Source organism: Marmota monax, unplaced genomic scaffold (genome assembly GCF_021218885.2).
Source record: "Marmota monax isolate L192 unplaced genomic scaffold, Marmota_monax_Labrador192_F-V1.1 WCK01_AAM20220418_F8-fsc00208, whole genome shotgun sequence".
NCBI classification, from domain to species: Eukaryota; Metazoa; Chordata; class Mammalia; order Rodentia; family Sciuridae; genus Marmota; species Marmota monax.
The window spans coordinates 1,799,162-2,363,641 of NW_026693914.1; the positions used below are offsets into that span (position 1 = coordinate 1,799,162).

General features: G+C 54.5%; 9 protein-coding genes and 2 long non-coding RNA genes across 29 annotated transcripts in view; 6 read left to right on the forward strand and 5 right to left on the reverse strand.

The window, feature by feature from the left end:
• The window catches only part of Slc39a11 (solute carrier family 39 member 11), a 395,002-nt gene extending 269,731 nt beyond the window's left edge, over window positions 1-125,271 (reverse strand). For 2 of the 6 annotated variants that reach the window (XM_058585295.1, XM_046463432.2), the window contains exons 1-4: window positions 49,414-49,540; window positions 45,990-46,108; window positions 43,816-43,854; window positions 12,095-12,253 (exon numbers count right to left, since the gene is read on the reverse strand). In XM_058585295.1, the coding sequence (XP_058441278.1) occupies window positions 12,095-12,253; window positions 43,816-43,854; window positions 45,990-46,097 (306 nt within the window). In that variant the 5' untranslated portion in view covers window positions 46,098-46,108; window positions 49,414-49,540. Of the gene's footprint in view, window positions 1-12,094; window positions 12,254-43,815; window positions 43,855-45,989; window positions 46,109-47,674; window positions 47,846-49,413; window positions 49,541-125,130 lie in introns of those variants that run through there. The other 4 variants (XM_058585298.1, XM_058585297.1, XM_046463436.2 and 1 more) reach the window with 3 other exon arrangements.
• Window positions 97,561-107,150, forward strand: Sstr2 (somatostatin receptor 2). The gene is made up of 2 exons (XM_046463430.2): window positions 97,561-97,828; window positions 101,732-107,150. Exon 2 carries the CDS (start codon window positions 101,823-101,825, stop codon window positions 102,930-102,932), a length of 1,110 nt encoding a protein of 369 aa, XP_046319386.1. The 5' UTR covers window positions 97,561-97,828; window positions 101,732-101,822; the 3' UTR covers window positions 102,933-107,150.
• Window positions 124,753-137,945, forward strand: Cog1 (component of oligomeric golgi complex 1). 5 transcript variants are annotated; one of them, XM_046463424.2, is made up of 15 exons: window positions 124,753-125,105; window positions 126,778-127,022; window positions 127,161-127,342; window positions 127,636-127,806; window positions 129,767-129,923; window positions 130,576-130,786; window positions 131,281-132,072; window positions 132,574-132,720; window positions 133,243-133,404; window positions 134,244-134,371; window positions 135,039-135,147; window positions 135,541-135,650; window positions 135,727-135,805; window positions 136,246-136,279; window positions 136,853-137,038. In XM_046463424.2, exons 1-15 carry the CDS (start codon window positions 124,797-124,799, stop codon window positions 136,882-136,884), a joined length of 2,868 nt encoding a protein of 955 aa, XP_046319380.1. In that variant the 5' UTR covers window positions 124,753-124,796; the 3' UTR covers window positions 136,885-137,038. The 5 variants fall into 5 exon arrangements, with proteins under 5 accessions (XP_046319380.1, XP_046319381.1, XP_046319379.1 ...); XM_046463425.2 differs by lacking the exons at window positions 136,246-136,279; window positions 136,853-137,038 and adding an exon at window positions 137,042-137,945; XM_046463423.2 differs by having other exon boundaries at window positions 136,246-137,038.
• Window positions 135,905-154,316, reverse strand: Fam104a (family with sequence similarity 104 member A). 2 transcript variants are annotated; one of them, XM_046463437.2, is made up of 4 exons: window positions 154,059-154,316; window positions 149,503-149,602; window positions 140,027-140,089; window positions 135,905-138,279 (listed from the first exon to the last, which is right to left on the reverse strand). In XM_046463437.2, exons 1-4 carry the CDS (start codon window positions 154,277-154,279, stop codon window positions 138,043-138,045), a joined length of 621 nt encoding a protein of 206 aa, XP_046319393.1. In that variant the 5' UTR covers window positions 154,280-154,316; the 3' UTR covers window positions 135,905-138,042. The 2 variants fall into 2 exon arrangements, with proteins under 2 accessions (XP_046319393.1, XP_046319394.1); XM_046463438.2 differs by lacking the exon at window positions 140,027-140,089 and having other exon boundaries at window positions 154,059-154,312.
• A 37-nt stretch (window positions 154,317-154,353) lies between these two features.
• CUNH17orf80 (chromosome unknown C17orf80 homolog) lies at window positions 154,354-169,542 on the forward strand. Of its 5 annotated transcripts, none has more exons than XM_046463427.2 (6): window positions 154,354-154,482; window positions 154,956-155,060; window positions 157,344-158,842; window positions 163,500-163,607; window positions 164,115-164,222; window positions 168,792-169,540. In XM_046463427.2, the coding sequence occupies exons 3-6, from the start codon at window positions 157,351-157,353 to the stop codon at window positions 168,995-168,997; spliced, it is 1,914 nt and encodes a 637-aa protein (XP_046319383.1). In that variant the 5' UTR covers window positions 154,354-154,482; window positions 154,956-155,060; window positions 157,344-157,350; the 3' UTR covers window positions 168,998-169,540. The 5 variants fall into 5 exon arrangements, with proteins under 5 accessions (XP_046319383.1, XP_058441276.1, XP_046319384.1 ...); XM_058585293.1 differs by lacking the exon at window positions 154,354-154,482 and adding an exon at window positions 154,659-154,677; XM_046463429.2 differs by lacking the exons at window positions 154,354-154,482; window positions 168,792-169,540 and adding an exon at window positions 165,713-165,839 and having other exon boundaries at window positions 154,849-155,060.
• Window positions 169,543-170,659: 1,117 nt separating this feature from the next.
• Window positions 170,660-179,252, reverse strand: Cpsf4l (cleavage and polyadenylation specific factor 4 like). Its single transcript, XM_046463473.1, has 8 exons — window positions 179,150-179,252; window positions 178,744-178,794; window positions 176,963-177,115; window positions 174,401-174,496; window positions 173,687-173,780; window positions 173,205-173,244; window positions 171,694-171,792; window positions 170,660-170,755 (listed from the first exon to the last, which is right to left on the reverse strand). The coding sequence occupies exons 1-8, from the start codon at window positions 179,250-179,252 to the stop codon at window positions 170,660-170,662; spliced, it is 732 nt and encodes a 243-aa protein (XP_046319429.1).
• Window positions 179,253-193,022: 13,770 nt separating this feature from the next.
• Cdc42ep4 (CDC42 effector protein 4) lies at window positions 193,023-212,825 on the reverse strand. Of its 2 annotated transcripts, none has more exons than XM_046463457.2 (2): window positions 212,667-212,825; window positions 193,023-195,789 (listed from the first exon to the last, which is right to left on the reverse strand). In XM_046463457.2, the coding sequence occupies exon 2, from the start codon at window positions 195,695-195,697 to the stop codon at window positions 194,636-194,638; it is 1,062 nt and encodes a 353-aa protein (XP_046319413.1). In that variant the 5' UTR covers window positions 195,698-195,789; window positions 212,667-212,825; the 3' UTR covers window positions 193,023-194,635. The 2 variants fall into 2 exon arrangements, with proteins under 2 accessions (XP_046319413.1, XP_046319414.1); XM_046463458.2 differs by lacking the exon at window positions 212,667-212,825 and adding an exon at window positions 211,706-211,917.
• A 14,638-nt stretch (window positions 212,826-227,463) lies between these two features.
• Sdk2 (sidekick cell adhesion molecule 2) lies at window positions 227,464-471,843 on the reverse strand. 3 transcript variants are annotated; one of them, XM_046463439.2, is made up of 45 exons: window positions 470,910-471,838; window positions 359,513-359,672; window positions 331,030-331,136; window positions 319,299-319,446; window positions 313,387-313,520; window positions 307,057-307,168; window positions 305,514-305,704; window positions 305,323-305,406; window positions 303,606-303,800; window positions 302,894-303,010; window positions 301,358-301,525; window positions 300,300-300,402; window positions 293,206-293,382; window positions 292,716-292,852; window positions 292,058-292,205; window positions 290,267-290,407; window positions 288,994-289,175; window positions 288,358-288,473; window positions 280,304-280,499; window positions 280,093-280,191; window positions 279,535-279,726; window positions 278,233-278,354; window positions 277,849-277,958; window positions 277,623-277,773; window positions 275,202-275,439; window positions 274,417-274,532; window positions 273,232-273,421; window positions 271,713-271,811; window positions 270,577-270,771; window positions 269,938-270,139; window positions 269,197-269,300; window positions 268,669-268,739; window positions 267,094-267,229; window positions 265,704-265,760; window positions 264,329-264,430; window positions 264,126-264,241; window positions 255,967-256,153; window positions 253,466-253,603; window positions 250,967-251,128; window positions 248,292-248,417; window positions 243,901-244,065; window positions 242,546-242,686; window positions 242,163-242,301; window positions 240,639-240,765; window positions 227,464-231,624 (listed from the first exon to the last, which is right to left on the reverse strand). In XM_046463439.2, exons 1-45 carry the CDS (start codon window positions 470,971-470,973, stop codon window positions 231,271-231,273), a joined length of 6,519 nt encoding a protein of 2,172 aa, XP_046319395.1. In that variant the 5' UTR covers window positions 470,974-471,838; the 3' UTR covers window positions 227,464-231,270. The 3 variants fall into 3 exon arrangements, with proteins under 3 accessions (XP_046319395.1, XP_046319396.1, XP_046319397.1); XM_046463441.2 differs by lacking the exon at window positions 227,464-231,624 and adding an exon at window positions 236,330-237,205 and having other exon boundaries at window positions 470,910-471,843; XM_046463440.2 differs by lacking the exon at window positions 265,704-265,760.
• LOC124105971 (uncharacterized) lies at window positions 252,938-260,042 on the forward strand. Of its 2 annotated transcripts, none has more exons than XR_009228535.1 (4): window positions 252,938-253,998; window positions 256,434-256,759; window positions 256,885-257,068; window positions 257,154-258,274. It is a non-coding gene; the product is annotated as an uncharacterized LOC124105971 (long non-coding RNA). The 2 variants fall into 2 exon arrangements; XR_006855944.2 differs by lacking the exon at window positions 252,938-253,998 and adding an exon at window positions 259,375-260,042 and having other exon boundaries at window positions 255,758-256,759; window positions 257,154-257,572.
• LOC131424904 (uncharacterized) lies at window positions 271,173-274,536 on the forward strand. The gene is made up of 3 exons (XR_009228536.1): window positions 271,173-271,287; window positions 272,348-272,467; window positions 272,908-274,536. It is a non-coding gene; the product is annotated as an uncharacterized LOC131424904 (long non-coding RNA).
• On the forward strand, window positions 280,444-281,945 carry LOC124105968 (uncharacterized). The gene is made up of 3 exons (XM_046463442.2): window positions 280,444-280,640; window positions 280,726-280,879; window positions 281,109-281,945. The coding sequence occupies exons 1-3, from the start codon at window positions 280,459-280,461 to the stop codon at window positions 281,427-281,429; spliced, it is 657 nt and encodes a 218-aa protein (XP_046319398.1). The 5' UTR covers window positions 280,444-280,458; the 3' UTR covers window positions 281,430-281,945.
• Window positions 471,844-564,480: the final 92,637 nt, after the last annotated feature.

Below are 564,480 nucleotides of genomic sequence, written 5' to 3' on the forward strand. Positions count from 1 at the left end.
ATTTTGTTGCATATGGATTTCCAGTTTTCCCAGTATCATTTGTTGAAGTGGCCGATGTGGCATATATATACACAATGAAATTTTACTCAGCAATAAAAGAATGAAATCATGGCATTTGCAGGTAAATGGATGGAGTTGGAGAAGATAATGCTAAGTGAAGTTAGCCAATCCCCAAAAGACAAATGCCAAATGTTTTCTCTGATATAAGGTGACTGACTCTTTGGTGGGGGGTGGGGAGCATAGGAGTAGATGAACTCTAGATAGGGCAGAGGGGTGAGGGGAAGAGAGGGGGCAGGGGGTTAGCAATGATGGTGGAAAGTGATGGACATTATCCAAAGTACATGCATGAAGACATGAATTGGTGTGAACATACTTTATATACAGAGATAAAAAATTGTTCTCTGTGTAATAATTGTAATGTATTCTGTCATATATTTAAAATATAAAATTTAAAAAATACCAATTTTGATTTCCTGTTTTAATCTTGAAGGGGTATACAAGTAAATCTCTGGTTCTGGGTAAACTATTTGAAGCAACTATTTTAGAGATTGGGAAATAGATCAGGTAGGGCTACGATCCTTCCAAGAAAGGAAGCATACCAAGGGCGCCCTTCAGGCAATGACTGGGTCACGAGGACTTTGATCTCCAGAGGATTAATCCATCAATGGGCTAATGCATTGCTAGCTGAATTGACCACCAGGAAGTGGGGTCCACTCGGAGGAAGCAGGTCTCCCTACTCTGCTTCCTGATCCTACGAAGAGCTGGACAGCTCTCCTCCACTGGGCCCTTCTCCCCGATGTGCTGCCTTCCCTACCTTGGGCCCAAAGTTGGCCCTCTGTGGACTAAGACCTGAAACCATGTGAGCCTCAAATCAACTTCCCCTCGTCGTCCAAGTTGTTGTTGTCTGGCAGTTTGTAGGTCAGGGTCTTCATTGCCGCAAACAACAACCAGGACCTTTTATTTATTTATTTTTTTTTTAAGACAAAGAAATGGACCCCAAGTTGACAGAGATAGAAGAACTAGCAGACAGGGAGTTTACAACAGGTACACATTTAACAAATACACTTAAAAGATTTGAAGTAAAACATGAGCTGTTATAGTAAGTGAGCAGTTCTGCAGAAAAAAAATGGAAACCAGTTTTTTTTTTTTTTTTAAATGAAATACTGGTTGAAGTGGTGAATGCCTGTAATCCCAGTGACTCAGGAGACTGAGGCAGGAGGATTGCAAGTTTGAGGTCAGCTTGGACAACTTAATGAGACCCCGTCAGAAAATAAATTGAGTTTAGGAGAACCCCTTGGTTTAAATCCCAGTATTGCTAAAAATTGGGGGTGGGGAGAATCTAAAGGGCAACTCCATAACTGAGAAAAGGATTTTTTTGATTTGAGATAAAACTTAAATGAGCTTCACAACAGAATAGACACTGCAAACAGATCAATGCACCTAAAGACCAATCAATATATATTCAAAGAAAAGCAGAGAGAAAGTGGAAAAATAAAATCAGACTTCCAATGACCTAAAGGACATTATTCACCAATCTAAATGCAGGTATAATTAGAATTCCAAAAAGAGGGAGAATAAGGCAGAAAAATCTCTTTTCCAAATTTGGAGTTAACTTTTAGAATTTTTTTTATTTAAAATACTACTCTAAAGATCCACGGGGCATAATCACAAGTATAAAACTACTGTAACCCTCAGATGAAAGCTATGTGTCCCAACAAAGCTAAGACCAAGCCTTGACAAGCCCAAGCTGTACCACCAGAAATATTAACTATCTGCCACACTCAGACTCTAAGGAAAGTCACAAAATTCAGATTCTCACTCAACAGAGGAAACCAGGCCCAGCCTACGATAGAAAATTACTAGACATGAAAAGAAATAGGAAATGTGACTCGGAGAAAGAAAAAAACCAAACAGTCCAGAAAGAAAAACAAAACCACACAAAAGCTCATCATAGTCAAAATGGTAAAAATCGAATCTTACGAGCAGCAAAAGAAAAAGCTAAATTGCAGACAGGAGAGCAACGCTAACCTCTCATCAGAAACACCACAAGCCAGAAGTCCTTGAAATGTCATCTTTAAAGTCCTAAAGGGCAGAAACTGCTAACTAGAATTCTACATCAGGTGAAAATATTCTTCAAATCATGAAGGCAAAAGAAATATGTACCTAGAAAAATAAAAGCTAAGAGAACTTGTCACCAACATGCCTTAACTTATAATAAATCCTGGAAAAAAGAAATGGTTCTCTCTGCGGGAGAAAAATTAGAGCACATGAAAATCTGGGTCTCCCGAGGACTGCTATTGAAAAGCTTGGAAAATGCAAACACAGTGGTAAATATAAAGACCTTAACACATTTGAAAACTTCTCTTAAAGATGACCGACCATGGGAAATCCAAAGTAATAGCAATGTGTTAAAGACTTCATGGTACGTGAAGAAACAAGTTATATGACAAAATACAATGGACCTACAAAGGGCAGTGGACACACTGTTTAACAGCTCTTGAATTACACAGGGTGTGAGCGTGATAATTAAAGATGCTGTGATCTTTATAGCAACCACAACCACTCAAAAAGAAAATTGTATATCTTATAAATCCTGCAGAGAACATAAAATGGAATACTAAAAACAATTTGATTAACACCCCCAGTTTAAAAAAAAAGAAAAAGAAAGGAGGTAAAGAACGAAAACCCAGACGGGATAAACAGAAGAGTAAGATGACAGGCAGGAGCTTAATCATATCAAAAATCACAATAAATGTAAATTGACTAAACATCCCAATTAAGAGACTGAGATCAAACTAGATGAAAAAACAAAGCTCGATTATGTGTTGTTATTAAACAATTAAAAGTATGAAAATGGAAAAAAGATACCCCATGTGAACACTAGTAAAAGCCGAAATACCAGAACAAACTGGACTCAAGACGGAGTGCTGTCAATGCAAGTTCATTGACAACAGAAGTGAACTCTAGTTCTTTTCCTGCCACTGAGAGGTGTCATTCAGAGTTCTGCTTGGCAAGTTTTCAACCACATCCAGAGACCTGTTTGTCCTGAAGAGAGTGGAAGGGGATTCCTTAAATTCTTTACAGCAGATGCTAAAAGCTGGATCTTCATGTCACCGCCACCTCCCTGCCCCCAAGTTTCACGTGTTGAAGCACTAAGCCCCGGTGTGATGGAAACCTTTCAGAGGTAATGAAAGTCAGGTGAAGTCACGAGGGTAGGAGACTCATGGCAGGATCAGTGTCCTTACAAAGGACACTAGAGCGCGCCCCTCCCTCATCTGAGGATGCAACGCGTTGATGGCCATCTGCCCGCCAGGAAGAGGATCCTCACCCAGTCTAAGTCAATCAGCACCTTGGTTCTTTCTGTGGTTTAAGCCACCCAGATGATGGCATTTTGTCACAGCAGTCCAAGATGACTAAGACAGCAGGAACACACTTGGGTAGCCACGGTAGTATTTCTAACGGTGGATGAGGAAAATTCTGAAAAGAACCCAGGAGAGCTTCTGCTTTGTTTGGCTCCTTGACACTCTTCGGCTATTGTTGACACTAAAACCCTAAACTGTTCTCCAGGAACTCTGGCCGCCCAGCTGCCCTGGAATCTGCTGCAATCCCTGGAGCACACAGCACTTCTGTAGGCGCCATGTCTGGAATGGCGCACTGGCCAAATCCAGGCTGCCCTTGGGATTTATGGATCTCCAGCTTCTGACCCAGCTCTCTGCACTGTGTGGATATGGCCACTCTATGCCACAAGGAGCTAAGTCCCTGGGGCCTGAAGTGATGGACATCAGCCTGAAAAGTCATGTGTGCGCATGCATTTATGTTTGTGTGTGCATAAACATGTGTACATGTGTGGACTGCATGTATACAGGTACAGGGTCTGTGCACGTGTGTGCATGTGTAGACCCACATGCATGAACTACTGTTATGGTTTGGGCCTGGAATGTCTCCCAAAGCCTTGGGTATTGAGGGTTTGGTCCCCAGTGCAGCAAGGTTCAGAGGAGGGCCTCTTGGGAACATGATCAGATCATGAGGGCTCTCTGACCTCCTCAGTGTTTCATCACTGAGGGATTCAGATCTGAATGGACCACTGGGAGATGGTGGAGGTGGAACCTAGTTAGAGGAGTGGGTCCTTGGGCGCATGCCCTCGGAGACTATCTTGCGCCTGGCTCCTTCCTTGCTTTGTCCTCTCTCCTCTCCTCACCCCACACCTGTTTCCCGGCTGTCTAGGAGGAGGGCAGCTTTCCCCCACCACCCCCTTCCACCATGATGATCTGCCTCACCTCAAGCATAAAGCAATGGGGTCAGCTGGCCATGGGCTGAAACTTCCAAAATAGTCAAAACAAACCTGGGCTCCTCTGCATTGCTCTCGGGTACTTTGTCCCAGTGACGAAAGCTAACAGTCATCTTCCACGACCACTCGTGGAATGTGCACCTCACTCCCACTTTTCTATAGATCCAGAAGGGACAGAAAAGGAAGGGCATGCCATGCTGAGGAGGCCAGGGCCACAGGATCCAGCCTGAGCGATCGCCCTGGCTCCCAAGTCCACCGCTGTGCAGCCTAAGGTCAGACTGCTCTGAGGGTGTACCAGGGACTCCTGTCCCTGTTCAGCAGACTCCAGTAATGACGGGGGAGTTCAGTCTGCCAGTCAGGAGCAGTCAGGAGAATGACAGAACAATCTGGAACCATCTTGCTAAAGGCTCATAATCAGTATCAACAAGGTCAAAGAGAAAAAGTCCTCTGTTACAGGAAAAATAATCAAGTAGCTCACTCCAGTGACCACCATGAGCAGGCTCACGGCTCACAGTGTGTGGCTGGCTGTGACAGATCCGCAGCTCCGAGGCAGAGAAGGAATGCTTGCCCCAGCCACGAGAGAGATGCAGGGTTTGGCCACTTTCAACCTCCCCGAGAGGCATCTTGTTCACTCCTTTTCTTTCAGGTTCATATTAAAGAAATCTTCAGCCTCCTCAGCCCACCACAGCCCAGGGGAGACCTGGGGTCTGCTCCCACTATGGGTGCAGATCTGGGTTTGCAGGGTGGTCCTTCCCGACTTTCAGAGTAAGCAGCACGTCCAGCGTTTCAGTGGAGGCTGGTCTGTGCCAGGAGGTGTGATGGGCACCGTCCCTTCAGAAACAGAAAGTGTGTTGATGACTGAGTGCAGAAGGAGCTGCCACAGACGGACGGTGGCTGGGCCATAGGCAACTGTCCCTACTGTCCCAGGGATGTCGGTCCAAGGCAGACGGCATCTCAGGACACCTACCGTGCAGGGTGTGGTCAGGCATTTGACAAGAAAGACACTCAGCCCCAACCATTCCACTGGAAGGGATAAGAACCCAGTGGCCATTACACCTGGCATCCTGTTTAGAGATGTCACCGATTTGTACATTGAATTCAGAACATCTCAGTCTCCCACAGGTCAAGGTAAGTCGAATTCTCCCATTTCTCTCCCATACAATTCAATAAAGGAGATTTCAGGGACACTGACTGTGATGGGAGACAAAGGGGTAAGGCCCTGACCCCCCCACCCAGCCCTGAGGTTTCAACCAGCAAAAGGAACCTCAGACACAGTTCCACTGAGCATCTGCGGAGTGAGGTCCCAATGCCACTCTCAGTGACATCCGTGTAGGAGAGAATGATGCTTTCATTTTCCCGGTGGCTTTAACTGGACCCTTCCTCCCCACAAACTGACATAGCCTTATCTCTGTCCCCAAACTTATTTCCCATTTCTTCCCTGACACCAGAACTTCTTATCAGCTCCCCTAGAACTCTGGCTCCTGGCCACGGGAGCTCTATCAACACTACTCACTGGAATAAACGAGAGGGGAGATGCACAACTCAGACATGGCCTGGACTTGCTCTACTAGGTGCTCCTGCACCTGCTGCCCAGGGAGGATCTGGAGGGAGACAGACAGGGTCCCAGCCACCCTGGGAGGAGGGAGCTCAGCTCGGATGCACACCCTGTGGCTTTGCCCTCCCAGCTCAGTGAGCATCGTCACCATGCTACCCTCCCCTGGCTCAAAACAATTCCATGGTAGCTTCTGGACATTTTTTATAAGCAAGTTGTCAAGCTCAAGTGATGGCAAGACGGGACAGGCATCCAGTCAAACGGGCCTGAAATGAAAAGGTGTCATGACTATGGAGGAGGAATCCAAGTTCTAGGAGGTTCCAACCACACCTGCTCCCATTCAAGAATCCTCACTATGCACAGGGAGCAACAGCAGCCACGAAGCGTTGACGCAGCCTTTGACGGGCCAGCCTCTACGAAGCCACAACTCCAGCACATGCAGGCACACACACGTCTGTGTGTTCTTGCCAGTCCCAGGGAGAACCCCGAGGGATGAACACCACTGGCAGAGGTGGGTTTCTGAGCCCTGGTCTAAAGCCAGAGAGCAGGTACTTTCCAGTCCACTGATGGCCAAGCTGCAGATATTAATCCTGCAGCCTCATCAGGCCAGGACTGTGTGCATGGCTAGCACACAGGGGCACAAACGTGCAGAACAGTGCTCACCACCTGCCCTGGAACAGAGCACGTGAGAGAAGAGCAAGAGCTCATGGCACACATCCCTGCTGCCTCCATGGGTGCTCACGATGCTCTCACGGGATAGTCAAGGGCCCGATTTTCTCTAAGAATCATCAAGCACTCTATCTCAACCCCTTCTCAGGCACTCTGCATACCATCCCATCAGGACCCAAAACAAGCCCTGAGCACCTTCGTAAAAACCACAGGAGGCTACAGAAGGCCTCCAAAGAAACTACCTCAACCATGGCTTCCTCTTGCACCTGGAATAGACACTGGTACCCAGCAGGGCGTGCATACCAGTTTCCCCCAGACACCACTTTGTGAAAGACCTGCTGCTTCATCACAACAAGAGCTCCTGGTTGACAAAGCCCCTGCGGGAGAAACCTTCCTCAACACCCCCGTCTCCACTGTTGCAAGCTGAAGGCTTACAGTTGGGTGTCCGTTAGCAGGCCTCACCCACTGGGCCAGACCCAGGCAGCCTGCCACTTAGGTGCCAGGGGAGTTGCTGAGGCATATTTTTGTCAAAATACCCTGTGCCTAAACTGCCAGCCTCCAATGACATCCCAAAAATGAGGTCCCTTCTTTCCAGTCATCTTGATTGTGGTACCATAAGTGTTAAAAGAAACTGCAAAGCCCTTCTCTTAGGTGGAGTTATGTCTCCATTTCATGTCAGGGCTCTGGCCACCAGTACCTCAGCAAGTCACTGTATTTGGAGACCACGACTTGGAGGAGGTGATGAAGGCAAAATGGTGCTGCTAGCAAAGGCCCTGGTCCAGTCGACCCGGGTCCCCCTAACAAGAAATGACAAAAAGATAGAGGAAGGTCACGTGAGGACAGAGAAGGTGGCCATCTGCCAACAAGGAGAAAGTCCTCAGAACAACAGCCCTGCCTGCCAGTGCTGGATCTTGGACTTCCCACCTCCAGAAGTGTGAGGAAAGACAGCTGCTGTTGAAGCCACTCTACTTTGCCACACACAGGCTGGCAGCCTGAGCCCATCAACACAGATGTGCAGATAGCTAAGCAAGAGGTCCAACTGCAAAACCACAGCCTTCTTTGCCCTGCAACTGCCCGATCTGCCCCCACCCACCACCCTCTTCTGATGACACAACCATGTCACCACCTAGAAGAACCTGCTATTGCTGAGGCTCCAACCGGCCCAGCAGAATGCCACAGCAAGCCCCGAGTGCAGCTCACAGTGTGAAGCAGAGTGTGCAGCACTACCTCAACAAAACCCAACTGAGAGGAAGACACTGAAACTGGTGAGCAAGGCCAAATGTCACTCCCCAACAATGCCAGGGGCACCTATCGCCCCATGACCCCCTCCTTCCCTGTAGCTTCTACTTGCCATTCTCTCTTCCTCAATCCCTCCCCTTCCCCTCTCACATATTCTTTCATTAAAGATAGAGAAAACCTATGGAGAAGAGGAATACATGCAAACACCCCACCCATGAGGGGGAAAAAAAAAAAAATCGCCTCTTGCCACATCTGTCTCTCCAGGTAGCTGTTGTACGTGGCTCCTCAAAGGAGCTCCAGCAGGTCAAATATTGACACAGGCTGGGGCGTATCACAAGTGTGGGCACACGCTGTTCCTTCAGGTTTGCAGCGGAGGCACCTTCCTGGCTGTCACACGAGACACACACACAGAACATGCCTGGGGACCCAGGTAACTGGAGGAGGCAGGGGACGAGGCAGAGCCTTGCTAATCCCCTTGCCCCAGGAGCCTGTCCAGGCAGGACTAAGGGCCAGGTCCTCTCGGTCAGCCACAGGCCCGCTGCTACCTCTCAGGCAGCCTTCGGAGATGTCCAATGCCAAGAGAAGGGAGGCAAGGGGAGCACTGGCTTCCCAGGAAGAGGCTGCCAAGGTAGGAAGACAGAAGAAGCCGAGAAAGCAAATAGTACCAACAGATGCAGGCTGCCGTCTGTTTTTTCAGAAAACGAAATTCCACTTTCAGATGTACATATGTATATCTGAGCACAGGACAATCGAGCCACTCGAAACAGAGACACTGGACCAAATGACAGCAAGATGACAGCAGGCTGCACAGACACTAAAACGAATGCACGTAAAGACAGCTTAATGTTTTAAACTAACACAAGAGAGACGAAGGAGGAGCAACTGGGCATAAATGTGCGCATGCACAGGAATGCAGCAGAGGAGGGGGTCCAGAAGGGCCAGGTTCCTGTGGCCGTAAAGTTGATTCACAGTTTGAACAATACAAGTAAATCGGGTCGACTGGTTGGTCCGGGGAGGGGGGGATGGAACAAGAGGGATTTTTCACATAAAATTGTTTCAAACATTTTTTATAACGAGATTTTTTTTTTGAGTGATACCAATATAGCTAAAAAGAAAGACCCAAGGCCTTGAAGACACATCTTTCCTCCAGTTTGTGGGAAAAATCACTACTTTAAGCTGAAGGTGCGACTTCCCCCCTACTGTTGCCCTTGAACTTAACACAGAAGCAAAACTGCAAAGATGGTAAAAATGTCCACATCCCCAAATGGCGGCTCGATGTCCAGTCTCTCCCTGAGGCCATCCTAAGGGGAACACTGGGCTCCGGCTGGCCCCAGCCACACTTGCCACCCAGGCCTGGCAGGGGCAGCTGCCTGCTCCTGCCTCCTCCCCCTCCCACAGCGCCACCACTTGGCAACCCCTCCAGAGATCCCTGCCTGCTCATGCCCCAGTAGCAGCGACTGCAGAAGCACCCTCTCCTCCCTTCCCAGATAAATAATGGACTTTTGTAAAAGCCCAGTTTGGAGAGCAGCTTGACGCATCTGAAGGTAACAAACCACAGTGGCTTCAACCTGACAGGCTGGGGTGCGTGAAACCCTTTTCACGAGTGGCGTTTTGCTTGGGCTCCACAGGGAAACGCCACAGAACAGAGCTGCAGGTAAGGATTGCAGTTGCACATTAACCATTTCCTTCCCACCAGCCTTGCATCACTGCCCTTCAACCTGGAATCCATACACAGGGCCCAGAGGCTCCGATTACCCAGGTACTGGGCCCTGCGCTAGAGTGGCCACGAGCAAGAGCTCAAAGGTGGGCCCTGCCTCAGAATCCCTCCAGCCAACCTTTCTGCATTTGCCCATCTGTCCAGGTGACGTGAACAGAGTCACTTCCTGTCAAACTGCAAAGCACTGACCCAGGGAACAGAAAGGCCATGCTCCCTGTGGCCGAAATTCTCTGCAAACTGGCCTCCCTTCCTCCCCGGGCCTCTTCCGAAGGACCGGAGCTGCCCAGTCAGAGCTGCAGCCGAAGGCTCCCTGGCTACCTCCTTCACGGTTAGGAGGCCACCAAGAGAGGACAGGCATCCACTCTGCCACAGTGGGGAACGACTGGGAACAGAAAAGATCCTGAACTGAGTTCACCCATGGAACTTCCCACTTCCTCAATTCCAAGATCAGCCAACACCTGACAACACATTCCAGCCCCCCACACTCCCAGTGGGAGCAACTCGGTGGAGGCCAGACAACTGAGGACCCAGAGCAAACCCGTCAACTCCGCCAAGCACCTTCTGCAGAACCAAGCTGCCGCCCTTTTCAGACTCGGTGAGCAAATTAATGGTGACGCCAGGGGAAATCTTCAGCCAGCCTCCGAGTGAAGGTCAACAGGCCGTGCCGAGCATGACTCTTTGGACATTTGTATTCAGTGACTGTAGCAATTAGAAATAATGCCTTATCTATTTATGAGACGTCTAAGACAATTCCCCTCCTCGAATTAACAATGAGAATTTCTTTTCAAACGTCCTAGAACAGATGTTTACTGGGAAGCTGATCTTTCTGCCAGTTAATGAGGTTCTGGGCCCTAATGGTTATTATGCCCCTTTCGGATTCCTTCCAACATTCAGCCCCGGCTCCCAAGCCATTCGTGATTGTCTATATAATCTATCCAGAACTCTCCCCCAGGAGCCATATTCCAAGAACATATTTAAACAAACATGAACTAAAAGGTTAAAAAAAAGTACCCCGTGTGGTATAAATTGGCCAATGACTATTTACACTGCCCAGAGAAAGCCCCTCTGTTCGCACAGCTGATCAAATATGCCTAACACCAACTGCCACCTCTGCCCTCCACCCCCAAGCCCCAGTAGTAATGACCCATCATGACTGCAAATGGCCTCCAACAAGACTCCCTCAGGGGCCCAGGTGACAGACACCCAGCGGGGGCTGAGCCGGGCCACTGGGCCAGACTTCTGCCCACTGTTCAGGAGTCGAGGCCACTGGCTACAGGATCTTCCCGCCAGGGTGAGCAGAATGCACCCCATCAGCAAGTTCACATGTAACTAGGGCGGACTTAGCAGAATGTGGCAGCTCCCATTGAGGGCCCCGGGAAGCCACCGTCACCCCGACACGCTCAACGGCAAGGAAGCCAAGTGTTCAGGGGGCAGAAACACTGCCATTCAAGCTTCTGATGAAACAAAGGAAAAAGTGACAGATGGTATTTCCTTGGGACACATCGCAGCTGTCCATCCCGTCACCACATCCAACTGACTGGTCCAGAGGACAGCCCTTCTGCCATGTGAGTGATCAGCTTTCATCAGCCCCAGGCCCGGAAGTCAACTTCCTAGGAATTCTGCCTCCTCTTTCTCTGGCTGGGAATTTAAGGCCAGAAAGAAAGCAGTGGCCCAGAAACAGAACTTCCTCCTGGCTGCTGGGGTACACCTCCGCTCACCCTCCACCGTCTGACAGGAGGGGCAGCCTTTGACCTCGCCGTCCCCCCCCCAGGGTTCTTGCTGCACCTCTTTCTGGGTGAGCAGGCCCAGCTCAGGGGCCTTCTGCCCACCTCTAGGACTTCTGGGGTACAGTATCTAGAAGGCTGCATGTGCTTAGCTGACATGACTATTGAATCCACGTCTAGACTGGCAGCACCCGTGTGGCTGTGGGGTTCTAGCCAGTGGCCTGCCATCCCGGTGCAGGGCCTGGCCTTGGCTCCCCTGCTGAGCAGTGCAGGCTCTCCTACAAGCCAGGGCAAGCCCTTTCCAAGCCCAACTCACCAATCCTATTTCAGCAAGTATTTTTTAAAAAAAAAAAAATAGTCAGCGTCATTTTTAATTTTTTGGAAAATATTTGAGCTCACAATCCCTCCATGGAGATACCCTCAAATCACAGGGAGGAACAACGGAGCAGTGGGTGGCACAGGTAAGCCCAGACCCAGAGCCCTACGGGACATGTTACCAAAGTCTTAACGCTATAGCTGGGGGTACCGTCATCTCCTTCATGACATCACAAGCTCACCAGGGGCCAGGACCGCAAAGAGACAATTTCCTCCTCCCAGGTTCAAGTCCACTGGTGAATGCATCTCACACACACGCCACAGCACGGCAGCAGCCACGGTTTTTAACAGAGTGACATTCAAAATCTGAACCTACCAAAATGCACACAAGGGGGTGATTTGTCATGTTACCAAGAGTATTTTCTCTAAGAAGGACATCACCAATCAGTCCCCTCCAAGGCCTGGCTATCTGTTCCGACCCCACGGGCTACATGGCAGAGGCGTCACGGGGTATATCGAGGCGGAACAGAAATAACTCTAGTGCGCCAAGCTCGACGCACCCGACCCGATCGCCTAAGGACGGTACTCACCAGGTGAGGCATCAGGAGGTCGGCCAGGAAGACGAAAGCCGCTCCGAGCGTGAAACCCACGGCCACCGGGAAGAAGGCGAAGGCCCCAAAGCCCCCAGAGGACGTGGCCATCTCCACCGCTGGGGCCAGGAGAGACCAGTAGGAGGCTGCTAGCATGACCTGCAGAACCACAATGAGCAATGAGCCGTTAAACCAGCCCCGAAACTCACCTGCCCGTCTGGCCCCAGCCGAACCCGCCAATCTCACGTGTGTTAGGCCTTCAATCCCAGGTAGTGGGGACTACCCTGACCCAGGAGCCTCCTGGCCTTGATGTGGCAAGAAGGGGTGATGCGGGAGGGTGCGCCTATTCAGTGGTTCTCAACCAGGGGTGCTGTTGGGCTCTAAGAGACATCTCACAGTGTCTAGAGACATTTCCAGTCGCCGCACTGGGAGGGCAGGGGAGGGGAGGTTACTGATATCTAGGGCACAGAAGCCACATGTGCTGGTAAACACGCCACAGCACAAAGCTCAGTCCCCAACAAATAATTATTTATCCCCAAATGTCAGTAACAACGTCAAGAAATCCTGTTCTAATTGAATACTTCTAAGACGAATTGCTCATTACTTCAGGAGCGTCAACGCGTCATGATCCAGCTGTAAATTATTCCGAGTTCTTCCTTCTGTGGAACTGAAATCCGTCTCCCTTTCATTGCTCCCTATTAGCTCTGTTTTTCTGCTCCCTGGAGCACACCAAAGAAGGTGCCTTTCCTCTGCGATATGTGAAGCTTTGAAATATTTGAAGACCGGCAGTAAATTAATGTCATATTGGCCTCATCAATTTCCTTATCTGTTAAAAAAAAGCGAGGAACTAATATTTATTGATCACCTACTATTTCCAGAAACCAAGGCTCATGTTGATATCTTATCATGGCAACAAACCCCAGGAGGTAGATGCTGTCCCCTACTGCTATTTGTCGATAGGGGAAACTGAATCTCAAGTAATTTAAGGCAGTTGGCTCCTTTTTTTCATGTGGGCAATGAGGAACAGATCTGGGGAGCCAACCGAGAAGGACTAGCAAGGTAATTTCAAAGGGTCTCCAGTGCTGATCAAGTTAAAGCCACTACCGTGGCTGTTTATAGATGCTGTGACATCTTCATGGCTGGCGTACCCCCGCCTCCCATAGCAGCTGTACAACTGGCACCACCAACCCGTGGAATGCTCTGCTGAATGGGTTTCTAAAAATTACTTAATTACACCTTGCCTTAAAAAAACACCTGCATCACCATCTCCAAGATAACAGAGTGACAGAACCAGGTACCACAGCAGCAGCAGCCAAGGGCAAATCCATACAGCAATCTGAATTTCCTCCTGCCAGCACCATTCACGTGAAGCCTCTTCAGTGGTTCTCAACCAGGGGTGCTGAGCCAGATTCTCCCCGCAAGTCTTAGTGCCACCCAGAGAAAATTGCATCGGCCTCCAAAACACCCAGAAAGAATGCAGACAACGGAGGGCACCCCCTCCCTGGGGCACCCAATCCAGCCCTCTTCCGGAACTGTCTTGCTGGCTTTAGAGTCCAACCTTGGTCGTTCCCCATCAAAGAGAGCCTGCCCAGGGGACAGGGAGAGAGAAGTCTCCCCTGTCTCTTTAAACTGGACCCACCCACCCGACTCCTCTCCTTGCATGTCCGAGGACCTCCCATACTGTCCCCTCCCAACAACCCTGAAGCCAAGGGATCTAGGCGAAATCACTCTTCCTCAGCTCCCTCCCCCTTCCCACGATGCCACAGCACCCTTATGTCACTTAGGTCCCCAGACTCTGCTTGCTCACCCCGCCTTGTCAATACCAAGTCCAGCATCTTCTGGCTCTTTCTATTCCCCCACATCACCGAGACCAATGCCTCCTCCTGCCCCTACACGCGAGGAACACACGAGGTTCTCACCGACAGTTCTATTCCATGGTGCCCCTTAGGGATGTGCCTCTAAGGGGAGGGGGCGGCATGTTGGGATCTAGGATGCTTCCGGCCCCAGATGACGCAGGTGACCCCATCCCTGGGAGTCACGGTTCTTTACCTTTCTGGTCAAACCCAGGACCCAGTTGGATTTCCTTCATTTCTTTCCCTCACCAGCCTCCTGCCTCCCACCTAAACTGACCAAAGAACCACCTGGAAATGCTGTTGGGCTGTCCGTCAAAAATGACGGGAGGGCCCCCCAAAAGGCATTTAAGAGGGTATGTGTGGTGGACAAGACGACCACGTTCTGACGCCCAAAACCTACGGGTACTTCATCTCCCACACCAAAAGGGGACTTGCTGGCTTGATTAAATTAGGAACACCACCGAGATGGGGAGATGGTCCGTGGGTCACCTGCAGGGGGCCAACGTCATCCCAGGGGGTGACCGGCGGAGGGAAGACGTGCCGACTAACCGCAGGGTTGATCCCATTTATATAAAATACCCAGAGTAGAGGAACCAGAGAGGGCAACCTGCTGCCTGTGGGGACGGCGGCTGTGGGAAGGGGCACGGCTGCTTGACGGCACGAGGTGGCCTTGAGTGTGACGGAGACATTTGGAAGTCGACGGGAGTGGAGCTTGGACAACATGGTGCATGTTCTAAAGGCCACCAAGTCGGGAACCTTGGAACAGTTCACTTTAGGTCATGGGAATCTTAACAAAGGAAGGAAGAAGGGAGGGGGGGAAAAGAGCGAGCAAGAAGGGCCGACTCAACCCCGAGCAGACCGTCCACTACGGGGGGGGGGGCAGGGGTGGGCGCTGAGCCCCCAGCCCCGCCATCCCCGCCTGGTCAACAGCTCCACTGTGACAACGCCAAAGTGCCAAGACCCGTCTCGGGTGTCCTTTCTTCCCAGCATCTTCCACCTTTGCCCCAGTCCACGTCTACACCCAGGAAGGGCAGGGTTCACAATCGGATCCACACTCGAGTCTCGGCTCTGCCCTCGCTAGCGAGGCAGCCCTGGAAAGTCTGAAAACCACCTCTCCCCACAGCCGAGCCTGGCCAACTGAAGACGACGCTAGGGACAGTGCCGTAGGATCAGTCACGGGAGTCGACATGGTGACCACGCCAGCCCAGCAGCTGGCAGGAACAGGGTGGTGACTCACTGCCAGCTTGGACCCTGTTCCCAAGTCTGCTACACCAGCACACCCCTCCTAGCCCACCCGGGGCTTCCCTCTTCCGCGACCCCTGCCCGTCTTGGTGTCCAGACCTCGTAACCACCCAGGACGGGGTCTCTGTGTGCCACACCACCTGCAGAGCCATCTCAGAGCGGATGCACAAGACTGGCTCCTGAGTAAGTTCCCCGTCACCCTCGCTCATGAAGGAGGTGACGGGGGTGGGGAAATCTGAACGCGTGATCAGGAAGTGATTCAACACTCATTTCTGAGTCTCCCGCCTGGATTTTACAGTGACTTTTACTTTCCAAAATAAGTACAATAGACTCACACTCAAATGCCTTCACCCCCGTGACGAACGCTGGCTAATTGTTGAAAATGATGCAGTTTTTCTCGGGTGTGGAGAGAAGTTAACACAGGATTTCCACGACTTCGAGGACAAGCCCCTGAAAGGTCCACTGATAGAATCGCAGACCCTTCTAGTGTTGAGGGGGACTTTCAGAGATGACTTAAGTCCAAGCACTTCACTTAACAGATGGAAAAGCCCAGACCCATCAAGCTACAGGGGATTTCCCAGAGACCCAGGGCAAGCTGATGCTGTCCCATGCTGACGGCACTGGCCCCAGACCAAATTACCCTTTCTCCCATCCACAGCCTTCAAGAATCTCAAAAATTCTTAAGATTCAGAAGTGAAGACCAGGTTTCATTCCTGTCTCCCTGGACAGCAAGGCCTCCTTGGCCCCAGAGTCTAGGGTGAAGTCAGAACCGCTACTGTCCAAAAGACAAAGGGGAACAAGTGTCGGCAAGGATGCAGTGAAAGGGACCCCACGTGTTGTTGGTAGGATGTAAGTTAGTAAAGGCACCGTGGAAAACAATATGGAGGGTCCTCGAAATAATTACAAATGCACATGACCCAGTAATCCCACTGGACATGAAACCAGTCTGTCAAAGAGACATCTGCACCTTCGTGTCTATCTCAGCACTGCTCACAAGAGCCAAGAGATGCAGCCAACCCAAGTGTCCGTCAGCAGGCGGAAGGATCCAGAAAATGCACTACACATGCAGTGGAATACTCTTCAGCCATTGAAAAGGATGAGATCGGGGGCTGGAGCTATAGCTCAGAGGTAGAGCGCCTGCCTCGCATATTTGAGGCCCTGGGTTTGATCCTCAGCACCACATAAAAAGAAAGATATTGTGTCCATCTACGACTAAAAAAATATATTAAAAAAGTATGGAATCGTTTTGTTTGCAGCATAGATAGAAATGGAGAACATCATGTTAAATAAAGCCAGAAACAAAGACAAAGGTGATATGGTCGTACGTGCAGCCTAAAAGCTATCATTGTCCAGGCAAAAAATGGATCTGTGGTTACCAGAGACTGGGGAAAGAGGGGACAGCAGGATGGACAGAGGTCAGTCAATAAAGTTACAATTAGCTAGGTGGACTAAGCTCAGAGTCACCTAGAATGTGTTTCAAAATAGCTAAAAGAGGGGATTTTCAAGGTCTCAAGGAAATGGAGGTATTAAAGTCATAGATATGTTACTCTGATTGATCATGGCATAGTATGTGTATGTATAGAAGTACCACAATCATGTCTAGATTTTAAAAGTTAAAGGACCCTGGCTATGCTGACGCATGCCTGTAAACATAGCGACTAGGGAGGCTGAGGCAGGAGGCACAAGAGTTAGAGGCCAGTCTTGTCTATTGAGACCCTCTCTCAAAATAAACTAAAAAATGAAAAAGAAAACTGAAGTCTGAGATGAATCAACCTCAGCAATAACCAAACATAATTGGTCCCAAGGGCATTCCCCAATATGGTTATAAGAGAACCAGAACTAGAACATTTTGGCAATACATGGTGGTAATGAGCCTATTAAACACTTGCCTCTGGAAGCTACATCAGACCTCACAAATTTCAATCTATTAATAGCTCCTGGCTCCTCAGAAGTAGAGAGGGAAACAAGCAATTAGGAAACTCACAGCACAACCCTCCCAGCAGCACAGCTAGAACTGGAGATTTCAATACAAAACACGCATACGTTATCCTGTCAGCCTCTGAATTCAAGGTGCACCTTCCCCTCCCCAAGCAAACTACGCTTTTGAGCCCAAAATGCTACACGTACCCGGGTAGGAATGTGAGGGGTGACATCCAAATGAAGCCTGGAATTTAGGTTACCGTGATATTCCAATTTAACATCTTCACTTTGACGGATGCGATGATTATTTATGACAGGTGTTCACAGGGAGGAACAAAGGGTACACTGAGACGTCCTGAACTATTTTGAAACTTTCCTGAAAATCTAAAATGCCTCCTAAATGGCTTATTAAAAAATTGAACAATGAAAAGAGGTGGAGAAGAGATTGAGGGAGATCTCAGGAGCTGAGGGGCACAAACCAGCCAGACAGGACCCAAAGCCAGCAGCACCCACCGTCTGCACTGTGGGGTCGGCACACTGACGGGCCTGGGGCTTCACCGCTGTGGTTAGGGAACAGATTGCTTTACATCCTTGAAACCTAGTCGTCTCTCTGGATCTAGAGCTGCTCCCAAGGGCGACCAGCTGGAAGTAACCAAGCTGGGATTTGAAACCTGATTGCAAAACCAGGTTCCTAACCCAAAGCCATACACCACCCCCTGGATATCTGAAATTCTTTTGGTTTTTTTCCTCTTTAACAGATAATTTGGGGAGCAGGGGGTACCAGGGATTGAACTCAGGGGCACTCGGCCACGGAGCCACATCTCAGCCCCATTTTGTATTTAGAGACAGGGTCCGAGTTGCTCAGCACCTCGCTTTTGCTGAGGCTAGTTTGAACTTGTGATCCTCCTGCAACAGCCTCCTGAGCTACTTGGAATACAGGCATGCAGCACCGTGCCCAGCTTCTTTAGCAGATAAATTTTATTGATAATTATTATGGCATTTAGGATTGATGTGTGGGGGATTATTCATTAAATAATATCAGAATAACTGGCTAGCCCAAACTAGCTCCTTATTAATTTCACTAAAACAAATCAAGGACAGTGTTTGGAGGGCTGTTTTGTTTCGTTCTTTGAAATTCGATAAAAATCACATCTACAATGCCACCTACTCAGTGCACCTAGTCAGAGAACACTTGCCTTGACTAGTTTTCAAACGTCTCCTGTGCTAATTTGCGATGGTAATGAGAGGCTCCTGGTCCAGTGGGAAGCCTCATCTGGTAGAAGTTGAGCTTCTAGTTAAACACGGCCACCGGGTGCAACCTGCTCACTCCCACATTCCTGCTGTAGTGAAGTCATCACGGGTGCAATGACGAGGGAAAGGAGAGGACACAGAGCCACGACGTCTGGGGAGCCAGGAGAGACGGGCAGGCAGTCACCGAGAGCCTGAGAAGGCGGACACCCAGACCCCGGGAAGGGGACTCAGAGGCAGAGCGGCTCCCTATGGAGCCTGTTGTGGTTTGGAGGTGCAGCGTCCCCCAAAAATTCATGTGAGATAGTGCAAGAGAGTTTAGAGGTGAAATGATGGGGTTATGAGAGCCTTAACCTAATCAGCGCATTAGTCCCCTGACAGGGATTACCTGGTGGTGACCAAAAGCAGAGAGGGTGTGGCTGGAGGCGGCAGGTCACTGGGGACATGCCTTTGGGGCACACATTTTGTCCTTGTTGAGCAGAGCTCTTGCCACTTCCCTCCACCACACTCTTCCACCATGATGTTCTGCCCCCTCTCAGGCCCAGAGCAATGGAGTTGGCCGTCTAATGGACCGAGACCTCAGAAACCCTGAGCCTCCAAATGAGCTTCTCTTCCTCTAACTGTTCTTATCAGGTCTCCTGGTCAAAGCAGCAAAAAAGCTGTCTGTAGCAGAGGCCCTTAGCAGCTCGAGCCCTACGTCAGAGTGGTCCACAAGGAGGACTACTCAGGGAGCCTGGGGAAGTAGCAATTAGACTCCAGACTCCTGAACCCCATGCAGCCAAGCGACTGTCCCACCAGACATGCAGGAACCCCCATTCCAGCAAGAGGGGTGTCATGATGAAAATGGAGTAGGTGGAAGAGGGGGAGCATCTGTGTTCTAGATGGGGGCACCTGATATTCTCCCACATCCTAGTCCCAACTTCAGAATGGAAATCCAATGGGGTAAAGGATCTTGTGTACAAAAATTCAGTTTCCAGAAACTTCTCTGCATGAACACCTAATGCCCACCCGGATTGTGTGTTTCTGTTGAGGGCTCCTCAGTCAGTCTAAATGCCAGAAGCCTGAAGGAGACCAGAGCAAACTTTATCAGATATTTGCAAGATCTTTCTCATGTTGCCTGAAGAGTAAAATTCCCCATTTCTCTTCAGTAGTTCTCAGGAACTAGCTATGTTCACAATGTGATCCTTATTCTCAAAATATCACGCCACAGGGATCCACACTTTACAATGCTATTAATTTTCCTCTGGTGGCAGCAGTACCAGCAAAGAATCGAAAATAACTAGCTGAACAGCTAGCTCACAGCAGGCATTTCTGTTTAAGTGCTCTTCTTGGAACAATTTCAGTTCTGGAAATAGAAGTGGATTTAGGAAGAGTTCCTCCAGGAACACATCAGCATACTCCAGCATGCTGGGTGCAGTTATGCATTCCTGTTGTTATTGTAATGACAGTTTAAATACCGAAAGAAAATCCAAGGCAAAAAAGAAAATTTCTTCCATTGATAAGAAAAGGGATATGATTTGCACCTAATAGAAGAAAAAGTAGGCCCAAATCTTCACCATGTCAGGCAAGGATCTGACTTTCTTAACCAGACTCCTAAAGTGCAAGAAGTAGAATCAATGGGATGGATTCAAATTAAAAAGCTTTTTCTCGGCAAAGGAAACAAAGTGAGGAGAGAGCCTACAGATTGAGAGAAAATCTTTACCACATGAACCTCCAATATAGCATTAACCTCTAGGATATATAAAGAGCTCAAATACCAAAGACAAATAACCCAATCAATAAGTGGGCTAAGGAACTGAAGAGAAGCTTCAGAAGAAATACAATCAAACACGAAAAGGTGTTCAACATCTCTAATAATTAGAGAAATAACAGTCAAAACTAAACAGATTTCATCTCACTCCTGTCAGAATGGCAAGAATCAAGAATACAGGCAACAATAAATGTTGGTGAGGATGTGGGGGAAAAGGTCCACTCATACATTGCTGGTGGGACTGCAAATTGGTGCAACCACTATGGAAAGCAGTATGGAGATTGCTCAGAAAACTGGGAATGGAACCACCATTTGACCCAGCTATCCCTCTCCTCAGTCTATACCCAAAGGACTTATCAGCATACTACAGTGACACAGCCACATCAATGTTTATACCAGCTGAGTTCACAATAGCTAGACAACGGAACCAATCTATGTGTCCCTCAATAGATGAATGGATAAAGAAAATGTGATATATTTTCAATGGAATATTACTCATCTTTAAAGAAAAATGAAATTATGGCATTTTCCAGTAAATGGATGGAGTTGGAGAATATCATGTGAAGTGAAATAAGTCAATTCCATAAAACCAAAGGGGAATGTTTCTCTAAAATGTGGATGCTAATTCACAATAAGGCAGGGGGGGGCCACTAGAGAAGAATAGCGTTACCTTAGATTAGGTAGAGGGAAGGGAAAGGAAGGGAGGGGAGGGGATGTGGGAACAGTAAAGATGGTAGAATGAAACAGATATTGTCACTGTATGTATATATGTGACTACACGATCAATGATTCCGCAACATGTACACTCAGAAAAATGAGAAATTGTATACCAACTATATATATATATAAGTGCATAAATTGCATTCTACTGTGATGCATAATTAAATTTAAAAATCTTTAAAACGTAGGCACAAACGTGCAACCCCTAAATCAAGGTGGTAATTATTACCAAATCACAGAAGCCAAGCAACATCTCTTCTGTCTCCAAATCAGATATGAAATTTTTACAAGTCATCAACAGAATATGTAACAAGTAATCCCACCAATATGCACAACTATAATGCACCTATTTAAAAAAAAAGAAAACCGGAAGAAGAACACTGAAAAAAACGAAAGACCAAAGAAATGTTCCTCAAGTAGGTAGCCAGCGACTGCCCTGCAGCCAACTTATGCCAGACCCTGGGGGCTGAAGGGGAGGAAGAAAGCCCACCACAGACCTGGGTCCTGCCTTCCAGCAGCCAGCTGCATACCATGATGAGAGCCTACAGAAGTCACCCGAGATGACCCACCAGGAGGGCATCAGGAGTGACCAGTGAGAAAGCTGCACTCATTCCAAGAAGGGAGACATCAATGTCGTATTTAAAAAAAAAGAACATGGAGGAAAGCACAGGAAGGGCCTCGAAGGTTGGATGTGTTTGGAAAGGAGTCGAGGGGGGATCCTCCCAGCTGGAAGAGCAGGGAGGACAGTCTGCTGGGCCAGCACCCCAGAGCCCCTGCTGAGCTGACGGCAGGGAGATGCACCAGCTGAAGGAGACAGTGGGTGCAGACGGGTGTCATTCAGAAGCAGGCTGAGCAGCTCGGGCTTCACACAGAGGTGGTTTCCAACTCTGGCTGCCCACCAGGATCACCGGGCATCCTCAAAAACACAGCCACAGGTGCCCCGCCCAGCCTAGGAAGCAGATGTGCTAGAGCAGGGGACGGGACACAGCACTGAGAATGCTCAGGCAGGACTGGGCAGGTCGGCGTCAGGCAACCACAAGGGTCCAATAGGGTCAAGGGGGCCCTTTGGAAGATAAGCAGAAATCAGGATGGATTTAAGGGGGCAGTTTGGTAACCCACAGACCAGCTCTGGGCCATGGACATAATTTAGGTGTGCAATGGGGAAGAACAGAGGCAGAAGGGATGAGAGGGATTTGCAAGTGACCCTCCAGAATGAGGTCATCCGCATCCATTCAGTATTGAGTCGTTTGACTGGAGACCCATGCTGGTGGGCACATGATTTCTGCATGGAGTCCGCCTTCAGATTTGGCACGTCAGTGACGAGTCACGACTCAAGCGTGAATCAAGCTCACATGGGGGCCGTCTCTGTACATAATCTGATTCTAACGACAAGCCCTCATAATATATCAGGAATTAAACCTAACAGCGCAAAAATTACAGTCAATTACATACAGCTTCAGTTACAGTTATTGATTGTCACAGACTTGCTTGAATGACCAGACTTTCCTTAGGGATAACTACCCACGGCCAGTCACGGGCAGGGGCTTGGATTACACTCTCCAAAACAGAAAAGAGCTCTTTGCTTTAGAAAAGAAAAAGAAAATACTCCCTCTCCAAAATCTCTACCAACTGACCTAAAAATTCTTCTAGATATATTTGCCCAAAAGAAAGAAAACCCATCTACACAAAGACACACGACAATGCTCACAACAGCTTTATCCACAGCAGCCCCAAACTGGAAACGGCCCAAATGTCCATCAACACAGGAACGGATAAACACATTGTGGTATTTTTGTAAAATTAAATACTCCTTACCAATAAAAAGGAGCAAACAACTGCTATTATAGCAACACTGGATGATTTCCAGAATCATTTCATTGAGTAAAGACAATGTTAAAAAAAAAAAGCAATTCTACCTAAGCGCAAGAATACATAACACTAACCTATAGTGACAGTCATCAGGGTTGCCTGGAGGGGCAGGAACAAGAGCTCTCCCTGGATGACACAAATGTTCCCTACCTCATGTTGTGTGGTGTATACAGTTGTCCCAACTCACGGGGCTGACACTAAAGATCTGGGCATGTTATTGCATGTAGATTCTGTCCACTGATAAGTCTTAGGAAGGTGCAGGCAACCCAGGCTCTGCTGAGCCTCCTTTGTTCACCGCTGTATTGGGCTTCTTCCAGGTTCTAGAGTCCATCCATCCTCAAATAGTTCCCCTGGGATAGGCGGGGACCATCTAATGTAACCTCTAAGGCCCAGGCCCAGAACCGAGGGCCAAGCTGTCCTTAAATGCTAAGTGCCGGCGGTATTGGATATGCACAGCAACCACCCCAGAGGGCCTCCCAGCCCCCGTTCTCAGTGGCCACAGGTCCCCACTGCGACCAGTAAGCTTCTTAAAGAAGGTCACCCGAGACAGGTCTGGGCTTCAGATTTACTGACCAACAACCTAATACTAATTCAGTGTCACAAAACCAGAACTAAAGAGTAAGTCCTCAAGCCCATCCTGCTCCCAATCTAAGCTCCAGGTTTCCAAGTGCAGCTCAACAAACATTCCCAACAACGACCATGCCTGGGATGCCCACCTGGACAGGAGGGCCCTGCATGACCTTAGCTACACCCAGACCCAGTGCACTAGGCCCCGAAGGGAAAGGTATCTACCCTTTTTGTGCGAGTTCAATGTTCCCCTTCCACAAACCCATTACCTGGATTAACAGAGGGAAGTGTACTGATGAGGTCCTTTCAAGGCAGACTCAGCCTAGCTGAATGAAGGGGGCCTCCCAGAATCTCCCATTTTGACAGAATTAACTCTGTGCACACCAAAAACCAGGGTGATGGTGGGGGCGTCTTAGCAAACCTTCCACCAGCTGGTCACCGAAGAGTGTGAACATGCCCCAACAGCCCCCCGTGGCACCCAGCCACCAATCCATCAGCACCCTCTCAACCTGGGCCTGTTGATGGACAATGGCTCCAGCTGGCCAGGCCTCCCCACCCCCACTCATTCACGCTGATCCAATCTGTCCCAGATCTGACGGCTGAGGAAGCAGCCCCTGCCCCAACATTCGGAGGAGAGAAGAGGAAGCCGTCTGGCTCCACGGAGAAAACTCGAGAGATCTGGGAATGAGCCTCCCACACTTCAAGAAGGGTGAGCAGCCACCAACTTCCTGGAGTTCTGTCCCCCTCCAGCCTTGAACTAGCAGTGAGTGCGGGACAGGTAGATGCTACCCCTCACCCCAAACATGTTTCCTCCCACCATGCAACGTGTTCTAACCCACCTCGGGGATGTAAGGGACCCCCACCCGGGTGGCAGCAGAGATTCCTGGGAGACAGGAGAGAGGTCAGGAATGATGGGCCTGGATCCCCAAGAGGGACTGGATAATAGTATGACAGCGCCCCTCCAGGATTGCCCGAGTTAGCCAATAAAATGCGACATGCGGTTAAATTGTACTTTCAGATGAACTATGAATAAGCTTTTGTGTAAGTCCATCTCATGCAGTACTTGGACACACTTGCATAGAAACTATTGTTTATCTGAAATTCTATTTCATTCATTGCTTGTGCTTTACCTGGCAACCCCACCCCCTCCAGTAATCCTGGGGCACGTCCAACATCTTCCTTCTCCCACCGTTTTGATAAAGATGATAGAGCATGGTGGAGGGGAAGCTAGTGTGGAGTATGGATCCCTGGGGTCAACCCCCAGCACCATCATTTACAGTTGGAGGGTGCTGAGATTAACTTCTCTCTCTTCATAGGTAAAATGCAATTAATAGAAGTAACAGTAACAATTACAAACAAAATGGAATCAAAAACAATAACATTTATATAAAAAGAAACTCCTTAATCTGACATTAAAATTTAGCTATCGGGCTGGGGATACAGCGCAGTTGGTAGAGTGCTGGCCTCGCATGCATAAGGCTCTGGGTTCAATCCCCAGCACCTCAAGAGAAAAAAAAAAAGTTAGCTATTGTCAGATGGAACTTGGGAACACTAAGTGAAATAAGTCAAAGTCAAACGTTCTGGTTCCTGCCCCTCCCCCACAAGTGGGAGCTGGAGAGGAAGAAAGAAAACAAAGACAGCAGACAGCAGAACTTCTCACAAAAATCAAAGGGAGATCAGTAGAGGAAAGAGGTGGGAGGGAGGAGGGGAGACAAAGGGGGAATAATTGGGGAGTGCCGTTGGCCAAATTATCTTGTCTTATTGTGTGCATGTACAGATATGTAAGCACAAATCCCACCATTAGGTAACTATAATGCACCAATAAAAATATGGGGGAAACGTCAGCTACTATTGTTATTCCAGTTTCTCATGGGAAACTGAGGCACAGTGGGGTTCAGCAATGGAGCCAGGTCATACAGCTAGTCATCGGCAGAGCACAAATTCAAACCCAGCTGGTGGCTACTGTCATCTGTTTTGATCATCAGGCTGACCCCCACCCTCTGAAGTGGCACTCATCTTCCTGGGTTGAGGTAAGGACTAGATGAGCTTTTGCACATAAACCTCAGCTGGATGCAACAAGCTTCTGTTTTCACTCTTCCTGCAGCCAGTGCCCTGTGAGAGGAGTTAGGAGCCACACGCTGCAGCTCCTAGTGGGCAAAGCCTGGTTTACCATCCTCGGCACACGCGGTGCCCTTGACCACAAAGAAACCCTGGGGAGACCAAGGGTGGGGTGGGGGAGGGGGAGGGGGACGGGGACGCAGGCAACGCTGTGTTGAATCCATCAGACAGGGGGCAGCTACCTGGGGTGGAGGGGATGGTCGACCCTGCAGCTGGGCAGTCAGGGAGGCGGCTACCCAGGAACCTGGGCTCCAGCTGGGGTGGCGCTGCGCTGCGGTACCCTGTGCCACGGAGCCGCTGGAGGCACAGTCACAAGCCAGTGCTAGGCTCAGAGCAGGCTGGATATAGGAGAGGAGGAATTTGAGACTTTAGAAGGCCGACTCCCCTGGGCACAGTGGCGCACGCCTGTAATCTCAGGGACTTGGGAGGCTGAGGCAGAAGGATGGCAAGTTCAAAGACAACCTCGGCAACTTCGCAAGGTCCTGAGCAACTTAGTGAGACCCTGAATCTAAATATTTTCTTAAGAAATACTGGGGATGTGACTCGGTGATTAAGCACCCCTGGGTTCAATCATCAGTACCAAAAAAAAAAAGGCCGAGTTGAAGCTGGGCACGGTGCCACACACCTGTAATCCCACCTGAGAGGCTGAGGCAGGAGGACCACACATTTGAGACCAGTCTCAGCAACTCAGTGAGGCCCTGCCTCAAAATTTAAAATATAAAGGGCTGGGGACCTAGCTCAGTGGTAACACATCCCTAGGTTCAATCCCTACGACCAAAAAGAAAAAAAGGCTGATGTCAAAAACCTCGGAAATGCAAATTTAAAACGACAACTGGGGAAAGAATCTAGATAGGCAACTCGTAACCAAAGAAGTGCCCAGGTGGACGAGGAATAAGAAGTGCGGACAGTTACCCGCCCCTGGAGTCAAAGGAAACCACCACCCGGCTCAGGGACAGCCTCAAGGATAAGTCAGACCCCAGGACAAACCCTGGCACTGCTGGGACAAATAGGGTCAACTTGGCAAGCCTCAGGTTTGTCGTGTGTAAAACTGGAACCCCAGCCCCTCGCTGCGTGAGGCCCTGGTAAGGACCAAGTGAGCCGAGATGCGCGCTGGCTCTCGCCAACCCACCTCTTACCCAACTGTGGGGCCCAGGTGTTGCTGACTGAAACCACAGCAGCCACGCAGGAAAAGAGGGGACCAGAGAACTCACCCAAGAGAAAACCCCGTCATTAACATCAGAGAGCAAGATGGCATGGAATGAGCCCATGCAAGGGACAGGATGTGATGGGGAAACGAATTCTAAATAAATAAAAGTTCAGGGAGAGCAAGAGTTTCCAAAAACTAAAGCTATGAAAAGCAAAAAAGATTGGCTCATCTTTGCAGTTGAAGCTGATGAAATTTCCCAAGTAGAACAAAAGAGCAAAGAGTTGACACAAAGAGAATGAGACACTCAGCCCAGGAAGCCCACCAGCCCACCAATGAAACTAGCAGAGGACAGAGTGCCAGCAGGGGACTGTCACAGGAATATCAAGTCATGTTTACCAGAACTGAAGGGCACTGGTTTCCAAATGGAGAAATTGCAGAATAAATTTCTTTAGAAACATGGGACAAAATTTCTCAACGGACAGAAACGGGCACTTCCGGAAAGGAGGGCAGCCAGTGGGGAGACAGGAGGGAGAACTAACTGCTGGGTTTTCTTTGTAAGTCTTTTACTAACATTTGCTCTTTCTAGATGTGTACACCTATTCCCTTGATCTTAAAAAAAAAGCAAGCAAAGAAAAAAAATCAGAACCAACTTCAGGTTCCAAAGTATCATTGGTTAAAATGTCACGGATACATAGTGGTTTCATGAACTGGATTGTATCTCAATAAAGGTGAAAGCAAATATCACAGTGGATCCACGTGGTGGGTGGCGTGCAGCCTCCAGAACACCAAACAAGCCCAGCCTGAGCAGGGAAAGAACGTGCTCCTCCACAAGACAAATGATGGGTCCCCGCTTTTGCATTGTCTTTTTCATTAATATATAAAACAAAGATTTATTTTACTGAGAAGAAAGGTTTGCAGGATCCTGGGTGATGGTTAATCAGCTCAGGACGTGAGTTATGTCAGGAGCCCAGGACTGGAGGAAAAACCGTACAACAGCCGTGACTTACCCCATCCCAAGTTCACCAGGTGCCCTCCACCCATTCACCACACCAACCAGCAACAGGTGCTGGGCACTGACTGTATGCCCATCACTGGGCTCCAGACAGGGCTACTCATTTCACCTCTACAACAGTGCTGTAAAGGAGACAACGCCACCACCTCCTTACAGGTGAGGAACCGAGGTGGATAGCAACGTCCAGGCCCACATACCTAGTGACCAGTGGAGCCAGGAGGGAACGCAAGGCAGGTGACTCCGGAGTCCATTCTAATGCCAAAGTGAACATTGGCTACAAAGACGTCTCCCCAAGCCCCGGCACCCCCTGCTCTGAGCTCGCCTCACGCAACAGACAGTTCCAGACGTTTCCTGGCATGCCTATATCCTGAGGAGTTCATCATAATTAAATCAGAAGAAAATTTTCAAAGTGCTCAGAGATGTAATGAGTTTGCATTCAATTAGTTTCTTCCTTCACTGGGAGAATCAGAAAGACCGATTTCCTTGTCCACAGTGGGGAGGGTTTCTTGCTGCCTGGTCTGAGGTCTCATTCTGACGTTCTGGTGATGGAAATCAGGGCACACCTAGGGCTGAAGAAACCTCACCAGCCAGAAGTCGCCAAGCCCACAGGAAGTCACTTAGCCAACACCCACTTTAAACATTTTTGAGTGTCAGCCATGTTCCAGCCCTGTTCTGGGGACCAGGGCTCAACTGTGTAAAGGACAGCTCTGTGTTCTAGGTCCTTCCAGTTTGGGGAGACAGAACACACAGCAAACAAGCCACTAGAATCTAGGGACAGGTGCTTACCAAGGGCCCATCAACTCATCTTGGAGGGGTGATGCATTAAGAAGGGGGAAATCCCAATAAGGAGCAAACATTTAGTGACAAGGACCAGGAAGGGACCAGCTTTCAGAAGATGGACATGCACAGCCCCCCGGCTTCGGGAACCAGGTCCACAGTGAGCAGGTGAAGCTGGAATGGGGAGCAGGCAGGCTCTCCCTTCACCCGGGCAGCCCTGACCTCCACACCTCACCTGCACGTGGCCAGGTGTGTCCCATCCCAAGCCAGTAGGGTGCCAGCTCTATTCCAGAGGGAGGGGCTCCCCTGTCCAAAGGCCTTGATCATGACATTTGGGTTGGGGAGAGGGAAAGTTCCTGCAAACATTTAGACACACTAGGTTCTTACAGGTTCCTTCCCAATCCTCTTCCATCTGACCACTACAGTATCTGCCAATTTGCTTACCACACCCCAAAATGAAGATGACCATTCATGAAGCACCTCCCTTAGGCCAGGGACCCTTCCTTCACATCTTTACTAATCTGCTCTCTTTGAGACGGTAATAAACTATGAGCCACCCACACCAGGTATTCTTCGTCCTCCTTGCCTTCATCCTCCAAACTGACCTCTTGGACACACCCCATGTCCCACCATATAGTACGCTGGCGCCACCACAGCAGTGCTATATTGTCCGTTTCATTCCCAGTGCATAAAACAGCACCTCCTGCCCATAGCGGGGCTACAGAGGGCTGTCAATAAAGAGCTGTCCAGGGAATGAATGATTTAGACATTTACAGAGTAGGGCCACAGAGTCCTGTCACTTAGGATGCTCTCGTGCTTCAGGGGCCAGGAGGACCGGCAGAGCCACCTCCTTTCCTCTCTGCCTTGAGCCTCTCGGTGAGAGGTCAGACAAGAGTCCAGCGTGGGATGCAGCTGCCATCCACCCGTTACACTAACAGAACCCTCGGCAACAGCATCGCGAGATGAGGTCACAGATGAACCGGCTTTGAAAAATACAAATAAACCGAATCATACGGGGGGACCTAGGAGCCCCCGAGATGCAAGTGTTCCTTGCCATCAGCTCAGACAGCCTCTCCCCATGGAGCTCTGCACGCACAATCACAGATGTCGAGCAAGTTCCAATCCGTAATCTACTTAATAAAAGTTTCTGTCCAGGCAATGACTGGATCCCGTCCTCCAACCTAAGCACAATGTTAATCCGTTTTCCCTTGTTTATGCACTTAAGAGATGGACTTTTTTTCCACCCTCCTGGCACTAACTCACTTAGCCCCAGGGCTCTCGTGGTTCATTTCTTCACAGGAAGAAGACAGCTTCGGAAATGGAGCCTTCCAAAGAGATGCTACAGCAACAGGGAAGCAGGAAGAGAACATCTGCAGGGGCGGGGGACCTGCCCTCAGCCTGCAGCAAGGTGTGGCTCCTCCCAGCTGCCTCTTTCCTGATTGACAACTCTGGGAAATGCAGCAGAGGCTCACGGCCCCCAAAGTCAGGTGTGGAATTCAGAGGCAGGCGCAGACCAGCTTCTACCAGCAAGCTATTCAGACACCTGCCGCCCTGGGATTTTGTTCCCTTTTCTCCAGAGGGGTTCTCACAGCCACCAGGCTTTACCTGCCAGGCCTCCACAGCAAGTGGGAGGAGGAGACCAGCACTCCGCAGCCCTAAGCCGCCTGGGGTTAAAGGAGCGCTGTGCGTGGGGGTGGCCAGCAGCCTGCCACAGGCACAGCCAGGGCGCATCTGGGCTCCAACTCGTTTTATGACTGCGTGGGAGCAGAGCTGTGTTTCCAGGCCGTTCTCCTGCCCCGAGAGGCTTCCTCTCCAAGGAGAGCAGCAACATTACCCAAGTGCCCAAGGGGACTTCCAGGTCCCAGGCCTCGGGTGGGAGCCACCAGGAGGGAAGGGAGGAAGGAGATCAAGAGAAAACTGGCTCCATTCGGTGCCCAGCAGACCCCCGGCCCTGGGGGAGGGAGCAGGCATGAGCATCCGCGGCCGGCATCCTCCAATCCTGGGCCCTCCACATCTCCCACCATCCTGGAGGGGACCACAGGAGGGACAGGACATGGCCACTGGTCGACACCGTCCTGCTGCTCGGGCCTAACACCTCTGGAGTGACGGGGGCAAGCCACCCTCTGCAAAGCCGCTTCACAGCCATACATTAAGATTTTAAATAAGACAGAGCCTGCCCGTGTGAGAAACCCACTGGTCCGTTTCCAGAAGGCAGCATTTCACTGTAAAATTGGGATGTGAGAAAGGCAGCCAGAGGGGGACGGCAGGATGGAAAGTGACCAGCGGTGAACTCCAACAGAGCCACAGCCCAGGCTCCTGGAGGCCCTCCATGACAGCAGGTGGGCCGGGGGGGGGGGGAGATGGCCCAACCAACAGAAATCTGTTAAATAGTAACTTCGGTAGCTAGAGCTGTGCTCATACCAGGGGCAGCACCCCAAGAAGGCTCTCCCGCCACAAGAGCACAGGGAGGTGGGGACACCTAAAGGGACATTTATTTAAATAACCCAATAGAAGACAGTGAATCCTAGGTAATGTTCTGGAAGACTGTGCACCCCGTTGTACTCAGCCCGTGAGGAACCGGGAGGGACCGCTGATGGTCACTGAGCTGGGTTTTCCCTGCCACCCGATCTTGCAAGGTGGTCAGTAAAAGCTTTGCTGTCCCTGCACCTTTGGCCCCTCAGTCCCATCTTTGGGTTTGGACAGATGAGCATGTTTCTCCCTGCAGAGGGATGTGGAAGATCCGGAACACCTGGGACCGGCCTGGGCCCTGAAAGGGCTCATTCCCTGCTGCTTACAAACAGAAGCAGGATACAGACAGGACGACTGCCTGCAGACGGCCTTCCAACAGCTGTCCCTTCTGGAAGGGGAGGAGCTGAAAGGTCGAGCAGGGCCCCCGCGTTCTGCAGGCTCCTTCCTCCGAGGAGGAGGGTCCATTCCCACTGCCTTGAATCTGAGCTGGCCTTGAAACTTGCTTTGGCCAATAAAAAGTGGCCAAAGTGGTTTCCTTCCAGTTCGAGTCTGGGTCTCCGGGCATGAACCATGAGCTACCGTGCAGATGCCCAGTCATCGGGCGGCACCAAGGCCCCAGAACTGTGGGTGCGGCCCCCTCCCACCTGCAGCTTAGGTGACAGCAAACTCCTGAATCATCCCAGGCAAGGCAGGCAGAAGAGCTGCCCTGCTGAGCCCAGCCCACCCAGAGCCATGAGAAATTAAGTCCTTGGTGTCTGAAGCCGCTATGGTCCAGAGGTCTCTAACCTCACAGGAGGGAGCACACGGTGTTGCTGTAGGCTGAAAGCTGGGGAAGCTCCACGGGACAGAGATTCCAAAGGCTGATTGCTGGGCAGGGGGCGGGGCATCAGTGAGGGGTGGGCACCTGCAGGGGCAGGACGTCCACCTGTCTCCATGCTTTACTATCCCTTGGCTGTCCAGCATCCGTTACCCCTTAGCAGCAGTGTTTGATTTCTTTGGAGGAACCACCTCCTCCCATTCTTAGCCTTTGACTTAATGTGGGCAGGGAGGCCGAGCCCCGTGGCTGGGCCAGGCCACTGTACACATCACGTCCCCCCGGGCAACAGGGATCAGCCTTCAGGGATGAACACGTGACCCTAGTCAGGCCAGTCACTCCCAGACCAGGAAACTCAAGGCCAGCTACACCCGAGCTGAAGAAGAAACCAACCTCTCCTCTGGACTCGAGCCTGAGGAGAGGACGCTGCTCGACTACCTGAAGTGGAGCCCCACAGGTCAGAGTGTGCCCAAGGGTCCTCTGATCCCAAGCCTCCCAGGGCTGGAGGCTTTTCTCAGCCTGGTGCCAACACAGTTCCGTCTTCCTCCCACAGGATCCAATCAGGCTGTCTCTTGTGACCCCACAACTTGGCTGATAGAGACAGGGATTCTGATCACACCCCCTCGTAGTACTCAAGTTTCTTACCAAGTTCATGCGATTTACTCCTCCATTTAGAAAGAGGCCAGTTAAAAGTAAGGACACAACTCATTTTGAAAACATGAAAACTGAGAAGGCAAATCGATGACAGCACGAGGGCTCAAAGTTCTCTGCGGCAGGTTGTGTAACCAAGTGTGCTAACTGCCACTCCAGTTTCTGTTGTCCCCTCGCTTTCAGTAAGGGAGTCCCAGTGGCTAGGCACATTGCTGCGGAGCTGAAGGACCATGTATCCTAGCCTTCCTTGCAGCTGTATTCACATGAATAAATCCTGTCCAATACAATGCAAGGAGGGCTGTCATGCTAAGCTTGCAGGGAATCTCCTTGCACCCTACCATTTCACTGTCTGGAAGGCAGATGTGATGACCAGAGCTCTAGCAGCTATTTTAGACCTGAAAGACAAAGGCTACTCTATATGGCAAAGCAGGGAGACAAACTGGAGCGTGAACCCCTAGTGACTCCATGATCCTACTTTCCTAGCCATGGTCTCCAGAATTCTACAGGACAGGAGCTTTCTTGTTTGAGCCACTATTTTGCAGGTCTCAGTTCCTCTCACTCAAGTCTAATCCTGATGGATACTGATCACCAAAAGCAGAGCCATAGGAAACCACCATCAGTTCAGTAGCTGTAGGTGCCAGGTTGCCATGGAGACCACCCCATCACATGCAGATTCCAAAGTACAGCCCACTCAGATAAGGCGGCCTGCAGCAAGCCCAAGAGACCCCCTCCTCGTGTCTAGCAGGATCTCCACCAGTCCATAAGCCAAACAGCAATGTCACATCCTTCGGTGGCCCAGGGACCCAGTTCCCACAGGAGCATTGAAGCCCTCTGGCCATAGGCACCATCAAGGACTGTGCTTGGGTTCTCCAGCAGGACGCTCCCTCGCTCTCCCCACCTCTGCCCAAAGCCAGGCCTCACTGCCCCTTGCCCCTTGCCCCTGTAGCGGCTGCCTGCCTCCCTGCCTGCTCCCTGGGCCCAGGCAGGCAGATCCATTCCCAGAAGCACAGCTCTGTTTGGGTCCCCTCTCAAGAACCTCCAGGACTGCCCATCAGCCTGGAGCACAAAGCACCAACCCCTTTCCACAGCACTCCAAGTCGCCCTGCTCGGCCCGGCCCGCTCTCCAGCACCACTTCCCACCAGCCCACGGGCCTTCACGGGCTCCCAATGTGCTGTTCCCTCTGCCCGAGATGCCTTTCCTTGCCCTCATCCCCATTCTCCACCTATAGAAGCCCAACCTACCCGCCCATCCGAGCTTCAGCCGTGACGTCTCAACTCCACAACAGGAAGCACCCTCCTGGCCCTGGGTTCCTGGCACCTTCTGTTCGTTACCTTTATTACCTTCCTATCGGCCACATGCTGACCTCTTTCAGACTGCAGGTGCCCACAACCCCTCTCCCCAGCAGCACCGAACCCCTTGCAGGGAGGGATCACAAACTCCCCAATGTCTGCACATAGTAGGTGCTCACTAAATGGTGGGTGGATCAGCCTGAAGACAATGCACTTGCGGCTTCCAAATTGGGGGGTTCTTCCTGCCCAGGAGCGTCCAGCTGGAGAACACCAGTGGCCCTTCTGCAAACAGGACACATGTTTGGCCTTCTCTAAAAATCACACTGGCCCTTGACAAAGCTTTGATTACTGGCTCTTCTCCTGGGTGCAAGTCAACACTAAAAAGCAATAATGTGCTATTCGACAGCAGCCCTTTTCACAAAGCACTTGTACTAATAACACGGGTCGAGATTTGCCTTGACACACAAAGGTTAAAGGTCAGAACGACACCCGTTCTACCTCCTATCCTGCACACCCTGAAAGCCTCTTTTTCTAAAGAACTGACACTCAGGGCTTTTTAATGGGATCGGGGCTAAGATGCAAAAGAAAAATGATGTCAGCTCCTCTGTTATTTAAATTGCAGAAGATGGCGAGATCCAGGACTTTCTAACAAGCCAGCTAAACACTCAATTAGCTTACAAAGAAAGTGTGAAGGCTTGGTTCGCACGAGTCCTCTCCACACTCCATCTGTCTGCATTCTGCGAAGCACTGCCCTGCCTGGTGCCTGGTGGCAGAGCTGGCTTCCTCCAGCCCCTGCCAGACCCGAGTTTTCACACAGAATGTGTAATCCAGCGAGGACTGCGCGGCAAATGAGAGCTGAAAGTCAAGATCACGCCTTCCCAAGCAGCAAAGGCCCTGCCTCCCAGCCTTCTGCAGCACCAAGGAGCACAGAGCAAGAGCCTTGTGCCCAGCTGACCAACTGGAGAGTGACCTGGGTGTTCGACAGCTGCCCGCTCCTCCAGGCTAGTGGGAGCCAGGTCCCCGGTCAAGTTCATGTTAGATGGCCACGGGCGCCTCAGCAGATGGGCTGCAGCTGAGGGGCAGAGGCAGTGCCCCCAACCCGGCTTTCCCCTGCCACACTCCAAGGCTCCATCCTCCATGTCCACTGCCTCTGAGCATGACCCCCGTCCTGAGTGTCGACAGCTATTTGGAGTCTGCACCCTCCAAACCCCAGCTCACTCTTCAAAAGCCACAGCCCCTTTAGGAGAGGGGTTCCTGGCTTTGGCTGAACCGTGCCTTCACGGGAAGCTCTAAAAATGACCTGTGCCAATTCCCACCCCTCTAACCATACCCCCAGGTGTCACGAGCCCTCCGTGGGCTGTGTGAGGACTGTGTTGCTCATCGTAGCCTAATGAGGGGATAAGTCTGGCATTGGGAACTTCCCGTGGCACCCCCACACGGACTGACCACCTGATGCAGGTGGTCCTCCCCCTCAAGCTCTGCCAGATCCCACATAGCACCAAGATGGGCGTGCCCTGCCAAGATATCAACCTGCTGACTAGATATCGCGAAGCAAGACTCCACCCTTGAAACCTCACCACTATCTGTGATGTCCCCCCTTAAATACGGCACTGGAGCCCATCTTTTGTCTAGTTCCAGCCCCCGTGGACTAGGTCTCTCAGGGGCTTCACTTTTGTAAATATATTTCTGGCTCTTTGTGTTTTGTTATTCACTAATTATTTGAGACTAAGTTTTAGGGTGGCTTACATCCTCCTGGGCAGGAAGAACCCCCCAATGAGACTCCGGCCATCACCTCCGTTACCCAGGGTTCTGATGTGGTTGGTCTGGGGTGCTCAGGACATGGAGGAGGGAGGGGAAGCTCCCCCAGGTGATTCCAATGTGCAACCAGGTGCAGAAACAGCATCTGTATGAAGGAACTGCCCCAAAGCCAGAGAGAACTGGACTGACAGGGACGACGGGTCACGTTGGCTCTGCTCACCAAGGACACTAATGCCAGCTGCAAATTCGAGTTGGCTTTGAGCTGGGAGGCCTAGTTTCCTTCAGTCTCCTACGGCACACTTATGCCCCCAGCCAGCTCTCCTGAGCACCAGGCCTTGGCATGGCATAGAGAAACAGGGCCCACAGAATCCATGCTTCACCAGAGCTATCCCAGTAGTCTTCAAAGGGGATCCAAGGGCAGGCCCTTTTAGAAGGTCCACCAGGAAGCCAGGTCCTCCAGGAAACCACCTTAGGGACTATTCCGAGAGCTCCAACTGAGCCATAATGGCACAGAGCTGTGGTCCTAGGCACTCTGGCTCAGGCTACCAGGCCTCAAAAAAACCCCACCAAGAGGGGAGACACAGGGGAGTGACAGTGACCAAAGTATATTGTCCTGTGTGTATACTGTCCTATTGTGTGTGTATACTGTCCTACTGTGTGCGTGTATGAACACACAACAATGAATCCCACCATGGTGATAATTATAATGCACCAATTTAAAAAAAAAAAAAAACTTTTAAAAAAGAAAAGCCCTGCCACCAACATGGCACCGGGGACAGACGACTTTCTATAAAGGGCCAGAGAGTAAATACTGGCCTCATGGGCAGCAGAGTCCTGCTGCATCTGCTCAATGCCATCACAGGACTGCAAAGGCCGCCACACACAGGTGTCTACACATGGGTGTGACTGCACACCAATAAATCTATTTACGAAACAGGCAGCAGGCAGGATCTAGACCACCAGTATAGCTTGCACTCTCCCCCAGGTCACAACTTCCTTAGAAACAGAAAACGTCTCCCTGCATTGCTTCCTCAAATCCCCAGTGTGGCACAGTGGCTAGAAGAGGGCAGGTTCTCAAATGCTGGGTGGGCAGATGGATGGATGGACGGATGGGTGGATGGTTGGTTGGGTGGATAGAATGGTGGGTGGATGACTGTGAGTCAGTCACCTTCAAGGAATACCAACTAAACATCCACCTGTTCCCACAGAAAAACGGAGTTCTTGTGACCTTGGAGCACTCTTTAACCTGAATCTTTAGGCCCTTTTAACTCTGACCATCACCTACCTCACTCCCACCTCCTCCTTCATGGGAGCAGGGAAGCACGCCCCAGGCGAGGGGGAGCAGATATCCCAAAGAGAACGCTCCAGCCCTGTGGACACAGTGGGTCCAGGCTTGTAGGCAGGACAGAGGAGCAGCAGAAGGCAGGCCTTCCCGGCCAAGAGAACGGAGGCCATCAGTGGCCACTCACTCAAGCAGCATGAACGTGGTGGAGAGGAGGGGAGGAAAGACGGGGGGGGGGGGGGGGAGAGAGACAACCATCCAGGGGGCTGTGGTGGGCCGCACACCTCGGGCTCAGCAGGGCGAGAGCACCTGTCAGGGCTCCTCCACCAAGACAAATACTGTCACTTTCTGTCACCAAGGAGAGAAGGTGATGCATATCCTTTCCTCCCCCTGAATGTTTATAATGACACTGGAAATCTGAAGCATGAAATTGAAAAGAAAAAAATACCATAATCATCATCATCTGTCCCCTTCCCGAGGGTTTCTGCCTTTCCTGCACCCTCACCTTGCCATCTCTTCTCACAGCGAGACTTGCTGTCCTGGCCACGTGGAGCAGAAGGCAGGAAGGACAGCACTGTCATCAGAGCCATCGAGCCCAGAGAGCACTAGTGTTTGGGGTCCAGGTCAAGAGTCAGAAAACAGAAAAGTCAGGAGGTTTTCCGTTGGAAACTGGCCTCTCGGGATCCTAAAGCAAAATGCCAAATGCCTTGTCACGCAAGCCTAAGGTCCTGCCCCCGATTATGGGGGTTCAGAGTAAGTGCCAGCGTCTTGGGGCACCACCATGCAGGAAGCAACATGGAGGAAGTGGCAGGAGCCCATAACAGTGCCAAGGACTGGAACGAGGTGGGTTAGAGAAGGCCCATCCACCACGTCTTCATGCAGCAGACAGCACACTGGGCTTGTCAAATGGGACCCCAGGGCAGGCAGGACAGAGTCACCCCAAGCTGCTATGGCTTGGAGGAATGTCCTCCCACCAGGTCCATGTGCAATGGAATCGATCCCCAGGGGGTTGCTCCTGGAAGGTGTGTAGAAGCTTGGGAGGTGGGGCCTCATGGGAGGCTCAGTATGCCCTTGAAGGGGGATAATGGGACCCTGGTCTCCTTCTCTTTTGCTTCCTGGCTCAGGAACTGGGCTGTTTGCTCCGCCACATCTTCCTCCCATGATGTGCTGTTTCATCACAGGCTCAAAGAATAAGGCCGTTTGGTCAGGGACTGGAATCTCCAAGACCATGAGCCAAAATAAGCCTAACTGCCTCGGGTATCTCTCTAGTATTGGCAAGCTGCCCGGTGCAGAGCCCATACTGATGGCACTCTGCTGAGTGCCCACCTAAGGGGGGAAGGGGCCTTAGCTTCAGGATGGACAAGCACCATCTCCCTGGCCACTGCATCCCAGTTCAGAACAAGAGGGTAGAATCTAGGAGGCCCTGGGGCTCCCCAAATCCTTAAAGAGCAAATACAAAAGATCCACACTGAACAAGCACCCAGAACCTTCTGAGACAACCCATCTAATCTAAGAGATGCTGGGGGTGGGATCAGACCAAGCATTCTCCTTCTCCCTCCTCCCTAGAGGGCCACCATCTGGGAGGTCACCAACAAGTCCTCAGTTTCTCCCAGTTTCTCTAATAAGAAAAATCATGGCTCAGAAACAGGTAGCAGTGACCTTCCCCTCAGAATCCCCACAGGCCACTCCTTCCCGCAGTGTCTTGTGGCAATCCAAAGACCTCACGTTCCAAGAGCCATGAAGCATCTCCATTAGATCATACCAGACTTCCCCACCTCAGTTGATAAGGAAAAGAGGAAGCAGCAAGTATTTCTCAATCTGGGATCTGCAGAGACGAAGTCTAGAAGCTAGGACTTCTAAACGCTCAATTGCAATGGCTGCTCCATCCCTTAGACCTCCCCCCTCTCATATTTACTGTAGAATAAACCTTGCCAGTAGCCCTGGCTAAAGTCTCCTTCCCGAATCCCACATCCCACGACTGAAGTCCATTTCTTCCACCCAGTTCTGTGTAAATGAGGAACAGCTGGCCACCCGCACTCCTCCAGGCTCAGAGGCCACCATTGACCTCCAACAGTGAGCCAGTTATTTGGAGAAAACGTGATTCACCACTTGCTGCACAAAAAGCAGACTTGGCCAAAATCTCAAGAAAACCCTGTCATAAGAAACAGTTTCCTATGAGATAAAAGAGTAAGTAGTAAACTGCCTTTTCATGCCTAGAAGCCAGCTTCCCAATCGGTAGGCCTTCTCTTGTGCCGAGAATGTGTACTGATATAGCAATTCCTCGACTTGAGCCTCACAAAAAACACACACCATCCAGGGCAAAGAGTACTAATATGGTGATCCTCCATGTTTCAGCCCCTCCAAACTCATCTCTGTATCTTTAGGGACCATGATAACTTTCTCAGTCCATGAAAGAATATTCAACTCCATGGTGAAGTTTACCACTAAAACATCCACAAGTAGGTGACCCAAAATCAAACTGAAACACTGCACAGTTGTCTTCCAATGAAAAGATATGTGCCCAGCAGTGCTGCAGCTCACCCCTTTAAGAGCTTCCCGGCTCTGCATGTTTAATGAACCAGCCAGTCCCGTGTCCTCCCTGCTCAGGAGGGTCGACAGAGACTCAGGCAGACCAAGGAGCTTGCCCAAGCTCACTCATCTAAATGCTTGCAGTCCCTGGCCTCTCGGCTGTGTCTGGTCCTCATTCTGCTGCTGTCTAGCAATTTTCAGCTCTGGATAAGTCATTGTTCTCCCTAAACTCGTTTCTTGTCTGTAAATAGAGGCAGCTGTACCAGATATGATCTAGGAGGCATTGTGGTTTAAAGGTAGGAGGCCCACAGTCAGACTGAGTGAAAATCCCGTCTCTGTTCACAATTTATTGCTGAACAATTATATTTAAACCTACTGTGCCTGCAAAATGGGAGTGAATCATAGTACCTGGTACATACCTCACAGGATTGCTATAAAAATTAAATTAGATGATCTATTTAAAGTGCTTGGCTGAGCATCATAAACACAATAAGGGCTCAGTAAGTATTAGGTATTATCATCTGAAACCTTCTCCAGCTTTAAAGTTTCAGTACTCTAGGATGCTAACAGGGAATAAGGACTCCCCTAAGAGTTCTCCCTGTTAAGTTTGCAGTTAAAGCAAAATTCAAGACCAAGCTTGGTACCAAAGACAGACAATGATTACTGGAGACTTAGAGATTTAAGAAATCTGGAGAAAAACAGGCAGAGATTCCAAGAGGAATCATTTAAGGATAACTGTTCATGCTTCCAAGGTCCTTCTAATGAGAAGAGCAACCTATGAAATATGCTCCCCAGCATGTCTAAAATACATATGTCCTTTATCCCAGGAATCTCTTATAGAGTTTGGAGAACAATTACACAGTGGGTAGATGTGTCACTGTGGCATTACATTAGACAAGCTATAATGTACATACTCAGGTAGAGATGGTGTCCAACCCACTGGAGAACTGTTAAGAGGCTGTACAGACATTTGTGAGATGGAATGGACCCTCCAGCCAACTCACGGCCAGTTTTGCTTTTGTCAAGACTAACTCAAAGCCTCCAGGATTGGGCCAGGGAGCAAAGCCTTTAGGGTACCAGGCACCACGGCCCTCGACTACCCTCCTACTGCCTACTAGGTATCAGGTATTATTAATTTAATAATCATCTAATCTTTACAGTGCTCCTATGAGGGACGTACCAGATACTACGATTCACTCCCACTTTGCAGGCACAGGTGGTTTAAATAAATTGTTCAGCATTACATGGGGAGCAGAGACAGGGTTTGTACTCATTTCAACTGTGGAGTTCCCAGTGTCATGCATTTGTGCGTGACAAGATGTCCAAGGACACACACAGGGTTGACTGTAGAAGTAAGAGGGCAAGGGGTCTTAAGAACTTTCCACTGAGTTTGTAAACATTCTACAGGGCAGGTAACAGCAAAATGTGTTAGGTCAGGGCATCTCAACGTCCACAGCACTGACACTTGGTGAGTCCTTTGCAGTTGGGACACAGACTGTGCTGTACATTGTAGGATGCTTGGGAACAGCCCTGGCCTCTACCCACTAGCTGCCAGCTGAGACAACCCAAGGTGCCAGTCATCCCCTGGAGCAAATCTGCCAATCTGACAACCACTGCCCCACCCAATAGCTCATCCATATCAAATATAAATTATTCATAAGTCCAGGTGGTCATCACTGCTCAGGGCTCCTAGGCTCTACGGTCCTTCCCCGTTTTGGAGACACACATGTGAGAATGCCTTCTAGTCATCAATGTCACCGAGGCTCCCTGGGTTTGAGTCCAAGCGTCTCCTACTCCAGGATTTTTAGCCTTTTCTGTAGTATCTGGGGACCTGCTAGGGACCTGCCAGGAGTTTCTGCGCAACTCACATTCAAGGTCACTTCTGGAAAAAGCAAATGACTTGATTTGGGATAAAAATATAACTTCTAGAATCTTTTTTCCTACCACTTTAAAAATCAGAAGTGAAACTATGTTAGATCATGTTTAACTTCAGTGTGTAGATGCCGAGACTCCCGGGCCTAGAGCACTTTGGTCCACCATCAGTACTGCGGAATGTGTAAGCTCAGGTGCATGGGCCCCTCATGAACTTACAACTACAGTGGTCTTCTGATAGTTTCCTTAAAAAAAAAAAATCATAAGTTATTCCTACGTGTCCTGAAGGCCAGGACACACTCAATTTGTTGGTTTCCTTTTTTATTTTGATTTGTCTTTTGGTATGTGACAGCTTCTGACCTACAAGAGAAGGCTACAGCGAGACACCCAAAAGCCTGATCAATGGAGTAGGGGTCTTCACACTTCATACCTGTGTATCCCCTTTAGGTACATGAAATCCAGGTTCCCTCCCCTTTGCTCATTTGGGTTTGTTCAAGTTGTAGATGGACACAACATCTACTTTTATGTGCAGCTGAGGATCAAACCCAGGGCCTCACGCATGCAAGGCAAGCACTCTCCCACTGAGCCACAAGCCCAGCCCCACTTTGCTCATTTGTAAGCTTGACATTTAAGTTCCTGGACGAACCTATTTTAACTATGACTAGTAATGAAGAAATTCATAACAAAAACAGAGCATACCACTTTATAGTTATGAAATATTGAAAAGCTAAATATTCTTGGAAGAGCATTAATAGAAGGGCCTTTTTTCTCATTCTTTTTAATTCACTCATAGGTCTATAATTATTAAGTGGCATTGCTAGAATAAGACAGGGTTGAGCATCAATTTAATTTCTATTTCTTTGCTTATGTTAATAAAGAGAAGGAAAGAAGAGAAAATGCATTCCAGCAAGTGAGAAGATGGGGTGGTTGAGCTGTTATGCTATTGTTCTTTGAGCTCTTGTTATGTTACAGTCCCCAAATCCCAGAGTGGCCCACCATGGAAAACCAATTTTAAGGATCTCTCCACTGACCGTTTGATTAAATCCATCTTCAAGGGTAAGAGTGAAGGGTCTGGGCTGTCTCCACAGCAGCCAACATTCCAAGGGGCCCTCTGCTCATCCCTGGAGGCGCTGCCCCCTAGGCCAGGTCATCAGGGGAGGGCGAGGTGGGAGGGGGCACCTGACCCAGGGAAGGCAGAGGAGAGCAGCTTCCAGCGTACTCTCAGTTACAACAGTTTTCAGGAAGAGAACACTTGGGAGCTGAGGACCTAGACGCTGATTTTGCTAACACTCTGCCCACCTGGGTACAGCTGGAAAGTCCCCATGTTCTCTAAGGACAGGCCCCAGTGTGACAGCGGCTGACTTAAATGACCTCAGAGAAATCCCTCCACCCCCAGACCACAGGACTATAAAAACTGCATTATTAGAACCAAACCCTGATCCACTAAAAGTGAAAAAGGGTACTCTGTGCCTCCTGCTGTGGCTGATACAACTGGAATACACTGGGACACTTGAAGTATCCAGGCCCCAAAAAATGAAGTCTGAATTAACCTAGCCCCAATTCCAACTCCCAGCTAGTGGGACACACAGGGGACTGAGGGACAAATTATGAGAAAGTGACCAAATTCAGAATGTGGAACGTTCTAGAAACAAATAACCCAGTTTCTCTAAGAAATGACTAGTGTAGGGGGGAAAAAAACCGAGAATGTTGAATAAAAGACTTAAAAGATAGAATTCTATTTTGGCGGGGGTGGATTGTGGGGATTAAACTCAGGGGCACTCAACCACTGAGCCACATCCCCAACCCTATTTTGTACTTTATTTAGGGAAAAGGCCTCACTGAGTTGCTCAGCACCTCACTTTTGCTGAGGCTGGCTTTGAACTCACAATCCTCCTATCTCAGCCTCCTGAGCCACTTGGATTACAAGCGTGCACCAATACACCTGGCAACACTTAAAAGATGATTCTAGAACATTCTTAGAAGACCCCTTGGAAAAGACGGAGGAGTATGAACTCAGAACATGCCTGTAATCCCAGTGACTCAGGAGGCTGAGGTAGGAATGTGGCAAGTTCAAGGACAGCCTCAGCAACTTAGGGAGACCCTGCCTCAAAACAGTAAAAAAAGGCTTGAGGGGTGTGGCTCAGTGGTACAGCATCCCAGGGTTCAACTCCAGAACCATCAAAAACAAGAGCAAACTTGAATATTGCCTGGGTGTTAGATTATAATAAGGAATCACTGTTAATTTTGGCAGGTGTGGTAATGGCATGGCAATTACTTTTTTTCCCTTAGTCATTGAGAAATGTGTATTGAATCTGCAGGTGAACTACATGACGCCTGAGATTGCTTTTACAAAATACCCTAACCTCCCCAAAGGCTGGAGGACAGACAGAATGCAATTAGCAAAGCCTGTTATCAAGGTTCAACTGGTGGGCACCTGGGATGGATCCAGGATTCTCTCCACGTTTTTTGCATAGTTAAAATAAGCCTTTTAAGGGAGGAGGAGAGGAGAGGAAGAGAATGATTGATTAGTGCTAACTGTGTACCGGGCCAGGACTGTGCTAGGCCCTACTAAATGTCATCTTTGGCAAATCCTGAGACAGCTTTCAAGCAAGGCTCCTTCACAGTCTAGAGAGGGGCAGGGCCATCTGATGAGGGGGAAATGCACATAGCTGTCAGGACAGGGAGCCATTAGCACTTAGCGAACCCAGAGGTGCCTCTAGATCACATGGGGAGAGACTGAGATGGTGCTGGATGGAGAAATGTCAGCGCACACAAACACACACACACACACACCTCCCCCTCGGTTGCCGTTTCCCCCAGAAGTGCCACTTACCCCTGCAGCGAAACCGAGGCTTCCGTCCAAGATGCGTCTCTGAAAATGAAAGAGAAGTGTCTCAGTTTCCAAGGGACAATGAGATAACGTGTCCTAAGCCGAGAGGAGGCCATAAGGCCCAGGAGAGCCAGGACCCACTCTTGAGCTGGTGAACTCTGAGTTTATAAAATGGGCCAAGCACCAGGGGAGAAAAGACTTACAACCTTCCATCAGTCCAGAGCCAATCAGAAGTGTCTTTTCTGGGGATGCTCAAGGACGCACAACCCCACCCATGCCCCTGACTGGGACTCCCCGTGCAAGGACACAGTTGGCCCTTTTAGACCAAGAATTGGGGAAGGGCATAGGAAACACCCAAACCCTCACACAGTGGGGGTGCAAACTGGAAGACCATTCTGGAGAACTACTTGGTGGCACCATGGGAAGTGCCTCTCCTGCGTAATAAGAAATGCTTGCTCAGATTCACCAATCACACAAACATTCAGAGCGGCATGATGTGCGAGAGCCCCCAACCAGAAAACTGCTCAAATCCCCACCAACAGTGGAAAGTACGCACCCGCCAGTGAGGATGTATCCATGTTACAGAACGCCACATGGCAAGCGCACACACGCACGCACACTGTATACGTACACATGTCACAAACAGCCAGGGGCGTTAAGTAAACTGGAAAGTAAATAGGGTGCACTCAGCCAGACACACGCTCCACCACCACTCTGTCTAAATAATGCACCAGAACACGGAAGACCAGCCCCACTGCTGGAGAGCAGGAGAGGGAGCACCCCTGGAGTGGAGGGCGGGGTGAGGGATGTGGCTGGACGGGGTGGGGACCGGGTGGGGACTTGATCTAGACTCTGGTTTCAAGGACATTGGTGAGGAACACACATTTTAAAAATGTGCACTTTTCTATGAGCATCTTCTATACCAATAAAAAGATCTGCTACTGGCCATCCTAGATGGGTGGACTCACAAAATATGGCCTACGCATACAGGGGCATATCCTTCAGTCTCTATTAAAAATAAATTCTGGCACATGGGACAACATGGATGAGACCTCAGGACACTATGGCCATAGAAATAAGGCTCCCTCCTCACAACTGAGGGAGCCCTGGCAACCCCATTCTACGTTCTGTGAATTGGACATCTCTGGGTGTCGTGCATACTGAGATTCTGGGAGCGCTGTGACTCCGGGTCGTGAGGTTTAAGTTCTGAGTCTCCGGTGGAGTGGTTCCAGGACCCCCAGGAGGGGAGGGGCTGGTGCAGCGGTGGAGTCAGGGTCTCAGGGCTGACATCCACCCGAAGAACTGGTCTCTAACGCGAGGTGCCGACTTGCCAGCTTCTAGGTGTGTCTTCCTCTCTGCTCACGTGCACCCTACTACTTCTCTAGCTGCGCGCTGAGCTACCTAGAAACCGCACTGAAGGCAGACCCTGGGGCTCCCGGCCCAGGTGGAGGGAGCTCGAGTTGGAGAAAGAGGGACACTTCAAGCATTGGGGGTGGGTGTGGAGGGGCAGGGGCGTGAGGAGGGGTGAGCGAGAGGTGCGGAGATGTAGGGGCCTGGGGGAAGGAGGAGAGATGTGGGGATAGAGGAGTCCATGGGGGTGTGGGATTAGGTTGTGGGGACCTGCGAGTGACCGAGGGTGCTGGGGTATAATCAGGATACGTAGGGGCAGTGGGGGCAGGAGCGGGCAGGCGTGTGGTCTGCAGGAGGACGGGAGGTGTGCCTGCCTGCATCATCCCAAGGAGCAGGAATAAAAAGCCCCTTCCCGCCCCCGGGCTGTTTTCGTCATCCCAGCTAGCACAAGGCCACGGGCAGGGCGGGCACATCTGAAGCCTAATCTTCTCTGGTCATGCACTGAGCCACCTGTTCCAAATTAGACAGAAGGTAGAAACCAGGCAGCGGGCTAACAGAGGTTGCATGACTGGGTTTGCCATCCCACGCCCTTGGAGTCAGGTTGTTGGGCAGCAGAGGACAACACAGCTCGTGGCATGTTTGCCGCGAGCGGACACCTGTTCCCCTGGCCTGGTAGGGAGTCAGGAGAAGAGACAGGGAAGAGACCTCACCACCCGCTGCCTGCAGACATGGCAGGGGCCTCCTGGGGCCAGCAGGCCTGCTTGGAATGAGCCGCCAAGAGGGTCCCACAAACCTCTAGAACCTTAGAACTGAAGCAAGGGACTCACCTGTCCACTAGAGAATATGAACACCAGAGCCGCCCCAGCTGCCGTCATCCCCCAGGTGAAGAAGGTCCCCAGCAAGGCCTGGAACACGGGGTTGTAACCCTGGAGCATGCTGGATACAGCTGTGTGCAGAGGAGCGAGAGGGTCAGCCGTTGGAGGTCCCTTTCGGAGATACATGCATTTTCTCAAGCGTCCTGGGCCCCCTGGCTGAGCTGGCCTCCATCTGGGTTGGTGGGATCCACCCTTCTGCTGTGCCAACCCAGCACATGGGTCTAACTTCTCCACCCCGGCCCCCCCAGGCGTTGAAAATCCACTAACTCCAAAAAGAGACATGGGGGCACCTAGAGAGAGAGCAGGAGCCCCAGCAAGAGGCCGCAACACTGAGACGCCCCAAAAAGAAACACAAAGAACGCGGATCGTGTAGCCTGGAAGGGCCCCCGGACGGTCTGACGCAGCCCCGTGACCAGCTCAGATCCCCCTTTTAAACTCTTCCATTTAATTCCCAATCACACCATTAATAGCTCCCAGCCGTAGCCCCCGGGCCTGGCCAACGGTGAATTGCACAGACCCACGGATTCCTATGAGTCTCCACGCCCCCACGGGCTCCTCAAGCCCCGTGCCCACGACATCAGGTGCGGTGCGGGGCTCGTGCTCAGCTGAATTCTTTAGGGCACCTCAATGAATCCCAGGTGGTGCTGCCTCCAGGTCTCTGTTCATGCAGCGCCCTCCCGGAGTGCCTGCCCTCCGCCTCTCCAATCACAGAGCCCAGGGCCTCCTCCGTGGGCCACCTGAAGCCAAGCTCATGGAAGTCTCGCCCGGGCCCCCCACCGCCCTCCCACTCATCTTGGCTGCTCTCTCTGTGCGGGCCGGCCCACCTGGTTTGTATCTTTCTCTGCTTGAAAAACAGGGGCGATGCTTTCCCACAGTTGGCACCCCTGTGAAACAGGACTTTGTGGCCCCTGAAAAATATTTGGAAAGGGCCCGCTTACCTGGACGGTTTGCTCTGGGCCCAGGCAAACCCAGGCAAGGGCAAGGAAACAGAACCAGGAATGGCCTTTCCCCTGGTCAGCTCAGCACACCACTGCCCACCGAGAAAAGAGAGGCAAGTGCCCTTCCCTCTTTTGGGGCCCAGAGCACCTCCTCCAGATTTAACACTCCTAGGACCCCCAGCTCTGGAAAGACCGTGAGGCTGACCTCTCCCGTGGAAAGTTACAAGGCACTTCTGGACAGGCCTGAGACCTGGAACACAAACACGGGGCCCACAGCCTCGTCTCAAAGGCCTCATTCAGCTCCCCGTTGGCCCACCAGCACCCACAGGCCTGGACAGGACCCTACTGGTCTGCCCTGCCAGGCCCTGGTGCCGAGGAGCCCGCTGGCCTGGGCTGCAGATCAAGAGTGAAGACACTGCCTCTCTTGACCCTGGGTAGAAACCGTGGCAGAGGGTGGACAGGGGCCCCCATGCCAGGGGCTCAGCAGCACTGCCAGGTTCAAACCCAGGAAGGGCTCTGGGCCCAGGCAAACCCAGGTGGACCCAGTCAAGCCCCAGCTGGGCCTCGTCCTAGGAGAGCTCTGTGATTACACAGGATCCTTGGATTCAGACTGAGGTCCCTAGGTGTAAACAGAACCCAGGGTGGTGATCATAGCCATTAATGGGAGGGAGTCATTTTTAAAAGAAGCCACCTCTTTACCTCCATGGTCTTGCTGAGTTACCCCGAAAGAGTGACTGGATCACAAAGACATCTGGGTCCTCACACCAACCACCTACTTCTGGCTGCCAGAGGATAAAACTTCAAACACAGGCACAGAGCTATCGCCCTCTCCGTACTTGGCATCCAAGAAGGGTCGGAACAAAAACACCTCTTTATTTTTCCCAGTGGTTGAACGTGCCTTTTGACGGCTTTGGGACTGAGCAAACAACCCTCATTTGCCAAAAGGCCAAAGTCAAAGTGGGTTTTGTGGGCTGGTGAACAGACGGGAGTTCATGGGTGTCCTGGTGGTTGGTGGGATAGGAAAAACCCTCTTCAAAACCTGTCCCCATTTATACCTGAGCACCCTGAGAAGTGAGAAGAAGGGACCCAGAGGGGACCAGAGCCACAAGCTTTCTAGCCCAACAGGAACAGTGTTTGTCAGGGGAACCCTAGCCCAGCACCCCTGGGGGAGTTTCTTCCATTTGTTGTCTGAAAACCTCCCCCCTGGGCAGGGTGCAGTGGTGCACACCTGTAATCCCAGTGACTTGGGAGGCTGAGGCAAGAGGATCAGGATCGCAGGTTCAAAGGCAGCTTCAGCCCTGTCTCAAAATAAAATATTAAAAAGGCTGGGGATGTGGCTCAGTGGTTGAAAGTCCCTGGGTTCAATCCCTGGTAAAGAAAAACAGAAAACCTCACTCCTCAAAAGGGTGGCCCAAGGACCAGCAGCACTGGGCCCCTTGGGAGCTACTTAAGAATGCAGACTCTCAGGTCACCTCGGGCCTGCTGATCAGAATTGCATCTGAACCAAGTCCACGAGGGATTCTGATGCACACTGACATGTGTACAACCTCTCCAAGACCAGGAGCACAGACAGCAGGGGGGGTGGCTCAGCTGGTACAGTCCCCAGAGAACAATGTTTCTCCAACAGTAGACCAGTCACCTTAGGAGCGTGGCACACCAAGCCCCGCCACCTCCAAAGCAGCTCTTTCACTGGGGTTCAGTCTCCCTCAGAAGCTGGATATGAAGACCTTAAACTCCGAGGGGCTGGCAGGAGAGAGGCTCATTCTCTGCCCACTGCAGCTTCAGAGAAGCCCCCACACTGGCCCCACTGCACCCCTGTGCACAGTCTGCGCGGGCCGCCCAGAAGGCCATCCAGGCTGGTGGAGCTCTCCTTATTATTTTATTTTGCTGCCCCTTTAAACCTGTTGCTCCCTTCTGAGAGTCAGCTCCAAGATGCTGGTGACGCTGCAGAAGTGGGCACAGCACCTGTGTGCCCAGGTCCTAGTGAGATGGCACACAGGGAAGCAAGAAGGCTCAGGTTGGGGCGAAAGTGGTTCTGGGAGAGTCGTCTAGTGTCTTGCTGCTCAAAGTGTGGTCCGTGGACCAGCGGACCAGGGACGTGGTTAGAAATGCACAATCTCAGGCCGCACCCCAACCTGCTGCAGGTCAAGTTCAGAAGCCAGGGGGAGGGGCCTCTGCTCCCGGGATCCCGCATCCCCCACCCACCCACAGGCAGCCAGGACGGCAGAGGCTGGAGGAGGTGCAGTCACTGCCTCCCGGCTCACCCTGGAGGGGCAGAGCGGGGCCAGGCACTCCTCCCTGCCCGGCCACCTGCAAGCCTCCTGCTTCTCCTCGATCCCTCCTTTCCCCGGGGACACCCTCAAGTCTCATACTCGGGTCCTGAGGGCCCCGGGCTCTGGCCCCGCCAAAGGCGCTGAAGGAGAGAAAAGCCAACTCACTAGGGTGCCCTCTCCAGCCCCCACTCCACTTCCATCAGCCCGCTGCTGCTCACGGGGCCGGCTCCACTCCAGAGTCACTTCCTGCTTTCCTCCCAGCACACGTGTCCCTCCAGCCACCAGGCCCCGCCCTGCCACCACTGGCAAATCCCGCCTGAAGAATAAATTCTCTGGTTCACAGCCTTCTGCAGGCTCAGGAACAGATCCGGGGCGGGCAGAACTGAGCTCCAAGGCCAAGTGCAGAGCAGTCGGTGTGCACAAGCCTTCGCAGTCCTGGGGGAGGTCACAGACACCCAGGGAAAGAGTTGTGTGCCAGGACCCTGATGCTGCTTGTGTTTCTCCATGAGCCAATGGGAAGCGAGCAGCAGCACAGCTGGTGCTGGGGCCCAAGGGACGTCAGCACCAGCATAGCTCCCTGGGCCAATGGCCCTTAAATCTCAGCACATCTCACAAACACACACACACACACCCACACACACACACACACCTCCCCGAAACATGCATACTGCCTGTGACTTGCACACTTCCCTAAATAAGATGTGCAGAGTTGGCCAGAAGGAAATGTTTCCTTAGAGCTCCAAACCCTGACCGTGACCTCCACTGCCACCTACCTGTGTCCTCTCCAGTAGGGGCCCTGAAGCCCCCATTAATTGGAGGAGAGAAGGAGTGCACCAGAACAGCCCAGAGCAGTGGCTGAAGAAAGTGGCGGGTGTTTTGCAGACATCCAGGGCTGCTGCAAGTGTCAAAGGGCCATAAGACAGGTCCTGGGGGATCTGATCAGCAAGGGAACCACGGGAATCTAGGGTGGCAGAACAGAGGGTGGCCCTGGTCACGTGGTCTGGCTCATGGCCTGCCAGCACCTCTCCTGGAAGACTGGGGCAGGGAGGAGTGGGATAAGGGGTAGGTTGGCACAAAGTGGTCCAGCCCAGTGTGTCAGTATGTCCTGGGTGGATCCCATCTTCTCTCTCTCTCTCTCTATCTCTCTCTCTCTCTCTCTCCTCTAAAGAGATAGTACAGCCACTGAGAGTCAACTTTGGAATGACCATGGGGAAGAACTGGCATATGGGTCCCTTGGACAGATTCCCCAGCCTTCTCAGCCTCTGTTTCCCCCAATGGGTCAGGAGATGATACTGTGCTCCCTGTGGATCACGGTGCCCCGGGGTGAGGCACTGCAGCCCTGGCCAGCAGTCCTTCCCCACTCCCTAGCTCAGGGCTCCACAGACATCCACTCGGCATCTGCTCTTGCCCAGGCCTCTGCTGGACCCTGGAGCCCGGAGGTCAGCAAGGGAGATGTGGCTTCACCTCCCCGTCCTTTCTTCTCTGCCCTTTTGCAAGTCTGGCCACTGACCCGACCTGAGGACCGAGTTGAGCCTCTGGTCTGGGGCAGCCAGGGCCTTCCCTGCATGGTGCGGGCAATAAGCCCAGCTGGAGCAGGCTTTCAGATTTACTGACAGGTCGGGAGGTGAACGTAACAGGCATCGTATAGACACGCTGTAGAGTGGTTAGGGAAGTGGCTGCTTGTTTAAGGAATTTGGAAAATTATTCCTCTCGTATGTCTAGATTATATTCACTTATCTCCATCTCAACTGGGGCCACCTTGTGAAATGACCCCACTTCTCCATCCTGCCCTGACCACCTGTTGATCTTCCTGATTCGCTGTTGTGCCATCTCTGCACAGAGTTAGGACACAAACCCTGCAGTGCCAGTCTCCTGTCGCAAACCTTCTGAGGGCTCCTCACTGCTCCTGGGGGGAAACCCAAGCTCCCGCCCTCGGCCTCTGGACCACCTGGAACTCCTCCACCCCCACCCCAACTCACCGGTCCACCTCCTCCGGGACCACCAGGCACACTCCCAACTCAGGGTCTTTGCATTTGTCCTCCCTCTGCCTGGAGCAGATTTCTCCCAGATTCGCACCTGGCTGGGTCCCCAAATGCCAGCACCGCAAGGTCTGTGCCACACCTGCCTTGGCCCTGCCATGCCCCCGATGCTCGGTGCAGAGCAGATGTTGGATATTTATGGAAGGAAGGAGTCCATTAGATACAGAAGTATTATCTGCTGGCTCCACTTTGTCTTGAGAGCTGCGAGAAGCGGTCATATTCACAAACTGCATGGAGCTGCCCAGCCAGCCTACCATGTTCCTATCAGGCTTTCCTGGTGGCACCCGGTGCTTCCCAGCCAAGGGCGATGCTGTCCCCACCCCCACCTGTGAGACATTGAGTGGGCACCACCAGGTCGGTCAATACCCAGCCCCGGCAACAAAATGGCCCAAAAAACATCAAGGGGATAAAAAACAACGTGTGAGACCTGGAGTAATACCACAGAATAAATTGTCTCAGGAGGACACGACATGATGATAGAAATCCCTCCTTACAATATAACGTGCTTTCAAGAAGCATCCATCAAGGCTCTGGTTAGCATCTGATCCACCGTGAGCCGCAAGAAGGAAGAGAGTCAACTGTCCGGCCATCTCTGTGCTCCTGCGCGGCTGCTGCGAGGCTCTGCCCTGGCCGCCAGTTAAAACATCCGTGTTCAACTCCCTCTAGCCCTGTGGGTCTTGATGTTAGGCTCCGAGGCTGGCATCAGGACACTGTGACATTACAGAGCCCCCATATGAAATTCCTGGGAGGGCTTGGGCAGGGACTCCCTGACAGCTGGGGCAGACAGGGCTCGCCCTTGACATTTGCTCTGAAAAATGACTGATGAACAGATGAAGAGGAAGTTCTACCTGACATCTTACCTAAGCATCACCCAGAAGGGCCCACGACCCCTTGACGCCAGCCACTCCTCTGAGCCTGGGAAGAGCTGCCCTTTAGGGCTTGAAGGAGAAACTGAGTCAGCAATCCATTTCCCCCCACCCCTCGCATCTAACATTTGATTCTGAATCTGCCCCACAAATGTCCCAGGGCCACAGAGTGGGTACAGATTCTGCTGACTCTACACAAAACTATTGTCCCTAGAGGAGTTTTTGGTTCTTGTGGTAGGCTTTTAAAATCCAAACCCAGGCTTGCTCATCTGTCTGCTTAATAAGACACTAAATATCAAAAACCACCCCTAACTGAACATGAAACACTCTGTCTCTAAGAAGATGATCGGCATCAGTCCGTTTCCCTCAATTTCTACTTTTGTTGCTTCAAGCTCTTCCGGTGTCTTTGGCAGGTTGACCAGGGGGACTACTGAGCAACTGGACTCTGCTTCAGCTGCTCCTCGACAGCTGTGTACAGCACTTGAACACCCTGCTGTCCATTCAGTCGCTCAGAAAATGTTTACTGTTTACTGCACACCTACTACGTGACAGGCGAATGTGTGGCACTGGGTACAGGCCACCAAAGACAGATTCAACCCACGGCTCCAGGATGCTTCTGGTCTAGAAGACTTGGGCAGAGTGTCGTGTGCTGTGAGACGGAGGCTGACTACTGAAGGCCTCTTGTTGCCTCTTTCCTTTTCCTATTCCTCATAAAAAAACATCTATGCCTTCTATTTCTAGGTGTAGCCATCCAGTGAGGAAAGGAGATGATCTCCTGGTGGGGAGAGCACAGTGGGCCTGGGGCTGCTGTCAGCTCAGGGAGGAGACTTTCTAGGCTGTAGACCAGTGCGTGCACCGCTGAGCCAGGTGCAGAGAGACCTTAGGAGATGAGGGCCGATTTAGAGGCCTGGGGACCTGTGATTTCTTTCTCATTCTAATGCCATCTTCATTTTCTTACCAACATTTTTTTTTTTCCTTAAACTAGACCTCAAAATTGTATAAGCTTCAGAATCACAAAGCTTGGATGATCTCTGAGCGATGTTCAGGGATTTAAGCAGGAAAACAAATAGCTTCCTCTGGCCGACAGAATCATGTTCCCGTACCCCAAAGGCATCTGTATCCTAACCCTTGAAACTTGGGACCGTGTCACCTCACGTGGCAGAAGGATCTTTGCTGGCGTGATTAAATTAGGATCTTGTGGGGGAAGATTACCCTGGATTATCTGGGTGGGCCTCATAATCCCAAGGGTCGTTTTAAGGGAAAAGAGGGAGTGAGCGGTAGGAGGGAGAGCAGGAGAGGTACCGATGGAAGCAGGGGTCAGAGACAGGCAGCCACAAGCCAAGGCAGGCAGGCAGCCTCCAGAGATGGAAAAGGGGAGGAAACAGCGTCTCCCGAGAGGCTCCAGAAGGAACTGGCCCTGAAGATACCAGGACTGTAGGACTTCTGACCTCCAGAACTCTAGGCTGGTTCATTTGTCTTGTTTTAACTCACTAAGTTTGTGGTCATTTGTTACAGCAGCAAGAGGAAACCCATCCACTTCCTTTTCCCTGAAAAACCTAACTGCACAGACACTCTTCTCCACTGCTGCCATGACTCACCAGGATCCACACGGGGTCCTGGTCCATGGTCATAGCCATGTAGGACCAACTACATAACAGTCAGGGCCTGGTACAAAATGAAAACGGGAGGCCCCTTGTTCAAAGACACCATTAAAGATACTGACATACAAAGCCTGTTCCTTTCTTCTGCATCACTCCTGGGACCACATGCAGGCTCCACCGTCCCATCAGACTGAGCTTAAAAAACACAGCTCAGGGGTGAAACTACTAGGAATCTCAAGGCAGGGACAGCAGAACATTAAACCACGGGCAGGCCCCTCTGAGAACAGGGCCCTGTGTGACGGTACAGGCCACACGTCATGAAGCAGGTAGTGCCCCTGTGGCCGGAGTGGCAGGACCAGATTAAGGAAGGCCACAGTGTCACAGTGGGGGAAGCCAGGGTTGATCATTCAGGTGAGCGAGCAGAAGGTTCCGGATGGATAAAACACACAGGTGAGACCCACAGCTAGAGCCAAAGTGCCATGGAAGCCATCCCAGGCAGGGAAGCAGAAGGCAACGCAGGAGCCGGGAAACGGAACGGACACCTTTGCCAGGAGGAGCCTGGGATTCAGGAAGGGGAATCCCAATGCCTATTCCTAGTGGGAACTAAAGGCAGGCAACAGGGGTGGGGGAATATCTCAGTATGTACTCAGAAACTCCCGGACCACGGTCGGGGCTGGGCGCCGTGGCAGAGCGCTTGCCCTGCATGCATGAGGCACTGGGTTTGATCCCCGGCACCACATACAAATAAACAAATAAGATAAAAGATTAAAAAAAGAAAAGAAACTACTGAACCAGAATTTGGGGTCCCCAAGCTCTTCAAAGGCCTAAGGAATGGTCACAAATTTAAAATCATAGACACTGGCTCAAAAGGAAAGACAAAAGAACCTATGGAAATCAAAATTAATAAATGTTTAACTAATGTCCCTAAAACCTTCTTAATTGTTGACTTTGGTGTTCATAAAAATTTAATTACATTTGAAAAACAAATGGAGGCAAACAGAGGCTCAGCTTTTCTCACTTCCAGATAATTCCTCAGTACGCACAGAGATGGCCAGGAAATCACTGCCCATCATAAATCAAATAAGCTTAGGGCCAAACAATTTCCAAAGCAAAATCACTTTGATTACTTTGGCGGGGGGCGAGGGTGTACTTAATGTGGAATGTAGGAGCATTTTATTACGTTTGGTGCCACATGAGATGAGACCTTGAAAGACCAGGGACTCTAGAGGGGCCTCCAAAGATCCTGGAGGCAGGAAACGGGGAGAGAGGCAGGATTCTAGGAAACTCTATTCTTCTCCAAGAGTGAGAACAGAAGCACAGCTCGTCCCGTGAGGATGAGCTGAGGCTCCTGAAGGGCTGATGCCAGAGACAGTCCTGTGGTCACCTCCTGCCCAGGGCATGAGGCCAGCCAGCCAGGACCTGAGGAAGATGAGAGGTTGGGGAGGGAGCCCTTGGGACAGGAGTGCCCAGCCTCGAGTGCAGAGGGCAAGAAGGAGGAGCTGGTCCCCCAACTGTCCATGGCCAGGAGGGAGGGACCCCCCAAGGTGCTCCAGACCCCTGAGGCTGCTGGGTGGAATGAGGCCAGGGCTGGAGATGTGTGGCCACTGGGTGAGGTCAGCTGAGAAGCCCTGTAGACAGGTTGACTAGTGGCCTCCAAAAAGAGACGCTCAAATCCCAACTTCAGTGCCTGTAATGTGGCCTTCTTTGAAAATAGGACTTTCTTTGCAGATGAAAGATCTCAACATGAGGTCATCCTGGATTAAGTGGGTATGTCCTAAGTCCAATGACACATGTGTACTCATAATCGACAGCAGGGAAGACCACAGGGACACTGGAGAAGAGAAGGCAAAATGGAGACAAGCAGAGATTGGGGTGACGTGGCCACAAACCAAGGAGTACATAAAGCCACTGGAAACTGAAAGAGGCCAGAAGGGACCCTCCTCTGGGGCCTCCAGAGACAGCCTGGCCCTGACAACACCTTGATTTGGACATCTGGCCTCCAGACCCGTGAGAGAATAAATTTCTGTGGCTTTAAGTCACCTGGTTGATGGTATTTTGTAGTGTTTTGTTATTGAAGCCTTAAGACACTCATACACACTGACTCCTGTCATTTCTACCACAGGAAGGTGAAGAAGCGCCAACCACCAGGAAGCCAAGTCTTTACCCAGATGTACTTAAGAAGTTCTCTCGCTGCCTTCATTTTAAAAAACAAAAGCAAACCCAAAAGCCACCTCTCTGTGCTAATGGGGGCTAGCTCAACCTAAGAGGGAGGCAGTCAGGGCTCCTGATTCAGCTTCCTCTCCAGTGACAGTGGCCCAGTTTCATTGGGCTTGTTGTGGCTCCTAAAATTGTTGAAGTCCCAACCCCCAGCACTCGGCACGTGTTCTTATTTGAAAACAGGGATCCCACAAATTAAAGTGTCGTCATTAGGATGGACACAAGCCCAGATGACTAGTGTCCTTATAAAGAAAGAAAGTTTTGGCAGAAAGATATGCATAGAGAGAAGATGGTAAGGAGTGGCAGGGAGAAACTGGCCATCTGCAAGTCAGGGAGAGGGGACTGGACAGATCTTTCACTCAGGAGGGACCAACCTGAGCTGTGGACTTCGCTGTCCAATACCTGTCTGTTGTTGGAGTCACTCTGTTCTTTGTTGAGGCAGCCCTAGCAAACCAATCAATGCCAGAGGGCACTGGGGCTCACACTGCAGGACTTAGTGCTGGGAGAACCTCCAGGGGCAGAGCATCAGCCCAGGCCTCTCACCTTACAAGCCGAAGAAACATAGCCACAGGGCTGGATGGCACCAGAGCAGGGCAGAGGCCCACCCCTCCCCCGGACCCCATTCCTCTCCCCATTCCTCTGCGCACCCCTGGCCTCCAGTCTGTCAGCTTAGAGTCATCACCTTGCAGCTCAATTGCGACAATGATCACTGTAAGCAAGAGAAACGGGTCAGAGGACCAAGGTTTTCAAACTGGGCATGGAACCACCACCGTATGACCCAGTATGCCACCCCTCGGTATTTACCCTGAGGAATCAGAGTCATCCTACTGCAGTGACACATGCACACCCATGTTTATAGGTCTATGTACACAATGGAGTTTCACCCAGCCACAAAGAAAAATAAGGTAATGACATGTGCAGGAAAATGGCTGGAACCAGAGACCATTATGTTAAGCAAAGTAAGCCAAACTCAGAAGGTGAAGAGTTCTGTGTTTTCGCATACGTGGAGCTGGAGAGGAAGAAAGGAGAAGAAAGATGGGGGCATCTCGTGAAAATCAAAGGGAGATCAATAGAGGAAAGGGACCAAGAGGTGCGAGGCGGGGAGGGAGGGGTGCTGGGGAGTGATGCTGGCCAAATCATGTTGCCCCACTGTGTGCACGTACAAATAGGTAGCCACAAATCCCATCCTCGTGTACACCACATCGTACCAGTACAAATATGGGGGGGGGGGGGGAATTCATTAATTAAATTTAAAAAAAATAAAAGAAGACCAAAGCTTTTGAAACAAAGACTTCCCAGATGCACACTCTGATAACTGACCCTCCCAGGCCAGATCTCCACACACCCTGATGCGAGAAGTATGAATATGACTGCTGCCTTCATGGCCAGAGAATATTATTAAAAATAACATGGGCCAGGCACAGTGGCACATGCCTGTCATCCCAGCAGTTCGGGAGGCTGAAACAGGAGGATCCAGAATTCAAAGCCAGCCTCAAGCAATGACGAGGCACTGAGCAACTCAGTGAGACCCTGTCTCTAAATAAAATACAAAATAGGGCTGGGGATGTGGCTCAGTGGTCGAGTGCCCCTGAGTTCAATCCCTGATACCTAAATGATAATAATAATTAATAATAATAATAGATTTGGAGATTCTCTCTGGGTAGAGCATGGACCTAGCATGTGTGAGGAACTAGGGTCCATCCTTAGCACTGCAAGTAATAATAATAATAATAATAATAATAATAAACATGGAATGACAGGGCACACAGACCCATTGGCCTTTTACCTAAGTCATGGTAACCAGCTTTATGGTCTCGCCATATTTTCAGGAAACCTCAACAGGGACCTTCAGTTGATAACCACAGACAGAAAGTCTCGCCCCTGGCAGGGACTCACAAAAAATCACTTGTCTAATTAAACTGAATGATGAGCTCTGCAAATTGCCCTGTGCCTGCTGCTCCTGTGGCTGGAGTTGACCCAGTGGGTGGGCCCCAGAAACTTGCTTAATGAAATGATTCCAAATATGGGTGGGGGCGGATCCTGAGCACCCAAGTGCCCTCCAGAAAAGGATAGTTACATAAATCACAGAGCACAAATGCAGCGGACTTCTATGCAGCTGGTCACAATGATAAACACCCTGGCAGCACGGGGAATATCTATGATACCAAGGTTTGCGAACAAAGCAATATACAAAACATATGCCACTTGTCACCATAAGGTTAAACATACATATGCAAACAACAGAGACCAGAGAGCGATTCATAGCCATTACAGTAGCTGGGGCACTGGGGGATGAGACAGGGGGAGTCCCCTCTTTTCTAGGAGGCTATGATCCTTTGTAATTTAGAAATTCTTGACTAAGTTATTTATTTAAAAAAAAAAAAAAGAAAAAAGCTGAATGCAGAAATTCAGGCTCATTGAACCTAAATACTAAGACCGGTAATGAAACCCAGTCAGAAACGGGAGTCCTAACCCTCGCACAGGACTCGGTCAGTAAAACAGGCTGAATTCCTAGGCAAAGCCTCCTGGATGTTTTAAGCACCGTCTGGTTTGCTGGAGCAGCCCATTCTTCCCGTCACCAACTCTCCAAGAGGCCAGCTGCAGAGTGGTGACAGTCTCCGGCAGTGGGAGCCAGGGGCCTAAGGAAGTCCCCTTCCTCCGGGGCTCCCTCCTGCCCAATCTGGGAGCAGCTGGGCCTGCTGTCCCCAGGCCAGCCTGGCACTGCGTTCCTGTCCCTGCCCACCAGCTTCCCAGACAGATGGTCGGTGAGGCCCTGAGGCGCCTGCAGACCCACGGATCCCACCACCCACCCGAGACCTGTACCCTGGCCATCCCAAACGCCCCCAGGGATGGGGGCAATATATCCATCCTGCAGGCTCCTGTTCTCCTCCCTCAGCCCCTGGGCTTTGCACAGGGCCCCAGACACACTCAGAGCTGCTGACAGAGACCCCCGCCTGGCAGTGGGACTTCAGAATGTCATTTCCTGAAGTGCCTGCTTCTGGGCTCAGAGGGCTCTGCTGAGTTCTTCTAGAACCTTCTACAGGCACAGTGGGCTGTGTCCATTTTAATACCAAGACCTGCTTTGTGTTCATCTCAGCAAGCACTGATTGTTTAGCAGTAAGCACCTCTACGCTAGCTACAGGCCACATATCAGTCCTCTAACTTCTCACCTCCCCGCAATAGAAAGATGGTTCGAAAGCGATTGGTCAAGAAAAAACATGTTAGCTAGGAATTCATTCTTTTCCCCACTTTTTATTCATTAAAAAAAAAGAAGGAAAGAAAACCCCACCAATACAGCTACCAATCAGAGCTTCGGAGTAATGGGAAAGACACGAGGCTGCAGAGCCGAGGGGCCACGGCGCCAACCAAAAGCAAAGACATGGATTTCAATCTGCCTTCGCCCCCTCGTTCGGCTTTGGGAATGGGAACGACTGATAAATGTGAGATCGGCAGCCCCTTCAAGTCCAGGAAGCCCACACTGGAAGTCTCTGCTGCCGAGGGGAAGAAAAAAATGAACACACAGTCTTTGGCTTCGAGAAATAAGGAGAGCAATCATGTAAATGTCCGCCCAGAACAGTTAGCCACCAGCGGCCCTGGCCCGTCCTCCGCTCCCCAACATGTATACCAATTAGGCTATTCCACCCTGAAGGGAACCACAAGGAATGGCTGTCACCCCTCTGGCGAGCAGAGGAGACACTTAGTGGGTATTTGTCAAATAAATGAACAGTGACCCACATTTTATAAGGCAATTAATTTTTACAGTCACGCTGCTGGGCCGACTTGTGGCGCATGATCTCGCAACAGCCTCTAAGCCCAAATTCGTCAAGGAAATGAGGGCAGCTGCAGATCCAGGAGGCTGGGGAGGCTTCAGGCTGGCGGGGGACCGGGGGAGCCTGCCCTGGGATGGCCCCTCCCTTCAATGCTAGTCCATTAAGAGGCCCCATCTTTCAGGCCCTGCTGGGCAGGCTGTGGTGGCCACGGAGCTGGAACCCGTACAGAGATCACTGCAGGTGCAGCAGTTTGCTGCTGGGATGGAGGGGCAGATCCGAGGAGGACGGAAGGATGTGGGCAGGCAGAAGGGAATGGACAGGGCGCTCTGCCCACTTACACCCTCGCCCGCTATGCTGAGGATGGGACCCCAGGCCTCCTGCCTGCTAGGCAAGCGCTCTACCACCTGGCCGCACCCCAGCCCAAGATGACATGTTTGGTGGGGACACCAGGTGAAGCAAAAGCACTGGGGTGGAAATGGACTTCATTAGGCCAACTATTCAAAAAACTGGTCAAGACACAGCTGAGGGGAATGTTAGAAGGCATGCCTGCTGAGTACACTCTAACTCATCTGCAAATACACGTCCAGATGGACTGCACGGTCCACCCAGCATTGCACCCCTAGTTTTATGCAATCTTGGACCTTTTAAAAAATGAAACTGGGCTCAGTGGTGCACTACTGTAACCCCAGCAACTCAGGAGGCTGAGGCAGGAGAACCATAAGTTTGAGGCCAGCCTCAGCAACTTAGTGAGGGCCCAAGCACCTTAAAAAGACTCTGTCTCAAAAAATAAAAATAAAAAATAAAAAGGGCTGAGGATATGGCTCAGTGGGTTCAACCCCCAGTACCAAAAAAATAAAATAAAATGATTTATGTATTTCTCAGCCACTGAGAACATAAGTTACTTGAGAGTTAGAAACATTCCTACTTTTTTCCTACCACCAAAAATGTTATTGACTTAAGGGCACACCCCTCAAGACCATTACTGGTCAGGAAAGACTGGAGTTGCCGGGTGTAGACAGCCTGCACAAAGAGCGAGCTGGGGAAGACCCTGGAAGCAGGGATGGGAGGAAGAAGGCTGGCAACGAGGGGCCTTCGGGTGGAGAGCACAGAGAGAGCACCTGTGCTCACAGGTGGAGGACGAGAATCGCCCCTGGTGACAGCGGAGGCGCCCTGACGTTAGCCAGCGGGGTCCACGACACCAGGCGTTTTTATCCCCAGAAACGGCAGGACACTTAAGCCAGAAAAACCCATCCCACTGCACTGGGACTCCGAGGCCTCCTCGGTGAAGGATGCTCCGAAGGCCCAACCCAACCTTCCCCTGGGACTTGGAAGGGTGACCAACCGCACTGCTTGGTGCCGGCCAGGAGGGTTTCCTGAGATGTGGGACTTTCAGTTTCAACTGGAACAGTCCTGGGAGAACTAGGGAAGTTGGTCACTTCATAGCTCGTCACACATGCAGGGGAAGCTGCCCACGCATGCACACCCTTCCCACTATCCGCATCCACAGAAACGGCGCAAGTCCTAACCTCAGCTCCTCCCTGAGCACAGTCAAGAACACAGAGTTCAGGTTCTGGCCAAGCTACTCAATGTGTCACCTGTGCACCTGCAGCACAGACACCTCCCGGGAATCTGCCAGAGATGCAGGATGCCACAGAGGCCCACAGCTGCAACCTCAGCAACTCGGGAGGCTGAGGCAGGAGGATGGCAAGTTGGAGGGCAGCCTCAGCAACTCAGCGAGACCCTGGCTCAAAATAAAAAACTTAAAAGGGCTTAGGATATAGCTCGGTGGTAGAGCAACCCCAGGTTCACCTCCAGCGCCAAAAGGAAAAGAAAAAAGATGCAGAATGTCAGGCCTCACCCGGTGGGATCATTCAGAACTCAAATCCCACCCAGACCTCCTGGAAATTCGTGTCCAGTCACAAGAACAGCACAGCGTAACTGATGGGATCTGTTCCCTGGGCCTTCTGTGTGTCTGGGCACGTCCTACTTCTTTAATGTCTCGGTTGGGACAAACCGTGCAAACGTGATGCACAGGGACGGGTGGGTTTTTAGGAGCCGTGACTGCGCGCTCTGCCAGGGGCTCCGGTGGACACTGCCCGACGCGTCCCTTCACTTCCTCTCCACGCTCCTCCGCGTTGCCAGAGAGTGTACAACAAGCAGCGCCTCACACTCAGCTGAGGTTCCGCTGGCGAGGCCACCACGTCTCAGCCACCTCACGTGGGGCTTTCCCACGGAATCACTCCTGGGCAGTGGGGGTGGCAGGCCTAGGGTCTGGTCTCCCACTAGATGCCAGTGCCACCTTCCAATTGTGACACACGAGACTGTCTCCTGACACTGCCATGGGGCCCCGAGGGCCAAAAGAGCACCCCCCCCCCATTTAAGAACTACTGGCTACACAAAGAGGAGACACACGTGGAAATGACAGCCAGAGAGCGGCTCTCCGGCCTGCCTGGGAGTTTGTGAGAGTCTTGGAAACGAGGCCAAGCTGGTCCCTGTGGGCTCCAGGAGAGCGAGGCTGGGTGACCGAGAGCCACCCCTTGTCCAAGGGGAAGCCTCTGTCAGTGAGGCTGATGAAGACATGAGCCCCCAGCTGCCGGGAGCTCATGCCATCTGCACCTCCACCACAGTGGCCCCTTACGCTGTCACCCACCGTGTGCCAGAAGGCCTCTCCCTTTGTATCAGCGTGCCACACTGAATCACGTTGGAGGCTTTTAACAGCCTTGTTTAGAAAGGAAAAAAGAAGACTGGGTAGTTTCTGTTCGAGTCAGCAGAGTAAGCCATATGGCTCCGTCCTCAGCCGTCATAACACACGGCTGAGGCGAAGGCTGTCCCCGGCAGGCCACTTTGCAGCTGTGTTCCCCGTTTACTATGCAAGTCGCCCCAGAAGGCTTGGGGACTGTGGAGAGGCTCCCCACTCCGCCTCCAGGCTGGCCTGGGCCTCACCCTCACTCAGTGCATAAAAAGAAGGGCAACTACTGCATTTTGCCAATTCTAGCATGCACTCTCTCTTCCCTCCTCCTACCCCCATTCTGTATGGTGGAAATCGGGCTGGTTTTGCAAGATTATAATTGCCGCCAGCCCGGGGGGTGGGGTGGGGTGGGAAGCAGCCATCATGGCCCGAGCATGCGCCAACATCAGAAGCACTGGTGTAACCCTCTCAGTACGGCCCGAGGGTGTGGGAGAAAACCCAGGAGCAGCAGAGGGGACCCTCTTGGCCCACCAGAGATCGGTGGTGCTGGAGAACAGGCAAGGAGGGGAAGGAGGGGGGTGGGTTCTCCCTACATCAGTGCTAATGTGCATGTGGTCCCTTGTCCAGCAGCGTCTGCATCACCTGGGAGCTCGGAGGAAAGGCAGATTCTTGGGCCCCACCCCAGACCTATTGATCAGTCTCTGGGGGGCCCAGCAGCCAGCGCCAAGGCTTTCTGATGTGTGCTTATGCTGAGAAGTGCTGCTCCGTGTATGTGGCTTCAATCTACCCACTTGCCTTAACTCAAGAGATAAGCACCACTGGCTCTCAGCTGTTCCAGGGAGTCTTTGAAGAAACGGTACATCACCAATACTCTACACAAGACTATTTTGTATGAAAAGAAAAAAAAATACTCCCTTAAGTTCTAATGATTTGAAAATTGAGAAGCATCAGACTCAAGTATGAAAACATTGCCGTGCGCAGTGGCACATGCCTGCAATCCCAGTGGCTCAGGAGGCTGAAGCAGGAGGATAGTGAGTTCAAAGCCAGCCTCAGCCACTTAGCAAGGCCCTGAGCAATTTAAATTTAGCAAGACCCTGTCTCTAAATAAAAAAATAAAGGGCTGGGGATGTGGCTCTGTGGTTAAGCAACTCTGGGTTCAATCCTTAGCACCAAAGAAAGAAAAAATTTTAGAAACCCATTCCTCTTCCAATTTATTTAATCATATTTCCAGGCTGGGGATGTAGCTCAGTGGTAGAGCACTTGTCTACCATGCATGAGACTCTGGGTCCAATCCCTAGTACTGCAAAAAAAATCCCATATTTAATAATATTTCCTTAATATGTCTGCATAATACATCTGTATACGTATGCATCTCTATATTTTCCTTTATGTATGCATAAGATAAAACTGAAATGTTCAAAAAGAAATAATGTAATAAGCAACACTCAGATTTTCTATGTATAAGCAAGTTTTAGAGTTTGGGGTTTTCTTTCTTGGTGATTCCCAGGTGCACCCTCAGGTCTTAGGCTCACTAAAATGTGGAATCCCTCCACCTAGCTCTGGGTCTGACCTTGATCTCCATGACACAGTTTACACCTTTTCTTCAGCAGACTCCACGGCAGCTGGTCACCATCTTCTGTGACGACATACTCTGGGATCAGGTGGGGGGACCTGCCTTCCGGGGCTCCCTCCTGCACGGTCTCCTCTGAACCCCGCCTTCCTGGCCCTCTCAGCATCGCTGTGGCTTCCCGCTGAGCCAACACAGGTGGATGCTGCTGACCTATCACAGAGCATCTAAAGGATGGGCTGGCAGCAGGCTGAGCTCCACATCTGGAAGCCATGCTTCTGCTCCCCAAAACGAACTGTGTTAGGGGAGCTGTGGGGTCTGTGAGGCCAAAGAGGCCTGCCCGAGTCCTGAGAGCAGAGGGCAGTAAGACGTCAGCACATGGGGCAGCCCGGTGACACATGCAGATGGCCATCAGCCTTGCCTGTTTCACCCACTATGCTCTCTTTCCTGGGTGCCACTGACCCCCAGGGCCTGTGTGAGCTCCTATGCTCCCCGGGTGACCACTCTGGATTAAATAGGCTTTGAGTGTGTCCCCAAAAGTTTGTGTGTTGAAAGCTTGCTCCCTAATGTGGTGGGATTAAAAGATACAGTGTAGCCGGGCGCAGTGACGCATGCCTATGATCCCAGCAGCTCGGGAGGCTGAGGCAGGAGGATCGAGAGTTCAAAGCCAGCCTCAGCAACTGTGAGGCACTAAGCAACTCAGTGAGACCCTGTCTCTAAATAAAACACAAAATAGGGCTGGGATGTGGCTCAGTGGTCAAGTGCCCCTGAGTTCAATCCCTGGTACCCAAAAAAATAAGGTGTTGTGTCCTTTAAGAGGTGAGACCCAGGGGAAGGCAATTAGGCCATTGGGTGCTGTCCCCAGAAGGGGACTCAGAATGGGCTTGTACATTTCACAGAGAACAGCAGTACCTGATCCCTGGCTCAGCCTCCTTTAAAAAAAAATTATATATATATATATATATTTTTTTTTTCAGTTGTAGTTGGACACAATGCCTTTATTTTATCTATTTATCTTTATGTGGTGCTGAGGATCAAACCCAGGGCCTCACACGTGCTAGGCGAGCGCTCTGCCGCTGAGCCCCCGCCCCAGCCCCTGGCCCAGCCTATTGACGCCAGCCCAGCTGGACAGTCCCCTCCTTCCTCTTTGGGCATCAGATAATCAGAAGGTCCAACTCCAAGGACGGACGTCAAGGCCGTGAGGCATTACTACGTTGGTGGCCCAGCACAGAGCGCTCCACGGCTGCATACCCATTGAAGGAAGGGGACAAGGACAGGGATGCCATCGGGGTCAGCAGACGGCAGCCTAAATGACATCAAATGACGCACTTTCAACTGGAGCAGGCCAGGGAGAGGGCCTTGGTCATGTCGTGTGTGGTGCGTCTGTCTGCCTGCCTGTCTTCCCTGTGAGAATGTCAGCTCCAGAGTACAGACACAAGGCTGATGTCTTTAGCCCTGGAGTCACCAGGGCCTAAAGGAATGAATGTACACAGCAGGTGCCAAATTCTCTAAGGAATTCACTGGTTCAAAGGCCCCCTTCTGTCTTAGACCAGAGAGTTTCAACTGCTGAGGGTGAGGACAGGCAGGAGAGGAGGCGATGGATCAGGACCCTGCGGGACTTTTTAAGATCACCAAAGTGCCCTGCTCAACCCACTGCCTGCTGCAGCTCAGTCACCCCCAGCCCTAGGAGGCGGCTCCTGACACCACCTCCACCTGCAGACGGGGGGACGGAGGGCACCCCCACACCACGGGCTGGAGCTCCGAAGATGCGTTGCTGTCCCCTCACCAAGGACCTGTCCTTGAGAAGAACTGTCTGGGGACGTGGTGGGGGTCGGGAAGGCCACAGATCCTTTAGTGGGTCCTGGGAGAGACAGAGTGGAGCAGTGGCTTACGTTGAAGGCTGAACCAAAGCAGCGGCTGTCCCCGGATGGGCGTGTGGCCCGCTGAAATCCCCAGGCACCCTCTGCCGCACCACCAAGTTGATGTGCCACTCTTCTCGGGCCCTGTCTGCGACAGGGGCCCTCCTGCCAGCTGACGGCAAGTGTGGGGTCTCTCCACAGGGCTTCTAGTTCTACCTCTGAGCCTGCGACATCCTGTCCCTACTCCCTAAAGGCAGCGTTGGGATCTGCACAGCCCTTCTCTTCTCTTTTAGTCTTTTCTCTCTTTTTTTTTTTTTAATCACTGTGACCAAAAGACCTGACAAGAACAATTTTCAAGAGGAAAAGTTCACCTGGGGGCTCACAGAGGCCGGCTCCACTCCTCGGGGCCAAGGTGAGGCCGATCATCATGGCGGAAGGTGGGGAGGAGGAAAGCAGCTCGGGCATGGCACCAGGACGCAGAGAGCCGTTCCTCGCCAAAGGCACAGGGACCCCCTCCTCCAGCCACACGGTCCCCACCGACAGTTACCCCCCAGCTAATCCATCTAAGTGGACTAAAGCGCTGATTAGGGTGAGGCTCTCATAACCCAATCATTTCACCTCTGAATGTCCTAGACTGTCCCCCACGCGAGCTGAGCTTCTGGGGACACGTCCCAGCTGAGCCACGCACCTTCCCCTTCTCCCGCTGATGCAGCCCAGGTGCCTCCCCACCCCGCACCCTCCTCCCACCTAGGCCCAGGTCACTCAGACAAGCGTGAAGCACCGGCTCTCCCAGCTCCCCCTGCACAGGACACTCCACCTGAGTGGCCTTGCCGGCTCTTCTCATTCTGGACCTCGTCCTCCTCCTCCATCTTGGAAAACACCAAAAAGAACAAGAGAGAAAGAAAAGGGTCCCCTGTGTCTTCCCGGCTTTCCGTCCTCTCTTCCTTTATTCATTAGGGGCCTAAACAGTCCCCTCCCGCTCTCCACCAGCGGGGTGATCACCTTCTAAAGTGTTTATGCAAATATAAACATCTACAGCAAGCTGTACACCCACACACCCATGTACACGGGTATCTTCACACACCTGTTACCCACATATGTACACGTGGATTCATGCAGTTCTGAATCATATAATGGAATATGTATTTACATGTATTTACTTAGGAGTTTGCATTTACAGATATAAATAGACTTATATAACACGTGACTGCATCAGCCACTGGACTTTTAGATGATGTCACTGCATTGCATACTGTAGGGCTTACTGTAGACCTTGCCCTCCCACACTCACACATGCCACTCAGCCTCTCCCTGCCTCCTTGTGCTGTGTGGAGTCCACCCTGGAGCTGTGCTCTGTTGGGCTGACCGGTTCCCTTTGGAAGGACCTAAGGACGTCTCTATGCTGCTAGTGTAGGTGGCGCTCTAGTGGGTCTTCCCGCAAGTCTCTCTAAGCATTCGGGAGGAATTCCAGGGCACCCCTTCCTAGAGGGCCAGCTGGTCACAGGGGGTGCCCGTGCTTCATCTTGATAGATCTCCCCAAATTACACTTCTGAAAGCTTCTCCAAATTTCTGTGCCATTATCACTGAGCAGAAAGTCTTTTTGTCCCCCCAAATCTAAGAGTGGTCCTTCATCAATGTCCCTCCCCCGGGTCTGAGGCCCTGCTGTACACCAGGGTGACTGTCCCTGTACCTCAGAGAGCAGGTGAGCCCCGGCCCCCCGATGGCCAGGATTCCATCCCAGCCTCTATTTCATCATCTCTACAGTGGGCGCTGGCAGAGCGGACACGGTGTAGGACCCCTGACCCTCCTGACCTCAACTCCACATCTTCCTGTGCAGATACCCTTCCCTCTGTGGGGTCCACACCTAACTGGGTTGTTCTGGTAGCTCTCCAGCCCACCGGCCTTGCCCAAGCATCATGGGGGAGCCTGGCCTCTTCCAAAATCTGCTCATCAAATCCACAATCTCACCCTCGAGTCTCCAGATACCCGACTCATCCTGGAGGGGAGCGTCCTTGTTCAGCCGGTCAGGACTTGAATTGCTCCCTGGCCTTTCTGGAAATGACTCAGTCCCCAGCTCCTGGCCCCCACAGCTCAGCCTGAGCGCTGATAAAGATTCCTAGCAAGCTTTCCACCTGTCGCCATCCAGCTACGACCCACCTCCCCAAATCCAGAGCTGCGGGGGGGGGGGGGGGAAGGCATACAATTAGCCACAGGAAACCTGAAGAGTGGCTCTTCCAGCCAGCCGAGGGGGTCAGAGCGGGTCAGTGCTGGCAGTGAACAGGACCAAAGCTGCTTTAAGATGATTTTACAGCTGGGTACAGTGACCTTTCATTCCATGTTTATTTGGAAATGACCTTTAAGCAGCAATCAGCAAAAATGAAATGCTTCAAGGGAATAAATTAGATAATGCAGATGTTCCCCAGTGGTAAGATATGCCCAAGGAACACAGCGGAAAATAAAAGCAGCCCTGCCTTGCCATGCCCAGGGCTAGTCTGTCCATTAGACTAATAAGTGAGGGCAGAGTCCTGCCACCTCCGTCCATCAATCCTGCATCTGAAGCCAGGGTGACCGGGTGGGGAACATGATTATTTCTAGAATCGAACCAAAACCACCAGTTGATATTTAATTTTATTCTGTTTGGGACAGAGGTAACCGCACTACTTGAATGGCCAACAAGCAATCTGTCATCTGGGGGAGGGGTCCCCAAGGCCTGGGCACAGGTGGCAGCTTGGTGAGTGCAGCCTGCCCCACCCTCAGGTCATGTCCATGGAAGACATTCCTTTACATTAACCCCCTCCTTGCCAAGCACCTTCCACCCCTGGTGGAATGCTAGGGAAATGCTGTCCCTCAAGGGGGGAGACGGGCGGGCCCTGGGCTGCTGGGCCCCGGGGACACCCTGGCCCACCGTGCTGTGCTTCCTGTGTGTGCTTCTGTTCCCCAGGCCCTCTCCCACCCCCCACCCCATCGCCCACGCTCCTCTTTCTCTCCTGTATTCAATTCTACCCACAATGGCGGGCCCTAGTAGCACCAACGGGTGATGCCTGAAGTTAAACCCATCACTCACCCTGAAACAGGAGGAATCCAGACAGAAAACTCAGCGCCCGGGGCTCTGGCCTCCAAAACCACTTCACCCATCGAACCTCTCGGACCCCAATCTCAGGGCAAGTTCCTCCTTCCCAGTCCTGAGGGACCTGCTGGGGGCGGCCACTGGGGGAGCCAACAAGGGAGCGAGTTGGCATTCCTCCTGGAAGAGGGGTCTCCATGACCCCCTGCCAACAAGCCCTGTCTTCACTGCAAAGCAGAGGCCACCTCACAAAAGGTGTGAGGTCAGAGCCCCCCTCCCCAGGTCGCTCCTGACCCGGATCCTGCTCCCTTGGGGAGGGCAGAAAGAGGCAGGGCCTCGCCGCCAGGAGCCAGGCAGGGTCCCTGAGACACCTAAGGGTGGACCGGATGGGTCACGCTCTTCTGGGGAAGGTGATTTATGGGAACCAGGGCTGGGAGAGGGAGACAGAAACTTTCCGACACATTCAGAACATGAGGGAGCAAGTGCCTAGCTCAGCACTCGCCCAATCCAAGCCCAGCCAGGTTGGGAGGGGACGGAAGTGAAAGGACGTGGTCACCCTCTAATTCTTTTAATGGGTTGGAACCTGAGTGATCTCTAAGCCGCAAAAAATCCCTGATGACAGTACCTCCCCCAAATTGAAGACACTCAGCCTTTGTACATAAGTGTTCCTAGAAACCCTATTCACCATAGGCAAAAGGTAGACACAACCCAAATGTCCATCAACTGATGGAGGGATAAACATTATGGGTATGGCCATGCAGTAGAATATTATTCACCCATGAAAAGGAATGAAATTCTGTCACAGGTTACCGTGTGATGAGCCTCAGAAACATACTCAGTGAAAGAAGTCAGACACAAAGGGCCACATACTGTATGATGTAACTTACACGCAATAGCCAGAATTCAACAGAGAGAGAAGGCAGATGGGTGGTTGTCGGGGGTTGCAGGACGGGACAGTGGGTAGAAAGTGCTTAATGGAAAGGGGTTTTATTTTTAAGTGATGACAATGTCTTGGAACTAGATAGAGAGGGTGGTTGTCCAACGATGTATGTTACGTGCTACTGAATTGTTCATTAAAACAGTTGACGATATGTTATGTGAAATTCACCTCAATTAAAATAAAAAAGTCTGATGAGTCGGTGGAGAGTAATTAAACTCCAATTGTGGGCTCGGCAGAAGCATTTGACTGACCTGGCTGGGCTGTACGGGATGGGGGCTGCATCCTTCATTTCTATTCTCGAATTCCTAATGCCCTTTTTTTTTTTGTACTAGATTTGAATCTGGGGCAGGAGCTTAACCACTGAGCTACATCCCCACCCCTTTTTACTTTTTGAGTCAGGGCCTCACTAAGCTGCTGAGGCCACTCTTAAATTTGTGACCCTCCTGCCTCAGCCTCCCAAGTCGCTGGAATCACAGGAGTGCACCATTAGTTAAGTTAAACTCCTTTCTCATCTCTCGGGTGGAATCACGTGACTGTTTGTTTGCTGACTGTCTCTCCGAGAGCGCAAGGATCTGTCTGGACTGATGTATCGCCCTACTGCCTATGGGCTGGTGGGCACTTTCCAAATGAATGAGTAAATGCAATTCTATGGATTATCCTCATTGCATTTTTCCTTTAAAAGGGAAAAGCTATATATTTTGGTAGAGCTATAAAATATCCTATGGAAAACAGAATGGATGTTTCTCAAAAAAAAAAAAAATTTAAATAGAACTATCATATGATCCAGCTGTCCCACTTCTGAGCATATTCCCAAGAGCAATGGAGACAGGATCTTGAGAGGTCACCCCCTATTCACTGCAGTGTCATTCACGACATTCACGAGCCGGGAAGCCACCTCGGTGTCCACGGACAGGTAAGTGGGGGGAGAAAGGTGTGTCTACATACAGCAGAACATTATTCAGCCTTCAAATGGGAGGGACCCTGTGACGTGCAGCTCCGCAGGTGAACCTTGAGGACATCGGAGAACCATTTGCCTCTCATGTGAGAACCTGAAATAGCCAAGTGCACAGACAGAAAGCAGGATGGGGATGGCCAGGAGCTGGGGTTGGGGCGGGGATCGGGTCTCCGTTTAGCAAGACCAGACGTTCCAGAGCACTAACGCACAGGTGTGCGCATACGGCCAGAGGACCTACTTAAGATGGTCAGGGTGGCAGGTGAGTGCCCTCTGTTTCACTGCGATGGTACAGAGTTATTGACAAGTGTACAGACAAAGGTATGGTTATATGCCTTTAACTTGTTTCTTAAACAGACCTACGAGGGGCTGCTGAGCCCACCAGAGCCCTGCTGCCGCGTCTCAAGCGGGGTCCATCCTGGGGGATGACGCTTTGGGAAACCACACCCCTGAGAACTGCCAGCTCCCTCTCCTGTCTCCGGGAACCCATCAGCACAGATTGGAAAAGCGTTCTATGGCTGCGTGGAGTTGCAAGGGGACCATCCAAACAGGCTTATGAAACATGTCGTTAGCAGAGGAGTCAGCTACAGTGCTCCTTGCCAAGAACCGGGCTGTGCAAAACTCAGCCCAAAAAACATTGAGATGGATCCACAAAGTGGCTTGATCCTGGAAGGCAGCGTGAGCCCGTCCCTCACCAGGGACCGGGGGAGCCACGGAGGCCTCCAAACCTGAGCAAGAAACACTCAAAGGAAGGGAGCAGGCCGGGGACCACCTGGGCGCTCGTGTGAAGACACGTGGCACAGCCCAGAGGCCAAACCAGGTCACCACCGGCTTTATAAATAAAGTTTTATTGGAACACAGCTACAGTCAATCATTTAGGACCCTACTGTCCATAGCAATTTGCTCTTGTTCAATGGGAGGGCAGTTGCCCCAGAGGCTGCATGGCCCACACGCCTAGAATATTCACTATCTGGCCACTTACAGAAAACGCTGCCATCCCCTGCTCTGGGGAAGGACGGCAGTGTCCCCTTCCTTGAAAGAGAGGGCAGGAGCCTCCCCCCTCACTCAAGGGCCGATGAGCCCGATGAGCGCGTTCCCTTCTGCTTTATCCTGCTGCTCCACATCCTGGTGCAGCCAAGTCCCCGTTGTGCTTGAAGCAGTGCAGAAAATCCCCAGCTGCAGATAACGCAGAAGCATCTGTAATTGGTTTTGGATGTTAATAGGAGCGTCCATCTCCCTCTGCTTCCCCCAGCAGATTTATCTTCATAACCATGCTGGTCTGGGGCTGACTCCACCGCGCCCGTCCCCGCCCACGCCAGGAGGGAGGCATGGCGTGGGACAGAAGCCATCTCAGGGGCAGCTCACCAGGCCTGCGTAAGGGGAAGCGCAGCCCGAGGCCCAGGCCCTGCTGGAGCTGAGATGCACCGGGGAGAAGGGTCCTTGCCGAGTGGCCGCCCTGGGACATCTTCAGTCAGAGAACCCTTCGAAAAGCTGACAAGAAATATGGATGTTCTCCCCAGAAAAATGCAGTCACTCACGTACACGTGTGTGCCGCCATCAGGGTATGAATTCAGGGAGGCCGCACTGCCCTGGACACTCCGTGGAGCACAGAGGGTTCATTTCTCAGTTCCCTCACCAAGCAACCCCTTTTCTGAAATAAGTCAAAGGTCTGGGAGCAGGCGGTTCCCAGACCCGAGAGGATGCCGCAGGCCACCCTGGGTGGTGCCCGGCAGAGGCCTCGGAGGGGCTGAAACTCGCCCACCCCTCATCTTCTGAGGGGTCACCTCTCAGGAGACGCCCAGGCCCTGGCAGCCTCTGAACACGGAAGGACTGTGGGCCATGGCTTTGTGACACAGGAGGCCGGGAGACACAGGACGTCACATAACACCCAAGAGCTCATCGAAAGAGAGAGCAGAGAGAGGGGTGCGCAACGCCACGAGAAAGGGCCAGCGAAGGGGCCTCAAGCCACTCATGGGACAAGAAGAAGGTGCAAATCCGAAAGCCAGGCAGAGAGCCACGTGGATGTTCTCGGCATTACGATAGTGATGACCCCACCGCAAGTTCAAAATTCCACCACACGCAAAATGCACTGGATCCTCGCGGCCTATGGACCACCCCAGCAGATCCCCGGCCCCCTGCAGAGGGTGGGTCGCTTTGCCTCCAAGCGCAGGGCTGCCTGGGAAAGGCATCTCGCTGCCTGCCCAGCTCCCAAGGGAGGCTGGGATTGCATACTGCAAGCCTGGGCAAGGTCAAGATTCAAAAAGCCTTGCCCCTGCTGCCAAGTTGAGAACTCACCCAGTCAGAGCACCACCGGGCAGCCAAGGTCTGCACTATAAACTCAGATGACGGGGAGGTGGCCACCAGCTGAATGTCCCAGAGGCGGACTCTCTAGAGAACTGAGCACATGGGCTGGATCTTGGGGTGAGCAGGACGCCTCCTTGGGCCACTCAAGATGCTCAGAGTCCACCTACTAAGGACCTAAAGCTGCCCCATGAGCGGATGCTCTGCCCATCAGACCTTGCCAGGCCAAAAGAGTGAGAAGGAGCAGCCCCACCCCCAGCCATCTGTTTATTCATTTACTTGTTTATTCATCAAGTTTTTAAAAAGAATGCTGAATAACTCCCCATTTTACCTACAGGTTAGACACGGAGTTGCCAGACTTAGCAAATAAAAATAGATAACACCTAGTTAAATCTGAATTACAAGAAAGTAAACAAACATTAGGTAACTTTTCATTGTGCATTTTAGGTAGCCACCCTCAAAAGCAGAGTTGGGGTAAGAAAGTGCTGCTCAGGGAGGTCTTGCCTAAGGCCACACAGCTAGGAAGTACCCCAAACAGACTCAAGTCGGGGCAGTGAAACTCCAGGCCGGGTTGGATGGGCTGCACACTGTGCGGAGCTACCTCAGGCTTTCCGCCCGCCACAGCCTTTCAACGTGCGTAATGCGTCGCAGAGGAGTTGCAATGCACGTGCTGATTCTCCCCGTTAGAAAATCGACTCATCTGACGTTTTACAGCTGCCTGGGGTGGAGTTGGGTGGTTGTCTTTGAGAACCCAATCTCCTCTTTCCTCCCTTAGAGAGCCTCCAGGTCTTGGCTGAGCACACGGCCACCTAGGATCCAGACTACATTTCCAGTCACCCTTATGGCTGTGCAAAGCCTTGTGATGACGCCCTACCCAGAAAGTGTCTCATTCTAAAGACCCTTATACATGCTTCTCTCTGCTTCCTCTCCCCTGCTGGTGGGAAATGAAGTAATGGCCGACACCAGAGCAGCCCTTTTGGACCACTGCAGAACTTAAGGAAGAAAGCAACCTCTAACAGCTATAAGACAGAAGGGGCCTGGGTCACTGAGACTGCAGGACACAGCGCCAGCCCTGGACTCCTTGTAGAATTTTCTCCATGTAATTTAAGGCACCATAATTTAGGATTTTCTTTTACTTGGAGTTGAACGCAATCGTAAGTAATGCAAGGTCCCAGCATCAGAGGTATATAAAAGGGTCTTGGAGAGCTGGCTGGAAGGATGCTTACTGCTCCTATGAGCAACTCTCTGCATTCTAGATTCTGCCTCAGAACTCCCTCCTGTCACCTGTCACTCACCTCATGGAAGACCCCAAGAAAATACACAGTTGGAAAACTCACAAAATCCCCGACCAAAAGACACCTGCACGTGGTTCAAAACTTCCACGAGGAAGGGAAGGACGGTTGGCAAAGAATATTTGTTTTCTCTTGGAAATCCCCAGATGCTGAGCTGCCCATGGAGGTAGCAGGCTGACCCAGGGTTATTCATAAGGCACCAGGAGCCGAGTGCACTAGAGATGAGCAACAAGGAAACCCAGAAGACTCGTCACAAAACCCCACTGGTATGTAAATGCACGGCCACTCGGGAAAATAACCAAGCATAGGATTCACTATGAGTAATATTTCACTCCAATTTCCATGGCCTTTGGAAATTTCAAGATATGACCCAATTTATTAGCTAAAAGAAACAAGATCCCTCTAGGATGCTTTCCAATGACTTCAATAAAATTTCAAGCTAAAATCACTCCTACAAAAATGTATTGTTTATCATGCAAATATCTTTGCTATTTTTTTTCAAGCCCAGAATTTCTGAAAAACCCTCTTAATACTGAAGGCATTGCCTAATCCTACTACCATTTTATTGTATAAAAACACTGTTGGTGGGGCTGGGGTTGTGGCTCAGCGGTAGAGCACTCGCCTCGCACGTGCAAGGCCCTGGGTTCAATCCTCAGCAACACATAAAAATAAATAAATAAAATAAAGGTGTTGTGTCCAACTACAACTAAAAAATAAATATTTAAAAAAAAAACTGTTGGGAAATAATATTGACAAAATGGCCATACTACCAAAAGCGCTATACAGATTAAATGCAATTCCTGTTAAGGTTCCGATGATGTTCTTCATAGAAATAAGAAAAGCAATCATGAAATTCATTTGGAAAAATAAGAGACTCAGAATAGTCAAAGCAATACCAGACCTTCAATTATACTAGAGAGCCATGGTAACAAAAGCGGCATGGTCTTGGCCAAAACAGACATGAAGATCAAGGAATAGACCAGAGAACACAGAGACAACCCCACATAGATACAGTTACCTCATCCTAGATAAAGGAGCCATAAGCATACATTGGAGAAAAGATAGACTTCTCAACAAATGGGGCTGGGAAACTGCAAATCCATACACAATAAAATAAAACCAGATCCCTCTCTCTCACCCTGCACAAAACTCAACTCAAGGTGGATCAAGGACCTCGGCATTAGACCATAGACTCTGCACCTACTAGAAGAAAAAGTAGGCCCAAACTGCCATCATACCAGCTCAGGACTAGACTTCCTCAACAAGACTCCTAAAGCACAAGACATAAATCAAGAATCAATAAATGGGATGGATTCAAATTATAAAGCTTCTTCACAGCAAAGGAGATAAAGAAGAACATGAAGAGAGAGCCTACAGAATGGGAGAAAATCTTTGTCACCTGCACCTCAGACGGAGCACTAATCTCCAAGATATACAAAGAACACAATAAACTTAACACCCAAAAAGCAAATAACCCAATCAATAAATGGGCAAAGGAATTGAACAGACACTTCACAGAAGAAAAAATACAATTGGTCAACAAATATATGAAAAAATGTTCAACATCACTAGCAATTAGAGAAATGCAAATTAAAACTACACTGAGATTTCATCTCACTGAAGTCAGAATGGCAATAATAAATGCTGGTGAGGATGTAGGGAAAAGGCACACTCATGCACTGCTGATGGGACTGCAAATTGTGCGACCCCTATGGGAAGCAGTGTGGAGATTTCTCAGAAAACCTGGAATGGAACCACCACCATTTGACCCAGCTATCCCACACCTTGGCATATACCCAAAGGACTTAAAATCAGCATACTATGGTGACATGGCTACATCAATGTTCATAGCAGCTCAATTCACAATAGCTTAGCTACGGAACCAACTTTGATGCCCTTCAATAGATGAATGGATTTTTTTAAATGTGGTACATATACACAAGGAATATTACTCAGCCATAAAGAAGAATGAAATTATGGCATTTGCTGATAAATGGATAGAACCTGAAATAAGCCAATCCCAAAAAACCAAAGGCCAAATGTTCTCTCTGATATGCAGATGCTGACTCACAACAGGTGTGTGTGGGGGGGTGGAGGTTCACTGGATTGGACAGAGCGGAATGGGGGAAAAGGAGGAGGATGGGAAGGGAAAGACAGTGGAAGGAATCAGACATCACTTTGCTTGTGTTCATATGAATACACAACCAGTGTGACTCCACATCAGGTACAACCACAAGCATGGGAAGTTATACTCCATGTATGCATCATATGTCAAAATACATTCTAGTGTCATGTGTAACTAAAAAGAACAAAGAAAACAAGACACCATTGGGTTAAAGGTGTGCGTGGTGAGCATACGGAAATGCACGGAGGCAAGTGTACCTCCGTCATTGCCCGTGAGAGGAACTAACTCCAACTTATCAAATGGCAATAAAATGTAGTAAATCGCTGAGTAGTTTGCGGAATCCTCAGGAGGGACAGGGGTGACCAGAGGAAGATAGCCAGGTGCAAACCCGTAGTCACCACCCAGAACTCCCGGTGAGAACAGCAGGGCTGCAGGCCGTGGCAGGACCAGCACTCGGACCCGGGGATGCTGTTCCCAGGACCAGGGCCACGTGCCACCTGGAGATGACTCAGTCGCTGCTGCTGGCATCCTCACAAGAAGACCCCATGTAGTGCCTGCTACTTTCTGTCCCCAGCGTCTCGCCCAAGAACACGCAGGTACCTGTGACTAGCACTTCCCAGCTCAGGGTCCCCAGACCCAGCTACAAAGGAGACTAGAGAATCTGGAGCCGGGTGGGTCCAGAGGTGAGCTCTGTCTGGTGAGTGGGAGATTCCCCACCCAGGACACGGTTCTCGCGGTGGGCCACCCAACATGCAGCTGGTCGAATGTCAGTTTGTCAGGATAACAATCTGATCTGAACTGCTCTCAGATTCTGGAACATTCTGAAGTGGTTGACGACACTTCACTTTCTCTACAACTCTGCTTTTTTTTTTCTCTCTCTCTCTCTATTTTATAACTTTTCACTGATAATTTATTTCCAGTCAATTTTATTTATAGCTCTGCATAGAGAACAGGGGAGAGTGGGAAAGAACTATAATATCCATGGATTTGCTAAAACAAATTAAGGGAGATTACAAAGTCATATGTATATAAATGTCAAATGTAAATACATACTTGGTTATTTTAACAACACTGCAAATTTTAAAAGTTGATGAAGTACTGCCAAAACAGAAAAACAGCAATAATTGAATGAGAGTGGGCTGGAAATTTTTAAATTTTCCTCACTCCAAAACAATTCAGGTTTTTCTTTTTGTGCTACTGGGGATTGAACCCAGGGCCTGGTGCATGCTTCGCCAGTGCTCTGTCACTGAGCTACACCCCCAGCCCTATTGCAAAAGCAACGTGTGCATGTTAAAAGTAAGAAAATACAGACAAGATAAATATTCAGACATCCACAATCTCACCACCTATCTGCAAGTAACATTAGTTCTTGGACAGTGAGTTTGAGCATAGACTCCAGGGTTCAACTGACTGAGCTAAAATCCCCATGACCTTGAGTAGATCCTCTGGCCTCTCTGCCTCCATTTCTGCATTTATAGAAGGGGATGTTAAGCCCCCTCCTTCACAAAGTTGTCCTGCAGATTAAATAAGACGAGGCCTATCACGTCTATAGCACGCAGCGCACACAGTGAGCTCCCCTGTCTAATCCAGTCACTTCCAATCCTGTCTTTGCATTGGTCTAGTTACGTTTACAAAAATGGTACATCTCACTGAACTTCTATTATTGGACATCAAGGTGGTCTCCAAATGTCATGATTACAAGAGCACAGAAAAGGAATTATTTGCAAAAAGTAAATGAATAAGTCAGAAGCTTAAAATAAGGAAATAATTATAAAAATTCAAAAAGACAAAATCCTTTTTGAAAAAAATCTGCTTAGTATTGGGAACTTGCCCTAGGGCGCACCAAAAATATCAATTCAAACAGGTGATACATACATGAGAGCATTTGGAGCAAACCCTTGTCCCCTGGACCGCAGTGCTGGGCTGAGTGCGCCACCTCTGACTTGGGGACAGGCAGTGTCCCTGCAGGCCTGCTGGACAGAGTGGGCTTTGCAGCCAGGCCTGGAAGGTACCAGGTGATGCTCAGCAGTGCCGTGTCCAGTGGGCAGTCCCTCTGGGTCCTGTAGTCACCAGCCCAGCATGAGCACCTGTACACAACCACACGTGGGTGGACCTGCGGAATGACCCAACAGTGGGCGTGGGCGGAGGTGGGACAAACAAATGGCCAACTGCAGACATAAACCTTGGAGCCCAGCAACCCCAGCTCAGCTGACTTGGAAGACGCTGCCTACTGTCTGTACCCCAGGAATACCACTGTCGCCGCGGGGGGCTGGGAGGGGAAGCAAGAGGAAAGAGTCTGAACGTCTCTCTGCTCAGTGGCCCCTTGCAGCCTTGGGCACGTTCCACTGGGATCAGCAAGATGAAGGTGACAGGGCACGGGGCCCTCTTGCTTCTGCCTCTCCACAGAGCAGCCCCCTTTCCAGATGGAGCCCCAAGGGTTCTGTTCCAACTCTGTTTCCTAGAAACTCGGCCCTGCTTCCCGCTCACGCTGAGGCCTCCCTCCAGCCTGGAGATGGAAACTCTCCTCTGAATGCCTCGGATGAGCTGGGCACGCTCTCCTTGGGCTCCCCAGCGGGCAGGGTGGGGCTCTAGCGGCTCTTAGGAGGTCACGCCACACAAGGGTAATTGTGAGGTGGTGACACGTGTGAGTCACCTGATTGTGGCACCATTTCACAATGTGGACTGCGCACAGGGAGTCGCCAGGGCCTTCACTTTCAATGCACACGATTTTTACTCGCTAATGATATCTCCATAAAGGTGGAGAAAAAAACGAAGAACTTGGGTTTCGGCACCAAAGAGGGTTCAATTTTGCCTTGATTAGTTGTGACAACTTAGGAAGCTCCTGACCTCACCAGAGTCAACCTGGGGAGCTCCTTTGTCCCAGGCAGTGAGCCCCTGTGTCGCTGGCAGATTAAATGGGATTCTGCCCCTAGAGCATCGTCAAGCGAGGTGCAGAGAACGCACCCAGTTAGTGCCTGCGTCCCCCCATCTCCCCCAAGCTCTGTGCGCTTCAGAGTTGAGAACCCATAAGGAGCTCATCCTGCCTGCTCTGCTAGGGCGACTTAAGGTCTGACTTACAAAGGGACCTTGTGCCTACAACGTGGAGAAAGCCTTACTCCGACAATATTGGAGCCACCCTGCCCAGCTTCCTACCACCTGGTGGCTTCTTAATTAAACAGAAATGGCCCCGCATCCAGATCCTTTCCCCCACTAGCCTTTCCAGCGCCTGCTCCTGCTTTGGTGGCCCCTGGGAGAACTCTGAAGGATGCCCTCCCTGTCAGAGGGCACAGTGTGCTGGGAAGGGCCTCCTGTTCTGTCCGGGCAGAGTTTTATTACAAAGCGCATTTGCATGGAAAAGGGATTTGTTCTTGGTTCCCCGAAGCCGGTCGTGTTTATTATCCCCAAATAAGATCATAACTCTTCACAGTCACTCAGATGGGGGTGACGCTGATAACCTGAGGGAGAGGCCGGGGAAAGTGCCAGCCACCACGGTGTCCCAACCAGAGCGTGCTAAGAGGCCTGCCTGGGGCTGGCTGCACACCTCTGCGAGGGAGGAGGGGAGAGAGATCCCCTGCAGAGCTGGTTCCGGCTCAGCAAGCAGTGAGAGTCCAGGTCTGAACTTTTCGCTCGCTGTGCCAAAATATTGAAATATTAATATAGAAGATGCCACACCTTCGTCCTTCGGTTGGGAGAAGGAGGGAGGAGAGAGGAGACAGAGCAGTAGCCAGTGTCAGGAGGCACTGCCATTTTGCGATGATTCACCCAAAGACGGGATTCCCATGGGAGGGGTGGGCAATGGCAGCAGCAGGCCGGCCACTGGGGTTCTGTGGGGCCCGAGGGACAGTGGCAGAGGCTGAGGACGTCAGGCTGCTGGCTGGGCTGGCAGGAAGAGGATGTGTCTGCAACCGCACAGAAAAGACTGGAAGGCATAGGCATGTATAGAGGCTGGGTCTAGGGAAGAAGACCACCCAGTGGGTCTCGTGCACTGTGATTTTCTGTGTTTTGTAAGTTAACGTTGTTTGTAATTAGAAAAAAAAAATTCTATCTTGTTTTTATTTTGGTTTTTAGACGAAGAGATGTGTTCCTAAGAGCATGGTCCCCAGGGCAGGGGGCTGGGAAGGAGAGGACAGCAAGGACCCAGGATGAGTTCTCCCCCGACCCATGAATTCTCCCTCTCCAGAAAATGACCCAAAGCCTCAGTCTCCTACTGGGGTGATGCCAGGGACGAATGTGTCCCCCAGTTCCAGGTGCTGAAGCCCCAAGTCCCAATGCGATGGCATTTTGGAGGTGGAGACTTGGGAAGATGATTGGGTCATGAGGGTGGCACCTGGTGCATGGGATCAGTGACCTGCGAAGACACTTGACAGTATGATCTCTCTCTGCCATGTGAGGGTACAGCAGGAGGCAGGAGGTAGACCCTCTCCAGACACTCAACCTTGGGCTTCCCAGACCCAGAGCCATGAGAAGTACATGTCCGCTGTTCGAGCCGCCGGGTCTGTGGTATTTTGGGAGAGCAGCCTGAGCCGAGAGCAAGTGGTTAGAGCAAGGAAGACAGGAATGGGGCGGGAACAGGGCAGGACCCTCCCTGACAGGAGGCGCAGATTCAATCCTGGCTCCTTCACCCATGGGCTCACCGCCTGCTGCATACCAGAAACCAGGCTGAACTTGGGGAAATTGCTTGGTAATCTTGTTTAAATGCCAGGTCCTGGGCCTCCCCCGTTCACTGAATCAGAAAGCAGTGGGCCATTCTTGGGTATGCTCATGCTTGAGGACCAGCAGACAGGCAATGACAGACAAGGGAAAACCCACTATGAAGGACCTATAAGCAAACGGAGCTCATTGCACAAGAGAAGGGGGTCGCTTCTGTCTAGGTGGGCAGGGAGACCCTGCTCATGTGTATAGGGACAGACACACCTGGCTCTGCCACTCATTAACCAGACAGTGTTGGGTGAAGCCAGACCCTAAGCCTCGGTCTCCTAAAACATCAGCTGGAGAGTCCCTCGCCCACCTTGCAGGGTGCTTTTGTGGATGAACACGGCTGCACAGCATTTATACTCAGAACCCAGTGATCAATATTCCGAGCCCTTGCCAGTGGAATGTTAAGTCTGATCTAAAATTTCTCTTCCCAAAAAATATTCTGGAAACAATGCAGATGTCTCCGATGGGGTCCCTTTACCTCCAGGGACCTGCTGCAGGCGTGGGGAGGGAGAAGTTCCTTACACTGGGGAGAGCCGTCCCCGCAATGCCCCCTGCCATGTCCCCTGTATTGGCCCCTATCATCCCACCACCCTCCATTCACTGCCACGGTGCAGGTGGCTGTCTCTGGGCCACGGGCCACTGGCCAAGCTCCCAGAGACCCCTGGGCTCCACCAGGATTCTCCAGCCCAGGGCAGCAGCTTTGCTTGACCTGCTCTTCTGTGGCAAGGACCAGGATGGGGCTGTCGTGAGCCGGGGATTCAAGTCCCCCACTCACACCAGAGCACACAGGCATCTGGAGGAAGGTGGAGGGGAGGCGAGTTGAGGGTCACGGCCAGGCGAGGTGCCTTGCTGTCCCACTCAGGTTCTGCCAGGCATTTGGTCTCTGTCTCCTTCAGATGGACGCCTCAGCCCCCCTGTGAGACCAGAGTAGACAGGCCTGCTAACCCACCACACAGCCTCATCTTAATTCCTGGGACTGAACAGATTGAGACACGCGGCCAGGCCACACATAAAAAATAGAACTGACCACGGTCTGTAGCCAGTCCAAGGAGCTAACCCGTTATCAGCAGTAACCAGTCCAGGAAGCTAAACAATGAGCCTGTTGCAAATGGCCCCAAATGGCCAGGATCTGACTAATAACTGACAGCTTCCTCAACTGCCCCTGCTTCCAACATGAGGGCAATCGGGAAAAGCCAGATATGCCCCCCTACCAAACCGCAGGGGATGGCCTGCCAAGAGCCAGCCTGCTCCCCCTTCAGGACAAACCCAAGCACCCCCTCTCCCACTGCCCAGCTCTCCCACCCCTCTGCCTGCCTTCCAGCCTCTGCTGAGTGCAAACAGTGGAGGTGGACTCCTTGCTCTATCAAGCCCCAAACAAGTAGCCTTTGCTTGTGCTCACTGAGAGGGTCTTCATGTGCTCCCACCCTTGACCACCTCTGGAAAAACCCTGCTTCCAAAGAAGATCACACTGCAACCAGCGGTGAGGACATGAGCGTCCCTAGCTCAGACCAGAGTCGACCAGGTAACAATGCTGAGCTGGGGAAACGCAACCAAACAAAACTAAGAATACCCACACACCCAAACAAGCAAAGCTCAAGTGCAGGCGACCCGTTAAGATGTTTGGTCACATATGGCAGATTAAACCCAGGTGATCTTCTCCTGTCCCCAACTACTCTATTTTTTAAAAAATAGCTTTATTTTATTTATTTATGTATTTATTTATGAGTTCTAATCAGTTATACATGACAGTAGAAAGCTCTTCCATTCATTGTACACAAATGGAGCAGAATTTTTCACTCCTCTGGTTGTGCGTGAAGTAGAGTCACACCATTCATGCAATCATACATGTACCCAGGGTAATGATGTCTGTCTCATTCCACTGTCTTTCCTACCCCTTTGCCCCATCCCCCATTCTCTTTTGCCCCATCCAAAGTTCCTCCACTTATCCCATGCACTGCCTCCCATACGGATTAGCATCCACCTATCAGAGAAAGCATTCGGCCCCTGGATTTTTGAGATTGGCTTATTTCACTTAGCATGATATTCTCCAACTCCATCCATATGTGTATATGTGTATATATATATATATACACATATATATATGTGTATATATATATATATACACACACACATATATATATGTAATATATAGGTAGGTAGGTAGGTAGATAGATGTTGATGGGCCTTTATTTTGTTCACTTATTTATATGTGGAGCTGAGAATTGAACCCAGTGCCCCACACATGCTATGACTGAGCCAAAACTCCAGCTCCCAATTTTATTCTCTTTTAATGCTGAATAATATTCCATTGTGTATCTGTACCATAGTTTCTTTATCCATCCATCTATTGAAGGGCATCTAGGTTGCCTCCACAGTTTAGCAATTGTGAATTGTGCTGCTATAAACATTAAAGTAGCTGCATCATTCTAGTAGTCTTTAGTGTACAGACCGAGGAGTGGGATAGCTGGGTCAAATGGTGGTTCCATTCCCAGTTTTCTAAGGAATCTCCATACTGTTTTCCAGAGTGGTTGCACCAATTTGCAGTCCCATCAGCAACGTATAATTTTGCCTTTCCCCCACATCCTCACCAACACTTATGTTGCTTATATTCTTGATAACTGCCCCATTCAGACTAGAGTGAGATGAAATCTTAGCAGAGTTTTGATCTGCATTTCTCTAATTACTACAAATGAACATATTTTCATATATTTGTTGATTGATTGTATTTCTTCTTCTGAGAAGTAACTGTTCAGGTCCTTAGCCCATTTATTGATTGGGTTGTTTTTTGTTTTTTGTTGTTTTGTTTTGTTTTGTTTTGTTTTGGTGTTAAGTGTTTTGAGTTCTTTATATATCCTGGAGATTAGTGCTCTATCTGACATGCATGTGGCAAAAATTTGCTTCCAAAATGTAGGCTCTCTCTTCACTTCACTGATTGCAACTACCCTAAAATTATAGTAAAGAAATTTTAAGAAGCAGACTTTTTTTTTTCTTTTGGTACTGGGGAGTGAATCAGAAGCTCTTAACCACTAAGCCACATCCCTAGCCTTTTTTTTTGGGGGGGTAGTAGGGCAGGGTACCAGGGATTGAACTCACGGGCACTCAACTGCTGAGCCACATCCCCAGTCCCATTTTGTATTTTATTTAGAGACAGGGTCTGAGTTGCTGAGCACCTCACCATTGCTGAGGCTGGCTTTGAACTTGCCATCTTCCCATCTCAGCCTCCTGGAGACGCTGGGATCACAGGTGTGCACCACCGCGCCTGGCCCCAGCCCTTTTTATATTTTATTTAGAGATGGGGTCTCACTGAGTTTCCTAGGGCCTCGCTAAATTGCTGCAGTTGGCTTTGAACTCATGATCCTCCTGCCTCCGCCTCCGAGCTGCTGGGATGACAGGGGCGCACCACTGCGCCTGGCTTAAGAAGCAAACATTCTAAGAAAGAGAGAATGGCAGAGGAAACAACAAGGGACAAGAAAATTCCAGCGACATTTTGGAAGTTGGAAAATGGCCAGGGAGAGAACTGGCTCTGAGGAACAGAGAACATGAAACGCCAGCAGGTCGGGTGACGCTGGCCAGGAAGCCGGTCAGCACCCAGAACTCCACAGGGACCCAGCACAGGAGGCTGCGGGCAGGGCTGGCGCTCTAACCAGCGGTTTTTGTCTTTGTGACCAAATGACCTGACAAGAACAATGTAGAAGAGGAAAAGGTCATTTTGGCTCCCAGTTTCAGAGGTCTCAGTCCCCAGACAGTTGACGCCGTAGCTCTGGGCCCGAGGCGAGGCCGACCATCATGGAGAAGGGCGTGGTGGAGGAGAGCAGCTCAGGATGTGGCCACCAGGGAGCAGAGAGAGAGAGAGAGAGTTCTGCTCACCAGGGACAAAATATAAACCCTGGTCACACCCGCCAGCCTATAGTTACTGCCCAGTTAATCCACATCAGTGGATTAATCCAGGCTGAAGCTCTCATAACCCAATCATTTCGCCTCTGAAATTCCCTGCACTGTCTCACACATTAGCTTTGGGAGGACACTGAGGGGCTTTATGACAGATAGGTCCTCGGATCCACTGCCTCAGACTGTGTAGCCTCCCCTTCCCCAGATATTTATTTTTTCTTCTTGTTTTGTTCTTCTTTCCAATAATGTTGATTCTGTAAAATGGTTGAAACTCTTAGGCTGGGGTTGGTAATATGAGACGCACTGGAAGGTGAAGGTGTGGTACCGGGCTGAGCCGGGAGGTTGAACCAACGCCTTCACGCTGCACGGAAATCTAAACCACTGTCTCCTATTTGGCTAATAGCACCAGTCACCAGGGTCCAGGCTGGGGTTCTGGGGAGGATGTGGATCAAATGAAAACAACCTGCAGACCTAGGTAGTGACCTAGGTCTCTACCTGACCATTCTATAGTGAATGGCAAGGGGTGGCCCTTGACACTACATTGAGGACAAAGAGCCGCCAATAAGCATTTTAGCGCTCCTCTCTTAAATATAATAGTGGAGGATCAACGAGGACATCTGCAGAAAACCTTGACAGACAAAAATAAACAGAATAAAGGGATCCAAAAAAATAAATAGATAAACAAAAAGTAGGAGAAAACTCAAAATGAGCCATGTCCTTAAAATCTTGAGATTAAAATATCTCATCTATGATACATAAGAACAGAAGGCTATAGAAAGAGAACGTTTAGGGGCTACAACAAGCTCTTGGAGATTCAAAACACAATAGTTGAAATTAAAAAATGAACAAAAGGATTAGAAATAAAAGCTCACCCAAAACCCCAGAGAGATAGAAAATAAATTACAAAAAAAAAAAAAGAACATCAAGGGAATCAGAGAACTGGTCTACCTGAAAAAATAAGAGTACAATTTTTTAAAACAAGGGATGTGGGCTGGGCATGGGAGCACACGCCTGTAATCCCAGTGGCTTGGGAGGCCGAGGCAGGAGGATCATGAGTTCAAAGCCAGCCTCAGCAACTTAGTGGGGCCCTAAACAACTCAGCGAGACCCTGTCTCAAAATTAAAAATAGAAAGGACTGGCATGTGGCTCAGTGGTTAGGTGCCCCAGAGTTCAACCCCAGTACCAATAAATAATAAATAAATAAACAAACAGATAAATCAGGGACATGAGTTTCCAGATGAAAGGGGTCTATTGAATGCAAAATCCAATAAATGATAAAAGAAAAAATTGACAGACACCAAGGCCTAGCGTTGTGGGATTTCATATCATCTGTAATAAAGAGAAAATGTTGCAAGTCTGCAGGGAAGTGAAAAGCATCGGACCTACCAACATGCACACTGGAAGCCGGTTACGGTGGAGGAGTGACTTCAAAAGGCAGAGGGAAGAGGATTCCCGACTGCAGAACTGATTGCTACACGTGGTCAACTCATCAGCCAAACCCAGGGCGCAGTGAGGAGAGTTTTAGACGAGCACGGTATCCAGGAGTCTACCTTGCTCGTATCTATTCCTGCATCACAAGTCACGCCAAGTTTTAGGGGCTTAGAAGAAGGGACGTTGATCGTCATATTTTTCGTGAGTGGCCTAGCTGGTGGCTCTGGCTTGGGGCTCTTCTGGGGGAGTAGCATCTCACCACATAGGACGGCTCACAACAGGGCAGCGGGCTTTCCCCAGGAGTGGTCTGAGAGAAAGAGGAAGAGAAAAGAAGAGAGGAGAGGAGTGGAAACAGGAAGATAAAACGAGATGAGAAAAGGAGACTGGTGGGCGAGAAGAAGCCAGAAGAAAGGGCCTCCAAGGTAGGTCAGCCCTTACACCCAGACCCCTGCCGGGACATGCCATCAGGTCCATCCATCATAGTCTATCTTCCACACAGACCACTCCTGGTACCGTCTGGGAAGGGCCACATGGAGTCATCAGGGGTCATCTTGGAGGCTGGGCGCCACACACACTTCCGCAATGTTCCACCCACCCAAGAAGTAAATCAGACCCTGAAACAGAGCAGGAGCAGAGGGCTGATGTTGGAAAGCAAGAGAGAGAACCATCAGATGAGGGTGAAGAGAGTCCCGAGAGCTGTGCTGCAGACGGGGAGGGCAGCGGGTCCAGAGGAGCAGAAAGACACTGGGCCCAGGGAGGCCAGCTGCCCAGGGAGGCCGCTCCCAGGCAAAAATGAAACCAATATGTTGAATGAATTTTTGACTTGTTGAAGATGAATCATTGAATAGAAACAGAAAAGTAAGCCAAAAAAAAAATTTAAGAGGTAATCATTAACTCCAAGGAAAACAAAAATCTATAAGAAAGGAGAGGACAGCAGGGAACAGTGCTTGGCTCAGCTTTAAATAATATTTACGCAGTTATGAGAATGCAAACACAGGCCACCGATTTGACAGGATGGATGATAAACTACATGGGAGAGAAAGGGCTAGGAAAACTCGCCCCAAAGCAATGAGTCGGGGACTTTTCCCGGTAGGTAGTCAACAGAATCTAAACCAAAAAGATCTGGAAATCAACGTGTATGTTTGCCGTTTGGAAAAACACAGAGGTAACAAGGGAGAGCGGGAAGAATTGGAGGAATTTGTCCTCAGGGAGGGTATCAGAAACGGAGAAGGATGGAGCGGAGGACAGCTGTTTTTCATTAGAAGCCTAATCCTACTATTTGACATTTTTGGCCATGTACGTATATAACTTGATAAACAGAAAATTAAATTTAAAATAAGAAGACTTTCCTGGTCAAACAAATCCTTCTACCATCTTTACTAAAGATCAACTCACATTATTAGCATATATTTTATATCAGAATCTCCAATTAGAGAGAATGATGTAATTTTAGGAGGAATTAATGAGGATGAGTCATCCAAACCCACTGGGGCAGCCGTTATCCACTCAGGCTACCAAGCTGCCCTCCCTCCACCCCCTCCAGAAACGCACCAACTGCTCGCTAAGTCACGCACCACAGATTGCTTCTTGACAAACTGCCAGTTTTGTGGCAAGATGACCCAAACAGGGACAAAAGCGGTTTAGATACAACAGCCCTTTATAGCCCCTATCTCGAGCAAGACAGAAGAGACTGTGAGCCAGGTGCGGAGGCACACTTCTGTAATCCCAGCTGCCCAGGAGGCTGAGGCAGGAGGATCAAAAATCCAAGGCCAGCCTGGGCAACTTAGTGAAACCCATCTCAAAATTAAAATCTTCAAAAGGGGGTATGGAGTGTAGCTCGTGGTGGGGCACCTGTCTAGCATGTGTGAGGCCCTAATCCATAGTAGAGAAAGAAAGACGGTGAGAGACCATGGAAAACATCTGTCCACAGGGAATTCAATTATTGCCCTGCCTGCCTTTTGCTAAGGACTTTGAGCCTGAAGTAGGAGTTGGTGAGTTCCCTTGCCCTAGAGGACACCATCAGAGCTTCATCTCAGGACTCAGACAACAATTTTTCTCCTTTTTTTCTCTAGTACGTTTTGTTTGTTTATTGACTGGGTGAATGGATAGGTGGATGAGTAGATGAAAGGAAGAATGGAAAGTGGATGGAATAATGGATAGTGGAAGAAAGGGTATAAAGATGGATGGATGGGTGGATGGATGAAAGGAAGGAAAGATAGATAGATATAAAGAAGGAAAGATGAATGGAAGAGAGGATGGATAGAAGGATAGATGGATGGATGGAAGGAAGGATGAGTAGATGGAAGAAAGATGGATAGAAGAATGACAGATGAATGGAAGAATTAGTGGATGGAAGGATGGATAGAAGGAAGGAAGGGTATAAAGATGGATGGATGGGTGGATGGATGGACAAATGGAAGGAAGGAAAGATGGATGGATGTAAAGAAGAAAAGAAAGATGGAAGAATGGAAGGAAGGAAGGATATGATGATGGATGAAAGGATGGATGGATGGAAAGAAGGAAGGTAGGAGGGATGGATGAAGGAGTTTGTACCTGTACAAGAGGATCACACTCAGGTCTAGTTTTCAGAGGCATGATCACTTCTTAGTTGCCTGTCTCATGCTTTTGGTTTGTTTATTTGGCCAATCACATCAGCACTACCCACCAAAGCGAGTATTTGCTATGTTTCAATAGTCGGACAGTCAAACAGCACTCGAAGGTGCTCATCTTAGAAAACTAAATTATGCATTCAATATCGCCATTGCCAAATCGTTTTGGAACTTGCCATTGAAAATCCATTTCAGAGCTAACATCACAATGTTAGAACAGATTATACTGATGCCAAGTCTTCGAGGGGCGGGGGATGGCTTTAGAATACCAGCCGTATTATAGCAGGTTGTTTAAATTTTTACATGCTATGCATACAGAGGAAAGTCAAATAAAAATCATTGGGTTCTATTTAACTGGGATTGCCACTGAGAGAGGCCGAACTGAGTCCTTGTGCCGGGTCACATCTCACTGTCCCAGTCGCCTGCTCTCTCGGGTCATGTTAGGATCCTACCGTGCTCTTATCCGCCTCTCCTAGGAGTGAGGACACCTCCTGAGCCTCGACTGACTATTCAGAAGAGTTCAGTGATCGGGCAGGCTAGAAACAATCCAGGAATTGTCATGCTTCACAATCCGAAATAAAAGAGGCTTTCCAGGGAGGAAGAATGAGTGTCTGAAGTGGCACAGAGAAATTAGTTTTTGGCAGCAGCCACAGGGACAGTCTGTTGAAGAGGAGATCTGGCCACAGGAGAGCAAGGTGGGAGGGGCGGCGGCGGCAGCAGGCAGGCGGGGGGGGGGGGGAGTACATGAATGACCTGAGGGCCGGGAAGCCTCCCACAGCCCCTCCCAGTCTGGCCATCTGTTCTGGGACCTCGGGCAGGCTCCCACCGTGAAGCCTGGGGACCTGCAGCCCAACCAGCAAACAAAGCCAACAGCCCGTGCCCCCAAGGGAGAAGGGAGAAGCCGGCCTTGGGCTCTTGGTTTTGGAAAGTGGCCAGGTCCCACTTTAGAGCCTCATCTGGGTGAACAAAGAAAACCCCCCTTGGCCTGCCACAGAAATGTTCACCAATGCCCCAGGCCTCCGCGGAGTCACCACCTATGTCGAGGAAGGACTGGCCATCCATTTCCGCCTTGCAGAAACCTTCCTAGCACTCAGAAGAAGCCTCAAGTGGGGCTTTAGCTTGCGGCCCAAGGACAGGCACCAGGCTCCTGGAGGCAACGCCTCAAGACCCTTCCCAAACCCACTTGGCCAACCCTCTGCAGGGCCTGCATCTGCCCACCGTGCCTCCTCCTCTGGGCCTCTAGCAATCTCTCCTCAGCCAAGATTGCAGGGCACTGCAGCTGCCTCACTCCAGGAAGGCCACCCAGATCAGGTGGGGTCCCTGAGAGTGGAGAGGGTTGTGATGCCAGAGGGGGGAAAGCCACAGTCGGGGAGGGAGGGCTGCGGGTGGGGGAGAGAGAAAGCCAAGATCTGCAGCAGAGCACTGGTTTCCAAGCACCTTCGTGGTTCTGACTCTCCCAGAGCTGCGTGGCCTCCCCTAGACTGGAAGGAGGTTGGAGGGGTGGGTTTGGGAGCTCCGACCTGCAAGGCCTGGTGCATAGCACGCAGGGACGACCTAGTGACCAGTGACTGAGCTCTGCACGCTTACCCCACCTGGGGGCCAGTTCAGGAACTGCATCCTCCTCAGATGCCGAGGATTTAAAGCTGAAATCTCCCTGATCCCAGGGCGAGGCTTCCACTGTCTTAGTTTCTCATGGCCAGCTATGTTAAGTAGAGAATTCCAGAAACAGACAGTTCATAAGTTTCTAATGCCTCTTATTACAGCACATTGTTGTTACTGTTCTATTTTATCAATAGCTATTGTTGTTCATCTTTTACTGTGCCTCATTTATAAATTAAACTTTAGCAGGGGCATCTGGTATAGGGAAAAAGTAGCATATATAAGGCTTAGTTCTACCTGTGGCTTCAGGCACCCATGGGTGTCTTGGAACATGTCCCCTGCAGACAAGGGGGGTGACCACATATCAACTGCAGTTAATAGATCAAGTTCGGCTTTTGCTTCTTGGGGATAGTAGCCCTTTGGTACAGAGATGCCTGACTTCTGACAGAAAGAGTTGGCTGCTCCGTGCTCAGGGAGAAGACCCTGCTCAGTGTGAAGACCACCTTCCGCCAGTGTCAGGCCAGCGTCTCCAGCTGGAGAGCCCTCCTGGGGATCTGCGCCTCCCCAAAGTGCTGTTAAAATGGAAACATTCCATGTCCCATTAAGGATGAGCTACCAGTGTGGCCACTAGCACAGCAAGAAAAGGATGAGGACAATGTCTGGAACTCTCCCAGAGGGGACAAGGACTTCTCACCAACGTCCCCAGCTGCTGGTGACACCCAAACTTCAGGATTGAAGTCATATTTAGGAAGGGAATCCATCCAGCATGGTCCTACTGTCACTTTGGTCAGGATGAAGCCTGGCTCTGATCTCCTCAGCTCTACACAGACAATGCCCTGAGACCCACTTGCTGGCTCCAGTCGGCTCGGGGAGCTCTGACCCTCTCTCCAGCTGTGCAGTGCTTGTTTCTATGAGAGATAGCCAAGACAGTGAGCATCTTCCCCAGAGCACCCACACCCACCAGGAGATGAGGGGCATCTGCTCTCCAAAGGGGCTTTTCCTTGTGAGAAGACAAATGGCAGTCCCAAGTGCTGGCGGGCAGAGGTTCTCAGGCCCCAGGGCCACACAAGCCCTTCAGGGTGCTGCCTCTGCCCATGTGGCAGGATCCCCCAGGTTGGGTGTGCAGCGTGAGTCCACAATAGCCCTGGAGTAGAGACCCAGCTGCTTGGGGGCTGACCCAGGGCAGTTCTGTCACCTCCCTCATCCAAAGTTCCTTAGCATCTAAAACAAGAAGGTTTAACTCCAGGGGTTCTCAGATCTAGCTCACATTAAAGCTACCTGGGGATCTCTGACCATGACATGGCTCTATCTAGGACCATTATGTTGAACCGCTAAGGATGGAGTGAGGGCATCCATAGTTTTTAAAGCTCCTGGTGACTCTCCTGCGCAGCCTGGCTGAGGACCTCTGAGCTAGAGGGCCATCCCTCTGCAGGGTGCCTACACATCCCACCCTCTTGCCTGGGGAGCAGCCTGGGCTGCCCCACCTTTGGGAGAGTGCCAGCGCTCTGCTTCCTGGCTCAATCTGGAAGCAAGAGGAAGAGGGGCCCTAGGAGGACTGAACGGTCGTCAGGGCCTCAGAGAATCTGAAACAATCCAGAACTCAGGGACAAAAAGATGCCCTGAGATGGACGGATAACTTCACAGGCAAGAGCTTGAAACAAGTAAGGCTTTTCATCAGGTGAAGAAATGCACCCCCCACACACACATTATTAGGGTCTAGAAAAATGATAGACCCAGTTTGCCAACCTGTTTTGCTCTTCATACCCATCCTGCAGCCATTCCCCGGGGAGGGCAGGGTGGTTGTGGACTTAGGCTGTGTGGTCTTAGGCATGGTACTTAACCTCTCTGTGCAGTGGATGCTTCATCCACAAAAGTATGTTAATTATGTCAAGGGTGTTTCATAGGATTGCAGTGAGGAGCAAATGAGTTAATATAAAATAACTAGTACAGTGCCCACCACAAGGAAACACTCGATTGGTATTAAAAATTAGTTCACAAGACCTCAGAAAATGGAAAGACTTCCCATGTTCATAGATAGGCAGAATTAATATGGTTAAAATGGCCATATTACTAAAAGCAATTTATAGATTCAATGCAATCACCATCAAAATAACAATGACATTCTTCAAAGCATTAGAAAAAAACAGTCCTAAAATTCATTTGGGAGAATAAAATACCCAAAATAGCCAAAACAATTTTAAGCCAAAAAAGCAATCCTGGAGGCACCATAAAACCTGACCTCAAATATTCTACAGAGTTATAGTAACCAAAACTGCATGGTACTGACATAAAAACAGGCACAGAGACCAACAGGACAGAACAGAAGACACAGAGACAACCCCCCCCACACACAGTCATCTGATCCTTAACAAAGCTGCCAAAAATGTAATTGGAGAAAGACAGGCTTTTTAACAAACAGTGCAGGAAAAACTGATTATCCATATGTAGAAGAATGAAGCTAGACTCTTATCTCTTACCCTGCACAAAATTCAACTCAAAATGGATCAAAGATCCTAGAATTAGAGCAGAAACTACACAATTCCTTAAAGAAAATGTAGGGTCAGCACCCCAGCTTCTAGGGACAGCCAACAACTTTCTCCATAGGAGTCCTAAAGCTCAGGAGATAATGCCAAGAGTTAATAAACGGGACAGCATCCAATTAAAAAGCTTCTGCACAACAAAGAAACAATAAAGATCGTGAAGAGAAAACCTACAGGGTGAATTTTGCTAGCTACTCTTCTGACAGAGGATTATTATCTAGAATACATAAAGAGCTCCAAAAACTTTACACTAAAAAGTCAAATAACCCAATTAATAAATGGTCAAAAAAACAAACAGACCCTTCTCAAAAGAAGAAATACAAATGGCCAACAAAGACTTGAAAATATATTAAACATCACTAGCAATTAGGAAGATGCAAATCAAAACGACATTGAGATTCATCTCACTCCAGTCAGAACAGCAGCCGTCGAGAACACCAATAATAGTGAGGGTTGGAGAGGATGTGGAGAGAAAGGAGCCCTTCTACACTGTCGGCGGGACTGTAAACTGGTACAGTCACAATGGAAATAGTATGAAGGTGTCTCAAAAGACCAGGCATGGAGCCACCATATGACCCAGCTGTACCACTCCTCGGGATTTATCCTACAGAAATAAGGTCGTCTGACCTACACACCCATGTTTATAGCAGCATAACTCACGAAAGGCACACTGAGGAACTAGCCCAGGTGTCCGTTAACGGATATAGAAAATGTGGTATATACACACAATGGAGATTTATTCAGCCATAAAGAAAAATAAAATCATGCCATTTGCAGGAAAACGGATGGAACTTGAGAGCATTAAGTAAGGGAAACAAGGCAAACTAGGAGGTCAAGGGTCCTGTGTTTTCTCTCCTATGTGGGAGCTAGAGGGGGAAAGAGGAAAAGGTGGGGGGCATCTCATGAAAATCAAAGAGAAACCAGCAGAGGAAAGGGACCAAGAGGTGGGGGGGAGGCAGGGAGGGGAGATGAGCTGGGGAGCGATTGTGGCCAAACTGTGTTGTTATATGGTGTGCACGCAGGAATGTGTAACAACAAATCCCATCAATATGTACAACTCTAATGCACCAATGAATAAACATAGGGGAAAATAGTTTACAGGAAAGGTTCCTAGGGCTAGATGAATTCTGAAAGACTGGGTTGAAGATCAACAGTTTTCTCTATGGCAAGACTTCTCACAATGACAATACTAACAATGCTGACGATCTGTCCCACACAGGAGGAGGGGTTAGGTGAGATAATAGCCTGCACCTCATCACCTCATGTGCATAATGGTCCCTTGATTCCTCCAGGTAGTCCTAACAAGTCAGGGAGCGGCAGGCAGCCTCCCCCCAGACCCATCTGCTCTCGCAGAACGAACGTGCCAGGAAACACACTCTGGAAAGGTCCCAGGTTACCCCCTTGTGTGCTGGAAGAGACCTTTTACCCACTAGGCCCCATTTTTAGACAGGCATCAAGACCCACGAGAGCAGAAAGGATTTTTCATGCCATCAGATACAAGGCAGTCTTGGAAAGAGAATGTGGAAGCTGACCTTTCGGTTCTGGTAAGATGCAGATGGTGTGCAGGGGACAAGGGACAGAATGGTTGAAAACAGGAATATTCCAGGGAGCCTGGAAATAGGACCATCATTCAAGAACCTCCCCTCCCTCTGAGCATCCACACCCCCCCCCACCCAGCACTGTGCACAGCAGGAGGTTGGTCTCTTCCCAAGGTAGAAATGCAGAGGCCCACCTGGGCATCCGAGGAAGCAATAAAACCACACCGACTGCTCGCTGGCATCTAACACTCCCAGCCATATCCAACTCTCCTCCTGGGCCGCTTGCTTTCCTGTAGGTTTAATTTCGATATTTACTTCCACCAAATTGATTGCAAGGTAACAATTTTCTACATTTAATTTATTAAGCAGTTAAGAGAAGCAATGACTTTCTTGGGAGTTCAGTGCCTTAGCTGAGAATCTTCTCAAGGCAAGAGTGAGATGAGCATATCTCCCCGTGTTAGAGCACTGGCCTGGCCCTTTGTCCTACCCTGTTCTTAATTTCCTGCCACCTATTGTCCCTCTGATAAGTGCTGAAAGGGGGAAAGGTGTTATTTAATTGCTTTAAAGATAGGGAACAAGCCAGAGTGGAGGTTATCTCCTCCCCAACCCCTCTATTTTTCTGACTCAAGCCTTTGTTACTTAGTTACTAACAGAGCCTCAGAGGAAGGAGAGCTGGACTTCTCTTTGCCCTCAGGAGTGTGTGGGGGTGGCCAGCCAGGAGGAATCAAACAGGGAATAGGAATTTGAGGTCGCCACAGAGGACAGGGGGCAGCTCAGTCACACAGCTCTCTCCAGGCATTGGCAAGTGGGGGCAGGGAAGCATCAATGATCCCGCTAAAAATCAACAGTTGTTCTAGATGACACATTTTCTGTGGTTGGGGTCAATCTGTTCAGATCCCACTGGGCCAGCTGCAGGAAAGACCCACAGGGCCAGGACTTGTTCCAGGCTGTGCCTGCCCAACATAACCTATGCAGGACAGGGGAAGGGGGGGGGGCGGATAACTTCCCAAGGAAAGTGCATGGGGGGGGTTCCATGGGAACACACAGAGGCACCCCAGTTGTCTCAAGAGGGGGTGCCTATTGAGCTGACCCTTCAGGAGCCACCTATTTTGGATGGTGGTTATTTAAAAACAAATAATCTCCAAACCACGCATTGTCATAGGGGTCACCTCGACGGGGGAGGAGGCACTTCGAGCCAGCTGTTCATTTCTTTGTGGGTTGAAAATGATGTTTATTCTTTTCAAATGATACATGAATTTTCCAAAGACCGTTGGAGAACTTTTACAGGATAAAAGTTAAGGAAATTTGAAGGCAGAGTGGGTACTTCCTGGCTCCCTTCGCCCCCTCTTTCCCTGGAAACCAGGGCGGGTATGGGTTTTAAGCTAGAGGTGGGAACAGGCATTATCACAACTGGGCTGCCACGGGATGCAGTTTCTCTGAGCTCAATTCCATGGCCTCTCCCTCTTCCAGTGGACAGGGAGCAGGGACACTCCCCTCTTCTGGTGAGTTGCCTGCCCCTGCCCCTCTTGTACGCACACACAAATCTACAGGCAGACTGACTCCCAGGGAGGCTGGGAGAGCAGACAGTCCCTGGCTGTTTTCCTCCAGCCCCTAGCTCCAGGATGACCAGCAGCCCAGAGACAGATGAAGACTAGAAGCCCCTGACTCCATCCTTCCAAGCAGTGAGCTGCTACTGATTCCTTTCCCATGGCTCATTCCTTTCTTCAGGGCTCATCTCACCTGTTAAATAGCTTCTGGACTTTGCCTTTCATTGGTGAGCTGGAAAATAGGATGGACAGACCAAGGCAGCTCCGCCCACAGAGAGCCCTAACTGGGGTTTGCTTTCTGACTTCCTATCCTCTAAACTGTACTGAGTGGTGTGTGTGTGTGTGTGTGTGTGTGTGTGTGCTTGGAGGACGGTGAGTAAAGAGAGGCTGTGGATTGATTATGACTTATTAAACTATTGGAACACAGGCTGAATCATCACAGTCAAAAAATAAATAGCTGCAACTTGATGCGACACAACTCCCACTTCTTCTTGCCCGGTCCTCTTTGCTCCCTGCACAGCACGTAGGAAGAGGGGCTGCCATGTCCTATGGGCTAGTGCTGACTGACAGGCTAAAGCAAGGGGGCTGTAGAGCTCTTGGATCTCTGAGCTGTGGAACCTGGATCATTCCATCCCACTGAGCCTCTGATGGCTCCTTGAGCCTCTGATGGCTCCTTGAGCTGAGCGAATCTCGGAATCCAGGTGCAGCTCAGCAGGCAGCTTTTTCTCTCTACCCTTTCCTGTGCATCCTATGCCCAGGGCTTGCCCATGGTAGACACCACTTTGCAAACTTGTGTGACTTAGAAAATTGCAGAGATCCCTGAGGGAGTCTGGGTCACCCGGGACGCCACGCCAGCTGCCTGGAATATTTTGGGTGATACAGAATCAATCCTATGAAACTGGAGGAAAGCCATACTTGTCCCTGCCATGAGTCTTGAAGAGACAAACCGCTTCACCCTTCACGCCCCTGCATGCGGGTCCCCTCTCCACCCCACCCCCGACCCCAACCGTACCCGCCAGCTCTGCCCGCAGCCACCCGCAGGATTCTCCACTTGTCTCACCCAGGTCCTCCTACAGGACCCGGCAGGCGGAGCTAAGCTGCAGTGACGTAATCAGAGGGGGGGCGTGGGGAAATGTGCCGAGGGGCTCCTGCCCAGCTGGGCCAGTCCAAGCGGCGCAGCCACCAGCGCGCGCGCGCGCGCGCTCCCAAGGCCACCCGCCCGCAGAGCGCCAGTCCGCGACTCGGCGCGGGCGGACAGCGGGCCAGACTGGCTGTGGGACGTGAAAGGGGCAAACACCAGCCAGCTCAAGGGAGGCGGAAGGGCCGGAAGCACTGGACGCCGAGCGCCAGCCACCCGCCAAGAGCTGCGCTCCTGGGCGCCGTGCTGGATAGGGAACAGTTACTGAGGGCTGGTGAGCCCACTTAACGGATTACCGCGAAAAAGCAAGGTGAGGTTGTGTGCGTGCCCGTGTGTGCTTGTGTGTGTGTGTGTGACACACAGAGACACATACATGGAGATGTAGGAGCAAGAAGCGCACTCTGGCACCTGTGTGCATCAGCGCTGGTGACAGTGCGCCCATCCGCGCGACCGAGCGCAGGTTCGGGTGCAGGATTCTCCGCCCGGTGCTCGCTAGGGGTGAGTGTGGTGGAAATGAACGACAGCAGGTGTCCTGGCGTGAGTAGGGGGAGCTATCGTGTGAGCTGGAACGGACTGGTCTGGATAGCCCCTGCCCGTGTGCGCCTGGCGTGTGCCTTGCAGCCTTGTCCTGGTGGTAGCTGAGATGCGGGGAACAAGTTATCTCCTAGCCACCCGCAAAAGAGCCTTGGCGCAAGAGAGCGAGGCCAGCGGGGCTCGGGTGCCACCCTGGGGCTCCTGAGGACGCATTAGAGATCCCGAGATTTGAGCTCGGGAGGGGCAGGCGATTGGAGCACTCAGCGGAGGAAAGGGGATTCTCTCCTCTTTTTCTTCGCTGGCTGGGGAAGTGGACCCGTACTTGTAGGGGGTCCAGCCCAGGCCCTCAGGCAGAGACTGAAGAGAGCTAACGCTGGCATGGCCAAATCCCCAAGCCACTGTCAGGACTCCCAGCTGTCCCTGGCACTATAGCCCACCTCTGGGTTTAAAGGCTGGACAAATTGGTACTCAGTCTTCGCTGCCCTTTTGTCTCCCTAGAAATGTTAGGGAATCCTGTAGGAAACCATTGCTCCGGAGGGTCAGCGACTTGATCAGCGGAGGTTTTTTTTTTTTCCTCCAGGATCCTGGGACTCACCTCCTGAGGCCCAACCCTTTTGGTCAGCGCCCCAGGGCTTCTCCTTCGGTGCTCTAGCACTAGATGCTGGGCTGTTGTCTCTCTGCCACTGAGGTTAGCAGGCTCCGGGGGAGGTGGGAGTGACGACTAAAGGGGGCTGGGGGATGCCACAAAGATGGGCAGAGTGGGTTTTAGGATCACCACTGCAGCCAGGTCCCCATCACAAGTCTCATTTCTGGAGGTGGAATGGGCAGCCCCCCTGGACAGACACCAGAGGCCAGTCTCACCCTCCTCTCCAACTGCTGGGTCTCAGAGGAAACCAACAACAGGGCATTTCCAGTATCTAAAAACTCTTAGGCTGGAAAAATAAAGCAGATAATCAAACTTCCTCGTATTTAATTTTAACCAAAATCCAACAGGTATTGGTGGATTGGCATTTGGAATCCACTTTTTGTGGGACAACCATGAAGCGGAAGTCACTCAGATTTCTTTGTTAAAAACATTTGCCATGATTTAAGCCATTTCTTCCCAGGAGCGTCTTCCTGGCTCCAGCCTACCATGTCCCTCACCTTCATCAAGGCTCCAACCCCATCTTGAGCTACCTTTCAAAAGTGGCTACCTTTCAAAATAGGCTTTCTCAAACTATTTCAGGGGAGGGGACCTGACCCCGGTGCAGAGGAAAGGAAGGAGTTAGGGCTAGAGTGTGGCATGAGAGGCTCCCTCTCCCCTGCTGCACCAGCAACATCTCAAAAGCTCTAGAAAGAGCTTCTTGTAGTCCCCAGGGTCTTTGGTCTTACCCTGGCATTGGAGGATGACCATTCATGGTACCCAGATGCCACCCTGGCAGGACTGATGGTTAATGTACACTCCCACTGTGGGTAATTCAGATAAGATTCTGGGTCTGTAGAATTGAGTAACTGAGGAGATGGTTGGAAACGATAGTGCAAACAATCCAAGTAAATGCAGAGATACTAAAACAGTTTCTTTATAGCTTCTGGGTTTAAGAACCGCCAGCTGGCATTTTTACCCCATGTAGACATGAAATCCTGGGTCCCCAAAATTCTGTGCAAAAAAGATTAGCCACGAAGGCCATGCCTCACTCCATGGACAGTGTGTGATTGAGGAAATTAGCATAGAAAAAATAAGAAAGGCGCCTGGCAGTACAGAATGAATCAGAAGTGGGCAAGGACCCTCAAGTACTGGTTGCTGGTGACATCTCCTTTAAGGTCTCTATCTTCAGGCACCAGGAAAAGCACCCTACTTAGAGGAAACATGCTCGCCTAGTGGGGCCAAGTGGTGCTGGGCATACCACCCCTGGCCATCTCGCTTCTTTTTGGAGTCACCTCCTGCCCTGTTCTATTGCTTCCCTCTTCATCTACTCAAGACCCCGGCTCCAAAATTGTCTTATGAAGTCGCCTCTGATCCTCCAGGGAAGGAAGGCATTCCTAGGTCCCTTGTTCCTAGCTCCGAGCAGTTCACACCCTGTGTCAACCGGCTTCATTGCGTCTCCTGATAAATGATCACCTCCCAGAGGGCACCTGCCCTGTCTTTGTACCCAGCAGCCAGTGATGTTTTTTGAACAACTGTAGATAAGTCATTTCATTATGGGATCACATATTGTTCTATACCCTAAGCCAAGCCAGTAGTGCTAGAGTTATTTTTCTCAGCATGGAGGTAGTAATGCAGGAGTCAGTTGCTTCAAACCCGAACCCAATTACCAGCCCCTCATTTGCCAGCCCACTGAGCAGCAGATGTGATGCTATAGAAAGAGTGGAAGTCTTGGGGTCAGGAGGCCTGTGTTCAAATCCCAGCCCTACCAATTATAAAAGCTAGTCGCTTCAACTCCCTAAGCCTCAGTTTCCACATCTTTAAAACAGGGACAATTATCCCCACCTCCGGCCATGGCTGGGAAGATGAAGGGGATGTGGGTGTGAATGAACCACCTCGGAGCTTGTGATTTTCTGTTCACATCAATGAAGAGACTGTATCTCTCAGCCCTCGCCTGGCTCCCATTTTTGTCCTCCATCAGGGGACTGCAGTTGAAATCTGTGTGTTGTTAGAACTCTGGAGTGGCACCCAGTTCAGGGACATTAGGGAAGTATTTTCTGCTACACAAGAGAGTCAAGCATTTGGGGTCAGAGAAACAGAAATGGAAAAAGAAAAACTGAAGCACACATTTAAAAACAAAATGAAAGCAAGCCAGACTTTTATTTTTAATATTGAAGACTATAAATTGATTCACTGTGTGGGCAGGATTCAATAAATTAGACATAATGAGATGGTGGGGGGGGGATAACACTTCTGAGGTTCCCGTCATGAGCTCCACATGATGCCAAGGCTCTGCGTGCCCTCCCTCATGACTCGCATGTTAAGCAACCCAGTGGAGCCCAGCAGGGGATGGCTGGGCATGAGGTCCCATGGGCTCCACAGGGGAGCCAAAGTCTGGGGGTTCCCACCACGGGGTTGGTTTCAGAAGAGAGAGAGTCCCACACGGCCGGCAGTCCACAGGGACTCCCTCAAGGGAAAGGGCTCTAGATGCCAGTGCCAGGCCCCTCTGAGCTCGGGGGCTGGAACTCTCTGCCTTCTTGTAGCTGCACAGTCAACTCCTTAGAGGTCAAAGTATGGCAGGGAGGAAGCCACAGCACCCCCTAGAAGTGCGTCATCAAAGATGACGGCTTAGCCCTGCCCTTCCCCCACTATTGGGAAAAACCTCAAGGTCTGCGCAGGGCTGGTGGCTGTGACACTGGCACAGAAAGATAACACCTTTTCCCATTTAAGAGTACATCTAAGGGGCTGGGGATGTGGCTCAAGCGGTAGCGCGCTCGCCTGGCATGCGTGTGGCCCGGGTTCGATCCTCAGCACCACATACAAACAAAGATGTTGTGTCCGCCGAAAACTAAAAAATAAATATTAAAAAAAAATTCTCTCTCTCTCTCTCTCTCTCTCTCTCTCTCTCTCCCTCCCTCTCTCACTCTAAAAAAAAAAAAAAAAAAAAAAAAAAAAAAAAAAAGAGTACATCTAAGAGGATAAGCCAGAAATGTGGAAAGCTGGCCGGGGTTTCAACAGCTGATGACTGACTGCTGGGCCCATCTTGTTTCCTTCCAGATGTCACCGTGGACCCTTGGCCTCCAGGGCCCACTGAGTGGGGAGTAAGATCGGGGGCAGATTGGTTCTTGGCTTAGACTGAAAAGCAGCCATGGAGACGGTGTACGAGCAACTCAATGAGAGCCAGGCATGGCCGCCCTCCCCCTTTGACCTCAATGGCTCTGCGACGGCAGCGAACAACTCCAACAAGACAGAGCCATACTACGACATGACCAGCAATGCAGTCCTCACATTCATATACTTCGTGGTCTGCATCATCGGTCTCTGTGGCAACACTCTTGTCATTTACGTCATCCTCCGCTACGCTAAGATGAAGACCATCACCAACATCTACATCCTCAACCTGGCCATCGCCGATGAGCTCTTCATGCTGGGGCTGCCCTTCCTGGCCATGCAGGTGGCGCTGGTCCACTGGCCCTTTGGCAAGGCCATCTGCCGGGTGGTCATGACTGTGGACGGCATCAACCAGTTCACCAGCATCTTCTGCTTGACGGTCATGAGCATCGACCGTTACCTGGCTGTGGTCCACCCCATCAAGTCGGCCAAGTGGAGGAGACCCCGGACAGCCAAGATGATCAACGTGGCTGTGTGGGGGGTCTCTCTGCTGGTCATCTTGCCTATCATGATCTATGCTGGGCTTCGGAGCAACCAGTGGGGGAAAAGCAGCTGCACCATCAACTGGCCAGGTGAATCTGGGGCGTGGTACACGGGGTTCATCATCTATGCATTCATCCTGGGGTTCCTGGTCCCCCTCACCATCATTTGTCTCTGCTACCTGTTCATTATCATCAAGGTGAAGTCCTCTGGCATCCGAGTAGGTTCCTCTAAGAGGAAAAAGTCCGAGAAGAAGGTCACCCGAATGGTCTCCATAGTGGTGGCCGTCTTCATTTTCTGCTGGCTCCCCTTCTACATATTCAACGTGTCCTCCGTGACCGTGGCCATCGACCCCACCCCGGCTCTCAAAGGCATGTTTGACTTTGTGGTGGTCCTCACCTACGCCAACAGCTGTGCCAACCCTATCCTCTATGCTTTCCTGTCTGACAACTTCAAGAAGAGCTTCCAGAACGTCCTCTGCTTGGTCAAGGTGAGTGGCACAGATGACGGGGAACGGAGCGACAGCAAGCAGGACAAATCCCGGCTGAATGAGACCACGGAGACCCAGAGGACCCTCCTCAACGGAGACCTCCAAACCAGTATCTAAACTGCCTGGCCAAACAAAATCCAAAACAAAACAAGCAAGCTCCACCAACGGGCAAAGGACTCCCTTCTCACCTGCTTTTCCCTCCTCCCACCCGCACACCTGGCTTCTAGGATAGAGGTCCGATGGGCCTGAGCCCAAGTCACAGCACAGCGAATGAATGGGCTTGTCTGGTAGATAACTAATACGTTGATTACCTCCCCCTTTAAGTGAACACTCAAGTGCAGGCAGACAATTCAAAGTCTGGAGACCTATGACCTTGAGAGATGCTCAAGTTCAACAAAAAGAGAAAAAAACAACCCTATGTGCGTGTCTGTGGACTTCCAGCCTGCTGTGTAAAGTGTGTTCTTATATTTATCCTTGTATATTCCTGCTGAGTGTTTGTACAGTCATCGCTTTACACTCCTTGTGTTCAGTACAAGAGCAGCAAACTGAAGCATGCAGAGTGCCCAGGACATGAGCCACGGTATGGAACCCTAAGAAATGGACTTAGCGGGAAGCCAACAAGCTTTACATGTCAGGGATGGCTCTCCCCGGGCCTTTCCCAGCCCAGGACAAACCTGAGCGCTCTGTTCCTGTGGGTCATGTGCTCTCGTACAATATTGTGAAAGTGAGATATTTTTGTATTCTTTCTCTTAAGAGGGCCCCCCCTGTTACCTAAGCTTCCAGTCTCCCCAAACCTGCCTCTTCCCCTGGGTGTCTTCTGCATTGATTTCAAGCAGCTAGGTCAAACTCAGGAGGGGGAAGGGAGAAGACAGCCGAAGACCCAGGATATAAATTGTGAGTTTCCTGTTCTCAGATACAATCAGTTATTCATTTACCCGAAAGGATCGAAATGGTTGTGGTCATCAATCATCGATTTATCAACACAAAGCCTGCTTTATCATAAGATCGGGCTTTTCTTCTTCTCAATTTGCTTTATTCTTTATTAGGGATCCACAGAGAGGGAAACCACTAGCCTGAAAGGCAAAAATTGGACTAGGGGAAACGATTTTATTTCCCCAACATAAAAATAAATAAATAAGAATGAAGCAAAATCATACTTTCATTAGAAACCATGAAACTGCCTTCTTTTTTTTTTTTTAATGCCAGACATGGCTTCCTAATGAAAGAAAATGGAAATGTAATTCAACAAGTCCTCAAAGCATTTTTTAAGGACTTTCCACAAGGCTGGGCATTAACAAAAATCACAATGTATACTAGAGATGTGAGGACATTGTTCATAAAACACACACACAGCCAGCATGGTGGTGCTTGCTATAATCCCAGTGACTCAGAAGGCTGAGGCAGGAGGATTGCAGGTTTGAGGCCAGCCTCAGCAACTTATTGAGACCCTATCTCAAAATAGAAAATAAAGGGGGCAGGGGATGTGGCTCAGTGATTGAGCACCCCTGGGTTCAATCCCTGGTACCAAAACATACACACACACACACACACACACACACACAGCTAAACTCTATGTGTAGGGGTATGTTGGAGGAGCCCTGGCCCTCACAGGCACTGCCCTGATACCTTTTTCCCCACTCTGTGTATAACTGTCAGATCGTTACTGCTCTGGACCCTCTGAGCTTCCCCAGGGGCTGCTGTAGACAGGCATTTCACACCATCAGGGGTTTTTATTCCCCAAATTGTAGCTGGGCCTATGTACAAGTGATCAGAAGAAACAGTCCTCCTCCCATTGACTGGGCACTGTCCCCAGAATATGAAGAAATATACACTCAGGTGTTTGCAAGATGCCACCATGTCTGGCTTTTATAGGAAAGCATCACTCTTAACATCTTGTATAGATTTTACCATATTTAAAAAAAAGCTTTCCTCTCCTGGCTCCCTGATAGGGCTGGCAGCCCCAGGGCTGGCAGCCCCGCTGTGACTCTCCTGGATGGCTGGCTGACTTTATTCTATGTCCTTCGCACCACCTAGTTCCCAAAAGTACTTGTCGTGGCTTAGAAAAATATGTTCGATAAGAGTTAAGATCAACAAATGAATTTGTGCAAAAATAAAAAAGAGGTGCAATTATAAACTAAGGTTACTAAGAAAGTCGTTGCAAAAAAAAACGCCGACGCAGTGAAATCCCACACCCTTGCTAAAGGCAAAGCTCACAGCCAGTCCAGCTCAGGGCTGGCTTCCTGGCAACGCACTTAATGGAGAATGACTTTTTTTTTTAATAAAAATAAGCAGAGGTTTGGAAGGAAACACTATAAACACAATTTTACCATTATTTTATGTCTTTGAATAAATGCTGGTTGTTGTTTTTTTTTAACTTACGGAAATGATGCCAAGGGAGCAAGAATTGGTAGAAATCGTTTGGAAGAAAAGAGTAATTCCATAGTATCCATGTCTGTGCAAACAGAGAAACCCCAGGAGGCAGGGTCCAAAGCAGCCACCGCAAACAACCTCAAAATGAAAGGCACATCCAGTCCCTGGGAGGGCTCATCAACAGGAGGGTCATCCAAAAGCAAAAGGAAGGGGTCTATAAGACCCATGCTCTAATTTCACCCCAATATGTAATCAGGTCCCACTACACAGAAATGTGTTCTCCACTTTTCAAAAGACCTCTTTCAAGGATGACTTGCTCTCAGATTTTCTCTTATCCAGAAGAGGAAATAAACCTTTTCATGTAACCGTTAACCTTAATTTTAATTAAAAAATGTAATTTTAGCCTCAAATGAAAATAAACCTGCTGGATATACTGAGAGGGAATAAGAAATAACGCAGCCCACCGATTGTGGAGTGTCTGATGGCTGAGTTGTGCTAGTCACTCCTTACCTTCCTCTAGCATGGGCAGTTAAGCGCTGCCTAAACCCAGTGGACTCAGAAGGACACGCTGACCCTGGGGCCTGGGCTGAACGATGTTGACTTGCGTTTCAGTAACAGGGAGGTGGGTGACAGTGGATATGGAGTTGGAACGTGGGCTTAGACAGTGGATGGTGCATGCAGGCAGAGAGGAAAACGGGGGCTGGCGGATGGGACTTCCAGAGCTGGCAGTGACCTCAAGTCCATCTGCTTATACCAATCTGACCTCCTCTTCTTGATGGAGTATGAGCTCTGCTTGCTGAAGCCCTCAGGCCCAGCTGTCCCCATGAGAGCACAGTGCTGGGGAAGCACCCAGCCTGGTGGCTGGGCTGGAGAGGAAGCCAAGGGCTGCCTGGACACGGGGAGTTACAGCAGCAGGACAACAGGAACTTTGGCCTTGTTGAAGACAGGGGGCAAGAGAATCATCAAAAGGTTGGTGGAAAGCCTGGTTTGTGTATCTGAAGTGTGTGTCCTTACAGGACCACAATAGCTGCAGCCAGGCTCTGTGGCCACGCCTGTCATCCCAGAGACCCAGGAGGCTGAGGCAGGAGGATCAGAGGTTCAAGGCCAGCCTCAGAAACTTAGTCAGACCCTATCTCAAAAAATAAATAAATAAAGGGCTGGAGATGTAGCTCACTGGTAAAGTACCCAGTACTACCAAAGAATTAAAAAATATATATATATCACGGTAGCTGACAAGCCCAGCATTATAAGTAATGACTTACAATCAATCATTTGTCTCATCCACATTTTTGCTAGATTCAAAAACATGGGATTTACCATCACACATTCTATCAAAGCAAACCTTTACCTAAGTGCTTGTTTGGCTTATAACGTGAGAATCTCTGGGAACCTCCTCATTGGCAGAGTTTCTCTCTCTTTTTTTTTTCCCAGCAGCTCATCTAGAAAGTAGGGGATTGTATTCCACTCAAAGCTGGAAACTTTTGTAGCTCTCAGTTACCTGATTCAGGTAATTCGCACCACCTCATTCCCAAAGTACTTTCCGAGTGATACGCTCTCTTGTGGCTTGGAACCGTTGTGCTGTCATGCCTGTTCTTACTTTTTCTTTCTTTTAAATTAACAGACTATTTCTAGAACCATTTTAGGATTTAGAAAAGGTGGACAGAAAGTACAGAGAGTTCAACGAATGACCTTCAACTCACATCTCAAGGACAAGCTTTTACCCCCAGCCCCCAAGGCCACTCTCAAGCCTGGCCATCCCACAGCCATGTGGCTTCCTCCTCAGCAGCCACAGAGCACTGCACACCATCCAGCTGCTCCCCTGTGGATGTCTTGGGCCATGTGTATCTGGATTGTGCTTAAAAACAGAGCTAAATATTAACCCAGACCTAACCCTGCCGACTAGAAGCATTATTGATTCTCCTAAGATCAGAAGTGAGTGTGATATCATTAAAATGCAATGCTGTACCTGGGTCACCGGCCAGCGAACACCTGCCTCCTGTTCACAGAGATTTTAAGCATGAGAGAGCCTAGGGTACGGGCTCAGCTTCTGGGGGGTGGAGCCCAAGAAGACAGGCTCCCTGAACCATCTCTCCCTTTCCCTGTGTCACTCAGGGGACAGCCCAGGGGAAGAAAGGACCTCTTGGCTTGGATACTGGCACCTAGTGGGGTGGGGGATTTGCTTCTGTTCCCATGGCTGCCAGGACTGGAAACAAACAAATGTCCTGGTTAGAGATCAACTGCCCTGACCCTTAGGAAAGCCCGGTAGGGAATGGGATGCAAGGCCCACTTACAGAGAAACCTGAAATGCCATCCCACAGCCATGGCCACCCCAATTATTTGGTGACAGGCACCTCCAAATTGTTTAAGCAGCAAAGAAGGTCCCTTTGTGGTGGAGGTCACCAAAGGGAGAAAGGGAAGCCCAGGTGAGCCTAGCCCTGGAGACTGCCAGTTTTACCAAATAAGACTGCCTTAGCACGGGAGGCTGCTCCTTACAAAGAACAGATTGCAAAGTGGCCACTACGGAGCCCTGGGGGGAACTGCTGGTCTCACGGGGCCACACACCAGGTGCCACAGGACACATTGTGCCATTCCTGGGCAGCTCTTCCCCTGCTTCAGAGGCAGCCCCAGGTCAGAGATGTCCATTGCTGAGCGAGCTGACACTGTCCCAAAGAGTATGATGTTCTAACAAGAAACCAAGATCGTCCTTGCTCAACATGACCAAGGCTTGACACTGACCAGCATCCCCTTCTCAGGAGACAGGGACAGTGCTCTCAGCCTCTCAGATCCTCCTCTGTGCTCCCTAGCACATGCACACGCACACGCGCACACACACATACACACACTCACACACACTCAAGCATGACAGCATGCACTGGCACCACGACAGAGCACAGGTATGGGATGCATGTGATGCTCATACATGTGAGGACACACTCTGTGTGTCCAGATGTTGTGTGTGCCCAGATGTGCAAAGCACCTGTGTGATACACAGGGGAGGCACATGTGTGGCAGACATGGACACACAATACACATTTTATATCACTGAGGCCAGACCTTCAAAGCAGAGATTCTCAACGGCTTTCAACAGGAAAGAACTGCAGTTTCACTAGCTCATTTGAAGTCAGTCATTTTTTTCCTAAAATGATGCCACAATGAGGAAAGGGACATCGTGCCAGTATTTTACCCAGAGGACTCCATGCCAGACCACAAGCTTTGGTGACAGGTCACCTCGATTAAAAAAAAAAAGTTGGCAAAAAGGGTATAAATGGTTGACTACAATCATCCCCACTATTCGACCAGCTCAAAACACATGCACTGTTGATGGCCATGTTTTTGCAGAAAATCACTGGAAATCACTTTTGAATTGATCCTCACCAAGAACAGCATCTTAAACAGACCCTCCCCAAGCCACTCCCAAGCCTCTTCATAGGCTGAACACCAAGGGGAAGCTGGGATTCAGAGCCACCAAGGAGAGAGCAACAGTTCTCTTCCCTGACCCCCAGGACACCTCCACAAGAGTCGCCCAAAAGAAGTTCTCTCTCTCTGGGCTGGGTTGTGGCTCAGTGGCGGAGCACTTGCCTAGCATGTGTGAGGCACTGGGTTCGATTCTCAGCACCACATATAAATAAATAAAGGTCAATCAACAACTAAAATAATTTTCTTTAAATTAAAAAAAAAAAAGTCCTTCCTGCCCAGTGTCCCAGGCAGCTTCGTCCAGGGCTGGATTAGCAACCTGGGCTCATCCTGTGAGCTTTCTAAGTACTGGCCACTGCATGCTGGGGAAGAGGGCACTGGCACGTCCTTCTCAGAGGCACAGAAGTCTCATCTCCAGGGTTTGTTCTCAAGATTAATTAAGTTAGCCATGCTCCTGCCGCACTGCCAAGCTGGCACGCTGGGCACCAAGGAGCGCGGGTGTGGCCTCCACGGAGACGATGTACTTTTAGCTTGGCTTCAGCTCAAACACTTTTTGGCAGATTAAAACAACTGCCCAAATCTCCCTCCCAAACTCCCCAGTGGGTGGCTCTGCAGGCTTCCCATCCCCAGGGGAAGTCTCTCCTCTGCGCCTTCCCTGTCTCTCGGCTCAGAGGGCTTGTCAGCTCCAAGGCGGCAGAACATCCATCCCGAGCCTCTCCGTGCAGGGCCTCTGGGAGGGGCTGTCTGCACGGCCAGAGAGGTCCATTCTTTCTCAGCCTTCAATGGAACATCTCTAGGTCCAGCTGAGCAGACACAGAATCTAGTTTGCTACCAGCAACATGGCTCTGGGCTCCCCGTCAGACATGGAAATAGATAGTCACAGGGTTGGGATTTGCAGGGCTTCCTTGCTGCCTCTGGAACCAATAAAGTAACTCTTAATTGCTGGAGAAGAACCCAGGAGAGGCAGGGATGCGGCAGGTCACTTCCCAGGACAACCTGGCCTCACTGGAAGGGTTCCAAGGAAGCTGGGCCTGGCAATGCCAGCCATGCCAGCCACTTGGGAGGCTGAAGGCAAAAGGATCACTCGAGCCCCAGGGTTCAAGGCCAGTTGGGGCAACATAGTTCCTCCCTCAAAATATAAAAGAAGTGTCCACGTCCCCAGAGGTCCAGGTACTCTCGGTGAGGTCAAGATCGAAGGTGGGCTGCCTTGGAGCTGGGAGTCTCACACTTTATAAATTTAGAGTTCACTTCCTATATCTTCTACCAAACTTTAAAAATAGTGTTCTCTAACACTTTATGTTTAAATTTTTAAAATAACTTCCTTTTTTGAATATTCCATGATACCCCTTTAAAACTGCATTTTCATACAATGAGGCAGGGAACCAATTTCGAGGGGGAGACTCGGCAGAGGCTCTGAATCCCACATGGCCATGAGCCAGGTTCACGCTCTTTCTCCACAGCTACCTCCTCCCATGCCCTCGGACAGAAGCAGTTTAATCCATAGTTAAGCAGGAGAAAAAAGACGCTTCATTAGAACAACCAGCTAATGAGCACTGGTTTCCCATCTGTTCCAACTTGGAGGAGATGGGTCAGCCCAGCCAGCTGGTGGAGACCCGCCAGCAGCCGCCAAGCTCACTCTCTCTGGTTGCCAGCCAAAAAGAGCGGACAACTCGCCTGCGCAGAGTAATGCGAGCCTTCCCCAGGAAAAGTCCCTGTGTTCCCAACATCCTGAGGACGTCTCATCAGTAAAGATCAGCACTCAAGTGTGTGGAGCTGACTTGGAACGCGCCGAAAGCTAGCTGAGCCGGCTGGGCGTGCTCCTCGTCCTCTTCCTCCTCATCTCCCAGCTCATCTTTCCGTCACTCTCTGGAGGCCACTCACAACAAACAGCAGAAGATTTTCACAAACAGATCAGTCACCACCAGAGACTGAGGATGCTTTCTACACCAGCTCTTGTGCTGCTCAAGCCCACTCTGGGTCTCCTGAGTGACATTGACATGGCCACGTGCCCCGTTTTTTTTCCTGAAGGTGGTGGAGATCAGGGAGGCAAGGCCTTGGGCTCCTTGCGAACCTTGTCTGTGAAAGCTGAACGGAGTTTGCTTCTGCTCCCGTGCACGGTGGATGGGATTCCTCCTGGGTCATCCAGGGAAAGCCTTTGGCAGCCCTGCCTGCAAACCGGAGTCAACCCTGCTGGTTTCAGATCCGAGGAACAGGTGTCCACTTAGCCATTGCTAGATTCTTGCATTCTTATGGTATTCTGAGTGAGTTTATTCTTGCTAACGTGCAATCCTGCGTGGCCTGTATTTAGAGGGAATAGATAAACTGCTTTTGCTTTCTAACAAGGCTTTGCGATTGTGTTTTTCTACTAGAGAAGTTTATCTCCACATTTGCTATTAAAATTGAGTGTTGCCATCTTAACACTAAATAACAAGAGGCAAGTACTTCTTTTTTGTGTCTTTTAAAAAAAAAAATTGCCAAGTGTACTGTTTTATAAAGCACTTTCTGATGGAGTTGTATTCTCACTGGAAGGGGCTCACACTGAAGTCTGCTCAGTAGGCCTGCGGTGTGAACTCACCTCTGTCCCCACCCACCTGAGAAGCATCCCACGTGCTCAGGGAAATGCCCAGAGTCTCGTGGGACAGTCACTTTCCAGTTTCTCCAAGAGCCTCAATCACAGATGGAATTTAGAATTTTACAATTTGTTTTAGAAATCTCAGTCCAGTGATGAGACTTCAAAATGTTGTCCCAATTTTGCCAACTTGACAGCAATCATTTGGGAACAAAAAGAAATGAAAAAGCCGGAGGACACAGGCTCCTGCAGGGGCTCCCGCTGCCACGGGCTGCCCTACCACGGCCCTATCAAGTCTCTCCCAGATTCTGCAACCTCCCTGCAGAAGGCTTGAGGATCAGCCCGGCTCAATCGTCATGAAGGAGGTGACGGAAGAGTTGGCCCAGGAGTGCCATAAAGTGACACCAGGTGTTGGTGACAGCAACACTAACCACAGAGAAATGCCAAGCGTTTAGAAATTAGATCCAAGAAAACACCTTTCCTTATCTTCTCATCTTCCTTTCACCCAAATCCAAAACACAACCAAATACGGTTGCTTAAAATACTCTCTAATTCTGGGGCACAGTGACACACACCTGGAATCCCAGCTATGCAGGAAGCTGAGACAGAAGGGTCGTAAGTTTGAAGCCAGCCTGGGCAACGTGGCAAGACCCCATCTGAAAACACACATATATGTGTAGAGAGAGAGTCAGTCAGAAAAGGAAAGCTCCCAACTGGCTGTCCTCTCTTCACCGGGCCCTATTCCAAGTCCTTGATATGCAACATCTCTTTCAGTTCCTGTAAGTGCCCCGTGGGGCAGGTTGCCTCCACAGACAGGGACAACACCTTGTACTTCACGGAACTTTGTCAAGGCTGGATGAAAGAAAAATATTTAAAAGAATTGGTCAATCATCAGTAAGCAGAGACCAATAAATACTAGGTTCCTTGCTTTTTTTAATCAATTTTTTTTTTTTTTTGAGATGAGGTCTTGCTCTGTGGCCCAGGCTGGCTTCTTGACTCCTGGGCTCACGTGCTCCTCCTGCCTCAGCCTCCTGTGGAGCTGGAACTGCAGGCATGTGCCACCACCCCAGCAGGTTCCCCTCACCTTGAATCAGAGCAAAAGAAGACCAGGCATTTCTTGATTCTTAAACAGCTGGCCTTTCCCCAAACTGGCTCATGCTAGCCATAGCCTCCAGTCCCGCCATCAGCAGAAAGTTTACCTGGCACTCAAAAATCCAGCCATGTGACAAAGGGAGAGCAAGCTGTGGGGACGGAAAGCAAATGCAAGTGTGTGTCTACCTTAGGTGGAACCCTTCTGCTGCACAAAGGGTTTCTTTCTGGCTAGAGAAGCCTGCTCCTCTGCTAAAGCCCACCTGCACCCTGGTCCCCTGCAGGTGGGCCAGGGAAGGCCCCCATCTCCCCACACAGAGCCTCGATGGCCTTAGCACTGAGAAACTGGGTAGCTCATGGCATGTTACAAATCGCTGAGCCGTTTATCCTCCCCCAGTGTGGGACCATGGCTGGCCTGGGCCTGGTGCCAACCAGAAGGAGAGGATGACGGCGTGCATCCCAGGCCTAGGGCCATCTGTGTCACTCGCAGGTCCAGCTGGAAGCAGATGGCACACTCAAGAGAAACCTGTGAACTGAGGGAGCCGCTTACAGAGGTGTGGGCAGTGTGAAGCCAGCAGCAAGGGTGGATGGGGGCCTGGAGGCTGGGTAAGAGAGTCCCAGAGCAGAAGTAGAGGGAGTGATGTCACCAGAGCCCAGAGTGGACCAGAGCTGGGGCAGGGTTACATGCTTCAGCACCTGCCAGAATCACAGTGGACCCTTTGGCCCAAGGCTGAACTCAACTAGAGCCAGCGAGGCAGACTCGGGACACAGAGCAGAAAGGGATAACACGTGGGTGGGGGGCGGGGCACATGGGAGCACACAACACCCCATCATCCCATTGTCTACTGCCCCCATCTCAGAATCCCAGCACTCTTTTATTTAGGGCAGGGGGTAATTGGGGATTGAACCCAGGGGCACTTGACCACTGAGTCACATCCCAGTCCTTTTTTTTATTCTAGAAACAGGGTCTTGCTAAATTAATTAGTGCCCTGCAAAGTTGCTGAGGCTGGCCTCAAACTTGTGATCCTCTGCCTCAGTCTCCTATATGGCTGGGATTACAGGTGTGTGCCACCGTACACAGCAAGCCCAGCCCTCCTAAAGACGCTGATGCTTTATTAGAATAGCTGGAGCAAAGTTGTTAAAAATTTCACCAAGATACAAGTGCAAGTGAGAGGCCCTTGGGCATTCCCTTGTTATAGGTAATCTAAACCCAAAGGTTCTCAGAAATAACCAGTCACTGCTGGGAGCTGCAAAAGAAATGACAGGCAAGACCTGCAGCCACACACAGCATGCGGGTGGTCACGGTCCCAAGACTCAATTCCACTTCAGGCCTGGACATCACAGAATCCTGTTTCATGTGTCTCTACAAGACTTAAACTCATCTGCACAACTTCTCAAATTTAAAGGTCTAGTAAGAGACTTTGCAAGTCCCCATCCCATACCTAAAGCTTACGAATGACTGACCAGGCTATTCAACACAACTTCATTCACTCGTCGCATTTCCCCAAAACACTATTTACAAAGGATCCAAACTACAAATTTTCTCATGTCCCAGGATTCAGTCTTTCATCATCCAGATTTGTCCAAGAACATTTGACACTTCTGATTTACCTGATAAACCACAAAACAAAACATAACAAATTCAAACCAAACAAAACAAAATTCACAACTCAGATACAATCGCAGGCAGATCCACGCAGAAGGCAGACATCCAGCTGCTGAAGCGCGGCAGTTTACTCACGGACCTGAATCCTGGTCCGGGTCTTTGAACTGTGGAGGTGCCAAACACGTTCCTAGCTGATGCGTTCAGTGCTGGGGTGTGAACACCAGCATGGAGCGTGGTCCTGCCGATGGCTCACCCCAAGGAAAGGTGGACCCAACTCTGCTGCCTCCCAGCTCTTCCTCCAGTCCTGCTGGGCCCAAGACGAAAATGTCCCACAGACATTTATCATCAAAGGTGATGATTCTCGGGTGGTGGCTGTGGCTGCCAGGGGGAGGCGGCATTTGTCTAGATAAGGCGAGGGCAGCATCACTGGAACAAAGCTGCTCTCTAGAGATCTCTGTCATCAAGTTGAAGCAGGTTGCCGGGGACCCCCTCCCCTGGAATTGACGCTGCACTCAGCATTGATGTCTGGGAGAACAAAGGAGTGTGAACAGACTTGTGGGCTGCCCGCAAACGGCCAGTTAAGGGACAGGAAGGTTCAAATAGACAGGAGTCATTCCCAATTCCATGGGCCACATTCAAAAGACCGATGAAGTCACATAATTGGGGGAGGGAGTGGAGGACTGTGTCAGACAGTAATATGAACAAGTGCAACATTTTTGAAATCAGAGTAAAAGAATCCCATAATCGTCCTTCTCTCATTCAGAAATTACAGGGTAAGGTATAGTGTAGCTATTTACAGGTTTGCTGTTAGCATACCAATAAATTACTACATTATCATGCATGCACTCACAAACAGCGAGTGTCTAGTATGTGCCGGAGACTGTTCTAGAAGCTGGGAACTCAGTGAAACTAAAGATAGACCATATGTTTGCTTCTTGCTATGGGAGAGAAACTCAATTCAAAAAAAAATGCACAAATAAAAGATCTTGTAATTTCAACATGGTCACAAATGCTATGACTGAAAATATATGGGCAGTAAAGTGGTGGTTGAGGACACAGGCTCCAGAGTTAGACAGCTGTACTTCAGCTCTGTTACTTCCTCAATCATGGGAGGCAAATTACAAACCCTCCCTGGGCCCCAATTTCCTCCTCAGTAAAGCAGAGATAAGAACTATGAGGGTTTGTGTGTTTGAGGACGGAACTAGGTGGTTCATATTCAGGGTTTATGGTAGTGGCTGACTACTTTAGACTGGGGTAGCCCAGGCAGGCTTCCTGGAGGAGGTGACAGCCATGTGAAGATGTGGCAGAAGAAACAGCATACCTGAAGGCCTGGGAAGCAATGAGCCAAGCCTTGTGTTATGGGACTGAAAAGAAGACTAGGGAGGCTGGAGCTGAGGGAGGGCGGAGGATGGGGGTGAGAAGAGGGAAGGCCTGGGCCTGTGATGGTCTTTGACAGCAGTTTGCCCAAGGCCAAGAGGGAGGGGCAGCTGCTGGAGGTTTTATGCAGAGGCTGCACAGATCTGGTTTCCACTGTTAGAAGATTCAGAGCAGAAGAGTGGGGGAGAGCAGAAGCAGGAATCAGAAGGTAACTGCGGTGGTTCTGATGAGAATGGGAGGTCTGAGCCACAATGGCAACAGTGGGGACAGAAAGAATAAGGGCCAGCAGATGATGGTCCACAGGCCAACACTGGCCTCCGGCTTGTTTTCGTCCAGCAGGTCTTACGGGAACACAGCCCTGCCCATGGCTCACATACTGTCCCCGGCCGCTCTTCCACTACAACGGCCTTCATGGAATAGTGGCCACAGTGCCCACGGGGGCTGCATGCCCATTACCATCTGGCTCTTCACAGCTAGCGTTCATGGACCTCCGTTCTGGAGGAAGAACCCACAGGTCTGGGCTGGGCGTGGAGGGTGAGAGAAGGTGGGAGAAGGTGAATAACCTGAAGGGTTATTCCTGAGCTTTAGCCAGAACGAGGTGGGGTCATTGCTGAGACGGGCCAGCCTGGCCTGCAGGTGTGGGACAGGTAGCAGGAGGGCTCTTACTTTAGACATGTGAAGTCGGAGATGCCTCTTGGACATCCAAGGAGGCAGCGGAGGTACAAGCCAGGGCTGGGGGCTAGAGTGATACCACAGGAGTCCCTCAGAAACAACTGCTCCACCTTTCTGCTTTAGGGCTGTCAGTTTCTCCCTGAGCCACTGCAGCGAACCTGTAAGGCCACAGGAGGGACAAGGTCACCTACCCAGGGATGAGATGAGGAGAGGCTGGTGCTAAGGCCAGAGCCCGGGCCCAGCCCACACAGAGGTCAAGCAGAGAACGAAGAGCGGCAAAGAGGTCGCAAAAGTGGTACCTGGAGGAGGAAGGCACAGGGCCCATCTGACACAAAACACATTCAAACCAAACAAAATCTCAGAGCTCAGGAGGAGCACACGACCATGAGGGCAGGTCAGCTCCGCTGAACTCTCCAGGAAGGTCCAGAGGTTACTACGAAATTGGCAAGATGGAGAGAGAGGCCTTTCAGTGGACACGGTGGACGCAGGGGTAGTACAGATGACCTAATGAGTGGAAGAGTAGGTGGTGGCTTGGAGACAAAAGGGCCAGGACACTTCACCAGGACAAGGAGGGGAGACACACAGACAGTGCAGTGTTTTGGGAACATGGAAGATCCTAGAGAACCATTTTAAGACAATGGGAATGATCTACCTAAGAGGGAGAAGACTGTGTAGGAGGACTTGAGGTCCTAGGGAGGTGGGAAGGGTGAGGGCCCCAGGTCACATGCACAGCTTGGAGGAGCAGCAGCACTTTGTGTGACAGGAGAGAAGGGAGAAGGTGGGCGCGTGTGTTTGAGTAGGTGGGCAGATTTAGCGGAGGGACCTCGAGGCCATCGCAGCTGAGTCCTGTTTTCTCAATACATGTAAACCAAGTCCACCAGCTGGGTGGGCCGGTGGGAGGGCCAGGCCACACAGAAGGTGAGAAGAAGAAGCACCTGCTGCGGAATCAGAGCTTCAGTTAACACCCTTGGTTCCCTGCCCCCCAGCACAGAGCTGGGCAACACAGGAGGGACTCAGCTACACACTGGTGAAGGACACAGCATCTGGGGGTGAGCTTGGCCATGGTCCTTGAGTCAGGGTGGTGAGGTGGTGTGAAGCCAGACTCGCAGGCTCCCTCCTCGGGTGCAGCGCCTGCCTGGCTGTTTGTAGAAGGCAGGGTCTCAGGTATCTGCAAACAGTGAAGTCAAATAACCGCCCCTTCTACCACAAATGTCACCTCCAGTAGACACAGGCTGATAAACAGTGCCATAAAGATAAAATGTCAAGACAACTACATTATGCCCTCGATGTCACTGGCATCTCACCAGGGGGAAACACCAAACATCTGAACCCCACAGGGCAGTGGTGCACATCTCCACCTTGGTCCAGCCCATCGTGACTTCCACTGACAGTCCGGCCTTTACTGCACCTCGTTTCCCACCTTCCTCACCCTCCTTCCCGTTAGTGATCACATTCCTTTCCTGTTTTCCTTTGTAACCTTCTCCCTTCCTGAAGTTAGATTTCTTATTTTCATTTTCCTAAGTAATTTTGTGTCTCCCGTGTGTCATCTCTTCTCTGGGTGGCCCAGCCCACTCTCCGCCCCAACTCTACCACAGAACACAGCTCCCTCCATCATCAGAGCCCAGGGACATGCAAACATGCAGCCCCCTTATGTCCAAGAAGCATAGGGTCAAGGGTTAAATGGGTGGGATACGGGTGATAATTGTTTTTAATATTTCAAATATAAAAGCACGTTGTGTTGGAAGATATACCTTTTCCAATGCATCTTTTATGCAGATACTGTGATTATGTCACATATGTGCATGACATTTTGCAAATATGGGCTGAATTATTTGGTACCAGAACCACAGCCTATGGAACCCTTTCTCCAATGATGGACCACACCCTGCACAAAGGAGGAATGTGTGGTGCCTACAAAAGCGTGTTACACACCTGTATTTATCAGTGACCCGTCACTATGACAAACATCTGAGGCCATTAACTTATAGGAGAAATGGTTCATTTTGGCTCAGTTCTGGAGGTTTCAGCCCAGGATCAGTTGAGCCATCACCTTGAGCCCGTGGAGAGCCAGGGCAGCATGTGGCAAGGCAAAGCCATGCACCTCATGGCCATGAAGCAAAGAGGGAGCAAGAAGGGGAGCAGGGGGCCACCTCCAGTGATCTAAGGCTTCCCACCAGATGCCACCTCTTAAAGGCCCAACCACCTCCTGAAGTATCACCCTAGAAACCAAGCCTTTAATACGTGGGCCTTTGGAAGACAGTCGATATTCAAATATGGCAAAACTCTGCTATTTTAAGCATTACTCTGGCTTACTTTCTGTGTTTCTATTAAAAAGCAAGGAGCTGGGCTGGGGATGTGGCTCAAGCGGTAGCGGGCTCGCCTGGCACGTGTGCGGCCCGGGTTCGATCCTCAGCACCACATACAAACAAAGATGTTGTGTCTGCCGAAAACTAAAAAATAAATATTTAAAAAATTATATCTCTCTCTCTCTCCTCTCTTTAAAAAAAAAAAAAAAAAAAACCCAAGGAGTATGTCCCCTCGACATTCTGAATGAGATAATACTGACAGTCTGCACTGACAGGCCTAGGAAAAGCAAAAATGCCAGAATGGATCTCCAGTTCTGAAAGAGTTCTCCAGGATGCCCACACTTGGCTACTAGCATGGCCACCCCATATGACAGTTGCCCCCAAGCCCCTAGCCAATCCACTCCAGCTTGAGTCCCCAAATTACCTGCATGACTAGGGGCCCACTCTCAGGCAGGCAGCAGCCTCGGAACCATCTGAACATTGCTCATAATTGTCTGGGCCATCTGTCTCCTGATATTCTGAAATTTTCTTTGAAGCTAATCGTGCAACAAAGTGGAAAGATCAAGGGCTTCTAGAGTTAGTCTGACTTCGATCTGAAGACAGGCTGGCAGTTGACCTGCTTCTATTGACCTCCCACAGGTTACCTGGTCCTGATGAACCCTCGTTTTAACTATACAATGACTGCCACCCTACTTGCACACAGGATTATTGTTATTGTGTTATGTAAGTATTATTGTTATTATTATGTGCAGATGCCCACATGCTCAAAATCATAGTTATAATGAACAGAATGACTAGACTTGATTTGGGGACCCAGAATGATCTAAACGTAAGCTGCTAAACATCTCATGTTTAATTCTGCAACTAAAGATCTAAGGTAAAAGAAAGGCAGGCTGACATGAAGAATCATTCATTACACACCTGCACTCATCTCTACACCAAAACTAAACTATAGCAATATTTGTGGACCTCCTAACACCTTAAGTAAAAGGACTAGTTCCTCATCTCTGTTCCTCTGTCCCTAGCTCAGGGCTTGGTCCAGCTGATACATATGAGCTCTTTGACTGTTCCCCGATAGTTCTGGCTGATGTGCAGAAAGAAGGAAGGGCTGCTCTCAGGATGCAAGGGAAGGGAAAGGAGACTTCTGGGGCCAGGAGCTAAGAGCACATTTGCTCCAAGCCTCAGAAAAAGAAAGTTCTCGACAGCCTCCACCACTGTTCAGTTCTGCTGGGAGAGGAGCAACAGTGGCATCTTCAGGGCAGTCGGATGAACTTGGCCAGGGAAACCAGAAGACAGGCAGGGAGAGCAAGCCTTGGTTTTAGAACACACTGGCTGGTGAGGACAATCATCTGGCAGCTGGCCTCAGTTCTACATGAAAACTGCAGGTATTGTGCACAAGTTCAAGCCACCTCACACAAAGCCCCAGGCTCCACACTCTGATATCTTGGCATTTCCCCACATGCTGTTGGAAAGACCTCAGAAAATACAGAGCTGGAAGCTCAGGGGCAGGTGTCAGTCTCTAAGGCAAGCTACACACAACAGTTTTGATTTTTAAAGAAATGAAGTTTATCCACAAGACATTGGACAGCTCATGGAAATTCTGGGAATGTTGGGGAACCAGTTAAGAGGACAGGTAGGAACAAAGGGATATTCTTTGATTTAGAGCCCAATCAAAGCATAGCACAGGATGATTCTGGGGAGGACATCTTTGTGGATACCCACACCTGTCTCCAACATTTGGCACTTGGGAGCTGCTGCTGGGGAGGGGATGCTACAGAGAATACTGTTAAGAGCCACAGCCGAAGGGGCCCCAGCAAACTTCCAGCTGCCGGCTGATGATTGGCTCACAGCGGCCCCAGCAACATCTAGCTGATTGGCTCCTCTGCGGTGATGCTCATTGGGCTGTTTCCCTGCCCTTTCAGACCTCGGAGCTGCTCATTGGGGGACTTTTTTGGCTCCGCCCACGTGACCCAGCCAATCGGCCTCAAGAGCAGGAGGATTGTGGGAGGTGGGGAGAAGCTTGTGTGGGAGAGAGAGGCTTGTGGGAAGCCGGCGGTGGCAGTTGAGGCTCTGAGGGTTTTTCCTGAGAGGCTGTTTTGTTTGGCGTGTGTGGTTCTAAAAATAAAGTTAGTTTCTTTTGACAAGTGGCTCCTGATTGTGCCCAGCCAGACTGCGGCATTTGGTGGGCCGCACCGGGAACGACTGAGGGTAAGTGAGAAGGTAAACTGCTCGCCCCTGAGGGCAGGGCAAGAGGATGGGGAGCCATTTTAAGATTCTTCTTTGGTTTTGCTTCACTTTTGTTTTAAGTTGCCTGTCCCTGGAGATGGGTGAGACGGAAGAAAAACCGCTCACGTCTGAGGAACAGATAGGGAGAAAGGACGGATGGGCATTTCAGGAGGATAGAAAGGCTATTATAATGATTTTGTGTGGTTCCATTTTTGTTTCATTCTGTCTCAGCTTTGTTTGGCGTCTTCTTGTTGGGTTGTATTATAGTTATAGTAGAAATATTCAAGTAAAAGAGAAGGTCTCTCGAGCTAGTCAGACAGAGGAAGAAAGTTTAGAGCAGAAAAAGCCATCAGGGGAGAAGTTACAACAGGAGGCTGCTACTAACACCTTTCTATCACCAGAGGGCGTAAGTGTCCAACCAACAGCGCCACCTCCATATGCTGGGAGGCCCCCAACCCCCGTAGTTGATAGATGGGATCCTGAGACAGGACCTCAAAGATCAGCATGCTCTGTATTTGAACAAGCAGGAGGGCAGCGAATTCACCATGTTTTAGATTTCAAAAGAGTGAAGCAGCTAAAAGAGGCTGTAACAACCTATGGTCCTCAAGCACCCTTCACTGTAAGCATGGTCGAATCCATTACCAACTTGAACATGACACCAGCAGATTGGGCTAATATGTGTAAAGCTGTGCTAAATGGAGGACAATACCTGTTATGGAAGGTTGCCAATGAGGAATTTTGCACGGAGACGGCTAGGCGAAATGCAGCAGCTGGTTATCCTCAGAGAAATCTAGATATGTTGTTAGGAAAGGGACCTTATGAGGATCAGCAGCAACAAATTGCATATGATCCTGGTGTATATGCACAAATTGCTGTAGATGCAATTAAGGCATGGAAGACTTTACAAGGACATGGAGGTTTACAAGGTCAATTATCTAAGGTAATACAAGGAGCTAATGAACCTTATGCTGAATTTGTAGATAGGCTTATTCAAACAGCTACCAGAGTTTTTGGGAATACAGAACAAGCAATGCCATTACTAAAACACCTGGCTTATGAGCAAGCGAATCGTTGGTGCAGAGATATCATTAGACCATGGAAACATGAAGATTTAAACACATATATTAAATTATGTAGAGACATTAATGAACAAGAGCAAGTTGTGGCAGCTGCAGTAAAACAGGCTTTAGATGCCAGAGACATTAATGAACAAGAGCAAGTCGTGGCAGCTGCAGTAAAACAGGCTTTAGATGCCAGGCCAAAAACATGCTACAATTGTGAACAAACAGGACATTTTAAAAGGAATTGTCCCATAGGAGGAGGGTTTAACAAAAATAGGTATCAAAGGAGTAGAATACCAGGTATTTGCCCACGATGCCGTAGACGGAGAACAGCAGCTGATTTGGATTCCAGAGAGATTAACTAAGGTCCTGACCCAGTGATTGTCTGGAGTCGGGGGTCTGTTTGTGTGTTTCCACAGGGAGAACAGCAGCCAATTTGGATTCCAGAGAGACTAACTAGAGCGATTTCTACAGACCAAAAAGAAGATGATTTGGCTCAAATCCATAACAACTGATATCCAGAACTCCAGTTTGGCTATTCTTACATCTGCAACAGTACCAGGATGCTTTTTTCAATATCTATTTTATTATTGCCCTTTGCCATATCATGAAGTTCTATTTTGTTTTTTGAGCTCATACAGACCTAGGTTAATGTTTTGCTGATCAGTTCTATTTTTTGACTATAGAGTTTTTAAACATTGCAATGGAGATTTCACCTGTAAAAAGTTATAAGGCCTTTACTATAATGTTATGTGTTGTATGTATTATGTGTGCACACTTGTGTTTTGTGTTATATGTTTGAATGTACGTATGTCCATATATCATATATGATGAGCGCTCATGATAAAATGGATCCAAATTTTTTTTTCACGTGATTTATATGGTTTAATTTAAATTGGGTAAACGACTGTTGAGGATTGTTTTAATATGTAAACAAAAAAGGTTAGCAGATCTGTTTGTTTACTTTCACCTTTCCTTTTCATTATATTTAATAATTCTCTTGAAGACAATGTAAATTGTTAAGAAAATTGTTTTCTTTTAGTGCCTTCTGTAATGTTACATAATTTTTTCTTTAGCCATTATTGCCAGAATTCCTATCTTCATCCCAGTGCTGGTGAAGTCAAAGATAAAACCAATCTACAGCTTCTACAATAGCCATCACTGAACTGCTTGCAGAACTTGCCTGGACACATTGTGAACTCACCTGTATGCATTGTGAACTATCTGTTGGTGCAGCGACTTGTGGTAGTGTTGGGGTATTTTTGCTGATGATGTCATTGGTGGTACAATTTTTCCAAAAGGAGCCGTCAATTGGCCTGGTGTATCTTCCTCCCTTCTGCTTGTCATGATCGTCCAGCTAAAATTTGGGGGCCAACAGAGGTGAGGCAAAGAACCTCACCCCCCCGCTGGTACAAAGACCTCTCCACAGGTGTGGCTGTATACTGGACCGGTAGTCAATGATGGGTAAGATCCAATTGCAATGGTACCAACCTAACGGGTAAGGACCATATGTACTATTGGACAACCTAAGGCAGGCACGGTCCCTAAGCCACGTGCTTTTTGTTTAAACAGAGAGGGGGAGATGTTGAGAGCCACAGCTGAAGGGGCCCCAGCAAACTTCCAGCTGCCAGCTGATGATTGGCTCACAGCGGCCCCAGCAACATCTAGCTGATTGGCTCCTCTGCAGTGATGCTCATTGGGCTGTTTCCCTGCCCTTTCAGACCTCGGAGCTGCTCATTGGGGGACTTTTTTGGCTCTGCCCACGTGACAAGTGGCTCCTGATTGTGCCCAGCCAGACTGCAGCAGAATACCAGCACCAATCAGCAGAATGAAATTGCCACCCTCCTCCTTGCCTTTGACATCAAAGTCCCAGGCACATTCTTGCACCACAGCCATAAGGAGTTCTGGGAAAAGACCTTGCCAGGCAGACATGAATCCCCTAGTCACAAAAAAGAGATTTGGCAGATGCTGGCCAGCAGAGTAAGGTCATTTGCGCCTCCAGACTGGGATTACAGAAACACAGCCCCACCACCAGAGGGCATTCTAGGTTTCGGGCAAATTGGGAAAGTAAAAAAGCTTAAGAGCCAAAAAATGTAGACAGAAGTGTTGACTTGTCACTTACAAACTATGTGGCCTGCGCAGGTAAATAAACTTCTCTGGGTTTTAGTGATGCAAAGAATAGGAATATTTTTCTACCTATATTGCAGAGCTGATGTGTATATAAAATTAGATGATTCGGAGGACAGGCTTTGAGAACAGTATTGCGTAAGTCCCTTTGCCTCTCAGCCTTGGGTTAACCATCTGTAAGGTGAGAATGCCACTCCCCACGTGGCAGGGGTCCGGTGAGGGACACTAGAATATCACAACCTTATTACTTACTGATTTTTGATGTCTGGGATTTACCTCAAAATAACGGAAGTGGTGGGTGGGAGAGGAAATTGGGAGGGCTGTAGATGCCCTGACCATGAGACAGACACTGTAGTGGGCACCTCTTCTCGTGACCACGAAATCTCCAGGATAAACTCTGGCTTGGGAGAAGGTGACCAACGGCCTCCTGTTCCATCGACCTGGGTCAGCACTAGGGTCCTCACCGCATCCCTCGGCAGGCAGTGCAGTCTTCGGCCCACGGCCCTCCTTCCCTGCGGGGGGCTGCGGCGGACACACCTCTGGGGGCTACACACGGACGGCCAGAAGCCCCCGTGACAGGGGCCCGCGGACGCCCGACGGCACCAGGCCGCCCTGCAGGCCTTCTCTGAGGCCGAGCATCCCCACGAGCAGGGGCGGCTCTGCTCTTCCTCGGCTGCCCTGGAGGGGACCGGCCAGGTCGGGCCCGCCGCCCCGCGCGCCCCAGCCCGCCGCGGGGAAGGAGGTGCGCGGTCGCAGGACGCGAGAACCGGCCCCGGCGCTGCGACCGCCCTGCAGAGGCGAGCGCCGAGGCGTCGCCGTCAGGCCGCCTTTAATTACGATAATTACATTAATTACGTTATCTCGAGCTTATTAACTAACTCGACCGCAAAGCTCTTCTCCAAGGACGAAAGATCCCAGATCGCCGTAAGGCTCTGACCAGCTGGCACCCGGGCGACCCCCGACACCCGCTCAACAGCCCAGACCTCCCGAGAAAACGCAGAGGGCCGGCACCCCTCCGCCGCGCCCGCCCTCCCGCCCTTCAGCCCCGGAAGCCCGGAACAAACATGGCTCCCGGCGGAGCGGAAGCGCGGCCGCCCCTATCAAAGATGGCGGCGGGGCGGGGCTGGCAGCGGAAGCGGCCGTCGGCCGGCTGACCCGTGCACCATGGCGGCTGCGGCCGCCTCCCCGGCGTTGAAGCGACTGGATCTGCGCGACCCCGCGGCGCTTTTCGAGACTCATGGAGCTGAGGAGATCCGCGGGCTGGAGCGCCAGGTTCGGGCCGAGATCGAGCACAAGAAGGAGGAGCTGCGACAGATGGTGGGAGAGCGGTACCGCGACCTGATCGAGGCGGCCGACACCATCGGGCAGATGCGGCGCTGCGCTGAGGGGCTGGTGGACGCGGTGAAGGCCACCGACCAGTACTGCGCCCGCCTGCGCCAGGCCGGCTGGCCGCGGCCCCCGCGCGCCCCGCAGGTGCGCCCGCCCCCCGCGCCCTCACCTTCCCGGAGCCGCCGGCCGGGGCGCTCGCTGGGGCCGTGAGTCCTCGCCGCGCTCGCTCGGTCTCCCAGGGACGCAAGGGGTCTCCCGACGGCTGGGCTCCGCCGCGCACCCCGCCTCCGGACGCCGGGTTTCAGGGAGCAGATGCCTCTCCCCGCGTCCCGCCCCCAGCACCTTCCCCAGGGCCGAAGAGCTGCCCCAGCCTTGCGGGGTTGGAGGGCCGCCCAGCGCGAACGTTTTCATCCCAGGGAGCGCAGGCTCGATTAGGCCATCCTGACTTCGTCCCCCACGCCAATGTTCGCACCCCATGTGGAAGGACGGGCGGTGGACATCCTGAGCAGCAGCAGCTTGCCTCCTTAAAGGAGGGCGACCTAGGGATGAACCAAGCAGAAGAGCATAGAGGGTAGAACAGGTTAACAGGGAACTCTGTCATAACCTGGGAGAGGCTTCCTGCAACATGGAAGAAGACACGCCAAAGTACAGTCAGCTCCCGTTTGAAACTTTATCGTGTTCTCTGGGTTCCAGAGAAATCCAGGCCAGCAGACTGGGGTATCACTCTAGAACAATACACGGAAGGTTGGAAAGCCCTTGTGCTTTTTAAATCAGTGACCCCACCCCTCCCTAAGCTGTGCCCCCTCCACACACAAATAGCCAGACTTGGCTGTGACTGAGGCGTGTTTCCAGGCTTATTAAAAGGCTAACTGGTATTATGCCTGATTTTGGAAATGTATTGATTTTCATAGTTACATCTAATTTATTCTTGGTCAAACACAAAATTTGAGAACCTTCTCTGTTCACTTCACCCAATTCCTGCTCTGAAGAAGCTTACATTCTAGGCAAGGAAATAAAGCCATGGAAAGTTGTCAGGAAAAATGTAAATAATTTAGAAGAGCAGTTGAAAACATTTTAAGGTAAAGGTGACTAATTCCCAAAATAATTGTGTCCATTTACTTTAACAGTTCTGAAGGAAGTAACTGTAGGCTTCTCAGTGCCTTACTGAGGATTCTTAAGGACAGATGAGATTTGCAGTGTGGCTGTCTAGTCCAGTATGCTGCTATTAACAACATACTTGGGATTGGGTAATTCATGATGACATACTTTTCTCACAGTTCTAGGGCCTGGGAAGTCCAAAGTCAAGATGATGGCATTTGATGTGTGGTGAGGATCCTCCTGCTGCACCGTCACATGGCAGAAAGCACAAGAGTTTAAAAGGGGCTAGGCTAATTTTATAGGCCACCAGTCCCTTCATGGGGGATGCTTGAAGTGAGCAGGTAGATGGGAAGAGGAGAGGACTGAAGACTGAAGCAGACAAATATTTGGTGCAGGGTTGGTGAAAAAGAGCAGTCAGCCAAGCGCATAGTGCCCTTCACAGAAGCAGGAAAAACAGTAGGAAGGCTGGGCACAAGGGAAGGAAGGAGGAAGCTCACCTATTGTTACACCACCACCGCCGCCCCCCTCCCTGATTTCAAGAAGTCAAGAGAATCACTGATAATCAGAGGGCGAGATAAAGGTTTTCATCAGACCTGATGCCTTCTGAATAGCACTGAGTTCAACTTAAAGAAAGCTTTAAGTCCTAAAACTCCCCAAGTGCAGGACACTGACCTCGCTTTTGTTTGCTCTTCTGACTTTATTCTGCCCTTTCCTACAGCCACAGCCACCATCCCAGGAGAAGTTCTACAGCATGGCTGCCCAGATCAAACTACTCTTAGAAATCCCTGAGAAGATCTGGAGCTTCATGGAAGCCTCTCAGTATCTCCATGCCACACAGCTCTACCTGCTCTGCTGCCACCTTCACAGTCTGCTCCAGCTGGATTCTTCTAGTTCCCGATACAACCCCATCCTTTCCCGATTTCCTATACTCATCCGGCAGGTAGCAGCAGCCAGCCACTTCCGGTAAGTGGATCTGACATAAAGATCTCTGTGATGGCCAGGCCTCATCACTACAGTTTTATGGGATCTGTCTTCTTTCTTTCCATGGCTTTTCATTCAAGATGGTAAAAATTTCCATGTTGACCTTTGTCATCTTGTTAGATCAACCATTCTGCACGAAAGCAAGATGCTACTCAAATGCCAAGCTGTGTCTGACCAAGCTATAGCTGAGGCCCTCTGCTCTATAATGCTCTTAGAAGAGAGTTCTCCCCGCCAAGCCCTCACCGACTTCCTGTTGGCCAGAAAGACAACTATTCAGAAACTTCTCAACCAGCCACACCATGGTGGGTGTGGCTTCTTTCCAAAGTTTGTTCCTTAAGCATGGGGTGGAGAAGGGTGAGCTCAGGGAAACTGAGGTATCCAGAGTGATCTGGTTTTTGTTTTTGTTTTTTTAATTTCTTTTTTTTTAGATGTAGATGAGCACAATACCTTTATTTATTTATTTTGATGTGGTGTGGAGGATTGAACTCAGTGCCTCACATGTGCTTGGCCAGCACTCTACCACTGAGCTATACCCCCAGCCCTGATCTGTTCTTTACTAAAAGAAAACTGTTTAAAAGATGACATCTTCTCATAGGTGCTGGCATCAAGGCCCAGATTTGCTCTTTAGTGGAGTTGCTGGCCACCACTTTGAACCAGGCTCATGCCCTTTTCTACACTTTGCCAGAAGGTCTGCTGCCAGATCCATCCCTGCCGTGTGGCTTGCTCTTCTCTACTCTGGAGACCATCACAGGCCAGCACCCTACTGGTGAGCTCGTAACCAGCCGTTTTTCCTGGTCCATTCAACTACCCAGCCATGTGCTAAAACTCTAGGGATAGCACAGTAAACTGGACAAATATGGACTCTCCCTTTATGGAGGTCACAGTCTAGTAAGGCAAGTACTGAACTCAGAAGTGTGAGTCAACACTGGTCAGTGCTGTTAATGCACAGTACAAGATGCCTTGGGAACACTGAATGGAAGGAACTCACCAAGTTCAGAGATGGCCTCCCAGGTGAAATGGTCTTTAAACTCAAAGCTGAAGGTTGAATTAGAGTTATTTAGGTGAAGACCGCAGGAAGAGAGTTCTGGGCAAAGGGACAGGGTGTGCAGAGTCCTGAGGCAAGGAGGATGTTAGTGTATTGAGGAACTAAAGAAAGCCAGTGAGGCTGAGGTTTAGTGGGTGACAAGGAAGATAGCAGGAGAAGGAAGTGGGGCCAGGTAATGCTAAGCCTTATGGGCCAAGCTTGAGTTTGGACTCTAACCAGAGAATAGTGGCTAGCCTTCAGAGACTTTCCAAGCTTGGTGTGGTCCTTCTATTTCCCACATATCCCTTACATCTTTGGTTAGCATTTGTCCCAACTGTAATTAAATAAATGCATTGGCTTTTATGTAGTTAGTAGTAGAGTCCCATGGGGTAAGGGATGCTGAACTCACTTAGAAGGCTATCACTGTGGTCTAGGGTTCAGCCACTGGAGCTTGGGTTAGGAGGGAGCATAGAGATGGAACTCATTGGACAGCTCAGATATCTGTTGAGGAGGGATTTGGTGATGTATAGGGTGTGGGAAAGGAGGTATCCAAAGGAACTGGTTTGAAGGGACTGGTGATAGTTCACATGAAAATCACCTTGGAGACAACTGAGACCTTGGAATGGAACTAGGGGATAAGAGGGTGATTGGTCTCAGAACATAGCAGTGCAAGGGCTAGGTGGACACTACATGCAGTGCTTCTGCCTGTGGCAGTTATTTTAAGCCATGAGAATGGATGCCACCATCAGTAAGCAAAGAAAATGATGGAAGATGGTCCCTCATGGAACTCTAGGACTCCAAGATCAGATGGAGGTGTCAGCAAAATAGACTGAGGAAATAGAGACAAAGGTGGAATGGAGTATTATGGCCAGCTGGTCATTTCCAGAGGGGGACAGGAGTGTCATATGGGGCCGTCTTTGAGTAACTTTTCCTCTCAGTAAAGGCACCACTTCTCATGCCTTGGTGTCCCTCCAGCTGCTTACATTCAATATTTTAATAGTCACTAAAGGTGAGTATCGGCTAATCTGTTATGACATTGGAAAACAGAAGTACAAGGGACTGCAGAAGGGCCTTGTGTACAAAATCAGTGAGCAGCACCTCCCAGCACTGTACAGCACAGGCCTCTGCAGAGCTGCAGGTGACTCACTCATCAAGGTGGGCGGTCAGCACTTCTCCACTTAGATCCTCAAGGGAAGCAGGAGGAGGAGGAGGAGGAAAGGGAAATAACCAGCTTATACTTTCATGAAAACTTAAGTTCTACTTTTTAAAATGTCAAGGACTGCCAGGCATGGTGGCATACACCTCTAATCCCAGGTGTGTAGGAGGCTGAAGCCGGAAGACCTCTGGGGTCCAGGGTTTAAGGCCAGCCCGAGCGATATAATGAGACCTCATCTCAAGGGAAAAAACCCAAAGATAAGGACTGCTCAGCACTCATTTTTTCCCCTCTGCTCTTTCTACCTGATTCCTTCCCTTCCTGACCTTTGCCATTCTTTTCAACCAATAGAGTTTAGGGAAGCTGCCACACCCCTTGATGAGGGAAGGTCTGGATGCATGCTATACCTTCTTTTTCTCCCTATTTCAGGGGTTGTTTGACCTACCCAGAGAAAAACGAAATAATTTTTTGGAAATTTCTTCTAGGTCCATTTTTAATATGCTATTCAAAGTATGGCCTGGGTTGCTTCTCACGCGGCCTTTTCTCTAGGAAAGGGCATCAGTGTTCTGAAAGGGGAGATGAAGCTCTGCAGCTGGTTCAGACGCCTGCCAGCATCCGTCATCAAGTTCCAGCCAGCACTCCGAACCCTTGCACATCCCATCAGCCAGGAGTACCTGAGAGACACGCTGCAGAAATGGATCCACATGTGAGTGGCCTGAGGTTGGCTCACCCCATGGCATCCTTGGACATAGCCATACAGGGTCAGTGAGGAGAGGGAGATGTGCCACATGGCCACTGCTCACTTGGGCTGTTCCTGCCTTCATGGCCACTTACCACCTCACCTGGGGAGAAACAAGGAACAATTTGTCTTTGAAAATATTATGCAGAGGCTTTTAAATTTCTTAGTATAAGAGTTCTGCAGCCCCTAAGCTTGTTTTTAACACACTGATTTTTGAAGCCATTCCATGGAACACCGGACTTCCTCCCATACCCCAGTGAAGCAAGAGTGGGCTTGGTGAGAGACCAGTCTCCATACCCGAGTCCAGCCAGAATCGCGCTATATTGATAGATTGACAGATATGGTTTTCAAATGGGATCTTTGTGCTTTTCTTATTAAAGATATAAGAACCCCAAAGAAAATGAGCCCAGGGGACACAGAAATGATCTGTTGGACACAGTGGCACATGCCTGTAATCCCAGCTACTCGGGAAACCGAGGCAGAAGAATTTCAAGCTTGAAGCCAGCTTGGGCAATTTAGACCCTTCTCAAAAGTGGGGGCTGATGTAGCTTGGTGGGAGAGTGCCCCTGGGGTCACTCCCCAGTATCACCAAAAAGGAAAAAGAATGATCTTGTTGCAGGTGTAACGAAGACATCAAAAATGGGATCACCAACCTGCTTATGTATGTGAAGAGCATGAAGGGTCTTGCAGGGATCCGAGATGCCATGTGGGAGTTACTTACCAATGAGTCCACCAGTCACAACTGGGAGGTGGTGTGTCAGCGGCTTCTGGAGAGGCCACTCTTATTCTGGGAGGACATGATGCAGCAGCTCTTCCTGGACCGGTTACAGGTAAGGTGGAAAATCACATGGGCCATAATTTCACAGCCAACTCTAATGTGGTCTGGTGACTGTCTTGGGAGTCTTATGTCACAAGTGCCTTCTTTCCCTACTTATTAACTCAGCCAGGTTCTAGAGCTAAAAAAGACACCAGGCCTTGGGCCTGGTGAGGTGGCCAGAAGTGAGCCCATGTCCATCAGTCTTGGCATCTTTATTCTCTGCTACACCATGTCAGCTTCCTGAACATGAAGAACATTCTGATTGCTGGGATAAATTCTGATTTTGGTAACTCTTGTTTTGAAATTTCCTTAAAGAAATAGGGATCAGAAATCTCAAAAGGGGGGCTGATGTAATTTGGTGGGAGAGTGCCCCTGGGGTCACTCCCCAGTAGCACAAAAAAAGGGAAAAGAATGATCTTGTGAAGACATCCAAAACAGAATCACCAACCTGCTTATGTATGTGAAGAACATGAAGGGTCTTCACATTCTCTTCTCATTCTTTTTTAGACTCTGACAAAAGAAGGCTTTGAATCCATCTCCAGGAGCTCCAAAGAACTCCTGGTCTCAGCTTTGCAGGAGCTTGAGAGCAGCACCAGCAACTCCACATCAAATAAGCACATCCACTTTGAGCAGAACATGTCTGTCTTCCTCTGGTCAGAGAGTCCCAGTGACCTGCCTCCAGATGCTGCCTGGGTTAATGTGGCAAACCGGGGTCAGTTTGCCAGTAGTGGCCTCTCAATGAAAGCCCAAGCTATCAGCCCTTATGTACAGAACTTCTGCTCTGCCCTAGATTCCAAACTGAAGGTTAAATTGGATGACCTCCTGGCTTACCTTCCCTCTGATGATGTGCCTCTGCCCAAGGATGCTGTCCCCACTCAGACCAAGAGCTCTGCCTTTGACAGATATGCAGATGCTGGGACTGTGCAGGCCATGCTGCAGACGCACTCGGTGGCATGCATCAAGCACATCCTAGATGGCATCCAGGTGGAGCTGCAGAACATTGAGGAAGTTGTGCAAGGCCAGCAGGATGTGCTCCAAGGCACCAAGGTGCACGCCGTGCTTTTCATGGCCAGACTCTGCCAGTCTCTAGGAGAACTGTGCCCCCACCTGAAACAGTGTATTGTGGGAAAGTCCAGGAGCTCTGACAAACCATCAAGGGAGGCTAGGGCTCTGAAAAAGCAGGGGAAGAGCAAAGCCCAGGAAATCCTTCCTGTACAGGCCAAATGGCAGGAAGTTAAAGATGTACTCCTCCAGCAGAGTGTGATGGGCTACCGGGTCTGGAGCTCAGCGGTCGTGAAGGTGAGTGATGGGACTCCATAGGATACCTGGTTTACCTTCCCTTTCTCATGCTTTAGTCTTGCCGACCTGTGAAGGTGCTTCAATAGGAAGGGAATAATGATGCTCATCTCATATAGTTACTTTGTCCTTATTTCTGCCATATGGCTCAATAAAACCTTGCATTTGTTTTCAGCCTAGATTTTGTAGACAGAAACCCTGCATTTTTACCTTCCATTGGATGGAAATGAAAGGCTTTCTGTCTGGGTGAAGGTCCATATTTCCAGGTCTTCCATGTAAATGCCATAATTCCTTCAGTCTCTACTGGTCTTTTACAGATGACATTTGACATTAGTAGGGAGGCCAGCAACCACATTCCCACTGCTGATCATGGCACTGGCCAAAGGGGAGAGGTGCTGGCCACTTGGCATCCCACACCCAACCCCCAGGAGTGTGCTGAGACTTCTAAACAAACCCTACAAAAGCCCTGAAGGACTTATGTGGACATTCACTTTTTATCACCAGGTTCTGATTCATGGATTCACCCAGTCATTGCTTTTAGATGATGCCGGTTCAGTCCTGGCCACAGCTACCAACTGGGATGAATTAGAAATTCAAGAGGAGACAGAGTCTGGCAGCAGCGTCACATCGAAGATCAGACTTCCTACACAGGTAAGCACATGCCATTTATCACAGGGACCTGGGCTAAAAAAGGAATAGAACTGCTTTGGGGGAAGCAAAACAATTTTAGAAAATCATTCAACACTGCAGTTTCCGAGGAGTAACTGAAAGTAAAGTTCACTTTACTGTGGGGGCAAAGTGGATGTAGCACCACTTCAATAGCAGAGTGTTTTAAGAGGTCAATACGTGTAATGAGGATTGTAATGCATTCCACTGTGGTTGTGTATTAAAAAAATAAAATCAATTAAAAAAAAAGGTCAATAAATGATTCTTTCCTTTTGTAGCATGGGCTCTTTGCTATTTAAAGAACAACAGCCAGGCCAACCTCAGGCCATGGAAAGGAGTACTTAACGAGGGACTTTGTGTCTGTTAAATGATCTGCTTGTAAGATGCTTGATTAGAGAGGGCACGGTCCCCATGTGTGTGCCTTGTAAAGATAAATGGACCCACTTTTACTATGAATGGTCATTTAACTGGTGCAAGCTGGCACATGACATTTCTGTGTTCTTTCAGCCATCCTGGTATGTACAGTCCTTCCTGTTCAGCTTATGCCAGGAAATTAATCGGGTTGGAGGTCATGCTTTGCCAAAGGTGACGCTGCAGGAGATGCTGAAAAGCTGCATGTTTCAAGTGGTAGCTGCCTATGAGGAACTTTCTGAAGAAAAGCAGATTAAGGTAGGGGCCTGAGTATTTTCCCAATAAAAACTAAAACCCTTAGCTGATTTTAGGCTTGAGCAGTTCACATCAGGGTCCAAAGTGTTTAGTACCTACCCCAGGCATCTGGTTTCATAAATATGCACTAATAGGTTTGGAGTGGCTTCCAGCTCTGCCATTTTCCACCCACACTCAAGGGTCAAACAGGTCTTCATGGAGAAGGCAGGTGACAAAAGGATAAGAGCCATCACGGGATCAAAGGCCCAGCTTCCAACCCTGGCACTGCCAGTTCTTACCAGGCAAGCTTTGGGCCAATCATTAACCTGTTTCCTTAGCATCAAACGTGACCAGTAGCTGACCGGCTCAACTGGTTTCTTCACCCATAAAATGGAGCACACCCCACACTGTGCCCACCAGAGCAGAGCAGGGCAGTGACTGTGAGGGAGGCAGGTACAAGCACAGCTTGTGCACATGGCAGTGCTCACTGAAGGGGGTCTCCACGCCCTCTTGCTTTGCATGAGGTTCCATTCCATTCCATTCACAACATTTTTGAGAGGTAACAGTCCTTGTTTGGGAGGAATTTGGTTAAGTCCCTGGGCTCCCACACATCCACCTCCTTGTGCAGGAAGCCGTGTTCCTTTGTAGTAACCCATCGACAGCACTGAGACCTTTAGGGCTGGCACTTTTCACGTTTGGCTTTAAGATGAAATTTTTAACATAATATGCTGTTGTGAGATTAAACTGGCCCCGAGTGGGTACAGCCTCTGCTTCTGACATACCACGCTGAGGCCACTCACAACACACAGGTGGTCACTGTGCCACAGGAGCCACTTCTCAACAGGGTGGGAATTCACTTGCAGAGAGAAGGTGCATTCCCAGTAACCCAGAACCGGGCACTGCAGCTCCTCTATGACCTGCGCTACCTCAGCATCGTTCTGACAGCCAAGAGTGAGGAGGCGAAGAGTGGCCGCAACAAACCAGACTCCAGGTGTTATACCCTCCCTGGGCTCCCTGAGGCAGTCTTCTTGCAGTGCAAGTACCAGTACTGCCCACTTCCAAGGGTCTGTCTTGGGGTTTTTTGACTTTACAGTGGTGGGTAAGCAATAAGCATTCAGTGGAAACTGCAGTTCAGAGTTTGAATTTGGATCTCTCCCTGGCCACGACATGTGACCCTCCCCCACAGTGCCACATTCTGTGTTGCTGGTCCATGATGTTCAGCTGTGAATTTATGTATACTTCAGCTCATGGTGGGTTTTTTGGGATGTGGCCCCACCGTAGTCAAGGGGCATCTGTAGCTCCTTCCAGGATTCTCCTCAAGGTTTGCCTTTATCAGTGAGTGCTTGTGTTGCCAGCAAGTCAGATAATGGCTGCCTGCTGGTAAATTCCGTAGTCAAGAGAACCAGGTGGAACCTGATTACTGAGTCCACCTCACAAATGGTGGGTATAATTTGAGCTCTTAATGGTCCTCCTAAAAACACAACATGGACAAGACGCAGACTTGACTTCATCACAGCAGGTTGATCATCCATAACACAAGTACCTATCAGCAATTCAGTTGAACAAAAACCACTTCATGGTTTCATACCTATAAAATATAGTAAGACAGTTTTCTTGTCCTCAAAATTTGTGGAAAATAATGGTCTTAATCCTCTCAGGATTGAGAAAGTGACTGACCATCTGGAGGCACTCATCGATCCATTTGACCTGGATGTTTTCACGCCACACTTCAACAGCAACCTTAACCACCTGGTGCAGCGGACTTCTGTAAGTCAGGTCACAGATGCCTCAGTGCAAAATAAGTGCCACAGGCTCCAACTGCAGAATCAACCTTCTACCTTACTTAATACTCCAGAACGCAATCTTAGGAAGAGGCAAGACACAAACACCTGAGTGCAGTTATAAGGGCTAAAAGAGGGTTAGATAAAATCCCACACACTGGGGTACCATGATCGTGATCCCTTTATTTGTAATAACAAATTATTAAAAACCCAAGCCTCAGAAAGAGGAATAAAAAAACTGTTGCCAGGAGATTCTGATCGATGGCAGTGATAAAAAGTAATTTGAAGCATTAACACACTGAAAAGAACAGTCCCCAGAGGTCATCCTCTCCCATCTGGACAGCCAAAGCCCCACATTTTACTGTGGTCCTTTTGTCAGGTTCTGTTTGGTTTGGTTACCGGCACTGATAATCAGTTCACCCCCCGGAGTGGCACATTCAACTCCCAGGAGCCCCACAACATTCTGCCACTGGCATCAAGTCAGATCAGGTAAACAATTTTGAGACTTTGCTGGGCCCCAAGCTGCCTTTTCATGCCACTGAAATTCTTTCTGCTCGTCTTACAGGTTTGGACTTCTTCCACTGAGCATGACAAGCACTCGGAAGGCTAAATCAACCAGCAGAAGCACTGAAACAAAAACCCAGGTTAGTGCCAAGAGCAAAAGGGTCTTCCCTGTCGACTGTCCCATCTCCCAAGCCACCCGATCTGCTCCCTTTGAAAAAACTGATAACTGAATGACAAAATGCACGAATGCTGCTTTTAATGGCGGCACAAGAAATACAAGGTTGTACGGGTTTGAGCTAATAGGTTTTAAAGATGCCCACTGACACTACCAAGTAGCATCATAATATAAATGGATCCCAAGCTGCAAGGCTGTAGAAAATGTAGACAGGATGGAGATGGTTCCTTGCATTTAGTAGAGTACGAGTTAATTGCCAACCTGCCACTGTGATTGTACTTGGAGAAAGTCCTTTTGTTCTGGTGATGGTTTAATCTTCCATTCTTTTAGTTGGGTGGAAAATAAACAAAAGCTTGCTTCCTCAAGTTTTACATTTTCTTGTTAATATACATTTTGTTTCAGTAGGATGCCTCCATTAAGCCTGCAGGAGTCCTCCTGGGTATTTCTGAATTTTGTTGTGTATGCGTGTTTGAGAGCTCGAACAGCCTGACTTCTCACAGCATTTAGTTGTTGTTTGCTTTATTGTTAGACAAAACATTAGCAATGTGTCCTTTGCATATTCCCTGCCATTAAAATCCTTGTCAAACATTTGGTTTTTAAAATCTGAGAGAAGTAGTTAAAAAAAAAACAAAACTTCTTGCCAAAACCCCGTGCCCCATAAGCATGGCCTGTGCTATAACATCCTCTATAACACTACAGTTTCCACAGCACACAGCTGGCCTCTAAAGTCTGTCCCTACTAAAGGAACACCCATGGAAAGGAGGTATGTGTTTGTTATTTCCCTAGGACAATCTTCATTCTCAAATTTTAGTTGTCACATAATAAAATCCCATGCTGTTCCCCGTGTCCTTTTCCAGTCCTGACAAACAGCAAACTCCTCTTGGTAGAGTCATCCACGCTTCTCAGCTCTGCTATGTATGCTGGGTAGCCTCGGAATGGAATGGAGTGTCAGGGGAGCGGGCAGGTGGCTTCCGGTGGACTCTAAGGCACTTCCTCTACATCCCAATGACAGGTTGGTCCCCCGGAACTCTCCAGAGCAGATGACCCAATGCATCCTGGCTCCTTGTTCAGACAGCTCATCAGCGAGGAAGATGACTCATCTGCATCTTCATTATTCAAACTTGGCTGGCTCGCTAGTATGACTAAGTAATCGGGAACACTTCTATTCTAAATAAATACTGCTGCATTCTTTCTCCTACAGGTACCTCTGCTCATTTGTTTCAAATCCACACCAATCTTTCCAGTTTAAGTGATGGAATGAGACCCCCTGTCATATTAGGGGTGACTTCAAGCAAAAGTAAATCCTTGTCCAATACTTTGACAGTCCTTGTTACTTCAGGTATCAGTTCGGGCAGCTTATGTTTCTTCAGTACTTGTATGTGCTTAATTTTCTCCACTGCAGGGGGAATTTTCAGTGAGATCACATAAGCTTCTGATACAAGTTTGTGAGTAAGACAGTCATTACTACTCCTTGACTTTTGGAACTGTGCAGTAGAGTCTGGGGTGCAGACTCTGAAAGGAATATTGGTACAGAGTTAACCTGGGTACACAAGGACATCCTCCCTAGAAATACAAATATATAACAGAGAGGAGACAATTACTAGGGAGGGTGCTTCACTTCCACAATCTAAACTGGATGGATCCGATTATTCTCCTGTTACAACAGAGTACTTTCCACAGAACATGTACATACTAAGAGGTAGTATGGCAGTTAATTTCAGTGCAAGACTGAATCAAGCTTACTATATTTTGGGGAAAAAAAAAAAATACCCTTGTGTTTTTTCATGGAAACTAGATACTCTTTACTAGTTTATTGAATTAAAAAATTGAAGATCCCGCATTTTTAAAAGGCCCTTTACATAAAGTAGAACTTCTAATTGACAGATTTGAAGATCAGTCTGAACTGGACACACTATGGATGCAACACACAGATGAGATTTCCTCACACCACTTCCTTGACATGGATTTGATACCCTCCCTCAAAAGAATCCTATAAAAAAATTGCTTCAAAGCCCCTTTGAAATTGCAATAGTGCAGCAAAACCACAAGTAAACAATTGCCTGTTAACCTGTTATTTCAAATATAGACTGAAAAGCCAACAGGCATTTTTTGTGTGCAATTTTTTTTTAAACAAATTGTAAGTTGAAATATCAAATCTGCACAGCGCTGTCCCTTCACAGAAGGCAAGAAACTGCCCACGCATCATGTCGGAGGCCGTCCTCGGTGCTGTAGGCTGTGAAAGTGGGCCTCCTTCAGGGTCTGGTTGATGTGGAAATAAGGGCCTTGGCACAGTGCAGACTGCTCAGGCATGGGCTGAGGGGTATTGGGGCTGGATCCGGGCATGACCTGGCTTAGGCTGCCCTCTGGCCCGCTGGCCCTGTCAGGGCTGTTGATGCTGCTACTGCTGCTGCTGCTCCCACCACTGTCACTGCTTGAAGACTGAAAGGAAAAGGAAGAGCCAGGGTTAGCATACACTTGTTCCTGCATAAGAGCTTTACTGCACGTGCCCTATTAAGAGTTTTCTTCCCATTCAGCTCCAAGAGTATTGGCATGAGCACATAACTCGGCTTTCAGGTTCATAAAAATAAAGCCATTCACCTAAGACACTGCATTCTATCCTCACAACAGCCTTGCTGTAAAGTGAGATAGATCACCCCTGTGACACAGCCCTGGAAGACAGTGCATCCAGATTCAAGCACAGACCTTCCGACTCCACATCCTTTAATTACTTTATTTTTTTTTTTTTGGTGGGGGGGGGGGTGTAGTACTGGCTATTGAACCCAAGGCATTCTATCACTGAGCTACATCCCTAGCTCTTTTCAATTTTTATGAGATAGTTAAGTTTTCCAGGCTGGCCTGGAATTTGCAATCCTCCCTGCCTCAGCCTCCCAAGCAGCTGGCATACACCATGCCCAGTGCTTCAATTATATCTTTATTCCTTTACATAGATCTTCTCTGCTTTTACCATTCATTCCAATAACCAAAGAAAGAAGTTCTCAGCCTACAAGGAGAAGTATCAGTCACTGGTACAGGGTATAAAAAAGAAAGATGAAAAAAGTAGGGTCCCCTATTACTAATGAGATGGGTTCTGGGCACAAGTGCACAAGATAAACTATGCCAATTTTGTGATCATCTCTCATCCAGATACAATGGTGTACTACAACCACTCAGGATACAAAATATACTTCTTATAAAGTTATATTGGCATTTTTGCACAGTATGCATATGTATATGTACAAGCATGCTAAATTTTCAACAAAAATAAATTTTCATCAAAAATAACTTGACTTAAGTGTTTTAATCACATTGAAGACACTCAGAGGTCCCTGGATCAAAGTCAAGTCACTCTGAAATGCCCACCTTCTGACAGTAGGACTTATAAAATGGAAGGTAGTGCCAAGGATCCATTTCAGAATTATGGCATTTTACAATTTGCATTTGTATGTTAACATGGTGTCTGAATATGCCCTGCTTAGCAATTCCTTTCCCTAATTACCTGAACTATACTAGAATTAATCAATCACAAGAAAATTATGATTCTAATAATGATCCGATGCAAAGGTTGTTTTTAACTTGGCCCTTTGATAAACTCAACTTTACCCTTAGACAAAGACACTGGTTTTGAAATACCTGCTTATCACTTAAAGTACTTTCGAAAACAAATCATAGGAGTTACACTAGAATGGAAGGATTACAGTTACTTATTTTTTCCATCCTTTACTATAACTTTTTTGTAATGTGATTATTAAATGTTCATTATAAAAATAGTACATACATATACATGTGTGTGCACATTTAATTTATGTCAGTATCACTTTTATTTGGGGTGGGGGTGAGGATTTGCTGGGGATTGAATTCAAGAACACTTGTCCACTGAGCTACATCCCCAGTCATTTTCATTTCTTATTTTCAGACAGGGTCTCATCAATTTGCCAAGGCAGGCCTTGAACTTGTTATCCTCCTGTCTCAGCCTCCCAAGTTGCTGGGATTACAAACATGTGCCACCATGTCCAGTTTATGCCAGAATCACTTTTGAAGTCAAAAGCCAATTCGAAAAAAAATTTTACTCTACAAAGACCTCTCCTAACCTAGTATAACAACCTAGGATAGCCACATACCCCTTAGGAAACTCAGGAATGAATAGGTCATTCATTGAATAGGTCACTACACTGAATCAGAAACCCACCGCGCAGAACGCTTTGCTTCCTCTTAGTCTGTTTTCTTTACTGTTTTTCGTTACAGGTACTGTCTGAAAATTAAGGCAAGAACTAGAATCAGTTTGAAGGAAGTCAAATTTTTATCTCACATTATATTTATTTCACACTACAGAAGCAAAGTACTACTTAGAAAAGTAAAAATTCTTTAAAATAAACCACTGAAAAGATTCTTAATAGAGTAACTACTTAAAAAGAGGCTAAGTATACTTGAAATTTGTATTTCATTTTAAAAAAACTTAAAATTTTATAGTGACATGTATAAGAAGTGTTTATTGTAGCCTTATTTATAATAGCTAAAAACTGGAAACCACCCCAAATATCTAACAATAGGGGACTGGTTAAACTTTAATACATCCGTTATATACATACATACTACGGAATTATATCCAGCATTAACAATGATGGTAGAAATAAACTTGTTCTAACACAAAAGAGTCTCAACATTTTTTATATCTGTTTTTAGTATATGTCAGCTGGTTTTTAAAAGCTTTTCTTTTTTAATGTATACCCATGTGCATGCCTATCACAAACAGTATGGAAGGATGTATGTGACAAAGCATTTAGAACTGGATCTTCTATTTTTAATTTATTTTCTACAAAAAAAAAAAAAAAAGTAATTTGAGGACAAAATTTGATCGTGAGCAAGTGAACTAAATGCTACTACATCTTACTTCCATCTTAAGACTGAGACTCTTAAAGTACCGATCCTGTCATGAGACTCTTTAGGAAGACTGGTTTATCCCCCTAACTAAAGAACTTCTAGAGCTTTCTGGCAGTGATGACTCCTCAGGAGAACATGTCTTTTGCAAAGGATCTTCTTCATCCCTCATCTTGAGAAGAGGCAAATAGCTCCATCAGAGCAAAGCTCCGTGTCCCCCTTCATGGAGGTGAAAGGCCCAAGATGCTAAAAGCCATTTATGCCCATTTAGCCATGCACATTTGGTAGTTCTGTGTGGTGGATGCTCTTGTTCTCTGCCAGCCTACAGGAAAAGCAAGGCTTCCAGAAGGATGTGGCTTTAGAAACATGCATCACTAAAAGTAACCTCAATCAAGAAGAACAGAAAGCCATTCCAACACACACATTTCAGATACTATCTTTAAAAATAATAATAAATAAATAAATACATGTCTCTTGAAGGCACTCAGCTTTTTCTGCCAGCTCAGTCCAGGGTTCTCACTATGGGAGAGGCTTTGGGAATACCTCACAGTCTACAGATGGGCCAGGATTTTTCAAATTGGGGGTGAAACACATTGGTAGATACAACCAGGCTAAAGGAAGAACACAGTACAACCTGGTAAGCATAACTCCTCCGTGAAGGCTTTCTTCAATGATTCACAAATATAATTGTTATGTATTCAGTCACAAAATACAGCACTTTTCAATGGGACAGGGCTGAAAAAGTTTGAAAATTATAGTAATTGATCTTGGAACACTGTGGAAAAAGTGGTCTGCTTTATGGGAAAAAGAAAAGAACATTTACTTTTAACCTCAAAAGCATTAACACTGAATTTGAAGTATCTATTAGTGCCTTAAAGGCATACACAAAGGCAAAATGGTTTATCATCTAAAACAAAAAACTTGAACTAGGAAAAAAATCAGACTGCTCTCACCTGATGATGCTTTTTAATATAAGATTGCTTGAGGTGGATGGTATCAGATAGTGTGTGGTCCTTAAAGTTAAAACTGCTATCTTAGCATTACAAAGCTCATTGACTAGGGTATTTTCAGGAGAAATTCATATTACCAATCAGAATAAGGTCATAATGTGTGAAATAATAGACACTTGCAAATTCATGAACATAAGCAAAATAAGTTGATGAAAACTCTGACCAAAAAACGTCCCCATACAATATACAAAAGCAACTCAAAAAAGTGCTGTTTTGAAGATCTGTTTAAAAAGGGGAGGATTCTACATTATCTTAGGCAACAGTAAAGTCTACCATAATCTTGCAAATGCAGATACCTGGGAGAGACCCACAAAAAAACAAACCAAAAAACTGTCCTCACAGTCCACTGTGGAATCACCTTTGGCTTAAGTGTACATGCCAGGTCCCACTGTAAGACCACACCTGGTCAATGGCAGGGCATGTCTAACCGCTGAACAATCACAGGTTCGGCAGGAGGCATTTCACTGGGGCTGCTCAGTCATTCAGTTAATATTTGCTGAACTTGATTCAAGAAGAAAATGGTGGCAGTGCATCCACTGATAACCACAGTCCAAGGCCACCAAAGTGAAAGAATTCCAACAATGGGGAGAGGTTCCTACGTGAATGGTATGTGTTGGGCCTAGAAGGATGAGGAAGACTTTATAGGCAGGAAATCACAAACTGGAGAACAAGAGCAAAGTCAAAAGAGGAGTATTCTGGAGAGGAAGATCTAATAGTGTGGTGTGACTGGGCTCACAGCAAGAGTTGGTGAGAGAAACACAACCAAATGGCAAGACTCCTGGAATCTGCATGCAGAAAGAATTTCTAAGCAAATAAGCCACACTCAGGTTTAATCTTGGGAGTAAGGACTCCAGGGATCTGTGAGAGATGAGGTGAAGGAGACAGAAAAGAGCCCCACTGGGAGATTTCCTCACACAGCAGGAGGTAGGTCCGAGCCACTGAGGGAATGTGAAATCTATGTGCCACACCCCAGAGGAGGATGGGAGGGACTGCAGAAGGAAACATCCAGCTGACCTGGAGGATCCAGAACATGCATGGCTAATAGCAGCTGCTCAGTACACATCTCCTCAATGGAAAGACCACTGGTGAACCTCGTGTAAAGGAGGAGCCGAGGAGGAAGCCAGACACAGAGAAGGAGGTCAGGCTGATGAGAAAGTACCCTCATGGCTGTGGACAACACAGCCGGCAGGGGGTAATGCTGGAGAAGAGAGGAAGCAGAGGAGAAAATGAGGCAAAGAGAAGAATTAGGAAGGAAGATAAAGAACTCCTGGTGCGGCAGTAAGGCCTGCCTTTGATTTTATTTTTCTAGGGTGTGAAGTCAGTTCAAAAGAGAACCCATTTATGCCCATGGCAGAAACCAAATACCTCTAAAGACTATTTTTCCTAATAATCTTTAGAAAGCTGCCCAGGCAGGAATATTAACAATTAAAATCTCTCTACTTTGTAAAAACAGAACCAGAATGTATGTATATTTATTATCTAGAATCATGTTTTCTCCTCTTAATCAGAAAAGCAGATCAACATTAATATTTTTATTTTCGTCCACCTCCATTTTCCCATTCACTGGTGCTCTTTACATGAGTCTCAAAAGAAAAAAAGAAATCTTACTCACAGAATATATTCTCTGGAATCATAATGAGGCTCATTTTCATTCTAGGGGAACTGCAGGATCTGAACTAAATGAGAGAGACAATCCTAGACAAGTCTATTAAAGCATGTGCAAGTGCCCAATAATTTCAGAAAGCTCAAGGTTTGCTCACACTAGTGAGATCATAAGATTCCAAATTAATTCAGTGGATTAATTAAAACCACTTTCTAAATGAGCAAGGTGAGAAAATGCAGGTGATGGGGTCCTTCCAGAATTGCCAGAGTGACTTGACTGGGGAGCTGAAGAGGACTCCAAAGGTGGGAAGTGAAGTCAGGGCTCAGTGCCTATCAGTGTACATTTTGTGCCCAGTGTTTCACAGCTCACAAAAAAAAAAAAGAAGAAACACTGCAGTGAATAAATTCCTCTGCATTGTAGTATTACTTTTTCTACTATATTTGGCTTATGAAGGAGGTTAACAATGGAAGAAATGAAGAATAAAGCTGAGACCACTTCCAAGGTTTCTATGCCCCTCTAGGTTAAGTATCCTGTGCTTAATGAGCTAGAAAGAATACATTCATCTGCATCTCAGACATCGAAAGCCACTTCCATTAAGGCTGAAAAAGAAAATCCAGGTTTCACACAAGATACCACTATGAAAATTTTAGAGAAAAAAAAAAAAAGTGTAGACATTAACTTCATGGAGACCCTTCTTCATATGGCAGCTGATGATGGAGAAGAGTATATGACAATGACCAAGCCAGAATTCCAGACCAAAATTAAAAGGCAGAAGCACTTAAGTATATTCTCAGTAAGCTCCCAGATGAGACCAGTGACAGAGCAAGGTTTCTGCAATCAATGATATAGCTAGTGCAACAGAAGAACTTCTCAATCCAGTAAATAATGTCTTCAAGAAACATCAATAACAGAACTGCAGGGCACTTGAACACCAAAAGAAAAAAATCTGTAATGTACTCCAAAAGTTGCAGTGATACTCTAAAAACATGTAAAGGTAGCAAGGCAATAAATGTATTCATAAGTGCCACTAGTTCATCAAACCAACTTGATACTTTAGGATCTTCAAAACTATGGCCTGAGAATTGTATGCCAAGAGATGTCTTTCTCAATGGCAGTATAAACTGCCTTTGTCTACTTTAAAGTTTGACTGTATCAAGTATCAGTCCCACCTAAAGGGATCTAATCCAGGATGCTGAATAGGATCATTATCATCTGACTTTACTTTTGTAAACTATAGCTTAATCATAACCTCACACTGAACATTTCACATCACTTTTGCTATTATCATTCTTTTAAGAATTAAAAGCCAAAAGAATTTACATCTTAATATGGCACTATATAACATTCCTTAAAAGAACTGCAACTGGCATTCGTTTCTAGCATTTTAACTTGAAAGCAATAATCTGCGAGATAATGTATCAATATTTGATGACAAAGATTGTTTACATATATTTGCCAACAGTTTATATTAAACACTGCTTTACTTGAAAAAGATGCATATGTGGGGCTGGGGATGTGGCTCAAGCGGTAGCGCGCTCGCCTGGCATGCGTGCTGCCTGGGTTCGATACTCAGCACCACATACCAACAAAGATGTTGTGTCCGCGAAGAACTAAAAATAAATAAATTTAAAAAAATAAAATAAAATTCATAAAAAAAAAAAAAAGATGCATATGTGTGTGTGTGTGTGTGTGTGTGTGTGTGAACAGAAGGCCGCGACAACCTGGTATAATGTCTAAAGAACTCCTAATGAGAACTTAATAACAATTTATCAAAAATAAAGCCACAGGCCAGGCGCAGTGGAGCAAGCCTGTAATCTCAGTGGCTTGGGAGGCAGTGGCAAAGTACTAAGCAACTCAATGAGACCCTATCTCTAAATAAAATAAAAAATAGGGCTAAGGATGTGGCTCAGTGGTTGAGGACCCTTTAGTTCCATCCCTAGTACCCCCTCCTCAAAAAATAAATAAGCAACAAGAATTTCTACATTTTGTCCTTAATCACTTTCAGCAAAAAGTAATCAATGGAAATGCTCGTTAGTCATTACAGGGGAAGTACTGAATATTTTTAAGAAACTTCTAAGAGACGACAGTTTACAGTATCTTCAAACAATGCCCCTTTTTGAACTGTGCAACATTTTAGATTTTTACTTCAAAAATTAAATATTTCTGGTATGCTGGTCCCTAATAAGCTTTGCACATTTCTTTTTTCAAACATAGCCACAATTAACGGTAATTTAAAACTATATCAATAGTTGGTTTGAAATTGTCATGTTTATACTATATATACTCTTCAATTATGTACACTTTTGTTTCACCATAGAGAAGTTTTAAGGAAATTATGTATCAAGTATTCATGTTATATGACTTCATTTTCAATTATAAAATAAAGGGGAAAAAAATCAGAATCCCAGTGGCTTAGGAGGCTGAGGCAGGAGGATAGCAAGTTCAAAGCCAGCCTCGGCAAATGCAAGGCGCTGAGCAACTCAGTGAGACCCTGTCTCTAAATAGAATACACGATAGGGCTGGGGATGTGGCTCAGTGGTCGAGTGCCCCTGAGTTCAATTCCCAGTATCAAAAAAGAAAAAGAAAAAAAAATACAAGTACTTTTTATAAAGCATATATCTAATTATCAGAAGCCAGATAATACATGGAAACTGCTAATGTCATTTGTAGATAAAGACATTAAAACTGAAGGTAAAGAACCTTCCTCCTACTACACATAAAGATACAATTCCAACTGCAAAGGGCAGCCTCTAAGAGAACAAATACAACTAAGTAAAATCTAGCCAGTTTCTACCCATCCAAAGAGCTCCTCAAGATAAGACAATACTGCAACCTTTATCTAAGACCCACTGGGAAGTCCCAAATTGACAAATCATTTTACTTCTTGCTCACCAAGGAAAACCAAGCCTAACTTAGGCTAACACGATTTATCTGGAATGATTTATCAACAACAACAACAACAAATTAATAATATACTGGTAGCAAATTATACCTCAATTAAAAAAACAGTATCCTAAGGCTTGTTCCTAAACTTAAAATTCAGGGGCTTAGGATATAGCTCAGTTGGCAGAATGCTTGCCTTACATGCACAAGGCCCTGGGTTCTCCAGCACCATCAAAATAAATAAATCAGTCTTCAAGCACCAACTAGAGTTTGGAGAAAAAAACCCTAATTTCTTCTTTGCTTTTTTTTGATAGAAATCTAAAAATGCTTTCCAACCAATGCTATACCAAGGCATTTACTTGGAAAAATACTTAGTGGAACCAGGTATGGGAAACACACCTGTAATCCCAGCTATGAGAGGCTGAGGCAGGAGGTTCATAAATTCCAGGGCAGCCTGGGCAACTTAATGAGACCCTACCTCAAAAAATATTTTTTAAAAAAAGGCTGGGGGGGGAGTGTAATTGGGGATTTAGCTCAGTGGTAGAGCATACCTGGGTTCAATCCCTGGTAGCACAAGAAAGAAAAGATGGAGGAAAATGATTCTTCTGTTGCTATGATTCAAAAGGAGCCTGGGACCTGGCTTCCTGGACGTGTCTCCTATCTTCTGTAAGGTAGCACATATCATCTTTAGGAGCAAGAGGCTATACTGTCAAGCCCCAGGGCCCAGCTCCTTCTCCACCTCTTACTGAACGGGTATCTTTGGGCAAGTGACTGTTTTTCTGTGTCCCCAATTTTTCCATCAGGAAAGTGGAAATTTTTTCTTCTCCTACTAAAATGGGAGGAAGAAAATATACAGTCTCTCTCTCGACCTAATTAACATGACAAATCACTTCACATTTTTGATCCACACAACATCCAGGAAAGAGGAACTCTCTCCAACTTACAGATAACAGAGTTCCTTATGACACACTTCAACATAAGCCAAACTTTCCCAGTATCTGCCAATATTATTACATTTAGGGGAGAAAAGTAACTTTCAGAAAATTTGTTACAAGTAACAATTTTAAATCTTTCTTAGTATTTAAAAAAATTTCTCCCAAATAAACATTCAAGTTATAAGAAAACAAATTTCAGAATTAAGTTATTTCAGGAAAGGCACAAGGAATAGTTCCTCTTAATCTGAGTTTGTCTAAGGAAAACTGGCCCCAGCTGAGAATTAAAAGTAACCCTTTTATTAATAATGTTAATAATACTTTAATATATAAATTATTAACAAAATTAATAACATTACTTTCCCTTTTAATTACATAATTGTCAAAAAGGAGCCAAATACCTCTAAACTTGTTTTTGTGCTACAAACATATGACTCTATTCCAGGGCTGGAGATGCAGCTCAGTGGTGGAGCACTTGTCTAGAAGGTGTGAGGCCCTGGGTTCAATCCCCAGTACTGCAAAAAAATAAAAAGAACGTATTGCAGGAGAGAAACCTCAATGATTCAGGGCTTAACTTTCCATCTTAAGAGATTCCCCTGCCTTTTGCCTCTCCAGCTCTCACCCAGTTCATATACCCTCACTCCTTGTTAATGCCATCACTGAGGCGGCACTGACAAATGCTCAGTCAGAGAGTCTGGACCTAATGGCTACAATACCCCATGAGCTGACCCTGACCATCAGAGGGATCAGATAAAAACCACCTTACAGACCTTAAATCATAATGAAGATGATCTACTTCATACTGTAGAGAAATGATCACAGAGGGGTTCGACAGCTCAATGTCTTTAGACAAGTTAGAAAAAGATACATGATCCAAGAGGTTAATGAACAACACACTGTTTTCTTCTGATACTGATGTATAGATTTGTGAGGGCCATTTTCTACAAGACCAAAAACAATAACAACAACAAAACTAACCCGAATGTGTCTGGTTCAGTTAAAATAACTGAAATGTTTAATGTAAAAAAAAAAACAAAAAGACAGTCATTTCTCTGTTCTCAGTCATCAAAACTACAGACAGGGGGAAATGATTAATACACGAAGAGTTAGACCTTCTACTCCCTGGAACCAAAGTGAACATCAGACAGCAGAGTTTACATACAGATCTAGGAAAGAAATACCGATGCTGTAGAAAGTCATCTCTGTCTACATCTCCCTCAATGATAGTCCCACAAATCAAAAGAGTAATGGAAACTCCATCACTGTTCAACAGTTCTACCATAAGATGTTCATAGCAGCCTCTAATCTTTGGTTTTCTTTCATTCCTGAGATCCCCCAAATATCACTTTGAATGAAAGCTCAATTACTTTTCTATTAATCATAAAAAAATAAAATGAAAAAAGCAGGTAAGATTTTTAAAAGAGACAAAAAAGGCTAAGGGAACTACTCTCCACAGAAGGAAGATTCTCATCTCAACTTGTTTGTTAACTGTTCCTACATGAGAGTAACTGATTTTCCCCTTTGGGAGAGTGACTTTGGACTGCTGGTAAGAAAAGAGGATATAGGCCTAATCTTGTTACTGGGAACTAATTAAAGTATAATTCATTCTAGTTGAGAATTCTACTAGAAAGTACAAGGCTGTGATTTAGGACTCTGTCATTATGGCATTTCTCCCTTAATGTGACAACTGTTAAGGGTCAAAATTTTTAGGGGCATAATTTATGCTAACATTGGCTTTCTTTCCCCACCATAAAGTAGCCTTCTAATCACACAAAACATTCTCTCCATTGTGCATACTGAAGCATTCTTTCAGGAAACTGAAGTCGTAGAAAACTTCAAGAGTACTTCCCTCCATCCAATACCCCCCTCCACCTGATGGACCAAGTTCTTTCTAGAACATAATGAAAAGTAAAAACACTTCAAAATGGCATCTTGCATACATAATATATCTTCCATACATCTTATATAATCTGCACACTTAAAGTCTCTAGTGAATTCAAGCAACAAAATATAGCTATCGTAAGGACATTTACTGGTTGCTGAACTATAAAATAAGTGTTTAAAGATAGGTTTTCAAAGGTCCATGACACTTCTATAAATACTTATGTGGGGTGTGTATGTTGGGGGTGGGGAGGGAGAATACATGCAAAAGCATATACTGCTTTGCTGGGAAGAGAGTAAATAATTTCCTCAAAGGGGACATGATTCAAATAAGAAGAAAAAGAGTTGAAACCACTTCAATTAAATAAGATTGCTTTTGTTCTCTGAATAAATTAATTTCTTTTAATTACACAACATAAACTGGGTTATTTAGCTTAAGCAGCGAAAACAACCCAGAGTCTATGACCACATTTCCTACCTCTGTGTCCCAGGAATCCTGAAAAACAGGGTTTCTACTACTCCTTTTGGTCTGGGGGGGAAGATGGTTATCTTCTTCATTGCCATTCCTTCTTCTTTTCCTGAAATTAAAATACAAGGAAGGGAAAGAAAAATCCAAGAATTGATCTTTTACACTTAAACATGACAACATATAAATTTGCCCTGATGCCTGAGAGAATTTAATTTACCACATGATATCCCAAAAGGTAGAAGCTGGAAGTATTACCATCACTGGGCCCTAAGAGCAAAAATATAAAGTAGCAGCAGCACAAGCTTAAATTAGTAAGACTAATTTCTAAACAGAAGCCTGACAACTTCCAAAGTCTGCTGGGAACAAAATAAGAAGAGGTTAATGACTAAGCTTTCAAACTCCAAGTTTTCTTCTTTCCATGTTCTCTGAAATGACAATTTCAAATTACCTAACTTTACTTCCTTCCATACGACAACATTGAAGAGATGAGTGGCTGCTTTTGACTATTTGCCCAGAAAATCCTTATTAAAAATGGTGCCACACAGGAATATCACAGATTCATGGCAGCCTCTGATCTTTAGTTTTCTGCATCCCTGACTTCCCCCAATTATCACACTAAACAAAACCTCTGTGCCCTCCAGAGGATTTGAATACTCTTTTGGGCAATCACTAGGGGAGCAACTCTTAGCCACGTTGGCCTGGCTGGTCTGGCCATGCTCTATTATGATATAACAGTCACTGCACTTTACTAGGTTGTTGCTTTGAGACCACAGCATCAGCTGCTTAAAATTTACGGGTTTGAAGAAAACTCATCTTTTTCAGGCAAGTGCTCCTAGAAATATAAGAGACAAAATAGCATGCACTCTATGCAAGAATTAAGTGCTATCAAAAGATTTCTAAACCCTAACCCCAATAGTACAGTCCTATATGGTAATCTCTAACCATACAGTTCTTTAAACTTAAATAAAATTAAAAATCCAGTTCCCAGGTCACACTACATTTCTAGTACAAAATGGCCATGTGTAGTCAATGTCTCCTGCACTGAACAGCACGGATGGAGGATGTTCCCTTTGCTGCAGAAAGCTCTGTTGGGTAGGATCTGCTAGAGGTCACATATACAACACACAGCATATATTATGAAGAAAATATATTCTAATTTTAGTTATTAATGCTTAAACGTTCAATTTTTTTTTTTTTTTTTGGTGTGTGTGTGTGTGTGTATGGTACTGGGGATTGAACCCAGAGTCTTGTACAAGCAAGGCAAACACTCCACCAACTGAGCTACATCCCCAACCCTCAAATTTCTATAGTTAACAGACAAGAGGCTAGTGAGAGAGAGGAAAACTGCTTTTTGGAAAGTATATGGGGTACAGTATCCTCTATACAATTATCAACTTCATATGAGGGTAGAGTTGGCTTACTATGATGCCCTTGATCCTAAGGTTTTGAGTTGAAATCTGGATGTTGTACAAACTTTATCACTCCCAGCTCAGTTCCCTGTACTCTGCACATTTGAAATACTTCTAACTTTATTAATGATTATGGACCCCAGTGTAGATCTGGAATGATAAAGTGAGTTGTGTGACACTGATTAAGCTTTAAACAACCTGCAACACCGTGGGCTTCACCATTTACCTAATTCTGAGACTCAGTTATTTGTAAAGTAAGACCATCATTTAGGTTAGATCTTATTTGCATGTTATTTTTTATGTACTTGGAGGTTAAAACTAGATGAATTCCGGATTAATCATTAAATGAATGTTTTATCATCATAAATTTGGACCAGGAAACTTCTTTCATAACAACATGATCAGAGAATTTAAGTGGGAATGTGCAGCAGTAGCAAAACACTATCTGCTGGGAGTCAGTTGACACCAAAGAGAAAGTCACTGAATGGCAGGATGCTGTCCCTGAGCGCTGGTTTCATCAGTATGTCAACAGCTGATTATACTTTGGGTTGCTGACTCACTCTAACCAAACTTATGAGCCTGACTAAAATTTGCCATTTCCTCATTTATAACAGGGGCTGTATCTTTCCAGTGACAAGAATGTCAAGGAGGTTGTATAGGAAAAAAAAAAGTCTTAAGTAGATGGGCTTTTAAATTTTAACTAAACCCTGGGAAAGCCACATAGATATTCCTGCTTCATAATAGGTTGATTCTCAAGGTACTAACATTATCTCTCTGGTGTGTGGGTGATCCTCTCCTTCAGGTAGTAAGGGATTAAGAATGAATAGTACCTATTCCTCATTCTCCCTTTCCTAGGCTCTTAGTAGAGTCCATCTTTAAAACATTCTGCTTTCACCAGTCTTGCTAATTGGCCAAGATTACTGCTTCATGCTCATCTGTCAGTACAATCAGATTATAGCTTCTGACATTAATGCCATATACCATGTTATAATTTTGGCAGGCACCCTGTCATTGATTCTATTATCCCCTCACCATCTAGGTACAGATGACTGTTTGGCATCTGTTACTTCACACAATGGCTGATTCTACTATTTTGTCATTTTATTTATTTCCAACCTTCCTATCATCCTCCAGGGGTTGAGAAGTAATCTTAGACTATGAGGCTGGGATTCAAACTTTTTTTTTTTTTTTTTTTTAAATATTTATTTATTTATTTATTTTAGTTCTCGGCGGACACAACATCTTTGTTTGTATGTGGTGCTGAGGATCGAACCCGGGCCGCACGCATGCCAGGTGAGCACGCTACTGCTTGAGCCACATCCCCAGCCCCCAAACTTTTTAAAAAATAATGTAAAATCTTGTTTCTTTCTGAGACAAGAAACTCTGAGTATATATAGATAAGGATCTTTTTTTAAAAGTAGGGACTCCTTCACCAGACACCTCAATAGTTATCAGCACTGTGGGGAACAAGTAGGAAAAAAAAAATCACCATCTTGGATCAACCCTTCATCTCAAAATCGCAGAAAGAGATACAAAGAAATGAACTGAGTTGGAAATGGTAAGACAGAGCAATGAACTGGCAGAGCTGGTTCATGACCCTCCCTAAATGCAAGATGAAGTGAAAAACAGGCAAGAAAAGCCTGTCAAAAAAAAAAGATTACTTCTTTTTAAAAAGTTACCATTATAAACATGTCCAGATTATTGTATACATACTAAATAAAAGAAATCTACTATCTGGATAAACACATTCAGATTATTTGTGCATAGTACTGGAAAAAAAATTTTTGCAGGAAATTATTTAGACTTCTTCAAATATGTGAGACAACACACACAAAAAAAGTATCAGAACTACAAACTGGGTTTGGGAAGCAAAAAATATCAGATCAAGCTTATTGTATCTTAAGATCCTGTTCCTAATTCTGATGGCATATCTGTAATTGGGCCATAATTTCAATTTGGCCTAATTCAAACGTTTCAACAATCCTATTAATAATTAGCACCTATTGGGACAGATTATACCTTTTGGCATTAATGTCACAGACCAGGTTATAATTTTGGCAGGCACCTTATAAATTCAAATTTAGTCCACTCTTCTCTTCTGTACAATTAGCTGCTTTATGCCCCACTTGCTTCATGACCCAAATTAATAATCCAATGCAGGCTGAGGAGCCCTATGATAACTTCAATGCCATGAAATAAGTGTGTTCCGGAGAAGCATCCTTTGGAAAGAATGCCAATTACACTCACAGCCAATGAAAACCAGGAACAAAAAAAGATCCAGCATCATCTAGGAAGGCAATCCTATGATCCATCTTACTTAGGCCTGAAACTACTATGGACTAAAGGGCAGTGAACCTGGACAGACCAGGATAAATCGACTGATCTCTATAAATCTGTTTCCTTGAAGAAGAGAAAGTTGGACTTGGCGATCTACAGGTTTTCACTTCAAGCTCCACGATGAGGGATTTCTCTAATCTAAAATAAAGCGGATCTTCTTCACTCTGGGGTAATACATCCAAACTTTCTCCTCTCTGCCTTCTCGGAGGGAATAATAATAACAACAACAACAATAATAAGGAGATCCCAGCTGAGACCAGGCTGGGGGGCCAGGCAGTGCCCACCTCGCCTTCGGAGCCAAACGGCCAGACGTGCGAACAGTTTAGAACCCTGCCTGTTACAGTCACAGCCCAGACCACAGCACCGGGCTGTTCCCCTCCAGCTTCACAACCGACCGGGGCGGCGCGGCGTCCTCCGGAGCCCCGCTGCGGCAGGGTCAGGCCGACCCCCTACTCCTGACCTTGGGAGCGCGCGGCGCCCGCCCCGGGGCTGCCCCTCCGAGACCAGGCATTCCTCCCATCCCCCCACCCGCCCAAATTTAGGACAAGGAGCCTTCAGGGCCACCGTCTCTCCCCCGGCATCGGACAGGCCGCCTCCCAAGCAGGAAAAGACAGCCGAAGATGTAAGAAGGAAAGAGGACAACGCTGAACCCGGAGTCCCCGCTCCGGCACCCACAGGACCGGGCACCCAGCCACTCGCGCATCCCTCTCCCCGCCTCCCCGCCGCAGAGCAGCCTGACGGAGCCCCGCAGCGCCCAGGCTTCGCAGATCCCCGCAGCCCCCAGGCGAGGGGCAGGGCAGGAAGGGGATCCCTTCTCACCTGGGGCGGAGGCGCTCGCTCATGGCAGCTGGTGGAGAGGAGCGACGCGGCGCCGCCCCGCGCGAGGTGCAAACAGGGTGGGCTGTGTTCCGGCGGCCGCCACGCCCACCCCCTCGGGTCTTGGCTCTCGTCGCCGCGCGGGTGGACGCTGCGGGCGGTGAGTACCCCTCAGTCGGACCCGTACCACCGCTACTTCCGGCGTCTCCTCCGCGCCCCCCCATGTCGCAGCCGCCGTGGTACCGCCCCCTTGCGGCTGCGCAGTGGCGCAAAGCCGGCCGCGCTGACCGGTAACCCCGCCCACAGGAAAAGGCGGGCTCGCAGGGGGAGGTGCGACTGGAGCTTCTGGGAGAGCGGACCCTGTCGGAGGTGGCCCGAGCGTTCGCCTGTTCACAGCCAGGACGGAATAGAGTCAAACTCCAACCAGGTTGAAAATACATTAACTTATGCCACAATAATTGACACAAGTATTTTAATTGAATCCCTGTTTGGTAACGCTTCAGAAGACTTAGGCGGGCCCCATCAGGCAGCGGCGCGGATGCCTGCCGCGGGTCCCGGGTCTGGGGGTTGGAAGGCGCACGCGGGCTGCCCAGGGTCGACGCGGCGCTGCCCGGACTTTCAGGTGTGCGGAGGTGCCGACGCTGCTCGGCGGCGAGTCCCCAAGGGTGAAGCTGCTTCCCACGGCCCGCGCTCTAGGACTGGGGGGAGACCCGAGGCTAGAGCGGGACGGCGAGGCGGAGAGGCCCGCTGAGCCCTCGGGTCCCGCCCACCTGCTGGAGGGGGCGCGGAGATGGCGTGTAGGTGGGCGGGGCTGCTGAGCCCGACTCGCCGCTGCGGCGACTTCCGGTGCAGCGTTTCCCAGCTGCGCGTGCTGTGCAGTTGACTCGGTGTCTTACACAGACTGGCGGTAAAGTCTCCTCGGCCCGACGGAGCGGTGGAGAGAGAGCATGGGATCTGGCAGAAGCAGCCGCAGAACTAGCCGCCGCCTCTGCTAGAGGAGCTCGGGTAAGAGCAGGCGCCCGCCCGCGGGGAGACGGCGCGGTGCGAAGGCCGAGGTCCTCCCGGAGGTGGGTGAGGCGGGAGGGCTGTGGAGGCCGACCCGTCCAACGGAGTCTCTCGGTTCCGACGGGATGGCTCCGGCGGTGTTTGGTAAGTAAACGGTCCGTGGCTTCCAACATACTGTCAGCGTGTTCTTCCGAAGAAAGAATCGTCGCTGGGCACAACTGGCAGGAGACGGTTTCGTTTTGCATGACTTCGTGTAGGTTACGTGGATATTTGTTTTGTGACCTCAAATTCTGCCTTCTGATCTATGTAATGGCCAGACGATATTCTCAGTTGCGGTACAGTGTAATTATGTTTGGAGAAAGAATTCATTCAACATGTTGCATGCCAGGCTCAGTGCTGGGTTTTGAACGCAGGATAGGCGTTCCCTGCCCTCTGGAACTATATAGGAACAAAAGGTTTTTAAAAGAAGTAACTTTCAAATGAACTCTGGGATTAAACACTTTTCTTTTCTCAACTCTTAGAGTATATCAAAGAGGTGTAAATAATGCACGGTGTAAGTGCATTAAAACTTTTTTACATAGTATATGTTTAACAAAGATGTTAAATGAAGCAAGTTTGTCAATAATTGTCATAATACAAACTTTGAGTGCAAAACTGGGGACCATGTCTCTTCACATAGGTGTTTGTGCATTATATGTACATTTACAGTTTTGTGGGGTTTTTTAATATTTATTTTTTAGTTGTAGTTGGACACAATACCTTTATTTTATTTATTTATATGTGGTGCTGAGGATTGAACCTAGGACCTCACACGTGCTAGGCAAGCTCTTTACCACTGAGCCACAGCCCCAGCCCATGTACATTTTAATATGCATGTATGTGCATGCATATTACTAACATGCTAAATTTTGTAGAGCTTCATTTTTTATATCTAGATAATGGGAATTCTAATAATTTCCTCTTACACTGCAATGGATCTTACAAACTTTTTTTTTTTTTTTTTTTTTTGAGATGGTCTCACTATGGCTTGCCCTGAATTTGTGATTCTCCTGCCTTAGCCTCCCACATTGCTGAAATTACAAGTGTCACCATCATGCTTGGCATCATATATTGCTTTTGAAACCTTTGCTCTAATCAATAATTTTTGGATCCTGACCTGAGTTTAATTGGTCACTTTTCCATCCTTGAATAATGTAATTTTTTTTGTGCTGGGAATTGAACCCAGGAGTGCTTCACCACTGAGCTACATCCCCAGCCCTTTGATATTTTTTTTATTTTGAGACAGGATCTCACTTAGTTGCTTAGGGCCTTTCTCAGTTTGTTGAGGCTGGTCTCAATCTTGTGATCCTTCTGCCTCAGTCTCCTGAGTCCCTGGGTTTATAGGCATATGCTCCTGCGCCTAGCTCTTTAATGGTTTTTAAACAATTTATTTTCATGTAACATCCAATTGCAATAACAAAAAATATAAACAAATAAACATTTTATTCTGGTTGGTGTTTTGGTCATCTTTTCCTTACACTAACCACTAATTTATTAGATATAAGTCTTTAGGTCTTAGTTACTGTTTTGGTTAGGTTTTTTTTGCTGCTGTGACTAAAAGACCCAACCAGCACAATTGTAGGGGAGGAAGAGTTTATTAGAGGGCTCGAGGTTTCAGAGGGCTCAGTCCATAGAAGGCCAGCTCCATTCCTCAGGGCTCAAGGTGATGCAGAACATCATGGCGGAAGAGTGTGGCAGAGGGAAGCAGCTCACAAGAAGCAGAAAGAGTTAGTCTCCATTCCCCAGATACAAAATATATGCCCCAAAGCCACTCCCCAGTTCCCACCTCCTCTAACCACACCCCACCACTACGATTACCACTTAGTTAATCAGGGGTTCATTCACTGATTGGCTTAAGACTTTTATCACCCAATTATTTCTTCTCTAAACCTTCTTAAATTGTCTCACACATGAGGTTTTGGGGGACACCATATCTAAATCATAACAGTTACCTTCTTGTTAGAAATATTGAAAAAAATCTCTTTGTCTTTTCTATAACAGATTTCCAGAAGACTTTAAGAAAAAGTAAAATACTAAGCATAAATAGAACCAGGAATATTTATCCTAATATCAAGCTCTGTCTTCTGGTTTTTGCCTCTATACAAAAAAGAATGAATGAAAACAAAATTTCAAAGTTTCCTTCAACCTAGGTGTTCCAAATGAGTTTAAAAGGTAAAACACATATATCAAATAGTGGTGTTTACAAGCTCTGTGCTCCTCACTTCTCATGTTTGCCTTTTTCAGGAAGAGGATGCGTGATCTTCCACCCAGAATGGAAGTGTGCCCTTATTGTAAGAAGCCATTTAAGCGATTAAAATCTCACTTGCCATACTGTAAGATGAGAGAACCAACCATATCTGCTGATCAGAAAGTTTATCCATCCAAGCCAGCTACACTTCCACGTGCTAAAAAACTGAAGGGGCCAACCAAGGACTTAATTCAAACTAAAGGGAGAGAGTTAGAGACAGAGAGTGAGGAAAGAAATACCATACTGACAAGGGACAAATCAGAACAGTTGTTGCTCTCTTCACTATTAGCTGTTGGCCCAGAAAAAGCAAATACTGCAAAGGATCAAAGCCAGCTGTCCTTTACAGTGCCAAAGCACACTGAACCAAAGACAGCTTCCCAAGGTGAAACTAAGGCCCGGCTTGATGCATCAGATAACACCTCTGCTGAAAGAGAACTTGCCCAAGATTGGCTTAAATCAGAGAGAAGTAGATGTGATCCTTCAGAAATGGAAGCAGATTTACTGGTTGGCCCAGTGGAACTTTCTTTGTCAAATCAAGATAGAAAAAACTCCTCAGCCCTGCCTGATGAGGTACAAGCCACTTCTGTTAATCTGAAATCAGACACAATTGATCCCCAAAGACAAGGGCTTCCAGTTAAATTAATAGATGTATCCATGGCTGATAATCATTGTTCTCCAAGGAATCTGAGCAAAGGAGTTCAAAGATTAAGAGTATCCATGTGGAGCAAAGAAAAAGATTCCAGAGGAAAAGGTTGCCTCCCAGGAGCCTCTGCTGACGCTGGTGACACTGAGACTCTGGAAAAGAAGTCAGCATCACCCACTGTGGGCCTTCATGTTAGCCCGTTAGGTGAAATCCAAGTCAAGGAGAACCAAGGAAAAGGACTTGGCCTTGGAGCAGAAGCCTGTGGGAGCAAAGGGAATGCAGAGGGAAGTGGGTCTGCCACAGAAGTGCAGGAGCAGGCCTCCGTGAGCCATGGCTCTGAGCACTTTAACACTGGCGCTTCAGCCTCAGAGGGGAAGTTGGAAGATGCAGGTCCATTTCCAATTCTGTTCACTCCACAGGAGGTAGCTTACAGTGAGTTTCTTTCTGCATCAAAGTCAGATAATCAAAGTCTTGTTTCTCTGGCTATAAAATCTCTTCAAGAAGAGAAAGCACAATTCTGCAATCATCAGCAAGTTCCTGGTGTAAAGTTATTAGCTGAGATTGAGGCACGAATTCTGGAGCCCAGATTTGGCTGTGGGCCCCCAGCATTGTACACTGGGTTCCCGCAGTCTCTGCATGCAGCTCAGCATCCATTTTCTAAAAGCTCCTCAATCAGTTATTTTGGTACTGCTGAAAGAAAGAGGCTTCCTAGCTCCATGGGGTTGGAGTGGTTTCCAGAGCTCTATCCTGGTTATCTTGGACTAGGGGTATTGCCGGGGAAGCCTCAGTATTGGAACTCAGTGGCCCAGAAGCCCCAGCTCTCCAGTCCTCAGGGAGAAAGTGTCTCACAAGGTAAAGTAGCTCATTTTCAAGGGCCATCCAGCCCATCCCAAAATCTGGTATTTTTTAAAATAGAAGAGAATACTAGGGCTAGGGCTCAGTGGTGGAGTGCCCGCCTACCATGCTTTTACTAAGACAGTCTTGGTGGTGATCTCTTTTTCTGGGGGTGTACCAGGGATTAAACTCAGGGGTGCTCTACCACTGAGCCACATCACCAGCCCTATTTTGTATTTTATTTAGAGACAGGGTCTCATTGAGTTGCTAAGTGCCTTGCTATTACTGTGGCTAGCTTTGAACTTGCAGTCCTCCTGCCTCAGCCTCCTGAGCTGCTGGGATTGCAGGCATGCGCCACCACGCTTAGCTTTGATGGTGGTCTTAACGGTTGTGAGAACATTACTTCTTGCTGGAGGGGTCAGTAGTAGTGATTTATCATTCTCTGTTTGTCCCACAAGGGCTGACTATTGAATTAGGGCAAGCTGATACTCTAGAGCAGTTGAGTTTCTGCATCAGGAAGAGGCTTGACTGGTAGAAAGTGGATGAATAAAGACTGCTGAATTCACCTAAATAGAACAAGCACTGGGTCTAAAATTCAGTAAGGACCAGGTTGCACAGAAAATAAATTCCAAGTTTATAGTCAAATGCAACATCTGCAAGTTTGGAATAGCAGAGGAAGTAGCAGAAGCTGTTTGTGGAGTTAGGGGTACAAGGGGTTAAAACTGGACAGAGAAGTGGCAGTAGAGTCACATAGCTGGAAGTGGAGACTGAGATGGACCAAGAAGATGAGGGACCAGGAATGAGCATGTGGCAGGAAGGGGGTAGAAGTCTGTGCATTGGAAGAACTGGGCCACAGAGCTTAGGAGCCAAGATTAGAGCCAGCGGTTGAGCCTCAAGACCTGAAAGATGGGGTCCGAAGGATTGGGAGGAGACACAGGTATTGAAACTGACCTTGATTGTCATCTCTTTAAGAAGCTGTCTAGGTAGGTTGGGTGGAGGTGGCCCAAGTGGGAGCCAGGGCGATCCTGACCCATTTCAGGTATCCTTGCCTTTCTCTGCAGGACCTCACCTTTATTACTAAACTACCTCTCTAGTTACTCCACACAAAGCTTTGTCATTGTGCTCACCAGGAAGCCTTTTCTGTAAGACTTTTTAGGGGTATAAAGTAGCATCCTTCTCCGTTGTGTCTTGGTCATTGGTATTTTCAGGCTGTCTTTATAGGAGACCTGTAACAACTCAGAATAGGTTTGCCCCTGTAAAACTGATGTTTCCTCCTCAAAAAGGAGATATTTTTCCCCTTTCTGGTATATTTTGCAAATGATCACTTATTCATTAAACTGCTACTTGTCTGACCTCTAATTATCCTTTTTTTTGTTTTGTTTTGTTTTAATACTTTGCTGGGGATTGAAGCCAGGGCCTCATGTATGCTGCTGAGCTAAACAGGCCTTAACATCTTCAGCTTTGATACGAAGTTGTCTGAAGTTGTCATTGTCTGGAGGTCAAGCTCCTTCTCCACATTAACACAGATTTAGCTACATTAACAGTTGTGTTGATTGAGTTTTAGAGTACTTCTCTATTTTGCAAAGGACAAAACAGGCAGAGAGGATTAGTGATTTGTCCAAGGTCATGTTGCCAGTAAGTGGTGGAATCGCACTAGAACCTGTCTCCTGCAGCCTCCTTCATCCCTCCAGCCGTACAGACTGTAGAAAGCATGCCATGAGAAACCCGAGTCACAGCTCCAGACTTTACTGTGTTTTACTTGCACACGTAGACACCCACCCCATGTAAATCCCTCTGACAAACAGGACTCCTTTGTTTCCTCCTTTATCATTTATAGTGCTAAAGAGTGTCTCTGTTACATCCATTTTTCATTTTATAGGAAAAGGGGACTACTGTTGATCAGTGATGACTGTGTCATTGTGCCTGGTACATTACATATCCTCTTGTTTAATATCATGAAAGTTCTGAGGTGATGTTATTGTTTCCACCCTCTTATACAAGAGGGACCTGAGCCTTGGATGTGTGAAGAGACTTGATCTCATTCCTACAATAAGTAACAGTCAGGAGTCAGATCCAGACTGGCTGATCTTAACCTTACCTGAGGCTTACTATTTTATTTGAGGTCATTAGTAGTCAGTATCTTGCTTAACATGAGTTATTAACTGAGTCATTTCACTTCAGTGGGTCCCAAGGATACAATAATAAGCAATTCTGTAACTTAAAACGTTATGATTTTGTTATGAAATATGATTTTTCCTTCAACAATAAGTAGTAAGTCATGGCTGGTATCTCTTGTTGTACTTACTGTGTTTAGCTTGGTATTTCTGCATCAGATGATAGGGTGTGGTTATTACAGGGCCTCTACTTCTGTAACTGAGATACTAGTGATTAACGCTTAGACTGAGATGCTGCCACCAAGTGAACAAAACTCACTAGGGACAGAGACCTGAGGATCTCAGTTAACGTCAAGACCTTATTTAGCAAGGCCACTGAATTAAAAGGGATTAAAAGGTAATGTCATTGTCCCTTCAGAATGCTTTGTAATTTTACCAGTCAACAGCTACCTGCAGTGACTGCAAATTAAAATTGAACTTTGCAGGGCTGGGGATACAGCTAAGTTGGTTGAGTGCTTGCCTCGCATGCACAAGGCCCTAGGTTCAATCCCCAGCACCTCCAAAAAAAAAAAAAAAATGAACTTGCAGAAAGGAATAGGCCGTGGCCTCCTTTGCTGGGGCAAGACCTTGGGAAAGCCATTGGCCTTTCCTCTAGGAGCCAGCTCACTGCTTCCATCCTAGAGGCAGGGCCAAGGAGCTCACGGTCATTGAGTTCCCTGTGTGTCAAGCATGATGCTGCAGGCCTGCACAGGCCTCGGGTGATGTCTTGCTGCCCTAGAAGGTTGGGGTTACCTCCTTCTGAAAATGAGGAAACTGAGTTTCAGAAAGGAAAAATCACTTCCCAGATCAGTTTCCAGTTAATGATGGGCACATAATGTTCCCTGGTGGTATTTGCCAAGCTTTTCCAGGAAGCGTTTCTTCTCCTTGGACCGTGGGCCTCAGGATTGTGTCCGATCTACTTCCCCACATCCGGAAACGTGGTCCAGCAACTAGTTCTCGTACATCTGACCTGAGTTGGGTACACCAGATGTTAGGGCTCCCTAGGCCTGAGAGCATGAGAGACCGTCGTGACGTTTTGATGAAATGGGCTAGAGCCAGAAGTTCTCCTGGCTAAGAGAAACGCATGTGTTGTAGCCTAGAACGGGACCTGCTGGGGCACACTGGCCGTTCTGAGCATGCAGCTTACTCATATGTGGTCAGGAATAAGATATAGCATCATTTGCAGTCATCTTCTGAGGCTTAGCCAGAAGAGTTTTCATGGACTTACTACAAAGGGAATTTTGAACCCAGGAGTGCTCTGCCACTGAGCTACAACACTAACACTTATTTATTTAAAGACTAGCGATTTAACTCAGGAACACCTTACCCATGAGCTCCCCAACCTTTCACCTTTTATTTATTTATTTATTTATTTGAGACAGGTCTTTTAAAGTTGCTGAGGCTGGCCTTGAACTTGACAATCCTCTTGCCTCAGCCTCCTGAGTTACTGGGATAAGAAGTGTGTGCTGCCACACCCAGCCAGGCTTTTGTTTTTTAGGAGACTAACTTTCACATTGCAGGAAAACCATCTGTATAATTTCTCAGAAGTTAATGTAACAATCATTTGATTAATATTTTTACATCCACAGCAACTTTACCACACCTACTAAATCTGTCAGCATTATTTGCTCAATGTATCCTTTCTTCTGATGAGCCAAACCAAGTAGAAATTACCTATCATTAAACATGGAGAAAAACAGGTGCAGAAAATGTTAACAACAGCCACCTTTGCTGATTTTTCTCATGTCAGACATGCAGAAAGGTTGGCTAGCCAATAAGAGCAGTGGGGAGTAGAGGCATATTAGCTGTAGAAAGCAGTGCTCTAAAATCTGAAGCTTTTTGAATGCCAACATGAGTTGAGCACCTACCAACTGTGAGACCTCAAGTTCAGTCTCAGCATATCCAGAAAAAAAAAAAAAAAAAACAGGTACATTCAAACTGTGTGGATAATGAATTTCAGGGGTAGGGTTGGAGCTCAGTGGTCATTTGATGCTTCGCTTGCAGTAAGGCCCTGGGTTCCATCCCCAGCACCCCCAAAAAATAAGAATTTTGCATTTAGATCTTGGTTCCGTCCCAAAAATATCTCATTATATATGCATATATTTCTGATTTTGAAAAATTGAAAGTAATTCTGCATACCCCAGCATTCCAGGTAAGGAATATTCAACTTATAGTTGAAAATCATACTCTTTGCTAAAATTAGTTCAGCAGCTGGTAGAACTTAACAAGTAGTTCATTTGGTTAAGCATGTGTATGTGGATTATCTGGACAGTATATTCATCAGTCAAAAATAATTATAAGGTCCTGATTGCCAGGGAGTTCCTCGGCCTTCTGAAAATACTTTCTTTGACCTGGAATAAATTTGACTTTCAACACTTGCCTACAGTCCAGTGCGGAGCTCACTCATGCACTTGTATGAGTGAGCTTTTCTGAGGGCTAGCTCTGGGAACCTTTGACACTGAATGTTGGGGAAGGGGCGAATCTAGACCAACTATCACAGTGACTTCTGTTTGGAACCGTAGTTCCTTTGTTGGGAAGAAGTTCGACTGGTTTAAGGAGTTTGGAGCCCCCGGCCAGGCTTACCACCTCCAGCTTTCCTCTGAGGAGGCTCTTGGGAGCTGTGCACAAAGGTGAGGCTGGAGCTTTTAACTGTTGGGGTCCATTGCTGGCTTCAGGTGTTCTTACTTGCTATAAAGCAAGGAGAGGAAAAGGAAAAATCATGGCTGTCATCTGTTCGTCATTTTCATTTTGGAGTTGGACACATGGCAAGCACCAAAGCTCTGCAGCAGCAGCAGCCAGTTATTAACCCTGCCCTTCCTCATGCTGCCACCTGTCCCCACCTCCCTTGCCCACAGTGACTGAGCCTCCTTCCAAGATCAGAAAGACACTACCCTCAGGTTAACCAGTCACATTGGTCCCCGCCCCTTTAAAGATGTTAACCAATCCCAAACACAAGAATAAGTGGTTGGAATTTATTAAAGTCTTTTATATTTTAGCCTTTTCATCTGATAAGGTTCATGTCTATATTATATTCACCTGTGTAGGTTCCATCACCTGCACTAATGGGTAACTTGATGAACGCGTAGGTAATGCTGTGGTTCTGGCTCAGGGTGACAGATGCGTTTCTCTCTGCGCAGGCTGGATCAGGTGCAACACCACGGTGAAGAAGAGTGGGATTGGTGGCATCACTATGCTCTTCACGGGGTACTTCATCCTCTGCTGTAGCTGGAGCTTCCAGCATCTGAGTAAGCCTTTCTGCAGTTTTAGCAAAATGACAAGTCACATCCCATTGTAGCGAGGGCCGGGGATTCTCCAAATGGCTTTTCATATCAAGGACACCTAGTGAATGAGCTATTGCCTGGGTGTTGGCAGTTTTTATTAGAGGTTTTGTTTATAATGGCATGTATGAGATTTGACCAGAATTCACATAATTGCTCTTGTCCACTATTTAATGTGGTCACTGGATGTCTGATGGTCGTGTTTTTCTCCTTTAAGCTGTTTCCTGCTAAAGGAAAGGCACTTTCCTTGGTACCTACGAGCTCCTTTTTAGCACTGAAACGAAACAGCTTTCTGCCCCAAAAGAGAGGAAGGGACGAGGACACAACTTTCACTCTAGTTATGAGATTCAGCTGCACCAAGTCTTAACCAGAAGGAAAATACCAGAATTTCATTCCCCTTTTAAAGTATTATTCTATAAAAATAGGGGGTTTTGTTGTTTATGGTACAGGGATATTGTTAGGGATTGAACCCAAGAGTGCTATACCACTGAGTTATATCGTAAGCCCTTTTTGTTTTTATTTTGAGATAGTTTTGCTAAGTTGCCTTGAACTTGTAATCCTTCTGCCTCAGCATCTCAAATGGTTGGAATTATAGGTGTGTGCCTCTGCACCCAGCCTAAAAACAGATTCTTATAGTTTAAAAGAGGACATTATAGAAAGCTATCAGGAAAGTGCAGTATTTTCCCACAGTTTAGAAAAAAAAAAAAATGACACTTTCAAATGAAAGCTTTCAGTATAAAAGTAAGATAATATTGTATACTAAAGGCCAACATATTCACAAACTGGATAACAGGATTTCTTTTTGTTTTTTTTTGTTTTTTGGGGGATGGGGGGGTACTGAGGATTGAACTCAAACACTCGACCACGGAGCCACATCCCCAACCCTATTTTGTATTTTATTAAAGACAGGGTCTCACTGAGTGGCTTAGCGTCTTGCTTTGGCTGAGGCTGGCTTTGAACTCACTATCCTCCTGCCTCAGCCTCCCGAGCCGCTGGATTACAGGCATGCGCCACTGTTCCCATCAGAACTTCTTGTTTTAAAAAGTCAGGATTTGAATCTGATTGAATGTTTGGGGCTAGGTAAAGGGACAGGCCATGCCTCAGGAGTAGGCCGTGCCCCCCCATGTGCTGACTGGTGGGGCAGAGCTGCCAGCCCATCTGAGACCCCAGACCATCAATAAGAAGTTAAGTGAGGAGATCCAAAAGCAAGTCCTTCCTCCCAGAGAAAAAAGGCTTCCCTACAGTTGTGCCCCTTGAAAGGGATTAGTTAGATGTTTGGTAGATGTGATGTTTGTCACCTGTCAAAATCAAAGTTGAGAACATGAAGCAAAAACTTCTCTTTGTCCAAGACTATTCCCATATTTGTAAAATAAGAACGGAATGATCTGTGGAGGCATAAGAAGCCATCCATAGAGGTGGCCTCTTGGGTCCTTACATTTATCTCTGCTTGTCCAAAGAGCTGCAGCGCTGGCGTAAGTAACCTTCACTGGACACCACTGAAGCCAGAGTCTGGAGCCTCAGGAGCCGTGCGATGCCTACGCAGCAGGAGGGGGAGTCAGAGAATAAAGTCACTGGAATCTAAAACAGTCGTGGAAAGCGCATTTTATTAAGGTAGATGATCTGGTTCTGTCTGAGGTTTCTTTGGCTTGCTTTCAAAAGTGACTGAATTACTTAAAAGACCATTTTTTGTTTAATCATGAAATTGTTATTCAAAATGATGTGAAGATGAAAAAGTAGGTCATTTAAATTAAGACGCTACTTCTCAGTTTTCATTAAAAAGCTGTATCTCCGGTTTAAATTTCTCCCTAAAGTTGTTCTCTAAACCTTGGTGTTTTGCCATTTGTTTATGGGAGATACTAGAGACTCCCTATGTACTAATAAATGACACTGTCCAAATTGGCAGAAAATAAGCTTACATGGAGGCCCTTGCCCTTTGAGCCTCTGGGCCCTGAGCAGACCTTGGCAGGTGAGAGAAATGTACAGAGGCTGGGGTCTGAGTGGCAGGGAGTCTGTGGAAAGGGCACTTAAATACTCCTGCAAATGCTTCCTAAGCTGACTAAAAATAGCAAACCAACAGAATGTTAAGGTACCTTTGTGCATTTTCAGCAAGTGTGGCAGTGAGCACGGATCTCCTTTTATTATCTCTTCCTGGGAACTTCAGAATCCCACCCCACCCCTTCCCAAGCACCTGTGAATGACAGACAGCCCTTTCCATTTGTTAGTGTTAGCCTGGGCTGGTGGGTTTTCTGGGCCTCTTCCCCTCATCAGAGTACTGAGTGGAGCCAGTGCAGTGGCGCCCGCTGTGACCCCAGCTACTGGGGAGCCTGAGGCAGGAGGATCGGACATCCCAGGCAGCCCTGACAGCAAGTAAAAGGGCTCTGCTCAGGGGTAGTGTGCCCCTGGGTTCAAGCCCGAGTACAGGGGGAAAATACTCAATGTCCAATTGTTCAATCCCCGACAGTAACGTGGGTATCTGCAGACAGGGATGAGGCGGTGCAAGTGGGAAGCCATTTCTCCAACCCACTACAGCACAAGCCAGCTGGCCTCGCACACTGCCCAGGCTATGCATACCTCCCTCTCTCGGCTTTGCTTGTGACATCCTCGTGCAAGACACAGAGGTCAGGCCCTTTCCCCAGCTCCTGCACAGCCATGCAAGAGCAGGCTTGCTCTCCCGGGCCAGTATGTATGTGTGCTCATTGCTTTCTTTCTCTCCTCAGAACTTGGACTCTCAGTCTGCTTCATCCTCCCTCAAGTGGCTTAGATTTAATTCTGCTGCAAATTCTCATAGTTAAGGAAAAGGTACTCAGAAGGGTGGTTCCATAAACCAGAATTCTCCACAAGGAAAGGTCACAGTCGAGGATAAGAGGGTGCCCAAACTCACTTGAGCCCCAGAACAGTCTCTCTTTAGAAAGGGCCTCGTGTCTCTCCTTAATCTCCCTTTAATGAAACACGGGAATCCCTTGCACACCTCCTCTTTGTCCACAAGGTCAGAAACTACACTGCCCTCTTTTCCTGATCCCTCAGCAGGAACAACAGACTCCTGCAGCCCTAACTCAGATCAGCCAGTGCCTTTAAGTGAAGCCCCTCGTTTAGTTAGGGATTACCTCTGGCTATTTCACATAGCAGCAAAATTAAATAGTAGCAGCAAGATCAATGTGCCCCCAAAAGTGAAAATATTTACTGTACGGCCCTTTACAGAGTGTGCCGACCCCTACCCTAGAGAGCACAGCACCTGACCTCTTTGCTGGAGGGACGGGAGCCAGGAATCCCTGCTCTCGACACCTAGGCTAGGAAACAGTTCAACAGAAGAAGCCTATCTTGAGTTGGCTCTAGTGCCATAGGGCCGTGTTCTGCCCCTGGGGCCACCCGTCACACCCAGGCGCAGAGGTAGCCCAAGGGCAGCATGTCACTCCCCAAGATTCTTATCCAGAACATCGACCTCACTAAATAAGCTAGTATCATTTGCAGTCAGAATGCTGAAGCATTAATGAAAAAGTTAATCACAGCAAATATCTTACATTCCTAAAAATGAGTTCCTTAATGAGAAGAAACTATTTCACAACCCATTGGTCCAAAAGGGTTAAAGCCCCGTGAAGACGAACAATGGCTTTAACATGATTTAGTTTACCTATGTTAATATGAGGTCTTTCTGTTTGACACTGGTCAGCATCAAGAATTCTAACTCACCAGGCAAGGAGGTATGCACCTGAAATCCCAGCAGCTTTGGAGACTGAGTCAAGATCAGAGCCAGCCTCAGCAACTCAGTGAGGCCCTAAGCAACTTGCCAAGACCCTGTCTCAAAAAATAAAAAGGGTGAGGGATGTGGCTAAGTGGTTAAGTGCTCCTGGGTTCTATGCCTAGTACCAATAAATAAGATAAAAGAAGAATCTTAACTCAATGTAGCCACAAAGAGCAAACTGTGTTATCTGATTTCTTTGAACTAGATAGAATTGATTCTTAAATAAACATGGGTGGTTTTAAAGAAGGCCCTGGAGTGTCTCCATGTAGCACTTGTTACTCCCCTTATAGGGAGAGAAAGTCTTCCTCATCTGCTCCCTGATGGCTTCTAGGCTGGGAAAATAATGTAGACCTTTCGATGAGTCCTGAAAGGGAATCTTATGGTTTAATAAGCATTGTAGAAAGAAGTTGATGACCGTGTGCTTCTTAGGTTTGGATCTAAACAGACAGCGTAACCAAGGGACACACAGATTAGCTGCAGGTGGCAGTGTGGACCTATACTTGGCGGTGTGAGGGTAGGTGTTTTGGTTCCTCTGTACAGACATCCACCAGGCTGCCCCTGCTAGCCAGCCCTAGTCACACATGTGATCTGGCAGGTTAAAGCTTCATCCACAGAGAGGAGATTTTCAGAACTGGAACAGTGGAGAGTGAGACTCTGCTACCTGGAGAAACCAGAGTGCTTCCTGGTGGTCACAGGGGGTGACTACCCATCTCTTTTAAAGCCCCGTGAAGACGAACGATGGCTTTAACGTGATTTACCTTATCAAACAGCCTCTTTGTGTGCTGCCTCTTCTACAGCACTGGCAGGAGCCTCCCTGGGTGAGCCGCAGCGCCCAGCTGGCAGGGCAGAGCAGGAACTCTGGAAAGTCACCCTGAGCCTCCTACAGGCAGACCAGTCCCGCCACAGCCTGCATGGGAGCCGCAGCATGCCCAGGCTGAAGGTGGGAATGCAGCTTGCTGAGCACCTGTGTGAGGCCATGAAGACGGGTACTGGCTCTTGTTGAATCCTAAGTCACACCTAAAATACCTAAAAAAACTACATTTTTTTTTTCTGTTAAAAATAAAACGATGGGCTGGGCGTGGTGGTGCACACCTGTAATCCCAGCAGCTCAGGAGGCTAAGACAGGAGGATCACAAGTTCAAAGCCAGCCTCAGTAACAGTGAGGTGCTAAGCAGCTCAGTGAGACCCTGTCTCTAAATAAAACACAAAATAGGGCTGGGGATGTGGCTCAGTGGTTGAGTATCCTTGAGTTCAATCCCTGGTACCCCCCAAAAAAATAAAATAAATCATGGAGATGTGGCTCTGTGGCAAAACACTTGCCTAGCATGTGTGGGCTACTGGATTCGATACTTAGCACCACATAAAAATAAAAAAATAAAGACATTCTGTTAATCTACAACTACTAAATAAATTTTTTTTAAATAATACATAAAATCATTTCCAGGGCCCAGGATGTAGCAGTGCTACAGCATGGGCTTGGCATGTGTGAAACCTGGGGTGTGGTCCCCAGCACCACAAAATATAAAAATAAAAGCACTTTGTTGTATTATCCACAGGCTCTTCTGTACTTTGTGGAAACTCACATACTAAGGTCACTACTCTTTTTGCTTTTATAAAATAAACAATGCTGGTCAGTCGCCTTCTGCACAATCTCACAGCTGGGCAGATTGACCAGCTTCCTGGTGCTTCCTTTGGACTGTAAATTGGGGAGAGCCTTCCTTCCTTGCAGAGGCTCGGCACATCTGTTCCTTCCAGCCACAGGTGACAGAGTGGGAACTCAGCAGCTGACCCAAAGCCCTGCACCTAGGCAGGGGGCCGAGCAGGTGTCCTCATCCTCACAACAGCCTGCGATGTGTGCTGACACACATTCCAGAACAAGGGATTTGTTGGTGGAGAGGCGCTCTTTCCACGTTAGCAGCCCTGGGTGGCTCCAGCTGACATCCAAACCCCTAGGCCTGACCCCTGCACCCTCACACCACCTTCACCCCACCTGCCACTCGCCTCCTAAAGGTGGGGAAGACTATCTCACGCCCCCTACCATTGCTGTCTTCCTCTCTGTCCCTTCAAAAGTCAACTTAGCTGCCACCTTTCTTTCCCAATGGAACGAATGGCATTTTTTCATTATAACAGTAAAAACAGCATTACAGTGAGCATTCCTTGTCACTTCCTTACCTCGCCAGGACAAGCCTTTTGTGTACCATCTCCTGCCTGGAGCCCCCACAGAAGGCACAGAATGCATTCCCCTTAAAGGAAGCTGCACAGGGGAACTGGGGCTGGGGCTCAGTGGCAGAGCGCTTGCATAGCTGTGTGAGACTTGGGTTCAATAAACAAAGGTATTGTGTCCATCTACAACTTAAAAAAAATAAGCCGCACGGGGAAGCAGCTCTCATGCCAAAGAACCATTGGGTTTAATCACGTGTACAGCAGCCTCAAGGCTATTTGCGGGTGCCTTGTGCACAGAACCTGGGGGCTCGGGAGCAGAGTCATGCTCAGGGGAGCTCTAGATTCCACATGCACATACTCAGTCCTGCCATGGTGCTTTATCTGCTCGTTCACAGGATGGAAAGACACACCCACGTAGGGCAGGCTGGCTCGGCCCCAAGGCTGGGGCTGGCCTCACCCCAAAAGTGATGAGCTGCATCCCACCACGTGCTCTTGAGTGCCTTCACCGGATCTGCCGTTCCCCAGGCCTCGGGTTCTTCAGAGCCTCTAGTGGCCAAGTCTCACCGCATCCCACGGCAGCGTGGCCTGTTTTCCGACACTAGAAAAAGAAAAAGTGAATTGCATGACATCTGGAAAATTCATCTCTCAAGAGAAAAACCCTAAATTGCCCAGGGAACCATAGGAGATGGCTGCTTTCTGAAGAATAAATTCTGCTCATGAATAAAGCTTATCTCATTCCAGGGCTGAAAGACAAAGTCAAGGCCAGCCGCGCACCCACAGAGAATGGGGCTCTGGACTTCGAAAGGCCCATAAAGTCAAGTGTACAAGGAAGCCAGCGTTCCTCCTCTCCTGCCTGTCATTTGGCGTAACTTTGTAGAACACAGCTCAGGACAATTTAGAAGCTGTTCCAAAAAAATAGGATTTTTTTTTTCCTGCCTGATAAGTTGGCAAAAAAGAAAACCAACTTGCTGTGTTTCCTTCTATACCAAACTCTATCCCTGACCTACAAATCTTAAGGAAATCAGTGTGTGTAAATAACAAAGAGAATGAGTGGGTGAATAGACAGCAAACTATAAATGATGTTCAGCTTAGCCTTTTATTTATTTATTTATTTTGGTAGTGGGAATTGAACCCAGGGGTGCTAACAGTGAGCTGTACCCCCAGCCCATTTTATTTTTAATTTTGACAGGGTCTCCCTAAGTTGCCAAGGCTGGCCTCCCAACTTGTGAGCCTCCTACCTGAGCTTCCCATGTTGCTGGGATCACAGGTGTTTGCCACCATACCTGGCACAAATTGGCCTTTAAAACAAATAGTCGTGTCTGATGGGAGATGCAGCTAGGATGAAGTTGTCGAAACTCCACATCATAACATGGTTTACCGATTCCTCGCCCCCCATTCTCTTGATTCACATTCTAAGCCCCAATATGGCTTTATGTCTGTCGCAGACAAGGAGTCTCATTCTCCAGCTAACTGGCCATCCCCTCCTGGCCCTCAGCAAAACAGAGCTTCAGCCCCGCGTGTCCACTCCTCACTCACCTGTAGCACAGGCCCTGCTTTTGAGCCCGGAGTTGGTGAAGGGGGCTTGTGGGATTCCACACCAGAATCAGGAGGAGCTGAGTCCCGTGGCCTGACAAGCTGCAGAGAGAGTGAGGTCACTAGGAGACACCTACTGCAGAGACCCCGTGTGCAGACAGCTACTACACGCAGGCCAGGGTGCTGGCATTTGATATCAAACCAGGTCTCCAAATGCCTTTATTTGCACTTTTAAGTGCAGAAAGCATGCCTTTGATAAGTTAGAAATTGTACTTCCCCAGTGTTACAATTCCCCAGAGTTGTCACAGACTGTCCTGTTTCCTGTCAGGAGTCTTGCTCAGAACTGGCAGGAAGCTGCCTTCCCATACAGCTCAGAAACTGCCTCCAGTTGCACCTGCTTGTTAAACTTAGGTGGCAGTCCAACATTCAGCCACCTAAACCAGGGGTCAACAAACTTCCAATAGACCAAATAGTAAACATTCAGACCCCAGCCCATCAGGTCTCTGCTGCAACCCCTTCCCACTGTAAGCCCCAGAACAGCCAGAGAGCACACGGAAACATTTCTGCCTTAGGCTGTTACCTGCTGCTATAACAGAACACCTGAGAATCGATAACTTATTTAGCCCACAGTTCTAGAGGCTGGAAGTTCAAGATCGGTTGGCCAGGTCTGCTTGGCCTTTGGAGAGGGCCTTGTGCTGTTCCACACATGGCAGAAAAGCAGAAGGACAAGCAGGTGTGCTGGAGAGGAAGCCAGACTCACTTTGAAACAAAGTGCTTTCCCATAACTAATCCAACCCTGAGAACAGGAACTCCCTCCTGGGAGAAGGCATTAAGCCATTCTGTCCCCACCTCCCCTGGTTCAAGTAACTGCCAGCCCCGCCTCCCACACTGCCTCATGCAGAAATGAGACTTCCTCCTCTTTGCTGGGGACCCCCAGAGTCAAACCCTAGGAGACGGTGTGTGAGTGTGGAAGCGCTCACAGGCACTAAATGATCATTTTCACACATCACAAAATATTCTTTTGTTTTTTCCCCAACCTTCTTTAAAAACACTCCCAGCTGTGGAACAAGCAGCAGCAGCTGGCTGGCAGGGGCCACAGGCTGGAGCTGGCCGACCCTTGACAGGGTGTGTGCCCTCTCTTGGAATCAATATGGAGACTGTGTCCCTAGACACCAGGCACGTTCCTGAATCAGGGATGGCCTTGATTCAGAAAACTGACTCTGGGCCCCAAGTCGTGAGCCAGGCCCCATTTTCTGTAACAAAAAGCCCCCTTGAGTTATCCAGCTAAGGAAGAGGAAAGCCCAGGCTGTGGTGTACCCAACACAGGGGATCTAGAGGTCGGCAGGTTCTGGGAGAAGCCACCCCATGAAGGTGCCCCTCATACATGACCACACGTGCCTTCCACAGGATTGGGTCCCGTCGATCACAGGAGGGAGTGAGGGTCCCTTGAAACAGGGCAGCACTGGGGAGCAGAGTGAGGGGGAGACACAGGCACCCCGCCTGCCCACACTCACCTTCGTGTAACTCGGGTTGAATTCGAGGTTCATCTTGGGGCTGGAGGAAGTGGAGAGAGGGAGAGATGACAGTCTTGCTCTAACCTCCCATCTGCTCTCATCTCATCACATTCCCTGCACCAGCCTGCTGCAGATTCTATCTCAGGGCTCCCTAGGGAAGGGTCCCTCACCCTGGCCAGGGAGCAAGGGCGAGAACTGCAGAGCCTGGGGGAATGGGCAATAAATGTTGTACTCATTCCTAGAACAGTGTAGCGAGGTCTACTTTGGTCCCCAGCCAAGAGCACACATTAGCAAGGTGTGCAAGAGCGCATCAGCCACCGAGACCTCCAGGGTTGGGTGGCAATGCCAAGAAAACCCAGCAGGTAGACACTTGCCAGGCGTCTAATCTTCCGATGCCAGCCAGCGGAGGAACCGAGGGTCTAGACCCAGAAAGCCAGGCCTGCACTCTGTGGGGTGGTTGGAAATCAAGAGATCTTACGTACTGGGTAAATTGGCACTTGGGTCCTTCAGGGCAGAAGCCAATGAAATAGTTGAGACACATTATCCGGGGGACATGGCGGTATTTACACCGGGGACCTGCTGGGCAAAGAGAAACCAGCCAGAAAGATCTGCTTTAGCCAGAGGGGAGAGACACACAAAACAGCTCCCAGGCAAGGGTATGTGCAGTTCTAGACTCCTCCACTTGATCAGGATGCATAAATTTGGTTCTTTCTGTTCTGCCCCGAAGCACTCAGTTCCAGCCATCCTGAGATGGGGCACAGGAACCACAGTGTGGGTTGGGGCAGGTGTCAGCTGGCAAGTCCTGAAATAGGTAGGGTGGGAAGTGTTGCTGTGACTTCTGGGATTACATGGATGTGGGTCATACTTTTCAGCTGAGGGCTGGGATGTGGACCAGTGGTGTGAGAAGAACACACAGAGTCTCTCTGTGCCAGGCTTTCCATGGCTAAACTGCTTTGTACAAAGTCTCGCAGCCAATAATGTGCTGCAGGTAGGATTGAACCCCAGTCAGCCTTCCCCGAGAAGCCTGTGGCTGCACTTCACAGCGGGTCCCTCCCCTGGAGCACAAGCTGGGGGATAGCTACTGGGGGGCCTTCTGCTGAGATTTCAGCAGTGCTGTCTCATGGGCGGTCGGGCCCCTGCCCTGTGGAGAGCCCAACCCAGACCCCATCCCGTGTCCCTGTCCCTCAAGGCCTCACCATCCCTGCAGAAGCCTTGGTCATACCAAGGGCAGTCCTGGGACTTGGAAGCTGGCTTCACGTGGAGGAAGGTGCACTCCTTGTTGTGGCAGTCACCTGAAAATTCCAGCACTCCTGGTGGACAAGCAGGCTCGTCCTCGTGGTCTCCCACCTCGCCAGCCACACTGACCTTGGCCCTCACATAAGCCTGCTGGCTTTTATATACTGGTCAGCAGCAGCTGTTTGAAGACAAGATATTTCTAATCCTAATCCTTCCTGCAGTCTAAGAAGAGTGGATCCTACAAGGTCTGCTTAGCAGGATGGGTGTGAATACACACATCCAGAGGGATGAGTAGGGCCGGGGTCCAGAGGAGCCCGGGACCGAAGGCACTTAGGAAATAGCAGGGAGGGAGAAAGAGTTGATGCGGGGTAAGTGGCAGGAGACCCGAGAAGAACTTTGGGTGGAGAAATTGCCCTCTCTTCGCCTTCACCAAGGAACCTATGCTGCCTCCAGAGCCAGGGGCAGCTCCTTGGGGTGGAAATGCCAAGAGCCGAGTGCTGCTTCCACCAAGCCTGTGGGCAGATTGGACCAGGTCTCTCGTTTAATTTGTCTCCTCAAAGCCACCAGCCCTGAGGCATTGTAAAAGTCCAGGAGTCACTGTAAAAGCCCTCTGGGGCTTTGCTCAGGAAGGAAGATCTGTGGAGGAAGATTCAACCCATTCTCACCTCCTTCCAAGTATGTATGTGTAAATGCTCCCAATGTACCACTGCGGGGTGGGGGGACACTGCAACCCAGTGCTTTTCAGAGCTGAAGGGAACTTCATTCACAGTGTCTATTCCAATTTTCAGACGGCTCCAAAGAGATCCGTTTTACACAGTGGGCGAAGCAAGATTTCACCTAGAAACGAGAGTGCCCCTGAATCTGGAGAGTTTTAGACTCCGGCTCTCTCATTTCACAAAGGTGGACACCAGTGCTCACAGAGGGCCAAAGCATGTCTATTTTCACCCAGGTTCTTCACAGTGAGGAGGGGCTTATTTGCCCATGGTCAGTGCACATCACCAGGTAGAGTGCTGATCCTGGGCTTCAACCTTCTAAGGACATGGAGTGACCTCACCCCCAAGTCTGGCCAACATTTGCTAGAAGGAAACAAAAGGGTTTGGGGGATGGTGTGGTCTTTCACGACGCTGCATCCTGAGCATGGCCAGCAGGTGGCAGCAGCAGCGTAGTCTCCATTTGGCTTCTCAGAATACACCTGGGTCACTTGTCCCAGGAGTTTGGGAAGACCTGGGATATCCTAGACCCTCACGCTCCCTTAGCAGTATTTTTAAAAATCTTTATATCCAAGAATAATGATAATTACTTTGATACAATATTAGAGATATTCATTTACTCTAAGAACAAAACCATAGATTACTTACAGCAGTCATGAGTTTAAATGTCTCTTCCCTATAATTAGTTATTGATGGGCAGAAAGGGACTGGGTCCTATTCCTGTTTCCATGCACAGTACAGTGTCTAATCCCCAAGTGAAATCTACCGTGGATTATTGAGAGAATGCATAAGTGACATTTTAAAATGATAAAGCCTTAGGCAATGACCAGGGGCACCCAGACTCCCAGATAAATTCCTGTCTTTCCAGAATGATATGCAGGCAGTCCTTGTGAACTGGGTGGCCCTCACCTTCTGGGAGTGGAATACTGGCCTGGGAGGAGCCTTACCATCAGCCTGCAGGGAATGGCTACGCACATAAGTGGCCTGAAGCTGGCCCTGAGCCTCCTAAACGAGGGGTGCGCAACACAGCTCTCTCTGCTGGCCGCTCTCTTTGGAACACAGTTTGAAACCCACTGAATTAGATCATCCTAAAGGATGATCTTCCTGCTCAGGAAAGTACTGAGCTACGGTGCTGCTGGGAAGGGCAGGCTCTGAAGCAGGCTGATGGAGGGGGCTGCGGTTTCCCCCTAAAGAGCCCTTCGATGACCAAAGAAGGACTGAGGCCAGGAGGAAGGTGAGATGCCGGAGCAGGCCTGACCACACAAGATAATTTCAGGGCCCAGACTTCCGAACCTCAGGCTTTATGTTTACGGTTGCCTTTTATTTCTGACACGTCATGCTAGTTTTCCATTTATGGAAGTAACACAAAGGTTTTTTGTTTTGTTTTGTTTCTCTTCTAAAGTAAGAGCTGGAAGTCACAAGCTGGTTGAGAGAGGGCGACGGTGCGGTGCCTGTGGGTGTGGTAAGCACCGTGACTGTGCCTCTGCTTGGGGAGTCCTGGTCGGGGATGGCTCCCTAGAGACTTACTCCCAGTCAGCCTGGGTGTGCATTAGCCAGGCAGGACTGGGGAGGGAAATAATGCCGCTGTCCCCTTGGGTGGGGACAGGTGAGGGCAGGCAAGGGCAGGGTGGCAGGCTGCAGTTGTCTGAGGCTGTGGGGAAGCAGACGCACCTGGGGCTCAGACAGCCCTGGCTGGTCTCCTGGGACACACCTGGCCCCTGTGGGTGCCCTGCCCCCCAACCTACTTCCTTCCCACTCACCCCACCCCCATCACCCTCCAGGGTGGGGGGCTGAGCCAGGCCAAGGCATTACCGAACTTGGAGTAGAAGTAGCACCTGGGCATCCTGGTGACGTCGTACTGGTGCAGGAACCTGCAGTGGTCGCCCTTCTTGCAGAGCCCGCGCAGCCAGTGCTTGCACACCACCATCTTCTCACCCTGCTCATGCCGGAAGGGGCAGAGCTTCCCTGCAGACACCAGTGTGCCACTTCGAGGCTCCCACCTGCCCACAGCTGGCCCGCCTCAGCCTCAGAGGCATTCCCTAAGGGGTTCGGGGCTTGTCCCTAGCTGCCCTCCTGCATCCCACCTGGACCCTGGGAGGGACTAGAACAGCGCCAAGGTGCCACGCAGGGCAAGCTGTCTGAGCAAGGCAGTTCCCACTTCACGCCTCTGCCTGGCACACTTTCTGCGGCAAACCTCAGGAAGCCCCAGGCCTGGGACAGCTGCCTCCCTCACACCCCAACATGAACCCCTCTCCTAATACCAGAGAATAGCCCTGGAGGCCCACACCCAGCCCGCCCTGGCACATAGCAAGTCTTCATTGAGGGCCTACTGAACTCACGTCTCTGAAAAACGCATTCAGCTTCCTGATTCTGGAAAAATGTGGCCATTTAAGAGCCAACTTTGGAAATGTTACATCTATTTCCTCATCTTCCTCCCAAGGTGGCATCTCCCAGGCAGAAAGACACCCTGGTTCCTAACCCTCTAAGAAGGGCCAGCCTCATGCATGGCCAACTCTGAAGGAATCTTGGGGACAGGAAAGGTGTTCTCTTCAAGTCCCCTTTCCTCCACCCCTGGCCATTGACATGCTTGGTCTGACAGTCCACAGTAATCACTTTATTTCTTGGAGAGAGGGTGTCACTGCCAGCCACTGGTCACTCAGTCCTTGGTGGACCCACAGAGGCCTGGGTGACCAGTGAGCCCATTTCCCTTCTCGACCCACACTGTCCAGGGCCACAAACAAGGCAGGTGAGCAAATATGGCTTTGGGGCCTCCCTGCCAGGGCCCCTCCAGCCTCCCAGCTTCCTAGGACAGAATCACAGGGATCCCCTAAACAGGTCCAATTCATGAAGAATTTCTTGGCCTAGATCAATAGGCAGACTCCAGGAAGCCTGGGAACCCTTAAAACTGGAGGCAAGATTTGGGGGCAACTGCTTGTTTCTATGGGAAGAGCTTCAGAGTGGCCCATGAACCAGAAGAGGAGTCAGGAGCCCCCGTGGGCAAGTCAGGCCTCCCCAGAAGGCTGCGTTTGGGGGAGGGGCTAAGGAAGTGGGCACGGCTTGATCCACAGGCTGGGTGGGACAGAAGTGGTGGCTGATTTTTGTAGCGTTTCAAAGATGGTGGCCAGAGCTACCAGAAGTCATCAGGTGTAGTTGGGGCACTTGACCAGTTTCTACACTGACTAGAAGGAGAGAACAAGGAGGCCTGAACCTCCTGGACACCCAGGCAGAAGCCCAGGAACACCCACACAGGCAGGAAGAAGGGAGAGCCCTTCCAGGCAGCCCTGGACACCCGGACACAAATGCAGGAGCCCGCAGGCTGCTCGGTTTACCCACGCACTTGTGGCTGGCCTACTATAAGACCAAATTCTGGGCCTGGGAATGTAGCGCAGTTGGTAGTGTGCACAAGGCCCTGGGTTCAATCCCCAGCACCAAAAAAAAAAAAAAAAAAAAAAAGACCAAATTCTGCCCTCTCCCAGTTTCTCCACCCCATGGGGCACAGTGGACTTCCTACCCCACCAGGCAGAGCCCCCACCAAGCCCAGTGTGGCCCCGCTCGCCCCCGCTCCTGCCCAACCCAGACCTGCCCCAGCTCACCTTTCCCACAGAGCCCTTTAGCGAAGAAGACGCACATGGCTGAGGCCGACTCTGGGGGAAGGGAGAGGAGAAGACAGCTTACCTGCAGCTGTGGGCGTGGGGACCTTCACCCTCTCCGCCACCGAGGGCCACCTAAACGGCCCCTAGGCTCGAGCCTGTGAGCCCTCAAGTTCCAGCCCTTTGGAAGCCTCCAGACCAGCCTCCAAGCCTCAACTTAAAGCCCCAGCTCTGAAACAGGAGATGGAGGGGCCTCAGAGCAGCCTGAAAGACTGGGAGGCCAGGGCCCTCCTGTGGAGTCACCTCTCCGCCTCTCTCAATCTGGAAAACGGGTTACCCAGAGCCAGAGCTAAGGGGCCCCCCGTGAGGAGCTGAGCAGAGTCCTGCAGAGGGGGCTGCCCTCACTCACTGTCCATGCCCTGGAAAGGCAGGAGCCCAGTGCCTCTCTGCAGCTCCACATCCCGCTCGAAGGCGAAGGTGAGGCGCTCCAACCCGGCAATGACCTCCTCCATCTTCTGTCTCCTGCTGGGCCTGCTGCAGGTTGCGAGGGCCCTACAGGTGGACCCTATATAGCTCATCAGCCCTTAAGGGGCCCGGGCCTGGTGCGCCCCCCACTCCAAGGGTGCCGGTTGGCAGCTAAGTGCCAGTGATCTCTAGCCGGGTGGTACAGGAGGGGGACCCAGCTGCCTCAGCCCTCCCACCCCTGCAGGGGCAGTGGCCCCAGGGCCCTCTACTGTGTGCCTTAGTCTCACTTCCCACTCAGGTGGGAAGGGATTAGCAAAGACCCGCACCTGCTTATCTCTGCATGTCATCCAATGCACGCAGCATTTGCAGACACCACAAACCCGGGCTGACACCGTGCGCATGAAGACACAAACGTGGGCAGCAGAGAGTTGCCCAAGCCAACCGCAGCGGAGGTGTTCTGATTCAGAGCGTGGAGCCAGAGGGCACAGGCCCCACAGGGTGCCAGTCACCCCTCCCTCTGGGACTCCTGATGCCCCTTTTCTATCCTGAGTGACAAGCCCTAAGTGAATTCTCCATGGGAGAGGGAGAAAGGAACGTAGGCCAGGGGATCGGAAACAGTTGGATGAATAGGGCTTTGTTTACCCCGCACTCTGCAGGCTGGGCTGGAGGGTGGAACCAACCCAAGGCCAGGGCCGCCTCCCCGCCAGGATTCCACGGCCCCTACAGGGCCTCCCACCCCTGAGAAAGTGCTTTGTAAACGAAATCCCTATGCAAATGTTGTTTTATTATTATTATTACACCGCCCCCCCCCGCCCCCGCCCGCAGGGCTGGGGACATCAATCAGAAAACGCTTTCAAAGGAGCATTTGAGGCTCTAATTAGACAGGCTTCCCCTCCCCCTGCTACAGCCCTGCATGGGCCTGGCCTCTCCTAGAACTACCCTTTCCAGAGCCACACTGGCCTTGGATGCCCATGGACCAGAAGCCCAGGGGGAGAGGTGGGCATGCCCTGCAGGCTGGCGCTGTGAGACAGGAACCAGCCTGCCGCTCCCTCCCGAGGCTGTCGCACCTAGTTTGTTGTTCCTGTGAACACCGCAGGAGAGAGGGACACCTGGAGCCCAGGTGGGCTGGGAGGGGCGGGATGCGATCCCAGGGTTTCCATGCGCTGGGGCCACCCTGGACGACAGCGGGTGAGAGGTTGAGGGTAGGGATGAGAGGGCCCAGGATGGAAGCCTTCGCTTTTCTTGGCCTCATTCTGTGCGTTGATGGGACCTGAGAGGACATTTACCTGTCAACATGAGCCCACGAGAGGCTCACAGCAGCCTGGCAGGACAGGCAGTTCAGGGGAGGCCAAGGGCACACGGAATGACAGCTCGAATCCAGGTCTCCTGACGAGGCCTTCCACCCGCATCCCTGCGCATCTCTGTCCTGGAGGGAGGTGTGTCCAGCCTCGGGTGGCTCCATCCAGCGTGGACACAACAAGGAGCCACACAATCAGACAACGGGGTGGAAAGCGGTCTCAGCAGAGGGAGGAAGGGGCGGCAGTCAGGGCCTCAGCGGGTCTGGGAGGTTGGTGTGGAGGCTCCATCCAGCCCACCGAGGCTCTGACAAGAAGGGGGCACAGAGCTCTGAGAACACACCCAACAGACCAAGGGAAAGGCTGGCGGCCAGGCAGCTTGGGGCATGGCTTAAAAAAAAGGCCAGGCAGTATGGTACGCCTGTCGTCTCAGCTACTTGGGAAGCTGAGGCAGGAGGATTGCATATTTGAGGCCATCCTGGAAAACTTGGTTAGACCATGTCTCAAAATAAAAAGGACTGGGGGCTGGTCGTGGCTCAGTGGTGGAGCACTTACGTAGCACGTGTGAGGCCCTGGGTTCGATTCTCAGCACCACACCTAAAGAAATAAAGGTCCAACAACAACTAATATTAAAAAAAAAAAAGCAGGGGAGATACTATGGAATAATACTGACCAAATTATATTCTGTGTGTGTGAACACATAACAGTGAATCCCACTATTATGTATAATTATAAAGCACCAATAAAAATGAAAAGATTAGATCATAAAACCTATAACAAATAAAATATAATACAAATTAAAATAAAGAGTAAAAAAAGAAATTAACATCTGAGCCCTGGAGATATGGTTCGAGGTGATTTCTGATACTCTGGCCTGAAAGCGGTCGGTCTTAGTTGGAGATGAGCAGGAACCAGAGCCCCCAGCTTTCCTCCTTCACCTGGGCTCCCTGCACCCCATGTCCTGGCCAGCAGAAGGCACGGGGTGGATCCCACATAGCTGGGTTCACTCTCCCAGTGATTCTTCTTTAACTGGGCACAAGAATGAGGGTAGCTTGTGTTCATGGAGTTTGCCTTCTGGCTGGGTGCAGTAGCACACGCTTACAATCCCAGCTACTAAGGAGGCTGAGGCAGAAGGATCACAAGTTTGAGGCCAGCCTTGGCAACTTAGATCCGATCTCAAAATTAAAGAAAAAATACACAAACAAGAAGGTCTGTGGATGTAGCTCAGTCGTAAAGCACCCCTGAGTTCAGTCCCCAGCACAATCAATCAATCAATCAAATCCCTTCTGTAGTGAATTGAACTGTTTGCCCCCCCAAACATCTCAATCCTAAGCAGCCCCTGGTTCCTGTGAAGGGGATCTTGTCTAGAGGGTCCTCGCAGGTGCCATTGAGTTAAGCATCTCCAAATGAGATCATCCTGGAAGAGGTCGAGCTCTAAACTGGGTAACGGGCGACATGTGAGAGAGAGAGGGACACTTGAGACACCAGTACTGAAGAGACACTGATTGGGCTGCGTGAAGACAGGGGAGACTGGGGCCGTCCACCCACCCCAGAGAGCCAAGGCTTTCCTGGCGCCACCCCACGTGCTGGAGAGACAGGAACAGGGTCGGAGGCTCCTTCAGAGGGAGCCAGCCCTGCGGCACCTGTTGTTCTTTTCTCGTGGCACCTTGATTTGGGAGTTTTGGCCTCCAGAGTGTGAGAGAAATACATCTCTGGGCTTGGTTTCCTTTGAGGTCCAGGGGATTGAACCCAGCGGTGGTTTACCACTGAGCTAGCTTCTCGGCCCTTTTTATTATTATTCTATTTTTCTCAGACAGAGTCTTGCTAAGTTATCAAGTCTGGCCTCAGACTTGCCATCCTCCTGCCTCTCAGCCTCCCAATTAGCTGGGGCTAGAGGCGTACCCCACTGCACCCAGCCTAAAATTTTGTTGTTTTAAGCTATCCAGTTTGGGGTCATTTGTTACAGCAGCCACAGGAAATTAACACAACTTCCTACTTGGAAATTTAATTTCAGGAGACCTCACCCCATCCACAGTTGAACAAATAGACACTGGAGGACTTGGGTGACAGAGATATATCACTGAGACGGGGGGGGGGGTACTGCCCTGTCCCCTTAGACTATTTCACAGCTACTGAGATGGCTGAGCACCCCACTGTGCACAAACAGGAAGTGATCCTCAGGCCAGAGGATTCCCAGTGATGCCCTTGAGGAGGGGCCAGGTGCCCAGGCCTGGGGATGTCCCCTCTGGAGCTCCCCCATCCAGCTTCTGTGCCCTGCAGCTTAGGCTGAGTGCTTACATTGTCATTTATTAATTAATTCATGGGTGCAGAGTGGACACCCAAATCACTGCACAAACACTGGCATTAATTTTTAATCACTGTCATTATGAGTCTCTCATTTAGCGCTGGCTGCAAATTCCCTGAATCATCAGCACGATGTTCCTTTCCCTTTATGAATGCACCGCCCTGGAAAGCAGGGGGCTGGGGCCGGGAGCTGTGGAATTCTCTAGCTACAGGGCCTGGCCAGTCAGTGTGCCCCACACCCCCACCCCTGGCCTTGAATCCATCACAGCTGGTGCCTTGGGGGGCACATGGGCCTCACCCTCCTCCCCTTGATCCTGTGCACCTGCCTTGATCCCCACGCAAACACCCCAAGTGCTGGGGAGGTGCAGACTGGCAGGGGGCAGTCACAGCTCATCTGGCTCAGCCACCAGCCTGTAACCTTGGGCCAGGCATTTGATGGCCTCTCTGAGGCCCAGATTCCACATCAGTAAAATGGAACCAATAGGTGCCACCCACTTGGGGGGTCTGAGGATAGGCACCCCTGGGGGCCTGGCCCAGGACAGTGGTGTTATCAGAGTTGTCCTTGAGATCTGGGACTTGTCTGCTGTCCTCCCCTGCCCAGGCCCAGATAAGAGGACGCATGTGCCTGATGCTCCAGGACCCAGGTGCCCCCCTCCCAGGTCCAAGGCACCACGCTTCTTCAAGGTCATTATTCCTGAGGGTCCCTGATGAGAGGTGCTGTGGAGGCTGGGGTCCCCTGTCCAGTTGCAGTTGGAGGGGCTGCAGCGAGCTTCAGCCAGGAGGGTCTGGCAGCTGGAGAGACCTAGAGATGGAGGTCAGCAGGAGCCTCCGGTGACCACAGCTGCTGCTGCTCCACTCAGGAACAATGGCCCAGTGTGCCCTGCTCTCTCCACTATTCTTTGTGCCCCAAAGATGCCACTTGGCAGGGACAGCTGTTGAGCTCACAATAGCCATTTGAAGTACAGGGCAGGGTGGCCCAGGGGCCTGAGTGTGTGAGTCAGTCAGATCTGGGACCTGTACCCAGCTTCCAAAGACCCGAGCTCAGGTCTGGGTGACCCCAAGCCACGCCCCTCTCAGCTCCCATGCTGCAGCCTGGGGAAGGGCCCTGCTCCCCTGGGCAGGTGAGGCAAGATCCCTGGGGCCCAGGGCAGTGATCCAGCTTCTGCCGGCCTCTGAGTGAGACTGCACATTTTGGACTAAGAATCAAGGAGATGGGACATTTAAGGCTCAGGGACTCTGCCCTGGCCTGAAAGGGAGACCTTACAGCTTTCTTCCTGTACTTCTCAGTGTGAGCTTTGTTTGTTTGTTTGTTTTGGGAGGGTGTTCTGGGGATTGAATCCAGGGGTGCTTTACCACTGAGCCCCTACCCCCAGTCCTTTTTATTTTTTTATCTTAAAACAGGGTCTTGCTAATTTGCTGAGGGCCTCACTAAGTTTCAGAGGCTGGCCTCAAACTAGAGATCCTCCTGCCTCAGCCTCCAGAACCACTGGGATGACCAGTGTGCACCACCATACCTGGCTCAGTGTTTTTTTTTTTAAGAGAGAGTGGCGGGTGGAGAGAGAGAGAAAATTTTAATATTTTATGTTTAGTTTTTGGCAGACACAACATCTTTGTCTGTATGTGGTGCTGAGGATCGAACCCGGGCCACAAGCATGCCAGGCGAGCGCGCTACCGCTTGAGCCACATCCCCAGCCCCGCTCAGTGTGGTTTTAAGATCACCCTCCCCTCCTCCATTCTGTGTCCAGGGTCTCTCCAGGCTGAGCAAACTGGTCAAAGCTCCTTGGACTCAGATGGAAAACTCCCCAGGCCCCAGCTTCACCCACGGCCCCCCGCCCCCTGCTTTGCAGAGAAGGAGCCCTATGACCACAGTTTGGGAAGGCAGCAGGCCTAAGTGTCCCCAAACCTGCGTTGGCAGCCGTGACAGACGGGGCCAGCTCAGGTTACACTCTGATCTCTTCCTATGTGGCCACAGCCCCTCCTTCAGGCTCTCCTGAGCTGGCTTCTGGCCCACTGACCCTGTGGGGAGCTCCCCATCCATCACTCACTCACTCACTCCCGCACTTAAGAATACCTTTCAACTTCTACTCACTCCAGAGATCCAGAATGAGCAAGACCGTCAATTGCCTAGGAGAGTGTGGTCAGCAGAATCCCAACCCCAGAAGCTGTGAATATGTCACCACATGTGGCAAAGGGGACTTCACAGAGGCAACTCACTTAAGGACTTGCCATGGACAGCGTATCCTGGATTATCTTGGTAGCCCAACATCATCACTGGGGGCCTTCAAGAGGGCGGTAGGGAGGCCGGAGGGAGAGGAGGGGGCGGGGCAGAGAGAGGTCAGTTGTTTTGTGTTTGTGGATGGCCCCCAGGCCTGGCACCTGCGAAGCAAGCACTCCCCCTCTGCGCTACACCCCAGCCCCTAGAGAGAGGTGAAGGCTCTCCTCAGCTGGATTTGAAGACACCCCGAGCCAAGACGTGCAGGAGATTTCCAGAAGCTGGGAGGGCCTCCCCCAAAGACAGAGGTGGCCTTGCCCACAACTTGATTTTAGCCCAGAGAGTCACGTGGACCTTCTGACTTCAAGAACTGCCATACCCTGTGTCATGTGGTGCCACTGCAGTCGTGGTCGTTTGTCCTAGCAGCAGTGAGGAGACCAAGCAGTGGGCACTTGACCAACAAGGCACTGGTGGTTCAGTGGGGCCATGCGGGGACAGAGGCATTGGAGGGGCTGTCACAGGACCACTTAGCTCCCACGTGGGCATCCAGGGAAGGCTTTGGAGGAGACGGGACAAAGCCAGGGACAGGAAGAGCGACTTCAAGGGCTGAGCCCGGATCGCACTTGCTTGCACTTAGGAAGCCGAGGCTATGGTTCAGGCTGGATCTCCAGATGGGAAGGGCTGCAGCTTCAGGCCTTGGGGAGTCAGGAAGAGACCTACTTTGTGATGTTGGTAAATTTGCATCTGAGAGAGAGCCCTAGGCCTGCAGAGTCCTGGGGTTGCTCTCCAGAGAACCCTCAAAAGAAAGGTATCCAGCAGCCCCTTAGCCAGATTCTAGCAGCTGCCATGAAGTAGCCAGGGAAAGAAGATGTTCCCCTCCCCTGGCCCCTGAGAGGCCGTTCTGTCCTTTCTAAAACACACACACACACACAGAAACCAAACAAAAATGTAGAAGGTCTCCAGGTGCCGAGGTGTACACCTGTCGTCCTAGCGACTCGGGAGGCTGAGGCAGGAGGACAGCAAGCTCCAAACCAGTCTTAGCGAATTTCCCAGGCCCTGAGCAACTAAAATGGCCAGGGATGTGTCTAGTGGTAAAGCACCCAAATCCCCAGTACCTAAATAAACAAATGATAACAGAGAAGGAAAGAAAACCTAGAAGGTCAAGCAGACCATGATCATGAACGAAGTCCTAACCCAGCAGCTGGGCTCACGCTCCCCCTGTGGCTGGATAACCTCATCCTGGAGGAGGGTGTCCTATAAACAGGGATCCACTCTCTGGCTGTGACCAGGACAGTGACAGAATTGTCCTCCCAGGCCTGGCCTGGTGAGCCTGGCTCGGTGGACTGTGAGTCCAAGGTCACACGTTGGATCTGCCTTTGGGTCAATGAGGTCTGGAAGAAAAACTCCATTTTCATCCCCGGACTGCCCTCCAGCCTGCATCTGTGGATAATTCTCGGGTCACAAGGCAGACAGAGCCCGGATGGAAAAACGCCCGAGGCCTGACTGTTGACAGGGAGTCAATTGTGCCCATTTTGTTCACAAAGCCCAGGGATGTGGGTGGCAGGAGCCAGTGGCAGAGGGTGGCCCCCTTCTCCCAACCTGGATAAACCACCCTGACCCTGGACCTAGGTGCCGGAGGGAGACGCGGTGGACCCTGAGCCCGCCCGTCCTGACCTCCCCTCCAGCCAGGGCCTCTCACGCCTGTCCGGCCCTCAGTTCCTAGCTGGGCCTTGGGTTCCATCTCTTGGTCAACAGCTCCACATCCGGCTGCGTTTCCTCCAGCACCGTCAGCCGGGGCCGCTGTAACAGAACAGTCATCTGAAGAGCAGACATGGATTTCTCAGAATTCTGGGCAGTCTGACATCAAGGGCTGGCAGGCTCGTTCCCGGGGAGGCCTCTCCCCAGCCTGCAGTCCCCGTCCTCGTGACCTCATCTAAACTTAATCACCTCCAAAGGCCCCACCTCCTACCACCATCCCATCGAAGGTTCCGGCTTTGACACAAAAGTTCAGGTCCTAACAGCTGAACGACTTGAAATGGCTCCTCCTGTATTTAATGTAATGTCCCCCAAAGGCGCATGTGTTAAAGACTTTGTCACCAGAGTGATGCTATTGGGAGGTAGAGGAGCCCTTAAAAGGAGGGGCCTAGTGGTAGGATTTAGGTCACTGGGGGATGTCCTTGAAGGGAAGAATGGGACCCAGGCCCCTCCCCTTCCTCTTGCTGTCTGTCTCTCTCCTTCTCTCTCAGTTCCTGGCCATTGCTCCCTCTGTGGTCTGCTGCTTCACCACAGACTCAAAATCAATGGGGCCATAGCCATGGAGGGAAGCCTCCACTACTGTGAGCTAAAACAAACCTTTGCTCTTCTTAAGTTGATTACCTCAGGTATTTGTTAATAGTGACAGGAAGCTGACTAATACAGCTTCCCTACCTCTGAGACCAAATTCTAATTCCCCCAAATCACTGCCCCCTCAGTCTTCCTCTCTAGGAATTTTCATGACACCCAGATGCTAAAGTGAAAAGCAGGTGTGTCCTTGACTTCCCAAGAGCTTGTCCTGAGCAATGCATTTGTAGGGTCACTGCAGGACCACTGGGTTCCAACATAGGCAAGGAGGGGGTGCTTCTGGAGGAGGTGAGACCAAGCTGTGGACACCCTTTTGGTCGGGTTTTAACGCCTCTTCCTTGGGAGTCTCCAGGCCCCATCACCTTATCTGAGGTGAGACCCGGATTCTCCTCTGCCCCAGCACCTAGGGTGCCTTTTCTCCAGAGCCTTCAGCAGCTGAGGCCAAGCTTTGGCTCATCTTTGGCTTGTGGTGTCTGTTCTCACCCTGTGCCCCAAGCCATTAAGGTTGGGCCCAGCTGGGTGCTTCTCCACCAGGCTGAGCAGCACAGGGCCAGGGCCTTCAGCACAGTTAGGGTCCCATCAGCACGTCCTAATTTCTTTTAAAACCAAGAGCCGGGCATGTTGGCACATGCTGTGAGCCCAGCAACTCCAGAGGCTGAGGCAGGAGGATCTCAAGTTTGAGGTCAGCCTAAGCAACTTAGCAAGACCCTGTCTTGGAAAAAAAAAAAAGCTGGGGATGTGGCTCAGTGTCCCTGAGTTCAATTCCCAGTGTGTGTGGGGTGAGGAGGAATCCCAAGAGAATATATGTAACCAAAGTAATGTAGCATTTTAACAATTTTCATGGTGTAAGGAGCCCACCAAAGTCATAATGCCAACCTGGGATTATATCTCTCTTATCTATTGCTATAACCCCAGCACCTTCCAGAGTGCTTGGCATATGGTAGGTGTTTGACACTTATTTGACAAATAAATGATCCAGCACTACAGATATTTTTTTGTTTTCAGAAAATGCAACCTCCAACTCTCTGCAGTCAGTTCTCATTTGCCTGAGAGCCAGGGAGGAACCCTGGTTGTAAGAAACACTAATCCCAGCCACTCTGGAGGCTGAGGCAGGAGGATTACAAGTTCAAGGCTGGCTCTCAGGGGAATTTAGCAAGACCCTGTCTCAAAAAGTAAGGAAAGGGGCTGGGGATATAGCTCAGTTGGTAGAGTGCTTGCCTTGCACGCACAAGGCCCAGGGTTCCATCCCCAGCACCACATAAAAAGCACTTCAATGACTTCCTTCCTTTGATTTTTAGGATGTGGAATTAGAAAGCTTGCCCTATGCAGCCGGGTTCCGTGGCACATGCTTGTAATCCCAGGGACTCAGGAGGCTGAGGCAGGAGGATTGTAAATTCAAGCAATTTAGTGAGGTCCTACGCAACTTAGGGAGAACTTGTCTTAAAATAAAGAGGGTTGGGGATGTGGCTCAGGGGTAAAGCACCTCTGGGCTCAATCCCTGTACCCACCCCCCAAAAAAGAAGAAAGAAAGCTTTCCCTACGCAGCCACTCCTCAAGGGTACCCACACAGTGGCCCTCTATTAGTGAGAAAAAGGTGCTGATTTTCTCAGTCATGCAGGTAATTTATAAGGTAAGGATATATCCTTTCCCTCACGGGACTCCACAAATATTTTTCATGCTTTGAATAAAAAAATGTGACTTGGCCTAGCATGATGGCGTACACCTCTAATCCCAGCAAGTGGGGAGGCTGAAGCAAGAGGATCCCTAGTTTAAGGCCAGCCTCTACCACTACACCCCTGAGCTACATCCCCAGTCCACTTTTATTTTTTATTTTGAGATGGGGTCTCACTAAGTTTTCTACCCTGGCCTGAATTTTCGATCCTTCTGCTTCAGCCTCCAGAGTCACTGGGGTTACAGGCGTGGCATGGCATGGCGTGGCGCCTCTTTTCCAAGGATACTAATTCTATTCACAAGGGCTCCATAGTCATGACCTCAATGACCTCCAGAAGTCCCCACCTCCAGGGGGATGGTTAAGATGTTGACAATGTAAACATTCAGCCTGCTGCTATGTATTATGAGACCACTGCTGAGACCATGGCCTGGAATGTGACCTTGGCCCTTCCAAGGCCCCACGGATTGCTTTTAGACCTTAGTGTTAGGAATCACCGATCTGCTTCTGGGTTCATCATGACCTTGTGAGTCTTGAAGCCGGCTAGTTTCCCTCTTTGCTTTGACCAACAGGAAGCTCAGAGCCCCTTGTGCAGCCTGCCTCTGAGAACTGCGGCGGCCCTCCCCTGGTGGGTTGCACTGATGGTTCCTGCCTTGTTCTTGCTCTCATCTATTTTTATCCTATTGTAGTTGATTATCTCTGTAGACCGCCTCCAGAACTTTCTGGAACAAAACAGGGCACAGAAGGAAAATAAAATCCCTGTGGCCTTGGTAGATATTTTTCAACAAGCCAAGTGTCACTGGGGTTGGATTCCTGCTGGGAAGGCAGCCACCCTGGGCTCCTGAGGCCACTCCTGGGCGTCTCCCTTTGGAAGAACAAACCTCGCCTCGGGGTGGGGGCAACAGGTCCAAGGCCAAACCACTGACATCCATCTGCCTGGGAACGCTGCTCCCTCCTCCGAAACCTTCTCTCCCGACTCCCATCTGGCGGTTGGCCGGAAGCCACGGGCCTGCAGAAGACTGCAAAGGGGAAGGGGGAGGGAAGCCTTCCATTTTTATTCCTAACTTTCTTTCCTGCATCTCTTATGGGGCCTCAGGGCCCAGGAGTGAATTGTGCCCAGGTTAACAGCTCAGGTGAGGGGTGTGCCAGGGAGGGGGCCTGCCCACAGGTGGAAAGGCTGTCCTGCAAGAGTCCAGGCTCAGGGGCAGCCAAGGAGGGGCCGGGAGTGTGGCAAACACCTGAGACCGGCAGCTCCATCTTGCCCTGAGTCCTGGCATCTCCCAGCCGCCCCGCCGTGGGCCCATGGGTCCATCCCCTCAGCTAGCCCTCCCCTGCCAGGCCAGAGCCAAAGATGCCAGCCATCTCCACCTTGGACGGCCCTGCCCTGGGGCCCAGGTTCTTCCCATCTCTAAACCAGGGGCAGGAGATGAAGAATTCCTCAGATATCTGCCATCCTGCATTCCTCTGGGAACGTGTCGCAGCCTTGGTGGAGAGGAGGGGTGGCTTGGGTAGGGTGACAATAGGGTCAAATGTGAACACCATGTGGGACAGCCTCGATGGTAGCTCTGGTCCTGCGTGACAGAGACGGAAGTGAACTTGGCAAGGGCAGGGCCAGCAGCCGGGAGGGAGGTGGGTGGGGTGCTCCCCCGAGTGCTGGGCCTCTGTCCTGCGCGGCCCCACCAGGCACTGGCCCCACCTGGTCACTCCAGGTCCCAGAGGGGAGGTCGTCAGGCTGGGAGGACTAGTGATCCTGAGGAAGGGCACTGGAGCCCAGGCCTGGGCTGCGCCTGGTCACTCCATTGACTAGCCCCTGGGGTGCCCCAGTTCATTCTCCTTGAGCGGCCCCACCTGTAAATCAGGGCTGACAGGAAGAGTGTGGACCTCACTGAGTTGTTAGGAGCTTTAAATGGGGCCTGTGCGGAGACCAGCACCTTGCACGCGGCAGTCACGACTGTGAACACATACAGCCGCCCTCGTGCTCACAGAACCAAACAGGAGGTGCCCCATAGGAACAGGGGGTGGGGATGGAGGAGGCGGGCCTGGGCAGGGCAGGCAGCTTCCTCAGTGGGCCAGCGGCTTTGGGTCCCTTCAGGTTTGGGGAAATGTTGGCTGAGAGCTGAATTAAAATCACTACATTGTCACCCAGAACTAGCTGCTGGTCCCTGCTTCGAGTTGTCCAGGAAGGAGGGCCCCCACGAACACCTTTAAGCTGAGACACGCTCTGTGTCTGCTATCTCGGGTGTGTCTCAGGACCAAGGGCATGGGGAGGGAAGAGGGAGGACCCCAAGCCCACCCACCCAGGGAACACTGGCTTGGTCTACAGAGCTCAACACCTGACCTCACTGCAGGGAAAGCTCCTGTCATAAACCGGGAACAGCCAGGGGCGGCAGCACCCACCTGTCATCCCAGCAACTCAGGATGAGGCAGGAAGAGTCCAAGTTCAAGGTTGGCCTCTGCAACCGAGCAAGACCCTGTCTCAAAATGAAAAACGGCTAGGGAGGTGGCTCTGTGGTTAAGCGCCCCTGGGTTCAATCCCTGATACAAGCAAACAAAAAACTGAAGACCACTGGACAGCACCTAATTCTGAAGGTGGAGGAACTGAAGCCGCTCAGAGAGGGAAAGTAACTGGCCCCAGGCCACCTGGTGGAACTGGGCAAAACCACAGGTGGAGCTCTATGTGAGCAGCCTCCGGGTCTCCCCGCGGGTCCCTGGTGGTGGCTTCCCATCGTGGTCAATACAGATACTGGGCTGGGGCTGGCTGGCTTCTCCCAGACCCTTGAGAACCCTGGATTCTCCCACTGGTGTAATTATAATTCACCAACTTAAAAAATCCTGGGCCAGTCCCTGTGGGTGAGGTGGCTTTTCCCCTGGATTTACACTGTCCGGAGGGACAGCCCCACTCAAGGCCCTGGGCTGCACCTTCCTGGGCCTCATCTGAAGTGCCTCCCTCCTGCACCTTCCTGGGCCTCATCTGAAGTGCCTCCCTCCAACACCACGTCTGAGCCAGGTCGCAGCCCCGTCACCTGGGCTGGGCTGTCCTTGTGTGCCCCAGCCCTGCTCCCTGTCACTCTCCTTCCCTGGGGGCCACTGCACCCCGCACCGTCTGGCTCATAACTCCGCCTGGCCACATCCTTCATCAGCTCTAATGAGACTGTCTGGGTGGAGGGACCTGGGCGACACTTAATTATGCCTCTGACTGCTTCCCTGGGAGAGGAGGAGGTGCCCCGGGGAGAAGGGCAGGGCTTCTGCCAGAACTCAGCCACCCTGGGGTCCTGGGGGTTCCTGCGTTTCAGGACAGAAGCAGGGCCTGCCCAGGCCATGTTCCCTCCTCAGAGCAGCCCTGGCCGAGGAGAGCAAGGGGGTGAGGCAGCCTGGGGGCAGTGGGCACCCAAGGCCGCGAAGCTTTGGCGGGGTGGTGAGGGGCAGGGGCTGTGGATCAATGATGTTCTGATTCCAACTCTGGTTAATCGGTGACTTTGGAGATGCAGCCGTGCGGCCTGTCAAAGCACATCTCTTCACCTGGGAAATGGTGACAGGACAGAGTCTACCTCCCGGAGCAGCAGGGCTGAAGGGAGAGCATGCCACCCAGGGGGGTGGGGGTGGGGCTCTCCAGAAGGAAGGGGGAGGGGAGTTAAGTGGGAGGCGCAGGGTCCTAGGAGACCCAGGAGAACACGGCCCCGCACTCCAACAAACAGCTCCTGTTACAGCGTCCGCACCAGCTTCGAAAGAGTGGGACAAGGAGGTGCACAGAGGCTCAGTGACCAAGGCTCCCGACTGGCCAACAGTACCAGGAGTACCAGGGTTCCGGAGCCCGGAGGGCTGCCAGGCAGGGGGCTCAGGAGGCCTGTCCTTCCAAGGGGCTCCCGTGTTTGCAGTGCCAGAGGGGAGGGGATGGCCCCCAGGGTCTGAGGGAAGCTGCACAGGTAGCCCCAGAACTCCTGACAGTCCCCCCATCCTGAAGTAAGCCCCCCAAAGAGCAGAGACAAACACACAGGCATGCTGGAGGGCTTTTTTTTAATGTTTTCTTGCTGCTTTAACAATATCATGAAAAAGAAAATTCAGTTTAAAGTCTGGAGCTGACTGGATGGGGTTTAAGGACTGCGGTGGGCAGCCTACCCACTGCCATCTCGCCCATCTCGGGAGCTAAGCTACGGAAACAGGAGCACCCTGGGGCGCTGGGTCACACCAGGTTAGTGTCTCAGAGTCGGGGTCCGGCCAGCCCAGGGACGCGGTTGCATCTGCCAGACTGGCCCAGGCCCCCTGTTGTAGTTAGCGCTCTTCCCTGCTCCTGCGGGCCAGAGACCAGGCAGTGGGTCAGCCTGTTCCCAGCACAGAAAAATAACCAGCTGTCCCCCCTGGGGCTCCTACTCAGGCTTCTGGGGAAGACTTAGGGAGGCAGAGTGAGAATCTGAGCTTCAGAAAGACAGCACACAACTGTTTAGTGTAAGAATGTTCCAGATGGTACAGGGGGACACTAGTACTCAAAACCAAGTCTTTGTTTACCTGAAATTCAAATCAACTCAGCCTTCTGGTTTGTGTTTTGTTTTTGCTAAATCTGGCAACCTCCTGGCCCCAGCAGTGGGGGAGGAGCCTGAGGCAGGAAGGGGAAGAACCCTGGAGGGGGCCGGGCAGCTGCCTAGGACACAGCTCCCCCCTAATGATGTGTTATTTATTTTTTTTTAACAATCATTTTCCAGAACTTTCCTACAAGGAGCAAGGGGGGGTGGGTGGGCAGGAACAAAAGCCACACCTACCCCCTATCCCTAGAGTTGGGCTGGGTTCTTTGCCACAGGACCGGCCCCAGACATTGAGTGTGCTGACTGGCCCCTGAATTTCCAGGAGAAGGAGTAAAAAGGTTTTCTAAAAAAGATTGCATTTTCCTTCCGGTGGCAACCTGGGGACAGTTCCTGATATTGCTCTCTATGGGATCTGAACATAATAATAATAAAGGACAAATACAACCACAGGGCTCTGCCCCAGCCCTATTCCTAGTGTCATCCTGGGGGCTCTCCTTCTGCGCCCCCCGCCCCGCCCCAGCTCCCTGGAAGGGGCTGTGCTCAGTGTCCAGCTGGCTGTCCTGCTCCAGCCTGCTCCCAGGGGCTCCAGGCTTCCAGGGCAGGAGTCAGGGGAGGGGGGAGGGACTTGTGAGCACCCCCTTCCTCCTGCTGCACGAGGTTCCCTGGCCCCATTGAGAGAAAGGGGCGCCCAGTGTCCTTGGCCCTGGAGCAGAGGCTGCCTCTGGCTGACCTGCGTGGCTGCGCGTGGCAGGAACTCAGGTTGACATCTGGCATCCATTTGAGGCCAGGCTGGAGGAAAGGGAGGTGGAGAGGAAAAAATGACTCCTGCTACAAGAACACAGCGGGCCTCTGCAGCTGCGGGGTCTGGTCGCAAAGCCAGGCAAGCCCCTCCGGTGGGCCCCGGGCCTCCTCGGCCCCCAGTCCTCGGGGGCTTGGCCAGTGCCCCTCATCCACGAGGTCCAGGGTCTACGGCCTCACGGGAGGCTCTTGGTTGCCCCCCCGCCCCGCATGGTAAGGTCAAAGGTCATAGTGGGGAGGGGGCAGAGAGAAACACAGCCCCAGAGCTCCCAGGAGCGGCGACCTGCCCACAGGCTCACACTCGGATCTCGTCCTCCTCCTCCTCCTCGTCCATGAAGGACAGCTCCTTGTCGGGCTGCCTGGGGAGGGTGACCCGGGCCCTGTCTGGGCCCCTGATGGCCGGGCTGCGCTCCTCCAGGACGCCCGACGTGCAGCTGGAGAGGGAGCTGCTGTCCCTCGTGGTGTGGCTGCCCACGCTGCAGGCCGAGCTGCGGCTGGGGGCAGCCGCCGCCCACCCCTCGTCCTCCAGAGCGTGGGAGGGCAGTGGGGGCAAGTCTGGGCCGCCCTGCCTCACCAGGGGAGGGGCCGCCTCGGCCACCGGGGGGCCCTCAGCGATGCCCCCGAGGCCTCCTTCTTCGCGGCAGCCACCCCCGGTCTCCTCCGGGTCCCACTCCTCTTTGTCCATGATGCTGAGCACGTCGCCCAGCATGGAGGGCCCCAGGTCGATGTGGAAGGACAGGATGGACTCGGCGTGCTTCAGCCCGTAGCTGGCTTTGGGCACCACGGGCAGATCCGTCAGGTCCCCGAAGGCCTGCTCGTCGAGCAGGGGGTCAGGGGGGTAGGCAGCCACTGCCCCGTTCCGCCGGGGACCCAGGTCCCCCGCGCCCGCCTCCTCCCCGCTGCCCTCTCCAGCACCCGGCTTCTTCACGGGGCTGGACGACAGGCTCTTGGGCAGCTTGCTGGAGCCCTTCTCCGCGGCATCCTTCTCGTTGAGCTGCGGCAGGGACATGGCGTTCTTGACAAAGAGTGCCGACTCGCGCAGGGAGCCCAGCATGTCTCTCTGCTCCCGGTCCCCCCGGGTCACCGACTGAGACCGCTTGCTGCCCCGGAACTTCCGGGACAGGAGGCTGCGTTTGGAAGACGACGTGGAGGCCTGTTCGTCCAGCGACTCTCCATCGGGCTCACCTTTCTTGCTGTTGAGGAAGGACGTGTCCCCAAAGGCGTCCCCAGCCCGGCCCACGTGCATGGTGTGACGGAAGTCACCCAGCGGAGCGCTGATCATCTCAGCCGTGAGGTCCAGGCGGGAGCGGCGCTTGGAGTGCATGGAGCTGGACACCAGTTGCTTGAGGATGGGCATCTTGCCGGTGGGAAGGAGGCGCACCCTCCGGAGGTCAGGGCTGAAGTCCAAGTCCGGCAGGTGGAGCAGGGGAGGACGCGGAGATCATAGGGCTGAAAGCAGACAGAAGGCAGGGGTTAGCACAGCTGGCCACCAGCACCAAAGCCCATCTGCCACGGGGCTGTCACTTAAAGCCAGCTCCCCTGCAAAAAAATCAGACGATGCTCCACAACCCAGCCAGCCATTTCAAAATGCTGCCCGTTTCTCCATCCACAGTCTCCCAGGGCAGAGGAGCGATTTTGCAAATCTGGTTAGAGTTCAGTGAGCCAGAGACACATTTTTCCTGAAACCTGAGAAACAAATAATCTGTTAAAGGACAATGCCTCCCCATCTCCGCCCCTCACCAAACCAGGCTGCTACTAGAACAAACAGTGCTGGGGTCAAGGGCGTCAAGGTGCCCAGGGATTCCCAGGAAGGCAGTCTGGAGGCAGTCTGGAGACATGCTGAAAGTTCTTCCTGCTGTCTACCCCCATCCCTATGAAGTTGGTGGACACCTCAGCTTGAGTCACAGTCCTCAGAGAGAAGGGAGTGGTTAAGTCAGGCCCAAGGAGACAGAGACGCTGCCTGGTACCTCCATACGCGTGGGTGGCCTGGCTGTCTTTCTGAATCAGAATTGGGGTGGGGTGTCCAGCACCCACAGAACCAGCTCCCTGGCCTCCTAGTCCTTGCTGGGTACCCTATAAATGAAAATCCTGCCCAGGCATCTCCAGCGAGGGGCCCCGCGGTCTTTGCTCAGGATCATCCAGGGAGCTCAAGATTAGGAGAACCTCTCCCACTTTCTGTAGTTATTAGGGACAGAGGGAGACAGGGACTAGACCCCAAATGATCTAGTCCCTGTAGAACCTGCAGACCCTTGGGTGATGATAGCTAGAAATCCAAACAACAGAGGGGGCCCAGGAGAGCCTTGTGCGCCACCCACACGGCTCACGGCAAAGGCCAAGCTCCAGTTCAGAGTCAAGACCAAACCAGCCCTCTTCTCCCCAGAGGCATTACCCCTGGGTAGGGTGGGGGAGACAGGTGCAGAGCCCTAACACAGCAAGGTGGGGGAGGCCGGCGAGGCCTCCAAGTGCGTGTCCCTCCCAGCCCTGCTGACACAGGTTCCAGGCCCACCCTTCACTCTGCACAGCTCAGAACAGGGGGCAGGGCCTGGGTGGTCCCTCCTCCTTCCTGGTCCCTCTGTCCTTCCTTCACTTGGCTAAAACAAAATTGTCCCCCGGGATCTCGCATCCAGGTGATCCCCTGGATCCAGGGACCGCCCACCCCTCCCTCAAGGCCAGTCCTCCAGCTTCTACACCGAGGGCTGTCCTGTGGCAGCAGCTCACCCTCTGGGCCCCAACACCCCAGGCTCAGGCGAGGCTCCCCAAGGCCTTAGCCAGGGCCAGTCCTCCCCGCCCCTGCCTGAACTGAGACCTGTCCTCTAGGCTCTGTGTCCTGCTTTCTGTCTAGTCCTGGGTGCCACCTATTTGGTCTTCAATTGTCCTTTGAAAGTCAGACACCTCCCTCCCGCCCTCCCAGGACCCCCAGTTTCTCACCTTCTGTCTTCACTTCAGCCCACGGCACAGCTCCGGGGCTCCCACCCTGACCTCTGTGCCTTCTAACACCCTCCCCCCACACTCTCATTCCACCTAAGTCCCTGCAGCCCAGTCTGATGGCCTCCCCTACCAGCAGAGTGCCCCTCACCATGCCCTAGATACGGCTCACGCTCCAGCTAGCACCGAGTTCTCAGGGACACGCCACAGAGCCAGAGAGGGCTCTCCCGGGAGCCTTGAGACGACCCTCTGATGGGCCAGCTCTCCCTCCTCCCATCAGACACTCAGCAAGTTAACGTGCCTGAACCCCAACCGGCATCCTCCCTGTCCTCTGGCTCCTCCCTGTCCTGCCTCCACCTCTAGACAGACATTGAACAGCCTGATCAGGGCTCAGCAAACACTCTGTTCAGGACCAGAGAGCAAATGTTTGCATCTCTGTAGCTGATATAGTCTTTGCCACGGCTACTGAATTCTGTCTTAGAGGACAAAACAGCCATAAGCCAGGTGCGGTGGCTCACGTCTGTAATCTGAGTGGCTCAGGAGGCGGAGGCAGGAGGATCGCAAGTTCAAAGCCAGCCTCAGCAACTTGGTGAGACCCCAAGCAACTGAGTGAGAACTGGTCTCTAGTGCCCCTGGGTTCAATCCCCAGTGTGTGTGTGGTGGGGGAGATAGCCAATATGCAAACCACCAGACACATGTGTCCCAACAAAATTTTATTTACCAGAACGGCAATGTTGGTGACATGGAGCGCTGGGACGTTAGAGTGTGCCAGGCCCCCAATACCTTGCCCTGGGCATCTCTTTCATGATTGTTCCCAGACTGCATCCTTTATACCAAAGGTAAAAATCCAAAGCAAAACCCACATTTATTTACAAAACCAGATGGCAGAATGGATTTGGCCCATGGGCCATGGCTCACCAACTTGTCCACACCACAGGTGAACCCCTGGGCCAGTCATGGGCCAAACTTTGAGGAAAACCTTTTGGCGCAAAAGAGAAAGGGAAGGTAGGGTCTGCATGGGTCACGCTGGACACAGAAGGAAATATAAGCGGCTTTAATGCGACCTCTGCGAATCCTTTCGGCTTCTGACACCAGGGCTTCCACCTGCCAGCTCCCAGTCCGGCTCAGGGAATGCTGGCATCTCTAATGGCTGGAAGGGACACATGCATGAGAGAACAGTTCACTGAAGCCGGGTGAGTCATCTGGGTTTACGCCCCAGGCGGCAGCCAGGGGACCAGGCTGAGGCCCCAGCTCCCGTGCTCCCGTGCTCCTCTGCCCACCCCAGGCCATTCTCAGTGATGGCCACCAATCGAGTGCTCCCCCCCCCAGGGCTGGCCAGGGGACCCAGAGAAGGGAGGAGCCGGCTGCTGCCTCGGGAAAGTTCTTGCATAATCCCAGAGCTAGCTCCAACACTGCCCAGGCTTTGGAGTGGACAGTTTTTGTTTGGGTTTGGGGCAGTTCTCTGCAGGCTGGGACGCTCCCAGGAATAATGGCCTCTGCCCACCAGATGCCAACAGCATCCATTCCCCCTGCCTTGACAACCCAGTCTTCAGACATAGCCCTGTGTCCCTGGGGGGGTCAGAACTGCTCCTGAGAAATGTCACTGCACGGTGGCCCAGGCCTATAGTTCCAGAAACGGGGGAGACTGAGGCAGGCAGATCCTAAGTCCGCCTGGGCAACTTAAGGAGACCCTGTCTCAAAATTAAAAAAAAAAAAAAAAGTTAAAAAGGGCCAGGATGCAGCTCAGTGGTCGAGTGCTCCTGGGCTCAATCCCAGTAGCAAAACAAAACAAAAGAAAACAGATGGATATTGATATTATTTACGAGGTAAACAACGGAAGGGGCAGGAAGGGGTGTCAGGGTCAGAATGGGGTGGGAGTCCGTGCTGTGAACTCCAGGGTTGCGTCAGGGTTTCACTGTGACAGCAAAAATTCCCAGGCCCGGGGGACCGGCAAGCACTGTGGTTTCCCATCTGAAGTGAGCAATGCAGAGAGTACCCCTGGTGACCTTTGTGGCCACCCGGAGGGAGCAAGTGTCCAGGCTGCTGCAGCCACAGGCCAGGGGACCCACCCTTCCCATCAGCCACCCCTCCCAGCTCAGCCCTGCAGGTAGGGCTACAGGGCAGGGTCACAGGGGAACGGCGTGTGGCCTGCCACATTCATGCCCCTCCAACCTGGGCCAGCCACGGAGCCCCAGGACCCCCTTCAGCCCCACACCAGAGACTGAGACGGACGGGTCTGCCCAACATCCCTCCTTCCCACTGAGGTCCCACTCCTAGGGCATGGATAGCAGGCCGTGGCCTGTGACAAACCATCCTGGACATCCATCGGGAGGGTCCTGAGACCTGGGGCCTCGATGGAGCCACAGCCTGGGGTCGGGGCTCTGGTGTTCCAGAGCTTCTGCTCAGGGGGACGGGCTTGGCAGCGGCTTCAGGGCCAGCAGCAGCTGGCTACAGGGCAGTTTCGCGTCCTTGGTTTCACTGTCCACTAACAGAGGCCCTGGGGGTGAGGAGATGGCAGGAAGGGTCTGACAGCCTTTGCTCCAGCCGAGCCTGGGCAGGTCCTGGAGCGGGGCCTTGAGGGGCCACCTGGAAGAGGACCGGCCTCAGGAGCTGCGGCTTCGGGAGGGGTGTTGCTAAGCACTGTGACTCAGCCCCGGGGAAGCAGCTAAAATAGGCTGCCCCGTGACACCGGTGGCCACTCCCCAGAGCCCAGCCCTGTGGGGCGCACTCACTCCACCCTGAAGCCACATCCCACACCCCTGCGGGGTAAGGAGAGCAGAGCAGCCGTCCTGGGCGCTGAGGGCCGATTCCTCCACCCTCTGTGCCCCTGACCACAGAACCTTCCCCAGAGTAGCAGCTCTTCCTGGCTGGGCCTCGCTGGCCACACCCTCTGCTCGGCCGTGGGTGGCAGCACTTGCCTGGACCCCTGGCCACCCTCCCAGATCAGCCGACCCAGCAGGCCCTCCTCAGACAGAGGGTACAGGATGAACCAACGCATCCCACTCCAAATGCGACCCTGCCCTGGCACAGCAGCCCGGGGCGGGATCCAGCCCTCAGCTCTCCCGGGACAGGCAGTCCGCCCTCCCACTCTGCCACTGACCCCCGGCTAACCCAGGACCCGGAGTTCACATGCTCCAATGCCCACACTGAGGACAGCCGCCTCCGGGGTTCCAACCATCCGTCCAATACCAGCTCCGAGTGACGTGGCTGGACAGTAGGGCAAAGGGCCTTGGCACGGCCTGACTTCAGTCGTGACGCGCACCGGCTGCAAGAGGCTCACGTTCCCTCCCCATTCATTCGTCGCCCTACTTATTGCAGGTCTCCAACAGCCACACGTCCACATGCACTGACCTCCATGCCCGGGGGGTTCCAATCCACAGACTGAACCAACCACTGGCTGAAAATATTCGGTGGGAAAAAAACTTGTCTGTACTGAAGGCTTCCTACTCCTTGTGGTCTTCCTCTGAGCAACACTGTGTAACAACTACGTGCACGATATGCTGACGGTGTTAGGTGTCCTAAGTAACCCAGGGCTGATGGAAGGATCTGGGAGGCCCTGTGCAAGGATATGGCCAGCTTCTCTGCAAACACTAGGACACTTTGCAGAAGAGTCTTGAGCATCCTTGGATTTTGGCATCTGAGGGGGTCCTGGAACCCATGCCCCTGGATTCCGAGGGACGATGGTAGTCGATGAGGTTCTGGAGATAAAGCAGCGGAAATGACACTGCTATATTCCTGTGTGTAGAGAGGTGCAGGTGGGTGGGACTGAGGTTCAAAGCTGTAAATAAAGCAAACCCTTGTGGCCGGGGAAATGGGGTGCTGTGAGTGAGGAGGAGGCGAGGGGAGGTCCTCTGAGGAAGGCATCACAGGCTAAGAACTGAGCAATGAGGAGCCGGCCGTGTCAAGAACGTCTAGGGGAAGGGCAGCACATGCAAAGGCCCTGAGGTGGGAGCTGACTGCAGTGCTTAAGGGCTAGTATGAAAGACCACCTGGGCCCGGGTCAGGCCACACACGGCCTTCCATGTCAGAGCAGGTGAGGAGCCTGGATGCCATTCTGGGTGCCTGAAGAAAATGGGTCATTCCCTGGCCGCTTGTACCTGGAAGCTCCTGCCATTGGTTTTACAGGGGAAGAGAGGCAGGAATGTGGTCGGGCTGTTGTGGGCGTTTAGGGAAAAGAGGAGAGGGTTCAGGACATGGGTTGGCTAAGGCGGAGGCCCGGGACGCGTTCAGGGCAGGTGTTAGAAGCAGGGACTCGGCCCAGGGTTGGGTCTCACCAGCCGGGTGGGGGCAGAACTCAACTTTGCCAAAACGGGAGGCATTCTGCTACCCAAGGCGGCTCAGTGTGTCCTGGGACTCACCTGTCTGTAAAGGCTAGTGGCTCTGCCTTGTCACCCCAGAAAGATCAGGCACTTTCTGGAACACTCGCAGGCCCGGAGCCGGCAAAGACAAGGAGCCGGCAAAGACAAGAAGGCCTGGCGAAGGCAGAAGAGTGTTTTTATTCAAACAGTGCGTAAGGCTGAAGGGAGCTAGGGGGCCTGAGGGTGGCTGAGTGGCAGAGACGTTGGTGCTTTGAAGCGCGTTGCTAAATGGCTTCGGCGGGGACCGCAGGGGACCCAGCTGACTTCAGAACCACTGGGATCTTTAGCCCCACGCACACCTCGGAAAGGCCTTCTTACTTGAAAACGTGTGCAAGGAGTTTAAGGTCCTTGCACTGAAAATGTTTAGAGCCTGAACAGCCACAGTTACAAAGCAAAAACTAGCAGCCCAGGATGGGAACCTGAAACAGCTCCGTGATTATACCTGGGGGTGGTGAGGTCATCCTTCCAGAGACGGAGAGACCAAATCGAGGGACTTGGCCTAGGTCATGAATTCAAGCCAGGGCTTACTGCCCACTCCAGGGCTCCATGCACTAAAATAGGGATGTAGTATAAAAGCGTGAGCGAGTCACATAAAAAACACCTGACTCACGGGCACGTGCGCGTGTGAGCAGTCTTTAAAGATCACATAGGTGTCTGTTGTCAGTTTGTACATTGGTACGTTTTAGTTTTCCTGTTTTTTAATTAATATATGGTTGGCATCCTATATCTGTGGACCCCACATCTGTGGACTGGATGAACCTCCCGTCAAACCCGGTCAAAAGAAAAATGAATCTCTCCTGGACACGGACCAACGGTGACACAGTGTTCATGTTCTATAGTGTCACAAGGAACCCGGAGGTGAACTGAAGCACATAGGTGGATGGGCATAGGTGATATGCAAATGTCACACCACTTCAAGTTCAGGACTTGAGCATTTTGGAATTTTGGAATCCTGGGTGGGTCCTGTCGCCAACCCTCCCTGCAGATCAAAGGGCAGCTGTCAACATTCTGCTGCGTCCTGTCCAGATCCCAGTGACTTCCTCACGCAGCCTCGCAGGTGGTGGGGTGGAGGGGGTTAATGCAGCTCTCACTGGGCCAGAGATTATCCAACCCAGTGGCTTTGAGGAGGCTGTGGGGCAAGGAGGTGAGTTGCCCCAGCCAGAGCTGGCAAGGGACCCAGGTGACACAAGAGCTCAAGTCTCTTGCTGCGAGACAATACCTGCACTGGCTCACAGCCAGGCACCAGACCTTCCACGCCTGGTGCCATCTTGCCCAAAGTAAGAGCTAGCAAAGGGGAGTGGAAGGCCTTCCGTCTACCAGCACCCTAGTCCTGGGGAACAGCACCCTAGTCCCAGGACTGCTCAGAGTCCCAGTGACCCCAGGACTATGGCCAAGTTCTCTCCGACAAGTAGGATTCAGCAATGGAGCTGTGTCCAGAGGGACACATCCACACATGCTATCGATTCAACTTCTGGGGGCAGGGACGCATGCCTGTCATCCCAGTGACTTGGGAGACCCAGGCAGGAGCATGGCGAGTGCTAGCGACTTAGCAAGACCCTGTCTCAAAAAGGTTTCAATTTCAAGGCCACTTGTGGCTCTCCAGTTCCAGTTCTCAGGACTCAGCTGCTGGGGACATGAACAGGCTTCCCTGGCCATTCATTTGCTCTCCTTCTCCTCCCCAATGGCCACTGATGTCCGTCTTCTTCCTCCCCGCCCACCCCCAGCCACCCAAGTTGGACCTGTTTATTCGGTCCTTGTTTACGTTGCCTGGGAGGAGAAAGTGGGTCATCAATAGCAATCTGGTGTCAGGGGAACAGGGAGAGTTAAGACTCCCTCAAAAGGAGAACTTGTTCCCCAGCAGCTGCTTCCTGATCCTGAGCCTCCTCGGCTGAGCAGGAGGTGACAGCTATCCCTCCCACCCCACCGGAGACTGGCCTCTGTCCAGGGACACTGAAGCTCCAAGCTGGAGGCCAGCCTCCCACAGAACAGTGGGATTCGGTCAGAGATATCCCGAGCAGGTGAGGCTTGGCTTCTGCCAGTCCTCTAGCCAGCTCAGCTGCACCCATCACCGAAAAGAGGCGGAGAAAACAAGAAGGGGGCCCTGGGGGGTCACGCAAGGGCAACCGGCACCCGGCCTCTGGCCATGTGCAGAGAAAGCAGGATGTCAACAGCACTCCTTTACTGGGGGGGGGGGTGCAGAGTGCCAGGCGTTGTCTGGGAACAAAAGAAATGGGTGCTTCTGAGCCTCAAAGCAACCTTGTAAGGAGTGAGCCATGATTGCCCCAATTTAGCAGAAAGGGAAGCGATGGCTCAGGTGGGCACATCCCTCACTCCCCCCACAGCTTCTGCGAGGTGATGTGAGCCCACTTCTGGCCGACTTAGGGCACACGGTTTATGCAGGAGGTGCTACTGCCTGGCCTCTGCAGATGTCCACAGCTGAGAAGTTGGGTGGGGCGGGTATCGCACACCCTGAGAACCAAGACTTACTTCATGACTCCCCCGTTAGAGTCCGTCCCCAAGGATGGCAGCATGGAAACCTTCTCCAACAGGATCCTCCCAGTGTTCTGACTCCCTGGGAGGGGAGAGGTGGAGGGGATCACGGGAAGCAGAAGCCAGAACACCCCCATTTTGCTTAGGAATGGAACCGCCCAGGCCCTGCTGCAAGCTTCACCTGAGCTCCTGGGTAGTTCCAGCTCCCGAGGAGGGGGAGGAGGACTGGAGCCCTGACCAAACCCTGCTCTCGGAACCTGCAGGCTGGGCACCAGCTCTGCCTTCTCTGCCAGCCAGTCGATCTGGACCAGCCACTGCCGGGCTACACTGGGGCACACCCCGTTTCCTAAAGATAAACATCCTCTGCTTTGGTGTGACCCTTCCTGGAAGAGAAAGTGAACAAGTCCAGAAGTCACTACATGGCTTCCAGAGCTGGGAGGCCATGCACATTCCCTAGGCATCCCTGCTCGGGGCACAGGGAACAGCAGGCCACAGGAGAGGGGGGTGCATCCGTCAGAGCAGGCTCAAGAGTAAACAGGGCACAGAAGAAAGCAAGAGTCCAAGCCAGAACTTCTTTGTGACTTCCATTTTCTGCCGCCACTGAGTTATTCAATAATTCACACCTGGGCCATACAACATGGCGGCCACCAGCTGCACATGGCTTCTGGGCACTGGAAATGTGGCCAGTCCAGAGTGACACGTGGTACCGTGTACCGTACCCACCAGGCTTCGGAGTCAGTATGAGAACAAGAATACAAGATACCTCATTCATGAGTTCATATTGATCACATGCTCAAATAATATTCTGAATAGGTTAAGGTAAATAAAATGTTAATTTCCGCTGTTGGTTTGTGCATTCTCAAATGTAGCTATCAGGGCTGGGGGAGTGGAAGAGCCCCGGCTTAGATGGGAGAGACCCTGGGCTCCAACTCCAGAAAGGCAAAAAAATCAAGAATAAAATGCAGCCATTAATATGTAAATTTCGCACAGAGCCTCCGCCGCACTTCCAAGGGATAGTGCTGAGTTTGACATTTTCCCTCTTATTATACAAGTGGCACTTCCCATTGTAGACGGTGAGACAAAGCCAACCATTGTTCACGTTGGAGTGAAAGTATTTGCATGTTAACAGATCACACTACACATTACATTCTCATCTTTACATTCTCATCCTTACACTCTCATCTTTACCTCCAGTTCACTTGGTAAGGCTGAGGGTGCTTCAGCCTGGTGAGATTTTGTAACCACCCTTTCAGTTGAACATGCCCAGTCTTTATTTCCAGAGGATCCTGGACAAAAATTACTGTTGTTTAGCATTTTTCAGAAGGTTTGGCCAAGTTCTAGTCCTAACAACACAGGATGACGGGGTCTAACATCAGATTCCATTTTCTTTCATTGAATTGAAAGTAGCAAAACTACAACAACAACAACAAAAACTACTCTTCCCTCCAAACCTGTAATTTGCATTTCTTTGATTATTCATGAAGGTGTGCATTTTTTTTTTTAAGTGTCTTCTGGTCATCTGTATCTTCTCTCTGTGGATAGCTAGTTGAAGCCTATTCTACTGTGAGGTGGGAACTTCACATATTCCAAAGGATTTATATGACCTCTTTAAATGTTAAAGCTTACATCTTCACCATAGTTTACAGATATTTTTTGCAAACTTATCATACGCCTGTTTCTATTTTGGTAATTTCACAGTCGTCTTCTACATAGTGCTTACTACTTATGTACATGGTCAAATCTGCTGTAGGAATTCTGGCTTTAACATCATGGAGACGTTAAAGATCTTTCCTATCCTTGAGTTTATGAATATTTTCACCTTTTCTAAATACCAGGAAATACAATAATTTTTTTTAAAAACCACTGAGGGGGGAAATACTAGGAAGGGAATATCCCAAACCAGAGATGTCTGTGACTTATAAAATTTTAAAGGACCCATAATAATTTGAGTTCCTGTTCCCTTATAAAATTGACTGTTTTAAAATGTAATCAAAGCAACAGATGCTACCTTACCACGTGTGCAACTCCTGATGACACCTCCAGGCTTGGGCCTATTTCCAGGTGTGTTCTGTTCATTGCTCTGTTTATTTCTAAACCAGGTCTAGAATGTCACTATGGACAATACCTTTTGAGCATTTGGTAGGGTATTATCCCTACTTGAACTTTTTTTTTTTTGCTTTTTTAATCTAGGTAGTCTTCCAGATGGAGTTTAGAAATACTTTAAATTGCAAAAGAGCTGGGCACAGTGGCACACAACTATGGTATGTAATTCGCATTTCTTTGATTAGTAATGAGGTAAACATTTCCTAAAAGTGTATTCTGGTCTGTGTCTTTTCATGGATTCCTAAGGCTGAGGCGGGAGAATCACAAGTTCAAGGCCAGGTTGGGTGACTTGGAGAGATCCTGTCTCAAAATTAAAAAAAAAAAAAAAGTGTGTGTGGGGGGGTGGATCTGGGACATAGCTCAATGGATTAATGCCCCTAGGTTCAATCCTCAATACCACAAAAGAGAAAAAGGGAGGGGGATTGGGAATGTAGCTCAGTGACAGAGCATTTGCTAGCACGCACAAGGCTCCAAGTTAGGTCTTCAGTTAAATAAGTTTACATGTGTTTTCCATGTAAAATGCATGCTGAATTTGGAAGTCTTCATATAAAAACAATATTAACTAATTAAATCAACTATTGATTAAATAATGTTAATTAAAATTACTAGTATTTAATAATTTGTGTATTAATAGTTTATGATTGCATGGAAGTGACATTATTTTAGGTGTACTGGGTTATTTTTTTTTCAAATCCACCTTTCTTTAGTTTGTAAAATGTAGTTCCCGGAAAAGCTAAAGTTATATGAATAACTAGCCTTGTATTCCTTTTTCTTTTGAAGGGGGTGCTGAGGCTCAAACCCAGGGCCTCATGCAGGGTGAACGGATGTTCTGCCCACCTGGCTCCCCGCAGTACGCCTGTCCCCAGTGCTGTCCTTGGGCTAGTGCCCTTAATGGGCATGCTCACCAATGGATTCCTACAGATAGTCTCCACCATCTTCAGAAATTACAATTCTCTCAGTTGATAGGAAATCGATGTCAATAACTCAGCCAGGCTGGGTTGTGGGAAAGCATACTATGGCTTGGCTAATTCACCCTTTCGTCGTTGGCAAATATAAAAGAGGGAACCCAGTCTGGTCCAAAGAGTGCCTTGTAATGAGGAGATCTTCGGATCCACAGGCTGAGTGGGTCCTGGCAGAAAGGAGTAGCATTTACCCAGCCTTGTCTCAGCAACCAGCACAGGGTGGATGCCTTATTTTGATCAAACTGCTTTTTGGTACTCAGGTGAAATACACCGTCCTGAGCATTAGGAAGCCTTCTCATCTATTCTTTCCAACAATCCCAGGCATTATGATCATTGTCCCCCCGACCTTGCAGATAAGAACAGGAAGGCTTAGAGAGTTCAATGATTCACCCAAGTCACACAGTTGGTAAGAACAGAGATGAGAGAAGAGCCTAGATCTGCCTGATTCTGAACTCTGGCCTTTTCCACTCTGGCATAAGCAATAATGTGGGTGCGGTGGGGGACTGTGTGCTCTGCTGGGACCCCAGGCCTTGGAGATCTGATGAGGCTAAGGCTGCATGAACACCCACCGGAGGCACATAGGTTTGCATATAATTTCCGGTTAAAATCTTCCCAGCCTGGAAACCCCATTCCCTCCACTCCTGAACTCACTTCCATCCTCATCCCAGAACCACCTGCCTTGAACCAGGGGAAGGAGGTGAGCCAAAGAGAAGGCTTCCCTTACTCACTGCCTGAGGATTCCAACAGCTCAGAGAACGGACAAGAAAGGAGCCAGGGCCTGGGAGTGACCGGAAATGACAACCAACCAAGGAGCCAAGAAGAAGGAGCCAGTGAGTCAAGGACATCCGGCAGCTTCCCTTGTTTGCAGGGCCCTTCCTGGAAACGTGTGTTTCCCGGAGCCCGCTAGCCACCCTCACAGAAGGAAGAGCCAGGGGAGGCAGGAAGCAGGGCAGGTCAGGTGTCCCACACCTGGGAGAGGTGGTCCTGCCCCACAGCAGGGCTCCTCCCCATCCCCATCTCAGAAGGAAGCAGCTGCACGTGAAATCAGATCAGAGGGGCTTTGATTGGTCTCACCCCACCTCTCCTAAGAGCTTGGCGCTCGGTGGTGGTGTGGGGAGTAAAGTGACATTTTGGGTCCTGGCTCCCCACAGAGCCGGTTGCACCCGGGAAGCTGAGCACGGAGCTGCATGATGGGTGGGCACGCTTATGTGTGGTGGAACACAGGCACCCCATGTCTGCGAGGTGTGAGGAGACGTCGGCATACCCAGCAACACCCTGGCTATCACTCCCCAAGCTCAAACAGCACACAGTATCCGCCCAGGGCACGTACCTGGGGACGCCTAATCCAAAAGGCTCCAGGGAGCTTTTTCTAAATTCCAGCGTCCCTCAGATTATCTGTGGGGGGGGGGGGGAAGGATCCTCCAAGCCACTGAAGCCCAGGCATAGACTCTGCCCTCCCGTTACAGCCCACTCCGGCAGTGGTTCTGGAAGCCTGGCCCAGGCTTCTTCCTGATCTCAGTGTTTCTGCCTTGGTCACCTTTCAGCTTTTGGTGACGCAGGATGGAGAAGCCTGGCTTCTCTCAGGCAGGACTTCAGCTACTTCTGATTCCTGTTTGACAAGGATGGTAAGGCAGAGAAAAGAGAAACACCCCCCTTTCCTTCCAGGTTAAGGGTAAGAGATAACTCAGGAATCTGAGAGACCCTGGGTGCCACCAGCAACAAATAACACACGCCGCCTCCTCTGCGCCTGCACAACCCTCCTGAGAGGCATCTGCACACTGTGCTGCTGGCCCCGAGGTTCCTCCTGGGCTCCTTGGGACTCACTAGCCCTCTAGCATTTGACCAAGGCTTGAACTCCATCCTGGGGGAAGGAGGGAAAAGACATTCTAAGGAGAGAGTTGTACCAAGTGGAACCCAAGGGCAGAAGCGTGTAGAGCACAGAGGAAAGAGGGGCACTGTCACTTCTGGGGAGATTCAAAGCTGGGGTCTCAGACCAAGTTCAGTGACTGCACAGGCACAGGTGAAGGGAGAGAGCGGAGACTCCTGCAGGGAACTGGAGGCTGCTCCAGCTGTCCTCACGGGCACCATCAAGGCCAAGGCTAAGGGTGGGGACAAGCACTGAGGTGCCTTGGGGTCTTCCCCTGAGAAGCACTCTTGTTTTTCAGAGGTACCAGCCCCGGGATGACGGAAGGACAAACACCAGCATGCACTCACAACACCCTCCCAGAAACTCTCACCTGAGCCCCAAAGGGAGACCCCTCCTCAGCTTGGGAGGTGGGTGTTCTAGGCAAAGGAGGGCTTCAGATGCCCGCACTGCCACTCTGGCAGGGAGCCTGAGCTTCGAGCTGGGGGAGACACGGGGGTTCGTAAGCTGGAAGCAAGAGGTCCCGAAGGAAGCGCATTTAAGCGGGGGCTTCAGGGGCCTGGTGAGCGGGAAGGAGGGGGAAACTACTGGCTAAACTTCCTCCAAAAAGACTGGAAGCACAAAGGGCTGTGCCCTCCATCACTTGGAGTCCCTCCCTAACTACTGTCCAGGTTCCTGTCCAGAGAAGGCTGGCACGGGCCCAGCCCTCCAGGAGCACCTCACAGTAGTGGCCAGAGTTGGTGGTTGGAACATTCCATCAGACTACCCCTTGAAGTGCTCCTCGCTCTGGGACTTGGTCCCTTTCCCCAAGGCCCAGGTAAAGCCTCCAGTGCATAGGTCAGAGGACCTAGGCGAAGCTCAGGTCAGCCCTGCTCCCAGGGAGAGATTGCTCAACCCGCTCTCCACCCCCAGCCTTATCTCTGGCATCAACCCAGCTCTCCTGTTCCTTGGAGGGACAGACTCCTCCCTCCCCACACAGGGACAAGCGCCTCTGAGTCTGTGGGATGTCCAGCCAGGGCAGGGTGGAGGTGACACCCCCAGAAATTCTCAACACAATGGCTTCAGACCCTTCTGCTCTCAACCCAAATTGGGGGTGGATGTGGGAGGGGAGAGAGGCCATATCAAACACCTTAACTGTCACAGCTGGGAACAGCTTGTCCTGGACACAGAAATCAATCAACAACTAACTCCAAAGGTGGAGGGGGCTGGAAACTCCGAGGCCTTCGGCAGAAGCCCTGACGTGGTCCTCTCCCGGGTCAACATTTGCTCACCTCTTACCCCCTGCCTTAAAAAGAGTTGAGACCTCATTTGGTTGTCACTTCCTGGTCTCCAGACTGGGAGCCCGGACTGCCAGTTCCGAGGCAAGAGGACAGAAGCAGGTTGGGTACACACTTTGGAATGGGGCAAACACTGGTGGGTGGGCATGTCTGAAAAAGACATGGGGTGAGGGGGAAAGTGGGTTGACAGAAAGTGGAAGAAAGCCTCGGGGCAAAGGTGCCAACCACACGGCACAGGTCCTCGGTGAGCAGGGACCCTGTGAACTGTGGGCGCCATAAGAGCGGTTGAGAGTCACCCAAAAACCACAACTTGGGAGCAGGCTCACTTTGTCTCATCACACGGGCCCCTCCCTAGTCCCTGCAGGGTCACCAGGATCTCTGGGAAAACCAGAGAAGCCTCGGTATCCCCAGGGTTCCCCACTGTGGGAAGAAGCAGCAGTCCTCAAGGAGTGGAGGGGCAAAGTCCAAGTTCAGAGATAAACCAGCTAATCAGTCAGTCACATGGGTGGCTCACACCAGGCAGCTGATGCCAGCGGGTCCCACACGACCCCGGCAGGGATGTTACCGCCCAGGATCCCACTGGAAGCTACATTATTGCCTCAGGGCCCTGGGGTAGCCTGGGCCCCCTGGCTCCGCTAAAGCAACCCCCCCCCCATTTCTAGAAGAAACCCGCAGCTCAGCTCCCCCGTTCTTTGTGCCCTGTTCTTTGTTCTCTTAAAATTCAGTCCATCCTGCCGGTGGTCCCCTCCTCCACCCCAGCCTCAGAAAGGGGGCGGGGGCTGCTGCAGAGTTATTAGAAACCCAGACTGTGCAAAGAAGTTGCGCTGCGGGAGGCCCCTGCCCCCGGCCCCTCCTTATTTACACTCCCGGAGGGGCAGGACAGATGGTTGCTGGGGGTAAGGATGGAGACAGTCTCCCTCTAGCACCCTAACCCTCTAGAAAGGGTAGGGGGCTTCACAGCAAAGGGACCCCCCCAAGGACTCCCCATTCAACAGCTTGGCCACCTGGGCACCTTGGACCCAGCGAGGGAAGTGGGAGCCCAGCAGATTATAAGGGGTGGGGGTGTTGGAGGGGGAGAAGTTCTCCGACGAGCAAAGAGAAAGCATTGTATTTCCCCTCCATTCTCCCAGGGAGAAAAGGAAAACTTCCAAAGCCCAGGCCGCAGCTCTCTTCGGACAAACACCAGGAACCTGGTTTGAGTTAGCAGAGAGCACCCCTCCCCCTCAGCCAGCCTCAGTGCGCTCGCTCTACTCCCTCTCCCCCTCGCTCACTCGCTCTCTTTCTCTCTCTCACACACACACTCCTCTCCCAGGAAGCGGCGCCAAATCAAGCGCAGCCCTCCAGCCCGGGCTCCCGCCTAGCGCTCGCGACCGGGCCCCAACTCACCCGCGGCCGCGGGGGGCAGTTTTGTTCCTCCGGCTGGGGGCGCTCCAGGGAGGGGGCGGAGCCTGAGACCGCGATCCAGGGCTCCACCGCCCCAAGCAGGTGGTTAAAACATTAACCAGTCGCGAGCGCCGTGCTCCAGGAGCACCCGGCTGCGGGCTCCGCGCGAAGCCGTCTCCCCGATCCAAAGAGGGCCCCAGCTCGGCCGGGCCCCACCCCTTCTAGGAGCCCTGGCCTCTCGCGGCCTTGGCCTCCAAGTCCTGGGAGGCGGCGGGCGGGCGGGGCTGGGGCCTGGCGGGGCGGAGGAAGGGCTCGCGGGAGGCGGGGGAGAGAATTTGTTCCCTGGGCCGTTCCCTTCCAGGCAGCTCCTTCCCTCGGTCCTCCCCAGCCCGGTGACACTGGGCGGCGTGTACTGCAGTGTGAGTACGCGAGCGCGTGTACACGCCTGTGCCACTCCAGGCCAAGAATTCGGTTCTTATTCATGGAGAACTCGGCGCGCACACGCCCCCCTCGGGGAGACCGCGAGCTGCGCGCCGCCGATTGTTGTGCTCCTGCCCACAGCGACACACACCCCATTCCTGGGCAAGAGGGTGGACCTTAGAAACCTGCCCCTCACCGCTCCCTGAGCAGCGCCCTTCGCCAGACCCGGGAGTCTCAGTCTGGGGAGAGGAAATTGAGTCCCCGCGACGCTGCGCCGGGCTCTCCGCCACCCCCGGCTCCCCAAACCCCACTCTTCTGGAACGCGGTGAGCGGTTCCGATTCCCAGCACCGGAGCAGCCCCGCCGCCTCCCCACCCGCAGCCCGCCTCTCCCGGGCGGACGCCGAAGACCGAGGGTCTCTGCGTCCTTCTCCCCAAGCAACGGCCCCCTTCCCGGCTCTTTCAATGCTCTCCGCCCCTTAGTGGGGCTCGAGCCCAGCAGGGCCTTGCGCGGCTGTCAAGGCCAGAGGGGTGTGCGTCGCCTACCTTGGTCCCCAGAGCCCCGGGAGTGGGGTTGGCGCGGCTGTGCGCTCCCCTCGGTGGGCTCCGCTGGGCAGCCGGGCTGGCGGCCCATGTCAGCGCCGGCGCTGGTTTCCCTCGGGCTCTCGGGCTCTCGGGGCTGGGAGCAGCGCGGACACTCCCCTTCCAGGCTCCTCCCGCGCCCTCCCTCTAGTGCCCCTCGGCGCTGATGTCACAGCTCTGCCGCAGCCAATGGCCGTCGGAGCTTCGGGCCCGGCCGCTCCGCCTCTTCTGTTCAAATCTGAAAGCCTGAGACTTTCACAGTTCCATGTGGGGTATCCTGGGCGGGCCGAGCTCCGGAGCCCCCCCACCTTTCTGCGCTCCAGCCTCGAACCCTCACTTGGGATCCCCAGGGTCGGGAACACGTCTTCTTCCGAGGGCCAGTGCGAGGCCTTCCGAAGGTTCTTCCCCATTTTGAACAATGGCAAGAAGCCAGAAACCCCAGCAGGGGTGGCGTTTTTTGCTCCCGCTCCCTCGGGGACCCGCTACCCACCTCCTGGCCCCCGGCCTGGCGGGCGCCGGCAGGCGGTGGATTCCGTCCCAGACTCTTACTGGAAACTGCGGACGGGGGGAGCGGCCGGCCCGAGGCCAGGCCCGGACTGGATGTAAGAAGGGTTTCGGGCGGATGACCCATCTGTGATCCCTGTGAGGCCCTAGTCTCCGGGCTCTGCCTCCCAAATATCCACTGAGGCTAACCCTTGCTCCAGGGAAACGTTAAAGAGGACGCCGGAGTCCTAACCCGAATCCTATGAGAAAGCAGGCTTTGGGCTCTTTTTAGGAGCATAGTTTCTAGTTATGAATGATCATTACCAAAGTAATAAAGGCGTCCGGTGAAGTATTCAACAGAAGGAAGGCAAAGCCAACACAAAGTGAAAGTTCCTTTGCCATTAACAGTTCAAAGGAAGTGAGGGGTGGACGCGCCCGGTCTCCCTTCCCCCAGCTGGCCACTGGTCCCTCGTCCCCTCTCTGGCTTCCTCTGGAAACACCGCCTTCTCACGACTGCACTTCTCCCTTTTCTTCTGCCACGTGAGAACAACCAGCTCGGGCAATCTAAAGGCACAGTCAACCCTTCCTGCAGTGAGAATCGCCTCCCAAACCAGGCTGGGGTTGCAGCTCTGTGGTAGAAACATTGTTCAGCAAGCGCCGAGTTCAATCCCCAGCACCACCAGCAGCAACAAGTATCAATACTAGACATTGGGACTAGAAAGCAAGTTCAGAGCAAGCTGGGAGCCAGAAAACATGGGTTCCAAGCCTGACAGGGTTATCTCCCTGGTCTGGTCCCCCTTTGTATCCAAGGAGCAGAGATCCCTCTTCTCTCCCAGCCTGTCCTGGAGGTTGTCAAGATGAGATATTAGGTGTGGGAGGACTTTTAAAGCAACCTGCAAATGGAGTAGCTGGTCTTTATGACCTGGGGTGGAGGGACGGTGACCCAGCTCTGGAAGAGGCTGGTTGGAAGGAAGACTTGGCAGCCACTGTGGCTTGGAATTCCAGCTGTGCCTTGTACCAGCAGGTGAGTTCCACACCAGCTTCCACCTCTGTAAAATGGGAACAGCAACCCTGTCTTCCCTGTTCCAGTGAGTACTTGATGAGATCCCCTAAAGAAAGTACCTGTGGTCAGCGGGGCACACGCAGGCCCTCCATGGTCCTTTCCACTGGGACATCCCCAGCTAACACTAACCCTAACCCTAATCCCTACTCCTGGAGTTCCAGGACCTTTTCCTCCAAATTTCAACATGCCTTACCTGTTCCAAAAAAAAAAAAAAAAAAACTTTGCTGTGTTTTATTTTTTTTCCTGAGACATCTCCCTCTCTCATCTCTTTCCTTCTTTGTTAAATAAATTATTATTATTATTATTATTATTATTATTATTATTATTGGGATTGAACTCAGGGACACTCAACCACTGAGCCACATCCTCTGCCCTATTTTGTATTTAAGTTAGAGTCAGGATCTCACTGAGTTGATTAGCACTCAGGCTGGCTTTGAACTCCTGATCCTCCTGCCTCAGCCTCCCAAGCCGCTGGGATTACAGGCCACGGTGCCTGGGGCTCTCAGTGATTTGTCCTCACTGCCCCCCCCCCGAATTTTTTCTTTAAAACCAACCCACCCCAGGAGCCAGCTGTCCACCCACATTTGAGAAAGGGGGCAACTTGTTTTTTCCTAATGCATGGGAACATAGTCACTGTGCTACAGGAGATCTTGGGGAAAGACCATTTGTCCCTAGGTCTCCTGGATTGTTATTCAGCGCACGTGTCAGTACACCTGAAAGGTCGGCAGCCTTTTGGTCTTGGTTTTGGCCTTGACCTTCTCCTGCTTCTTATCACTACTGACTTTCCCTTTTTCACCTGGTGTCTTGGGTTTGGCTTCCCAGCTGAGTTCCTATCAATTCAATTTAGCTCCAGGACAAAGCCTTCAGGCCCCTGTGTAATTCCTCCACCCCTATTCAAACCCAGTCTCCTTCCACAAACATTTAAGGTCAATGGAGGCTTGTCTTTGAGGACTAAGACAATAGAGCCCAATCCCTGCCCTCAGGGTGCCCACTGTACACCAGGCTGCCTGGGGGAGCTCCGCAGCTGGTCTAGACTGCATCCTCGCACACACCCCAGGGGAATCCGACAAAAAGAAAAGTGCTAATTTTCCCCAATCCAAAACCTGTGAATTTCTCTCCTAGAATCACTGAAGGTTAGTTTGCCTCAACCTTTTAGGTTAGTGCAGTCTATGGCTACTCAGAGGAAATTAACAAAACAAAGGAACGGAGGCCTGAATACCTACCTTGAAATATCTGGCAAGCTCTAAGCCACAGACTTTGGAGAGGGATTTGACGTCTTAACTGCACCTTTGGTGTAACTTGACCTATAAGCTTTTAGGCCTGGGCGTGTGTCTCTGCCTGTCACAGGCTGCTGGGGCCTGCCTTTGGGACTTGGGCATGAGAGATCCATGCAGCTGCATAGGGCCTGTCCCCTCCCACTAGCCCCAACCCGTATCTCCCAGGGTTTGTTAGCCTTGGCTCCTGGGCCCCACCCCTAAGAAGGTTGGCTAGGTGATTAAGCGCACTTCTTTACAGAAAAGTTGGAAGGCCACCTTCCTTCTGGTGTAATGTGTACTGTAAAGTGGGACTCTAAGCAGGTCATTTCCCATTTTTTTCTTCCTTTCTTTGCAGTGCTGGGGAACAAACTCAGGGCCTCACACATGCTGGGCAAGCATCCCACCACTGAGTCACACCCCCAGCCCCCATTGACCTTCCTGAAAAGAGCTGATGTCCAGGACCCTTCCTGTGAGAAGGCTCCCATGACTTTTCCATCACTAGTCCGAGTCTCCACTCCTGCTACGGGGATGAGGCTGAGATGGTTCTGGAATGGGCATCTCAGGGGGCTCCCAGGCCCCATGTCAGCGGTTTGGAGGTAGAGACTTGGTGACCCAAGTCTGGGGCCGTGGCTCAGGGACCTGGCCCTGGCTAATCCACACCCTTGCCTTCAAGGCGGAGGCTTTTTTCCACTCCTCGGTTCCCTGTCCTTGGGAACCACCTGGAGCCCTTCCACAGGACTGGGATGACCTCTGCTGAGCAACTGGGAAGATCCCAAGGATACCAAGCCCCAGGCACTCTGCCTGGGGCTCTGGGCAAGGCCTGCCCCCTCCCCAGCCCACCCCCTGTGGCAGAAAGTACCCACTCCCAGAGGCTCCTTGGAGGCAGGATGGTGTCCGATTTGCACTGGACTCTTCAGTGGAGACAACCTGAGCCTCAGACGGAGCTCTGTCCCGAATGCAGCACCCTAGAGCTTGCAGCGCAGATGGGCCTGGAGGTCATGGAGGCCACTTGCTATCTCAGAAGACCCTTGGCCTCGAGAGATGCTCTTTCCAGACCTCCAGAGCCCAGAGCTTCACCCACCAGTGACCCCTGGGAAAAGTGGGAGAGCCCCGCCCTGCTCCTCAGCAGAGGCCTCCTCCTGGTGCTGCAGGGGTCTGTAAGTGCAGAATGGGAACATAGGCCAGTGATCCTGGGTTTGAATCCTGACTGTCATTGTATGACCTGAGGGAAGTCACTTGCATTCCCCCCGCCTTCGGCCTAGTTACCTCATGTATTTAACGGGGACCACATAGGTACCTACCTCATAGCATTGGTGTAAATGGGCAATGCAGGTCAGAACCAGGACAGAGCTAGGGTCACACCGAGGGCTCACCCCATGGATGCCAGCCAGTCTCAAAGCCAAGGGCCCAAGTTAAAGCTTCTGGAGCAAGTTTGGTCCCTAGTGTCCACCTTGCACAGAACCTGCCCAACCCTGTTGGTGCTTCCCAGAATTGAGCTAACAGAAAAACATGAATGGCATTATCTGCAGGCGGCAGAAGCAGGCCTGCTGTGTGTGTGCGCTCTGCTGGACTCTGAGTCTCATGTATGCGAGACAAGCGCTCTACCAGTGAGCAACATCCCCAGGACTGAGGCCTGGGCTTCTGATAAGGTCTCCAGTGGGCTTCCCCAGATGGCCTCACCTGATTTCCTTGTCTCTTTGCAGGGGTGTCTCTTACAGAACAGGCTCTGGTAGCCAGATACCTTCCTGGCCTCCGGATGGAGAGGAAGGCCAGGGACTTAAGAAGAAGAAAGCAATTCTGTTTGTACTTAGAAGAGAAGGGCCTTTCTTCTCCCAGCTCTGAGGCTTAGTGACTCTGATAAGAAGCACTTAGGAAAGCCAGGCTGCCTATGGAAGGTTTTATTTATTTATTGAGTCCTTTACTGGATGTTAGAGCTTCTTCATCTCAAACTGTAGAGTAGTTGCTGACATTATCCCTACTTCTCAGATTCCCAAGAGAAGACTGAGTCACCTACCCAAGATTCCCAGCTGGTTAATGCAGAGCCCCGGTCCGGAAAGCCTGGGCAGCCAGGTTCTCGCGGTAAAACCACCAGACAGCAGGAAAGAAGTCTCCAGACGAAGCTCGGGTGATCTTGTCACTGTACTGAGCATGGCGGGCAAGGGGAGGTTGCCAGGGAGACCCAGCATCATCTTTACCAAGCTGGCAGACTCTTGTCTGCCCAGGAAGATTCAGTGTCGTTTCAAGGAGAGTTGCCCTGTTTTGAGGCACTTCATTGAAGGCCATAGTAATGGCTCAAATCACCTTTGCCGTTCACCCCCATCCACACCCAATTAAATCACTTCCTGGAGCTCAGCTAGGCCTGGGGTGAAGAGGAGGATGATTGGAGCTGAAGGCATCACTCAGCATTCTCTCAGTCCCAATGTGATGTGACAGTTCTGCCCAGATGTGCTTAAAGGAGCAGCCCATCACAGCGGGAGGCTCTGGGGCCTCTGCCTTTGACTGGGCTGCTCCCCTTTCACACCCTGCGCCTTTGTACTGAGCCCCTAGGATCCCAGACCCTCAAGGGGAGCTTCCCACACTTGCACACTCTGTCCAGATGCAGCCTGCACTGTCCCAACTTCAGGGCACAGACAAGGAGACACCTCTGGAAGAAGGAGACTATAAGAGACATCTGACCTGCCCTCCTGTCTACCAGCCCAGCCCGGAACTGAGTGTCATTGAGATTGTATGAAAGTGCATAGCTGCAAATAAGGGGTGAGGGGAGAAGGGCCTGGTGTCTCTGTCGCCCTGTCCCTCGTCCTGATGGGGGGAGTGAGGAAGAGGTGCAGGGGAAGGTGTGTATGATCACCATGGAGGCAGAGTTTGTTTCTCTAGTTTTCAGTTTCCTTAGTGTTGTCTTGGCATGGTGTGAGTGAGTGTGTGCTTGCGGGCATGTGTGTGTGTGTGTGTGTGTGTGTGTCCTTTGGTTCTGGGAAGCCTTGGAGTCATAACAATAACTCAAGCTAGTCTGATGTCAAGGCTAATTTACACATCCCAGCTTGATGGCTTGATGCCGCAGGACACTGGTTTTCTCCTTTCCCCCACCCCCCAAGCCTTCTGTCACCTCCAGAGCCAGTTGCTTTCCAGAAAGCAGTTGTGGTTGAAAGTAAAAGACATGCTAGGTGAGCTACCAGGGAGGAGTCAGGGAGCAGACTGCCCCAGGTCCAGGCTCAGAGGAGCAGGGCTTCTGAATGGCAGGAGAAATGCTGGGGACCTGCAGTAGAGCAAAACTTGGTCCAAGATCATCGAAAGACCTCAGAAGAGAAGAGAAGGCTGGGGTGAGGGTGACTAGAGGTTTGAAATTGAATCTATATTAAACGGACCATTTGGAAATTTGCAGAAGAGAACCTTTCTCCCTTCTTTTTGAGCAAAATAATCTGGCTACTTAATTCAGGGATAATGACATAACATTAGAGATCACTTAAGCTACTCACTTTGTAGAACAGAAAATAAAATCCAGAGAGGTGAAGCGACTTGTCCAGGGGCATGCAGCCAGCTACTAGCCGAACCAGGAATGAGATACGAGTTCTCCTAACCCCCAGGCTAGTACTTGTTCCACTACGGGGTGGTTTCCATAGGTTTTATTTTTGTAAGCAAGGGATTCTTTCCCTCCACTCCAAATGAAGTATACAAAATATAAATCAAATAAATCGCGGTGGTCTTGCTGTGTTTGGAGTGAGGGTCCCAGAACCACATTGACTCTGTCTCTTTCAATGTAGTTCCGGACATAACTCTGGGGGACCCTAAGTCTTCAGCACACTGCCTGCAAATCAGGACTCTAATCATAACAACAGTAAGCCCTAAAGTACATGTGGGTTTTCATAGGATGCCAGGCACACCTCTAAGTTCTACATGCATGATCTTCAGAGAGCCCTGTGAGACCCCACAGCACCGGAGCTGCAGGACTCATGAGCCTTCCTGTGTGTGTGGGTCTTGGCAGACAGTGGCTCCATCCCCTCCTAGGTAACCCTGTCCTTGCTCCCTGCCTCACCTCCTCCCCGCTCCTTCCCCCCATTTTTAATTTCATAAGCGGCTCTCCCTTTCCCAGAGGGTGCAGAGAAAGTCTGGCTCCTGTTGGGCTGCTTCCAAGCCTTGAAGAACCCATTGTTGGTCTTCTCCAAACCAGAGGCCTGTCTGTCAGAGGAAGCCTGGAGGCCCTTCCTGCTCGGCCCACTCGGTTGTTCCATTACAGTTACTGTAGAATGTACTCCTCCGAAGGCTGCCATTTTATTAGGCTTCTGGATGCTATGGGTCTCCCGTGTTTGGATCCTGCACAGGGCGAAGGGCTTCTTCCTACCCAGGATATAGGGGACTCGGCTGGAAAAACTGGAAGGTTGTGGTGCCCCAGTGGCGGGGGCTGGGATCATCAGGATCACTCAGGTCTGGTGGTTGAGGTTGGGCGTCAGCTTGGATTTCAGCCAGAGCACCTGTGTGTGTTCTCTCCCCGTGGGAGAGCTCCGGCTTCCTCACAAGACAGTGGCCAAGAGACAGGATGGAGAATCCCAAGAGAATTGGAAGTGCAAACTCTACCACTTTTATGACGTCCTAGTTTCTTTAGGCTGTCATAACAGAGTGTCACAAGATAGTGGTTAAACAGCAGAAATTTGTGTCATAGTTCTGGAGGCCAGAGGTCCAAAATCAGCTGCAGGACAGTGAAGGAGGAAGTCTTCTGTATCACCTCCACCACCAGCCCCGCCTCAGTAGTGCTGGGGATGGAACCCAGGGCTCACGCATGCTAGGCCACAGCCCACATCCCCAACCCTTCACACCTCTCTTGGCTTCTGGTGGCCTCAGGCTTCCCCTGGTTCCAGACCTCCAAACTTACATGGCTTTCTTCCTTCCTTTCTTTCTTTCTGGTGCTGGGGATTGATCCCAGGGCCTTGTGCATGCAAGGCAGGCACTCTACCAACTGAGCTATATCCCCAGCCCATGGCTTTCTCTTTCTATATGTCTATCTCTGTGTCCAAATTTCCCCCTTATGAAGACACTAGCTGTACTAGATTAGGGTCCACCCAGTGACCTCATCTTAACATGACCATCTGTAAAGACCCTATTTACACATATGGTCCCATTCCCAGGTACTGGGTTTTGGGGGTGGAGCATAGTTCAACCCATAACAGTGACCAAGCCTTGAAGGTCACTAGCATCTTTTCTGATACCAGTGCCTTTTTGTGATTGTAGGGGAGTAACATGGACTCTATCTTTTTTTTTTTTTTTTCTGGGCTGGGAATTGAGCTACCCCCAGCCCTGAACCCCACCTTTGGACGGGAGCAGGGTCAAGGACATGTGAGAAGGGAGGCATCTTTGCAGTCATTTTTAGAAGACGCAATCTGTCATAACCATGTTTTAAAAATACATATTTTTAGTTGCTAGTATTTAAGCATAAGGGGAATTTACATAAACTTGATTTCTAGTTCTTGCAAAATCAGAAGACTCTGACAACACTGTGTTTGCATTTCTCCAGGGTGGCAGCAGGTGAGAGAGGCCCCTTTTAGGCCTCTTCTTTGAGGCCCAGTGTTAGTTGTCCTCGAGTCACTGTGTGGAGCTGCTGTTCCCCTTCCACCCTCCAAGGGGTACAGAAAAAGCTCCCGGGAAGAGCCCAGCAGCGCCCCCTATGGTGAAATCCTGTCATGACCTGAACAGTCCTGCCCCCACCCTGAGAACCACAGAAGGCAACAGAAACAAGCCCGGTCTCTGATTCACAGCCCACGTCTGCAGGACTGGTCCAGGCAGGAGGCCGGGCCTGCGCAGGCACAGGCACATAGCTGGTCACAGAGGGAAGGCCAGGGTGCAGGTGGGGAGCCTCGAGAAAAGGCAAACAGTGGTCATCACTCCAGCCCTGCCCATGGTCACCTCCTTCTGCCTGTCCCCCAGGGGTCTCCTTCCAGGAAATGACATTGGGACTACTTCTGAGGTAGCTTCCCCGACCTCTCACCAACCCCACCCACCCACTTCTAGAACCTTCCCAGATCTTTCCAACTATGGGTCAAATCTCTGTGGGGGACAAAGGCCAGGAAAGGAGATTGCCAATGCTCTTCCCAGGAGCCTCGGACTGGACGCTAACTGTCTCCATCAAAGAACCCACAGCACAGAAGAGGCCCCGGCCTAGGAACCAGGGAACGGGTCTTGTTCTGGGTCCCCTGCAGGAGCATGAGCAGCTCTCGACTCCCCCCCACCACCCCCGCCCCGAGAAGTCGAGCCCTCTTCAAGACCCGTTTTGTCTGGGGGAGTCTGCAGGCACTGAGGATGTCTCTGGAGACCCTCGCCCTGTTACCTCAGGCAGGCTACTTGGGTCTCCAGGTCTCTGTTCCTGTCTGTGAGATTGAATGAGTTCACCTGGTGCAATGGTGCACACCTGTGTTTCCAGCGACTCAAGGGGCTGGGGCAGGAGGGTGGTAACTTCGAAGCTAGTCTCTGCAATTTATGGAGATCCTGTCTCGAAATAAAATAAACATTTTAAAAAGGACTGGGGATGTAGCTCAGGGGTAGAGAGCTTCTGGTTTTTTTCAATCTCCAGTAACACACACACACCAAAGTAAATGAGTGAGTTTATGCAAAGTGTGGAAAGGTGTTCAAGTGAGAGCCCTGTTACTGTCTGCGGGCCTTCTTGGTGGTTGGGTCTCCTCCATCTCCTGCTGGACTGTTGGCTTCTAGCACCAGCTGGTGGATGTGGGTCCTGCCTTCCCCCTTATACTCCCAGAGTAGAGTGAAATGGCCAGGTCCCAGGTGTCAGGACAGAAGCCTGCTCTGCCTACCATGTCCCCAGCACTAGCAGGTCCTGCCTCCACCCACAAACAGGCTGGCTGTGCCCTGCTGCTGCCACCTCTCCATGCCCCGGAGCTCCCCTATACCCAGAAATGGCCTCAGGGTGGGAGGACCCATCTGTCAGTAGCATCTGTGATTGATAGTTTGCAGATTAATGACCGGTGAGTCTCCCCCCCTCCCCTGGGCCCGAGATTCTAGCTTGGAATGACTCCTTTGGCTCTCAGTGAGGGGTGGAAGCAATTTAAAAGGGGGAGGTTAGGGAGAGACAGGAAAACAAGCATCCCACAATTGCCAATTTAATTCAGGGCTGGCGGGAGTTATCTACAGAAATCTAGGCTCAAGCTGGGGAGGGAGCGGAAGGGAGGCCCGAGGTCCCTGGTCCTGGGGTCCTGCCAGACTCTGAGTTGATTAAACCTAAACTCCCAGAGATAAAGATGCATGTGGGCGCTCCAAGGACAGCTGCCCGAGCACACCCTAGAGCTGCTGAAACAAATCAGCACCAAGCGGATGGCCTAAGCCAACAGCAAGGATGTTCTTGTGGAACGGGAGGACAGAGCCGGCTCCCTCCGAAGGCTCCAGGGGGATTCTTCCTGCCTCTTCCGGTTCCTATGGGTTCCGATCAATACTAACCCTTCATTGGCTTGGAGTAGCATCACTGTGATCTCCGCCCCTGTCCCCACATGGCCTTCTCCCCTGCGTGTGTCCCTGTGTGTCCTCTCCTCTTCATAGAAGGTCGATGGTCATTGGATTTATTGAATTTTTAAAAAAACCAATGTGACCTCCTTTGGACTAATTACATTGGTAAAGCCCCTGTTTCCAAAGGAGATCACTTCCTGAGGTTCCTAGTGGATGTGATCTTGGGGAAGGAAGGACACAATTCAACCTCCTACCCTAACCTTGATTGCTATATCTGGGGATCACACCAGAGCCCCACAGAGGTTCCCACAAGTGTGGACTTGACTCGAGTTGCCCCGGAGGTTGGCAGGCGCCTGATCCCCTTTGTTTCTGTGTGGCCCACGAGCTAAGAATGGGTGTTACTTTTGTTCATGATTCAGACAAAATAAACACTGGAATGATCTTTTGTCACATGTGAAGTTTGTGCCATGGCCACAGAGACTGTGACAATGTTTTCCTGACCTACCGCCCACCTAGAGCTTGGGGGTCTCTCCATATGCCTAGGTCTCCTTTTCTGGGTCAAGCAGCATCTGTGTATGGCCCAAGGCTGCTTCATGGTTAGAAGACGGGGCACCAGGATGCCAGGTGGGCCAGGGTTGGAATTCTGCACTGATAGCTGTCCTTCCCTGAGAACAGGGACAGTCCACATCTGGGGCTGCCGTGAGGGTTAGCCAAAACACAGGCAAGGCCGACTGTGGTGCCTGCTGGCCTCTGGGTTTGGTCACCTCTCACAGCTCCAGCCACAGCGGCGCAGAGACCTCTTACATGCCACAACCCACATCTCACCCGCTATGATGGACGCTCCCAGGGAGCCTCTTTGGGCCTAACGCCAGAGGAGAGTGTCACGGAAGTGCAAGTGTGTACCGTCCGCCTCGGGCACAAGAGTGGAACTTTCCAAGGAGACGTCCACAGCGGGAGGCACAGGTAGGGGCCTGCTGGCTCTTATGTGGCCTCGGAGCCACACCCCACCTTGCTCTGCGCCCTGCATGGACTGAGTCCTAGAGCCCTCAAATCCCCATTGGGAACTGGGCTTAGATGACAGGGAGCATGGGCAGGATGGAGCAGAGGAGGGTTGGGAACTGTGGCCCCCAGCACCCCTCTCCTCTGCCAGCCTGTCTGCAGGTTCCGGCAACCTCTTCCTCCATTGGCCATGTGGGGCCCGGAGGGAATGACCTAAGATTTCGGGTTTCCTCTGGATGTGATTTCTAGCTGGGAAGGGTCCTGAGGAAGGGTAGAACTCGCCTTGTTGAGGGAGTGAGGTGAGGAAGGGCAGAGGTGAACCGTGCCTGAAGCAGGGGCTCTGGGTGATTCCCCCCCACAAACAGCCCCAATCCCTCAAGGGTTGTTCGGCTACGAATCCTGTGCAGATGCAATCTCCCTTCTAATGTCCACACACTTTCTGTGAGGGGTACAGAGCAGTGATCACCACCTCTGCTTTCCAGAAAGACAAACTGAAGTTCTGTTTGGTTTGCTTGTGGTGCCAGGGGTGGAACCCAGGGGTGCTCTGCCACTGAGCTTTTTATTTTTATTTTGGGACAGGGTCTCACAAAGTGGCCCAGGTTGGTCTCCAACTGTGATCCTCCTGCCTCAGCCTCCAGACTTGCTGGGATTGCAGGCATGCACCATTGCACGTGGCAGAGAGCTGACATTTTTCAAGGTTGGCCTGAGCCCTCGCCTTTTGCATACAGTGGAGACTTAAAGGGGGGGGGGGTGGCCATCGAGCAAATAAAAATAGGGGACATAGTTGGCAGTCCTTGAGGCCAATCCCATTGCCATGGAAACAGTAGTCCTGGTGGGTTTGGGATCGCCCTTCCTCATGCAGGGAAGGAAGGAGGATGAGGGTCAGGAGAAGGCCCTCCTGGGTCACCTGTGCCTAAGAGGTTCCTTACCTACCCTTGGCTCCACAAGTCACATGCTGGAGAAGGAGAGGTTGCATTTGTTCTGTGGATGGGGTAGCCGTGGCTGGTGGAGGGCGACCTTAAATTCAAGTGGAAGCTAGCTAGTGTCACGGGGGACCTAGGTCTCCCAAGTCCACGCTCCTTTCGGTGAGCCTCACTAGCCCAAATGACCTTTTCCTGTTTAGAAACTCTGGAAGCTCTAAAAACCTCTGCAGTTTCTGAGCTGGGGATGGCCAAAGTCCATGCCCACCGTCCACCCATAGGGAGAGACCAACCTGGAATTTGAAAATGAATGAGGGGGAAGATTGGAATTAAGGGATACTGAGAAGCTTCTCCAAGGTCTGCAGCTGCTTCTCGGTGTGTGCTGCAAAACGCTTTCTTTCAACCCCATTATTATACTGGATCTTTCAGCTGGTCTCAAGGGTAGATTGGGGCCCACTAGCTTCCTCTGAGAACCAAGAGGCACTTTATTTATTTATTTATTTATTTTTATTTTTAGATTTTTTGTGTGATGCTGGGGATCGAACCCAGGTGCTCATGAATGCTCGGCAAGAACTCTGTCACTGAGCTACATCCACAGTCCCCAGAAAACGCTTTAAGGTCTCCCGGATTGCAAAGGACCATTGTAGAATGAGTTCACCCTTCAGATTCCCAGTTCAGAATCTCTTCCATGTCATTATCCTTTAGCCAAACACCCGCAGGCATGGGCCTGGAGTTGCTTCTAATGTGGGAGTGGGGGTCTCAATTATGTGTAAGATAAAAATTATGTGTAGTCAAAAATTACCCTTGAAAACCCCTTATCAACTTGAAAATTGGTTATAAAGACCAGTGTACATGGTTTGCACTGTAATATAAACAGTAGCTCTCTTATCTGACCTCCTCTTAACAGCGAGTCACCTTAATGGATACCCCGTATGCCCTCTGCAAAACACACTGGCGTCCTGGTCCCCCAGGGTTGGAGGCCAGAGTTGAGCTGTTTACAAAGAGTCAATTATCCCCAACTTGTTTACGCCAATTGTGCTTTTCATAGTAATTACATAATTTAATAAACTCTGATGTACATGGGTAAAATAAGAGTAGAAAAGGATAATAGTTTTTCTCTGAAAATCATGTTGAAAGCCTGGGTAAAGGAAAGCTGTTAAAAATAAAAGGGTGTGTGGAGTCAGCCGTGGGCAAGAGCCATACAGCATTCAGGCGAGAGAAGGAAATCTAGGATTCCGCAAGCCCTGATTTCTACATGTTCTTGTTTTACCTTAAAGCAACAGAAGCTGGAAGGCACCGAGGATTCATTATAAGTGTGATTTACAAAAATAGATGCTAATTCCATACTTGGAGCCTATTCTGAAAAAAAAAGATAATTCCATGGCCCCCAAAATTCACAGAATAGTGAATGAATTTGCATTTGTGCTTTTAAAGTAAAAACTATTTAATATATATATATATTATGATTTCCCCTGCTTTAACTGTATTTTGATTAGTCGAGCAGACTTGGTATGCATAGGTGTCTGATGGGCATTTGACAACAATGTCGACCATGTACACTATGGTATTCATTGAGGGGCATTGAATACACCCCCAGCCCAGTGCTGGGGATTGAACCCAGGGCCTCACGCATGCTAAGCTCACACTCTACCAGTGAGCTACAATCCAGCCCCTATATGACTCTTAAAAAGATTTCTCTTTTATTCTCTTTCCTTTCTTGGAGTCCATCAGACTTAATTTATGGGGTGTCAGTGCGGAATAATGCAACACCACTGTGCTCATAAATTAAGCAACCTAAGTCCTAACTCTAAACCTGGGTGGATCAATGGGTTTGATCCTCTGTTCCTCAAGGCATTTCTCAGGACAGCCACATGCCTGGGAGCCAGGGAACTGGCTTTGGAGAAATTCAAATAAAAATGGGCAAGAGGGGAGCCTTAAGCTATCCGAGTGGCAGCACTGGCCTCTCGAGCCTGACTGCTTCAGTGCAAATCCTGGCTCTGCCACTGCCTGAGGGGAGGCCACACACACCCTGTCTGTTCCAGCTGCCCTGCTAGGAGCTACCACAAGGGTTTCATGTGTTACAAAGTGTAACGTGATTACAGCAGTGCCAGGCGCAGCGTGAACCCATGCGAGTGTTCGCTCTCGCTATCCTTATTGTTATTAATCACTCTCTTGCATAATGCACCTGGGTGGCTCTTGCCCTAGATATCCATACTCTATCATTTATCGACCTACTGGGGGTTGAACCTGGGCCACATCCCCAGCTCTTTTTATTTTGAGACAAGGTCTCAGTAAGTTGCAGAGACGGGCCTCAAACTTGTGATCCTCCTGTCTCAGACTCCCAAGTCGCTGGGATCACGGGTGTGCTCCACAACTCCTGCTTATCCTAAAGATTTAAAATAAATAAAATAGCTCATTTCACTCGGCACAGATATGCCCCCATCTTTGAATGAAGAGATCAGAGGGTCAGGTCCTGGACTGTGCCTGGGCCCCACGTGGCTCACAGTGGGCGTTTGGGGAACAGATGGCTTGAACATGACACTGGGCTAGGTGTCCCCTTCCCCTGCTGGGGAGGAAGAGAATGAACGCTGCTTCAGAACTCCAAAACAAAAGTTTATTTATAAAATACTGACAGTTTGACAGGACATGGGACTTCTCGTGGTATATATTTCAAATCAATTTAACCTTTCATTTAAAAAATAAACCTGCTAACAAGCTATGTGACATATACATATATATTCTTCTTACAGATAGACACCTGCCATAATGAATTCTCTCCCATAATTTTTCTTTTATATCTTTTAAATCAAAAAATAAAGATCTGTATTGATTTCGTTTTTGGAGTCTACATGGGTGAAGAAAGGTAACACATTTAAATGCTTTTGGTTATTTTTATGGAAACAGAGAAGAGGGGGTGGTCCTAAGGGGGGCACCTGTGCTCAGGGTGGCGGTCAGGGTGGTGTCCCTGGACAGGACCATACAGAGGCACTCGGGAGCTGGTGGCGGCTGCTCAGAGGGTCCCCTGCTCCCCTCCTGCCCGCTGGCCCCTCCGCCAGTGTGGGTACTTTCACTGTGTTCTCTGGGACGGTGAGGGGAGCCCCTGCCCAGAGTGTCCAATCGTTAGGTACTGGCACCTTAGGGGTTCTGCCCAGGAGGCGCGGGCAGCAACAGAAGGCCTCTAGAAGCGCGCATGGACGAGGCAGCACCTCTGTGTCCTCATACCTCCGCCTCACGGCAGTGTTAGATTTGGGGAGGGGGCAGGGGTGAGGGGGGCAGCCTGGGTTTACAAACTTCTTGGAGCCCTAGAAGGAAGGTGCTTCTGGAATCCAGGGCTTCTATTTGGTTCTTCTTGGCAGTCTGGGTGCACAGCTCACACAAATGCAAGAGGCACAGCCAGGAGCGGGAGAGGTCAGCCTGGCGAGCCATACTTGGGCTCCTGGGGACAACACCGGAGTCCCTTGGGGCACAGCAAGGCAACACCAAAGGGGCCAGGTGTGTCCAGGTGTGAACCTGCGGCCAGCAGAGTTGCACAGGTAGGGTCCTGGCATCACTGGCTCAGGATTTGAAGCCAGGAAGGCTCCCCGTTACCCCTGGGCAGTGCCCACCACACTCTTCCGACGTGGCCAGGTGTCTGGGAGGAGGTGCCAGGAGCCTCCACGCTCCACGGGCCCAGTAGATATGTAAACGAGAGCAGAGAGACGTCTCCGTAAGATGAATCTGAGATCCACAGCTGGAGACCCACCTGGGCTTCCAGATGTGGCTGGGGCAGTGGAGACACCACTCCTGATGGGTGGGCGTTGACGAAGGGGGATGTCCACCTTGGGCCCAGCCTGACTTCCTGGACTCTCCTAGTGGCTGTGACTCACAGTGTCCTCACCCTCTTGGGCAACAGATCCCAGTCACATCCCCAGCACAAGTCACCCAGGCCATGTGCGCCTCACGGGGGAGACGGCCTCGGCCATCAGAGGGAGTTGCCAGAGCCCCTTTGCGGAAGTGGGTGTGTCCTGTGCACATCAGTGTGGTGTGCGAGTGGGTAAGCACGGGTGTGCATGGGCACGTCCTGCACGGGCACGCAGGTGGCAGCAGAGTGTGCAGGGAGCAGGGGAGATTTTAGTGCACCAGGTGATTCATTAAAGGCAAAGGACGATCAGCCTCATGTGCGGATCATACACAGGATAAAATTTCTCAGCCCTGCCTCCTCCCCAGAGCTCCCTCACTGGGTTGGGCTAAAATAATTCCCAAATGCAAACTGGGAATTTCTTTAAATGGTTAAATGCTCCAGAGAAAGGGAAAAGGACGAAATTGTTAAAGAAGAAGAAGAGGAAGAGGAGGAGGAGGAGGAGGAGGCGGCGGCAGAAAGGGCAGTGGCATGATCACGTGCAGCGTCTGAAGATGCACTGCTGGGGGGCAGATGCTGCAGGGGCCACGGGTCCCTCTGACTCCAGGGCAGCCTCCAGACAAGACCTGGGGGCCTTGAGCACCTGACTCCCTAGAGGAGCTGAGCAGCCCTTCCCAAGGCCCCCGCACAGAGAAGCCCCTGTCTGCACCTGGGGTCAGCCTCCCACACCGCCCCACTCACATTCCTTAGGGCCCTTCTGAGCTCTTGACCCTGACTTCCCTTCCCGGTTGCCATTAGCACAGCGGCTAACTTGGGGCCGGTGGAGAGGGGTCTGGGCTCTCTACCCTCGACTCATTTCTCAATCCCCGCCTAAGGCCTCCCCTTCCTCTTCTCCTCCCCCACCAAAACAGGGTATGGCTCCCTCTCCAGCAGGGCAGGCAGCGTGGGTCCAGCACTCCACTAAGGGGCCCCGGGCCGAATGGGACATGCCCAGGCGGGGCCAGTTCCTCTGAGAGGCAGCCGTCCACCCACAGTGACGAGCTAGTCTTCGGCAGACTTCACAGGGCTGCTTTCGGTCACCTAGGGGACACAGATAACCCAGGGAATCTGCTGGAAAGGCTCCTCCTTAAACTGCTGCGGTAGAAGGCTCAGACTGATGGCAAGGTGAGGCCACCAGAAGTGGCTTTTTAAAGAACATTCCTTGGAGCAGATCATGTGTGTGAAAGCCTCTCCTCCCGCCAGCTATTCTTGTCCCTTGGTCCCATCTGGCCCGCCCTGCTGGCTGGGCTCACCATGCATCTCAGATGCTGTGTCCAGTTTAGACTGGGCTTCCTGACCAGCCCCTCCGTGCTCCCGGCTCTGGCCCAGCCAGGAAGACGTCACTCGGGGTTGGGGCATCCTTCGGCTCTGTAAACCAGGTGCTGGGCAGACTGAGCATATGGTGGCTGCTCGGGCCTCTGGCTCTGGGCCCTGAGTGCTGCGCTTAGCAGGCGACAGCGGAGACAGAGGGACACAGATCTGAAAGTGATCGATGCTGCGGGGCCAGGAGGGCCCAGGGGATTCTCTGGGGAAGGATCCTGGAGCCTTTCCTTGCACATGTGAACAGGACACGTGTGCACTCAGGTACACGCACGTGCGTGCGGCCGGGAGGAAGATGTCCGCTCAGGGGAGAGTGGTACGTCTGTCCGGGCAGTGATCCTCACCCTGCCTGACCCCTCAACCTATCTGACTTCTGCAACGTGTAGCACTTAATTTTCCCCGGGGGACCCCAGCAGCCGCCTTACACCTCTGCTCCCCAGGTGGAGCCTTGTCTGTGCTCAGGAAAGGGAATCAGGTAAAGGGAGGCAGGGTTCCATTATACGGGAACTCTCCCCAGCCCACAGGCCCTCTTCCTTGTATTCACAATAAAAAAATAAAATATATATATGTAGGTACAAGAAAGTCGCTAAGCAGATTCTCACCCGTTAGTTTCTTTTCCTTTTTGTAAATAAACCAGATGTGTGGTGGACAGGCTGAGCAGGGAGGGGAGCAGTGGAGGTGGGTGGCAGGGCGGGGGTGGCCAGGCCATGACATCCGGCCAGGCAAGGTGCAAAGGGAGAGACAGGCTCTGGCCTGGGATACCTGTCCTTTCTGCAGAGGAGCGCGGCAGAGGGCCCAGGAACCAGCCCGTGTCAGAAGGGGGCAGCTGGCCACACGTCGAGAGGCTTCTCCATCCTGTGGCCTCGCCTGCTGTTCAGCCTGGGGTCCCTTGCCCTCTCTCCCTCTCTCCAGGGGCACGACCCCCTCTGCCCACTGCCTCAGTGAGACAGCCGCGTCCCCAGCCGTGCAGATCCTCAGAGCAGTGAACCCCACCGTCTGCACGCTCACAGCGGACTGGCCATGTCCTCTTGTGATTTCCTTCTCCCTACTTCTCAGCACCGGCTTCGCTGGCCCCGAAATCCCTGGAAAAAATAAGCTCGGGAGGTGAAGAGTTGACTGGGTCTCTCGATGTTCTGTTTTCTGGCAGGTGGTTTGGGAAGCGTGAAGGAGGAGTTTGGTATCATTTTTCTTTCTTTTTCCTCTTCCGACGTCAAACAAATGATGAGAATCCCGCTATAGGTGCCCGGGAGCCAGGAGCGAGGCTGCTGGGGGGACGGTAGAGGGTGCTCTGTTGACTTGGGGGGTTCGGTGGGTTTTGGGGCGTTGGAGTCCGGCTGGCCTTGGGCCGGAAGAGGCTACCCTGCTGGGCGCTGTTGCTATTGGTGACGGTGGCGTGGTCCGGCTCACCGGAGTCACTCTCAGTGTAGCTGTACGCCTGGGCCCGCGAGATGCCCTTCTGCTGGCGCCTCCAGGAGTTGTAGTACGTGGGGTCGCTGATGTAGTGGTTGACGAAGGAGTGGGCCTTCTGGGGGTTGGGGTCGACCTCGTACTCGCTGTCACTTCCCTGCGAAGACAGAGGATTGGGACATCAGTGGCCTTGTGGGGTCAATTCAGCACGGCCAGGGCTGGAGGGCACAGGGTCCTGAGGCACCAACCTCTATGCCGCCCCTTTCCAGCCTTAAATGGGGGAGGTGCCCTCACTGCCAAGTGGGCCCTGCACCCGGATGCCCTCTTCCTGCTTCTTCAGAGCAGAGACTGGACAGAAAATCTGCACCATAGTGTTGGCTCGGGGCTGGTGGACACAGTTGTCCTCTGTTATCTACAGCCATGTTCCAAACCCTCAGTGGATGCCTGGAACCTGAGATGGTCCCGAGCCCCACGGATGCTATATGTTTCCCTTCATCCACATCCACGGTAAAGTTTAACTTATACATCGGGCACGGTCCAGATGAAGAACTACAGCCATCAAATGGAACAATTAGGACAACATGCTGTAAGAAAGGTTATGTGAATGTGATCTCTCTGTTTATCTCCGGAATTTTCCACTTCATACCCTGGGCTCACAGTTAACCACCAGCAACTGGAACCACAGAAGCAAAACTGAGGGGTAAGGAGGAGGGATACCAGAGTTCCCATCAGAATGCTTCCATCACCCCAAAGTAAAACCCAGTCTCTCCCCCTCCCACCCCTCCCTCTGCAACCACAAATCTGTTTTCTGTCTTCAGGGATTTACCTATTCTGGACATTTCCTATTAACGGAATTATATAACATGCAACTTTCCATGTCTGACTTCTCGACGTAGGGCGAGGTTTTTGAGGTTCACCCACGTGTAGTAATCTGGGTTCAAACTGATTCAGGGGACCAACAAGAGCCAGATGAAATCTTTGGAGGCTGCTAGTGAACAATGTAAGTGCCTACCCAGTTCCAAAATAAAAATGACACTTCGTTACAAAACAAGCACAGGAAAATATCAACAAAGGTTCTGGATTTTCATGCGGTGACAACTGCGGGGCCCACCCCCCTTTGGAAATGTAAAATATCAAGTTGTTCTTAAATGCCTTTGGGTACTCTGCTGCTCTAGGTACAGGCCTCATCCTTATCCTGGGGATGGAGACAAGAGTCAATCTGGGGTGTAAAGTAAAATCCGACTCACGGAACTAAAAATATGGCGCACCCTTCCCCCACCCCCTCCCAGCAATGTTTTGAGAACTAAAAAGACAACAGATGGGAACTCTTTGGGAGAGAGGAGCCTGATGTTAGTGAAGGGCGCACTCCCAATGAAAGCTACCCGCTTTCCTCACCCCCTGCCCACTGATGGCAGCCTGGGTGCAGTTAGCAAGAAAACCCAGTTAGCCCCAGGCAAATGCGTTTGGGACGGTGCACGGGAGTTCTGCAGTTGGACCTTTTCCCGAGGGTCCCCGCCGTGGGAAATGAAATGCACAGTGTTCCAACTTGGGCCCTCTGGGGACACTGGAGCAGGCCCTCTCCATGACTGCCGACTCGCTCCTCTCATTGGTTTGCACACCTCTGCGCCCAAGCTACCAGAGCACAGATCTGTTTGAGGACTGAGGAGGACCCAGGGCAGAAAGGGCGTGGCTGGAGGCCACGTCTAGCTGGGCTGCCACACTGGCCTGCCAGGTTTTCCCCAGCCCAGCAGGCTCTGCACTCCTCCACTCCTGCCTGGAGGCCCCGGGAGGGAAGGACCCTCCCTCCCCCAGTGGGGCTGAGGCCTCCCAGCCCATCTGCTAAGTCGTGTTCTCTGGCCCCTCTCCTCACCCCTCTGAGCCCCTGCCATCCCCTTACCAGCCCCAGCAGACACTCCCCACTGCCCAAGACAACAGAGAGCCCTGCCCCCAAGGCACAATGCAAGCCCCCCTCCATTTTTTTTTGCCCATTGCCCAGCTGCTGTCTGGGGAACAAAAGGGACACACGGGCAGGAGAACTCCATATGCTGAGGGTGGGCACCTGAGGCTGGGGGTCCTTTCTGGAGGAGCCGTGAGGGGCTAGAGGAAAGGGGGACGAGGGGAGCCTGCCCCACAGGCTCCCTCCCAGGTCCGGTCTCACAGTGTCCAGCATTTCTAGAGGTTCTAGGATTTTAGCCAGCCTAGGTCCCAGCCTTGGAGAGGAGACCCAGGTCACTTGGGCTGCTCCAGAGCCAAGAGTCTCTGGGGTGAGGTGACAGTGACATAGTCAAGTCTGCTCTGGCCCTTGCCAATGGGGAAGTGTGGCCCATGGCTCTGGCTCCCTCAGCCTCAGTGTCCTGTAAAGTGGGGGGACCCCCACGGTCCACAGGTGGAATGAGGTGACAGAGGAGAGGGGGCTGGGAGAGAGTGAGGTGGTGCTGAGGGGAGGGGCAGACCTTTAGTGAGGGGCCTTGAACACCACCCCCCCCAGGAGTCCAAAGGGAATAGGGAAGCTGTTTTACTGCTCAGGCCACTGGGAAGTAGGACAAGGTTCAGATTCTGTCCCCTAACCTCCTCTGCAAAGTGGAGCATGTCTGGTGTCTGGTCTGGGGGCAGGATGGGGTCTCTCTGCCCGTCCTGGAGGCCCAGATCTCATTCTTGCAGATCATCACCATCCCAGGGGCTGCTCTCTCTTCAGCACCTCCTGGGTGCTAGGCCCTGGGCAGAGCAGGATCCCTGCCAGGGCTGGGAAAGCCAGAGAGGGAGCCTGGGAGAGTCTGGCCCTCCCCCTCCCCCAGCTCTCCAGGGCCAAGGAGCAGGGTCTTTGCATCAGCAATGGCTGTCCCGCCTCCATCGCCCAGAACATCTGTTTCTTTTCGGGGTGGGGGTGGGGTGAGAAGAAAGAGAGCCGGGGACGGGCTCCTATTGCAGCTTTTGGCTCTCAGGGCCTCTGCGGTAATTGAATGCAGCTTCCCAGGAAGGGCCCAGAACAAAGGGGCCTTTCAGGGGCCGTCCTAGCCAGGCCACCAGCCACTGCCTCAGCTCCTGGCCTCTGATCAGCAGTGACTGGCCTGGGAGGGGGAGCACGGACCCAGGCCTGGCCATGGGAGTGGGGAGGGGGCGAAGGCGGTAGGACCCCAGAGAAAAGACCAAAGCAAAACGGAGGGGACAAAGCCAAGCTCCTCTGCTTTCTTGTTCATCTCCCAAACCAGACTCAGCAGCGTGGGAGTGAGGAGCCACCCGGGGCTCCGAGACAGGATGGAGGGGCCGGGCAGGGGTCGATAGGCTTGCACCCCACGTGTCTGGGAAGAACGTGTGGCCTCCCGGGGAAGCCTGCTCCGTACCTGTGGTCCCAGGGGCTTTCTGCCCTGCCCAGCCCTGTCCCTTGGGTACTCTAACCCCTGAGCCAGCCGGCCCACTTCCTGCAGGGCTGCAGCCTGTTGGAAATTAGAGCCAGGTAGGGCTGCCGTCCCATCTCCTAGGTCTTTTTGAAGGGCTTCATTGGACGTCCCCTCAGAGTTCTGGACTCTGGATGCTACAATTCTCCCAAGAATATCCCATGAAAAATGCCAGCGCAGATACAATGTCAGACATGCTACCTGTGCCCCTACAGGTAGTAATTAATGGCCAATGCCTGCCCACCCCTCAGCTGGCAGAGATGCCTGGGGTCAGGGGTCTCAAGGGAGGTCACTGAGGTAGGGTTGGGGTGACTGAAAGAAAATCTCTTCAATTCCCCCTGTGCTGGGCAAGCTGGATCTCATTTGAGGCCCAGCCACCTGCCCTTCTGAGCTCTGAGACCAGAGCATGCTGTGGACTTCTCTGAGCCTTTGTTCCTGTTGTGGGAACAAAGTGGGGTGCTTAGATGTTAACCAAGAACCGTCAAGAGCACGGAGCTCGGAGCTCGGCACTCAGCGGGTGCCCATGTGTGGTTTTGCCTCCCTCCCCTTTCCCTGGACTCTCTCTGGGGTGCTTCTCCTCCAACCTGGCTGCCAGGGCCTGGGTGGGCTGGGGTTAAGGAGAAGCAGGAGACAGGGCCCAGCCTGTGGAGTGGTGGCCCAACCTCATGGACAAGAGGCAACATGGAAGAGACCAGAGACGCTCAGCAGGGTGCAGCGCTGCTGGGCAGGCAGGACCACCCCTGAGGCAAACCCTGCTTCCTCATGTCCGACCCAGCCCTGTTCACGCCAAATGAATACCACCCCCTCAAGGCGGCCCTCCCTGGGCCTCTGCGCGGACCCAGCAGCCTTTTCCTCAGGACTGCCCCCTGCACTGCCCATGCCCGACGCCACGGAACAGAGATGCTCATGCCACTTTCTTCCTACAGCTACTCACTGTGGTTCCATGACATCTTAACGAGAATGAAACAGGATTCTTGGCACACACGCGGTCTCCCCTCGTAGATCACAGCGCGCAATAATGGAGGGTCTGTCCTGCCCCCTCTGGAGCTGACACCAGCAAGCCGCGTCTGGGGCTGTCCCGTGGCGCGAGCAAACAGCTCTTGACGAAATGCACCGCGGAGTGAGTGAGTGGAAGAGCCCCAGGAGGGCAGAGCCAGTGCCTGCTCCTCCCCCGGCCAACCCAGGTGTGCGGGGAAGATGCATGGAGGCCCCCCTCAGCCCCCTCCTCATCTCAATCTAGAAACAGCCATAACCCCCTCAGTGGCTCCCAGGGGCCCTGAGGACCAAGTAATGTCACCTCCCCAGCAACCTCCAGCCATCCTGGCTCCTAAGGACCACGGGCTCCGTGGGCTCCATAAATAGTATCCCCAACACGATTTGTCCTGAATGTCTTCTTCGTACTTTTTTTTGGTATTGGGCACTGAACCCAGGGGCACTTAACCACTGAAACACACCCAATCTTTTTTTATTTTTTATTTTTTTTTAGTTGTTGATGGACCTTTATTTTGTTTATTTTTATGTGGTGCTGAGAATCGAACCCAGTGCCTCACACATGCCACTGAGCCATGGCCCCAGCCCACCCTCAACCCTTTTTATATTTTATTGAGGTATAGGGTCTTGCTAAGTTCCTGAGGCTGGCTTTGAACTTGTAGTCCTCCTGCCTCAGCCTCCCGAGCCGTTGGGATCACAGGCGCGGGCCACCACGCCCCCGGCTCTTCTTACTTCTTTCAGAGAAGCTTAATGCCATTATAATGAGGGGCCACCCATGACGCTGCCCAGAACTGAGTATCGAGATTAGAAGGCGGATGCCATGGGTTTGGCCTTTTTTCCCCCATTGAGATTAATTTCTGTGCTAAAGATTTTTTTTTTTTCCTACCAAACTTGGGCTGTTATTTTGAAAACGGAGTTGGAAGGCGGCCATAAGTGCATTTTTAGAAGTTCCGTCAAATGAGCCACAGGCTCTTTAAGTCTCATCTTTGGGCGTGCCTCCCTCTGCCTGGAGCCCCTTCTGCACCGCCCCGAGCACAGCTCTGGGCTCCCCACTTTCCCTGCTGGGGGAGAGCTGGCCCCTCCCCTCTGTCCCTCCGCACATGGCCCCATTGTGGCTTCTCTCTCAGGGAATCACGTGGGCTTGTTTATAAGTCAAATTGACTTTTTGTTTATTACCATATCACAGGAAAGCGGCTGCACAGATTGCCTCCAGTTTGGGAGAGTGAGATTTGGGTGGTCGGACTTAGAATATGAACCAGGTGGCATATGCCCAGCTCACTTGGAGGGAGACTTCAAAAACGTAGGCGGTGATTCTCTGGAGCCACTGAAACTTTGGAGGAAGCTGCTGATGGTCTTGGGGGACATGTGGCAAGACACGAAGGGAGACTGGCATCAGCTCCACCATCTTCCCAGAATGACTTCACTATGGTGGGGGTGCCACACTCTAGACACCGCCTTGGAACAGAGTGGGCTTACTTATGTGTGGACGGAGGGTATTGGAGGGGGCCAGCTGCTTTGTATCTCTGTCTCCCAGGACCACAGGGAGCTCCTTGGTCTCAATCACCTCCATGTCCTATGAGTGAGCTCCAGGAGTGAGCCTGGAGACGTGTGTGTGTGTGTGTGTGTGTGTGTGAGTAGAGCCCTTGCCTAGCATTCGCAAGGACCCAGAAGACAGGGGCACCCGCGCTCACTGGTTGTGAGCACAGAGGAACATTTTCTAGCTGCGTCAGGGTCCTGTCTTGCCTATAGTTGCAGAATCTAGGAGCTGTCTGCCGGGTGTGTGTGTGTGTGTGTGTGTGTGTGTGTGTGACTGACACCTTCCCAGGGAGCATCCTGGACGTCCTTCCCAGGACCACTGGTGAGCCGGGCCCCCACAGCTCCACTGCCCTCTCCCAGTAGCCCTGTGGCTGCACCATACTTCCACCTCGTGAGGGTGAAGGGCTGCCGAGGACCCTCCTGGTCACGGGGTTGATACGGGACAGAGTGCCCTCCTACGCCAGGCTCAGCCACCGGGAGCCACCTTTCCATGCATGTGGCCACAGCAGCCCTCTGTGGCCACAGCTGCAAGGGGGTCTTTTGGGGAACACTTCAATGCCTAGAGCCCCCTCCTCTGAGTATCAAGGACAGGCTTGAATTTTTTTTTTTTAAATCTATGGTTATTTGTCAAATGTATCAAGTTAGCGAAGTGGCAGGAATGCTCCCTCTCCTTAAGTGTGTCATTGACGGGTTCTGAAGACTTTTTCAGAAAGGTCTGCACTGGCCTGTGGGTGGGTCCTGGAGACAGGGCTGAACCAGGACCCGGGCTCTGCAGCCAGGAGCTGGCATCTGGGGCTTGCACCTCTGGCTCTTGGACCTAAGCTACCCCACTCCACCTCCGATCCTCCTGTGTACAAAAAGATGACACCAATGCTTCAGAGGGTTGTCACTATCATATGGTGAAACACGAGGGACATGGGGGGGATGGGGTCACCAGTGTGACTTCTGATGTGTGAGGTAGGAGTTGGTGAAAAAGAAATGATAACTTTAAACCATGAGTCTTTGTTGTGGTGTCCTGGGAACCTGTACTTGGCTTTGAGTCTGCTTTGGTTGATTAGTTTCCTAAGTGTCCTTTGATTTCATTTTTAAAATTTTTCATTTTTTTTTTTTTTTGGTGGTACCTGGGGTTGAACCCGGGAGGCCTCTATCATGGAACCACACACCGAGCCCTTTTTATTTTTCATTTTGAGACAGTATCTTGCTAAGTTGCTGAGGCTGGCCTCCAACTTGTGACCCTTTTGCCTCGGTCTCCGAGTGGTTGGGGTTACAGGTGTGGGCCACTAGGCCTGGCTGATCTTTAGCTGTTTTAATTAAGTGACTGTTTATGGAGTGCACAGGTCCCAGCCCCTGTGGACACCACATACAGGGACTACGCGGTGATCCGGATGGCTGCTTTTCTGGAACAAGGCCTCCAGAGCCAACGGACCCAAGACAACATGGCTGAGCCCCAACACAAACCCGAGCTATCTCCACCTCCCCAGGCAGGCACCCAGAGCCTGGGCTGGATTGACCAACCCCAAAAGGAGTGTGGGCATTCTGCTGTGACAACTGCCTTCTGGAGCCTGGGGAGCCCCCTCTCCCAGGGCAGTGCTCCAGGGGAGTGACTGGTTCCCAGTTGCTATGGGAACAGTGCTCAAGTGATGGGCTTCTTTAAGCAAATCAGACCAAGGGCTTAGCAGAGGGAGGGTTCTGGGCACTCTGGGTCCACCCTGAGGGGACTTCTGAGGTCAGCTGGTCTGGAGCACAGGGGTGTCTTTCTTTAAGGCTAGGAGGCCCTGGCATGATCTCCTGGCCATGGGACTACTCTGTCCCCAGGAGATTCCTCCAGATTCATGCAGAGCCGGTGACAAAAAGGCCTTGAGATATGCAGGCAATCTCTCTTGTCCTGAAGGGCTTGTCCCTGAGGTTGAGCCCAGGCAGTAAGGGTGGGGTAGTGATGTGCTCTGCAGAAGGTCAAAGCCACCAAGCAAAGCAACACAGGAAGCCCCTCTTGCCGGCTGCTTCTAACCACAGGGTCCTGTCTTGCACCCAGGACTGACAGGAGTCCCATGCAACTGCCCCATGGTTAGAGAAAGTCCCTTTATCTTTGTCAATTCTACCTTGGATATCTAGAATCTAATGCTGGTCAGCATCTTTGGGGAAAAGAAAGAAAAGTCGTGTGTTAGGGGAAGGACCCAGCCTGTGTGTGCTCGTGAGTTCCTCTAGTTGGTGTGGCCGCACGAAGTTAAAAGCTGTCACAGGCTGAATCACAAGGCTTCAAGCAGCTTTGTCCCCCACCAAGTCCCAGGGAAAGCCAGGCTAAGTTGGGGTCTCTGCCCACCAACTGTGAGCTGTGGACGTAGGTGGGCCTTTCCGGCTCCACCAAGCCCAGCTGTAACCCTGCAGCTGAGCAAAGCAGCGTGGTTCACCATTGCAGTGCGTGGTCGCACCTCCCCACAGGTCAGCCTGCTACCTCTGGCACCTCTTGCTCCTCTTGGAATGTCCTCAGCCCCCTTAGCTGAGTGTCTCCATTGCCTGGCCCACCTAATGACAGCTCTAAGCTCTGTCTTTCAGAGTTCGGGTTCCCCTACCCCAACATAAAAGGCAGCACTGATTGAACGGTTGCTGTGTGCCAGTCCTGGGCCAGACTCTCAGGGAAGTCCCCCAGAGCACCATGAGATGGCCTAAGACCACCCCTGCCTGTTCTACGGGGGAAACTGAGGCTCAGAGAGGTAACCTAGCACATCCAGAGCACCCCAGTTCAGAGGCAGAAAGTCACCGACCAAAGCACAAAGTCTCATTGGTCTAACTGCTTCCTGTCCTAGGACCCTGGACCTGGGATCTCCCTTGACCTCAAGGAGCTGGGCTGAGCAGCTGTCCAGGGCTCTGGCTGCAGGGCCAGGTAGAGCTCCTCCTCTCCTGCCCCTGGCCTTCAGCATGCTCCTCTGCTGCTGAGAAGCTGGTGGAGGGTGACCCCCGCAAGTCTAGGGGACCACGCTCTTAGGGGATCTCATGCGATCTAGAGCCTGTCAGTCCTGGGGGCAAACTATGAGCAGAACCTGGGGGTGGCACCTGACGTACAAATGACTTCTGGTGAGTTCTTGGGCCTTCTTAGTCTCTCTGGCCCCAGGTAGGGAAGGAGGGAAGGAAGAAACCCATGTGACGGGCCATCTGCCTCCGTGTGTGCTGCAGAGTCCTCTCCCTTCACTGCCCCTCGCTGGGAGGGCTGCTCCCCGCCCTGCCCAGGGCACTCAGCCCTCTGGCCCCTCACCTGAGAGTCGGACATTTCCGAGGGCTTCTCTGTCAGACTGCTGCTCTCTGCTGGGATGAGGTCATTGTACTTGGTGACATCCTCATCCGAGTAGTGGAGGCTGCCGGGGCTGGGCCGGGGAGGGGACCTGGAGAAAACAAGGAGGGGCTGAGAGATGGCCTCACACAGCGCAGCCTCCCAGGCCGGGGAGATGCAGCCAGGCCCTGAGGAGCCCAGGCCACATGGGTTCCTCTTTTCTGTGACCACATACCTTCGGCTGGCCCTGGGGAGAGGAGCCTGGAGGAGGAGGGAAAGAATGGGCACCGTGCTGAGGCTGCCCTGGCAACATGCAGGGTGCACCGACCCTGTGGCTGCCTTCAGGGCCCTGGAGCCTGGGGCTGGTTTGGTGCAAACAAGATTTTCTGTGTATTCACAGTGGGCAGGGGACACACAGGGGCCTAGATGTGCACCCGGTGGGCGGGAGATGTAGGGAGAGGCAGGAGGTGAGGCCATTGGTGAAATGGCCCCTTGTTCCATGAGGCAGGGCCCTGGAGCCAGCCTGGCGGGCTGCTGTGGCATGCAGGGCCCGCTGGGCCTGCCACACAGCCTCCAGTGGCCCTTTCTAAGGAAGGTCGGATTTGGCCAGGGATGAGAGCCTGTGAGCCCCGCCTTCCGTCCTCCCCTCTGTCCCCCACCGTGAGCACACACATGGCCTGTCCCTCCAAAACAGAGACAGAGAGAAGCTTTGTGAGTCCACCCTGAGAGAGGCTCCCCCCTGCTTGCTGCGTCCAACGAGCCAGGAATGTCAATAGGGCCGAGGCTGGGGACAGGAGCCCCTGGCTGCAGTCACAACCCCCCTGGAGCTCCTGGGGGTAGAAAGTGACCGCAGGTGGCCCCTGCCATGGAAGAGGGCAGCCTGGCAGCAGCGGGGCTGGATGGAGTTAGAGAGGAGCCAGAGCAGCAGAGGCTGGACAGGTGCCGTCGGCTTCCGCCTTCCTTCCCCTCGGCTGCCTTCAGGTGCTGCAGCGGGTGGCAGGTGGGCGGCTGCGGCATTAATACGGACCAGGGAGGGGCTTCCACACTGTCCCAGATGGGGAGGGGATAGGCCACGAAGGACGGGGTGGGGGTGCACCTGGCAAAGGTCCCCGAGGAGCCGGCTAGGTGCCTCAGCGGGCCCCGGCTCACCTTGGGTCATGTGACCCCCTGCAGGCAGGCACTGGAGCGGCTCGCCCTGGGTTAACTTGCAAAAATTCCAAGTTGCTTACATTCTGCTGCCACTGAGGGGTCCACTTAGAACCCACCTCCTCGTGAACTCCCCGGTGTGCCCTGGGCTGTGGCTGCGCCTGGGCAACCCATGGAACTGTCTCTGTGCCATCGCTCTCAGCCCCAGAGTTTGAATGCGGCTTCCCGGGACCGAGGAAGGCCAAGTGGGCAGCGCCTGCTCTGTGGTCTTCCCAGCACGCCCCCAGCCTGCACTGCGGGGGCTCTGAGCTCTGGCCCCCAAGCCCCCATCCCGCACCCCTCCCCGCGCGGAAGGCCCACTACCTGGTGTACAGGCCGTTCTTTCGGCAGAAGGAGTTTTTGACGGACAGCCGGCGGTTGTTGAGTTCCAGGGCGGGGAAACTGCTTTCGTCCAAGCTCATCATCTCCCCGTGGCCCAGGGCTCCGGACTTGGCACTGCTCCCTGTGGTGGGGGGAGAGGTAGACACCTCTAGACCCTTGGCCTCCCAGCCCACCTACTCCCTCACCCGGCAGGGCTCCCCTCTTTCTGCCGAGCTGAATAAGAGACTGAGATGGCGTCCAGGAGCCCGATGTTCCCTACCTGAGCAGGGCACTGCGAGGAGAGCAACCTGCCCACCCTGCCCTGGCCAAAAGGGAGACACGCGAAAGTCCAGTCCAGCGGCAGGGCTGGGTGCTGGCTCACTCACCCGAGTCTGTCTTCTTGGCATATTTCTTGCTCTGGCCTCGGATGATGAGCACAAAGACCAGGAGCAGGATGAAGATGAGGCCCACGAGGGCGATGACCACCAGGAACCACCACTCCTCGTAGAAGGGGTTGGCCTTCTGGGCTGGAATGAGGATATGGGTGTCAGGTCCAGGGTGCTCCTGGCCCAAGCCTCCCGCCACAGCTGGGGCCCTACCACTGCTCATGCAGATTAGGGTCGGTGGGTCTCTGTCCCCCGAAGGGGGAAGAACGTGAGACAAGGTGAAGGACTGTTTCATCTTTGGCGAAGGACAGCCTCGGGGGCCGTTTTACAAAAGGCTCTGGGGTTGCTTCCTTAGGTAAGAGCGCTGGGATTGACTCATGATGTCTGCCAGGGGCACAGGAACTGGGGCAGCAGAGTGCTAGCTGCTTGTCCTTCTCCCTCCTTGCTAGGCAGACTTGAATTTGTGTGGGTGCTTCTGTGGCCCGCAGGAGACCTGGGTGAGTTTCCCCAAGGTTCCGTTTAGATGGAACTTTTATCTGGTGGCAGAAAGCAGGGACTTGGGAGGCTGGACCATGGAGCCTGAGGATGCTCTTCCTGGTCCGGCTCCCTTCTTTCAAGGACTGTGCTTCGTGCACCCAGCCAAGAGGAATCCGGGTTGCTGCTGGTGAGGGGTTGCTCTTCTGCCCCAGTCAGAGCATTTCTAGCCCTTGACTCGGTTCTATCAACCTGGGCGATGGAGCAGGTGCATGGGGGTAGGGGGGAGGCTGTGTTTCTGAGCTCATCCTGTGTGTAGGAATTTTGAGCTGCCTTTGTGCCTTGGAGAAAGGGGCTGTACAGCTCCAAGTAGTTAGTGATCCGATCTGGATCCTGGGCGTAGACGTGGTCCTGTGTGAGCTCTGAGATGTGCCGGCTGGGAAGAACAAGGAGTGGGGGCATCAGCCTATCCGAGCTCACCTAGATGCTGCTGAGTCAGGTCCTCGAGGCCCCTGGGTTAGCTGCTGTTCTACAGGATGCTGGCCCCGTCTACTCCAGGAAGCAGTTTCCGTGGAAACAGTTTATGGCCTGGCACCCTCAAACCTCCTGGGTGGTGAGCTCCAGGAAGTTCTCATCTGGGGTCCACTGTTTTGCCCTATCCAGGGCCTCTGAAGTCCCAGGAAGGGAATCCCAGAGCTCCAAGGCCCTCAGCTGCCCCCAGAGATTGCAGCTTTGGGGAACTGATGGGACATATCATTTTGTGGCCACCCCAATGTTTCTTGTGCCCTGGTGTGGGGTCTCTCCTCTTCCCCCACTGCCCAGTCACTGCCATCAAGGCTCTTCCATGGGGCTCCCCTGCTCCCTGTCCCACAAGCCGGTACCTGGCACAGACTGGGAAGGGCTGCTAGGGGTGCCGAAGCCGTAGTCGTTGACTGCGATGACCCGGAAGTCATAGCTCACGCCTGGCCTCAGGATGTCCATGCTGAAGGTGTAGGAGCTCACCTCCTTGGGGATGTCTTTGATGAGGATGTCCCAGAGCCCCTCATCTGCAAGAGCACAGAGAGGGGGTGCCACAGGTGAGAGGAGCCTCGAGTCCTGCCCAAACCCATCCCGCCACTCCCCAAGGCATTGGGTGGCCACTGGCTCAATGCTGAGGGTTCAGTGCTTGGTGCTGAGGGGTCCCCAGTGGGTGCTTTTTAATGACACAGTTTGGAGTGTGTCTTTTATTCTTTGTTATTAAGACATCTGTGAAACATTAATAAAATATGCACAAAGCAGAAAATACAGCATCAACCAACCCAATCCAGGTTGAACATCCTTAATCTGAAAATCTAAAATCTGCAATGCTCCAAAACCCAAAATGTTTTGAGCACTAGGAGACAGACCACAAGTGGAAAATTCTTCACCACGAAAATTTATTTCATGAGCAAAATTATTAAACTATTGTGTGAAATTATCTTCAGGCAATGTGCATAAGATGTATAGGAAACAGAAATGAATTTTGTATTTAGATTTGGGTCCTAGCCCCAAGATATCTTATTATATATAAACAAATATCCCAAAATCTGAAAAAAAAAAATCCCAAGTCTAAACCACTCAGGTCGAGGAATTTCGGAGAAGGGAGATCCAACCTGTACCACACCTGGAGAAATAGATTCAACCTCTTTACCCTTGCATAGAATGAGCTCCACCTCTTGTGTTTTCCGAGTTACTAAAATGGCTGGAAACTCTGATGTAAGAGGCTGTCTAAGATCTTGTCATATGGGAATATTCTACTTCACCCAACTGGGCCCCTACCTTTCCTGATCCCCTTTCCTACTTTAAACATGGAGTGGCAGCAGGTGGAAGTAAGAGGACCCACCCCTACACCCGTTTTTCTTTTTCAGTAACCCTGCAAGGACGTTTCAGGTTTCTTGAGAGGGTTTGGTCAAGTGGCCTGGAGGGGCCGGGATCATTCTGGGCTACCTCTTCTCTTGTTTTTTTTTTTTCTTACCAGGGATTGAGCCCAGGGGTGCTTAACCACTGAGCCACACGCCCAGCTCTTTTTAACTTTTGAGACAGGTTCTCACTTAGTTGCTGAGGGCCTCGTTAAATCGCTAAGGCTGGCCTCAAATTTGCGATCCTCCTGCCTTAGCTCCCTGAATATAGGGGTGCACCACCAAGACTGGCTCACTTCCACTTTTCTTAGGAGCAGAGATCAGAGAAGAAAGAGGGACGATGACTCTTGGCCCCTGTCTGTTTGCCCCATGAAGCGAACTTTGCCAGGGCCCTGTGGCATCCATCATGGTGGCAGGGAGGCCAGAAGGGGCCCTGGCCAGATGCTCTGCATGGGGTACAGGGACCAGCCTGGCCTCTGGAGGGAGGCACTTTCCTGCTGAGGTTAGAGGAGAGATAATTGGAAATGTCTCCTTGGAGTAAGGCCCCTGGGGCCCTCGTCTGACCCCTTCTTCATGGGGACAAGGGGCCAGAGGTCTTAGAAACACCTTGGGGGACTGAGCTCACATGTCCTCCCCCAGTGGCTGGCTCCCGGTGTTCACCCAGTCACCAGTGGGCCCTGCAGGCTGCTCTCCGGGAGCAGCACCTCCGGCTTCACCCCCACAGCCCCTCTGGACAGGCTCCTGAACTCCTTCCGGAAAGAGCTGCCCCTAGGCTGAAGCCGGCTCCCTGCTCAGCATCACGTCCCTGGCCTGGAGGGGTCAACGTTTCTAACAGAACCAGCGTCTCAGTCCAGAGCGCCAGCAGAGTTGCCCGGGGTCCTATCGCTGTTTCTGACTTTTGGACCAAGTATGTGGCAGGACCAGCTAAGGGCAGCCTGTTCCCGTCCGGTGTGGACCTTGCTGACTTGGGGAAGGTGACAGGGGCCCTGCCAATCTTCACAGCTTCTCCTCACCCAAGGCCCAGCGTCCTGAGCCTCAGCCTCATGGAACAACAGCCTCTGATGTTCCTGAGTCTCTGCTTGTACACATCCTATCTTTTGTTCAATCTCTTTCTTGTTCGGCTGCAAAATTCCTCCAGGGCAAGGCTCTGGCCTTGTTGGTCTCGGTGCAGACTGAGCCCCCAGCACAGATGCCTTCTAAGTGTTTGCTGAACAAATGAACCAAGCCTTTCTCCCCTGGCCTGTGCCCAGTTTCGGTGCTTTCTGCCTTGAAAGGCCAGAATTTGGGGCAGGTGACTGGGTTCTCTTGCTCACCTTAAGGACACCCTAACTCCCTGCTTTCCTCTCCATGCCAGGGCAACGGTGAGAGGAAGGAACCGCTATCCCCTTTTTCAGATGAGAAAACCAAGGCTCAGAGAGCTTAAGTCATCTTCCCCAGGTCACTCTGCCACAGGGGCAGAGCTGGAGTTTCCGCCTGGGGTGGTCCGGCTCCTGGCACTGAACTTCCTCTGGTGCCCAGGACAGTGCCTGGAGCAATCAAGGGCTAATTCACTGCCCGCAGGCTTGTGGGGGACCCTGCTGCTGCCTTCTAGAAGCTGAGGTCTCCTGCCTGCTGTCTCTCTCCCCTTATTCTACCGCAGACAGAGACAAAGGGTGGGGCCGGGGCAGCAGGGCCAGGCCAGAAGCTTCTGGAACGTGTCACGGTGGCCCTGGCCTTCAGCCCTGGGAGCTGGCTGGTCTGCAGGGCCAGGTCCATGGGTCTTTAAGTGCCCAGAGTGAATCCCTCCCGGCCATGCCAGGTACCTCCCCGGCCTGTAGAAAGTGGGATGTTCTGCTTCTTCTGTATAACACAAAGCACAAGCCAGGCAGGGACGAGGTGCCACGAGAGCTATTTTGTCCTGAAGATAAGGAGCTTGGGAGCAGAGAGGGAGCATGAGAGGTGGGCAGCAGGCTGGGAGGACAGGGGCTGCCTATCCTGGAACAGGAGGCTTCTTGCCAACAGCCTCAGAGGACGGCCAAGACACTTCCCCAGCCCTGGCTCCTGCCCCTCTTCCCCTTGGGTGGAAGAGGGCTGCCGCGGGGCTCTCTGGGGCTGCTTGGCCCTGGCCTTTTATTAAGTGTTGTCTTGGTCCTTCCTTTTCTGCTCAGTCCTCGATTCCACCTGTGCCGGTACAACGGCACCAACTGCCAGGGCTGGGAGGGCAGAGACGAGCTGATGTCATGGCACCCAAACTTAGAACTCCAAGGCCCGTGCTGGGCCTCCCTAGGGACACTGGAAAATCAACAGGCTGGAGTCCAGGGCCAAAATTCCATAGCTGGCAACCAGGTCGGCCAACGTGGTGGGATAAACAGGCGCAGGCCCCAGTTGGGAGAAGCACACAGTGGTCTCCTGGCCAACTCAGCTGCCTGCACTAGAGGGGCAGGGAGGGACCATCTGGAGCGGGGACTGAGCCAGCGCCGTGTGCATCTCAGGCAATTTGGCGCATCTGAGCTGCTAGATGGATTAGCTATTGCAACTGTGATTATTAGCAGAATATTAAGACAATGGCTGGTGGCAGCGGCCTTGGGAACTCCTAGAGTTATTAACTCTGCTTTTGGGGATGACTAGCCCTCGACTCTGCAGAGGTGGTACTGATTTGTCTCTGGAATGATTCGATATTCCGCATGGGAAGCTTTAGCTATTGATCCGCTTGAGGACTTCTCATTATGATTATTATTTGCTATCGGGTTAGAGCAACAAAGTCTTTCCTTTCCCGGATTCAATCTCACAACCACAGATCCGCATGACACCCAAAACAAGCCTGCCGCGCTCGGCTGGCCGTGGTGCCTCTGATTAACCTGGAAACCTGATGACCCAGGAACAGGGGTCCTGTAAGGGGAGCCCAGGAAGCAGGGAAACAGGAGGGGACAGAGAGCAGTCGCCCCGAGTGACTTATCAGCTGCTCATCCCCTGATGGCTTTGGAACTTCTTGTGATTGGATTTCAGGCTTGACAGGAGAGGCCGGTGCAAGGGCACGAACTGCCATGGCCGGGATGCAGAGACAGCTGACAGGCAGCGGGCCCTCCTCGGCCAAGCAGCGTCCGCCAGGCGCTCGGGAGGATGTGGGATTTAACCACCGTGCGCCACATTCTTCTGGTTTCTGTGATCATCCTCAACCCAGATCAGACCTCGCCTAGAACTAAGAGTCCTTCTCTGATGGCTTCTCACCCAAGCAAGAGTCCAGCTCAGAGGAGCCCCAGGCCCCTGTTTCTCCCTCCCCAACAGGGCCCCGGCAGCCCCCCATCCGCAATAGCATGATGTGGGGGCTCAGGAAGGGGCAGGAAGAGAGCTGTGGAGACTCGGCCCAGGGGGAGAGGCAGCCCAGCCAGGCAGGGCCCATCCCAGTGTGCGCCCACCTGAGGGCCTGGCCTCTATGACATAGCGGGTGATGGGCCCTTTGCCAGGGTCTCCGCTGGACCAGTGGATGGCGATGGCAGAGCTGTACCGCACGAGGATGGGCACTCCTGGAGGTCCTGGGGCACCTGCAAACCACACAGGGGCGAGGGGTTACAGAACCCAGCAGCCGTCCAGCCCCTCAACCTGGGCTGGAGGAGCAGGAGCCGGGCGGCCAGCCCACCCCGGCCAAGAACCGCCAGAGCCGCGATGCTGAGGCCCGAGGAGCGTGCTTCCTTCAGGCCCGCCAGGGTGCACCCTGCTGGTCACCCCTGCACCCCACTTCCAATCCCAGGGCAGCGGAGGGCATGAGATAAGCAGGAAAGAGTCAAAGGGGTTTGGTCCCAGCCCAGAAATGATCGGATGGGTGACTTCGATCACTTTTCATGTCCCTCCAGTGTGCCTCAGTGTGTCCATCTCGAAGGGCCTCCGGGAGGCTAAGGCCTGACGGGCTGTGTCCTGGGGGCGGCAGAGGTGGCCGCCGTGAGAGCAGATGGGAGTGCTGGCTGGGAGGGGGCTGAAGTGCTCCCACTCTCCTTTCCTGGCAGGTGATGGTGACATCGCCCTAACTCCTGCTTGAACTTTCCCTGCCCCCAACTGCTCTTGCTGCTAGGCCAGGTGAGGAGAGAGGAGGCCCCAGGAGCCTGGGCAGGCGGAAGGAGGAAGAACTGAGCTCCCTGCCGCTCTTCTGGCCTGTAGGTGTGTCCAGGGAGCAGCCTGGGACATCGCCAGCCAGGAAACCAGAGCAGGAGACAGGAGGTTGCTTCTGTAGACGGAGGAGTGTCAGGCATCTGTGTACAGAGGGCCCCGCGCCCCTTCCTTTCTTGGGGAGCACCTGCCAGGGCAAGTGGGGTACCCGTCCTCTGGGTTGCTGCTGTCTCCAAGCCCCCGTCCCTCCTGCTGTCATCCACCAAGCCTGCTTCCCCCAGACATGAGCTTGGCCTCTCCAGAGCCTGGCACGTAGTAGGTGCTTCCTGGGTGCTTTTGGGACCCAGGAAGGTGCTGGAGTACAGGCGGCTGGGGGCTGCCTGGTGAAAATGGCAGAGAGCCCAGCACTGCACTGAAGCTCCTCCAGGCCAGCAGAGCATGTCGGCCTGGACAGGAGGCCAGGGACTGGTCACACGGCTGGGCAGCTCACTGCTGGGCCTCTGCGTCTGTCCTGCACTGTGGCCTTGGAGGACTTTATCTCCTTCCTCCCTCCCTGCCCTGAGGAGCATCCTGCCTGCAGTCCAGGGGACAGTAGAGCTGGATCTTTCAGGTGTGGAGGGTGGGGGTGACCATGGGACAGGACAGTGCTCAGGGCTGAGGGAGGGGCTGGGGCACTGCCCGGGGCTCCCCGCAGGCTCCTCCCACCCGTAAGGGCTGGGCGGCCATGTTCTTTCTTTCTGGGTGTCTCTCCAGCCTCCTGCCTGCATCTCCCACCTTCCACAGAATAGCTACCCTCCGGGTGACCCACTCCTGTCCCCAGCCACTGAGTAGCCCTCCCTTTGCTGGCCAGGGCCCTTCCTGCTTGTGGTTCCTGGGAAGACTCAGGTGCATGCGTCTAGGGTGGGGCTGGGGTCAGGTGCAGGGTGGAGCTGGCCGCTGCCTCCAGTGCCCTGCGGCCTTTCTCTTCAGGGTGCCCACAGACAGGTCTGCTCCTCGGCAGAACCATTCCCGGGAACAGAAAGTGACCAGAAAGGAAAAGAGAGGAGTGGCCAGCTGGGGCCGCCAGCGGGAGACAAATCCGCTGCACATGCAAGGACAGGAGACCAGGGTTCTGCTGGGCGCTGCTCCCCCCTAGAGCCCAGGCCTCCTGGGGAGAGGTCTCCGTTGTGTGGGTGGGGAGGGCGGAGGGAGGGCAGGGGACGTCTGGGATAGGCTGTGGACTTTCTGAGTTAAGGAGGGGGTGGGCAACATGGCCGAGAGGTGGCTCTTGTGTTCAGGATGGGCTGGGCCAGGACTCTGGAGCCTAAACCAGGCGCCACACACAACTGGGGGAGGACGCCAGAGAAGGGGGATGGTTAAGGGGAGTGATCAGGGAGGGCTTCAAAAACAGAGAGTTCAGACATGCATAAATACAAAATGGCATTTTGTGGTGTAAAGGTGGCTAGGCGGAGGGTGAGGGGCTTGGCTCTTCAGAGGTTGCCTGCTCCACCAAAATTCCCAGAGGTGCCAAAGTGGTCACACCCTCCAGGTATTCCTGTGATTAGTGCAGATTGCTGGGCGCCCCCTCCGTCCCAGGGAATCAACATCTCTGAGCCCGCACCCTGGAATGCACACTGTAACAGGAGCTGAGGGGACTCTTCTGTACCCACTCTGAGGGCACTGGTGGTTCTGGGGTTGGGCCAGGCCAGAGGCAGGGGACCTACTGACCTGCGTCCTTCCTGGAAGGAGGTGATGGAGGCTGGGAGGGAAAGAAAGGGGCACGTGGACAGGACTGAGCCCTGAGAGGAGGGTCTGGGTTTGTGACTTAAGGATCCCAAGGACTCAGATGCCATTAACCAAGTACAGAGCCCAGGAGGCTGGAGGAAGGGAGGGGATGGGCGGGGGAAGAGCCAGCTCTGAGCTCCCACTCTGTCTGCAGGGTCTAGCACAGCTCTTGACACCTGGGGGCCCCCTCTGATTTGGGGTGCTGAAGTGCTTATTGCTCCCCTACCTTCTCCTGGGCCTGTGGTGACGTTGGCTTCAATCTCCGGCCCGTAGGTGAAGGTCTTGGCTCTGATGCGGAACCTGTAGGTCATGCCCTCGGCCAGGTCCTTCACCTTCAGCCACAGAGGGCTGCTCCCCTTCACGTCCACTGTCACGATCTTGCTGACCCCTGGGGAGGCACAGTGAGCAGGGGTTGAAGAGCTCGTAGGAGCAAGGCCACAGGGGCCACTCGGAGCTGTGGGGCAGGGGCAGCAGCCTGAGCCCCCAGACACAGGCTGAGCCTGTACCCCTGGAAATCAGGCTGAAATGTCACCAGCCCCATGGCCACTCAGTTTCCCAGAGCACAGTCCTCTAACTGTTCTTGGAGAGAGCGCGTAGTGGTCAAACCTTGAGAACATCTGTGACCTGAACAGGGTCCGGTAGCACCCGGTGGGAAGGGCACTCACCATCCTGTTGCACTTACAACAGTACCCCACACTGACATCACCCCACTTTTATCTCCTATATCACGTCCTGTGGAACTTGAATTCTAGGCACTGTCAGGAAAGCCTTCTGTCTTTCCATGAGCTGGAGGGGACACTGGTGACCGGCTCCAGACCCCACCCTGGCCCTACCCCCAGTCCCACCTCTAGTCTCCTCTGTCCTCCAAAGGGAGCTGAGATCCCCCAGGGCCTCCATCACCTGCCCCTTTATAGGACAGAAATGAGGCTGTCCCGGCACCCCAGGTCACGGCAACCAGAGGGCAGGCTGGGGGCTGCTTTCAGGTGGGGGTGTGTGCTCTGAGTCCAGCCCCTTCACTGCCAGCCTCCCTAAGGGCCAAGTTCCTTTCCCATTCCAAGGTCCATGCTGGTCACCATGCAGGGACAGGTTTTGCAGTCCATGGGCTGGGCTCAGACCCCAGCGCTGGCCCTGGGTGTCTTTGGGCATGTCTCCCAGCCTGGCTTCAGCTGGTTCTTCTATTGATCCAGGGGATTAAGAGCACCCTAAACAGGGAGCACCCTAAACATAAGAACAGAGCGCCCAGCACACGGGGGGGGGGTGGGGTGGGGTGCCTGGTCGATTCACTGAGGAGGGAACAATGAGAGGGTGGGACAGCGGGAGTCAGGATCAGGACACGGGGCACCTGTTCCCTGACACTGCTGGACACACCCCTTGCCTGCTGGGCCTTGGTTTTCCCTGCAGGGGAGGGGGCTGCTGGAGTCCTGGGAGGCTGGTTTGCTGCTGGCCCACACCGGGGCTGGAGCAGGACCTGGGCAGACATGGTGCTGGCCGGACAGGGCTTCGTCCAGTCTCATGGTGAGCTGGGATGTGACGGGGAGGGCGGGAAAACGTAAGCAGATACAGGTCAGCCGGAAGTTTGTACTGAGCCCCTGCATCTTGTCTCTGTGACCTCTGTCCTGGGACCTGTCCCCAGGTCTCCTCCTCAGGCCCCACTCCCCCTTGGTATCATAACGCACAGGTCCACTCTGCGGGACAAGCTCCTGGCACCCAGGTGGTGGCCGGGGAGACTGAGGGTCATTGTTCCCTCCACTGACCCAGGACTGCTGGCAGCAGAGTGTTCCCAGGCTCTGCCCCTGTTCTCACCAGGCTCCATTGTTGGGAGGCATGAGAGCAAGAGGGATGACCACAGAAGTGGTCACTTCCTGCCACCAGAGCACCCATGGCAGGCCAGCCACTGCCCAACAGTTCGCTAGAACCAGCAAGTCCCAGGCCTCAAGCCACCCAGACTCCTCCCTGCCTCTAAGACCCCGGTCCCCAGAAGATGGGTGATAACAAAAGAAGAGCTGTTTCTGGGCACCCTGCTCAGCCGAGCTCGCTCACACCCCGTGTCTGGGCAGCCTTGGGGGGAGGAAAGCAGGCAAGTGTCTGATGTCCCCTTCAGGGTCCAACGAGCCCTGCCTGGGGCCTGGAAGAGGGGCCTAGAGGAAGGGCAGGAGGGTCTGAGGGCAGCTTTGGTGAGTGGGGCTCAGGTGCGAGGGGCATCTGTGGGGCAGGTCTCTTGATCTGCAGCTGGCAGATGGCATTAGGGGTGCAGTAACCCCCAACTTGTGCATCTTCCTGGGGAGAGGCTCCGAGGCTTTGAGCAGATTCTCAAAGGGGTTACTGACCCTCCAGAGGGCAAAGAAGGACGGCCCTGGAGGAGGGCTGAGGACTCTGGGGTTCGGGAGGCGCTGGGGTAGGACAGGACTGCCAGCGGCCCCCTTCTTCATGGTCCCTATACAGACCTGTCCACCTTGGAGACCAGGTTTCCCTGGCTGCTCTGCTTTTGGTTGACTGAGGGGAAGAATGGATTTTAGGATTCTCTGTCTAGAAGTTGGGGGGTACAGAATGCTGCCCTCGACCCCTCAACTTGCTGGTATTCAGCCTTGGGAACACCTCTTCCTGGTCTGGGCCTCAGTTTCCCTGTTCCTGTAAGGGGGGAAGACTCTCACTGCTTCTAACCAGTGCACAGCGACTGTGGCAGGGACCGCGGAGGACAGGGGCTGTGTGGGGCAGGTCCACTCACCGTCCACGGGGGTGCAGGGCTCGTAGACCACCCTGTAGCCCTCCAGGACACCGTTGGGGAGCTGCGGGGCTTCCCAGGACACGTTCACTGAGGTCGTGGTCAGCTCGCTGAACTTGACTGAGCTGGGCGCGCTGGGGGCTGGGGAGACAGCACAGGGCTTTGTTTTCTCCTTCTGCGGACGGACGTTCAAAGTGTTGGGTTTGGCTCCAAGAAACTAGCGGGAGTGCTTGGGCCCGGGCCCGGGAAGAACAAGAATGCCCGGCTTAGAGCAAGGCTGCAGGAGGGGTCACCAGAGGCCACTGGACCCCTTCCCCGCCTCCCTCCGTGTTAGCACTCGAATTTCCCAGATTGAAGACCCTGGAACAGGAAGAAAAGGGAGCTGCATTTCCCCCTCAGGTTGGAGAATTTGGACTTGTCCCTGAGGAGCGGCTGTGAGCCTGGCTAGCAGCCCGGGGCCAGCCATCGCACGTCCAGGGTCACCGTGGGGCAAGGCGACTTCCTGGCTTTGAGGGGTGCAGCTTTCGACTTTCCTGGTGAGTGAGGAGGTGGGGTGTGCGGGCCTCAGACCACAAGGAGGACACTAATCAAGGAGAGGCCGGGACGTAGCCGGCAGAATGGCCTTCCCCTTGCCCCAGCTCGTCCCAGAGACACCATGCTGTCAGGAGGAGCCAGAGCCAAGGACGGTCACAGGCTCCGGAGGGGCAGGGATGTTTCTCAGCCGCTGTCCTGAAACATGGGTGGGGGGCCTCAGAGGGGGACCGAGAGGAAGGCAGGAAGCATCCCCCTCCACTGTCCCGGATGGACAGGCTATTATTGTCCGGCGCTGCCTCCCCGCAGGGCTGGAGCTAATCTGGACGGGCTTCCGGCTCCAGAAGCGCCAGCTCGGGAGGCAGCGTGGGCAGCTCGGTCCCGAGCGCCTTTGAAGGAGGGAGGTGAGCTCAGGGCCCTTCCTGCCTCCCCTGGGTAGAGACGTGGGACAGAACGTTCTGTCCTGCCGCTGCAGCCACGGGAGCTTCCAGACTCCTAGAGCCTCACATCCGGCCCCAACACGCTGGCCGAGAGTGGCTGGGACCGGCAGACAGACAGACAGATAGACGAGAGACCTGCGCATTCGGATGCTCATAGCCCAGCCTCAGCCTGGGGCGCTTGCTCCCTGCAGCTATTTAAGAACAAACATGATCCGCTGCAAGGAGAGCGTTGGGGTGGAAGGGGCTGTGGGGAGGCCGGGGCAGAAGCCTGCAGTGGTCCTCTGTAACCACGGGGACAGGTGCTAGGAGCCCCATGGATTTAAAAAGCCCAGGATCCTCAAATAAAATGGCACAGCATCTGTGTAGAAACTATGCCCCTCTTCCCATGCCCCAAATCCTCTCTAGGTTCCTTACAACATCCGACACAATGCACAGGCTATGCAAATAGTTGTCATACAGTATGTTTTTTAGGAAACATTGGCCAGGAAAGGTTCCTAGTGTTCAGTAAAGATGCAGTGAGAACTCTTGGTTCTCCCAGGAATCCCGGGTTCCAACCTCTGGAGGACCTTGGGTAACAGATGACCAGCTGGAGGACCTTGGGTAACAGATGTGTTTTATGGGGAGAACTTTCCTGGGTATTGCCCATTATGGGTACTGGAAGGAGGATCCAGGGTGGTTCTGCCCAGGAAGAGGCTTTGTGTCCTACATGGCTGGCTCCATATTTGCTGGCCACAGAATCCCTACCTGATCTACCCTCCTGTCCAGCCTCCCATCTGGCCTCCCTGCCTCCAGCCTCTCTCCTCACAGTCTGTCCTCTGTCCGGCATTAAGAACAACGATTTTCAAAATATTAACCAGATCTCATTGCTCAACTGCTTAACCCCTCCAAGGGCTTCCGTGCCCCTTAGAATTCACCCCAATCCCCCAGGCCCTCAGAGGCCTCACCTTCACCCCATTTTCCTGTGGGCACTGGGCTTTCTCTGTGTCCCTGCACTGTCCTCCAGCCGCTGGGCCTTTGCACCTGCTGTTGGGAACCTCCCCCTCAGGTCCACCCCCACTGAACTTCCCACAGCTGGCCTCTTCTCAGCCAAGCCTCAGCTCAGATGTCCCCACCTTCCTGAGGCCAAGTCACCCACTGTGGCTAACTAATCTATTTGCTTAGATTCCCGCCCCTCACCAAGGTGGGGACTTGTTGGACCAGTTGTCCCTGGCATCAAGCAGTGTGGGCTCATAGAGGACGCTCAAATATTGGCCGGATGAACAGAGGCAGGGGGATGAAGGGAGGAGGGGAGAGCCAGGCAGGGGGTAGTAGGAATCTGGGGCTGGGGTGAGTGCTGGTGAGACGTGGGGGCTGTCTCACAGCTTATGGGGACAGCTTCTCTTTTCTGAGCTCTCTTGTCTGGGCCCCTCTTTGGGGCTGGGTTCTTGCACCCTGAGGATGTCTTGGGGTCCTGAGTGCCCAGCCCAGATCCTCAGCGGATCAGGCAGCCGCCCCTCTGAGGCAGACCAGCCTCTCCCTGGGGTCTCTCCCCACCTGCTTGCTGGGTTTGGCCCCAGGCGGGGGTGCTCCGAGGCCCGTCTCCTGCGGCGTTGAAGGCCGCCACGCTGACCATGTAGGCAGTGTAGCCGGTCAGGTTCTTGAGCTTCACGCCATTCTCAGCCAGGAAAAGCGTCTTCACGCGCTCCGTCAGGTTCTGCCGCTGGGCTTCCCAGAAATATATCTGTGGGCACAGAGGACTGTGGGAGTGAGGGGGACAGAGACACGGCTCCCCTCCTGGCCCTGGCCCACCTGGGGCCTTAGAGACACATTCGCTGTGTGAGGCGTCCAGGAAACAGGAGTTTCTAGGAGATGCTGTAGAAACCTCACCAGGGCCTGGCTTTTCCCAGCCAAGGGCCCCCGTTGACAGTGGGACTGTCAACACCACCGGGTGCAGTCCCTGGCGGCTCCTTCCGCAGCAGTCCCTGTAGGGCCTCCCACTGGACATCAGCCTCTGATTACAGATCCTGGAGGAATCTGCCAGCTGTCAGGCAGGAAGCTGAGCCAAGAGGTGAGCGCCAGCAGAGCCCCCCACCCCGGCTGAAGGGGTGGCTGGGAGAGGGTGAGCCCCAGCCACTGGCCCCCAGACCTGCTGCAGGTTACCGAGGACTCCAGGGAGCACGGGCCACACTGGTGTGCAAAGCCTGCTACAGAGGAAGGCCGGCTAAGAAGGCAGTGGCCTGGGCACGCTGTTTACTAGCAGTGACCTGGCCAGGTGACTTCTCTGAGCTGCAGTTTTGTCATGTATACAGCTCCCGGTTGTCACGGGAGGTGAAGGTCATGAGAACAGGTATGGCCCCGTGCCTCCGGGGGCGGGCGTGGGGGGCGTGGCTGGCTTGGGAAGGTAGCTGTCTACAGGTTTCCGGCCAGGAGCGCAGCAGGTGCCCCATGGTGCTTCACTGATCTCGCCTCCAGCAGGGGCGGATACTCCTGGTTACCCAGTCTGGCAGATTCTTCGACTAGTTTAGAACTTTGAACCAAGGGCACCTCTTGGAGGATTCGAGATCATTTGGCGCCCCCTGCTGGCCGGAGGGGTTTCCGCACGCTTTCCATGTCCGGCTTTTCCAGGTCTCAGTTTACCTGGAGGAAGCCCATGAAGGTGAGCCTCTTCTTACATGGGTGGATGGGCAGGAGTTGAGGTGGTCATTCATAAAGCCACTCATTCCTCCCTTGTCCATTCACAGCAACGGGGACGCAGGGCTCCTGTGTTGAGGGGAAAGGTCTGCCCGTAGGTGGGATTTGGAAATGCACACCAGAAGAATCGACAGACTCCCGTAGATAGAGGGCCTTGGCACTCAGCGTTGGGAGGAGAGTTGGAACAGCAAAGGAGAGTGAGCGGGAGCCTCTGGCCAGAGAAGCCAGAGAAGCCAGCCGCCCTGGAGGAGGGAGGGACGGCCCATCCAGCAGCTGCCAAGTCAGGACGAGACCCGAGATCTGAGCACGGTGACCAGGGGTGAACGCTTCCTTGGTGATGGATTGAGAACCTACTCAGAGGAGGTTCAAGAGAGAATGTGCCAGGCACCGTGGTGCACGCCTGTGATCCCAGCAGCTCGGGAGGCTGGGGCAGGAGGATTGCAAGTTCAAAGCCAGCCTCAGCAACTTAGTGAGGCCCTCTCTCAAAATAAAAAGGGCTGGGGATGTGGCTTAGTGATTAAGTGTCCCTGAGTTCAATCCACAGTTAGAGAGAGAGAGAGAGAGAGAGAGAGAGAGAGAGAGAGAGAGAGAGAACACAAGAGGAGAAGAGTTGGATGCAGAAGAAATTCCAGGAGATTATTTAAGTTTTTTTTCCTTTTTTTAGAAAAATTGTTTTTTCAGTTGTAGTTGGACACAAGACCTTTATTTTATTTTTATGTGGTGCTGAGGATTGAACCCAGCACCCTGCACTGCTAGGCGAGTGCTGAACTGCTGAGCCACAACCCCAGCCCCTCCAGGAGATTCTTTTTGAAGAATATGCTGCCAAGGGACCAGCCAAAGAATGGGGATGACTGGAAGAAAATGTGAGGTCAGAAAAAGGCATCAGGAGGGAAATAAGCTGGGGACAGTGACGCGCACCTGTGATCCCAGCTACTCAGGAGGCTGAGGCAGGAGGATCACAACTTTGAGGCCAGCCTCAGCAACTTAGTGAGATCCTGTCTCAACATAAAGAGGAAAGAGGACTGGGAGTGTAGCTCAGTGGTAGAGCACCTGTCTAGCACACCTGAGACCCTGGGTTCAACTGCTGGTCTCACACACACACACACACACACACACACACACATCTCAGAATGTGTTTGTGCCCTGTCAACAACAGCTTGGAGAAAGGACAGCCGTGGTGCAGGGCGGGGTGGGGTGGGGTGGGGCGGGGCGGGCGGGAGGGTGATGGCTGGCCCCTGGCCCTTGGAGAGGGGAGGTCAGGGCGCAGGACCAACCAGGGGTGGCATACACACAGACAAGCCTTCTTGTCTGGGCACTGAACGCAGCTGGCTTCGGTAGACGATGATTAACAGCAGGAAGGACTTACGCAAAGTACACAAAGGGCCTGAGCCAGGTCCAGGTCCCCAGGAGGCCGGCGGCTGAGTGGCAGTGCCAGGACGCCTGCTCCAGAGGCAGGCGCCGGGGCCCCTTTGGCTCCCCTGTGTCCCAGGCGCCCAGGGTCATGCCTGGCACTTCGCTGGTGCTGGGAAACACTGCAGGCGAGGATGTGCCTCCCGTAGACAGGGCTGGCTCAGGAGCGTGTGACGTGCCACCACTGTCCTCTACCTGCTCAGTGCCCTGTCCTTGCTTTCCTTAAGATTTATTGAGGTAATTGACAAATAAAAATTGTCTGTATTTAAGGCCATGCTCCGCGCACCGACCCCTGCAACCAAGCGCATCCACACACCCATCAGCTCACAGTTACTCTTTTTCCCTCTTGATCCAGGGGACTGAACCCAGGAGCACCTAACCACTGAGTGACACCTCGAGCCCTTTTTATTTTGAGACAGGGAGTCCCTAAGTTGCTGAGGCTGACCTTGACCTTGCGATCCTCCTGCCTCAGCCTCCTGAGCTGGCCTGAGTCATTTGAGCTGCTGGGATTACAGATGTGACCACTGCTCCTGGCCCACCCTTTCTCCTGTGTGTGCTGAGAACACTTAAGGTCTACCCTCAGCAAATTCCCACTGTGCGGTTCTATAAGCTATCGTCACTATGCAGCCGTACACGAGACCCCCCAGAACAAATCTGTCGGTGTAACTGGACTTCTTAGGCTCTGGGCAGTCTCCATTTCTCCCTGGCCGGGCAATCACCCTTCTCTGCTTCTATGAGTTTGACTATTTTATTTTTCCCTCACCACTGAGTTAGACTCCATGTGTAAGAGAGCTCAAGTAGCATGTGTCTTTCTGTGTTTGGCTTATTTCACTTAATAGAATGTCTTCTGGGTTGGTGCAGGTGCGAGCGGCAGGCTTTCCCTCCTGAAGGTTGGGTAACATTCCCTGCCTGTCTGCATCCACGCTGCGCTTTCTCCACCCACTCACCCACGGGTCAACATTCAGGCTGGTTCCACATCTTGGCTGTGATGGATCAGGCTGCAATGAATAGCCTCCTCTCTTCAAGATTCTGGTTTCAAGACGGGCGCAGTGGTGCACCCCCCGATCCCAGCAACTCTGGAGGCTGAGGCAGGAGGATCTAACGTTCAGGCCAGCCTCGGCAACTTAGTAAGGGCCTGTCTCAAAATTCTAAAAAATTAAAAAGGGCTGGGGATGCAGCTTGTCGCGAGCCTTCCATGGGCCGTGTGTGGGGACCGTTGCGCACAGTAGCCAGATGAGGGGTAGTCTGGCATGGCGGACTCCTGGTCAGGGTGATGCAGGTGAGCCCCCCTCAAGCTCTGTCTAAGATCCCACACAGCACCTGAGATGGGTGTGACATGCTAAAATGTCATCAATCTGCTGATCAGGAAGCAAGACTCCGCCTTGAAACCTTATCCCTGCCTTTGATGTCCTTGTTATAAAATAAACCAAACTCAGGTCCTCTCTCTTTCCAGCGAGGAAGCGTGACGCTTAATTAATGTCAAAGAGCGTCCTGCCCTGGATTTAAAAAAACTACTCTGTGTTGTGTGATTTTTTTTTTTTTTGGTTCTCTTGTTCTTAGCTTAATGTTGCAGCCAGCCCGATTAAACCCAGTTTGTTTCCTCTGCGAGGGGCGCGGTGGAGAGTAGCTCGGTCATAAAGTGCTCTGGGTTTAATCCTTAATACCAAAAAAAAAAAAAAGGGAAATCTTGATTTCAGCCAGGCCTGGTAGCACCTGTAATCTTGGACTGGGGAGGCTGAGGCAGGAGGATCACAAGTTCTAGGCCAGCCTCAGCAACTTACTTAGACTCTGTCTCCAAAGAAAAATAAAAAGGGCTGGGGATGTGGGCTAGCGGGAAAGTGCCCTTGGGCTCTTATCCCCAGTACCAACCCCACAAAAAGCCCAACGGATTTCACTTCATTTGGATAAATACCCGGAAGTGAGGCTGCTGGATAATATGGCAGTTTGATTTTTAACTTCCCGGGGAACCTCCAGGCTGTTCGGCACAGAGGCCGGGCCATCTGCACCCGGCGGACAGCGCACAGGGTTTGGGTTCCCCAGGTCCCCCGCTATCTGTGACTCCTGGATGACGGCCTCCCCGACAGGTGGGAGCCGATATGGGGCCCTGGCTTCCACCTGCACTTCCTGGTCGTTGGCGACGTTGAGAACCTTTCCACACCTGCTGGGTATTAATGGGTCCTCTCTTGAGAACGGTCTACGGGGGTCCTTCGCCCCACTTTTAAATCGGGTCACTGGTTTTCTTGCTCTGAGTTGAGTGAGCTCCGTGTTCTGGCTCCGAACTCCCGATCAGGGGCACCGTCTGCAGGTGTTTCCTCCCATCCTGCAGGTCGCCCCCTCTGTCCACTCCTCTCTGCTGTGTCCCTGTCCTGTCCTGCTGCACCTGAAACTGGCTGAGCTGCAGCCAGAGTGAAATCCCCCCGCTGGGCGCAGACCAGCTGTCTGGGGAGAGCCGGGCTTTAAGGCAGGCGCACGGCCCGGGTGGGAGGCGGCTGGGCTACGGTACCTTGTCCCAGCCCTAGATGACCCTGTCCTGAGTCCCTGGGGATTTCAGAGGCCAAAGTCCGAGGGTACTCAGGTCTCTTCTCTTGGGTGCTATAGTGTTGCATTCAACCTACGCACATCCTCTGTGCACTTCACCATCTCAAGGTTGGTAATACTCCCCCACGCAAAACGCAAATGCTGTGGCAACCGTGGCTGGTGGGTGGGTTTAGGAATAATGACAAGGTGAAGTCCCTAAGTGTTCAGTACAGATTCTTCCTGAGAAAATATAACTGGCACTGGGGATATGTGTGTGCATATATATTATATTTTGGTGCTGGGGATTGAACCCAGGGGCGCTTTACCACTGAGCTACATCCCCACCCATTTTTAAAACTTCTTAGTTTGAAGCAGGGCCTCACTAGGTCCCCCAGGGTGGCCTGGGACCTGCCATCCTCCTGCTTCAGCCTCATGAGCTGCTGGGATCACGGCGTGCGTCTCCGCACCTGGCCCCATAAGAGTTAACTTCCAGAAGGTGGTGTCTGGACAGGCTGGTGGGCCGTGCTCTGCCAATCCCACTAAGCCGAATCGTCTGGCCGGATTCTAGAATCTTAAATAAAGCAACCGAGACCTGCAGAACGAGATCGGTGTGATGTCCTCTTAAGGTCACGTGACTGCCTCCCGGGTTGCACCTTGCTCCTCTCCCCCAGGCGGTGGCCGTGGGGTGCCTCCCTCCAGAAGGGCCTTCCTGTGGACTGACCTTTCTCAGGTCAGGCTTAGAACCTCCTTTATGTCTGTTAACCTCCTGGCCTTAGCACCGTCTCCCCGCGGAGGGCTCCACAGTCCACATCTGCAGCTTAGAGCCAGCTGGAGGTCCGTTGTGTCCCCAGCCTCTCTGAAGGGTCCTGCAGATGTCCAGCAGAGGTTTTGCACTGGACATAGGTGGAGCTGGACCCTGGGTCCCCTCCGGCCTCCTCTTGGGTCCCGTCCTCCTGGGTCCTGGAGTGTCCGGTGGCTCTCCTAGGCCCTCAGTTCCTCTGGCTCTGTCTTCAGTGCGGAGCCCGAGGCCACCGTGCCTCACGGCTGCTCTGCCTGGCGTGAGTCCCAGGGTCGCCTCACCTGGCTGGATCAGTCCCTCCTCCAGTTTCTGTCCTTTCCTTTCTCAGCACAGCAGCCAGAGTGACCCTCCAAGTCCACGAGCCCAGTGTCTCTCCTCTGCCCAGGCCCTTCCCGGGCTGTCATCTCTCGGGGTAAAAATCCAAGCCCCCGAGGGCCCTCGGTGCCTGGCCTGCTCAGCACTCACCTCTCGTCATGTTCCCCAAGTCACTCTGGGGGCTCACAGGGCTCTCCGCTGCTCTGTGGACACTCCAAAGCCTGGCCTACCCCAGGACCTTTGCTCTTCCTGGAACGTTCCTCTTCTGGGTCTACGTGCCTTGTGCTCTGTATTCCTTTAAGTTTGGTTCAGGTCTCACTTCCTTATTAAGCTCTTCCCTAACAGCCCTGTTTAAAGTTTCGAGGTTCCCCCTCGGATCTCAGCCCTCCCCTCGACCTGCTTAATCATCTGGCAGTATTACTTATTTTGTACATTGCGATGTCCTCCCCGCTAAAAACTCAAGCTCCTATTGTCTCTTTGCTCACTGAGAACAATGCTGGGCAGAAAATAACTGCTCAACGAACACCTGTCAACCAATGACTGAGAGATGGTGCTCGAGGCCTGCACACGAAGGTGCCCATCCACGCACACGGCACCCAGCCTGACCCAAACGCAGGATCACTTCGGCCGCGCTTGCTGGGCGGTGACACGAATACGTGGCTCCCCCTAGGTGAACCAAGGCTGAGGTCAGCCCGTGTCCGGTTCCTCGGTTTGGGCCACGGCGGCTGCTCAGGTTTGGAGGTGTTTTCTGGAACCGGTGCCTGTCCTCGGTGCTCTGTGCGGTGCCTCGGCGCCCACACGTTTCCTGGATCTGTGTGTGAACTCACAACTTCCAAACCTCGACAGTCTGGTGGCTGCCAGCCTGCGCTGGCTCTGTGCGGCGCCCTGCCCGTTCCTTGGGAGGCATATGCTGGGGTGCAGTATTGGGTTTTCCCAGCTGGCGCGCCTGGGCACAGCCTGGAGGGTGGGATCCATCTTGGGAGCTTCCTTGGCAAGATGCCTCCCTCCCTCCTCCCTCCGCCCTCCTCCCTCCTGGATTCTGCCTTCCCTGGGGCTGCGTGGGAGGCTTGCTGGGCCTTGGCTGAGACTCAGCTGCCCCTGTGCTGGGCCAAGGGGTCACCAGGCCCTGCGGCTCATGCCCTGTGTGCCCACACCCCAGGATGCTGCCCAGGGCTTTTCTCTGGAAGGACAGGTACCAGAGTGGACCCGACCCTGGCTGGGGGTGGGGCAGGCCTCCAAGCTGGCCAAGGCTACGTGTCCCAACGTCTCCAACTAAGGGGACGTGCTCCTTGGCCAGAGGCCTGAATTCTGACTCTTTGCTATTCTGTGCCCTCGACAGGCTACCCACGCAGGGTCTCGGTCTCTTCACCCGTACGGGGGCCTCTACACAAGGGGTCACGTCTGTATAATGGGTTTCCTCCTCTGTATCAAAGTCACCTGAACTGGCTTGGTTTCCTCATCTGTGTGATGGCGACTGGTATCAAACCCATCTGTCTAATGGGCTTTCGAGAGGATTGAAGAGTTCCAAAGGGCTCCATGAATTTTAGGGACCCATTAGAACACACGCCACCATCCAAAATCCAGAAATGATTTTTGAGCAGAGATTTCAAATGACCCAGCGGCAGCTTTCCCACTGGGCATCTCATTAGTATCAATGTTGCAATCAGGTGACCAGATAACTCCTAGGAGGGGCCATATGTCTGGGGCTGGGCTTGGCAGGGCAGGGGTGCCGCTCAGGGATGCTAAGAGCAGAGGTGTGGCTGGATTTCTTGCCCCTGGGTCCAGCTGCCCCCAGGACACTGGAGAGAATGAGCGTCAGTTGGTCCCAGCTGTACAATGTTTGTGTGACTTGGGTCACAGCCAAGGTGGCAGTGCACGGTGGATCCCATGGGAGAAGGAGGGGCCTGGGACCTCTCGGCCTGCACCTAGCCCCAATCCTGCCTGTGCCCCTCTGTACCCCCTACTCTCTCGGAACCCCTACCTTGTAGCCCTGGATGTCTCCGTTCTGGCTGTCCAGCGGGGGTGGCTCCCAGGTCACATCCAGTTGCGTGGCTGTGGTGCTGTGGACGGCCACGTTTCGGGGCGCTGCTGTGGGTACTGGGGGCAGAGGGGTGGTGTGTTAGTGAGTGGACTCCAGGGAGAGCCCGGCGGTGGGAGTGCCTGGGGCTGGGTGGGTGCACTCACCTGCCTCCCCCACGAACACCTCTTGCGGGGGGCTCAGGGGCCCCTCGCCCACGGCGTTGTACACGCTCATCCGAATCTCGTAGCGCCTGTGCTTGTTCAGGTCTGCGGGCGAGAGTGGGGAGGGGACAGAGGTCACCGTCCCTGCCGAAAGGAGCCCACCAGAGGCACGAGGCCCCGCAGTCCCAGCCCCTGTGTGAAGGCTCAGGAGGAAACAGGTAGGAGGCGCCCAGGGGCTCTCCGACTCCCCCTGCAGACTCTGACGTGAGACGTGGCTGCTGGCCTCCTGGCCGAGGGTGACATGGGACATTACCCGACTGGGCACTTGAGATTGAAAGGGCTCTGTTAACATTCATGCTGGGACAACTGTGTAAAACCAGCCTGTCCCGGGTGCCCTGGGCCAGGGGACAGGCGCTCCCTGCTTGTCCTATGTCCTACCACTGTGAAGGCAAGTTCCCAGCCCTGCCCCACCTGGGGCCCCATTGTCCCCGTGTGCCGGCTCTTTTCCTGGGGAAGGTGCTGTGGGTGGACTCGGGGCCCTTGGATGCCAAGCGCACGCTCTGCCCCCAGCTGCAGCGCCAGCCCCCACTCGGCCCTAGAGGGAGGCTTGTCAGACGGGACTTCTGGCCTCGGGAGCCCCACGTTTTGCCAAGTTTGGGGCTTAGGGGGACACGCCTGGCAAAGCTGGCTCCATCCTTCCCGGTGGGAGACGCCGTCCCTGTCCGGGTGGCTGAGAGGTTCCCCGCCCTCTGCACCCCTCCCTCTCTGGCTCCGTCCCCTCCCCCTTCCCCAGGTGGAAGTTCTAGGCACTGGGAGAGTCTCCTGGCTGACCACTGCGCAGCCTGTGGGCCCCGTGGAGCAGAGGGGGACAGTTGAGGGCGTCTGGACTGGACAGGTGTGGCTTCCGCACACACGGCCCTGTGAGAGTGGCCTTGGGAAGAACCCTGCTGGGGCTTCAGGAACAGCAGGCACAGGGTGAGCTGTGGCTGGGCCCGGCTGGGGAGCCGCAGCCCAGCGCTCAGGGCAGGAGCGGCCTGGGGCGGGGAGATAGCGGGCTGAGACGAACCTCAAACTGGATGGATTGGGCAGCATCGATGGACACCTGCCCACCTGCCCAGCGGCCCCCAGAGCTCCTACTGCGGACCTGCACCATCTCCCACCTGCAGGAGGCTGTGGGCTCCTACCCCACACCCAACAGGGACGGGGTGGGCCGCCTGGAAACGGCCTCCTGCTTCCTGGGTTTGAGTCACTTGTGTGGAGGGTGGTCCTGTTCCTCAGGCACCCTGGGGCGCCTCGGCCTGGGGCGGGAGTTCTGCAGGACCCACTCCCCATCCCTGAGGAGGCCTGGGCCGCCCCAGGGCCGCCATGCAAGACTTACTGTCCAGCTCGCACTGCGTGAGGCTGGGCCGGCTCAGGTTCCGCACGGAGTACAAGGCTACGGGGAGCGGGCAGGGGGCCAGAGACAGCAGACAGAGGAGTTAGTGCCACGTCCCCCCCCTCCCCAAGAGGGGAGTAGGGCCACGAGGAGTGGGCGAGAGCTGCGCCTTCCTGGGGCGCCGGGGCCCGGTGGGAGTGCTGCTGGAAGACGCAGCTGCAGGTCAGCGCTGCCCCCACCCGGGGGTGTTGGCCCAGGGTCATGAGGACCCCTTGGAGCCCCAGGTGGCGTCCCTGGGGACAGCTCTGGGGACCCTGTAGTCCCAACCCGCTCTCCTGTTTCCGGGGACAGCCCCTGGTAAACCACCTTGAAATACCGGGGTCGTTAGTTTTCTCAGATGAACCAGAAACAATTTTACTACCAGGAAACACGGGCGCCGTGCGGCGGGGCCAGGACCAGCCCCTGGACCCGATGCTCCTAGTTCTACACTAAGGCTCCTTTGCTAGGGGCTGCACCTGGCGTGCTCTGCTAACGGCCACTGGAGACACAGTGTGTGGGGGGGACCTGTGGGGGGCTCGGGGGTCGGGCAGGTCCCAGGCACCTCTCTTGGCGAGTGGCCCCACCAGGCCTGGTACCCTGGACCTCTGCGCCCTGCCTACTCCTCTCCCCTTCCATGAGTCCCTGTGGAGCCCTGTGGAGGGGACACCCGTGCCACGTCCTCTCCAGACTGGCCGCCCGCTGCGCCCCCCCCCCCCCCCCCGCCAGCCTGGCTCAGCCTCCTGCTTTGGCTACTTCACTGCAACAGACTCCACTGGCCTCTCTGCCCCTGGCCCCGCTGTCCCCCGGCCAAGTCATCACCCTCAGCCACCAAAGCGGCCCTCCTAACACATAGGTCCAACCCTGGTGTCCCTTGCTGATGGCCCTGCAGGGGTCTCTCATTGGGCCCTCCAAGGGCCTCTTGCTGCTTCCTGCTCCTGTAGGGACAGGCTACAGCCCCAGGGACCAGGGCAGGGCAGGGACTCACTAGGGGTGACAGGGGCCTTGACAGCCGCTCTTGGGGAGTGACCTGGCTTCTGTCCCTTTGGCCCGTAACCTGGAAAGCTCAGATGTCCCTCCCGAGCCTGCTCGGGGTCTCCTGGAACGGCCTCCCTCTCTGCCCTGCCCAGGGCCTTAGACCCCTCTTTTGGGGCTACTCCAGGAGGCAGGGACCTTGTCTCCATCACGGTGTGACCTGGGGGTCTTGGGGCGTGTAGAAGGTGCTCAGTAAACAGTGAGTGAAAAGTGGGGACAGGACAAGGCACACACGGGAGGAAGGCAGGGTGAGGTTAGGGGGCTTCAGGAAGCCGAGGGCTAGAGCAGGAGGAGGGTGCCCCCACCCTCAGATGTCACTCACAGGTGAGCTCCGCCCACTTGGCCCCAGGGTTGTTGATGCCTCTGAGAGTGAAGCCTCTCAGCCCCTCGTAGAGCAGCTCCCGGTACCGGATGCGGAAGCCCAGGAGGATGCCATTGACCTTGTCCTCAGCTGGGGGCTGCAGGGAAGGGGGTAAGACATGAGTGGGGCCCGGGTCGCTGCTCACCCCACGCCGTCCTCTCCCCCATCATGCCTCCTGCAGCCCAGAGGGAGGGTTGTGCCTCAACATGAATAAATCAAATTAACATGGTGCATCTTTAATTCGCAAAGCATTTCCAACGAGGCGGCTGAGTCACCCAGCATTCCCTGTAAGGCAGGGAAAGGCAAGAACCACCCTGCATTTCCCTCCAACAGGGAAGGAAACCGAGGCTCAGAGACGTTAAGGCACTTGCTCATGATCACACAGCCAAGGAAGTACACCTCTGGACGTCCAAGCTGTTCCTTGGCCAGGAAGCCCTTCCACGGCTCTCCCCAGGCCTGCTGAGCCCTCCTGACTACCTGGCCAGCACTTCCTGCCAGCGGAGCCCTCTCCCTGCTCCTCAGCACAGGGGAGGGTGAGTGTGCCCATGTGTGCTGCCCCACCCCCCCACCATCATTTTCTCCTTTGCTCTCTGCTCCCGTCCAAGCTGAGTTGGAGAAGAAGCTTCCAGAGAAGGTGGGAGCTACTTTTTTATGACACCTCTTTTACAAAACCTGCTGAAATGGTTCAGCCTTTTATCAGCCCCTTAATTGCTTTCCTGGCTGCTGCCTGCACCTCCCTACCCCCTTCGCCACATTGGCCCCAATCTGCTCTGGCCCCTCCTGTCCCTTGCTCCTGGGTGTACCAGGGCATTCCCACTGAAGGGGGTGTCCCCTCTGCGGGCCCGTGCCTCAGCCACACACGGGCACAACCTGGTGCCCGTCCCTCTGATCCTGAGAGGCGGGGACACAGCTTGCCACCTTGGGTTCTGCGGGTGACCTGCTGAGCCAGAGGCTGGCCTGCAGAGGGCGCAGGAGGGTCCTGACGGGCAGGATACCAGGGCCGACTGGTCTGCGAGGTTTGCCCAGAATCCTCCCCAGGCCTGGCAGGACAGCGGTGCCCACCAAAGAGCAGGCAGCTGGAGGAGAACGGAGGAGGGGCGCTTCCTCCACGGGGGCAGTGGTCTCCTGCTCACAGTCACAGCACAGGCTGCTGTTAGGGACCCCTGCACTGGCTGCTGGGTCTGGGGACCTGAGAGATCCTGGGAGTCCCAAGGACTTTTCTGCCCAAGGATTTAGAAGACATGGGTTTATAAACCCGACCCTGCCACTTACAAGCTGTGTGACCTGGGGCCCTGTGTGTCCCCTCCTGCATCCCCGCCAGCAGTACGGGGTGCAGGCACCTGCTGGTGTCTCTGGAGAGTGGAGCAGGTGTGTGGGGTGTGCAGAGTGTCCTGTTATGGGCACACACCTGCTTGGGTCCCTGTGTCTTGCCTTTCCGTGTGCTCTAGGGCAGCCCTGGGGGGTCTTGGCTTTCTGTTCCCAGTGCAAAGCTTGTCTGAGTCCCTCTGGGAGCCCCCCCCCCGCTGCTGCCCATACCTGCCACCGGATCAGCACGGAGGTGGTGGTGTGGGGTGTCACCGAGAGGATGGTGGGTGCTTCATCAGGGGCTGTGGAGAGACGGACAGATGGCTCTGAGGGCTGGAGCCTCAGCCCTAGGGAGCCGTGGGGCCCAGACTCCACCGACTGCGGACTGAGTCACTGCTGTGTGCCCACCAACCCACCTCCGCAGAACAAAGGGCCAGTGCAGAGGGAGAGAGGGACCCAGTCCAGACCAACAGTCCCGAACCTTCCACGCTGCCCGAGAGCCACAGGCCTCCTGGGCTGCCCCTGCCCCCTCCTCAGAAGCTTGTGAGACATCTGAAGGATGCATTTGAATGTCCGGCTGGGTCTGGGACCTGAGCCCCTGGCTAAGGCTCCTCCGGCCCTCACCACCTGGGGGTTCTGCCCTGGAGGTGGAAGGGCCCAGCAGCCCGTGGCCTGTTCCCCCCCAGAAGGGCCCCCCAAGTGCCAGGAAGCAGCCGAGGGCCAACAGCAAGAGACCCAAGTTGGGGAGGAGGCACTGACCGGCCTGCAGGGTGGTCAGTGATTCCGACTCCTCGCTGAATTCGCTGTCCCCAATGTCATTGGTGGCCTTCACTCGGAACTTGTAGGATGTGAAGGGCTTGAGCCTGTCGGGGGTGGGGGGTTGGGGTTCAGTGGCGGAGGACCCCCGAAGACCCTGTCCAGCCACAGTCTCACTGATCTATCTCTGCTCAGGGAAGCGGGGTACACCCCCCAGACAGATGGGGACACTGAGGCTCAGAAAGGACCTCTGTTACAGAGGGGTCAAGTTGGACCAAGAGCCCCGGCCATGCCTCATGGGGGCCCTTTAGCTGCAATGATAAGCCACGGGTCCCCAGGCCCAGCTCGGAGGCCCAGGCAGTCACAAGATCACCCAGTATCCCTCCCTCCCGGTTTTAAAGGTCTCAGGGCCCCTCCAGACAGCCCTTCCTGTCCCGAGCCAAGAGCTGAGGAGAGCGAGGCTCTCCAGGGAGAACAGAGTGGCCTCTGGGGGTCCATCTCCTCCCCCAGCAAGTGTCTGTGTTCCTGATGGAGGGCGGGTGGGAGGAGAGGCAGCCACCGGGAATTCCACGGAGCCAGAGTTGGGAGGGAAGCTGGCCCTGGCAGAGTCGCCCCGAGGGCTGCAGGCTCCTCCTTCTGAGGGGGGGGGACGCCAGGCTCCAGAAGTACCCAGGAGGTGGCCCCGACGGGGAGGGTGGGGGGAAGGAGTGGGGGCAGTGGCCCTGCTGGGGGGACCCTCCTCACCTGTCCACGGTGAAGCTGGAGGCGTTGTGGCTCACGGAGGCCGAGTGCAGCGCCCACCTGCCACCGGGCAGCTCGCGGGTCTGGATGGTGTAGTAGCGCACAGGGGACAGCCCGTCGCTGCCCGGCTCCCAGGACAGCAGCACGCTGCGTGCCTTCACGTCCTCCTGCTGCACGGTGGGCTTGCTGGGGGGCTGCGGGCGGTCTGGGAGACGGCAGAGGGGCAGGGCAGATGAGCAGTGCCACCCCCGTTTCCAAGCACCCAGACCCTGCAGGGTCCCCTCTCTGCAGCCAGCACCTCTGCCTCTGGTCAGGCACCTGCCAGGCTGCCCGCGTCCCAGGAGTATGTCTCTGGGCCAGACTCGTGTCTTTCCTTCCTTTACCTAAAACCCAGGGGCCCTTGACCACCAAGCCACACCCCAGTCCCCCCTTTTTATTTAGAGACAGGGTCTCAATAAATTGCTTAGGGCCTCCCTAAATTGCCCAGGCTGGCCTTGAACTGTCGATCCTCCTGCCTCAGCCTCCGAGTGCTGGGATGGCAGGTGTGCCACACCCACCTGGCTGGAGCTCACTTGCCATTCCAGGCCAGGACCTGGCTGCCCCCCACCCAGGCCTCCCCGGCCCCCATGGGCGGTCGGTCACCTCTCTTCTCGGTGGTCACCACCAAGGCCTCGGCGGCCTCTCCCCAGCCTTTGCGGGTCTGGGCGGTGATGCGAAACAGGTAGACGGACTCTGGCTTGAGGCCGGTGGCTGTGTACTGGCGGGCGCTGGGGGCCAGCACGTCCACGGTGGCGGTGTTGGCGGTGGTGGCGTTGAGCCTGTGCGTGATCTGGTAGGCTGTGGGCAAGGGGGAGAGGGTGGCCCTGGAGGCAGGTCCTTCCTTCCTCAGCCTCAGCAGTGTCTGCACTTGGGCGCTGGGCGGGGCCCTGTCTGCTTGGAGCCCTGGGGTCACTTACAAACCTCAGTGGCCCTTAGGGAGTGTGGACTGGGGGTGTGAACAGTGCCTGGGCTCCTACGTCAGCCCTGAGAGGAGGCCGAGTCTGCTGGGAAGCGGCTGAGCTGGAATTCCAGCCTGGGTCTCTGGGCTAAGGGCTTGCGGCCCTGCCCACTGTCTTGTGAGGCGTGGGGTTCCCCAGAGCATGGCCGGCACAGGCCCGGCATGTCCAGGCGCCGTCTGTGCGTGTGCACGTGTGAGTCTCTGTTTCACTTTTAATTTCTTAGAAACTGGGTCTCGCTATGTTGCCAGCCAGCCTGGAGCCCCTGGGCTCAGGACATCCTCCTGTTCAGCCTCCTGAGTGGCTGGGACCCCAGGAGCCCGTGGGCCACCATGCCTGGCAAGCCACCACCGTAAAGGTGAGAGTGCAGAGGCCGCAGGGGAGTGGACTTGCTCAGCCCTGCCTTCGGCTCTGGGAGTGTGTGTCCAGGAAACCTGGACCTTTGGTCTGTGGCCTCTCTCCCTGGTGCAGGCCCAGCTGTGAGCATGGCTGGGCTGGACTGGCCAGCGCGTCCCCCAGGGAACAACCGTGGAGGTTTACGAGGTGCTCAGAGGCTGAGGACTGGAGTTTGGAGGCATGGCCCCAGCCAGTGTCCTTGGGGTCTGAACTTGGTCTTGTCCTGCAGCAGATCATGCAACAGGCAGGAACTTGCAGCCGGGGAAGTGAGACCGGGTCCCACTCTCAAGGGCCGCGGACACTTGTTGCCCCAGCTCCCCTCTCGCCGTCACTGAACGTGCCTCCCCCTCCTTCCTGCAGACGGGGCTCTGGAGGGGCCAGGCTTACCCAGGATGATGCCGTTGGGGGCGGCGGGGGGCTGCCAGATCAGCCGCACTGACGTGGTCCTCACCTCCGGGAACAGGATGCCCATGGGTGGTCCTGGGACTGGAGGGGACACAGGGGAAGAGGCTGACAGGCTCTGCTCAGCCTCAAGCACGTCCAGCTGCAGCAGAGTAGACGGGCGGGTGGAGGGGGACAGGGCCACTCCGTGCAGCTCAGTGAGTGCTATGGACAGCTGCTCGGGCCGGTACCAGGTCAGGGACCAGTGACACAAAATGAGCTCGGGGAGGCTTCTGTCCTCAAGATAGGTGTGAGCTAGAAGGTGGAGTGAGGGTTCTGCCCTCCCAGCAGGTGATCTTGGCGGCATCCGGGGCTCCGGCTTGGTCTGTGCACACCCTTAGAACCTGGCAGACGGGCCCTGGCCTGGGGCTGGGCTTCATTTTTAGATCTTATTGACTTGGTTTTGCAGTGCTAGGGGTGGAACCCAGGGCCTTGCTTGTACTAGGCAAGCGCCTGCCGCCGAGCTGCGTGCCAGCTGGTCTGGGTTAGAAGCCCCTGCTCTGACTTTGGTCCACTATGGGGGCGGCTGTGCAGCGATGGTAAGTAAGCACCACCCTGAGCCTGCACATCTGTCTCTCTAGATCTCGCTCTGGAATTCCTGCTCAGACCACCCCAAGCGTGCTTCCAAGGTCCTCAGAGCCACCTCCTGGGGCAGACTGTACCCTTGAACCCAGGGATGGTCAAGGGCAGCTCTTCTGGCGGTATGGGTAGAGACTGAGGGGTGTGGTGGGAAGAGGGTGGGTGGGGGTGTGGGGGGGTGATGCCCCCTCCCAGCACAGGACGCCAACAGGTCCAAGGTTTCCAAGCCTGAAGGGGCCCTCCAGGTCACTGTACCCGTGGACTTGTCCAGGCAGGAGGACAGGGTAGAGTTAACTTAGCTGTCCATTAGCTTGATTTATGACTTCAGAGGACCCACACCTGGTGCTGGCTTCCTCCCACACTCCTGCTGCATCTGGGCATTTTGTGGTGGGCAGGGCGTGAGGATGGGTGAGGGAGAGGGAGGGAGCAGGACCCGTGGGTCCACCTGGCACCAGGGCTTTGCTGGAGGAGGGCGAATGCTAGTACTTGGCTCCTGGAACTTTGTTGGAAAGAGAACCAGGAGGCTCCTGCCCTGGAAAAACCAAGACTTTCCCTTTCACAGACGTCACTCAAGCAAACCTGCCCAGGGCAAGACAGAGATCAAACAGGTGCGAAGTCCCCGATCCTACACTTGCCCTGGAGAGAGACCAACAGACAGGACCAGCTCTCTGCCCATCCTCACGACGTCCTTTCTTCCTTAGGGACACGCAGGCTGTGATCAGTGTCCCCTTGCAGAGACTTGGTAGCCCCTAGTGACCGGTTCCCCACAGGAGGAGCCTGAGGCCACGGCTCCCGTGGGCAGAGCGGGATCCCGGGGTGAGGCCGGGCGGGCAGAGGAAGGTGGCCCCCGCAGGTGTTCCCTGGGCTCGCTGGGACTTGGACTCACCATCGTCCAGCGTCCGCTCCAGGATGGGGGGGTGGCTGGGGCTGCCGTCCCCGATGCGCGTGAAGGCCAGCACCTGCACCTCGTACAGCACGTACTTGCCCAGGCCCGTGAGCTGGGCGCTGCGGGACGCGTTGCCCTCCACCAGCCAGGACCGGGGCTGGGAGTCCGAGTCCTTCTCCTTGTACATCACCTGCCAGGGCCCGGCACAGGGAGGACCTCAGGAGGGGCTCGTGCCCAGGAGCAGGCCGTGTGGGGACGGGGCAGGCCGACTGGGGCACCTAGCGTGACGCAGGGGGCCCAGGGTGACGGCCAAGCTGTGCACCCAGAGGGCCGGGACACGGGGCTTGCGCGGCTGTAAAGCTGGACGGCCCCTGAGGAGCCTCGGGTGGGCACAGGGGCTGGGAGGGAGTGTGGCCTCCTCAGGCTCACGGGAGGAGGGGCACACGGAACAAGGAGTCTGCCAGGTCCCAGGTCAGGCTGGAGCAGCTGTCAGAAAACCCCAGAGGCCCTGGAAGGCTGCGGTTTGAGGTTGCTTTGTTCCCCGAGGGCCCATGCATGGGTGCTGGGTCCCTGCCTGATGGGACCTTTGAGGGGTGCACCCTAGTGGGACCCTGACCTCAGGCAGGACTGATGTAGTTCTCATGTGACCCCTTGGGAGCTCCACAGGAGACTGTCACAGAGGCCCGAGCCTCGCCTTGCTCAGCCCTTCCCAGTTTCCTGTACCTAGATGTGACCACGACATGACCACCTTTCCAGCAAACTCCTGCTGTGGCCCTCTGCCACAATGTGACATAGCTGAGAGGGCCCTCACCAGAGCAGAGCCTATGCAGACACCACGTCCTTGAGCCTCCCCAGCTGTGAGCTAAACAAACCTCTTTATAAGCGAACCTGTCCCAGGTGCTTTGTTACAGTAACGAAAACCTGACTAATACAAAGACAGAGCTGAGCAAGGCTGGGCCCCCTAGCGTGGCCTCTTGGAAGAAGGGGCACAGCCCTAAGGACCTGGCCCTGGCTGTTTCCCCACCCCTGAGGGCAGGAGACTCCTGCTGATGGGAAGCCAGGCAGACCCCATATCCACTCTAGAAGGCAGAGGCCTTGAGAGTGATGGATGACAGGACACCTTGGGTGGAGAGGCTGGGTGCCCAGTGCAGGGACCCCACCCCCTCCTCTGGTCCTGACACTCACCTTGTAGCCCAGCACCAGCCCATTGCGGTCTGCCTCGGGGACCTCGTTCCAGCGAACCAGCATGCTGCTGGAGGTGGTGGCCAGCGCGGACACGTTGGTGGGGCCAGAGGACGGGACTGAGGGAGGGAGGGAGCGGAGAGCGAGAACTGAGCCCGAGTCCCTCTATGGTAGAGGGAGGGGAGCAGGGTGGGGGCGGAGGAGCTGGCTCCAGGTGGCCGGCTCCCTCAGAGGACAACCCGGCGGTCACTCTGCTCTGAGGTCTTTGGTTTGGGCATGTCCAGATGCTGTTCTGGTTTCTCATTTGCCTCCCTCATTGTCCTCTGCTCTGACTGACCTCAGTGAGCTGTGCAGGGAGGAGGGGTGGGGACAGGGGACCGGGAGGCCCCGGAAGCTCCTGGTCATGTAAAGGACCAGGAGAAAGCCCCAGGTGGTGACCTGGGTGGACACGAGGGCTCCCTGAGGCTGGGGCTCCTGTTCTATGGGTGACCCCTGGGCAGGCCCCATAGGAGCTGCTGGTTCTGTTTCTGGAATGTTCTGAGGGTGACCCCTTCCCTGGACTCCATCTTGGGCTCTTTGCAGCACTGCTGGGCGTCAGGGCTAACGCTGAGGGCGGGGAGGGGCAGTTTGCCCGGACGTGTCCCTGCAGTGGGGACGGTCCTGGGGAAGGCGCAGGCCCCGGGGTCTCCCGGCACTGGGCAGAGGGAAGCTGCTCAGGCTGCTTGAGGACGGTCCCCGCCTGCTGGCCCTTGGACAGCCTGAGGGCAGAGGGACAGGGACGGGAGTACCTGACTCCCGGGTCCTGCCCACCACCGTCTGGCTCCAGGGCCCGCTCCCGATGGCGTTGAAGGCCTGGACCTGGACGCGGTACTCCGTCCACTCCTCCAGGTCCTCGATGGTGTACTCCCGCTCCACGCGGTCCGGCACCACGTGGCTCAGCGTCTTGCCGTGGCCGTCCGATCGGCTGTACTTGATCTTGTAGCCCACGGACTCGGGGTTCCCGTTGTATTCCATCTCTGGAAGAGGCTGCGGCCAGGTGGGGCAGAGCGCCATGAGGCCGGGACACCCGTGCAGGGAGAACTGCCCGGCACCCCGGGCCTGGCCTCTTCCTGGCCTGCAGGATGACCTGGTCCACTGACCCGGCTGCCAGTGTCCCCGAGAGGCGCTGCCCTGGCCTGGCTGGGGGTGTACATGGTGTCTCCAACTCCTCTCCTCTCCCCTCCAGGCTCCGAGGAGGAGCAGGGCCATCTCCACTGTGTACGTGGCTAACTTACGCCCCTGCCCAGGGACTTGGTCCTGTTTAGGAGACTGAGCACCTTTGGCTCTGGTTGTCTCACTTGCCTAACTCACCTGGCCTCAGCGCATGCTGCCCTTGGAGGAGCGGACACACAGAGAGGACATTCCCTGGATATTCCCTCTCATTTCCAGGAAGTCCTGCTATCCAGCACACTTCAGTCTCTCCTGATGCATGTTTAGCTTCCTGCTAGTTCAAGTCTCACCAAAGAGAAAAGGGAGATTCTGTTCCCAGGCATTAGCACCAGGCCAGAGGGGCCGTGGTCACTGGCTCAAGGTTGTTTGGTGAACCTGGCCAGTGCTGATGAGCAGAGGAGGTGGGTGTCTGTGGCCTGGAGCCGAAAGCTGATCTTCACTGCCTTGTATTGGACAGAGTGGAGCTGGGCCACCTGTGGTCCCCTCCTCTTGGTCAGCCTCCCCAGGGCCTCCCAAGGACGTGCGGTCCACAGCTCACCACCCTGGAAGCCACTTAGTCCAGCTCCTCCCCGGGCCTGTCTCAGTGGCTGACACACACCCCCACCCTCTGCAGACACTCAGTGAAGTGGACCAGAGACTATTAGAACTGAACCGAGGGGTCAGGGAGCCCGAGGTGGGGTGGAGCCCCACCTGCTGTGGAAAGTGAAGGGTGTGCACCGCCAAGTGGGTCTGAGAGGCGCCGGCCACAGGGCACAGCCATGGCTCCCCACCCTCCTGTGACCTTTCAATATTTGGAAACCTCCAAGTGAGACTCAGGAGGTGGAAGTAGGGGGCCTGGGGGGGTTTGGGAGGGAGGCCACTGGCTGACCCCATAGTCCTCTCTGGTGCTAGTACTGCTAATGCCTACCCAGGTGACAGCCATTGGCACCATCTGTCAGGCCGTGTCCCAGGGTGAGAGGTAGCCATGCCCTGTGCTCCCTGCCACCACCGTGCGGCAGGTCCGTGCAAGCTGTGTTTTGCACAGTGAGTTGAAGACCTTCGTGGGGATGAGGCGGGGTGGTCAATGGGCCCAGCAGAGGCAGGCACCCTCGTGAGCTCCTTCAGTGCAGGGCTCTGGGTTCCCTAAGGAGCCCAGGAGACGGGGTTGCCCCCCACCTTGGTCTAAGAATTCTCCTTTCTCCCCGGGGCCTCTGGGGGCTGGCTGCACAGAGGAGGCTGCGGAGAGACTGTGTCTAACATTCCCTGGACCTGGAGGCAGAGGGCTCGGTGGCCGGGGATGTGGATTGGAGGTAGACTCCCTGGGTGGGACCCGGCTCTGCTGTGAAGTAGGGGTGCGGGAGGGTGTGAGGGCGCTGGGCAGGTGGGCAACCTCGCTCTGCCCCCGTTTCCTCTTCCGCTAATTGGGGACCAAGCTCAGCCTGCTGTCACAGGCCTGCTGAGGTTCAAGGCCTGACTATGAAATGAAGCACCTGGCAGGAGAGGGAGCCCTGGCCGCTGCCTCCTGTAGGACCAGCACGGTGACAGCCTCATGCTCTCCCTGGCCCCCTCCGGCTCAGCAGCAAGTGCTCACTCTCTGACTGAGCGCAGATCCACTGCTCAATCCAGACCCACTGAGAGAGCTGTGTGGCCAAGGCAAGTTCATAACCTCTCTGAGCCTTGCTTTTTTTTTAAGCTATACATTGGGAGGATAACGTGTCCTTTGTATAGTTCCTGAATTGTTTAAATGTGCATTTGCCCGGTGCTCAGTAAAAAGCGTTCTGGCCTCTCCATCCCTTGGGAGGCGTTGGCTCATTCAGCCACGGTTGATTATCAGGCAGCTTATCTACAGAAGTAAAAAGTCTATTTTTTTAAAAAGTTAAAAAAAAAGAAGAAGAAGAAGCAAGGAGAAGGCAGATAGGTCCTCTCTGCAGGCCCCCTCTGAGGCCAAGACGGCTTCCCAGGGTGGGGGTCAAGGGGACACCCCCCACCCCAGTGCCCGCTCCCCGGGCGGGGGGCCTCACCATCCAGCGGAGCCACAGGCTGGTCTCGCTGGCTGTGCGCAGGGTCACGTTGGCCGGGGCCATGTCTGGGGGCGCCTGGAGGGTCTGGATCTTTCTGGAAGGCTGGCTGGGCGGGCTGGTGCCCACGATGTTCACCTGGCGCATGCGGAAGCTGGGGGGGCGAGGGCGTGAGCAGGACCGGCCAGCCGTCCCCCGCCCCCCAGGGCCCCGCGCGGCCGCGCCTCACCTGTAGTAGGTGAAGGGGTTGAGGTCGGGCACCTCCATGGAGCGGGCGTCGGGCTCGTTGCTGAGCTGGTGGACCAGCAGCCACTCCTCACCCTCCCCGACCACTCCCACCTGGAAGAGGGGTGACCCTTAGACGTGCCGAGTTGGGGTGCCCCGAGCCCCAGCGCCTGTGCGCACCAGCTCTGCCCAGGGGAGGTCCTGGTCCCAATGCCAGGGCTCCGCCGAGGGTGCCGCGTGGCGCCAGCATCTTTCCAGGACCCCAAATGGGACTGCAGAGGCCTCGGGAGCGCGGCCAGGGATGGCGGCTGAGGCCCAGCCCAGCAGAATCCCTGGAGGTGGAGCCCGGATCTGCGCCCCACGGCCCCAGCCCCGTAGCAGGCGTCACCTGAGCTTCCACCAGCCAGCGGGAGATGGAGGTCTTCCCGTCGTAGCCCGGCCGGAACTGCAGGGTCACGGAGCGGGGCCCGATGTTGGAAATGCCCAGGTTGGTGGGGGCTCCTGGGAGTTCTAGGAAAGGGGGACGGCAGGAAGGGCGCGTGGGGCGCTGCTCCCCGTGAAGAGACTCGGCCTGGAGCGGGCTGTGCGTCCTCTGTTCCTGAGAGGCCCCAGGGTCCCAGGGGAGGTGTGGCCCACACGGGGTGTCTGATGGGGCGCCATGTTGATAGCAGGGAACTGACAGGTTGGGGACTAAGGGGACCTCCCAGGGCCACCTATGCCAGAGGCCACCCTTGGCAGATCTGGGTGTGAGTGAGATGCTCGTGAGGGAGTCAGCGGCAGCACAAAACCAAGCCGGGCTCAGGAGAAACCAAACAGGACCCATCCTCCCCATCCTTCTCCACCCTTACAAAGCCTTTCATACTCAGTAGTGCTGAGGAGGTGAGAGGGACACGTGGGGACCGGAGGCAGCTCCTATTTGCCAACTGAGAACCCTGGAGGTGGACTGAGTTTGAATCCAACTTCACCACTTATAGGCTGTGCATCTTTGGGCAAGTTACCCACCTCTCTGTGCCTCAGGAAAGTGGAGGTGATGATAACACCTGTTTCAGGGTGATTGTGAGGGCTGGACCAGGTTGATGTATATGAGGCCCCTTAGTGGGCTCTACAGAAACCTCCGTCAGTCTCCCTGACCTACGTAGTGCAGAAGCCCTGGTGCCTCAGCTATCTCCATGGGCAGGTCCAGCGATCCTGGCCAGGTCCCATGTGGACACAATGACAGGGTTGTCTGCCCACCTCTCCATGTACACAGATGGGGAAACTGAGGCACGGGGGGCTACTTGGGCTGTTCCAGGTTGCGGAGCTGTGGACCCCAGCTAGCGCTCCATGCCCACCCACCATACTCCGCCATCCCTGCCCAGCCAACCCTTCCGTGGCTGGAAGCAGCTGGACTTTCTGGGTGACAGTGATAAATCCCCTGAATCAGAGAGGCCATGGCCTCATGGGGAGCCTGGCGTGTGGGGTGCAGGGCCCACGAAGCCTCCGCCTTGTTCAGAGCCGTGGGGAGGCGCGGTGGGCCAGGGCCTCCATCTACAGCCCTGGGGCCACAGGGGCTAAGCCCGCTCAGGGGAGGACCCCGGGTCACGGGACCACAGGGCGGGGAGGGCTCTGGGGGAGGGCGCCAGGATTCCCACAGGCAGGGCGCTCCCCGGCAGGCTCCTCTCGGGAGACCAGCGGGGCCGGCTCCACCTACCTGGAGGCACCCCGGAGGAGATGGTGGAGGCGGACACCTGGCCCTGGCCCTTGGAGGTCATGGCAGCCACCTCGATGGTGTAGGTGGTGAGCGCGGTGAGGCCCGTGACGCGGTACTCCAGGGTCACGTTGGGCAGGTAGTGGGTCACGCGGGTGTTGGTCCGGTTGTACTCCTCCCAGGAGATGCGGTACCCTGGGGGAGCCCCGCGGTGGCCTGAGCTCGGGGGACCCTCAGCCCCCCTCGCTGGGCTTCCCACTTCCCCACCCACTGGGAACAGTGGGGCCAAGGGAGGTGGAGCTGCTGGCCTTAGGCTCTTTGGGCTGCCACCTGGGTGGGCACTGCTCTGGAGCAGGCACGTCCTCACGGCAGCCCCCTGAGGCCCCAGAGACCTCTAGGGCCCCATGATCTGGGACAGAGACACCAGGATGGACTGGAGACAGAGGTGCCAAGAGCCTCCCCCGAGGGGGCCTCTTGGTCCAGGTGGGGACTAGCTCTGGGGAGGGACAGCTGGCCTCTCCTCGCCCGTCTGCCCTCTGGAGAGGGGCAGCTGGTGCCTACCTGTGAGGATGCCGTTCTTCTCCCCTGGCTCTTGCCAGCTGACCTTCAGCGAGGTGTCCAGGATGTCACTGAAGCTCAGGTGTCCCACGGGCCCCGGCACTGTTCCCCAAGAGGGCCAGTCAGAACCGGAGCGCGGCCACCGTCGAGGGACAGTCCGCAGTGCGGCGGGGGTGCTCGGGTGGGGCTGAGGGGCAGGGCTGCCGGAACCTACCGTCCTCATGGGTGCGCACGAGCTGGGGGCTGCTGCGGGGCCCGTCCCCCGGGGTGGTGAAGCACAGCACGGAGGTGAAGTACTCCGTGAACTTCTTCAGCCCCGACACGAACCCCACGTGGATGCTGTCTTGAAAGTTGGGCCGCGCCGTCACCATGGTGACCTCCTCTTCCTGCTCGGGCTCCCAGGCGATCAGCTGGGGACAGGCCAGCAAGAACGTTCGAGAAGAGGCTGGGCCAGTGGACAGCGTCCAGGAGCCCAGGTCCAGGGGTCCCTTGTCCCCAGGAAGGGATAGCCCTCAGGCTCCCGAGGCCCGTGGCCCCGTGTTCACTCTGAGGTACTGCTCCATTTCCTGAGCCTCTGAATCTGGGCAAGGTACAGGCTGGGTGCTTCCTATGAGTGTCTGTCCCCGATTTTAACAGGGACCCCACACGGGAGGCATTTTACCAGGACCAGCTCGGTAACTGGCAGGCTCAGTACAAAACTAAAACGAAGAGATCCTTGTTCAAAAGGAATCCCAAGATGTTTGGGCCAATGCGCGGTTGCAGACCTAAGAAGACGCCCTTTACTTCACAGGTGAGGAGACTGGGCTCAGGGGCTGAGCGACTTCCACTAGGACCTTTACTAGGGGGAGTTCAGGTTCCAGTTCCAACCTTTCTTCCTGGGGCTGAGGCAGCTCTTCCCTAGAAGGGTCCAAGGGTCACTTCCCATAAAACTGAGAACTTATCATTTGTGGGGTACTGGGGTTGAACTTGGGGCACTCCGCTGCTGAGCCACACCTCCAGCATTTTTGATCTTGAAACAGGATCTCACTCAGTTGCCCGGGCTGGCCTTCCACTGGACCTGCTTCTGCCTCAGCCCTGCGAGTCACTGGACTGTAGGCCTGGCCACCCGGCCCTGCCACTCGGCTGGCAACTTGGTTTGTGGGTGTCCCTCTTATGCTCCCACAGTTGCTCCCCATCAGGATTTAGTCTTACAGTCACCTGGAGGTGGGGCGTCTGCACCTGGGAACGCATGCTGCCTGCGAACCCCCCCGTCGGCTGCCTCGGCCTGGCCCCCCTGGTCCCCCTCCTGCTCTCTCACCCCACGCCCTGTTTCCTGGCCCTTCATCTGTCTCCCACAATGACAGCTGGCCTCAGAGATTCCTCGTTTATTTGAAGTTGATTAAATAGCAATTAATGGTGAAAAGCTACACTCGATGAGTTTTAATAAGCACGGGTATTTATAGATATAAAACAATACCACGCCAACGTCTCCGATTAACTCACGCCCGTAACAATGCTTAATCTTCTCCTTTTCAGGCCTGAGTGTTTACAAAGGATGTTTTGAAATTTAATTGATATTGTGAAAAGATAGCCTATAGCCAGTTAATTAGACACTAATTAGACCCTAAAAATACTAATCAGAAATACTAAGTGGCATTTAATAAGTATGTTAAATATCCTCTTTATTTCAGTTATCTTGTTTCATAGCAATTAAATTGCCGAACTTCTTTGGAGTAGATGAAGAAACAAGTTTAATGTTTTAATTTAATTTAATTAATGTAAATTTGAATTAATTACGCTGTTGGAATTAATTGTGTGGTGTGTTCCCTAGCAAGTGTAAAATTTGGGTAAATATTATTTTATTGGGCTCACGCCAATTAAAATTACTACTATTTTTTAAAAAATAAAAGAAAAAAATGTCTTTAAAAGGTGCCTTCCGACAATATCATGGGGCCTTGCCCCCCAAAATGGCCCACAGGAGGTGCGCAGGAAAGGAGAGTGTGGTTTTGAGGACTGACGATATGGACTTCATAGCTGGGCCTGGTGGCACACGCCTGTGAGCCCAGAGACTGGGGAGGCTGAGGCAGGAGGGTCTCAAGTTCAAGGCCAGCCTCAGCAACTTAGCAAGACTCTGTCTCAAAATTCAAAAAGGGCTGGGGAAGGAAAGAAGAAAAAAGAAGGGCGCTGTGAGGTGGCTCAAAGGTCCAGCCCTTGCCTAGCGAGCGCAAGGCCCTGGGCTCATTCCCCAGCAAAAGGACTTGGTGACCTACAGTTCCACATCTGAGGTCCTAGCCCACGGCAGTGGCAGTTGGTGGCAGCTTCTAACCATCTACTCTGGGGTGTGGAGTGCAGGAGACGGTGACATTCCTGAGGTCCCTGGCAGGTAGCCCCCTTACAGTGGAGAAACCCTGTATTGGAGGACAGCGTGTAGGGGACACAGAATGCGCAGCCACCAGGGGGAAGGAAGGGGACTGGCCTTGGAGGTGGGACCCCTGAACCCGAGCCCAGCTCTGTCCCTTACTGTGTGACCCTGGGAAAGCCACTCCTCCTCTCTGAGCCCTGGCAGGAGGGGGGGATAGCGTTGGCCACCCTGCTGGGCAGGGGGCCTAGAGGACAGGGAAGCCTCTTGCTCCTGGTGCAGGGAGCACCCTGGGGGGCGGGTACAGGACGTGGGTGGGGAAATCTCCCCGGCTCCTCCACTGCTCCCCGAACCCCGTGGAAGGACATGTGGGAAACCAGCGGCTATGGTCACGGAGAGAGGGGAGCTTTGGGAAGGGTGAGTGGGTCCAGGGAGATGGAGGACGAGGGCAGGAGGCGGTTTTCTGATGTAAGCTTGGTTTTTTGAATCATAGATAGATTTCCTATTTTCTTTTTGGTACTGGGGATTCAACCCAGGGATGATTAACCATCATTGAGCCACATCCCCAGCCCTTTTCAAATGTCTTATTTAAAGACAGGGTCTCCCTGAGTTGTTTAAAGCCTCACCAAGTTGCTGAGGCTGGCTTTGAACTTGTAGTCCTCCTGCCTCAGCCTCCCAAGCCGAGGGGATTATAGGCTTGCACCGCCACACCTGGCTATTTCCTAATTTTTTTTTTTTTTTTTGTGTGTGTGTGCAGTGCTGGGGATTGAACCCAGGGCTTTGTCCATTCAAGGCAAGCACTCTACCAACTGAGCTATATCCCCAGCCCTATTTCTTAATTTTTTCTTTTCTTAAATATTTATTTTTTAGTTGTAGTTGGACACAATACCTTTATTTTATTTATTTTTATGTGGTGCAGAGGATTGAACCCAGGGCCTCTCAAGTGCTGGGCGAGCACTCTACTGCTGAGCCACAACCCCAGCCCCTATTTCTTAAATTTTTCAAAACAATAAATTGAAGGGGCAATATTTGGCAAAAGTAGTCAAATGACAGACACACTTACCCTTTGACCTAACAATCTCATTTCTAGGCATCCATGTCAAAGCTATGCCATGAAAATAGAAAGAGCCGTATGCACCAAGCCAACATCGTGGGTCAAGTAGCAACGGCCCAAAGTAGGGGTCTGGTTACCTAAGGACACCATGGGGTAGGTGGGGTACCTGTGGATTCAAAGAAGGACCAGGGGAGACGGGCATCCGTATGCTGCTGTGGAGGGACCTCAGGGGCATTGTAGATGACAATCATGTTAAAACACAAGGTGGAGAGGGTGTGGAGAGCACACTGTCACTTACCAGGAAGGAGAGGGCACACAGTGATATATATGCACGCTCCCGCTTTAAACATAAGCAAAAGGAAAAACCAAACGAAACAAACCAGAACACTCCAACCTCTGGGGAGAGAGGGCTGGGGCGGAGGATGGCGCTCTCGGCATTGGCTTTGTAGATTTGATTTTAGAGCCGTGTAAATATTGTATATAATTATGGCACCAAATTAAATTAAAAAAAATCAATCCCCCAAAATCGAAAACAAAATGAATTCAATGAACCTAATAGGGTATGGAGCTGTAGCAAAATCATACCCAGGGAAACTACTTCAAAAACATGTGAAGCGCATCCCTCTCGGGACAGACCCTGAGAGCAAAAGGACTGCAGATTCTCCAGCTATTTTCAGTCTTCAACCTGTTCCTATTACTATTCTGAGACTGCTGTGTGTGCTTGTGGGGTGAAGTAGGTGGGTAATGACGCTGCTGGTGCAGGAATTGAATTTTCAGTGTGGAGAAAAGAGTTATGAGATTATTAAAAGACCAGTGAGATTATTAAAAAGCTTGTAGTCCTGAAATTGAATAGGAAGTATCAGTATGCATTTTATCCTAAAAAAAATGCATTTCCTTCTAGCTGACCATGAACAGAGTCTAGATATGATAGCCATCCTGGAACAAGTAGAACCCCAGTGCCCGGAGTGTGGCATCTAACTATCCCTTCCTTCTGAAAGGAAGCAAGGTAGCTGGGCGCGGTGGTGCACACCTGCGATCCCAGCAGGTCGGGAGGCTGAGGCAGGAGGATCGCGAGTTCCAAGCCAGCCTCAGCAAAAGTAAGGCGCTAAGCAACTCAGTGAGACCCTGTCTCTAAATAAAATACAACCTAGGGCTGGGGCTGTGGCTCAGTGGTCAGCTGCCCCTGAGTTCAATCCCAGGTACCCCGCCCCCCACCAAAAAAAAAAAGGAATTAAATTGTTGTGAAGAAAGGGCTAATCCAGGGCACAATGAAGGAAGTTTCTATAGCTTGGAACATCTTCTCATACCAGACAGCAAAGAAGCCGTCACAGACTCCTGGGGCCATGTCCAAGGACTGAGGAATGGACATGAAGGAGGGTCAATGTGGCATCTATAAGAATAATAATGGCAGTGGACGGAAGCACATCAGAGGTGTTAAAAATCCTTACGTGCATAATAATATTACAAAAAGCAAAACAAAGCCAGACCTACACCCATGTCCAGCCGTGACTCACTTGTCACCTTAGAGGCGACTAAGGAACCAATTCATTATACTGCAAATTGGTAAGCAATCAGAAAGAATGGGGCTGGCACTCGGCTTCTCAAACTAAATGAACTCAATGTTCAGTTGGCCAAAAAGTCAATAAAAGGAACATTCTTTTCTAAAAAAAAGCATTTCAGCTAATAAATCAAAAGGCAATGATAGCATTTCCCTATCCCATTTTGCAACCCCTGCTGAAATAATAGATCATGTGAGGGCCATTGACAGCCACCGACATCACAATGAGAGACAGTCAGACTTGGTCTTCGACGAAAATACACAAGGCCATCTAGGAAGCAGTATTGAAAACAACAACCACCAAAAAAGAAAGAAAGAAAGAGAAATCGAACCTGAGTCCGACCAGCCCGTGGTTGAACATTCCAATTTACTGCAAATATAGTGTTCAGAGGAACGTGTTAAACGACCCCACGGGATGCAATCAGCAAAATCCAGGCTGTGGAAAATTCCACAGGACAAATGACTCAGTTTCTTCACCCAATAAATTATAAGAAAAAAGAGAGAGAAAGAGATGAGAGAGAGAGTATATAGATCAACCGAGACCTTAAAAAAAACCCAACTGCCTGCAACCGTGGGGCCCTCATTTAGATCCTGGAGCAAATAAACCAATGGTTTTCAGAAACGAAGTGGCAGTCCCAGAACCTGCAAGGCTGGCCGGGTGTCTAAGGACGTGCAGGGGCTGTTGACATTTTTAGGCATGACGATGATGATGGGTCTTGTTCTAAGCGGAGACGTTATCTACGATCCTCATCTACAAGAGCATTTACGGAACAAAACGGCCCGGGATTTGCCTTAAAATATTCTAGGGGACGGGGGAGGGCTGGGGAGTCCCTGGGACACATGTGGCTATGAGCTGGGACCAGGGGAAGTTGGGGCTGGTAGAGGGGCATTCATTAGCGCCTCCCTCTACTTTTGTAGATGTTTAAAATTTTTCACAATTAAAAGTGGACAAGCAAAGTCCATTGTTATCACAGGTATATATACAAGAGACAGACACTCCTCTTTTTTTTTTTTTCTTTCCCTCTCTGTAACAGACACACTGAAAGCCAAAGAAGCAGGAGAAAAAAAATTCCTGCCTTTAGTCATTTGTATTGAAAAAAAAAATCAAGTGGTAATCCTTATTTTATAATAAAAACATAACACATGTTTTCTTTTTAAGGGAAGAAAAAGCACTGCTCTGGTTTGAATCTCAGCCTTAGCAATGACTCCCTTGACCCTGAACAAGTGATTTCCTTCTTGAGCCGTCGTTTCTTCCTCTGGAAAGTGGGGTGAAGACCAGGACCCTCATTCCCCGGGGCTCTTGGGAAACGGGCCCTTCTTCTTCCACCAGCTCCAGGGCTCAAGACACCAGGCAGCTCATCCCCACTGGTTTTAATTGAACAGCTACTGCGTGCAGAATGCCAAGTGAGGCCTGAGCATTGGCAGGTGTTGGGGGGGCTTCTGCAGCCTTTTCTTGCTCTGGGTCACCCTGGGCCATTGCTCTAATTGTCCAGGCCACTGATTGGCCTCCAGCCTGGGGAGCCTTACAAGTTTGTGGCTGAGCCCTCCCACATGTGCAATAGAACTTATGCTCAGGCTCGGCAGCAGGGAGCTAATTGTCCCCAGCTTGGTTCCTGGACTGACTCCTGGCAAAGCTGGCCTCCTCCTTCCCTCCCTGCCTTCCCCCTTGGGTCCCAATTGGGAGTCTTTTGCAGCCAGCTAGCACTGGAGCGTTAGGCTGTGGCACCCTGACCTCAGCTCAGCCTGGGGTCGCCTGCCTTCCTAGGGAGAAGCTGTGGCCGGGGTGGGCCAGGGGATCTAAGCAGAAATTCTCCTGGCACCTTAATCCCACTCCTGTCCTGTCTGGTCCCCACGCACACACCCTGTAGTAACATGGCTCAGCTGCTTGTCCTAGAAAGGCTCTGGGGTGTGGCATGTGTGGAAACCTAGTGCAGAGAGATACAGGGGGCTCCAGGACGTGGAAGAAGTCACCTCAAGGTCACCAGATCCCTTAGCTCAAACCCAGAGCCTGTAGCTCTCTCCCCTTACCTGCTGGCTTCCCGAGCCTCGCCCCACAAATGCCCCCTTGGCCTCCGTTCCCACAAGGGGGGAAGCAGACAGCCCCTGGATACCTGCTCCAGGATGCTGGGGACAGGCACGATGTGACCTGGCTTTAGTACTCGGGGGTGGGGGCAGGCAGGATGTGCCCCTGAGAGGAGAAGAGAGCCCGGGCCAAGGATCTAAGGTCTGGGTTCCAGGTTGGACACCCTGACTTGGTGCCATTCCCAAGGTAGCCAGTGCGCTAGTGCTACTGCCACTGCCACTGCGTCAGCTGTCATAGGTTGTCCCCTGCATTCATGTACAGGGTTCCGACCCCAGCGCCTCCGACTGTGACCACCAGGAGATGGGACCTTTAAAGAGGTCCTTCAAGTTAAATGAGGTCGTTAGGGTGGGCCTAATCCAACAGGACAGGTGGCCAGGCCACAGACACATGGAGGACAGAGAGGGCAGCGCCATCCACAGCCAAGGAGAGGACTCAAAAGCAAGCAAACTTGCTGACCCCTCGATCTTGGACTTCCAGCCCCTGGAGCTGTGACAGCGTTCCTTGTTGTTGAAGCCGCCTGTCGGGGGCCCTGGGTTGTGGCAGCCCTAGGAAACCAAGGCCTGGCTCCCACCCACACCACGCTGAGTGCCCATGACGTCGGCCACTGTGCTGGAGGGACCACACACATTATCCTGCTTGGTCCTCATGCGCCCCTGGGGGATAGGCCTCACGGTCTTCACCCCAGAAGGAGGAAACTCCATTTAGTTACGAGAAGCCAGTGTGGTGTCTACAGTTGTTGCTCAGTAAATATTTACAGAAGGACTGAAGCTCAGACCCACTAAAGAACTTGTCCAAGCAGACAGCAGGGGGCAGAGCTGGGGTTTTAGCCTCGTCAGCCTGGGCCCCAACCCCCTGCCCTGAGCCACACTCTGTGTGGGGTCAGGGAGACGCACCCCAGCAGGACGCCCCTTACAGCCCAGAAACGGTACTAAGAAGTTCAAGCTAGATTGTTCCAGTGGGGCCATGGCTGCACCCAGGGGTGCTGAGCCTGGACCAGGTCTTGTTTATGGCCCAGTGTCACCAAGAACACTCCTATCTGTACAGTCCCCGTGCCCCCAGGCCTGTGTGTGGCATTAGAGAAAGGCTACGCACTGTTTGTCTCTATCCCCGTCTTCTGCTTGGTCTGGGCTTGTGATCTCAGAAGCAGAGGGACCCCACCCCTACCCTGGCTCCCTCTGCAGCCTCCGCCCTCCCGAGACGCTCAGGGCTCCCCCCGGGAGGGGACGCCCGTGTACCTTGTAGCCCTGGTTGATGCCATTGATGAACTGGGGGCTGGGGGCGTTCCAAGTGAAGCGGATGGTCGTGGAATTGGTGGCCTCGGCGTGCACGTTGCCAGGGGGGACTGTGGGGACTGGAGATCAAGAGATGGGGTGGGCTGGAGGGACCTGTCCACCTCCCTGGCCCAGACGCAGGGCTGGGAGTCCACACTTTGCTGCCCGCCCAACTCCCCCTCCCTGTGCAGACTCGAGGTGCCCTCTTCCTCTTCTGGATTAGTTGGGGTTCCATAAAGGCTGCCCGACCCACGCACAGGGCGCTGATGAGTAGCTGGGGTGGATATGCAAGATCTCGCATGCAGAACTGGGGGGTCAAGCTGTCTCGTGCGTGATCCAGTTAAGTGAGACTTTGCAAAGGTCCCTGTGCCTTGGAAGCCACTGCCCTTCCCCATGTCCCGCGCTGACCCCCTCCTCCCCTTCCTCCCAGCTGGCCACCCTGCAGGAGCTGGACACAGGGGCCGATCCACCCACGGGCAATAGCAAGGGCCTGGGAGAAGCAGGCCTGAGGTGCTCGGGCCTGGACAGGTGGAGGACCCGGCAGGGGCTGGGCCTGGGGGAAGGGATGCATCTGGCCCCGAGGCCACCGTCCGTACCCACCTCCCTGCAGCGTCCACTCGGTGACTTTGCTACTGTAGACCCCTAGGCCGGCGCTGTTGTAGGCCGCCACCTCGATCTCGTAATTGGTCCAGATGATGAGGTCCTCCAGCAGCAGGTTGTTGACGTCGGCATCCGTGATATTCTTGAACTGGTACCCGACGGGCAGCCCGGCCAGGCAGTACCTGGGGAAGGAGGTGAGGGCACGGTGGACCCCGAGTCCAGCTGCTCGCCACGTACCCAGGAAACTGCCCAGAGCAACACTGTCTGCCCGAACCTCCCGCGGGGCTGGACGCGCTCGGCGTCTGTGCTTCTGACAGGCAGCCTCGGCCCGGTGGCCGGCCAGCCCCTGAGCTGGCTCCACGCAGCCGCGGAGCCGGAGAAACTGTGAGCCTTTTAAGTTCAGCAGCTTCCCCCTGGGTGGCACAGATTTGGTGTGTCTGGACGAGTCCTCTTCATGGGGGACAAGGACAGGAGCTGGACGGCTGACCAGGGAGGCTGAGAGTTCCTGGGGAAGACCCCGTGGGCCTCAGTCTCTGAAGGCCATTGACAGAACAGTCCCAAAGGTTGAGCTTGTTTTCTGGTGTTTTATTTTATTTTATTTTTAAATTTCGTGGTTGAGGATGGACCTGGGCCTCGTGCAAGCTAAGGACGAGCTGTACCACGGAGCCCAGCCCAGCCCCGGGGCTCATTTTCTCTCTTTAGGAGAGGGGCTTCCTTGCAGCAGTGAGAGGAAAATCCAAGGCCACCTGTGCCACCACCTTCCACTGGAACACAGAAGCCATGAGAACCGAGAACGGTTCTGCACAACCAGACTTGGGAGGAAGGGCTGCCTCACGGAGCCATGGTGTGCGCCTCTCCTAGAACCTGAGAACGGGGCGGTGAGAGGCCCCCAGGGTTTGGGTGCATCCCAAATCCAACTGCCAAGGTGCTCCAGGCCCCAACCAGAGGGCTTCTTAAAACAGATCGCCCGTCTCCGTCTCCTTGTGGCCCTGGCATATGGTGGCCCCACCTTCCACACAACCTGGGGGAAGTCTATACTATGTCCTCGCTCTTCCATACCTGTTGATTTCCAAACTCTCGCTGATGAAAGTTCTTCTACATGTCTAATCTAAATCCTTCCTACCACAGTGGGTGTGTTTCGTGACTCCTGGCCCTTGGTGGGTGGACAACGACCTGCCACGAATTTATACCATCTTCCAGTCCACTCCTGGCCCCCACATGTCCCTTTCCCCTTGGGTTGGCTGCTCCTCTTGACCTCAGGATGGACGCCTACCTGATGATGTAGCCCTTGAGGAGGCCATTCTGGTGGCTTTCAGGAGGTGGCTGCCACTGGATCATGATGGACTGGTTTGTCCGGCCACTGGCGATGACATTCTGTGGAGGAGCCGTGGGGGGCTCCTCAGGGAGGGAAACCCTGGCCCAAAAGACAAGAGTGGTGAGCCCTTCGCTCTGGGTCTCTGGGGAAAATGCAGGAGCTTCATGGGATATGAGAAGGCCAAACCCTGCCCGTCCTATCCCCATCAGAGTCTGCACACTTGCTGTGTGCTTTTGGGTAACTCACTTAATCTCTCTGAGCTTGTTTCTGTTAAAAAAAACCCAACAACTTTGCCTGCCTTACAAGACCGATTGAGGTTCACATGGCACAACCGATAGATGAACCTTTTAAAAACACTATAAAACACCCAATGTATGTGTTTCAGGTGCAGTTGAGGGACATGGGTCTCAGTGTCTCATTTTTCAAGGAAGCTACTGTTGGGGTGATGAGGTAGGCGTGTTCAAGTGCTTTAGAAGTGAGTGCGAGTTGTTTCCCAGGTGCCTCCTGACCTGTCCAGGGAGCCCCTGGATGGGCAGGTGGCATGGGTGTGGTGCCTCCCGAAGCCACGGCTGCCTCCCCCCTCCTGCGTGGCGGGAACGCAGTGTTCCACCTGGGTGCATTTTTCACCCGGCTGACACTTATCCATTAAAAACAAAAGTTAATTATTTTTGATGGATGCCGCTCCTGTTTGTTTATTTTTATGTTCTTGCCTCCTGATGGATGGCTCCCCAGCCGCACTGCGCCTCCTGTTTCCACGCAGGCTGAGGTGGAGTGACTCAGAGCCCTGAGCATGCAGGTTCATTAGGACGATGACTCAGAGGCACAGGAAGGCCAGGCAGGTGCGTGGGCGGGTGGCTCCCTGCACCCTGCGTCTCCCTGTTGGGATTCTGGGGCCACGGCCCTTTGTCCACCTCACCACCTCCCTGGCTCCAAACACAGCCTGGCGCATAGCAGGTGCTCAACTAACAATGAGCCTCTGTAAATTCTCCTGCTCCCCGTGCTGGGCTGGCACCTGTCAGGGCCTGTTCTTGTTAGTGTCACCCCTGCCACCCCATGGGGGTGTCACTTGAGTGAACGTCAGAGACTTGAGCCATGCAAACCCACAGTGCTTGACATCAGCCAGGGGTCTCTTCATAGGCACCCAGAGTGTCCTTTGAAGAGCCTGGAGCCCAGCTCTGGTGCGGGTGATTTGTGTCACAAATCACATGAGTGAGTCTGGTCTGTCCCATGACATTGACATCCTTCTCAGTGAGGTGGCTGTTTGTCCTGCGGGGTGGCGTTGGGTAGGATTTCTTCCACGTAAACGGGTATCACTGCCTGAGGCTTTGATAGGGACCACCTGTTGTTTTGATTCAAACTCATCAAAGCTTTCCTGGACCCTCCCCGCTCTGGTGCGATGCGAGGTGTTGGGCAAGGACACCTGTGGGACCCTGCACCCCTCTGGAGCTCTGTGCCCCTTTAACAGGGCTGCAGCCCCCGGGGCTGGGGAGCAGAATGAGGGAGTCTCGGAACCGGCAGAGCGCGGGCTTAGGGAAGTTGGCTGGTGCCGATCACGGCCGTCTCTGCCTGGGGCAGCTCACGGTGTCCTCACGCCACCCACGGTGGTCATCATGAGTGGCACCACCCCATCCCACCCAGGGGGAGCAGAGAGGAGCTGACCCAGGAGCTGTCCCTGGTGGGCAGTCGGCAGCCCGGGGAGCCCTGCCCCGTAGAGTCCAGCAGACACCGCAGGGACACCCTCTCCCTCACCTCTCTGTGTCCTTGCTGAACTGTCCTTTGCCCACGTCGTTCACGGCACAAAGACGGAACTGGTAGGAGCGTGCGGGGACCAGGCCCTTGACCATCACGGAGGTGGCTTCCGGATCCACGCTGGCCAGGAGTGTGGTCCAGGGGGCATCTGCAGGGAGAGAGCGGGGCGCAGATGGGCATCTCGGGGGACCGGACTCGTGTCCTACCTTCCTTCCTAGCAGGGTCCGGCCTCATTCTGGCCTGCAAAGGAGTGAGGGCCTCCCTGCTGGTCCAGCAGCCGTCCACGAAGTCATCATTCTGGGTCCCATTAGCCCAGGATTCCTGGGGGCTGGAGGGGGCTGGGAGGAAGCAAGGGCTCACGGGATTGGGAGGCCCTTGCAGACCGCTGCCCGGGTCACACCTGCTCATTTTGAAGTGAGCAGCTGGGAGAAGAAAGATAAGAATAAAAGCCACCACCCCTGTGGACTGTCCTGTGCACCATCTCAGTCCCTGTCACCGTGACTCAGGAAGAAGCCATGTTTCCTTTGCATGGGGAGGAAGGACCTACGGGTCCCAGAGCCAGCTGTGGGCAGCCAGGCCAGAGCCACATGTGGAAGGCCCCAGCCCCCCGCTGGCCTGGGCTGCTGTGGAGGGCGCAGGAGGGCCACGGGGACCTTACTGTTCTCAGACATCTCCAGGACGTAGCGGAGGAGCGGGCTGTTGCCGTCGAAGGGCTTGGCCCACGTCAGGTTGATGGCCCTCCTCTCCACGGTGCTGAGCGTGGCCACGGGGTGCTCAGGGGCGTGGGGCAGTTGCCTGCAAGACAGATGTGTGCAGAGGCCTGGCCCTGAGTGGCCCACGGTCAGGTGACAGGGCCGCGCAGACTTGGGTTGGGTGGCCCTGCATTTCCAGGACACCTCGTGCTCAGAGGGAGAGCGTGGCCTCTGGGCCGTCCAGTGGGTGGGGGTCTTCTCTCTGGAACTGAGGCCCACTGCTCCAAACCCCACCAGATGCCTGCTCTTGACCGGGGCCTCGCTGAGCTGAGGGAATGACCTGGAGGACACAGGCTGATCCTGCGTCCTCACTAAAGGGAGTGGGTTGGCTCTGGCCTCCCCACTGCCATGTCTGCATGTCCCTTGTTCCACAGCACCGGGGAGGGCTGTCCTTACCTGACACGGAGGTGGGCACTGCGGGAATCATTGCCACCGGCTGACAGCACCCGGCAGGTGTACGTGCCAATGTCCCCTGACCAGGTCTGCGAGATGTGCAGGGAGCCGTTCTTGTCCAGGCGGATGCGGGGGTTGCTCTCCGTGGCCAGGGTGGCCCCGTCTTTCTCCCACACGTACCTGAGGGCAGGAGGTGCCAGTAAGGAGGGACAGAGGGGTGGATCCCGGGGAGCCCCTCCCAAATCTGTCCTGGAAAGACAGTGCCAGCCGGGTGGGGACCATCCCAAGGCTGCAGGGGTTCCTCTGGGGCTGGCGGGGCTCAGGCAGGACGCAGGGCTCGGGCAGGACGCGGGCCTGGAGGGAGACGGGGAGAGCGAGGCCCCAAGCCCGTCATTCCTGCGGCCAGCGGGCACTGCAAACTGAAGTCATTATTGGTCATTTACACCTTGGGTTCAGGTCTGGGTCAAAGCGTTGTTGCTTTTGGCCAGAGGCCATTGCAAAACACGCAGCACAAAAGAGCCAGCAGACGGGATGCTTCTGCAGAGGGGAAAAGATCACCACTGGAAAAGGAATTAGAGTTCCCACATAGACTGCATTTTGGAATTAGTTTTATGAGGGGGATCATTAGATCAATGCATCACTGTGACAAATTGACTTCAGTGTCCAAAAAATCACTTTAGCTTCGGTCAGTCGGTACAAAGGGGGACTTGAGAAATTACACACGGGCCCGTGCCTGACAGTAAGAAATATCTCCTCTGGAATTGTCCTAGAGGAAATACAGCCATCAGCTCTGAGGGGGCAGGATGCTGCGCTGTCCCCCCAGGGAAGGTTGGCATGAGGGATCACCCGGGGCTCGGGATGGTGGGCACGGGGGGCTAGAAGTATCCAGAGTTGGAGAACGTAAGATTGCTAGAGAGAGCGCATCGGCAATATTTTAAACCAAGTCTAAAAGAGAAACCAACCGAGAAGTGGAAAGTACAGATAAGAAAAAAATTAGTGAAGGATAAAGGAAAAGGACAAAAGAAACTTGAAGGTTTCCTAGGGCCAGGGAACGATGATGAACCCATAAATGATCTTCTAGACTCTTCTCCCTGTGTGCCTGGACAGGTGGTGTCCTGCAGAGGGACAGTTCCAGAGTCAGACCCCCAGGTCAAGGGCTGCCTCCACCACGCATCAGCTTTGTGACCTTGGGCAAGTTTCCTTAACCTTGCTGGGCCTCCGTTTCTCACCTGGAATATGTGGGAACTAAAGCCACCCCCCTCACAGGGTGGCCCTAGGATGCGGAGCCATAAAACACTCGGAGTGCTGCCGGAAACATGCAGGAGGTCAGTAAAAGTCAAACATCAATATTTTTACTGACACAGCAAATTTACATCAATGATTTCTAGTGATCCTTCCATCTATCCATCTTTCCATCCACCCATATATCCTTCCATCTATCCATCCATCCAAGCTTGCTTTTATCCATCCATCCATCCACCCACCCGTCCATCCGAGCTTCCCTCCATCCACCCATCCGTCATCTGAGCTTCAATCCATCTATCCTATTTTTAAAGCTACCTTGTCCACTCAGCAAAATATCACCTGCTCCTTTGGCCGTGACAATTCCACCATGCTTTTTTAAACCAGAGGAGGGCGTTTTCACACGACCCCTGTCATTGAGCTGATGTCCTCTCATTGAGCGTACAGTTTGGCTCTTTTTCTTCAGAGGCTGTAGTTAATGCTGTGAGGAACATCCTTAATGGCAAAATATGCACATGTCTCCCAAATCCCTTCCTCAAGGACAGATTATCAGCAATGGAATCGCTCAGTTAATTCTCAAGGCTTTCAGTACCTAGTCACAAACTGACAACAGTAATAACCTTCCATTCATCTCTTTATCTAGAAAAGAATCCTCCTTGTCAGCAATCCAGGGATGGGCAGGGGTTTCCTTAAAAGCAAATTTAGTTGCAGAGAGTGATTGCTGCTTAGGAAACAACCCGGGGCGGCAGACTCTCTTTGCGTCAGGATGTGGCATGTCAGGAGGCATATATCATTGACTGCAAAGGATTTGTGCCAAGCCACTGAACTTAAATCTAATCAGGAATTCAGGGGAGAGAAGAACAAGTGAGCACATGAGAAAGTAGTTAGCCAAACCCAGAATATGGAATCTACAGTGGGGTCAGCAAACTTTGGCCCACCATTTGTTTGTGTAAATAAAGCTTTATTGCAACACTCATGTCCATTTGTTGACATGTTGTCTAGGTCTGCTTCTGGGGTTATGACGAAGTTCCTACAGCTCTCAAAGCCTAAAATAGTAACTCTCTGTCTGACCCTTTGCAGAAAGAGTTTGCTGACCTGTGTTATAGAACCTGGTTTCTCCAACAAATAGGTTCCATGAAAGCAGAATGAGAACAGAAACAAAAAGGCAAAAATAAAAGGAAGGAGTCTTATCAACAACTGGTGCTGGAACAACTGGACAAACAACATGCAACAACAAACAAACAAACAAAAAGACTCTAGCCACAGAGCTGACCTTATCCCCTTCACAAACATTAACTCAAAACGGATCACACATGAGATGCCAACCTCTAAAACTCCCAGAAGATAACAGAGAGAATCTAGGTGCCCCGGGGTTTAATGCTGACTTTTTGGACCAGAGGCATGATCCATGGAAGAAATAATTGGTAAACTGGGTTAAAATTAAAAAAATTCAAAATTAATTAGATATTTTAAAATGAGAAAAAAGTAGAAATGAACAATTTCTGCTCTTTGATAGTGTCAAGAGAGAAAAAAAGGGATAAACTGCAGACGGGGAGGAAATATTTGTATGAGGAGCACCTGATAGAGCACTGCTGTCCAAAATATACAGAGAACTCTTAACCATAAGGCAATGGTCAACCGGATTAGGAACTGGGCCGACGTCCCTGACGGACAGCCTCCAAGAAGACACAGAAGATAAACAACGCACGGGAAGAGGCCCCAGCAGAGCCAGCAGGGAATGCGAATTATCACAAGAGCAAGCTCCACCACCCAGCTGCAGGAACAGCAGACCCCAGAACATGGCACCACGTGTGGCCGGGGACTCGATTGCTGCTGGTGGGAGTGTGAAATGATGCCACCACCCCTTTGGAAAACAGTCCTGGTGGCTTTTTCGAAACTAAGCATATTCTTACCAAGAATTTCCATAAATAAAGGTTAAAAAAAACAACAACAACAAGACAACCCCCAAGTCTATGGGACTCAGATGGGGCAGAAATTTTCCAAAATAATCTGCAATTATGTAATTGCTGTTAAGAAATTTTGATGAGGGCTTTAGAGGCCCTCTTAGCCTTATATAATAATAGTCCTCAGAAAATCAAAGACATGTAAAAATATTCAGTTACAAGGACGTTCATAATGAGATTTCCTCATATTAGCAAACATTTAGAAATAATCCAAATACCCAGGACTAAGGAATGGGTAACAGAAATCACACTCCAGCCATACAATGAACTCCTGAATAATTGAGTAATTGAGTTGATAAAAAAAATATTTATTGTCGTGGGACCAGGTTCTTGAGAAAAAAGCCGAGGAACAGTGTGTTGCTGGTTGTTAAAAATGGTACCCAAGTGGCGCAGGCCTGTGACCCCAGGGACTCAGGAGGCTGAGCAGGAGGATGGCAAGTTCAAGGCCAGCCTCAGCAACTTAGCAAGTCCCTGTCACAAAGATAAAAACAACTGGGGACAGAGCGTGGTGACAGAGCACTTTCCTAGCATGTGCAAGGCCCTGGGTCCAGACCAAAGATGTAAAAAGAAAAGCAGCCAAGCATGACTACAGTTACGTCTAATTAAAATGAACTGATGGGGCTGGGGATGTGGCTCAAGCGGTAGCGCGCTTGCCTGGCATGCGTGCGGCCCAGGTTCGATCCTCAGCACCACATACAAACAAAGATGTTGTGTCTGCCAAAAACTAAAAAATAAATATTAAAATTCTCTCTCTCTCTTTAAAAAAAAAATAATAAAATAAAATGAACTGATAACGCTACTTTCCCCCTTCTCTGTCTCAGTTCATCGGCATTTTCTATGTTGGCCCCCTACAATGGAATGGATTTGTTGTGTAATTTAAATTTTTTTTGTTTTGTTTTTTGGGAGGCACTTTGGAAGAACTCTCAGTGTAAGGAGGCTGGCCTCAGAAGTTGCCCAGGTGGGCTCTGGGAGAGGAGGCGGCAGAGAGAGCTGGCCAGCAGAGCAAGGGCCTGTTTGCATGACCAGGGCTTGGAACGTGTATCCTAAACGATGATGGGTCGCTGGGTTTTGGGGTTTTCCATTTGTGACGCCTCACCCTGGGGTGCATGGAGAAGGAAGTGAGGAAGAATAGGGCGTTCTGAGAACTCGGCTGTCATCATCAGCACAGATTATTTCTAAAGACGCAATTACGAGAAAGCAGTAGATATGGGGAGGGCAGAAGGATCCCAGGGCATCCGCCGGCCTAGATGTACCGTTACATGGGTGCAGGGTCAGGCCTGGGTGGAAGGAAATGTTGGATGGATGTACCTGGGGGACATTCAGGTCCACCATCCATGCCCTGGGTGCTCCAAGGACGCTCTGCTCCACATAGACCTGTTTGCATGTCACTCAACTTTATGTCCCCTGGAGGAGATCCTGAAATGGGGGAACCTTGACTCAGGACAAATGGGGTCCTTGGTGTACGTGACAGAAAAGAATTTTAGCAGGCACCAGAGACAGGGACAGATTTATTTAGAAAAGCAGATACATATTCAAGAGAGAATGCAGGCATCTCCAGAGGGAGAGGCAGCCTAAAAATATTTATTATATAATAAAAATATTAATATTAATAATGGTTAAAAGTGGATTGTTCCAGTTTGGTCTGAATCTGGGGCCAGATTCCAAATAGAAGCATTTCTTTCTAGAATGGTCTTGGAGGATTTCATGCTGAAGCCTGCACCTGCCCAGCCCCTCGAGCCTGGAACCTGGCTTGATTCTGAGCATGAATCACTCAGGGTCAAGTGGCTCCACGTTGCTTTCATCTGATTGTTCACATCCTTTCTGCTCAGGGGACCCTGTTGAGTTTTGCAGCTTTGCAGCTAGAATAGGAGTTTTGGCGTTTTTTTTTTATGATGATATAGAGTCTTACTAAGTTGCCCAGGCTGGCCTCCAACTTGAGATCCTTCTGACTCAGCCTCCTGAGAATCTGGGATTACACGTGTGGGCCACTGTGCCCAACTGGAACAGGGGTTTCAATCCTGGGGACATGATAAGAATTGTCTGGGGAGCTTTAAAAATGCTATTTTTTTAAAAAAAATAGCCATTGAGCTATTAAGATTTAGCTTCAGAAGATGCAGGGCCATGTTCCCACCATCTAGACAAGATGGGCTGGGAGAGGAGGTGAAGGCTGACTTTGGGTATCGACTCTGCCACTTGTAGGGTGGGTGGTGGTGGTGAAGGATCAATTCTGCTCTCTCCTCCCATCTTAAAAGATTGTCCTGGCTGGTTACTTTCATTCCAGGTGAGGACCCCCTTCTGTAAACTGGAGCAGGGACTCACCACCTGGAGGTTGCTGGGGGCGGTCCCAAGAGGGTGGGTCTACAAAACTATTGCACGAGAGCTTTGAATCCCTTCATGCATCAAGAATTATGTAGAGAATGGGCTGGGTGGTGGCTCAGGGTAGAGCCTTTGCCTAGCACGTGTGAGGCACTAGGTTAGACTCTCAGCGCCACATATGAATAAATGAATAAAATAAAGGTCCATCAACAATTTAAAAAACATTAAAAAAAAGAATAATTTGTAGAGAAGGAGCAAAATATGCAAGTCGCATAGGAGTTGATGACATTTTTATCAATAAATCTGAACTGTTACCAAATCAACGTAACTTTTTGTTATCATAGTTTTTCAATTAATGGAAGCTAAAAATATAGAAGGTGCTACGTGCGACATCATGTCCCTGAGACTCACAGCAGGATTCTATGTGGCTTCTCTCTGAGGACCTTTTCACAGCTGGTATATTGATTTTTTAAAGAAAAATCTAATAAACCCAGAAATGAAGACAGCCTGGTCCATGGTCTCACTCTGTGTTGGGTTTCCCCTCTGGGGCCGCCATGCGCCCTGAGAAGCAGTGCTGTTCAAAGCCAGAGCTCCCTGAACCCCTGGCCCCAGGGTCTGGCTTCCTGTGGCTGTGAAGACCTTCCTGGCTCTGTGGCCGCCAGATGGCGCCCCAGGACGCAGTAGCCTGGTGGAGCAGGGGAGGCCATTTCTCCAGGTCCCTCCCATCTAGGTACCAGTGGCTTCCCAGGACATTGCTCACTGAGCAGAGAAGGCACCGATGGGAACCTTCATTTCTAAGGAAGCAGATTCATCTGTTCCTGGGCCTTCTGGAGCTCAGGGGAGAGAGTCCAGTGCTCTGTCCTCCTGGTTTCAGTGCATGAAGCCTTCGGGGGGTTGGCCCAGGTGTCACCCTTCCAAGCCCGGGAGGGGTCCTGACTTTTGCACCCCTTCTTGGCTGCTTCTGTCCACAGCTGGCCGTCCCCACCTCTTCCAAAGCAGGACTGAGCCCTGCAGGCCAGGGTCCCGGCTTTCCCATGGTCCGGATGACCTCATTCTGGCACCTCCCCGTCCCTGCTCCCTTGGAGGGTCCCCCAGGGGTCGACTCCTGCCTCAGCCCTACGGCTGCCTCTGCGTCTTCCTACCCAGATCCCTCTGCTGGGGATTCTAACATAAGGTGAGCAGACCCTTCGGGGCTTCAATGAACCAGGCCACGTCACGTTGGCCAGAGGGACTAAAACTCGGGGCACTTCAGGGAGGCGCCGGCAGTGAGGTCGCAGACCACGGAGAGCAGCTGAGCCTTCCTCCTCCCCGTCCGCCAGTCCTCTCCTCCTCCTCCCTTCCTCTTCCGCTCCTGTTTCTACTCCCTTCCTCTATTCCCCCCCGCTGTGGACACTGCCTGAACTCAGCGCAAGGCAGCCCAGTGCCAGGGTGTGTATTTAGAAGTCTGCACACCCCAACCCTGTAAGTGGCCCCAGACACGATGCCCACCCCAAGCCTTGCCACTGCCCGGCTACATGCTGTCCCCTCAGCTCTGTTGTCCCTCCTGCCTGGGGCAGACCACAGTGGAGTTCCTACCTGATGGTCACTCGGGGGTCGTGCGTGGCTCCGCACATCATGGAGGCCTGGGTTCCCTTGATGACGCTCTGGTCCTGGGGAGGCTTGGTGATGCGGGTCCGGGCTGAAAGACAGCAGAGATGGCGTGTGACCCCGAGGGCACGGGTGTGTGGAAGGGCACTGTTCGGGATCCATGGCTTTGTGGCTGGAGGCTGAGCAGATGCAGGCAGGTCGGGCACCTGGACAGCTGTGCTGCGGGGGAGTCCCAGGGCTTCAACGGAACAATGTGCTTCCAAGACAAGGCGACTCTTGGAAGCCACGTTCACAGAGGGGCTCATTTAACTTTGCTCACAAATCATCTGAGGGTCAGAGAAACAGAAACCTGAGGTGATCAGGGCCCCGGGCCCAGCCTGTCAGTGGCCCCCCAGAGTGAGATGGGTCTGTGGTGTCCAGTTTAGTGCTGCACCCCAGGCCCCCTCTGGGTCTGGGCATGTAGCCCACAGGCACGTGAGTCTTGGGCGTGGATCCCAAGTTGGAGGGTGGTTTGCAAAGTCCCCTTACACTAGGGGTCAGCATGCTGCAGGCTGCGGGCCAAGCCGGCAGGTGGCCCAGGAGGTCGATAAGCTCTTCCTGGAACCCGGCCACGCCCACTGGGTTAGATACCGTCTGCGGCAGCTCTCTGGACATCAGGGAGGTTACAGGGCAGCTGGGATGGAGACCGTCTGGCCCACAAAGCCCAAAATATTTCCTATCTGGTCCTTTACGGAAAAAAGTCTGCTGGTTTCTGCCCTCAAGTATGTGAAGGCAGCTCTCTGTCACCCCAGCTCAGCCAAGCATGGCCCCCACTCTCCAGCCTGTGGCCTCATTGTAGAACCTTCATTCATCTCCTGGTCCCTGGCCTCTGAATTAACTCGTCACTGTCCCTCGGATAGGAAGGGCCCTGGCTGGGACAGAGATGCCGGCGTGGAGACACTGCCACTGTGTGAGTCCCGTAGGTGTCCCTCCCTGTGTTGCGGGCACCCGCAGGGGTGCACAAAGTCACACACAGACCTATAGGCCCTCCGGCCGTGGACACTCACCCCACACCACCAGGTCTGCCGAGGCCTCATCGACACCCCGAGAGTTGGTCGCCAAACAGGTGTAGGTCCCCGCGTCGGAGATGTGCGTGGGGCTGATGAGCAGGCTGCCCGACTCCAGCAGCGTGAGGCGGGGCAGCTGGACAGAGCCGCTGGCCAAGATGCGCTCCCCTGGGGGTGACACAGCGGGTGGGGCTCAGCCTGCAGCTCCCAGCCCTGCAGTGGCACATCCCCCAAGCCTGGCTGCTCCAGGTGGCCTTGGGCAGACACCTCGCTCTGGAGATGCTACAAGGGCTGGGAGCAGGGCGGGGCCGCACAGGGCCCCGGGGCTACAGGGCGGCACCTGCGGCCCAGCCTCCTGCGTCGGCTTCACTGCCACAGTCTGCCTTGGCTAGAGAAGGCCACACACTGTCTCCCGATGGTGGTGAGGGGCAGCTGGGCAGGAGGGTTGGGGAGACAGGTGACAAGTTGGTGATGACATCTCGCGACAGGATGTGTTTGGAGAGTCACCTTTAGCGGAGCAGAGGACAGTGATGGACGGGAGGGCAAGGAGCAGGGAAAAGACAGAGAGACATGGCGTGGGACACAGCCCCTGTCAGACTGACCTGCAGGTGCACTCAGGGGGCCCAGTGCCTGGCCTGGGGTGGGGTGGGGGTTCTGGGCAGAGAGGGGGGTGGGAGGGAGAGAAAGAAAGAAAAGGGCGGCGGGGTGGGGGGAGGCTGAGAGCACGCACAGGTGAGTGCAGGATGGCCTGGAGTACAGGTTCTGTCCCTTTATTTTAGAGAACACCCCGCCTGTCCCCATGGGTGTGTCCATGTGCCCACATGGGCAGGCACCTGAACCAGCTGTGTGCTGGGTGACTGTGCCACATCCACCCACAAGTACTTAGTGGGCACCTGCTGCATGCCAGACTATCCTAGGCCCTGGGGAGACAGCTGCGGAGCAGGGGGTGGGTGCTGGGGACAGGGCCCGGAAGGTCCTGTGAGAAGGTCCTGAGCAGGGGCTGGTGTGTGCAGGCGAGTGTGCATGTAATAAGTGTGTGTGCACATGTGTGCGTGCCTGTGCAGCGAGAGGTTGATGCTGTGTGTGCCCAGAGGGGAGGAGGAGGGGCACAAGGCAGATGGACATAGTGGACACTCGGGCATTTGGGACCCCTGAGCTGCCTTGGAGGAGGGACAGCCCAGCGCCCACAGCAACAATGTAACTATTAAACACTGCCATTCACCAGCACAACACGGGGCCTCGCATGACATTATCACCTGGTCCTCAGGTCACCCGTGTACTCATGTCATCGTCCCCAGTCCACAGACGGCCCCCCTGAAGCTCGGAAGGAGTAACTGATTCATGTGGAGACGGGACCTGGCCTGAGGCCCAGCAAGGCAGCCTACAGAGCACTGTGAAGTGAGAGGTGCCCTGTGTCGCACAGGGCACAGCCTTTACACTGTCAGGGGGACTCCACGTGGCTGGCTCCAGAACCCAGTTCTGAGGACCCTCCTAGAGATCACACAGCCCCACCTTCTGGAGGTCTGCTCCATGTACCTTTCTGCCAAGTGATAGCCGGCCGGGGGGCCCCCGAGGTCTCACACGTCAGCACCACCGACATGCCGTCGATCACGGTGCTGTCCAGGGGGCCCCTGGTGATGTTGGGGGCGATACCTGTAAGACAGAGACAGTAAGGTCTTCAGCCACACCGGGAGGAGCCCAGCCGGGAAGGGGGCAGGGCTTTGGTGAGGTTCCAGTGTGGGGAAGAAGGATGGAGAGCCAAGGACTCCCTGGGCCACCTGCCATGTGGAGGGACACACCCCGCCTGGGCTCTCGGGCCTCTGTTTAGGGGACCTAGAGAGCAGTTCACACCCCGGTGACAAGGCAAACGGGATGAGCCTCCATTGGACATGAGCGGAGGCTCCCAGAGGACTGTCTCAGTGCTGGTTCTCCTCCTCGGAAGCCAGAGCAGGTCCTCTCCCCAGCTCAGGGGACGTGGGGCCAGCAGAAAGCCCAGAGCTGGGACCTGGATCCAAAGCACCTTCTCTCCCAGAGCCACTGCAGCCACCCTTGGCTCCAGGCCATCAGGGGACCCCGAGGGCCGTGGGCTTCCTCTGAGTGCTCTCTCCGCCTGCAGAAGCTGTGGGCATAACTGGACTTCACCCCCCAGGCTGCAGCGCCAGGGGCCTTCTGGGATCCCATGGCACGCTGCTCTCTTGAGGCCCTGGCTGGGGCAGGGGCAGGGTCAGGATGGGAGAGGCCCACTCACTGGTGACGGCCAGGTAGGTGGAGGTCTGCACCTCGCCAGCCGCGTTGCGGGCGAAGCACTGGAACATGCCGGTGTCGTCAGGCACCAGGCCGCTGATCTGCAGGCCCCCGTCACCATGTTGCCGGAAGCGGGGCAGCTTCTCCACCTCTACCACCCCAGCGTCCTTGTACCAGGTGATGGACGGCGGCGGCACACCTGTGGGTCAGGGGGCGGAGTCAGTGCCTCCTGCTGCCTCCCTGGGGGCTGCTGGGCAGAGGCCAGGCTGAAGTGGGCAAGGGGGCCCTGGTGTCTTGGCCTCTAGAACCTTCCCAGAGGCGTCACTTTTGGTTCTAGAGAAGGGAAGGATGCTACCTGAGTGGCAGTTCTCAAATCATTTGGATGTAGTAGGGATTTTAGGAAAATGAAAAAATTGGTTTATCGGGAACAGTCTACTTTGGAAATATTGGATTGGACAAATGGATTTTTAAACATTTTTTTTACTGCAATATTTAGCAGAGACTTTTATGACTATGAGCACCTCCACGTTGAGGTTGGGTTCCCAAACCCACCTGAGCACAGAGCCCGTGTGGAGGGCAGGAGAGGGCTGGTGTTCCTCCAGAGGCCCCTGGGGGTGGACGGGATTCCCTTGTGTGGGTCCCAGAGGGCTCTTCTCAGAGGCTTCCCCATCCCACCCTCCCTCTCTCTGCCTCTCTGCTCAAATAACCTCCTCAGAGGAGCACCCCACAGCTCCGCACCCCCAGGCCTGGTGTTCCTGGAACCCCACTGAGACAGAGGGGGCTCCTCCATTCCAAGACGCACATTCATTCCCTCTGCGAAGTCCTGGAGACCAGGAGGCATCTGGCATTGACAGCACGTCATCTTTTAATTGTCAGCCTTGTTTCTTTCTTAGTGGTTCATAAAATCATGGGGCATCTTACAACTCACGGCACTTTAGATGGGATGAAACACGGTGTCTTTGTTTATAGCTTTGCTCATCTCCTTCGCAAGAATGTAAGTTCTAGAATAACCCGGAGTTGGCTGTTTGGCTCATTCTGTAAACCCACCCCCTGCCTGAGAACAATCCTGGCCCATGGAAAGCCCCCCATAGATATTCTTTGCCTGGGAGAGTGGCCCCTCCAGGGAGGCTCCTTCCTGCTGGGGTGACACTCTGCCCTGTGACCGGTATTTGGCCATGTCCGCTGGTCCATGGTTTTCTCTCTATCCCCTGGCTGCTGTCCTGGCTGTGGGCTCTTTCAGCTCAGCTGCCGGAGGAGGGAGAGCCAGGATGGGAAAATGGAAATCCTCCCGGAGCCTCGACCAGGGAGCTGGGGGTGGGGGTGAGGGGTGTGGGGGTGACCAGCACAGGCCTCAGCCGTGGGTGGGGCTCTGGGACCCATCTCAAGTGAGAGAAGCCCGGGCCTGCTAGTTCTGAAGTTATGATGATTTGGCATTGTCTACAACTCTCAAATTACGGGCAATTTGGATCTGTCACCTGTGCTGAAATTACGGTAATTTGGGTTCATTTGTAACCCTCAAGTTATGATGACACGGGTTGATTTCCAGCCTGAGATTACGGTAATTTGGCCTGTTTGTTTCCCGGGGCTGCTGCTCACAGCCAGACTGACGCTCCATTCCATGATGTGGCCCCAGAAGGCAGTGGGATTTGGAAATGGTGGCCAGGCAGGGGAGGGGCTGCGGGTCTGGGGTCCTTGTTCCCCCCACCCCCACCCCGTGGTACCTTTGGCGCGACAGGGGATGTCCACCACCTTCTCCATCTCCGCTGTGATGTGTCTCTCTGGCTCCTTGACAAACTGAGGTGGTTCTGCAGGGGGACCAGAGGAGGTGATCAGAGCCGGTCCACTGTGGGGTCACCCTCCCCCAGGCCTAGGCCACGCTGCCCAGGGGAGCCCCGCAGCCCCAGCGCCTCACCCAGCACGGTGAGGTAGGCCCCCCGGGACGCAGGGGGCACGCTGCTGCTGCGCAGCACGGCCTCGCACTGGTAGTAGCCGGCGTCGCTGACCGTGGGGTTGGGGATGGTGAGCCGCCGGTTGTAGTCGCTGATGCCTCCGGAGACCAGCACCCCGTCCTTCTTCCAAACGATGTGCAGCTTGATCAGGGGCCTGCGGGGAGGGGGGCGGTCTTGGTGCTGGACTGCAGGGGGCCTGGGGGCGGGGCGGGGGCGGGGGCGGGAGCAGTGGAGTGTCCCGCCCCCTCGTGCCACGCCCGGCCACTCCCCGACGCCCGCACAGGGCGAGCCCCCTCAGTGCTCTGGGCCTGTGTGGGCGCCTGCGGGGCTGGGGGTGAAGAGGTTAGTGAGCTGAGGTGCTTGGGCAGGGCTGGCGACGCTGGGTAGCTGCGCAGGGCAGCCTGGCTGGGCTTCCTTCCCATGGCCCTGCACCTGGCCTTCCCTCTATGAATGAGGTCTGTGCTGGCTGCCTGGGGCACTCAGGGGGGTCCTGTGAGGTCTGGGGTCCTGTAGTTTGGAAACGCTGGGTCATATGGAGTTGGCCAGGTTCTCTGATGCGGGACTTCTCAGGGCCTTTACTGTGTATCTTGGCCACTGTCCCATACTCGGGTTCTGCACAGCGTATTTCTAGAACTGTTGCTACAGGGACCAGCCCTCCAGGGACCTTCAGCTGTAGGTGACCTTAGGATGTCATGCAGCTCTTCACCCATCACATTTCAACTCTTCCCATCAGTTTTCGGAGCCCTTAGAAGGTATCAGGTCAGCCTGGGGTCAGCACCCTACCTGCTTGCCTTACAGTGAGGTTTTCCCCTTTCCTCCCCCTATCCCTCCTCCTCAAGGCCACATCACTGAGTGACGGTCACTTTGCAGATGAGGAGACCAAAGTCCAGAGCAGGGCAGTGAACATGGATTTCAGGGGGCAGCATTTCAGTTCTGCTGTTGGCCAGCTGGGTGAGCTTGGGCAGGCTGCTTGCCCTCTCTAGGCTGCTGGTAGTGGCTGGGAGAAAGGAGGTCAAGTAGGAGCACTTAGCAGGGTGTCCTCACCGGGTGAGGCCCCGGAATGATTCTACTCTTCCCAAGTGCGGGAAGTTCAGGCCAGGCTGGCACCTGGTCCCCAGTCTCCCTGCTACAAAGCCCATGTTCTTGACCGCGATGACTCATCTCCCGTGCACCCTTTCCTCTGCTTAGCTGTGCTCGCAAGTAGAGGCCCCCTGCCCTCTCTGTGCTGCTCTAAGTGGTGGAGCGTCTCCACCTCCCACTGGTCCCTGGCAGCCTGGGCTGAGCTCTGCTTCCTGGTTCTGTTCTCTTCTCTTGGGACCAGAGGAGACAGCTGTGCTCCTACCCGACACCCTGGGCAACAGCTGGAGCATCCACCGGCCGTCTCTCCTCTGCTCTCCTGGTCCTCACCTGACAGAGCTTCCAGAACTTTCTCAATTGCGACTGCATTCCCCAGAACAGTGGCTTGAGTTAGGAGGGACAAGGAGCAGAAAAGGAAGGTCCACTCACCTGGCATTGGCCACACACTCCATGGTCACCTCCGAGGTCCCGGCCACCACACTGGTGTTCTTGGGAGGGACGATGATGGTTGGCGCGATGGGGTCGGCGGGCCCTCCGACATCTGGGGAGAGGTCGGGGTGAGCTGGGCACAGAGATTGGAAGTTCCGACCCCTCTTGGCCAGGCCATGGGAGATCTCTGTCCCCTGATGTGGGGCAGGTGGCCGCAGAGGCAGTCCAGTGCTGCCCTCTGGACACCGACCCGGGGGACTGTCATTTCCCTTCTTGCTCTGTGATGCACTCTGTGGGTGACCAGGGACAGCCCCCTGAGGACCCTGCTGGCCGCCAAGGCCCTCGGTGCTCCTCCTGGGAAGCAGCCACACCTCACCCCCAGCCCTCCCTACTGCCCTCAGAACCCTTCTCCTGACTCAGTTTCCCTAGTTAGTTTACTTCCTCACTGTCCGTCTCCTCCCCAGATGCAGACTCCACACAGAGTCGAGCCGCGACCCCGCCTCACGGGCAGATGGGAATGCCACTTCCTTAGGAAACGGGGTCTTTGCAGATATAGTTAGCCCTGGCGAGGCCACGCTGGGTTAGAGTGGGCTGTGACCCACAGTGACTGGCGTGCTCCAGGAGGAGGCTCTCCAGGACAGGAGCGTGGCTGTCCGCTGCCCAGGGTCCTGCTGGGTCCACTTCTCCAGCACAGAGACCCACTCTGCCACCGAGTAGGTGCTCAGATACGTTCATGTCAGCAATGAGCAGGGCTGCAGCTGTCACTGTGGCACTCCCAGGGTCGAGGACTGAGGGGGCTTTATTGAAGGGAAACAAAAAAAAGAACATGTACACTGGTCTAATAGAGGGGGTAGTGTTTTCTATCCTGTGTTGTTGTTGTTGTTGTTGTTATTTTTATTATTATTTTGGCACTGGGGATTGAACCCAGGGGTGCTTAACCACTGAGCCACATCCCCAGACTTTTTATTTTTTATTTTGAGACAGGGTCTCACTAAGTTTCTTAGGGCCTTGCTAATATGTTGAGGCTGGCCTCAAACTTGTGATCCTTCTGCCTGAGCCTCCAGAATTGCTGGGATTTCAGGTGTATGCCACCGGGCCCAGTGTGTTTTGGACTCTTTAGGAGGTGGATAGTTCCTCTCTTTGTGGGTCAGTGCAGGCCCAGTATTGGCAGAGACTCCAACATCCTCTGAACCCCTGCTCCAGGGCCCCTGAAACACAGCATTTTTTTTCTTGCAACAAATCTACCTTGTTAGCCTCCTTCCAGGAGTCCCTGCAGGTATCCAGCCACCACGGCCTGCACGGCCTCAGGTGACAGTGGCAGGACATCCTTTGTGGGGTCAGGAGGAGGGCATGCAATGGCCAACTGCCCCTCTGGGCCACACTGGTCAGCCTTGGCAGTTTTCCCAACTGAACTCTAGGCCTTGCTAGAAGAGGCTCAGGAAGAATGGGAATAAAATGTGAAAATAAAGTAAAATGAAAGGGCCAGGAAAGGGAGCATATAAAGCAGAATCATTGCAACAATATAAAAGTCTCATGTAGGCGCCATAAAGCGCGATCGGATTGAAAGCTGCTGATATAGCTGAATCCATAAAAATGTGCTCTAAGTTGTTTATTACATGCTGGGGCGCACAGGTACCATGGCCCAGATTAATGGGGCACAAGGAGGAGACAGACAGTTAGAGCCCAAGCTAGAGTGCACACAGCCAGACGCACGGGCTGCCCCGGAGGAAGGCGATCGGCAGGCGGCGGGCAGAGATGAAGGAATGCGGCTGCCCTGGGCGGGGGCTGCCTCCTGGCTCGGGCAGGGAAGGTGGGGAGTGGGACCCAGCAAGGGCCCCTGGGGCAGGTACCCGGGCAGCAACCTGGAGGGATGGAGAGGAGCCATAGTAGCAGAGACGGGGGTCTTGGGTCTCGGAAGCCTGGATTCAAAGCCTCGCCCTGTCTGTGTCCTGGAGTATGACCTCAGTGGGCTACTTCCCTTCACCCTTCTGTTCTCTTGGTGGCAAAAGGGGATAGAACTGCCACCTCGAGGGCTGTGTGCATTCAGCACTGCCCCCTCAACCCATGCTTCCTGGGTGAGCTCTGGCTGCAGGCCAGGAGCCCGAGGTGCCCCACTGAGGTCAGTCCTCTGGGGGACACAGCCTGGGAGGCAGAGTGGGCAGTGCTCACACATCTAAGGGCCCGAAGACGCTGGTGATGGGGGTGAGGAGAGCAGGGGTTGTGTTTCAGCTGGTCGGTAGTGAGTGCAGAGTGCCTGCACACAGTAGGCACTTAATAAATGACACTCCCTGGGGATTTGCCTGCTGGTGCTGGAGAGAGCTCTCCCTACTACCCCGGATCACGCGATGGACCCCAGGGCTCCTGGGGCCTCCAGACCAAGGGAGAGGACAGGCACCTCCTGGCTCCTGGGGACGTGGTGTGTGGTGGCTTCATGGTAGGTGCTGGGACTTGAGTGGGGCTCAGAGGAGCGAGGAGGAGGAGGGTGTTCCAGAATGGGGGCTGCCGGGTGGCCTGCAGAGCTCCAGGGCCCAGCCCTGCTCGCTGCCCCTTCCCAGGCCGCTCCTTCCTCTGCGGGAGGAAGTGTAATGGGTTTCAGTGCTTTTCTTAGCTGAGCCCAGATGTGTCCTCAGAATCCTCCTTAACACAGTGCACCCAAGAGGTCAGAGCAAGCATGCGTGATGGTCCCACTCCTGCTCAGGCAGGCAGAGTGGACTGCTGAGGATTAGTGAGCCTGTCTGGACTGGAAGCTGCCCTGGGGAGAGCCCGGCTAGTGAAGGGGAGAACGAAGGCCACAGGGCGTGGCCGTGGTCTGGGGTGGAGGAAGATTGAAGGAGTAATGGCGGTTTAGGGATTGGACGCCTGAGAGGGGGCCCCTTTTGCAGAGCCCAGGAGGAACTGGTTCCCAGGGAGACGGGCCAATTGGATTCTGTCACACTGTCTGAACTGGTGGCGGGGTGGACATGCTAGAGATACAGGGTGGAGGCCTGCTGGAGGGCCATCGGTGCAGGTGTGTGGTGGACACAGCGAGATCCAGGAGCCAGGGACAGGGGAGAACGGGAGGAACAAGAGGCCACTCGTTGGACACTGGGCTTGCTCATGTCAGGGGAGGCAGAGATGTGACAGCGAGGGAAGAACCAGCAGAGACCCAAAGCAGGGGCAGCAGGTCTAGAGGCTCTGGGAAGGGCACCAGGGAGGGGGCAACCAAGCCTAGTGTCCAGAGGGCAGGGCAGCAAGTGGCGGCTGGGAGCTGGAACAAAGGCTGAGAGTGGGTGGGGACAGCAGGGCGCTTGGGTGACTGCTGCAGTCAGGAGGAGACCCCGCCACCTTTCCAAGGACACAGCCTTACAGGGACATCGGCTCTCCTCCTGGGACTCATCAGAGATGGCCATGGGGGTGGCGGGACACACCTGGCTGTCGGGTGCTCTCTGCTGGGGAGTCCCTCTGTCACCAGGTCTGCAGGGCTGGCTCAGGCACCAAACACAGGGGTGCGCCTCCCCAAACTGCACACAGGCAGGAGCAGGGACAGACGGTGAGCCAGAAAGGCCAGGGCGGCTGGGAGCTAAGAGCCTGGGGATGGGGGGCCTCTCTCTAAACCCATCACATGCCTATTGTGTGGGGGTCCCCTGCCATGACCTGGAGCTGAGGTATGGCACCTGTCCTGACGGGCGTGAGAAGCGGGTGTGGGCTGGTCCTGGGGCAGCGCTAGCTACTGTGGGTGGAGGTGGTTCCAGTCTGAGGGGATACTGGGGTGAGGGGGGCTTTGGAGCGGGTGAAAACCAGGGCAAGCCTCAGCAAGGAGGCGTGGCCATGTGAGCCCCAGACACAGGTGGCCCGTCCTGTACCCAGGACAGGAGGAAGCAGAGGGCTACCCACGCAGAGGCCACATTTGGATCCGGCTGCCCCAGAGGATTTCCATAAAGGCCACCACAAACATGGCTCTGCTGAAGAGGAACGAGGCTGGGGACCACAAGACTCACCTGGGCCTCCTGCCTCCTGAGCCCCAGAGCACCCAGGCCTTGAAACCCACCCATCCCCCAGCCCAGGGTGCCACTTATGCCTCCAGAGCACCTGAAGTGCGGCTGGTGCCCCTTTGATTTAATGTGATTTAATTTTAACTAATTTACATTTAATTAAAAAAACAGATCCCAACTCAGTTATTAGAACACTTAAGTATGTACAGGAACAACTTGGGTATAAGACTCTACCTTTTCAGCTGTAAATTTTACGAAATCTAAATACAGATCACGTATTTTAGGAGAAAATTTAGCATCAGAATGGAGAGGAATTGAGACGGGCTCTAAGTGTAAAATGCGCGTGGATTTCAAAGACTTCATATGCAAGAAAAAAAAAGTGGAAAATATGCTATATTTCCTATAGGAAGGTGTGTTTAAAAGATATTTCAGAAATGCTGGGTTAATAAAATATATTAATAAAATTAATTCTGCTTTTTTTTTTTTACTTTGCAAAAAATGGGGTTCCCAGAAGATTTAAAATCTTGTGTATGACGCACTATCTTCCATGAGGCTCTGATCCCCAGGTGTGGGGCCCCACACAGGTGGGGGGTTTCAGAGCTGTGACAGTCTGAGCGAAGTCCCTGGGCTACCATGGGCAGGGAAGGACTCCTGGGATCAGCAGAATCGCCCTTTCCTTCTCCATTTCCAAGAAGCATGGGCTCCCCACGAGGTCTGCTCTGGGGCTCCTGAGCTGAGGGATGGAGGAGGGGGCTGTGCTGCACTAGAGAGCAGGGGAGTGGAGCTGGTGGTGGGGAACAGGCCGCTCCTCCTCTCAGACTGGCGGGCAGGCAGGCTGGCTGGGGATTTGTGTCAGCGCGAGGAGCAGGGTTTTGAAGTGCAATCACTGGTGGGAGGGGAAATTCGCTAAAAATCAGCCAACTCCGCGTGGCGGAGGGGCACTGCCTGCCTCCCCTGGGCCAGCGGAGGGCAGTGGTGGCTGGAGATGGAGCAGAACGCGGGTGACCCCGACATTCAGCCCAGAGAGCAGCTGTTTGACTCCCTTCAGGAGGGGACCCAGAGTGCAGCCTTCCCGACCTTGGGTGCCAGGGTACACCGAGTCGCTCGGGAAGATGACCACAAGCCACTCTGTGTCTTTGACCTTGCCTTTGACACATTACCAGGTTTCATGAGAATCCACTAGAGAACAGATGGGAAAACATCTCCCTCGAGGGGCGGATCCCTTTTTCCTATAGAAGCAGGAAGCCAGCTCTCGCAGCGCAGCCCCAGGCTGTGGGACTCACTGAGACCTTGGCTCAGGTCAGTGTCAGAGGTCACACTGTGACTCTGGTGGGTCAGCGTGCAGTGGAATTCTCCTCCTGCATCCAGATGTCTTTCTTGGCGTATTGCAACCTCGGGTTGGAGGAAGGAGATTACTGGCAACGTGGGAAGGGGCTCTGCCGGAGCTTGCAAAACCCTAGAATATGGATCGGGAATGTTCTGGGATAACTGAGCACAGGCGGACAGAGGTGGAGATCGGGCAAGGTCCTACGTTGCCCCCACCCTCATCTTGCTGGTGGTGGGTACATGCCGGTGGGACCACGGACCACCAATGACATTCACTTTGGGAGCAGGAGTGGTACAGCTGTGACGGACGTGAACATCTGGCTCCCCCAGCTTGGGCGGTGCTCAGCTGCTGCCAGAAGTACTGGTTTTGCCCCAGGCTTGGTGACTCCGTGCCCGGGCTGCCCCCTAGCCACTTCCTCTGCTTCTCCACCCTGGGGGTGGAGCCTGGATGGAGGACACCGTGTTGCAGGGGAACCAGGACAGGGACCTGGCTCCATTCTCTGCTGGACACGGATTATTTTGCCAAAGGACCCTGAGGAGTCCCCTTCAAGGGCCCCCGGGTGCATGTGTAGCGGGGGCCTGGCGAGAGCCTGTGTCTCCGTGGTGGGGGCGCCTGGCTCCGCCTGGGAGCGGCTCTTCTGCCAGCCGAGCAGAGGCAGCTGGTGTATTTCTTCCCAACGAGCTTCCGATCTCCCGGGTGCTCCTCTGGCAGCACCTGAGCCCGGGCGGCTGTAAGCCACACGTGCTCACCCCCTCTCGCCCTGTCCCCCGCCTCCCTGGCCTCCAGGGACCCTGCTAACTGCCACACTAGACATCCCTCTCCTGATGCAGGGTCGCAGGCTTCCGGAAGGGAGCAGCCTCTGCCTCTCCCTGGTACTCCCCCCGCCCCCACGTGCTTCCTCCTCGGGAGGGTCCCTCACTGCCATCCCCAGACACCCCGCTGCCATTCCATCTTCCCAATGACCCTCTGGAGCACCGTTCCCAAGATTTAATGACCCGCTCTGTGCCGGTCCCAGGCCCCGAGCTTACTTACTCTCCACGGCGAGAGTGATGGGCTGGCTGGTCTTGTTATCGCCGTTCTTGTCATTAACAGCCTGCACGTAGTAGCGGCCCGCGTCGGGAGCCACCGTTGACAGGATGACAAGGGTGTTCTCCAGCGTGATGGCTCTGGGAAGAGGAACGGATTCCTTGACAGGGGCCCGAGGGCTCTTGAGGCTCCAGGGACGCAGGGCAGGGACCTGAAGTGGCTGGCCCCACTCTACTATCCCCTCCCCAGCTGGGAAGAGGAGGAAGGATGGCCTCCCTGCCTCCTCAGCCACTGTGCAGAGAATCCCAAGGTCAGGCCTGGGGTTCGAGACTGGCTTCAAGAGGCTTCCCCTACCCGACCCCAAGGCGGGGCCCTTTTCCATGGGCCCCAGTGGGATTTTGTCCTTATGGCTTTGAGGGGTCACCTCTGCCGCAGCACAAGCATCTGGGAGCCTCAGTGATGCTCACAGAGTGAGTGAGTGACCAACAAGTAATGACGTGGAAGTGACCAGGGGCCTTCCAGGATCAGCGCCTCAGCCCTAACCCCTTTTCTGGTAGAAGGAATTGAGCCCAGGGGTCCTCCACCACTGAGCCACATTCCCAGCCCCTCTAGATTTTATTTAGAGACAGTGTCTCCCTAGGTTGCTGAGGCTGGTCTTGAACAATCCTCCTGTCTCAGCCTCCTGAGGAGCCTGGTCTCCTCAACCCTAATCCTAACATTGCCTGGGTGGACTGAAGGCGGGAGGCTGCCTGAAACAGACTTCTGGGGGTCCTGTTCCCCCGGTCCCCTCCTCGGGGGTCAGCTTCCCCCTCCCCACAGCTTGCGAACCCTCCTGGGAGCTACTGGGCTGGGTGACAGGGTGAGAAGGGAGGCAGGCTGTGCTACGGGGGTGGAGAGGGGCCGCAGCCCCCCGGCTGGTGCCTCTGCTGGGCTCCCGTTAGGCAGACCCTCAGCAGGCAGGGTCCCTGAAAGCCAGTCCCTCTCCTGTGCAGATGAAGCGGCGCGGGGAGTGTCGCCCAGGCTGGCTCTGCCCACTCCCTTCACCCTTTCTCCCGATGACAAACAAACCCATTAGTTTGCCAAGTCTATCTCGGGATTGTAATGTGATGTGCCCGAGACAGCTGTTAAACACCCTTAATGTGAGTTTAACAAGGACAAATCCAGCTGAATTCTTTTCAAATTTTCCCATTAGGTGAATGTTACAGAGTTTTAAACAGGCTCTCAAATAAACATCCTCACTAACGCGTCTCCGGCCCGGCTCTCGCCCAGCCACGGGGTGCTGGGTCCCTGCTCCTGGTTTTGGGGCATCGCATGCTGAGACTCACGCCAGCCGAGGAACTCTGGGCAATAGGGAAGTGAGTCCTCCAGCCCCTAGTGCCTAGAAACCCTAACGATGTCCATTTTCTTTTTTGGTTCTGGAGAGTTCTTTTAATCTTCAGCTAATGGGGTGATAGGTGGGACCAGAGCCAATCTAACATGTTTTGAAGGTGACAACACAGGATGGGGAAGGTGACCCCCCCACACACCTGCTAGTCTCCTGCAGGGACCTTTGTCCTTGGAGCAGCATGTGGGGGTGGCTGAGGTTGGGGGGAGGGAGCCTGGGCTGGGGCCCCCCAGCCTCTGAGGAGCCTGCTGTTCCCCCAGCTGGGCCTCATCTCCCTCCCTGCACACAGGTGGGAGCAAATGCTTGCTAGGATGCCTTCAGCCCGGAGGTGAGGGATTCTGATCCCTGTCTGTGTCTCTGTTTCTTCCCCAGGGGGCCCAAGACAGCCCATGAGACCACCTGCCCCCCACCCGTGACCCTCACCTGGCACAGTCCACGTCAGGACTCAGGATCGTTCTGCAGGCCCCAGCTTCCCCAGCCACACCCCCGGCCCCGGCCACTAAGAATGAATTTGGCTTGGACCCCTTGGAGCTAAGGAAAGGGGGTGGACTTGGTGTATGTTATGATGGATCTTTCTAGGTCGGTGGTTCTCCACCTGGGGTGACTCTGCCCTCGGGGGACATTTGAGGACATCTGCACAAGGCTTGGTTGCCACTCCATGGGTGCTCCTGACAGCTGGTGTGGAGGCCGGGGAGGCAGCTTGGCAGGCATCCTCAAGCCTCACGAGGCGGCCGACTGGGACTAAAGGTGGATGTCTGCAGTATGGATTGTCCCCCAAGGTTCATCTGCTGAGGTTCCACCCCCACTGTGAGAGGTTAAGGGGATGGAAACTTAATCTAAGTATCGTGTTCAGAGGTGGGGCCTTGGGGTGTACTGGGAAAAGATACGGTGGTCAGAGTGGGACCCAAGACTGAGTTCCGGTGACTTTATGAGAGGGGGAGAGAGACCAGAAGGCACACACACACACACACACACACACGCACTCCCTGTCTCTTGCTGTGTGGCCCTCCCTGAACCCCCTGGGGACCCTGCCAGCCAGGTCTCCACCAGATGTGCCCTTCCATCTTGCACCTCCAGAATCCTGAGACAAAATAAACCTCTTCCCTTTATAGCTCTCCAGCCTGAGGCGTCATTGGCAACAGAAAGCAGATCAGCACATGTGATAGCCTGTCCTCGCCTGTCCTAGGCGGAGACATGGAGTTGGCAGGGATGGCCGCTGTCCACCTCGGTGCCAGGATTTCCTTCTGGAGATCAGCACGGCTGCCGGGAAGCCAGGGGCACTGTACAGCATCCTGCCTGGGCAGGCAGGAGGGCTGTGTGGAGGGAGGGCCGCAGGGCACGTGTGTGCCTCTAGGCGTGGACCGTGCAGCCCCTGCTCCACCCGGGCCACCCTCTCCCCTCTGTTGGAGCAGGGTGGCTTGAGGGCCTGTGTCAAGGACAGCAGAGCCCCATCAGCCTGGGCTCTGGCCACTGTGGAGAAGGGTACCCTTCCTGTCCCTCATTTGGGCAGGACTTCCTGTAGGGGGGACATCAACTTCCGTGAGGTCAGGTCACTGAGACTGGGGTGTCCGTTACTGCAGCTGGCCTGGCCTGCACCATCACCTGGCCTGGGGCCCGCCTGTGGGGCCTGGGTTCCGTACTGAATGTGGAGCAGGACAGGAGGCAGACAGACCTTCTAACCTGCTGCCTGACCCAGCAGGGGGCCAGGAGGGTCCCTGGGCTTCCTGCCCTCTGCTTGGGGACCATGACAGACGTCACAGAATGATGCATGCTCAGTCCCGGGGTGAAAGCTGCTGTTGCACTAGGGAGGGTGTCCCCTCTGCTGGGCCCTGACACACTCATGCTGAAGGATCCCCAGGGGTGGGCGTTTGGGGGGCACTGGACAGGGGCTGGATTGTCCTTTCCAGCCACATCCTGGTTACAATGTCCTGGGCCTTGTCCACTCCTCTGATGGGCCCCACCACATCCTGCCTGCTGCTCCTATTTGGTTACCCCCTTTCCTTATCTCCGAGGGGTTCAAGCCTTAATTCAATTAAGAATAAACTAAACCGTCCTAGGCTGTGCCCAAAGCCCCCAGGAGGCATCTCTGTTGGGAATCTTGTCCCGTTTTCAACAGAGCTTGGGGCCTGGTGTGATGGTGCCCGGGCCGGTGGTGGCAGCAGCGTTCCCGGACACCCCACAGACTGACACGGAGCTCTGACGTGCAGACACTAGGCAGCGGCTTCCAGGACCCTCTCTGTTCATGATGGGTGTTAACGTGTGGTAGTTGCCAAGACAGAAGCACCCCAGAGTTCTAGCCTGTGTCTGGCAGGACTGGGTGGTGATGTGTGTGTGAGTGTGCGCGTGTGTGTGCAGGTCAGGGAGACTCTGTCCTGGGGCCAGAGGGTTCTGGGAATGGGAAGCGGGTGAGGACAGAGGCCTGGAGTGGGAAAAGGAGGCGGGAAGGTGTTAGGAAAGGGAGGATGGGCGTGAGGGCCTCCTCCAGCACCGCACAGCCCCCTCCCCGCAGCCGGGCAGACATTACCAATCCACCACCGTGCTCTTTCCCACCAGCCTGGGTGGAGCCTCAGAACCCTTTTCCATTCTGTGCTCTGGACAGACACTACCAATCGATTGCTTGCAGGATGTCTTGATATGCCTGGGTGCATGAGATTACCGCATCAAGGGAGCTAGCGTGGCACCGATGCCTCTCCCTGCCCTGCGCCTGGGCTATGCATAGAGCACCCTGTCTACAGCCTAACCCCAGCCTCCATGCTGGGGTGAAAGTTCTGCTGGCTTCATTGAAACTTAGTTCTAAGGGGTGGGCTCTGACCTACGCTGTCAGTCCACCCGGGAACCCAGGCTCCTGCCCCCTTCTCCACCTTGCTCTGAGCCTTGTGACTCTGCCGTCCTCTCAAGGTCCCATGGCACATGCGTGCTTTTGAGTTCTGCCATGTTCTTGTTTTGGCCAATTGGATGTTAGCAGAGACTTAAAAACCCGTGTTTCTGCTTCCTCTCCTGCTTCTCTGCAACTGTCAGACAACATGCTAGCTGGCAGGAGGATGACGCCTAGATCAGAGCAGTCACCTGTCGGCCAGCATGAGGCCCTTCGAGGCTAGTCTATGGCCAGCCAACCCCAGGAAGAAGTGCCAGCCTATACCACCAACCTGTAGATGCCTAAGAAAAATTTTCTAAGTGCTCCTGCTCGTTGTTTTAGCCATTGGGATGTTTTGTTACAGAGCACATTGTGGCTGTAGATTGCTGTTACCTCCTAGGAGGGGTTCTTGACCCTGGCTGTGCATTAGAATCACCTGGGGAGCTTTTAAAAAATTCCTACTTCCCGATTGCTCTCCATTTCAAATAAATCAGAGTACCTTAGGGCGGAACTCAAGGGTCAGTCTATTTTAGAGCTTCCCAGAGAGTTCCACGGCTAGGTTGAGGACCACTGTGCCAGGACAAGGTCTCCAAGCGCAGTGGTTTGCGCGTGTCTGTGCCGTTTGCCCTGGTGTCTCACAGAGGGAGGGACTGAGCCATCCTGACTCCCTCTGAGACTTGGGAAAGTGGTAATGGTGGGGGCTTCACGGTGCTGGCTGTGCAGTGGGGGAGAGCCAGCCACTTCCTAGGGTCGTGGTGGGATCCTGCATTCAGTAAGTGTTTCTGGAGCATGTGTTCTGGGGGCGGGAGGCTGAGAACACCCGCTACCTCTGGGGTGCAGCAGCCCTGGGGGAATGGGAGTGTGAGCGCACACAGCTGTCCCGTGATAAATGACAGTCACTACTATCATTGTGACATTACTGTTATTGCTACTGTGTTTCCATCGCGGGTCCTTGCGCTCCCCAAAGACGAGAGCCATCCATCTACCCCTCCACTTGCTTCAGGGATCAGGACGGGCTCTGTCCTGTCAGTTTGGCAGCCCGAGCAGATGGGGAGCAGCTGGTCTTCCTGGGAGAGAGGAGAGTTGGCAGCCCAGAGAGGAAAGCCCAAGGGACCTCCTGGAGGCCCGCTGTCCCTCCCGCCTTTGGTGGGCCTGAGGGACATTAGCGGCGTCACTCCCCAGCCAGGGGTGCACAGAAGGTCCTTGTGAGCCCTGAAAGCCCCGTGTGTTGGCCCTCCCTGCCCGGCCTCCCCGGCCACACCAACTTCCTGCAGCCCAAGCAGACACGCCCTCGCACCCAGCAGACACCCAGCCACACCCGTACAACAGAACCGCCCGCCACCACCCCTGTGCTGGCCTGAGTCCTGGGCCTGTCGCCATGGCGACGCGCCTTGTGCTGCCTGCTTGAGTATTTTAAGTCCTCTGAGAGGCAGAGTTGTCTCCAGCCAAGAGCAGAGACACGCCCTGGGATTCCCTGGGAGCCCCAAGTCCTGGCACGCAGGTTCCAAGAAAGCCCCTGGCAAACCTAACTTGTGTGGCCATTCAGTGAGGAGCCCAGGCTGGGCACGTCCCAGAAGAGCCGAGGTTTCTGCAGGGCCGGCCCTCCCCTGCGTTTATCTGACCCCCAACCCCCTCCCCCAGGAACAGCTTCCCCCTGCTCCCTCCAGAGTGGGGCCTCACATGCGGCTGCTGGGCGGGATCTTGCGGCCATCGCGGAACCAGGTCACCTGCGGCCGGGGGAAGCTGGCGATGCGTGGGGCGCGGATGACGGCGGCTTCTCCATGGGAGACGCTCTGGCGCTTCTCACCCTCCTCAAAGCTGCCCATGTCTGCAGGGGGAGAGGGAGGCAGGGATCAGGGACTGAAGTCAGCTCGGGGACAGCTGGTGTGACGTGGTGGCCGCAGCAGGATAACATGGGCAGGACGGGAGGAGCACCTCGGAAGGTGACCACCAGGCAGGGGACACCATGCTTGGAGTACCTCAGATCCGCCCGCCCCGTCCTCTAATTCATCAGCGTAATGCGCTCTCTTTATGCATCTGGGTTTTATATCCACTTATATCCGTATATCCTCGAATCGATTTATCCAGCAACCGTGAGAGGTTGATCATTATTTCACATATTTTACAATAAAAAAAATACTGCTCAAATGAAAGGTTAATTAACTTGTCCAAGGTCACACAGCTAGGAAGGGACAGAGCCAGGATTTGCACTTGGACCTAAAACTTTGGATTTCGGCTGCTCCCTCTGTGCCTGCTGCTTTGGGCTTGGCAGGGCTTTTAGGCGTAGGTCACAGACCGTGCCCCTAGGGAAAGGGAAGGGTGGGGGTACTGAGAGGAGTGGGGTCTTGGATCCTCATAAACAGCCTCCCTGGGAAGAGGATGCCCCACCTGGGCCCTGGGGGCCGTGAGTGAAGCTGCAGGACATAAACCCCGCGCTGTTCTTTTTAAAGCATTCTCTGTGCTTGGCAGATAGGAGAACACTGATCCTGCCTCTGATGTTCTGGCAGCCTGGAGGGGGCAGAGGGCAGAGGGCCACACGGGAGACCTCGGTTCCCAGCTCATGGACCCACCCACCTGCCTGCCTGCCGGGCTGGGACTGGGCGTGGGGGGACTGCTGGGTTTCCACCCCGCCCTTGAAAATGAATGTCCATCCTCCATGCTCCAGGTGTGGTCTGGGGGCCTGCAGTGTAGGCGTCAACTGGGCACGGGTTAGACATGCAGAGTCTCTGCCCCCCAGACCTGCCAATCAGAACCAGCCACCTAGCAGGACGCCCCTGAAGGGTCCATGTTCAGCCAGCAGGAGCGCTGTTTCTCCCCAGGCGCTGTGTCAGGAACCTGCAGAGTTAAAGAGGCCCGATGGGAGTCCCACCCCTGAGCTTCTGATTTCATTGGCGTGGGATGTGGGGGAGGGGGACACCATGCTTGGGGCAGCCCACATCAGCCCACAGCCTCCTCCTCAAACCCTCACTACATCGTGACACACCCTGGGTTCCCCTGGTCAGCAGGCTACGTGCAGGAAGAGCTCAGACCGCGGCCCCGTGGGCCTTGGTTTCTCCAGTGCCCAACGTTCCCCTCTGCACCCAAGGGGCCACATGTCCTAAGCCACCTGAGCTTCTCTTACCAGGGTGGCTGTTATTTCTCAACTCCTTGAACAGCATGGCCTCTTCTTCCTCTGTTTCCAGAGGTGAGACTCTTGTGGGTCTCACCTCTGGCATCCATATGGGTCTGTGGTGCCCAGGACAAGCCACAGTTGAGAACTGCCGTGGTGACTGAAGACAGCTGGGCTAGCCCACCCTGGCAGGTCTCAACGTCACCTGGCACTTGGCAAACCCAGACTCTCCCCGCGTCCCCTCCTCCCCAGGCCGTGGAGGGCCCGGCTGTCACACACCTGGCCTCTGAATTCTTGATTTGCAGCCTGACTTACAGATTCCGCTGCACACCCAAGTTTAAGGCCACTGGCCTGAGCTCTCTTCTTCTCAAGCCCTGGACTTGAGTCTCTTTGGGGCCACGCTGACACCCCTGGTATCCCACCTGACCTTATGGCTTTGACCATAACCAGTCTACGAATGACCCACGTCCTCTGCCCGAGCTCAGCTCTCCCTGAGCACCAAGGCACTATTCCCAGCGTCTGCTGAGCACTTCTGCCAGGAGGCCCTGCCACCTCGGGCCAACTCCTCTTTTTTGCTATTAGTTCTATCCATGGCTCCCACCACCGCCACCCTGGCCAGTCCCCTGAGCGCAGCCACTTGGAGTCTTTGATGCTGCTTCCCTTCCTGACATCAGAGGTGTTTCCTGGTCCCCTATGAGGTCCCCAGTTCTTCCTCTGGGACACCACTCTCAGGTACCAAGGTACCAGGTCCCCCAAGCCCTGCCAACTAGTGGTCCCCGTTGCTTGACCTCTGGCCTCCCACCTGGGGGGACTCCCCCATGGTTCCTGAAGAAGAGTCTGGCCATGTGGTTGACTGCTTGAGCCTTTGGTATCTCCTCCCTGGCACAGGAAGGTTGACCCCCTTGCCTGGATTCAAGGTCCCTCCCTAAGGGGACCTCAAACAACCTTGCTTGCTGGAATGTCCACACTGTCCTGCCTCCTAGAATTACACACACCCAACTGCCCACTACAGAGCCTCTATTGACTCGCTGGGCACCTGCCTGGATTGCCACAACAAGCCAGGATTCACCAAGGTACCCTGGTTCAACATCATCCTGGGGGAGGTAGCCAATTTAGTGTTTCAAAAAAATAAAATCTGCTGTTCACAACCTTGTTCTAGATTTGGCAGGCAGTATGTCAATGGTTGGTGGTGGCTTTGGGGACTTTGACACTGAGTTCCAATCCTAGCTCTGATACTTATAGCTGTGATGCTAGCAAAATATTCAACCTTGCTGAGCCTCAATTGCTTCTTGTGTGCCATCGAAAGTTAGGGAGGGTGCCTTCCCCGTGGCTTGCCCTGAGGCTGACATGGGATAGGGCATGTGGGCCATGTTGTAACTTTCCAAAGACGGTTGCATCAGTACATCTCTCCCTTCCCACTGCTCTTGTTACACTGTGATTGACTTTCCTCTCCTGGAAGGCAGGGCCAATGTGCCCTCCCCTTGAATCTTGGGAGTTTGTGACTTTTTCACCAATAGAACCTGCTGGAAGGATGCTGTATGACTCTTCCAGGTAGGTCATCCAAAGGATACAGCTTCTACCTGGCTGTCACTCATCAGACACCGGCCCTGGGAGGCAGCTCAGCTAGCCCAAGCAGATGTGGGAACCACCCACCCGGAGAGGGTCTGAGGTTCCAGACAACAGCCAGCTCTACCCCAGACATCTGAATGAACAGGTGAGCCCCCAGGTGACTTCAGCCTGTGCCCCCAGGCCTTCCACGGAGACCTCCAACCACACAGAGCAGAGACAGGCCATTCCCCTGGGCCCTGCCCAAATTCCAGAATCACAGAATCTATGAGCTTAATAAATGATTGCTGTATACCATTGTGTTCCGGGTAATTTATCACACATAGAAACTGGAAGGTATGCAAAAGTGTTAAAAACGGTATCCAATATTTTTCAGTATTAAAATATTGGAATCCTACATATTTTTCTTTTAGCGTAAACATCACCTCCTCAACAAAGGATCACCCGGTGCCAAGCAAATAGAAATAGAAAGCAGGCTTGCCGGGCGCTCACCCCATGCGGGTTTTTTTCTAGGTAGGCTTCACATGCATTATCTCATTTAATCTTCCCAATAACACGACAAGCTCAATTTTAATAAATGTACATTTTTAGTTGTTTATTAATTTCTATTACTTGCCTCTGTCTATAAAAGATTACATCAATAAATCACATTGATTTCAGTTCGTACAACGATTTCATCCATTTAAAAAACTTTTCACAGAACTCAGAAGATATATTTAAACAATTTAAAGCAATTTCATGGCAATCCTGCGGCTTTCTCTTTGCTCTAGTTTTATTAGCTCCATTTGGTCGGTGGGGAGATGGAGGCTGATGGAGACAGAGTGATTCCTCCCGCGTTCAGGGCCCGGCTGAGCTCGGCCTCCCGGGCCTCCCAAGTCGCCTTTTCCTGACTCTGGCCTGCACTGAACTGCTCGCTGCACTTGTCTCCTTCTGCTAGAGGGAGGCCGGGAGGGGAGGCAGCAGATCCCTACCGCCACCAGGCCCGAGCTCTGCGCACAGTAGGTCCTGTCTAAACTCACCCAATGCCATGTTTATCGGCTCTTTATGGAGCTCCTACTGTGGGCCCGGCAGGCCCTGTGGTGGGCGCTGAAGAAAGTCCTGTTCCCTGTCCTCCTGGCGCTTGGTGGCTGGCCTGGGGGGGGGGTGGGTGAGCTTCCTTCAGGCTGAGACCAGGGAACTAACTAGCTGGGCGAATTTATGGGGTGGCTGAGGCCAGGAGGTGGAGAGAAGGGTGGCCAGAGGGAAGGAAGGGCCAGTGGGGAAGGGTGGGGTTGTGTAGTCCCTGGATAGATGTTTGAAAGGGGGGATGGAGGGCCGGGGAATGGAGGGAGGGGGCTGGTAGGCTGGAGGGATGATTTGTCTTTCTCCAACACAGGCTCAGACGGTGGGACAGATGGTTGTAGGATGCGTGTCCATGTGTACGGGGCAGAGTGTGCTGCATGCATGCGTGTGTGGCAGGAGGGGTGCCTGCATACACATGTATGCGTGTGTCACGATTGCATGCATGTATGTTGTGTGTTGGGGTGGATGGTACGTGTGTGTCTTTGTGTGTGTGGAGGATGGATGGCGTATGCCCCTATGTAACATGTATGTTTGCATGTGTGGGGTGGCTGGTTGTATGCTCAGTTATATGGAGGGATGGTGGCACGGGCATGTACACACGGGTGATGGGAAGGGTGGAGGAAGGAGGGCTTCGAGGGCCGTGCTCCCATTTCTGTGGTTGATCCTCCTCTGCCTCTCTACCCACCATCTGCCCATCTCACCACGAGCCCTGGATGCCCAGTGTCCTTCCATTCTCCCCTTTCCACCTTGTCAGGTGGGCTTCCTGGGTGTGGCATGTGCACCAGGCGCCTGGCCTGCAGCCCTGCAGCCCGGCAGCCAAGAGGCAGCTTTGAGAAGGAGCCAGACAGCCAGAGGGCAGGTTAGAGGAAGGGAGGGGTCGGGCTCCCGGGTCCAGGAGGAAGCAGACAGCTCCACCCCACGCCCCTTGCAGTGGTGGCTTGCTCATGTGCCAGGGTTGAGGCCACCTTGCCAACCAACTGCCCCAGGCGCAGAGCAGTGTAGGCCCGGGGCACAGCTGGAAGTGGCCTAAGACATCTCCTTGATGTCTTTGTTATGGCTTAACAGGTCCTGTAAAGTGCGGGTTCCACTTCAGAATATAGTCATTGCTTTTATTTATTCTTAAATCATGAGCTGTCATGCATAGAAAAGAGAGAATGTAATTTTATGTATAGTTTAAAGAAGAATGAAATCAACGCCTGGGCGCCGGCACCCAGCTTACAAGCCAGGGCCTGCCGACACCTCCCAGGCCCTCCCGCTCCAGGGCTCGTTTCTCTCCTGGACGCGGGGCTCTCCCGCCGTCTCTTCACATCTCACCACACACCAGTGCTCGCTGGAGCAGCTCACGGCTCATTTACTCTGCTTTAAAACCCCTGTGCCTGGGATTATCTGAGTGTGGGCTTCTGTGATTTGCTTTTTGAAGCAACATGATTTTGTGGTGCTGACCCTGAGTCCTTGCCCTTAATTCGGTCATTTTCAGGTGGCGTGGGAGAGCGTGGGCGATGGGGCAAGGTGCTGCCCCTGCGTTCTCTCCCAGCATGCTGCTGTTCTGACGAGGGCAGCCCCTCCCGTGCTCTGGTACAGGAGGGGACGTGCCGAGCCGGGACGCAGGGCAGGCACACGTCTATTTTACTAATAACGCCAAACGGTTCCCCAAGTTGCACCAGTTCTCACACCCACCATCAGGGCCCCGGGTTTCCACCAGCACAGGGTCGGGCTGGTCTCCTTGGGTTTTGCCAAGCTGTGGGGTGTGGAATGGTGTCTCTTGTGGTTTTATGTGTGTGCCATGAAAATGACGCTTTCCCTGCAACCAGAGCCCACCCTGCCTCTGCCCCCACCACGGCTGAGAACCCTGGCCTGTCCCCGAGGCCTGTTTCCCAACTACCTCCTGCCTCTCTTGGGCGCCCTCACTCTGCTCCGGTCACCTTGGCCCAGACCGGCAAGCCCGCCCGAGCACCCTCGCACCTGGCCACGGGTGACCTCCGCACCCCCTATCCACATCCTGGAGACTCTACTCAAGCCACCTCCTCAGGGTGACCCAGCTCCACGCCTACCAGTTAAGGTCCCTGGCGCGCTCTGTCCCTCTTACCTGACTTCATTGTCCTCACAAGACTTGATCTGCCTTCCTGTGCACCCGATTAGGGTTATGTGTCCACCTGTTCGCTTGTGTCTCCTCGCTACTTCCCTTGAGGACAGGGTTGGGAGTCTTGGTTTTGTCCCCTGTTGTGCCCTCAGTGTCTAGAACAAGTTAGGGGGCACTGCATGGCAATGACCCTTGTTCATGAGGGACCTCAAGGCCCTGGTAAATGGATGCTTGGTGCGCACGGGCTCAGGGCCGTTGAGCAGCGTGGGCTCCGCATGCTGCATGCCATGCTCGGGCCGGTGGAGAATGAGGAGAAGCCCCACCCCAGCTGGCAGGACTGAGGCTCGCTCCCCTCGAGGCCTGTCTTAGAGTGGCAGCCAGGCTGCCAGAACAGAGGCCTTGGCTGTGTGTGTGGCTGGGCTTGGTGCTGCGCTGAGCAGGTCTTGGCTGGTGCAGGCTGGGGAGGGGGCTGGGGGCATGGCCCAGGGGAGGACACAAAGGTGCCACAGGACCCGCATGTGGCCGACAGCTGGCTCCGGGGAGCCTGTCTATTCCAGAGGGCTCTCCCACTCCTCCCACAAACTGAATGCCAGAAATTTATGGTGACTTTAAAAAATACAAAGAAGAGACTCAATGTGGGGACAGGAAGGGGGCTGGGGGGGAGAGATGTTTTATTGACTTCCCCTTAATTGCTGTAATTAAAAACACGTAAAGAATCTTTTTTTAATGACTTTACCATTATCATTAGTTGTTAGCACAGCTGCCTTATTAATTTCTCATTAGAACCCAATTCATGGGCCCTCTCTGGGAAGGCACCAGCTGGGGGTAGGGCCTGACGGCTCCCTGGAAAGGGGCACAAAGGGCAGCAGCCACCAGAGGACCTGCTGCCTTGAGCCCCAGGACAAAACCTGTCCTCCCAGGGAGGTGGACGCAGCCAAGGAGGCCACAGCCAGGGGTCTGGGAGAAGTAGCCCCACCCTGCCCATCTCAGAGCATGTGCGTCTGTGCAAGAGGATGGGTGGATAGAGACAGATGCAGAGGCCTGGGAGAACCCCAGGACAGGGAAAGGGTGAGGTGAGCTGGGTACTCGTTCTCAGGGTGTGCAATCAAGGGGTCAGCCTCCTTGAACTGGGCTCCTTGGTGCCTGACCAGCTGCCTTTCCAGTCTCAGCCTTGCCAGGTGGAGGGGTGGCTGGGATGTCCCTACTTGGGCAGACAGATTGACACAAGTGGCAGACAGAGTGACATAAGGTTCCAGGTCACCCTTCCTGGCTCACTTCTTAGAGAGAGGAAAGTCTGCTCTCCCATGCGTCCATCCCGTCTGGGAAGCATTTTCGACTGTTTGTGTGCATTGATCCACGGATCCTTGCAACCCAAGCTGGCATTAACAGCAGCATTTCCTCTTATACACCGGGAAATGAAGCTATAGAGGAGTTAAGTAACACAGAAGTTGAGGTCACACAGCTTTAAGATGTGGCATTGAATCGGGGCTCAAGGTTGGTTCATGTCTATGCCCTACTAGGAAGACGAAGGCAGAAGGCCAGAAATCCGGGGGCGGGGGGAGCCTTGGGCTGTCCTGTAACCTCTCTGAGCCTCAGTTTCCCCGTGACTTGTGGCTCGTAGGACATACCTCCCAAGCTCTCCGACCTGCCTTGGGAGCCCACTGAGGAAAGATGTTCACCCAATAACACCAGAGGAAGGATCCTTCTGGAGATTCCTGCCCAGGGCTGGCTGGCTCTGGCCTTCTGTGTCAGGCCCATGGTCCTGGCCCTCATGGCCACCTTCACCTTATTAACACCAGAAAGTGTTAACACGGATCTTATCTTACAGTCCCAGACACTGAGGCCTGAGAGGAAGAGATGTACCCAGGGTCCTCAGTGGAGCTCAGACTCACCCCTTCTGACCCCATCCCCACAGCATGGCCAATAGTTATTCAAGACAGAAGGGTCCTGACCTGGCACACCAAAGAGCCCAGGCAGAGAGCAGTGAAAAATCATGTGACAGGCGACCACCCCAGCCATAGGCACCAGCCACAGGCATCCCTGGGAGCGATGGCGTCTCTGTGTGGGACACTACAGCCCGGGGGTGGCTGGGATGCATCAGAACCTGACCCAGCAGGTGCCCTTCTCCCACACCCCACGCTGGGTTTACCTTCCTTAGGCTCAGGCAGCATTGGGGCTGTCTGGCAGTTGGGCAATCGTGGGTTCAAATCCTGGTTTTGATGCTCGAGACTTGGGTAAGTTACGGCCCCTGCTGGGCCTCGGTTTCCTCATCTACAACACGGGGATAGGGTCTTCTCTCTTCAGGCGGGATGACCACCGAGGAATGGCGTGTGCTGCCCAGAGAGTGGTGAGGGTGAGCTGCTCTAGCCAGATCTCATCTTTCCCTACACCCTGAATTCCTGGGAGCCTTGGACGGTGGAAGCCTCACCTCCCTCAACTAGAGAAAGAGAGAGACCACCCCCCAAACGAGACAAGTGCAAGGCCACAGAGGGGCCTGGGGAGGTGCCCCACCATGGCCATCAGGGCTGGCAAAAACCTGTAGCTTGTTGGGCTGACAGTTCTTCTCCGGGGCCAGCAGAAGCTCCCAAGGCTCCCTGGCTTTAGGGCTCCATGGGCTGCAGGCAGGAGCTTCCACTTTAGGGGACCCTGAAGGAAAGCCGGGTGCTGTAGCAGGTGCTCAGTACTGGTCTGGGGGAGCAGCAGCCAGCTGGTGGCTCGGATCTGGCTAACGTGAGCCTCCCCTTGACTCTGCCTTCCACCCCTCCAAGGTGTCCTGCTGCTCTGCCTGGGGCCGGTGACACATGTGTACATCTTAGCAGCAGCAGCACAGGAGAAGGTGGTGGGGACATGGTGACAGTCGTGGTCAAAGCCCTGTCTAGGATACACCTGAAGCTTTGAGGAGGTAGAGTGGCAGGGTAGGAGTCCCGCCGTGTGAGGTGGCAGAGGCCCTGGAAAGGCAGCCAGCTCCATGATCTGCATTTTTCTGTGGTCTGCTTTTATGTTTTCCTTAAGAGGAGGCCATTGAATAGCAATCGCAGCAGCGAGTCCCAGGGATTCAGGGGGGACTGTAGGCAGGACTTCGGCACATGAGCTCAGGGAATCTTTGGGGTGTGCCTAAGAAGTAGGAATGATTAAGTGAATTCTAAGGTGAGAAACTGGAGCTGGTGAGAGGCTCAGAGGTCCAGCTGCTTCCTGGGGTCACAAAGAAATCAAGGACAGATGCAGGATTTTAATGTGATCTGCATCTCAAGACCACGCTCCTTGTTAGGCCACACTGCCTCCTATGGTGCTGGGCCCACAGCCTGCCAACTGGATCTCAGCCACTTCAGAGTGCCCAGGCTCCCACATGTCATCGACCTGGGGTCATCCCTGCCAGCACCGCCAGAGGGTTTGGAGGCCTCTGGAAACTGCAATGAGCAGGAGAGGAGCTGAGAGTGACCCCATGGCAGGGGTCTGTACCTGGGCAGAAGGTGAGGGCGTCGGGCAGCACAGATCCCCTCCCATCTATTTCCCAGGCTGGGCGTCCCTGGAGGGCAGGGCAGAGTGATCTGGACTCTTCTCTGCAGCAGCCAGGAGGTGCCAGGTACCCCTGGGTCCTTACCAAAGTCTTTCTGCCCACAGCAGGTGCACCTGGCCTGCTGGGCCTACAGAGGGGTCTAGTTCCACTGCCTCCCCAGCTTGAGGGCAAGAGGATCCCTGTGGCCTGGGGGCAGTGACCATGCACAGTCAGGCCTGGTTTGGAGGGAGGACCTACCATCCTGGTTTGTGTGTATGTGAGCAGAGGTGTGTAATGCAGTGCTCTTGGACCCCCTCACAACCAAGGAAAGAAGCATTTCAGCCACACGGGCACTGACCATCTGTCACCAGCACAGCCAGCCCGGGGAGACTGTGTCATTTCATCTCAGGGGCTCGCCAGAAAGTTCCTGCTGTCTCCTCTGAAGCAAGGGCTTTGGCAGAGTCCCCACCCTTCACCCCACAGCCTGCACTGAATGGTGTCCTGGATGGTGTTTCTGACTGCATGTGTGCACCTGCGTGTACACCCACACATATGTTCTCTCCTGCACATACGTGAGTAAAGAGCACACCAACCCTGATGTGAAGGACCACACAGATGTGTGTGTACGCACACTTGTAAGCACACACTGCACAGAAACATGCACATGCTTGCACACACACATAGGTATGCAATGCGTGGGCACACTTGCACACACATGTGCTTTCAGACAGCTGACTAGAGAAGCAGACTGGCTGAGGCGCACACACCCATGTGCACACACTTGCACACATATGGAAAAAGGCAGACTGACTGCAGTACGCGTGCATGTGCCCTGGGCGCACACACTCCCACGCCTGCCAGTGAGCTGCAGCCCCCCGCCTCCCGCCTCCCGCCTCCTGAACATGCTACACCAAGCCCCGTGGGAGTCCTCCAGCCGGTGCTCCAGCTCTGCCGCTCTCTGGGTGGAGGCCGCGCTGCCTGGCTGCGGATTTACCGGGCGAGCTCCCTCCACTGTTGATGAGGGCTGTTTTCCATAATCATTACAAACACTCTGCCTCACTTCAGGTTTTCTTGCACGTCTCTCCTGCTCCTCTCTGCCTAGCAAGCTCTTGCCTGTGTTAACTCAGGGGCTGTCCCGGGCTCCGGGGCTCCGAGGAGACGGCGTCCTATCCTCATTTACATTTCAGGGCTCACTAAGGATTCCCACGCCCACACCCACAGTGCGACCTCTTGCCCTGTCCCTGGAAGACCAGGCTGGGGCAGCCGTGCTGTGCCTCATCTGCAGCCTGCTGGGGTGTCCAGGAAGGGCGCAGCTCTGGGAGGGGCCGTGGGTGAGGCCCGGGTCTCTGTCCTCAGTGGGTCCCTCTGGTGCCATCCCCCTTTCCTACCTGAGGAAGCCTTCCTGGGCTGGAGGTACGGGGAAGGCCGTCACTCCAAAGGCTCAGCGAGGGCCTGGCGTTCTACGCTCTGTCGCCTGGCCCTCTGGGAGCCCCGACTCGTCACCCCCTCCCTCCTGGAGCTCTGGTTCCCCCACTGAGGCACCTCCCAGTGCCCCCTGAAGATCATGGGGCTCCCCAGGCTGTTTGCTCCAGGGCTGCGTGGGCTGCAGGATGGGAAGGTCAAGGTCCTGGAGGCCCCAGGAAGTCTGAGAGTCACAGCTGTGAGGTTCAGGGCGGCCACCTGAAGAGCCCCTGCCCCACCAGGAAGGAGTGTCCTGGAGGAGCCCCTCAGAAATGGTGGCAAGGCCATCTTCTAAGAAACCAAGAGGCTGCCCCTGTTTAAGGAGCATGGAGGAGCCCACTCTTCTGGAAGGAGCACCGGGAGCTCATGACTCTCTGGTCATGTCCTCAGGGTCACAGAGCCGGCAGATGCATGAGGGACACTGATTGGCTGTGACCTTGGGAGCTCCCACCCTGTCTCAGAGTTTCTCCTACCAACTGTAAAAGGGGCTCGGCCCAGAATGGGAAGCCCCCCACCCCGCCCCACCGTGCCGCAGGTGCGGAAGGCCACACTGGCTTTGGCTCTGCCTGGAGTGGGACTGCTGGGTGTGGACCTGCAGACCCTCTCCTGTCCCCACCCCATTCCCCACTGTACTCACAGGCCACCTGGACCTCCGTTTGCCGCTGCAGCAGGGCCCCCATCCGGTTCCGCACGATGCAGCGGTAGAAGCCAGCGTGGGTGCGGTCCAGGCTGGTGATCATGTACCTAGGGACAGACAAGAGTAAGTCAGGTAGCTGCAGGGGTCAGAGGTCAGACCAGGCTCAGGGGTCAGAGATCACCTCTTTCTGGAGGCAGGGCTTCAGGGAGCTCTTGACTCCCAGGCTCTGTGGTGGGATCACGGAAAGGTCCTGATCAACAGGGTGGTCACAGGTCACAGCCTGCACTTCCCCAGGGGTGGCAGGTGCTGGGCTTGAGTCCTTGACCCAACCCACAGCCTGGCCTCCTATGGCCACCTCAGTTCTCCTGGAGGCCAGTCTTCCCGGCCCGTGACTCCCGTGACGGAGAAAGGTGAGGGCATTCGGTTTTGGCCAGGCACAGGGCTGTAAATATTAATCGGCATGGATGGAGGTGACGGAAGCAGAGAAATTCACGTTTCATCAAATGCTCTGCGTCAGTCCTTCTTTGGGATGCAGGCAGCTCCCCTGTGGCTGGTGGAGGGGAGGGAGGGGACCCTGAGACAGTCAGGCTGCATTGGGGAGGTGTGGGCTCTTGGTAGACACCTCCTGGGACACATGTCACTCTAGAAGCTACAGAGTCTGGCACTGGGGTGGAGGGAGCAGGGGCTGGAGAGAGGTATATGGTGTGCTCACCTGGCGAGAGCCATGGAGGGCGGGGGTCAGCAAGAGGAGCTTCCGAGAGTGAGCATGGGGGGGAAGGAGCCTGGGACCAGGGCCTAGCTCCCTGATGGCCCTGCGACCACCTTTCCCACTTCTTCTTCTTTTTAAATATTTTTTTAGTTGTCAAAGGACCTTTACTTTATTTATTTATAAGTAGTGCTGAGAATCGAACCCCGGGCCGCACACATGCCAGGCAAATGCTCTGCTGCTGAGCCCCAGCCCCAGCCCCACCTTTCCCACTTCTGAGCAATGGTCTAGCAGGACCCTTAGAGGAATAAGGGTTTTGGGTCTAGGACACCTTGTCCCAGTCCTTGGGTGTCCTTGGGTTTGCCCAGCTGCCTGGGTGGACAGGCTCATTACCTCCAGGGTATGCCAAGCCTGGTAGGGAGCTGCCCATTTCCAAGAATTCCCAGGTTTATGTCACATGAGTCCAGGGTAGGGCTTATCACCAGCAGCACCATCATCACCACCACCATCCTCCTCACCATCAAAGACATCGTCACCATGTTCACCATCATCACCACCACTGCCACCGTCATTATTACCAGCACCATCATCACCACCCCCACTGCAGCACCATCAGCACCACCACCCCCATCAGCACCATCGGCACCACCACTGCCACCATCATTATTTATTTTTGCATTCTCGTTTTCTTTTTTTTAGATTTTTAAATTTGTTGTAATTAGTTATATGTGACAGTAGAATGCATTTATGCAATTTGATATATCACACATAGATGGCACATGATTTCATTTTTCTGAGTGTACATGTTGCAGAATCACACTGGTCCTGCAGTCACATATATACATACAGTAATAATGTCTGTTTCATTCTACTATCTTCCCTATCCCCACATCCCCTCCCCTCCCCTCCCATTACTTCCCTCTACCTAATCTAAGGTAATGCTATTCTTCCCTAGTGCCCCGCCACACCCGGCCTTATTAGCACCCACATATTAGAGAAAACATTTGGCCTTCGGTTTTACGGGATCGGCTTCTGTCGCTTAGCATGATATTCTCCAACTCCAACCATTTACTGGCAAATACCATAATTTCACTCTTCTTTAAAGCTGAGTAATATTCCATTGATTATATATACCACATTCTCTTTATCTATTCATCTATTGAGGGACATCTAAGTTGGTTCCATAGTCTAGCTATTGTGAATTGAGCTGTTATAAACATCGATGTGACTATGTCACTATAGTATGCTGATTTTAACTCCTTTGGGTATAAAACAAGGAGAGGGATAGCTGGGTCAAACGGAGGTTCCATTCCCAGTTTTCTGAGCAATCTCCATACTGCTTTCCATAGTGGTTGCACCAATTTGCAATCCCACCAGCAGTGTATGAGTGTGCCTTTTCCCCCACATCCTCGACAACACTTACTGTTGCCTGTATTCTTGATGATTGCCATTCTGACAGGAGTGAGATGAAATCTCAGAGTAGTTTTTGTTTGCATTTCTCTAATTGCTAGAGATTGAACACTTTTTCATATATTTGCTGATTAATTGTATTTCTTCTGTGAAAAGTGTCTGTTCAGTTCCTTAGCCCATTTATTGATTGGGTTATTTGTTTTTATGGTATTAATTTTTTTGAGTTCTTTATATGAACTAAGATTAATGCTTTATCAGAGGTGCAAGTGGTAAAGATTTTCTCCAAATCTGTAGGCTCTCTCCTCATTTTATTAATTGTTTCCTTTGCTGATAAGAAGCTTTTTAATTTGAATCCATCCCATTTATTGATTCTTGATTTTACTTCTTGTGCTTTAGGAGTCTTGGGAAGGAAGTCAGATCCTAGGCTGACACCGTGAAGATTTGGGCCTATTTTTTATTATCATCAGCACCATCATCACTGCCTCCCCCATCAGCACCATTATCACCACCACCATCCTCCTCACCACCATAGATATCATCCCCACCGTTCACCACCATCGTCACCACTGCCACCATCATCGTCACCACTGCCACCATCATCATGACCACTGCCACCATCATCATCACCGTCATCATTACCATCAGCACCATCTCCATCACCTTCACCACCACCATCATCCCTGTCACTGCAGATATCATCACCATGTTCCCCAGCATCATCTCCACCACCACTAATAGTAGCATGATCATCGTCCCTATCCTCACCTTTTCAGGGTGGCACAGTAGCTGCCCCTCTCTGAGCTCCCTCTCTGCTTCAGAGGCTGGACTAAGTACGTTTCATACATTTCTTCGTTTCACACAGCAGTTCCCAGACTATTGATATCATGGACCAGTAGTACTTAAAAAAACGGGGATCGACGTGAGGCTGTCAACGTTTTACTTTGCCAAGATCATTAAAACCAACCAACCAGAAAGCAAACAGAAGCAAGCAACGAACACTTGAAAAAACAAACAAACAAAAAAAAAGGAAGAAAGGAGGAATAATATTAAAAAGTGCTGGGGAGAGAGAAAAATAAATTGAAATGGTCAGCATTTTATTTTAAAAGGACACTTCTGAGATGACAAAAAGAAGCTGAATCTCAGAAGAAAGGCAGTTTTAACAAATTTTTAAACTTAAATTCCATGCAAAGCCCACTGCACCAGCCCACGCCTCTCACTTGATGTGTAGAGAGCCACGGGTGGGCACAGAGAGCCACGGGTGGGCACAGAGAGCCACGGGTGGGCACAGAGAGCCACGGGTCGGCACGGAGAGCCTCTGATTGAATCTCCCACTGACATGATGGAGACGTACTTTCATTAGCAGCCCCATTTGGTGATGGTTGTGGTGGGGACATCGAGGTTCAGAAACACCTTGGCATCGACTCCTAGTCTCACATACATTAAGAGGCGGTGCCAAGGTCCCCCTGAGCCTCCCTGCCTCCAAGCTTGGCTGGGAGCCAGGTCAACGTTGCGATCACATGCCAAAGGTCCCATCTTCCCTCCGGGAACCGCGTGTGCCTGACTCACAGCTGGGGGGTGCACCAGGTTTGCTTTGGCTCTGCAGGGTTATCCAGAACCTTCTGGCTGCCCAATCCCCCATCTCCGCCAGCAGCTGCAGCTCTCATCTGTCCCTGGCTACCATGCACAGAAAGATGACGGGGAGATGGCGGGTGCCCAAACTCTGGCAGATCTGTTTCCTTCTCTCCGCTCACCCTTGACCCCACCCCAGTGTCTGCTCCTGTCTGCTACGCCACCTCCCCAGGCAAGGGACAGTGTTCCCGGGAAAGCCACAGGATGACCCGCGACGGGGATGGAAGGAGAGAGGCTGGAAGGGCTCTCTCTGCTTAGAAATGAATCAGATACTGTGGAAAGCACCAGGAGGAGGCACAGAGATAGAAATGGCTGATAAACGTCGGAAAAGATGCCCAGCGCCTGGCATAATGAGGGAAATTAACATCAAAGCAAGACAAGGCTTGGCGTCAGAGTGTCAGTGGTTTTGGGGTACCGTCCCACTCGGTGTCGGAAAGAGCCGGGAGGAGGGAGGCGCATCATCAGGTCTGCTGGTGGCGCTGTAAACTGGTCCGGCCTTTGGGGTCCTAATCTATCACGATTAGGCCATGCAAGGTCCTTGACCCAGGGAGATGGCATTTTAGACATAATTGCCAGCAATGTGACAGAAAATATGTGCAGGGATGCTCACTGAGGTGTTGTAATCGCAGAGGTAAACAAAGGACAGTGGGAAGCAACCCGAACGTCCATCAGAAGGATTGGATCAATGAATGATGTTGCAGCCCCGGAATGAATGGGCACCTGTAGGGGGTGAGGTGGGAAGGTCCCCAAGACACCAAGAGCATGGCCAGAAGTCCAGCGAGGAAGTGCAGGGGGAGGTACTCAGAATGCGAGGTCACAAGAGGCGAAGTAATGTCATGCTGACTGTTAGGAGCTAGAATCATAAGGCAGCCTTATAAAACGCTATTTAGAGACACAGGCGACCGACTCTTTAGTTTAATGCTTGGGATCATGCCAACTCATCCCATAAAAATAATTTAAATTTGTTCACTCCATCACAAAAGAGCCAAAGAATACTGAGATGACATGCTACAACTTGGGTAAATTAAAATAGTACATTTATTCGTGTGTGTGTGTACACGTGTGAAAATGCACACATACAATCGCATGAACATACTGGTATCTGCATAGGATTTTCTTTTCTTTTCTTTTTTTTTTCTTTCAAGATGGATACTCCAGAATGTATTATCTCCCTTTTGGGAGAGGTATCCCGGATGGGGAGGGAGGGAAGCTTCAACTTTTCGATTTTACGTCTTTCTATGCCATTAAAGTTTTCTTTACTGTCGACGTATATTGCTTTTATTTTAAAAATAAAATTTTAAAAATGCACTTTGTGCATATAATTTAAGTATACATTATAAAACGGGCACCAGGGACTCATTGGATATGGATTTGTTTGCTGATGTTAGTGATGCGTGGCAAAATTTAAACTTTAATAAAAGTCAGTTTCTGGGGAAGATTCTCTGCCCTTGACTCCAGGTGGAACTGGGAACCATGAGGAAGGCCAATAGGCTTCGGGTCTGTCCCCTCCCGACACCTCTCCTCTGGCCGTCTTGATGGAGGCTGGGTGGAGGGGAGCAGACCCTCTCTGGCTCCTCCCCCTCTCCGGCTCCTCCCCCTCTCCTTGGGCTGCCTCTGGGTGCTCCTGCCTGAGACCTGGTTCCGACTCTCAGGCAGCATTATTTAAAGTAACAGCTCCACCCACTGCCTTTCCTACAGGGGAACCCACTCCACTCCACCCTTTCCACCTCCCGGGAGGGTGGAAGAGGAAGCTGGCCAGCACCTTGGTTTGCGCATCCCGCACACTGTGAGCACCCCGGGTAGTGACAGTAAGAGCACTCATCATCCCCCGTCTGGATTGAACCCAGGACACACTCAGCCATAGCTCTGTCTCCCCATCCATTGGTGACTGCCAGCCCTGCAAGGGGCTGAGCCTGGCCCTGTCCATGTCTTCAGGCCAGGGGCAGGGGCATGGATAAAATGGCTTCTGGAGGAGGGGCCCAGTTAGGGGACCCACACCTGACTCACCCAAGAGGAAGTGTGGCACGGGAGAGAGCGCCGGGGCTTGTGAGGTGCAGCAATGGGGGCTTGGCTTTGGCTTCTGCTCATGGACGAGTTATGGAAAAGCCATGGCCTCGGTCTCCCTGTCTGCAGAGTGGGGAGAAGAGCAGCCGTCTTCCATGCAAGCATGGCCGGGCACAGGAGGGGCTGCCGAGGTGTTTCTGAATGTCAGCCAATGCAAGACTCATTGGGGAAGGGGCTGGGTGGCCGGGGTGCCTGGAGGGGAGCCCACAAGGGGGCAGCAGGAGCTGCCCCCAGAGTGCGGACCCATGTCAAGCAGCAACGCAGCTCGGATTCCCTTGCCGCACACATTCCTTGGCTTCCAAAGCCTGCTCACCTCCATTTGCATCCTCAGGTGGGTGGGTGGGGTCCTGAGCTGGCTCCTCTAGGGAACAGGAGCACTGAGGGCAGGAAGCCTCTTCCTGGTGCACCAGCAGCCCGCAGTTCTGCCAGCCTTGGGGAGGAGTGTGGCCTCCAGGGGCTGCGGGCCTCTGGATCCCCCCGGCCCCAGGTCCCCTCAAAGGATTGCTTCCTTATCTCTTATAGGAAATATCTTCACCTATTTCAAAACTCAAAGAATACAAGAAAAACACACAGAAGAAAGTCCCTCCTATCCCGCGCCCCAGCCGCCCATCACCCCAACGCCCACGGAGGAAACTCGGTGTGGAGTGCCTTTTCAGAATTTCTTCACGCAGACGCAAGCACATTCGATTTCTGCATCATTCCCTCATCAACAAGAGACCCGGCCTCTCGTTCTGCCCCTTGCTTTGTGTCCACACCAGTAAAGCTTGCAGATCTTCCCACAGCTGCCCTTGGAGCTGCCTCGGGATTTTTGACAGCTGCAGAGCTCAGAGGAACCTCTGAATTCAGGGAGCTCTGCTTTCTCCCTGGTAGATGATCCAGGGCAGCCAGAGGCAGAGGGAGGCTCAGGGGTCAGACTGGAGGCTGCAGCAGGAGGTGGGCGGTGGAGGAAGTCACACCAAGAACCCACACCCATCCTTATCTTCATTATAGTCCTGGTTCCACCCAGCAGGACCCCACAGCTGCAGGACCCCGGATGGAGAGCGAGGCCGGGGGTGGAGGGCATAGTACCACAGCAGGGAGAAGAACTGGCGCAGATAATTGGATTTTTAGAGACAAGAGAGGAGCAGGGGAGAAAATAACTGCCTAACAAATGTGGCATCTTCTCCTGCACAGGGGGGAAACACACAGTGCCCTTTTTGGTTGGAGTCCTTGAGTGTCACAGTTGATATTTAAAATGATTCTTACCCACATTAAATAAGATATTTCAATTTCACGAAGCTGTCAGGAGCGGATACGGACACCAGAAATAATAGGCACGCTCTCCTTGTATTGTCCTGGTTAATAAATCAGACGCCTGGAGATGCGCGCGGTAACGCTCACGTGGAGGAAGGGCGCGTGTGCACGGGCACCCTGCACACTCACAGAGCACGCTCATGCACGCCCGCACATGTGCACAGGCATTTATGCACACCCTACCGTGTCCCCATTTGCACATTCGTGGGGCCCCTCCTCACACAGACTCATGCTCATATGTGCACACACCCACACTCGGCTCATTCTTGCACACAGACTGTCTGACGCGAGGCCTCTTCTCAAGTGCACGGTGCTCAGGAGAGAAGGCAGCTGGGTTGCCACATCCACTGGGGGTCAGTAGGGGCCCTATGCACCTACAGCTGTAGGTGTCACCACAGATGGCTGAGGTTGGCACACGTTTGGGGGACCGTAGTGGGAAATTGAGCTTGGGAACTTGGGCTTCTGACCCTCTTCCCATGGACCTTCTTGGGAAACAGGTAGGAGAGGTACCAGGTGCCAGAGCATGTGCATGTCCAGACACCTGTGGGAACAGGCATCTTGCCTGTGATCTGGCCAGCTAGAAACTGACCAGCTCCATGTCAGGCACAGCTTTTACTAAAAGCTTCAGAAAAGAGGCAAAACTCTGTCTATGATGATTCCCAAGGAAGAGCCCACCCTGAACCTTCCCCTTTGAATATACCATATACAATTACATACAACGTATAGACAATATATACCATGATGCAATTAACATGATAATAAATATTACTGCAAGGAAAGTCACAGGTGCCTGCACACATACCAATTCATTTAATCCTCACAACACTGTAGGAAGCCTCAGTTCACAGATGCGAAAACTGGGGCCCAGAGACAGGAGGGAACTTGCCCCAGGCCACACAGCTAATAGGGAGCCAGCATGCTGGGTCAGCCTAACACCCAGAGAACAAGAACCTCACTGGGTGGTGCCCAATAACTTGGGGTCTCAGTCCTGAAATGAGAATGGTTTGCAGGATGGCTTGGTTGTGGACCCTCCTCCCCCGTCCACCTGGGTGAATGGTGTGGGGAGGAAAGGGGTTGCTGCTGAGCAGGGAGTAAGAACCGGAGCAGCTGGAAGGTGCTGAGAAAGAGCTGTTGCTAGGGACCAGAAGATCTAGTAACCGGAGACTCCGGGAGCAGCAGCTAGAGAGGCCAGGAGAGCCCTAGCCCCAGGTGGAGGAGGCCCTGGGCCGTGGCTCCACTTACTCATGGAGGTCAGGGGAGCTCTGCACAGGGAGGCGGAGGCTCGTCCTGGAGGCTGACGTCAGGGTGCACCCCGTGGTGAGGACTGGAGGGGGTTCAGGAGCAGAGATTTCTGTTCTATTTTAAGCGTTTCCCACCCGCGCTGTAATTCCCCTCCCACGTCTTGGGGAAAGTCTGACACACAGCGCCTCTGCTGTCAGTGCCGGGGGACGGAGGAGTGTCCTGGCTGGGCCCGCAGCAGCCTGGGGAGGGAGGGGCTGCCAGAGGACTGAGGGCCGCAGAGGTGGCAGGTGGGCCAGGGCGAGTTTGGCCAGGTCTTCCAGGATCACTGCCAGGCTGGGGACGGCCCTGCATTTGTCTTTCACAGAGGACAGACATTTGGATAGTAAGGGACACGGTGGCCCTCCGAGGTGGGTGACTTGGCACCTAGAGCCCTGTAGGGTGTGTGTGGGGGTGCCTGAAATGGACAGGAAGGGGAGGAGCCCAAGAAGCTGACCACGAGAGCGACTGTGAGCACCAGAGAGACTGAGCTAAGGGCTGCCCAGATAGCCGTGCTTCCTGGGTGGGTCATGAGGGTTTTCTGGAAGAGACCAGCATCTGAATGGGTCAGCGGGGTGATGGACATCCACTTCACCTCTCAGAGTGGCGTCACCCAGGCCTCCAGGGCTGGCGTGGAACAGGGAGGCGGAGGAAGGAGGAATCGACTGTCTGGCGGGGGGCACCATCTTCTGTTTGCAGACACTGGAGACCCGCCCTGCCGGCTGACACTTGAATTGAGGACCTCTGACCTCTAGAACTGCAATGGCTACATTTGCCTGGCTTCAAGTTGCTTGTCTGTGATCACTTGTTACAGGTTGGGAGCAAAGCAGGTCAGGAAAATCCCTGGCAATGCCGGAGGGATGATGGAGTTGGGGACCAGGGTGGGTGCCATTCATCCTGTAGACTCTGAAGAAGCAGGCTGAGCCTGGCAGGTCCCTGAAGGTGGAACCCCAACAAAGCACGGCCTTGTGGGCTTGTAAAAACCGATTCTGATGAGAGACTTGCCTCAGAAGCCGAGGTGTGCCTTCAGCCTCCTGGGCCTGCCCTGGCCTCCCTGCCTCCCCGAGGCCTCCCCTGGGAGCTCATGATGTTCTGATGGATCCCAGGCTTCATGGTCAACAAGAGAGATGGTGGCATCCTTGAGCGGGGGCTGCTGACACTGTGACAGCCTTGGCTTGGGCTGGCTGGGGGAGGGTGTCCATCGACCCTGTGACCTTCTGGGCCAATGAACTACTCTCAGTGAACAAGGACAAGGACTTCATTAATCTGTTATCCATTAGCCCAGCCATCCCCCAAAGAGGTCTAGCTGGTAAGAAGCAGAGTGGGTCATCGAGGAGGGACAGGCAGTTCAGGGCTGGGAGTGGGATGAGACTTTGCAATGGCGGGTGGGACCAACACTGCTTGGGAGGAAAGCAGGGGCTCTCCCCTCCACTGAAGAACACCAAAGACCAGCGCGGGTTCTGAGCCAGACACTTGTCACACAGTACTTCCCATGTGAACCCCAGGTGGGGGAGTCACCTCCTCCATTCTATAGCCTGGGACCTGGGCTCAGAGATGTTGAGCCTGTGCCCCAGGTCACCCAGCTCGGAGGACACAAGTGGGATTCGATTTCAGGCCCCTCTTCCCACAAAGCCTTCCTTGCCCCATCTCTGCCCCCTGACCTGTCCTGGGGCCCTTGGGACTGCTCTAGGGCACATCTTCTCTCCTCTGCTTGTCTTTGCCCAGAGTGAAGGTCCTGCAGGGAGCTGCCCAGACCCTGCCTGGCCTGGAGCTGTGTCTGTGCCACCCTCTGCGGGAATCACTGCCGTGGACAAGAGTCGGGAGAGCTGGGGTCACTCTGCACAGTGAAAGTGACTTGGTGGAGCTGGAAGCAGAAAAGAAGCAAGAGCCAGGGAGGAGAACGTGGTCCAGGATGCAAGGAGTTAAAACTCGGTGAGGTTTCAGTTTGGAATAAAAAAAAAAAGGGTGGGGGGAGAAGAAGTCCTGGGCTTGGGTGGGGAGGCAATAATTATTATTTTAAAAACAAACAAAGAAGAAAACAGAAAAGCAAGCAGAGGGGCGCCCCCTGCCCCCCACAACAGTTATGCCTGAGGGTATCCCCAGGGCTCTGGCTCCCCCAGGGAGACAGCCCCTCTTCTGCCCTCTGCTCTGGGCTCTTTTGCCCCAGGCTCCTGACACCTGGTTGAGATTCATTAGGATCCTTTTCATGCTGAGGTGGATCAGAAAGAAACCAAATGAAAACAAGTTGTTAAGGAGCTTGAAAGGAAACCAGGCCTCCAGGAACCAAGTGGCTTGGGTTTGGTGGCCTGACCACGTGGGTGGGGCAGCAGCCTCATCTGCTGGCCTTCTGGGGGCCTCCCCAGCCTCCCCAGACTCCCAGTGAGGCTGCCTCCAGTGCCCCCCACTCCTGGAAGAAGCAGCCGTCTTTGCAAGGGATTCTCCCCTCTGGGTCTCTTCCTCCTCTCAGAGGGACACCACCTTACGGGATCTCTTGGGCGGTGGGGGACACAATTCAACCAAGGATCTCCAGGGACCCTCGTCAGCCTGGCATTGAGGCTTGAGCCTTGGGAGAGAACAGGTGCACGGGACTCTAGGGTGGTCCTGGGGGAGGCTGGGGAGTGAGGGCAGGGTGGGCTTGGGGAGGAGACGCTGTCCAAGGAGAATTGAGGGGGGAAGCTGAGGACCACTGAGAGTGCCTGGGACAGTGAGGCATGACCGAGCACCGGCCAGAGGGGAGCACGGGGAGGGGAGGTGCCAGACTCACAGCCTGCCGGCCCCAGGGCCTCAGGGGCCAGGGTAAGGAGTTTGGGCTTTTCCCTGGGGACAAAGGAATCCCTTTGAAGTGAAGGAGTTGCTCTTCAGGGTATAGTTGGCAAACCACAGCCCATCCTTCAAACCCACGGCCCACAGCCTCTTTACAAGAGACGGAGAAGAAAGATCTTTCCATCTTTGAATTTCTGAACGAAAGCAAAAGAAGAATGAGCATTGCATGAAATTCAAATCTCAGCCCCGTAAATAAAGCTTCCCTGGAACACAGCCGCCCGTGGGCGTGGCCCATGCTGCTCTCGTGTGTGCCACGACGGCAGAGCTGAAGGGCTACAGCGAGCTGTGTGTCCCAATGTCCCAACCGGTGCCCCGGTGAGGAGCAGTCGGATCAGCCTTGGCTCGGAGCTCTGCTGGCCGTCGGTGGGCGGTAAGCTGCAGCTGGTCCAGGCCAAAGGGTTGGGGCCGATCCAGAGAGGGTGGCCTGGCCGTGTAAGTTCCCCCAAGGGACGGGGAAGGTGGGAAAGGGCCCACTGACTTTGCACGAGGAGAAACCTGATGGTCCGGAGTGGGGAGGTGCGGTCTCAGTGGACAGTGGACAGAGAGCGCAGGGTCTACGGTCAGGCGATGTTAGCAACGGAACGAGGGCAGAAGCAGGGCACTGGAGGGCTGGGTATTTTTAAGAGACTTGAGCGAGTTTAAACCTTGGTGAGGGGAGAGAGCAGGCCCGGGAGACTTCGTAGAGGCCAGCTGAGGTCAGCACCTTGACCTTGCACGGGTGCTATTATATAGGTGGCCAGTGGTGGGGCTCAGCGGCCTCCGGGAAGAAGGTGGGTTGAATAGTAGGATGACCCGAGGCTGAGGTTCCTCCAGGAGGCCGTGACAGGTGGGCCACAAGGACGGAAGGTTCTGGCAGGATGGAGGCTGAGCTGGTGACGCAGGGCCGCTGGCTAAGGAACCAAGAGCAGCCAGGCGGGAGGTGACCAGAGGGGGGACCTGCCAAGAGGGAGGAGGCCTTTGGCAGCCTTGCCACTCAGGGTGGGGCATCCTGCAGCCTGGGCACAGCCGGGAGCAGGTCAGACACGCAGACTCACGGCCACACCTGACCTGCCGAGTCAAGATCTGCATGGAGCGGGTCCCAGGGGCTCACACGCACTCAGGGGTCTTGGGTGAGGGGAGGGCTGAGGGGGTGGCTGCGGAGAGGGAAGTCGGAATCCAGGTTTCCCAGGAGAAACGGTTTCAGGGATGAGAAGAGGCAGGTGCCGCCTCATCAGGACTCAGTCTCCCCATCCGTGAGGTGACTCTGATCACGGTCCCTGCTGCGATCTTGGCGACCCTTGCCCCAGTCCCAGCTCCATGGCTCAAGGAGCATGTGACCTCAGACAGGGGACTGAGCCTTGTTAAACCAGAGGCAACTCCATCTGCAAGGGGGTGGGACACATGGGGCACAGCCTCGGGCCCGGCAGCTGTTGGACAAGGTGCATTTGCCTGGTGGGACGACAGGCCGAGAAGCACAGGCACACCCAGGCGCACCCAGCCACGTCGCGTCTGCTCAGGCACCGTCTCGTCTGCGGGAAGCACTCGGAGGAGCAGGGAGCCAGGCCCAGCTAAGCGGAGCGGCACAGCTGCTCACAGCCTGGCCAATGCCCACACCTCCAGCGACCTCGGTTCCCGGCAGGCGACGTCCGCCCACACCTGGTGCTACAACTTTCTCTTTGATTTCACGCCACCCTCCTGCTACGGCTGAACAATAACACACAACCTCCGCCCCTCCCACGCCCTCTTCCACAACACTACAGGCCTTTCCGAGGCAAAGCTGCCGTGGGCTGCGGCGCGGATGCGTTTCTTAACCATTGAACGTGTGTCCAACGGTGCCATCGTCTTCATAGGCTTCCGCTTTTTTAACGTGTCATTAATGAAGATTCTCAGTGTCGCTCCACTCACCCCGTTTCCCCCTAAGCCCTGCGTGGTTCTCTTTGCACAATTTTGCACAGTGTGGCGATAGTCACTAGATGTGTGTCTTGCACTGCCCTCGGCTCAGCACAGGGCCTGAAATCCCCAAAGCACCCAGGAGATGCCTTCTTACATGGCTGGCTTGGTCACTCATCACCTGGCCCCTCCTGCGGGTCTACACAGTGCTAGGCCCGGTGTTGGCTCTGGGTATTAACAGGAATGATGACAGCCTCACCCCCAGGACCTTTGTCTCCACGGGTCTTGACGTCACCTGCTCCTCACATCTAGGTGAAAATGTCACGGCTGTTGCCACTCTGTTTAGAGCCACACCATCCCCCACCACTTCTGCTCTGTCCATTTCCTATTGCCACCTGTGAGACCACAGTGGGCACTTCCCTGGAGCTGAAGGGGAAGGAGTTAAATTCGGTGCCCTTGGCATTTCCGAATCCCTGGGACCTTAAGTGAATGGTGACTTGGTCACATCTTTGTGCAGGAACAACTTTAATTACCACCCCTTTAATTACCACAAGGCACGGTGACTAATTAATGCCAAGTGGGGAGAGGGAGGATGTGCACGGGAAGCATTAGCATGGAGGTGGGCACAGGTGGGCACCAGGTGGGCACTGGGTGAGCTGCAGTGGGATGGGCCTGCTCAGGTCTGCCCAGCTGGCCTGAGCTTCCTGCCTGCTCCCTGGCCTTCCCCGGGCTCCAGACTTCCCCCGGCCAGATGTTCCTGGGATTAGTGCATGCCCACGATCCTGGAGGATGAGCCTCGGCTCCCAGAGGCTCCCTGCAACTTGCCTGCAGGTGGGCGGAGGCAGGCAGGAGGAGGCCTCCCAGGGGCCCTGCGGCGCCTGCTGTTGGCAGTCCCGGGGCCGCAGGGGTGCGTGAGCAGATGCTCATTCCCTGTCCCAGGCAGACCTGCCTCAAGGTCTGTGTCCCCCTCTGCCTGGGCCAGGCTCAGGTGCTTTGGCTTTTCAGTTCTCCGGGATCTGTCATTACGAGGTCACACGTGTTTCCTCTGCCGCCTTCCTGCCTTCCTCGTCCAAACTCCAGCCTCTCTGTCCACCCCCAGGCAGCCATGCAAACCAAAACCTGTCCCCCCAGGCAGTTCACAGCGCCTCTGGCCTCCCGCCTTCCTCTGACCACCTAATGAGAGCAGACGGTAAGACCCCGCCTCAGAAGGTCCTGCCCCACACCAGGAGGAAGGCAGGCGGCCCAGAGTGGCCAAGGAGGGTCTGCCCACGGGCCTGGCTGGGCTGCCTGCCCCGTCTGTTGGCCTGAGATCGTGCCCTTTGCCTGGGCACCCTTGCACATGGCTGTCTGCGCGTCAATCACACCTGTGCAATGAATTCTCAATGAACAAACCCCAACCCCGGGGTTTGGAGAGCTTCAGGGTAACAACAATTGGGGTGCCGGAGGGTGGCTCAGGGAGCGGGCAGGCAGCTTCCCCCCCTCCCCCGCCCTCTGCGGCTCCTCATCCGCGTCCTTCCCGTATCCTTCTTAATAGACGGGCAACCTCAGAGTTCCCCGAGCTCTCTGAGCCACTGGAGCAAACTGACCCAGCCCAAGGAGGGGGTCACGGGAACCCCCATTTGCACCCTAGCTGGTCAAAAGGCCAAGGAAAAGCTGAGGTTGCGGCTCAGCGGAGTGCTTGTCTAGCATGTGCAAGGCCCTGGGTTCCATCCTCAGCACCACATAAAATAAGTAAAATAAAGGTATTGTGTCCAACCACAACTGAAGAATCAATGTTAAAAAACAAAAGGCCCAAGGAAAACTACCCGGAGCTGGCCACTGGGGGCCGCCGTGTGGGCTCAGCCGGCCGCAGGTCGCGGTGTCAGAGACACCCAGCCAGCTCTGTCTGCCGGGCGGGACTGCCTGGCAGCTTGGGGTGTGGGAGGATCCCCAACACACACCTGGTGTCAGAAGGGTCTGGGACGTGGGTGGATGCAGGGACAGAGCCGGAGCTGGGAGTTGGTTCCCTACACCCGGCCATCCCCAGCTACCCCAGCGCAGGGAGAGTGGCTGGCTATCACTTGGCCAATAAAGATGGGCGGTCCGTCACGTGGGCTGCATTTTACTTTTTAAAAAGGCCATTTTAGCAGGAGGGCACCCAGGATGGAGAGCTCCCCAACTGTGTGAGTTGACTTGACGGGAAGCAGCACACAGTCCTGGTGGCATCCGTCCACAGCTGGCCTGTTAGGGCACGTCCAGGCCTCCTGCACCGCGAGGACCAGTGTCTAAGACCCACTCACTCACTCACCCCCACCTCTGGTCGGCTGTGCCCCGACTCTTCTGGAGGCAGCAGTGCCGCACCCCTCGCCTGACACCCTGCGGTGTTCCGCAAGCCCGGGCAGGCCGACTGCTCCCAGCAGAAAGCACGGCACCAATGAGCCCAGGTCAAATTGCTGCCATCACCCTGCTTCTCTCTGCCCAAGTCACTCTGCTTGAAGGGTTGGTGCACACAGGCATAGAGGAAGGTTTTTGATTGTGTTTTACTTGCTGCGTGACTTCGAGCAAGTTGCCTAATCTCTCTGTGCCTCTGTTTCTCATCAATAAGATAGGGGTAATAACAATAGCTACTAATATGGGTCAGGCACAGTTATGGGCACTTTACATGTGATTATGCATTGACACTCTATTAATCACCCTACGAGGTCAGAATTATATTCAAATTTAGTAGACCAATAAAATAGGAAGCCAAGGAACAGAGATGTTAAGTAATTTGCACAGGATTACACAGCCTGATGGTGGCAGGGCCCCAGCAACAGCCTATAGGCTATTTTGTGCTCCTACTGTAGCCCCTTTCTCAAGGTACATGTAACATCCTTAGGACAGGGCCTGGCGCAGGGCATGCAGCATGAACTGAATTAGCTGCCACTCTTATTATTAGAGAAAGGAGTAAGGACCCCATGCCCCTCTAATGGCCCGACACCAGGCCCAAGGCCCACTCACCCACTGGGCCCTTCCCCAGTAGCCAGCCTGGGGAGCAGGGCCTGGGCAGGGGCTGCCGTGAGGCCAGGTGCCCGGAGCCCACTCCCTGGCAGCCGCCTCTCCCTGCCCAGACCCGGGGAACTGGCCCAGGATCAACCCCGTCGCCTCTGACCTTCCTGATGTCCATCCCCCACCACCGCCTCGTTCTGTCTGGATTCTCCAAAGTCACCCTCAGAGGTGGCTCCAGAGACACTGGGAGAATCAGACCAGAACAGTGTTAACGAGGCCCCAGGGACCTGTCTGTGAGCTGCCATCTGGAAAGGTGACCACCGGAGCCGCTGGGCACCGGCCTGACCTGAGTCAGGGCGAGGAGGCTGGGAGCGAGGCCCCTATCCCACAGCTCTCCCATCAGGGTGCGGAGCCCAAAGCCCGCGCTGGCTCTGTGACTTCCTGTCACTCACAGAATGGGGTGGACCGTTCCAAAGCACAGGCTCAGGGGCCTGGCAGAGCCTACACTTGGCCTCTCAGATCATGACCTGAGACCCCCAGGCCATCAGGGATGAGGGCCACAGGAGGAAAGGCCAGCCCCCATGCTGATGGACAGTGAGCCCTTGGAGGGGACAGCCCAGGAGATACCAGCAGAGAAATGGGACATCCCAGCAGCCGGTCACTGAGCAGGGGCAGTGGCCAGGTTGGGCGTGCTCACATGGGCAAGGCCCCTCCCTTGTCCTCTAAGGGCCAAGGGTAAACGAGAAGCCCCAGGGGCTTGTGCCTGCAAGTGTGCTGTGGTGTCCTCCAGGGCCAGTGCCCAGTCTTCTTGGGGGAGACCGTCTTTCCTGTGTCCTGTTCTGTAGGAAGAATGGCCTCTCCTCTCCCTAGCCCTCCGTGCGCCCACCCGTGCCCAGGGCCCCACCGCATGCTGGCTCATACTGAGGTGGAGAATGCTCCGGAATCCCCCAGCCCCCGAGTGCTGCCGGCTGGAGCCAAAACCCCTGCTTCTGACGGCCCCCCTCCCCCATGGCCACTCCCAGGAGGCACTGCTGCCTTGGGGGATGTGGACAGCCCCTGGGGGAAGACTGGGGTGGCCAGTTCCGAGTCACAGGAGCCCGGTTCCTCCACAGGCCGAGAGCAGAAAAGTGAGCCTCCACGGAGACTGCTCCGGGGGGACCAAGACCCAGGGGAGGGACCCTGGGCAATCCCAAGAACGGGCCTCGGGAGGCTCTGGGGGGTGGGGTGGGCGGGTGGACTCGGGTGTGGGGGCAGCTCCAGGAAGCAGGGCTCCTTACCAACCGCCCAGGCAGCATCTCGGCCCCTGGCTGCCCAGTGCAGAATGGAGTCAAGATCTGATCAGCTTCTGTGACCTGGCTGGGGGCAGGAAGACCCGGGATGGGGAGGAAAGAGGGTGGTCCCCAGGGCAAGCTGCTCCCCAGCCCCTCCGTGGGGAAGAAGCTGTGCTCACCTCCTTTCCTCGCCCTGCACCGTCCCAGAGGAGAAGCGCAGGTGCCTCCTCCTCCTGCCCCCTCCTCCTGCCTCCCCGAGGACCGGTGGCCTCGCAGCCCTACTAAGCCCCGGGATGTGCCATGGTTACCAAGGAATCAGGCCAAATTCAAAGATGTCAATTTCAGGTGATGAATGATCAAACCCTTCCTAATTTGCATGTTAAATTTCCTCGTGGAGGAAATAAATAGCCTCAGTTCATCAGAGAAGAGCTTTCCCCGGGAGCCCTTCATTAAAGGCGGCAGCGAGCGCTTCAGAGCGCTTCATTTGCATGTTCCGCTCCACGTGCTCTGGGGAGTCTGGGGGCGCAGCCACGGTCTGCCAGGATCGGCCCTGGGAAACGCACCAGTGGCTGGAAGTGGGGGGAATGAGGGTGCGAGGAGGGTGTGGCTGGGCTTGCATCTCTATATGTCCCACACTGTTTGGGGCAGAGGAGCCATGGGGTCTGGGTCCCTGGTCCCACCTGAATTTGCAGTGTGACCCTGGACGGGTCACTTTGTCTCTTGGCTTCAATTTTGTGCATCTATTAACTGGGGAGTGGGCACACGAGCTGCCTGGGGGACAGCCAGGCCACCCTGGGGAGTGCAAAGCCTGGGCTGATTGAGGCATGTGGCTTGGCTGTGTGGCTGTGTGGCGCTGGGCTCAGGCTGTGTGCCCCAAGAAAACGGTGGGTGGACACATGGGGCTTAGGAAACAGTGACACTCTCTGTTGACCCCAGCTTCAAAGGGCAATGGGAGCTCCCCACCAAGGAAACGTCCTCCTTGACCCGTCAACCATTCTCGATGCCCCATTGTGATCCCGTAAACAAGGGGGTGCTGAGGGAGCCTGGCAGACGTTGGAGGGGAGTGAGGCAGGGACAGAGCCTCTGATCCAGGGGGCCAGCCCAGCCGGTCCCTCCATGTCCCCAGGCACCCAGGCTGACTAGGAAAATGCCACCCAAACCCAACCAGCTCTTGGCATCTTTGCAGCCGTCTCCTGGAATGATGGACAGCTGGGTAGCCCCCGGGATCCAAGCAGCACCCAGCGGAGAGCTGAGGCCTGGTTTCAATTCCAGTTCTGACCTGAGCCCCTGTCCTGTCCCTGGGACGTCACCTCCACTCAGGGCCGTGGAGGCCAGCAGAGGCATTCTTTTGCTGTGTGACTGACTCTCGGGACCTTTGCTGTCTACCCTCCACACCCTGAGTGTCCCCCTTCCCTCCGCTGGAGTCCCCTGAGGTGACTCATCTGTCCCTGGCTTCCTTAGAAGTGAGGACCCCACTTCCTCCCCACGCCAGGACCATTAAGCAGAGTTCCAGGAAGCAGGTTGCTATGGAAACCAAGCCAGCCAGGTCTCTCTTGCTTTTGATCCTTCCCTCTTACACTTTGACCTTATTAGTTTTAATTGACATGATTGTTGCCATGTCCCCCCGAGGCACCAGGAGCCAGCTGCGTCTTGCCTCTCACGTCCGGCCCTGACCCGGGAGGTGCTCCTGGCACCTGTCTTCCTCCTGCCCGCCGCCTCTGCTCTGTTTTCCTGCTGAGGCGGGCCTGGCCCTGTCCAGGAAGAGCCTGTGGTCAAGCGGGAGGCGGCTCCGGGGTGGGGGGGGGATGGAGTCTAGAGCCACATTAGGGCTGCTGCATGCCTAGGAGCCCCGGTCACCAAGATCCACAGCACAACCCCGTGCTCTTCCTCTAGTGGCCTCAACCTCCCCACCAACACCCAGCCGGCCTGTCCAGGAGGTGGGCGAGCTGTTCAGATGCTGGGCAGCTGGGCCGGACCTTGCTCACAGCCTTGGCTTCTGGGTGGTGGTGCTGGGGCTGGAAGCCCCTGGGCATCCGTCTCACCCCGAGGCTCAAGGAGGTATCACTGAAGGCCACCCGTATGGCACAATGTCATCTATGTGGGTTGTTATGACAAGAAGAGGTGGGGGCTGGAGAGGCCCTAAGACGGACCAGAGGGCGGCAGCCAGCTCTCTTCTCCTTCCTCCTCTGCCAGGTTGGTTGGGCTCCTGACCCCAGCACAGGAGGACACCTATGTGCAGAGGGCGGTGCTGGCTCTGGCTGGAGAAGTTAGAGGACACCAGCATGGCCCTGCAGGACACCGGTTCTTAAGGGAAAGTAATGGTTCCTGGGGCATATTTGGCGGTGTCCAGAGACATTCTGGGCTGTCACAACTGCGGTATGTGGCAATTGGCACCTAGTGGGTAGAGGCTAGGAGGCTGCTAGCCCCGCAGGACGTGCAGGATGGCCCTCTACACTGCCCCATGGCACCAGAGTTACGAGGTCAGGAGCCAGAGGTATGAGGTCAGCTGTTCCAGCTGCCCCTAGAAGTCCTGCAAACTGTGCCGTCCTCTGCTGCAGGAGGTGGGTCCTGGGGTGCAGATGGGCTCCCAGCTGCCTTCCCACCTGCCTGGCCCTTGAGAGTGGGAGGAGCGGCCTCCAGGTCAGGGGAAGGACAGCGTGTGGCTGAGGGCCACTGCTTCCTCCCGCCCCTCCCCCACCCCTCCCTGTGGATGACATCTCTAAACTCGTTAACTTTTAATTACTACCTTCCCTCTGCCTGAGTACACTGGCTCCGTGCCACGTACATCTCTATTAAAATTCAATTTACGTCCATCATAACTAATTCCTGCACTTCAGCTTTCTCACTGTCAGCCTTCAATTTTCAGACAAGATGTCCAAACTCATGGCCCAATTGGAGTAAATCTCCAAGGAGGCAGATGGCATCTGGATCCACTGAGAAAGAGGAGCTGGGAGTTGCTGGGACACTGGAAATGAGGCTGTGGCCTGGAAGGAGTGGTGGGGACCCTGCCCCAGGGGAGCAGCAAGGTAGACTGAGTGGGGAGGGCAGAAGCACTTCCTGGGTGGCTCACAGACTGCCCTTCCTGCCCAGAGAGCCACCAGTGACCAGTCTCAGTTCCGTGTGCTTGATCTTGGGTGATTTCACAGCTGCCCGGAGGTAGCTGCTGGTTTTGGCTCCCATTGTATACACTAGGCACCCGAGGTGGGATGTGTCTGTCGATTGCTGAGGGACACACAGCCAGTTGGTGCTGGAAACAGGACTGGGATCTTGGAAGATGAGCAAGCGTTTCCCAGGAAGCAAAGGTAAGAGAGGTCAGCGGGGGGGGGGCGAGGAATGGGGAGAGGGGGGACTGAACAGCGGAGACCACAGGTCAGTCCTGCCCCGCCATAGAGTGAGCCGGGGAGGGGCAGGAAGGGTCCTCCCTGCCTTGACTCATCACCTGCTAGAATGTCCCCACCTCTCCTCCCATGTGGCTTCCACTCAGCGCCTGTCCACTCCCGTGTGAAGGCCACCACGTCGATGCCGTGGTTCCTAAACCAGAGTCTTCAGCTGAGACCTCTCTCCTTCTTGCTGCTGGACAGCTCCACCTGACCCCTCTCCAACACCAGAGCAAGCCTCCTGCTCTGCCAGGGCCTCCTCCTCCACTGCCTGGCCATCCCCTTCCTCCCTCCCCCACTGCCAGCGGACCCAGTCAGCCAAGCTCACCTCCTAACCATGTCGCAGGGCCACCTGTCCCTCCACCTCCACCTCACCAAGATGGCCCCACCAACTCCCTCTTGCCACCACCAACCGGCCCCTGACCGCTCTCCACCACTTCCTGCCCAGCTGCCCGAGAAAACCTTCCATCCAGTCACATCCCTTTCCTGGGAAAGACAAAGTCTTTGAGTAGCCAAAGAGCCCCCGTTGCACCTGGCCTGTCCAGCTCCTGGTGTCCACCACCCCCACATCCTTGGCCACTCTGGCCTCCTTTCAGCTGCCCCAGCCTGGCCGTGTCCCAACGTGTTGCTCCCTGGACGTGCCCTCTCCTGCCGGATCTGGCCCAGGCAGGTCAATTCCCTGGTGCTGGGCACCCCAGTGGGATCCTCTCAGCCTGTGTTTTCTCTTGAGCCCTCGTCACAACTGGCAGCCATCGGTACTCGCTTAGGAGGTAAGGACCTCGTGCCTGGTTAGCACTGCATCAGCTGGGTCTGGTCACGGCCGCGGGCCCTGCCCTGTGTGTGGAGGTGGCCAGTGTCTCCTGCCAGCAGCACTCCTCTCACATCTAGTCCACACCCAGGGGCTCTTCTTGCTGTGTCCCAGGGCAGCATCTTCCAGGCCGCCCCCCCAGCTCCTGCTCACCACCCCTCTCCCTGCCGGAAACGTCAACGCTTGCCTGTCACCTGCCGTCACTCCTCAGCCTGGATGCAAGGCCAGCATCACCTTGCAGACTGTCCTCCTGATGGACAGATGCTGGCATCGACTCTCATTCCTTTGCCGGGCTCCAGGCAGAAAACCTGGCACTGGTCTCTGCTCCATGGTTTTGAGCTTGGGCAGGAAACGGAAGCTGAGCCTCGGGTTCGTGCCTCCTGATCAGGGTGCTGATGGTGAGGGACCGAGAAGGGCAACCTCGATGAAAGTGGCAGCAGGGACCAGGAAGAGGCAGGTGACTGGAGTTTTTAGTGGCAGTTAATAGACATGGGGCACTTAGATCAGGACGGGGCCCAGGCTAAGCTTTGGGTAAGTCTCAGCTGTGGGTATTCTGGTGTAGTGATTAGAAGGTTGTCCAGGACCATCCCCAATAGGCTGAGGCCTGCAAGTGCATCTACTCTGTGAAAGGACACATACCCCAAGGTGACACTGAGCAGGGAAGGAACGTAGGCCTGGGATGCAAAAGGTCCCCAGTGAAACCCGACTCTCCAAATGCTGCTGTGTGGCCTCAGGCAAGTTGCTGAGCCTCTGTGGAGCTGCGATTCCTAGTCACACAGCAGAGGAGCTAACTGCACCAGTGTCCCGGCTGGTTCCTGCCACACCCATCACAGGCTCAGTACCCTCTGGGAACTGCTCTCTGGGCTCTGCCTCGGCAGTGGCTCTCGCTTCTAAGGGGAGGCCAGGGAGGGCTGGAGGAGAAGCCAGTCACAGCCGCTGTTGGAGTGACCAAGTCTGCCCACGTACCTGCCTCTGTGCCCCTCGCCAGGGCGGCCACTCACAGGAGCTTTCTTCTCTATGCAGCAGTGCCCGTGAGCTTCCAGACCCCTCAGCTCTACCTGGACGGAGTCACCTGGGCAGTGTGGCTGACCAGCTCCCACCCAGCAGGCAGCCCTGGCCTCAGCAGAGGGCCCTTGGGGCAGAAGAAGGACACCTAGTGATGGGGCAGGGACAGAGGTGCCCAATCAGGAAGCCTGAGGGTGTCTGGGCAGAAGAGAAAACGCTGGGCCTGTTGGACCTCTTGGTTCCTGTGCTTGAGCTCTGGATGACCCCAGGCAAGTTCCAGAGCTTCTCTGGCCTCGGGTTCCTCATTTTCAGAATGAAGTGCGGCTGCGAGACCAGCGTATGTAAAGTGCCTGGCACCGCCCGGGCCTCCATAAACCTCAGCTCTCCTCGGAGCGGGTGTGCCTGGTTACGCACGGCAAGCTGCGCACGTCCGCGTATGCGCATGCGTGAGGAGTCTCCGGTGCGGACCTTATTTTCTTATCTAAGTGTGAGAACAATTATGGGAGGGAGACTTAGCACGAGGGGACAAAGTCATCTGGTTGATGACCTCGCCAGGACCTGGCCACAGGGACAGGTGGTATCGTCCACCGCAGCCCTTGCTGGTGCAATAGGTGTGAACTGAGGCTGAACTGATTTAACTCCAGGGAGTGGCTCCGAGGGCGGAGGGTACCGGGTGGGAGGGCAGCGCTGACTGATGGAAGAGGCTCAGGGAAACCCAGGAGGGCCTGACCTTCATGGCTTCACGTGCGTTCTCGTTCCATGCAATCAGAAAACCGCAGACACCTACATGCGGCGCACAGGTTCATAGCCGAGAGCAGCAGGCAAGACCAAAGGAATCCCGCTCCCACATGCTGGCCAACGCTCTGACCTGATCCATCCAGAGGAACGTCGTGTCCAGTCCCACCCGCAGCCTGCACTCCGCGGGCACACTGTGAGGCTGTGCACCTATCTGAGGGGAGGGGCTGGCATTGGGACCAAGAGCTTTGGGAGGATCTTCCCCGGCCATGTCCCACTCTTGTAAGAAAAGGGACCTCATTTCTAAGGCTCAGTGTCACTTTGTACCCAGACCCACCACTGAGTCACTTTATTTCTCACACTGAGAATTCAAGGCTGGGTTCAGAATGGATAGAGATTTGTCACCCACAAGGGTGACCCTCAGAGCACTTGCCAACTGAGGTGCTTTAGAGAGGGTTCTGGAGTGGAGCAGGGGGGCAGGGATAGGTGTGCAGCCCCAGGTGGCCAGGCGGAGAACACAGACGCGCCTGCACTGTGAGTTCTGGTGGCTTGTTAGCAGATCTGTCCCGCGATTCCCCCAAGTCACACACCCTGCGTTTGTATCCTGGTGGGTGCCATCTACTCCACATCTGGGCCCCATGTGTGTCTACGGGGCTTGAGCCACAGAATCTCACATAATCATTGCAGTGACTCCTGAGGTGGGTATTACCAAGGAACCAAAGTTGGTGATAATGCTGTCCTAGGCTGCCCTAGGTCACAGAGTTAATGGGCGGGGGTTGCACTCAGGGAGTCCAAGACCAAAGTCTCCACCCCCAACAGTGGATGAGGACCACTTGTCACTGTCACTCTACAGTCTCCTGCCCCATAGTCACATGTGGTTGATGATGGGCTACGTCTACCACAGGGGTCCCATAAGTTTACCCAGGAGCTAGAGAATTCCCATCACATAGTGATGCCATTCTTCGGACATGTCCCCAATCACTAAGCAATGTGTCACTATACTTAGATGGAATGGCTTGCCCTTGAGTGACCGACTCTCTCTTCCTCTCCCTCTCTCTCACACCCCAGATGTGTTTGGTGACAGATCCCACCAGGAATAAAGACTCTCAGACAGTGGCCCTGGACAGAAACTTCTTCCTTCGGATCCAGGGTGGGAAGCGTCGTTAGATTGAAGGCAGCACTTCTAATCTCATTTTCTCTCAACTTGCTGAGTAAATTTAGCCATTTCTCTGCCTGAAATATGGACATTATCACCCTACTCCAAGCCTGGGGCGTGTAAAAGATGAAGAAGTCCTCGGAACCCCCCAGTAGCCTGGGAGCCCCAGGACACCGAGCCGGCCAACCTGCTTTGAAAGTCATTGTTCACCGTGCATTCATTTAAAAGCTGAACCTGGAGCATTTTGTTGAACCACTGGCTGAATTGGGGTTATTATGAACGTCGAAATGAATAATGGCATAAATGGGTTCAAACACGCTGAGCAAAAAATGCATACATTTGAATAAACATAAATTCAAGTGTTATTATCAGCATTCTGCCCACAATGAAACTGAGGTAAGTCACTTGCTGGAGGCCAGGGGTCTAGATGTATTGATATACATACATAAAAAGGATATGCTGTGTGCTAAATAGTTATAAAGCGAGCGAGGATAGAAAGCTTTTGACGGAAGATTGACTGCTGCTGTAAGGGGAAGTGGTGATGGGAATCTAGTGGCAAATGCTATGGCAAGCATGATGCAGGTAAGCCTCACCTGTGGCTTCTACAGCCCTGGGTGGGAGGCCTGGGAGGAGTTCACTACAGAGAGAAGGAAGCCCCCCTGGGACCTTGGCAGTGGTGCAGTCTGGTGGATATGGTTGTGTCCAGTGATCCAACCCAGGCTCCCCTCTCATGGGGCCACCGGATGTCAGGCACCTTCTGTTATAAAGCATAACATACACACAGCTATGGGGTACTGTTGCCAAAAAGACTGAATGTGAATCTAGTCATCAGGGTATCACGGCACAAATGCACCATCATGGAAATTCGACAAGACTAGCCAGACTCACAAGTATGTTAATGCCTTGCCTAGCGGGGGGGGGGGGGCAAAAAAAAATCCGGAGGAAGAGTTCTAGATTGAAGAAGTATAAAGGACAATGACAGATAGATAAATACAACATGTGTCCTTGATTAGCTCCTGCATCGAGCAGTGAGAACAATCCAGTGGCCACAGAGGACACTGGACTCGAGAAGGGGCTGCCGGGATAAATGGAGCCACTTGCAGAGGACTGAGTATCAGGTGGCAGTACTGCATCAGTGATGAGTCTCCTGAGTGTGGTTCTGTGGGAGAGTGCCTTGTCCTTAGAAAATCCCACTCACAGGAAATGACAGGATGCTCACAACAAGTTCTTAAATAGTTGCGCAAAAATAGTGCATGCATATGTGTGTGCATGCGGAGAGTGGGAAAGCGAGCCACAGAGGCAACTGGTGAATGAACAAACACACACGTGGGGTCATAGCACCGCACCTGCCATTTCCTAAGATTTGTCAATTTTCAAAATGAAAGAAAGAACGAGAGAGAGAGAACATCTGCTGTGGATCACCCTGCCCCTTCCCAAACTGGGAATGGATACAGGTGGCTTCTATTTTTTCCCCTTCTGTTAACGACCTTTGCTCTCCTTCCCCACCACAGGGCTGAGGTGTGGGAACGCCTGTGCCCTGTGCCCTGGCCAATTGTGATGCGAATGACACTCCCACTGGGATTGGTCAGGGGTGACCAGAGCTGGACCAATCAGAACCCACTGTCTGTAACTGTGATCCCGGAACTTCTCAGGGTCCCTAACCTCTAAACCTAGAGGTGGGCACAGCTGAACAGCCTACAGGGAAGGGGGCCTGGCATGTCAGGTTCCAGGTTCTGAAGCTTGGGGTCCCTGGAACTGCCAAGGTTCTGAGGGCTCTGACTGCAGGAATAAATGTTGGGGGACACATTGTGGACAGTCACACAGAACAGAGGGGGGCATGTGGCATGTGTGTGTGCATGTGTGTGTGCACATATGTGCATGACAGAGCATGCTAGAGAAAGCGTGTGGGCAGTCAGAGAGGCTTTCAAGAGAAGGCACCTGGGCTGGGTGCTGCAGGAGACAGAAGGCTCTGAAAGGCGTGTTCTTCCAAGTGCAGGGGATGGGACAAAGGCGGGTGTGTCAGGAGGGTGCTACCCTGGGGCCGGGAAGTAGCAGCAGGTAAGGACAGGCCATCAGAAGCGGACCATGAAGAGTCCGGAGGCCACACTAAGGAATGCAGACCTCACCTTATGGACACAGCAAGTGTTCGATTCAAGGAACCCCCTGACCAGACCCACGTTCAGGGATGTTCAGCGACACCATCACCGCCATGCCACGGCAGCCAAGGCGCCTGTGGCAGAGGCAAAGGGATGAGTCTCCACGTGGAAGCTCGTTTATTTCTCCTGAATGACTTCCACCCAAGACAGCTATAAAATGGGATATCTGCATTCTCCCCACTGCTTTGTTTTCCAGAATCTGCAAAGCACAGTTAGCAGAAAGAGTGCTCCAGACACTTTAAGGAGGCAGTTGCAGCGATCCTCCTCCATGAGACGCAGCGTGGCACAGGGCGAGGAGCTACAGCTCGGGCGTCAGGAAACGCACGTCTGATACCTGCTCAGCAATCTGACCTGGGGGGGGGGTCTTTAATTTCTTTACAGGTTGGCTCACCTGTAACATGCAGAGGAGAACTGACCCTGGTCATTGGTTGTGGGCAGGATTAAATGACACAGGCACAGGGCATGCAGAATGCCTCCCTATGAGATTCCCTTTCATTGACCGTGACGATGATCACTGCCAACAGTTGGATCCTGACCACTAACTGGACACCTCCAGGGGCAAGAGCCAACTGTTTCCAAAGGTGGCCCGGCCCCCTCCACGGGTGAGCAAGACCATGCTTCAGCTGCGCTGGACTCTGCTCCTGCCTGGTACCCACCCTCCTCGTGTGGTGGCAGTTTAGGGCACCGAGGGAGGAGCCCTGATCCAGATACAGAGCAGATGCTCCTCCCCTGGGATCCTGCTCCGGTTCCCTGTCAGAAGTCAAGGGCGGGCGGGGAGGCCCTGCACGGCCACCATCTGCAAGCTCTTGGTTGTCCACCAAGCACGTCCACCACCCAGGAGGATGAGAGGTTCTCCAGAGACTGTCAACTGCCCCAGGAGTACCAGGCTGCGGTCAGGAGCAGCTCTGAATCTCCGGCTGAAAACCATCGCGGAGGCTGCTGGGAGGCCCCTCTGGTCACTTATGTGTTCCCTGGAGAAATAGGCCGAGAGCAGCCAGCACGTAAGGGTCCCTTGCTGTCCGGTCCAGGTGCCCTGCAGGAGGGGAGGACTGTCCTTCCCTCCTTTCCTGCTCCCTTCTTGGCCAATGTGGCCACACCACACCAGCCAATCCAGCCCAGGGCCACGGTAGGTGGACGTGGGGGGGGGTCACCCCAACTCTGACTCTCCTGCTTCATAAAGGGAAAGGCTGGCTCTCTGGGAAGGACAGCCCCGTCAGCAATTAGACCCCCTCCTCTCCTTTGCATTCCGGTCCCAGCAGCAGATCTGTATCAACATCCCCAGGGCAAGACAATCTTGTTTCCCCAACAAAACCCGATTATGCACATCAGGCCCGGGGATTAATCACCAGCCACCGAGATGGGAGGATCAGGGTAAGAGGGAGAGAGGCCACATCCCTGCTGAGTAGGGCCAGCAGCCAGCTGGGGCCAGGCTGGGTTGGGGGCTGCCTCCCTCACCCTGGTGCAGGAAACCCAGTCTGCCCTCCCCCTCCCCCTCCCCACTTGGCCGTGTGCTGAGCCCAGTGCTCCAGAGTCTGGGCATAAGTAAGGAGTGAAAAGTCCTGAGTGGGCCACCTCCATGCACCACCCAAATTGTCCCCAAACAGAAGGTGCCACCTCCCCGTCTGATCCCCAGTTGCTGCATGTTCCTCACCCCCCTGCCCCCAGACCCAGGCCCCACCAACAGAGCCAACAGGGCATTTCCCAGGCCAGGCCACAGCCACAGCTGCTGTAGTAGACCCCCCCAAGGTCACCTCTGTCCCTGTCCACTCTGGTATGGGCAGCACCATGGCCCGCACCCAGCCAGCCTCTGCCAGGCGGAGCAGGGCAGGTGTCTCACCCCAGGGCTGGATGGGAGCCTGTGGCCCGGCTCCGCCCTCAGTGCCCCTCAGGACAGGACAGATGGCTGTCTGTGGGGGGGGGGAGGGGCATGTCTTGCCTGTACTCCAGGGAGAACCTGGTCAGCTCCCTGCTGTTGTGGAGCCACTTGAACTCCAGGGGCCAGCTGCCCTCGGCCATGCACGTGAGCACCAGGCGGTTCCCCTCCAGGTGCACCTGCGTCCGCACGGGCTCCGTCTTGAAGTACGGCGGCACGTCATCTGCGGGAGACAGGGACACAAAGGCACAGATTACCACGGGCTCAGCCACGCGCCTGGACCATTGAGAACCCCCGCACCCTCTGCCTCCTGGACAGAAGGAAGGAGGGACACTGGCTACACCTAGAGATGGCAGTTTTCCCCAGGAGAACAGGGAGGTGGGTGACAGCCCTGCGAGTGGCGGAGCCTGTACTGCTCCCCAAGTCTGGGCAGCCCCTAAAGTCATCGAGGGCAGAGTCTGTCCAATGGCCCCTTCCACCACCAGGTGGCCTGGGCTGTGGGTGTGAGGCCAAGGGGTCACCACAGAGCTACCCCCACCGGGTGCAGCCCAGCAGAGCCCGAGCCCCCACGGCTGCCACACAGAGACCGTGTGCTCGGGACCTGGACCTGCAGAGGCTACGAAGGCTCACGGCCTCCAGGGCCAGGGGGGTCTCTGCCCGAATGGCCAGTGGGGGAAGACAGAAGTGGAAGGGGACGAGGGGTAGGAGAGATAAGGTGAAAGAAGCGGAGAAGACCCCTGTCACTGAGCGCCTGCCCTTGGGCGTGGCATGGCGGAGACAGGAGTGCCTCTGGTAATGATCTTGACCGGTGTGTGGCCCTTTGGTGAGTCCCGGCTATTCTGGGGACTCTGCCACGTGCCCATCTAATTCCCATGGCTACCCCATGACCATGTTAAGGCACTGAGGGGTTAGAAGCCTGCCCAAGGCCATGGGCGGGGAGGCCGGAGCTGAGCCCTGGACCTTGAGTCGCTCACGGCTGAGGAGGCTGGGACAGCATGGGAGGAGAAGGTGGGTACCAATGAGAACCCAGGGACCCAACGAGTGCCTCCAGGCCTGGCATGTGACAGCCTGAGGACGAGAGTTCCAGAAGCAGTCTCAACAGTCCATCCCGTGAGCCACCACTGTGCACCAAGCACCCGCCGCAGACCGCTAAGTGGCAGACCAGGGATTGGACTTCCCAGAGGGCAGGCCTGTGCCTCCCATGGGTCCCACACACCAGGGCCACGAGGAAGTGCTGGCAGGGCTTCCCTGGGGGCATCCTGACCTCCAGGCCAGTGTCAGGGGTCTTTGCTTTCCGCGTCCCAGCTGAGCGGGTGGGCAAGTCCTGCACGTCTGAGCCTCAGTTTCCCTCAGTGGACATGGGAGAGAAGGAGTTGCCGAGGGACTGAGTGAGTCGGTGACGTGCCAAGGCTGGTCCCAGGCCCGCCGGGGGCAGGTGCTTGGGAAGGGCCACTTCTCCCCTGAACGTGTGGGTGTCCCTGGCAGGTCCAGGGCCAGTGTTCTTGACACCGCAGTGCCCCAGGCACACCTTGATCAGAGGAGGCTCCCCCGGGAGCCCAAGGGTGCAGAACCGCCAGACAGTCCTATGGTGGCCTAATAAGGGTGACCCAGAGGGACGAGCAGGAAGGGGTCGTGGTGGCGGGCTGGAGAGGGGCCAGGGCGCGGCCCAGGCTGAGGCCCGGTGTCCTGGACCCCAGGGCCGCTCTTCCCTCCCCATATCAACACGTGGGCGTCTGTGCTCCTGGGACAGCTCAGCCCTGGCTTCCCTGGGCTCCAGCTCAGATTCACCGCTCAGCACGGGCTGCCGTGCACATCTGGGGCCATTCGGCTTCCCCTGCTGGGTGGCACCCCCAGGCCTGGCCCCCACTCCACACCCAGGGGCTTCTGTGTGTGACCTGCCACGGCTGGGACAGGGGCTCTTCCATGGATCCGACCCTCCCTGGGGGGCCACCGGAGTCCAAACCCAAGGGCGGGCTGTAGGTGGCCCCCGGCCCCTCCGCTGGCCTCCCTGGTGACCATCTGGTAAGGCCCGGGGCATCTCTCTGTGCTTCCTCATGCACGACTGTCACTTGAGCACACTTCAGCAGGCCAGCTGAAGAGGCACCTGCCCAGAGCGCAGACCCCGAGGGGTGACGGCCCTCTGCTGGCCCCCGTGCCTCTGGGTCCTGGCCCACCTCTGGCCTCGTTGGGAGGCCCTGGGCCGCCCTTTGCCAAGGAGAGGGACCCGCGCCTTGGAGGCCGCCCGCTCGGCTCTGGGCTTAACAAACGGGCACATTCTCCCTTCAAAGGCGCATTCATATTCTCCCGCAGTTTTAAAGGGTCTTTTGAATCGCGGTTTTAAAAACCCTCTGTTCGCAGCTGTCATTGCTGGTTTCATTCCTGACCCGGAGTGATGGCTAAATCCCTCCCTTCCACGCAGGGCTGACTCCCAGCCAGAACCCCAGAGGGCGGGCGGGCGCGGACCTGCACACGCCTGGGCACGCACACCCCACACCCCCTCCTCCACGGCCTGCTCAGGGGCCCTTGGCTCCAGGTCTGCGGTTGCCGTTCATTCCTGGGCCTGGGGGTGGGAGCCGGCAGCCTGCACCCGTGACTTGTGCTTGGATGGGCTCATCCAGCTGCTGCTGAGACAATGGCTCCTCCGGGAGCGAAGGGAGGGGAGACCCTGCCTGAGTCCTGCTGGGCAGCAGGCCTGCTCCCCGTCCCTCCTCCCTCCCTTGTCCTCCCAACACAGCGGCACCCAGTGACCAGGCCCCTCCCCTCCCCACCATGCTCCCTGGGTAAGGGGATCCTGGGGGAGGCCTCACCCAGGGCACAGGGAGTCCCACCAGCCAGTGTCCTCCACGGGCCTGCGCCCATCTGAAAGCAGCAGACCCCAGGGACCTGGCTGTGCGCTGTGGGAGGAAGGACAGGCAGGGGGAGAGGGGACGCTGTGGGGCAGCAGGGTGTGTGTGTGTGTGTGTGTGTGTGCACATCTGTCTCCGCAGGAGCAGATTTCTGTGCTATGAGTGCACAGGAAGGTTCAAATCATTGACTTTGAGAAAGTCACTGAACCACGACACCTCAGTTTCCTTAGTTGCAAATTGGGGATAGTTTTTTTGTGAAATTAATTAATTAATAAGCACAAAGTCCTTAGAATAGAGCCTGGCACATCCTGAAGAAGGGGTAGCCATTGTTACCATTGCTTATATATGTGGATGGTCAGATTACCCTGGTGAGAAGACCTCACACTCTATTAGCAGGAATCAGAAACTCCTCTCTTTATCTTAGGGGGGTCCAGTAGGCAACCTTTGCAACTGTACATAACAGCACTGTTAGCCACTTTCACCCTCTCAGTGGGAAGGGAATAACTGTGCATAGAGGAGAATTGTGGATAGAAAGAATCCACTGTGTAAGGATGTCAGTCTCTTAAATTCTTACTCATTTCAAATGTGTATGCATACACACATACTCACTTTTTTTTTAAAACACTATACAAAGTGGTTCTAATGTTCACAGGAAGAACAAACACCACACAAGAGTAGTCAAGAAATATCAGAAAAGGCGTGGCCAGCGGGGCAGACTAGACTAGTACAGAAGCTGGACTATATTATAAAGCTGCAAGGATTAAAACTGTAGTCTTTTTTAAAAAAGAAGATTTTGTCTTAGTTGTATTTGGAAACAATACCTTTATTTTATTTATTTGTTTTTACATGGTGCTGAGGATCGAACCCAGCACCTCGCACGTGGGAGACGAGCGCTCTGCCTCTGAGCCACAACCCCAGCCCCAGATCTGCAGTCTTTAAGAAGAGACCAACAAGGAGTCTGGGAGTCCAGAAATAAGCCCAGATACATACCAGGGTTTTTAATATAGGAAGAAAGCAGAATTTCAAATCCGTGAGGAAAAGATCAATTATTCAACAAATGGTTTTGGAACCTCACGAAAAACCATTTGGGAATAAAAAATAAAGTTGAATCTCCCCCTCACGCTGTACCTCGAAATAAATGCTAGAAGAATCGATGTTTTAAACATGAAAATGAAATTCTAAAAGAATGAGGGGAGAAAAAAAATCACAGGAGTTTAAAACCACACGATGCTGGCGAAGTGAGGCACCCGCCAAGTACTTTCCTGGTCCCGCGGGCGACACGCGGCCAGGGGACAGATGGATGCCTTCCAGGGCGCAGAACTCTGCGCGGGAGGGAGGGGACCCGCAGACGCAGAGGCGACAGGTGATAAACTGGGAAAGGGATTTGCAACCCTTATCACGGCAAAGAGCTAATTTTCCTGATGTAAAAAATGTCCCCACAAATCAATAAGAGAAAGATCAGCCAATAGAAAAATGGGCAGAGGACGTGGACGGCCGGAGGGAAGGGTCACGGACGACTCTGGGACACGGCAGAGGCCCTCCTGTGATAACAGGAAGCTGCAGGAAGGCTCAGTAAGATCGTCTGTCCCTCTCGCTTTGTGAGCGAGGGACACCTGCGACTGGCAGCCCGCAGAAGACAGGGCAGGCTGGCACACGGCCTCCTGGGGCTGCAGCCTGGCACAGAGGCCAATCTGGAGATTCCATCAAATCCAGGAACGCACACGCCTCCCTGTCCATCGGCGCCTCAAGGGACCCGCCCTCCATGGACACTGTGCCCGTGTGACATGGCCACTCTTCCCAGCCGGACGGCTGTGACGGCCGGCCATGGGAAACGACCTGGATGTCTGTCCAGAGGGCACGGGTTAAAGAAGGACGGTCCCTCTAGCTGGAGGGCTCTCGGCAGCTGGCAGTGAGGGCCGGCTCCCGAGAACTCTGCTAAGTGAAATGCAGGCTGCAGGGGGAGTCCGCCAGGTAGGGAGGCCCGTGTGTTGGCCCAGGTACAGGCTCTTCCTGGGGGTGAGGCTTGGGGGAGACTGGGTGGCCGGGGCAGCGGTGCGAGGGTGTGGCCTCTCTGGTCCTTTGACTGGCCTGTCTTTGCGTTGGTGTCTATACGGTGGATCACAGTATGAGGCCCCGGGTTGCCATCAGGTCTGTGCACACATGTGCCCATGTATGAGAGGGCAGTCACGGGGCTGCCCTGCTGGGGACAGGGGAAGGACAGGCCCTCTGTGTGATGTGGGGAGTCCACACCTCAGAGGCTGAGCCCCTTGAATGAAGAGCTGCCTTCCCGGGCGGGCAAGAGGCTTCAGCCCAGGGCTTCCTTCTATTCTCCTGAAACAGGTCAGGGGACCCCGATGGCTGTTTTTCCCTTGATATGTCCACTAAGTGCCCCCATTGTCACCCTAGACTCTAGGCTCCAGGCGAAATCGTCCCATGCAAAAACTAAACTCCAGCTTCTCCCTCCCTCCAGCTCCCTGCAAAATAACGTTCTTTCTTCAGAGAGGACAGGCTCCCCGCATCCCACCCTCCAGCGGGTCCGACTCCTCAGCCAGCCTGGGAACCGAGCCACGCCTGCCCCTGAACTGTGACCTCTGCCACACTCCACCTGTGGAGCTTCCTTCATGTCCACCGTGTCCACGGTCACAAGGCCGTCTCGTGGCCAGGACTGTACCTGCCTATTATTATGAGGACACATGCCCAGAAGGTTCTGCTAGTGGACGCCCCACGGGGTGGCCCAGGTCTGGCGGAGCCCCGAGCCCCAGAGCTCTCTGTGGCGGAGACAGGATTCGCGGGGATTCACCCTTTGCACTGACCTGCGAGGCGCTCAGGGTGGGTGCGGAGGAGCAGGTGGAGACGCCTGGGAGAGGAGGAGAGTGCCTGGTACAGACGCGGGCGTGGGTCCCAGGCTGGGGCTTCCTGGAAGAGGAGGCTGAGCTGGGGCCCCCACCACAGCTCTGCCTGCCCCGTGAGCCTCCTGGATCCTCCCTTTTCCAGGCTCTGGCGCGAAGGCCCCAGAGGGAGATCCGCAGGGTTGAAGTCCAGGCCTCCGCAGCTGAGGTAGATCCACCTGCTGTGCCCTGCCTGTCCTCTCAGTAACCAGATGGCAACCCTGCCCCAGGGGCGGCCCCAAGGCTCCAAGGAGCTCAGGAGCTCACCTCCAGGGCACCCCAGGCACCAACCAAACCTCTGTGGTTGGCACCCCGTGGCGTGACCCCGAGGGCGGGGCTATCTGACCTGTCCCCCATTTCCTGCAGCTCAGAGCCACCCGCTTCAGGAGCTCAGAGTGTCCCGAGGGCCCAGGGAGAGCTTCCGAGTGCAGCTTCCTCAGGGCCATGCCAGGGTGGCCCAAGCACCAGGAGGAGGCTGGTGGGGCACTGCTGGCCTCAGCCTCCTGCTGAAGCCCTGCAGGGGGGGGGCACAGCAGGGGCACGGGAGTGACCTCTGCGTGGGTCCCAGGCTCCCTGCCACCTCGGGCCTGCCTGCTCCTGTGCCACCCTGGTCCCCACTCCCCTTCACCCCCTGCACTCCCACAAATACGATGCGAATTTACGTCCCTCCCCTGCCTCCCTGCCTCCCCGCAGATGTGGGGCCCAGCCCGCCCCGTGCCGCCTGCATGCCAAGTGCTTCATTAGCCAGGAAAGGAGCTCTCGCCCTCCTCAACCTAATCCTCGCCAGTGACCTTCAGGAGCCAGGCCCTTCTGACGTCGGGGCCCAGGAGGGCGCGACAATCAATTATGCCGCGGCCTCCACAGCTGCTCCCGGACGAATTTCTTGCTCAGAAAAGCGTGTTCCAAAAGCATCTAATGGAACGGATCATCAATTTGTTTGAATACACATCTGATCTGATTAGGGGCCGGGCCACCGGGGCAGCCGGCGCAACGGAGCCCCGGCCCAGCCCTGGGGACTGTGAGAGGATGGGGGGGGCCCGGCTGGGAGGGAGCAGCGAGCGCCAGACCCCGGGCTGGGGCCTCTGTGCCTGGCCAAGAAGTTGTGGAGAGAAGGAGGAGTCGGCGAGGGCAGAGGGCGGGGCCACGGCTTCCTTTTGTCTCTAGTCCCCGCCCTGGGGACGGAGCCTGGGAGAAGAAGATGCTCAGGAAACAAGTGGGGGTGAAGGACCAGGGCTGGTGGCATGGCCAGGCTGACAGACATGACAATCAGGTTGATAAAGCTGCCCCAGGACGAGACCCCCCAAACTCACGACCTTCCCGGAACCTCAGAGGGTGACCTCATTTGGGAACACGGCCATCTCAGGGGCAGTGACGAGGTCCTACTGGGGTCACGTGGGACCCCTGTGACGGTGCCCTTATAAGACAAGAAACACAAGGACCAAGACACACTGAGAGAAGTCCCTGTGGAGACGGAGCTGGAGACTGGAGGGACGTGTCTACAAGTCAAGGAGCACCGGGGACTCCCAGGAGCCACCAGGAGTTAGGGAGGGCAAGGAGGCGGCTCCCCTCCGGCTCTCGGAGGGAGCATGGCCCTGCCGACACCTTCATCTCAGAATCTGGCCTCCAGAACCGTTCGTGGCACTTTGTCGCGACACTCCTAGGAGACTCATTGGTTGCTTCATGGAAATTTGTGTCCACTGCCCCATGCACGGCAGCATGCTGGGTGACATGGTGGAGAATGAGGGCCACGGGGGAGCAGGCTTCTTCCCCAGACACCCTGCCACGGTGCCCCAGGGCCCTTGCCCATGCTGCTCTCTTCTCCCAGGGGCCTCACTTTCCTCTTTGCTGGGAAAACATGTTGGCTCTGTGTTCGTCCCCGCCTGGCAAAGCTCAACACCGTGCCTGCTCTGATGCTTTCCCAGATGTCCTGGGTGCTCCTCAGACTCTGAGGGTCCCTGCCTACAGCATTCAGATTGCAAGTACAGTTGCACTGTGGACAGGGGCGCCTTGACCTCCCCATCCGTGAGCGGGGCCTGGCCTCCATGCAGGGGGAGGAGACCTGCCAGCAAACGAGGGGACAAGCCAGAGTGCTGCAGGACTGGGCTGGTCACCTCCCTCTCGGGGGCTGGCTGTCCCCGGAGAACTCTATGCTCCCGTCCAGCTCTGCACTGCAAGACTCAGTGACCACGTGTGTGATGACCTCATGGGGCCCTGGAGGGGACCTCCAGGTTCAAGTCCAGTGGGCCCTGCCACTCCCTAGCTGGGTGGCCCTCAGCTCTGCTGTGCTCAGTCTCCTCCTGAAAGGCAGGACGCTAGTTGTTCCTACCTCAGGTTCCCACCTGAGAGGGCTCAGGCTCAGACCAGCTCCTGGTGCTGAGAAGGGGCCCACGAAAAGGAGGCCCTGGCCACTCTACTCCTCATCTCTGCTGGGTGTCACCCCAGTGCCCCCATCTCATGGCCAGGGCCACCTGCTGGAACTGCACAGGTGACCATGTCCAAGCGGCCCCAGCCTTGCATAGAAAAGAATGGTTCTCATTTCCGCTGGGTTTATTTTGCAATTAACACGAGAAGGGGGCCTGTCTTACGTTTTCATTGGAGGGTTGAGAGATTCAGCTGAAACCACTGATTGGAATGCTTTTGCCTAACGGTGCTATTACCATTTTAGTGTATTCAGATTCATTCGAGCCATAAAAAGTGGTAATAACACTCGGCTAACTCCTGAGATTCCTCCCAAGAAGCCGGCTGCACGAACACACTGCTCTCTCCCTCGGTGGCCTCAGCAGGACAGCTTACGTGGGGGAACTCTCTGGGGCTTAATGTCCAGAAATGGGTGAAGGCCAGCTTGGGGTCAGCTGCCTGGCCAGGTCCAGGGCCTCTGGGGAGGCTTATCCCCACCTGTCCCTGCTGCTCTTCCAGGTGATACTCTTGGAGGTCCCTGCAATTGAGCTCCGCCACCATGTGGGTACCCTCCCTAGGCCGTCCTCTACACCAGGGGACTCTGGTGACTTAAAGACATTGCTGTCCTCCAGGCCTGGGGGTGGCCAGAGCAGGTGCTCAGAGGCCCAGGGATGCTTCTGGGAGCCCAGGGCCTGGCGGTCTCGAGAGTACACCCGCTTGGCTGACGAAGGCCACCAGGAGGGGCCAGCAGCCCCAAGTCTGGTTGGCAAGCTTCCAGGGGCCATCTCGTGTTCCTCCTGTTGCTCGCCTTAGAAGGACAGGGACATGAGGGGCGGGGGAGATGGCACTGGGACAAGAGACCCGCTGGACCCCAGCGTTGGTGGTCAAGCATGGACGGCAGAGGGCTGAGCCAAGCAGCAGGGAAGCCCAGCGTCCAGGGGGGCAGTGCACCCAATTCCAGGGCTTCTCCCACCTCCGCTCTCCTGGTGCCAGGACGGAGCAGGAAGGGGGTTGGCCAGAGGCCCAATCCAGCAGGCACCCCGAGTTTCCTCCTCCCAGCCCCCCGGGGAGCCTTCTGATCACTGCCCCTTTATTTCTCTCCTCTGAAGCTGGCGCATGGCAGGGTGCATGGGTCCCACGGGAGTGAGTGGCGGAGTTGGGTTTGAATCCCGGGCCTCCCCCCTCTGTGCTGGGCCCCTGGTCTGCCCCAGGGTCAGGGCTGTGTTTGGATCCCAGAAAAGGAGTCCGTGGCCGGGCCTGGGAGGCGAGAAAGACAAAGCGGAGCCAGTCTCTCCACGCAGAGGCTGAGAGATGGAACCCGCCGCTGAAGAAGAACACACATTCATCAGGCTGGTGACCCCGCTGTACCGGCGCTTTGTGGCGTGTAACAAAGACCGCGGAGCAGAAAATTGGAGTTCAATTTGCCGTCCATCCCGCACGCAGCGCTCAGCCCATTCCAGTCCCTGGCAGGCACCTCTGCGCTTTATCATAAATAATAACAGCGCGCGGCTCTATGGCCCTTCCGCAGTTACAGTCCCCGAGCAATTGACAAGCTGGATTACACACAGAGGCCTGTGCACACCTGCCACGCCACACGGCCCTCCCCAGCACCACGGCCCCTCCCACCCGCATGTCGGGGGTCGTCCTTCCCGGCTGGAAGGCAGCAGGGCCACTTCCAGCCCCAGGATGCTGGGGGCAGCCCGCCCACGCCTGCCACCCTGCCCGCCCCTTTCCCTGGCACTCCTGGGGCAGAGCCCCCGCCCCCTGGAGCTGGTCCAGGGCCATGCTCTCTCTTTCCTTCAGTGAGAAAGAGGTTCCGGCTCCCCTGTGCTCTGACCGCAGTGTCCCTGGGTCTCCACAGGAAGCCCGTTTCCCCTCTGGTGGGGCAACAGCAGCAAGTCCCCCGGAGCAGCTAGGGGCTCTAGTGGCCCAGGGAAGCCACACCCCGACTGCTGCCCTGAGCCACCGGGCACTGGTGCCCAGGTGGCCACACACAGCCAGGGGAGGGAGGTCTGCCCGGGGCACAGACACTGCTCCCCTCTGGAGGCCCGGAGACTCCCAGAGGAGTCTCTTGGACAGAGGGTGCAGGGCTCCAGCCACAGCTTCTCCCGCTTCCTGCCATCAGAGTAAAACCAAGGTCACGTGGTGCATGAGGCCCATGATAAGAAGCATCCAGGAAGGCGAGTCCAGAGGGGCAGAGCTCGGCCGGGTGGTCGTCAGGGGTGGGCGAAGGGGAGTGGGAGCAGCTGCTCGGTGGGTTCAGGGTTCCCTGGGGGGTGATGAGGCCGTGTTGGAACTAGGCAGACGTAGTGGCTGCACATCAGTAGGTGCCACTGAGTCGCACACCCTGAAACGGCTCACGCGATGGTGGGTGCACCGCAGCTCAACGGCAAGCAGGACTCAGCTGGGTGCTGGCGTCGCCCCGTCCCTCGCTGTCCTTGCGAGGAAGACTGCCTAGAAGTATTGCTTCTCCCATCCTGAGAAGTCACTGGCTCAGCCTTAATCACCCCAGCCCTGGCTGCAGACCCCAGCAGCACCTCCCACGTGCAGGCCCTGGTCTGCTGTCTAGGGGAGCCGGGCTTCCCATCAGGCTCATGGGACAGGGCAAAAGCCTGCCCAGTTCCAGGTGAATGCCTGATCCCAGCCACTGCCCACGAGGACAGGTCATTAGGAATAAGGACAGAAAGCCTGGGCTTGGCGGGTGGACGGAGGGGGTCAGCCCGTCGCTGGGCTTACAAACTTCCTGGCATTGGGCCAGTGCCTGGGCTTTGTGAGCCATGGTCCCTTGGCTTGCACCTGGGGCGAGGGAACATGCCACACCTCCCTTGCTGGGTGTTGTTAGGAGTGTCACGGAAATGAACAGAGTCCCGGCACACCAGGCCCAGCGGAGGGCTTGGCGCATGGGGAGAGCAGGGTGGCCGGCCTGTGCTTGGATGTGTTCCCTGCTTATGCCACACAGCCACACTGTGGGGTGGGAGCTCTCAATGGCCCTGTTTTCGAGAGCGATCACTGAGTGAAGCAGCTTGGGTGGAGTCACGGGTCCACACGAAGACCCCTCCCACAAACCCAGTGTCTTCAGAGGCCTACCAGCTCTAAGAATGAGGGCCCCGAGGGTGGAAGGCAGGGCTCTCCCTGGCCAGCTCACTGGTGGGAGGAGGGGCTGTCCGAATGCTCTCGGGTCCCAGTAGCAGGTGGCCTTCTCACTAGCAGCCTGCTCGGGGAAGCAAGGGCATGGCTGAGTGGCCGTCGGTGGCCGTCGGGGCGGAGGACAGGGGCAGGCCCCCTGTTCCAGGAGGCTGCATTCATGACCCTGGGAACCAGCAGGGACTTTCAGCCTGGCTTCTTAGCTCTGTCCCTTTGAAAATGCAGAGCCCAGCTGTTGCGGCTGAACTGACCACTGCACTGCGGGGAGGAAGATGGTATCTGGACTCTGCTGTTGACCCCCTGATGTTATCCAGCCAGGCGGTCAACGCCTCCTCCTCTCCGTTCCTGCCTCCCTTGCTCAATGCCAGGTCCCGGGATTGAATGGGGGCCCTCAGCACTCTCTGGAGAACCAGCCGAGCAGGCAGCACCAGGAAAACATGAGGGACAGTGGGCAGGAGCATCTCCACGGGGCGCAGCTCCCCCGAGAGGGGCTCTAGGTGCTGCCTCTGGTCCCCAGCTCCTCCCAGGGTGGGTGAGGAGGAAGCCGAGGCCGAGGTGGCCTTCAGAGGAGCCCTGGCTGGACACGGGGCCTGCCCCAGCTCGGCCCCCACACCTGGGGCGCTGTCCCCACCCTGGCTTCTCTGGTGGGGAGCACCTTGAGTGCATCCAGCCCACCCTCTCTGGTTGGAAGATGGGGAAACTGAGGTAGAGGAGTTTTAAAGGGGCCCAGATTTTCTGACGCGAGTCACCCTGCCTCAGCGGGCAGCTCTCTAGCTCATTTTCCCACTTACAAACTGGAAACAGGGCTGGACAGGCGGCCACCGTCTTTTGCAATCTGGGTCTCCCGGGCTTTCCTGCGGAGGAGGCTGGCTCTGCTGGGCCCCGATACGGGCTGAAGAGTGTCCTTCAGAAAGATACGCTGACTTAACCCAGTGACAGTGACAGTGGCCTTATTTGGAAGCAGAGTCTGTGCAGATGCAGTCAAGTCGGGATGAGGTCACTGGGGTGGGGGACTAACCCACTGTGACTGACGGAGACAGAGGTGCATGGGGGAAGGCGGCCGTGTGACAATAGCAGAGACTGAGCACAGTGGGCAGAGCCGAGGTGCGCAGAGATGGCCGTGGTACAGGACCCATGTCAGCGGCCTGGCTGACATTTGATGCTGTGCTACTGGCCTCCAGAACCCGGGACCAGGGACTTATGTGGAGTTAAGCCCCCGCCTGTGGCCTGTGGTACTTCCTTAGGGCAGCCCTAGGAAACCAATCACCCCTCCACAGCACCCCAAATCCCAAGCCAACTTTGAGCAGAGTCCCTTCCTCTAAGGACCTGACACCCCTCCCAGCACCAGTATACCCCAGCCTGGCCCCGTGGCTCCACCACAGCCCCGAATGGCCCTGGACGTGTCTCGGCCCTGCTCCTATCCTCGGTCACTGAATTCTTGCACACAGTAGGAGCTCCATAAATACTGAGCAAAGCCATGAATTCAAGGGTCCTCTCGTTCCCAGGGGCTCCGTGACAATCCCCAGCCCTTCCCGCCTGTCGCTTCCCTTTCTCACACAGGGGCCTTGCTGGACTTGGCCTCCCTGGCCCCCGGCAACGTCGTGCCAGCTGTTCTGCAGCCGGGCTGGGAGCCGCTCACGGTGACTGACGGCGTCTCCCGCAGCCGGAGCCTGCGGCGGCAGGATTGGCAGGTTGGCAGCGGGCACTGGTGTGATGGGTGCCCTGCACGGGAGGCGTTTCCAGCTCGTCCCCCAGAAGCCCGGCTTTTCTGGGAAGGGAGCAGGGGGCACCACTCCCCTCTGGCTCTCCCTCCTTCCCAGAAGCCCCTGCCCTCCGCCGAGGGCTCCAGGGGATGGGACGTGTGGGGTCCGTGAGGCGTGAACGAGGCTCCTGGGCTGCCCCTTCCCACCAGAGTGCCCCACCAGAGAGGCCGTGTGAGAGTGCCCGCACACTGTCCCCTCAGGCTGGGCTGGGGAAGTGGCCCTCAGCCAGGATCACGCCGTCCATCAGGAGGGCGCTGCCTCCTCCCGGGGCACATGGCCCCCAAGGGCCTGGACTGGCCTGGGACGGCTCGGGAAAGGCAGGCGAGGCCACGGAAGAGGCTGGACCAGCACCAGCCTTTCGCGGTTGTGGCTGTAGAGTCTGCGAAGAGACTTTATGTCCCCTAGGCCCAGTGTGGCTCAGCCTCGCTCCCTTCAGGGCACAGTGGCTCAGCTCTGCCCACCCTCCCCGGGCACTGGGTGGTAAGGACAGAAGGCATTTGAGACCAGAAGCCAGGAGGACTAGGGTCTTGTGGCCAGCACTGTGAGCCCCCGTCCCCATGGGCGGCTGAGGGAGGCCAGGCAGGTCCAGGAGACCTGTGCTCACCATCAGGCCTGGCCCCGGCTCGGGGGCAGGAGGGCAGGCCACGGGCTGCGGTTTGCAGTGGACAACCCCCAGCATGGGAAAGGGAGTGTTTACGGGAAGGCCACCAGTTACTGGAAAGGACAATGAGTTAATGTACCAGGGCTGTTTGCGGTGACAAGGGATAAAACATGAGCCCAGAAAGCCCCACACAAGGACGTCACAGGGTGGATGAGGGAGCAAGTGCCGAAAGGAGAGGGCGGGTCCCCGGAGTGGCCCTCCTCAGTGCACCACCACGGCCCCTCCCAACCTCAGCCCCTTCCCTGGGGTGGGCACGGCCTGCGCTCCCCGCGGCCCCCTCCCATTCTGGTCCTGTCCCCCCTCCCATCCTGGTCCCCTCCTCACTGGCTCCTCCCTCCCCACCCGTTGGCCCGGGAGGTCCAGCGCCCTGGACGCCCTGCCTTACAGAGGCCCTCAGCCCTCGGCCTCACGCACAGTGCGCACTTCAGCCATCAGTGTACCCAGAGCTCAGCGACGTCACAGTGAGCAGGGACACCGGGATCCTGGAGCTCTTGGGCCTTTGGGGACAGAGGAACTGCTTGGTGGCAGGGCCAGCCCGTGACAGTGAAGCTGCCCTGGGGCACAGCTGCTGAGGGCTCTTGGGGCGGGTGTCCCCAAACAGCGTCCCCAAGGGAAAGCACGATGTGAGCTGGGACAGACCCCCAGGAAGACTCTGGGCAGAGGGTGCCACCTGAGCCCAAGCCAGGAGGCCTGAGGGCACGGTGGCCTCTTGGACTCTCGGCATCCCTGCATGCTGGGGCTGGGGGTGCAGGGTGGGGGGAGCAGGCCAGGCTGGCCTCCCAGTGGACGCCAGGGCGGCCTGGGGGTAGGGCTAGTGGACGCTTCTCCCGGCCTCTCCAGCCAGGAGCTCCTGACCGGGGGTGCTGACCGGGGTCAGCCTGTTCCAGCTGTTTTCTGACTGGAGACGAATCAGCCGCAGGGGAACGGTACCTGCCTCCCAGGGCAGCAGGTGGAGCCTCTCCCAGCAACAGAGAGTCCAGGTTTGTAAACCGCCAAGGAGCCCAGAGTCAGCCTGAGGGCAGCGGGGAGCCCTGGAGGTGTGTGGGTGCTGCACAGAGGGTGGCACGGGGGGGGGCCCGGTCTGCTACAGTCTCCACCTCCAGCCTCCACCTCCAGCCTCCGGGAAGAGTCCAGCTCAGCTCAAGGGACAAAGGCTGAGATGGCCTTGAAGAGGATGGACGAGGGACCCTCGGCTGTCAGGGTCTTGGTGACCTGGCGCACCTTTCCTTCTCAGTGCACCCCTGCCATGGCGAGGCCCTGGGACCCAGGAAGGGGAACCACGGCCCTGTCTGGAGTCCCCGGAGAGCTGCAGAGGACACACACTGATGCTGAGCGTGGGCGGGGCTGAGTGGGAGCCTGGTGGGAACAGTGGGGTGTGAGCAGCGTGGGGACCTGCCATCGAGGTCACTGTTGGCCTGGAGGTGGGGGTGGTCAGAGGTGGTTAGCCGGCTTTCTGTCCCCATAACACACGCTGAGGTGATCAACCGATACAGAGGGAAGGTTCGCTCTCAGTTCTGGGGGAGCCGGTGCCCTGTGCTTCGGGTGGGTGGAGACGTAGCAGCACATCATGGCGGGTGTGTGATGGAACAAAATCACCCAGCTCATGGCCAGGGAGCAAAGAGGAAAAGGAAAAGACTCGGGTCCTAGTGTCCTTCAACGGCACACGTCCAGTGACCTCCCAGTGGACCCCACCAGTACACCTCTTAAAGGTCTCCCAAGAGCGCCATGTTGGGGACCAGGCCTTTCACACGTGGGCCTTTGGGGACATGTAAGATCCAAACCATAGCAGAGGGAAGGCTCAGCAGAGACCGTGCCAGGCACTGAGGCCGAAGTCTTAGAGCAGGAGCTGGTTTGTGGGAAAAGCGGCTGAGTCCCATTTGGGGCAAGTTGTGGCCAGGTGGACTGTCCAGGTGGATTGTCCAGGTGGACGTCCAGATCTGGAACTGTGGGTCCAGGAGCAAGGCCAGCAGCACTGCCCACCTTGAAAAGCTTTGCAGAGAGAAAGGGGAGGGCCAAGAGGGAGGGGCTTCCGTGGCCCCCGCAGGGTTCGTCCTCCACGGTCACGGGGCCTCCCCTTGGCTGTGGCGGCTCACGGTCTGGGAGGGCACAGAGCTAACACATTACGTGCCCACGATGCGCCAGGTTGTCCCGGGTGCCTTGGATGTGCCAAATCCACGTGACGACCTTCAAGGTCCTTCCGGTCCCTCTAACGGATAGGGGAGGTGGCAGGCAGCCAGGGCGGGGGTCTCCCCAGATCACGTGGGAGTGGACAGAGGAGGGGCCCACACTCAGGGCTGGCCCTGGCCTCGGCTTAGGCTCTTTTCCCAGGGACACTGCCACCTTGCCCAGCTCCAGGTGAGCAGGGAGGGCGGCCTGCCTGGTCAGCAAGTGGCTGAGGCCCCCATTCCTCCATCACCGTCCCACCCCCTGCTGGCCCTTGGCCCTGCAGGGGTCACACTGCGTTTATTCCCTGAAGGTGGAGGGTTCCATTTCCGGGTGAGGAGAAGGTGAGGGAGAGTCCCTCCGGCCGTCCCCGTCACAGATGACTGGTGGGCCATTACCCGCTGACCAACACAGGTGAGGGGGCTGGGAGTGGTCTCATTGCACCTCTGCCTTCTTTGGAGTCCCCGAGTGGCCCCGTCTCCCTGAGCTCCTCTTGGGGACTCTCGTGGGACTGGTGTATTCTGCCCGTCTCGTCCCTCTTCCTTGGGTCCTCTTCTGTCTTTTTGGCTACTTGAGCCACCTGTAAATACCTCCTTTTGGAGATTTAGCTCCCAGTCATATGGGGAAAATATTTCCTTGTCCAGAAGAAAGATGGCTCTGGGCAGAGAGGAGGCCGTTTAGCTGGTAGCAGGAAGCCCCGAGAGCAGGCCCCAGGGAGCCCGTGGTGGTAACGAGGACGCAGGCAGCCGGGAGCCGGGCCGGGAGGCAGAGGCCGGTGGCTGCCCTCCACCAGACGATCCTGCACCTCTCCAGGCCTCTGTGAGAAGGGGGTGGTGGCTCCACGTGAAGAGCAGGGAGATAATTAAGTAGGACAGGTGAGCACCCAGCACAGGAGGGCTTCTAACAAATGACAGCCAGGGTGACTTGGGGCACTGGGTGAATAGTGCTCCTCCCCATCCACCTGGAACCTCGGAATGTGGCTCTATTTGGAGGTAGGGTCTCTGCAGGTGTCATCAGTTAAGATGAGGTCATGCTAGATGGAGATGGCTCTAAACCCAGTGACTGGGTCCTCGTAAGAAGGCCATGTGACGACATGGAGACATGCAGGGATGAGGACAGAGACAGGAGTTCAAGGGCGTCAAGGGCTGCCAGCAAGTTCCAGAAGGCGGGGGAAGGCCTGGGACAGGTTCCCCTCAGACCCCAGCAGGAGCCAATGTTGTGGAATCTTGGCTTTGCATTTCTGGGCTCCCGAGCTGGGAGCCAACACCTTTCTGTTCTTTAAGCCACACAGTCTGTGGTCATTAGTTATAGCAGCCACAGGAAACCAATACGGTTGGTAATAAGGTGGTGGGAGAGAGGCCTCCATTCCTGCCTGCCCAGCGGGGTCAAGAGAGCTTCTACCTGGACATGGGGCCGGTCAGCACAGCCCCTCCTTCCACATCCTACTTTCCAGCTGCACCAAGTCTTGGAGGGGCCAAGGGCAAGTTTGTTTACACGCCTCACTCCATCTCTGGTGTCCATTTGGGACCCAGATCACCAACAGTCCTACCAACAGGTGCAGGGCTGTGACCCGGGCAGGGCCTGGCCAGGGCTGGGCCCCTCCTGCTCTTGGAGGGGCCGGTGACGTCAAAGGCACCATCGCAGGCCTGTCTTGCACGATCCTGCGCTCTTGCTCCCCCAGGCTGCTCCAGCTTTGTCCCCACGGAGGCCTGGACAAGTGTCCCGGGGCCACACAGTGGTTTCGATGTGGTTTGTCCCCCTGAAACTCACGCTGGAGCTGAATCCCTGACGGGGGGCAGGGGAGGTGGGAGTTCATCCGATCGTGTGTGGGGTGCAGTCTTCGGAGGTGGTCAGGATGGGATGAGGCCTGTAGGGTGGAGCCCCCACACTCGACCCCTGGTGGCTGTCCAGGAAGGAGCGGGAGATGAGATGCCTCCTCCTCACTGTCCTCTCCTGGTGTGCAGGGCCCTGTGTCACGAGGACTGCCAGCTGGCAGGTCCCTCCAGGTGGGCCCTCCTGGTCCTCTCCTGCCCGTCTTTCCGGCCTCTCCGCTCTGCCCCTCCTCCTTCTGGCTCTGAAATGCCAGGGCTTCCAGCTCTCTGGCCCTGATGCGTCTCCTTCCTGCCATTTCCCCGGGGAGAACGTCCACTTTTCTGGTTTCTTTTACCGATGGACGCCCACACCTCCCAGACTTTATCTTATGTATTTATGGGGTGCTGAGACTTGGACCCAGGGCCTCACACACGCCAGGCAAGGGCGCTACCGCTGAGCCCAGCCCCGGCCCTGAGCCAACGGTATTTCTATGAGCTCCGCGCTCACAGGTTTGGACACACGATGCTGGACTCAGCTCTCGCCCTCTTGCCGAGTGCCCCCCATTCTGCCCACGGGGGCGCTGTGGCCCAGCCACCCAAGACAGGAACAACGTGGGCTTCTTGCCTCCCTCCCCCACCACCATCCGCCCCTCCACCCCAGGCTCCGCGCCCAGCTGCCGTGGTGCGATGCCAACTCTAGTTCTGGTACTTAACGCAGCCTCCAGCCCACAGTTGGCAGTCCAGAGACCATTTCTGAACTAACAGATTAGTTAGTCCTGCCAGGCTTCCCCCCTAAGTATTCCTTCAGCTGGCAAGCCACCCTGCCCCGTCCCCTTTGTCTCTGGTCTGGATCCCCCCACTCCAGGCCCTCACTGACCTTCAGGAGTCTGATGCTCTTAATGAAAGGGATCTCTAACCGCTGTGCTGCCTAGTCAGGTTCCTTCTTGGCACCCCTTGGCCTCGAGGATAAAATGCTCTTTTTAAGGAGGAACCCGCAGCCCTTTTGGTCCCCGAGGCAGACACGTGGTCGGTACCCTGGGAATGCTGGTTGAGGAGAACTGCACGACTGGGGGTGCCCACCCAGCCACCCAGACTTGCCCAGGGCTTTGCTGCTGTCACCCCTGCCCTGGGCATGGCCATCCCAGCCCCTCCGTGGCACAGGTCCACACCTCACCAGGGATGGACGATCCCCATGGCGTTCCATCACAGTGACCTCCTGGGCCACTGGCCTGTCCCTCCAGACCAGCGGTTCCCAAGGGGCGATTCTGTTCCCTCCCAGTCCCCGTGGGGCATCCACTTCCTCTAGGAAGACCCTGGTGACAGCTGGAGGTCATTTGGGTTGTCACAGCTTGGGGGAGGGGAATGTCCTTAGCCTCTGGTGGGTAGAGGCCAGAGAGGCTGCTCAACATCCTACCACGCACAGGACAGCCCCACCCAAAGAAGGACCCAGAACCGCGTGTCCACAGTGCTGAGGCTGACAGATCCCGCGTGCCTGGAGCTAGGTCCACGTCTCCCAGCTCCGTTCTCCAGGGCCTGGCCACACGGCAGGTCCCCCTCAATCGCCTCTCCCTACTGGAGGCCCCGGGATGGGGTAGAGCCAGGGCAGCACGTCAGATCTAGCCACTGAGTTGCCAGCACTGTGATAACATTCCAGATAATGAAACTGTCCTTCCCACCAAGTCCCCCTGCCAGGCTGGCGAGGACACAGCCTGCTAATTAGGCCTGGAGAGGCAGCTGTGAAGGGGACAGTCCTCCCAAGGAAATGGGGGCTGGGGGCCATCTCTGCTCCTATCAAAGATGGGACCTCACTCACTTCCCAGTGATGGAGGAAAGGGTCATCTCACTGAGGCTACACCCCTGGGTCACAGGGAGGGCCTGGCCACCGAGGGCAGTGAGAGGGGTCTTCTGCAGTCACTGGCTCCCCAGGGGCAGGGGGGGAGATCAGTTAAGTCTCTCACGGCCCTCGGCACAGCAGTGTGGCAGACAGGCACTCAATCGAGCCGTTTAGTAAGGATGAGTGGCCGGGTGCAAGGGCCACTGTGATCCCAGTGGCTTGGGAGGCTGAGGTAGGAGGATCACAAGTTCAAGGGCAGCCTCCACCACTTAGTGAGGCCCTAAGCAACTTAGTGACACTGTCTCAAAACAAAAAAATAAAAAGGTGGTCCAGGATTAAGTACCCCTAGGTTCAATCCCTAGTACCAAAAAAAGTAAAGAAATAAAATAAGGAAGAGTGCAAACATCTCTTTGGGGTTCGGCTTCTCTGGTCCTCTCTGGCCATCTCCCTGGAGGCCTGTTTCCTGGTTCCTGCTGCGGATCTCTCCTCCAGCCTCTGAGGACCCTGGTGGCCCTGCAGGACACAGGCAGAGGCACGCTCCACCGAGTAAGGCCCAGGGAAGCCCTCCCACGGTGTCCCTTGGTTCGGAGGTGTTGACGGGCCTGTGCCTGTAACCGCATCCTGACCAGCTCCTGAGCGTCCCTGGACCTGCAGCCAAGGACGCAGGGGGCTGGGAGCAGGGCACACTCAGGGCTCCCAGGGCCAGCTGGCTCGGTGGCTTGGCTGGGTCCAGAGGCAGGTTGCCGAGCCAAGAGGGACCACATCCCCAGAGCAGGTGAGTGTACCTGCTGCAGTCTGTCTGGTCACTGGCCGGTGGCCGGTGACACAGGTTCGTGTCCTCTGCAGTAGCTTGGGTCACCCTGAGTCCTGAACACAGGCCCCTCCAGGAGACACTGCCCGACTGTAGGGCCTCAGTGGTGCCCACCAACGTATCCACAGGGGGCTCCTCGCCTTCTAGAAGCCTCACCGACTCAGGAGCTCTGGGCTGTGGCTTGGCCACACCCAGCTACAGATGTGTCCTTGACGCTTTCCTAAGATAGCTCTGTCCCCGCAGGCAAACTGGGGAACCTCGTGGCCCCGGCCAGCGCCTCTCCTCCTGCAGCCCATGTCCTGGCTGGGCCTCCCCCAGCTGCCCTCCAGCTCCTCCAAGGAAGTGCCTCTCTTTGAGACTCTGCCCCCAAAGAAGGGTCATTACTGCTAATGCCTTTCCTCCCCCATCTGTTGTGATTGTTTACACTCCACTTGCTAATTAGAGACTAATTAGCTGGTGCTGAAATTCATCACTTTCCAAACACAACACAGCGGCAGGAAGGGCGAGGGATGCGGGCAACATCTGCACCTCTGCTTGGAGCCAAGGCGCCATGTGCTCCTCCTGCCCCTCCTCCTCCCTCCGCCCCTCCCTGGCCCCCAGAGGCCTGGGCTGCCAGTGTCCCCCAGCATCCAGCACAGGGCAGAAGACGCCATGGACTCGGGGACCCTTGTCGGATGAATGAGGGCGCGTGCAAAGTCCTGAGTAGACGCCACAGGTGTGTTGGGGAGGGGAGTGGACTGACCAGTGGGCAGGGGGACACAGAGCTGTCCACGGCTGGGTGACGGACCACGTTGGACACATGCACCGGTTCAGGGCCGTGACAAAGAGCATTCCAAATGCCCAAGAGGTGATGGTGCTGGGCCCTGACCTCTGGAGGCCTTTGGGGTCTGAGGAGGGGTGTGCAGAGGACAGAGATAATAGCCCAAAGGAGGGGACAGAGGCCGAGGGCGGGCAGAAGGCAGGCAGGAGGGGAGGCTGCGCCGCACAGATGAGGAGGTGGCGTTGTAGCGGGAGGAAACTCGGTGGCCTGTGGGTGGGAACCGTCCATTTGCATGACAGCCAGGAGTGGGCAGCACCAGCCCTGACCTCCCTTCTCATCCTGGGCAGAGCAGCTGCTATTACCCGAAATCCCCTTCTTCCAATTAGGCTGTGGGCAGCGGGGCCAGCTCCTGGGCCCCCCATGGGCATGCTCTGAGGTCAGTCAGCTGGGGCCAGGGGTGAGGAGCCCAGCAGGAGGGACGCAGTCGGAGCCTTGGAGAGGTGGCCTTGTCCACACTTCCAGAAAAAGCTGGGCTGCTCCAGGAAGCCCCCAGGACAGCTCAGAATCGTGGTGGCATAGAGTGGCACTTTGTCTCTGCTTCTTTCTAGTGACATCCCAGAAGACACCACCCACTCCTAGAGCCCTGACCAGGGGACCAAGTGTGGCCTCCATCTGAGTATGATGGACACTTGGCTGCGCTCTCCTATGTGCGTGGGTCATGGGCACATCTCCCTGTGGCCTCCTTGAGACGAAGGTTATGGGAGCTGCGACCACCCAGGCCTAGGGCCCTGCACTTCTCTGCGTGTGGCTTAGGATCCTCTGGGTCACTTCTCTGAGCCTGTACTCATTCATAAAATGGGGGTGTGGTCGTCCACTCGGTGGGGTGCCCTGGGGGGGGAGGGAGACCAGAGCTGTGCTCCCAGCTCCGCCTCCTGCTCTGCGGTCTGGCTGCCTGCTGGAGAAGACTGCTCCCCTCCTGTTCTCCTCGCCCCCCCCTGGCGTGCTGGGAAACGCTTACCAGAAAAAAAAAGGGAACGAGCCCCCAGACTTGCTGTGTTTGCCAATTTCCCTGGTGTAAATGCTCCCATGGGGCCGAGCAGTGGGACTTCAGGGAACACAGATTGGGGAGGGGGTGAGCCGTGAGCAGAGACTTCAGCACATCACCTCCCACACGCCACCAAAGCAGGGGCGTGGGGCAGAATCCCTCTGCCATGCAGCGGGCAGGGGGCTGACCCTCACTGGGATCAGGCCAGGTGAGCCCCTGGAACAGGAAGCTGTTTGAGCAGTGTGGTCACTGGCCAAGAGGAGGAGAGGGGGCAGTTGGGTGAGCCGTGTCCTCTATAGGGGTCACACCCACCCACCACACATCCTTCCTCCTGACCCCTCACCTTCCTTGCCCCCAGCCTGGCGGTCTGCTCACCTCTCCTGTCTCGCCACATCCTCCGGAGGAGCCTGCCAGCATCGGCACATGAGCCCCATCTCCATCCTGCACAGCTCACGGACCGGAGCACGCCTGGGCTCTGCTGCTGGGGTGCACCAGGCTCCCCCGAGCGTTTGTTAGAACACAGCCCCACGGCGCGAGACGCTGGCAAGTTCCCAGGTGCCACTGCTGTCCTGGGTCCAGGGACCACACCACACTTTGAGAACCACTGACCTGGAGAAGGCCCATCAGCTATAGGAAGTCAGGATACAGAGAACCGCTCGTTGCCCTGGGGTGCAGGGGATGCAGGGGACGCAGGGATGGGGAGTTTGAGCTGCTTTTCGATGCCAGCAGGGGGACACAGCTGGATCCATTGCTGACCCCATCCCCAGGTGCTTCCAATGGAGGTAGGAGACAGCCCCAGCCTCCCTGCTCCCCTCCACGGTCTCCCCAGCCCCCAGCTCTGGGCACCCTCCTCCCTCTGTCTCAGGGCCAGGTGCACCAGTGCCCTTGAGGCCAGGGGAAGGCCACCAGGTTGGCCTGGAGGGACAGACAGCGGGGGCTGCTGGTTGCTGTCCCCCTAGGAACAGAGACCCCTGACTCCAGGTTAATGGTGAGGGCCTTCGTGGGAAGCAGGGGACTCAGCCACACAGGACCAGCCTCCTACCCTGGGGCATGCTGGGGCGCAGGTGACAAGGTGCCCTAGGGCCCCTTTGTGCAGGCAACTGTGGCCCAGCCCTTCCCGGGTGGCCCCCCCCCCCCCCCCCCCACACACACTGCTTTTCTAATCTCCAAACCTCCCAGTAACTAATCCCCCATAATGGGATCAACCTCTGGGTCCCTGCACTTTATTTACATAATGGGGACAGGGAGGACTTTCTCTAAACAGCTGGGGGCAGGAGTGTTGGCCTGTCCTGAGGCTTTGGAGCCTGTGAGGACTCTGAGCACAAGTGCTGGCTGGATTCAGCAGCTCCTGGTGACATGCGTGTGCGGGTGCGCCCGGGTGCCCCGTTAATACTCTGCCATAGACATTAATCCCTTTTTATGCAAAAAGACGATGGATCGTAAGCCCCGAGAAATCAAACTTGAAGCCCGGCCAGCCTCCCGCGCTGCTCCCCTCACCCCTGCCAAATGGACGCGGCTGTTAACGAGGGAGATCAACGGAGAGGCCATCAAAGCAGATTTTCAATCTGTCGATTTCGCTTTGGGGCCTCTCAGAACTGGATTTCTCACTCCCCCCCCCCTGCCTGACCCCTGCCCGGCTGCCTTCGCGTCCCCACTTTCCTCCCCACCCCCACGCTTTTATTTCCCAGAGTGGGACCTATTGGCCCGGCTCAGGGCGCCTTTCATGGGCTTCAGATCTGCTAATGGAGAGGAGGGCTGCAGGTGGGAGGGGAGGACGCTGGCACAGCGGGCTTTGGGGAGAGGGGGTTGCTGCAGTAGACAGAGACCTGAGCAGGTGAGTGTCCTGGCCTGGGACCTGGGCGGGGAACATGTCCCCAAAGGAGGGGTAGCGCGCCCTTGTCCCTGGGCCAGTCCCGGGCTGCGTCTCCCTGGCTTATTGACTCAGTCTCCCTGCTCTGAGTTGCCCTTCTCTGCTGTCCGGCCAGGAGGCTCCTGAACCCACTCTCACCAGGAAAATGGAAAAATAGCCCTGGAGGAAATACATCCCCAAACCCTACGGCCAGCAGCAAAGGGGATGCAGAAGGGGCTGGGCCTGCCCCCACCCGGCGCCCGGTAGCCACCTAACCCTTAGCACAGGTGGTTTTCTTTTCCCATTCTGCAGATAACACTGAGATCCAGTGGCTGGCACGGGGTGGACACCACGCTGGACCTGGCGAAGGGAAGTTCAGTGACTAATCAGTGCCAGATCTGAAACCAGGCGGACTGGTGTCCAGTAGGTGCCAAAGTTATGTCCACTTTATAGGTGGGGAAGCCGAGGCCCAGGAAGGTCATGTAACTTCCCAAGGTCACAGAGCTACAAATCAGCAGCCCGTCCAGCTGGCCCCGAGTCGGTGCTGCACGTGCTTCCCCTGCGCTCCCAGAGCTTTCCTGTGCCTTCTGCTTCCTCCCCAGCCCCCCCAGCCCCTCCTCTGTCTCTCTGCCCCTTTTTATAGGGGTCACTTAAGTCTTTTGCTAGGAACGCACCACGTGATGCTGAGCCTTGGGGCCCTAACCCAAGACTGGGTTGTAGAATGTGCAAGGAGAGCGATTTGCAGTCCATCCACAAATAAGTAAATGTGCACAGACAACGTCTGAAGATGTGACCGGACCCGCAGAACCACCGCCTGGCCCCTGACAAGGGCTATCGGCAGGTCCCTGTGCCCGGCCCACACGGGGCGTTCTGTGAGAAGCAGTGTGGTCCCTTCCTAAGTGCCCGCTCGGCCATCAGGGTGCAGGAGAGCACAGGGAGCCGTGTTTACCGCCTGCAGCTGCCTCTGCTACCTGCAAGGGCACCTGGCTGGGGGCCCAGTTAGGCGCCCAGAGGACAGCCCACCCGGAGCTCGGCAGCCACCCTCCTGCTGCTCCAGACCAGACGGCAGGGCCTGAGCTTCCCATCAAGGCCATTCTGACCTCCTCTGCATATCCTGAGAGTGTTACCTAGAATCTAATGACCCAGCAAGAGGACAGGGCAGGTGACCTCAGGGGAGAGCCACAGAGAGGGCAGGTCGGCGGCCACTGCCATCCTGAGAAGCAGCTACTTCCCTGCCTTGGCTCCTTTGGAGTCCCCAACCCCAAAGAGGATGGGAACCAGTTTACACCCTGCTCTGCCCCCTGAATCTCCTAAGGAACAAAGGAAAAGCCTTGGGGACACTTCCTTGTCACTTGTAATTTGTTTAGCCATCACTCACCAGGCAGGCTGAGCAGGCCCCCTCAAGAGGGAAAGCAACCATGAAAGGGGAGGGTGGGAAATCCCGGTTGGTCAGCAGAGGGAAGCGGAGCCGCGGGGTGTGGGGGGTGGAGGGCGGGAGGGCGGGCAGGGTCTGCCAGGGGTGCCCTCGGCTGTGCCTGGAGCCCGTCTGGGAGCCCAGCCGGAGCCGGGGAGTGGGGGATGGGATCAGGAGAGGACAGCCAGAGATGGGAACAGGGAGCAGGGGGAGGCTGGAGGCACTGCTGGGGCCAGGCCCAGGGACTCTGCTGACAGCAGGTGACACAGAACCAGGCTGGGAAACGGATCTGTGACCAGTGAGAGAGGCTGGAGCCCCTGCCTAGGACCGAGACCTGTGCCAACAGGGTCTCTGTAGGTGTAACCGAGCTAGACGACGAAGATGGCCCTGACCTGCCGTGGCCGTCCAGAGGAGAAGGAGGACAAGTGGACAGAGGCACACAGAGAAGGCTGGTGACAGTAGAGGAGGAGACCGGAGGCTGTGGGCCCAGGGACACCCAGGGGGCCACTCTGACACCAGGAGGGATTTGACCCAGAGTCTCAAAGGAAACAGGTGCCTCACAGGCCTCGAGCTCAGACCGATGGCCTCGGGGACAGCAGAGGATGTACAGCTGGTTTTAAGCTGCCCACTGGGTGGGGCTCGGCTGCTATAGCCCTGGGAAGCGGCACACAGCCCCAGAGCGACTCCAGCACAGCCGACTTCTCTAGTGACCCCCAGGCCTGTTCCTGCTGCCAGCCTCCGTCTGGGGAGGCACGGCCCCGCTCACCTGCGTGCGCAGCCCCAGTCCTGGGAGGCCCATGTCCCTCAGCCCGACATCCACCCAGTCCTGTGGTCATGGCACCAAAACACACTCCAGGGTCCCTCCACTTCTCGGGCCCCACTGTCACCTCTTACTGGGAGATGCTGCCCACCTGTTCTCCCTGTCCCCACTCTGCTCACCCACTGTCCCACCTCAGCTGGGGACACATGTAAAAAAAGTCAACAAGCCCAGTGAACTCACGTCCCTGTTCCAAATGCCCTCAGGTACCATATGACTCAGCCACCCCCACTTTGGAGGACATATCCAAAGAATCAAAGGCAGGGTATGAGAGAGTGCTTGGTTGATATGCTATGTCCACAACAGCAAGAGGCAGCAGCAACCCAAAGGACCATCAACGGATGATAAACAAAATGTACACTCACTGGAATATTATTCACCCTTGAAAAGGGAAGAAAATTCTGAAACATGCTTCAGCACACAAACCTTGAGGGTATCACGCTAAGTGCAATAAGCCAGTCTTAAAACACCAAGGTTATACAAGTCCACCAACAGGGGGTCCCTAGAGGAATCAAACCCACGAGACAGAGAGTAGAGCAGGGTGGCTGGGGCAGCAGGTGGGAAGTGAAGGTTTAAAGGGACTGATTTCAGCTGGGTAGGGAGATGTTCTGGTCTGGGTGGCGGTGAGGGTTGAACAGGACGTGAATGCAGTTAATGCCACAGAACTGGACACACACAGATGCCGCCTGCATCCAGCACAGACGGCTAACTCAAGGTCACTCAGGGGAAATTCCCAAGGCGTTAGAAATAAAACACAGACACACAGTTTACCTTTAAACCAAGCTCCGGGATGGCTCCTCTGCCCTCGGCCTCAAGCTCTCCAAATGGGACAGAGAGGAGCTACACAAGAGGCTGGCGAGAGAGAGCGAGTACGCTTTGGAGTGAGCTTTTATTGGGGGATCCAAATTCTTAGGAAATCTCGTCCATTGAAAGTCAAGGAGGGCAGGGTTACAAGGACAGGTGAAGTGACTGGATCCCTGGGGATGGGGAGAGACACGCCCCTGCACAAAAAGACACAGTCGCTGGCACCCTAGGAGACGGGGCTATCTAGCAGTGTGACTGCCGGATGCCACACTGTTCAGCGGGGGAGTCACACACGGTCACGGTCACATGCTAGATGGGCCTCCCACACACAGGTAGCTAAATGGTAAATTTTATATAATTTCATTTTATTATAAAGAACAAAAGAAGCTTTCCATGCTTCCACCAGCCTTCAAGGAAAGCCAGACTCTCCTTGTGGGGTGCAGGCCCACAAGGGTGGGCCTCTGGGGCTCCTCGTCCTCTTTCTGCCCTTCTGGACAGCCCCACGGGTCCCGCCCTTGCACGTGGTCTCTCCAGCTGGGCCACCCTGCAGGCTCAGGACCAGCATCACCTCCCTCGACTGTCCAGCCTCGAGTGGCCCTCCTCCGTGCCCAGCCACGTGGGTCTGGTTCGCGTCCTTCCTAACTGTGGTTACCGCCTGACCTGACCTTGGCCTGCTTCCTTGTGTCCGTTCGGCTCAGCACCGCCGGGCGGTGCCTGCCCCGGGAGAGCTGCGTCCCTGCATTCACGGCCACTTCCCAGGGCCTGCGGGAGGGGGCTGCACGGAGCAGGTGCCCACGCATAAAGGAGTGGGGGGGTGAGTGGGCGAATCAGTGGCTCGTCCCACGGGAGGGGCAGCGGGAGGGTGGCCCAGAGCAGCAGGGACGCACCCTGCAATGTCCCGCTGAAGAAGTTCCCAGGTTATTTCTCTGGCTTTGGGGCTCTGCTGCCCACAGCTATCAGCAACCTTTGAGTCTTCCAGGAGGCCTGGCGGAGGGCAGAGCTAGAGCAGGATGGTCATGGCGCCTGCCAGCGAGTGCTCACGGGAAGACGCGCAGCCTCCCTTGAAGGAGCATCTGCAATTGGCCGGGCCTTGCTGGGTGCCCTCCACGTTTCCTCTGTCACCACACCCAACAAACGGAACAAGCCGGCAGCCGTTCAGACCCAGCCGCAGAGTCCCCACTGCTGACCACTGGGCAGACCTGCCTCCACCCACTCCTGGGGCAGCACAGACATCAGACTAGACTACGTCAGCAGGCTGGGGTGGGGGGTCACCGTGCATGTGACAACCACCACCTTGGAGACTGGATGGACAGTGACGAGCGTGACCTCTACCGGGGTCGGAGGGAGGGTTGCTCCTCACCAACTTTCCATGGAAGAGCAGATTTAGACTTCGGAACAGTCGGGAGCACGGTTCCCAGAGCTCCCGCCTCCCGGAGGTCCTCATCCACTGTCACCCTCCTGCGCCTACGCGGGGCCGTGTCGGAGTTGGCATCCACACACTCTAGCAACCATGCCACGTGGTCTGTTGGGGTCTTTTGAGTTTTTGAGTCATGTCATTTGTGTGTTCCTGGACCCAGTCCAGGAGAGCACATTATGTCCAGCTGTCTCGTGTCCCTGAGCTCCTCGAGAGTGTGACAGTTCCTCAGCCTTCTTCATTTGGGTGGCCTCTTGGTTTTAAGGCGCGCCGGCCAGACATCTGGTAGAATGACCCCTCACTGGGTGCCTTAAAGCCCAGGGTGAGGGGACATCTCACCCATGTGCACACACACCATCCACTAAATGAGCGTCTCTTTGGGTCTGGCTTCCATCCCTCCTGCTCTAACAACGGGTTCGGGAGTCTCTTGCATCACGTCTCTGACGTTCCCAGTAGAACCTGGGCCGGGTGCACCTATCATCACACCCATCTTGTAAGTGAGGACAGCAGGCTCCCGTGGAGGGCGAGCCTGTCAATCAGCAGCAGAGTCCGTTCTTGGCCCCAAGACAACGTCTCCTCCTCTTCTCCCCCGCCGCGTGGGCTTGGTCAGTTCCTCACAGGCCCGTCTGGGAGGGGGGTGGGAAACACGAAGCTGTGCTTGTCCAGCACATTCCCCAGAGCGGGGGCCCAAGGCTAGAGCCCCTAGAGCCCCTGCCCCAGCCTGCTGAGGGGGCCGCCATGGCACACCCAGCCTCTCTGACGCTCACTGCCCCACCCCAGCACGCACCCTACAGACGCGGTCTCGGGCCACCAGGCTATGAGGTGCCCTGGGAGGGGGCCTCTGCCAGCAGCTCCCAGCTGTGGGGATGCCCCTCCTGCTCCTGGCCAACATGGCCTGAGCATCCCCAGGGCAGCGGTGGGCAAAGGGCTGGCTGGAGGAGGAGCTGGGCCAAGGGGCTGGGGACCCACAAAGGGAGGGGCCCCAGGGTGCAGAGGGGTGGGCCGTGGCGTGGAGGGGGCTGACCGCCATGACCGCCGAGAGCGCGATCCTTCCAGAAGCTGGACCAGCGCCAGCCCCTGGCTCTCTGTGCAGAGTCGATGCAAAAGCACAGACGGTCCCCGGACTGCAGACGTGGTCCCCGGGCTGCAGATGTGGTCCCCGGGCTGCAGACATGGTCCCCAGGCTGCAGACGTGGTCCCCGGGCTGCAGACAGTGGCAGGGCCAGGGCCAGCTCTGTCGGTGCTCTGTGCAGAGTGACCAGCTGGGAGCTGCAGCCCTTGCTGCTTGGTGTCCCCCTCCATCTCAGCGGGGCAGGGCTGCCGCTTCCTCATTTCACAAGGGGGGACACTGAGTCCTGGGGCAGGGCCAACCCACCTGGCCGTCCACTTCTCGCCGACCTCGAGGCCAGCGCTTGCCGGTCCTCCCGGTCCCTCCTGCTGGCTCTGCGTTTCTCTTTCCTGATTTGGTCTGCTTTTGTTTGGTTTGATAGGAAGATGAATTTTCCCAGAATTCCCAGCAGCAGGAGGAAAGGGGGTGTGGGGCAGAGCTGTGCAGAGGGACAGGAGCAAGCGGTCGCTGAGCGAGAGGTGGCCTGTCACCAGCAGAACCCACCGTGGAAAACCCAGGAGGCACTGGACAGGGGCGAAAGAGCCTCATCATCAGGCCCAGGGCTGGCAGAGGCCGGGTAGGGCTTGGAGGCTGAGGGCCAGTTGCAAGTCGCGCCCTGCCCTTGCCTGGGGGTCCCTGCGCAGCCCAATGGCTCTGGGTGGCAGCTGTTGCTGGTAAACGGTTGTAAGCGCTGCTCCTTTAGGGGACCGTGACGAGGGTGAGACCAAGTATCTGTGAAGCACACGTTGCTAATCCCAAGTGCCATGCAGTGGCCGGTTGCGTTTTTGGATTTGCAGCTCTGGGGAAACCTTCAAGTGACCATGACCCATGAACTCTATCCCTGTGAAGAATGTGAGCCAGCCGCACGTCCACCCACGGGCCGGGCCTCTAAGAGGCCAGCTCTGGAACCTTCTGAGGCAGGTTCTGGGTCTGCGTTGGCTGGGAGGTGCCGCAGTCTGGCTGGGCACAAATCACGAGCCACTCAAGTAGGAACAAACTTTATTTCTGAACTCCACCAGCACACTCTACACACGCTCCCCGGGAACTCTCCCGAACGTCACGCAGCTCCTCCAGGAACCACCAACCGGAAATCCCTCCTCCGGCACTTCCCCAACCAATGCGAACTCTTCAGGAATCGCCCCCCCCCAGAGCTCAATCGGAACTCAGCGGGAACTCCGCGAGAACTCAAAAGTCATCATCTTAATGGCTCGCTGGCGTCACCTCTCAACCACTACTTCTGGCAAAAATGCCACGCGTCATCCCGACTCGGCTGTGGCCCTCAATAGGGAGGGAGGTGGGGGCTGGACTCGCCTGACAGTAGGGAGGGCACTTCTGCCAGGGAGGACGGCTCCTCTGAGGTGGTGGAGGAGCAACCCCTTGCTCAGAACTCGTGGAACTCGTCATGTGTCATGGACGCCCTCCACGCCCCATGTAGGGCCCTGGGGTTCAGGATGAGACCCGAGGGAGTCTGAGTCCCACTCGGGTGGTGGCAGGGGTGGGGGTCACAGGCCACCCCAGCTGTCTTCCTCTGTGGTTGTGGGATAATGACCAGCAGCCTTGATTTACTGAGGACACTAGGGAGGGGGCACTCCTGGGTCCTCGGGGCCAGGACTGAGGAGGGAGGAGAGAGACGAGGTGGGGCTTGGGCCCACTCCCCCTCCCTCTCAGGTGCAGTATTGGGGGAATATTCTTCCTATGTCCCCAAAGGAGGCATGCAGCATGGGGGCAGCAGCCACCCACCTCCCCTGAGAAAGGACTCTACTCTCTGACGGCAGATTCCATGCACGGCCCGTTCCCCACCCACCGACCCTCCATGCTGGGAACCGGAGCCTGTTTAAACAGCACGTTGCTGGTCACCACCCCCCACACCCCCACTGCAAGGAGAGTCACCCTGAGAGGGAGATGCCAGGCCCCCAAGCCCTCCCTTTGATTGATGTCGCAGTTATTATCGCAGATGTCAGAGGCCCAGGGAAGTGTGCCGTGCCTGGACACAGGCGGCCTTGAGTGGGAGCCCAGGGAGAGCCATCCATCTGGGTCAGCTCATGGGCACAGCCCTATGCACGGGGCAAGGCAGGGCACAGGGTCAGGCCAGCCTCCTTCCTTCTTCTAGAGTCCAGCCTGACCAGCTTCCGACTGAGAGGGTCACAAGGGCCAGGCCTGTCCTCCAGGAGCCCCGGGGGAGGGGCGTGGCAGCCGGTCAGTGTGGGCCTTGCCCCTGGTGGGGTCACCCTCACGAGGCCGACCCCGCATGGGGAGAGGCACTGGCTCGGGAGGATGTCTGGGGAACCTAGGGGACCTCAGGGAGTCCCTGTGTGATCTTAAAGGGGGGCAGAAAGGAAGTGAGTGCGGCCTGGGGCAGGAGCGGGTTGCACCGGGCACCTGGAGACGGGCTGCAGAGGTTGGCCCTGCGCTGCCGACTGGTTGGCTGAGTGGCCTTCGTCCCTGCCTGCCACGAGCTCCTCCTGAGCTAGCCACACACCAGGAAGCTGGCTGGAGCCCTCACCCTCAGCAGCAGCCCCCTGACTGCCCCAGGAGCCCCCCTGGACTCCCAGAGGGTGGGCGGGCCTGCCATGTGTGTCCTCACCACCCCCCTCTGCATGTTCTGGCTGCCATTCCCACGTCTATTGCCCACCAGCCCTGCATCCACTGGGACAGGGGCTCGCCCGCCTGTGACCACTGTGTCACTCACAGTGGGCAGTAGGGTGGTGGGCATAGACAGTGGATGGATGGATGGAAAGGAGGGAGGGAGGAGGGAGGAGGGAGGAAAGAGCGGAGGGAGCCAGGACGGTTGATGGACACACAGCAGAGGTGCCAGCTCCGTGTCAAACCACGCCAAGAACCACTTCAGCTGGTATCAACCTGACCCCTTCATCTCACAGTGGAAAACGGACTTGCAGAAGGGAAAGGGCTCCCGTGGGAATTCCGAGGCGCGCAGGGGAACGCAGGGTCTGAGAGGTCTAGAGCCGCCATGCCAGGCTCTGTCAATCACCCAGGCTGCAGATCTCAGAGCAGGGAGCCCCCCCCCCCCCCCCCCCCGCTGTCCTCTGCAGAGAAATGTCTCCCGAGTGAGCCGGCAGCCAAGGCTCCTTCCCCCTTGAGCCTCAGTATCTTGTTGGGGGTCCCCTGCCCGAGATGGCCCTGCAGGGGAGTCACAGGAGCTCACCCACTGGGCTCACACCACCCCTCGCCCAATCCACTCCCCATTTTCAGTAGATCGGGTCCAGGCTGCAGGAGGGGACCCTGTGGAGTTCTCCTTGTGTCACATCCCAGGGACTTTCCTCCTTAATTAACTGATGTATGCACAGGAGCGCTGCTTGACAGACAGTGTGGGGGGGGAGGTGAGGGACAGGGTCAGGAAGGGGTGCCACAAGGCAGGCTGGGGACTGCGGAGAAGCTGCGTGTGTCTGGCTGCAAGCTGGCGGAGGGACCAGAGACGGAGAAGCCCCCACCCCCACTCCACACTGCCTAGGACCCAGAGAGCTGATTAGGAATGTCACAAGGGGAAGTGGCGAGGGGACAGAGCTGCCACTTCCAGCTGCTCCCCCAACCTGATGAAGGCCAATTACTGGAAGGCCCCACGGGCTGCACGGTGGCCAGCAGCTGCTCTCAGGAGGTGTCCTGCTGAGGCACAAGGCTGCCCCAGGGACAACCTGCCTGTTGGGGAGGGTTCTGGCTCATCCCCCTGCCGGTCTCACAGTGTACCCTGGGATAAGACCCTCCCTCTTTCTGGACAGAGGGAGGCTCTTTAGCCTGTGCTGGGCCCCTGAAGCCCCCAGACTGCCCCATCCCTCCACGGAGCTGGGCCTCCTCACAGCACCTCAGAGAGGTCAAGAAGGGGGTCCACCTGGTGAGCAGGAAGGAGCCGGGAAGAGCCTTGGGTGGGCAGGGGTCTCCGGGGCTGGGGGCACATGCCATCTCTGCCTCTCAGGACTGGGTGGGGCAGAGGAGCAGGGAGGGCCGTGCTCAGGAAGAGGGTGGGCTGCAGGTACAACCTGGGCTGAGGCCAAACCCAGCCACAGACTCCAACCCACCTCAGAAGATGGGTGCTGGGGAGAGGGAAGCCTGGAAAAGCACCCCAAAGGGCAAAGGGGGTGAGAGAGGGGGTGGCAGAAAGATGGGTGGGCCCAGCTGACCTGGTCTCTCTCCCCCGCAGGCAGAGGCCGCGTCAGGCCTGTCCCTCACATGGGCCGCGGAGGAAAGAATCAATTAATCAATGAATTCATTAGCCTGGCACGACTGAGAACGTGGCCCCTGGGACTGGCAGCCGAGGGTGGTTTAATGGGCACTTCTGCTCTGATGTGACACTGGGCCAGCTGCTTCTTCATGGCGTGGGACATGCTTACGGACCTGGGAGCCACGGGCCAGCGCTCCCTGAGGCAGGCAGCACAGCGAGAACAGAGGGTGGAATGTCTTTGGTCAAGGAAGGGCCACATCTCCCTTCCCGTGTGACATTTGCAGAAGGCCGTTCCTAGGCCTGCCCGGGGCTGCAGGCCAGCCCGGGTGACAGGTGCCGCAGAGAGCCCTGCCGTGTTGATGAGCCCATACTTTCTGTCTCTGGGGCCTCACGGCCTGTGGAAAGGTCCAGAAACCCATAGGGCCCTTTCAGGTTGGGGTAAAATCTGTCACGAGCTGACAACTTTACTTTTCAGAATCTGTAGACATTCTCAAGTGCCCGAGCACTGGAGGTGCCAGGGGTCCGAGGGCAGGGCAGCTGGGGGAGCTTGGCACCGCCCCGGTGGTGCAGCCTGGCTGTGGTGGAGCTGGGGCCCAGTCCCCACTCCCAGGTGCCAGGCTGCACTCTTAGCCACTTCTCTGTGCCACTTTGCTGGGACAGAGCAGGACTTGGCTCCAGCCCCGAGTTGGCTGGTTCCACACCATCCACCCTAGGGCACCCGGTCTGGCTTTAGCCCAGTCTCCTTTGTCCTACAACCACTGAGTGACACCGTCAGCACCCCCACCATCCATTCGCCAGGGGCCTGGATGGGTCGTAGGCTTTGGGTCTCCAGCCACTGTGCACAAGGAGAATAAGGGTTGCTGTGCTGCTTCTGCGGTGACAGTCACTCAGAGCCGGCAGGTCTGCAGCACAGGCTCCCAAAGGGAGGATGGGGGCAGTGGAGCCCAGCAAGGCCTTCACCCTCTCCACCTCAGGCAGAGTGGCCAGATGACCCAGCCAGGGCAGGTGGCATGAAGACCTTCTGCAAGGCTGCCACTGGACTCTTGTGTTGGTCAGGAGGCAGGGACGCCAGGGACCGTACTGGATGCTTTTTGCTGTCTGATCTCACGTCACATCAGCGGGAGCAATTACCACTCCACTGAGGCTGAGAGTGCTCAGGTCACTTGCCTAATGCATTAAGTCCTGGACACTTGCCCTTCCTGCTGCCCCGGGCTTGGAGGACTCCAGGTATGCTCCTGCTGGGAGGAAGCCTGGCTTGCAGTGGGACCCGGGCCTCCAGGAGCCCAGGGGATCTTCCTGCCAGTGCAGCACTGCACCCACCTGCCCACTCTCTCTAAGCCTCTCCCTGCAGCTCCCTGGGGATAAGGTGACATATAATCCCAGTATCATTTTGGAATGTTGAAACTGAGCCCAAAGTCCCACTGCCACAGGAACCAGGAGTCCTGGGCTCTCTGCTGACCGGCCCCCACTGTCCCTCTGCAGATCACACTTGCTGGGGTTCCCAATGGCCTAGCTCTTGATGCTCAGAGGACAGTGTGGCCTGCTCCCAGGAGGCCCTAGGTAGCCCACCTTCTCCCTGGAGAGGACATGACCTTGGACACTGCCCAGAACTTGGGTGGACACTGTCTGATTTTGGAGCAGGAGGAAATCAGGCCTTCTTCCTTCTCAAAGGTGACTGCCACCTTTGACCTGCACACTGGGTCTGTTGCTGTCCCTGGGAGGGGACAGGCACCGGGAAGGTGGCTCTGCTGGGGCACAGCCTAGCCTTCTTTGGCCCTAGCTACTGGCTCAGACCACCACTAGACGTGTCACTGTCCCCAGCGGCTGTGGCTGTCAGCTTTCCCCTCAGCACCACTCTGGGTTTCAATGACGACCCCCAACTGCCTCCTACAGAGACGCATCAAGGACGCCTGTCAGCATGATGCCATCGGCCTCTTTCGCTCACCGCGGCACCAGGTACCCGCAGCTCTGCCCTGGCCCTGTTGCTGGCTGATAAGGGAACGATTCCCTGCCAAAGGAAACCCCAGCAAACAGTGGCCTTTGCTCATGAAGAAGCTCTCAGTGTGACAGAAGAGGCAGGAGTGAGGAGCCCAGAGGGGGCCAGGAGAGGGCGGAGGGAGAGAGGAGGGGCTCCCTCCTCCAGCCAGCCTGCCCGGATTGCAGCACAGCAGGTGGCCAGCCACCACCGGGGACCTCTTATTCGAGAACCCTTCGCACAGACCCCTCTTTGCTTAGAACTCTGCAGATTCTCCTTGCCCTTCAGCTTGTACTTGGTTAACTTTGAGTGAGGTGACGCAATGCCTCATTTATTCACCCAAAGGTATCCTCTGGGTGCCCAGCAAAAGAGACCCACCCCAGCCTCCCAGACCAGGGAAAGTGGGGGAACTAAAACAGGTGCCAGGAAGTGCCATGGGGCAGGGGTGGGGCTATTCCTGCCTGGAGGGGTCAAGAAGGTTCCCAGAGGAAAGACAGATGGGTGTCACCGTGCAGAGGTGGGGACATGCTCTAGGGAGAGGGCACAGGGAGCTCCATGTGCCGGGGTGTATGGGGGGGGTGGTTAAACAGAGATTCAGGGAGAGTGGCCACAAGGGAGGACACAAGGAAGCAAGGTGACAGGGAGGCTCTGAAGGGTGACAGATAAGACTCCTGTATTGAAAGATCACTGGCTGCAATTTGGAGACTGGAGAGGGAGGCCAGGCGGGGACTAGCTATGATCAAGAGACCAAAATCCAGAATAAGACAGTCAGTGACATGGGTAGGGACGGAGAGAAGCAGTTGAGTTCAAGACTGCACTGTTCACCCTCCCACTGTCCTGCACCGAGTCCCCGTGAGACTCAGGCTTGTGCTTCCGGGGCTCCCAGGGCATCTGGCTGTGCAGCCCAGTGCTGCTCCCAATAGCTAGCCTCCTCTGTGGTTGCCCAATCTTTCCAGGTCTAGAGCCCCTGGCCTCCTCCAGCTCAGGGTGAGTTGGGCTGACCAGGCAACATGCTTGGTGGAGCTCTGGACTGCACGTGGCAGGGGCCAAGGGGCAGCGAGGTGGCGGGCTAACAGGGCAGGAGCTGCTGTCTCCCAGCTCCTGCAGCCTCCTAGCCACCACTGTGCTCCAGGGTTAATGGATCTGAAGTATATTCTGCTGAATGCTGCATCCCCAGGAAGGACCCCTTAACCTGCTAACCCTTTGCCCTGCTGGGAAAATAGCTCAATTACTGCAAAATGAGGAGCTGTCCCAGTGTGGATGGATCAGCATCTAATGGTAATTAGAACAGGCTGGACATGAGCAGCCACTTGTTTGGGGAATACACTGCAGAGGTCAGCGGCACGCAGCAACTTCCCCTGGGTGGGGGGCAGCCAGGGAGGAGGCTGGGAGGGAGCCGGGAGGCCATGGAGCTTGTAACCTCTCTGACCCCACCCTGGCCCCCGTGGCCCCTAGCTAGCGCTCTGTCCTTCTCTCCCTAGGACGTTGGCAGGGTGGGTGTCTGGTCAGAGCCCAGTGAGGAAAACAAACCACTGTCGTCTTTACACAGAAGGAGTTCGCTACGGAGAACTGGTTGCAGGTGATGGGAGAAGCCAAACGGAGGACACTGAGGTCACCCAGAGATTAGCAACTCAGGATGGACGCCTCTACCACTCCTGGGCTGGAGGAGTCCAGGGAGGATTGAGAGCCCAGAGAGTCACCTGTCTACTGCCAGCTAGTGTCATAAGTCCAACAGCCCTTTCCAGGAGTGACAGGGAGTCAGGAAGAGGGAGATGCCTTTCCCTCTCCCCTCCCATTAGCAAGCCCAGCCTCAGACTGCTGACCCCGGAGCTGCCCACACTGGGACCAGTACAGAACAAGGAGGAGGAAAGGGTTTGAGAGCAAGGGCCCAGGAGGGTCCCCGCGGGAGGCAAGGCGGCCCACAGGCAGGAGGCTTGGGCTCACCCAGCTTTCCTTCCTGCCCAGGGCTCATCTGACTCTGCTGGACAATGGCGCCTGGCTCCTCGCCAGCTCCTGGTGCCTTGGAGATAAACGCCCAGAAGTTCCCACCCCGGCCAGTCCATCAAGTGCCCAGTGGCAGGTTGCAGCCAGAGACCTTGCCCACCAGAGGCTTAATCTCCCAGGCAGAGCACAGAAAGGAGGCCAGAGACATATAACACATCAAGGGTAGCCACGGACGTCCAAGGCAGCCCAGGAGCCTCGCAGCTCCTGCCAGGAATGGAGAGGGAGCGGCTGAGGCCGCTGGTTTTCTCCTACTGTCTCTGGTGTGTGTGTTGGGGGTGGGGGTGGGCGATGCTGGAAGGGAACCCCCAGCTCTTGTGGGCCATTCTCCTGCCCTGTTATCTTGTACCAAACCCATCCTGGCCAGGCAGGCCGCACCACAGGGTTTGCTGGACACTATGGATGCAGGCTAGCAGGACAAGCAGGGTCGCTGTCCGCATCAGGCTTACACACTGAGAGCTGCCACACCCAGCCTCAATCGCCCCCCAAGGGCAGGAAGAGCCTCAGAGGTCTGCCCCGCCCACCTCACCCTGCAGCTTTCCAAACCGGGGGGCGGGGGCCCGGGGGCCGGGAGGGCGTGACACCCAGGCACAGCCCCTACTCCAGGCTGCCCAGCAATTCGCTACCCCTTTCAAGTAGAGGGAAATCAGGGGGAAGGGGAGGGGAAGGCGCTGCATTCGGAGACCTGTGATTGGCTGCCGCCAGACTGACAGATGGGCGAAGAGGCCAACCAAGGCTGTTGGACAGCCGGAGTGACAGGCAGCCTGGAGTCTGGAGTCGAGGCAGATGCCGCTGCCATCCCCGGCTGCCCCCACCCTCGGCCAGCTTCTCCCCCGTCCGGGGCGCAGCTCTAAATCTCTTTGACATAAAATACCGTTGGAGAGCCGCAGCACAGAGAGATTAAAAAACAATAAAGAGAAAGCGAAACTCTCGACTATAATTACCAGCCTCTAGCCGGCAGCAGCAAAAACGCACTAAAATTTTAATAGGAACCACTGCATTTAATTTAACGACACATTTTTTCAATTACCAGAATAATTGTTTTATTCATAAAATGAGTTTCAATAAAGAGGGTGATTTTCCTTTGTTTTTATTATTCATTTGTGCAACATATTTGAGATAGAATTCCCTCATGTTAAGGCAGCTTGGCAAGGACTCATGACATCTGTGTCATGAGTTGAAGGGAAGAGGGCAGAGGACCCAGGTGGTGGACGTCCCCATGTCCAATGGCGGAGGATCAGGCCTGGGAGGGTTCCAGGGGCATCCGCCCACTGCCCTGCCCTGGTTCCCACACCAACAGCCTCTCTTGGCCCAGCCTCCACTCACTTTGCCAAGCTCTGAGGGCCACAGGGAAGGGGCCCCTGCGAGGCCGTGGGTCTGCACTTGGAGGAGGCAGGAGCTCAGACCCTTGGAAACAGTCATCCTGCTAAGCTGTGACACAACCAAAGTCTGGGGCCACTTGGAGGGATGAAGAAGGGTGGGCAGACACAGTGTGCAGAGAATATGGAAGAGTAGGTCCCACCGGGGGGCCTGGGCCTCTGTCCTTTGGCCTCCCAACATCCAATCAGATCATTCTAATGACCGACAGGTACTGGGTGACCATCATGTGCCATCTGGGTTCCCATCCCAGCATCCAACCCCAGGCACTGGGGTTCCACCCCCTTTAGAGGTGAGAAGCAGGCACTAGCTCAAGCCTCCTGCCCCAGACCACACTGGTAGGACATGGGGGAACAGGATTTGAACTTGGCCCGCTGACCGCAGAGGTCAGAGAGGGTGCGACCCCCTGTGCCAGCCGCCTTGGGAGGGCCGCTTCTCAGACAGGGTTCCCTCCGCGACTTCCTCCTGAACCAGGGTCTGGCTTCGTTCCTTGTGCACTCTCAGCCCTGGCCCTGGCAAGCCGTCAGCTCGAGAGCCCTCTCCCTGAGCCTCCGCCTGGCACTTGGAGATAGGGACCGTGGAGGGTAGCTCTCCAGGACAGCCTGGGTGTGTTCGTGTCCTGGTTCTGGGGGCACCCTTGGGCCAGGGCAGGCGGCCACAGCACCACGCTGCCTTTGGGATGGGAGGATGTAGATGGAGGTGAGGGTTGATGTGGGGGTCTGGAGTGAAGGACCAGAGGGAGCCCTTGGTCCCCACTCTGGACATGGAGGGAGCGTGGAGCATGGAAGCACCCACAGGGTGTTAGAGGCAAGAGAGGGAGGAGGGGGTGGGGGTTACAAGCCTGCAGGAACCTGAGGCCCGGAGTTGAGGGACCTTTACTGGTGTCGGGGCTTTACCCACACACATTACCTGTTTAATATCAGGGTCCCCAGGGTGACCCTGGAAAGTGAACCCTTACTACTATTATTCTTGTAGTAAAGATTAGGAAATAGAGGCCTCGTGAGATCAAATGGGCCTTGCCCGAGGTCCTGGGGCCAGTGTGCCTCCCAACAGGGAGTGGGCTCTGTGCCTGCCTATGTCCTCCACCTGACAGAGCCTGCCCCTGGCAGCTGCTCTTTGAAAAGCCAGAAGGACCCGGGACAGAAAAGAACAGAGTTCTGAGGCCCAGGGTCACCAGGAAAGGTCCAGTGTTTTCTGAGCCCTTCTGGAAATTCCCAGTTCTGGGTGGAGGGGATGGGACCAGGGTGCTGGTGCCCACCCTCCCTAGGGGCAAGTCTGGCCTGGAGAAGCCTCTCCAAGGAGATGCATTTAGTGGCCCCAACATGTCCTCTTGGAACCCCTGTTCCTTCCTATTGGGGTGCATTGGGGGAGGGGTGGAAGGAAGGATGGAGGGAGGGATATAGGGAGCTGGGGCGGTAAGGTTTTATGACCTCCATGTGGGACTGGGACCAGCTGTTCCCAGCTCTGGGGTGGCATCAGCCTCTGACGTCTGGCCCCTCTCGGGTCTTCTGCTCCTTCCAGGAGACTCTAGGGTGACCTTGAGCTCCTGGGGACAGTAGCCAAGTCATGCAAACCTTTGGAAACTGGTGCTGTGCCCAAGGAGCTGCTAATTGGCACCACACAGAGGCCGGAGGAGAGAGGCCTCAGCAGATACCCCTCCCCCGCCCACCCCTTGATTTGGGACTTCCAGGGACCAGAACAGAGAGAACATGAATCGGCATGTGTGAGCCTCTGGGTCTGGTACCTGTGACGGGTTCCCTAGCCAACATCCTTCCAGACGTCCCCTCCCTGCTCCTGGATGTGTCCTCCCTGCCAGTGTGGGTTCTGCCCATCGAGTCCTGGCTCTGAGCCCACCTTCTCCAGGAGGCCCCCTCGATGGGACCCACTCTTCCCCTGGAGCGCTGGCTGCCCCGGGCGCCCAGTATTGATCTGCCCTTATTGGTGTGTTGTTGGGTAACGTTCCTAAGTGAATCGAGTGTGGGTTTCATTACAAGATCCAAATTATGAGCTCTCTACCTGCTCCGTGGGTGTCTCCTCCGTCTTCAGGGGCCCCTCTAGGTGCTCGAGCCCAGGAAGGGGCTAGGACTTCCTGGAGGAACCAGGCTGGGAGGAGGGAGGGATGGGGAGTGCCACCTCTAGTCCCCTCCTGGCTTATGAGCTGTGCGCCCAGCCCTGGGCAGGGGCTACAGGCTCCCAGTCTGGACTCAAGAGACTAGCGCTGAGCAGAGGAGATCATGGGGGCCTGAAGAGAGGAGGAATGACAGGGATGCCGTCTATCGAGTTGAGCCCGTGAGGTCCCCAAGGAGGCCTTGGTCTTGACCTGGCCCTGAAGGGTGGCGAGGCTTGGCCTGGCTGAAGGCAGGCAGGACACAGCATGGTGAGGCCATGTGAATGGGAGGCTGGTGGATGGCCCTGAGGAGGTGCCTGTGGGGAGGGACACCAGGTGGCTCGTCCCCTCCTCAGTGTAATGGGGACACTGAGATCCACAAGGGGAAGGGCCTTGCCCAAGGTTGCTGGTCTTGGCCAGGCCTCTGCCCTGGACCCCAGAGGGGCCTTGGAAAGTCCCCGCCTTGGCCATTAGTTAGGCTGTGCTAACCAGAATCCCCCTCTGTCTCGAAGCCCTGAGTTCAACGGGGGAGGATGAGGAAGGGCCCAGGTGGGGGGACATAGCAGGGCGCTGGGCGCCAAGATCACATACAGAGCAGATGTCGGCGGATTAGCAGCTCTGCCGCCCAAAGCCGCCCGAGCCACTTAATATTCTGTAGACAGGATTGCTTCGCTTTCATAAAAAGCAAACATGGAATTGAAATGCCGCAGACTCCCAGCACCTGGGGAGGCTGGAGCCTGCACCTCGGGAAAGGGGCGCTGGGAATGAGAAAAAAGGACAAAAGAGATGGGGGCGGGTCAGTTCTCTTCACCGGCTGGAAGCTGCGGACGTCCCTGCAGGAGGGAGGATGGGACACACAGAGCTTCCCGGGGCTGGGGCTGGGGAATACCACTCATCAGAAGTCACCGCCAAGAAATGACACAGACAGGGACCATTCCTCTCCCTCCAGTGACATCAGACACCCAGGGTGGAGGTGCAGCCACCGACGCGGGTCACTGAGATGGGGAGCTGCAGGTTCCTTCCAGACAAACACATCCAGAGAGCAAGAGCCGTCCCTTTAGCTGGCCATGAGAGGGACAAGAGGCTGCTTTTTAAATAGAGGAGGGCACCTTCCTGCACTGGACACAGCTCATCCACCCAGACAGAAAGAAGCAGGACAGCTCTCGGGGCCCTCCAGCTTTGCTGGGAGAGCCACGTGTGGCTTGCCCGTCTGAGTGGGCACGATTATAACGGACACTCCCTCCTGGGGCTTGGGAGCTGGGACACGTGAGCCATCTGGTACCAGCCGCGTGGCGAAGAGCTGGATCAAGGTTATTAGCGAGCTCGGACTCTAACCAGAGTGCGTGCCGTTCTCCTAAGTCGGGAAAGGGCCATGCAGCAGTTAGAAGTGCAGACCCTGGTGTCCACACTTAGAATTCTCCAGAACATTCCAGCTGTGTGCAGTCGAGCAAGTCTCTGAACTTCTCACCTATGAAGACGGAGTCGGGATGCTATGTTCCTTGTCAGTTTTAAGTGGCTGAAGCTCAGGGAATGACAATTCACCTTGCTCCACCATGGATACCAGCTGGCCCCACTGCCCGGGCCCCCTGGCCCAGGCCCCTCAAAGGCCTGACATTATTTCCTTCCCTTCCTCCTTTTCCTCCTCCTCCTCCTTCCTCCCTCCTTCTCCCTCCTCTTCCTCCATCTCCTTTTCCTCCCTCCCTCCCTCCTTCCCTCCATCCTCGCAGTCTCTCTTCCTCTTCCTCCTCCATCTCCTTCTGTTCCTCCCACTTTCTCTGCTCTTCCAACAGGGCACAGGGGGCACAGGGGGCACTGGCTCTGAGTCCCCCAGCATCATCGCCTGCCGTGGGGAAATGCCCCCCGTAGCGGGCAGAGCTCTCGACTCTGGTGTCCCGGCTTCCTGTGGCCTGTGACCTCCAACAAAAGGGGCTCACATGGCAACTAGGGACCCCCAGCAGACAGTCAGCGTGGTCCCTGGTTTCCTCGTGCTCTCACAACTCACCCAGGGCTCGGGGACAGCCTCCTCTCCCTGACGCTCCGTCCTGCATCCTGCTGCCCCCAATCCTGCCAGGCTGGGCGCCTCGGTGGCACTCTGCACCTCCACCTCCCCGTGCAGGAGGGAGCAGGAGGGACCCAGTGAGCTACAAGGGGACGTGCCCAGTTGTGCCAGGGGATTGCCAGCCTGTAGCAGGGACTTCCAGACCCCAGGTCCCCTGTGAACTCGGGAGGGTGCAGCTGTGGTGAGCTCTGTGCCTGGCTCTGGCAGATCTCCCCTGGAACCTTCCAGAATCTCTGCAGCTAGGACAATGACCCTGTCCATTTCCATGCAGAGATGGAAAGGGATGTGGATTCTGAAACTAACTTGGAGGGAAGGGAAGGGGGGAGGAAGAAAGGAAGCCCAGTTCTTGGTTTGTGGGGCGCCTTGGCTGCTTTTACATTAGCCATCTCTCTTTACCACGCAGCCCGTGGAGCTCAGAGCACAGATGAGGAATCCGAGGCCCGGTTCCTTCCCTACCCCACAGTTGGCTCAGAGGCTAAGCCCACAAGACCCGGGGGGCCAGGAACGAGTACTTTCCACCAAGGTCCCCGAGGGAAAGCTGCTGGTGGGGTCCGCTGTCCCCCTGGATGGGGCTTCCTTGCTTGGCTCCTGGAGCACAGCGCCCGCTGCGGGACAAGAGGTGCCCACCCAGGGCAGCGCCAGGCCCGCAGAGAGCTGCCTGCTTCTCCTGCTCCCCGGCTCTGCCTCTGCCTGGCGTCCCCACGGGTCTCACTTCAGGAAAGGAGTCAGCTGAGGAGCAGAGGAGACGGGGAAGGTGAGGGCAGCAAGGACCCCTGCCTCCGCTCTTCCCCGCTAGGGGGCAGAGTGCCAACCAAGGGCTGCTGTCCCTGTGCTGCCCCCTGGGACCCCAAGAAGGAGGCGGTGGCTGTCTGGAGCTCGGGGTCCGCCTTCCTCTGCCTCCCCTTTCTGGCTGGGGCTGCTCTCGTGCTCCCCCCGTGGCCAGGTGGGCAGCCTTCCCTCCCCACCTGCCCGTCCTGCCTGTGCCCCAGGGTCGCGGACCTTGGAATCCTTGCCAAGATCAGACGGGAGGCAGAGGCCAGGCCACCCGGAGCCTGAGCACAGGCCTGGCCTCCCCAAGGCTGGGCAACCCTGCCAGCATCTGCCCTTCAGCTTCCGGCCTGCCGGGCTCCGCGGTGGCCACCCAGGGTGGAGCGTCACAGGGAGCTGGGGGCCGCTGGGCTGCTGTGCCAGGGAGGTGCACCCGTGCCCTGAGAGTCTTGCCCTGATCCTGCCTCCACCAGCCGTGTCACCTGGAGGACAGTGCTGGGGCTCCGGGCCCACACGGAGCTGGCCAGGTTCAGTCCCAGCTGTGGGCACGTGGCCAGGGTCTTAGAGCCTCTGCAGGAGGCAGTGATGACTCTACCACCCTGCTCCAAGATCTCCTGAGGAAGTACAGGCAGGGGTCATTAAGTGGCCACCGATCACACCCAGGTGGACACTGCTGACCTGGGATGACGCCCAGGCCATGGGGCTGGGGTGGGGCCGGACGCCCCTGCCCCCAGGCTGTGCCAGGCACCCACTCTCCGGTGCTGGGAGCTGGAAGGTTCCAGAGCCGTCAGACACTAGCTACTGACTGACTCAATAAGGCAGAACTTCAAAATGCCAAGATCTGGTAGGTGGGCAACGGGGTCCCGGGGGGCCACGGCCTCGCTCAGGGCTAATGCGAAGGGCGGCGAGGTCAGGAGTGTGCCTAGCGCTGCCTCACGCAGAGCCCCGGCTCCCGCCTCGCCCCAGCTCTGGATCACACAGGCTGCCCTCGTTGGTAGCCAGCAGGGACATGTGGGAGACAGGACCCCCCTACCCTGGTCAGCAGGAGGGCTGTGGGGATGTGACCCTGCTTGTCCCACTCTGGCTAGTGGAACGTCAGTGCCAGCTTCTCTCCCCACTGCCTGCAGGTACAGGAAAGAGGAGAGGCCTCCCTCGCTCCTGTCACTCCACCCAAGCCTTTGAAGGCCGGGTAGCTTCTCCCCGTGGACCGCACCATGCGGCACTGCAGGCTGAGGCCAAGGCGGGGCCCGGGAGGCCGGGAGCTATTCTGGGTCTGGAGAGAGAGTGTGGTGGGCACAACAGGAGACGATGACAGGGTTGGCAGGGCTGGGCACGCTCCTCCGGGTGGCTCACCCCACCCACCACCCTGCCCTGTGGTCTGTCCTCAATCTGGCCTCAGCACTGACTGAAGAAGAGGAAGCCAGAGGGGAGCGGGAGTGGAGGAGAGAGGCCAGGAGAGGGGCAGGGGAGGGAGAGATGACGTCAGCACAAATCCCCGAAGGGTTACGTGGCTGTCGAGAGGCTGCCAAGGCCTGGTTCCTTGGGCTGCCATGGAGAAGGAGAGCGTGGCTTTCTTCTTCAGGCTGCACTGTGTGGTTGTTGTCATGACCTTAGAGATGCATGACATGGGTTGTCCGGGAGCACTTGGGACCATGGTGTCAAGGGCCACCTTCTTCCCATATGTGAGTCAGAGCTGGGCTCTCCCCTGGCTTCCAAGGACACCAGGTTGGAGTAGAAGTGAGTGAAGCTAGAGGGTCCTTGGGGGTGTCGCCATGGAGACCCTCAGCTGCTTCCCCTGGAACTCGTCTCTGCTCTCGAGGATGTGCTGGGCGGGGGCTGGGGGATACGGGGAGGCACATGAGGCACCAGGCAAAACATTAAAGGAGGAGTGGCCAAACCGCAGGAATCAAGGTACATAATGTCCAAAGTAATTCCCCAAAGTTCAAATTAGTGTGAAAATCCCATAATGAACAAAACCTCAGTGTTGAAGAGGTGCTCCAACCAGGTGGGGCGGGGGAGTGGGGGCACCTGGGAAGTAAAGGATGGGCCCTGTCTTCAAGGAACACTGATCTGAGACTCTGTGCATCAATGTGGGTTTTTAAAAACATTGTATTAAACTACTATTTGTCTTGATTCCTGAATTGGGGTCACCCCTTGGATGTTGAGTGGTCTTGTCCTCAGCTCAGTTTTAGATTCAATTGACTCACCCCACCCCCACCCCTGCCCACCAAGAGCCCCATGGAGCCCAGGGAATAGGGCAGAGCTCCTCACAGGAGGGAGAGATGCGAGGGAGAGGAGGCAGTCCAGGCTCCAGGCCAGGGCCAGGGACGGGGCACGAGGCTGAGCCTCGGAGTTGGCGGCTGGCAGAAAGGGAGGGGAGAGAAGCTGAACAGGGAGAATGGTCTCCAGGAGAGCTGCGCTGAACAGGCCTCAACGGCTCTGAATGCTCTGCCAAGTCCTCTAGCCTTGTTGGTGCACCACATCACGGGCAGCCCTGGGAGGTGGGGACACTTCATCTCCCCAGTTTACAGACGTGGAGCCTGAGGCACCCGAGGCCAAAGAGCTGTGGTGAGCCCCAGCCAGGCAGCTGAGTCAGACCTCAGCGCTCTAAACCTCTCCAGGAGGGAGGAGGGAGGAAGAGGAGGGAGGAGGAGGGAGGAGGGAGGATGGTGGAGGGAGGGGGAGGGGAGGAGGGAGGATGGAGGGGGAGTAGGGGGGAGGGAAGAGGAGGAGGGAGCCGGGAGGAGGGAGGATGGTGGAGGGTTAGGGAGGAGGAGGAGGGGGAGGAGGGTGGAGGAGGGAAGATGTGGAGGAGGGAGGGGGAAGAGGAGGGAGGACAGGCCGGTTATGTGTGGCCTGTTGCCAGATGCCCCGCCCTGGCCCACCGCGGGCACGGAGGCTCAGGCAGGCGCCCACCACCCAGGACACCCCCTGCCAGGCGAGACCCAGGTGAAGCGAGTGACAGGCAACTTCACTTCCAGCCAGGAGTGTGCTCCCCAGAAGGAACAGGTAAATCTAGTTTTTATAAATCACATTATATACCAAATATCTTGGGGGAATTCATAACTTTAAAAAATTTATTTTGTGTCCTTGGTAATTGCTCTCTAATTTACCTCTCAGTTTGAAATTCCACAAGTGACGCTGCGCTCCAGCAGGGCTCTGAAAGGGTTGATTCTTGGCATATACATATTTTTGGGGGGCAATAAAATGCTATTTCAGATGTCCTGGGTGAGTTTTCTTTTTCTTGCAGTAAATCTTTTTGAATTTTTTTTTTCAATTTTGCCTTGCTTTATGTATTTCTATAAATCTAGACTTTGATTCGTTGAGTTTGCTTCGAGTTGTGCTGCCCAATAGGGCAGCCATTCGCCACATGTAGTCATTTCAGTCTGAACTTAAATGAAATAAAATTAAGAATTCAATTTCTCAATATATGAAGCCGCTGTCTAGTGGCTGCTGCGTTGGGCAGTGCAGCTAATAGAACCACCGCGTTGGGTTTTTTCTTGTTGTTGTTCCTATGACCAGAATACTGGATGAGAACAACTTAGAGGAGGAACAGTTTATTTGGGGCTTATGGTTTCAGAGGTCTCCGTCCATGATAGGCCAACTCGGTTGCTCTGCATCTGAGACGAGGCAGAACATCATGGTGAAAGGGCGTGTGGAGAAAAGTCGTGAGTTTGTGGCAGCTCAGAAGCAGAGGGGCAGGTGGACCCAGAAGCCAGAGACAAGACACAGTCCCAGGGTACACCTCAGGACCTACTTCCTCCAACCACGCCCCACGGGTCTACAGTTATACCCCGTAGTCCACCAAATGGATTAATCCACGAATGAGGTTGCGGCTCTCATATTCTAATCATTTCACCTCTGAACATTCTTATTTTGCCTAACATATGAGCTTCTGTGGGGATACTACTAGAGGCAAACCATAGTGACCTTAGAAAGTTCTTCTGGACAGTGCTGGCTTAGGGTATAAAGTCCACTTCAGTCTGTTTCTGCTGCTGCTGAGGCACAGTTGCATCCTCTCCTGGGCTGCACAGGTGTCTTGAGTAACTGATGGAGCTAATCCCACGGGGTGCAGGTGTGACCCAGAGAGGTGCCTGCCCTCCCACTGCTGTGACTTTGAGCAAATAGCAGGGCTTTGGGCTTCTGGTAAGGACGGGGCAGCGATTCCATCAACCCTGCCCTGCAGATGCAACTATACTACTACCTGACGAGAGTGCAGAATAATCAAAGACAGGCAGCTCCTGGTGGGAAGGCAACATGGAGAAGACAGGAAGAGCCCTGGGCGGATTTCTGTATTCAGGGGTATGGTTTGAGGTCAGGGTAAAATCCAGATAGAAAACCCACAGTCTCAACGACATGAAGAACTAAAGGACAGATTTAGGGCAACCCCAGACGTTGGACAGTGAGGGTGGGAACCACAGAAAGAGCCGGCAGAGGGAGGAGCCCTGAATTCTGTATATAGACTCTGCCCAAATCTCAGGCTGACCTCTGAAACAAGAATGCAGGGGGCAGAGGCCAAGCAGCCCCACAAAGCCAGAGGGACAGAGATTTCTGCTATCGCTCACCCAAAGGATCTGGCATTTGAGTCTAGATCAGTTAACTGTTTGCTTTTAACATAATAATTTTTAAAAATGTCAACATAGTTTAGGATAACGTAACAAAATCCAGAGAGTGTACAATGTGCCATTTATGGTGACCAGAATACAGTCGAAAATGTCTAGGCACCTGGGGAAACAGGAAAGCGTGGCCAATGTGGACGGCTACGTAAAGCGGCTCTCTGGGCACCTCAAGGACCTACAGGGAGACATACAGTGAACGAGCACATAAGAAACCTCCGTAGGAAAATACAAACTACAGAAGAAAAGAACCAAACAAAAATTCTCGAATTGAAAGATACAATATCTGAAATGAGAAATTCACTGGGTGGGCTGAACAGCCGATTGAAGAGAACACAGGAGAGTCAGCAACCGCGAACCCAGAGCCGTAGAAAACATTCAGCTTGAAGAATAGACAGAGAGAAAGATGTTCCAAACCATAACAGACGAACAAAACCCAGAGCTCGGGGACTTTTATCCAGGTCTAACTCAGGTAATCACATCCTAGAAAAAGGGAGGGAATGGGAAGCATTTGAAGTACTAAGGGCTGAAAAGTCCCCCCATTTGCAGGAAGTCAAATTGCAGGTTGAAGAGGCTTAATGAACCCCAAGCAGAATGAATACCGAGAGTAAAGGGCCAGGAACCTGGCGATCTGCAGAAGGACCCCATGCTGACCTTACAAACTTCTGGGCAACAGGGCCCACCTCTTTCGTGATCCATTATGTGACAGACTTTTGTGATCCGTTATGTGACAGTATCTTTGTCATGTCCCTAAAACATGCACAGAGTACATGAAGGCTAAATAAAAAAGCGCCCAGCAGGTGGTGGGGTCTTTCACCTACATTTGCTTGATTTACATTCCCGGAAACCTCCTTGAGAACCAGGAGCTCCAATTTGCTTTGCTTATTAATTAATCAATGTTTATAAAACCCAAATCGGCACCAAAGCTGACATGCTGAATAACTCAGCTAGCAGGAAGTGGTGGACCTCGGGTTGGAAGTTCTGTCCCAAAGCCCCCCTCTCTTTCCTTATGCTCGTGACCAGGAGCCCTGGTTGCACACTGAGATCTCACAGTGCGGGGGGGGGGGACTTTCATAAGTGACCCCCACCCCAGACTAATTCAGTCAGAGCCAGTGGGGGTTGGGTCCGGATATTGGACTTCTTTTAAGCCACGTTGTGCGATTTCCAGGTGTGACGTGGGTTGATAAGCCACTGTCCCACGCTCTGCTGCAGTCCGGGAAATTGCCACAAGAGGAGACGGATCAGTCCTGCTCACACTGCTAGGCAGGAGGTTAGAACCCTGTGTAAAGGCCCCACCCTGCTAGTTGTAACTCTCCATCCTTGTCTTTCTGCCAGTCACACAGCTGTCCCCTCTTCTCGGCTCCAGAAGATATGGGGGTGATAAAAGTGTCCCAGGAGGCAGCGGGGCCTGAGTTACAGGAGGCCACAGCAGCAGACAGGACACTTACTCTGGGTGAGGGATGAACAGTGAGACCTCAGAGCCCTAATTCCTCCAGGCTTCAGCTTAGGGAAGGAGGACAGTCAGACAGCCCCCTCCCCTCCCCAGAACCCCCTGGGACTCCCTGGAGGTCTTGAGGGAGAGCAAGATTGCACTGGCCAAGAGGGCATCTTCCTGGGCCCAGCCCACCCCTTCCCTCCCTGCCCTGGCCCCCTAAATGTGGCCTTGCCTCAGGACAGGGCTCCTACCACCCCTACACTTGGCCCAGAAACAGTCAAACTGTTTCTCCGAATTCCAGCACCGAGTGGACGCTCAGTATCTAGTCTCCACATGCAGTCCATGGCCAGTGGGGCGGGTCCCATGCCGGCCGGGTGTGCAGACGGCTCAGCTTTGCCATTTTTACTAGGTTATGAAAAGATAAAAGCAAATGAAGAAAATGAGACCCAACAAGCATCCCTCCTACAGTGGTGCTGATAATGATTTTGGTGGTGGTGATGGCGATGGTGATGGTAGTGATGATGGTGGTGGTGGTGATGACAATGGTGGTGATGGTGGCTGTGATGATGATGATGGTGGTGGTGGTGATGATGATGGTGATGATGATGGTAGTGTGATGATAATGGTAGTGGTGGTGATGTGGTGGTGGTGGTGATGGTGGTGGTGATAATGGTGGTGGTGGTGGTGATAATGAGGGTGATGGTGGTGGTGATGGTGGTGGTGGTGGTGATGATGATGGTGATGGTGGTGGTGGTGGTGATGATGATGGTGATGGTGGTGGTGATGGTCGTGGTGATTTGGCAGTGGTGGTGATGACGATGATGGTAGTGGTGGTGGTAGTGGTGGTGATGATAATGGTAGTGGTGGTGGTGATGATGTGGTGTGGTGATGGTGGTGGTGATGGTGGTGATGATGGTGGAGGTGGTAATGATGGTGGTAAGGTGATGATGGTGGTGATGTGGTGGGTAGTGGTGATGGTGGTAGTGGTGGTGATGGTGGTTGTGGTGATGGTGGTGGTGGTGATGTGATGGTGGTGGTAGTGGTGGTGATGGTGGTGATGATGGTGGTGATGGTGATGGTGATGGTGATGATGATGATGGTGGTGATGTGGCAGTGGTGGTGATGGTGGTAGTGATGGTGATGGTGGTAGTGGTGATGGTGGTGGTGGTGATGTGATGGTGGTGGTAGTGATGGTGATGGTGGTAGTGGTGATGGTGGTGGTGGTGATGTGGCAGTGGTGGTGATGGTGGTAGTAGTGGTGATGATGGTAGTGGTGATGGTGGTGGTGGTGATGATGATGGTGGTGGTGATGTGGTGGGTAGTGGTGATGGTGGTAGTGGTGATGATGGTAGTGGTGATGGTGGTGGTGGTGATGTGATGGTGGTGGTAGTGGTGGTGATGGTGGTAGGGTGGTGATGGTGATGGTGATGGTGATGATGATGATGGTGGTGATGTGGTGGGTGGTGGTGATGGTGGTAGTGGTGATGGTAGTGGTGGTGATGATAATGGTACTGGTGGTGGTGATGATGTGGTGTGGTGATGGTGGTGGTGATGGTGGTGATGATGGTGGAGGTGGTAATGATGGTGGTAAGGTGATGATGGTGGTGATGTGGTGGGTAGTGGTGATGGTGGTAGTGGTGGTGGTGGTGGTGATGTGATGGTGGTGGTAGTGGTGGTGATGGTGGTGATGATGGTGGTGATGGTGATGGTGATGGTGATGATGATGATGGTGGTGATGTGGCAGTGGTGGTGATGGTGGTAGTGATGGTGATGGTGGTAGTGGTGATGGTGGTGGTGGTGATGTGGCAGTGGTGGTGATGGTGGTAGTAGTGGTGATGATGGTAGTGGTGATGGTGGTGGTGGTGATGATGATGGTGGTGGTGATGTGGTGGGTAGTGGTGATGGTGGTAGTGGTGATGATGGTGGTGGTGATGGTGGTGGTGGTGATGTGATGGTGGTGGTAGTGGTGGTGATGGTGGTGGGTGGTGTGGTGATGGTGTGTGTGATGGTGGTGATGTGGTGGGTGGTGGTGATGGTGGTAGTGGTGATGGTGGTGGTGGTGATGTGATGGTGGTGGTAGTGGTGGTGATGGTGGTAGTGGTGATGGTGGTGGTGGTGATGTGATGGTGGTGGTAGTGGTGGTGATGGTGGTAGGGTGGTGATGATGGTGGTGATGGTGATGGTGATGATGATGATGGTGGTGATGTGGTGGGTAGTGGTGATGGTGGTAGTGGTGGTGATGGTGGTAGTGGTGATGGTGGTGGTGGTGATGTGATAGTGGTGGTAGTGGTGGTGATGGTGGTGGTGATGGTGGTAGTGGTGGTGGTGGTGATGTAGTTGTTATCTCCCACAGAACACTTGAGACATGCTAGGCATTTAACATACATTACCTCACTATGTTCTCACAACCAGCCCACAAAAATGTGTTATTTCAGTTCCATTTCAGAGATAGAAACACTGAGGTTCAGAGAGACAGAACTGAGATCAAAGTCAGACTGTCCTTGACACTGGAGCCCTTAGGAACAGCCCCAGTCTCCCCTTTCCCAGCTTCCTCCCAACCCTCACGGGACTGAATCTGATTAGATGGTCCCCTCCACCAGGCTGGGCTCAGGACTCCAGGAGGGCAGCTGAGCCTACATTCCTGTCGCCTTTGGAGTTCCTGCCCCTGGGAACTCTCTCACTCCAAACGTGTGTGGCCTGGTGTCAAGGTTAACTTATGAGTCTGGTGTGGTCCCCAGTGGCCGCCGTGCTCAGGGAGCTCAGAATCCACCCAGCCCATCCTGGGCTCATTGATCTGAGTCTTAGGGGAGGGTGTGGGAGCCCAGCCTGGGCGGACCCTCAGGGCTCCCAGCAGCCTGTGTGTGCCTAATGACCGCAGAAAGCCATTACTGCTCACTTAGCTGCAAACAGCTCTCCACAGCACTCATTATGGCCACCGAGGAGCGGCGAGCGCTTACTGCTCTGAGTGGAGGGGTGTGGAGCCAAGTCCGACTGAGTCTTCTTACTGGAAGCGCAGCTTCCCGCTGCCTGGGTCTGTTTTCCAGGAAACATATGCCGACTGGGACCCAGCTGTGCCCTGCCCTCCCCTGCCCTCTCTGACCCAGGGGTCTCACCCACCCAGTGGCCCCTCCTTCCATGGGTCCTTCCCAGTCTGCAGGGTGCAGGCCGTGGGCAGGAGGGACATTACATGCCCTCTGCCGGCTGGGGGAGGCTTCCCAGGCCTGAGGTGGGACCTCCTCCTGTGGGGCAGGCCCGGCGTCCTGAAAAGCCTGGTCCAGGAGGGCCCCCCGTGCATCCCCCTCCCCTCTGTGGCAGGACGTTCTGTCCATCGTTGGGGAAGATGGTCATTTCTAGGGCTCAAACCTCAGGCAGCTGGAGGCTGGCCCAGGGGTGCCCTCCACAGTCAGCAATCCAAACGGCTTCAGGGGGGTCTCAGCAAAACCTACTCAAGGCTCCAGGAGACTCAGGAGGGGTGCCATGGGGGGCCTGGGGCTGTGTTGCTGTCCCTCTACTCCCTACGGGGTCCTGTCCTGTCACAAGGGCCAAGACAGGTGCCGGTGTCGGGCTCCAGGGGAGGGTTTCACGACAGCGCCCTGCACACAGCCGGCTCCTCTCCTGGACGGCTCAGCCCACGCCTCACCCTGACCCCCACCACCCTCCAGATGGTGACAGTCCCCTCCAGGGCTCCTCCCTGCCTCTCTGCCATTCAGGCCACCCATTAGAAAACCGCTCCTTTTAACATGCGCCACGTTTTCTAGTTACACGTTTATTTCTGTGGTTTTTGGCTCACTGTCTTCCCCACATTCCCTGAGTTCTGTACGGGTGGGGACCATGTCGGTTTTGTCTCCTTGTCCCCAGCAGGAGCCCGCGGCCAGGCACACAGTGCACAGTGGCCAAGATGAATGAATGAGCGACTGATCCGAGCAGATGATGGCCAGCTGGCTTCTCGGGAAGGGGCCTCTGCCTCTTACTGCCATTGACCATTCCCACGTCTCCTGGTCAGCATTTCCTGCATCTGTGACCTGTCCCTTCTGGTCCTTTGTCTGAAGGCTGAGACAGCCCCTCCAGGAAGCCCCCAGCCCCACACAACTTCCCCCAATGTGCTCCTGTTTTTTTTTGTGTGTGGGGGAACCAGGGATTGAACTCTGGAGCACTCGAACACTGAGCCACATCCCAGCCCTATTTTGTATTTTATTTGGGGACAGCGTCTCACTGAGTCACTTAGGACCTCACAGTTGCTGAGGCTGGCTTTCAACTTGTGATCCTCCTGCCTCAGCCTCCTGAGCTGCTGGGATTACAGATGTGCACCACCATGCCCGGCCCAGCGTGCTCCCTTTAATGGCCACCTACTTGTCTCTTTCTCCTGGACTCTGAGGCAGAGGACGGGTGACTCTAATGTCAACACATGTCTGGGTGCCCGTGCCTCGGCCCCTCCACTATGTGCCGCTCTGCCCCTCACCTCCCCCCCACGTGGCAGTCAGAAGCTCAACTTCCTGCACACCCCACACCTTTGCCCCCCTTAAAGCCTCACGTGCAGCACCAAATCCAAAGTCCACGCTGCAACCTCACAGTCCCCGCGAACTGGCCCCCGTCCCCTCCCACCCCAGGCTCTCCTCCACCTGTGCTGCTCCCAGCAAGCGCCAAGTCCAGCCTTCATCTCAGGGTGTCCCCAGGGATCCTCCTTTTTCCACCTTCATATGTCCCTGTCCCAGTGTCACCTCTGAGAGAGGCCCTGCCCAAGCCATACCCACCTGCCTCTCCACGGCCTGCCCTGCCTGCCTCTCCCTCTCGTATCCGCACAGGGACTCGGGATGCTCTGCCTGCCCCTCTGAAGGCCGAGAGCCTGTCCAGGTTGCTCCACCCCTGTCCCCCAGCCCGTCCACTGCCCGGTATACAGAAGGGGCTCAATAAATAAATAAATTAATATTTTTAAAATCCACTATTGATTAGTCAAGGTCCCCTTTGGTCAGAGTTGCCTGGAGGGACATTGATGTGATCTGATCCCAGCCCAGGTCACACACGGGGACACAGGCAACATGGATGTATGCACACAGGAGCGTGCACACACACACACACACACACCCCTAACTGCTGGTCCCCTTCTTCCTCTTCCGTCTCCTCCTTCGTCTGTTCCGTCCACCCCCTGGGAGCCACCCGCACCCTGGACTTTGTTCATTGCTCGCCTGTTCTGATAAGAGCAATGTTCGGGGGTCCCCGTGTGTATAAGTGAGTGCTAAATGCCAGTGGAGGTGGCCCCTCTGTCAACAGGAGAAAGAAGTCCCCACAAACACAGCGTCCCCTCCGCCCCCCTTCTGAAGCAAGAGAGGAGCTCCGCGTCTTGTCCCAGCTTCTCTAACAACCTGCAGGCCCGGCTGGCGCCCCTCCTGCCCGGCTCTCCGCCACCTCTAGACACGTAGCTTGCATCAGGAGGTCGGCGGCTCATGGCAAAATGGCCCAGGTCCAGCGGGACAAAGAGGGCAGATCTCCATCTCAGGAAGTGCAGCTTCCTGGGGGGAACCCCATGGAGCATTCCAGAGGCGCCTGGGCTTGGGGGAGACAGCACCCGAGAGCGCAGTCCTGCACCTTGGCACACAGCAGCTGCTGTCCTCTCTGTACTGGGTCCCGTGGCAGGTGTCCAAGCAATGGCTCCTGCAGCCTCCGACCTCAACCTCTTGGCCCCTGTGAGGGAGGCTGGGCTCCGCCCAGGCCTGGGATGTGGGGGACGACCCAGGGCAGGGGCCGAAGCTCTCTGAGGCTCTGCTGCCTGCTGAGGCTGACCCTCGCCTCACAGGGCTGCGGTGACAGTCCAAGTCCAGCTGAGCCCTCACTGGACAGGGCCATGCTGCCGTCATTCCTGAATCCAAGGGTGTGTCCATCACAGACTCCAAATCTGCCCGTCACCCAGAGCTCTCACTCCAACCAGCCACTTGGTTCATTCATTCACCAAGTGTCCCCTGAACTGTCCCCGAGCACTGTGCTGGGGTGTGACGCATGGCATAGTGAAGGGCCCGGGAGCTCCGTCTCTGGAGAAGACCCATGGGGCCGCCGCTCTGCCTCTTGGTAGCCATGTGACCTGCAGAACAGTCTCTGGTGCTTTTCTGAACTGCTGTCTGCAGAACAGGGTCACAGTTATCTCACACGGTGGGGTGGGGATTACGCCGGTTAATACGCGTAAAGCGTTTAGGACGCAACGGGCACTTGGCGAGCACGATAGGATTGTTGTCTTTGTAACTGTGGAATTAAAGATGAATAGACGATCTCTGCGCCTGAGGAGCTCGCCCCAGCGTGGGGGACGGAGCATGCGCCCAGACGGCTGGAGCGCAAGAGGGTCAGGGCCGGGAGACGACCGTGCACTAGGGCTGGGTGCTGGTGCTCTTGGGGCTCTGGGGGGGGGGCAGTACAAAAGACTGAACTCAGGGGCACTTGACCACTGAGCCACATCCCAGCCTTATTCTGTATTTTATTTAGAGTCAGGGTCTCACTGAGTTGTTCAGCAACTCACTTTTGCTGAGGCTGGCTTTGAACTCTCAGTCCTCCTGCCTCAGCCTCCCCGAGCTGCTGGGATTACAGGCCTGTGCCATCGTGCCCCGCCAGGTGAGAGTTCTTGAGGCGCTCACAGTTGTGTGGGGAGACTAGACACACAGTGAAGAGCAAAGTCAACCCAAAGCTACAGTGTGGGTGTCTCCCTATGCCTGACCCTGAGCTAGAGGTCAAGGGGGCCACTTCAGGATAAACGCACAAGGTGGGACGAGATGGTTCACACCAAGGACCTAAGCAGGGCCACTCAGTTCTCATCAAACAGAATCAAACTGCAGCCGGATCCGAGGCTAAAAGGGGGTTGCCTGGGGTGGCCGGGGCAAGGAGGGGGTATGGAAAATGCAGGAAGATAAGAACTGATGTCCTCAGGACAGGCAGCGCACCCCCAGATGGGAAGGGCGTCCCCATAGCAGAAAGGCAGAAGGCTGGGCCACTCCAGGAGCATTGGGTCAGCCCAGGAGTCCCCGGGCAGAAAGAAAGGAGGATGGAGTCTCAGGGCTTGGGAGCTCGCATGGTCACCTGTTGTCCCTTCCAGATGACACTCTGCACCTGCAGGCTCTGTCCAGCGGTTTTCCTCATGGAGCTGAGTCTGAATGACCACGGAGGGACCCACAGTGCTACGAGGGTGCCGGTGTCCTGCCCACTGGGTGCGTGACCTTGAGATGTCCATGCTCTCTGGGTAGAAGCAGCAGGGTGCACATTATCTCCAGGGTCCCTTCCGTCTCTAACAACACCAGGGTTTCTAGGGCTTTCTATAACTCCTGTGGGTTCTGACAGCTCAGGACGTGAGCTCCTGGGGCCAAGTACCCTTACCCTGTCCTTCACTCCTGACAGGCCCACCAGAACCTCTAGGACTTCCTCACCTTGGGGGACTCTGCCAGCTGTCACCGATGTGAGCCTTTACAGCCTTTGCTATAAACCTGTGGCCTTAACTACCTCACTCTGCCGCGGCGCCAACCCCAGGGTACCACTCACGCCGCCCGTTAGCATCCCAGGCCTTCTGTGCAGGTCCAGGAACAAGCCCCAATCACCTGGGGGACTCCACAGCAGTCTTCAAGGACACACAGTGGCCTCTGACCAGCACAGGGCTTCTGGGCACAGCAGGGCCCCCAACTGCTGGGGCCTGCCCAGCCCCACCTGTGCCGTCTTTGGGAGCAGGACCCCTATAAGTGGACCCAGAAGGGGAATGGAGGCATGGACCCACAGAGCTTCGGAATGACTGTCTTAGAAATAGTTCCTGTGGCTGAATCCAGGTCCAGGGATGAAGGCGGAGGATGAAGCAGTAACGTCCACAGCACAGAGACCTACCAAGTCTTCACTGAGTTTATCTGAAAGAACTCTCAAGTCTGTTGGCACTAAGGTCCCGAGGCCACGCCCGGCCATTCGGTTCCTCACTGGTTCCACAAACCCGCATCAGGCATTGCTAGGGACCCCGTGGCATTACCAGGACACCCTGCCTTCCGTGGAGGAGAGCGGGTCCCTGGAGGTGGGCAGTGGGGAGGGGGAGGTCCCCACCCTCGGGACAGGATATTTAAAACAGAGCGGTTTCCCTCTGGGAGCGTGCAGTGTCTTTGTCTGTACCATCTGGGACCAGCCCGCCCTGAGACGGGAGCTCGCGGCCTAGAAGCCACTGTCCTAGGCACCTCCCCACTAAATAAGGGGTGTGGGCAAATCCCTGATCTGCGCAGGCCTCAGTTTTCTGATCTGTAACAGAGATGGTGATCAGATGTGGTCAGCAGAGTAATGCCGCCAAAGATGTCCCCTGCTACCCTAATTCCCAGAATGTGAAAATGCTATGTGACACGGCAGAAATGGGACTCAGGATGTCCTCGGCTGGCTGGGAAGGAGGCTCCTGGCCCCACAGGGTGGGCAAGCGTTGCTGTCGGGGTCTGGACGTGGGAGCCGTGGAAGAGCCGCTGTGGCCTAACTCCTGCTGGGGCCCCATCCCGGGGTGAGACTACGGGTGGGACCCTGCCCGGGTTCTGGTGTTGGTGGGCTTCAGGGAGGGGATGGTGGTCGCATAAAGTCAATCATCCCATGATTGACTCCTCCTGGAGGAAGAGTGACCATGGGAGACGCCCCCTGCCTCTCACCGTGCCCTGCCCTGCTCTACGAGGGGACCCTGCCACCAAGAAGGCACCAGCAGACGCAGCTCCACGACTGGGGACCTCCAGAACCATGAGCCAAGATAACCCTCTTCCCTTGGTCACTCTCTGGGCCCGCGGTGCCGTGCCATTAGCCACAGAAAACCGACTGACAAGGAGTTAGTGCAGGAGACGGCAGGAGAGGCTCGGGTGGCCGCTGTGGCGTGGCAGGGGGTATGCGGGTCCCCAGACACCGGGAAGGAGAGGTGACAGGTGCGCCCAAGCCCCCCAGCCTTGCCGACGACTTGATTTCCGTCCGGTGAGGCCCACTTGGACTTCTGGAAGGATATTGGTGTTTTTGAGCCACCAAGTTTGTGGCGATGTGCGACAGTCACAGCAGCCACGGAAAAACTAAGCCATGACCGTGGGGCTGATCTTGGTGATGGTGGCAATTGGTGACCTGAGACCCAGCAAACGCTCAAGTGTTAATATTCGGGGACCTGGGAGGACACGTTCTCTGGGCCAGCCTGGGTAGTGGTTGGAGACAAGGTGACGGTCCAGGAGCCCTGAGAACAGTGGGACACCAGGTCACCAGCTGGGGCCAGGGTTGGGGTTGTGTCCCCAGTCGAGGGGCCTAGCCGGCTGGGGCGTCCGGGCAGATAGGCGTGGGCTCGCTCCTCCACCCAGACATTGGCACAGCTTGTTGTCCTCTCCCCACTGGATGCCCTGTCCCTGGGGCTGTGCCCTTGCTCATCTCCACCTGGTGTCTCCAGGGCACCAAAGTCACCACGTCCCGACCCCAACCTCCTCTTCTAGGCATCTTCCCCAGCACAGTGTCCCCCAGGCAGGGCACCCTCTGCTGCCAGGCCAGGGACCCGGGAGCCATCTGAAGCCCTCCCGCCCCCCACGGCCTCATCAACTCCTCCTGGGCCCTGTCAGGGCCACCTCTCTCTCTGGCATCCCCCCACATCGCCCACCCCACGGCCACCGCCCTGGGCCCAGCTGCCGCCACCTCTGCCGGCCCTGCAAGGCCCGTCCCCAGCCCCACGCCCTCTCTCCGTCTGTCCTGGTCAGCGCGGCCAGGGCCACGGGAGCTCTTCAGGACCAGGTCCTTGGAGCTCCTGGGATGCAGATCCCCACCTTCTCCTCTGCAAGCTCCCTGGGCACCACCTTCTGGAACCTTCTCCAGCGCCCTCACCCATCACACAGTCCTTTGGTTTCACCTCCAATCTCTCCCCCCCAGGTCACTCATACAAGGTCCCCAGACCTGAAGAGTGTCTCCTTTCACCCCTGATCTGAGCCGAAACAGCAGGGGTGAGTCCATGGGCTCAGCCGTGTCCCCGGGATTCAGAGGAGGGGTCCCAGCCCAGGCACCTCGGGATGGGGCTGTGTTTGGAGACAGGGTCTTTGCCAGAGTCATCTGAGGGACACTAGTTCAATACAACTGGTGTCCTCGTAGGAGAGGAGACTAGGATACAGACCACCCCAGGGAGCTCGGAGGGCCACCTGCAAGCCGGGCCGGGGGGCGGGTCAGAGGGCATCTAGCCTCCAGGGCTGGAGGAGGCACACTTCCCTGCGGGGCCCTGGCCAAGGAACCTGGACGGATTCCGTGTGCGCAGGCTGGGGGCGGCCTCTTCCCCGTCGCTCTCATCTCGCGCTGTTTCTCTCTCGGCTCAAACAGTCTGCAACTCTCGGCCTGTCCACCCCCCAGAGCCTGTTCTCCTCCTTGCTCCTCCAGGGACACCGCCCTCCAAGCTGAAATGGCTGCCCCCAGCCGGGTGCAGCCCTCTGTTAACTGTGGCCCCTAGCTCTGTAGGGTGCCCTGGGCTGAGTCCCTGGGTGTCCCCTCCCTTGCAGGGACAGTGCTCCTGACCTGGACTTGCTCTGCTCGGGACTCTCGCAGGCCGCCGGCTGCCCCTCAGTGTGAGACCTGTGTGGCCGCAGAGCGCCCCACGCCCAGAGGGGCCCCTCGCTGGGTCTGAGGAATTCCTGGTGCTTCTCTCTCTGAGCGTGGGCTTTGGAAGTGAAGTCCTCTGGAACAGTGGCACCACACGGGAGCGGGCAGTGGGCAGCGGGCAGACCACAGAGAAGCCTGACATGTTTCCCTCCGATGGTGCTCGTCTGCCTGGGGCCTGCACAGTGGCCAGTCCCACCCGCAGGCCCAGCCCAGCCCGGGCCACTTCTCAAGAGCTGCTGCTACCAAGCCAGGCCCTCCCTCTGCCGATCCCTCCCACCCCCAGAGGGGACGCGGTGGTCACTCTGCACCCTCGCTTACTTGGTCTTGGGTCCACAGGCCCAGCCCGCGCTGCTCGGCCTGAGGTCAGCACGCAGGACGGCTGGTCTCCGTGCGGACCACCCTGCTCCAGGCTGCCCTCACCCATGGCCGTGCTGCCTGCCAAGCCGCCAGGCCCCTCGTCTCTGCCCACCCACAGGAGCTGCCCTCCCAGAACGCAGTGTTGCCAGGGGCCTTCACCAAGGACGGGGAGGCCCCCTTTCCAGCCCCCTTTCTGCTGCAAGGAGAGGCCCCCTTTCCAGCCTGTCCCCACTGAGCCCACTGGCCCTGCCTACTGTTTGTGGGGGTGGCTGTTGGGCCCTGGGGAGGGCAGGTGGCTGCTGCGGAGCTTCCTGGGGTGGTGCGTGGCCCACACTGTCCCTAGGCATTGGCCAGGAGCCCTGGCTGCCCGGTTTACTGTGACCCACGGGGGCCTGCGGGGACTGGGCCAGCAGGGTGGGGGCTCCCCTGCTCTGCATTAGGAGCCCCCGTTTCTGGCTGGGCCAGGGCCGCGTCTGATCTCCGGGGAGGAGGGACAAGGTGCTGCGGGCCCCAGCTCTCCTCCTTCCAGGCTGGCAGCAGCGGGCATGGGGTGTGGAGCCCGTGGCTGTGACAATTGTCAAGATGTTTACTCTGTGTCACTGTTGATAATGCAGAAGCCCCGCTCGCCACCCAGTCAGAGCAGGAGAGGGGCAGCCGGGGGCCAGGCCCTGGGCAGGGCTCTGCTCTCTTGCCCATTCACCCCGACCCTGCCGCGGCCCTCAGTGCTGGGAGAGGCTGTGTCTGGAGCAGGCCTGTTCCTCCTCTCGCTCAGCCAGCCCCTCGAGAACTGAGGGGGACCCTTCCCTTCCTGGGTGTGCCCTTCTGCCCTTCTGCAGAGCTAAGCCTAGGATTTGTCCACCCAGAAGCCTTCTAGAAGGCCCCATCCCTCGCAGCAGGGGTGGATACTCTGTGTGCAGAAGTGTGGCTCATGTGCCATCAGCCTGCCCCACTTCCTGCTACTGAGAGCTCCTTGAGGCTGAGACGTCCCCCCCTGAGCCCAGTCCTGACTTCCTCTCAGTCCCCCAAACATGGAGAGCTCCCTCGGGCCTGCGGCAGGACCTTTACACATGCTCTCTCCTCTCCCAGACCCTTGTCTACCTCTTTGTCTGCTGGCTCCTGCTTATCCTTTAGGGACAGGCTTCAATGACAGCTGCTCTGAGAAGCCCTCTCGGACCCCCCCCCCCCAGGTCCTAGATCTTCTGAGTCCCGTGGCTTCCTCGGGGAAGAACCCGTCATCGTCGGACTCGATGGAGTTTTAGCCTGACTTATGTCTCTCTCTAGACGGTGGTCTCCGTAGCATACAGCAGTGACAGTCATAGCCACAGCATGCAAGGGTGACCACCAAGACCATCCCCGGGTCCCCCAGACTCTCCAGTGAGCAGCAGCAGTAGTGCGCCCACCCGCTACCGCCCCTCTGAGTGGGCACCCTGGGTCTGATGTGGGGGTGGCACTGCCCCCTTCCTCAGGAGCAGCCCCTGCAGCTCTGCATCCGATTCCCTGTCCAGCACACGGCCACTCCCCCACCACACAGAGTGGGCAGAGCTCTGAAGAACCGTGCCCACCCTGCAAGCCGCCGGCCCGCACCTAAGGAGCAGGGGAAGCGCCAGCAGGGCCACCGGTGCAGTGCTCTGGCTGGACAACGGTCCTGGCCTCACCTGCTCACCATGAGCTGCTGGGCTTGGGGTGCCGCCTGCAGGGCTGTGCAGGGGCAGGATGGCCTCTCAGGGTTCTGTCCAGGACTCTCATCTGCAGGGGACTTGGCACTGGAGCCAGCACATGGGGGGTGGCGAGGGGTGGTGAGCGCCAGGCGTGCTAGGGCCTCTGTGTGCCAGTCTGTCTCCATCCACAGGAAGATGACCCCTAGTACAGAGGTGACCGTGAAGTCCTCCTGGAGGGGTTTACTAAGGAGAAGACTGGGGGTCAGTGGCCTCGGCTGGCTGGGCAGACGGGGTGGGACGTGGTCTGGGGGCTCCTTGCCCAAGCCTGGCGGGTGACCTGCCTCCCTGGCTGGGTGCTGCACGTGGGCCACACTGGACAGGGCAGTGCGGCCTGGTGGCTGGGGACCCTGCCCACCTGCAGGCCTTCTGTGTGGGTGGCTGGCTGGTGGCTGGGGGTAGCCGTCCTGAGCAGGTGGGCGAGGACCAGGAGGCACTGTCCTCCTAGCTCCCAAACGGGCAGCAGTGGCCTCTGAGGGCACAACTGTCCAGAGTGGGGTGTGGAGAGAGCCAGCCCCCTCAGGGACTCAGGGAACACCCGTGCCAGGGTTGGGCAGGGGACCCTGAGTCCAGGTGAAGGGCCCGGGCTGGGGGTGTGGCTCCTGTCTCTGCCACTGTCCCAAGCTTTGCCTGACGTGTCCCCCGCTGAAGCTGTAACAGGTGGAGGCTGGACTCCCTATTCCCGCGGTGCCCCCAGCTCTGCCACTCCCCGTCCCTCTCCTCCTGCCGACCGAGTGCCCCGGCCTTGGTCTCTGTCTCAGAGAACAGGAAGAACAGGGAGATTTAGGAGAGGGGACATACAGGTCAGAGCCTGTTGATTCGCCACCTGTGATGGATGCTCATGGCCGCTCGCATGCGGTTGCCCGGATTAGAAACCAGTGTCACAGGACGATTGAGGGCTGGGGTGGGGGGGACGGAGGGGGAGCTATGCTCTGTCCAGGGGCTTGCTCATTTCTCCATCGGGGTAGTGACTGGCTTCGTGGGCCAGTGCGCACCCTGCAGGGGGTCTTCATTACCTACAGCGTTACCCTTCCAAGGAGGCTTTGCACCTGCCCATAGGTGATTCCTACACAGGGATTCTCATGGTGCTGACCCCTGCAGGGCGGCCCGCAGTCAAGGGTGAGCTGGCCCGGCCCTCCCTCCTGCTGCCCCCCATCTCTTCTCTCCCCTCCTCTCCCTCCCCCTCCCTCTTCCCTCCTCCCCTCCCTCCTCCTCCTGCCTATGGCTCTCCCTGGGCACCTGCACTCCCCTGGCCGGCACTGCCTGGCCCCTCCCTCGGCTCTTTATTTATTTATATCCTCTTAGGAAGAAGGAGCTCCGCATCACTCAGGCTCGCCCCTCCCTCCAGCCCTCTCCCCTCGCTGAGACCAGGAGCGTAAATTCCTTCTGGCTATTAATTAAAAGCAGGCTCTCCCTCAGCGCCAGTGTACTTGCCATAAATTAATAGCAGTCTTCTTAATCAAATCTTATCTCCTCCTCGAGCCATAAACACGCGGAGCCCGAGTTGGTATCTCTGTGCAACCGGCCGTGAAATTTAATTTCTGATGCTCCGGCGGATGGCATGGGGTGGGTGGGCACCTGTTCAGGGGCCACCCCAACTTCAGCCCAGCCCCAGGCCCCTGGCTGACCAGCTGGGCCGGACGACCCACCTCCCTGGTGTCTGGAGGCGGAGCGTGCCTGGCTCTTCAAACCTGAAAGCTCAGCAGTTTAGTTGCTGATTATAATCTCTGGCTTTGCGACGCCTTTTGGATATGAGGTCCCATCTGATTCTCATGACAGCTCTGTGAGGTAACGGGCTGGGAGTATCCATCTCATTCCAGAGATGGAAAAGCCAAGTGGAACACGCATTTTAGAGGCAGATCTGGAGGCAATTCCTGCTCAGCCATCGTCTGGCGGCCTCTCTGGCCCTCTGTTTCCTCTTCTGCCCAAGCCTTCTGCAGTTCTGATGTGAGCATGGGATAAAATGTCACGAATGACAGACTTGGTACAGTGCCTGGCATGGACCTGCTGTCCAGGGTAGAGATCGTCCATGAAATGGCTCAATCAAGGCGACCCCTCCAGCTACAAACAGGCAGAGCCTGGCCTCGGGTGCTGGCTCAAATTCCACCCCTTGGCATTTTATCACCAGGCTTGAAGCCTGGGGTTACTGGGCTGGGTCCCTTGGACCACCTGGCCCCAGTCTGCTCAGACTCCCGGCCTGCCAGACACCCGCCCAGTGTGTGTCCACAAGCCCCAGCTGGGAGCTATCAGTGCCAGGACAGAACTGGGACTGATGGTGCTGCGGGAAGTCTAACTTGCAGCTGCTGCATAACTTTGAGCTGCCACCGCCCCCGGGTGGCCCCTGGCACGCCTCTCTCCCTGGGTCCGCGCGCTCTTCGGCCCCTGGGGAATGCGCTCTTCTGTCGGGGCCAACAGCCCCCTTGGCCCGTGGAGCCTCAGCTCTGGCGGCCAGTTGCCTGGTGCTGGCCAGTTGCCTGGTGCCGGCCCCTCCCGGAGCACACTGCTCCCCCCAGGGTCTTCTCGTTGCTCCTTATCTCTGATGTTTTTGCTGCTTTTATGTAAATCTTCGAGTTTTTCTGATTCTTCACCCTCTCGAGGAGGCATCTCTCCGATGAAAGGCCGCCCCCCGCCTTTCTTCTCACCTTGGCACCACCTTGGCTACTAACCTCGCCACTCTGAGGCCGGCCACGTCACGGGTGGCACTTCCACACGGCGCTTCTCAAAGTGGCCCAGGCCTGAGGAGTCGGGGGCTCCGGGGAGGCCGGGCACAGCAGTCGGACTCTCACAGCCTTCCAGGGCTGCACTGGAGGAGAACCGACGCTCTGGGTTGTGGTTCTCATCAGGAGGGACTCGGGGGACACTTGGCGATGACTGGAGATATTCTTTGGTTGTCACAACTGGCAAGTAGAGGCCAGGGATGCTCCAGCCCCAGGGGCCGGCAGGGCTAGGGGCCTGCCGCAGCCTCCACAGGCTGGTCTTGCGCTGACCTCGAAGAGGGTGGGCTGTCCCAGTGCCCTGAGAGCCACCTCCCTCCAGAGCGGTGCTCAGGGGGCTCTTCGGACCCACACTCCAGAGCAGACACTACGAGACGCTGCAACCCGGGGAAGGAACTCATCCAGACCCTCACAAGCACATGGCGGGGCCTGGGGACCCGGGGCCACCGGGGCCAGAGCCAGTGTCTCCACCATCAGGGCCCACACCTGCCATGGCCAGGTGGACAGGCCTGTCGGTGTGAGGTCACCGTCCAAGCCAGAAGGAAAGTGAGAGAGGCCTGCAACTGCCCCCGCGCTCAGTCTCCAAGTTAGTGCCTACTGTATACTCCTCTCTGTGCTGCGACGGTGCAGTTCCAGGATGCAAGGAAGTCACAGTCAGCTCTGGGGGCTTCGGGCACGCCCCGATGCTCACGCTCACACCCACGCACATGCACGCACACGCACATTCCTGAACAACAGGGCGGCGTCTCCTGGTCTCCCGCAAGGTGCGGGGCTGCAGGTGGTCAAGGCGTTGGAGAAACAGACAGCGAGGGAGGCCCTTGGGGAGCCCGGCTTGGAGGTGGGGGTGCAATTAGACCCGAGGAGGAGGCCGGTGCAACAGGGGCAAGAGTTGGAGGTGACAAGTGGCTCTGGGGCCGCTCCACAGCCTTCCAGCAGCAGGAACCTCGGCTAGGTTCTTCACTCCAGGGGCTTTGGTTTCCGAATATGCCAAACGGGGACACGGCCACTGGGCAAGGAGGGGAGGGGGGTCCACGGAAAATCCCTGGAGCTCAGTGCACTCCTGGTGCTGCCCTCGGGCCGGCGTGGGCTGGTGCGGAAGCAGAGGACAGTCTGATGTGGCCCTTGGAGCCAGGACCCAAGTGGGCATGAGATCGGGCAAGGGGGACAGAAGGGCCACAGGGAGCCTCCTGCCCAGGCTGCTCCGGGTCCAGCCTGTTGTGGCAATGCAGAGGCAGGGGATTAGCAGGTGTTACAGAAGGGCTAAGTGCCATTAGCACCTAATTACGCCTTTGTCCTTGCTGTGCTCATGTGGATGGCAAAGGAGAGGGAGCCTCTTAAAGAGAAAGCCACAGACAGCCACTTGCAAAGCTGGAGGGCCTGGAGCACACGGGGAGCCAGAAAGGAGGCCGCAGAGACCCTTGACCACGGTGGGCACCGGAGGCTCAGGAGGAGATGGAGCCGGTGAGGTTTGGGGCGTCTGGTGAGGAGGATGCTTCGCAGAGGAGCAGGAGCGCTGTGTGGACGGGGTGGGGGGAGAGGCTGAGGCAGCACCGGAGTGCGCTCATGCAGCGGGGGACTGACAGGCCCACACCTCCTTCCAGAGGTGATGCTCAGAAGCCCAGGGGTCCCACAGGAAACGTGCCAAGGACTAGAAGCTGCGAGAAAGTCAGCCGGGACCCAGCCCCACCCCTGCACAGAACCGTTCACCTGACACGCAGGGCTCGGGCTGTGCTTCCAGACCTGGTCCATTAGCCGAGGTTCCCGCAGGGCCAGCCTGGAGGGACGTGTGTCAGACTCAAGGCTCAGGGCTCAGCCGGCCGCAGCTCAGCAATGTGCCCTTCCTCCTGGTGGCCACCTGCCCTGGGCCTCCCTCCTGGGGGGTCGCAGCTCCTTGTGGCCTCTGCTCTGGAGAGGGGTCAGAGGGCTGGGCCGGCTTCTGAGGGCCAGGAGGGGCATGGGTGACTGAAGGAGGTGGGGGTGTCACGCCTGGGCTCTGGTCAACCCCGGGAACGTCTCCGTTTCCTTCGTCACACCCCTGCTGGCCTCCGGGACGGGGTGGCCAGGTTTAGGCAAACGCAGACGCGGGTCCCAGTGTGAGAACCCCCCTCCAGAGCTGGGCCAGGAGAGCTGGGGTTTCACCGTCCAGGCCTGGCGGGGGGTGGCGGGGGGTTGCCGTGCGGACACGCGACACGTGGCTGTGCTGGGGCTACAAGATGCTCATCAGAGATTCCGACTGGCCTGGGCATCCTGTCCCTTTCCTGGACCCCGTCCACCTGGAGAGCCCGGCTGTGCAGCATCTTGGACACAGCGGGAGAAAAGTACAGTGGGTGGCAGGACCTCGCGGTCCCCTCCAGCTGTCCCCACGAGGGCGGGCACATGGCCAAGCTTGGTGACGCCGCTCCTCCATGGAGCCAGCATTGCTGGAGGACAGCTGTCTCTGGCAGCCGGGAGAACAGCTCTGGGCATTCCAAAGGTGACAGGGAGACGGCAAGAGGCCAGAGCTGCGGAGCACGTGGCCCGTCTCTGGGGACGCAGGTGCGTGCCACCACGTGTTCAGCTCCCTTCCTCCCTATACAGGGCGGGACATGGATCTCCGTGGCCCCTCCACTAAACCCCGAGGTCGACTCCAGCAGGCGCCCCCTGTCCATTGGACACTTTGGGGAATTGCAACCTGTCCTACCAACAGCCCTCGCGACACATAAAGGACCCAGAAGAGCAGGCACCACCGTCCCCAGCGTACCCCAATTAGAGGCGGGCTCCATGAGGCCAGGGTGACACCCGTATGATTAGAAGGTGCAGGAGCAGATTCTCGCGGGATAATAAAAATAAAAGTGATGGAGATGGAGTCGGAGCCCAGCCAAGAGGGACAGTTGGAGGGAGGCCACGGCCTTCTCCCTGTTGAAGCGGCCAACTTCACCAAGGTGGTGCGACGTCCCCCCCGGAGGCCCCCAGCCTCGGCCATCTGTCCCCATCGGCTCCTGCCTGCTCAGCCTGCTTCCAGGATGGGGCTGTGTGGAGTCCAAGGGCACGCCAGGAGCCACTGCCGAGCCAACCCGGGCGGGAAGAAGGGGAGGACACAGGGCAGGGCCTGAGACTGGCCAGGACGCACAGGTAAGGGGGAGAATGGGGGACAGGCCTGCCCGAGGGCTCACCCCCTGCCCGGGGGCCGAGGTGGTCGGGAGGGCCAATGTGCCCACCGGTCACTCCACCAAGAGTTTGGGGGAAATGTACAGAACTGAGGGTCAGAGGCGTGTCTTGTCCTCGTGTCCCCTCAGCTCACCTGTCACGCTGGGTTGGCTGCCTGGAGTCCCTTAAGAGGAGTGTGGGAAGACCTGAGTCCAGCTGGTCACCAGCTCATTCTAGGTGCCATGGTCCCCCTTACCCACAGGGACACATTCCAAGACCCCAGACGGCCCGGACCCCTGACTCTCACATACACACCCAGGTCAAGGCTTCCTGTCTCTCAAGTCGGCGCAGGAGGGATCAAACCACAGCGACGAAAAATGGGGACAATACCGTGACAATATGCTGGAGTAAGATCTAAAACTTAGGAATTCTTGACTTGTGGAACTTTTCATTTAATGTGTTCAGACTGCCGGTGACCGCGGGCAACTGAAAGCAGAGCTGTGGGTTGGGGGACCACCCCCCACTCAGTGATGACGTGGGGCACCCTTGCCCCCCATCCGGCTCCTGCGGTGGGTCTTCCCACAGCCTGGTGGCCTCTGTCCCCTGCTCACGTTTTTGCCAAATGGAGCCGCTTCCAGTGCTGGTGGGGCTCTGGGGATCCCTCCACCAGCCCTGGGTTTAGAGCTGGCCCCGGGGCACCAGGCAGCGAGGGGCCCGGACACTGCTGTTCATGATGCTGGGAGACTCTGAGGCCCAAGGCCCTGGGCAGGAGACCCGTGGAGCCACAGTGTCCTCTCACACCTTGGTCTCATCCTCGCCCTTCAGCCCATGGACGGACACCTATAGAGGGCAGGCGACTGTGGGGGCCTCCCCGCAGAGACCAGGGGGCCTGCACTCGGGACCCTGGGCTGACTGTGACAAGTACTGGGGAGTTTGGGGTGACTCAGGACTCTGGACCCAGAGGCAGGACAACCGGCTTGGAACTGGCAGAGTCACTGGGGGGCAGGAGCAGATGGCACCTGAAGGTGAGCCTCCTTCTCTGCAGTGCCCACCCAACCGGTGCCACTCACATGACGCCTAGCTGACCAGATTGGGGGTTTCCCACTCAGATAATCAGTAATCGGCCCAGCAGAGGTGCTAACTGGATCAGGCGGGAGGCTTCTGGGTGCCATGACAGTAGGCATTTAGAAAGCACCGGGGCCGGGGCGTGTGGCTGGGGCTGCCGTTCACCTGGCTCCTTCCTCCTTCCCTCCTGGGCAGGGGGAGGGCACACAGGGAGGGCCTGGACAGCCCCAGCACCTCAGTCTTCTTATTTTGCCCCTGGACCCTCATTCCCCCTCCCGGCCATTTCCGATGTCCTTCCTTCTCTGAACACCGAGTGTGTTTGCACACTTCAGCTGCACACCTACACAGGTGCACACCGCAGGAGAGTTGCATCCTCATTTGACAGAAGGAAAGGCTGAGGCTTGGAGATTAACAAAATACCCTGGAACGCACAGTAATAAAGATGGGGGTGCCAAGCCAGATCCATCTAAGATTATTCCCAACCTAAAAACCATCTCCCCCAACCTAGTCCACTCACCCTGACTTCTGGGGTCCAGGTGGGGGACTGTCCGCTTCTTTGGTCTCTGAGACCCAGCGGCACACCCTGGAGTTGCTGAATGAGGGAATTCACAGAGAGGTGCAGAGGAAGGAGGACAGGAAGGACAGGGCTGGACAGAAGGCAGGGCGTGTAGGGGGCACCCGGGGCAGCGTGTGGCCTCTGTGACTGGCACTTGTGAGAGGGAAGCCCCCAGTGTGTGCGGGGTGGACGAGGAGAGTGGGTGTGAGGGAGAGGGTGGGGCTGGGGGGCTGGGCACAGCTCATTAATGCCACTTGCCCTGACCCTCCTGCCCTCTGGCTCCCGACTGAGCGTGTCCCCTGGGAGACCTGGGGGCAGTACTGGTATGTGGCAGGCTGGGGAAGGAGAGGGCCTGAGCTGCGCAGAGACCCTGCCCCACCAGTGGCCCTCAGCTCGATGGCTCAGCCCTGTGCACCCTCAGGGGGCTCTCAGAGGAAAAGCTGCCTCCTGATAAGGTGTGGGTCACAAGAAGGTGGCCAGCCCAGCCCAGGCGGCCCCAGCTGCTCACAGGCCCAGGGACAGGCAGGAAACTGCAGGGATCCCAGCTGACTAGGGACCAGAGGTGTCTGGAGGAGGCCCGGGGTCTGTGCCCTGAGGCCCTGGCAAGGGGCCATTCTCCCTTAACGCATGGGGGCAGCCAGCAGGGCAGTGAGGGGTCAGCCTATGGCCAGGGCAGGACCCTCCTGTCTGGCTTCCCGCCACCCGAGACCAGACAAGCCACTGAGGGAGCAGAGGACGCAGACCAGGGCTGGTGTGGAAGCCCTTGGGGTCATGGACCTGGGGGGATCCAGCAAGGCTCCCCCAGTCTCATGCTCCAAGCAGGGCCCCTGTCCCCTGCCTGTGCCAGCATGCTGACCTGTTCCAGGAGGGATAAACTTAGAGGTCAGAGGCAGCAGGGCGCCACACAGGGTGTGGGCAGCATTGAAACAGAACTTGGCAATGGGGCCAATGTTAGAAAAGGTGCCCGGCGTGGTGGTCAGGACCCCGGTGAGATGTCCGTACAGCTGGGGCCAACCCACTTAAAGAGTGGCCACAGGAAGCCTCCTCCCACCCCTGAAGAGGCTGCCTGGCGTGGTACAAAGGTCAGCTGGCACTGCAGGCCCATCTGGAGGCCTTGGGCTGGTCACAGCACTGGGCCTTTGGGAGCCTCAGTGTCCTTGTCCTTAGAAGGGGTTTGTAGGACGCAGGAAGGCAGGGTACACCGCGCACTTTATCTGTGCACTTGTGCATCTTCTGGCCTGTCTAGTGTCCAGCCTTCGACAGAGGGACACTGGCTGATGGGTCTGTTTCCCACAGCACTGCGTCCCGGGAGCCCATGGAGAGCCTTCCCCAGTGGGGCCTGGCTGTCCCTGATGCTCCCCACTCCCTGAGGCAGATGAGGAGGGGCAGGAGTGGGGACACAGCACAGGGTGGCCTGTCCCAGTCTCCATGACCACTCCGATCTGTGGCCTGGTGACAGGGCCTGGGGGCTGCTCCCTGCCAGAGGCAGCATCTGGGAAAAGGAGGGAGAGCAGGCTGGCGGGGGATGCCAGGGGCTGGGCCCACCCTCAGGCCACCAGTGCCCCCCTTCACGCCTAGCCCAGGAAGGTACAGAGGGACCTTGACCTCTTCTGTCCAAAGGACCCTGGTGGGCAGCCTAAGGGCCCGGGGACTGTCTCCTCAATCTGTGCCCAGTCCAGACCAGGAACCAGGGCCAGCATACCTGGGCACTGCCTCACCTGCCCCCAGCTGGGTGTCCCAGGCCCCTCCTCGTCTGCGGTACTCCTCCGTGCACTCTGGGTAATTTCCGCTCTCACGGCCTCTCGGATGCCTGCAGGGTGGGGTCTCTGCCTCCACGGAAAGACCCTGGGCAGATGACCCAGGATGCCCTGAGACTTCTGGACACTGGACTCAAGAGACCCGCCCGTGATCGGACCTCCGTCCTGCACTTAGTTGTCCGACCGCAGGCAAATTATTCAGCTTCTGTGATCTGGGTTTCGTAAAACGGAATCATGACCCTTTCCTTGCAGGACTTTCTGAGATAACACCTGTCACTGGCTGGCAAAGTCCCTGAATGTGGCAGGCTCAGGACCATGACGTCCCAGGCAGCCTCTCTCAGGACTGGAGACCGAGGGACAGTCCCCTCCCACGCGCCCCCACCAGTCCTCACAGTGATCCGCCATCAGGAGCAGATTGTTATTTTACGTAGCCCTTCTGGACGCCCCTACGTTGCTGACCATTCTCCTTCAACCCCAGGGACGGGAAACAGGGCTCAGAGGACAGGGCCACCACCCTGAGCTCACAGAGCCAACGGGTACCAAGTGAAGAGGTGCTCCTGGGCACCCTAGACCAGGACTTTCCCACCACGTCTCCCCCGGGGGAGGGTGCTGGGATGCTGGGCCCCGCCCTGCTCAGCATCTAGTGCCACCATCTGCCCTGTCCTTAGGAGTCATCTAAGTATTTGCAGAGTTAAAAGGGTCTGCTGGCCTCAGAGGCAGCTTGCTGGAGCTGGGGCTGGGCTGGGGGTACCCACTGGCCGCTGTTCAGGCTGGGCAGGGCCACTCCAGCGGCACAGGCCTCCCTGAGAGCCGGCGTGCTGAGCAGCCGAGCATCGGCCGGGTGTTTTAATTGTTTATTCTCCAGCCTTGTTTACGACTCGATAAAATCCATAACGTGCCACGCTGCTCCCCGGCTCCCCCGCCCGGCTCCCGCCTGCTCCCTGGGGATGCGGCTCTGCTCTTTATAGAAACCACTTGCTGAACTGGACCACTTCAAACCCGTCACTCTCAGTAAATGACCCTCCTGAAGAGGACGCTGCCCGTTCAGAGTGAAGCACTGGGCACAGCCTGGCTGGCCGGCCTCTTCTGCTAGCGGGGCCTCCAACCCGTCCTGCAGGGAACAGCGGCACCCTCCTGATTCTGCAGCCCACAGGGGCGGTGGGAAGGGCCCCGGGCCCCGGGCCCCCGGCCAGGAGGCAGAGGACCTGGGATGCTGGGCCTGTCCTGCCCTGGAGCTGTGTGGCCTTGGGTAAGTCAAGGCACTTCTCTGGCCTCTGCCCCAATCATGCAGCTCAAGGAGCAGGTCAGGCTGAGGCGGCTCTGGCCTGAGTAGTTCCTTAATTTTTTTTTTTTTTTAACAGTGGAATCATTTGTTTATGTAAAATTTCAGACGGGTCCCCAACAGACTACAACACATTTTTAGTTAAGGCACAAGTGGGACGTGTAGCACCCACCTGGACAGGACCACCTCTTTGTAAAAAGATTTTTTCAACTGAAGTCAAGAAGCTTCTAGAAAACTAAGACTGGACACTTTTCACTGTTGTGTCCTGCACAAAGTCCCCACGACGTGTCTCTAGCAGAGCTTAGCAGAGGAAAGCAGGCAGGAGGGGGGAGGAGGGGGGAGGAGGGGGGAGGAGGGAGGGAGGAGGGGGGAGGAGGAGTTAAGAGGGGGGGGTCAGGCTTGAACCCACGTTCCCTTCTCTCACTTCACGCTCAGCTCCAAAGCCCTTCCTCTACCCTGACCCTGACTTCTCTGCTTCCTGGGATCTGGGGTAAATTCGCAGGCCCCTCCTCAGGCCCTGCCCGCACCCGGCCTGCTCCTGACCTCTGGAGAGCTAATCCATGGCCTTCAACACACAGGCCAAGGCCCCCAAGCTGTTCTGGGGGTCCTGCAGTGCACCCGGGTGCCAAACTCTGTCTGCCGACAGAATGGGCATGTCCCCCCACCTGTGGTCATCCGTCAGCAGTGAGTGGCTGTGGCTGCCGTGAATACATAAAGCCTGTTTAAAAGTGATACTGCACCCGCCGCCGCGCACTGACCTCGTGTTTTCTCAACTGGTTGCTAGGTAAACAGCGGAGCGCGTGGCAACGCCCGCCGCGTTTCTCTGGCAAAGGGACCCTTGTGCCAGAACGGGAGGGGATGCTTTGGTGGCCGGCCTTTCTCCTGCAGCTGGGGCTCCCCCACATTCTCTGTCCGTCCAGTAGCTCCAGGGCTTCTCCCCAGGCGCCCAAGGACGGCAGCTGTCTGCTGGCCAGAGGCCACATCTGGAATTCATCCTCTTCATTAAATTCGTGGCTGCTTCCGAAGCTCCGGCTCCCTTGATCCCCCAAAGCACTGTCCCTGCGGCTAACAAGGAGGGTAATTTGTTCACTAATCATGGGACTCCTTCCCCATAGGCCTTAGGGGCTGCTGCCCGGCCTGGGGCCCCAGGTCAGAGCTCCCTGCCCCTGGCGGCACACAGGGCCTCTTCAGGGTGGAGCCCCACTGCTTTGGTCACCTGGCCCCTGACTTGCAAAGTGACCTGGAGGACTCTGAAGAGGCCTAGGGATGGGCTAGGGACAGGCCATCAGGCAACCCTACCAGCTCCCCTCCTGCTCTGTGACAGGGCTTTGTGGCCATCCAATCAATGCGGACAGCTCGATCTGGCGTCCAGTCCCTGTGCAAACCGCAGCCCATCAAGAGGCATTTATTGTCCTGAAAACAAACAGTCCCCTCCCCCGTGCCTGGCTGGTCCCAGCTCGGCTCCCTGCTGGGTCCCCTTGCCTGTCCTTGGAGCAGCTCTCTGGACTAACCCAGCCTCTAGCTCCTCTGCATGCCCCTCCCTGCCCAGGTTGGTCTGGGACCCACCCCGGGGCCAGGAGGCAGGTGCAGGGTCTGTGCCCAGTAACCACCTGGGGGGCCTCGGGCCTCCTGACCCTGCTCCTCATAAACTCTGAGGGTTTGGCAATCTGGAGCCCCTGAGGGAGTGTCCCTGGGTGAAGAGCATCCCCCGATTCACATCCACCTGGAACTTCAGAATGTGACCTGACACGGGAAAGGGGTCCTTGCAGATATAAAGAGGTTTAAACCCGAGCATGGGCCTGAGAATCCGATACTGGTGTCCTTCAAAGGAAAACAGACACACAGACAGGCACAGAGAAGAGGTTGAGAGGCACAGAGACAAGAAGGCCTGGTGACGGTGGAGGTAGGGACCAAAGCCAGGTGTCTACAAGCTGAGGACAACCATGGATTGACGGAGAAGCAGGGAGAGGCCAGGCCAGGCTTCCGAGCCCCGTCCACATCTCGACTCTGGACTTCTGGGCCCCACACTGTGCTGGAAGCCCCAGGGCATGTTCCTCACTGTGGCAACCACAGGAAACCAATTCCAGTGGGCAGGTAGGCCTGGCAGGTTTGGACACTGAGGCCCAGATGCCCAGCGGTCACCCCAAGATCACAAAATCCAGGCAGTGATGGCACTGAGGCTGGCGCTTAGAGGCCCCTGCTCACCCAGAATCCCCTGTGAGTCCCTGAGACAGGAGCACAGGCCCCCCACCATGGCCCCTCTGTCAGGAAGGAGGCCAGGCTGGGAGGCCCGAGAACAATGGGGTTAGGAGACATTTCCTCTTTTGTCCCCCAACTTCTCTCTCAGTCCCTGCCACTGGGCTGTGGCCAGGGTGCTCACCAAAGAAGAGGACCCAGGAATCTCTTAGTATTTAGGGCCTGGTGCTCATGAGGTGCTAACAAATTAAATACATAGACAGAAGAAAAAGAAATTTGAGCCAGGCGCAGTGGTGCAGGCCTGTCATCCTAGTGACTCAGGAGGCTATGGTGGGAGGATCATAAATTAGAGGCCAGCCTGGGCACCTTGTGAGACCCTGTCTCAAAATAAAATGAAAAGGACTGGGGTGTAGCCTATGGGTAGAATTCTCCTGGGTTCTATCCCTAGGAGGAGGAGGAGGAAGAAGAAGGAGAAGAAGAAGAAGAAGAAAGAAATCTGGAATTTTCAAATGGAGTTTCTTTGCAAAATCCTCATTTAAAAGCCATATGGAAATGGAGTGAGATGACGGCTCTTCCATTCTTGCTCCCTTAAATCCCAAGAAACCCACACAGGAGTCCTGTGTTTGGGCCTGGGCCCTGCCCGTGGGGCGGGAGGCTGGCTTTGGCAGGGTGCCGGGCCTCCATGCCTGGGGAGCTCCCTCCTCCCCTCCTCCACCTACTCGATGCCAGGAGCCCCCAGCGCGTCCCCCACTCAGCTGTGACAACAGCTGTCTGCAGACACACTCCTGTGTCCCGGGAGGGGGAGAGGTGAGGAGCACCAGGTGGCCCCAGGGCCTCCCTGTTTGGTGAACAGGGTGGAGCTAGGCAGAGGGGCCCACTGGCCATGAAGCTTCCCATCCACAGGGGTCAGGACAGAGGCTGGACCGCAGTGTGCTAAGAGTGCCTTCAGCTCTGGTGGAGGGTTTCCCTAGAAGATTCTAAAACCCCCCAGCACCCACCATGCTGATAGGCTGGGAGGAAGGATACCTTCTCTGAAAGGCAGCAACCCCTGTACCCTAAGATGACCAATGCCGTGGGTGATCACGATGCTATACCAGGAGGGGGTGCGGGCCTCTAGGCTGGGGCTCCCCAGTTCCCACCCCCCAACTCTGGGTCTATAAGCAGGCCGGTAGCGTCATAATCCTGTGCTGGGACTTTCCCAGCATCACTGCATTTATCCCTCCTCCTTAAAGCCACCTGCTTTAAACAAGAGGAAACCAAGACTCAGAAAGGTTAAGAAAATTGCCAGAGGTCACACAGCTCCTAGGTGGCAGAGCAGGGATTCCACCCAGGACTGCCTGGCTCCTTCTACAACCCAGGCCTGGGGGTACCCTCAATCCCCCCGGGCCACATCCTAGGAGGACAGAAGCAAGCCAGTGGTCACAATGAGTGTGCTGTCAACCAGAGCCCTCCAAGAAAGGAGGCTGGGGAGACGGGAGGGGGGGGGCAGGACCTGCCAACAACGTCATTTGGCAGGAAGACAATGCCCATCTCAGGACCCGGGGCCAACTGGGCAGCACGTCCCCTGGAGACGGCCACATGTGGGGAACGCCCGCTGGGCGGCTCCCGGGCACCGGCGCCGGCACGTCAGCCTCCCTGGCCAAGGGGCTGTTTATTTCCAGGGCGGGGCTGGAGCGGTTTCCAGGTGGGGGTCCGTGGAAATCCCACGCTCACATCAGAACAGAGCCCCATTCAGCAGCCCTGCTCCGCGGCCGCGTTCCCGGCAGGCGGAAAAGTCGACCTAGACGGACGCCGGGGGAGCTGGCCCTGGCCACCAGCCTCTCACCTCCTCCTCCACTGAGGACGCAGCCAACAGGGCACAGCGCGGCAGGCAGACCTGGCTCTGGGGCCTCCGTCTGCCCTGGGGGCATCCCTGGCCCATGAAATGGCCCCACGACAGCCCAGGACCTCCTGGAGGTGGCTGCCTGAGGGACAGCCATACTCAGGGACCCCCCCAACACGGCCTTTTCCTCCCTCTGCTGAGTGCCGGGCCTGCAGGCAGGACAGGCGGCCGCTGCCCCCTGAGTCTGGGGAACTGGTTTGGCCTGGGGGTGTACACGAGGGGCGGACACAGCTTCAGGCCTCAGCCACTGGGTGGGGGGTGGGTCCCCCCAGGCCACGAGCACAGGGGTGGGTCCCCCCAGGCCACGAGCACAGGGGTGGGTCCCCCCAGGCCACGAGCACAGGGGTGGGTCCGCTGAGGAAATGGGGAAAGACCTCGGTGCCGTGCAGCAGGTCTGGGCTCATCACAGACACCTCTGCAGGGGCCCAGGAGAGCAGGACATGGGCACAGTGGTGGCAATCAGAGACACGGGGCAGGAGCCGCGGCCAGCACCACCTCTATCAGCCCGGGGTGGGCCACGCAGGAGAGTAGGGCAGAAGGATCCCCGGAGACCAGAGTTCTGGAGCCAAGAAGACAGAAGAGGTCACTGCGGGGCAGGCTGACTGTGGGCAAGGGTACAAGGCCATCAGAGAGCATCCCTTGGGACCCGGCCCAGAGGCGCACACCTGTCATCTCAGCTACTCCGGAGGCTAGGGCAGGAGGTTAGCAAGTTCAAGGCCAGCCTCGGCAACTTAGTGAGACCCTGCCTCTAAATAAAATATAAAAAGGGCCGGGGGTGCGGCTGGGTGGTTAAGCGCCCCGGGGTGCAATTCCCAGTACCAAAGAGAAAAAGGGGGGCAGCTAAAGCAGAGGGGCAGGGACAGGAGTGGCGGTGGGTGGGCAGTGATGGGTGTGGGCACGTGGCAGTGGCACCTTCGAGAGGCTGGGTATGCGGGAAAGACAGGGCAGAGGCCCGCGGAGCGAGGAGGAATTGCTGGGGGACAGAGGGACTGAGGAGCAGGGCAGGGGGCCTCTGAGCAGCAAGGGGCTGGCTGCATGCTCAGTGGGGGCCTAGCCTGGAGCCAGGAGATGGGGGTGGAGGGCAGATGGCAGAGGCTTGCTGGAGGCTGGCACGGGACAGGCGGGTTTGAGGGGTCCTCTGGGAGAAGGCAGTGGCGCCGCGGCAAAGGGTGGGGGTGGGGAGAATGCCATCCCTCCCGGCCAGGCTTCCCACCTGAGCATCCAAGTGCCTTGTCCCCGGCAGGGCTGCCCAGTCACCTAGTCCCGGTGCACTGCCCGCACGCTTGGGGCGTGGGCTCCTCGCGGAGGGACTCCCAGCACGGCTGTCCCCAGGGCGCGCCCCGCCCTGACAGTTGCTCGGATGCTCCCGAATGACTGACAGGCCCTCAGCGCATAATCTCAGCCTCTGGGGACCCGCCAAGTCTGAGAAAGCCGACACCCTCTTCTCTGCCAACCCAGGAGACCACAGAAAACTGGGGACTTGGCTTCTTCCTTGCTGTGTTTTAAGGAAAATTAGAATAAAAAAAATCCACTCAGCCTTGGAGCCCTGATGAGACCCATTAGCAGAGCCCGGCTGGGCTGGCTTTCCTTCCCGAACACCCTACTTATTTGTGGGGCGCTGGGGGCGTGTCAGGCTGTTGCTTGTTATTACTTTGCTTCACGCCTGGAACACAGAGGGGCCAGTGACGGAGGCCCCAGGGTCCCAGAGGCGGCAGCAGAGCCCAGGAAGTCCGAGCGGTGGCCCCTGGCGAAGCTAGCCAGGTGGGGACCTGAGTCACTGAGCCCCTCTTCTGGATCCGGGAGGGGAGTGACTTAGAGGTGAAGGGCTGGTAAGTAAGAGCTGGGGGGCTTTTAGGAGGACCGGAAAACAGGCCCGGCTGCCCTGTCCAGGCCCCTGCCCTGCCAGGTCCCCTGCTGCGCTGGACACGTCCTGCCAGCCCTGCCAAGTCCTTGTAGGCAGGGATGGCCGTCACCCACTTGCAGATGGGCTGGTGAGTGGTGAAACTGGGCGCCTCCCCCTGGTCTGGCTCTCTCCAGAGCCTGGTGAGGGTCGGAAGGCCACCGGATGGTCTATGGAGAATGTTCCCAGAGTGCAGGGGACGCGAAAGTCATGGAAACAGGAAGAGCCCCCATCATAGGGGACATGGTTCTTCACCGGGAAGCACCCAGGCTGAGGGCCCAAGAAGGGGCTGGGCATAGGCGGGCAGTTCCCCGGCCACCGGGAATGGAGCAATGCCAGGCCACGGGTCGGGCACGAGGTGAGCCTCCAGGTGGCCGTGGTGGAAGAGCAGGGGACAGCCCCACACCAGCGCTTCCCAAGCCTCTCCAACAGTCAAGGCTCTGAACCAGACCACGGGCTGGGCAGGGGAGGGACTGTCCCTTCCTCCTTGTTCCTCCGACTCTTGCTCGGGAGTGGCCTCTTTGTCCCACATTCTCTGAGAAAGGTAAGACACATCCCTGGGGAGAGGGGTCTACTGATTCAGGTGCCAAACAGGAGGAGTGGGCAACTGGTCCCCACCCTGGGCTCTGCTGCTGCCTCTGGGGACCTCTGGCCTCCATCACTGGTCTCCCCATGTTAGTCCCGGTGCAGAGCAAAGTAATAACAAGCAGCACGGCATCTCCAGCTGCTCACGAAGGAAGAGGCGTCTGCACAGGACGGCCCGGCCGTGAGAGGGGGGACTGTCAGCTCGCCCTGTGGGTCAGCCCCCCACTACCCACAGGGACAGGACCCCTGCCGTCACAACCTGCAAGGAGGAAAGACTCGTTCTGGATCAAGGTCTCTGGGGTTTCCGCTCATGGTCACCTGGCCCTGCAGCTTTGGGTCTGTGGGGCACAGCACTTCAGGGCGGGAACACATGGCGGAGGAGGCCTGTCCACCTCATGGTCCTCAAGGTGGCCAGGAGTGAAGAGACAGAGGACGAGCCTGGGGTTCGAGTGTCCCCTTCAAGGGCACACCCCCAAGACAGCTTCTTTCCACTAGGCCCCATGGCCCAGGGTCTCACCACTGCCCGACAGCACCACGGTCTGGCGACCAAACCTTTGAGGGAGAGTTCAGATCCACACTTCAGCACCATCCTACTCTGACCTGGCCTGAGTGCAGGGTGGGCCCACGTACATTCATGTATTCTCTCTACAAACTCATATTTGTTCAGCACCTGTCAGTCCCAGGCACTGCTCTGGACATTTAGATCTACCTGTGAGCCATTGAGACCAAGGCCGCCGCCCCTGGGGAACTCAGCTGCCCTTGCAAGTTACAGTCTGGCAGAGGGGACAATCACAATCGACATGGCAAATAGGTGACTGATCTGATGCAGTAGAGGCAGAATGTGTCGTGCAGAAAAAGAAACCCCTGGTCAAGGTAAGGGGTCCTGGGCGCAGTAGCAGGGCTGCCACGTTTGACAGGGGGGTGCAGGCTAGACCTCACCCAGGGGAGGCCGGCTAGACCCCACAGAGGAGGAGATGCTCCAAAGTAGAGCGCAGAGTCACCTAGGGTTGACCTTCTCCAGGCCTCGTGACCAGCTGACCTGAGGTCCTACAGTGGGGGCTGCGAGGCGGGCGTGAGGGACAGCACAGAGGCCACCTAGCTAGACTGATGGCACGAGGCAGAGTCTCAGAGAGCAACAGTGGCCCGATGTCGGGGCCTCTCCAGCTGCTGTCCCCTGCAGGCTAAGGGGACACGTGCTCCAGTTCCACTTGTTGTGCCGTTGATATTACATTTCAGAACAACTTCATACAGAACAGTTGCAAAGAGCGCGCCTTCCCACCCCGTCGCCAGCTCCCCCGCGTCCGTGAGCTCCTTGCCTACCGCGGTCCATCTGTCCCAGCTCAGGGGCCCCCACGGCTCCACGGCACCCACAGAGTGCTCGCCCTTCTCCAATGCCCCCCAGTGTCCTCTTCTGTCCCAGGGTCTCACCCAGGATTCCTCCCTCCATTCAGTCCTCGCACCCCTCAGCTACGCCCGACTGGCGGGTTCTCAGATGGCAGGTTTCTGATGATCTCGGTGGCCATGAGGGGGACCCGCCAGGAACCTTGTAGGATGTCATGCTGCCATGGTCAGACAGGGGTCGTGGGTGCGAGGGAGGGCACCACAGGGCCTTATCACACCAGGGCATGTGCTGTCGATGGGACTTATCACACATGACGTGAACCTTGAGGACCCCATGATGCAGGGTGCGCGGGGCTCCCCACGGCAGAGCGGCTTTGCGAGTGCCCGTTCCACACTGCGCCCTCAGAGGGAGAGCGGAGGGCAGCACACGGCAGGGGACAGAGGGGGGGGACGCCCATTTTTAAAGGGTCCTGTGTAATGTGAGGAGGTCACTACAGCGGCTGGGGACAGAGGGTGGTGGCTGGGGCTGGTGAGCCACAGAAGGGCCATGAGAAGTGGCTGACGGCATGGGCACTACCCCTGAGAACTCCACACGGCAAGCTGCGCTGTGGGGCTGGGTGTGGGCACCACCCAGGGCACCTTCGGGCCTGGGCCAGGAGCAAACGCCCTTGGCATCAAGCCTGGCAGAGGACAGTGATTTGGGGAAAGATCAGGCATTTGCAAGACGCAGGTGTGTTAGGTTGGGGTGTTCCGTCATCCGAGTGAGTGACAAATTGGACAGACAGGTCCAGAGTCTGAGAGACAGATCTGGGCTGGAGGGACACACCTGAGGTCACCAAGGGGTGAGCATGCACGGGGAAGGGGAGACTGCCAGGGCCGGACCCCAAGACGCCCTGTCTCAGCTGGACCTGCAGGAGGGGCCCGCAGGGGAGGGGCCGAGCCTGGAGAAGGGAATGACAGATGGCATCCCAGGACGGAGGACCCACCCCACAAGGGCAGCTTTGGAGGGCACCAGGGTCCAAGCCTCAGGCTGGCTTAGGGGAGAAGGAAGGGGGTACCAGAGGCAAGAGCACCGGCAAGTCTTCCACGCTCCCAAGGGAGCGAAGGAATGTGGCAGACCGTGTCGGGCCACGGCCCCAGAGCAGGCGATTCTAAGCTGGGAGAGGTCACACGCTTCTCTCAGGGACCTCAGGGAGGCCACAGGCGCCTCTGACCCCTGTGCAGGGGGCAGAGTCCGCGGATCTCTCCCGTCCCAAAGGGGCCAAAGAGCAGGGAGGAGCCGGGGCTGCTGGGGGGGGAGTTGCACGAGGTCCTCCAGGGAACCCCGAGCGAGGGGTGGGCAGACGGGCACCCCCCACAGCAGGCAGCTGCCAGGACCGAGCAGCTCCCAAGGCCTGGGGTGAGTGCCCGCCACGAAGCCGCGTGGAAACCTCCCTGGGTGCCAGAGAGAAAGAGGGCGCCCTGGGTCCTCGTGCGCCCTGTGGGCCTGAGGTGGGGAGAGGAAGACTCCATCCAGGGGCAAGATGTCTGTCTCCAGCGGGCAGTGAACACTCAGGATGCTTTGCAGTCACCGTCCCCAGGGATCCCCAGGCATCCCCAGGCAGGGGGTGGAAAGTCCCTGAAATCCTACCCCAGAAGCTCTGTGCCTGCGCACAAGCCCAGGGTTTACTGGGGAGGGGACACCTAGGTGTCCTTAGCTCTCTGAAGTGGTTCACGTGCTCAGGAGAGAAAAAGGCGGAGTAGGCACTCAGGAGCCTTGAGGTTCTCCCCCCAAGCCCAGAAGCTGCAGAAGTGGGGGTCCATCAAGTAGCCTTTCTCCACATCAGGGTCACCTGCTGGGTCCCTGTGACTCCCAGGGCTGTCTCCTTGCTATTAGGAGCCTGGCAGCCTGGGGCGCTGCAGCGCGGCTCATCACCCCCCAGAGAAGCTGTGAGCCCAGTGGGGAGTGTAGGCACGTGTGTGCGGCATGTTGTGTGTGTGTGTGCGCACAACTGGCACGTGTGTGTAATGGCAGGCGTGTAAACAGTGTGTGTCCGGGTGTGCTGTGTGTGTCCAGGAAAGACTGGGGGGGGGGGCGTTGAGCATGAGTATTCGTGTGTGCACATGTGTCCATGTGTATGTCTAGCTATGCATTTGGTATGCATGTAAGTGAGTGTATGTGTGCGCGCTGGGTGGGGGCAGTGGGGTGGAGGGGGACAGGAGCATGGTGCTCAGCAGAGTGTGGTGGGGTGCACCTCTAATGCCCAACTTCAACCAACACCAGGCTCTGTGGATGTGGTAGGACTTTCCAAAGGATGTGAAATCAGCTACAAGTCTTAATTCTGGGGTGAAGTTGCATTTTGCAAGAAGTCCAAGTCCTCATGCTCTGCCAGATGTTGTGGTCCTGTTGTGATTATGCAGGGGTGGCCCAGGGGCTCAGAGAGGCTGTGGTGTTGCCCAGGCACACACAGCTCTGTGGAACACCAACTTCTGGTTCACCCCTGGGGAAGGGAACCAATGCCCAAGAAGAGGTATTTACATTCTGTGTGTGTGTGTGTGTGTGTGTGTGTGTGTGTGTGTGTTGGGACACTGCTGAGGGACACAGATCCCCTTTCCCGTCCTGGCACTGGGACATGGCAGGAGGCCATGCTGTGACATTGCCTTCCTCTGAATCTCCACCTAGGAAGGCCCACCTAGGACCACCTAGGAAGGCCCCTGCTCCCCACACCGGCACTTTCCAGAGAGCCACGGCGGACAGCACCCTCTCTGTGGCAGGGTCAGGGCCTTTCTGCGTGGTGCACTCCCCCGGGTCCTGGCGCAGCAAGACAGGCTACCCTGTGCTCCTCCCTCCTGGACACCTAGGGCCCCGGCACGTCCTCCCCAGGCCTCTCGTGGCCCTGCTCACGTGATCCGTGAGACACATGAGGAACGTCGTGAGGCCTGCTGTGTGAGACCTGACTCGGTCCTGGACCAACCATCGGGGAGACAGCAAGCGAACCACGGGAGGTCCCCATCCTGGTCCACATCCCCCTCCCTCCAGGACCCAGGCTCTTGGCAGTGTTGGGGCAGCAGTCCAGCCAGGCCTCTGCCCTTCTCCTGCCCTGCATCCCACACGCAGGGAGATGGCACCAGGGACCAGGGGTAGATGGAGCTGTCACCAGGCTCAACAGGGACGGGGCTGAGCCTGCACGGGGAGGGGCGAGCAGGATCCACGGCTGCGGGTCACAGGGAGTTTAAACACTGCAGACCCTCCCCCGTCTCAGGAGGGAACCCGTGTTACCCGTCAGCCACCAGGGAAGTCTCCCCACAGTACAGTTGTGAGTTAAACATGCAGCCTAATGAGTTGATTTTGTTAGTTTGCAAACGCATTGAGAACTCGTTATCAAAATAAACACCAATTCCTTTCACCCCGGCTGCAGCCTCTTCACGCAGAGGAGGATAAATAAAGTCCTCAGGCCACCGGTGACCCGCTGCATGTGGCCGAGGCTCGGCCAGACAGGAAAGCCCATCAGCCCCCACAGTGGGGGGTCTCATTGGGGTGGAGGCGGAAGAGCCCATGACGACACCAGGGTGACCCTCGGAAGGTGCCGGAGTCCTTGGCTCAGGCCCCTCACTCCAGCCTGACCCCAGGGTGTGGGAGTGGGGGCCAGCCACGGCATGGGGGTGCTTCTGTATACCAGCTCCTTGCCGTGTGTCCTCTGGCCCCCACGCACCCCAGGGGGGAGGTAAAACAATCCCGTCTTACCAAGGAGGACGCCCAAGGTCATGCTAGGGAACGGGCATGCGAGGGGCCAGAGAGGTTGAGGTACTTGGGGGGCATCTCCTGCAGAGTTAAGTGGGTGTTAAGAGAGCAAGCCTGGGGCTGGGGTTGTGGCTCGGCTGTGGGGCGCTTGCTTAGCTCCTGCAAGGCGCTGGGTTCCATCCTCAGCACCACATAAAAATAAACAAACGAAAATAAAGGTATTGTGTCCAACTACGACCAAAAGAAAAGATATTTAAGAGAGAGAGCAAGACTGGACAAGACCATAGTCCTGTGGATGGACAGGTTGACCTTTGGAGCCCAGGCCCTCCGTGGCTCTACACCTCTCTCCCTGGAGATGCCAGTGAGTGGCGGCTCACCTCTCTCCTGGGCTGCCTGCCCTCCCCCTCCTTCTAGGTCCCCTGACCTAGGCCCCTGGGAAGAGATGGTTCCAGGCCCGTGGAATTAGCCCTGAAGCCAGCAGGACAGGCCCGTATTGTGGCGCCGGGCAGTCCTGCTGTCTTTGGAAAGGATGTTCTAATCCTAGTTCATCCTCTGTCCAGGGCAGTCAGCTGTTTACAGGCATTTGGGGGTGGGTCTCTGCAATCGGAGCCATTGTGCCACCCCTCCCCCCCAGGCTCAGCCATCCCTCACTCTGTCTGGACGCCTTTGTTGGCTGCCAACCCCCTCCCAGTGGCCTCTCCCCCCACCTCACCAGCTGCTCCACCTCCCCTTCTATTCTGGGGCTCTAGCCACCAGGGCCTGGTGCACCAGCCAAGCCCCCTGGGAGGAGGGGCAGGACAGGAGGGGACCTCACGCACTCCATGGGGAAGGAATTCAGTCTGGGCCACTTTCTGCCGGTGATGGTAGAGAGAAGGGGGACCTCTGAGGAGTCCGGGGACCTGAACTGAATTAAATGCACCCTTGGTAGTGCAGCCAGAGATACCTAGCTGTTAAAATAAATAAGTAACCCCTGCTGCCCCTCCAACTATGGCACACAAGACACAGAAGACAAAGTCCAGCTTTCCGGGACCAGCCCACTCAGCCTCTGCGCTGGCCTCGCCCTCCCCACCACCATTGATGGCCCACTTGGCCCCAGCCCCCCCAGACTCCAGGTCCCCACCTGGCCGCCTCACAGCACAGCCCAGGGATGGCCCAGGATGGACTATGTGGCCGCCTCCACTTTCCTAAAAAGGCCCCTGACAAGTCCCTCTCAGCACTTGATTTAAATGTCCCATTGGATTCCCTGGTTATGGTCTGTCTCCCCCAGACCAGTCGTGGGTCTAGGCTGGACTGGAGGTGAGCAGGAGAAAACGCGTCCCAAGCGTCCTAGGTAGTGTGCAAACCATACCTGGTGTGGAATGCGGGCGCTCTGGGCGCTGGAGTGGCTGTTGACGCGCCCCTTGTCCTTGTTCCCCACCCTCTGAACTGTGTGGGCACACCCTGAGCACACCCCCGGCCCAGACGCGTCGCCTCCTCCGCGGGCTTCATTCTAGGGCCTCGGGAAGACGCGGCACGGGACAGACTTGGACATGTCCAGCTTCACAGTCCTCCTGATGCTGCCCATGAATTCCAGGCCCCAGAGGAAAAGAAGAGCCGTCCCTCTTGCCCACGATTTCTCTTTTTGCTGTCTCAGTTACCCGAGGTCAGGCGTGGTCTTGAAAACATCAAATGGAAAATTCCAGAAACTCACAATTCGTAAGTTTGAAGTAACTTTTATTATAGTTTACTGTTATAATTGGTCTTCTGTATTATGTTACTGCGGTTATTCTCGTCCTGGCCTGATTTATAAACTAAACTTCATCATAGCTCTGTATGCGCAGGGAAAACCTTAGTCTGCAGAGGGCTGGGACCATCCCCAGGTCCAGGCATCCGCAGGGGTCTTAGGACATACCCCCTGAAGAGAACAGGGGGTGACTGTAACTTATCTGAGGTTCCTGAGCGGGTCACAGCAGAGCTGACCTTAGACCCAGACCCTCTGGTGTCCCAACAGTGTACGGCCTGCTGTGTCCCCCCCCCACCCCGTGAGTGCAAGTCCACCTGGGGCCACGTGCTCCTGGGGGCGGGCAGGTCCCTTCGGGGTTCTTGTGGAACCCAGTCCTTTGCATAGCACTTAGGAAATACCTGGGATGAGGCTGGCCCGCCTTGTCCCTGGTGTTCAATAAAAAGGAGGGAGCCCCGAGGTGTCCTTGTCTCCACCCCCAGGCTGAGGCTCCTCCATCAAGCAGGACCCCAGGGCGGCCTGGCTGCTCTGGAATTGTTCTGGAACAAAACCCCCAGGGGATGCCTAGGATGAAGGAGCGGGAAGATGGCCGGCTTCGTGAAATGAGGAACACACGCACACAACCCCGTGCACACAACCACGCATACGCACACACGTACACACAATAACACATGTGTGCACAGAAACAACACATATACACACCCACAATGCACCACCTATGTGTGTGCACAAATGTGCATGTGCATGGGAACACACATACACGGGAACTCACATGCACACACAGGAACACATACATGCACACACGCATACATGGGGACACACATGTGTGCACACACATACACGGGAACGCATAAACGGGAACACACACATGTGCACACACACATGCACAGGAATGCATACACGCACACACGCGCACACACATACACGGGAACACATGTGCACACTTCTTCCCTCTGCATCCGGGTTTCCTCGTCTGCACAGGCAGGCACATCACCCAGTTTCTGGAACAGGTCCCTCCCTCATCTTGCCCAGGTGACATGAAGGACCAGAAAGGCCAGCCTCTTGGACGGGGGAGGCCGTATACCTCGTGCCGGCTGCCTTGCCTCCCACACCTCATCCCTTCTCTCCGGGCAGGCCAAACTCCCACCCCCTGTGGCCCCCCAGCACCCCAGGCCACAGACCAGAGTCCCGGGCACACGTGTCAACAGAGGACGGGGAGGACAACCGCAGGCTGCGGGGATCTGCTCCCACCAGGCAGCTGTGTGATGCCCACCTCCAGGGCGCTGCCGGCAGAGCTGGCCCCGCGGCCCGTCTCTCGGGCGTGTGGTTGGTGTGGTCCCCGCTCTGGCTGAGTCCCCACGGGCAGACACTTTACCTGGAAGAACGGGGTTTAGTCCTGGGGGTCGGGGGCTAGGGACATCCCAAGATGGTCCAAAGGAAGGAAGGGAAGCAACCAGAGCAGAGCAGAGGGTCACGCGACAGGAGGCCGCTGTCCCCAGCCCATCAGGCAGGGGCCCGAGAGTGGGCGGGTGGGGTCAGGGGAGGTGCCCCTTCCAGGCCCAGAGGGACTCTAGAGAAGGGTCAGGCTCAGGGCTCGAGGCCCCTCTGAAGTGGGACAGAGAGACGGGGGGGGGGGGGGGGGGAGGCAGGTGGGCGAGTGGAGGAGGGGTCTCCCAGGGAGCCAGGAGGAAGGAGGCCTGGGGGGGGGAGCAGCTCACAGGGTGCACGTGTGGAAGGACGGAGGGATGGAGGGCCATAGGTGTGAGCACCCAGGGGCCTCGGGGGCAAAGAGCTGGCCCCATACCGAGCAAGGACGGGAGCGGGCCCAGGGGACAAGTTCAATGGCAGCAGCAGGGGCCCGAGTCACCACTGAGGCATTGCTGATTCTAGACGAGGAGGGCCCAGGGCTCTTCTCAGGGAAGCCTCTGTCACTGCGGAGCAAAGCCTGTCCAAGGAAGGGACATGACCTTTGTCCTTGGAAAGACCCACAGAGCACTCCTAGGCACTTTCCCACCCTGCTGAGTTGTTTATCTACAAATAACAGGAGAGATCTGCTGAGCCAGGTGTCCCTGACTCAGTCAGGCTAGGTGGGGATCCATAGTAACCCCCTAGCAGCCACCAATCAGCATGAGACAGGGAAATACCTGGGATGCCAGATGACCCTCCCAGTAGTTTATGGTGGTTGATAATGTGTTGGGAAACCATGTAGTTCAGCACGTACACCCCTCTTGGCTCAAACCAATCAGTTCAAACGAATACCCCCTTTTGTACTGACTAATCACCCCTACCCAACTTGTTCCCGCCAGTGAATGTGCTAATCATGTTTTAGAGTTGTTATTTGATTTTCCCGCGGTGTGTGATGATTTGCTAAGAGATGCTATGATGTATGTGGGGGTCCCTGCCTTCTCCAAAGAATGTATAAAACTGCTGCAAACCCTGAGCTCGGGGCCTCTCAGCGTCACCAGTTGCTGTGTGTGTGCGGAGGACCGAGCTAGCTCACAATAAACACCTCTTTGCTGTTTACATTGATCTTGGGTCTCTGGTGGTCTTCAGGGGTCCTGAATTCGAGCATAACAAGTCCACAGCCTTGCTCTAAGGCAAGGGGGAGAACCAGGGCCTCTGAGGTCCCCTGCAGCTCCTGGCTCTGACCTTGAACTCCCAGCAACATGGCAGGGAGCAGGAGCTGCAGTGGCCCTGCCCATAGACCCCGCCCCGCCGGCTGCACAGTCTCCCTGACCAATGCGCCAGGACAGAGACACCAGGGACAGGGAGCTTGTGGCGGTGGTGGCAGCGGGGGAGGGTCACTAGTATTTGCATCCTCCTAAGGGATTTACCACCCCCACCCCGCCAACCCGAGTCCCTCTCCTGGTGAATTAATGGGCTCTCCTGAAATCATAAATAATTAGTGGGCCCACGATGCCCGCGACCGAACAGTCTGTGTTTCCAAAGCACTTTGTGCCCATTAACCAAAGAGTTCTTGATCCAGCTCCAGGAGGAAAGGGCAGGAACAGGGAGGCTGAGAACCCGCCTGGAAGTCCCCCGTCCAGCCCGCGGCCCTGGGTGCGGTGGAATGAACGCCCTGTCCTGAGATCTAACATCAAGATGGCGAGGCCCCGAAGCCCAGGAGATCCACGGAAGAGGAGCCACCAGCCAGCCAGCTGCTTTCGGAGGAGTCAACCCCTCGCTGGAGCCTGAGGAGCCAAGAGGCCCAGGGGTCCCCGGATGCAGTGGCCAGGAAGGGAAGCTGGGCGGGAAGCAGCTCGGCACACCTGGGGGGGGGATGATAAGTTGCAAGGCACCGCCCCTTCATTAGTGTGGAGGTGACACAGCTGATCCCCTCATTAGCTCCGCCCCCTCACCCGCCACACGGGTAGCTTTGCTCCAGGCTGGGGCAGAAGTGGGCGTTGTGCCAACTCGCCTCTCCCTGTGGCAAGGGAGAGCTCCAGGTGTCTGTCCATTCATTTCCTGTGGCTCAAACTAGACCCTCGGGAGGCAGCTCAGGCCAACCCCGGGGCCCAGCCAGGAGGAGAGCCAAGGCCTGCTCCTTTGCCCCAGGAGTCACAGCCTCTTACTCAGTGGAAACTACTGAAACCGACTTCACGGCTGAGTCTCCCTCCTGCCCTGTTAACAGGAAGGGTGTGTCTCTCTGGAAGGGACCCTGTGCCTAGTGTCTGATGGCACAGGGGACTCAGGGGAGCAGGGGCCACGTGACAAGTCTTCCACAGGGTGAGTACCCGACAGGGGACTGCTCTTCCCTCCTGGCTCCTGCCCTTCTCACTAGGAGCCAAGGTGAGGAAGCCAGGGTAGGAGGGGCAGGGTCTGCTCCTGACCCCCCAAGAGCAATGGCCCCACAGCTGGGGACTGTGGACTCCAGGCAGGACCCCAACAAGCAGCTACCTGAAGGCAGATCCTGGCGCACACCGGCTGCTTGGAAGACACAGACGGCGCCATGTGCGTGTGCTGCCTCTCGGCTTTTCACCTGAAGGCCAGTGACGTCAGCCCTGCACGGGGAGCTCGACACCCAGCACAGTGTCAAGACTCAGTGGCACCTCCATAAGGCACCCACTCAGAGCACCCGGATGGAACAGTCCAGAAACCAGCCTGCACAACGAGAGCCAACTGGTTTGTGACAAGGCTGCCAAGTCCCTCAGCGGGAGAAACAGTCCCTGCGATAAACGGAGCTTGGATAGTGGGAAATGCAGATGCAGAAGAATTGAGTCGAACCCCTTCCTCACGCCATACACAGAAACTCAAAATGGATCAACATCCCAAACAGAGGAACTGAACCATAAACCTCTTAGAAGAAAACACAGAGTTAAATCTTGATGACGTGGATTTATCATCGGATTCTTAGATACAATAACAAAAGAAAACAGAGTTAAGTTGGACTTGACCAAAATTTAAAACTTTAATGCATCAAAAGGTATAATCAAGAATGTGAAAAGAGAGTCTACAGAATGAGAGGAAATATTTGCAAATTGCATGTCTGATAAGGGTCTGGTATCCAGAATATATAAAGACAAAGACAAAATTTAAAAATGGGCAAAGGAGCCAGGGGAGGTGGTGCGCGCCTGTAATCCCGGCAACTTGGGAGGACGAGGCAGGAGGATCACACTTTAAAAATGGTCAGACAACTTTGTTAGAAATTTCTCTGGAGAAGATATACAAATGGCCAACACACACATGAAAAGACTGTCAACAGTGTTAGCCATTAGGAAAACACAAATCAAAACCACAATGAGACACCACTTCACACCCACTAGGATAGCTATAATTAAACAAATAGAAAATAACAAGTGTTGGTGTGAAAAACCAGAACCTTTGTGTACTGCTGGTGAGAATGTGAAATTGTTCAGTAACTGTGGAAATCAGTTTGTTGGATCCTCAAAAAGTTAAACATAGAATTACCATATGACTCAGCAACTACACTCCTAACTATATATCTGAAGGAATTGAGGACAGGTCCTCAAACAACTATATGCACATGTAGATTCACAGCAGCACTATGACAACAATCAAAAAGTGGAAGTGCCCAAATGTCCACTAACAAACCCATGGATAAACAACTGGTGACAGACACACACAGTGGAATATTACTCAGCCATAAAAAATGAATGAAGGGCTGATATATAATACAACATGGGTAGATCCTGACAACAGGGTGCTCGGTGAAAAGAACCAGATGCAAAGTGATTCCATTTCTAGGAACTATCCAGAATAGGTAACTATCCATGAATACACACGGCAGACTGGTGGTTGCCAGGGACTGGAAAGAGGGGAAATGAGAAACAGCTGCTTAGTGAGTAGGGGGTTTCCTTCTGGGGTGGTGGAAGGTATTTAAACTGTGCAGAGGTTGTGGCTGCATGACATGGTAAACGTACTCAATGCCACTGTATCGTGTCGCATTGTATCATGACAATTTTATATCGTGAATTTCACATCAACTTTTAAAAAAGGAAACTCAGTAGAATTAAGTGCAAACCTGGTCTCCAGAAAGAAAGGATGAGTCCCGGAAAGTTGAGAGCCAAAGGGAACCCAAAATGCTATGCAGACAAGCGGCCTGAATCTCTGGCCGACCCTGAAGCACACGCACACTTAGGGGACACTGCGAATGACCCAGCTGAGGAGTAAGAACTGAACTGAGATTGAGCTGCTGTCCCGAGAGAGCGCCCCAGCACAGTTCAGTTAATTCCCACTAAATCAAATATAAAATCGACACTCTCTGAATAAATCTAGCAGAGTCTAGTTCCTCCATGCCCCGGACACGTATGAAGGGAGTTCACCAACAGGGAACCAGAACCACCCGTTATCAAGACAAGAGACGACCAGTGAAGCTGACCCCCAAATGACCAGACGTCAAAATCAGCGGACGTGAGTTTTAAGGCAGCTGTGAGCTCAGTGAGATAAAAGACAACATGCTCGCAATCAGCAAGCTTGAAAATATGCCTATAGAAATACAGAAGAGAGTGAAGAGATCGGAAAAAAAAGTGTGACCCCGCGGACGATGTCAATCACCGAACACAGGGGTCAGAGACGCCCCCAAAGGAGACAGGGAATGCGGCTGAGAAGGAATGTGAAGAACGGATGCTGGTACTTGGTGAAGGACACACACACTCTTCAGATTCAAAATGGTCAGTGAATCTCAAACAGGAGAAATACAAAGAAAACCAGGTCCGGACACATCATAGTCAAGCTTCCGAAAACCGACCGGGGAGAGAGAGAGAGAGAGAGGGAACAGAGGATTCTGGGTCCCCTTGGCTGCCGGCTTGCATGGGCCCAGAGACGGCTGCACATGTCCCCTGGAGGCAGCTTCCCAGCCGCGTCCCCCACCGGGCAGGGTGCTGTGCCCACACCCAAGCCTCAGGAGGCTCCCAGGCTCCTCTCAGCCAGGCCAAGGGCCCTCCTCGGCTGAGCAGGGAAAGCAGCGCTTCCTCCATCCCCGTAGCCCTGGCCCGGTCCCCAGGGTCTCTGTGTAGGCCGATTCCCCAAGTGGACACAGGCAGGATCCCTGCCCACTCTGCGATGCCCTCTTGACCTGCATTTTACCCTCCTGGATTCCAGAAGCTGGAATTGTTTTCACGTCCCAGACAAGTTTTCTTAGCTCAGGGAGGAAGGGTCGGTCCTCCTCCTCCTCCTCCTCCTCCTCCTCCTCCTCCTCCTCCTCCTCCTCCTCCTCCTCCTCCTCCTCCTCCTCCTCCTGCTCCTCCTCCTCCTCCTCCTCTCAGTTCAGCACTTGAGGGGGGAGGGAGAGCGGGAGGGAGCAGATGCTATGGTGAGATGGAAACCTACCTCTCCCCTCACCTGGGGCGGGGCTGAGCCTCTCTTGCCTGGCCTCACTCCCCGCAGGGGACCTGGGTGTCTTTCCACGTGTAAAGGGCCCCAGGGCCTTGCAGATCTAGGGTAGCCCAGGAGCAATGCTCCAGTGCTCTGCCTGCCTGTGCAGGGCTGGGCTAGTTCTGCTCTTCATCTGCAGGGACCCTGCACACCCAAGCCCTCAGCTTGGACGTAAGGGCCTTGACCCTGACCCGCCTCCAGCCCTCCGCTCACCCACCCTGCTCTGGACAGTGCCCAGCCTTGGGCCTCTGCACGCCCATTGCCCAGCACCCTCCCGAGCCTGCGCCTCCACATCCCCACCCCACACACCTCTCTGCTCCCAGTTCAAATGCCCCGGCTTCCTGGAAGCCCTTCCTGACGCCCTGGGAGGGAGGCATCTCTTCCCCACGGAACCTGCCTCCCATTTTAGTTCAACTTGTTTGACAACTATTTCTGTAATTCTAAGTCTAGGCCAGAAACTCGAGCAAGACTTCTCACAAACAGTAACTTGTTCAATCCTCACACCACCTCCTGGAGGGAGCTGAGCACTCCTGACTTACAGATGGGGAAACTGAGGCTCAGAGAGGTTAAGTCATTTGCCCGAGGCTGCAGAGGCAGTCTGGCTCCAGGTCTTATCTCCACTGCCCTGGAAACGGGGTAGCAGAGGAACAGGGAATGCCAGCCCTCCCCTGCCCGGGGCCCAGGGGGGCTAGAAGGGGGACGGAGGTCAGTGGGAAGTAAGAGGACACCTGACCCAGTTCAGTTCCCACTCTGGTCTGCACCAGCAGGGACGGCAGGGAGGGCTCAGGCTGGCTTCCCAAGAGTTGCCTGGCTACCTCTCCATCCCCTGATGCTGGCCTCTGACCCTCGGGGTCAGCTCCGCTGCAGACCCCGACTCGCTGGGCTCCCTCCCCCCAGTGGGTCCAGGCTGGGTGCTCGGGGGGGGGGGGTTCACACTGCAGGGGACGCCCTTCAATAAGAGATGCACCCCGAGAGCGAGCTCTCCTGTGCCCGAACTCTGGGGAATCTCTGGTTCTGTCTGTTGAAGGGGTGATTCTTTTCACAGTCTCCTTCCCGTATCAAAGCCAGCGCTGCACACAGCCTGTTAGCCTCGGGGCCTCTGCGCTGTTCCTCCAGGAGCCTGGGTAGACCCTCAGGCTCCAGGGGCCTCCCAGGGCTCTTGCTGCAGGCTGGGCCAGGGGCACAGAAACCCGAGACCAGACACAGGCAGCCCGCAGCTCCCCGCCACCCTACCCCCCGAGGTGAGGGCTTCAGGTGCAGAGGAGGGTCTCTGCCTCCCAACAGCAGGGCAGCGAGTGAGCTCAGGGCTTCCCCAGGGGGCGCGCCTGTCACCTGAGGATCTAAGGAGCAGACTGATGGGGTCGGCGGAGCCTGCGTTGCCAGCGCCCTGTAAGCAGAGCAGGGCCCGTGCCAGCACCACTCTGCGGCGCCCACAGAACCGGTGCACCCAAGGCCCGGAGCGAAGCCAGCTTAACCTGGGGAAGGCCCAGCAGAGCCCGGGGGGTGGGCACCCACCAGGAGGCCATTGCTCCAGGTCCCCGCAGCACGACAGGGGGATCAGCCTGGCAGGACCTTCCCAAACCCCCTCAAAGAATCGGCCAATCACAGGGAAGGAGAGACCTGGATAGAAGGCGCCTCACATTTTCTGAATGATCTAGAATGTCCCTAAAGGCCCATATGATAAAGACCTGGTCCCCAGCGAGGCACTTTTGGGAGGTGGTGGCAACGTTCAGGATGGGGTGCCGCGTGAGATCTTCAGGTCACTGGGGCAAGTCCTCCAGGGGACTGTGGGGCCCGGGTTTCTTCTTTCTCTTTTTACTCTGTGGTCACAAGGGGGACTTTTGCTGTCATATACCCCCCATCACCAGGTGCTGCCTCACTGGGTCCCAAAGAAACGGGACCAGCTGATGGTGCACTGAAACCTCTCAACTGGGAGCCTACAGAACCCTTTGTCTTCACAAGCTGATGACCTCAGGCGTGTGTTATAGTAACGGGAAGCTGACTAACTTGCTGAGCAACGTGGCTACCCCACTTGGCAGGGGAGGTACCTGAGGCTGAGGGAGATTCAGTCACTTTCTGAGGCCCCACAGCTGTGGTTCCTGGTGACCGCAGGGTGTGCTGGCTTCAGAGCCTCTCATGAGGTAAGGAGCCGGAGGTGAGAGCGGTGCACACCAGGCAGGATCAGACAGGCAGGTACCGAGGCACGGAATTCCACATCCCGACCCTCCAGCTCCCAGCCTCCCGGACAAAACCGGAGAACTTCACGGAGAAGTTTCTAGGCTTGCTGGCCTCTGTTCTGCCTCATCCCTGTCTCGCCTTTGGGGTCTGAGACAAGAGGGGTGCTGGCATGTCAGCCCCTGCCACGGAGCAGGGCCAGGGGTGGGGCAGTAGGAAAATGGGCCCCTTTGCTTTACAGAGCAGGAGCCTCGGAGTGGAGGGGTGGGGGTGCTGGAGGGCTCACCTGTGGGCAGGTGACCTGGGCAGATGCACTGGGGCCTCGGTTTAACACTTTCTGTCACCGTCTGGCAACTCTTCATCATTCCTAACAAGGGGCCCGTGTGTCCATTTCACACCAGATTCTGCAAGTCCGGCCAGTGGGGACGGGGCACTCTCTAGGGCGGGCCTCTCAGTGAGCTCGGGGGCCAGGGTTTGTCAGGCAGGCTGGCGAAGGCCCACACCCGCGGGGACCACACCCGCTGAGCGGAGTGAGGAAGGGCCTCCGGTCAGCCCAGGGTTGGGTTAGGCCTGAGGCCTGGGAACTCTCGCCTGTCCTCCCTGGTCTGCAGTGAAGGACCAACCAGATGGCCAGGCTGGGGACGGGGTTGGGGCCACTGCCGAGGGCCTTGTCCTATCTAAGGAAACCTCTGTCCCAACCCCCGACCCCCGAGGGCGGGCAGATGAAGCTGGCCGTGTCAGCCTGTCCCCAGGGCCCTTCACTCCCCTGTTGGGACAGGCCCAAGGGGAAGGCAAAGGCCAAGTGGATCCAATTCAGAACCCCAGCCCAGGGGGGCTCCCGGGACCCCTCAGCCGCCATCAGCTGCTCAGGCCAGGCGCAGGAACCTAAGCCACCACTCCTGGGGCGCACCCTGCCCAGGAGTCAGCATCAGGAGGAGCAGAGGGAGGAGGGTGCTCCCAGGCAGGACTGCAGAGTGGCCTCCTGGAGCCCAGCACATTCTGGACAGTGAGGGGAGGGCAGGACACCCGGAGCCTGGGGCAAACCCGGGGCCTCGGTCCCAGCAGAGCCTGGTCCGCAGTCCTGGGTCCAACTTATCTGTGCATTGGAACCACGGTGCTCGGGACAGGGCGGGCGTTCAGGGTGCTGGGGCATCTGAGCCCTGGGCGCCGTCTCCACCTTGGCCCATCTGAGCCCAGGTGACAGGCCACAGCGCGGCTGCCGGGCAGGAGCGGGGGATCCCAGAGACACGGACAGCTGTGAAATGAGCAGACCACGGTTTTGGAACCCACTCGTCTGGTCTGCTCTTTGCTTTCTAGGACGGTCACATCCAAACTCACGGCCATCGTGTTGGGGAACCCTGTGTCCCTGAGGCACCGAGGACGGGTCAGCAAGAGAGAGCGGCTCCCCCGCAGCTCACCCTCTCCAAAGGCACACTTTGTTAATTTATTTATTTTTACATCTTCCGAGTCGGAATGCCTCTTTTTGTGGATTAAATGGTACCGTTATTATATATATATATATATATATATATATATATATATATATATATATATATATATATATATTTTTTTTTTTTTTTTTTCCTTCTTAGGGACACATAAGATTATGGCATGTCTTGGAATCGTCTTAGGTCAATGGAGAATGAGGTGGCACTGCTGATGGTGACGGGTCTCCAGGGCTCAGCGCACCCCCCTCCCCCGATGTGAGCTTGGTTCTGGGTGCTCTGTGGGAACTGGCGTGGAGACCCAGGGAGCTGAGAGGGGCAGAGGCTGAGCACAAGGTCACGGGCAGAGGCTGCACAGGTGGGTCGGGAACACGGAGGCCTCAGGTAGGACAGGCCTCCAGAGAAGCCCCTGGCCTGTTAGGGCCGTTCCCCAGCCGCCAGGCACGGCCCTGGGCTACCCTAGGAGGGAGCGAGCGCGAGGGAGTTTCGTTTCTTGCTTCCAATCCACATGTTCCAGATGGGGAAGCTGAGGCTGGCTATTTGGCCAAGGCCATCTGGCCTCTAAGTGGCAGAGTTAAGCCAATTTCTAGGCCTAGGCCGCCATGGAAACATCTTTCATGGAGAGTTTACAGGAGGAGCAGGAGGGGCAAGAGTGGCCCTGAACACCTACTGGTGGACAGCAAGGCTCTGTGTCCATTCCCGAGTCCACCATCCACAAGCCCAGGGCAGCTGCTTGAGCTCTCTGTGCCTGATGCCTGATCCATACAGTTGGAAATACAGAGGGGAAAATTCACAGAGGGAGGTCTGGGAAATGGCAGAGGCTCCGTCCATGTGGCCCTGTCACTGAGTCCTGCGTTCTGGGTGGCTCCAAAAGCTACTACAGACCCCCTGAGCCCCACTCACGGCCTTGGTGTCAGGGGTGAGACCTGGGGCAGCAGAGGGGAGTCAGGACGGCCCGGGGGCCTGGGGAGCGTGACCCCTAAACCACTGTGGGCCGCTGGCTTCAGAAGAGTGAGGCCTTAGGAAGGGCCTCTGTGCCACTCCAGGCCGGTCACTCTTGGTCCCTGATCCCCAACTTGGTAAGGACAGTCACCCCCACCCCAAGGAAGGTTCTGGACCCAGCCCTCCCCCCGCAGGGCTGTGGCCGCTCCATGGCTGAGCTCTGCGCTGGGCCCTGGACTCCAGCTGCCACCCTGGCTCCTGGCTCAGCTGTCCGGCTCCCACTTCTGCTGACACAGCATCCATAGCTCAGATTCCTGTGTGAGGACCGGAGCCGAGAAAGAGGGACCAGAGAAAACTCAGTCCTGTCCCGGGCTGGCTGTCCAGCTGAGGAGAAAATCAGATGGCCCCAAACTGCAGTGGACAGAGCCTGCAAAGGGGACATGAAATCCAGGTTCTGGATCTGAGGCCTGAGATACCTCACTTACTTCTCTCAGTCCCGTATCCTCCTCTATAAAAGGAGGAGGCCCTTTGTGATCTAACCCTAGCGATTCTCCAGTTCCCCTACACTCACGTGCTGCTCCAGGACCTGGAGCCAGAGGAAGAGGAGAGGGAGGAAGCCACAAGCCCCCAAAGCCCTTGGTAGTTGCCTGGGTCTTTCGTGTGCCACGTCCCTCCTGAGGTCCGCATGGCTTTATGAGACGGCGCCAGGGTCCCCCAGCAGAAGCCACGTCTGAGGAAGTCACTCAGCGTGACCAGGCACAAGCTGACCCTGGTGGCTGGGCACCAGGAGGAGCACAAGGTCCCTGCTGTCAGTGGGGAAGGAGGCAGAGCCCCAGCGTCCCCGAGGCAAGACAGGCCCCCTCCGTCCCACGGGACTTGGCGTCACCCTGCACACCCCTGGAGGCCCCTCTGGGCAGCCTTCTCCAGTCGCTGCTGATCTCCCAGGTCCCCTGCCCCTACCTGCACCTCGCGCCCCTCACTGTCCCCCGGGGACCGATACATGCTCTTGCACCAGAGGCCAGGGACCCGCTCAAGCCCTTGCTGGGTCCTGGGCACCGCGCCTGGCGCACAGAGGCGCTCAGAAAACGCTGGGAAAGCAAAGAGCGTTCCTGACTCTGCTCCCGTTGACTCAGAGGAGGTTCACCCAGAGCCTCCGGTGACCGTCGCCTGCAGGAGAGAAGTCTCTGGGCGGGTTCTTGTTTTATTTTAAGGAAGGACACTGCTGTGGGTCAGTGTCCCCAAAGGCCTGTGCACTGAGGGTTTGGGTGTCAGGCTGTGGCACTATTGGGAGGTGATGGGACCTTGAAGATCCCGGTTCTCTAGGGGTGTGCCATTGAAGGTGACACAGGGAATCTGGCCTCCTCCCCTCTCTTTGCTTCCTGCCTCCACGGAGTGAGCAGCTTCCCCGGTCATGTGCTCTGCCACCAGCCCAAGGCAACAGGGCTCAGCCCCTGTGGGCCGAAATCTCCAAAGTTCTGAGCCAAAGTGAGCCTTTTCCTTTATCAAGTTGATTATCTCAGGCAGCCTGTCATAGCAATGGAGAGCCACCTAACACAGACGCTGGGAACAAGAATTTGTTTAGGAGGGAAGAGAAGGATGAGTGGGAGTCGCACCCCTACTCCCTGGGACAAGGCCACACGTCACGTTCTCGTGTGCATCAATCAGCCTCTGCCGTAAAAGTGGGCACCAACCCCACCGAGGCAGTGGGTCAGCCCAGCCACCACGGCAACACCCCTCCTTGGGTCAAACATCTATGCCAGGACGTCCCAAAGTGTGGTCCCTGGACGGATGCCAACAGCACCTGGGAAGTTGCTAGAAATGCAAGTTACCAGGCTCCATCCTGGACCTGCCCTCCAGGTGTTCCGCAGCAGACCAGGATCTGCACCCTAACAAGCCCCCAAGGGTCGCTCCAGGCCGCCCTCCCCCTCTCTCACCAGGCAGTACCACACCTGGGCCCCAGATGGAAGGACAGAGCCGGCTCTTCCCATCAGTCCTCCTGCGGTGCCCAGGTGCCTCCAAGGCCTGGCACTGTCATGGGTCAGAGCCCCCCTCCCCCCCTGCCAGCGCCTGGATCTCGGCTTTGCCTGGACTCCCAGCCCCTGCCCTGGGCCTGCCGCTGCACAGGTGGGAGAGACGCTGGAGCCGGCGGCCGCCCTGCCCTGGGCCAGCATTCCAGGTCCCTGGAGACACAATCAGCTCTAACATCGCAGGCGAGGTGGCAGCCGGGCGGCACGGACAATGAGTCTGTGTCCTCCCCACGCCCTCCGCCAGACCACTCTCGGACCAGGGCCTGCGAGGGAGGCTGAGCCGTCAAAAGGACCACTGTCCCCTGGACCGGTCAGCCCAGTGCCCTCTCCTCCTGGGCTGAACCATGTTCCTTCATCCTGATGGTTTCCAGAACCTTCTGGGTTCTTCATTCCCGTGGCCTTAAGAGAGAGAGGTTAAATGTCAACACCTCCTTCTCCTCCTCCTCGTCCAGCCTCTCTCTTCCTGGACGGGGGGACGGGCAGAGGACAGAGCTCTCCAGCACCCAGAGCAGCAGCCAGGAGCGCTCCTGTCTTGGTGTCTGATTTCTCTTCATTAGTGCAATCACATCAACACTGACAGCGGCGTATTTATTACTGTCCTGACGACAGCCGTTTCTCACCCAGTGATGCACAGACTGATAATCAGCTTGGAGCGGAGCTAATGAGGGACTCCCCAGGCCCTCCTCAGCCGCTCTGGCCGGAGAAGGCCTGCCCTGCAGACACTGCACCCTGGCAGGGACAAGGGCTCCAAGTGGGGAGGTCAAAGGTCACCCAGCTGAGCCAGCGGAGCCAATGAGCACGCTGCCCGTGGGGAGGAGACCGCAGGGTTGACTGAGCAATGTGGTGCGGTGCTGGGCACAGCCTCAGGGCAGGCGCTCTTCCTCCACTCTGGGCTCCAAGTCCAGGCCAGGGCAGCTAGAGGCTCACAACAGTGATGGGCCAGGCTGCCTGCCCAGTGGGAGCCTGGGAAGCCCGCTGGATGCAGGAAATGACAGAGCCTGATCAAGAACACGCAGCTAGTCCAGCTCAGCGGCACACTCCTGGGAGGCTGAGGCAGGATGATTGCAAGTTCAAAGCCAGCCTCGGCAACTTAGGGAGGCCCTAGGCAATTTAGCAAGGCCCTGTCTCCAAATAAAAAGTAAAAAGGGCTGAGGACGTGGCTCAGTGGTTTAGCACCCCTGGGTTCAATCCCCGGTACAAAGAAAACAAAACACACACGGTGGGGTGGGGGGCAGAGCTCGGTGCTCAGAGCTGCTACAGAGATGCTTCACAGCCTCTTCTGAAGATAAATGCAGACACCACAGAGAACCTACGTGTTCCCCGATTATCAGCTCCTAGGGCCTAAGGTGAATGTGTTTACGGGATCCTTTCACAAAACCTCAAATTTATGTGAGTAGTTTCCACAGATATCCCATTTACCCCTCACCCCTACCTATGAAGGAGGCTGGCGAGAAGGATTCAGGTTATTAACATGGTCAGCACTGAGGTCCGTCTGGGACATTCAGGAACTTGCCAAGGTCACGTCACTTGTAAGAGAGACAGTGACGCAGGTCAGCTCTTTCCCCGGCCATTCTTCTCACCTGGCCAGCTCTCCTGGCTCACCTGCACAGCCAAATGAAGAGGGTCCTGTGCCCAGGACGGTTACCCAGAGCCCAGAGTGGTGATTCAGACCCTCACGCAGTGGGCTGCCCACTCTATTCCAAACACGGCCCTGTGGGCCTGGTCCAGGCTGAAAGGAGGAGGGAGGAGAGGCAGAGAGCAGGAGACAGGCCTCAAGCTGAAAAGAACCCAAGAAACTCCCACCACCCCGCAGCAGGGTCCCCTGGGGGGATGGCAGCCTCCCCCGTGGGAAGCATCGCCACAGACCAGTCGTGGTGGACAGTTATGGGGGCCCAGAGGCCACCGTGTTTGGCACACAGGTGCTCCAGAAGGCAGGTCTATACAGAAAACATCGAAATTTCTGAATACAAAGGGTCAAAATTCATATGTAAAGCATCTTAAGAGTCTTACAGACGCTGTGACCCAAGAAATCAGTTCATCCGAGGTCTTCAAAGCAGGTTTTGACATATATGGCGGGGGTTGGGGGGATCCAGGAAGCCCCAGAGAAGACCAGCCACGTCCTCTAGCTTCATCCACTAGCTCTAAAATATTCTTTGTGGTTTAAAATAGAATTCAGACAGGCCGTGGAATAGAATGCAAATCTCCAGATGCTTAAAAAATAAAACACGAGAAAGGTCAAGGTCATGCGGGTGGACAGTGGGCGGCAGACTGCGGGGCCAGGGTGGGTGTCTACCCTCCCCTGATAGAGGCCCCTTGGTCGAGTTTGGAACTGCTGTCTTGATGTCCCCTTACTTTCCTAATGAGGACACTTCAGCCACAGAGTCCACGAGGCCTTGCCCAGCGGGACCCTATGGGAATCCCGGAGGCCTCTGAGGCCCACGCGGCATCGTGAACTTGTTCCCTTCTCTCTGGCTCCCTTTGGGTGAAGTTCATTAATTGGGAAAAATAATTGATGTCTCATACCTCAATCCTTGTTGATGAAGGGTTATTATCTAAACTCAAGGAGTCTATAATTAAAGAAATCAGCCCCACACGCATTACAAGGTCACTCAGAACCAACAGGGCCCAAGTGCCCAACAGGCCTGCAGCTGCTGGCACCTGCGAGCCTGCCACCTCAGGGACTGGGTTCTGGCGGGTGGTCAGGATGGCTTCACACTGGACAGTGGGGGACAGGTGGACTGGGGTCAGTGGAGGGGGCAAGGGGTCCAGGAGAGGAGAGGGAAGGGTGCTCGGGGTCCCGGGTAGAAAGGGCAACCTGAGCTTGGGGCACAGGGACCGTGTGCCAGGGTTGGAGGTGGGGGTCCCCAGGGACGTGTGAGCACAGGGGTGTAGTGATGGAACTCAGCATCCAGACCCTGTGGCCGAGACTGTGGCAAGCAGATGGGCCACCCAAGGAAAGGCTTGTCCTGGGCTGGAACCCGTGCCGGCCCCTGTGACTGCCCAAGCTGGGGACAAGACTGTGGTCAGGTGAGACTGCTCCTGAATGCCCCAGGCCTGCTGGCCCACAGCAGCACGGAACCCCTCCTTCCTGGGGGGATCTGTTGGCCAGGCCAGAAGCCGCGGCCCGGGAAGGAGCTGCCCTGCAGGCCTCCCCCCTTTCTTACAAATCAAGTGACCTCGGCAAGTTACTATTTCTGGACTTGGACACTGTCAATACCAATATTAACACAGTGTCAACCCCTCTGGTCAATTCCCTTCTGGAGTTGGGGCTGCAGAGAGAATAGGAAGTCCGTGAAACTCCTCAGAGAACTCTGCGGTCTCAGGAAAGCATCCGGGGAAACACTCACCCCGAGGCCCGAGCAGCCAGGACCGCTCCGGATGCGGGTTCTCTCCGGCGTATTTACATCTTAAGAGGAGACACAGAATATCTTGGCCTAATAGGAGAAGTCTAGATGCCACTGGAAGACTGTGCAGATCAAAGGAAACTGAGACCGTGGAGAGGCCAGGCCACCCATCACATGGCAGGCCCAGGTCTGGCTTGGTTCTGAGTCTCCAAAATGAGGATGGTAGGGACGGACAGACAGCTCTTAGGCTTCCTTAGAGCCTCCCACGCTCTGAGCACTGTTCTAAGAGCTTAGCACTGACCCCTGTCTTGACCCAATGAGGTAAGCAGGCTGTCACCCCTACTTTACAGACAGGCTGCGTCACGCAGCCCTGGTCACACAAGCAGTCCATAGCAGGTAGGATCGGAACCCAGAGCGTCGTCCATATTTCAGGGTCCTTAGAGGCCCGTGGTGTCCCCCCTGGGCCCTCCAATGCCACATTCTGCACTGGCTCTCCTAGTTCAAAGCAGACTCGTCACCAACTGCTATGATGCCACAGTGACCCACGCGATCAGCTACCAGCCACATTCCCGGCCCTAGGCAGACCACACACAGCCTCTTGTCCAGTTCACACCTACCGAGGGGGCCCCCCCAGGAGGTGTCCAGGGTCCTGGCTCCAGCACGTCCTTGAGAGCCACCTGGGTCCACTCGGAAGCTGAATGCCCTGAATGGGCCCCATTACAACCAGGACCCTTTCCTTCCCTCAGGATTATCACATCATCAAGATTTCATGGTCCCCCTGGGTCACTAATAGCATCCTGGTGGCATCAAACTTTAATTGGCTCTCTTCCCCTTCTCCTCCCCCACCCCATACCCTGTTCCGTTTTACAAGGGTCTGTGTGGCTCTGTCACTGCATAAATGTCCCAAGTGGCCTGAAGGAGACTCCTCCAGCAGCTCATCCCAGCCCCGGGGAGGGCTGGAAGGAGAGCAGGGGATGGAGCGCTCTCATTCTGCCAGCTCAGGCCCCTGTGAACACCACCAGGTGGGGACGTGAGCCGGGAGGACCGGGAGGAGGACAAAGGGCGAAATCGGGGCTTATATCCAAACTCTACCCCCTTCCCTGGCCAGCCCTGGTCTCCTAGGGCAAAAGGGCCCATCGCCTCACTGGCCAAAGGCCGCCTCTCCTTGAGAAAGCCACGGGGGAGCAGGGCAGCATGGGACAGTGGAAAGTGGACAGGTGTGAGGACCCAGAACCTCGGGTTCAAATCCTGGCTCCCTGCCTTTCTAGCTGGAGCCTCAGTTTACCCACATATTGAGTGACAGGAAGGACTGTGGCCGGCAGTGGCTTTGCGCACCCTGCCGTGTCTGAGAGGTACAAGTGAGCACACCACGGCGGAGCTCCAGGACGGGGACAACGCCCTGGAGGTCTCAGCTGGGAAAAGGCAAGAAGAAGTGAGGTCAGACAAGGTGGAGGTGAAATGTACAGTAAAGACACCAGCAGAGAAAATCGGAGCACTAAATGCCAGCCGAGGACCTCAGGACCCCCAGAGGGCCACCACAGGAGAGTCAGGTGCCACGCCATGACGTCTTGGTCAACGAGAGACCACGTACGGGATACTGATGTTCCTATAGCACAATGTCGCCTATTGCCTGAGCCCACTCTGTGATGTTCCCACGATGAGAACCCACCTCGTGACGCAGTCCTCAGAACGTATCCCTGTTGGTTAAGTGACACACGACTGACAAATATAGTTCGATTAATTGATTAAGTGCTTATAATAAATGTCAGCCTTATTCTGAGGGCTCACTGGTATTATCTTATTTTAGGCTTCTATCCTTGTTTATAGACAAGGAATCAGAGGTTGGGAATGCGAAATACTCAGCCCCGAGTGGAACGGACAGACAGTGACAGAGACTGGTCACCCCAGTTCCAAGGGACAGATTGCCCCTCGTGTACCGCTTCTTTATAGGAAGTGGCGACAGGGGCTGGGGGTCTGCTTTCGGAACAGCCCCGTCTCCTGTGTGACATGCAGAGTCCACGGTCCTTCTCCGTGGAGACGAAGCAATGCCGGGCGTGGCCAGGGCAGGCGGGCCAGCTCTTTTCCGGCACCCGGAAGCCTGCACTTCCCAGCTCCCTTGCCGTGGGGTGGGACCGTGGGACCAATTCTGGTTAGAGGGGCTGTCCCAGGAGAGAGGGGCACAGCATTTACCACGACCAAAGCCTTCTTCTCCCTCCTGGGCTCCACGAATTTCATATGGTGCATCCATGGCCCGGTGGGGCATCACCCCAGCTCTCCACGCCGTAAAGGCAGAGCGCAGCTCGCACGGGGTCAGTGAGGACCCCACAGCCACCTGACCCAGAGGCCAGGCCTGCTAGAGCCCCTTCACCTGTGGGGCTGGAGCCTGGAAGGAGCAGGCCTGGGAGGGGCTGCGCTCTCAGTGGCCAGCAACAGCACCACTCGGTCCTCCATAAGCCCAGGAGGTGACTACGGGGGGGGGGGCTCCCACAATGGGGGGCTCGGCTAAAGGACTAGGAGGGCTCCAGGGCATGGTGGGGAGGGAGATGAGGAGGAGGCCGACCAGAAGGGAGAAGCAGGCAGGGCCAGGTGACAAGGGCTGTGTCACTCAGGAAAGTGCCCACTCCTTCACTCATCCCTATGAGTTGGGCTTCTTGTCGGTGCCAGGCACTGTCCTAGAGGCTAGGGACATCATATTAGGAATGCAATGAGGCCCCTTCCCTGCTGGGAGAGACCAAGGGTAAAGCAGCAGGCGGGTCAATACATTGGCGGCGGCGGGGGCGGGGGGCGCCCAGAAGGCTCCATTGGGAAAGGGGCGCATGCTCAGAGGTGCCAGTGTGGGGCGCACAGGGATGCAGGAGGGACACAAGAGGGACCCAAAGGAAACAACGAGTGGACTCTGCAGACCTCAGGGGGAGTGGGCACCCCCAGGAGCAGCAGGAACTTCAAGGGTCAGGGAGGAGGCCGAACCATCTTAGGAGCTCCAGGAGAGAGAAGGCAGTCCTGGGGGGACAGGGGGAAGGGACGGCGGCTACACAGCGGCAGAGGAGACTTCACATGGGAAGAGGAAGGGCAGTGATTCTGGCTTCCTCAGAGTCATGTGACCAGCACACTATGAGCATTATTTAAAGCTTATATTTCATAAACATGACATTTATTAAGAGCATCTTTAGAGCAATTTGGATAATTGCATTTAATCACCCAAACCACCCCGGGAGGAAGACATGGGAATTTTTTTTGTTCTATTTACTCATTTTACAGATGAGGAAACTGAGGCTCAAGTCACCATCACCCAGCAGCAGAGGCAGGTCTCAAAGGGGCAGCCCAGGCTGGGAGCCGTCCCCTACGAGCACCTCCCTTGTCACAAGGGCCTGGCAGAGGCTCCTAGGCTCAGCGAGGGCTCCCTGCCCTGGACTCCTGGCCCAGGGCGTCTGACGAGACAGCTCTGCAGCTGCCCCCTCTCCCTTTCCCCCAAGGCCCCGAGCAGCCCTGGACAGTCCATGGCCCAGCGTGGCTCCCTGGCCTGCCTCCTGCCCAGAGTGTGGACAGCAGGCGCTGGGAGGCGGGGAGCACGGGGGCGTCTGAGCAGCCAGACTGTTTTCCTTTCCGTCACAGGCAGTGGGCCGCGCTGGCCTGTTAGTTGCTATTGGCATCCCAAGGCCCCAAATTATGGTGACTAATTCCCGCCGCTTTAGGCAGCTCCAGGTCTTCCGCAGTGTGCTCCAGGGGGAGCCGGGTGGAACCCCCACAGGCAGCAGGGTGGCACCCAGCATCAATTCTAACTCCCCTCCCGATGCCTGGAGGGCCAAGGAGCCAGGGGGAGAGGGGAGGGGGCTCCAGCCCATCCAAAGGCCTTAAGCCAAATCCTGGGACAGCCAGTCACTAGGAGGCCGATGCCTTCATCAACATGAAACAGGACCCTCTAACAACCAGCTTGTACCACGGGTGTGCAAGCAGACCCGATGGCCAGTTGTCCAGGGATTGTGGGCAGAGAACAGTTCTAGATGACTTTTTGTTTTGTTTTGTTTGAGAGAGAGAGAGAGAGAGAGAGAGAGAGAGAGAGAGAGAGAGAATTTTTTTTTTTTTAATATTTATTTTTCAGTTTTCGGCGGACACAACATCTTTGTTTGTATGTGGTGCTGAGGATCGAACCCAGGCCACACATATGCCAGGCGAGCGCGCTACCGCTTGAGCCACATCCCCAGCCCCTCTAGATGACTTTTGTGTCTTCCCAGTCCCGGGCTGTGATTCCACTTGTCCTTAGGACAGAGAGCAAGCCCCCTCTCCCTTATCTTTAGCTTAGAGCCCAGCCGTGTCCTGGGGCACAAGGTCAAATGCATACCAATATGCAGTTTAACACATCATCTTAAAAGTCCACCGCTGGGGCACTGTTAAAACAGAGATGTGCTGTAAAGCATTTGGCCTCCTTCCCAGCCTCCCTTCCCTGATGGAAGGAGGTTCCTGGCCCCTACTCCAGCCTTCCAGTAGAGGACACAGGGAGAGGCGGTCGATCAATATTTGCAGAACAAATGCATGAAAGGGAGGGTTCCTGAGGTAGGTGTGGGCAGCCCATGTGAGCTGGCCCTCGGGTGGGGTCTGAACTCTTCATCCTAGGCAGGGGGATCACCGGCAGCCCGTAGAAGCAGCCAACCCAAGTCACTCATCTACCCACCCCAAGAATGTTCCAGATCCCCAGCTGAAGCCTAGGGGCACACAGGGCGGGGGAGAAGGTGCATGGGAGAAGGGAACAGAGAGCAGACACCTCCCATCCCACTCTGGTGTGGGGCTTTAGATGGCTGAGCCCCAGGCAGGCGCGACACCCGGTCTCCTGGTAATTAGCAAGAGGCCCTGATCAATAAGTTATTTTTTGCTGTCAGTAATTAATAATTACAGCTTAGCCACACCATGTAATTAAACTTTCATCCTGCTCCCTTGTGCGCTGTTGGGCTCTTATTGTGATTAGCTCCCAGCACTAAACTTTCTCCCTTTGGACCCCTCCAGGAGCTCCAGAGCAGGAGTTCCCGGACCTCTCCAGGGCTTCCCCACTGCCTGGCTCACTCAGTGCCAACGCCCTGTTGGTCTTCCCCTGGCATGCTTCTCTTGAAAGAATCTTCTGGACCAGCTGGTTAGGTGCCGGTTGCCCTCCTTCCGGCCTCTGGGGTGGCCAGGATGACCCGCAGCAGAAGGCAAGCTTGCGAACACAGGAGAGCTCTCTCTCTGCACTGGAGAGAATGCAGTCAACCAGGCTCGCCCAACCTTTCCAATCCCGGTGTCTGCGAGGGAGCACACGAATCTGCACGATCACCAGCTCCAGAGAGCTAAGAGCTTAAGGGCCACTCAGAGGCCCACAAAGGTACCCATGGAAAGAAGTTCAAGAAAGCTCCTGGGTAAGACAAAGGAATTCAAGGTCTTTCTGGGGGAGTGGCAGGGCATCACTCTTCAGCGTTCCCTGACATGCAGCATTAAAATACTGAAAATGCTAACAGCAATTGCCAAGTGTGAAGCCCCTCTATGTGGGGAACACCCGCCAGGGCATTTGAATCCACTAGTGTCAATTCTACAAGGGAGAAGCTACTGTTCCCAATGTACAGATGAGGAAACCGAGGCTCTGAGTGGCTGAGACTTTCCGAAACCTCTGTGCAGCTAAGCAGCAACGCCAGATCATGAGAGCCCATTCTTTCTACTGCCAAAGCCAATTTTCTTCCTACAATGTCACTGAACTTCACATACGAAATGAGTTTGAATCATGGTACATCAGATGGTGGGGATGTGGTCAAAGAGTGGCTTTCAGTACACCCAGGTGATGGAGTTCTGTCCCAGCCCCCGGCAAAAAGACCCTCAAAACTAAGCAAGGTCTAGACCAAGATCCAGTGGTGTGGCCAGTGTGAGGTTTGTCTCAAGGGAGAGTGGGGCTCCTGTGCTCAGAAGTGACCAGACAGTGCAAGGACCTTCAACTGCAGACCAAGGATCCACGGCATGGTCTCAGACTCAAAGAAACTCACTTACTGACCCCAGAGTAGATAAGAAAGGAACCTGCATCCTGACCCCACCCCTCCAACATGCAAACCAGCACTGCCCCCCAAGCAGGGGCAAGGAGGCTGGGTACCCTGTTCCCACAATCCTCTGCAGGGTTTGCTGCTCCGAAGACAAATGGAAGGAGGGGACCGATGCTGGCGAACAAACACTCTTGGAGCCAGAGAGCACAAACGGAGCAGCAGGGGCCCTGGGCAGCCTGACACACAAAAAGGCAGCAGATCAATCAGAGACCTGCACCGTTCTGACAGACAGCAGGCTCGGCCCTCCCACGGGAAGCGCAGGCATGGGAGTAGCCTGGCCTTCACTTCAACAACAGTGGTGGACGGCACAGGTGTGGAGGCGGGGAAGAGAGGACAGGAAGACCCTGAAGGAAGAGCCACCAGGTGCCCTGGGGACTCCAAAAGGGCCTGGTCATGGATGGGACAAGAACTGGTGAGCACCTGCCCAGGGAAGTCACATGGTTCCTGGTGGATGTGCAGTCAAGAAACCAGAAGGATCCAGACAGACGGACACCCCTCAGAGGCCGTCTTTTGGGAAGTAATTTCCCGGGCATCTCAGCACATACCCAGGAGGCACCCCTGGTAGACTAGAGCCCATTCCTCTGCCAGAATCACCCTCCCAGCACCCTGCCTAGAGGGGCCCTGTCCTAGTGCCAGGCAGGAAAAGGTCTCAGAACTCACATGGCCCAAGCCCTGACTCTGACCCCACATCACCAAATGGCCTCAGAAAAACCACTTACTGCCGCAGGACCTCAGTTTCCCCATCTGTTAAATGGTCACTAGAATAAAATGACCTCTGAGGTCCTCGTCTACTGGAAATTTTTATGACGATCATAAAAATAATAACTTTTATTACCTTACATTTATGGATCTCGTTGCAAAATTTCCAAGTGCTTTTATCTAAATTACCTCGTAAAATCATCCCCTCCACCCTGTGAGCCAGAGCCGATCATTTTTATCTTTGATCCTGGCTCTGGAGATTGCCCGACTCGGGTTCCTTCCTCCCCACAGGCTCCGCGACCCCAGATGTAGAGTGGGACCCTGTCAGGCTTGCAGCCCCCCCCAGCAGTCCGGCGCCCCCCGGGTGGGTCCCGTGCCCTCCTGAGCCTGGAAGAGGCCAGGCCCAGCGGAGCCCAGGTTTAGACTCATCTCCCTGGGCCCCCAGCAGGCGCCGCTCGGACACCGCTGGCACCGCTGTGCGGATCCGCGAACCCCAAAGCAAGGAAGCGCGGGTGCAGCCGCCCTTCCCCGCCTTGACCCGCCGGCGAACTGGAGGGACGTCTGGACATCGCCCTCCAGAAAGGGACTGCGCGGATCCCACCCCACAAACGGCCAGCTCCTCTCCACCACAGGCTGCTCCACGCAGCCCAGGTCAAAGCACAGGCTGCCAGACAATCAGCGACCAGAGGAGGCTGGAGGCAGGGGCGGGATGCGGGGCGTGTCTGGAGGTGGGTGGGAAGGAGGCCCCAGCCCCTCCCTGTGCACCACCCCCGGTGGGTTCGCGGCTGCACCCGCGGCCCCAGGCCCGTGCCGAGGAGCACCACCGGCCCCTGCGGCCGGCCAGCAGATAGGCGCGGGCTCCAGTACGCGGCCAAGCAGGGTAGCCTCCCTCCAGGGAGGACCAAGCCGGCGCCTAGCATCCTCCCCCAGCTCCTTCCCAGCGCCCGGCCGCCCGCCCGCCCGCCCCACTCCCTCTCCCTCTCCCCAGGGCGGCCAGTGCCTGCCCAGCAGGGCCTTGCCCTTTCCCGCGGACGCCAAGCGGGAACTCCAAGCCCGGCCTCCGAGCTCAGTGGAGCCGCGTAGAGCCGGCACCCAATGGCGCGCCCCTCCCACGCCGGCCCGAGGGCACCCTCCCGCAGCCGGCGGGGACAGGAGGAGTGTCCCTCCCTCCTCACCTTAGGGTTTTCTCAGCCTTCTCGGGCGACCCCACCTTCCCCATTCAGAAGCCACAAGTCTCAGAGAGCATGGCCCACCCGAAAGACAGACCCCAAACTTGGGGAGGGGGGGGGTCTTGAAACTCCCAAGAGAGGGCTGTCTAGGTTGAGCACGCTGACCCGCTGGCCACCCCCTGCCCGCCCTCTCTCCGAGCCCCCTCCCAGCCCCACGTGGGGATGGTCCCCAGTACCTTGGGCTCCAGCCTCGCGGATCCGATACAGAGCCACCAGAGTCCAGATCAGCAGCCGCCACATGGTGACCAGCCTGGAGGGGGTCCTCCGGGGTCTCCTTCCCCTCCGTCCTGCTTTATAATCCTCGTGGGGTTCGGCGCCCCGCGGCTTGGTCCCAGGAGACTGTCTACGCGGCTCTGGGTCCCAGGCTTACTGTGCCCGGGAGGGCCCGCGCTGGCGACCCCAATCCCTCCTCCTCTGCTGTCCGAGTCCGATGCCGGCCGCGCGCCCGGAAGGAGAGGGGCGAGCAAACAGAAAGAGGCAAAGCCGCCCTCTCGGATTCGGGCGCCTGCCTCCCTTAGCACCCCAACTCCGACTTCTTCTCCCAGCCAAGGCGGCCTCCGCGATCCGGCCGGGTCGCTGGCCGAGCTCCGGAATAAGCGGACAACTTCAGGAAACTTCCTCCGGTGGCCACGTTGCCCGCCCCCCGCTCCTCCCCGCCCCTGGTAGGGTTCTCCGGACCCACGCAGTCACCGTGGTCGCAGGCGCCCGGTCCCCGGGGCGCGTTCCGAGCCGAGCGCGGCGGCAGTCGCGGGTGCTGAGGTTCGTCCAGGGGTGTCAGTTTCGGGGGGCGCGGTTAGCATAACGGTCCGAGTCTCCCTGGAGCTGAAGTTTTCTTCTCTAACTTTGCAGGAGGTATCTGGCGGGGCCGAGCCGCCCTTCTGGGCTCCACCGCCCTCGCGCTGAATCCGGAGATGCTGGGTCCCCTCCGGGGGCTTCGGGACCGGGTGTCCTTCGGTTCTGCGCCCAGGAGGCTAGCAAACTTTGCTGGTCCTGCGGCCCGGCACACAGCCCCGCGCGCCCATGTCCACCCCAGCTTTGGGCTGGCAGGGGCGGCTGCTGGGATCGGCGACCCGGGCTGAAGCCAGCGCTTCGGCGCGGAGCCTCCTGCCGGCGCTAGGATGGAGACCGGCGGCTCTGCCCTCCGCCGCGCCCTGGCCAGAGCTCTCGGCGAGACGCACCGAGAGCCCGGCGAGCAGCCCCGGCCCCGGGGGCTCGGCGTCCCCTCGGATGCCCGGCGCTCGCCGACCGCCCCGGCGGGAGGAGCTGCAGCCACCCCTACGCCTTCCTCGGCCGCTCTGCCGCCGCCCACCTCGGTCGCCGCCGCCGCTCGCCGAGCCCGCCGCCTTCCGCTTGTCGGGCTCGGCGTCCTGAGAGCCGCTCCTGCCTGCGCCGAGCCGGAGCTGCGGGGGCAGCGTGAGCCGGGGACGAGCGCGGCGCAGGCGGAGGCGGAGACGCGGAGAGGGGGGCCGAGCGCTACCCTGTGGCCGAGACTGGAGAGCAGCCTGCGCGCCGGGAGGGGGCGGCGGCGGCGGCGGCCCCGAGCCAGGCCCGGGAGCGAGCCCCGCGGAAACACGAGCCGTGTGCGCGGCCGCGGGCGCTCAGCGTCTCCGGGACCCGCCGGAGGGCAGCAGTGCTAACCGTGCGGCCTGCCGGGGAGAGGGGCGCACCGAGCCTCGCTCTTTCGCCGCGCTTGCCTTCCAGCCTCGGCCCCGCAGCCCGCGCCCAAGGCCTCTCCCACCCCCAGTTCCAGGGAAACTCCAACACCTTTCCGGGACTTGGAGTGGCAGGGGCCGAGGAAGAGGGGTTTGAGGAGAGGAGTTCGGTCAGCCGGCTGATTCCAGTTCGCCCTTCCCAGGTCTCCCTCCAAAGTCTGGAAACGCTCAGGGCGGAGAGGAGGACAAAAGGAGGCCTGGGACTTACAGGGGGCCCAGAGGGAAGTTGGTGCCAAGGCGAGCGGAATCTTTGTTTTTGTCTTCGGAGCTCCCGCTTGTAAAGGGTGGGAGAACGGGACATTAACAAGGCAGTCACAAAGGACAGAGCCCAGCCACGTCCTCTTTTGTGGTCCAGGGGAACTTGGAGAACTGGACCCCCTAGGGGGAGAAGCCTAGCGCAGGCGCATCAGGACCCAGTTAAACTGCCCTGTGTTCCAGGCGCCTTTGCCCTGGACTCCTTCCTCCATTAAAAACGATAATTTGTAACTGAGTTGGCATAGTGACAAATATTGCATATTAAGACATTCTCTTCCATCTAAAAATCCATTTTCCCCCCTGATTTTAAAAGAAATTAAAACATTTTCATGGGCCCCTAGAAGACTGTGGTCCTTGGCCCTGTGCCTGCTGGGTTCAGTGGGGAAGTCCACGGAGCCGGCATGCTATTTCTGCAGGAAAACAAAGAAAACCAAGTGAGACCTTCCACTTTGCTGGCTGTTCTTTCTTCTCTCCTCCTGGACCTGCCTATTCTGCCCCCCCACCCTGTGAATTTAGGCCTCTGCCTCACTGAAGTGGAGGTGCCCACTCCGGTCCCCAGGGCACCCCTTCTGAGAGTTGCCAAATGAACAGCCATCACAAATATTTCATTACACAAGTTCTCATCTCACCTGCCTCGCAAGAGGAGCTGTGGGCATTTTCTAAAATGGATGAAAAGCTGGCCTGCCTGCCTTCAGCCCTTCAGTCACTTAATTCAAAAACACTGTAGAACTTTTCCCGACAGCCTGTGCTCCGTGCCGGGCCAAAGCCCTTCTGGCTGACTTATTCCTACACACAAGGGCTTTGGGGGCAGGCAGCCCGGATGGGACCAGCTCTCATCCTCTAGGTGGCCACACTACTCACATCTCCTTACAGATGCCCAGAAGTGACCTCACACACCCCGCCGTGCTCTGAAGACCTGAGCTCAGCCCCTTCCCAGTCCACCAGCAGCAGCTGCTCTTTAGGGTGCTGTTGCACAGCTCACTCACAGAGGGGGCCTGAGAGCCAGATTTGCCAGGAACATCTCCTGGGACAGCAAAGGGACAGCAGAGCGGCTGCCTGTCTGCTTGCAGAGACTGGGAGTTCCTGTGGACACAGATGTCTGGAATCTTGGTGCATTCTTCCTTGCTGGGGTCCCTAGACCTGGCAGGGGCCAGAAGTCTGAGCAGGGTGCTCCTGAGGCCCAGAACGGCTAGCACCCATTCCTCTCCTAGAAGCAGGCCTCTTGCACAGCCTGTGAGGCCCTACAAATCTTCTGGGAGCTTTATCTCCTAAGGCCAGGATAGGGGGCCAAGAGGCCCTGGGGAGAGGGAGAAAGGCTCCCTGTCTGGTCGGCAGGCTCGGGCATGCCTGCATGTTAACGAGGAGGAGGTCACTCTCCAGCAGATCTTATAGCAAATCTGTCTCCATCCATCTGGGATGCAGAGGAGGATTTGTGCTCTTTGGGGGCCTCTGCCTGAACACACAGGAGGGGATTTTGCTTCTTATCAGAATTTTGCTGGCCCAGGAGGAGACTGTAGGAGACCTGCACTTTAAGAGGGCCTTGTTCCTGGGAAAGTCATTTGCAGACACCATGACCTCATTCTTGCCACCAGTGGCATAATTAGAAGGTTGCAGGCCGAGCAGTTACAACGGGGCCCCATCAGGAGGGGCTGTGCGCGATTCCTGATTGGACTCCTGCATCTAGCTCTCCTGGAATGCTCTGGGGACAGGGTGGGGGTCTTCTCACTCGTTTAGATCTCACAGTCACCATCCCCAGGACTGACACTTCTCTCTACATTTGAGTCTGCAGACTCTAGAGGGAGGGGGCAAAGGCAGAGAGCCATGGGATGCCTTTCGAAAGAAGGGGAAGGCCTGGGCTCCCGCTCTGCCACCCCTCTCCTTTCTTAAGGGCTGAGTGTAAAACATTATGCTTCTCTTTGGAAAGCCTCCAGGGAACCCCAAACAGGACCACTTTCTTTTCCTGTTAAATCACACATAGTCAGTGAGAGGGTGTCACCACAGACCTTTGTCGGGGGTGGGAAAGGGGGTACATTACCCCAGGTTCCCAGTCAAGCAGCCAGAAGACAGCTCAGGACAGGAATTGGGGATGCCCACTGTCACGGAGGCCAAGATCCTCCCCACCCCACCATCCTCCCTACCCCACCATCCTCGGGCATCACACTGGGACTCTGCCCCCTTGTTAACTTGGCCACAGTCATCTTTTCCATGTGGCTACTCTGTGTCTGTTTCTATTTCCAATCTCAGATGTAACAGTAGCTAGGACAGGGCGTTCCTTGCAGGGTCAGCTGCGTCCTCCACCAGCCTGGGATTCTTCTCAGGGACCAGCCAGGCAGCCGTGACCCCCCAGAGGCACAAGGCGAATTTCCACTCCCCACACACCAGGCCCCGGGGCCCTCTCCCCTGTGCCCTGCCCCCTGGTTGGTCTGTGCCACCTTCAGTCAAGAAGTCACTTTCAGGGATGTTTTGATGGAGATAAGAAGACAGACTCAGTGAGCAAAAGCACTGGACACGGCTCCATTTAGAAAGAAGAAAGGCGACGCCAGAGGAGAGTGAGGCCCACGTGGCCTTTAACCCCTGGGGCCCTGGAGCAAAAGCATGACTCACCTGTGCCTTCCACCTCCGCTCGCTCGCCTTCTCCTGCCTGCTCTCCTGCCCCGCTCAGGGTGCTGTGGGCTGGAGTGGACAAAGGCCCCCAGGGAAGGGCTTTCAGCGGAGCCTCTCTACCTGAAAGGACCTTAGAAATGCATCACCTCGACTCATGATTCCAGTAGACCACTAGTGGCGTTCTTTTCTCAATTTGTTCAGTGTTGAAGATGGAGGAAGGGAAGGGGTGGAAGAGGGAGGTCTGGGATCCCTGTCTAGCTTGGGCTGCCCTAATGAAATCGTGTAGATGGGGGCTTTAGCTCTGAGCATTTATTTCTCACCGTTCTGAAGGCTGAGAGGTCGGCAGATTGCTCCAGGCAGGGGCAGGAGGGCAGGAGAGAAGGGAGAGAAGGAGCCGGTCAGCTCCCTTCCTCTTCTTATAAGACACCAAGACCACCTCATCTAAACCAAGTGGCCTCCCAAAGCCCCTGCCTCCTAATCCCATCACAGGAAGAGCTTCAGCTGCTGCATTCGGTGCAATTTTTTTTCCAGACCTCAACCCCCACGTGCAACTGTTCACTAAAATGTACCTTCAATCCCTTAGGAAAATGGGCCTAGGAGCCAAGTGCCTGCCCACTGCTTCTCTGTGCTGAGATCCAAACCATCATGTGTTCAGCTCCTGGCTTCCAAGCCCCAGGATCTGAATGGACACATCCAAATGGACTGGGGTTCAGACTCCTGTGCTCCTTCCTGCTTGTGCCCACCCATCCTCCAGGAAAGGCGGAAAGGAGACTCAAGAGGACGGGAGGAGAACACCTCCAAATCACCAGCGCTGGTGCAGAATGCTCTGCAGTGGGAATGGAGGTTGAGAGACCAGGGGAGGCGAACTTTTTAAACAACAAAACCTCTGAGTGTAGGTAGGCTGGGGCAGGAAGTGCAGGAAGATACAGGATTGTCCTATATCTGAGTCAGTTTCAGCCATTCGGAGCCACAGGCACAGCCCCCTGGGGGAGTGTGTCCAGCAGTCTAAAGCACCGTGCTATTGCTAGACAGGAGAGGGCACCGTACACATGCCCCTGAAAGGTCCAGGAAGAAGGAAGTTGGTTGGGGGCAGAATGTGTACTTTGTGGTAGTTTCAGAAACAAAAGCAGGAGTGATTTTATGGGTAGATGCCTTTAATGTGTCTACCATGAAATACAGAAACACCACAGAGAAGTCCGCCTCTGGGAGGCTGGGACATTGATCTTTGAATTGGACAAGAATTTAGAATCATGGAGGGCCGTTCAGAATCACAGAGTGAAGGACTCGGACTTGAACAAGGCGTATTTAATCTGCTGAGTACAAGAGGAAGCTGGTGGATCTGCCCTTCAGGGTCACCGGAGCCAAGTTCTCACACCTCAAAGGGCCAGTGCCTTTGATGGAGCCTGTTCCAGGCAAGCTGAACTGACCTGCTCGCCCTTTTGCAGCTATGCCACAGGCAGACCTGCCCCTGGACTTTGCTCTGGCTGATCCCTGGGCATGAAATGCGCCCCCTCCAGTGTCCACGTGGTCCACCCCCTCACCTTTGAACGGTGCTGACCAATGAGGCCTCCCTGCCGGTCACTTGGACACAGCAATCTCCCTCATAGGAAGATAATAAGAAGCCTTGTCTCTGGAAGGCAGAGGAGCTGACCCATGGCCAGCTGCTGTCCAGCCCTCCACCAGCACATGCCACTGTGTGCCACCCTGATGGCCCACCAGCACATGTGTGCACGCATGTGTGCCTACTCACACATGCACATCTGCGCTTTCCTACCTTTCCCTCCCTCCAACACACTGTACAGAGATTCTGTTTCCTGATTACTTCCTGCCCCTCTTCCCTTGTTGGAATACAAGCTTCTTGAAGGCAGGAGTTTTTGCCCGTCTGGCTCTGTGCCCGATCCCCGTTCAAAGTCAGCAAAACAATGAGAGAAAATATACATCAGGAGTGAACTGCCTTTTGATTTCATTATTATGTCTCTCCTTCCACTGACCTTTCAAATTAAGCTATTTACACCTCAAATGTGTGTTTACTGATATTTGGATTTATAGCAAACACTCATTAATCCCTAAAAATTAACCTGATGTTTGACTATTCAACCACGTACCTCAGTTCAGCTTCTCCGAAGTGAGGCTTCGCAAGCCGAGTAAGTCTAGAGGCTGCATGAATTTTAGGCACGAGGCTCTTTCTCATTAATTATGCACCATATGCACATTCATCGTTAAGCTCTGAATGAGGAAGGCCCACTTACTTGGTTTCTGAAAAGTCCTCTTTATAAAGCTTTATGCTACAGGATTTGTAAGAAAAAAAAAATCAATGCATATAAAATATTATTCTGTTTCCGTTCTAACACTGGTGTTCACCAGTGCTTGGGAAAAGATGGAGGTATTTTTTAAAAGGCGGACGAGAGCTGCAGTTGTCATGCCAGAGAGATCTGTCTTCATGTCATCAGACATAGGACAAGACGGATAAAAGTCCCTGCCTTCTGATGTTGTGAAGATTAAATGAGATAATACACAGAGAGTCTGGTCTCCAATAAACACTCAGCAATATAGGCCATTATTGTTAAAATGTATTCCTTAATGACAACTTGGAATTTTCAAACAATTCTGCAATTACTTCCCAAGACAATGGAAGAAGAGCAGGGGTTGGCAAGACACAGCCTGTGGGCCAAATCTGATGGGCTGGCTGTTCTCATAAAGTTTTATTGAAACGCACCCACACTAATTTGTTTGCATGTCACGTTGTTACTTTTGTGGGAACTTTCACACTGTGACAGCAGAGCTCAGTAGTTTTGACAAAGACCTCATGGCCTGCAGATTTTCAAGATTAACTCTATGGCTCTTTACCAAAGAAGTCCGCTAATTCTTGCTCTAGAAGCAAACGAAGGCAAGTCGTCCGCGTGTTCTTAGACCTTTGGGTTTGGCAAGTGCACACCTGCCGGCTGCTCTCTCATTACCTTGCAGATAAAAGCCTCAGCTGCTCCTTCCAGGCTTGCCTGAAGCTGTCCGGCATCAGCTCAGAGCTGTGAGGTCACCCCGCCTCCCCTGCCTCTGACTTTTCTCTGGCTAAAAGCTCCACCCAGAAGGACTCTGGGATCTCAAGAGTGGGGCAGAGCACATTCCTGTCTTGGTCCAGAAGCTGCTTAGCGCCAACCTCCTTCTTGGCCCCAGGGCCCTGCCGTCTCCAGTTCCAAGCACGCTCTCTGTGTCCTCACCGACCCCTCTGAGCTTGGCCCTCCTCTGCTTTGACACCTGAACTTCTCCCCCTCCTTTGCCCTGGCCGCTGTAGGACAGTGGCCTCTTCAAGTTTCTCTTTCCCATTCCGCACTGAGACCCCTGCGTAAATGAGCTCTGGGCTTCAGTCTGCCCTGCCGGGGTCTGCCCGGGCCAGCTCCTCCCATCATCTAGGGCCCTGATGAACACAGTAAGTAAGATGAAGTTCCTATGATTCCTACAAACTGAGCAAGCCAAAAGCTTCCCTGGATGCCCATTTCCCTTGCCCTACTTGTCCCCAACCGTGCCATCCAAGGCTGCTCCGTCCTGAGTGTCCTATTCTAAATCCTCGGAACCACCACGCCACCCACATGCCAGTCAGACTCTCTCAACCTGCCCCACCACCTCCTGTGGAACCCCATTCCTTGCCTCTTCCTTTCACCTTCCTGTCTTCACCAAGCCCCAAATTTTCCCTAAAACGCTGCCAAAGACTAGGATGGCTTCTGCTCCTGCTCCACAGGGCAGGAGGTGCAGGCTCTCCAGGGCCAAGGGTCCACCATCCTGCCTCTACTTCTTTTTGTGCCAAGTCTCTGCCACTGGCTTTGCCTTTGCGATGGCGTAAGCCACTCCCCCCCCCATTCCTAAATGACTGCGCCTCATTGTTTCTGTAGAGCATTCAACTCTTTTCTTACGGATAAAAGTCAGGAAATCAGACCTGCCTACCCACACTAAGTGTACGGTCTCACATCTCGTGAACCTGGGACTATCCTCATGCTACTTACCCATGGTGTGAGAAACAGAATCTGTAAGATTCCTGTTCAGAAAGTTGTGCTATGTGTCAGATAATCTTCCCATTGGAGGGATAGTTTGGCTGGGTATATAAAATCCTTGATGTAAGAACACTGCCGAGACCAGAGGCCTCTTCCTTTCTGATGAACCCTAACACGGCAGTTTTATTTGTATAGCTCTGCAGAACAGACTGACTGTTGTCTCTGGAGAGAATATCTCATCTCCAAATTTCAGAATAAACACGTTTCTGAGATTTCACAGGTTGTGTTTTTGTTTGGCCTCGCCCATCACCCCCACACACACACACACACTTCGTGAGCCCCTTCACTCTGGGAGCGGCCTTCACTGTCCTCTGAGATGGTCCTTCAACGGTGTTTGATACTGGGGCTCTCAGTGGCTGGATGTTGGCTTAGGTTGGCAATGCGGGCTCTCAGGTCTCACCCCGGACCTACTGAATCCGGATTCAGATTGTAACAGGATCCCTGGGTGATGTGGGTGTATTCCACTTGGAGAAGTTCTGCTTTAATTCACTCTCACATGGTATGAGCTTGAGACGATTAAGGCCACATGTCAGGAGAGCCCTAAACTGTCACCACGTCTGTCCCTATGCCATCCTTGCATCTCTCCAGGCTTAGAAATCAGGCATTGATCTTCTCTAAGGTTCTTGAAGAAACCTTCCGCTCCCAGGGGGTCCTCCTCCTCTGTGTGCTCGGTCGGTCCTTTCTGGTACATTTAGTCTTTTACTTTCCACTGACTCTTTTCAAAACACCTTTAAATAGAAGCAGGTATTTCCCCACTTGGAAAAGCCTCACGTGACCCTCTTGCCTTGTGCGGCTTTCATCCCGTCTCTCAACCGGCTTTTCCTGCCAATTTTCTTGAATTCATGCAAAACAAGCTCTACCTCTGTTTCCTTAGACAGTCCCTTCCTGAGCCCCTGGAAATATGGCATCTGACTCACTCGGCTAAAAATCTTTCCCAGAAAGATCTTCTCTTAGCTATGACGCTGGGGTCCTTTCAGCAGCTATTGCCTGTGACTGGTCCCCGTGACATCACAATCCTTCTCTTCCCTTGACCTTCAGGCCACCTTGGTCTGGGCTTATCCTACTGGAGGAGTGGGATACCCTCCCCTGGGATGCTCAGCTCAAGTTTATACTTGGGAGGGACTTTTCCTGACTCCTGTATTCCACACTGGTCACTGCAGTCCCTCCTTTTAATGAAAACACACACACACACACACACACACCTGCACGCAAACCAAGGTATAAAATAATCTGATTATTGCAATGTTCTTCCCAGCAACCAGATTAAAAGCTACAAATTGTAAAGACTAAGTCTTGGGCCACTGTGAATGGTCACTTCTGCTGCCCAAGGACAGGTGGACAAGAGGCTGCACCGGCCTGGAGATGAACACCTTTCCTACATTTTCACAAAATTGCCGGGCTCTGTCAAAGCCACGTGCTGGGTGACTACAGCTGCCCGGGAGACACTTCCTTTCTGACTTGCAGGGCCCAGCCCAAGCTGTCTTCTTCTGTGCTTGCTCCAGGATCCATTGCAGTTTGGTGGCATCCATCTCTGTGATTGCCTTCATGCCTGGACAAGTCCCCATTCCCGTTTCCCTCCCACAATGTGAGAACACTTCAGAGATGGCTGCCCGGGGGTGAGTCGGGGGTGGAGGATCTTGTGGGCAGAACTCACTCCTCCAGTAAGACTGACCCCCTGGCTGCCCACAGACAGTTTGTGGCCCTTCTGGACAGCTAGTGGCTGCTTTGCTCCTTGACTGACAGCCAGGACCTCCCCCTCCTGGGACACACTGCAAGCATGTGATAGCATGGGAGGAGAAGGGGAGGTGGGGAGGGACGGCGGAGGCCAGGGCTGGGGGAGGCAGGCTCCTCTTCATGACCCCTCTGAGACAGCTCAGAGGAGCAGAGAGACGCTGACGCTGAGCTCTTCATCTACCTGGCACCCATGCCATCCATGCCTACCATGGTCCCCTGCCCTCTAAACAGCACTTCTAGTCTTCCTAATGCTTCTGAGGGTCCTCCTTGGCATCTAAACCATCTCCTTCTCCTTATTCCATCCATCACCAAGACTGTGCTTTAACCTCCAGAAGAGACCCAACATCTGTACTCCCCTCGCTCTCCTCTGCCGCACCTGGCCCAGCCTCCAAATCCTGCGAGAGCCTCTACTGTGGGCTTAGAACTCTGCCTCCAATTCTCCAGTCCATTTTGCACGGAGCAGTCAGAATGAAATTTTAAAAATAAATCACATCATGAGATTCCCCCGCTTAAAACTCTTTAATATTTGATGTTATTCTGAAATCATTATTCTGTAAGTTGTGATGTTGTCACTTGGTTGATTCCCCCCCCCCCGGCCCCCCTGAAAGAGAGTCCTTTTCTTTTAGAGGCACATACTGTGATACTGATATGGGAAGCGAAGTGATGCATTGATTTCCTTCAAAATCAGACCAGATGGGCAGGGAAGGGGGAGCTCGGCCCTGGTGGAGCAAGGCCCGCAGGGTCGGTTGTACTCATCTGCTTTTGTATGTGCTTGAAATTTTTTACACAACGAAAAAGTTAAAACACAAATTCATTACTCATAAGATTTAAAAAAGAATCTTGCAGAGATACACCATTACTCATAAAATTTAAAGAACCGCGTGACTCTCGTGGAGCCCGCCAGCCTTGCCTGGTCTTGCCCTGCCTGGGCTTCCGGGCTCCTCTCTCCCTACACATCCCACTTCCTCAGGAGTCTTGCAAGAGTCCTTCAGATCCCTTGCAGTGAATGTCAGGCTCTTTCCTGGGGGCTTCCTCATGCCCATTCTCAAGGCCAGCATCAGGCCCACTTCCCTGGTCCCCACTGGCCACCTCCTGCTTTCCCCTGATCTATCATTTAGAAGCCCTCTTTCAAGAGCACCCTTTCCAGTCCTGACTTACACGCAGCCTCCCTCATTTACTCATTCCGCCCTTGGCGGTTCCTGTCTGTGCTCACTACACAGAGATGGGGTCTCTCCCCTCCTGGAGGCCTGCATTCCACAAGGGCAAAGTCCATAGCTATTTTATTTGCTGGTGGGTTCACCAATGCCCAGCAGGGCATTGCAAGATAATAGGAGGTGCCCACCACACCCTGTACCGTCAGAAGAAGCTTGCCCCGGGCAATTAAAGCCATGATTAAAAATTTAAGAAAAAAGATGCAGGAAGACATGTATCTGCTCTGCCAGATCAGCAAGGCTTAAGCACTTTTTCATATGCATTTTTTTTTTAAGTAATCATTCTTTTATGAAGGAGTACATGTTTGGAGGTAGGGTTGAGTCTTTTGTGTCTCCTTCTCAGGCCAATGCCCCATCCTTTCCCGTAAGTAACTAGTGTGATCTGATGTGTATTCAGTGCATGTTTTTAATATTTTTATTACAAATGTGGGTCTCCATAAACAATGGTATTGTTTTATGCATTTTTAAGAATAAATGGCATACTATGCTGTGTAATGTTGTACAACTTATATTTTCCACTCAGCGTTGCCATGTATATGTGTGTGTGTGCTCAGAGGTGATGGATCAGTTCAGCCCTTGAAACTTACACAGCGATCCACTGTCGGAGTACCCCACAATTGATCCATTCATTCCCTTAATGAGATACATCTGACTTACCTCCAATTTTATCTTACACACGTGCACACGCACACACACACACACACACAACTGGAAAGAGTGAATCTGAATGTGTGTCTCCTCATGCAACAACTGTCTCTCGTACTCATTACACCTGCCAAAATAAATGAGGGCAAACTGGCCAGGTCACAGGCAACGGGGACTCTGAGGTGCTGTTGCCGGTGGGAGCACAAATTGGTATAATCGTTTTAGAGAGCAATTTGGCAATATCTACTTAAGATAAAAATGCTCGCCCTGTGCCCCAGCAATTCCATCTAGGTAATAAATCCTATCACCAAAGGTAAATTATGTATTCTTTTTCTACTCAACAGAAAACATAAAATACGTAATATTCCTTTATGACAAAGTTTACAGTGCATTTTTATATATATCACCTAATTTGACATTCACAACCATCGGAGCGTGGTATTGGTCTGATATTAAAAATGAGAGAGAACCGAGGCCAAATACAAAGCCGCCCACCTGTCATTTGGTGCCCGGGCTCAAATCCCACTTGTGTTTTTATCCAGTGCTTTTTCACACTTCCTCCCTGTGTTTTTATTCGCTGAGGATGATCAACAGGCTCTGGGTGCTCTGTGGGTGCCATCCAGACCCCTTCCCAGGCCTGTGCCCATCTCCCAGGGAATGAGCTTTGCCTGCTAAAGAGCCATAGCTGCCCTTCCTCAGAGAATGGCCAGTGGCCACCTGGAGCAGACTCACCTGGAGGTGCCTGAAACTTGTCCCCCATTCTCCTTGGCAGGGGAGGCCTTGGCCCGTGACTGATGGACACAGGTGCACAAAGCTGGCCTCGGAGCCCTGGTGAGGATAACTCTGTGGTAGCTCATGCTTCAGAGCTCCCCGGAGCTGAGGCAGAACTTCCGAGGAATCCACACTCTGCCCAGCTTCTTCCCCTCCTTAACCTGCCTTCCTCACTTCTCCCTGAGAACATTCCTGCAAGAAATCGCTGTCACCAGGATTCCCACCCCAGGTTCCACTCCTGGGCAAGGTCCTCAACCTTGAGCAATGCACAACATCACCTACAGAGCCCGTGAGCACACACATTATTTAGTCTCATCACGAGTTTCTTTTTCAGTTGGTCTAAGGGGGGATCCAAAAAATTGCCTTTCTAGCAGGCCCCCAAGTGATGCTGGTACTCTTGCTCTAGAAACCATACTTTGGAGATCACCATTCTAGGAACCTGACTTAGGCCAGTTGGTGCCAGGAGAAGCAGGATCTAAGGACAGGATTCTAGACTTGGTTAGACCTGTTGGCAGTGGGCACTACAACACCAGTGGTAAGGGGAGAACTGTTAATTCTGGACACGTGGTAGTAATGCAATTTCTGTGACAGCTTACAGTTGGAAGGGGAGGTATTAGCTTTTGCAATATTTTTTTTGGCATTTGAGCAATACGGTGGAGACAGTAATTATAAAGATTGTGGAATTGAGAGGCTATTTCTGAGAGTTACTGGAACATCAAAAAAAAAAAAAAGAGAGAGAGAGAGAGAGAGAGAGAGAGAGAGAGAGAGAGAGAATGTAGCTCAAGTTGATTAAATACCAACTTAGGACAGAGTGTGCAAGGAAGAGGATTTCTTTGGCAGTGAGGTCCTTATCTCCTGCTGAAAGTCTGATCGTGCTGAAAACCAGACCCAGTATCTAATTTTAAGAGATACAGAACTTCAGAGAAGTTTGAATTCTCAGCCTTGACAAGTCTCCTACCAAAGGCAGGATGCTAATGGGGGAAAGGTAGGACCTGAGATTGAGGGATGTGATATCTGTGTGGCTGTGATTAGGAACTTGGAGGATTCCCTTGAACCCTCAGGGACTTCAGAAGTGGCCCAACCCCCTTTGTTAGAAGAAAGTCTATAAACTCAGTTTCTTGTGCATTAGGAAAGGAAATGCCCTGATATTTCAAGGGCTGAGCAGGGTCCCAATTGACCATGATATCCAAAGTGCTACTATGGCTTCTTATTAGACTAGAGACATAGGAGGTCAGGCAATAAATAGGGTGCTAGCCAAGGGTCATCTCACAGTGGCTCCTTTGAGCCCATGGACCCTAATTGTGGTCACTTCCACAGTTCTTGAATCTATAAACCATTCTTAGAAGTTGACACAGTCCTCACATTCCCTTCTTGGCCTAGGAAACAGGTGCTTTGTAATAGCAAGTGCTATCCTGGTCGAGATGGCCAGGCGGACATCTTGAAACTGGCTGCCACCCCTCACCTGATCAAAACCTCTGTTGTACACTGGGAGGAGTGGCGGAGAGGAGGAATCGCAGAGAGGAGCCCACGGGATGCAGGGGAGGCACTCCTATGTCCATGTCTGACCCTGGAAAACCAGGTGGGTCACGGCAGATGTCAGTGAATTTCCACAAACTCAGGCAGGTACCAACCTCAACTGGGGCTGCTGGCTTCGTGCCATGTCTTCTGCAGAACAGGTCAACAGAGCGTATGCTGTGCATTCAGCTCCTGAGCCGGCAAAAGCCTTCTTTCCCATGCCCCTCAGGATTGAGGATCTGAAGCAATTTGCATTTATGGAACAAACAACAGTGAATCTTCAGCCCTGTCCCAGGGCTGTGTCAACTCTCCCGCTGACTGTCCCACTGGGATGGGGGTGTCTGGATGTTCCATAAAACATTGCATCGTCTCACGGACTGCGTCATGGTATTTAGACCTAGTAATCAGGAAGTACAAGCGTCTACATGCCTTGGAAGGTTACAGGTTCTCCAGAGGAGAGGCAATAACTCAACAAAAATTCAGAAATCTGTTACATCAATGAAGTGTTCAGGGACTCAGTGCTTGGAGACTTGTCAGAAAGTAAAGAAATTTTTTTTGCACTTTGAAACTCCTACCACACACAGCGCCATCCAGGAGGGGCCCGTCTGACAGGACTATGGATGGTCTCTTGAAAGTGCAGCTAAAGCATCAGATTGGAGATCACATCCTCTGAGGATGGAGAGTGCATTATCCCAGCTACCACGTGAAGCAGCTGACTTTCAGGGAGAAAAGCTTGCTTTCCCTCCCTCCCTCCCTCCCTCCCCCTCCCTCCCTCCCTCCCTCCCTCCCTTCCACTGTTTTGGAGTTTCAAAGTCCAAGATTGAGCTGCAACACTGGTTTGGCCTTTGGGGAGGGAGGGGGAGGGAGGAGAGAAGTCAGACTCAGGCTTTCCAAGCAATACCCTTGTGAGAATTGCTGAGAGGCCCCATGACTACCTCTCAAGGGCACCCCTCCATAACCCAAGGACCTCCCATTAGGTCCCGCCTCCTGAATTTTCCACCCCCTCCTCCTAGTCTCACTGGGGACCAAACCTCTAACATATGGGCCTTTTGGTGACATTCAATAGTCAAAGCATGACACAGTGCTGGTCTTCAGGATGTGGTATGCCAGGGCTCTGAAGTCAATGACCGTTACCTAGTGCCATGTCCCCAGTACATAAAGCATGGGCTTGGAGATCACGGGATGGACACAGGGGCTTGCACAGGAGATTTTACTTCCTGCCTCTGCAACTTTAGGTCTGGGAGTCTAGAGGTACAGCTCCCAGGAGGACGAGCCCACCAGGAGACATGGTAGGGGCCCCTGAGTCTAAAGCTATGACGGCTGCCTCCAGCTGCCCTGGCATCTTCCTTCCAGGAGGTCAGCAAGCGAAGCAGGGAGTGGTTTCCCTGGTGACCTTCAGGAGGTAGAACAGCTGCTAAGTAATGGAGGCAGAGAGGAAGATACTGGGTGCTCAGAAGACCCCTGGGGCACCTCAAGTATTCTCACGCATATTGAGAAACAATTGTGGCCTGATGATTGGGGCACCCAGCAGTGGTCTCCAAGTGACAATCTGGAGTTTATACTGGAAGGAGACGGCCAGTACTACTTATGGACTCAAGACTAACGGCAACAGCAAGGGACGCATTTGTTCCCCTGACCCTCCTCGTTTAAGTTCTCCAATAACTTGTGACCCAGCAGAAGCTGACCTAGATAGAGCGGACTCTACGCAGGTGGATCTGAGTTCTGCAGGGAGCCGACTGTCACATGCTGCGGGTGTCTGGCCCAGGCCCTTCCTCCAGGGAGGTGCACCTGTTCCCCCCCTGCCACTCCCAGGTGCCTCTGTCCAGCAAACTGGCTTTGGCCTCCAGGAATTGCCCAGCGGCTCCGGGGGTTCCACACCTTTCCCACTCAGAGTAGAACCTGTGGCCAAAGACCCCGGTCACGGGGCACAAGCTCCTGAGACCGCGCTTCACAGAGGGAAGCTTCGTGGCCTGCTATGCATGCGCCGGGCAGCCTGGTGGGGCCAGGGAGAGGCCACGCCTAGCACGACCCGTGTCTCTGGCTCAGCGCTGCAGCCTCCCCACCTTCTCCACTTCTGTAGGGTTCCTCCTCCTAGGTGTACAGTCCCCCAGAGTCCCTCGCACAGAATCCTTGTCTGGGGCTCTGCTGTTGGGAAGAGTGAGAAGGTGTTGTTCTTTGTCTTTTCAAATATATTTCTCCAGGTTCAACTAGCAGGACGTGTGCAGGAAAAAACGACTCCCACCTCCCACTTCCGCCCCATGGGCCCTTCCCAGGGTACTCTGGACATCACTGGTGGCTATTGATTTTGTCACCTTTCCGAATGTGCATACGTAAGCGCGCACACACACACACACACATTTTAATGTAGTTGGATAAGATAAAGTAAGAGAACTCTGAACATATTTTTCTCTGACTTGTTTCATTTAACAATATGTCCAGAAATCTTTCCATGATGATACATATGTCTACCTTAAAAAAAAAAAAGCCTGTATAGTGTTTATTGCACGATACGATGTACCGTCCTTCACTAACTTCCCTCTGGGACACAGCAAAAGTGAGCACTCAAAGGTGGAGGTATTGGATACAGGTGTTGGGAAGGACAGAGAGAAGGGGAGACTGGTGGCCCGGCTAAGAGCTCACCACAAGGGCCCAAGTCACCATCTTAGGTGACTGGGAAACAGCCTTTGCTCCTGAGGCCCAGAAACGAAAATGAAACCAGGTTTCCCAAACCAGGATTTGCAGAAGGTGACGGGCGAGGAGCCGTCTACAGTCCCCATTTAATGAAGTGCTGACTTGAAAAGTCACCTCTGTATCTTTGTCTGTTTTTCTGATTACCACTTAGGAACCACTTCTTGACCTTTTATGGTCGTTGTTTGACCCTTCAAGACTGAATTGTTTGCATCTTCCCTCCTATTTTTAAAGTTATTTTAGCTTTTCCTTAAAAACCTGTGGATTCTTTCTCAACAGCCTATGACTTATTCTTCTATGGATCTCATTCTGGTGTGTCATTTTGATTATCATTTTTTGTAATTGTTGCATTACATCATTTTCTTAAGTGACTACTGGGTTCTCCTTTTTTTCCTTAGAAAGTTTTCTCACTCATAAGAATTCTTTTTTTTTTTTTTAATACTGTTCTCTAACATTGGATTTGGCATATGCTTAGATCTTTACTCTGGGTTTATTTCGGTGTGTGAGGTAAGGCGGGGCCTCAGGCCCCTAAGGGGGTGGACGTTCCTGACTGGCCATCCTTTCCTGTGGAGACGTCACCGACACCTTAGGCTAAGTTACCACCTGTTCAAGCATCTGCCTCAGCTTCTCGTCTGCCTGTTTATTCTTGCCTCGTGACCACCTTGATTTCCCAAATGCCCACAGAGTGTGTTTTGCTCCCCAACAGGAAAAGACCTTATTCATTGTGCTTCTTTTTCAAAAATTTCTCAGCCATTTTTGGGCATTGCTTTTTTTTTTTTTCCCGAGTGGATTTTTGAAACATATGGAAAAATCTCTTGTCTGGATTTGAATTGTGATCATGTCATGTTTCTATATTAATGCAAAGTTTTAACGTATTTTTTAAAATTTTTTTCTTAGTTATACATGGACACGATATCTTTATTTTGCTTATTTATTTTTAGGTGGTGCTGAGGATTGAACCCATGTACAAGGCAAGCGCTCTGCCAAGGAGCCACAACCCCAGCCCTTTAATGTATTATTAAGGTGGAGGCTCCTCAGGAATATTACCCGAGCCTTCTTCTGTGCTCTTCTATCAAGTTTCATAATTTTCTTTATATATGCTTCTTTAGGTTTGGCTGGATATTTTATAACTTCTGCTGCTCCCAAGAGACTGGCATCCATTTTTCTATTCAAGTTCTGAATTGGTTATTGTTAATGAATAGAAAAGGTATTAGATTTTTTACGTTGACTTTAATTCAACTTAGTTCTATTTGCTCTAATAGCTTTTCAGTCAATTCTCCTGTATTCTCTGGGTTGATAATCATTATGTGCAAATAGTGACAGTTTGGTCTCTCCTTTACCAATATTTATACCTCATTTTGTTTTATTTCCTTATTGCATTAGCCTTTTCTTCCATTATCATGTTAAATGGCAGGAATTACAGCATTTAAACTTTTATTGAAACTATTTTTAGTGAAAATTACTCTAATATGTGACTATTAAGAATGATATTTGTGGTGGGTTTGCTATAGTGGGAAGGGAACTTCAGCAGATTGAAAAACTTTTCTTCTATTCCATCCATCTTTTATTATTAAGATGGTTCCATGTCAATATAAGACTCATTGGAAATAGAAGATGTTTGCCCAATAAACCAGTAGATGTAAACAGTAAAACTCACACCTGATAGTTCTTAGCCCATTTGTGATGCTATTAAAAGAATCTGATACTGGGGGAGTTTACAAAGAACATAAACGTAAGTCACCACCACCAACCTAATATATTTCTCACAGTTCTGGAGGCTGGAAGTCCAAGATCAAGGGCTGGCTGTGGTGTCTGGTAAACACCGCGTTCTGCTTCCACCTGCTGTGTCCTCACTTGGCAGAAGGGAGAAGGGCCAGAGAGCTCTACCTTCAAACTTGAGCTTTTCTAAAAGGATGCTAATCCTATTCATGAGGGCTGAGCATTTGTGACCTAAAAGCCACATCTCTTGGTACTGTTGCTCTGGGGATTAAATTTTGATAGAGTTTTTTGGGGGGACTCTATGATTCAAACCACAGCACCTTCTCAACCAGGGAGTGCTGGATGAGGTAGTTAGAAAGTTGATTGATTGTTTTCCTCCTGAGAAGAAGGGGGTGGAAATCACTCCCCATCACAGCCTTGAATTCTGCAAAATGGAACTTTGTCATAACTGCTAAGTTTTCACTTTTTAAATGAGAAAATGTGTTGGATTTTATCATACCTCTTTGGATACCCACTTAAATGATCAGAATGCTTCTTCCTTTCATTTGTTAATATAAAAATTATATTTCCTACTATTGAACCATCCTTTAATTCCTAAAACAAAATTAAACTTAAGTATTATATATTACCTTTAATGCACTGATGAATTTGATTTTTCCTCATATTTTTTTTTGCCTCTAATATTTAATAATGAAGTTGGCTTTTAGGTATTTTCTTGCTTTCTGTGCTCCACTGGGTTTGAAATCAGGTCATGCTAGTTCATAGGATTAATTTGCAACTTTTTCATTTCCTTCTGTGCTGAATAGTTTATGTATCATCAGAAACAGTTCTTTGAAGGTGTAGTGGAACTTGGCCATGAACTCCCTGGGGGCCATGACCTTGAGCGGAGGTCCTGTTTAACCTCAGATTTGTTCCAGGTCCTTCCTCTGCTTTGCTCTGTATGGAGGGGAGTACCAACACGCTGGCTGGCCCTCTGGCTCTCAGGAGGGTTGGTCCAAGGGAGGCAGGGCTTTAAAAATGGAAGAAGGGATGTGGAGAGAAGCTAAGGTGGGGGTCTCTCCTTATTTCACCTGCTTTGGGTAGCATCCCTGATAGCAGCTCCAGCCCTTTATGACTCCCATCCCCATTTCCAACCTGTGCCTTGAGGGTCCATCTCCCATGGGACTGGCCCCTTCTGGAGGTGCCCACCCCTTTTCCCTACAGCTTCCAGCTGTTGCTAGGCAACCCAGGTAGGTTCCTGGCTGTAGGTAACCAATTCCCTGTATTAACTCCCTTGGTTTGAGATACCTACCTTTCTATGTTCTGTCTGGTTTCTGACTCATATAGACCTTGATTTAATATCTCCTTAATCAGCTTTGATCCTTTAGTTTTTAAAAATTATATATCGACAAATTATAGTTGCATGTATTTATGGAGTAGAAAGTGATGTTATGATCGCTATGTTGTGTTGAATACAAGCAGGAATGGTTAAATCAAGCTAATTAACCAATCCATCACCTCAAACATGTGACATTTTCTGTGATGGGAACATTTGAGATTTACTTTCTTAACCATATTGAAATGTTGTCTATGTTTTTTTTTTTTTCTTAAGGAGTCAGTCACCTATTTCATGTTGATTTTCAAATTTGTTAGAGTGAAGTTGCATATAAAATCCTCCTATAATTTTTAAAATCATCTTTACTTCAGCAGTCCAACTCCCATTTCCGTCCTGAAAGTTGCTTATTTGTATGTGTGCGCGTGTGTTTCATGATCAGACCTGTCAGACGTTTGTCTACTTTATTAGGGTTTTGCTGGATACTTTACATAAATCTTTATTTAATCTCTGTACCAATTTCACGAAGGAGGTTTATACGATCAGGAAACTGCAGAAGAGAAAATTATTCCTTTACTTCTCGGGTCCACAGGCCTACTGAGTTGTAGACCCGAGCCTCGAACTCAGATCTGTCTGAATTCAAAGCCCGTGCCTGCCTGGCGCCGTCAGACAGCAGAACGCTCTGCGCCAGATTAAAAGGATCATCACGAGCAGGCTTGACATTTTCTACAAAGAACATGGATTTCTTTTGTAATTGGGAAAGAAGTTAATTAAGCCTAAACAAATAATTATAATAAAAATAGCCCTGAAAGAAGAGGAAATGTCACAGCACAGCAACTTAGAGTTTGGGATGTCTGTGAGCAGAGTGGGGGGGGGGGGGCGGGGTGCACTCTCCCTGCTTTGTGCTGGCTTTAGTGGTTGATTCAGACCTTGGCCTCCGCTCCCCACCAAGTTACCCCTTTGTAGAGCCGAGGTCTTTGCAGACAGGTGAAGGTCCTGTCAACTGGCCCACTGGGGACATGGCTGGATGGACTGTGCTTTGGGGTGAGGCCACCTGGCAGTGCCCACCACAGTACCTGCAGCCGGACATTGCACTCTGTTCTTCCCCAGGGTGGCTGGAGGCACTGAGATTCTCCATAGGGACTGGGCCAATCCCCACCGGCAGTGTTGATTGCCCGATCTCCTTGGCCTTGGCCGGGGGCAACCAAAGAAGGATTGTTTTCTATTCCTACTTCCTCTCCAGTCCTGAGAGCTGCTTGTATGGTAGAGGAGCTCCTGAAGCCTCCTAAAATAGCCCTCTGCTGCAACGAGGTAATGCGATGCACACCACAGTACGCATATTGATTTCTATTTTTGGTTCTTATCAAGATTTATTTTTCTTCCCTTCAGGTAAATAGTGACCTTGGACTCACCGCCTTCCATATTTGCAGCCCGGGTCAATGAATCTCGGTATTGACCTCAGGGCCATCAATAGCCGCTTATTGTTGAGATATTTCAACGTCAATAAGTGGCCCCAAGGAGGTGGGTGGGGGCCTGCCCAGCATGCCCAGCAGCTAAAAAACCAATCCCTTTCCTCCCAGTTGTCATCTTGGCACAGAGGGGGTTGGTTCTAAAATTGATCACCTCTCTTGCAGGAAGTGAAGACAACAAACTCCGGAATATTGCCTGAATCCCACCAAGGGAACGTTCTCAGAATTACGATCCGTGACTAGAAAAGGAAAGGAACCCTTGTGTGTGGTGTGTTCTCCCTCCCAGGGTCACACTCCGTCCCACCAGAACGTCCAGGACTTTGGAAAGAGATACCTGGTCACCAGAACCTCTCTTAACCCGCCCAGACTTACCTGGTTGGAGACCAAGCGGGCTGGAGTCCTGAAGAGCTCACGTGGCATGGTCGGACATTCCTAGGAGCAGACCCTGGACCTGCTACCTACAGGCCGCAGCCTCCGTGGCTGCACAAGCAAGGTACTGCCTTCTGGTTGTGGAGTCAGGGGGGTCGGGGTGACGGGCACCTGGCAGGTGTCTCATAACCCCATCTGGCTGCTTTATTATTGCCGTCTTTATAGAGCAGAGAGATTGAGACCCGCCCTTGGATCCCTCATTCTCTTCCTGTCACACCCTGGTTTTGTGTCCCCACTGGCCGGACCTTGGGCTATGGGCCACTATGGGTCCCACCCACTGGGAGGCTGGGGACGTGCAGGGCTGAGCCTGGCAGGGTTCTCTGATCCAGGGCGGGCTGTCTGTGTCCTCGGGTGGGTGAGCTGGGGGGCGTGTCCACTCGCTCCAGTGTGAGTGCCAAGGCTCTCTGTCCCTGCTGTCACCTCAGAGTCTGCAGCTCTGAGGAGGGCACTCTCCCAGGTGGCCCTCCCCAGCCTGGGCTTGCCCGAGGTGGTTTGCACTTGAGAGCAGCCTTGGGGATGATGGAGAAGCCGGGAAGGGAGGCAGGCCTCTCCTGTACCTGGACACTGCCTTCCAGCCAGCGTGGTGACTTGTCCTGGTGTCCATGGCAGATGACCCCACTCAGGTGGGAAGAGGCCGGGAAAGGAGGGAACCCAGGGCAGGGGCTTCGCGTGGATTTCACAGAGTGCCCAGAGCCACCCTGGGAGGGAGGCCTCCGTCTGCTGAACTGACAGACAAGGAAACGGGTCAGAGAATTTAAGAGCCGAGATTTGACTGAGCTCTGTTTGGAAGGGTTCTGGGGGCAGAGGAGAAGTAGGACCGGGGCATTCAGGCCTCTGATTTGGCTGGAGAGTTGGTACAGATGCCCTTGGAATCCTGATCCTGCCCTGGCTCTGAAATTCCGAGAATATTGATCTGAAATTACAAGAATAGAAGTAGGAAGCGCCAACGCGGCTCGTCGGGTCCTGGCATCGTGGCTCGGCCCTGGGAGCCGCTTCCTCTCTGGCCAGCTTTGGGCCTGTTCCCAAATCTGCAGTCTCCTCTGGACACTGGCTCAAGCTGCCAAAAATCCCAACTTCAAAGCAAACACATCGAATTCAGAACTCTCAGGCTGAATTATACATTTGCGTATGCAAATCAACACTGGACCTCCACACAGTCCCCTCCCCACCCGGCACAAAGCAAAACGCCACACGCCACACGTTAGCAGGTGGTGACTACAGCGAATGCTGATGAAGCTTCAGGAGGAGCAGGGGGTGGTCATCCCTTTCTTTATGCGTCAAGGGCACAACACGTGTTCCATGCTCACCGCGTGTCAGCCAGCGCGCTAGGACCCAGACACCAAAGATGGAAATCCTTGTGTCAGTTGTTTCAAGGAGCACAGGTTGGTTTGCCATCACTGTGTGTCTGTGGGTCGACGTATGCGTGTGTGCATTTGTGTGTCTATCGAGGCGTAGGTGCCATAACTGCAGGGTCTCTGCCCTTGAGGAACTCAAAGTTCAGCAGAGAACAGACGTGCAGACAGTTACGATATAGTGAGAGAACAGGTTTCATGTAGGCAGGATCAAAGGACAGAGGAGCCTAGAATAAGAAGTGCCCAGGGCTAGCGGGGAAATTGGGAAATACTTCAAGGAGGAAGAGAGAAGGCTGAGCCAACGCACCTCCCCCACGAGGAGATGCACCCACCCAGACGCCATGAGGATTAGGACACCTGCTTCTGCTTAAAATGGATTTTTGCCCCTAGTCAGGTCGTCCAACCAGAGACCACCACTCTGCCTTCTGACCTAAAAATGAAAACACGCCTATCTTTTAAAACCCATCCGAGAGCCGAGCTGGTTTATAAGTCATTCCTGGGACCGGAAGAGACCCATCGCGGTGAGGAAGGTGGGAAGAGAACCAAACCAACAGCATATCGGGGTCAAGACAAAACCCAGACGAAGGAGCCTCTGGGAGTCACGGGGAGGCTGACCCGGCAGACCCCCCAGATCCCGACTGCAGAGCCCCGTCGTCCCCTCCAGTTCTCCATGTGCCTGGAAGTGATGGAGACAAGCCAGGATGCTGGAGAAAAGCCCTTGAAATACACCAGGACATCAGCGAGTACAAGGCAGCAACCAGCCCAAGGGTGGGACCCAGAAGCAGGAGGTAGAGAGATCACCCCAGGCTCAAAGCCAGGGTGGGCTTGGAAAGCAAGGGCCCCCCGAGGACCCCAGAGCCAACACCTGGGGTGCTCAGATCCCACGTCCTGCTGCAGCAAGTCCCCAGGCCACTCTCAGAACATTTGAAGTTCGTGGTGAACTGTCTGTCCCCAAGATGCAGTGGCGCTCACCCTCAACTGAAGCATAGATTAAGTTGACTCAGCCTCCTGCCTCAGCGAGTAATTATGTGCTTTAGTCTTTACTGTTCTTTTATACACAATGTCTGAAATATAATTAAAAATTATAAAACAGTCGATGAAGCAGGAGGACGTGCCCTATAATCAGGAGGGAAGAAAAGCCGGTGAAGCAGAACCGTGAGTATCCAGAGGTGGCAATGAACTAGCGAGAACTCTAAAATGACAACTTAAAATATTGTCATGGCTCCGGTGCGAGAGGTGAACGATGTGGAAGAACAGATGGTGGATTTCAGCATCTGACTGTCAAGGAGAACCAAAGGATTCTTCTCAGACTGAAATCTACTAAGTCATCAACACGAAATTTACCCAGGGAGCTGAATCGCCGTCTGAACACAGTAGAAGAAAGAACCAGGGAACTTGAAGAAGGGTCAAAAGAAATCATGAGACTTCAAGCAAAAAGAGAAAACAGAATGGACCACCGTCGGAGCCCCATGGGAGAGTGTCCATGTGACTTCAGGTCTGTCATTAGGGACCCGGAGGAGAGGACTATTTGAACAGAGAGTAGTCAACACTATTCTGCAATTGATCAACCCGCAGATCTAAGAAGTTTAATAATCTCCAACTCATAAACAGACAGAACCATACCTCGCCACGTTCCTGTCAAACTGCTGAAAACCAGAGATGAAGAGAAAAATGTTTAAAGCCACCAACTAAGAAATTCATAATGCATGAAGAGAAACAGCCTTTAGGGGGATGAGTCACTCCTCTTCAAATAAAGGAGGCCAGGAGACAATGGGTGACATCATTCATGTGTTAAAAATAGAAACATGAGACTCCCAACCTAGAATGTCACATCCAGGTGAAAATGGACAGTTAAAAAAAAAAAAACAACAACAAAGAGAAATCCAAACACTTTCAGATAACGAGGTTTCCCCTGCAGATGGACCCGTGGGAATGGCTCTAGGTTCTCCAGGCTGGAGGCCATTGCTCCCGTGGGAGCCTTCACCTGGGGAATTGCTGGAGAGAGCACTCAGGCAGAGCCTGGACATCACTGAAATGTATATTTATATTTTATGCAAATGTATGTTAAATTTTCTGTAGGAGACTTGGCTAATGTACAAATAATAATGATATTTTTGTGGGGCTTGTTTCTTATGTAGAAGTAAAATAGGTAATGGCTAGAGCACATTGTGTAGCAGCAAGAGCTTTACAGTGTTGTAAAGCAGTATGGAATCATCGGGAAGAAACCTGGGCTAAGTCGGGGATGCATATTATCACCCAGGGTGGCAATGAAAGATTAACATAGAGAAGATCGATAGTAGGGACAAAGTGGGAGACTGAAAAATAACTAGTCCAAAAAACATGGGTGGAGACAGGGGGACAGATGAGGGGACCACTAGGAAGCCCCGGTTGGAAGCAGATTCACATTTTACCATATCAATATTTTAAAATACACAAATGAACCTAACTCTCAGATTAAGAGACATAGAGTATTAGAATGGGTAAGAGCAGGATCTGACTATATATGTGTTCTTTTAATTTTTAAAATTTGTTCTTTTTAGTTCTACATAACAGTAGAGTTTATTTTGACACATTTGTACAAACATGGAGTATATCTGATTCTAATTAGGATCCCAGTCTGGTGGATGTATGTGATGTCTGGATTCATAGTGGTGTATTCATATACGTACAAAGGAGAGTCGTGTCAGCTTTATTCCACTGTCTCTCCTGTTCCCATCCCCCAATCCTTTGCATTCATTCCTCTTTGTCTAATCCATTGAAATTCTATTCTCCCCCCACCCCTTGATGTGTGTTAGCTTCCTCATATCAGAGAGACCATTTGACCTTTGATCTTTTTTTTTTTTGAGATTGGCTCATTTCACTTAGCGTGAGAGTCTCTAGTTCCATCTATTTTCTGCAAATGCCACAGTTTCATTCTTCTTTATGGCTGAATAATATTCCATTGTGTGTGTGTGTGTGTGTGTGTGTGTGTAACCGACATTTTCTATATCCATTCATTGGTTGAAGAGCACCTAGGTTGGTTCTATAGCTTAGCTATTGTGAATTGAGCTGCTATAAACGTTGATGAGTCTAAGTCACTGTAGTATGCTGATTTTAACTCCTTCATATATACCAAGTAGTGGATAGCTGGGCCAAATGGTGTCTATATGTGGTTTATAAGAAGCCCAACTTAATATAAAGTCATGGGAAAGTCAAAGGTAGCCAACACCAAGCATTAGAAAGCTGTGTCCGGAGGGTACCACAGCAGACATCCAAAAGAGGAAGAGAAGAACCATCTCATAACATTGCTTTTCTTTACTTTCCTTTTCACTTATTTATTTAGTTACTTATTTATCTATTTATTCATTTTTCACCATGCTTTACTTTCCTTTTCACTTATTTATTTAGTCACTTATTTATCTATTTATTCATTTTCCTGCATGCTGGCCAAGTACTATACCACTGACCCACACTGCCAGCCCCCCTTTCATATGAAAAAAGAGCGAATTTGTCAAAAGATGGAACAGCCTTAAATTGGTCTGTACCTAATAACAGAACCTGAAAATATGTGGAGCAGAAATTGACAGAAATAAAGAGAGAAATAGACAAGTACACAGTTGTACTTGGAGATTTTAGTGCCCTTTTATTGTTCGTTGACATAACAGATAAACAAGACATCAGTAAAGAGCATACAGGGTTTGAACAATGCTGTGAAAAACTTGATGTAGCAGGTGTCTGTGGAACACAGTTGCATTCAGCAATCACACAGCGCAGTTCCTTTGCAAATGTATGTGAATACTCACCAAGATTGACCATACGCTGGGTCAAGGAAAAAAGACTGAGATTAAAAAAAGGAAATCCCAGAGTGTGTTCTCTAAGTATTACATAATTAAATCATAAATCCATAACAGTAAGATTCTAGAAAATCTGCATAAATTGAAAATTAAGCAATATACTTTCAAATAATCCATTGGCCAAAGAAAGTAATTAGAAAGTATTTTAAATGCAAATGAAAACATATCAAACATTGCAAAATGAAGATAAGTCAGTGTTCTAAGGGCAATTTACCACTTTAAGTGCTCATAATAGAAAAGAAAAAAGGTTCAAAATCCACTGGAGGGAGCCAGGAAAAAAGCAAATTGAAATCAAACTAGAAGGATAGAAATATTAGAGATAGAAGCAGAAATCCATGAAATAGAGAACGGAAAGCAATAGATAAAATCCATGAGGGAGATGGGTCCTTAGGAAAGATTAATGAAGTTGACAAACTCCAACCAAACTGAGAGAGAGAGAAAAACAAATTTCCAATATCAGAAATTAAAAGAGCCATTATTATGACAAACTCCATGCACAATAAAAGGATGATAAGCTAATATTATAAAAATTGTATGTTAATACATTTCACAAATTGAGTGAAATGGACAACTTATTTGAGAAACACAATACATCACAAGAAAATAGAAAATCTGAATAGTCTTATGTCAATTATAGAAGTTGAATTTAAAAATAAACCCTTCTCACAAAGAAAATAAATTTCAGACAGTTTTACCAGTGAATTCTCTCAAACTTTAAAGAAGAAATCGTACCAATCTTATACACACACACACACACATAAAATGAGGGAATACTTCCCTCCTTAAAACATGAAGTCTGTATATCTTCAACACCAAAATCTGACAAAGAAATTTCAAGAAATGAAATTTATAAACAAGCATCTTTCATGAACTTATGTATAAAAATCCCCCATCCTTCCAAAATGCCCAACAAATTTATTCTAGTGATTTTTTTTTAGAATTTTTTTTTAGAATTTTTTTTTAATATTTATTTTTTAGTTTTCGGCGGACACAACATCTTTGTTTGTATGTGGTGCTAAGGATCGAACCCAGGCCGCACTCATGCCAGGCGAGCGTGCTACCGCTTGAGCCACATCCCCAGCCTCTTCTAGTGATATTTTAAAAGAAAATTCTAACAATAAGTGGGATTACCCCAATAATATGAGATTCATTTAACCTTTAATTATCAACTTATATAATTGATCATATAATAGGATAAAGAAGGGGAAAAAACACTTTGTCATCTTCATAAGTTCAGGAAAAGCACTTGGCAAAGTTCATTCATAATTTTGAAAAAAGTTCCCAGCATCCTAAATGTAGAAAACAATAAACTTTCAATTTAGTAATGGCACCTATGAAAAACTTAAAGCTAAATCATACTTACTGATGACACAGTTTTAACTTTTTCCATGAGATTAGAAAAAGGGCAGGGATACCCATTCCCACCACTTCTGTTCAAAACCTGGCCAATGCAATAAGGCAAGAAAAAGAAATGAGATCTACAAAAATTGAAAAGAAAGAAGAAAACTTCTCATCCACAGATGACACCATTATACATTTAGAAAAGCCTTATGATTTTATATAATTCCTAGCATTGACCTGAATTTAGCAAGCTTTTAGAATACAAGGTCAAATATACAACATCCAATTCCGTTTCCATATAATAATGAAGTATTAGAAAATAAAAATTTTAAAACAAAATCATTCAGAATAGCATAGGAAAAAAATCAAATACTTATGAATGAATTTGACAAAAAGATGTACAAGACCTCTGCACTGGAAAATCAAATCTTCATTGAGAGAAATTGAGAAAGACCTAATTAGGGCTGGGGAGGTTGTAGCTCAGTGGTAGAGCAGTTGCCTAGCATATGTGAGACCCTGGGTTCCCTCCCCACACTGGAAAAAAAAATACCTAATTAAATGAGAGATGCGTCTCGCTTATGCACTAGAAGAATCAGCATTTTTAAGATGGCCATCTTCCCCAGACTGATCTATACACTCAGTTGGATCCCAATCAAAATCCCAATCAATATCCCAATAGGTTTCTTAATAGAAATTGTCAAGCTAGTCCTATAATTTACATGAAAACAGTAAAGATCTAGAAGAACCAGTCTGGAAAAAAACAACAACAATGTTTTACCCAAGAAATGTAAAAACACAGCCCACAAACGTCTGGTGCAAGAGCCTTCAGGACAGTAGCCTTGTTTTGGCAGTCCCTCCCCCACCCCCCGGAATGCTCCATCAGCAGGGGAGCAGGTATCATGCTATATTCCATCCCTGCAATGGGATACGGCCCAGTGGCCCAGTCATAGGAGCACCGTGGCACACACTCACGGGGACAAGTCCCTCACGTCACCTGAACCAACAAGCCCAGTCAGAACACACTCTACGGTTTCATTTTTATGAACTTCAAGAACAGGCAAAGCAAATCCATGGTGACAGACATCAGAAAAACGGTTGCCTTTGGGTGAGGGTGGGGTGGGTTGACTGGTGAGAGGCCCAGGGAGACTTCGGAGGTGATGAATGTTCTGTATTTTGATCCGGGGGTTGTTGCGTGGGTCTACACCACAGCCCAGACCCATCAAATCCTTCATTTTGCTTTATGTAGCTTAAGCTTCCATATCAGAGGGTGGGGGGAAGGGGAGAAAGAGGGAAAGACAGGATGGGGAGAAAGGAGGAGAGAAACTCAGAGAAATTCCATCCAGTGCAATGTCTGGATCTTGTTCACAGCCCGACTCGAATCAACCAGCTTTAAAAACCTGTTTTGAGACAATCAAGAAAAATTGATCATGAACTGGGTTGGAGAAGGTGCTAGATAATCGCTGTTACTTTCACTGGGTCTGAACATGGTGTCATTGTTCTTTGTCAGTCATGCATACGGAGGTATCCGGGTGAAATGACGTCGTGCCCGAGACTTGCCTTAAAATGGTCAGCAAAACAGGCAGCCGGGCCGCACAGAGAGGGTGGCGCAAGGTTCCTTATGGAAGCTCAGCAAAGTCGCACCTGGATGCGAGTTCCATTTCACACTCTCTACCTTTGTGTCTGATTATGGTATCCCATTAAAATGTCAGAAATAAGATTTAAATTGAAAAACATCAGCCTTAGTTTCGGGCATGCCACTCCGCTGTCCAAAATCCTTCAGTGGCTTCTCTCTCAGAGGAAAATCCAAAATCTTTGTCGTTTTGCACAGAAATCAACTAAGGGGTCATGAAATCAATCACAGTGCACCATGACTAGCATTTTTATCTTATGAAACAGAACAAAGTAATACAGAGGAATAAGAGAGACAGCTGAGAGTGCGGCATGTATCACCAAGACGGTGGGCTAGACAGCCTTTGAGTGTGTGTGTGTGTGTGTGTGTGTGTGTGTGCTTGCGTGTGTGTTTTTTCCCAGTGGATTGTGGGAAGAGGTTTGAAAACAGCCTACGTGATCTGCACCCGCGAGCCCTCCGACCCCACAGCTCTCTGCCTGGCCTCCCCCTCAGGGCACGCCCCCTGCACATCTCTCTGGGCATCCTCCGTGCCAGGCCTGTGCTGGCGTCACGTGGCCCACCCTCTGGGCAGGGCTCTCTGCTCCATTTGACTCTCCGTGCTCATGCTCCACCACATGACCTGCCATCCGTCACATGCTGCTTGCTGATGGCCTCCCTCCCTCCGCCTCCCGGCATGGTGGCTCCATGACAGCACGCTCACCCGAGTGGCCCACGGTGGCACTCAGCACCTAGAACACCGCACGGCACGCTCCAGGCACTCGATGAATATTGGTCGGTGCTGAAACTATTGAGGCCTAGAATGGTGCTCAGAGCTGGAGACTGAACAAGACCCAAGGCAGAGTGGACAGGCCCTGGTGGAGCAGCGTGTGTAGAGGACCACTCAGGCACGTGGCCCGAGGTCCTGGGAGCGTGGATGACAGCAGGGCCTACCTGTGTGCATGGGGCGTGTGGGGGGGAGTGTACGGAACGTTGTACGTGGGGCTTGTATGTGGTTGTGTGTCTGAGGGGTTGTGTTGTATGTGGTGAGTGTACATACTGTGGGATGTGTGTCTGTGAATGAGGTGTGTGCATATGTGGTGAGTGTGTGCGCCTTTGGCATGTCATTTGTGTATATTTGTGTGTTTGTGGCTTGGGTATGGTGTGTCGTATGTGGGGTGTGCATTTGCCATGTATGTGTGCTACGCACGTGACGTGCATACATGTGGGGTCCTGTGTAGGGTGTGTGGCGTGTGTGGTATGTATCTGTGCATGCTGTGCGTGTGTAGAACGTGTGTGTGTGTGTGTCTGTGTGTGTGGCAGCTGGGGATGGAGATGATGCCCTTGGGGGACCCTCCCTAAGAACAGCATGAAAACTGAGATCAACAAACCAACCATGAAAAACCAATGGTACCATTAACTGTGGTCCAGAGACCTGGACGGACCTTCGCACTGGGGGTGTCTGAGCACCACTAGTGAACCCCCAGGCGCGGAGAATCCCTCAACCACAGGACATTTGTACAGAGGCTGGGTGAGGCCACTGTACCCTCAGTGGAGGGTGTGAGTTAGGGACGGACAACAGCAAGTCTGGCAATGACTTGGGAGGATTGGGATGCACATGCCGCCAGGAAACGGGAAGCCGTGCATCTGCTTGGGGAACTGTCGGCATCCAACAGAGGAGCACACGTGACTACTCGGTGCCTTACCGATTCTATTCCTGGGCATTTATGCAAAAGAAATGAAAACGTGAGTCCATCAAAAGGGTCTGCATGCAAATGCTCATAGTAGTTGGATTAATAACAAAAACCTGGAAACAACTTCAAATGCCTGTCAACAGGAAGGACAAATGAAGTGTATTCATGCAAGGGAGTAATACTCAGCTACAGAAAGAAACAAACTATCAATAAGCCCGTGCTGAATCTCAAAAGCACTCTGTGGAGTGAAAGAAGCCAGTTACAGAAGGATAAATACAGATCGATCCCATTTGCATGAAGTTCAAGCCCAGGAGGAACAACCTCATGGTGATAGAAAACCGCGGCGGTTGTCTGGCTGATGGAGAGGGACCCAGGAAACTCTGATGCGATGGAGATGTCCTGCGTGTCTTACTGGGGTCCGTGGCTGACGGGAGCAGTCTAAGTGTGAGATTTGACTGATCGTTGTATGGAGGCAACTATTTGTCAAAATGCACCAAACTGTGCCCCTTAGACCTGGGCATTTTATGTAAATCATACTCCACCTCTCCCCCACGGCCGGGGACCACATCCTGAAGAAGGAGTAGCGATTAGCTCAGGAGGCAGGGCACAGAGCGTCCTAGGCAGAGGGAACCACCATGGCATGCTCAGGGGGTTGGGGAGAGTCCCCCAAGGAGGGAGGAGCCCAGTGCTTTTGGAGACAGCAACCAGGAGGGAAGGAGCACGGGTGGTGTCATCAGGTGCAGTGGTGAGGATTGCAGAGAGGGAGGTGGGGCCGGCCAGGGCCAGGCAGGAGGACTGGACGGGAAGGAGAAATGATTCAGGCACTTCAGGAGGACGAGTCGGGTTTGGTGAGGTGTGTGCCCTGACAGGCGGAGAAACCCGAGGTTCCCATGGGTGGTGATCCACCCACATTCCCAGGAGGGGCGAGGCCGCCTCTTGCTGAGCAACCAACCACCCAGACCCCGGAGAGTTAGAGGAACTGCCATTCTCTTGGCCCAAGATTTTGTCACCTGGCCTGGGCTCCACTGGATGGAGCTGGTCTCACCAGTGGTCCGAGGGGTGGGCAGCTACAGCCTGTACTCTCTTTCCCTGTTCCTCAACTCCATGGAGTCCCTCCAGAAGAATAGCTGGGCTTCTCACACCAGGAGCAGGACCCAGGGCACAAAGGCCCGTGTGAGCTTCCCCAAGGCCTCGGGCAGCTGCTGCCACACAGAGCGGAATTGCATTGGCGGAATCACATTGTATGGGTTAAAGCACGTCCCCAGGCCAGCCTGCACCCAGGGAGGGGACCCACACACAGGTCACTGATGTCGACTCCCTCGGCCACTTACACGCCGTGTGACCTTGGACTAGTCACTGTGACCTTGGACTAGTCACGTAGCCTCTCCAAGCCTCAACTTTCTCACCTTTACAATAGGGGCCATCGGAGCTTTTTGTCACGTGTCCTTGTTTAACCGGATAAAGCGACACCTGTAAAGAGCCCGGCCGAGAGCCTGTTGCGGGGTAATGGCGATATTTTCACGGCTGCTGTTGCTGTAGAGATGTGCTCACCACCCACCCCGCTGTCCAGGGCATGCCCTGGCCTGGCTCTTGTCGGGACGATCTGCTTCCTCCCCAGCTGTTGGGAGCAGCAGGTGGCCCCAGAAGCCTCTCGTCTCTTGCCAGCATCTGCTGCCCACCCATCCGCAGGTGCTAGGGCAGGATCCAGCTAGGATGATCCCTCCCAGCTTCTTGCTGTCTTTTTATTAATTAATTATGGGTCAGCTATTTACATGAATAATGTTGCCATGCCAACCCAGAGCAACTTGGAGTGACAGCATCCTTTGTCCTGCTCCACGAAACTGCTCCTTCAGCCCGCCTCTCTGGTCCCTGTCCCCTGGGCTCCCCCTCCCTCCTTTGGGGCCTCCTCTTTGTAACACCTGTTTCCCTCCAACCGGCCCCAGAAGAGGGCAGGACACGAGATTCCTTCAGTTTCCTTCCCACCAGCCCCCACAGGCCTAGCATCTATCAGTCGAGGAAAAAGCATAATGATGAGAAGTTGCTGGAATTCAGGAACGCTTGAAGACGGATGGACTTTATTCATCCCAGCCAGCTTGAAGAGCATTGCCGCAGACCGCCGGGGGACATATAATGGGTTCTGACTTGGGCACCGCTTGGCACCCTCCATGAATTCAGAGCCTGCTGCCTGCCCCCAAAGGCGGTCATTCCGGGATTACAGGATGCTCTGTTTACAGGTCAGCACCCGGTGGCCCTTGCCGCCCAAAGCGGCATCCACGGGCCTTCATCATCTGCTCTCCTGGAAACTTCTTAGAGTGGGGACTCTTGGGACCACCCCAGACCGACTGATCAGAATCTACATTTTACCAGGATCTCCAGATGATTTCTTTGCCCATTAAAATTTCAGAAGGCTGCCTTAATGGAGATGGCTAGGGTCACCTACTGTCGTCTGTCAATCAAGAGCACAGACCTGGGAGCCGGCAACCTGGGTGTGAATCCCAGCTCTTGATCTGTGCAACACCCATCCAGGGGGTTGCAGCACAGGTCAGGCTGTGGTGTGTGTGCCAGAGACGAGTGGAGGGGAAGCCAGGCTTGGGTCCAGTTCTCTGGGCACCTACCGCCAGGTGGGGGAGACACGTGTAAATGTGTGTGTAATTAAAGGCTCAGAGAGAAGTGAACAGGTCTGATCATTCTGCAGGCAGCACTGAGGGCCGGCCCCATGCTGGATACTGTCGTGCGCAGAGCAGCGCACGCAGTGCAACCTGACCTCCCCGGGAAGTCTGGGAGGGCTTCCCCAAGGAAGTGACGCTTGAGTGGCACATGAGGCTGCTTTGGGTTCACTGAGAGAGGAGTGGGTCGGGGGCCTGCAGAAAGTCTCATCATGGAGCGTGGTCAAAACAACAAACTTGCCAAGCCTGAGAAACCTCGGTGGGACGTAGCTCTCAGAGGTCCCTGTGGGCCTTAGGAGGGGAGGGTTTTCTGTTCTCTGTAAAATGGCGCTAATGATAGTAAAAAATGAAACCCAGGTCCCCTGTGGGTTGGTGGTGTGGGATTCTCCTCACATGGTGGGATGCTCCTGTCTGGAGCAAGGCCCTAGGGAGCTGCTTGGGGGCTGGAGGAGACCCCAGGGGCTCTGGCTGTGGGCAGAATGGCCATGCATGACCTGTAGGCCCAATGCTAAAGGCCACCACCCCCAGGCCCCCACACAAAGCCCCAGAAACTCTGCTCACAGAATCTTGGTGGGGTGGTCCCTTCCGTGAAGGCCCGGGGGGACTTGCATGTTTCCATGTGTGACCTGACGCCGATCAATCAGACGAAGGCAGCCGTCTCTCCAGGGACACGAGACCCGAGGTGGCAACTGATTAGACATGTTAAGCAGGGCCCTGGGCGCAAAGCTGCCTCGTAGGAAAGGACACAAAGCAACATTGTCCCCTTGGTTCATTCCGCTAGATTAACAACCGCGCATTAGGTGCCTGCCACGGGCCTGGTGTGGGGGGTCGGGGGCCTCAGAGTTCGGCCCTGACGGGAGCAGGCTCGGGTCCTTGCTCCGCGGAGCTGGCGCTGCAGCCGAGGGAGACACAGCAGCCAGATAGAAGCAGAGCCTATGCCTGAAGATGACAGAGACGCGCTCTGTGTGTTCATGAAGGAGGCAGCAGAGGGAGCCGAGAGGGAGGGCTGGCTGGGGAGGGGGAGGCTCGTCTAAATGAGGGGTCAGGGAAAGGCTTGGTGCAGGGTGACAGTAGAGACCTGCAGCAGGCGCAGGGACAATCTCTGAGGACATCGGGTAAGTCCCAGCCTGAGGGAGGAACTTAGCACAGGCCTTGCCCCAGCTGGGAAGCTGAGATGACCCGGAGGCGAACTCCTTAGCAGTGGGGCCCCTCGCTGCAGCAGGTGGCTTGTGACTGAGGTGTTCAGAGCAGGTGGAAGAGACCATGGGCTCAGAGTTCAGGGTCCCCAGACAGATGGAACTGACCTGATTGACAGCTGTGAGTTTATATACACAGGGGGCAAAGAGACTGGGGGATCATGGACCCAGAGACTTCGAGGCCAGCTCATCCTTTGGAGACCCAAGCATCACTCACTGCCGCTCAGAAGCCTTCCAAGTCCTCCCCATGGAAACCTGGGAGGCCCCCTCCTCTGGGCCGCTCTGCGCCTTGTGTCAGTCATGTCTGCTCTTGTCTCGCCGCATTCTGTTCTTGGCCTTTACATGTGTCTACTCCCCCACCCCAGGGCTTGGCTAGACCGTATGTCCAGTAGGTCCAGTGCCCAGCAGAGGGCTGCCACTAGAGGGAGTCTGGCTGGAGGTGGTCAGGACGCGGAAGGCAGAGCGAAGAGAGAGAGGACTGGAGACCGTCTGGACCTAGGTCTGGGGAAGTGAGTCTGGCTGTGCTGTGGGTGGTTTCTGGAAGAACTAGGAGAGACATTAATGATCAACAGTACCAACAGCCGTGGCCTGGGCAAGGGAGGAGGCTCCTGCCCTGTAGGTGAGCAGAGAGGATGAAGGAGGAATGGGGGGGGAGAAGGCCTCCTAGAGAAATTAACTGTGGAGTGTGAAGGAGAGGGTGCCATTTGAGGGGGCCCTAGGTTCAGATGCGAGGAGATGGAAGAGAGGCAGTCTGTAGCAGGTGCCCCCGCTGACACCCTGCATAGGAGACCCCGGTCTTCACTTCTCTCTGGACGAGTGACTTTTAGATGACATACCAGACATTGGACTCCAAGCAATAATGTTAATAACAGGGCAGGCCCAAGGCTATTACCATCCGCCTGCCTCGTGCTGGGTGCCTTTAATGGACCCGGATATTGGTGCAGTCAATTCAGGCGATACACCTGGCGACCAGGACACTGCTATTAAGAGGAGAGGCTGGATTTGGAGAGCTATAAAATGACGATAATGATGATGACGAGCCTGCATTGTGAGAGAACATTAAAATCAGATTAATTAGTTAATTTAAAATAACAATACCCATTAAGACCATTAGGAATGCCTTGATTCGATTTAGTATCCCAGCTGTAAACTCCCCTCCGCTTTTCTCAGGAAACATCGGATTCAGGTTCGTAAGGCTGAACTGAGGCTCCCGTTTCTCTCCTTCACTCGACAAGCCTTTCTTGAGCACCTACTCGATGCTGCACGCTCCGCTGGGCCTGGGGATGGACAGAGGAACAGGACAGGGCTCTGTTTCTGAGAAGCTTCCCTTCCGCGGTGGAGAGGGTCCGGGGAACGTCAGTGATGGCTCAGGGGACAGAGGAGGAGCAGGAGGCTGACAGAACCCAAAGCCAATGTCCCCTGTGCTGCCTGGAATGGCAGTCGTGAAGACGGGGCTGAGTGACCCTGGAATCCAAGTCTGGGCACTTGTGTTTCCGTGAGGCAGGAAGCTCAGGCTGCCAGCCACAGTCCTGAACTCCCTTTCTCACGCTACCCACTGTTCTCAAGGCTCCAAAGTTGGGTTCAGAGCCTGCTTTCCCCGTCGTGAAGAAAGACCCAGAGGAGCTCTGGCTGAAGAGACCTCAGCCCGGCAAGGGAGAGGCACGTGGAGGGAGCAGATGGGCACTGGAGGCCCCTGCCCAGCAGGATGTGGTCAATTGTGTTTGCTTCTGGGCCTGGGTTCCGGATTCACGACTACCTCTCCCTGGTGGGTTCATGTATTGAGGGGTCCTCGGTGCAGGAAATGGCCAGGGCAAAGACCCCGGGGTCTAAAGGATTCACACGTCCCAAACTGGGGGGAGAAGAGTGTTGGTGCACTCGGACGAAGTAAGGCCAGAGATGGGCCTGCAGGAAGATTCTGGACCCCCTTGGAGGGCAACGTGAAGGCACCGAAGGGTCTTTAGTAGGGTGATGACAAGATGACAACACTTACATTTTTAAAAATTCCCCTCTTGCTGTTGAGGGAGACTGGATTGGAGATAAACGTCCAGACCAGTGCCGTCCCAAAGAGCTTCAGTGACAATGGATGAGGTCCGGCCTGTGCGATTCAATAGGACGGCCATTCATCCCACGTGGCCACAGAATCGCTGTGACGCGGCTGGCATGACCGAGGGAGGGGCTGAGCTTGGCTCATGGGAACTTTAACGGCCTCAAGTGACTGGTGGCCATCCTATCGGACACAGCTTCACACCCTTCTCTAGAAATGGGGAAGCGGAGACTTTGACCCCAAGTCCCTGCTGACACCGACCTTTCTCACCTCTAATTTCATCAGGTGCACACTGAGGAGTAGAATGGCTGGGTCCAAGGGAAGGCCCACTTTTTTGTTCCTATTTCCAAAGTGCTTTCCAGAGAAGGTCTCCCGCCCGTCCTTTCCCTGTGGTGGTGCACAGCCTCTGTCCCTTCGGCTCACTGAAGCCGGTGCCAGGTGCCATCCTTCTGTTTGGTTTCTCTGTAGCTCCTCCTCTGGCTTGAGCCGCAGGAGCGGTCGATTAAGGAGCTGACTTCAAAGACAGTCCCCGCGCCTCCTGTGACCTCCCGAGGAGGCCCACTGCAGCCCGCCGATCCTTCCAAGCCCATTTTCCAGAACCGTAATAATAATAAAGGCATCACGATGCTTTCTTGGATTCCCTGTGTGCAGAGCAGCCCCCTCTGCCAGCCGGGGGTGGGGGTGGGGGGACAGCTTCAATTCCTTCCCGTTCCCAGCCCCATGCACCTTGTGTCTCTCCTCCGCATTATTTTTCAATTAACAGCCCAATCCCCTGGATCACAGTTTCTCACTTACCAGGATTATTAGTGGTGAAAATATTAACAATAATGAAAAATATGGGCGGCAACAATCCCCTCTGCCCAGAGCCCCTGATTCTGGGCTTGGTGTAATTAAAAAGCCGACCAAACAGGCAAATAAAGAGCCCGGATGTCCCCTCTTGGCCTCAGAGAGGACACTGGAGGATCGCGGACCCCAAATAGGTCATTAACACTGTGCACGAGCCATCAGCAAATACGGAGCAAAACAAATGAAGCTCTGCTGCAAGGGGAGAAGAAGCCTAATAAATCTCGTCCAAAGTGGCTTTTGCTCTGAGCCCCAAGCTGTAATTAGGGGGCGATATCAGGAGGAGCAGAGAGGAGGGAGCAGGAGCGCCACTCCAGAGGAGGATGCGCACTCTGCATGAGGCTGGCCTAGCCTCACCCTTCTCCTTCGCTCTCACCAGGTCTGCCCCTTGGGGACCCTGGGACAGCCTGGCCCTGTCCCTTCCTCTAAGCCCATGGATGATGCCTTGCACTCCACACCTCTGGCAGCAGCAGTCTGACCTGGGGCCTTTCCTCCTGCCCATTTCATGCATTGCCTTTGACCCCTGCTCCCCACTCAGGGAGAGCCTTCCTGCCCGGTGCCCCTTCGCTTCTGCAAAGCATTTCTCCAACTCAGCCCCTCCCAGCAGCCTCTGCAGATTCACCTTTCAGAGTGGGCCTCTCTGGGGATTCGAAGGAGCTGAATTCATATCTGAGCTCTGACTTGAGTGACCCTTAGATAAGTCAGTGCCTCTCTCTGGTCCTCAGTGTCCCCATCTGCAGGAGGGCAGCTTCCTAGGCGTGTGTTCTGAGGACCAAACAAGGTCCTTTTTGCAAAGGAGCCTATAGCATCTGGTTTGGGGTAGGTGTTGAGCTAAAGTGAATCGAATAACCCTCTGACCCCATGCCTTCTAGACACCCAGTTTGCAGGAATATTTTGGTTTTCATATTGCAGTAGGAATATTCTTTGTCTTTCATCTGACTGGGGTGATCTTGGCTTTTCTTTGACCTTCCTTACAATAGCTGATATAGGGCTGTATGTGCTGGGGCTGCCAAATTCTTGACGCTACGAGAGGAGATGGGTGAGTTATGGGGAAGTGCTCCTTTCTCCTTCTCCCTGGGAGACTGCCTGACCATGCTTCCAGCTGGCTGAGGCTCCTGGAGACTTATTTGCCAGGTCGGTGATGAAGGAGCTGTATCCCTTGCTTCTGGTCTTCTGGCTGGCTATCTGGGCTGCCCTCCCCACCCCCATCCTGGACCTGCTCACCCCCACCATGCACATGACCCCCTCTGCCTCCTCGAATTGCATGGTGGGGTCTCCTAACCTTGGCTAAGAAGGGAGAGCACCATCTGAATTTCCAACCATAGAGGAGTCTGCTAAATAAATCGTGTTGCCCTACACACATTTATGGTATATTTTTTTCAATGCTAAAAGCAGGTTTCAAATCAGCATGTAAAGTAAGAACTTATTTTGGTGAAGCAAAAAGAAAAGCACTCTATACGGACGAGCCAAAAATCGTCGGGAAGGATCTATACCAAAATGTTAGCGGCGGAGTTTCGTTTCTGTGTTGTGGGTGGTGGGCTAACAAAGGACTTTGATTTCTTTCTTCGTGCATATCTGTAATTTTCTGATTTCTTTACAATGAGCGCATATTTCTTCTGTTTCAACCAAATAAACAAAGGAAAGCAGGACCCGTCTCTGAGGCCTCGTTTGCATACATTTGCATGCCATCCATCACATCATAGCTCTATTCCAGAAGCATCCGAGAAGGGAGGGTCCAAGAGCAGGGCTCAGGGTCCCGGAGAACCCCGGGAGGACCTCAGGAGGACCCTGGCAAGCCCATGAGATCCCGGCCGCCTGCCCCTCCGCGTCCTGCACGCACGCAGCATCGCTGTCTCCTCGAGGGTGACACCAGCCCCAAGGCAACAACAGCTCCGTTGTCACATTTCCAACCTCGAAGGCGTCTTGCCTCCACTCCGTTGGCAGCGTGTTCATGTTATTCGCGCTGCTTTGACCTTAAGTGGCTGATTTCCCTTTCTCCCTCCCTTTCCCGTGCCGCTCCCCCCCGCCCTTCCCTGTCTTGGCCCAGCCTGTCGGAGAGCCGAGGAGCAGAGGAGCGGGCAGGGCTGTCTGGAGCTTGTCTCCTATTTTGGTACTTTGTGAAACCGGAGGATACAAAGGGCCGTGAGTCGGACACAGCTCTCGGTGCTGCGCCCTGTGTCTGTCTCCTTGCCTGGGCCGCCCGATGGCCTCTCCCAAGCAGTGGCAAAGGTAAGACGTGCCTCTTGGTCCTGGGAAAGGAATGGATCCAGGCTCCCACCCCCACCAGAGTCTGCTCAGAGACTGTCACTGTCCTCTCAGAAACACCTGCTCCTAGTTCAAACAGACAAGGTACCTGGCTTGTGCCTGGTGACATTAGGTAGGACCGGAAGCCCAAGTTCCATGGTGCCCCTTGATGGCACAATACCCAACCCATCTGTTCCCTGATCTCCACTCTCATCACGTAACTGTGGAGCTGGGTCAGGGGCTGGACGGCCTGGCCCCCCGCAGTCCCTATGCAGGTAGGACACTCCTGGCCAGCGCTGCCTCCCACAAGGCCTCCCTCCTCCACCTGCAGAGGGTACAATCTCAGCCGTGGGACTCAATGTCTTCAAGCCTCAGTGTCCTCATCTGTCCCTGAGGACAAAGCAGCCCCTACCTCCTAGGCTTCTTGTGAGAAGTCAGTGAGCTCATGTGCAGAAAGGTCCAAGGTCAGTGTCTACCCTTGGCCACGCTCAGTGCAAGTTAGTTGATCATTTAATTTTTCTGACTAGATTGAAGGGGGTGCTGTGGGTCGCCACTGGCTTGGAAACATAAGTTATTATTCATCAATTGTTGTGAAGTCAATGATCTGTTTGTTTTAAGTCACCTCTGTGTCCAGGCCTGGTGGCACTCAGTATGTCCCCTCCATCCCACCCCTGGGAAAACAAAGATTTAGATGCAGCCCTCACTTGGCTTTAGACAAGGCACCTGGAGAGAAATGGCTGGGAGACTTTGGAGTCCTTTCTGTTGGATTCCACAGCCCCCTGGAAGTCCTCCCGTGGGGCTGGCCTGAGGCCCCTCCTCTGTCACTTAGTTTTCTTACTTCGACTTTGGCAGGGAATCATCTTTGGCAGGACTTCCCTTTGTGATTGCCCCAGACTCAATGTGGGCCCCACCCCATGCTGAGACCTAATCTCTGCATGATGGTATTTGAAGGTGAGGCTTGTAGGAGGTGATTAGGTCGTGAGGGTGGAGTCCCCACAGACAGGATTAGTGCCCTTAAAAAGCGACCCCACAGAGCTCCCTCGAGGACACCTGGGAACTGGGGAGACGTCCTCACCAGACATTGGTCTGCTGGCCCTCCCACCTGCGGAGCTGCACATGTAAACTTCTGCTGCTCCTAAGCCCTCCAGCTAATGGTGTCCTGTAGCAGACCAAGGGACGAGGACAGCAGGCCTGGAGCTGTCCTGTCACCTCCCTGGTCCTTCCTCCCCACCTGTCCCGGGGAGGGATGAAGCTTGGCCAGTTGCCACAGTGCAGGGCTTGAAGGAAGCCACCACTGGGGACGAGAGGGCTGTGGCATTTGAGAGGCAAGGCCACCCTCACAGGTGAGCTGGGTTCCTGAGCTTTGCAACCCCAGCTCCATCTGCACCTCTGGAGTGTCCACGTCCCCTCTCCTCCCTGCGGAGTTTGTGGCAAGAACAGTGCCCCAGGGGCCCCCGGCAGAGATTCCCTGAGTCTCAGTGGCACTCCCTGCCTGAGCTGCTGCTGGCCCTGTCTGTGAGCGCCGGGGTGGGGCGTGGTCTTCTTGAGGTCTTCTCTGTCACCAGCCATGAGGCCACACAGAATGAACAACAGCCAATACCAGGGATGACCACGGGAATGAGGCTGGCAGGGGACAGACCAGGCTGAGAGGCATGAGGCCGGCTGGCGGCCAGCTGACCCTTCCTGCTGCGTATTTCTTGAGGTGGAGAGAGGAGGACACGGCCACCCCGGTGCTGGACCTCAGGACACACTTGGCAAGGCTGAGCATGCAAGGCTGTCCAGGGCAGGGTCCTCTGACCAGGGGCTGGAAGACGCAGCCCCACCCCCTTACAGACCGCCAGTGCTCTGTCTCTGGGTGGCAGGAGACACCCTGAAGCAGTGTCCATGGCACAGCCACACACCCTCCATCTCTGCCTTCTCCTCCTCTGTGAGACGAGACCCACCAGCCGGGCCCCAGGTGCTGCTCAGGGAGGGCTGTCCTGCGTGGGGAGAGGGCAAGTCTGGGGCTGTGTGACCTGTGGGTCCCAAGAGAAGCATGGGGCTGGCCAGTGCTGGCTGACCCGTGGAGGGCCAACTCTGCCTCAGAGCATGTCCCTGCTGCGGGTTTCCCAAGATGCCATTCGACAGGCACCCTCTCGCTGCACACCCCTTGTGGGGGCTATGACGAGGACAGGCCGTGTGCCCTCCTACAGCGGGGGCACGCCCTGCCTGGAGCACCTCTGGCTGGTGCTTGTGACACAGGACCTGGACCCCTAGGCTGGCAGCTACCCAGCTGCCGCAGGTGTTTGATTAAGAAGGGCTCAGGTCTCGGTCCCCGGCTGGGGCAGCTCACAGCTTGCCATCCGCTGACAGAGGGGTCTGGGGACCTGTGAGCCTCGGGTTCACTAGCAGGACCCCCATCGGCCAGCACCACCCGCGCGCGCACACACACAACCAGGAACACACAGCCACACACTCTCCAAGCCGGCTTTGGTGGGATCCCTCCTCGGGGAGCCCCGAGGCTCTGGAATTTGAAGGGTGAGAGAAACTGATTGCTAAACCTGTCGGCCTCGCCTCAAGGCCAAGGTCGCACCAAGGGCTCAGCACCTTCATTTTTTTCAAGTGCATTTTTCCCTTTCTGGGGAGAAGAAGGGTCTCCCAAGAAGCCTCCAAGGTTGGAAATTGATTTCTCTATTTCCACATGCGTTTGCTTCCAATTCAGGGCAAAGAAAAACACAGCCTTCCTCTCATTGATCCCGGGCCAACGCGCAGCGGCCGGAATCAAAGGGGCAGGGTTGGAGGGGATCCTCCTGCGTCCTGGGCCCCGAGGAGGCATCGGCTTCAGTCTCCATGTTCGTTTCTAAGATCTGTAATCGGCTTTGTTTGGTTCTCTGTTTTTACCTCCTTTTGCAGCAAACAGCTCAGGCTCCCAGGGCTTAAAGCCGCCGCCCGGGTGGGGTGCTAGAGCCCCTCTGTGGGAGGGGTCGCTCTTTGTGATTACTGGACATGGCGCCCCTGCAGGACCCTGAGGGACACCCCACTGAATAGCCTGGGTGTCCCCGCCTGCCACATCCTCAGCACGTATAAGGACCTCTAATTTCGTGGGCACCTGAAATGGCTTCAACGTGGCCCCAGAGTTCCTGTGTCGGAAACTTAATCCCCAGCGCGACTGTGTTGAGAGGTGGGGTCGTCGAGAGGCCCGCGGGCCGGGAGGCCACCCCGAGGGGGTTGGTCATCCCAGGTGGATCCTTGTACCAGTGAGCTCGCGCTGTCCTCTTTCTCCCTTCCTAGAAGGGAGAGATGGCCCAGCAGGAAGGCCCTTCCTGGGTGCCCAGCACCTTCTCTTGTCCCTATCAATGATGAATGGCCCCACCTGTGGTGTCCAGCACAAAACCCAGACGACGCCCCACACCCGGCTCCTGCCGGCGGTCACCGTGGAGACCTAGGACCCTGCTGCTCCTCCCTGGGCAGGAAGACTCCTGCCTGTCACTGGAGGGGAGCTGGGAGGGGGTGGCCAGCCTGCGGGAGGCCCCGTCCCTTACCCCCAAGGCTCCAGCTGTCCTTGGCCCCAGCCACCCTCCCAGAGTGCCTCGGGGTCTGCTCCCGCCTCTTTCCTGGGGAGTCTGTCTGTCCCTCCCAGCAGGCGCTTGCACCTTGACGTCCCCCGTGCCACCGAGTCTTGCCACCTTCCCCTGGTGTGACTTATTTTTCCTGCCCTCCTCTTTGTCACGGTGGCAAAACCCCACCCCAGTTCTGGAAAGAGAGCATCCATGCTTTGTCAGTGTCCCCTCTCGTTTCTGTCCCGTCCTGGCCACTCTGGCTTCTGGTGTGATGGGCTGCATCGTGTCCCCGGGAGCTCAGGTAGAAGAGGGTCAAAGTCCCAAACCCCAGCTCAGGATGCGCCTCTGCTGGAGACGGGGGCTTTACAGAGGTGGCAACGAGCCCTGAGGACGTGAGCCTCAGGATGGTTCCTGTTGGGAGAAGAGGGGACCGGACACCTGAAGAGTCAAGGGGCATGCACATCTGAAGGAAAGGCCACGCGTGGACACGGTGGCGGGGGGCGTCTGGGAGGCGGGGAGAGAGGCCTTGGAGCGGGGAGAACCTGGTGGTCTGGGGCTGGGTGTGCAGGAAGCTCTCAGCTGCTCTGCCTGCGCCAGGGACCCAGAACAGACCTCTGACTGCAGGTGGCTCTCACAGTGAGCCAGTGTCCCAGGAGGAGGTCACATGCACTCAGCAAGAGGTCACCCTGCCGTGAAGGCAGAGCCCCAGCTGTGGAGCCACAGACCCCTGGTACCTGCCGCTGGCCACTGAATCTCCACATCTCGATTCCTTCATCTACCAATGACGGACAGCACCACTGCCCTCCGTGGGTTGTAGCAAGGAGGCGACGATGCGGGGTGCGAGATGGTGACCACCAGGAGGAGGAGAGCTCCCAAGGGGGACTAATTAAAGAAGGTAAGACTTAGGTCAGAACGGAGGCTGTGCCATTTACAGAGCCCCTCTCCGGACTGAAGCCTTTTTTAAAAAACAGCACTCAACTATTGACCGTGGCCAACCCCGAGTGCTGGGAGGCCTGCCGAATCACAGCCAGCTCTGCTCTGGTTAATGGATTCAGGATGGTTCCTGTTGAGTAATTGTATTCGTTGAGGGTTTGTCAATATAATTTTCTGTCAAATTGTCACTAGGTACAGCGTGAGGGCTGATGGCCTCAGGGACTGGCAGGGCCTGCTGACAGTTGTGGGGCACAGGCGCCTGTGGAGTTGCTGGGTCCCCTACCCCCTGAGGAGCCCTAAGCCTGGGCTCACAGCTGCTGGTGCTCCTGCTCACCCGAGCGCCCTGCGTATCGGCATATGCGAGGGCACGGGCTGTGCCAAGCAGTGAGACTGGTCAGCATTGCCCCCGCCTGGCGCACAGCAACTGGCGGTACCCAGGTGCCTGCAGAGGTACAGGACAACAGGCTGGCCGGGCGCGCCGACCAGTCCCCAGCTCCCCACGCGCACCACCCTGTCAGGAGGGCGAGGAAGGCAGCTCACCAAGTTGACGGAAGCTTTATTAACCTGCCACCCACCGAGGGGAGTGAATCAAAAAGTCCACGTTATTGAATCACTGGCTTTAGGGACATAGATGTTGTCTCTGCCCCCGAGTGCCCCAGCTGCGTGACGCAGCATAAAACACAGTCACCTCTCCGCGGCCGCGACGGGCGCAAAATCAGGAGGCTTGGATAATTAAATTATATTTCTTCTGAGCTCTGAAATGCGCTGCGTGCGGGTTGGGCCTCTCATTGCTGCTGTTGGACTTTATAGCCCCCGGGTCCCTGTCTTGTTTTTCTCTGATTGATATTGAAATGAATTCATCTTGGAGTTCATGCCCAAGGGGGACCAGGTGTTGTCCCCAACGGGGACTGCAGGAGAGCAGCCCCTTAGATAAGAACAGGACCCGAGGACGGGAGTGACCCAGGAGCTGGGCTCTGCAGGCTGCTGGCTTTCCTGATGCCCTGACACGTCATGGCACTGTCTTCCTGGACGCCACCTCCGAGCTCCTCCCTCCGTCCCAACCTCCGGTGTCTGTATGTCTGTTTATTCACCCATCTGTCCACTTATTTCTGCAGTAATTATTGAATTCTTCTGCTGACTGCCAGGGATTTGTCGGGAGAAGGAAAGGTGGCCTTCTCTCCCGGAGGGAAGCATTTCATCCGTCAAAGATGGCTGCAGAAACACCTGCCGTCCTCGGGCTCTTCTGCAACTCCACCCCCACCAAGGCTGGAGTCCACGCCTTTCCCCTTGAATCGGAGCTGGACGTAGGTGACCAGATGACTCTCTGCTAGCCAGTAGAGGGAGGTGAAGTCATGTGACACCATGTGACTTCCCAGGCCAGATCAGAAGGCTGTGCAGCTCAGTTTGGGTGTGTAAGAAGTCTGGGTATCCTGAGACCGCCATGCCAACACTCTGGCCAACAACCTTCCTGAACTATTGACCAATAGAAATTAATGGCCAGCCAGTGGGGGCGCCATCTTGGTTGCCCAGCCCAGGTAAGCCTTTGGAGGACCCCAGCCTCAGCTGAGGTATCTGAGTAGCAGACCCAGGTGACAGCTGTCTAGATGACCTGTCTCCAAATTCTTGACCCAGGGAACCATGAACAAAGTACAGTGGTTGTTTTAAGCCACCAAGTTTGGGGGTAACTTGTTCCATAGCAGTGGGTAACTGGACTATACTGTCAAGGAACTTACTAGGCAGGTGGGGAGAGAGATATTAAAGTCTCCTATGAAGAAGAGCCCTATAGAACTGTGAGAGTGCATGGGCCCAGAGAAGTCAGGGAAGCTGCCCTGCGAAAGTGGTGATTGACTGACAGAAAAACAGGAGTTTAACGGGGTGAGAAGAAGGGTGTTCTGGCATGAGCAAAGGTCCTGGGGCAGGAAAAGATATTTAAAAAGGCCAGTGAAGCCGCAGGTTGGGGAGCAAGGAGAAGCCAGAATGGAACACAGGCTCCGGCCCTGCAGGACCACCCTCGGGTGCCTTGCCGAGGATCTGGGGCGTCTACAGAGCGCCAGTGCTGGAAGCAGCCCCTGTGGGTGTCAAACGTGGTGCATAATGAGTGTGAGGAGCATCTTCCTGGAGACGGCGCTCCACGGTAACATGGTGCATGTGGAAACCAATAGGACCCAGGTTCTTGTGAGGGTCACCCTCCTGCACTGGGTCCCCGTGCCACTCTTTCCTAGAAAATGCCGCAACTTCCAATTTAATTGCACGACCTTGGGTAGGTCATTTCACCTCCCCGGGGACTGGCCTTGTGCGATGATTTATAGATCCTCTCAAATTTTGTGAATCTAAGCATCAATCCTCAATGACTTTCCCATCATGACTAAAGTGCTCGCTAAAACTTACATAAATAGATGAAGCCGGCCAATGACGCGAAATCATATCTAATGTGATTCATTATCGTAATGGGCTGGATCCCAAGCTCCTCTCCCCCACCCCTGCCTTGTTTTAATGGCGGCGCAGGGATTCGGAAAGGCAGGCACCAAGCAGACGTCCAGCGGCTCCCTGGGGCTGTCCAGCCGCGTTCTGCAGAGGAGAAACAAATATACACAGAGCTGGGTCCCCAGCCGGCCACTCATCCCCAGGGGCAGGTGCTGCCTGGTCAGGCAGGCTCGCGTGCCCAGGAAAGGGTGGCACAGGCGCTAGACACCAGTGTACGGCTCTCCAGACGACGTGGATTCCAAACCCCTGGAAAGGCAGAGAACAAGGGCCCATGCTGGTCTGAGGTCATTTTCTCTGCCTGAGACCCTGGGCCAGCTATTTTCTGTCTCCACGCAGAAGATTCCTCTAAAACAGAGATGCAGATGCCAACCTACCTGCCTTCAAGGAGCGGTGGCGGGATTAAATGAGATAATGCTGTAAAGCTCTACTGACTGGGCCCGGCACGTAGTATGTGCTGAATAAATGTCGACTCTTATTATTCCAGTCCATTCCGCAGTCCCTTCTCCAATCACTGAAGCTGCACACAGTCGCGATTACAAATGTCAAGCCTACAAATACCCAGGGCCTGCTGTATGTGTTTATGCTTAAATGGACTGCTTAGAAAACAGAGGGTAGGCTCGGCTCGCCTCCGTAATCCCCTTTTGCTGGGAGCCATTAGCCAAGTAGGTATGACAATTTCCTTGCCAGCGTACCCCATGTTGCAGTGACATTGAATGTACGTGACCTTGCTCAAGGACCAAGGCAGATTAGGGTGTTCCCGGTTTTAAGATAATCGTGTTTAGGGCGTTCCCAGTTTAGGTTCCAGGTTTAAGGTTTAAGATTATTCCTGCTGGGAATAGGGCGTATCCTGCTGCCTGAGTTCCCCTTGAGTTCTCACGGGATTCAGACAGTATATTTTGGAGATAGAAGCCCAGTGGAGGGGAATTTGGGCAGAGAACGTGGATTTGAGAGAGAACGTGGATTTCCCCAGAACGTGATTGTAGACGGCTGGTGTGAGTTCGGGAATAAAGAGTTGCTGTTTGAATCTACAAGCTGTGTGGTGGCTCGTGATTGTGTGCCCAGCCAGACTGCGGCATTTGTGCCCAGCCAGACTGCGGCACCCTTTGCTGTTTTTATACGGTCTCTGGGTAAAAGTAAAAACAAAAACAACATTGTAAGTCTTGTGAGAGGGCCCGACCCCGAGGGCACGGGCGGCCTCTGAAGTCCCCCTCTGCCTGTCCAGCAGGGCCTCGCCCTGATCTGGACGCGTGCTTCACCTCGTGCCCAGGTGGACACCTGGGTACACGCACAGCCCGCCCCTGCTACAAGGGCGCCTGGAAGATGTGCCTTCAAGGTGGCATCTCCTGCAGCAGCCGCAGCCTCCCTTCCATCGGGAGGGCCAGAGGCGAGGCTGGGACCGTGGGTGGTGGGTGGAGCCAACGAGGAGCCCCCCGGCTAGCCAGGCCCCTGGAAGCCCAGGCCGGGGGCCGGGGGTCTCCAGGGCGGGCAAGATAAAATGGTCGCGTCTTGGATCCATGTAGACAGTAAATTTTTCTGAGACCCTATAAGCTAAAATCAATATTGGCACAACTGTGTGTCATTAAAAACTAAATGAACATGACAAAGTCTAACTGCCGCCTATTAAACAAATGAGCTTTCTCCCCGCACAGGCACAGCGGGTTATTAAATTCTTTATTACAGGAACATCGCCGCCGTGTGAAGGGGTAAAATGCGTCTCATGAGTCATCCTACGTGCGCAGCCACCTCACTTCCTGACGCTCCCAGCTGTGGACCTTCTCCTCCCGCGGGGACAGGGGTGGAGAGGCAGGTGCCATGACACCTGTCACTCACTCCGTGGGTGGGTCCCTGCAGCCATGACTGGTCACCAACAAACATTGATGCACCCTTGTTATGGGCTAGGTGCTCTGCAGGGTCCTGGGGTGGACCGTTTGCTCAGGGGAAGACACTTGCTACTGTATCTCAGGTGACCCAACTGCCGGTGGCTTGCAATCCCAGGGTATTAGCTTTTCCTCAACAGGAAGCCTGGGGCAAAGACTCAGTGATATCCCCACCCACAATGTTACCATCTTTGTACTCTGCTGTTCCCAGGGGACTGTGGTCCCCTCATGGTCACAAAATAGCTGCCATAGCTCCACATACCTTGAGCACGTACAGCTAGAGGCAAAGGAAGTTTCTGCTCCACATCTCATCGTATCAGGAAGTGAATCATTTCCAGAGGCCCCCCCTTCGGGTCTCATTGGCTCTAGGTGGTGCGAACGCTCAGCTGGAGAGGTGGCCTCCGGGGAACCAGTGCTGTGGCTGTCCGCAAGCTCCCTCTGCCCCTCTGACAAGGTTCCTCTTCCTCTTCTCCAGGCGTCGCTGACCCTTGCTCTGCCGGGTGTTTCCCTGCCATGCTGCTCTCCTGGATGCCCTCACGCCCTCCTCGCCCACCCTCTGCTCCCAGGGGCTGACTCCAGGCTCCTAGAGGAGCGTCCCTGCCTCTGGCTTCAGTTGGGGGGGCCCAGTGGGAGGCGCCATTGGAGGTCCGAGGGCGAGAGGGTTGGGGTCCTTTTTACCACTGCGCCGTTGCTGCAGCTCCTGGGGTTGTCCACGTCCCTGCCCAAGGCCATGCTCCTGGGGACTGTCCCCTTCTGTAGCTGTTGTTGCCGAGGCTCTGTCATGGGGCCCTTCCCTGGCGGTTCACGCCTGAGCTGGGGTGGTGCAACCCTGCTGGGCTCCCTGAAGCCTGTCCTCTACGAGACGCCCTCTGGGCCCGCCATCTGCCTCTCTCCCGGGGCCGACTTTCTGTTTTGTTCTCACTCCAGCTTTGTTCCTGGACAGCGTCCTTTTGGTCCCCATCAATCTGTGCCATGCAGCCACAGGTCAGCCGTGGCCCACAGCCAGGCCCTCCACCATGGTCCCAGCCCGCAGCCCGGCTGCCCTGGCTCCCCGGGGAGCACACAGGCTCTGGCTCAGCACCACCTGGGGTTCCTCTGGCCTTGGGGGGCGAGGGACAGGAAGAAAGATGCGCATGGATGGGAGGCGAGGGGGCTGGCCGGGCGCCTCTCCCACAGCCCCGCCTTTCCCCAGCGAGCGTGGAGAGCGCCAGCGCTCCATCAGCCTTGGCCTGTGCCGTGCGGAGTCCCCAGAGCACCTGGAGGTGACCGGGCTTCTCCTTCCCAGCCAGGACTGAGGAGCAGCAGGCTGCATTGGGATTCTCCACACACTGCTGCTGTTCCTGTTCCCAGCACCACGGAGCAGACACCACGTGGCCTCCCTTCTACAGAGGAGGAACCTGAGGGGCAGCGACATTGCCTCCCCGGGCTTGGACCTGAATCCTGTCTCCAGACCTGAAAGTCCCTGCTCCTCCCTTGAGGCTGCAGTTCCTAAGCTCTGCTCTGGCTAGTCCTGGGTTCTGTCTGTCCTCAGCCCAGGGAGGGAGCGCTCTAGGACATACGCTCTGTGGATCATGCTGTCGTCCTTCAGAGCCTTTGTGCACTTGGCTGGTCACTAACACCAGACCGTCACTTGTGCACTTGGCTTCGCACAGGGTTCACACCGTCAGCTGCACAGGTCCTTGTGCACGTCCTGAGCGTCTGTGCCGAGGACTCCACTCCCACGGCTGTTCCCAGGCCCTGAGAGGCTCATCTTGACATTTCACGTTCTGAGTTCTGAATGAACCAGGGAGGACCCCCAGGAGTTCTGGGCTGAAAAGGCAGTGCATCCGCCTCGGGACCCAGGGGTGGGGAAGAGAACTGGGCTCCATTAGCCATGCCTGCCACTGGCCCAGACGCAGGGACGGTGACAGCCGGTCACTGGGACACACTGACTTGCTTGCCTCCCTCCAGCAGAAGCAAAGAAGCCGACTTCAACCCACCCTGCTCTTGGCGCCTCATAGGATGACAGTGCTGCAGGAGGGAGGCCAAGCCGACGGGTGGTGATCACAGTGACATTAAGGATGATCACATAATGTTACTGAGACCTGCTTTTTAATAGCCGTGTCGATGGCCGGGCTCCATCTGCGGACCTTGACCCCTACCTGGCAAAGGGGAACTGGTGGCTGGCACGCGGCCTGCCGGTCATCCTTGCTGGCTGCAATTGGAGGCGTCTCTCTGAAGGTGACACAGCTCTTGGTGGGGAGTGGTGGCCTGGGTGGCAGGAGGCTCAGCTGGGAGGGGGCTGAGCAGGAGGGGGAGCCAGAAGCCCAGGGGCCCATGGAGACAGCGACCCCTGCTGGCCAGGAGAGGAACAGCATGGGCTTGCTAGGGAGGCCAGGCTGGGGGTACAGGGGGGAGGAAGGGAGGGGACTGGTGGCAGTATCTCTCAGGATTTGTCTTTTCGGTCATTCCTCAGGTGTCTCCCTCCCTCTAAGGCTCCCTCCCAGACTTGGAGAAGAAGAAGTGTGAGTGCAAAGAGGAAGTGAGTGTGCCCTGCAACCTTGGCAGCTCTTAGCTTGAAGGTTTGGGAGGGAACAGGGTAGTGAGGGCCAGCTCGGGGGTCTCAGGAAGAACGGGTCGTGCACTCGCTGGAGCTCCTGGTACTGAAGGCTTGGTGCCGGGGGTTGGCAGCCTCCTCTCCTAGTTGTCTGTGGGCCAGCGACTGACTCTTGGGGACACTATGCCTTCTTTGGGGACAGGGGACTATTGTAGAAGGTGGTACTGGACAGAGCGCTTCCCCTGCATTCCCCGGACCCCCGTCAGCTCCTCTGTGCTGCCTGCCTTGGGCACCTTCTCACCAGCTGGACGGCGGCTCCCTTTCTGGCCTACCTGGTCCGCGTGGTCACATGGTCTGCCAGACACCTGCCCAGTTCCCCAAGCGGAGCCCACGGCCTCCTGGCCTTCCTCCTGCCACACGGTGGTCCTGCTGGTAGAGGTCTCTGTATAATATTGTTACATTGAGACGCGAGGAGTAGCCGGTGACTCTGTTTCTTCCTCACTACTCTGCAGAGGAGGGCTGTTGTTACCCTACACGGGGACACCAAAACAGGGGTCCAAGAAACAGGGATCAGAGTGACCTTACCCCCCGAAAGCCTGATTAGTGGCATTTGCCAGTTTCGTGGCATAAATATTCCAATGATGGCTATGTCAAGCTACGAAAGCTTCAGCAACGGGCTCACAATCTTCCTAAAAGTTTAGCAGTTGGCTCTGAGCTGGCCGGAGCCTGGTCCTGGTCTCCAGGAACTAGACGGTGGGCTGCCACGGGGAGGGCCTGGGGTTTAACAGCCCATGACCCCTGGTTCCCTGCACAGTGACTGGAGCTTAGTGGATGCTCAGTTAACATCTGCTGGAATGAGGTCCATTTCTGAGCACAGAGGGCCGGGGTGCAGGGCACTGGACAGAGTCCCTGGGCGGCAGGGCATTGCCTTCTCCTCGTCCACTGAGGTGGACAGTGTCCGAGGTGTTCAGACCCCTGTCTCGAGGTCCAGGAGAATAGAGAGCAACAGAGGCTGGACAGGAAATTTCCTGGGGTCAGACCTCGAAGTGAGCCCTGAGGCTGTGGACCCTCAGGGGTGGCAGAGGCTCTGGGCTGGGAACAGATGTCACCTCTGGGCATCTGACAGGATGGAGCTTCCTGAGAGAGGGGACCAGGAGAGGTTCAGCCTCGGGCCACAGCTGCACCATCCTGCCGGTGCCCGGTTCTCCCAGGACGAGCAAGGGGCCCCTGCAAGACAGGTGGCAGACAAGTGGCCGTCACCAAGGTCAGGTGGGGCCTACCTTGGTTTTTTCATCTAAGCCTTTACTAGTTAGCAACAGAGATGCTAAACTGGGTGTTAATATTTGTCCAAACAGGGACCACCGTCAGGAGGGGGAGCCTGGAGGAGAGACTCCCAGTGGGGCTGGGGTCCACATGGTGGGCAGCCTGGGCTTACGGACACTAGGGCCATGAGAAGATGAACCCTGTGAGGCCCAGCGTTGTTTAGGGAGCCAAGTGAGAAAGGCCTGGATGTGGGCAGCAGTGCTGGATGGAGCAGTGATTCCCAACCAGAGCACGCATCAGTCTCTCCAGGGCCAAGGGCAACATCACAGGAGAGCAACCGGTGCAGTTGCACAGGTCCCGCACTCAGAAAGACCCTGCACTTCCGAGAGCGAATGGTCGGTTGCCACCATGCTGTAAACTCCTAATACATTTAGAACTAGGGGCCCCACATTTTCACTTTGCCCTGCAAGGGATACCGCTGGCTTTCCCTGATCTAGCTTGTTTCCGGGCCCCTGAGTCAAGGTTTCTGGATCAGAAGTTCTGGGGTTAGGCCTGAGAATGTGCATTTCCAACAAGTTCCCAGGTGAGGATTTGGAGAATCCTCTGAGCCAGAGGAGTGAAATGCACCACAGGATCACGGCAGAGGAAGGTCCCGTCCAGACAAGCTCGGAGGTCAGGCCGGAGCTGCTGCCCTGGATGCAGAGGACCAGAGGGCAACGGGGCCAGCTGGGCTCAAGCCTGAATGCCCAGGAGCCAGAAGACCAGCACTGGACCTCAGCAGAGGGGAGCCAAGCAGGTTGGACGGGAGACAAGGTGGAGTGTGCGGGACCCTAGGTCTCCGCGGTGCAGCCAGAACGGGGGGCGGGGGGCAAAGGCAGATCCAAAAGGGGCTGAGGCGCTGGAGTCAAGTTGAGGGGAACCGGGTCGCAGGGGGCGAGACACCTGCTTGAACTCTGGAACCCCCAGGGGCGCCTGTGGCCGGTGGGTGGTGTCTGCGGATGCTCTGGGGCGGGGGCCAGCAGGCGGATGCTGAGCTGCCAGGTCCCGGGACCCGGGCCAGCCAGGGAGTCTCTGCCTCAGGACGTTCTGGGAACATTTTTAGGTCCTTCTCTGTCACCACGTGATTCTTCACTGACCTGTGTGGAAGCCCACGAGCTCCCTGCTTCTTCCGCATAAAGCGAAGGGGATTAATCCAGAGCTTATGGACCCTGGGGGTTGATGAATGTGCTTTGGAAGGTCCAAGGCCCCGGGGGAGGCTGCTGGTGAAATTTAGAGTTTATTTTGTGAACATATTTTTCCCCTGGGGAGAAGGTACACAGCTTTTATCAGATTCTCAAAGGGCTCTGTGACCCCCTCAATAAAGGACTTATTGAAAGGATTTGTCTGAAAAGGGGATTATCCAATAAGTGGCTCGGGATAACTGACTCATTCTTTGGAAAAAATAAATAAATAAAATTGGATTCCCACCTGAATCCTCGTACCAAAGCACTCCAGGTGGGGAGAGGATTTAAATGTCTGAAAAAACGAGGCAAAAAAAATGATGATAAAGGTATGGGAGAAATATGTGTAAATATATTTATAACAGTAGAGTTGGAAAGTAGTTTTCCAAGTGGGAAACAAAATGCAGAAAGAATTGATTGATCCAGTTCCGAATAATTAAAACTTTAGTGTGAAGGGAAATAAGGACAGGGGACCCTTAGGGTCAAAAGACAAGAGAGTACTGGGGGGGAAACATCCCCAGCACAGTTCACAGACAAGAAGCCAGTGCGAGAGGCACTCAGACGCCCATAAGAAAAAACTTACATCATCAGATATAAAGATGTACGCGTTGCACGGCAGGCAGTGAGAGCCAAAATAATGCCAGGGTTCAAGCCCCGGTACCAAAAAGAAGAAGAAAAATGTTCAGCAACATACAAAATAAGGAAATGCAAGGGGATACCCACACTGGGGTTTCCGGTTTTGGTTTTGGGCCTCACAGACTGAAATTCATACCAATGGTCTTTTATTATATGGATATTTTATGTTTTATTTGTCCTCGGTAGCTTGATATTGAGATTGCATCTGCTTCTCAGGTGTCATGAACAATGTTGTCAAGGACAATTTGGCAGCTAAACCCACGATTGTCTACCTAAGATAAGCTCCTGGAGGGTCACTGGTGTTAAATAGGAGATGGGATCTTTTCCAAAGTGACCAGCCAGGGCCGCAGTGTAGAGTCTGCAGTCCTGCTGGGAGCAGCCACCCTGGAGCTGCAGACGGGAAAAACAGAAAGTACCGTCCGAGGTGTCCGTTGGGTGCCAAGGCGTGTGCTGGGCACTTCTGGGCGCTTTCTCCTTTACACCTACACCAAGAAATGAAACAATTCTGTATCACAGATGAGCAAACAGAGGCTCAGAGAGGTTTAGGAACTTCCCCGAGATTGCACAGTGGAGGAGGAGCTGGGGTTCGGGGTGCAGGTCTCCGTGGCCTGCAGGCCCATGTTCTTTTCTCGTTGCTGGAGGGCAAACGCAGCAGGTGGTTGATGTCATACCCCTGTTGCAGGTGGGGGGTCCAGGAAGGGAGAAGAGCACTGCCAGGGGGGTTGGGGGACCTCAAAGAAAATTTTGTTCCTATTCATGACTTTTCCAAAGTCTGTCCTGTCCCTGGGTGCCTCCAGGGGAACTTCCGCGTGGGGGCTCAGGGACCCTCTACGTGAGTGTGTACAAGGACGGGGTCCACGGCAATCAACACGGGGAGGGAGGTTAGCGACTTTGGCCTCTCCCCACCCCCTGGCTCCCGGGCACATTTAAATGAGCCACTGGGACCAGAGCTGAGCTTTCAGGGGCCCTCGTGGCACACGCGCTTTCGTGTGGCAACGGAAAAGAGCATTGCCTGCTCCCTCCAGCCCCGGGAATCCCAGCGCTCCCTCCTCTGACCACTATGGCTCTTCCAGGTTAAGCCACCTGTCTTCCCCACCCTCTTGCTCGACCAGACTCCCCCACCCCAGGCCACCCATTCAAGTCACTGTGTCCGGGACAAAGTCACGGACAGCAAAGAGCTGCCCTTCAGAGATCTGACAAAGAGGGAAGGAGTTTCCGGGCCCCAGAGTTTGCTTTCCCAGAGAAATCGCTGCTCTCCTGTCCCTGTCTCCAGACCCGCTGCACGCAGCCGGGGAGATGAGCTATGATCCTGAAAACAGCCAGTGCGATCGGAGAGATGAACTGTCCCCTCCGTGTCTGTCACAAACAATAAGTTACTTTCCTTCTACCGCTATTACTCTAGTGTGGCTACTCGTTAAAAGGAGTCCAAAAATACTTGGCTCTCTCTAAGAACATGAAACACGAGAGACAGGCTAGGAAGTACCCAAAGACTTTAAAAAATATCCATATTCTTTGACCCGGCACAACTTCACTCCTGCAAATGTATCTGGAGGAAACGATCCTATTTGCACAAAGATCTAGATACAATATATTCTTCACAGCGTCTTGGATGCTACTGGAGAAATGGAAACAAACCAATGGTTCCACAGAAGAGACTGACCGAGAAAATCAATGTGGCTACTAACAATTAAAAAATGGGCTTTAGGGGCTGTGGCTGGGGCTCAGCGGCAGAGCACTTGCCTAGCATGCATGAGGCACTGGGTTCAATCCTTAGCACCACCTACAAAAATAAATAAAATAAAGGCACGCTGTCCATCTACAACTACATTTAAAAAAAAAATTGGACTGTAGGAAAGACAGCAGTGTGACAGTGATCAGAATGTCACAGTTAACGGTGGGGGCTGAGGAGGATACAGTGCACTATTGCATATTTAATAAAGAAAAAATATTGGGTGGCGAGAGGAAGAAGCCTGGAAATCTATGTATCAAAAATGCTAGTGCTTTCTTCTCGGTGATGGAATTATGGGCAATTTTTCTTTTCCTTGTGTTTTTCATTTTTTCCACTAGGTTTTTATTGCTCATAGCTCCTTTGTAATTAGGAAAACCATTTTTTAAAAGAAGCGGTTCAGTTGCAGGTCCTTCAGCCCAGGGTGCTATGGCCACTGCAGGCTGTGGTGTCTGGCTCAGGGCACGGCAGCTGCTGGGTCAGGTCTAGGGTGCAGGTGGCCTGGGAGCTGCTGGGTGTGTAGGAAGGTGATTGTGGCTCACAGATTCATCTCCTGTGATCACTCTCACCTCCCTGATCCCACAGGGGACAATCAGTATCCCCAATACCCAGCCTGTTAGACACAGTGTCTGATTGAAGATCGAGTTCCTCGGATTAGTGCTGGGTTGAAAAATGACCCACGCGTCCCGGGAGATGGAGCAGAGCCGGAGCGGAGCTTGCTGTTTATAACCCAGCCTCCCAGCCCTGGGCCTGGACACCTCGCATTTTTGACAGATGATTCTCACGAGAAACTTTCAGTTTCCATTTGATTATGGGCCCATAAACACAGATTGCAACTGAGCAGAGTTAGGGCTCTGGCTGCATTGGACCCGCCAGGGCTGGGGCGTCTTTCTGGATGTCTCTGGCATGTCTGTGCCCTGCTGGTTCTCAGCAGCTGTCCCCAGTTCTGCATGGGCTCTGGTGTGGCTGTTAGGTTCCTGTCACCTACCTCTGCTGCCATCCCAGGCAGGACAGATCTTTCCTGGGGATCATCCAATCCTATAGGAAACAGGTGGGTGTGGCCATCTGGGAGGTGGGTGTGGCCAGCAGGGAGGTGGGTGTGGCCATCTGGGAGGTGGGTGTGGCCATCTGGGAGGTGAGTGTGGCCCCTGGGAGGTGGGTGTGGCCATCTGGGGTGGGTGTGGTCAGCTGGGAGGTGGGTGTGGCCATCTGGGAGGTGGGTGTGGCCAGCTGGGGTGGGTGTGGCCCCTGGGAGGTGGGTGTGGCCAGCTGGGAGGTGGGTGTGGCCAGCTGGGGTGGGTGTGGCCCCTGGGAGGTGGGTGTGGCCCCTGGGAGGTGGGTGTGGCCCTTGGGAGGTGGGTGTGGCCAGCTGGGGTGGGTGTGGCCCCTGGGAGGTGGGTGTGGCCAGCTGGGGTGGGTGTGGCCAGCTGGGAGATTGCCCCGGCCTTCACTGGAGTTCGCCATCCCAGCGTTTTTCCTATCCATTCCTCCATCACTGGACATTGTTGAGCAGCTGTCCTGTGCCCATAATCTGGACTTAAAGATGCCACGTCAACCTTGGGATGCAAGGAATACAGTCCCACTGCTGTTCAAAGGAGTCATGCTGTAAGGTAAGGTCACTTGAGAACAGTTTGGGGACTAAAGGGAACATGGAGGAGGGAGAAGACAGCCTGGCCTCTGAGGAGGGGACACTGGCTTTTCACTCCAACTCCACAGACGTGTCCTGAGCACCCATGCTGGGCCAGATCCCAAGAGAACCAGGCGAAGGCAGTGACAAGGCACAGCCATGTCCCCACCCTTGCGTGGCTTGTTGTCACTGAGCATTTCTTCTGACGTTGTGGGCTGAGGCTGCTCCTTTCTCCCTCTCCCTGTGGGGACAGCATTAGGAACTGTTAGAAGACCTGAGTGAGGGGACAAGAGGACCCGTGCTGGGTGACACCTTTGGAATCTTGACTCCTCAGCTCTGATTAACCCAGCAGCTCCACAGAGCCCTGGGGAGCATGAGAGGCCCAACGAGACACGTCCTCAGGCCCAGGGGACTTGCAGTCTGCTAGGGAGGAAGAGAAGGACAGGGCCCGCAGCCAGGAGGCCAATGCCAAGGTAAAGCGTCCAGTGGAGAGAAGAGACCTTAGAGCTGGGCGGGGGGCAGGGCGAGGGAGGCTGCCCAGGACATCCACTTGCACCCAGGCAGCGCAGCTGGTAGCGCGGACCATGGTGGCAACAGAGAAGGTGGCCAGGGTGCCCAGGGCCTGGATCCATTTTGAAAGTAGGGCCTGCAGGCTGAGGGTACAGGAGGAAGAGAGGAGCAGAGGAGGAGTCCTGGGTTTCAGCTCCAGGGCTAGGAGGGTGCCTGCAGTTTACCGAGATGGAGAAACAGGTGTGGGGAAATGTCACTTCCTTCCCTCACCTCCCCTGTCCCTGGGCTCCTCACCTGGTCCACCTCCCGAGGCCAGGATGAGCTTGCTGTCTTTTTTGTCAGCGTGTATATCTGCCTCCCTCCCTCCCTCCTCTCCCTCCCTCCCTCCCTCCTTCCTTCCTTCCATCCATCCATCCATCACAGATGTACATTTGCACTATGGTGTGCTGTGTCACAGATGCAGCTGACGATAAGAAGGGGGCTCCCCATCTAGTGCACCCCATGCGGAGCTCCGTCTCAGAACCCAAGGCCACCCTCCAGTCCTGGACACAGAACTCCGGCAATTGAGCACCACCCCTGGGCCCAGAGGTCTGTGGCTGCCCCTGGCTCTTTGTGGGGCTACACCCAGCTCCGGCTCCTTCTCCATGGAAACATCCAGCCCACCCGGTGGTTCGCAAGGCCTCCTGCCCCAGGCCCGGTTTGCACCAGCCTCGTTTGAATACCAGCTGCTGTCGGGATGCTGCTCTTTCATGCCCGCCCCTGGGAGGCCCCGGCTCCGCATTCTGAGCAAACACATCTGGACTTCTTCAGACCACATGACAGGAACATCTGCAGGAGGACGTGGAGGCCCTTTTGTAATCACCTCTAATTGTCTCCAGCCCCAGGGAACTTGCACTTTGGTCATGGATTTGAGGACTTCCAAGATGTTTCTAGAAGCCTATTATTGCCACAGACCCAGCAGGGCCTTCTGTGGTCCAGGTGGAGGCAGGACGGAGAGCTCAGGAGGACACAGGGACAACTGGGACGGAGCAGAGAGTCTGGTGGAGATCTGCTGCCCATCCTCCGCTTCTCTTGGAGCCCATGGGGAGGACAAGGAGGTGCTGTCACTGGTACCCTTGGAATCTGTGGCCTCATGGCTTTTCAGGAGCCAGCGATGAACCCCGCTCCAGGGCAGCCCCCCCAGCAGCTAAGCATCGTAACCACCCCAGCTCCCGCCTCCTCCGCTGGGACCGGAGGCTTCTGTTTCCAGGTCTCCAGGGACCCCCATGGGATGGAGCTCCAGCTGTCCATCTGGGAGCCACCTTGATGACCTGTCCCTTCCGGGCTGCCTGCCCTCCCCTGGTCCACCTCCCACCTCTCCAGGGTGGTCCTGTGTCACCTAAGCATGCACTGGACCCTCCTCTCAGCTCCTGCTTTCTGTGAACTGACCGAGCCCAGAGACAGCAAATGTCAGCATCGCTGGGTCTGTGGGTTGCTCCTGGAGCAGCTCAAACAGACGACAAGAGCGAGGTGGCCTCAGAGCAGGGGGAAGACAGGCAGGACGGGGACAAGCTTCAGAGAAGGGAGCTGTTCACCAGGCGTGCTCTGGAGCAGCCCAGAGTGCAGCTTGGGTCCAGAGAAGGTGCCCACAACCAGCCTTCATAAGAGACGCCCCCAGTCTCTGAGCGGAAGCACTTCTCTGTCCCTCCCATCTGCCCCCAAACAGGAACACGCTTCCTTGTTGGACTCTGAAGCCATTTAAACCTCCATTCCTGAGCCAGAGATCTGGGCAGAATCTAGATGAGCTAATTTTGACATCATTTAAAACTGTATTAAGACAAAGTCTGAGGGGAAAGCGCGGAGTACTGTAGGATTAACCTCCGCCAGATCTGCAGACACGGTTCGTGCATTCACGGCCATCATTAGCTGAGTGGGGCTCGGCTCCTTAGCCTCATACCGCAGCCACGGCGGGGGCTTCCTGGGCCATCACGGCATTCGCCATGGTTCAGCCACGGATCTTCATGCAGCTCAACCTGCGGTTTTGCCACATGAGAGCTGAGCCCAGTGACTTGGTTGCCACTCCCCCAAAGCTGGCCCTGTCCTCAGCTCCTAGATGAACAAGCTTTACAGGTATTGGAACTGCCGGCTCTTTGTAATCACAGGTTCCACGACTAGTAGTTTCAAGACGTGGATGACAATTTTTTTTTTTTTAAATTGTGTCTGTACTAAACACAAAAGATACGGTTTCTGGCCATTATCCTCCAGACAATTCAGAATAGCCCTAGTTACATGTTTGGATCGTGTTAGGTATTAGAGGTACTGTGAAGTTCATGGGAGGGGGGCACAGGCTATGTGCAAACACTATTGTGAGGGTCTTGAGCACTGGGAACTGTGGCTTCAGCAAGGGATTCTGAGATCAGTCCCCCGTGGGTCTCCATCCTGGTATCCATCTCTTGCAGCCTCTGACCTATAACAGCGGAGCCGGCGTGGAGAACCACCCCTTTCCAGATCCACTGTGAGGGCAGTGTGATATGAAGGAGGACAGGGACCAGGCCACACACAAGAGTCCTCTCTTTGGCAGTTGAGTGGAAGGAGAGAGAGGAAGCCATTCAGACTGAGCTTCTGCCACCCTGGGCTTGGTGACCTTGCCAGGTGCAGGAGGGGACTCTCCTCACTCGGACAGATGGGGCTGCATGCAAATACTTCCTTGGATGCCCTACAACAGCTTCCTGCCTGGAGCCGGTGGTGACCCGACAGACCTCAGAGCCACACCTGCTGCAGAAGTACCAGCCTCCGACTCTCAGCCAAGAAGCCATGTGTCACTGCCTCTTTGTCCCTGGGAGGAATTCTTTCAAGACAGGCTGAGTGAAGGACTCTGGGCACCAGCTTCCCTGCTCTCCTGCCTTGGGGGCCACATGCCAAGGCCTGGGAGTTGGGATTCGGGGTAGGGACGGGCAGGATGTCAAGGTATCAGCGTTGGACGCGTCACAGCTGGGCTTGGCACCGAGCGGGGGCAGACCGTTTCTCTAAGAGCTGATGACGCTAATCTGAGGAGGCATCTTGCCCAACCAGACTATCTCTGGGTCCCAGACTTGTCCAATTTTCTTCCCAAGGTCAGGCAGCCAACAGCGCCCTCTTTGCAGTAAGAGACCTTGCAGAGTATCCCTGATGTCACACACGAATGTTCACCAAGCACAGCTCTGTGGCAGGACCCTGCACAAACAGAGACTGAGATGCCTGGTGCCTACTGGACAAGAACGGCAAACAGCAGGCAGAGAGGCTGACCCATGTCCCATGCCCCCAGCAGATGTGATTCATCATATTCTGATTGGGACCTGGATATAGCCTCAGAATCCTTCTTAACACTACCATCTAGCTTGCAGCTGCTAACTCTGAGCTACAGAGCTGACATCCATGCTGAAAAGTATTTCCCCATCTTTCCTGGGTACTTACATTCTAAGCCTGATCCAGTGACACAGATAAATGTGTGGCAGCCGCACAGATACCTTGATAAGAAATGTTTAGTGATTTATAATAGCAGAGACGATCATTTACCTTGCCCAGAAGTTAAGGGTTTGTGCCACACTAAGGTTTCAAATCAGAGAGTCATGTGATTCGTGTCCTTGGGTCTGACACAAGTGCCATCCTCATTTGAGTTGGAGGCGTATAGCAATCTTTGCTGGCCTCTCCCCGAGGGCCCCTGTCCAGGGCACAGGATCTGAACAAAGAACACAGCAGGTAAGACTGATGCTTCTGCTTCCAGAGGTATCTCCCCAGGAGTTCCTCCTGCCCCTCTCTCCCTAGCTCCCTTTGGTAGGTGGCCGTGCACATCAGCAATCGAACGAGGACGTGGCAGTACTTGTGGTCACACCAGAGCAACAGGAATGTTAGGAGCTGCCCCAGGAAAACAGGTCAATAGAACTCCATGACCAGAGGCCCTTGCATGCGTGTGTGTGTGCGTGTGGGTGTGCACGCGTGTAGGCATGTGGGTGTGCTACAGGATGAGAAGAGAAAGCAGATCCTCCCCCTACTTAGGGGCCAGTCCCTCCTTTATCTCTGGGTCCCTCTGGCCTCTCCTGCTGGTCTGACCCAGGTGGGAAGCACAGATGGCTGGGGCTCCCGGCTGAGCCCGTGAGGCTCCCCCGGGCTGGAGCAATGAGAGAAGCCCCAGCCAGCTCTCAGCCCAGGCCTGGTGCAGCATGAGGGCCCCGAGGTCACCCCTGGCATGGGCAGTGCCCCACCCCCTCTCAGCACCAAGATGTGGCTCAGAAGCTGCATGGGAGGAAGCTGGAGGGGTGTTGGAGCGCGTCCCTCTGCAGGCTCCGCCCACATTCTGGGCAGGCTCCGGGCAGTGCGCCCTCCAGCTGCTGCTGCCCTCACGTGCCCACTTTGGCCTCCTGCAGTGATGGGTGCTGACAAAAGCCCAACAGTCACCCTCAGAAGGCTCTTCTGAGATCTGAGAGCCCAGGAAGCTCCGGGAGGGAAGGAGCTTTCTGCAGCCTCAGACTTCCTGGGAGGGGAAAGGATGTTCCAAGCCTGGTCCTGGCAAATGCTCCCATGAACGCAAGAGACCAGAGGCAGCTGCTGGACAGAGGGCTGGACACAGTTGGTGATGGCTGGGCTCAGAGCCCGTTTCTGAGCATCCCTGTTGAAAGGACCAAGTGGAAGCTTGTCCCAGTCAGCTGGGCAGAGCCCAGAACCGGGAAATCAACTGCGCCCAAAGCCTTGGGCTGAGCCCTGGGGAGCACCGAGGGCAGGAGAATCAGGCTGACCTGGGCAGCTGTCCCAGGAGCTGCCACTAACACAGTGACCTTCAACTCTTACCTCTGAGATCTGGACTGTGGTTCCGCTGTGGATGCAAACCCAGGACCCAGTGCTGACCCTGGCAGTGCCCTCGCCCTCCCCGCCCCACGGAGGAGGGAGGCAGCGCGCGACTCTGTCCAAACAGCAACGCTGCAGAAATCGCTTCTATTTGGAATGCATCAGGATTCCAATTTGCAACAACTTTCCTTTCCTGCACCCTCTTGGCCTTGCAGATGCGTGAGTGCCAGCGGCAGAGGGAGGGCAGAGCCCTGCAGGCCAGCCCAGAAAGGACCAGTAAACCCCACGTTTTCAGGGAAAAATCTGCTTTGGAAAAATAGGGAATAGAGGCTAACGTGCACATGGGCGTGATGAGAGGCTCGTGCATGTCAGGACACAGAGATGTGACCATCCAGGGACAGTGACCAGAGTGACCCAGGATCCCTGAGAGTGGCCATCTCCTGCTTCAGCAGGTAGGGTGGCCCCGTGTGCCCCTCCAGTCCCCTTGCCTGTCCTGTGTTCCACCGCCTTGGGTAGGCATGGCTCTGGCCCCATCCGGATGAGCATACAAGAGGCCCATTAATAAGGTCCCACTCGTTGCTGGTGACCAACAGGGACTGGAAGCCTTCTGTGTGCCTGTTGGGGCTTCTCACTGGACTGTCCTCAAACCCCTCACACTTCAGCGGAGTACAGCTCGGCTGGAGAAACTTCCAGCATAAGTGGGTTTTCAGCCCTGAAGAGCCGGGGCATCAGCTGTGGAGATGGTGTCCAGGCTGTTATATTTTCTGGGCTGCAGGGACACAGGGTGGGCCTTGGAACCTATGTCAGCTCTGCACATTTATTTGTGCTCCTGACAGTGTGGGCCGAGAAAGCAGCGAGCTATTGACTTGTCGTCTGAGAGGTTTTGGTGAATGTCCCAGTGCTTGATCAATATGGAAGCTCTGTCTTCATTATGGTCCCAGCCAGGGGCATGAACCAACCTGCTGGGCGCCTCAGGCCCCGGGGGCCTTGGCTCTCTGCCGGAACTCCCAGGGCAGGGGCAATGTATGCAGAAGGAGCAGGCTGTGTGCAGCCATGCAGAAGGCACAGCCCTGCTCCCCTCTGTGGAGATCTGCAAAATCGGCTGCTCATGGCAGGTGGCTGAGCCTAGCTGAGCCCAGCTGTAGCCGAGTGGATGACAGGAGGGCAGCGGGCAGCTCCCCAGGGGCCTCCTTCCCCAGTGCCCACTGACCTGTGGCAGAGCAGCGGGTGGGTGTCAGGGCTGCGTGGTGGGTGGTGTCAGAAGAGGAGCAGGGAGACGAACAGGTGGTGACAGTCCTCTGGGCCAGAGGTGACAGAAAGTGCTTCTCAAAGTGACTTAAGACAAGCCACAAGGGAAGGGCAGCCCCTGCTGGGGCCTTTCAGGCCTGGGTCCCTGCTCTGATTCCTCTCTCCGGCTCCTTGCCCAGGTAATGGAGGCAAGATGGCGGCCCACAGCTCTCCCAGGGAGATGAGCTTTTCTTCCCTGACCCATAAAAGCCAAGTCCTGAGCCTGAATTGGGTCACATGGGCATCCTTGAACCAGTCCTGGGCCCACCAGTTGCCAGCTCCCGGGGGTGGAGGTGGGGCTAGCCCCACAGGGAATGGGACAGAAGGTAGGGCCACGTAGCTACTGGAATGGGAACTCCCAGGAGTGGGAGTGGAAGCTGGCTGGCCCAGGGGACATCACTGCCCACTGAGGGGAATGGTACCGAGCTGTGGGTCCTTAGCTGGATGTTCTTGGATGGAGTTTCAGAGAAGCCTGAGAGAGGGCAGGTGCACATGTGGGGACAGGGGAGTCCTAAAGGTCCACTCAGTGAGAGAGGTTTCTGTGCACTGAGCACCCAGGTGCAGCCATAAATGAGCCCCCAGCAGCTCTGTTCTCAGGAGGGTGTCGGGTGTGAGTCAGTGGAGGTGCGCGCGCACACACGGGGTGGGGGTTGGTCTGCTCACTCCCTGGGGACACCTCACCCCCAGGTGTGAACAGGTCCCAAGAACCATAACCGATAGACACTATGAGGCTTTCCACATCGTGTGTCCTTGGGTCTTTTCCATCCTCCTGAGCAGTGGGTAAGGCCCACAGGACTGAGATCTCCATCTCACGGTTGAGGCCGGGAGGCAGAGAGCCCCCTTTGGGACCAGGATGCCAGGATTCTGGGGTCTGCCACTTACTAGCCACGTGACTGTAGACGAGCTACCTGCTCAACAGCTCAGCGCCTCGGGCCCCAGTTGTAAAAGGAGTCCATACGGCACTTAGCTCACAGCATTCCCTGAGGATGAGATGGGACCCGCTGACAGGCCGCTAGGAAGAGCCAGGACCCGTGTCTTGGCCTTTTGGGTTAAATCTTGTGGACGGGCCAATGGTCTCTGCAGCCTGTGGCCACACGTTTGCGACTCTGAATCAAGTTTTCCAGTGGAAAGCTCCAGAGCTCTTCCGTGAGCCCTCCTCCTGCAGCCAGGAGCGTAAGCAACTGAGATCCTGCGGGAGCCCCGGTACTTGCTGAGCTGGTGAGGCCGGCTGCACTGTTATTAAACAGCCCCGCTGACACTGCAAGTCGGAGCCCAGCCGGTGGGCAGCTGGGGGGCGGGGGGGGGGCCCTCCCTCGTTGTTGAGCCTGGGCCAAGGTCCCCTGGAGCAAGGGATGCTTCTCTTCTCAAAAGAAATGGATGGAATAATCTGGAAGATAGTAGCTTGGGTAAATACAATGAAGTGGGGTGGGGGGAGGAAGAGAGAGAGGAGGAGGAGGAGGAGGAGGAGGAGGAGGAGGAGGAGGAGGGAATTGAACTACTTTCCTGCCAGGGAAAGAGGGGAGGCTTGAGTGCCCTGCTACTCAGAATGGGGCCTGTGGAACAGGAGCCTCATCGTCACCTAGAAGCTTCCATAGCAATGCAGACCCGCAGACAGACCCGCAGACTTCCGGCCCCAGTGTCTGCTGTGTGATGACTTGCTGCATGTGCGTGTGTGCTTGAGACGCCCTGTGGTAGCTATGGGCAACCCCGGGGAGCATCCACCAGGAGAAAAGACCTCTAGGACAAGTGGAGGGCCAGCTGCCACACTGCCTGTCCAATGTGACACTAGCCACCTGTGGCTCATACAGTCAAATGCAAATTGATGGAGATGAAGCCCAGTGAGATAGTTTAGTTCCGTGGTCATGCAAGTCACATTTCGAGTGCTCAACAGCTACTTGGGGCTCGTGGCTTTCCTACTGGACAGGACAGATTAGAGGACAGGTCCGTCATCACCGAATTCTCAACTGGGCCGCTCTGGTCTGATGGTGTATCCAGGTGTGACAGAGGACCCCTCCATCCCCAGCTCTCTCTGAATGATAGCTCTCCTCTGACCGACAGAGAGTGGCGTAGATGGTAAACACGGAGCTGACAGGTGTGCGGAAGCTCAGATGTGGGGCGCAGGGTGCTGCAGATTCAGGAAACAGCTGCATAAAATCACCTGGTGAAATCAAGGCTTGATTAGATGAGGGGGAAGCACCGGGAGGGAGTTTGAGTTCACTCAGCTCAGACCTCCCCTTCCCGTCCCAACCCTTCATTTAACAAACCCAGACTCAGGAGCCAGGGAAGGGGCAGTGTCCAGGCTGGAGATCAGGGCTTGGACTCCAGCCCAGCATTTGACAGCGAGACCGACCATCTGCTGTGAGGAGTCTCCATGAAATGAACACAAGGTGTTGGAAGAGACATTGTGTTTAAAAGAACGTTCCAGAACACAAGATCCTATGCCTGGAACCTCCGTGGGAGATGGTTGGAGTGATGTGGCCTGTGGGGGTGGAGCTAGGAAAGGACATTTCAGGCAGGACCAGGAGACGGTGGGCAGCGGGTCAGGGCAGGGGCCTGGCTCCGTCTCTACCCTGTTCTACTGTCTGACACGTGCATGGGCAGAGGCAGGAGAGTTGTTCTCCCCACTTCTTCCTCCCCGGCCACATTTCTGTGTCCCCATCCCTCCCCCACCAGGTGCAGATGACAAAGGGAAGGACCCCTCGGGCCTGGAAGATAGTGAGAATACTGGATGAGAGGTGCCTAATCATCCAAAGACTGGGAGAAGAGGAACATCCAACTAGCCCACTGGGGACGATCCGTGCGAGAAACACTCCCATATTGTGTGAACACCACTGAGAACTGGGGGGGGATGCTTGTTACAGCAGCTGGTCTACCCTGGCTAACAGGCTGGGTTTGGAGCATGTTCTGAAATTCTCGTGTCCCCACCAGACATCTGAAGGTCCTCTCCTCCCCTCCCTCCTGAAGACCCTCTGTCCTTGCTTCTTTCTGTCTAGGATCTTTGTAGTTTCCTCCAACTGGCCTTTTCAGCCCCTCAGTCCAGGACAGTCTGCTTCTGTCACATTCATGAGGCTATCAAGGTTATGGCAGATCCAAGGGCACAGGCAGGCCCCTGCCTGCCTGGGTGGGAACCGCCCTCTGCATTCCCATGGCACACAGTGGGTGCTGCCACCCTGTCACTGCCTGGCGCAGTGTAACGTCCCACTTGGTACCTGACTGGCCTGGCCTGCGGCCGCACTGAGGTCCAGTGAACTCCACCAGCACACTGTGCCGTCAGCGGGAGCCAGCACACAGGTACCGCTGCACACCTGACCTGGCCCCCACGTCCCCCTCCTGGCGTTCACGCCCTGTGAGGTCCCCACCCCTGGAGTGCCAGCCAGACCTGGGGAGTTGCTTCTGAGAAGCAGAGCAGAGCGCGAGATGGGAGGTATGGCCCCCAGAACTCTCTCTCATCTTCTTCCCTGATTGGCATGCCCACGTTGATGAAGAAAGCTGTCATGTCAGAGAGGCCCAGGTGGCAGGGAAGGGAGGTGACTTCTGGCCACCAGCCCTTAGCCCCACACCCATAAGAAACTGTGGTCTGCCAGCAGCCAGAGAGTGAGCTGGGGAGGGGTCCCAACCCCAGTAAAGCCCTCAGATGAGACCCCAGCCCTACCAATACCTTGCTGCAGCCATAACACACCCCAGGCCAGGGGACACGCTGGCCCAGGCCTGGACTCCTGACCCCCAGGGCCATGAGAATCACTCTGGGCTGTTTTAATCCAGGAGGCTTCAGGTGATTTCTAATGCAGCAGCAGTTTGCCGGCACAGAAATGGAGAAATATTTATCACAGGACCAGAAATCGGTCCTCAGGATCAAGTGGTGGGTAATGGATGGGGTGGGTGGAGATGCGGGAAGTGGGAGAGATCAACAGCGGGAAGGTGGAACTTGGTAGGGGACAGGGGTGTGACCGGACAGATAGCCACCAGGGACCCTCTCGGGTGGGCTGGCCAGTGAGGGCTCTGGGCACCTGTGGGTGACAGCTCTCCGCGTCCCTGCACCCAAGTATGACGAGCTCTCACTCCGTATTCTGTCCACGGAGTTATAAATATTAACACGCGCCTGGGGGGAGATTGTGAAATAGGGCCGCGGGCAGGAGGCAGCTCTGAGGGGGGAGAGACGGGAATGGATTTCCTCTTCCTGGTCCTGCTTCGGTGCCTTCATTGCGGAAGGTGCGGCCGGCGATAAGGAGCAGGCAGCCAGTGCGCTGCGGGCTGGGAGGGACAGCAGCCCCTTGAGGGTCATCTGGAGAGGACCGGGAGGGCACCACTTAGCACTGGGGCCTGGCCTTCTTCACGAGGCCCCTGAGGAGCCGAGCTGGTCTCAGGCTGGTGCAAGAAACAGAGTGCGGTAAGATCAAGCCAGATAGAAGCCATGGGGCGAGGGCTCCTGTGTGGGCAGGCTGGGCGCTGGGGCCCTTCTGCCCAGGGGTGAGCTCCAGAGCCCCTCCGAGTCTCCCCCTGCATCGTATCCACACGCTGGTGCGTGAGTGAAGGTGGCGACGAGTCCTTGCCCTTTCTCTCCTGTGCCCTGTGCTCATGATACCGGGTGCCGCTCAGCTGCCCCTTCCTTCACCCCTCCTCTCCACTGGGGGTGCACAGTACTGTTGGGAACACTGCTGCATGTCCTGGGGGGGAGCAGGGCAGAGCCCCGTCCCCCCACAGCTCTCCTGGAAGAATCCCCACTGGGACAGCTGCGGGTGCTTCAAACAGCTCGGATGAGGAGAGGGAGCATCTCTCTCTCCTGTTGAGGACCATGGGCTCATCCTGGTAAGGAGGGAACAGGAAGCAGGTCCTGGGCCTGTTGTCACCCTGTACAGTCCCAAAGATGGGAACCGCGCTGGTCTGTGTGTCTAGATCTCTCAGTCCAAGGATGGAGCTTGGATCGCTGTTGGCCCGGGGTTGCTCCTGGCTCACCCATCCCAGGAGGTGCAGTCGGGGTGGGGGCGGACTGGGTGAAGATCACGCCCTCTACAGACAAGAGAGGGAGGCTACTGAGACGGCCAGTCCCTCGCTCTGTATTTGGGGACTGGTACGGAAGGACACAGAGCACCAGAAGCACCTGGTTGAAGACAGGAACTATCGGGGGGACAAAGAACAGTCACAAAAAGAACAGAAGGATCTCATGAGTTGGACTCAAAAGAACGGGGTGCAGCTCGATGCCCCCCTCCCGGTGCAGCTCAATGCCCCCTCCAGGTGCAGCCCGATGCCCCCCTCCGTGTGACCTTGGAGACATAACTTCTCTGAGCCCCACTTGTCTCATCTGTCAACCAGTGAGTAACAATGCCCCTCTACAGGGTGGCCCCACAGAAGGCACACGGCTGCTTCTGTAGGGGCCCTGCACACGCACAGGATTTCTGTGAGTCCAATGTCTGTACCCCACCTGCTAAAAGTTGTCTAACCTCTGAGACATTTAGAGGCTTCCGGAACCAGATGACTGACGGTTGGTGACTGTTACTCCAAACTCTAGAAAATGGAGGGGAGGCACCTGGGAACCCCTGAATCCGTTTACCTGTAATGAAGGGGTGGGCGGGGCGGGACCCCTGGCTTCCTCGGATGCTGTTTGTTATTCTTGGGTGGAAAGTCCCCAACCTGATGAGGCTGAGGTCCTGCTGTCTGGGCTGATGTCTTGACAGGATGATGGATGGGGACCAGGCACGGTGTCCGACACCGCAGCTCAGACTCTGCATTCTTTATCTGGAGCTGCCCGCGGGCGCACGGCAGCAAATAAGCAATCCAGTTACGGGATCCCTGATAAAATTCCACCAGGGCCCAGGAGACAGTCACGCTGGATTCAATAATGCGGAGGGCTGGGAGGCGTGGGGCATGCCGGGAACGCAGCTCTGCCACGGGGAAATTCTCCCTGGGCCGGGAGCTCTCGCCCCGGGAATTCCATCGACCTGGCTGTCGCTGGTCGGCTCCCAGACTCTAACCGTCTCCGACACCCAGTTGTCTTTACCGTTTGAGATGCGATGCCAACTGCAGGAGGAGGTAGCTGCCAAGAGGCTGGGATCTGGGGTTGGAGTTGGGTATCGAGAGGCTGGCTTTCCCTTCCGGGGACTTGTCACCAGAGCCGGCTCACTCATCTGGCCCACTCTTTGGCCTCCAGCTGACCCTCCGAGATTCAGTGGTGACACCCCTTGGAGGTTTAGGACAACTCACCCCACACTGTGTCACGCCGGTGGCCCCACAGTCCCCACAGACTTCTGCAGTGTCGTTCTTCACCGTCAGGCTCAGAGTCCTGGCTTCCACCTCAATGCTGGGCCAAGGAGACGCCCAAGCAAGGCCCTTCTCTGTCCAGGAGGGACTCCTCCAGCCTCTCCCTGCTGCTGCTCAGAGGGCCTTGCACTGCGCCAGGAACCTGGGGGATGTTTCCGCTCGTTGGGGAGCATTCTGGGTGTATCCCCATTTTACAGATGAGAAAGCCCAGGCAGGGGTAAGTTACGTCCCTGGACAAGGTCACCCTGTAGACCCAGGCAGTCCGGTCCTTGTCTTCCTGTGATCACCAGTGATCACCATGGACGCAGATGGGGAGACCATTCGCTCCTCCATCCTGGGCCCCAGCTCGGCCCTTCCAGAGGAGGCTGGTGACCCTCTCCCAGCCCAGTTCACCCCAGTTTCTATTAAGATCTTCCTCCCCAGCCACTCCAGTAGTCTGTTGATCCTAAGGTCAACGGCAAGACCAGCTCAGGGCTGGGCAACCTGGGTGTGCATCCTAGTCTTGCTTCTTGTGCTCTGTTTGACCTTGGCTGACCCTGAGGAGCTCATCTCCACCCAGGCAGCTGAGAGGCACCTGCAGACCCAGCAGCAACCATGGCGCTGATGTTGCTCTCAGGACCCGGGAGCTGCATCCCATCTGGGTTAGGGCCAGGCCTCCTCAGATGAGTCTCCAGAGCAGCACTGCCCTCCCCGAGGGCTGATTGGATCAGCGTTTTGGGTGGGGATGCAGGTCAGTGGTAGGGCGCTTGCCTCGCACCACAGCCCTAGGTTCCATCCCAGCACCACCAAAGATAACAAATAGATGAGAAGCCTTCCTGCCTCAATTCTGGAGCCTCTCTGTGCTTCCAAACAGCCTTTACCTGGGATTTCTGGGTCCTGTGCACCTCCTCTGTTGTGCTGTCTTTGAAGAGGCGAGTCAGATAAACGGAGGCCACCAGGGTGGACCCTGATCCAACATGACCGGAGTCCTTGTAGGAAGAAGAGATTGGACAGAGACGCACATGCCGTGGACGACCGTGAAGGTGCGGGGAGGACGGCTCTCTGCAGGCCAGGGAGAGAGGCCTCCGAGAGACGAGCCCTGTGGACACTCCCATCCTGGACTTCAGCCTCTGGAGACGTTTCCATTGTTCAAATCCCACCTCCCGTGTGCTTGGTCACAGCAGCCCTGGCCAGCAAATCCACGTGGGGAGCCCAGCATCCCACTCAGGTGCATGAACAGGCTTGTGCCACTGGGGAGGAGCCACAGCCAGCACCGGGAGCACTGCTGATTGCGGGAAGCTGACAGGCTTCAGGAGGCAGAGACGGAGGACGTGGGGAAGTGCCCAGGAGCCCTCTGCGTCCTCCTGAAAGAGGACCCATGAGGATGTAGAATCTGGCTGGAAAATGATCCCGTGATCACAGCTCAGCCCTGGCCCAGGCTGGCAGCTCTGCCCCTCCCAGGAGGCCCTGTGCCCTGGCCCTTGGCCCTCTGGACACAACGGCTCCTGCCCTCCCCACTCCAGGCACCCCTCCCTTCCTCTTCCCCCCACCGCCAACCCCCACTGGCAGCTTCTCTATCACAGATCTGGCTTGGGTCCTCTCCCTGGCCTCTCCCCGCACCCTGCTCACACGTGGGGCCTGCTCCCTGCTCCCGAGGTCCCGTTTCCCTCTGCTCATCTGTGGCTCGCTGGGACCTGGGAGGTGCACTCCAGTTCCCACAGGTGGGCACGCCCAGGGCTCCTCCCGAGCACAGAGGGCAAATCCCTCCGGCTTTGCTGCGTCTGGGACCCCGAGGTCCCCGAGAGTCCTGTCTGCTGAGCTGCTGCCTGTTCCGCACGGCCCTGCCCTTCGGGTCTGCAAACCCACTTGTGAGCGTTTAAGTGTTGCTTGTTTTGAGACCAGGATGGGCTCTTACATCCTCGCTTGTTTCTTCTTTTTAGATTTTGAAGAAACACATGTTCAGCAACATTCACGCTGCTTTGTTCTCTGAAGGGCTCTGGAAGAATCAGACGTTTCTGTGTTCTCTCCCAAGTACAAATTTATCGTTTTCTGAGGCTTCCTCCTCCTTCTCCTTCCTCTTCCTCCCCTCCCTCCTCACCCTCCTCCCCTTCCCTCCCTCCTCACCCTCCTCCCCTTCCCTTCCTCCTTACCCTCCTCCCCTTCCCTCCCCCCTCTCCCTCCTCCCCTTCCCTCCCCCCTCTCCCTCCTCCCCTTCCCTCCCCCCTCTTCCTCCTCTCCCTCCTCCCCTTCCCTCCCCCCTCTCCCTCCTCCCCTTCCCTTCCCCCTCTTCCTCCTCTCCCTCCTCCCCTTCCCTCCCCCCTCTCCCTCCTCCCCTTCCCTTCCCCCTCTCCCTCCTCCCCTTCCCTTCCTCCTCTCCCTCCTCACCCTCCTCCCCACTCCTCCATTTTTTTTTAATGTGTACCTTGTGTTAACTCTTTCTGAAGGTCGATAGCCCCGTAAGGTAAAGATTCCCCAGGTTGCATGGCATGGTTGTCCTTGGGGGGGCCTTGCCTCTCAGCACTGCAGCAGTGGTGACCCTGGTGTTCCATGCCACCCTGGGGGTGGGGCGGAAAGGCAGGTGTCTGGGTGACCTGGGGCACAGGCTCGGCTCACCCTCAGGGACTCTGGGTGCTTCCTCCTGCCTCCCCTGGTGGGAGGCAGCTTCTCCGGCGCTGGGGGTGCTTCCTCTGCCTTCCCACGGCCCCTGCCCATGTCGCAGTCTGGAGCCCAGGCCTATCTTCCCCATCTTCTCTAGCACTGCTGGCCAGAGTTCCCTGCCCCTGCCTTTACCAGAGACAAGCCCTCCCCACCTGCTATGCCCTCTTCATCTTGGGTTGGCCCCGCTGGCTCTCCAGTGACGCACAGCCACCTCCTTCCCCCTGGACAAGCAATTCATCTGTCTGCTTCTCCCTGGCCTCGCCCCACCTGGTCAGTTATTTTCTGTTGCTATAACAAAATGCCCGAGACCAGCAGATTTATAAAGAAGTTTATACGGCTCACTGTTCTAGCGGCTGGAAGTCCAAGAGCGTGGTGCCAGCATCTGCTCAGCACCTGGCCAGGGCCTGCTGGCTGCATCACGATGTGGTGGAGGCCATCGTCCATGGCGGGGCGGAGGAAGCCTGGTTATAATGCTACTGATGCCCTCACGACCTCATCTAATCCTAAGTACCTCCGAAGGCCCCACCTCCAAACAGCAGGAGCAGTGGGAATGAGGTTCCAGCGCCTGAGCTCTGGGGCACACATCCACACCACCAAGGCCTCCTCCTTGTCTCTTGGTGGGAAACTTCTCCCTGGACCTCAGGGTTTCCCACCTTCCCTCCAGAGCGTCCAGGAGACATGGGGGCAGAGGAGCGCAGCAAAGGGTGCCAGCCCTCCTCCAGGCCTGGCCAGTCTGGGTGACGTCTGCACTCAGCACGTAGTGAGGAGGGCTGGGGCCCTGCAGTGGGATGTCCCCAGGCCAGTCCAGGTGACCACCTTCAGGCTCCTGTCCCAGGGAGAGCAGGACACACCTTCCCTTCTCTCCAACTCCCCTGCCTGCTGTCACCAGCTCTGCACAGCAGCACGGGCACTGTCACACTGGCTCCCAAGCAGGGGATTTAATCAGCCTCTTGGCTATTAGTCCCTGAGTAGTAATTGAAGTGGCCTGATTGGGCCTCTCTATTAGGCCTGGGAGCGAGGGGAGACGGCGCTCCGAGCACTTCCTCCGCCTGCTAATCTGTCTGTCTGGCATTTTATCTGGAGCCCTGAGCTCGTGCTTGAGCACCCAGGCATTTTATGGTATTATTACTACTTAGCACTTAGAATGCACTTCATCAGTGGGAGGGAGGGTGGCTGCCGACGCCACTGCCCAGCGCGGTGCTGCAGACGGAGAGATACGGATCTGGCGCTGGCTGTGCGGCATCTGATGCCCGCGCCTGAGGGTCCTGTGATCCTGCAGGAGGAGCCTACCTCCCTTCTCCTGATAAGGGAGTCGGGCCACAGGAAGCCCAGAGAGGGTGCAGGCCAGAGGAAGGATGCACAGGGGAGGGCTTCCTTGGGTTCTCTGAGAAGCCCACCTGGGTCAGGGGGTGGTGGATGGGTCATTTATTGGGATGTGATCCCAGGAAGCACCAGTAGGGAGTGGGGGAGTGGAACAAGGAGGGAGGAGACCCAGAAAGGGTGCTGTGCCACAGGCCCTGGGGCTCAATTCCACCAGGAACCTCAGGGGGAGCAGCTCGGGGTGTGTGTATGTGTGTGTGTGTGTTCCTGTTGCTGGGGATGGAACTGGGACTTGGAGCATGCTAGGTAGCCCTCTGCTGCTGGGCTGCACCCCTACCAGAACAGAGTCTTCCTCTCCAGTCCCCATCTGTTGACTGAGGCTGCTCCCAGGGCACAAGCTCCCCAGCCCTCTGAGCGTGGCCCTGAGAGAAGCCCTTGGCTGGAGACTCACGATGCTTGTAGCACGGGCTGGCCCCAGGAGGGTCCCCTGCGTCCATGTCACCGTCTGAGGCCATGCTGCAAAGTCCAGGCCAGTGTGCCGAGGGCCAGGGACTGTGTCCAGTTGCTCTGCCTTCTCTAACCTGAAAGGGACATCCAAGGAGGGACACAGTTTGTTGCCTGGGTTCGAATGCTGCTGGGCCCTTCTGTTTGTGTGAACTTCAGCAAGTGGCCGCATCTCTCTGACCCTGTTCCCTCATCGGTGACAGGGAGTAATAATGCCCCTGGCAGGAGGGTGCCCGAGGGTACGATGTGGATCAGGGTCCTGAAGCGGCAGGCAGAGTGCCGCAGAGGGTCCCGAGGCCCACAGTGTGGTTCCTGGGCTTCCGTCCACAGCCCTCCCCCACGGGCACCCATGCCCACTTGGAGTATTCGGGGTGACAGGGTTCCCTCCAAGGCTCACGTTCCCAGGGGGCGGGACCCCCTGTCTCTGGGCACTTCCATTCCCTCCAGTCCCAGCTCAGGGGGGTGCCCCCATAGGCCATTCCACAGCCCCTCTGGTGTCTGGGTGGAAACGTCCCTGAGGTCACCAGGCCAAGCAGAGCCATGTGGCATCCCCCAAGCAGCAGCTTAAATGGCTTTTAAAACTCCTTCCCCTTCCTGCTGACGTGGGAGGCAGAGCTGCTGCCCCGGGCGCTGGGCTCTTCTTCAAAGGGCATCCCCAGGCGGGCGGGAACCTTGCTAGGAAAAGCTCTTCTCTTTTCTTCTCTTTCCTGACTTATTTTTGTCTTGGTGGCAGAGTGCTTGCTCCTGCATCAGCTCCCGACTTCAGGGAGTGCGTGGGGTCCTCCAGCCCCAGGCCCTGATCCCCTCCCAGGGCCCCAGCTCTGACTCTCCTTTCCGCCCGCTCTGCTGGGATGGCTTCCCCGTGTCCACGTCTTGACGGGGGAGCTGGTCTTCATGGTCCTGTGTGTATCTGTGTGTGTGTGTGTGTGTGTGTGTACAGTGGGAACTTGGCGTCTCTATCCAGAGATGACAGCGTCTCCAAGGACAGGGATCAGCCTTTCTCTGGGCCTCCGGCAGGGCCTGGCGGAAGGCCTGTGTGGGCGCCGCTGCCCCGCGGCAGGGTGAGTGGCATCCGAGCTCCCCACGAGGCTGCCTGCTGGCCCAGGTGGGCTCTGAGTGGCGTCTGCTCCAGAGGGGATCCGTCAGGGCTGAAAGGTCTGGAGCCCTTCATCATATCAAGGGCCAATTCCGTGTGGACTAAGAGGACACTGCATCCGTGCCCGAGGGCGCAGCTTGGGGGCAGACAGGAGGGCCCTGGGCAGGAAGGGAAAGTCAGGAAGCACAGAGGCTCCAGTCGTGGGGACTGTCCTGGCTCTTAGGTGCCTCTCGCTCAGGCCCTGTCCCTAGTGCTAGGCGTTCTGCCTCCTGCCTGGAGCCGTCTTTCCAGCCAGAGCCCGCGAATGCTCAGGGCCCTGCTCTTTCTGAAGATCAACTTGTTCAGTGTCTCTCGTCGGAGTCCGGACCTGTGGCCCAGGGCAGCCTGGGGATAGCCGTACCTCAGGAAGGGGTTACCTGTCCCCCACAGGGAAGTCCCGGGGTAAAGACAAGGAGACAGGACGGCCGGGGATCTGCTCTACTTCAGCCTCACCTTGGGGAGGGGCCCTCTGTAGCCGGAAGCTCTGGATCCAGGAGCAGCGGCAGGACCGTCCACCGACAGAAGGGCAGAGAGAAGAGAGGGGCGCTAGCTGACCCCCTGACCCCCAGGACACACTCCATCAGCTCCTTTCATTATCAAGAACCATGTGACCCAGGGATCGCGCCTTTAGTTCTGGTAGTCGGAGCCGCAGCCAAGGTTCCAAAAAGTGAAGGAAATTGCTTAGGCCCCCGAGTTGGAGGCTGGCGGCATCGCCAGGGTCCTGAGCCCAGCCCGTCTCCGACAACCTTCAGCCTCCACGGAGGAGAAGATAAACGAGCCCAGGGCTAGAGAGGTGCCCACTGGCTCAGCCAGTTGGCAGGGGCAGAGAGGCCCAGCTGCCAAGCTCCTGACAGCCAGCAGAGCTTGGGGCTGGCTTCCTTGGAGCTGGCAGAAGACGTGCTCCAAGGTGGGGCCCGGACACGGAGGCCGCTCTGCTGGGGGCCGTGCACTCTTTAACCTTGTGGGGGGCTCCGTCCTTCAGCAGCCGGTTGAGGGATGAGGCTGCGGAGGTGACGGAGGGGGAGGCTGAGGGGGAGGAGGCTGCGGCCGCGCACACTCGCTCACTCGTGGCAGAATTGACTCTGGATAAACAATTACAGTCTATTTACCTCAGACCATATGGTGTTGGGGAACAGGTGTGCGGGTAATGAAGAGCCCGGCTCCAATTAAGCGTCTGGGAACCCGGCCGGATTCCCGCTGAATCTTTTGCTTGGGCTGAGGCCCACTTACAAATGAGAGCTAAAAGGACCGGGGCTCGGAGGAGGCAGGGGTGGGGTTGGTGAGGCTCCTAGGACGCTGGGCTGCTTCCCATGGGTGTCCGGGACAGGTAGGGGACAGCGGCAGCCGTTCTGTTCCTGCTGGAGAGGGAGGCAGAGCCCAGCGACCCTGTCCACATGGGTGACGTCAAGGGCACCTGGGCGTTCTGAAGGGGGACTTCATGGCTACTGACTTCCTGGCAAAGCCACCCTGTGCCTGTCAGGGTAGACAGCTGGAGAGGATCCCTGGGCGGGCAGGTCCTTGTTCCTGTCAAGGTCCTCTCCACCTGGGCCTCCGTGTGCCCCAGCTTTGGGTGCCTACCATGTACTGAGCGAGACCCCCGACCCCCCGACGAGACAAACCCCCAGCGGCCTGCTCTCCCTGAGTTTGTATTTGAGGGAGATGGAGATTCAGACGTTTTAGGGGAATGGAAAGACAAACAAATGAGTCACCAACACAGAGAAGGTAATTTCGGAGATTGGTGCGTGCCACGAAAGCCAACCGCTCATCTGCTGGAGGACTCCCGCCATCCCTGCAGGTCCAGCTCCGCGTCGGCCCCCTCTTCTGACACCGCCACCAGGGGTCGATCCCCACCTCTTCCAGGCCCCTGGCCAGCCCTGCCCACGCCCATATTGCTGCAATCAGGTGGTTTGTGAACAGCGGCTCTGCGCCCCTCCCTCCAGACCTCGACCTTCTCGGGGGTAGGGAGGGTGTTGGGCCTCCTCTGCTATTTGCAGCCCCCAGTGCAGGGTCAGGCGTGCAGGAAGGAGGCTTTGGTGAGCCGCGATGCAGACGGGCCTGTGCAGCCCCAGCCTCCTAGGGGGGCTCGTCTGGCCTGCGGCGCGGACACTGTCCACTCTGACCCCAGAAGGTAGACAAACTGCAGCTTGGGAGAGTGCCAGCCTTGGGAAGAGCCCCCGCGCCTCATGTGACCAGGAGCTGGGCAAGGTGCCCCTTGCAAGTGTTGTGGAGGCTGCCGGCGGAGCCAGAGAGAAGACGAACAGCTCCCGTCCCCGCGGTGGGCTGATGGGAGGAGAAGGAGGGCACATGTTCCAATGAATCTCTGGTGTCAGTTTTCACCGCAGAGAGATGAGGCTGCACTGACAGGGGCTGGGGGGGGAGGGAGCGCCGTTTCTTCTAGGAAACCGGAGTTTCTGTCGCTGGTGAGGAGAGAGACAGAAATGGAGATTTTTTTTTTTAATGCTCCTTCTCCTGGCGAATATTTTTGTTTTATTTTAATCTTGATTTTATGCATTACTTTGGGGCCTGTCAGATCTAAATCAGCACCTTCTGAAACTGCCCTGTGAGGGGACCCTCTGCACTGTCCCGCCACCCGCAGCCCCCGTGGTTCGCTCACGGCCTGGCCCTCTGGGGCATGCCCGCTCATCCTTGGGCACACTGAGCACTCTGTGGGGCTCTCTTCGGCTCTAATGACAGAGGTGACACCTGTGTCTGGGCTGCAGGGCATGGTAACAGATGATTCCGGGGGAAGTTAGGGTCTCCAGGAGGAACCAGCACAATTCCTTGGGGTGCGGGGTTTCCAGAGCCAGGAATCGGGAAGGCTCCAATCCCCAGCCCTCCCTTCCTAATGGAAAGACCAGGAAGCAAACTAAATGGGTCTCGAAGTGAGAAACAAATTGGATTTTTAAAAAATGCTCCCGTTCTAATGATCGGAGGGGTTATTCATAATCCCCGAGTAGGAAGTGTGTCTTGAAATCTATGTTTGGCGTCGACAGCTTCTCCCTAATGGGCAAGATCTCACACGATTGGGCCATAAAACACGGAGCTCATCTGGCCCTGCCGCGTGTCTGAGGAGGGCCATGGACGCGTTCCCAGCACAGGCAGAGGGCAGCGAGCTCCACGCCTGGCTCAGGGTCCTTGTACTTCCCTGGGTCCCAGTGGGTGGTGGAGGGTGGGGCTGGAGGAAGAAGGTACAGAAGGCAGAGTTGCTGTGGGAGCAGGAAGTTTCCAGAATGCCGGAAGGCATGGCCCACAGAACACAGGCTTGGCAGTAGAAGGGTTCCGTGTCAGGAGAGTCTGGGAAATGCCACGTAATCCAGCTCCCTGCCAGAGACCCAGAACGCCCAGTGGTTTGTGTCTTGGTCAGAAACCCACGTGGCTTTGCTCAGCCCGGTAGCTCCAGAACATGTTGGCTATGTCCCGCGGGGTCAGTTTCCCAGAACACATGGAGGTGAGCCTAACCAAGCTGGTTTCCTAGGAGAGCCATGAGGACGGACCTCGGCCACTGTGTGGCTCAACCTACAGGAGTTGTGTTCTCAAGTTCTGGAGGGGAGAAGTCCAAAATCAGGGTGTCCACAGCCGTGGTTCCTCCTGAAGGCCACGAGGAAGGACCTTGGCCTGGAGATGCTGTCTTCTGTGTCCTCACAGGATTGTCCCTTCACACGTGTCCTGTTCAATCTCAGAAAGAAGCTGTCATATTAGATTGGGACCCCTCCTGGCCTCCTCGTTTTAACTTAACACTATCTCCAAACATGGGAGCATCCTGAGGATCAGGGCTACGATGTATACATTGAGGGGGACTCATTTCAACCCAAGACAACAGCAACGGGCCTTGGCATGAAGATTGGAAACTCAGTGTTGATGGGAGCAGAAGGTGGGCAGAAAGATCACTGCCCCAGCAGGGCAGACTCCTATTGCCCACCCCAACAAAACAGGGATATTAACAGTAACCACATTTGTGGAGCATTTTATAGATTACTAAGTATTTTTTCACTCACTGATTACCGTGATCCTTCTAACACCCAGTAAGGTAGGAGACCTATTCTTATTTCCACATGTATTAGTCAGTGGTCTGTTGCTGTGACAGAATATCTGAGAAGATCAACTTATGAAGAAGAAAGGTTTATTTTTGTCTCACAGTTTTAGTCCATGGTTGGCCCAGTTAATTCGGGGCCTGTGGTGGGGCAGAATATTGTGGGAGGGAGCATTTTCCACATGGCTGAGGAAGCTGCTCAAGTCATCATGTCTAGGAAGGAGAGAGAGAGAGAGAGAGAGAGAGAGAGAGAGAGAGAGAGAGAGAGAGAGAGAGAGAGAGAAATGCATGTGCAGGGGCCAGGGTTCACAAATCCCCTTTCAAGGACATGCCCCAGTGACCTAACTTCCTTCCACCAGGTCCTGTCTCCTATAGCTTCTATGACCTCCTCAGGTCAAGCCTTCAATACATGAGCTTTTGAGGACATTTCAGATCCAAACACAATTCCACATTGCAGAAGGGGGTGGTCACACTCGGGGACATGGAGTCACTGCTTTAGGTCACCCAGTACATGGTGACTAATGGCAGGGTTTTCAGCTGTCCCCTGGGATAGAGCAGGTTGGCAGGGGCAGGACATGGAGCCCAGAGCTCGGCCACCGGCTTTCCCAGCCATCTCAGAAACAGCCAGTCAGAAAGCATTTTCCAGAGTGAGCCATTCAGGTATGAGCCGCGGTGAGTGACAAAGGCCGGGGAGGGCGAGGGCTGACTCAGCAGCCCAGGAACCAGCAGCCTGGCCTGTCTCGGCCCCCCACCCCACCACCATCCCCCCTGGCCCGGCCTCTTGCTGGTGGTTTCCGTGCTGCTTCTCGGCAGTTCAAGAACAGACAGGTCCTTTCCTGCCAGGCCAGGAGCCTGTTCTTCATGGATCCTTCCTCTTCTCGAGCAGAATAGGTGGCTCTCCAGGTGACCAGGCCACATGCCCGTGATCTGAGTCTCCCACCCACCCACTGGGCATGGATGCTGCTCAATTAGGCCAAGATCAGGGCCAAGGGGGCGCAGCCGCTGCTTGGGGCAGGGGTGGGGAGTCCAGCCCGACCCCAGTTCTGAGCCATGCAGCCTTGGAGGCCTACTCACGGCTGAGCCTCTGTCTTAGTTCAAACGGGGGTGGGGGTGGGGGTAAGTGACTACCAAGGGCATCGTCAAGGTCCTGTGAAAGGGGATTAAAAAGTGCTGTGGAGACGGCCAAGCGACTGCACAAACGGGAGCTGTTATCAGAGTCGGGAAGGAGAAGAAGGCTGGGAAACCTGCCAGGACCTGCCACCAGGTGTGGTGGCAGCAGGAGACTGCATGGAGGATGCCCAGAGGACATCGTGCTGCACAAGACCCCTCCTCAGCCTCCCGAGGGGACTGCGAGCCGGGTCCACAGGAGGGGTCCTGGAGGCGCACGGCTTCGCCCAGGAAAACCTGGAAGAGCAGAACCTGTGCACTGCCCAACTCCAGGGGGCGCTCTCCACACAAACCACCGTGCACTGAACACGGCACAGAGGCCGAGGCCCTCTCGGAAAGGAATGCTTGGCCATGTGTCATCGACTCTTCTCAGGACGGTCCCCGACTGCACCAGGCACAGAAAGGCCACCTCGCTTGCCTGATCGATCCCTGCTTTGGGCACCTCTTTTTCCAAGTTCTCTGCCCAGTGACACCCCCAATTGTGTGACTCCTTTGTCCTGGAGAAGAGAGGACCAGCACCCTGCCCAGGTCCCGTGGGGTCACACTGAAGACCCCCTAAAGGAGCATGGAGTTTGGTTTTGTGTGGGGAGATTTGATGATCCAGAGAATATCTTTCACCGTATGAATGGATGACAGGGTGGGTTAAAGGGTGACCCCCACAAAAGATCTATTAGGGTCCCAGCTGCCAGAACCTGGGAGTGTGACGTTGTGTGGAAGAGAAATCTTCTGGATTCAGGGTGGGGGCCCTGAGTCCCACGTGTCGTGAGAGAAAGGCAGGGGATTTGGGGGGAAGGAGGAGAAGGCGTGTGACCACAGAGGGAGGTGTCCACGAGCCAAGGGACACTTGAGGGCAAAAACCAGAAGAGGCCAGGAAGGATCCTCCCCAGAGCCCCAGGAGAGAGCGCAGCCCTGCAGACCCCTCGGGTTTGGACTTCCAGACTCTGTGACGGGGAGAGAGTCCATTTCTGTTGTGACAAGCCCCCAGGGTGTGGCAGTTTGTCCCAGCAGCCACAGTGGCCAGTGGAGACCACATTAAAGGGGAGCTGGCTGGTTCTTCCCAGGGCCAGAGAGCAAACGAGGACCCTCAATGGAAGTCCAGGGGTTTGTCCCTCAGATCAGCTTGAGGAAGAATTTTCTGGAACAGGAGCCACCTAGAAACAATGAGACTGCCTTGGATAGGGTAGAACTTCCATGTCCCTGTCACCTGACTGCCTGTCCTCGGGAGTGTGTTGAACAGGATTCCTGATCCTGTGGGGAGGGGGCTCTGCTCAGTGATCCTTGAAGGACACATGCAGATTGGGTCCCCTGGGCATGTGGATCACAATGGTGACTCTCAGGATGCAAGGTCATGGGGATCACCTCTTGTCAGCTCTGATTTCCTTTTACAAAAAGTGACGTTACTTGCAAATGTTGGATGGTGACTACTGTCACTAACAATTTACTTGCAGTTGGCTCCCATTCCCTGTGATGTAATGCTGAGACTTGAGAGGACCCACAAGGCTTTCTCAGAAGTAGGCACAGCCTTCTCGCGCTCTGGGTGCTGCAAGTCTCTGGGCATCTGCTTCAAATGCAGGTGGGATTTCACAGGCTGGGTTGGGGCTCGAGATTCTATGCCACACCCCCTCCCAGGGGACAGTGATGCTGCATGTCCACAGAACCCGCCTTGAGTGGCAGGGACCCAGAGAGGCTCATGGTCAGTTTGCAGAAGGACCGGAGCTATTTCTACTCAGCGGGAGGATGGTGGTTGCTTTTGTCTTGCTACAACCAGAATGAAACACAGCCGCCGCAGTCTCTTCTGTTGCTACAACAGAACACCTGAGACGGGCTCATTTATAAAGAACAGAAATTTATTGGCTTATCATCTGGAGCCCGGGAAGTCCAAGAGCAAGAAGGCCACACTTGGCCTGTGGTGAGGGATTTGTTCTGCATCGTCCCCTGGCAGGAAGCTGAAGAGCGAGAGATGGAGAGAGGAAGGGGAACAGGACAGGGAGGGAAGGCCAGAGAGGGAGCTGAACCCACTGTGGAGATGGCAGCCCACTCCCTCCATAACCACGTGCACCCAGTCCTGCCCCTGTGAATCCCTCCACTCCTGCCCCTGTGACGTCATCTGGCCCCGTCCCCCAACACTGCTGCACTGGGGTGAAGTTTCCAACACGTGCCTTTTTGGGGGACCCATTCAGACGAGAGCAACCACCTTCCTTTCTGGGAAGGAACAATGAAAGGGGACCCAAGGTGGCCATCGGACTCCCTGAGCATCACAGGCCAGCAGACCTGGAAGCGCCATTCAACTAACAGTGCAGACTCTTAGGCTGCCTGGGCTCCTCCTGTCTGGGGCCAAAGGATTCGTGAGAAGATGCGGAAGGAACCGGGTCCTGCGTGCCCCAGTCTTGATCCGCTGTGACCGCCAGTGCTCACGGCAGTCCTCCGTAGGATTTCAGGGTTCCTTATTCTTCCACTTGGCAGATGAGACAGCCGAGGTGGAGAGAGGGTAGGAATGTGTCACACAGCGCCACCCGGGGGAGCCGGGGTTTGGACTGGTTTTGGAGTTGTGCTGACTTCCAGGGTCCTAGGGAACATTAATGGGGTGTCCTGTGCCCACTGCCTTGTCTGTGCCTCCCAGCCCTGGCAGAGTAGGATGGCAAGCCCAGTCCTGGGTCAGGGGTCCCAGACCACCCCCTCCCTGCTCTGGTTGGCCCCTTTCTTTCTCTCTCTCTCTCTCTTTCTGTACTGGGGATTGGACCCAGGGCCTCAAGCATTCTAGGCAAGTGCTCCCCCACTGAGCGACCCCGCAGCCCCTTTGTGAACATTTGAAAATGTTGAGACAGGGTCATGCTAAGTCACTGAGACTTCCTCAGACGCCCCCCTCCTGTCTCAGCCTCTCAGGTGGCTGGGATCACCGCCCCCAGAGCCCTGCTGCTCCTGGCTGGGGACGGTTAGACGCAGGACAGCGGGCAGCAGTGGGGTCTGCCGAGCAGACTGCAGCCTGGGGAAGGGGAACTACCGCCCTCATCTACGGACCTTCAGCCACCACTGCACAGAGGGAAGACACTTGCGCACCCAGGAGGGGCTGGGCTGGGGAGGAGGGCCAGCTCTTCTGGTGGCTGTGGGCAAATGGCCACCGCCCATTTCCATTCCGTCTAGGGTCCCAGTGGACAACCCAGTTACTGGGCCTTCCCTCTGTAGATCCCCCGAGGCCGCCCTGCCCTCCCCAAGTCTCTTCTGCCTTCTCCACGTTCCGGGGAGCTCCTGTTGTACCCCTTGCCTTGCCCAGCATGGAAAGCAGCTGGCTGGCGCCACCCGAGGCAAGGGGAGCCTCACCACGGTGCCCTTGGGGTGGCGGCACGTGTCTCCACGGTTGATGCCTTACAACGAGGTGCAAGGACCTGGGAGGGGGGGTTCAGAGGTGTGAGCGGCCAGGTCTGTGGGATCAGAGCTGACCTGGTCAAGAGGAGCTCCAAGGAGCGGGCAGGGCCTTCTCAGGCCACTGGTTGGTGGGTTGGGGTTTACCTGCCACCAACATGTCCCCCAAACAGTGTCAGAGTAGAGACCCTGGCTTCTCGGGGGCGCCCTGAAGCCATCTCCCCTTGCCTTTGGGGAAAGGCAATTGCGGCAGAAGTGAGGCTGTAGCTTCATCCCTAGGAAAACAGACTCCAAGGTAAGCAAATAAGCCAATTAGGAGCCCGGCCCGGCCGGGAGGCCCCAGAGCTCGGCTCTCATCTTGCACGGCGGCGGCTGGGGCTGCGGAAGGTGCGCGCGTCCTAATTACACACTTGGCATGACAGCGGTGTCAGAGATTAAAGGAACCAACCAAGGGCTCTGCACCCTTCCCCCAAGAACCAGCACCGCCCCAGGAAGGGGATGATTTCCCTGGGCCGGGCTGTGTCAGCACTGCCTCTCGCCGCCCGGCCTGGGTGCCCCGGATTCATTTTCTTTTCTGTTGGCACAGCTGAGTAGGAGAAAACAAATTAAGCCCTTCTCCTGCGTCTGCCTCCCAGTGCCGCCCAGACCTCTTCCTGGGCTCCTCCCTCCCTCCCACTCCTTCTGCTTTCTTCCCCCCTCTCTCTCTCTCTCTCTCTTCTCCTTGGCTTCCTACCGTCTCTGCCCCAGTCGGCACCCCCTGTCCATCTCTAGTCTCCACATGGGAGCTCACAGACAGGGCAGCCACTGTGGCTACCCACTTTTTCTCCTTTTCCTCCTCTGGCCTTTAAAATAACCTCCCCGAGGCCTGAGCCTCAACCCCTGGGGCTCCTGTGTGGGACTCCCTGGCCCTGGCTGGTCACACTCCCATGTTGTCCAGTAGGAAACTGAGGCTTGGGGGCTCTGGGATGGGCCTCAGTTCCGGCAGCTGGCAAAGGTCAGAACCTAGATGATGAGCGTGGCCTGCTGGTGGCAGAGGACCTACCCACCCTGAGCCCCGTGCAGGAGGAGGACGGGATGGCGGGAGAGGTGCATTCGAAAGCCATCCTAGAAAGCACTCTGGGTGTCTCCACCGGACAGAAGAGACTGGGCACCAGTGGAAAGGGGGGGGCCAGGCTTCCAGGACCCCCACTGCAGACCCTGGGCCATGGACCTCCCTCTCTGCTGTGGGAAGGCGGCAGGCTCCAAGTGGAGATTTGGAACCCAGAGAGGGGCTGGGGCTCTCAGAGGTCATATGACTTGCCCAAGGTCAAATCCCTGCCCCTTGCCCTCCAGCCTGGGGGACCCTTGGTCCCCTCTCTGCATCTTCAGTATCTTTAGGACCTTTACCTCTGGGAGCTGGGGTTGTCGCTCATTGGTAGAGTGTGTGCTTAGCATGTGTGGGGCCCTGGGTTCCATCCCCGTCACTTAAACTGAACAGAACTCTCACATCTCGGGAGGAGACCTCTGAACCCTTTTCCGTGGTGGTGGGCATCCGTCCGTGAGTCGGGGAAAGATGGCCACAGGGGTCTGGAGGTGGGCAATGGCCTCAACAGGGCTTCCTCCGCTCTCGGGGCATGAGATGGCTTGGGCTTCCAGGTGGGGGGCTTGCTGATGTCAGGGCAGCACCCACCCCACCCCCTGTACATCTGTAGGGGAGGGGGTGCCAAAGTGCCCCTTCCTGGCCTCCTCCCTCCCGTCTCTGCCCTGCTGCTCTTGCAGGGAGGGATTGGGGCTTCCCAAGTAGCCGGTAGGGGAAGGCCAGTGCAGCCTGCCCCCGTTAATGCAGAGTGTCTCCATTACCATGATAACTACCCACTTAATAACTGGCTTCCCCACTAATTCTAATTGAAACACGTAATGATATTTCCGGGCGCAGAGTGGCAAGCTCAAGTCTTGGCAGCCGGCTCCAGGGCCCCTGGCTTCACATGGCGTGAACCGTGGACGCTCCTCGGTATGCTGCTGGAATAGACAGGGACAACAGATAGCAGGTCCTGTCCGGCTGCCAGGAGCCACAGCTGATGATAAAAGCCATTAAAGGTCAGCTGGGAATAGAAAACTATTTATGTTAAATGTCACAGATTAAGCCACAGAATGGGCCTCCGGTGGGGAGCGAAGGGTGAGCCGGGAAGCGCTGGTCACTGCGGCCTCTTCAGGAGCCTCGGGAAGGTGGGGCGGCCTGGGGCAGCAGGGGCAGCTGGGGGCGGGCTGGGCAGCCCTTAGTGTGCCAGCCCCTGGCCGGGCAGGCAGGTGTGTGTCAGAGCCCCAGGTGATTGGCCGGGCTGGTTGCTAGGTGACCTGAGCCAAGGCTGGGGAGAGGGGATGGTCTCCATCAGATGGAAGTGAGGACCCTGGGTGCCCGGGCCGCCTGCCATGCTGTTGTCTGGAGTGCCGTCCCAGGGACCCTGTGGCGTGTCTGACTGTAACGGAGAGTGAACAGGACAAGTCAGGACTCTGCTCTTCAGCCGGAGGCAGGAGGTCACTGAGGCATGAGCTGTACCCTCCCTTCACCGTGGCCACGGCCTCAGAAACTGGAGTTTGAAGGACTCCAAGGGCCGGGGTGGGAGGGGCTTGGGGGATCAGTGGGGCTAGGCCAGGTCCTTGAGGGCCCAGGAGAAGGGGGGACCCCAATGACGTCCTGCCACAAAAGTGCCCGCCTGTTAGCCCCGCTGACCTTGGGTTGTCTTGCCATCCGGTCAGTGGCTGTGGGCAGGGGTGGCAAGCCCACGGTAATACTGCTGTTAAGCAGCCATGATTAGGAGGGGTGATCTGGGCGGGGAGGTTAAATATATATATCAACCACCCCCAGCCCTGTCCTGTAGCCCCCGGTGGAGACACAGGAGGGTGGCTACTGGTCAGGAGTGTCTGCCGCAAGCTCTCCTCTGTTAGTAGGGATCAGCTGGACCTTTCGAAGGGCCCTGAAGGAGAGGCCATATCTGCTTCCCTCCTAACACCCCTGGGATGGGGAAGGACCTGGCCAGCCCCATGGGGCCCCAGGAGAGCCCCCTCCTCCACTCTTCCCACGTGCTGTTTGGCTGCAGGATGAGTGGGCCGGAAGAGACTGGGCCCAGGAGGACCCCAGGAGTATGCCCAGGATTGAGAGAAATCCCAGGAGGCCTAAGTGTCCAGGTCCTGGACAAGATGGTGGAGAGGTGGGCTTGGTAGGGTGGCTGGGGCGAGGGGGGGCTTTTAGGGACAGACACTAGGAAGAGTGATACTGGTCCCTGTCACCAGTAGAAGTGCATTGGCCGCCCCTCTGCAGCACCCAGAGGTCAACACTGGGAGCGTAACGCTGAATGAGGCCGTTATCCTTGTTTCCTAGCTTCACTGTGAATGAGGAAGATCAATATGTTCCCAAGTAATTACAGAATGTTAAACTGTGGCGGGGAGAGGGGAGGTCCCAGGGACACCAAGCGCTTAGAAGCGCCGCGCAGTGTTTAAACAGGACCTTCAGTAGTTGAAGGGGAGGGGGGTGTTGACACGGCTAGCGGGAAGGAGAGGAGGCTGGGAAGGAAGTCTGGCCAGAGGCCGGAGGGCCTCCACTGCTGTGCCAGAAATCAATTCTGAGGGCAGGAGAGATTCCCTGGAGCTAGGCAGGAAGCTGTGGGGAGGATACGCCAGACACTGTTCTCAACCCTGCCTGCCTCGCGATCCTCTGGATGGAAACAGATCGCTGGTCCTGGCCCAAGAGATTCTGATTCAGCAGGTCTGGGTGCCACTGTGGGTCCAGAGGCCAGAGTCTGAGAACCACTGTGGTGGAGAAAGGGGGGCAGGAAGCAGGGGTCCAGCTGGGGGAAATGGTAGAAGAGTGTTTGAGACCACTCAGTCTGGGGCAGGCCAGTGGCATGGTGGCCAGCGGGAGGGGCCGGGTCTGGATACGGGGAGCGGGTGGCCAGTTCATGACGTGACCTCCGAGGAGCTGAAGCAGTTGTGATGAGAAGGAAGAAGGTAGAGAGCCGGGGGACTGGGAAGGGGCTCACCGCAGGGCAGAGTCCCAGGAGAACTAGGCCAGCAACTCAGGTCAGAGGTCCAGCTCTGTGAGCCGGACAGGGAGCCATGCACCTGGACCCTTTTAGCCCCCTGCCTTTAGACGGGGGTCTCAGGGTGAGAGACCCTTACGGCCCCAGGTGGCCTGGATAGGAAGGTCAGCAGTAGGTAAGGGCAGAGGCAGGAGCAACCTGGTTCCCTGGGTGCAGAGAGGATAAAGCACCCGGTTGCTGGTCCCTGGTCTACAGTCCAGGCATCAAAAGGGTCAGCACCCGAGGACCAGAGCCCCCATGCCAGGCTCTGCCCAGATCCGTTCCCAAGTCCCCAGGCCTGGCTGCTGACCTGGCGCAGCGGGAGATGTCTCCTGGGAAGTGTGGAGAATCTGGCCTTGGGCACAGCAGCAGGCAGAGGCTGCCATTGGCTTCTGCAGCCATCGAGGAGCAGAAGAGGGGCCAGGAGGGACAGAGGGTGAGCAAATGTTCAGGAAGAGGAGCCAGACAGACCCCTGCAGCTGGGGCATGCTCCAGCGGAGGCTCTGTCCCCGAGGCTGGGTCTCTCCCAGTGTGTTCAGAGCTACAGTCAAGTAAGACCCACGTCACTTGGTCACGTCTTAGGCACACACGACCCTCCATATTGGAAGGTTTCTCAGGGGACCCCACCTCTGTCCCTGGTGGCCACTCGCTCACATGCACGAGCACCACTCTCTCCCCATCCCAGAATTCCCCCCGACACAACTGCCCCTGGTGGGAACAGCTCTCCCAGAAGCCCCAGGAGTGCAGTGTGACAACTTCTCTGGGGTCCACAGCCGCTGTCCCCGAGCCCTTCGTCTCTGGGCAGGCAGCCTCCTGGACAGGTTCTTGTTTCCAAACCTCTGATCACACAGCCCCGTTCCCCTGTGCTCTGCTGCTCATGGTCACTATGGGGGCTTCATCCTGCTCCCTACCCATCCCCATGCTTAGCAGCCGGTCCTTAAAGTGGGCACCCACCACCTCTCCTGGCACCAATAGTGGCATGGACGCTTGTTATATTGCACTGGCCATTCCTTTCAGACCACGCTTCTCCCCAGCCACGGCAACTTTAGAGGAGGCCACTTGGGCCCCCAGGGGGAAGGGGAGCATCTCTGGTGGGTGGCCCTGTCCAGGGGAGTCTTGGAGCCTAGAGAGAATGAACACAGACCTGGCCATGCCCCTTGAGGTCCCTGAGTGACAGCCCCATGCTTGCTCTCCAGCGCCCCCTGTGGGCTGCCAGGTGGGTGGTCAAGGCTCATGGCAGGTCTGGGGCTGGGCTGAGTGGAACAGCAAGGCCAGGTCCCCTGGGCTGCTCACAGACACCCAGCTGCATCCCCACCAACCCTCCTTGGGTTGTGTCAGCAAACTCTGGCTCAAGGGCCCGATCTTTACTTCTCTGATTTTATAAAGTTTTCCTGAAAGGCGGCCGTGCCCACTCATGTGAGTATGAGTCCGTGGCTGCTCTCGTGTGCCATGGCCCCGAGTGGGTGCAGCAGGCCTGGGTGGCCTGTGGTGCCAGAATGTTCCCTGTCAGGCCCTTTATGGAAAAAGCGTTGTGTGAGCCGGAGCTGCCGCTTACCAGAACACCACGGACTCGGGGTTACACAAGACTCACAGCTCTCACTGTAGAAGGCCGCCAGAGATCAGGGGAGCCGCATGGCTGGACTGTGCTGAGGACCCACGACCTGGCTTCTCAGCTGCCTGCTCACTGGGTCCTCACATGACACGAGAGACAGAGAGAGAGAGAGAGAGTGAGCGCGCACACGCACTTATCCATGGAGCCCCACCCTCCTGAGCTCATCTAACAGTATCCCCTCCCCCAGGCCCGTCTCTAACCGTCACTTGCAGGGTCGGGCTTCAACAGATGACTTTGGGGGACACGTATGTTCAGTTCCCAGCCTGTGTCACCTCTAGGCTTCAGCAGAAGCCCAGGCTCACTGGTGGCTGGCAGAGCCCGGCTGGGCTGGAGGTGGGGTGGTGTGCACAAGCACCCCTGCCCGTGCCAGTGTGTGTGTGTGTGTGTGTGTGTGTGAAGTCCCTGACACCCAGAGGGGGCTCCCCCACCACCCGCCCCTGGAAGAAGGAGCCGTGGGAGTGGCGTGGGCGGCGATCTCTCCCAGGAGCTGGGATTAGAGGCTTTTATGGCCAGAACACTATGGTGGCTGCCTCTGCTCCGCTGCTGCTGAAATTTAAGTAATTTTCCCCTAATTAAGCAATTATCTCAGAGATAGCTGCTCCCTTCTCCAGGAACTTCTTGTGGAGGGTGGGGAGCAGTGAGCCGGGGGTGCAGCATTTGGGAAGTCCCAGATATAGAAACACCCCAACTGTGAGTCTCCCAAAAGCCAGGCAGCAGGGCCAGGGCGCGTGGGGGCTCACAGGCGGGTGTGGAATGGCGGCAGCTGGCCCACAGGCTGCCCTGCCCTCCCTGGAGCCCAGCGCACTCACAACAGGAGAGCCGAGCCCACCGCGGAGGAGCATGGGAGGCACCCAGAGCCTCCAGACTGAAGCTGAGGGAGGTGCCTTCCTTCCCCTGGGGGCCGTCCTGAGGCCCAGGGCTGGCTCCCACCTACTCCCACGGGTCCTGGTGGGAGGAGTGGCCAGCACTAACCTCCTCCAGAGGCAGACAACACACAGGTCCCCACAGACCCTTCTGGAGGCCCAGCCCTGCAGTCCAGGGCTCAGACCGGCAGGTGCGTGGCAAGGAGGCCCAGAGAAATCGGAACTGCAGGGAAATGACCGTGGGGGAGGGATTCCTGTCAACAGCCTCAGGCATTGCATGGGCGAAAGGTCTGTTGGTTGTTTAATTTGGTTGTTTGAGCTGACCTGGCCCTGGAACTTTCCTTTCAGAATCTACCCAGACGCCTTCTCCCCACAATTCCCAAGCAAGGAACCGATTCTTGTCCCCAGTCACGGGGTCTGGCTGAGGAAGGAGACTCAGGGGCAAGGGAGGCTGGAGGCAAGAGGGAATTCCTGGATCTGGGAGATGGGACAGGGAACCAAGGCTCCCTCACCACTGGGCCAAGGTGGCTGTGTGGCCAAGCAACCCACGGCGGGCGGGGAGGGAGGGGGACATCAGAAGCTAGGAAGGAAAGGGACCTCCGCCTGTCAGTGCTAACCCTCTTACCACACAGGGAAGGACGGCTGTCGGCAGAGAGGTACCAAGGCCAAAGTTATGGCGCTACCGTGGACAGGACCGTGTGGCGCTCCCTCCCCCTGACCGACACTGCTGGGCCCCTACACAGATCTTCCAGCGGTGAGAGAGACATCCCCACTTCCCCAGGGGGGGCCTAGACCCTGGCACACACTGCGGGGACCCCTGGGGTTGCAGGGCACCATCTGGAGCCCCCACAAAAATTCTCTCTGGCGGCCTTCCCTGGGGAGGGAGGGGCCTCAGCCGTTGGAGTCCCAGACCCTGCACCCATCAGTCTACCTCTCTGGTCCAGCCTGGACTCACCAGCATGTTGAGCCGTCACTCCTTCCAGCTGCTAAGTGTGCACTTAGACTTCATGAGGGGCACCCAGGGGACGAGTGGTAGAGGCAGCGAGGACCACAGAGGATGGAGAGGCCAGGTCTGGCTGGGGGGCACCCTGGAGCCCCCTGCACAGAGAACTCGAGGGTCAGACGCATGAATACCCTGGCCTTCCTGCTCCCCAGCACCCAGCTATGGCCGGGGTTCCAGACAACTCCATGCGCCCACAGGCTCCAGGGGATAAAGAGGCTTAAAAGTTCCACTGTGTATCCCCAGAACTGCAGAGGGACCTGCATTAGAGGAAAGGGCAGCGCCTGCCGAGGCCATGAAGAGACCTTGGTTTTCTGCAGTGGTCACTGGGGAATTTGTTCCCGGCTGGCAGGGGGGCAGGACAGTCCTTGAGTGTTAAGCAGGTGCAGAGGGGGACGTGGGGAGGGACGTGGGGAGGCACGAGGGCCTGAGGAATGGCCTGGGT

Excerpts from the sequence above, each read along its gene's own strand:
- Fam104a (XM_046463437.2), bottom strand. The coding sequence starts at position 154,279 with ATGGGGGGGCGCGGAGGAGACGCCGGAAGTAGCGGTGGTACGGGTCCG. Across the intron at positions 149,603-154,058 it reads AGCGAGCGCCTCCGCCCCAG|GAAAAGAAGAAGGAATGGCA; the intron begins GTGAGAAGGGAT and ends TTTTAATTTCAG. Across the intron at positions 140,090-149,502 it reads AGGATTCCTGGGACACAGAG|ACAGTACCTGTAACGAAAAA; the intron begins GTAGGAAATGTG and ends CTTAATTTTCAG.
- Cdc42ep4 (XM_046463457.2), bottom strand. The coding sequence starts at position 195,697 with ATGCCCATCCTCAAGCAACTGGTGTCCAGCTCCATGCACTCCAAGCGC.
- Sdk2 (XM_046463439.2), bottom strand. The coding sequence starts at position 470,973 with ATGTGGCGGCTGCTGATCTGGACTCTGGTGGCTCTGTATCGGATCCGC. Across the intron at positions 275,440-277,622 it reads GCCTGTGGCTCCGCTGGATG|CCTCTTCCAGAGATGGAATA; the intron begins GTGAGGCCCCCC and ends ACCTGGCCGCAG. Across the intron at positions 273,422-274,416 it reads GGCTGGTGCTGGGCTACAAG|GTGATGTACAAGGAGAAGGA; the intron begins GTGAGTGTCAGG and ends GGGCCCTGGCAG.
- Cog1 (XM_046463422.2), top strand. The coding sequence starts at position 124,797 with ATGGCGGCTGCGGCCGCCTCCCCGGCGTTGAAGCGACTGGATCTGCGC. Across the intron at positions 127,807-129,766 it reads CACAGGCCAGCACCCTACTG|GAAAGGGCATCAGTGTTCTG; the intron begins GTGAGCTCGTAA and ends CCTTTTCTCTAG. Across the intron at positions 132,721-133,242 it reads AGATCAGACTTCCTACACAG|CCATCCTGGTATGTACAGTC; the intron begins GTAAGCACATGC and ends GTGTTCTTTCAG.
- CUNH17orf80 (XM_046463427.2), top strand. The coding sequence starts at position 157,351 with ATGCGTGATCTTCCACCCAGAATGGAAGTGTGCCCTTATTGTAAGAAG. Across the intron at positions 163,608-164,114 it reads CTTGGGAGCTGTGCACAAAG|GCTGGATCAGGTGCAACACC; the intron begins GTGAGGCTGGAG and ends CTCTCTGCGCAG. Across the intron at positions 164,223-168,791 it reads CTGGAGCTTCCAGCATCTGA|CACTGGCAGGAGCCTCCCTG; the intron begins GTAAGCCTTTCT and ends CCTCTTCTACAG.
- Cpsf4l (XM_046463473.1), bottom strand. The coding sequence starts at position 179,252 with ATGGAGGAGGTCATTGCCGGGTTGGAGCGCCTCACCTTCGCCTTCGAG. Across the intron at positions 178,795-179,149 it reads GCCTTTCCAGGGCATGGACA|AGTCGGCCTCAGCCATGTGC; the intron begins GTGAGTGAGGGC and ends CCCTTCCCCCAG. Across the intron at positions 170,756-171,693 it reads AAGCAGGGCCTGTGCTACAG|TGTCGGAAAACAGGCCACGC; the intron begins GTGAGTGAGGAG and ends TTCTTTTTCTAG.
- Sstr2 (XM_046463430.2), top strand. The coding sequence starts at position 101,823 with ATGGAGACGGTGTACGAGCAACTCAATGAGAGCCAGGCATGGCCGCCC.
- LOC124105968 (XM_046463442.2), top strand. The coding sequence starts at position 280,459 with ATGGTGACCTCCTCTTCCTGCTCGGGCTCCCAGGCGATCAGCTGGGGA. Across the intron at positions 280,641-280,725 it reads GGCCCCGTGTTCACTCTGAG|GGACCCCACACGGGAGGCAT; the intron begins GTACTGCTCCAT and ends CGATTTTAACAG. Across the intron at positions 280,880-281,108 it reads AGACGCCCTTTACTTCACAG|GATCTCACTCAGTTGCCCGG; the intron begins GTGAGGAGACTG and ends ATCTTGAAACAG.